General features: G+C 42.9%; 3 protein-coding genes, 3 long non-coding RNA genes and 3 other non-coding genes across 40 annotated transcripts; 5 read left to right on the forward strand and 4 right to left on the reverse strand.

Moving 5' to 3' along the window:
- Window positions 1-15,192: 15,192 nt before the first annotated feature.
- Window positions 15,193-120,854, reverse strand: DNMT3A (DNA methyltransferase 3 alpha). Of its 13 annotated transcripts, XR_006343418.1 has the most exons (26): window positions 120,074-120,229; window positions 93,929-94,182; window positions 81,502-81,606; window positions 66,918-67,188; window positions 61,063-61,106; window positions 60,463-60,609; window positions 34,858-35,073; window positions 34,472-34,630; window positions 33,944-34,051; window positions 33,569-33,725; window positions 33,096-33,245; window positions 32,929-32,973; window positions 31,874-31,953; window positions 31,276-31,388; window positions 30,946-31,129; window positions 30,611-30,695; window positions 28,675-28,820; window positions 27,739-27,829; window positions 27,412-27,560; window positions 26,308-26,393; window positions 23,436-23,505; window positions 22,677-22,795; window positions 21,526-21,663; window positions 19,564-19,674; window positions 18,945-19,029; window positions 15,193-15,740 (listed from the first exon to the last, which is right to left on the reverse strand). XR_006343418.1 is itself a non-coding variant. In XM_043917337.1 (25 exons), exons 2-25 carry the CDS (start codon window positions 93,989-93,991, stop codon window positions 15,704-15,706), a joined length of 2,874 nt encoding a protein of 957 aa, XP_043773272.1. In that variant the 5' UTR covers window positions 93,992-94,182; window positions 120,693-120,838; the 3' UTR covers window positions 15,193-15,703. The 13 variants fall into 13 exon arrangements, 11 of the variants coding, with proteins under 11 accessions (XP_043773272.1, XP_043773271.1, XP_043773275.1 ...); XM_043917337.1 differs by lacking the exons at window positions 18,945-19,029; window positions 120,074-120,229 and adding an exon at window positions 120,693-120,838; XM_043917336.1 differs by lacking the exon at window positions 18,945-19,029 and having other exon boundaries at window positions 120,074-120,230.
- Window positions 120,855-134,128: 13,274 nt separating this feature from the next.
- LOC122703232 lies at window positions 134,129-151,743 on the forward strand. 3 transcript variants are annotated; one of them, XR_006343425.1, is made up of 3 exons: window positions 134,129-134,368; window positions 149,674-149,860; window positions 150,251-151,743. It is a non-coding gene; the product is annotated as an uncharacterized LOC122703232 (long non-coding RNA). The 3 variants fall into 3 exon arrangements; XR_006343424.1 differs by lacking the exon at window positions 134,129-134,368 and adding an exon at window positions 134,728-134,853; XR_006343426.1 differs by lacking the exon at window positions 134,129-134,368 and adding an exon at window positions 149,094-149,164.
- Window positions 147,967-381,874, reverse strand: DTNB (dystrobrevin beta). 14 transcript variants are annotated; one of them, XM_043917355.1, is made up of 21 exons: window positions 381,750-381,874; window positions 353,530-353,597; window positions 342,032-342,112; window positions 338,451-338,664; window positions 317,157-317,242; window positions 306,187-306,341; window positions 298,083-298,188; window positions 294,547-294,713; window positions 262,510-262,634; window positions 223,489-223,566; window positions 207,064-207,153; window positions 203,363-203,450; window positions 193,395-193,480; window positions 192,415-192,528; window positions 187,151-187,247; window positions 181,942-181,962; window positions 157,858-158,017; window positions 156,989-157,078; window positions 153,760-153,813; window positions 150,094-150,128; window positions 147,967-148,284 (listed from the first exon to the last, which is right to left on the reverse strand). In XM_043917355.1, exons 2-20 carry the CDS (start codon window positions 353,594-353,596, stop codon window positions 150,124-150,126), a joined length of 1,884 nt encoding a protein of 627 aa, XP_043773290.1. In that variant the 5' UTR covers window position 353,597; window positions 381,750-381,874; the 3' UTR covers window positions 147,967-148,284; window positions 150,094-150,123. The 14 variants fall into 14 exon arrangements, 11 of the variants coding, with proteins under 11 accessions (XP_043773290.1, XP_043773294.1, XP_043773291.1 ...); XM_043917359.1 differs by lacking the exon at window positions 207,064-207,153; XM_043917356.1 differs by lacking the exon at window positions 181,942-181,962.
- Window positions 218,182-219,965, forward strand: LOC122703230. Its single transcript, XR_006343423.1, has 3 exons — window positions 218,182-218,309; window positions 218,901-219,003; window positions 219,246-219,965. It is a non-coding gene; the product is annotated as an uncharacterized LOC122703230 (long non-coding RNA).
- Window positions 229,829-229,935, forward strand: LOC122704103. The gene has a single exon (XR_006343734.1). It is a non-coding gene; the product is annotated as a U6 spliceosomal RNA (small nuclear RNA).
- LOC122704088 lies at window positions 313,752-313,858 on the reverse strand. The gene has a single exon (XR_006343720.1). It is a non-coding gene; the product is annotated as a U6 spliceosomal RNA (small nuclear RNA).
- Window positions 381,875-425,279: 43,405 nt separating the features above from the next.
- On the reverse strand, window positions 425,280-545,172 carry ASXL2 (ASXL transcriptional regulator 2). Of its 3 annotated transcripts, XM_043917366.1 has the most exons (13): window positions 544,753-545,172; window positions 501,885-501,967; window positions 498,351-498,353; window positions 472,130-472,238; window positions 468,390-468,540; window positions 461,323-461,438; window positions 458,069-458,198; window positions 456,830-456,976; window positions 454,644-454,807; window positions 445,063-445,159; window positions 440,913-441,018; window positions 437,679-438,390; window positions 425,280-436,249 (listed from the first exon to the last, which is right to left on the reverse strand). In XM_043917366.1, exons 1-13 carry the CDS (start codon window positions 544,807-544,809, stop codon window positions 433,772-433,774), a joined length of 4,353 nt encoding a protein of 1,450 aa, XP_043773301.1. In that variant the 5' UTR covers window positions 544,810-545,172; the 3' UTR covers window positions 425,280-433,771. The 3 variants fall into 3 exon arrangements, with proteins under 3 accessions (XP_043773301.1, XP_043773302.1, XP_043773303.1); XM_043917367.1 differs by lacking the exon at window positions 498,351-498,353; XM_043917368.1 differs by lacking the exons at window positions 468,390-468,540; window positions 472,130-472,238; window positions 498,351-498,353; window positions 501,885-501,967; window positions 544,753-545,172 and adding an exon at window positions 465,393-468,359.
- On the forward strand, window positions 532,559-532,688 carry LOC122704170. The gene has a single exon (XR_006343785.1). It is a non-coding gene; the product is annotated as a small nucleolar RNA SNORA33 (small nucleolar RNA).
- A 4,156-nt stretch (window positions 545,173-549,328) lies between the features above and the next one.
- Window positions 549,329-559,530, forward strand: LOC122703765. 3 transcript variants are annotated; one of them, XR_006343599.1, is made up of 4 exons: window positions 549,329-549,383; window positions 556,297-556,437; window positions 556,723-556,789; window positions 559,008-559,530. It is a non-coding gene; the product is annotated as an uncharacterized LOC122703765 (long non-coding RNA). The 3 variants fall into 3 exon arrangements; XR_006343598.1 differs by lacking the exon at window positions 549,329-549,383 and adding an exon at window positions 555,528-555,847; XR_006343597.1 differs by lacking the exon at window positions 549,329-549,383 and having other exon boundaries at window positions 555,528-556,437.
- Window positions 559,531-576,716: the final 17,186 nt, after the last annotated feature.

The following is a 576,716-nucleotide window of genomic DNA, read 5'->3' on the forward strand; positions in this document are numbered from 1 at the left end:
GAATATATTTCTATTGTAATGTCAGAGTAGAAAAGCATGGTATTAATTCTGTAAACCGAGAAGGAAATGATTAATTAATTTGATTCTAAAAAGCATAAAACTCTTTCCTGGCAAAAATACAGAAAGTCAGACCATTGAAAACTTGGGAGAAATATTTGCTACAATACAAAAGACAATGTTCCAATTTCCTTAACTGCAAAGAATGCTTGGAACTTAAAAGATAAAGATAAAGAACCCAGTAGAAAGAACAGGCAAAGTGACTCAACAGAAAAGGAGATTCATGTGGGTAACAGATATGTGAAAAGCTCAGCCTAACTCATAATTTTAAAAATACAAATTAAAATAAGTTGCCAATTTTTACCTAACAGAGTGACAAAAATATGGGGAAGCTGGTGAGGGTGAGGCAAAATCGCAGACTGTGGAAAAGGAAATGGGAAGCCATTCCGAGAGGCTCTGGACAACAGCTATCAAGTTTTAATCGCATGTCTCCATTAAGCCAGCAATTCCACTTGTAGGAATTGATTGCAGTGCAGCATTATTTATAAGAGGAAATCGCTGGGAACAACAGGACAGCTGCCTTTGGATACAGCCGCAGGAAAAGAGCTCCAGCATGCACTTGCAAGTGAAAAACACAAGGTGCAGAAGTCCGCACCGTATGTTTTATAAGGTTGCGTACATATACACGTATATACCTCTATGCAATTACAAATACAGACGTACTGAAAAGCATCTGCATGCTTTAAAAAAATCAGAAGTACATAGAAGAAACTGGTTGCCTCTGAGGAGCAGGTCTGGAGGTTGCAGATGAGGGAGAGAGGGTTCTGTCTTGGACATTTTACCTTTTATCCTCCTTTACCATGTGAATTTCTACCATAAGCATCCACATAGGTCAAGACCTAAAACTGGTGAATGCTGCTGTTTATGAATTATACCACAGTAAAGCTGACAGGGCTTCCCTGGTGGCTCAGTGGTAAAGAATCTGCCTGCCAATGCAGGAGAGATGGTATATGGTTCAATTCCTGGGTTGGGAAGATCCCCTGGAGAAGGAAATGGCAACTCAATCCAGTATTCTTGCCTGGGAAATCCCAAGGACAGAGGAGCCTGGTGGGCTACAGTCCATGGGGTTGCAAAGAGTCAGACACAACCTAGCAACTCAGCGAAAACTGATGGAGAAAGTACAACATATTCGAACCACTGAGCGTATGTGCTTTGCAGTTGACCAAGCAATTTCCTACCGCTCACTTTGTGTAACCCCGACGATAGCCCCATTTCACAGATGGAGAGACTGAGGTATCTACCTCTTGCCCAGATTCCACAGTTGCCAACAACCCCGGACCCACACTCAGAGATTGAGGCTCACAGGAGATGGATACAAGGAACACTTTCAGAGGCTGTGGGCTGGTCACGGTTGGGAAAATTCAATGTGCTCCCTCTTCAGTGCCACTTGGTCCCCTTCTCACGTCTGGGAGGACAGAAACAGTGACCACAGAGGCTGTGACTCCTGCCATCTTGTTCTCTGGCCCCTGTAGAGATGCCGGCAATCAGTTTAGTCCAGTGGGGCTTTTTAGGCCAGCCAGGGGAGGAGCTAGGGTACACAGAGTCCTGCCTCCTGCGCACCCCCCCAGTTCACATGAACTGCCTCAGTTTCTTTGTGAAAGGTATTGAGGGTCTCAGTGAGATCCCTACAAAGAAAGGCTTTCTGCCACTCATAGAGTTGCCAGATTTAAATAAAAATACAAGACAGACTATTTGGAACACACATATACTAAATAGGGCATACTAAACAAGAAAAAAATATCTGCTGCTTATCTGAAATTCAAATCCAACTGTTTTTAATCTGGCCATCTTAACTCCCCCTCAAATCGAATTATATTAATAAAACTTTATATTAAATTAAGAATAAAACAAAATGTAATAATAAAACAATATAAAAATAAAGTGAATGATAAAATTATTTTTAATAAAATAAAATAAAATATTAACATTTTAAGTAAAGTATAAAGTAAACAAATTTTTGAATAATAAAACAAATCCATTAAGATAAAATAACATGAAATAATACAGCCCCAGCAGGCGAAGGCTGGCCCCTGGCTCCCAGCAGGCTGTGTGGCTAGTGGCCCCCACACTTGCGCCCATCTGCGCCCCGAGCAGCGGCGGCTCACCCCGGAGGGTGGGGCGGGGCCCAGGCCCTCAGAAAGCTGGAGAAGGGCCGCTGCCCAGGGCTCGCCCTGCTGCGCCTCCTGGGCAGCGATCGCCCCGGAAAAGTGTGGGCCTGTCACCCAGGGCCCTCCCCACCTGGCGCCCCTAGCCAAATCCCAGAGTTCTAGAAAGGAAAGGAGCGCCCAGAAGACCGAGCAAGTGCCCGTTCTGTTTGGGGGGAAGTCGCAGGCCCCGCCTAGCCTCTGCCGCTTTGTCTCGCTGGGGAGGAAGTCTTGGGTTTCACCCCACCCGGATCGGCAAGGTCCCGGGATGCCTGCCAAGATCCCCGTGGGCGGTGACAGCTCCTCTCGCTGAACTTTGCTGCCCCTGCATTCTGCCATTCAAATCCCAGGTGACATTATGTGGGTAGGAACAGGTGGGGCTGTCCTTGGTTCTTTCCTACAAATCTGAATGCTGAAAGGCTCAGCAGAGAATTTTCACTCGCTTGGGAAAAAGCCAGTCTGTAGGTTGGAAAAGGCAATAATAAAGGTATCAAAACATTAATAGAATACAATACAACCACAGAACTCCAGCCTTCCTTAAGCCCAGTACTCCCACTCCCTGGGAATTTAGTCTAATGAAGTAGTTCAAAAGAATTCGAAGTGTTATATGCACAGTAATTTTCATTACTGCATTATTCACAGTGCCTAAAATTTAGAGACAGGGACCCTGGTGGTCCAGGAGTTAGAGGACTCCAAACTTCCGGTGCAGGGGACATCTGTTCCATCCCTGGTCAGGGGACTAAGATTTCACATGCTTCAAGGCGCAGTCAAAAAAGAAAAAAAAAAAAGAAATAAGTTTTAAGATGTAGTAAGAAGAATGGTTAAATAAAGGATTTTATACCTTCACAATGAAATGCTGTGCAGCAAGGAGATGGTTATTGCCAGGGTTGCAGAAATGTTTGCAATATTATCTTATCTTTAACATGAAATGCTGCCTACTCATGGATTTCAGCTTCATACAATTGTTTTTCTTTTAATTGATGATTTATTTGGGTAATTGCAGATTCACATGCAGTTGTAAGAAATAATACAGAGAGCTGCCACTTTTGCAGTCTCCCCCAATGGTAGCGTTTTGCAAAATGGGGATATTGACAGTGATATAATCCACTGACCTCGTTCAGATTTCCCCAGTTTTATTATACTCGTGTGTGTGTGTTCTCTACAATTTCAGCACATCAGAATGTGCTTTTTTAAAGAATGTGTGCATGTATAGGGCCTTCCAGGTGGTGCTCACGGTAAAGAACCCACCTGCCAATTCAGGAGACTTAAGAGACGCAAGTTTGATCCTTGGGTCACGAAGATCCCCTGGAGGAGGGCATAGGAACCCACTCCAGTATTCTTCCCTGGAGAATCCCATGGACAGAGGAGCCTGGCAGCAACAGTCCATAGAGTTGTAAAAAGTTGGACGGGACTGAAGTGACTTAGCACACACTTAGCATGTGTAGAACTACGTGAAGGTGGTGGGATCTGAGAGATTTTCCTTTCACTGTTTCTCTTTCAGTGTTGCTATATTATCAATGAAAAGAGGAGGGGGCCTGAACCAGGGCTGCAGGAGGCTGAGGTGCCTGCCCAGCCAGGCCCGGCCCAGCCCTGTGATCCTGGGCAAGTCAAGGAATGTCCCTGGAGCCTCAGTTGCCAGCAGCCAAGTGGGGCGCAGTCCCCCGGCGCTTGCTCGCTAACAGGGCTGCTGTGGGGTTGTTTTTGCTGGACTCGGGTAATGTCATCCAGGCCCCGAGTGCAGTCAGGCCACCAGCCCAGCCAGAAGATGAGCCCTGGGTCGGGGCGTGGGAGGTGGGCGGCTCCCATGGCCCAGCTGCTACGGAAACAACGAGAGAGCTTGCCACCTGCCATCTTACCACCGGGCAGGCGACGTGCCCAAGAACTTCCAGGACATCTGCAGCCAAAGAGGGCCTGACTCGAGAATCGAGAACCGGGCCATCATCCTCAAAAGCAAACTCCCTTGGAGCAGCCGGAGGAAGATGGGGCCTGATGGGAGAGGAGCTTCTGATACAGCACCCACTGGCCTCCTCCAATGATGCTCCTGAGAAAGTTGCCTGACCGGGGCCTTCTCCCCAGCCGGACCCCCACAGCTCCTCCCAGGAGTCTCCTTCACGGTGTGTACCCTGCACTGCTTGTCCAAAAGGGCTCCCACACCCACTCCACCCTGGAGCATTTCTGAAGGTGTTTCAACCGGAGATGCTTTGTGATTTTAACTCCAGCTCCTGAAACACCTGGTCTGTGACAGCTCCAGGCTCATGGTGCCTCAGGTACATCCTGGTTTTCGCTGTGGTTAGCCTTGCTGTCCCCTCAGCCCAGGATGCCCCACACCCCCAGCCTTCTCCTTCTGTGAACTCCCCCCACCGCCACCCCGATCCTTTAAGGAGGGGTCAGCAAATATTTTCTGTAGAGGACCAGATAAGTATTTCACAATTCGCACGTGGTTTCTGTCACAGCTAGCCACAGAATGAGCAGGGTGGTGATCCCATTACATTTTATTTAGGGACATTTGTTATGAGTTGAATTGTCACCCCCAAAAAGATAAGCTGAAGTCCTAACTCCCCAGTACCTGAGACTATGACCTTCTTAAGAAATAGGGTCTTTGTAGATATCAAATTATGATGAGGTTATTAAGGTGGGCCCTAATCCTATGGTATGACTAGACATCCTTATAAAAAGAGGGACAGGACCTTTTGGTGGTCCAGTGGTTAAGAATCTGGTAGTCCAGTAGTTGAGAATCCACCTTGCAATGCAAGGGACTCGGGTTGGATTCCTGGTTAGGAAACTAAGATCCCGCATGTTGCCAGGCAACTAAGTCTGAACACCACAACTAGAGTGTCCATGTGCCGCAACAGAGAGGCCATGTGCCACAATGAAGACCCAATGCAGCCAAATAAATACATATTTTTTAGAAAAAAAAAGAGAGACATTTGGATACAGGCACACACAGAAAACACCATTTGAAGACAGAGAAAAGATGGCCATGTGAAGATGGAGTGATGCTGTCACAAGCTAAGGATCACCTGGGGCTACCAGAAGCTCAAGGGGCCAGGAAGGATCCTCCTGCAGGCTTGAAAGAGTACCTGGCACTGCCAACACCTTGATTTTGGACTTCTACACCCCCAGAGCTCTGAGACAGTAAGTTTCTATTGTTTTAAACTACCCGGTTTGTGGTACTTTCTTACAGCCGCCCTTGGAAACTCACACAATGCTGAAATTTGAATCTCATGTCATTGAATACTTCTTCTCTAGGTGTCATTGGTCAAGCTAGGACACAGGCAGCCTTGGGATGTGGCATGGATGCAAGTAGGCAGCTGAGAACCTGGGACGAGAGCTCTCTGGCCTTCGCCAGGACCTCTAAGGAGCCGGCCATACTCCATACCCAAACAAAGGCTTCAACATCACAAGAGTTGTTCTCCCTCCCAGCTTATTGGATTAGCAGTGACCTCTACTCCAAGCTGGGCAGTCAGATTCTGTCCCAGAAACCTGGTGTGGAGTGAGAGATGGGGTCAGCCAGGGCTGGTGCCCAAGTGGAAGATTAGGGAGACTGGGACACCGGCCCTTTAGTGGGTCCATGGCAGGGACAAGGGAAGGAAATGGATAAGCAGGAAGGGCCACAGGCCCCAGAGAAGGAGTGCTGTCCGGGTGTCCCACCTTACTCTGCCTCTTGCCTGCTGATTCCAAGCCCCTCTTGATGTTAAGTAGATTAGGGGACTTGAAGCCAAACCTTCATGCAGTAGGCTTACAGGGAAGGCAGAACCGGACCAGCCCAAAGCAGGTCCTCGGAGCACCTCTCTCCATCCGAAGGGGTCCCACCTGCCTTCTCAGGCTGGGATGCCTTACTTCTGCCCAAAGAAGGCATCTGGGGCGACTTGGTTGTTTTTGTTTTTTTAATTTTTATTTGTCCTGAATATTCATTGGCTCCAATCCTTCGGCCACCTGATGCAAAGAACTGACTCATTGGAAAAGACCTTGATGCTGGGAAATATTGAAGGCAGGAGGAGAAGGGGATGACAGAGGATGAGATGGTTGGATGGCATCACCGACTCAATGGACATGAGTTTGAGCACACTCTGGGAGTTGGTGATGGACAGGGAAGCCTGGCGTGCTGCAGTCCAGGGGGTCGCAAAGAGTTGGACACTGAGCGACTGAACTGAACTGGCAGTGCTGGGTCTTCGTTGCTCCTCGGGCTTTTCTCTAGTTCTGGCGAATGGAGGCTACTCTCTAGCTGTGGTGTGTGGGTTTCTCATTGCAGTGGCTTCTCTTGTTGTGGAGCAAGGGCTCTGGGGCACACAGGCTTCAGTAGTTGCAGCCCTTGGGCTCCAGAGCACAGGCTCAATAGTTGTGGCACAAAGGCTTAGTTGCTCTGTGGCATGTGAGATCTTCCTGAATCAGGGATCAAACCTGTGTCTCCTGCACTGGCAGGCAGATTCTTTACCACTGAGCCACCAGGGAAGCCCCTGGAGCAACTTCTGAGAAGTAAGGATCCCCTAGAAAAAAGGGAGGGAGCTGGAATACCAGCAGTTTCACTGGTGGCAGCATAGGTCAAAGACTCATACTATAATGTTAGAGCTCATTGACTGAGTATGCATACACATGCTCTGTTGAACTGTCTGTCTGACTTTCATATCTTAATGCTCACAACAGCCCAGGGAAGGAGGCCATCAGTTATTCCGTGTTACAGATGAGGAAGTGGAGTCTTTGAAGAGGTCAAGCTGATTGTCGCACAGCTAGTAAAGAGCTGGGATTCAAATTCTGGCTAGTATGCCTTTTCTGCTTTTCTGCACTGCCTTCCTACCATTACTAAGATCCATATTTTTAGATTCAATTCCTCAAGCTGCTGTGGCCTTGGAAATGTGAACCAATCAGTTGCAGGATAGGGGTGTCCCCGTTTCTATTCTACTTTTTCCAAAAGCTGGGCAGTCTCTCCGTGGTCTGAAGACAACCACCCACAAATATTTTTAATGAACCTCTCTTGCAGTCCCATCTCCCTGAGCAGACGGTGTGTTCTGTAACATAGGCCCTCTGCCTTCTTCATCCTTGAAACCATATGTGATGGCATCTGGTTGCTACAGTTTGGGTTTGACCAGCCCCTTTCAACTCCATGCCCTTCTGGATGCAGGGGCTGCCTCCCCTCCCCCATATCACTCTGACCTGGCCAATCAGGGTACCCAGCTTCCTTGGACAAAGTGACTGGACCCAGTAATGAGTTGGTACAGGATTAAGCAGGACCAATCAGAATACTTCCCTAAGCTAGATATAGGGCTATCTGGAGCGCTCCACTGGGGCCGTCAGCTGAGAGCATGTAAATACAGTGCTCTCATTGGCCTTCTTCCCCCCATATAGAATCAGCCCATTTATAGAAGGAGGCCAGCAGGAGCCAAAACAAAAGACAGAAGTGGAGCGAGATCAAGAGATAAGGAAAGAGCAAGAAAGAGAGAGAGAGAGAACCAGTACTTGAAGCCAGGTCCTGAGATCTGTTCAATTCTGTGAATCAACCCTGCATCCTTCCTAACTGAAAGGGTCTGTTTCCTTTTTGTTAAACATATGGTTCTGTAAATATGTCACCAGGATGAAGACAGTGTGATTCATCTAGTGGAGTTCAAGGGGTAGAGGATGAGCTGATCAGAAAGTTTCTGTCATGGTGACAGCTGGCCACATCTTCCTGCTGGAAATAAGGACAGCCCCTGTAGCACCACCCCACGGTCCCATCTGTCCATTCTCTGCCCTTCGGACCAGACAGCACCTCCTACACAGCCAGACCCAGAGATCTGGAACACCTATTAGACCTTCCCAGTGTGGGCTCCAGCTATACAGAAAACTGGGTGGCAGTTCTTGGGGCCCTGCCTCTCTCATAGACTCCATATCCATCCATGCATTTCCCTCCACTCCCAACCCTTCACAACTATTCCAAGCTCTGCCAAGCCTCCTTCCATCAATCAGGCAGGACTCTGTGTTCCTTCTTGTGACCGAGTCCACCCTATGGCCATTGGCCATTCCTGACCCCTTGAGTGGGCCTCCCTCCCTGCCCAGGCCATCCTTTAAGTTCCTGGACATTCTCACTTCCACGTCCCTCCGTCAGGGTTGCCTCCTCCCCTAGGTTCACCCACAGGCTTGACACCTCCTCTTTCCTCTTTTCTCCTTTTTCACAGGGCCTAAGAGGCCTTTCCAGAAATTCAGATGAGAGAGGCCTAGCCAGTCCAGGAAGTGCTAATCTCAGGCTCCCTGCCCCAAAAGACTCGTTCACGCAGCACTGGATGGGGGCCTGCTGTGCACAGCCCAGTCCCATGAGGGTGGGTAAGACCTCCTGAAGGTGGAGAGTGCCAGCTGCCTCAGTGGAAAACCTCTCTTCACAAATGGCACACACGTCGTGGTCCATCTTTATTTAAAAGACAAATATGTATATATTCACACATACATTTCGAATTCGAGACTTGTTTAGACTTTGTGCACGTAGATTTATACATAGACACAAACATTTACATATGTATATATAATGGAATATACACTATATATAAATAAAAGTCTAGAAGTAAATATACTAAAATGTCAATAATGTGGGAGTCTTAAAAATAAAAACTTTATTGAGGTATAATTTACACACAATAAACTGCAGTGTATTTAAGAGCACAGTTAAATGAGTTTTGACAAAAATATACACCCATGTAGCTACCACATAATATTTTCTCCTTTGTGCCTTTTTAAAATTTCTAATGTTTTTAATTCAGTGGCCAAGTATGACTTAAGTAATTGGATAAAAACATTTCCAGAGAGGAAGAGAGAGAGGGGGAGAGAGGCCCCGGGTCTCTGGCCCTGTGTTCTAGCGGAAGCCAGCCATGAGATGGGACAGGTTGACCGGGCTTTCAAGGACTCCCCACAGCCACTCTTGGAGGACCTACTTAAAGCAGAACATGAACCCATTTTGGGGGTGAATAAGCCACAGTTCAGAGAGGTTGGTGACACTGTCCTCTAAGTGGTGGGTCAGAACTGATAAGGGATGGTCTTGAACCTCTCTCCATATGCTTCACTCAACTAGTTGTGGGGAGCCCGACTGGACCTTCTCCAGGCTCATTCAGGGGTCCCTGCCTCCTCAGAGCAGCAGGGAATGAGACCAGTGGCCTGTCCAGACACGGCAGCCTCAAAGCCCAGCCCTCAAGGACAACAGCCCATCCCCCTGTATTAGTTACCAATGTGGTTTGGGTGGGACGTGGTGAAAGCTGACCCTTATCAGGAGACCTGCTCCTCTGGGAACCTAGCGATACCTCATCCTCACTCAAAAAGGGTGAGCATCTGCCAGTGGGACCCACCTCCTGCCCTGGTCCCCAGCAGGTAGACAGGGAGAGCGGTACCCCCTAGGCCCCTGCTCCCTCCCCCATGAACAGGGTCTTCTCCACTTCCAGAGAGAGGTCCCACCGTAGCTGAGGCCCCTTGGGCTGCACACCCAGGAGTCATCAAGGCCCCCTGGAAACCCAAGTCTTGAGGACTAATATGGGGAATGCATGCATACTAAGTTGCTCAGTTGTGTCCAACTCTTTGCAACCCCATGAACTGTAGTCCACCACGCTGACCATGGGGATTCTCCAGGCAAGAACACTAGAGCGGGTTACCATGTCCTTCTCCAGGGGATCTTTCCAACCCAGGAATCAAATCCACATCTCTTTAGTCTCCTGCATTGGCTGGTGGGTTCTTTACCACTAGCACCACCTGGGAAGCCTGTATGCACAGAGTAGAAGCTATAAAATAGGAAATCTTTCACCGAGGTCCCCCTATGCCCAGGCTTCCAACTCTTGCATTTCCCTCATTCCAAAGAGACAACCCCTTAGGGTGGTGGGTGCAGAAGGAGCCAGGACTAAGTAGAGAAGGGTGAGGGGCTGCACACCCAGACCCTTGAAGAGGAAGCAGGGAGTTGCCACAAAGACCCTAGGGGACAAGTCCAACATACGAGAGGCTAAGTGGGGACAGGTAATACCTCAGGCAGCAACCTGCAGCCTGGAAGCATGCAGACAGTTTGTGAAATTCAGACACTGCCACTGTGTGCCCAGTGATCATGACCGAATACGTATCCCATGTGTAAAATGGGATAATAATACCTGGCACAGAGGTTGTGAAGATGTTAACACAGAATGATTTCTGGTACATACTAAGCACTCATTACATGTTAGTAATAACAATGATTATAATAACTAGAAAGAGATTATGTGCCAGACCTGGTGTGGGCCGCGGGGAAGGCCCTGCTCTTGCAGGAAAGATAGTTAATCAACAGGTAAGCCAAAATGATGAGTCAGAATTTCAGAGTGATAGCTACAAAGATAAGGAATAAAATAGGAAGGAGTAGAAACAAGACTTCTTGAAATAGGAGAGTGGTCAGGGAGTGTCTCTCTGCCCCGAGACCTAAATGAGGGGAAACAGGCAGAGGAGGGAGATGAATAAGCTTTCCAGGTAGAGGGCGCAGCTTGTACAAAAACCCTGTGACCGGAAAGAGGTTGGTGTGTTTATAGGGAAGAAGACCAGCGCTGCTTGGGTGTCCTCTGAGGCTGGTGGAACTTTGGAGTCTGAGGTGAAGTTTATTCTTGTTGCCGTATGTGCTGTGCTGTTTAGTCACTTGGTCGTGTCTGACCTTTGCGACCCCATGGACTGTAGCCCGCCAGGCGCCTCTGTCCATGGGATTTCCCAGGCAAGAATACTGGAGTGGATTGGCATTTCCTTCTCCAGGGGATCTTCCAAACCCAGGTCTCCCACATTGCAGGCAGATGCTTTACCATCTGAGCCACCAGGCACAGAACTGATGGGGCTTTTTTGAGGGTTTGATTTTTAATGAGATTATTCTGTGTACTGAATGGGCTAGAAGGGACAGGAAGACAAAAAATGGGGCAAGAGACCAGTTAGGGGACAGATGATCGGGACTTGGGCTAAAGCAGCAGAAGCAGGGTGGGCAAGGATGGCTGAATGAAGGATACATTTAGAGGTGAGGACTGTTAGAACAAACTGGTGAACCAGATATAGGAAGTGACAGAAAGGGAGGAATTAAGGATGAGCCCCAGGGTTTAGATGCCAGTGAAGGGGCTTCCCAGGTAGCTACATACTATCAGGTATTTCACTCTGTAGGGTGATAGGAAGGCTTCCCTGGTGGCTCAGTGGTAAAGAACCTGCCTGCCAATGCAGGAGACTCTGGTTTGATCCCTGGGTTAGGAGGATTCCCTGGAGGAGGAAGTGGCAACCCAATCCAGTATTCTTGCCTGGAAAATTCCATGGAGAGAGGAGCCCGGCAGGCTACTGTCCATGGGGGCCACAAAGAGTTAGACACAACTGAGTGACTTAGCATACACTCACAAGCGCCAGTTACTGAGGCATAGACTAGGAGCCGGTTGAGAGGAGACCAAGAATTAGGGTTTTCAGGTCACATTTAAGGTGCCTGTGTAACCTCCAAGTGTGGGGGCCAGCTGGATGTATGATCACAGCTGGATATATGAACCTGGGCCTCCAAGGGAAGCTGGGGTGGAGGAGGATGTGGGAGTCCCAGACCCTCCCACACACTGAGGACAGGAAGAGGAAGGGACCCAGGGGCATAGGAAGATGCAGGGTGTGATGTCAGCAACTCAGGGAGGAGGGGAGTCCCCTGGTCCAGCTCTTGAGAGGTCATGGGAGGGGGGTGATGGCCCTGCTGGGGGAGGAGGGAGGGGAACAGGAAGTGAGCAAGCAGAGCTGGTGAGGGCTGGGAGTGCCTTCAAGTTTCATCGCTGTAAAGCGGAGCAGAGAAACAGGGTATCTGAGTGGGGATCAGCACAGCCCCCTCTAGAGACAGGCGAGAGGTGTGGGTTGGGGGAGGAAGGACAGGGAGGTAACGGGAAGTCCTCACACTGGGCCAGGCAGGACCTCGGTGATGGAGTAAGCTCATGTCGCTGTTACCCAAGCCAAGTCAGGGCCAGACAAGGGATGGACGCCTTGGGAGAGGTGGGGTATATTTCTCTATGCTGGCATTTTTCCTGCCTCCAGTGAAGCAGCGGGGAGGGGGCTGCAGGGTTTGTGACCCATCAGGGCCTCAGGGCCAAAGGCTCCGAGTCTCCTCCCTTTTCACAAGGGTACCACCAGAGGCCATATGCTTGACCACACATCAAAACCCAAGTTTCCAGTGAGAAGACCCAGGCCCAAGAAGGGTGGCTGACCTGCCCGAGGCCACACAGGATCCAGACAAGCGCGTTCTAAATGACGGTCTTTCTTCTGATACAGTTCAGTGCACCTGGAACTTAGGGGTTGAACAGGGAGAGCTTGGCAGGGCTGCTCTTTGACATTTGAACCCACCTCTGGAAATTGCAGTTTGAGTTGTTCACCTTCAGAGGCTGTCGTCCCCAAGCCTCCAGCCTTCCAGCCCGGCCGCAGCCCCTCCTCGGATCCCAGCTGAGGGGAGGGAAAGGTAGCGCTGAGGTGAGTGGGCCATGGCCTTTTAAAGTGTGAAAAGTGTAAGTCACTCAGTCATGTCTGACTCTTTGCCACCCCATGATCTCTCCATGGAATTCTCTGGGCAAGAATACTAGAGTGGGTTGCCATTCCCTTCTCCAGAGGATCTTCCTGACCCAGGGATGGAACCAGGGTCTCCCTGCACTGCAGGCACATTCTTTAACATCTGAGCTACCGGGAAAGCCCATTTTAAAGTGTGTAGGAACTAAAGAGAAAGGGAGCTTTGGGGTGAGACCAGGGTACTGTCCAAAGGGAGCCTCATCCTCCTTGGACGTGACTTCCTTGTGCCCCCACCTCTAACATACACTTTCTCCCCCCCACTGCAGCCTCACCCCCAAAACCGGCACCCCCAGGAGTGACACCCACTGCCCACACCTGCCCCTCTGGCCCTGCTATGTATGACTTTGGCTTCCCCACCAGCCAGCCCCCAGCCAGCCTCTTCTCTCCTCCCTCTTCTAATTCCACTCCAGACCCAAATTAACCTTGTTGCACCCAGGGAAGGATCTCTTCAACCAACAAGCCTGGACCTGGTGGTATATGGCACCTCCTCCCTAACCAGGGCAGCCTGCCCTCCCCCGAGCAGTCAATCCCCATTTACCTTGATTCCTGCCCAGCCCTGACCTTTTCCTATCTCTCCCAACCCCTGTATCATCAAATAACATCTTATTTAAATCCAGGAACTTCACAGGATGGTTTCTAGTAATGAAATGGCCCCAGCAGCTCCCTCCCATAAGCTCTGGCCAGACCTCCCACCCCCCAGCTCAGATGACACTGGGGTGCTCAGCCTTGGCTTTCAGAGCAGGAAGGCACCAAAAACACCCTCCCATTTCTCCTTAGCTTTGGAGCTAGACTCTCGGTGTGAATTCCACCCTCTACCAGGCTTCCTCCAGGTCCACATTCCAGATGAGCTCACTTTCAAAATTTAGTGACCAAATAGTATTGCTTCCATCTCTGGCTTGTAGCTGTAGATCTCCAGCTTCTCTCTCACACAGAGTCTTGAGTCTTTCTCACTGAGATGAACACATTTCAAAGTTTGTATGACAAAAGACTACATTTGTTTCTTTCTGAACTCAGAGTCTCAGAGCTGAGGATTGGGCGGAAATCAGGCAAATGTGTCAGGATCCAACCACCATGTTCATCTACTTTGCCCCAGTAAGTTTCATTCCTGGGAATGTATCTTAAAAGAAAAAAATACAGAATATAGGGGGGGAAAGCCAACATATAAAGATATTTATTGCAGCTCTATTTATATCTAAAATAAAATGCATATATATATATATATATATATATATATATAGAAACAAACATCCAACAAGAAAATGCCATGCAGCCATTTTTTAAAAAAGAATTCTACATCAACACTGAAAAATATGAGAAAAAAGTAGAAGTTAAATACACATTTACAATTTTGTAAAGAAAATAAAAAGTGCCCATGGGAGTTGGGGGGGGGGGGCTGTTATTTTCTTTTTCTCAAAATTTCCCCTTATAATTTCTTTCAAAGCTGCCAGCAAAGTGGTGCCGTCCTAAACCTCCCCCAACATCTAATGTAGGAAAGAAACCTTGAATAACCCTCCTTTAAGAAAAGAAACCGTTGACTGGATCTGCTTGGTGCTTAGGATGGAAGTGCAGCATGAAATGGGGGTCTTAAGGAAATGTGATGGGAAAAGTCCAATTCTTCTGTGTGTTCCGATCAGTTTCTTAGATGGGAGGACAGGGAACTAGTGACCATCAGGCAAAGAATCATGAGGACAAAGGGGATGTCGTGTGTGGACAGGCTCTTCCAACCACAAGGCACTGTCTGCTAGCCAGATAGGGCCGAGGAGGGGCGGGTCAGCCAGAACCCAGACTTGTCTCAGGGAAGCCCAGCATGAGCCCCAGTGGCCGTTCAGCACCCCTTGATCAACCAGGGTTTCGCTGTACTCAGGGCAGCCCTGTACTGCCGGCCAGGAGTGAAACAGGGTCTCCCTATGCTGAGCTGAAACAGGCTCACCTCTGCCTGCAGGCCCCTCTTCCCCCCGCCACATGGAATGACCCAGAACCACCCCACCCCCTGGGCTCGCCCTGTCACTGTCCGCACTCATCCCTCAATTCTCCCTTTTTCAGGCCAAATGCCTGTGTCTCGCAGGGTCCATTGCCCAGTCCGGACTGTCCACCACACCGCTGCTCTCTTCTGGATGCCCCTGTGTTTTGGGGAAAAAAAAAACCCCAGAGAGAGGGGAACAGTGCCCATGACCAAAGCCCTGTGACCCCTCTGATGATCATCTTCCCCGCTCAGCCTTGGACAGAATTTTGCTTTTCCAGCAACTCCGCCTCGCTAACTGAGCTTTGACCTTCCAGTCAATCAAACCACCCTTTTTTAAATCTGGTTTACAATCCTTATCGAATGTTCATGCAGGTGATGTTTTAAAGGGAGGAACTGCATTGTCTACACCCAATGCTAGGACCTCCCGATTGGGGCACTTAAACCTCTCTGGGGAAGGCTGAGAACAGTCATGTCAGGGGGAAGGAGACGCAAGACAAAAGGACATTATTACGGTGCTTTTTCCGTTTTTCTTTTTGCACAAAAACAGTCCATTTATTCAAGTGTTCTCCAGCACAAGTACATTAGAAAGGAGCTTTATTATATTCTTCTGGGCACAAAAAAAAATGTGATGAAGGCGGAATTGACAGACTTTCTACATCTGCTGTACGCACTGACCTCTTTATAATTATTTCATAACAGCTATGTCACGAGCATCACTTACACAGAGATACAACAGGACATGGGGGCATGGCGGTGGGGACCCACGCAGGGCCTTCTCACACCCCCTCCCCAATGTCCCAGAACCAGACTGTGAAATGTACATTATTATTGTCAATAAATAGAGAAGCAACCCTAAAAAAAAAAAAAAAAAAAAAAAATACAGTGGTGAAAGGATGCTGGAACCAGGAAGAAAAAAAAACAACAACAACAACAAAGAGTCAGAAGAGGAACTGAAGAAAAAGGAAAGAGGGCCGGGAAGGGAAGGGTCGGGGAGTAAGTCCTGCATTTAGCTGCGTGGAATGTGCAGTCAAAGTGCTCTCCCGCCGGGGTCAAAGCGAAATCGTCTGTAACAGTAAAAGTTATTACCAAATCAGCTACGGAGTTTATTCTTCAGTATGAATACATGATTTCCCACAAATAAGTAAGCACCCGCTACTTCAATGCCTCAGCTAAAACACATGAAATCGTTCATTTAGTTTTCAAGTACAAAGTTAAAATGCCTTTTTAATAATAATATATCAGAGTAAAATAATAGTCTCTTTTAAACTCCACTACAAGAAAACAAAACAAACAGTCATTGTCCAGACAGCAGACTTAATTTAACAATATATATTTTTAATAAAATGTTTTAGCACCTTGTTGAGTCACCTCCTCCCTCTGCGTATTCTAAGGAATTTCGGTATTTTTGTGGTTGGTTGGATTCTAGGGCTGTGCTACCAAATCAGTCTGTGAAGTGAAATGGGACTCAGGTGATGCTTTCGGATCCCTGCTCATGTTCTCGGGCCCAGGGCTGGAGGCCATGAGGAAGCCGCCCTCCCATGCCCCTCGGGGAAGTTTTCCAGTTAGGGGAGTTACAGGAGTCTGGGGGCTTCCGTCAGGGCAATTTAGCCAGTCACGACCAGCCAAGGACCTTCCATCATTGTCCTCACTACTTCTGACCTGCCTGTCTGTCCCTCTCCCCTGGACTCCACTGTTGAGGGCCAGCGGTAAACAGGAGGCCAACCACAGGCCTGCTCAGCCAGGTCTCAGGAACACACAGTGCAAGAGGGTCTGACCTCACATCCTAGAGACCCCGGCCTTCCTTTACCAAAACGTAAAGATCCAAGAGCTTCTGCTAGAACAGTGGAGTCCATCCTTGATATAAACCTATCCTCTTTCCTCTTAGATCCTCCAAACACTTGTGATTAATCCTTGCCCCAGCAGGGAATGGCCTGGGGGGCCAATCCGGCTCCACGCCACCCCTCCAGAGGTGGAGGAAAAGAGAGCGGGACAACTCCAGTGTCCTCTCTTGACCACAAGTGCTGAAAGCGTCCAGACTAGACCTTGCCCGATGACAAATTCAGATTCCTCATCTCCCAGGATTAAAACAGGGCCTGGCTAGAAACCCAGTTCTCAGCAGCATCTGGGCTCTGCTGACCACAAGTAACAAGCAGCTCTCGTCAGATCAGATCGCGGTGCCAGGCAGGTCCCATGGCCCTAACCCTGCAAGTTCCCTGAAAATGACACCTCTTAAAGACACCATTGCCACAGCATCTCTGCACCAGGCAGGACAACAGGAATTCAAATCCGCCTCCAAGACCCACTTTATATATAACTTATGTCATCAGTGAGATGAAGACTAAGACCACTCCCTGGATGGCTCTGCTGAAAGAATCCTTCCCTTGCTCCTGTTGTACACCATCCTGTGCTGGAGATGGTGGGCTATTCCCATCGAGGTTTCCCCAGAATTGCCAGTTGCTCGGGAAGTAGGGGGAGACTAGTTCAATGTCCACTAGCCTTCCTTCCTGCTGGGTCGGCCTGTCCCAATCCGCATCCTACAGAATCATCAAAAACCCACACAGGCACCTTCGCCAGCCAACCTCTCCCAGGCCCGTCTCAAAAGCAAAGCGGCCCCCTGTACTCTTTTGGGGAAGTCTGCTTTCTAGAATGTTCAACAGCAGGAAGATTCTGGGGTCTATAAAGAAAAACAGACAGTGGCACACCCGGGTGGCTGTCTGCAAGACCCCACCAGCCTTCACCCCTAGCTCCCCAGCCTATGCACTTCGGCTGGTCCCCAGGGAAGGGGGTCAGCACCAACCAGCTCGAGGCCCCCAGAGCACAGCAGCTGCTGGCCAAGTACCAGCTTCCTCTGTGGGCAGACAACCCCCAGCTCTGTGACCCCGGCCAGCTCCCCCAGCCCAGAGTCACGGATCTCTTTGGCACCACACTCCACTTGGCACCTGCAGTAAGTAGGGGGTACCACCCTAAGTCCCTGGAAACCCCCATTTCCAGGAATTTGTACATGAGCCTGCTCAAGAGAAACAAAACTCCACCAAGAACATGCTCGAGAATTTTCCAAAGGCCTTCCTGGTTTCTCCCACTGCACTGCCTCTACCAATGATCCCCCACCTTAATCCACGCACAACTTTGACTCGGCCTATCCAGCACAGCTCTCCTTTAGAAGGTATCCCCAGAGGCACCCTGGGGGTTGGAAGGAGATAGTGAAGAGCACCCCAGCCTGGCCAAGTTGGCACATTCCCAAGGTCCCCTTGGGGCCTGCCAAGTTCTACTGTGGGATCAAGCCCCCAGGTGTGGCGGGAAGAAAAGCTGGCGATTGTTAACACTCATCCCTGCAAGGGGGCCTTTGGCCAAGTCAGGTTGCCAGACCAGGAGGAACAAAGATCAGCCACAACAAGCAAGATGGCCGGACAACAAGCGAGCTGGCCGGCCCACACTGACCCCTCAGGGCTTGCCACATCCCTGGCTACCAAGTTTCTTCCCCACGCTCACTCCCTGGATGGAACCTGGGCCACTGGGAAAAACAAACCCCTGCACACAGCAGCAGACACATGGCCTAGGAGAGCCAGAAGGTCTGCAGAGGAAGAGACAGTCCTGACACAGGCTGGGAAGACCTTAGCGTCGGCCGCCGCCAGGGGAGGGAGCACCTTGGACTGTCTGCGCAGCCCTCCTCCCCCGCCCTCCGGAGTGGTGCTGGTGGGCTCCGGGCGGGAAGATGGAGCCTGGCTGGAGAAGGAGGGGGGCGGGGTGAGCACCACAGTTGGGTACAGACTCCAACGAGGGAGGGGCAGAGGGAACCCCCCCGCCAGCTGCTCCAGCCCCGTGGGAGCCCACCGTCACCACCTGCCATCACGGCACAGAGCTGGCAGGAAGCAACCGGGTATGATCTTAAAAACCAATCTGACAAGGATATGAGTAGCTTGAGGTGTGGGACTAAGCACCCCCTAAAAGGAGTGGGAGACCATGGCCACCAGCTGTGAGCTTACTCCTGAGCAATGAGCAAGGGATTCAAAGCTTGGTTAATTTTTTTTTTTTTAACCAATTACTAATTTGCTTTATTCCAAAGATGAGGTTCGCTGTCCCATTTCTTTCCAATGGAAGCCCCCTGGCCAAGACAGCCCTGGACGTCAGTTTCATTTTGGACGGGGGGAGAATAGGTAGGGGGAGCTGAGGGCTGACTTGACTGGTGCCTAGGGTTGCAGGTCAGTGTCACAGGTTGCTAACAGAAGAATCTTTTGACATCACCAGGGGCAAAAGAGATAGAACGCTACCTGCTAGAGGAGAGCACCTGCTAAAAGAAAACCTCCTCCTTTTCCTGTCTTCAGCACCTAGCAACTTCTGGGATTGACAGTCTACCTGCAAACAGGGCAACAGAGGTAAAGAGCTGCAGGGCCGACTCCGCAAAGTCCTGAATCCTGGGGAGAAGAGCACTGGGAGCTCCCTGGCTGTGTGTGTATGTGTGTGTGTGTGTGTGTGTGTGTGTGTGTGTGTGCGCACGTGCATTTGTTATGCATCGGTATAGAAACATGTTCCTGTGTGTGCGTGTGGGACTGATTGATTGGTGTGGGGCTTGTCTGCAGTGGGGCCCGAGACTCAGCCTTCTGAGCCTCCTTCCCCCACTCCCCACGACATAATATTTCTTATACATGACCCTATCTATGTATTTATATAGCGCCTATCAGCATAGGCCCTATCTTTCTAGGGATGCGAACATGGGACCATGTGCTTGACAGCACACCTCCCAGCCCTGCCAGTCCCAGGAGGTGCCATTCCCCCCTCCCATTATAAAATATATATCTCTATATGCCACATATCTACACCCCATCTATTCAGGCAGGCGTCTGCCCGTTGGGCCCTCACCCTGGAGCCACCCACACCAGCCCTGCCTACCGCCAACGCCAGGCCGCCTGCCTCGGTGGGAAGCGGAACCAAGTGTCGTGCACTTGGGGCTCCAGGTGCTGCCGACTCGAGGTAAGAGCACAGCTTTCATCAGACCAAGTACTAGAAAAAAAATACACACCACTCCGATCACACACGCGAGGAGAGAGGGGCCTGGTCCTCCCTCCAGCCCTGACACACGTGACTCGAGAGGAGGGAAGCAGAAGAGAAGAGGGATGCGCCCGGAAGGCCGGCCTCGGGGACCCCCCCGGCCGCTCAGCTGTTGCCCGCCGCGCCTGGTGGCCCACCTGGCCCGAGGGGTGGGGAGCCAGGGCACCAGGGCCACCACTAACTTAGAAGCACCCTGCTCCCCGCACCTTGGTTTGAAACCTAAAGGGAGGGGGGGGTTGGGTTTTTGTTTTCTTAAAAGAAAATCTGAAAACAAACATAATTATAACCAGAACCATAAGAATAATTATAACAAAAGGTGTCATCAGCCTCCCAGTATAAAACTGCAGCCTTTGGAGATGACCAAAAACATCACATTCCAGGGGCCGGAAGCCGCCTTGTGCACAGAGGGTGGATGGTGGGGGCCTCATAAAAGAACACACAAAAAGCGACTTAGACAGGAGAGCACCAGTACGTTTTGTATGTTTTTTTATTTGCTCCAGGTGGGGTCTGAACTGTCACTTGCCCGCACTCTGGATTTTTTTTCTGATCCCACCGCAAGGAGCCCTCGAATCGGCTAATGTGAGAAATTGGGAATGAAGACCCCTCATCCTGCCATCTTGCCGAGGGAGTCTCCTTTTCGAAAAAAATCAAAAGGTTATTGCGTGAGCCTGGATGGATCCCACTCTCAGCTTTCCACGGTCCCGACCACCAAATCTCACCCCCCTTTTTTTGGCAGGGAGAAGCGGGAGAACGCTGTTCCCAAATTCTCCTTCACACCTTGTTAAACACCAAGGGGAAATCAAAAAACCCCACCACGGAAACGGTTCACCTCCAAGCTGTCTCCCTTTCTCCATCCTTGGTTAAAACCCTTTGCACATAAGGCAACGTGGAAGCTGATGTTTTTACTCATCTCGCTGTTGTAAAGCACCATTATGAAGTCGGGTTGTACAGTAGTTAACAGTACCTTTTATATATATATCTCATTTCTATCATATATATATAAACTGTAAACAAGAGGTAACAGCGGCTTCTAGAAACTGATTTTCTTCAAGGTTTCCTGTGTGGTAGGCACCTGAATACTGTATAAAAGGGTCTTGTGTGGTGTTCTCGTCTCTCTGCTGCTAGTTGGGTTGTGATCTGCATGACCAGGAATGGTGCTGGCAAGACAGCTCAGTGGCTGGGAGGGGACTCTGCCACCTGAGTGTCTGTTTTCTGTCCCCTGCTTGTGCTCCTATCTGATCAGGCTAGAGACAACAACAAAAAAAAAGATATATAGTAAAAAAAAAAAAAAAGAAAGAAAAAAAAATCCAATATATAGATTTCTATAGAATTTCCTTTTTTTCCTTCTCTCCCATCTTTCCTCTGCAAGGTATGGTTACTATTTTTTGTTACTGATTCTTTTTTTTTTTTTTTTGCTGCAATAAACCCTCTTGTTTCAGTCACAGCAAGAAACAAAAACCCAAACAAACAGAAAACCCCTCTGAAAAGAGTAGAAAACAAAAGGTTTGACCAGAAAAAAAGGGGGTAGTGGGGGTGGGGAGGGAGCTTGGTTTTGTTTTTAAATAGGACTGAAGATTAACATCGAAAAATCAGGAGATGATGTCCAACCCTTTTTGCAAGGCAAAGCCCTCCGGAATTTCCGCCTCTGTGGGGTTTGTTTGTTTTGTTTTAAATTCCTTTTTCTCTTCTGGGTGCTGATACTTCTCTCCATCCTCACGTTGTTGGTGTTCTGTTGTGTTTTGTGTTTTTTGTTTGTTTGTTAAACCTTGTGTCACTAACTTGGTTTGCCCTCACGTCCCTTACACACAAGCAAAATATTCCTTCAGCGGAGCGAAGAGGTGGCGGATGACCGGCACGCTCCACGACCGGCCCAGCAGTCTCTGCCTCGCCAAGCGGCTCATGTTGGAGACGTCGGTATAGTGGACAGGGAAGCCAAACACCCTGGGGAGAAAAGGCAGAGAGGGGCAGGGGTCAGCGCCAGCCTGGGGCGATCCTGTCTGTGATAACCAATTCGAGTCTCAGGCGCCTGGCTACTTTATGTGGGTCTGAAGGCAAGTTAAGATGATGACTGCCGAGATTTACCATACAGCGGAAACAAAGCTGTTTGTGTGCTCAGTCGTGTCTGACTCTGCAAACCCCATGGACTGGACAGCTCACCAGACTCCTCTGTCTATGGGATTTCGCAGGCAAGAATACCAGAGTGGGTAGCCATTCCTCCTTCAGGGGATCATCCCAACTCAGAGATTAAACCTGCGTCACCCGCGTTTCCTGCATTGGCAGGTGGATTCTTGACCACTGACCCACACGGGACGCCCAGAAACAAAGTCAGTGTTTGTGAAAAACACATCCAGGACACGCTTCACCTGAGACTGAGACCCACAGTGGGCATCTCAAGTCTGTAATAAATACACATTCCTATATCTTCCCACCCCCCCACCCCGCACCGCAGAGGAGGGAAAACTCTGCAAGGGCTCCCAACTCATGCCTGACATCAGGAGTTCCTGCTTGCTCTGGTTGTGTGTTAACTGTCTCTTTGTTTGACTAAATCAAAGTTACCCCAAGAAAAAGGACTCGAGTCCAGTCTGCACAAACGAGGGCACTGAAGCTCTAAGGCCCATCTGCTCCCGTGCTGTCTTGGTCTACAAAGAACCTAACATGAGCAGCGTGAAGCAGGGAAGCCGGGTCCCTCTTGGCCTCCGGGTGGCGGGACGGGCTCTGCAGCTGCAGTGTCTCTTTGGAGTTGAGCAGGACCACTGGGAGCCAAGGCACCAGGGACAGATTCCTAGATGCCCCCTACTTTAGCCCAGCCTCACAATGCAGAGTCCTCCCTGGGCATCAGCCATGTTGGGAAATGCCTGGGAAGACAAACCCACTGCTCACAGGATGTCTGCAAGGGATCTGAGCCTGGCACAGAGGCCGGGATCCCACCCCCCACCAGCACAAAGAGTGGGTACCTTTCCATTTCAGTGCACCATAAGATGTCCTCTTTCTCATTCATGAAGACGGGGAAATGCTGGTCTTTGCCCTGCTTTATGGAGTTCGACCTAGTAGTAATGGTCCTCACTTTGCTGAACTAGAAGATGGGAGAGGAAACGGAAGATGAGCACTCATCCGCAGCTGACAGCGACTGCCATGTCCGAGGCCTACAAGGCCTGCTTCATCCAGGGGCCAGGGTTGCCCTGCTCTTCCTCCTACACAGAGGGTACCCGGCCATCCTCACTCCAATCCTGCTGGCCAAGGACTAGAGACAACAGCTTGAGCCACTGTCCTTCCCAAGTATTCTAAGAAATGTTTTTCTTCCCAGGAGTAATGATTTACAGGCAAAAGGATGCCGAATTACCCAGGGGTGCAAAGACACCCCTGGGGTGCCAGCAGTCCCAGGAGATTTCTCCAGAGAGAAATGGAACTACCACATCATAGGAGAATCTGCTCTGAAGGTTCGTGCAATGATGATCCTGGCCTGGTAATTCAAAAGCCCAGGGATCTCGGCCAAGACTTCTTAGCGTCTGCCTCCCACGGGACCAGCAGGGCGACACTCAGCAAGGATTCTGACCTCTTCCCCTGCCCTTCAGGCTTTCCCCCAGACCCTCCCTGTCTGGCCAACTGCAACCCCGAGTTCCATCCTCCGCAGGCAGCACACAGCCCTGGTGCTGCTCCAGCGCATCCTGCCCTTCTCCTTACCCCTAGCAGAGGGCTTTGATGCTGGGGCTAACCTTGGCTATTCGGCCGTGCTCCAGACACTCCTGCAGCTCCAGCTTATCATTCACAGTGGATGCCAATGGCCTAGGAGGCAGGAGAGAGAGGGTAACGACCGAAACCAGGAGAATGGCAGGGATGCACTCTCAGCACTGACCCAGCAGCCATCTGATTCACATGGAGAAGTAAAGAACCCCCATCAAACTCCCCCAAACACGGGCACAGACACTGTGGCCACTCACGGACATAGGGCCATGAAGCATCAAATCCTTTAAGGTAAACTCAAAAGTGGTCCCAAACTACAAATAAACAGATAACGCCTGCCTGCCAAGAAGGGGAAACACCCAATTATTTTTAAACCTGTTCCCTAAAAATAGACTGCACCTGAAAAGTACTCATCACAAAGCAAGCTTTGGCATGACAGAATGTTCTGTATTTTGACTATGGTGATGGTTACAGGTATGTACGGTGGATGACACTCATCAAACTGTACATCTTACATGTACAGTTAACAAGAACTTAAATTCTGCACAGTCCCCAGAAGACTAAAACTCCGTGACACTCAACGTGTCACTATTCAGAAGGCAGAAAAGATCACTAAGTATCACTTTAGGTGATAGCCTTTTCTGACATTTAGGATTACTTACTAAAGGTTTCACATAGTGGTCTACCACCCAGGACCCATGGTCAAGTTGCACCTCCAAACTCCTCTCTGTTTATGTGCACATGTGCACGCACACCCACCCTCACACACACACACACACACACACAGCGTACTTTGTCCCCTTGTGCTTGTACTTTGTCCCCTGCAGTAACTCCACTCCTCCTGGAAGCTCAGAGTTCTAAAATTTTAGGCTTGGAAGAAGCAGGTAAGAAAACCCCACAGGCCCAAGGTCTGTCAGGAGATAATGACTTAGTGGCTCTATAAAAATACTATACTACATAAGCCCATCCACTTTATCAAATATGCACAGACATCCTGGGAAGGTTAGGGGGACACCAAGACAGTTTTTAGGTCAGCTACCCACTGACCCACCTCCTTCCGAGCCACAAGCCCTCGAGAAAGACAGGAGCTTTGCCAAACGGGTCTGAGACTGGGAAGTTCCTAAAACCTCCTGCTATTGGCAGAGAGGCATAGTAGATGACCGAGGTCAGGTTAAATGGTTCATCTAATTTACAAGGAAACCATGGAAATTTAAAATCCACATTTGGGGTGGGGGTGGGAGGCGGTTCAGGAGGGAGGGGACACATAGCCTATGGCCGATTCATGCTGATACAGGGCAAAAATCATCACAACAGTGTGATTATCCCCCAATTAAAATAATTTAAAAAAAAACTTAAAACATTCTGGAAAATACTTCTCTTTGTAATATATTATTGCAATTGGGGGAGTATCCCTCTGCTTTTGAACCGCTGACTCTCAACCAGAATTCTTTTCTCCTCATAAAGTGAGTGAAGTCGCTCAGTCGTGTCTGACTCTTTGCGACCCGATAGACTGTAGCCTGCCAGGATCCTCCGTTCATGGATTTTCCAGACGAGTACTGGAGTGGGTTGCCATTTCCTTCTCCAGAGGACCTTTCCGACCCAGGGATTGAACCTGGATCTCCCGCGTTGTAGGCAGATGCTTTACCTTCTGAGCCACTGGGGGAGAAACCTGGTGGTTTCTTCTCATAGGCCTTTTTATAATATGACTATTACACTGAAGAAATGAAATTTTCTTCGTTCCTGGGCATTAACATCTCTGTGCAAACTACACAAAGGGCATCTTCCCAAAAAAGGACTCGATGCCAACAATGTGCGTGAACAGTAGTGGAGCAGGATGCTCTAAGCTGTGTGGTGCCTGCTGTTTCAAGATGCTGCCTCTGCACGTGCACCCCAATGTTCATCACAGCACTGTTTATAATAGCCAGGACATGGAAGCAACCTAGATGCCCATCAGCAGACGAATGGATAAGGAAGTTGTGGTACATATACACCATGGAATATTACTCAGCCATTAAAAAGAATTCATTTGAACCAGTTCTAATGAGATGGATGAAACTGGAGCCCATTATACAGAGTGAAGTAAGCCAGAAAGATAAAGACCATTACAGTATACTAACACATATATATGGAATTTAGAAAGATGGTAATGATAACCCTATATGCAAAACAGAAAAAGAGACACAGATGTACACAACAGACTTTTGGACTCTGTGGGAGAAGGCGAGGGTGGGATGTTTCGAGAGAACAGCATTGAAACATGTATATTATCTAGGGTGAAACAGATCACCAGCCCAGGCTGGATGCATGAGACAAGTGCTCGGGCCTGGTGCACTGGGAAGACCCAGAGGGATCGGGTAGAGAGGGAGGTGGGAGGGGGGATTGGGATGGGGAATACATGTAAATCCATGGCTGATTCATGTCAGTGTATGACAAAAACCACTACAATATTGTAGAGTAATTAGCCTCCAACTAATAAAAATAAATTAAAAAAAAAAAGAAAATATTAAAAAAAAAAGATGCTGTCTCTGGAGCCCAGCGGCAGGCACCACTCTTTCCCATTCCCAAACACGTCCTCCGTGGCTTTACCTCAGGAAACTAAGGACTAGCTGACTCTCGACACATCACCAGTACAAGAGAACCAACCCTGTAACTCAGCAGCACCATACACGGTCTTCTGTGTCAAGAGTGTGCTTTTTAAAGGCCCTATCTGGGACCACTAGTTTTTCGATTCTTAGCCAAGTTATTTTCTACACCCTGACTCCCCTTCTTCCTCAAGGAAAAGCAAAGACAAAATACTTGGCAGAGCAGCAAGCTGGTCTGCAGGGGAGGCTGGTCACCCCTCGCACCATCGTCCTGCCTGCAGACACCCACCCATGGCCACCCAGGCACGGAGCTCTCACCAACCTGTTCATACCAGGAAGGTTCCCCCAGAAGTAGCGGGCCCTGTGCGCAGCTGACACTTCTTTGGCATCAATCATCACAGGGTTGGACTATAAAACAGAAGAGAGAGAGACGAATATTATAGCGTGCCAGGAAACTTATTAGTTTAGAGCCTCAAAGGCTCTCACTTCTCTCTCAAGAGGCCACACTGTGACAGCCTGAAGCTCCCTGGAAAAGCCAGAATCAAACTCAGCTACATTCCACATGCTCCCACAGGAACATTCTAGACCCGCACATGGTCCACACTGCCAAGATGGAGATGTTCTATCTGCACTGTTCCATGTTGTATCCACTAGCCCACCAGGTGCTGATGGTTGGGTACTTGAGGAGGCTGGTGCGACTGGGGAGTTTTAACGTCAGTTTAAACGCCGCATGTGGCAGATGTCCACCTCGTTGGACCACACAGCTCCAGCTAACCCAGAGGCTTTGGGAAAAAACATTCCAACAAGTATGGATGTCTTTACTGCATGTCCAGATAATGAGCCAAACAGACGCTTGCTCCAACACAGTCAACACCAGCTTAAGGGGTCTGACCCCAAGACTTGGGTACACAAACTGCTCAGCCAGAGAAGGACTCTGGCCCAGAAACCCTCTGCACAGGCCCAAACTGGGCTCAGCCAAGTTGGGACCCACATTACTGGAAGTAAAAACAGAGATAAACCGTGTTTTCTTCCCAGGTGGCATAAAGCACCCATCATGGTGCCTGGGAATGAGGACAAACCATCCTGGTTGGGAAAACTGATTCTGGCATCTCAAAAGGTTCCCCCAGGGAAACAGCACACAGACCTCCCAGCCAAGGAGTCTGGCACTCCACCTTGCTTATGACAGTCAGGTCCTCCACACTCTGAGGCCACACTGACATACCACCTCTTAAGAGTGAGGCCACGGGTTCTATCAGGGGTGGGATTCCTCCTCACCTACTCGGGAAGCCCAGAGCTTACCAACGGGCCCCTTGCAAAGCAGAAGTCCCCAGTCCCCAGCTCCACAATGCAGATGAGATAGGGATAAAGCAGCAGTCCAAGGTAGAAGCCATTAGTGAGCTGGCCAAACCAAGGGTGCTGGCTATACCTCGAGAAATCGCGAGATGTCCCTCTTGTCACTAACGCCCATGGCCACCACATTCTCAAAGAGCCAGAAGAAGGGGCGGTCATCTCCCTCCTTGGGCCGCGCATCATGCAGGAGGCGGTAGAACTCAAAGAAGAGCCGGCCAGTGCCCTCTGAGAGGTCGGAAGAGAAAGCCATCAGCTGGGGCTGTCTGCAGGAGACAGTGGTGTGGCTCGGGCACGGGGAGGGTGGGATCGTTGGGAGTAGCCGTCCCAGGGCAGAAATATCCAAAGAGGAAACCGATGTGCGGAAGCGCCAGCTCAGGAGGCGGAGGGGTGACGAGCCACCTACCGTAGAGTCCCTTGCGGGCGGGGTTGACGATGGAGAGATCATTGCAGGGACTGCCCCCAATCACCAGATCGAACGGGCCCCACTCCTGGATCTGGGAGGATAAAGGTAATGTGATGGGCCTGATGTCCGGGGACAGAGGCGGAAAGGAAGAGAGAAATGATCTGTGAAGTTGGCAAAAAAAAGTACTTTGCTTGGGAGAGAAGAGACCCGAATGCTTTGTATGCTGTCTACACACACATACACACTCCTTCCAGCCATGGGCAAGTTACTGAAGCTCTCTGGGCCCAGTTTTCCAGATAGTAAAGTGAAGTGACTGAACTGTGGGGATCTAGGAGGCCAGCAAGGAAAACAGCCATGCAGAGACAGCAGTCCGGGCTGCGCCAGATGAAATGGGCCCTGTGCCCTCTGAACCCTTCCAATGCCCTTCAGGGGCTGGGATTCAAGGTCTACATGTTTACCTGGAAAGGCAAGAGGGCCACTCAGAGAGGACCCCACCAGACCCCACTACTCTCGACAAAATGCAGGCTGGTGAAGCTGCAGTGGCTAGCGGTACCACGAGGACGGGAACCAACTGTACCCCCACAGCGCTTCACTCAAGGGGGCCCAGAAACCAGCCAGGGAGAAGCCCAAGCCCAAAAGGCCTGGCTTCCCAATTCCCAGTGGAACCTGCCCAGCCTCTTGAGACAAAAGAGGGAGATGGAAGAGCAGGAGGGAGAGAGTTCAAGCGGGGAGAGGAAGATGAAAGCAGTGGGCGCCGGCCCAGGAGCTGAGTGACTTGAAAAGGGGGCGGGCCCAGGAGCTGAGCGATGTGTAGAAGGGGGCGGGTCCAGGGGCTGAGTGCCATAAAGGGGCGGGCCCAGGAGTTGAGTGACGTGAAGGGGCGGGTCCAGGAGATGAGTGACGTGGAGAAAGGGGCGGACTGCGGCGCTGACGTACATGCTTCTGTGTAACGCTGCGGACGTCCCCGACGTACATGATCTTCCCCTGGTGCCGCACCATGCCCACCGTGATGGAGTCCTCACACACCTCAGAGGCGATGTAGCGGTCCACCTGAATGCCCAAGTCCTTCAGCACCAGAAGCCCTGTACCAGCCAGCAAAAAGCAGAGTCACTGGGTCACCTGCCCGGCACCCTGGTCTTTGCAGGGGGTCCCTGTGGCCAGCCAGACACGTGGGTCAGAGTCAGGCCCAAGCCCCACCCTGCCCAGAAAGCTGCCTGGAAACTTCCGGGTCAGATTGGAATTATCAGTAACAAGGACATTGAGGCTGTTACCGTTGAGGCTGTCTCATGCCTAATTGGATCTATTCAGAAAACATTCCAAGAAGGACATTCCAGGGCTTTCTGGAACGAGGGGAGAACAACAGTTGACTCTCGAGTGGGCTTTCCTTTGCTATTTCTGTACACGGGTCCTTCCTTGGCCCTTAACATCACGCTGCAATTCAGCCATCCAACAATACTCAACGTAAACACCGCCTGCTCTAAAAAGGTTTCACTGATGCCCACCCCATTCATTCCATGGCCCCCAGGATGGCCTTCCCGCCTCTGTGAGCCCCCAACACTTGGGCACCCTCTCCACCTCAGAGGACCACGCATGCCTGATCCAGCCCTTCTCTTGGGTCTTCAAGGCAGAGTGGGTGGTCTCATTGAATGTGCTTCCTCCTGAGCTAACCAGTATTCACGCTTCCTGACCAGGACCCTTCCACAAACGCTGGCTGGAACAGACCAGCGTTCCGAAAGACCCTGAGAACTTCAGGAGACTCTGTATGATCCTCCACTGCTCCCAGCAGATCTGCTCCTAGCAGACCTCCCCACAAGGAGCCTGCCCAGACGCTTGGGGTGTGACGTGGATTAAGGAGGCTTCCAGGTTATAGCCTGGGAAACCAAAGCTGTAAATGAACTCCTTTAGGTTCACACAACGACAGCACTGAGCTGGGTAAAGAAGACACACATCCGGCCGGGGGACCAGTCCCACCCTCTGGCCAAGGTCTCTGGGCCCAGCCTTCCCATCTCCCTCTGATCCTGGGACAAGTTCTGAGGAGGACTGTTCTTTCCTAAAGATGGAACAGCCTCAGCCTGGGGGCAGGGCAGAGGGGTGGTTGTCAAGACTCAGGTTAAGAACCATATGAAATTAAAACCTGGCTACACAGTTAATGGGTTAAGTATACAAAGACGCATGTATGAGAATGCTTGTTACAGCACTGCCCAGAAGAATCAGGAAAAAAGTAAACCATCCAATAGGGGTTTATTAAATTATGGTACTTTCACTCCACGGAATCACATGTAGCATTTACAAACAACATAGTCCTATATTGGTTGATGTGAAAAACTACTCATAACACTATAAATGAAATGGCAAGTTATAACACTATGCATTTTAATATCTACATATGATTATATAAACATACAAGCCCAGAAAAAATCTAAAATCTAAAAATGTAAAAGGACATATACCAAAACACTAATTATAGGATTATGGGCAATTTAAATATTCTTTAGACTCTTTTGTTTACAGTTTGTTTTTCACTGTGACTTATAATCAAAGCACAACAGGACTGCCTATGTTTTTACTTTGGTCGCCAAGTCTGTCCTTTGAGGTTTTGTGAAAATCTTCAATAATCTCTGACCAGCGACACCTCCATTTTCTGCTGAAGAGCCCCCTAGCCCTGCCTCCCTGCCCATTTAAGGGAATGCCCACTGAACATGCTGGCTTACCACTTATTTTCAACTTCTCATTGAACACAAGAGTTTCCTCCTTAGGCTAATATTTTAACAGCTGTAATATTAACTGTCACCCTGTTTTGCCAGAGTGACATACACAGAGTCCCCCGAGCTCAGCGCCCATGTCCTAGGACCAAGATGCCAACCACTCTCACCTGTAGCGATTCCATCGAATAGAGACAGCACCCGGATGGGCTTCCTCTTCTCAGCTGGGACAGGTGGGTAAACCTTCGGAGGGTCCTAGCAGCCAGCACAACAGGCCAGGTGAGCATCCAGGAATGTACCGCAGACCCACACCTGGGGCAGGCCTCTCTGCCGATTGTGAGCACTTAGGCCCTCCGGACCCCCACACCCCTGGCTGGCAGCACAGGCATGGCTACACGGTGCTCAGGACCTCAATCCAGTGCTCTCGCTTTGGCAGAGTCTGCCCTCTGGCTCTGGCAGGTGGGGGTTGAAAAGAGCTGCCCTCCACCCAGCACCCAGCACTCACGAATTCCTGGTCATGGTTGTTGGCGAAGAACATCTGGAGCCGAGACGGCCAGTCGTCCCGCCGCCGCAGCAGCCCATAGGTACCCTTGTGCCCACACATGTAGCAGTTCCAGGGGTCTTCCTTGATGGCTGCCTGCGCAGCCCCTGGCCCCACCAAGAGATCCACACACTCCACGCAAAAGCACCTGGAAGGAAGCAAGGGGAGCGGAGGGGACGCTCACCCCCAGGCCAGGATGGAGCGTGGCTGTGCCTGCAGCGCTGGGCAGGATGGGCGGCGAAAGTCCAGGTGCCAGGCAAGGAGGAGTGCACCGCCTTCGGGGCAGGGCCTCACCTGCAGCAATTGTTGTTCCCACACATGAGCACCTCGCGCCCCCCGCAGCAGATGGTGCAGTAGGACTGATAGCCGTCATCATCGTACTGGTACGCGCATTCCAGGAAGCAGTTCTAGGGAGCAGTGTGGAGGCTCAGAGACCAACGGGCAGGGCACCACCCAGGCCAGTCAGTGCAAAGACAGGCGGTAAACCCAGCCTCCGGGCTCTCCCCTTGGAACCTCGATACAGCCCTAGAGACACAACCCTGCCACCCATCTAGTCAGGGTTCCGCCCGGACCACACATCTGGGAAGGGGACGCTGTGGGGAGAGGCACCCTAACCCTAACTCAACGACCTGTCCTGCCCCCACTTCACACTAGTGACTGTGACATTGTGAGCCCGCATCTGGGGACGAGAACCAGGCCTTAGAGTGGAGGCAAGGATCTCTCATAGGAAAAGCAACAGCAGGTCAGACACTTGAACCCCCAGGGTCCATTTTATCAGGACTCTGCATCAAGAGCAAACCTGAGTCACCCTTATAGCTACCACACGTGCTACAGCCCAGAGGCCAGGAGGTGTGGTCAGCCCAGGGCCTCGTCTCTGCTGGGTGTGCCCTACCTTGCAGTTTTGGCACATTCCTCCGATGAAGAGAGGGTGTTCCAAGGTGACGTTGAGGCTCCCACAAGAGATGCAGATGTCTGGGAACAGCGGAGGCAGAGTGTCACTGAAGGGCCCCCCTCCCGCCTGGGGCCCAAGCCTGGCTCCAGAAGAGCTGTGTCTAGTGGCGTGCTGGAGTGTCAGCCAGAAAAGGTGGCAGGAAGGCATCTAGGAGGGGTCCCATGGAACAGGGAGGCCATGCGGCCCCACCCCAGAAGCCTACTCATCTCCCAGAGCAGCACCGCCGCCTTCCAGGAAAAGCACGATATGAGGACAAGAGCCTGCCTGCGAGAACAGGCCGGACCCTGGGTCACTCTGGAGATGTCCCTGAGCAGCCAGTCCTCAGGGCCTGGGCCCCTGCTCCCATTCATCCCAGCCCTGAGGTCCCCGAGCTGGACACACCATCACTTGGCAAAGGGAGACAAGACCTGGGAGGCACTAATGACCATCAGAGGAGAGAAGGTGGAGAAAAGGTAAAAGGGCCAAGCTCAAATCCAGGCTTCCCCGGTGGCTTAGGTGTAAAGAATCCGCCTGCAATGCAGGAGATGCAGGTTCAATCCCTGGGTCGGGAAGATCCCCTGGAGGAGGTCACGGCAACCACTCCAGTATTCTTGCCTGGAGAATCCCATGGACAGAGGAGCCTGGCAGGCTACAGTCCAGGGGTTTGCGAAGAGTCGGACGCGACTGAAGCAACTTGAGCCTGCATGCAAGTCCAAGAGAGGGCACCTTTCTCTGACCCACAACCCTAATGACCAGCCCCTACCACTGACAGGGAAGACTGTGGCACCAGGAAGGCAGGTGTGTGTCGAGCAGGCTGGAGGCGGTGGAAGGCACGGGACAGGGCCATCTCTAAGTACCCCTGGCCCACGACAGCAGCCGTTCCCTGGCACCTTACTGCTCTGTGCCGGCCACCACCTGTGGGCCTCATGTCCACACGAAGGGCCCGCATGCCTAGCCCATGGACAACAAATAACTGACTTCCCAGAGTCAACACCCAGCAGCCCCTCACGACTCACCCTCGATGTTCCGGCACTTCTGCCGTACCTCGTACACCAGTCGCTCTGGGAGGGGAGGAGAGCGTGTCATTAGAGGGGCCCTCGAGGGCCACACCCACCCCTCTGAATGCTGGCCTCACCCCACCACGCCCTCCAGAGGCCACTCCCTCCAGAACCAGGCCCACTACCTCTTGTGCGTTCATCAATAATCTCCTTGACCTTAGGCTTCTCCGTTGTGCTCTTTCGGGGCTTTTTGGCTGGTGGGGGCGGTGCATAGGCAGCTGCCTCGGGTTCAACCCACATGTCTGTGTAAACTTCTTTGTAGGGGTTCTTCTCCTCTGGATCAGGGAAGCAGGTGAGGAGACCACGGTTACCGCTGACAAGGAACCCCAGCTCCCTCCCCTGCACATCTGCCTACAACAACAAGGGGGTGCAGCCCGGTCCCTAACTTGTTCCTACTCCCAACTCTCTGGGGCCTGCAAGCCAATGGGGAACAGGTCATTCAGAGTCCCAGAGCAGCCCTATCCCTACCCTGACCCCAGGGAGACGGGGACAGTAGCATTCCCAAGGGCTACTGTGATGGGAGAGAGACCTTGTAGGCCCCCCCTCAAGCATGGCTCCCCCAGCCCAGGCATGGAGTTGCTGGTGCACCTGCATGTACCTTCTGGGGGCTCCAGGCCCTTGGGGCCAGAGGGCTGGAACCCTCCCAGGGCCCACTCGATCATCTGTTTGTTCTGCACCTCCACAGCCTTGGCAGTGTCGCTCTCGTCGCTGTCATGGCACATTGGAAACAGCTTCCCTGCTCGGCTGCTGGCCACCTGGGGGCAACACGTGTGGGGGAGGCTGTCAGGAGAGTAGCGAAGGTGGGCTCAGCCAAGAGGCAGGAAAAGGTGCAGAAAGGGGGCGAGTGAGGAGAGGAGGCCAAAGGGCCTCACAGGTGGACCCTCTGCCCAAGCCTAACCCTGGGCTCCAGCCCCCAGATGGAGCCCACCCCCCGCACCCCACCCGCCCCTGAGCCCCTTGGAGGAGCACTGACCTGCAGGACCTCGTAGATGGCCTTGCGGTACATGGGCTGCTTGTTGTAGGTGGCCTGGTGGAAAGCACTGCAGAAGGAGCTCAGCGGCATCAGCTTCTCCACGCACACCTGGAGGCACAACCCGCCTCATTTGCACCTCTTCCCAAGCTCATCGAGCACCCACCACATGCCTGGCATGGTGGGGCGGGGAGGGGGCATTAAGACCCGCCTCTGCCCTCGGGAGGACTGGATGCACCCATAAGTAGTCACAGAATGCAAAGGAAGAGTCCAGCCCCAGATGTGGGGAGGACCTGATGCAGGTGGAACGGCATTTGGGGTAAAGGGTTCCTGGAAAGCAGCTGAACTCTCCAAGTATGACCTCATTACCTCTGAGGATTCTTCCAACCACACATTCGCAGAGTGGGGATGAACACAGCTCCCTCTCCTATGATCCCATTCCAACCACACCCCCAGCCCAAACCAGAGACCCTGGGACCAAGACCCCTTCCCATCCCCACCCCCCAGGCCACCACCGAACCCCCAACTCACCACTGAGAACTTGCCGTCTCCAAACCACATGACCCAACGAGTGCCTTCCGCTGCTCGGCTCCGGCCCGTCATCCACCAAGACACAATGCGGCCTGGCCACCAGGAGAAGCCCCGCAGTTTCCCCCACACCAGCTCCCCAATGCCAAAGCCCCGGCCGTCCTGGAGCCCCAAGGAGCAGAAGTCATTACAGGGTGGTCACAAGGCCCTGCCACCCTGCTTCCCCCCACAGCACCCCCAGCCCTGGACGTCTGAGGGTCACGACAGCCGGGAGGGAGCTCCATCGGAATGGACAGAGCAAGACTGGAGAGACCAAAAGACGTGGGGTCAGGTAGAGAGAGCAGGACAGGAGGAGCCGGACGAGGCGGGTGAAGAAGCCAGCGGCTCACCTCGTACTCCGGTTCATCGTCAGCTGCTTTGGTGGCGTTCTTGTCCCCGGCATCAGCCCCCACAGGCTCAGGCGTGGTGGCCACCGTGGGGGACGCAGGGTCGGTAGGCTGCTGCACGGCGGGAGGACTGGCCTCCTCCACCTTCTGAGACTCAGTGGACCCCTGGTTTTCTTCAACAGCATTCATTACTGCAATCACCTTGGCTTTCTTCTCAGCCTGGGGAAACAAGGAACAGAAGTTACCCTGATCTGATACTCAAAGGGCACTTCTCAATCTCTCCGTGGTCTGGAGATCATGACAGAAGGTTAGGGGCTGGAGACAGGAGTTTCCTCATCAACTCAACCGGCTCGCCGTTGAAAACAGAAAGATTTGCAGTTGAGAGGTGAACTCAATCACTTGGCTCAACTCCAGCCTTCTCTTCTGCCTCTTAGGAAATCTTCCTCCCTCAACTAATCTTCCTCAATGGTCAGCATCATCAATTGCCCACCCTCTGATATGCATCAATTATATGCAGAGACTATTCCGTTTAGATACCAATCATGCACCTAAGATTAGGCACAGACCTTGGCTCCATCCTTTCTTATCTTACTCCCCAGTCGAGAAACAGATCCTCTTGTCCTTTTCTCCAGTTTTCCTGGGCAGTCGACCCCTTCTATTCCTGGTCTTGGCTTCCACACAATTCTAGTTTTGCTGTGATGTCTAACAATGAAATCACTATTTTGTGTTCAGAGTGCTCGGTTCTTTTCCCATCTGCTCAACCACCACCACAAGACCCAGAAGAGCTTGCCTGCTCTCCTGCTCACACGCCATCCTGGAGTTCTCAAGATTATATCTAACATACTTGGTCATCAGATTCTATGCCTTCTTTCTACGTCACCTTTCAGATCCATCAATGTATTCATTCTTTCAACAGTTATTTAGGGAGTCCACAGTACAGCCAGGCATCCTCTCTGCCATCCCACTGACAAACGCAAGGATTCGCCCAACCCGAACAGCCTCCATCCTTTCACTGTTTCATGCTCCTCTTTCAGACTGTGACCCGCAGGCCCATTCGTTCTCAAAACCTGCTCCAGGATTCCCATCACCCTTGTTTAGTCACTAAGTCGTGTCCGACTCTTTGCGACCTCATGGATTGTAGCCCACGAGAATTGTCTCTCCATGGGATTTCCCAGGCAAGAATGATGGAGTGGGGGTGCCATTTCCTTCTCCAGGGGGATCTTCCCAACCCAGGGATCGAACCCACGTCTCTTGCATCTCCTGCATTGGCAGGAGGGTTCTTTAAAACTGAGCCACCAGGGAAGCCCTCCCATCACCCTACAGAGGATGAAATACCTGACAGTTAGCTGAGGGGCATTCCACCTAACCTCACCCCAACTATCGAATCTAGGACACGTGGCCTTCAAACTTCAAGGCTCGGCCCCCATTTTCACCACAGCAGATTCAAGGGAGAAAAAAATCCCATCATCAAAATAACACTTTCCCTGAGAGTTCAGAGCTGTGAATACAAACCAATCCTCAAGATTACCTGGAGAACAAGACCTCCAAGTTGGAAGTCACACAGTTTACATTCCTGTCTTAGCCTTGCTACTAATTAATAGCTGACTTGGAGCAATCCCTTAAGTTGCTCCACCTAAAAAAGGAGTTTGAACTGACGGATTGCTGTTAACCTTTTCTAACTGGTTTAAGAATATGATTTATGCATGTACCAGGAGTTCTAAGGACTCTCTGAAGCCTGTCCATGGACCCCCAGGTCCCCAGTTAAGAACAGCTCAAGGGTCTACTGTCTCTTAGATGCATTTTATTTTGTTCTATCTGCAAGTCTTTGCCTCCCAGCCACAAACCAAACCTGCTTCTTACAGCAATTCCTAAAACCTGAGGGTGGAAGTCCTAGTTCTTTCTCTAACTCAAATTCTACAGTGGGATAAAGCATCCTTTGCCCCCAAAGCACCAACAGCTGGAAGAATGAGCCCTTGGAGATCAGGGGGCGGGAGAATGCAGGGTTACCGCTCCTCCCTCCCCAGCCCCACTCTCACCTGGGGACTCTGCCCCACCCCAGCCTAAATCAATTATCTACCTCCTCCTCCCCTACAGGAAGCTGTGTCTAGATGTGCACTCAACTCCTGAAGGGAGAGGATTGTCAGCTGCAGCAGCACTATCCCAGTACCAGATGTGCTCAGATACAAGTGTGCCTCGCCGTCTCTGCTCCCTTCCCTCCACCGCGCAGGCCTCTGTGAACCTCAGGTGCTGTCTTGGATGACCCAAGGCCCCAGTTTCCAGGGGTGACGGCCCCCTCAGCCAGAACAAAGAGTGCAGATGGAAGAGGATCTACAGCCAGCAGCACTGGGGGGGCACGCCAGGCACCCCCCTCCACCTCCCCTAGTCTAGAAGGGAGTCGTGCCTGCCACCACCCTCCTGACTCCCCCTCAGCCCCTTTGTCTCTCTTTTCACCCCCTCCAAAGCAAGTGCCTGAACATTCTTCTTCACCCACAACTTCCCCCAGCTTGTCAAAGGATGCTGCTGATGGCTGTTAAGCGCCCCCAACCCAGTAGGTGCAGGAGAACATGCATCCAGCATGGTCTGGCAGGCAGAGGAGGAGGAAGGGGCCTCCAACAGGACCTGGCCAGCAGGAGTGGGGGAAGGAGGAAGAGGGGGGTGGGTTAGCAGCAGGAGGCAAGAGGAAAGGGGAAGAAGGGGCGAGAGGGTGGCTGGGTGGGGGAGGGGCTCATTAGAATAGACTTGCCTAGGGCAGTGCGAGAGGGCTGGGCTTCCACGTTCGTGCCAACCCTCCTCCCCGGGCAGACAATAGGAGAAATAAGGGTTAATTAACTCTGGGCTTGGGCTTTGGGGCTTACAGCTCCTACACACCTCCCCACCACCTCAGTTCAGAAGGTCCCAGGCCAGAGTAGCCCAGAGTGGGCAGGATGGAAGACACCACCGCAGCTCCACTACAGGCGGCCCGGGAGGCCACTTGGCCTGGAGTTTGTTCGGCCTGGAGAGCCACTGGCAACTCCACTCTGGTGGAGGCAAGGCCTCCCCATCCAGTCCCATGTCTTCGGGCAGCTGTCCCGCCTCCACCTCCCTCCGGACTCAGGCTGCTTCCCATGCCAAAGGTCAGAGGTCTAGGGACCCAGGTGGATACCCGCTGGGGCAGCAGACCCGGGGCTGTTCCCGGTGCCTCTGCCATCCCAGGCCGGCATAAGGCCACCCCACAGCCCCGTGTCAGGGTCGCACTGCTCCCTCCCACTCCGACACCACTTCTTTCTGGTGGCCTGACGGCGGCTCCCAGGAACACACAGGAGAGGGGATCATCCCTCCTGGGAGTTCACAAGGTTGGCACGGCCTGAGGACAGCGTGGTCCATTAGCCAGGAACACAGGTCAGCCAGGAAAGGCCAACAACCCATCTGCCAGCCAGCTCAGCAAAACCGCTGCCTTCAGCCCAACTCCACGGGACGGAGTCTGCCCCCCAGCCTTTGCTGACCACTGCTCCAGGCTCAGGCCAGGGCTGCTCTTCCTGGCCCCGGAGCCGCCAGGTCCCACCTGAGAGCAGGGAGGAGTGGGGCTTGGGGTTCCTGAGCAGAGAGTGGGTGGGACGGCAGTAACTCAGCATCTCCAGAACTCAGGCCAGGCAGGGCAGCCAGCTCCCGCTGGCCGGGGAGGCAGACTTGACTCTTCTCAACCCAGAGGGCTGCAGGCCCAGAGATCCTCCCACCGGCCCCTGCCGCCTCCCCGCCCCCAGTTTCCCCAGGGCTCCGTCCAGGAACCTACCCATAAGGCCAGGTGCAGCCCCTCGGTGGTCCAGCTCAGGTGTGAGCCCCGGCCCTGAAGCTCTGTAAGTAGCTGCCCGTCTGGGGGGAGGGGAAGGGGGCGATGGGGCTGGGGGGCGGAGGGGGCCAGAGAGAGGGGGAGGGGGGAGGTGGGGGGGAGGGATTGAACATTTTCTTTGTCTAGAACTCCAGGTCACGTGGGCCCCGCTGGAGTGCCTGGTTGGCTGCGAGCGGGCCGGGGGAGGGGGCCGGCTCTCAGACGCTGGCAGTGGGCCAGCCCCTCTCCTCCGGTCCGAGGGGCGCGGGCCGGCGCTGGGGCCTGGGGGCGCGGCTGGGCCTCCGCCCATTCCTGGGGCCCCGCCCAGGCCAGGCTGGAGGCGGTGTCCGCCCCATCCCACCGCGCGGCCTTCCCTGCCCCCGCCCCCCCGCCCCGACTCGGCCCGAACCGGGCGCGGAGCTGGGGGCGAGGCCGGGAGCCCGCGGACAGCGCGGGGAGGGAAGGACGGGGGTCGGGAGAGAAGGGGCTGCGCTCCAGCTGCGGAGGTAAGCTGCGAGCGCCCCGACAACCGGGAGCGCAGACGAAAGGAAAGAGGAGCTTTCGGACCGTCTGGGACAGCCAGGAGAAAGTTGTTAAAAGTGAGTCTCTCCGCAGCGCAACCAAAAAGAAAAAAGGAAAAGGTTACAAATGAGCGGAGAGCCCCAGGAAGCTGTAGGAAAATTCAAAGCACACAGAGGGACAGAAAGCGCCCACACAAAACCGGGAGCGCTCCAGAACGAAAACTGGGGTTGAGGGGGTGGAGAAGGCGGGGGGGGGGGGGGGGGGGGGGTCTTCTCTTCACACTGCCAGTGGATAGAGCTGTGCCTTAGCGTGGTGTGAGGAGTTCAGGCTTAGAAAAATCACTTCCTGGCCAAGTCCTTGGGTCCCCTGGGTCATTCTGGGTCTGCCTTCGATGTCTCATTTTTCCTGTTTGCAAGGTGCAGGGTTGGGGGTGGGGTGGGGAGAAGGAGTTCAAAAGTATAGCAACACCTTTATTCCCAGCACTAACATCTGCAGCTCAAGACTCCACTCCTCCTCTGGAGCCTCCAGGTGGAGCCTCCAGTTACACCTTCAACCATTTCTGCTCCCTCCTCCTGAGCAGAGGCCCCTCCCCCCCAGGGAGAATATATACATATATATATATACACACACACACACACACACACTCTCTCTCTCCACACCCGGCCCCCACCCCCAGCAACCCAGAAGCAGAGTCTGTTGGCCCTGCCTTCAAAGAGCTAACCAATTCAACTAGACTTGGGGTAACTGGAAAAGGTCATTGAAAAGCGTCTCTAAATAGAACTATACCACCAATACCAAGTCCAATGGGCCAGGATGGCTTGGAAGCCAACCAAAAACAAGTAGTATGAGTGATAAATGAGGTTAATGAGATCAATGTGGAGCAGAGACTGAACCTGTAGGATGAATCAGATCTGGAATGAGGCTGGCCAGGTAGGAAATAAGAGATGTTAGGCTGGAAAGGGAGGAAAACCCTTGCCACCTCCACCTCCCATCCCTTCAATACAACTAAAGTGAAAGTGCAGAGAAGAGATGTCAGTGGATATATCCTATTGCACTGAAGAATGACCGCAGGTTTTCTGACATGACGAGGTGAATGGGTATTTTGTAAAGATTAGCATGGTTTCAGTTTGCAAGATGAACTAAAAGGCAGAGCAGGGGAACTGAGGGTAAGTGTCCCAGCAGGAAATGGCTGTGTGGCTGGCTGCACTGCTGATAGATCAGGACTGGAGTTCTGGTTCTGTCCCTGTGACCTTGAACAAGCCACTTAACTCCAAGAAGTCTTTTTTCACTTGCAAAACAGGAGTGATGACGTCTGCCCTCCCAGGCTGGGGATACCAGCATCTCAAGGAGATAATGCCCCCAGGTGCCTGGCTTTCAGCCACAGTGGGAACAAACCAGCTGGAACAGGTGCTGGTATAATGAGGTCAAAAGATGTTCTGTGAGGAGAACCCACCATCCTTGCCCGGGTTCAGCACCCTCCTGGGGGCCATCAGAGAACAAGAAGGCTCTGAAGAGGGAAGAGGACCCCACATCAGAGAGCCTTCTCCACAGAACACCCAGGGAGTACAAACGTCCTCCCAGCCCTGAGACCCAGAACCTCTACAGCAAAGAGGAGCCCTTCCACAAAACAAAGGCCCTAGTCTGCCCTTAGCGTCTTTCAAGCCAATCAAGGTACCTGCTTGGTACAGTTTCCATGAGTTTATACCTCTTGCCTGCTCTCACCCTTTGAGGAATGTAATAGGACTTGCTTGGCTTCTCTCACTCATGCCTCCCCGGCATCCAGGCCCTGTTAACAGGCCACTTTAGACCTCACCCCAGGCATCCTCTCAAAATGAAGTTTCTGATCTGGCTTGGCCAGCTCTTTAAAAACACTATCTCACCTATGACATCTCTTTTTCCATTGTTACGTGGCTAAACATTTAGACTCTACACTCCGTGGTCTTGGTCTTCAGTAAGTAATGACACCTGTTTACGCAACCAGGACTCAAAAGTGTCAGAACGGATCAGCACCATCAGTTTCGCTTTCCCTTGGCCCACTCAAAAAGTGGCTTCTCCCTCCAGCTGCCAAACTTCCTTATTCTCATTCTCTAAAATTAAGCTCAAATTGGGGGGGAGGGGCAAGAAAAACTAGGGAATTAAGAGGTAGAAACTATTTAACATAAACTATAAGGATATACAGCACGAGGAATATAGTTACTATTTTATAATAACTGTGTGTGTGTGAGTCACTCAGTCATGTGCAACTCTGCGACCCCATGGACTACAGCCCGCCAGGTTCCTCTGTCCATGGAATTCTCCAGGCCAAGAATACTGGAGTGGGTAGCCATTCCCTTCGTCCAGGGGAATCTTCCCAACCCAGTGATTAAATCAGGTCTCCTGCATTGCAGGAGGATTCTTTACTGTCTGAGCCACCAGGGAAGCCCAAGAATACTAGAGTGGGTAACCTATCCCTTCTCCAGTGGATCTTCCCGACCCAGGAATCGAACCGGGGTCTCCTGCATTGCAGGCGGATTCTTTACCAGCTGAGTTACCAAGGAACCCCATAATAACTATAAATGGAGTATAATCTTTAAAAATTGTGAATTGCTATGTTGTACCCCGAAACATAATATTGTAAATCAACTATACCTCAATAAAATATTGGGCTTAGTAAAATTAAGCCCATCGCTTCTCGGCCTTTTGGCTAAGATCGAGTGTAAAATTAAGCCCAAATCTTGCCTCTTCCACATAGCTCCCAACTTAAGCAAAAGGAAGCTCAACTCAAAGCTGTCCTCTTCTTACAGCACCACCAATCTCCTGTAGCTATACCAATGGGAAAGGTTCCCCTTTTTTATACAGTGAGTCACTCAGACTGAGATCTGTGTCTAACTTGTACTTGGTGGGCACAGAGACCTCAAAGCAGAAGAGATCCCAAGATTAGGCTAAGAAGTGACTTTAGCCAAAGGTCAGGAAAAAACTAGGTCAGCCTTCTAGGATCCTCAGGTCATATATGTTCTCGACCTTCCAAAGTAACCCTCCCAGGGTGGTTACTGGGATAGGTCTTTTGATTAAGATAAAGATAGTCAATCTAAAATAGCAGAGCCATGTAAAATGAGCCAGGTTCTTAGACGTATTCTAAAAGTATGTTCAAAGGAGGAACCCCTGGATGAAAAGAAGATCTGGTGGATGTCAAGAGCCTAAAAGAAGCGTTGGAGAGGAAGTATCCAGCATGGTCCAAAAGAGAGGGCAACCTGAAAGAGAGGGCATATTTCCTGTTTGGCAGGCAGATCCAACAGGCCTGATGAGAATACCTCTTAAGGGCACCTGACTCAGCACTGATCCTGTGTTCATCAAGCAAACTTCTAACTTTAATTACATTTTCCAGTGACTCTGATACCGGTAAGTTGCCAGATAAAATGGGGACAAGCACTTGGATGGATCTGTGTTGGAAGGACAAGTCCTATTATAAATCTGTAAGCTGAACATCCGGGTGTGGGCCTCACCCCTGTCTTTGGGAGCAGGAATGTAGGGAGCGCTGTGAAGCTGACTTTCCAGCTTGTGGAGCGGAGATGAGATGCTAAGTCGTGATCCTCCACCCAGGAGCAGCAGCTCCCACGGGCGCAAGTGGGAATGCCTGACTGATTTTAACTTGAAGTTCAGCGTTCTGAGGCATGCTTTGTCATAAAATCCAGTGCTGGTGGGAGGTGGGGAGGTTCTGTGGCGTCCATTGAACAGGACATTTTAGCACCTGAGTCCCTGAACTCAAAAGTGGAGGGGCCAGGGTCCCTGGGAAGCCATCTGCAAAGCCACATTTTGGAAGACACTGTGTATTTCTTGACACACAAACATTCCCACTGCCCCCATGACAAATGAGAACTTATCTAGATAAGAACCACAAGGTCAAGATGGATGTCTCTTCCAATCCTGCCCTTCCACCTATAGCTCAGAAGCCTCCATGCTACACAGTAGACCTCTGACCACCTGCTGATTACAGCCTGCACTCCTTGCATGGCACTTAAGGCCCCCACCATCTGCAGCCCTTACCTCACACAGCCTACACTTGGCCCACCCACTTGCTGTTTCCCAAATTTGCCCTTTCCCTGCCTCCATGCCTTTGTTCATGCCTTTCCTTGCTCCTCCACTTCACCTTCCACCAGTCAAAAGCCTACCTTTCCTTCTCAGCCCAATTCACCAGCTACCTCCACCATGAAGGTTTCTGTAGACCTGAATTGGCCAGTGAGAGCGCCACTGGCTGCACAAAGCCATTTAAATTCATTGAAATTAGATAAAAATGAAAATTCAGTTCCTCAGTTGCACTAGCCACATCCCAAGTGTTCAAGAGCCCATGTGGCGAGGGGGGCTACTGTAGCGGAGGGCACAGATTTTAGAACATTTCTGTCATTGCAGAACATTCTCCTGGACAGTGCTGCTCTGGCCCCTCACCCTTATCGTCCCCCACCCAAAAGTTACCTTGTCCCACCTCCTCCCCCATACTCCCAGAGCACTTTGTAATCCTCTCCTAGCACCTGCTGATCTTTGCTTGGACTAAGGTGTACTCCTCTTTCCTCTCCACAAGATTAAAAATTCCTAGAGGGCAGGGCCTGGCTCTCAGGTTCACATGGAAGCAGTGTGGACCAGAGCCTCTTGCACACTGTAGAGGATTAAAGCAGTGTTTGCTGAACGGAATCCAACACTGTCTCCAGAGCCTCATCCGGAGTCTACTGACCAAGTTCCTAGATGGGGGCAAATACTTTCCACAGCAAAGTTACGATAGGTGCTTACGAGGTCTGGGTCCACGGCTCCCAAAAGAGGCCGGGAATCTTTGTTTTCCTGCTCCCCTGCCATCCACATGGAGGTTGCAAGCAAATGACCAGGACTGGGCTGCTGGCAGGGAAGCTAAAAATAGCCACAGAGCCAACAGCAAGGAGTTAGCAGGACTTGTTGCTAGGGAGACCAGTCACAGAGAGAGCAACCAAGCGGGGAGAAAGCGTCAGACCTGCACCCAGAGAGCAGAGGCCACAGTGGGGCGGGGGGCGGGGGACGACTCAAAGTTGACAGGGGTCCAAGGCTCCCACCTAGAGATGGTTCTGCCTTCTGGCAGCTCCTGACTAATATACTAAGTGGGGCAAATGTTCCCCCTGTCCCTCAGTAACCCATCTCCATGGAAACCACCATTGCTGGGGTGAAGTACCAGCCCCTGGAAGGGAGGCCTCTGCCTGGAGCTGGTTGTTATGGCAACCTCCCCCCCACCCCCCAATCCTCTCTCTCCTGGCTTCTCCTGTGGGGAAAAGGTGGGGGCCTGGTCTTGGCTTAGCCAGTGTGACTAGGAAACACCGGCTTCCTGACAAGAGTGACCTAACGATAGGCTCTTCGGAAGCTCTGGGGACCCCAGAAAGGCCAGTCAGTCCTCAGCACAAGGCAGAGCTTCCTTTCCTTCCTGTGGGGGCCTCACAGGTCACCTTGACAGGAGAATCTCAAACTTTGTTTGTATCAGGATCACCCAAGGAGGTTTTTAAAAATACAGATTCCTAGGCCCACCTATGGCGATGAGCTGGCTTGGGGTAGAGCCCAGGAATCTATTTAAACCCCCTCCCCCTAAGTGATTCTGCTTCTAGCCAGGTGTGGAGATCACTGACGGCCCTGGCAGTTACAAATGAGGAAACTGAGGCCTTCAGGAGACCGAGCCCACCCAAAGGGTCAAAAACTGAGGAGGGGGAGGTAGAAGGAGGGGAGTCGCCCCCTCTCCTGGGCCTGTCTCTCTTGCTCCCCCTTCAAACCAGAACATGCTGATGTCTGATATTGGACTGTGACTTAAAACTGAGCATCTCCGCAAACTGTCCCCTGTGGCAGAAAGTGGAGGGCAGCGGAGCTGGGCAGTCTGGCCCCCAGTGTTCAGAGTGGTGGTGGCCCAGGCAGACGACCTGGACTGAAAGAGGAAATCCATCCTCCTTCGGAAGGAAACCAAAAGGGTCACCATGGAAACTGCAGTGTGCTGGCCTGGTTGGGCTTGGTGCCATCCCCAAACCTGGGCCCAAGAGAGGCTCATCTTTAGGCAAAGGCCATGGGGCAGGGGCAGCCCACCCCCTCACAACCCCTCACCCCTGCCGGTCTAGTCTACTTTCAGAACTGTAATGAGGCTGTGGTTTATCCAGGAGCCAACCTCTGAGCCTGCCTGAATCACACCAAAACCCTAGGATCCAGCAGCAGCACCCACACCAGTTGGGGCACGGGGGGTGGAGGGGTGGGGGGGTGGGGGTGGGGCTTGGCTTGGCTTGGGGGGAAGGGGGGCGGAGCCAGTGCAGGAGCTGGCCTCCCTCCTGTTACTCCTCACAGCCTAATTGTGTGCCCAGGACCCACCGCACATGAAGCCACAGCCCTCATTCAAGACAGCATGCAATTAGATGGTAAATTATGTGGTAGAGATGCTTTCTCCATGTGCTAAAGGAAATCTGAGGCGGCCGGGATCAGTCAAGGCAGGAAGACTCGAGGGTGGATGAGAGACGGTAAACCGGGACAGGGCCCAGCCTCCCAGGTTTCTCAGATGGGCAGATCTTTGGGGGCATCTGCAATTGCGTTAGCTTCCCAACGAGATGCACAAGCACAGCTGTAGGCACACCTGTTAGGGAGGTGAGCCGCCGAGGGCCTCCTGCCTGTTCTATGTTCCACTGCTGACAGACATTCTGATCCAGAGTAAAATGCAGGGTCTGGGAGCCACCTCCTCGCTGACCCTTCACGTCTCCATCTCTTCTGCCTCTCTCCCTGGTTCTCCCATCCCTTCTTTGCTGGCTCCCCCGTCCCTTCCCAGTCGTTACATGCTTGGAAGTCTCAACTCACCAGACCTGCCAGCAGCTCCCGAAGCCTCAACTGCAGCCTCCTTCCTCCCCTCGCCCATCTGCCCCCTCTTTCCCGACAGCTCCAGGTCTGCTCCTTAAGAGGAAGGCTTCTCCACAAACCCGACTCTCCCACCCCATCACTTCCAGGCCCTAACCGGGAGCTGCGGGGTGAGCACGACCCTGCCTGTGAGCCAAGTGCAGGCTGTGGGCAGGGAGCAAGGGTGGGGGCAGCGGTGCTGCAGATGCCCAGGTTTCATCTGCCCCTTGCCAGGAAACAGAACAGAAGGGGCAAGATGGGAGCAGAGGATCACAGCTGATGACAAAGCTTTTGGTAAGTGCCTAGCTTCTTTGGATCTTAGTTTCTTAATCAGTCTGAGGGGACCACAGATATCTGCTGAGTATTACAGGTAAGGCCAAAGGAAGTCAGGAGGCCATATCGTGTAAGAGGTTTGGAAAGAACCTTTTGACAAGTTAGCTTGACCACGTACAGTCACTTTGCTCTAGAAACTAGACTCTGGGGAGACTTGTTAATTTTATACCTGGGGGGTGTGGGTCCAAAGGATTCAGGTAAACCTGAACCGCCAGGGTTGCTTTCTCCTTCCCTCCCCCACCCCAGGCTCCAAGGGTCAAAGGGAGGGACCTCAGGGACCACCATTCAGATTCAGGCATGCAGACCCTCTCAAGTTTCAGGGTCCAAAGAGAAGACCCAGGAGGAGCCCAGCGGACAAGCCTTGGGGTAAACCCGTTGCTGAAAACACTAGGAACGCCTACCATCTCCATCCCAAAGGAAACATTTGAATTCCTGCACCAAGTCCTTTCCGGTCTTCGCCCCCCCCACCTCTGTTGGGAAACAGTTCTGTAGCTGTGCCGGCCTTAAGAGCCCATACTTCTTTCTCAGCTCAGTGTTCAGTCTGAGTTTCACGCCCTTAGAATCACCCGGAGAGCTTTAGGAGCGATCTGGGCCTGGGCCCAGAACTAAATTCCAAGTGTACTGAATCCAGGGTGGCGGGACCAGACAGCAGTGGTTAAAGCAAACTCCCAGGTAATGCGAATGTGCAGGGAGACCCCGTGAGGGTGACAGGGTGGCGGTGGTTGTTCAGTTGCTAAGGTGTGCCCGACTCTGCAACTCTATGGACTGCAACATGCCAGGCTTCCCTGTCCTTCACTATCAGGGTGGTGGGTGACACAATAAATGCATCTTTGGAGAAATCTCTTCTGTGTCAGGTGGCTTCCAGGTTTACTCAAGTGGTAAAGAATCTGCCTGCAATGCAGGAGACCTGGATTCGATCCCAGCTTGGGAAGATCCCCTGGAGAAGGACGTGGCAACCCACTCCAGTATTCTTGCCTGGAGAATTCCATGCACAGAGGAGCCTGGCAGGCTACAGTCCATGAGGTCGCAAAGAGTCGGATGCGACTGAGCAAGTAACACTATTCACTACACTTTGTCCGGTTTGGTTTACTTCTGATCATCTGAAGCTGTGTGGTTCTCAAACTTGCACAAGCCCCAGAACCATGGGCATCTGACTAGAAAATCAGATTTCCCAGGAATCACACCAGAGTCTCTGCCTCATAGCTCCAGAATGTGTGTGTATTAGTCACTCAGTTCTAACCCGTCAGGTCTCCGTAGCCATCCGGGTCCTCCCCCTCTCCCATGCCAACTACACACTGTGAGCAAATTTTACTGTTTTTCTGACTTGCCATCCCTTAATAACAACCCTTCACAAATGCTCTATGACTCTTTAGTTAAGAAATAATGGGCAGTATATTGTTAATTTTTCACTTTCAACTCAGATTAAGCAAAAGTAGGAATAAAAAAGTGCAATCTCCTGTTTTTGCGAATCTAGGTACTGTTTAAAAGGCAACTCTTTTAAAAGGCTCCACAGACAGGTGAAAAGGGGGCCTTTAGTGGTCCTTCAGTTGTTCTGGAACTCCTGCCAGCTGGTTGCTTCCAGAAGCCCCAGGTAGGTGAGCTGACCTTTGCTACCCTGGTCCTCCCAATGCAGGGTTCCTCCCTCCCCGCTCACCAACCTGCACTTACCCTCCTAGTGGATGACTCCTGAGTGCCTGCTAAACCCCTCCCCATTGTCAGCCACCCTGCTGGCTTCTCAAAAGCAGCTTGTCCAAAACCTAACTTAAAAGTCCACTCCTGGGACTTCCTGGTGGTCCAGCAGTTACGAATCCGCCTTCCAGTGCAGGGGACGTGGGTTTGATCCCTGTGGCTCATGCCAACTAGGCCTGCCCGCCACAACTACTGAGCCTGCATGCCGCAACGAAAAATCCCACATGCCGCAACTAAGATCTGGCACAGCCAAACAAATAAAATTTACTCTTCCTAAGAGAGTCTCTTCATGACTTTAGGGTAGGCAGAGAACTCAGAGTTATCACACACACACACTCCAATAAAAGAAGAATTTGGTTAACTCGACTTTGTTCAAATAAAAAGCTTCTGACCATCAAAAAACATCCTTAAGAAAACAGAAAGCCCATACCACCTTCCTGCTCCTAACCTGCTCTTCCTCCCTAGTTGAGGATTTCCTAGCTCATATAATGACCGCTTACCCCAGCCCCCAAATACCAGCCCAGTTTCTCCCTTCCCTCCAACCAGAGGCAAACTGTATCAGTTCTATCAAGTCTGCCTCCAACCAGAGGCAAACTGTATCAGTTCTATCAAGTCTGCCTCCCACTGCCTGGCCCCTTCCTCAAAATCAGATGAAACACCCTCCTAATTGGTCCTTCTTCTAACCTTGGGTCCCCTTGCATTGCAGCCAGGGTTACCTTCCCAAAATACACATCCGGTTCTCTAACATTCCAGCTCCCTCCTGCACAGGGAAGCCCACGTTTCTCACTATGACAGGGAGGCTGGTGACAATCTGACCATCTCCCTTTGCAGTTTTATCTCTTCTTACACTTCCTTGCCGACTCCCACACCTAGTTACCAGCTCTCACGCTGTTCCCTGACCAACCCAGAAGCTTCATGCCTCTTTGTCTTTTCCCTCAGTGGTTCTTTTTCCTGAAACACCTTCCTTATTTATCCTTATTGGAATTCTCAAAGGACACCTCCTCCAGGGAACCTTCCAGGAGTTCCCCTAGAAGTTTTCTCGCCCTCCTCTGTGCTCACCAGACTCTTGGTGGCAGAAGCACGGGCCGAGGCCCATGCTCCATCTAATACTGTGGCACATGGTGGGCACTCCCGCCTCCTCCTCTAGACCATGTGTGCCCGGGGACAGGGACTGTGTCCACTGTCTCCTCCAGTGCCAGCATGCTGCTGCATGTATTTAGTAAATACAGACTCAAGCCCGTGTGGAGAAGGCAGTGGCAACCCACTCCAGTACTCTTGCCTGGACAATCCCATGGACAGAGGAGCCTGGTAGGCTGCAGTCCATGGGGTCGCTAAGAGTCGGACACGACTGAGCATCTTCACTTTCACTTTTCACTGTCATGCATTGGAGAAGGAAATGGCAACCCACTCCAGTGTTCTTGCCTGGAGAATCCCAGGGATGGAGGAGCCTGGTGGGCTGCCATCTATGGGGTCGCACAGAGCTGGACACGACTGAAACGACTTAGCAGCAGCAGCAAGTCCGTTTATGACATCTAGAGTACTGACTCCTTAACAGAGTCACACAGTCCAGCTGAGCCCCCGTGCTTGAGCATCCCAGGGACCTCCTTAACGAATGCTCTGATCATGAAAGCAGAGGAGAGAGAACAGCACCATTGATCTCCTCTGTTTGCCTCACAGCGAGGGCTATGAGCTTGTTTCTGAAAGCTGAAATAAAAATGCAAGAAATCTTGAGGTGCTCTAGATCCCAAACTCTTAGAGGGTTTTTTTGATCCCGCTCAGTGCCCTTCCCCCACTGTCCCTATCAGGCAAACTCCTATCCTAGTAGCAGGCCTGCAAGATGTCTCTTCTACGGCAGGCCTTCCCAGCCTCCTTGGGCAGGGCTAGTTAGCCGCTCCCATGGCCCCTTTCCTCCTATTTCTATCCTAGCTCTTACTGGGTTGCAGCACTTAACTGCCTACCACTGCCAGGGTGGGATTCTGACATTCCTTTAAATGTGTTTCTTTAGTGTCTAGAAAATGTGGGAACGTGGCAGAGACCCAGATGCATATGGAGTTTTCTGAAAGCCTGAGCACAAAGTATTTGCTCAGTCAAGGTTTGTAATTCTCAAAATGATGAAGAGTGATCATGTGACTAAAGAAGAGAAAACGAGCAGTAAGGGGCAGACCTAGCTAGGCACATGGTGACCAAAGCCAGAACAGGGATGTGCAGTTCCTGAGCTGAGGAAATGCCCCAGGAAACATGTGCCTGTTAGACAGGGGTGTATTTGCAACAGCACCTTTTTAGTGGTGGCTTCAAGCCCCTCCCTCTCCCAGGTGAGTAGCAAGCCCTATCATTTCTGACCCCGGCAGCAAACACAATAAAAGGGGTCCACCGTGAAGAGGAAAGGAAAGCTAGATTCTAGCACAAAACATGAATTTTGTGAAAGTTTTTTCTAAGCATCTTTATTAAGATGCTTTATGTGTGTGCCTCTAAAAGAAGCATATATGTGAGGTATGAGAATTCACTCAAACATTTAATTTAGGACATCCATACAAGGAGACAAAGGGAGCTACAGCTCATGACTTCAGTCCGCCTCCCCTTAAATTATGCTATTTCTGAATCTCGGGGGTCATCTGGTCTATTTGTGCCCTGCTACAAACGAGGAAACCAAAGTACAGAGAGGAGAACGACCTTCTCAAATTGATCCCGGGTAGAGGCTGTACTCAGAAACCAGGCCTCCTGAATCTCATTCCATTTACTTAATCCAATTTCACAACATCAAAACCGATCATGAGAAAAATAGCAGTTCAAGGGTGAGGGCTCAGGACCAAAGGAGTGGAGAAGGAAAGTGGGGAAGGGGTCCCCAGGGTGAAAGGGACCCAAACCTGGCAAGACCCTGCGGCCTGAAGACCTGCAGCCTCAGACCTGTAGCCAAGGTGGGGCAAGGCGGCACGGACAGAGGGCTGGGACAGTGAGCGCCCTCCAACCCCATCCTGTAGTTTCAGGGGAAGCCAAGACTGAAAACCAGGAAGACCCAGTTCTAGTGGAGTTGTTTGCGAAACAGAAGCAGCCTGCACTCTGGAGTCTGGTTTAGCCCACGGGCCTCTCCATAAGGATGTCCACGTGGCATCTACACGTGTCCTCATCTACAGGAATCTTTTAGCTTCCTAGTGGTAAAATAAGGACGAAAATTAGCTCTTATAGTAATTGTGAATAGTATACCTGTGAAATGACAAAAATAATACAATTTAGTAACAAGTCTGATGTCCTTTATTTAAGGGAAAAGAGTCCACAGACTGGGGGAGTACAGCGGCTCAGAGCTGCAAGAGCGCCTTCCCAAGGATGCTGGGCCAGCACAAGTTCCACCCACTGACAGAAGAGGCAGCCGGAACAGGAACAGGGCATGACTGGCCAGCAAGGATGGGATTTCCTTATAAGGCAGCAAGTCTTGTTTCCTAGGGGAAGGTGAACCCACTAAACTGAGCTGAAGGATTAGCAGGAGTTTCCTGTACCTGCACTGACCTAGCTTTATTTGTTATTTAAAAAAATTTTTTTGGCTGAGGCATGGCATATGGGATCTTAGTTCTCCAACTGGGGATCAAACCTCGGCCCCCTATTATGGAAGCATGGATTCCTAGTCACTGGACTAGCCATGGGCTAGGGTTTCCCAGGTGCCACAGCAGTAAAGAATCTGCCCGCCAATGCAGGAGATGCAAAACACGGGGGTTCGATCCCTGGGTCGAAAGATTCCCCTGGAGAAGCAAACCCCCTGGCTACCCACTCCACTATTCTTGCCTGGAGAATCCCATGGACAGAGGAGCCTGGCAGGCACAGTCCATGGGGTCGCAAAGAGTCAGACATAACTGAGCACATACACATGGATGGCCTAGCCCATGCACTGACCTGGGTTCAAAGTTCTGATCTGGGCCGGGCCACAGGGGTGGTCTCTATTTTGTGAATCCTGAAATACAAAGTTACTTTATCATTTCTTAGGATTGTGGCAAAAGTTAATGCTCTCGGCACTGTCCCTGAGATGAAGTGAAAGTGAAAGTCGCTCAATCATGTCTGACTCTTTGCGACTCCATGGACTGTATAGTCCATGGAATTCTCTCGGCTGGAATACTGGAGTGGGTAGCCTTTCCGTTCAGGGGATCAACCCAGGGATCAAACCCAGGTCTCCCACATTGCAGGCGGATTTTTCACCAGCTGAGCCACCTGAGATGAAGGAGGTGCTCATAAAGCTACCCCTTTGGCCTATTTCAGTTTTGGCCATGGCCACTGCTGAACCCAGTGCCTCATTACTGTTTTCTCACCACTAAAAAGCGGGGGTTGTTCTAAGCACTCTTCTGTATCCCCCCACAACCAGGTGGAGTGAACATTCCAGTGGGCGAACAGCTGGTCCACTGAAGAGACAACAGGGCATTTCTGTGATGACAGTTTCACAGCCTGTCCTAAGGGCCAGCCCTGGAACTCACTACTGATTACAGGCTGTCACAACAGTGCCTTTAAAAGGTGTTTGTTTAGCCCTTTGGTAAAGTACACTTGTCACACCTGTTCCAAACAGCATCATCTCCTTTAAGGGCAATGTTATTTCTGAGGCTATCCTGTAAGGGTTCAGGTTTTCATTAGTTTATACACTATATGGTGAATGAGCAAGGAACGTCTGCCAGTTGGAATCCCCTAAAACTGCTACCCACATACTTGGCTAATAGTTTGGTATTAGTCCTTAAATAAGGTCTACTTTACATTGCCATTTCTCACGTCTCCTGTACTAAAGTCCAGGAGATCACACTTAATTCATCTCCTTCTTCTCAAAGTGCCCGGCACAATACCCTCAACCCCCCAACACCGAAGGTGCTTGGGGATAGCTTATTAAATGGAATATAGCACAGCAGGAGATGACCCTCTGGACACTCTGAGGCTGTTCTTCCCAGGGCCGACAGGAAGCACAGTCTGTTGAGACTGCAGGGTTATAAAGCAAGAGGAAGCAACATTTGCTCAGCTCACAGAAGCAGCAGCACAAATGGCCAATAAACATATGAAAAAAATGTCCAACCTCACTTATTATCTGGGAAATGCCAATTAAAATCATAACAAGATAGTGTTTTTCCCACCCATTAGATAAGCAAAATATTGATGTTGGCACAGGTGAAAATCTCCTCATACCCTGTTTACAGGAGCCTAAGTTGGCACTGCCCTTTTTGGAGGACAATTTGGCAGACTATAAAATGCAAAATACACATTCCTTTCAACCCAGCATTTCTCTTTCTAGGTATCTATCTGAGAGAAACAGATGCACAAAGAGACATGACCAAGGATGTTCACTGCTGTGGTGCTTATGCAGTAAAATATTGTAAACCACACAAATGTCCACCAATAAGAGAATGGTTAAATAAAATCATGGTAATCCATACAGTGGAAGAGAACAGTAATTACGTGGCTTGATTGCCCAGACTTATCGTAAGTGAAAAACCAAGCTGTAAAACGAAACTATAGTGTGGTTCTATTTATATAAAAAAGGAAAAGAGAAAAAAGCAACTGTGAAGCAAAATTATAAATTTACACACACACATAGATGGATAGAGACAGCACCAGATACCTCTGGTAGGGGAATTAAAGTCACTGGGGAGGGATGGCTGTTTTTTTTTTTTAAAGAATGTATTTGTGTAATACTTATATAAAATCAGTTTTAAAGAATTATGCATGTCCTATTATATTCTAACCCTGTGCTGTACATGGTATATATCCCTTACTAACCCACACAACTCTGAGATTAGAAGTATTCATTCATTCATTCAGCAAACCTTTACAGAGTACCTCCTGCACGGCAAGCCCTGGGGGCAGAGGTGCCCAGAGGGCCTGTGCTGAACAAGCTCGGGTTGGGCAGAAGCAGAAAACAAACTGGTGAGTGGGGTTCCATGAAGATGAGACGCACACAGGACAGCAGAGTACAGCCAAAGCCTACAAACAGCGCAGGGACCTAAGCTTGAGGGGCGGGAATGGTGGCAGGGGAGGTGGGCGGGGATGGGGTGGTTAAGTGATGCTGAAGGTCCCGGGTCCAGTGAGTAGACAAGTTGGCACCGGGACTCACTTCCAGGAAGGCGAAGGCTGTGTTGCCTGTGGGAAGAGAAGGGGGCTCTGAGTGCAGGAGGGAGAAGGGAGGAGAGAACAGACTGGAATATGTGGACCAGAGATTACTGTTGCCTGTGTGCATGCTAAGTCGCTTCAGTCGTGTCTGACTCTTCTTCAAACCCATGGACTGTAGCCCATCAGGATCCTCTGTCCATGGAATTATCCAGGCAAGAATACTGGAGTGGGCTGCCATTTCCTCCAGCAGGGGATCTTCCTGACCCAGGGATCTAACCCAAATCTCTTACATCTCCTGCATTGGCAGGTGGGCTCTTTACCACTAGTGCCACCTGGGAAGCCCCTGATTACTTGTTATCAGTATTTAATACATATTAATCATCTAGTTTAATAGAACTGTGGACAGAAGTTCATGTCATTGTACAGGAGACAGGGATCAAGACCATGCCCATGGAAAAGAAATGCAAAAAGGCAAAATGGTTGTCTGAGGAGGCCTTACAAATAGCTGTGAAAAGAAGTGAAAAGCAAAGGAGAAAAGGAAAGATATTCCCATTGGAATGCAGAGTTCCAAAGAATAGCCAGGAAAGATAAGAAAGCATTCCTCAGCGATCAATGCAGAGAAATAGAGGAAAACAACAGAATGGGAAAGACTAGAGATCTCTTCAAGAAAATTAGAGATATCAAGGGAACATTTCAGGCAAAGATGGGTTCGATAAAGGACAGAAATGGTATGGACCTAACAGAAGCAGAACATATTAAGAAGAGGTAGCAAGAATACACAGAAGAACTGTACAAAAAAGATCTTCATGAGCCAGATAATCACAATGGTGTGATCACTCACCTAGAGCCAGACATCCTGGAATGTGAAGTCAAGTGGGCCTTAGAAAGCATCTCTACGAACAAAGCTAGTGGATGTGATGGAATTCTAGTTGAGCTATTTCAAATCCTGAAAGACGATGCTGTGAAAGTGCTGCACTCAATATGCCAGCAAATTCGGAAAACTCAGCAGTGGCCACAGGACTGGAAGAGGTCAGTTTTCATTCCAGTCCCTAAGAAAGGCAATCCCAAAGAATGCTCAAACTACCACACAATTGCATTCATCTCACACGCTAGTAAAGTAATGCTCAAAATTCTCCAAGCCAGGCTTCAGCAATACGTGAATCGAGAACTTCCAGATGTTCAAGCTGGTTTTAGAAAAGGCAGAGGAACCAGAGATCAAATTGCCAACATCTGCTGGATCATCGAAAAAGCAAGAGAGTTCCAGAAAAACATCTATTTCTGCTTTATTGACTACGCCAAAGCCTTCGACTGTGTGGATCACAATAAACTGTGGAAAATTCTGAAAGAGATGGGAATACCAGACCACCTAACCTGCTTCTTGAGAAACCTGTATGCAGGTCAGGAAGCAACAGTTAGAACTGGACATGTAACAACAGACTGGTTCCAAATCGGAAAAGGAGTACGTCAAGGCTGTATATTGTCACCCTGCTTATTTAACTTATATGCAGAGTACATCATGAGAAACGCTGGGCTGGAAGAAGCACAAGCTGGAATCAAGATTGCTGGGAGAAATATCAATAACCTCAGATATGCAGATGACACCACCCTTATGGCAGAGAGTAAAGAGGAACTGAAAAGCCTCTTGATGAAAGTGAAAGAGGAGAGTGAAAAAGTTGGCTTAAAGCTTAACTTTCAGAAAACTAAGATCATGGCATCTGGTCCCATCAGCTCATGGGAAATAGATGGGGAGACAGTGGAAACAGTGTCAGACTTTATTTTTTTGGGCTCCAAAATCACTGTGGATGGTGACTGCAGCATGAAATTAAAAGACGCTTACTCCTTGGAAGGAAAGTTATGACCAACCTAGACAGCATATTAAAAAGCAGAGACATTACTTTGCCAACAAAGGTCCATTTGGTCAAGGCTATGGTTTTTCCAGTGGTCATGTATGGATGTGAGAGTTGGACTGTGAAGAAAGCTGAGCACCGAAAAATTGATGCTTTTGAACTGTGGTGTTGGAGAAGACTCTTGAGAGTCCCTTGGACTGCAAGGAGATCCAACCAGTCCATTCTAAAGGAGATCAGTCCTGGGTGTTCATTGGAAGGATTGATGCTGAAGCTGAAACTCCAACACTTTGGCCACCTCCTGTGAAGAGCTGACTCATTGGAAAAGACCCTGATGCTGGGAGGGACTGGGGGCAGGAGGAGAAGGGGATGATAGAGGATGGGATGGCTGGATGGCATCACCGACTCAATGGGCATGAATTTGAGTAAACTCCGGGAGTTGGTGATGGACAGGGAGGCCTGGCGTGCTGCGATTCATGGGGTCGCAAAGAGTTGGACACGACTGAGCGACTGAACTGAACTGAAACATCTAGTAAATCTGAGGATGCAGGAGTCCCTCCATTTGGGTTGGAAGCCAGGAAAGAGGCAAGATTTTAGAACAGCAGGACATGGTTTCCTGACCCTGAAGAAATTTAGAATCGGTTGGAGCGAAGACATTAAAGAGAGTTATAACATCACCTGGCTATAACCGCATCCTAAAACCACCAGCACTGACACACACAGGGAGCCCACATGCCATCTGGCTTGATGACAGTTCCAGCTACTTGGCCAGGCCTCTGCCTCGGACTCGTAAGGGTTAGTGAGGTAACACCTGTGAAAAAGCCCTTCCTAAGCCTAAAGTGCTCCTTCAGGCCACGCTGTTCTGAAAACAGTCAGAAAGAAGAGTCTGGAACTGCCCTCCTTTGGAGGACGGTGCCTCTCGTCTCTTCTCCCCACTCCCTGCCCTGGGCTAGTTCTGCCAGGCCAAGGTAGGTTCTCCTTGGCTCAAGCACAGTGGAGAGCCGGTGGGGACAGCAGGAATGCGGGATGGAGGAGACTCAGACACCGCCTTACCCGTGGGAGCCTGCCGTCAGTCCCCTAGCCCCACACTATTCTCCGGGTACACTTGTCAGCACCCCCAGAAACCAATGGCCTGGGTCCGAGCTCCCTGAGAAGTTGTCTCATATTTACCCACCTCCCAACTGCTTAGCCAACCAACGGCTATTCACAGAGCCTGTTCTCCCTGCCCAATTATCAGGTTTGGCCTAACTGGGGAAGACATAACATGTAAGAGTTAGTGAAAAATACTCTATGAAATATAACTGACTGCTAAACCCAACAATATTAACAGTAAGGACTACAGGAGTGCAGAGAAGGGAAGAGGGCAGTGTGGACTGGGGAGATCCCAGAGAGCTTCTTGGACGAGGCAGCAGCTCTCGAACTCAACCCTGAAGAATGAATAGGGGAAAAGTATAGCAGAAACAAAAGCAGAAAGGAAGTAGAAAGGGGAGACCGGTCTCTCACAGGGACTGTCCTATAAGAGCATGGTAGTGGGGGGTTCAGGGGGTGGAGCCATCGTGGAGGTCACAGTGAGGGTCAAAGTTTTGAGAAACAGCCAGAGGATTTCTGACATGATAGGGAGACAACGGAGAGTTGTTGCTGGTTCTATTGCAGGGCCTGGTCACGACTAAGGCAGAATTTAATCCTTACAAGGGCGAGTACAGAGGTGCAGAGAATAGGAGATGGGACAGACAAACATGAGCATCCCAGCTCGGGCAGGAATCCCCACTTCAGCCTTGGCAGAGGGGTTGGAAATGCCCCATTTTTCTCATCCAATTATTTTAAATTTCATTTATTTTGTGATATTCGAAGTCTTCTTAATTTCTTTTTTTTTTTTTTGTTTTTGAGCTTAAGGTGGCAGGTAATCTCAGATGGTAAAGAGCAGACCTCACAGTGTGGAGTGACCAGGGAGGTCATGGGAAAAGAAAATTAAGCTGAGGGGGATATTTTGAGGGTAGAAGGCTCTACAGGTGAGGCACGTGGACCAGGGGCAGACTGGGGTCAGGTGAAGCCCCACAGCCTTCACACAAGCCCAGTTCCCCAGCCATCCTCCTGCGGCCCTGAGCCTGCATCCTGTGCTCCTTCATCTACCACCATGGACCTCCATTCCCGAATAGATCACACAGTCTTGTGCCTCTGAACTTCTGCACATGCTGTAAGTCTCTTTCTACCTCGTCTTTCCTCCCCTTTCCCTAAATTCAAGTTCATCCTTTAAAAGCCAAAAGCCACCTCTTGCTGATGCAAAGGTGACCCCAGGCAGAATTAGTCTAAGTTCCTTGACGATGCTCTGCCTGAGGTGCCCGATCCCTCACCCTGAGTTTTAGTTGGGGGACTTCCCTGGTGGTCCAGTGGTTAGGACTCTGTGCTTCCACCACAGGGGAATGGTATCAATCAATCCCTGGTTGGGAACTAAGATCCCACATGCCACGTGGCACAGCCAAAAAAAAATTTTTTTAATAAATTTTAGTGGCAATTTTAAAATTGAGAAAATGTATCTATTATCTTACTTTTCCCTGTGAGTTGAGAAAAGACTGCCTTTTTTTTTTTTTTTTTTTCAATTGCAACTGAAGGCAGGCCTCCATAAGGGTTCTTCAAGTACAGTTTGAGAATCACCAAATTTCTGGGATCCCTTCAAGTGTAAAAGTTATTATATCTAGCCTCTGGCCCCAGGGCTAAAGGAAAGTAGAAGCACAGACCCCACATAAGGAGTAGTTAAAAAGCAAAACCCCTCCCACCAACCACAGAGGAATAGCCCCAAGTCCTGAACAAAATTTCCATCCCAAAGACCACACTTAAATCTCAAGAGACCTTGCAGAGATTGTCCCTTTTCCAGGTTCTTCCAGGAGAGAAATTTCTGCCTTCCTGGATCCCAGAGGAAATGGAAATAATCAAGTAGCCACCACCCTCTCTCTTTCCCGCCTGGTTCGGAACTTTCTCTAGAGCAAGCTCTCACACAATGCACACAGGATAACACCCTCCTTTGTAGGCCTGGGGTAAAGACCAGTGTGTGAAGGTGAAAGGCCCCAGGTGGTGGCAATTCATGGCGGGTCCCTTCCCTTCCTGGCACCAGCTGGTCAGCACGCTTTCTCTCTGCTCATCAGACACACAGGAGGGCAGTCTCCCAGTGGCTGCTCAGGGGGACTGCTTTCGCCCCTTGGTCTCCACCGCCTCACTGCCTCTCGCTGCTGAAGCCCTGGCCTGGCTGTCTCCTTCCTGACCCGCATGGAAGCCTCTCTTAGAAAAGTCACCGGCTGCCTCCAGATGGGCAGGTGCAAACAGCCTGTCTCAACTCAGCCTCCACAGGGCAGAGCGGCCACTGCCTCTGGAAAAGCTTCTTTCCTTTCTGAGACGCAGCTCTTCCTCCCAGGCCCCTTCTCAGTACGGCTACTGCCACTGCCCCTACCTCATGCGGCCGTAACTGTAGGATTTCTGTGGACCAAGTCCCAGGATGCGTCTCAGTTCTCTCCAGTTTCCTAGGTGAGCTCATCAGTGTTTGTGGTTCTATGCCTTCCCACCTTGCATCTGCAGCCTGGATCTCCCTCCGCTCTGGGATCCGGGCACCTTAGCATCTCAGACTAAACACTTGCTTCCCTCCCACCCCAAACCCATTCCTCTTCTAGTCTTCCCACCTGAGGAAGCAGCACACCCATCACCCAGGTGTTCAAGCCAAACCCCTGTGGGCCATGTGTCCATCCTCTCCCCTCCCACATCCTTCCCATCAGTTAGCAAGCCCAGATCTGTCCCTCCCCTTCACCATTGCTGCTCCTTTAATCTACATCGAATCACTCCTCTGCACAGAAACCTTCAGGGGCTGCCCAGGATACTCAGGGTTAAACCAGCTTTCAGCCCAGATCTCAAGGCTCTGTATGATCGGCCTCTGCTTACCTCCCCTCGCCGCCTCTCGTCTGGCCCCACTCTCTCCCCCGCTTGGTTCACTCTGAGAAGACCGGTCTTTTACACAACCAAACAAGTCAGGGCCTCGCTTGTGCTGTTTCCTCTGCCTAGAATATTCTCCCCCTCCCCACAACTCACAGAGCCAGCTCTTTTATTCCTTCAGGTCTCAACTTCAATGCCGCCTTCTCCAAGAAGCCTCTCTGCACCACCCTACCTAAAGCAGGCCTTTGTTAACCTCTATTTCAGCTCTTGTTTACTTGTTTGCTGTCCATCTCCCCCATCACAATGTCAAGTCCATGAGGGCAGGAATTGTACGTGCACAAGGCCTAGACACTGCCTGCTTGCATGGTGAGTGTCCAGTAACATTTGCGGAAGTAACAAAGTACGCGCAGTCACTGCCTAGGGAGCCAGCAGTTCCCTGTAAGTGTGAGAGGTTAACCTGAAGTGGAAGGGGAAACTGAGGCTCAGCCAGGGCCTGACAACAGCCGCAGACGGTGGCTGAAGCTAACTTCCGGTTTCCCGGTTCTGTGGGACGGGCTGGGGCCCAGGCCAGAGAAGGCACCTCACCTCCCTTTTCCAGCGTGCCAGCCACTCGTCCCGCTTGCGCTTGCTGATGTAGTAGGGGTCCCCCGCCTGGAAGGTGAGCCGCGGCATGGGCCGCTGGCGGAGGCTGGACTCCCAGCCCAGGCCACCCCGCAGCCGGCCCCGGGAGCCCTAGGACAGAGAGACGACAGACAGACCGGCATTAAGGTGGGCATGGACAGCCCTGCTGCAGGGTCGTTCCTCCTGGAGGGGAAACCAAGGAGGCACTCACCTCGTACAGAACACAGGAGCTCTGACTCCTGGCCGGAGATGCCGGCCCTGGAGTGCGGGACAAGCCCCTGCCTGGGGGGGAGGAGTGAGGGATGGCGGCGGGATGTGGGACAGGACATAAAGCAGGAGGGGAAGTGCTTGGTCTTGGAGTGGGGACCAGCTGGCTGCCTCTCTGGGGGCCTTCCAACCTCCATACCCACTTCCTCTGCTCCTCACGGAGGGACAAGAACAGAAGGGGCCAGGGGCCACCTCGGGCTCCCCTCACACACACTCGCCACAGTCGGTCAGAGCGGTGGCTTTCTTCTCCTAGAATCAGGATCCACAGAGCCCCTGGGGGGTGAGGAAAACACTTGCCTCCATTTTCATGGATTCGATGTTGGTCTCCTTCTGTTCTTTGCCTGTGGAGAGGGAAGAACAAAGGGACTGTCGGCAGAGTTACAGGAGTGGCTCAGAGGCCTCACCTTGTGCCTGGGGTCCCTGCCTCGGGGATAGGGTTTCTCCAACCATTTGGTCTCACCTATGTCAAACCTGATGGCCTACTGTGTGCTGGGCATCATAGCATGCTGGCCCCAGGACTCAGAGCACAGCCAGGGCAGAAAAAGGACCTGGGCAGGGTTGGAGGCCCAAACCCAAAGGAACAACAGAAAAGCCAGGGCTGTGGTTTCTGGCCCATGGAGTGAGGCAGGCACACAGAAGGGTCTGGAAAGAGCCCCTTTGGCTACTCCCAGTCAAAAGAGCTCAATTACTGGAGGGGAGGCCAGACTGCATGGTGTGGGGTGTGGCAAAGATGCTCTGGGGGTGGGAGGATGGGGGCAGAGGGGAACTGGAACAAGACTACTGAAGCAACTTCGTCTCTTTGAGACTCAGTTTCCTCATGTGGAAAATAAAGATGCTGGAAATGGTTTCTAAGGTGCTCCTGCAGTTCTCAACACCGTGCTTCTACCATGAATATCTGCCTCTGTACCCCATTCTCAGGTCCCTGAGTTCCATCTTTATTCTAGAAGCTTTGGATTCCCACTCTCTGCACAGTCGTTCTGTAATCTCTCCCAGCCTTTTCCTCGTTGAGTGTAGGTACATAACCCTGCTAATGCTTCAGAAGCATTTCCCTCCTCCTCTTCCCTTCGGTTCCTCAGTTGGCCTCGACTCCAGTTCCTGGAAGGGAAGGCTCCCCTGGGGGGCTGAAGCCGCAGCAGTACAGCCTTTAAAGGTGGGGGGCAGGGAGGCCTTATCCTCTCCTGTCCTTCTCCAGGGCCCAAGCTCCAGAAGGTCCTGGAGCTCCTACGCTGGTCCGGTTCCTCACTGGCACACTCCGGAGTCTGCAGCCCTGCCTGGCTGTGGGTTGGGTTAATTATGCCTTCCAGCTTCCTGCTGGAGACTGGGGGTGCTGAGGCGGGGAGGCTGGGGTGTGTGTCGGGGGGCGGGATGAGCTTCCTCTCACCTGGGCCCCAGAACTCCTTTGTCTGAAGCCAAGATTACTGAGCTTGGCCCCAAAGTAAGAAGGTCACTAAGGCTGGCTCAAGGTCACTTGGCAGGCGGGGGGGTGGGGGGGTTGTGGGCGGTGTGAAGGGGAGACAAAGAGCCCAAACGGAAAAAACAGCCCTTCTTGCATCTCCTGGCTGTGAGGCGGAAACCAGCCACAGCACTGAAGGTCTCTGAGTCCCCAAGCCCCTGAAGAGGCTATTTCTTTCCCCTTCTCTCATTCACCGAGGGAGCCCTGGAGCCCGGGGACAGGGCAGGTAGGGCTGCACCTGCGGGTTTGCTGGGAGGTGTGGACCCCGCGGTGCCAGGTGCCCAGGGCGCCGGGAGGAAGCGGGGGCGCGTGTTAACTCGCCAGCGCTGTGTACACAGCAGGCCTTTTAAGGTACGTCTCACCGGACTTTCCCTGTCGCTTCCTCGCGCTTCCTTTAGGCCCTCTAGCCTCACCACTACCAGCCCCCCCCACCCCCAACTGTTTCTCGCGCTCTCTGGGGCAGGGCTCCCCCTCCCGCCCGCCCGCTCTGGGCCTCCCTCCTTCCCCGGGTCCCCGCCCCCCAACTTCTCTCAGACCCCCCGCGTTCCACCCGGCGAGGCTTTGGGCCGGCCAGGAGGGGGCGCCCACCCTCGGATCACGCGGCGCCTGGGACCTTTCTTCCGGGGGACCCTCCTTGGCTTTTGGCTTGTGGGGAATCCTCTGTTCGCTAGAATTAACGAGAATCGGGGCTGAAAGGAATTGTCCAGATGATGGAGTACTTGTCTTGCCCTTCGAGGGGGAAACTGAGGCGCGCGGGGCTCGGGGGAGCGGGTTGTGGAGCGGAGGGACTTACTACCAGAGCTGAGATCCAATTTCAGGGCTCCTGACTCCCAAAGCCGGCTATTTCCTTTTTACATCGCACCGCCCTGAGGCTCCCCTCTTCCTCCTTCCCCAGCCCCCATGCTCCCCGAAACAGAACTACTTTTCCTCATGCGGTTTCCAACTGGCTTCTTTCTGGAATGTTCTCCCTGACAGATTCCGCGCATGCCCACTTGAGTGATATCGCACACACACTTTCCAGCCCGGCCCAGCAAAACAACCAACTGGGCTGCTTCAGAATGCAGCACTTGTCCTGAGTCAGGGGGTGGTCAGCTGCTCTCTGGACACTCCCTCTGCCGTCCATCTGCTCCCTGCCCAGACCCAGGGTCGCAGGCTGGGCCAGGTGGCTGTGTGTCTTCCAGGATGGCCCTGGCAGGCTTGGACATAACCCTGGGGCATCTCAGGTCCTGGGGGCAGGGGAGGCCAGAGGGCTTCTAACACTTACCTGCTGGTCTGAGGCTATACTCTGCCAGGGGGTCACCCCCAAATTCCCTTTAAAATGAACCAAAATTCCAATGACAGGACTGAGGTCAGGCTGGCCTCAGATGGTAGTTACTAGCCCAGTACGAGTGTGTCAGTCTAAGCAGAGAAAAGCTCTGTGCTGACCCTCATCTGGCCCTTCACCAGGTTGTATAATCTCAGTAACTAACTTAACCTGTCTGAACCCTCAGTCTCCCCATCTGAAAAATGGGGATAATAAAAGTCTTCCTTAGATGCTCGCAAGGATTAAATGAGAGAATTACATAAAGAGAAGGGCTTCTCAAAGTTTAACATGCCTCAGAATCATGAGGCTCTCTTTCAAATGTAGATTCTGATTCAGTAGGTCTAGGGTGGGTCTGGAGACTCTGCATTTGTAACATGCCAGGAGACGCTGCTGGTCCATGGACCATTTTGAGTAGCAAGAACATGGAACACTCAACACATGGTTAATATTCAGTAAAAAAGAAAGCTACATTACCATCATTACTACAATCATCATGATGGCCTTAATGCTAGGAGTGCAGGAGCAGTTCCAAGGCCACCTCCTGCCTGTCCAGGTGGCTCTTGTCCTTATTACTCATCATCTCCCCTGTTCCTCCTTTCTCCTGGCTGTACTATCAGGATTTGGGGCTCCTACGTGCACACAGGAGGGTGCCCAGGCCAAGACTGCTTTAAAGTCCTCCATGTTTCCTGTGTAGGAAATAATGAGAGGGATTCCGGGAGAGACAGATGGGGCCCCTGAAAAGAGACCTGGGAATGAAGGGAACTGAAAGGAGAACCTGGCCAAGTCACTTTCTCCCTGGGGCCTCAATCTCCTTCCTTCTTGGAACCAAGCAGCTGCGTATGCATTCTATGGGGCCGACAGCTGGACTCCAGTAGGCCACTGCCCACCCCTCTAGGTACCAGCTCACCAGTCTCAGCATCCAGGCAATTCACCGTGACCTTCAGGGATCCCAGCTCTGATCCCTGCCAGCATCTCCACAGCCTCAATAGCTGAGGCCACCCAGGAGTGCTCCAAGGCCAAATTTTGGAGATCAAGGACACACGGGACGTTTTCACCCACTGCACTTTGCACTAAGAGTCTGAGAAGGATCCACTCAACGTGCGAAAGTCCCAAACCCAGGAGTCACCCTGACACCATCTCTGCCCGCCCCCCTCCCGTCCCTGGCGCTCATCCACAGCTCTCCAGATCTGCCATCCTCCCCTCGGCGCCTGATTGCTCATCCTGCTTCCCGGCCCCTCTGTTCCATCCCAGGATCCAGATGGCAAAGGGATCTTTTCAAAACGTAAAGCGGATCATGTCACCCCTCGAGAGGGCAGCCTTGAAGCTGCGCTGGCCGTATCTGCTGTCCCCCTGTCACACACCCTTCTCCCTCCCTCCCCCCATTCCACACTTGTGGGTTTCTGTCAGGTCCCTGGATACCCTGCTCCCTCCCACCTGCTCTCACCCCCTCCCTGCACTTCCCCTCCCCTGGTAAACCCCAGCTCATCCTTCTGCTTAGGTGTAACAGCCCAGCTTGTCTGGGGCTCCTCTGTTACAGTTCCTGAGAACCATGTTTATTTTCCCTTCGAGAACTTATCTCTGTGTATAAACACACACTTGTAAGTGTGCATTTCTCATTAATGTCCGTCTCTTCAGTGGACTGTTGAGGTCCTCCAGGGCAAGAACCAGGTTTTTGTTTGTGATAGTTTCCCCAGATCCCGGCACACATCAAGTAAGTGTTTAATAAACCCCTATTGACCAACTAGAGAAGTTGCTCCTGAGAACGGAGGACAGGGAAATCCCAAACCGAAAGCAAACTCTCATGAGTTAAGAGCAGCCTCACAGTTCTGGCTCCATCCCAACAGGCAGGAAGGCCTGCCCCAGCCCTAGGCCTCAGCTGGGTGCAAGCTATGATGGGGTCCCAGGAGCTGCCTGTCTGGTGGGCAGGGCCGGTGGGTTCCCAGTTCTGCTCTTGCACATCTGGCCTTTGTAAAGGGAGATGGTGTTTTCTCCCTTTCTTCCTGTTTCAAATCAGGCCAAATGGCCACTCCTCTGCGTGTCAGGACACATCCCCAGAGGTGCTGAGTTCAGGAACAGCCCCCACATCAACCCCACTCCCCAGAACAGACGGGGGCATGGGAAGGGCACACAGACTCTGAAGGTAGAGACCAAGACGAATGAATTCCGAATCTACCAATAGGCTTGGGGTCCCTGAGCAAGTCACTGCATCTCATTAAGCCTTGATTTTTTCCCACCTTAAGATGAGGCTCATAATACCTCTTGAAGAAGACTGAGAGAGTAAATAAAACCACAGATGCAGAATGAGTACCTCAGAAAGCCCTTTGCACGTGGTGGGAGCATCATAAATATTAGTTGAATAGTAAATGAATGAAAGATTTTTTTTTTAATAAATTGGGAAATCTCTTCTGGAGATGCTCTCTACCCTGCATGAATATGAGGTTTGGAAGCATGCGAAATTAAGTCACGCCAATTAATCGATTGACTCACTCCCCATCATGTACTCTTGGAAGGAAGGCATTCTGAAATTAAAATGCACATATGCAAAACAACCTGGCAGGGCCCTGGGAGCATCAAACGTGATAATGTATGAGAAAGCGCTTGGTAAACTGTGAAGCCCTGTACAAATGCTAGTTGTCCTCATTACGAACATGTTTACAGCTCTCTTGGCCCTGAAATCGCTGGCTTAACCTGAAAGAAAAAAGTGGGCAACTTTCCAGGGCTCCAGGGCGAGGCCAAAAAGTCCCTAGAGGAAGAGGTCTGGGCTGGGCAGTGCACACCCCACCCCCACCTGCCCTACCCCTCCCTTACTCTGTCACCACTGAACTTCAGTCCCCTCGGCTGAACTGTGGTGGGCTCAGGACATCTGCACTGGGAAAGGTTGACGGGGCTTATAACACCCACAAGGGCACCTGTTGCCCTCGAGCGCCCAGGCCAGGGGCTTCCAACGTGTGGATCCCTAAGAGCCGCAGGTCTTGTGGACGAGTCAGCAGGCGAGGCCAAGGCTGATGGAAAGCAAGGGGAACAACCAGCCTGTGGGGAGACAGCCATCACCCCAGTTCAGCAACCACTAGCATTCTGCAAACTCACTGTTGTATCAAATCTAGTTTTTTTTTTTCATGAGAAGCCAAAACTCCAGATTTTTATGTGAAATTTCTTGATTTCGAAATATTGGCAACTAATTTTTTTAAAAAAAATGTTTAAAATACTGCCTGGGTCAAATAAAATGTGCGCAGGCTATATCCAGCCAGTAGCCTCCAGGGCACATAGCCTTGGCAAGTAGACCTTCAGCCACCACCCAGCCGGTGCCTCCTGGGACCTCCCAGGTCCTGAGTTCTAACCCTCAGGGAGATCCCAGCCAGCCCTGCAGAGGCTGCCCCCCTTGTGCCCGGGACTTACCCTCTTCTGCAGGGGCTCCCCGGCCATCCTTGGGGGTGCAGCAGCCATTCTCTACAGCTCTGGAAGCTTCGGGTGGGGTCTCAGTGGCACCCTCTCCCTCTGCTGGGGCCCCGCCCTTCTGCCCCCCAGCGGGGCTCCCCTCCTCTGGCTGGGGCTCACTCCGCTTCTCCAAGTCCCCGTTGGGTAACAGCTCTGAGGGGCCTGAGTCTTGGGCCATGGACAAGGACTTGGAGGTCACGGCAGGGTCCTTCGGTGTGTCACTGCTTTCCACCTGCAAAGATAAAACACAAGGGGAGCGTTAGACCAGTGGTTTCAGCCCCTCATGCATCATTGGCCCATTGGCGATTCTGGCGAAAATTACACACCGTCTGTCCAGAAAATGGTGTTCACATAAATGTGTATGCAGTCAAACACACAATTTTTTCTCTCGGATTCAAGGGCTTCACCCTCTGAAGTCAAAAGGTCTGTGGACGCCAGTGAAGAAAACGGGAAAATGTATGAGAAAGTGCTTTGTAAACTGTGAAGCCCTGTACAAGTGCTAGTTGTCTTCATTACTAACATGTTTATAGCTCTGTACCCCAGCCCACAGCACCCCCACTCACTGAAGTGACGGGGGGGGGTCCCCAAGTCTTCTCTGTGGCCCCCACTGAAAACGAATGTTCCTCATTCTATCCCCACTTCAAACCAGGACCCCTCCCCAGAGGATTCCAGGTAACCCAGGGCTGATCTGACTCCTGTGTCAATGCCCCTCTGGCTGTCCTCTTGGTCTCTTGAGCTGCTGCCTGGCCACGTGGAGTGCGAGGGTGAAAGGGGGGGGGGCCTCCTCTCCCCCAAACCAAGCACTGTTCCTTCCCTCAGCTTTGGCCCTACAGCCTCTCGAGGGCGCTCAGACCCCAGGAGAGCCAAGCACTCCTGGCCAGCAGCACACAGTGGCCTGCAGCAAGTCTTCTGGAGTACGTGGTGCCGTGTTCCCCTCCAAGAGGAAGTGTCATGCTTTGTCCCCAAGAGCCTCAGAACTGAGCTTGCTACGGGAACCACACTGAGAGTTGTCATAACCGTCCCTCCTAAGTGTCACTGCATGGTGGGCAAAGCTCCCTCTCACCCGCTACCCCTCAGAGTACCCGGCCTCCCGATTAGGCTCTCGGAGACTTTTGTGATTAGCTCGAGGTCATACACCTTGCGAGGACAGAGCCTGGCGGGCACTTGGCCCTCAGCCATCTGGGGGCAGGTAGGCCAGGACATCTCAGAAGGGACAGAGGTGTCCACTCAGGGCAGGAGAGACAGGAGTCCCCCTGTGCTTGGCACTCTGCCATGCCCATGGGCACTGGAACACCCGCCGCAGCCCTGCCCACCGGCTCCCCTGCAGAATCAGTGCCCGGAGGAGGGCGGGAGCGGCACGAGCTCAGCAAAAACCTCAGGAAGGTGCTGCTCAAGAGTGTGCCTCAGTTTCCCCACCTGTAAGGTGAGATGACTGGTCCTATAGGAAGGTTTCCTTCAAGTCATTTTTTTCTATTTATAAAAGCCAGTCACATACAAAAATTCTAACCACACAAAAATGAATAGCACTGAAAGGCTAAAGCCCCTATTTCAATTCCCTACCTCCAGAGTCACTCCCCATAGGTGAACCATCATTAACAGTTTGGCGAGTATCTTTTCTTGACTTTTTTGCCTGCGCGTCTACAGTCATGCGTAAGTTGCATGTTTATACACATGTATTTACACACACATCCAGATCCAGAATTTTTTTTTTTCCCCTAAGAAGGGATCATATGACTTATCCTGTTCTACAACTTGCTTTTTCACTTCACAAGCACAGCGGGCATCTCTCCATACCAGCGAGTATGGATCTGGCTCACTCTGCCTCAGCTGCTCAACATTCTATGGAAAGGATGGTCCTTAATTTATTCAAACCATCTCCTAGTGGTGGGCTTTGGGCCGACTGGCTTTCTGTTGGAGAGAATTTCTTGCACTTACGGCTCTGTGCACCTGTGAATTTCCATAGGCCAGAGTCCTGGAAGTGGCCTGGCTGGGGAAGAGGGTCTGCCCATCCAAGTGTGAGGAAAGAGATCCTGCCAAACTCCCTCCAGAGAGCTATACCCCTGAAGAACACACCCCAAAGCTTGACGGAGCGCTGGGTTCCCCAGCCCCTCCCTGCCAGGCCCTGCAGTTTCCAAGGCGGCTTCTGCCCCAGGGATTCACACTCTCAGCGATGAGCCCACTGCTCTATGGTGAGGAAACCCCTGAGGTGGCAGAGAGGGACCAGGGCCTTGGAGAAAACGACAGAAATAAAAGCTAGAGCCCGCCCTGGACGACGTTCCCTACACAGAGCAGCCTGAGGGCATGCAGAGGGACCTCGAGGCCTGGCCAGGCTGCTTTTTCCGGGGGAGGGGGGCACCTGGACCCGCTTGGGCAGGCCTGCTTCCAGGAAGAAACCCTCCCACGGAAGGCTACACATGTGTGTGCTCCTCAGCAGCGGGGGTGGGGTGGGGTCGGGGTGGAGGGGGGTTGCTGCAGCAAGAGGAAGAGGTAGGCCTCAGGGGTGGGGTGGGGAAGGGAGAAGTCCTCCACCACGCTTGGGCACTGAAGGCCAAAGCCAGCAGAGCCAGGAGGCCAAACACGGGGCCACCAGTGGAGTAAGCAGTCTCTGTCCCTCTCCTCGGTGGCTGCCCCGTGTGTTGGGACTCACACACACACTCTCTCCAGGACTCAGGAGGTCTTTACCACCTCCCTGCTCAAGCCAGTGGGCTCCCTGGCCTGGAGCTCCCCTCCTCGGATGAGTCCTCTCAGTCCTCAAGCCTCCTGTGTGTGACACAGTCACGTGGCCCAGGCAACCTGGAGAGCCGGGCGTGCCTTGTTGGGGGGAGCCGCGGTGGGGGGGGGCTCTGCCCCCCTCCGGTCCAGCTGTCCACCGCTGGATCCCCAGACACGGCGCTCCCAGGAGGAGGGAGTGGGGGGGTCCCGCTGGCCAGGCTGAGAAGTTTGGGTCTGCAACACGGATCTCTTACCATGGCTGTGTCCTCCTTTCCTCTAGCCACTCGCTTCCCCACACACACCTCGAGTCAGGGTAGGCTCCCAGCCCCACAGACTGCTCAGACAACGCCACTGTCACTTACTTCCTGCCCGGGGACCACACCGCCTCTTCTCACCCTGGGACTCACTTCCTGTTGATTGCCGGCTCCAGAGCATAGAGACCCAGGAGTACCTGATCTGAGACCTGACCCAGCCCCGGGGTCCTGAGCCACCCTGACTGGAGACCCCTCTCAGGCCTGCCCCGGAGGGACCCCCAGCCTGCAAGAGGGTGAGACACACCATCCTTCTAGAGGTGGGCGGAGGAGGCGCCAGGGGGCGCTCTGCACAGCTCCAGCCCCAGGGGGTCAGTTCAAGTGGGCTGAAATCTGCCCTGATCTCACCATTCCCCCTCACCCCTCTTCCCCAACAGCCTGAGTCAATTGGAGTTCTGAGCTTAGGGGAGCTGCTGACTTAACCACTGTCAATTCGAGATCCAGCTAACCTATGAAGAACTACCCCCCTCACCCCCAGCTACTAGTGGGCCCTCACTGTCCCTCTCTCTGAGGTGTGGAAACTGGGCAGGTCAGATCCACCCAGAAGAAACCACTGAGAGGAAGGAAGGAAGGAGGTCCACAGTGGGGAGCTGGATGTTCCATCTCAGGTGAGAGGAGTAGACCTGGAAGCCACTGGGAGCAGCCACCCCAGCCCGGCCTGCGCCCTCCTGATTCCTTCTCCTCCTCTGCTCCTACCTCCTCTCAGCCCCCTCCTCTCCTCTGTGGCCACTAGCCACAGAGGAGGCACGAGATTGCTTTATTGGGTTAGACTGGGTGTTGGAGTAGGACACCTAGCAGGTGTTTAGTATTCATAATGGATTCCTTAATGCCAAAGACCAGGTCACAGTGAGAGCATCCAGTCCACACGCCTAGAGGGAGTCTCAACTTTGTTGTATGTCAAACCTAACTGGTTAAAGATCTGGTTTTGTTTGCTTTTACTCTTTACTACTGCCTTGAGTGGAGGAGACACAACACACTCTGAGACACTCATTTCTCCTGTGAGGGGAGGGGTTGAAGGGAGGGGTGGCAGCAGAAGCCCCCCCACCCCACCCCTGGCCCTTTTAGAAGGCACCACCAGCAGCTGTAGGTGACAATTTCTACTTCCTCAGCTTCTCACCTGCAGAGGTGGGGAGAGGGGGTCAGGAGTGGTGGCAGGAGGGGAATGGGAGCCATGGGCCCCCTCACTTCTCTTCCTTTGGGTGGGTGGGCACAACCGAGTGGAGTAAAGCTAGACTCTGTCACCCACTGTGCACCTACCCCACCCCCACATGCCTCGCTCTGGGTCTTCAAACGCGACCTACCACTTCCTGGGGCCCCCTCAGAGTTTGCTGGCCTTTGCCTTCCTTCCAAGCAAGACCCCTCCATCCCAAGGTAATGCCTCCTGCTTCTCTGCTGCCTGTGAGCAGCTTATTCCAAGCGGTGAAGGCAATGGTTCTCAGCTGGGGTGGATTTTGCCCCCTGAGAGGACATTTGGCAATATGTCTGAGACATTTTTGGTCACCACGCTGTGGGGGCGGCGGGGGGGTGGGGGTAGGCATGGGCTGTGGCTTCTGGTGGGTAGGGGCCTGGGCTGCTGCTAAATACCCTACACGACAGCCCCCACCACAGAAATCATGCAGCCCCAAAGGGGGAGGGTGCTGTTGTTGAAAAGCCCTGGGCTGAGGACAGGGGCACGGACACAGGGACCTTCTCTAAGGACCAATTTTTTAAAACTTTTAAAAGTTGTTATAAAATATATGTAACATAGAATCTACCATTTTAACCATTTTCAAGTGTACAATTCAGTGACATTAAGTACATTCACATTGTTGTACAACCATTACCACCATCCACCTTGAAATCATTTTCATCGTCCCAAACTGAAAGTCTGTACCCTTTAAACAAAAATCTCCCCATTTCCCCTCCTAGCCCCTGGCAACCACTATTCTACTTTCTGTCTTCTAAGGAATATTTTAAGTCTGTCTGTCTGTCTCTCTCTCACACACATACACCCCTGGAAGGCATTTGTGTCAGGCCCTGCTTGCTCTTTAAGGCCCTCAGCCTCACCCCTTTCCCAACCTCTACCCCCCAAGAGCCCCCGTGGAGGCTGGCCCTGCAGTCCACTCCAGCATTCACTCACATCTCCCAGTCCACCGCACACCACATTTGTTTACAAAGCACTTTCACACCCTATCTCATTAGAGCACTCCTCACATGGTACCTAATTATTTGTTTACTGTGTGTCTCCCTCCTAGGCTGTGAGCTTTGCCTTATTTACCTTTTTATTTCTCTTCCTTCCAACTACTCCACTGACAGCTCCCCAGTACTAAGCAGAGGGCTCGGCATAAAAATGCTTAGACAATTAATAAACTTAATTATCACAGTTATCCCGATGGGTTATGTTGCTCTCACTTTTCCAAGGAAAAAGGCTCCACAGTTTGCCCTCCAGTCACACACCTTCTAAGTGGTAAAGCTTCCAGAATGACCCAGGTACAGGAGAGGCATTCGAAAGCTGGCCTCCCACCTGGGTTGAGTCTCCGGAAAAGCCCAACCTCAAATCCCAAGGGCTGCAAGGAGGAAAAGGAGGCTTTGATGTGCCTGAGCAGGGCCAGGGAAAGGCTGCCGGCTGTTTCCTTGGCAGCAGCCACCACAACGAAAGGCCAGAGGCGAAGCAAGAAGGAACCTTCTGCAGTGAACCTGTTCAGGCCAAAGCCAATTCCCCAGCCCTGCCCCCCGCGCCCTGCTCCCCTCCCTCTCTGCTGGAAGTCTGGACCAGACCCCAGAACGCCCACCCGCCCTCAGGAGGTGATGCCTTGTCTCCCAAGGTGGGGTAGAGTGCTGAGGCTCCAGATAGGGAAGTGATTTTTGAGGCTTTTTACAGTTATAATACACACACACACAAGACACACACACTGGCAAGTAAGAAGTGACGGAAATGATACACGAGAGACAGGGCAAAGGGCCCAGCTCTCCAGCACAGCCTTGCATGCAGGCCTACCTGAGCTCAGGTGTGGAGGGGGGAGACCCAGGGACCCTGCCTCTCGCACTGCAAGGCCCTGAAAGTCAGAGCCAGATCCTGCCCTAGCTCTGGGCACCTGACTCACCCTCTCTTCCCATGCCGGGAGCTGCTGCTGAAAAAGGCCTTCGTTCCCAGAGGAGGGAGGCCCTGAGTCTAGCAGATGTTGGGCAGCCTCACCTCGCCCTCCCTAGTCTTCCTGCCCTCCTACTCCCACCCCCAAATGGCCATTGTGCCTTTAAGGCCCTTGGCAGCAGTCAGCTCTGTGCCAGCCGGGAACCCTGGCGTCCTGCCAGTTACGTCTTCTTGATTAAAGACACAAAAACACACAATCATATGTGCAGACACACAAGGAGTGCACCCATGGCCCAGAGACATCTGCTTACCGGCCACAGGACAGAGCTGTGCTCAGATGCCCCAGAACGATGTCAACAAACACACACCAGCACCCCCCTCCACCCACACCCACTGTTCATCCAGTCCCTCAGCTGCTGCAGGCCCATCAGGTCCCCACCAAGCTCTGGATTTTCCCAACTTGACTCTAATTTCAGGAAACAGCCGAACTGTCCACGTAAGCAGGGCGGCCCTGTCCCCTAAGCGCTGGCACTGGGCCCAGGCTCCCCAGTCTCCTCTGTTCCGGGCCTTCCTGCAGCCCCTTCCCCTGGTCACTGTCTGCTCTGATAGGCCGGAAGTGGCCTTGAGGCAGGGAGAGCCAGAGAGGTCCCCTGCACCCACTCCCGAGAGAGGCCCTACAAGCCTCCCTGCCCAGCCTTCCTGGGGTGATTGGACTCGGGCCCCAAGACTTTGGAAGCAGGACCTTGACCCTTCTAATTTCCTTTTAGCCAGTGGAGTAGCTAAAAGGGCCACTGGTGGGGTCAAGGGACAGAAGGACCAGAGGCCAAAGAGGGCCAACTCTGGCAAGTCTGATCCCCCAGGCTGCATATGACTTCTAGATCCTACCATTCCTCTCACCACTGAGGCCGGGAGCTGCCTTCCCCCTCACCCTCCTCCCCAGAGATCTCTCCTCTGTGTGTGTGTGTGTGTGTGTGTGTGTGTGTGTGTGTGTGTGTGTGCGCGTGTGTGTGTGTGCGTGTGTGTGTGTGCGTGTGTGTGTGTGTGTGTGTGTGTGTGCGCGCGCGCACACTTGCAACTCAGGATGGAGGAGAGAACTTCAGGGTTGCAGGTGTCTCAGAGGTCACTCAGCTGGGACCCCTGCTGGCTGTGACACACAGATGTGAGAACGAGCATGTAGTGAGAACGAGCATGTACCTGGTGAGTGGTGGCCCACCCGGGGTTCTGCTTTCAGCCAGGGACACCTGTCCACCTGGAAGAGGGCCTGGCTGTGCTCTTTGAAGTCATCCTCAAAGGATTTCAGGGTGAGTTGGAGGCTGCCTTGAAAAAGCCATTATGTGGAGAAGATCCCACATAGTATTTAAGTCAACCTCTTTTGAAGTTTCTTCTGTTTTTCAGCCTCTACATTCAGGCCTCGGGTGACAGGTTCAGTGAGAAGGGAACTCACCATGGAAAATGGGGCTTTCTTTTCTCCGCTTCACCTACCTTTCTAAAGATTCTTTGGGTGTCTCCCCGCCCACCCCCACCCACCCCCGCCGGGGTTTGCTCATCCTGCCCCACCCGATGCCGTGACTTCATAGCTTTAATCACATCCCGACTCAGCCTTTGTCTCTCCAGACTGGAGGGCCGTAATCGTGCTTGTCTGTCCTCACTTGGCAGCCCTGCCTTCCCCTGGATCGGTTTAGCTGCCCTTCTCTGGAGCTCTTCCAGCTCCGTTACATCTTTCTTGAGGTGGCAGAACCGAAATGCACAGAATTCTCTAGGTGAGGATGATGAAAGAAGACCGACGTCAACAACTCTGCCCCAAAGCATGCACGGAAGGTCCCTGCCGCTGTGGGAGTGCGGCAGGTGCAGCTCGGGCTCCCAAGAAGCCCACGGGGTCCTAGGAAGCCCTCAGGGCTCGGGACCCGAGGGAATGAATGCCTCTTGCTGGAGGTGGCCTGGGACGTGTGGCTCTGGGGAAGGGGCCAGGGAGGGATGAAAATAAGCAGGGGTTTTTGGAAAAGCAAAATGGAGATTCTGGGATTTCACTCAGATGCTTCCCTGGTAAGACCAGCTATCTAGAGCGGCCTCTGAAAGGGCCTCTGCCAGACCTTCCAAAAGTTTTCGTCTCTGGTAATAACACTGTCGCCATCTCTGGAGGCCAGCAGCACCTTCCCTCCTCTCCCTTGTCTGCAGCCCAGCAGTGCAGGCCCTACCCATTCTGTCCCATCACGGCTGCCCCCCACCCAGTAGACTCTGGACATATTTTCTGGCCTCATCACCCTATTGCCCTGCATTCTTGGGTGCTCAAACTGTCATGCTCAGAAATGCCAGAGTGACCTTCCCAAAACTTGACTACCATCACTTCACATCCCATGCCGTCTCAAAAATTCTCTAGATAAACACAACGTATTTTCAAAAGGATAAAATGTAAACCCTCAGGCTGCCTGCAAACTATCTCTTCAACCAAGATAGAAGGTGTTCTTAAACGAAACCTCCATCCACTCAGTCCAGTCAGTCTGCTCACAGTCCATCCTCTCCCTGGCACATGGGTCCCCTCTCTGCACATGCTGCTCAGGAGGGTCACAAGTGGAAAAATCTCCTACTTTCCCCTTCCAGGGATCACCTTTCGGAAGTCCAGCCCCTCCCCACAACATCTCTTTGGCACTTCAGGCGCAGACCTCGGACCAGGCTCTTGGGTACCGGATGCCTCTGTGAGTGTTGATCCAACTGACCAGCTGTGGAACAGCAGAGGCGTCTGCAGGGCACAGTTCCAAGAAAAGTCTCTGCCCTCCTGAGAGGCCTGCCGGCCCTGTTTTCCCCCACCCCTTCAAAAGCATGAGGAGACAGGGGAGCGGGCAGCCATGTGCCTGATGCAGGCTCACAAGCAGGGACGCCCCCTGAGGGGCGGGGGCCAGGAATGGGAGACACCCTTTCAGAAAGTTTAGTGCATTAAAAACAAGCGGCGCCAAGTCACTGAGTCAAGGTTCCAGAGGTAAATGAAGGAGCCCTTCGAACTTGGACACAGAGAGCACTGTCTTCAGAAGCAAAGGGATGTATTAGGTGGGAAAATGAGCCAATACTGCAAACTCTCAATAACCGAGTTAAAAGGTACTCAGCTAGCTTCCCTGGTGGCTCAGACTGTAAAGAATTCACTTGTAATGCAGGAGACCCAGGTTCGATCCCTGGGTTAGAAGATCCCCTGGAGAAGCGAATCCCCTGGCTACCCACTCCACTATTCTTGCCTGGAGAAGCCCATGGACAGAGGAGCGTGGCGGGCTACAGTCCATGGGGTTGCAAAGAGTCAGACACTACCGAGCAACTTACACAACAGCTGGCTTAAGCTGCCGTGGGACAGACTCCCAGCTTCACACAGCTTACACCCCCAAATCCTTCGCTCTGAAGTGGGGCAGTGCGGCCCTTGTGAGCTCACTCACTGGGGCGCTGTGTTGGAGGTTCCGCCTCCAAAGAGGAGTGAGTAACACTGGCTTTGGGCCGGTCTGGCTGAGCTCAGCGCCTGCTCCCAGCCCCCTCCTCCCCTCCCCCTCCCTCCCTTTCTGGGTTATTCTTAGCAAGAAGTGACCTCAGAGTGCTCCCACTGAGCAAAAATAACCCTGGAGGAAGTTGATGAGTATAAATCTTCAATGAATAAGTGCATCTACCTAGTAAACAGGGCAGTCCCCAAAGGACCAGCCCCCCACCAGGGTCTGGTGGGCAAGGGTGGATACTGTCCCTCCTAGAGCCCCAGGTGTAACCAACACGAGGGACAAAGTTGGTCGCAGGGCTGTCTGGGCCTGCGATCAGGCAGGAACCAGCTTCAGACACCCTCACTTGTTACTCTCAACGTCCTCGGAGCCGGAGAACAGGAAGATGCCTCTTCCTCCCAGCCTGACACTTGCACCCACACGTGGGCCTCTGCTCTGGGGCCAGCAGCAACCAGCCCCACATGGTGCTGTCCCCTCTGCGGGCCATGAGAACTGGCCAGCCAGCAGGCCCTGCACGCAGGTGCCAGCTCCCCTCCGAGGCCCCGCCCAGCCCTGTGGCTGGCTTCCTGTTTCCTGTTGCCGCAGGGGCCATGAGCATCCTGACTCCTAGGCCAGTGCCACAGACCAACGCCGCCGCCTGGTTGAAATGGCCCACCTCTTACTCCTCAGACCACCCTTCCCCGCTTCGCCACAGGCTCTCTAGTATGTGGGTCAATCGCCCTGCTCAGTTCTGTTTCCTCTGGGTGCTTTTTAGACCAGGTCTACACATGTTTTCAAACAGCCCAGCCTTCGTATATTATCTTAAAGCAAATTTAGGATACCCAGTCTCCCAGGTGGTGAGACTGGAGTGGCAAGGGAGGATGAGCACCCCGGGCTTTGCAGTTGGGAGGTTGGAGGCCAAGTCTAGGTCATCATCTCTGAACCCCTGTCTCTTCCTCTGGCTGTGGGGATGGTCATGACAGCAGCCCCCACCTCCCCATACAGGTTTGTTGTCTACATCAAATGAGGTTCACGGGGGTAGAAGGCCTTTGTAGGCAGTCAAGCACTGTGCCATTCTCAGCTTTTCTTCAGGACTGCCAGTCTCAGTGAGCGGGTACCCAGTGCAAGGGGAAGGGGTGGTACACCTCTGGAATGGAAGATCTAATGGAAGCGACATGCTCTCACTACCAGCTTTTCTATGCAAAAAGCCAGGCTTTGGTTTAGGTATCTTAGATTCCCAATCCACCAGGGAACGATACTTCCATAAAACACAAAATCGTGCCTGTGGATGTGGTGACAGTATCAAGTTGATATAAAGGTTTCTAAACTCTGATTCTCAAGTTCTGTGCAGATGGGGGAACAAATAGCTCAGACTGGTGCCTCTCCATCAGGTGTGCAGACCCAGGTCCGGGATCAAAGGGCTGTTATCTTGTCTTAGTTCTTAGTGTTCATTTTAACAATTGGTTTAAAAGGGAGGGCCAGCGTGGCTCACGATGGCTGCCCTGGGCTTCATTTGCAAGACAGGCTTCGGTGGGCTGTGACACCAAGTGGGCAGAGAGCAGGTAAGGCTGCCAAGAACATCAGAACAAATGTGCCCAGGGTGCTCAGGGAGCAGCAAGCAGACGGGGTTTCTTTGGCAAAAGAGGTGGACACTGAGCACCCATGCAGAAGCAGGAGAAGTCACGTGGTGAGGAGCCAAACAGAGTGTTCCAGGTCTCATCCCATGAAAAATGGAGCCCCTGGAGATTTTTTTTTTTTTTAATATTTAAGTTTTAGCTGCACTGGGTCTTCACTGCTGTGCACAGGCTTTCTCTATTTGCAGCAGACAGGGGCTGCTCTTCACTGTGGTGCTCAGGCTTCTCACTGCAGTGGCTCCTCCTGTTGCGGAGCAGGGGCTCTAGGTACACGGGCTTCAGTAGTTGCAGCACACAGGCTTAACTGCTCCACAGCACGTGGAATCTTCCTGGACCAGGGGTCAAATACATGTCCCTTGCATTGGCAGGTGGATTCTTAACCACTGGACCACTAGGGAAGTCCCCCTGTAGATTCTTGAACAGTGACGTGCCCCAGGCTGTATTTACTGTAATTACATGTGGCCTCTTCTTGAACACACTAGGTTGAAATAAGTCTTATTTATTTGGCAGGTGCTCAGTTGGTGTAATGTGTTTGTGGCCAAAAAAGAGAGGGTTGGAGGTGTTTAGAGAGATGCTGTGGGCAGGTGGGGCCTGGTCTGGGTGAGGACATAGCCAGGAGGCTGATGCAGGAGAAAGTGGAAGGTACCCAGAGATAGGTAGGCCTTGGGGGCAAAATCTAGAGACCTTGGGTGGGGAATGGCTAGGACACCACTGGATATACCTGATCCCTCCCCGTCCAGCAGTGGGTGTGCAACGTTGGCACAAAACAAGAGCCCGCCTACAGCCAGGTTTTCCTCTTGTGCTTCCCAGCACTGCCTGCTCTGTTCCACTTGCCAGGGTTTGAGCTGAGCCCACCACTCCCTGCCCGGTTTCCAGGTTTAGCTAGATGACACACACTCAGCTGCCTTAAAGCACCCTGGTCAATCTGTTCTCAGGGTCACAGCTGCACCAGGTCCCCAAAAACCCACCCTGCTGTGCTCCTTGGCTGGTGAGGGGAGGAGGCCTGGGCAAGCATCTGCTCTGCAAGAGGCCCAGGAGACCGTGGGCTGGCCCTGGGCTGCAGCACAGACTTCCCCTATGCGGGCTCCCTTCGGGGTCCATGGGGCTGCTGCCAGGAAAGACCGGCTGGCTGTTCTCTGTGCCCTGCAATGTGCAAGGGTCCCTGTCACAACGCTGTCTTGGACCCCCTGCCTCCCCAATCAACATTGCCTCCCCGTGCTCTGTCCCCCTTCCCAGGGCCTCTCTTGGGAGTCCAGGTGGCTTCAGATGTCAGTTAGGACTGGATCACATCAATACTGACCTGCACGGGATGTGCACACCTCCCATGGAGTTCTGAGAGGCTGATGCCAGGCTCCCACATGAAAGGCCTTCTAGACCCTGGCCCACTGGCCCCTGTGGGGGCCAGAGGGGCGGGCTTATGACACTGTGCATTTGGAGCCCACCTTGCTGTTTGCACAGCATCCCTGGAGGTGGACAGGGCAGGTATGACTGGCAGCCATATTTTTTCCAGTGAGGAAGCAAAAGCTCAGAGAGGTTCAGTAACTTACTAAGGTCACACAGCTGGCAAGCAATAAATCCAGCGCTGCTGCTTCTGTTCTGGGTAAGGACAGGACCGACTTTGGCTGACCTCTGGCTCTTTGGTGTTTTAACCCATTTAATTCTCCCAGGGGTCTAGGGGGAATGCATCCTTATCATCTCTATTTTTCAGAAGGGGAACCCAGGATTCAGGCAGTGACTTGTTCAAGGTCACACACGTGGTCAGTGGTGGAGCTGAGATTTAAACCCAGGTCTGCTGGATTTTAAAGACTGCTTTTCCTTCCCTGCTGGGCCCCTGTTCCAGGCCAGGGTGTGTGACCCACTGACCCTTCATCCACTGGTCTGTGCCCCCTCCTTCCCTCTCTTCATCCAACTCTGTACACACACTTGGCCCTGACTTCCTTGTACCCGCTGGTTCAAGGACCTCCCCCACCTCCCAGTGATGTGCCCTCCCTCTGGTTCCAGGACTCACAAAGATGAGTCAGAGGGCTGCCAGTTCCATTTGCTACAGGTGGCGGCTCCCACCCCTAGCACCGGAAAGTAAGGGCGGAGCGTGCTCTGCAGATCACCGGCACATGCACGGCTCAGATACGGAATGACCGACGGGTTCTCACTCCATCGGCACTGTGCCCCTCCACTTTCCCCGACAAGGTACTGTATCTGGGGGTGGTGTGGAGGGGCACCCAGGAATCTAGATGTGCAGCCTGGAGTCTGCTGCAAGGTGGAAATTCCTTTGAAGTCCCCAGTTTTATCTTTCAACTACCTGTGCATTTTTCATTCCAGGCCATAAAATATCCATGTTTGCTTGAATATTAAAAGTGTTCAAAATTACTTACCAGTGAAATGACTTAACTTCTGCCCCCTTCCACTCCAAATCTCCAAGCAACCCTGGCAGCAGTGCACTTCAGTGCCCCACAGGTTCCCATACCTCCTGACTCCGAAAACCCCGTCACTTCCAATAGGTGTAGCCCTCCCTCATTGCAGCCACCGTTCACCCTACTCTCTACCCCATGGAGGAAAATCCTGCTCCCCTGAGACATGTCCTTGAAGGGCTGAGTTACAAATGCGGGGCTCCTGGCTCCTCCTTACCTTCTTGCTCCAAGTTCCCCATTCTCAGCTGGAAGGGACGAAAAGAAAGGAACCAGCTGTCGGTGCTGGCAAATAACTACTGTTCTGCCTCTGCGTTTAAGGCATAAGGAAGGCAGGCTCCTGCAGCCCCTGGGCCCTGCCCCACAGAGCACTCCTCATCTGGGGCAACCCAGGAGCCTCGCCCTGGATTCTGAGGCAATGGCACCCAGAAGCTGGGGTCCTCCACTTCAATTAGACTTAAAACAGTGCCCAGCCCTCCTTCTCTCTGATAAAGGGACTCCTGAGCCTGCATGTCTTCCCTACTCACTTTGATCAGACTTCCAGACCTTAGTCCCCTTCCTCCAAGTTCTCCAGGTGGGACGGAGGCCCAAGGTGGGTGTCTGGATGGGGAGGGAGGGGCCTGTGCTGGCAGGCCAGGGAAAAACAAGTCCTACCCTCTTGCTGCCCTTCTGGAAAGAAGGTGGGAGTCAGGGGCCTGATTCAAGTCCTACCAGATCCATAATGCAAGTCCCCTGGCCTCTGGGGGCCTCCAGTTCAATGTAGAAAATAGGAGAGTTGTGAGGGTGGTTTTTGGGTCCAGAGAATAGGGAATGGAATTGAGCTCTTAACAGCTGGAAGGGTGCACCACATCCCCAAGTCTTAGTGTGCCCAGGTCCCTGCAGGCCACACATCACGGACATTTAGAGCTTGCATGTGCGGGTACATGTGTGTGCGTGTGCACAGGGCTGGGGGGGACACCGCTTCACTCACCGGGGGGTGCTTGCGCTTCCTGCCAGGCCGCCCCACCTTCCGGGCAGTCGTGCTGGGCTCCTGCCGCTCCTCCTTGGCACGAGCCTCCTCCTGCTCCTCTCCCTCCTGTGGGCACAGACACAGCCTGTAAAGCCAGAGCTGGACCCCCAGAGCCCTCCCCAGCATCCCACTCATAGGGCAGCCACACTCCCAGGGCGGTGTCATGCTGGCACCCTGGTAGGGATGGTCTTCACCCGCCTCCTGCCTGGCAGAGCTGAGCCACTCCCATGGGCCGATTTCCGTATATCCTCGGGGGGACCTGTGGGCCGCCCCGCTGCCCCGGCTGAACACAGCTCTCCCTCGGGTGGACACGTTTTCTGAACCACAGACTCATCACACAGGCTCTGACAAAAAAGTTGTTTCTGGATATGAGTTTATTTATATGGGAAAAAAAAATTGAACACAAGTACAAAAATGAAATTAGCTCTATACTGAGTGAATCACCTTTATTGAAGAGAATCCCATGAAGAGACACACGAAACTGAGTGATGTCTATTGGAAATGCACGAAATCCTTGGAAGCAGGCTTGTCACAGGCCACGCAGGGCGCCACAGCTGCTCTACACTCGCCTGCCCTGAAGCACCTGCCCCATTGCGGTGTCACCCTACAGGAGAGTCCTGGGGACTTTGTCTTAGCTCATTGTGATGCCCCTCTTTTGGTGACTGGGATGGACCAGAAGCTTGGTTTTATTACCACCCTTCACCTGTGCCAGGGCCAGGCCCTGCAGGGCTTGTCTCGTGGGGCAGACACATAAACCTAGAAAGTCCTCCTGCCTCACTGCTCCAGCCTGGCCACAAACCACCCACAAGTCGCTTCTGACTCAGCGGCTCCAGCATGACTAATCACGAGCACAAACTGCGTTGGGGCAGGAGAGAGAACAGGACCCCGACCCAGCAAGGGGCCCACCAGCTGCTCTTCGTGCCCCTGTGTAACGATATCAGCAGCTCTGGGCGGCTTCATGGTCCTCCCAAGGGAGGGCGCTGGCCCAGAACCATGCTGGGGCCACAGAGAAGGGGAGGCACACAGATTCCCAGGGGATTTCATCGAGGTGGCTCTCAATGTCCCACTCAACTTTCATTTTTTGTGATTTCAAAATAGCTTGTGGTTTGCCACATTAATTTTCAGGTGATGGTGAGACATGCGGACGGAAACCTACTGTGACCAGTCGTAGACCTTAGACCGGTGGGAAGAGCAACCCTGGCCCCTCTGTCCATCCATCCATTTGAGGCCCATCTGGGACAGACCCAACCAGGAGGGAGATTTGGGGGCATCACAGTTGAGGTTCTGGGAGCTCTCAGAAGACATGCAAAGAGATGATGACAAAGGCGCCAGGCCTTAGCACCAAGGGGAAAGCTATGGTCGAGTTGGAAGACATGGAGAGAGTGTTTAGAAGAGCAGAAAGTGGACACCAGTGTACTGTGGGTGCAAGAAAAAAAAGGGGAGCTGCTAACTCAAGAGGCAAAAATTGACAGACACACACACACACAAAAAATTGACAGACACAGAGAAGTCGAGGGCAGCGCGATTTGGTTAGGGATGGGAATGGCCAGCCTTTGGAGAAGCTGTGCAGAAAGACACAGCAGTGAGGACTGAGGGCCCGGAGAGGGGCCGATGAGACGGTTTGAGGAACCCAGCTGAGAGAAGTCTGGAAGAGAAGCCAAGGACAGGGAGCACAGTGCCAGCTGTGGACAGGAGGGGAGGGTCCAGGGCAGACAGAAAAGGCTACCCTGGGACCAGAGACCCTTGAAAGGCTCTGTTCAGGAAAAACTGGCAGAGAGATTGTGAGGGCAGAAAGGCTGAGGTGGGACACAGCCAGGTGGAGGAGAGGCCTCTGGGGGGGCCTAGGGTGAGTGGGCTAGACCTGCTGGTTCTGAGCGATCTTTCGAGACCCCACAGACACCCTCGTTTAAGAAACAATCACCAGGATCACACAGAGAGCAAGGATTCCCAGTGCAACTTAATGTTTGTGAAGGTTCCAACTGAATCTAACCAAATGTGGTGAATTTAATCTGAGGTGGTGCGTCAGATTCCACAGTGGCTAAAGTGGAACTGTCTTGACTGTGCTAACTAGGTAACTCAGCATTCATAGAACAGCCGGCCATAGAAAGGCAGAGCTTAGAGCAAACATAAATTGGTATGTGCCTGGCTTGTTTGTGAGCTGCTTTCAGGACCATTCTCTCTGAACCTCAGTTGCTTCATCCATAAAATGGGGCCATAAAGGTGTCTGGTGCCCATTCTGCCTGCTTCTGGGGTTTTTAAGAAGGCAGATGAATAAAATGGTTTATCCCCTTGTTGAATTCCCAGAGCCTAGAACAGACTCAGCCCTTGGTGGGTTTTCCACGTGCCCCTCAGATGAGAGGAATGACATCTTCCCTGGAAAAAAGAGGGCCCACCAAGCCCCTGGACTTGCCTACAGAACACAGGCCAGACCTGGCAGAGCCTCTGACTGTTCCTTATGTCTGGGCTGACGGGCCTAGAAGGCACAGGCAGCAGCCGGGGTGGGGTACCGAGGTGGGTCAGGATCAGTCTGGGCAGCCAAAGGGTCTGGAAGGACTCCCACCACCCAGAAATTCTGGCCTCTGAACTGTTTCTTTAACACAGTGCATTTCTTACAGGAGGATTCATCTGATTTTCTAACTTTTGCTCTGAATTAATCAGAGGCATAAAAGCCCGTCAGAGGCTCAGAACAGCACTCAGGAACCACAGTCACCAGGCCGCCTGCACAGACAGAAAACAAAGACACCTGACTTTTAAGGACCGCCAGGCCCACCCCCCCCACCCCATCAGCATATGGAGAAAGCCTCTGGGGGCCCCTGATAGGCAACCCCCTGCCATCTGGAGACTTGCCGTCATTCCTCATCTTAAGTCTCGCACTCTCGGCCTGATGCACGGAGGCACTCAGCGCATCTTGAGTTGAATAAAATTCAACTCAATTCCCCAAGAGGAAGGGGAGGAGGACCCTGGCACCAGACCATCTGTCCAGTCCTGGCGTGTTGAGACCAGAGAGTCCCTGGGGCCCAAGTAGGCCTTCGCTGCCCAGTCCAACACTCAGGCCTCAGGTACCCTGGGGTGTGCTCAGGAAACTAAGTGGCCATGAGACTTGGCGGGAGTTGTAGCCAGGTCTGATCGACTCTGGCCCATACCCTTTCCATCTGATCCCGCACACAGCTTTGTGAAAAGCACGCTATTTTTGGTCATGTCATTCTTCCGTGATGTAGCGACATAGCAGGGCAGAGGGAGGTGGTGATACCTTCTGCTCTGGGCCTGCCCACGTTCACACCCATGAGGGAGAGGGGATAATACGCTGAGCAGGGTGAGCAGATGGCTTGGGGCCGTGCCCCTCAAGGAGGCGTATCAAGTGGTTCATTCCCGCATCTGTCAGGAGGCCTGTTTCATTCAGTATCCCTGCTGATGGGTTGAGCGAAGGAATGTAAAATATGCTTATCAAATCTGCAAGTAGCATTGAGTTAGGAGGCGTCACTAATACTCTGAAAGGGAAGAATCTGATCCGCAGTGACTTGGAGCAGCTGGAAAACAGTAACAAATTGAGCAGAACAAGCTTTGAGCCCAGGTTGGTTTCCTCATCTGTCAAGTGAAGGGACTGGATTAGTCAATCCTTCCAGTGGGAATGGGCAGAAATTCTAGGGAGGTGGGCTTTGCGGGGAGGGGGCAGGGGAGGGGCAGGCTGGACTTTCTGCTCTGCTCTTTCCTCACTAGGCGCTTCCAGCTAGTTAACCTCTCCAGCCTAGCGTTCCACACCTACAAAATGGGGAGACTGATACCTCCACCTCCTTCACAGCAATGGTAGAACAATTAACTGAGGTAATATATGGAAAGCTAACATGTGCGAGGCACTCAAGAATTGCTAACTTCCTTTGCTCCGCATGTACCGACCAGAACTATTCCCAGAAGTGCCTCCTCCCCGCCCCCATGCAAATCCCAGCTCAAGGCCTGCATATGCAGCCATCACTCACGGCTCAGACAAACCCCAACATCTGGCTGGTACCCGCCGCAGTGCGATCCTCAGGAACACTGGGGCTCCGTGATCTTTCCAAAATGCAAAGCTGATTATGTCACTCCACAGAGCTTAAGCCCTTGCGGAGGGGGCTCCCAGGGCCCTGTGGGATCAGCCCAAGCTCCTTAGCCCAGGTGAAGGCAGGCCCTAGAGTTCCGGCCGGCAGCTCTGGCCATTGCAAAACCACCACACCAGGTGCCAATGTGGGCTGCTTCGTCCCTGGGACTTTGACACAGACCCTGGCTTCTGCCACGACTACCTTCCTCTCAGGTTGACCAGCAAACCCTGACTTTTCCAACCTCACCTCCTAGATTCCCTTCCTTCCCCCCCAGGCCCCTCCACCCATCCCTCCACTAGACTAAGTCTCTGGGTCCTTCCTCTCACAGAGTACCCACTCTCCAACACTGTAACTGACTGCTGGCTCTCCTCCTGGCCAGGCCATAAGCCCCTCCAGGGAAGGAACTCTCTTATTCACTTTGGCCTCCGTCCCCAATGCCTCCATTCCCTGCACCTGGCGCAGGGCAGGGACTCAAAATACTTGATGAATGACTCTCACATAGTAGATGCTCAATAAACAAGTCCACACACATACAGAGAGAGACACACGTGTGCAAATCCACAAACCTGCACCAGTACAACTGAGCAGGAGGATCAGTGCTGTTTGATCATTACAACTGCAAATCAGGAAACAGGGTGACTAAAATGTAGCTTCTCGTCTTAAACATGATCCTGTCACTTCGATTTACGTAACCCTTTACAGGTTTCAAAGCCCCTTCGCATTTGGAGGCCTGTTAGATGAGGCAGTTATCATCAGGCTCTCTCAACTTCTGAGGCTAGGATTTGACCTACATTTTAACACAGCTCACTGGATGGATTATTTTAAGCCACATACAACTTCTCATTCTGAGGAGCTGGGCCATGACGATAATAATCTCTCGCATTTGTACAGTACGTGGTAATTAACAAAGCATTTTCACATACGTTATTTCATTTTATTCTTATGCCTTACAGAAAGTAGAGCTGGTTCTTTTTTTTTTTTTCCATTACGCAGGCGGGAAATCTGAAGCTCAGGGTGGTTCTTTCAGAGATCAGAGAGCCAGCAAGGGAGGCCTTAAGAACCAAAATTTAAATCTTTTCATTCCCAGCCCCTGGATCTTTCCACAGCAACATGCCACGATACCCTCCTCTGCCGTGTGTTCCTGGCACGTGTACACATGTGTGACATGAGCAGGCAGGCAAGCCAAGGTAAAGGTATGCGCTAGCATTCATACACACACACACACATCCACACACGGTTGTCTCAGGGGCCTCATGCCTAGACAGGGACCCCTCCCCCTAAGAGACAGCACATCCCACGAGGCCCTCGCCCAGAGATAGCCAGCGAGACACACATGCTCCCTTCGGAACGCACACCGGATGCTACCAATCCAGCATCCGCTGAGCAGATGTCTCAAGTTGGTGTTTGAGTTGAGGGGATGAACTTGCCGGATCTAGCCAGCCACTTGCCTGGGCCCCCCGGGACAAGAAGCACGTACCAGCCTTCGCCAGCTGGCTGGCCGGCCTCCCAGGACCTGTCTGTGGTCGTGGAATTCAGTGAAACGAATTGGCTTCTCTGGCAGGCAGAGCCCGTTCTGGGCACCTGAGTCCCCAGCCTGCAGAGCTACGGGCACAGGACCCCCCACCCCCACCCCCAGGCCACCCCACACACGCTCATGCACACGCACATGCCCAGCAGGCCCAGGCCAGCCCGTGGAGAGGTGGCCTCAGGGTGAGCTGCAGGAGGCCGGGCGGGAGGGCAGAGCCACGGGACACTTCTGTTGGTGCTCACACTTCCACACGGCCCTCCTGGGCCCCCGCCTCTCCTGCTCTCAGCCACCTCCCAAAGCTCAGCAGTCCTCTGTTCCAACTATCCAAGAATATTCAACAAGCACTCACTGACTGCTCGGTGGGCTTCGTGTGATAATTACTGATGAAGGTCTTCCACGGCTCCCAAAAGGCCCCGTTCCTGGGCAGGCAGCAGCCGTGTCCTGTGGGCCCCTCCCACCCTCAGAGCTCCTGGGCACTTGCACACCATGGATTCTCCCAGGTCCTTCACACCCCGTGTGCCATGCTGGGGCCTCACTGCCTTCCAGAAGAGAAACTCCCCCAGTATACACCCAGCCCACCGCAGCCCAGCCGTGCCCACCCTTGCGGTCCTGGGGTTGCCATGAGGCCAGGCCCGTGGATGAGCTCAGAAACATTTATTGAGCACCTACTGTGCTCAATATAAAGATAAGCAAATAGAGAACTCAGTTCAGAGGGAGAGACACCACCTAAACACACAAGCGCCTGCGCTGTGCTGAAGGCTGGATGGAGCACGGCCACTCTGCTAGCTGCCTCCCCTGTGGTCCCCAAGCGCCTCTGCCCTAACCCCTTCAGCAGCCCACCCAGGTTCTGCTCAGCCCACCGTCTCATCCCTGCCCCACCTGCCACCCTCACTTCGTGGACAGAAAGAATCCAGGTAAAACCACTCTGCCGCCATGTGGCCTTTACCAAGTTTCTCAGCCTCTCTCAGCCTCAATTTCTCACCTGTAAAAATGGGGATAATGACAGTGGGCACCTCCAGTTACGTGAGGATTAAGTGAGGAAATTGCCAGGCACAGGTAACTCCTCTAGACTCTGCCTTTCCATGCTGGCATGTGCTAAGTGAAGTGATTATACGTGAGAGCCCTCATTGCTCTGTGGCTCTCCGTAGGGGCAGCTGCGGCCAAGTCCAGTCCTTGTGCCCAGCCCAGTTGCCAGAAAGGAAGGGCATCACCCCACTTTACACTCTTCCTGGGACACCCTCTCCTGCTCAGCTCCCTGCCGGCCCTCTTTGCTCCACAGAACTGAGCTCGGCTTCCCCACCCAGCCCATGGCCCCTCATGGAGCCTCCAAAGATAGCAGAGCCGCTGCCATAGGACTTGGGTTCATCCTGCAACTTGCCTGGGTTTTGCTTCTGCTCAGTGGGAGACAGGAGAAAGGGCCAGGGGCTCTCAGGGTGCTTAAACCCACACCATTCACACCCTCATCTGCATCATCCCCATTCTTCTCCCAGGCCCTCAGTCCTTGGGGATACAGTAGATCTTGGGCACCAATGTGCAGATAGGGCGGTAGGCAGCAAGACAGGCAAATGGGGAGAGAAAGCTAAGAAGGTAGGTAGACAGACAGCTAGTTAACTACCCAAAATAAATGATAAGACTCAATCTCTGCCAGGGCCCTGTGTTAACCGCTCACACACACTGTCTCCTAGAAACCTCTCATTTCGATGCTCAGCAGTCATGTAGCTGAGTCCACATTCAAACACAGGCCTGTCTCCAGAGTCCAGCTGATCCCCACTCAAGACTGAATTGACTGCAAAGTTAAACGCGACAAGTCATAGCCGCTAACTTCGAGAAGTTGAGAGAGCCTGAACCCTACAATGGAGGTCCCGGTCAGCTCTGGGGCTGTGGGGGGGGTGGGGGGGCGCCTATTTACATCACTCATCTGCTCTCCATGCCTGAGCACCTAATCGACTCCACTGAGCTAAAAGTGGATATTTTTTATTGTCCATGGACCATTATTATTAGCTGTGTTCCTGAAGAGATAAGGGTATTTCTGCCTTTTCTGGAACTGTTTAAATGTGTAAGAGGGAAGGCTATTTCAGCGGCCCCTATGGTGACAATTATAAAGCAAAGAGCCGGCCCTGAGTGACCATGTGCGATTTAAGTGCAAGAAAGGGAAGGCATGCCTGGGGGCGGACACCGGACCTGTGGACCAGCAAGAACAGCTGAGCCTGGAGCCAGGGGAACCCCACCCAAGGACGCCCCTCAAGCTCACAAGCCAGAGCTCAGGAAGTCAGTGCTTGCCAGGCCTCTGGGTTGGACTTAGGTGAGGAGGGAGAAGCTCCCTTCATGGTGCTGGCCACACGTGTGTATATATACACATGTATGTAAACACACACATACACGCATACACGGGCACACCTGCTGTGCTCCCCAGCACAAATACATATCTCCCCACCACCACCACCACTGGTGCTTCTCCAACCCAGCAGGAGAGGGTCCAAGGAGGAGCCGCCAGCCTCCGAGGGCTGGCATGGCTCACCCATCCTTGTATCTTCCCATCCCCTTCCCTTTGCTAGGTCCTCCAGGGAGGTCTATCCAGTTCACCCAACAGACTCGGGGAGCCCTACTATGTGCCAGGTACTGAAAAAAAAACCTAAGTTTGAAGAGAAAGAAAAGAGGGAAGGCAGAAGGGAAAGAAGCAACATGTACACAGCAGTGTCTTCACACAGAAGAGCATGTATTGGGTGCGTGTGTGCGTGTGCACGTGCACACATGTGCACATGTACACAGTCGTGCATACTAGTCTGCACACGTGAGCTCCTGCTAGGGATGAGTGCCCCCAACATCCACCCCAGGGCAAGAGCACAGCTATGCAGAGAAAAGCGTTCTCTGACCGTCCTGACTTTTAGTCTAAATAAACATTCTTTAACTTGCAGCAGAAGAAACGTGGCTAGGACCACGGAACATCACAGCGGGGAGGCAACATCCACTCTGTTCCCCCTTCACATGGGATGCAGCCTGAAAGGCCCAGAAGCCTGGGTTATAATCCCAGCACCACCACTTGCTAGCTCTATGGACTTAGACAAGTGACCTGACCTCTCTGAGCATCAGTTTAGTCTTTAATAAGATAGTGATGGAAATAACAGAGTCTATCTTAGGGAGCAGTTGTAAGAAGGCAAGCGCAGAGCTTAAGAGAGCACCTGGCAGACAGTCAGCACTCAATGCATCTGTTAGGTTTCCAAGGCCAAAGGAGAAGGGGAGCAGGAAGATGAGGGGCCCAGCCTGGGGCCTAGACTCCTCGTGAGGCACTGATTCACATTTGGGGATCCAAGGAGGCCCTTCCAACCCCGAGGCTTGGAACGCTCTTGGTCCCCTGCCCTGTTCCTCTGCCCCACCTCTCTCCTCCACGCGAGACCTAGAACCCCATCTCCAAGATTCCCCCTGAGCCAGGACCCAGGTTCCTGGCCTTCCTGCAGTTTACCTCCCAGCCCACCTCCCACAAGGCCAGCTCCCCCTCCCTTCTCTGTGGCCACATTTACCCAGCTGACCCTTCCTGGCCAGAGCCCCAGGGCTCAGCACTCCTTCCAAGCCTGCCTCCTCCCAGTCTCCCCAAGCAGCCCCGTCCCTGCCCAGCAGACGGATGGTAAGGTGAGGGAGGCTGCAGGGAGAAGGGATGCTGGGCAGGAGCCAGAAGGACACCAAATAACACAGACCTCTCTGCTCTCTCAGCCTACTGACCACAGTACTGCACCCTGCCTGCTTGATCCGGGCTCTGGGATTGCTCTCCAGTGAAGGAGTCTCATCCACTCTCATTCTCCTCTCTGTCCTATCCATAAGGTATTTTCTGAGCATCTGCTCTGAGCTAGTCAGGCCTTGAGAATCCACCCCAATGACAGTATTGGGGTCCTGCCCTCCAGGGGCAGCGGCAAGGCGGGATATGATCCACACCGGTACTTCTCAAGTCCCCTAGAGGGCTGGTTAAAACAAGGATCGCTGGGTTCTCCCCAGAGCTTCTGATTCAGCAGGTCTGGGGTGGGGCCTGAATATTTGCATATCTAACACTTCCAGGTATTGCTGATATCACTGGTTTATAGACCACAGTGTGAGAACCGCTGATTCTCTCTGTATTTCAAGGCGGACTGAAGCCAGGGCTTTGATCAAAAAGGAGGAGAGAAGCTCAGGGAAAGGGCACACCAGGCAGAGGAAGCAGCATAAACAAAGGCCTGGTGGCTCCAGGAAGTACCGCAGTGAAAGGTACAGGGAGGCGTGGCTGCTGGGGAAGGAGGGGGAGGCGGGAAGGGCACGTGGGGCCAGGCGGTGAAGGGGCCAGTGGGCAGCCACACCCCTGCCCTCTGGCTCACCAAGCAGCTCCTTTGTGCCAGGCGCCCCTGGAAACTCTGCCAGGTTCCTTGGGCTCTGGCCCAAACCCATCTTCCCCTCTGCAGCCACGCGGCACCCCTGCCCCAGGCCTGGCTTTCATGGGCTGCCGTAGGTGGCTGTCAGGATCTCTGCCCGCCCTCCCAGGGCGGCTCCTGGAGCCGCGAAAGCCAGCCCTGAGGTGCCAGGGAGACGTGCCAGGTGAGCCAGCATGCACACCGGGGAGGAGCGCCCGCCATGCCCCAGCCCCCGTCTATCAGCTCCTTCTATCAGCACCAGGCGCTGGGCCTGTGTGTTTGTTGCCTCTTGAGCCAGAGCAGTTACTATGGGTAGATAATAATAGCAATCGTAATCCCTCATAATTGGACCAGACTTTGCTGTTTGCAGGGCACTCCATGCCCGTGACCTCATCTGACTTCCACAACCACCCTATGAAACAGGCACAGTGAGAGTTACTATCCCCATTTTACAGCTGAGCAAATGCAAGCCCAGAGGGCCTGAAAGTCACATCTCCAGGAAATGACATCCGCAGGCCTGGGGCCCGGGACTTGGGACTCTCTGGCCAGTGCTTTTTCTCTGTCCTGAACTGTCATGATAGTGAGCCCATCTGCTGCTCTCCCTGGGGGCTCTGCTGCCCGGGGAAGCCCTGGCCAGTAATGAGAGGAATGTGGCCTGTCTGCCCCCTAGCCTTCATCTGTGGGGGCGCAGCTGACCACCAACTGCAGGTGCATGGACGCAGAGCAGTGTCAGCACCAGCCAGGACACCGGGCCAGGGGAGGGGGTCAAGGTCAATGGAGGAGCAAAGCCTGGCCCAAGGAGGGAAGGGAATTAGTCATGGCCACAGCTGCGGGTCAAGAGCACAGGTGGCCTCAGGTGGCCTTGGCTCTTTGACGGCAGGGTATGGGTCTGATACGGTCCGAGTCCTGGGTGGGAGGAGCCCAGAAAGCCCATGGGATCAGAAAGAAAGGGACTGACCTGCAGCCCCTAGGAGCCCCAGCAGGTGGTCTGCAGCATGTACTTTGTCCCCAGCTTGGGGGCATACATGGCCTCTCACCCACCCTAAGGCACTCTACTGGGTTCCCGGCTGGGAAGGCAGGTTTCTGGGCTTCATGCATGCACATGTATGTGTGTGTGTGTCCATACCAGGACCCACACAGGTGGGGCAGGAGACTGGGCTCTCGTCTGGACTCACCACTGATTAGCTGGGCCCAGCTTCCTCGTCTACAAACCAGGGCCATCTGTCCTTGCCCCACTTGTTTCAAGGGCTGTCCTCAAGGACCAAATGGATGGAAATTACCCAGAAAACAGAAACTGACTCTAAGAATGAGCAAGCCTCAGAAGAGGCCGAGCACACACGGTGGGGAAAGTAGGCAGGGAGCGGGGTCTCGGAACTGCGGCTGATCGCTGTCCCCAGAGCTGCCGCTCCTCAGAGGGCTCAGGGGTCCCACGCCTGGTGTCAGGTGTCCCCCTGGTTCCAGAAAGACCAACTGTGCCCCGTGAGCACGCCCTGCTACTCCCAGCTACCACCTAGCATCACCACCCCTCAAACCCGCTCAGGAAAAGGAGAGCAGGCAGAGGACACTGCGGGGACCAGCCCGGGCCTGCCAGATGGGACGCCCCAGGAAGGCCGTGGCTGGCATGCTTCCCTGCCAGGGTGGAGGCAGGGCCTGCCATCCCTGGGGATTCTAGTGGTTCTGCCAACAGGTGGACATGGCTTGGTGAGGTCCTCAGGTAGCCAGTCAGGACCCAGTAGGGACTCCCACTAGTCTGCAGGGATCTCCTCTAAGTGACTTGGGCCCATCCTAGAGTTCAGCAGAAGGGCAAAGAGGTTACCCCTCTTGGGGCCCTAAAAACAAGGATGTCACTGGCTCTAGAGCCAGAAGTGACGCTTGCTCAGAGCCGGGGTGGGGTGGGGGCGGGAAACCAGTGTCTCCACCGTGGCTGGTGCCACCCTGAGCTCACCGCACCCCACACCCCACAGTGAGCCGGGCTGTCTGTGTGGCAGCGGGAGTCCTCACCAGGCCTCCCATCTACAGAGCTCCTTGAACTTGTCTTTGGCCTCCCCAAAGCTACTAACCCCTCAGGCAAACAGAGGCCACTAAACTAGGTAAAATGACTCAGACCTAAGGACACACAGCTAGTTAAGAGGCCGATTCAGAAAGGAAGCCAGGTTTGGGGCCCCTGCCAGGCCGACCCCTAACAATCACACAGACCTGGGCTCTGAAGTTCAGCTCAAACACCGCGGAGGGGTGGGGGTGTGGGCTTAGAGACCAGCTCCTGGAGCCTGATCTCCAGTATTTAACCTCTTCACACCTCAGTTTGCTTATCACAAAAGAAGGAGACTCCTTCCTCCCTACAGCCCCATGTGGAGACGAGCAATGCGGTCCAGCGCTCAGCACTCCCCCTCATCCCTGCACAGCCAGCTGCTCACCTTGCGCTCCTCCTCCCGCTCCAGAGCGGAGCCGCTGGTGTCCCCGGGGCCGCTGGCGGGCATCGCGGGCAGCTGGGCGGTGGGAGGCAGGCTGGGGCTGCACGGGGCTGGGGGGCTGCTGGGCTTTGGGGAAGGAATTATCGTGGTCTTGGTAAGCAAGAGTTACAACTTAGACATAGATCCAGGTGCGGAGCGGAAACCCTGGGGAACTGCGGCCTCAGCTGCCGGTGGGGTTGGGCTTCCAGTGACTCCACCTGTGGAAGAAGAGAAGAGAAGAGGGGTCAGCAGGGCAGGCACCGCGCCCCCCAACCCAGACCCTCCCACCTGACCCGAGTCCCTCCCAGGGCCAGCCCATCAGCTTCAGGGCCCCCCCCGACCCCCCAGCCTGTGAGGCCTGCCCCTCCAACCTGACTCTTCTTCCCAGGCTGGACCCGGCACCCTAGGGACCAGGGGAAATCGAGGCCGCCGAGTTGGCAGCGGGGCCCTGCCTGGCTTCCCTCGGGGGCCCGCCACCTGCCTCCGAGGCGGCGAGGGGACGACAGTCTCCCCCGGGGCCTCCGCGCGGCTGTGGCACAGTGGGACTCACAGCTGCCTCCCGCCTCCTCCCGTGTCTTCATTCACGTCTGTTCTTTCCTTTGAAAGCTTCCCGCAGCCTCCCTCCCACCCCCAACCACCCCCTGGGAAATCCCAGAGGTCCCCAGCCCGGCTACATTTTCCTCTGATCTGTCCTCCCCGCACCCCCACCCCCACACCGCTCCCACCACGTGGAGGAAGTGAGCGGCAGTCACAGGATGTAGTGAAATGAATGTCACCTCACTTCGGGACGGGCGCCTGGGCCCGGAGAAAGCTGAGGTTGAACTCGGGGGCTGCGGCCAGGCTGAAGGCCTAGGTCTGCAGAGCTGTCGTGGGGACGCCCTGTGGGCGGGAGAGGCTGTGGCCGCAGCCACGCCGAGGGAGGAGGCCAGGCCGCTCTGCCCCTCCACCCGTGAACCAGCCCCATCTGCCCTCAGAAACTGGTGGGCTCCAAGGGGCCCTGCGAAGGCACAAGGCTGAATTTTAGGGGCTTTTCAGTCTCCCTGCTTCAGGTGTGGGCCTCAAGCCAGCGAACTAACAAAGCCTGGGCCCCACCCCCACCACAGGCCTCAGCTGGGGGTGGGGGTGCTGTGGCTTCACCCGCCCACCCCCCTTCACTCGGAGGAGACACTGAGTTCTCCTGGGCCAAGCCCCTGCCTCCAGTGCGCCAGCCAGGACAGGGAGGGGACTGGCAGGAGGAGGAAAGTGGGAGGCAAGCTGGATCGAGGCCCACCCACACCCTTCCCCTTCCAGTTCCCGGTTCTGTTTCCCCCACTCCCCCTCCCTCCTGGGCTTCTTCTCCCATCCCCCTCCAGCCAAGGCTCCCTGGAAAACCAGGAACCGGAGAAGGCGCAGGCTTGGGTCTCCCACGGGTGCAGCCCCTCCCCAGGGATGGGCGTTGGGGGGCCGGGGTGGTGTGGAGGGGAAGCTGGCGCTAGGAAGGGCCTCCTTAGGGCCAGGACAGGAGGGGCCCCCGTAAGTTAGAGCCTGGATGGGCTGAAGGTGCGCCCACACCCCCCCACCAAGGGGAGCCCTAAGGAAGCCGCAGGTGGACCACGGACGCCTGGGCTGAAGAACATGTGTGCCATTAGCTGCTGGCATAGCCGGTGCAGAAGCAAGAGCAGGTCCATGTGTCCCACGCTGTGCGAAGCCCAGAATGGGCCTTCCTCTTCGGACAGCCACGAGTATTATTATTACCATCTCCACAAGTGGTTACTACCGTCTATAGGAGTATCACTACCATCTACTGTAGAATCTAAGGTTGCAGAAGGCTAGGGCTTATCTGTATTCCAGAGTCAGAGCAGAGGCTTGAACCCAGATCACCAACTCCAGAGCTCTCAGGGCATCTCTATAAAGCTCCATTCCCCCCAGCTTATACCACCCCTCAGAGACAACCCCAGGAACCCATCAGACACCAATCCGACCCAGAACTCCACAGAGCTTCCGTCCATCATTAGCCAGCAAGTCCTCCTCAAACCCACTCCTTGTTTGTTAGCACAAACATCCCCCAGTCACCCATCACATCAAAAGCTTCAAAAAGGAGGTGGAAGCCGAGAGAGAGGCAGAGTCTGATTGGGAAGAAGAACACTGATCCCAGAGTCAGCAGAGGTGGCTCTAATCCTGACTCGGGCTCCTCGGGCCCTCAGTTTCCTCATCTGTAAAATGGAAGCGTTGGGTTGATCTTCAAGAACCAGGTCTTCCAGCCCTGTCCTGCCCTGCCACGCTGCTGGAGGCCCCGAGGGCAAAGGGTGGGAGCAGATGGTGGGGGTGGGGGTGGCCCGGGCATCTCCAGGAGCCCTGAGGGCCTAGCATGGAGTCCATGCAGAGCCAGGCACCAAGTACTTTAGGGACAGAGAACCCTCTCCAGGAAATTTGTTTCAATGCTGCCCTGAGGGCTAGAAATGTCCAGGGGTTTCTGTAAGAAAAAGCACTGGTGACAAGAGGAAGGAAGCAGGAGGGAAAAAGCAGAACATCACAGGGTGTTGACCCCGAGGGCAGACACCCCGGAAAGGAAATGCTCATCCCCCTCACCCTCCCCTGCTCACCCGCCTGAGCTGCACACTCTGTCCACACAGCAAACACAGCTGACCTGGGTCAGCCTTTTGGCTCCTTTGTGTAACTCGATGGAACAGCCTTGTCAGTAAGTGTCCCTCCAAGTCAGCCAGCATCATCGAAAATCACCCAGCACAGGGCCGGGCAGGCCATGCACTGCAGAGCTCTGGGGCCCACTGGGGCAGCCAAGGTCCAGGCCCAGACACAGTGCTGCCCGCCTGTCCTTAGATGCTTCCTTCTTCTCCCAAGCAGCCCTGCTGAGGGGAGAGACCTGCTCCTGAGCCCATGGTCCCAACGTAGCAGCATGTGTCCAACATGGCATGACAGCCCTGCTGCTCCTGGCTCCAAAGCACCCTCCTCACCCGTGCCAAGGCTGCACCACCAAACCACCACCAAACAGAGACCCTTGCCAAGAACCCTCCCACCAAGATTCGTTGTTGTTTAATCTCTAAGTCGTGTCTGACTCTTTTGGGACCCCATGGACTGTGGCCTGACAGGCTCTTCTATCTATGTGATTTCCCAGGCAAGAATCCTGGAGTGGGTTGCTGTTTCCTTCTCCAGGGGATCTTCCCAATCCAGGGATCGAACTGGCATCTCCTGCATTGGCAGGCAGATTCTTTACCACTGAGCCACCAGGGAAGGCCCACTACCATGATAGGCAGCTTTTATTTTCTCCTTTATACTGCTAACATCCACAGTGGCCATGAATAATGTTTACAAGAACTTTTAAACAACTGTTTTGAGGAATCCTACAGGAAAGTATCTTAGTATCACAACTGACATGGTCACTATCATCACTGCTCCAGTTACAAAACCGTTATGGAAAAAGATTGGGATTCTGAATATAAACACCCAGCTGCCCAAATGTGCAATCTTCTAAATCCAATGTGGGAGAAAGATTGTTTAAGACACAAATTCACAAGATTGGGCTGAACAGAGAGGAAACACCACCAACAAAATGTGGGGGTCTGGAAAGCAGACTTGTAGCAGGCAAATTTCAGACAGTACATGACAAGTGATTTATGACAGAGTCCTTTAAAGACACTTGGGATGACAGCACCACGGATCACCCATGGGACCAGGGGCGAAGAGAAGATATGTGTGAAAAAGATCAAATCAAAGAAGTTAAAACCTAGATACACTTCCACCATAAAGTCTGAAGGTTTTCTCTCTGGAGAACACCAAACAGAGGGTCTTTGCACAGAGTCATCCAGCACAGCTGAGAGCAAGAATAATAAATCAAAACCAAGGAGATGGCAACTTCCCTGGTGGTCCGGTGGCTGACTCCCAATGCAGGGGGCCTGGGTTCTATCCCTGGTCAGGGAAGTAGATCCCACAAGCTGCAACTAAGAGTTCACATGCTACAACTAAACGTCCTGCATGCAGCAACAAAGATCAAACATCCCAAGTGCTGCAACTAAGACCTGGCGCTGTCAAATAAATGCAAAAATACAAACCCAAGGAGATGAAGGTTATTTTCAATGGTGATGTTGAATACCTCAGGCTAGTCGCTCATTGGGTTCCTAGAATACCAGCAGCCAGATCCTTACCTTCTTTTCAGCAGAATCTTATCAGTATAAGAAGAAAGGTCTAAGAATACAGATACCAGCAACCAGAACCCAAATGGTTTCCAAGTGGCCTGTTTACATCAGCCAATGTGGATCTGCAAGTGAACCAGCTTCTAATCTGTATTTCAGTGCCCTGTTATTAATCCTGCAAGGACAACCAAGAACCACTAGATATCCGAGGGAAGCCTCCTAACTTGGAGTGCTGTCACCACCATGCCCCCAACCCCCGGGGCTGTCTTTCTAACCTGACAGAACTACAGGTGTGACTCGCTGTTCTTACTCCGGGGTCTGGATTCAGGAGCTGAATGGATCTGGATAAAAATGGAGATCTGTTGTGGGCAATGTGCTCCAAACAGGGGAGTAAACCAAGCAAGAAGACATGAGCTCCAGAAAACAGGAATTCTAACCAGAAAGAAGGTGACGGGAATGCCAAGGAAGACCACAGAAAGAAGTCACTGAAAAGCAGCTATGCTGTGCCGTAGGTGCTGAGAACAGATAACTCAAAAAATGGAACTGAAACATAATACTTGCTGTGACTGCCCTTGTGGAAAGCCATACAGATAGCTATTAGCAGGTGCAGCAGGTACTGGCAAAAGGTATAAAGAAAATAAGGCACATAAAGAAGCAAGGTAATTAGTCACTTCAGGAGGAAAAAAGGAAACTATGGTAGTACAGTAAAAAGCTCAGCTGTGAATAGTTGTATTAGTTGATTTAACAAGTGTGTGTGTGTGTGTGTGTGTGTATACATACATATATGCATATATATATGTAACATACAAATGAATGCATGTTTGCATGTATGCATGTGGATATATACATATTACTTGGTGTATTAATTTCCTATGGCTCCTGTTACAAATTACCAGAAAGTTAATGGCTTAAAACAACACAAATTTGTTTCCTGAAGTTCTGGAAGTCAGAAGTCTAAACAAAGTCCAAAATGGTTCTTGTCACTGGGCTGAAATCAAGGTGTTGGCAGGCAGTATTCTTTCCTGGAGGCCCTGGGGAGAATCCATTTTCTTGACTTTTTCAGCTTCGGGAGGCGGCTCACATTCCTTGGCTCCTGGCCCCCTTCCATCCTCAAAGTCAGTGATGACTGGTCTTTATCCCATCTCACTACTCTGACCTGCCTGCCTCTGCCTCTCACGTTCAAAGACCCTGATGGTGACACTGGGCCCACCCAGGTGATCCAGGATGAATCTCCTCAGCTCAAGATCCTTCACTTAATCACTTCTGCAAAGGCTCTTTTGCCACATGAGATGACACATGTACACGAGGTTCAGATGTGGATTTGGCCACGTCCTAATCCTCTGAATTTTTGTGGGGCCATTAACCTGCCAGCTACACATATACATATATTATTTTGTGCATAAGACATTTTTGAAAGAACACTGGTAAGGTACTATTAATAGTCTGCCTACCATGAGAGCTGTTTAGGAGGATGGCAGGGTAGAAAGCCATGGCTGGCCATATAAGAGAGTTAAGTTCTTATTTACTACATAGGAAATCAATGGAAAATGTCTACAACGGAAGAGTCAAAAATACGCACATTACTCAGATCCACGAGCTGTAAAATTGCTAGAAGAAACAGCTAAAAGTGGTTGCCTCTGAGAAGAAGAAGGTGGAAGTAGGCGAGGAACAAGTGCATTTTTGTGGAAAGATGTTAGTCCTGTCTGACTTCTTAAATTATACACATGTATCACTGTGAAGAAATAAAGAGTAATTTTTGAAAAGAGAGAATGGGTCTGGGAATGAGGGCTTACATCCCAGCTGCAGCCATCGGGTGGGCTTGGCCTCCATCCTCCTCCGTAAGAGTGCAGCTAAGTCCTTCCACCTCTATTACTCTATGAAACCATCACATCCCACGGAATAACCATCATCAGCTCCTCACACCCACACAGAGTTCCATCATCAGCTCTAAAAGTGGTACCTTCCTCCTTGCCCCCCCACCACCACGCCCCTCACGAAATGTTTAATTCTCCCAGCACATCATTTCCACCAAGTCCTGCCCATGCGTGGCACGGTTCACTTCCCTTACATTCCTCCCAAACTGCATCTCCACGTGCCATGGCTGCCCACATTCCTAACCATGATGCCGCTTGCTCATCAGTCCATCTCAGACCCAAGACCCACAACTCAACCATCTCCTGCCCACACCCTCCTGCTGTTCAGCTCCCACCTCCACCACCACACTGTCCCCAGTATTATTCCTACCCTCTTCACCAACCCCAATACCATCAGCACCCTGGGTCATGCACCCAAAAGCCTCGCCTCCAGGCCTTCTCCAACCAGAACCAACTAGACCGTCAACCAACTCTCACCTCAGCAAGGGCCAGCACGGAATTATCCTCTTCCAGAAACAAAACCATAACAGCCCACAAACCCAAATTCTCCATCAGAAATGATCCTAACATGATCACCATAAGGATAGACTATCCTGCTGCATCTCGAATCCTGTATTTGAATTGCGGGCAAATATCTAACCATCTTGGCACCGGGTTCCTTCTTCACCCCTCAAGCTGGTAGTCTGCTCTTTTTGTAGTGGACTTCGCTGGTTTGGGTCTATCTAGTTCCTTTCCTCTCCTTCCCAGGGGGTTTTGTGGTGTTTGCACCGACCCCACCCCCAACCCCAGTCACAGAGTGAGCATGTGACCAGGCGGGGCCAACCAGAGGCCCTCCAGGAGCGTTTTGCTGCAGTGGAAAGATGCTAACAATGATAGGATGTGAGTCAGGGGCTGCTGGTTGTGTTGGAGAAAGTCTGCCTGAGGGATGGAGATAGAGGGCTGGAACACTGAAGTCACTGTCTGGGGGCCCCTGAATCCAGCTGCACCTGAAGGCTGGTCATCTCTGAACCTCCCCTGAGTAATGTGAGACTTTCCCTACTTAGGTGTGAGTGAGTCTGTGCCTATGGCTGACAGTCATATGCTGACTCATACGCTAATCTCAACCTCCTGAAGTCTTACCTGGAAGGCCTGACTGCGTGGGTTCAAATTCTGGCTTAACTAGCAACAACTTTGCAACTTGAGGCATACCTGTGCCTCAGTTTTCTCAGCTGTAAAATGCGGAAAATGACACTTGCCACTTCCCAGGCCTGTTGTGAGAATTAAAATGAGATGCATTAAAAATGGTAACAGGGAATTCCCTGATATCCAGTGGTTAGGACTCTACACTGCCACTACAGGGGGTCCAAGTTCCATTCCTTGGTGGGGGAACTAAGATCCAGCAAGCTGGGTGGTATGGCCAAAAAAAAACAAAAAAAAACAAAGAATGGACAAAATAACATTAAAATTATTACTTAAAAAAAAAAAAAGCTAACCACAGTGCCTGACACAAAGAAAATACTCAATCAATTTTAACAATTATTGGTCCCTGACTAACCAAGCCCACAGTTTTCTCTCCTTTGTTGACATCCCTGGAGTGCCTGTGAGTGTCCTTCACTTAGACAGGAGTTCATACTGATTACGATTCTTACAACGCACTAGGCCCTGTGGAAAGAGCTTTACAGTTTCAACATCCTGTTCATCTTTATACCTCACTCCAACCCTCTGAAGTGGAGACTATTTTTATCCCCATTTCCTAGATGAGAAGAATGAGGTAGGAGAGGTTAGCAAAGCTGCCGAGGTCACACAGTACGTGGGTGGTAGGGGGAGCCAGATATCAATACAGATTCAGGCTTGTCACCCTCTGAGGCCCCCAGTTTTTCATTCAATCAGAATCTCTTACAATTAGCAAGTGACCACTGCAGACATGTTAACTTTTGTCGCTTAGTAACTCTTTTGCGACCCCACGGACTGTAGGTAGCCCACCAGGCTTCTCTGTCCAGGGGATTTTCCAGGCAAGAATATTGGAGTGGGTTGCCATTTCCTCTTCCAGGGGATCTTCCGGACCCAGGGATTGAACCCTGGAGTCCTGCATTGGCAGGTGGATTCTTTACCACTGAGCCATGTTTTAACTTAGTGAAAGTGAAAGTCGCTCAGTCGTGTCTGACTCTTTGCGACCCCATGGGCTATACAGTACATGGAATTCTCCAGGTCAGAATAGTGGAGTGGGTAGCCTTTCCCTTCTTCAGGGGATCTTCCCATCCCAGGGATCGAATCCTGGTCTCCTGAACTGGCAGGTGGATTCTTTACTACTGAGCCACATTTTAACTTTGGGCAGGAACTAATCAGAAAACAACGTGTCCAGGTCATCTCTCTTTCCTGGTGAGGTTGGTCGGCAGTGAGGGCAGGGGAAGGGGTGGTAACAGGCAATGCGACCTTCTAATCATGCAACTCAGTGCCCTGCCCAATGCGGGAGCCATTCGCTCATGTATTTATCCCTCTATTTACTGAGCACCTACTGTGTCGGGCACTGTGCTAAGGGACACGCACTGCCTCCATCTCATTCTCAGAACCATCCTATGAAGTCTATGAAGTTGTTTCTACTACTATTCCCATTTTACAGAAGGATAAGCTGAGGCCTGGAGAGGTTAATTTCCTCTCCAGAGTACTTCAGGGAGAAAGTCCCCGGGCAGGATTCTGAATCCAGGTTCATCTAACTCAGGAGTCCTTGCAAACATGGCGACGAATGTGTGTAGCACGGCCCCCAGCTGAGCTGTCTGTGCCCCTTGAGCCTGCAGATAACAGGCTCAAGGCTGAATTTCCCACTTGAGCTTAGGAGGAGGTGCAAACGTGTCCTGTGGGTGACAGAAGACAGAAGAGTATCGTGTACCCCACACCACCCAATCATCTGCCAGGGTGGTGATAAACTTGGTAAGCTGGGGGCAGCAGAAAGCTAAAGGGAGGCAGCATGGCCTCCCAGACGGAGATGTTTATCTGCCACGTCTTCCCCCTCCCCGCCACAGCCTCTCTTGGTCACAAGACTGGGGCTAGATAAGGGGGCGGGGGAGGCCCCAGTGCCACTTTCTGATTGCTCATTCTCGCTCAATACGAGGGAGAGGATTGTCATCATACCATCATTCTGACTTCCAGAAACGTCCTTCCCACCCAAACCACCAACTGCCCATAGAACACCAAAAGCCACTGGCGACAGGCCAACAATCCTGCCATGCTGTCCCCCACTTCAAAGCCCATCTGCCTCTGGAGTCACAGCAAGATGACTTGTGGCTGTCACACCACCCTCGAGGCTGGGGCACCACCAGCATGAGCATTTATAATCACACCCAGTGCTGCCATTATGGTGGCCACATGGGCAGAGATGAGTTGAATCAGAGTCCTCGGCTCATACTTTATGGTTACCATGACACAGCCCCAAAAGCAAAGAGGGGGAAAAAATGGTTTTTACTCAAAATAGACACTGGTAAGGAGCTGAAGTTGTTCTTAGGAGCCAAAATGAGCCGATACAGAGTTCCATACAGAAGCACGCATTTCCGAACACAGTGACTCAGGAGGAATCCTGTCTCAGGGGGTTGGGGATGTATGTGCGGCGATGGGCCACACGTCTGGGAGTTGATGGGCGTCCCGCGTCTGGGAGGCAGGCCACAGGGTCCAGGCTGAAAGCTCCCATGAGGCCCTGATTGGGCCTGCTGTCTGGAAAGCCACAAGCCTGGATCTGATTCTGTCCCCGCCCCTCCCCACCCTAAATGACCAACAGTCCACACCTGTGTGATTTTCCACTTTTTTAGCCTTCTCTATAGAAGAGTTCACAACTGCCAGCTCCAGAGGCTCTTCACTTACTCTCCCCGTGATCCTTGCATCTGGCCCCCACTTGACCCCCGTATCTCTGAAAGGGTCTAGGGGCCCTGAGTGTTGTCCCCCACCAAGAGGATACTGCAATAATGATTGCATTGTAACACGAGTCATTGACTTTTTGGGGAGCCGCTTATGCTGCTGAATCAACAGACAAAAAGGAGTTACTTCATGAGCTGGAGTGACTAATCCCAGTTACCAAGGAGAAATCGGGTTGCTGGACACCATACAAGCCAGGAAGATAATCTCTGGAACTAGCGGATTCTCTCAGGTACCTTAGTTCCATAACCAAAAGTAAGGGTTAACGAAAAACTACGGATTCAGATCCTTCGAGAATCAAGGGTTTTGGGTCACTCCACCAGGTAAAAGCTGGCCCTGCTGAGGTCCCAGCAGAGTGCAGAGAACTTAAACGATGAGAAATGGGAGAAGGAAGCCAGATAGCAAACGTGGTCTTGTGAACAAATACAGAAATGAGAACTCTAGCAGTTTTGCATATTTTCCATTTACTTGATAGAGACATGTGTTTATTTGTACATGGTTAACTATTTTCTTCTTTTCCCGCCATCTTCTCATTATTTTATAAACAAGTTGCTGGAAGTTAACTTAGTTTATTTAGTTAATTCAGTTGCGAATTACAGTCTAGTCTTTAGGTAACAGAACATTCAGGGAGACTGCAATTGAATATGAGGCATTATTCATGTGGACAGTGATTGAGACAATTAGGGCTGGGACTCCCCATTTGGAAGACAAGGTGAGAACAGGAAGAAGGAGAGCTGCTTTGACAGGTAGAAATACAACTATTCTGTTGTTGTAGGGGAGTCACGTGGCTGTAAAAAGGAAGCCACTGGAAGCTGTGCAGCGGAAGTAGCAGACTGTGCCAGCGACTTGATTCACCCTTCACTGCCTGCTCTGTGAAGATGCAGCAAGGCCCTTTAAATATGTCCCCTCTGCTAGCTGGCCTGACATCAAACCCCCTCAGTAGAGGGCACTGCACAGACACTGAAGGAGAAGGTGCTTTCCCTCCTAGAGCCAGAGTGCTCTCTTGGAGGATTCCTGCACTGTATACAACTTCTGCAGCCAGATCCTATTGCCCCGTGCCCTCCCTGGCGCCCAGTCCTGTCCCATCACAGCTTCTCCGGTGCCCGGCTCCAGCAGCCAGGGCGCTTCTCCAGTGCTTGGCTGTAGCAGTGCTTCACAGTCAAGAACAGCCAGCAGCTTCACTCAGTTCTCCTTTGGGGTAGTTTAGCAGCACTGTGCCTCCAGCAAGATAATTCCTCATGAACAACTTTCCTTGGGACCCAAAAGGATGGATTTCCACTGAGTTCTAGGAACGGGGGGTGGGGGTGGGGTGGGGTGGGGGGTGGGCGGGGGGGTACAGGCAGCACAAATTTCTAGCGAGTAGTGCCAACATGGCATCACATGACTTTTCTGTCATCCGGGGAGCCAAGGCCATGCCCTTTCCATCACGGTCAGGATTTCAACCCTGGGGGCCTCTACCTTGGGCACTGTGTGGCTGCCTTAGGTGTAGTGGCTGTTCTCATAAATGCTACTTCTGTGTCCTTTGCAGTTCTCTTTACTTCTTACTGGTCAATCTTTCGATAACCAATCCCGTTATGGTTAATAAGTCTTTATATTAAACCTTTCCTGTTCAAATCACTATGTGGTTTCTGTCTCCTGAATTGACCCTGACAGATATAGTCACCCACGGCCTCAAAGGGCCTTTTTTCTATCCTTGGCATCTTTGAGCTCAATTCAGCCTCCTTGCCAGCTAGTCATTCTCGGCTTCAAGCACTCACTCAGCAATCACTTACTGAGTGTCATTGCCGGGCTGGGCCCTGGGTGAACAGGAGACCTCTGCTGCTGCAGGTTCACAAGCAAGGGGACTCTCCGGCTCTCTCTCCCCACTTGGCTCTATGCTCTTGGCCCTCAGGCCCTCCGCTCCGTCTCCTGAGCTGGCTGGGGTCTTGTTCCCACTACTGCACAGCGGGCACACCCTCAGGTCACACTCGGCTCCAGCTGTACTTGAAATTCTCCTCCACTAAGGTCTTCAGTGAGCGCAGACCTCCTACTGCAAGGCCTACATCTTTATTCTCTGGACACCCCCACCTGGATCTCTTGCAGTTACCTAAGATCCTACTCTTCACGAACCAGAGGCTTCATGTTTCCTCTGGTTTCCTCTGTGTGGAAGTGGCAGCACCTTACCCTTAGCTGTCAAAACCCAAAACCCGCCCCAGGGAGAACTGAGATCCTGCCTCCTCCTTCCAGCCCCACACTGCACCAGGCACCTGACCCTCAGGCCCCTATCCCCATCTCTGCCCTCCCGGCCCCCGGGAACCACAGGTCTAGACCTTGGCAGTTATCTTGGAACGCCGACTGCCATCGCTCTCCCTCCCACCCCAGCCTCTCAGCAAAGATTCTCCACACATGGCTTCCTCAATCAAAACCTATGATGCCTGATGAAAATGTTCTGAAATTGATTGTGGTGATGGTTGCCCAACTCTGTGAATGTACTAAAAACCATCGAATCATACACTTTAAAAGGGTGAACTATATGGTATGTGAATTATATCCTGACAAAGCTGTTATTTTTAAAAAACCCTCTGATGCCAGTGATTTTCACATACCGTAAAATCTAAACTCGGGTCTGGTCTACACTGCTGGCTCGCCAAGTTTGACCTCAGCCTATCGCTCTAACCTGGCCCCCACCTCGCCTAGCGGACTCCATCATTCCAGGCCCCGGGCTCACATCCCCTGTTCCCACACACTTGTGTCAACACTCACATCGTTCTCTCCTCCGGGGGTAGGGGGGGTGGGCTCCTCCCAGAGAGTCCCCCCAGGCCCCTTCTCCTCCATCCCTCAGCACCTCCACCCCCTATAGCCTCTCCTCAACCATCCACCCAGGGGTCTTTAATCAGTTTGCTGTGTGGTCATTTAGTGTCTCACGTGCGGACGGATGTGCATGTTTTCCTAAACACATGAGGTCAGAGTCCTGCCCTGCACCTTGCGCTTCCGCCACCCACCCCTCCCATCCTCCCTGGTCCGGGGGACCCTTGAGGCCGAGAGGACTGTGTGAAATCACTCCTAGGCAGCTACAACATCCAGCACAGTGCTGCGGTGCCTAGAGTGAACCCCCGCAACCTCCACTCTAGGGGTCGCTTGGCAGAGCTCCCCAAGGCACTGTGCCGAGAAGGCCCCCGCTCCACCTGCCCTAGGCCAGGGCATATGCCTCCTGTGGGGTTTACGGGCCCCACCAGCCCCAAGATGCTCAGGGCATATGGGGTCGGGAGGCACCTGGATCAGTGTGGCCCCACCAACCCCAGATGTCCAGGGCACACGGGGTCGGGAGGCACCTGGGTCAGCGTGTCTGTGAACCATGGGAAGTAGGGGGAGCTGGCCTCCCTGTACTCAGGCCCTTGGAGGCTGGTCCCCAGCTTGCCTGTGACCATTCTCTCCCCACACCACCCATGTGATGGATGCTTGCCCGCCCGCACTTTGTCACACTCCTCCCAGGCCAGCCAGCAGACCCTCTCCTCCCAGGCCCAAACCAGGAGGTCCCCCAGAGGGCCTTCAGGGTCTGGGAGCCGCTGCTGGGGCACGGCCCCTTCCCACCCAGGGAAGGCGGGAAAGAGAGTCCGCGACTGCCAGAACCACCCATTGCACCCTTGTTTCCTTTCTCCTACCCTCTGCCCCAACCCAGACCAAACCACTTGTAGAGGGGCAGGGGTGGGGAGCCAAGGGAAGGACGAAGAGCCCAGGATTCCGGGCGGCACAGCCACCCCTGGTGCAGCTCAGCCCTACGAGGGCTCAGCCAGAACCCACCTCAAACCTCTGCCACTCAGACGCGGGCCTCACTTTACCAACCTGCACAATGGGGTGAATAAGAGTCCCTGCCTCCTGATTCTGTTTTAAGATATGAGAGAATCTGAATCGAATGTTCAACATGATACCTGGAGCATGGTAGGCACTTAATAAATATTCATTAAAAAAAACCCATGTTATTAATTAGGGGGTAAAGCCAGTGAAGTGTCCTTAGGAAACCTAGACTCCTACTTCACACCACGCCCAAGAATGGCTCCTACACAGCTGCTGTGGCCTGACCCAGAGTGCTCTCTCCCGGCTAATGCTGCACGGCTTCCCCTAATCCCCCAGTGCAAAGACCTTTGCAACCAGAATAAATAACATCTTTTCCAGCACCCTTAACCTGCCACCGTCACCTGAGGTGTCACAGGCACACACTGAGACACAGACTCACACATAGACACATGCAGAAAGACACGTATGCATGCTTGTGAGCGCACACACACACACACACACAGGCTCCGGGAACCTGGAGCAGGAGGATTCCCGGCGAGGCCTCCCCACACATGCATCACACATTTCACCTAAAGTGCGGGCCAAAGAGGCATTTGGAAACCAGCTTGGGAACCTCATAACCATTCATAACATTGTTCTGAGAGAAAATACAAAACATGGCCCTATAAACAAACATTTGCAATAGAATTCCTCCAAGAGCTAGGAATTGCCTGTGCTAGAAAACTAACAGAGCAAGAAGGGGGAAACCACATAAACTTAGTTTGCCTCTGCAAAATTAATACCAATTACAAAAACATTTATGTGAACTGCTTACCATTTACACCTAATTACCAGGCAGCACAATTATGCATACCATTAAGGGTATGCTAGATTAATTATGCTCTACATTTCATGTGATGACACCACCACACCCTCGGTCCACACAAACCCCGCTCCCCCTGTGACAGGGAAGAAAGAGCAGGTCTGTACTAACCAGAGAAACTCTGGTTCCCACCCTCGAATTGTCAGTGGTCCCCACCCACCCCACCCCCAGGCAGAGACAGCCTGATTGGCCTTCTTGCCAACGTCACCACCACAGGAGCCCCTGCTGAGAACCCACCTTCCCCCACCCCCGCCAGAGCCTCCTCTGCAAGGCACAGATGCTTCAAAACTTTCCCCGTGGGCGTGGCTGCATGTTACAGGCCACCACGTGTGCCCAATGGCCACCACGTGTGCCCGCTTCCTGGGAAGCTGGCCTCACTGTTCAGGCCAAGGTCATCCCGAACTCATCTCCCAGAGAGATGGACCAGGATCCTGCAGCCCTTTTCCAGGCACAGGAAGCCAGGTCCTGGGCAAGGTCCCAGCCTACGGTCCACCTAGGACCCAAGTGGGTGAGAGCCTCTCCCACCCTCGCTTTCTGTTCTCCACACAGCCAGGAGCCACTCTGCACAGACCTCCACCTCCCCTCTACTAAAAAGAGAAAAGGAGCTGAGCCCCCTCCCCTAATTCCCACTGAGCTCAACAGATGCTCTTCAGATACACTGGGGTGACCCAGGTTTGCAGAACAAGGGAGTCAATGGAACATGATTAAGTGGAACTTCCCAGGAACCTGGAACTCAAAACCCACTGGGGGTTGGGCTTCTTGGGAGGCGAATAGCAAGAGGAGGCTCAGCCTGTGAGACAGGGGAAGAGGGGTTGTGCCTCCTGAGCACCAGACATGGGCCAGGCACGGCTGAACTGCGATCCTCATGCACCTGCGAGGCCAACTATAGGAGCATTTTTTTTAAAAGATACATGAAACAAAACATGCAAGTTGAGTGCAAGAAGCAGGGTTTTTGAAGCAAACAACACAAGCCTGGGAGGTGGTCTCCACTTTGCAGAAGGCAAAACTGAGGCTAAGGGAAGTTAAGTGATCTACCCGAGGGGGACGTGGTTAGGAGTTGGCAGGGCTGAGGTGAAACCAGCGCCTGTCCAGAGCTGAGCCTGGTGGCCCTGGCGCAACGCCATGCCGCCTCCCGCCTCTGCCCAGGTTCAGGGATGCTGACCTGGCTCATGCCGTTTTCTAGAAACTCTTTAGAAACAGCTCTTCCTAGGATACACAAAAGACTCGTATTTCTATTTTAGAGAAACAGTTTTTGTTTCTTTTCTGTGTGCTAACCGACACTGCAAACAAACACTACAAGCACTGCAGAGACACCATCTTCTTCCCTCCTACCTTGGCAGACCTGCCTCTGAATGGAGGGTGGATGTCAACTTTGCAACTCCAGGGGCTGATGACAACTCCCTCCAGGTGCAGTGGGAGTTGAAGAACAGGGTCTAGGCCTTGCAGCTCATCATTTGGGGGAGCTCCTGAGAAGCAGAAGCCCCAGCTCAAGGCCCCCAACGTCAGGATCCCCAGTGCATGTGGTACAAACTCCTGGTTAAGTCACTTGCATCCTCAAAAATCTAGAAGGATGGCTATCAGTTACGGAGAAAAACGCACCTGCCTTTCTAATGCATCAGCCGGACACTGCACCTCCCTGGGCCCCCCCACATCCAGGCCTCTCTCACCTTCCTGGCTCAGCCCAGCCTCCAGCTGCATAAATCCTAAGCACCGCCCTCAAGTCCCAACTCCAGCCCCGCCTCCCATGGGAAGTACTCCTAGATCTCTCCTAGACTCCCTCCACCCGCATCCTCTGAATGGATGGCACCCCCGCCCCTGCCCACCAGGCTGGCTGAGGCAGCTCCCTCACCCTCTCCATCGCCCAGCCACTCCCACCTAAATACCTCACAGAACAGCCCTCCTCCTCCTCCTCCGTGCCTGCACTGCTGCTCCCCTGGATTCCTACACCAGCCTTCTGCCTGGTCAATCTGTCCCCAGCCTCAGCTGCCGAATTTCTCCTCCCTGATGCCCCTGGACCATCTTTCTGATACACAAATACAAGCATGGTACTCCAAGCCCAATGCTTATTGATGGGTAACATCCCAGCCTTCTGTCCAGCTCTGCTCGGCCCTCCCAGCCTCACATCCCATGGTTCCCATCACCCTTCACTCTTGCTGCACCAGGGGAGAAAATGCCCTGGACCACTCGGCCAACTGCTGTCCACCCTTCAAGACTCGGCTCCAGCCTCACCTCCTTAAGAAACCCTTCTCGGATCTTCCCTCCCCACTTGCCTGAGATGTCCCTTCTCTGAGCTCATGGAATGCCCTGGGCACACGCCGCAGAGCTCTCTCCACCCACCTATGACGTAATGGTCACCTTGCCAGACTCTCGCCTCCGCTGCGGACACCCTGAGGACCGGCTCAGTCCTCTTTATATTTTTGTAGCCAGTGCCTGACACATAGTAGGTCTTTAGTAAATGAATAAACAAACGTTATTTGTGGATCTGAAACAAGGAGCCTCTGGAGAGAAAACTTAAGAGCTGCCAGGCCTGTTGAGTCGGGGCCCCGGTCTCTCACCGTATCATCTCAGAGTCCAGGCTACACAGAGGGTGTTAACCAGAGAAAGCGCAGAGACGACTGCCCTGCCCCACTGGGCTTCCCAGCTGAGCTGCCAGTACCAGGCAGGCCCTCAGGTCACCGCTAGTTGGGCTGGGAACCACAGGCCTGGGAGAGGATGGCAACAAGCACCACATTGTTGCTGGTAATAAAACCATTAGGGAGCACTGCTGTGCGCCAGCTGCCAGGCCCGGCTGCGGTCTAGACCCTCCCATGCCTGTGGGCCAGGGGGCAGAGCTGGCCCTGCCAGCAGGCCCAGCAACCAGAGCAGAGGCCACTGCCTGCTCTGGACCCAAAGAGAGCAGAGGGCAGGAAGGGAGAGGGCCCGGGGCTTGAGGAACCTGCTTGGTTCCTGGTGGGCATGGAGTCTCAAGAAACTGACCGAAGTACATCAAAATTAAAGGCCCAGAGATGAGATGCCCAGGGCTGGAGATCAACCAGCCAAATCTGGGCTTTACAGAGGAGACAGAGGCCATGCAACCCCTCAGGGGTGATGAGGATGACAGACAACACGTGTGGGGTCTTGGAAGACAAGAGGGCCTTCAAAGGGGTCATTTCGCCCAGTCCCCAGATGGACCCCAGTCATGACCCAATTAAGAGAAAAGGAATGCACACCACCTGAGTACCTACTATGCGCCGGGCACAGTGCTGGCATCGTCACACAATATTTCATTAGATTCAAGCAATGCCAGTAAGAGGCAGATGCTCCTCTCAGTCCTGATTCACAGATTAAACACCCAGCTCAGAGACCTTTAGGTCTCTCAGTTACCGTAGGAGTAGCAGGGCTGAGATGCAAATCAAGGTCTGCCTGCCCTCTGGTCACTTCTGTGCCCTGCACATCTGTCCCCTGGCAGCCTGGGACAAGGGGCAGTCCACAGAGGGACTGGTTTGCTTCCATGCTGATGCTAATGGTCCTTTTATTTATCTTCCAGCCTCACTCCAGAGGCGGGGTGGGGCGGGGCTGGAGAAGTCCACATACCCTTTCTCCAGTCTTTAACAAGGGCAGCCTCAGGGGGCAAAGCAAGCTCCAAGTTGGCACCCATGGCCCGGGACTGGGCGACCTGATTGTGGAAGGGGGAGGTGGGTGCTGTTGCCAAGCAACCAGCAGAGGAATTTGTATTTGCCCCTCCTCACCTCTCCCCCCTGTCACCTGGGTCACTGCCACCTGCTCCTGGGCCTTCAGATCAGAGTCAGGCACAGCTTGAGCCCACATGCCAGCCGAGCTTCCCAGGCCTCCCCTCTGCCCCTGGTGGGGCCTCCTGAAGCACCATCTTGTCCTCCCTGCATGTGGCTCCCCAGGCTACGCCAGGGCTGGGTCACCTGAGGTCCACACCGGGACCATTTGGGTCACAAGAGCAACCAGACTGAAGATCCTCAATGATGAGTTTGTCATCCTGGTCAGATCTGAGAGGTTCCCGTCCCTATCCTCTAAAGTGAACTTGGTCTGCAGCCCCGACGTGAACTGGGGTGCTGCCAGCTGCCTGTTTTCTGCTCTCACCCAACCCCAACCAGTCCAGCCTTCGCTTGGAGACCTCAGGGTCTGCAATAAATCTCCCTGCAACCTTTCCAGAAAATACAAGTACCTGAGTAGCTCCACCCTGTGCTGTCACTCTCCAAGCCAGTTTCACATTCATTATAAAAGGGCCCACCCTTCCAGCCTAAGGGTGACTCAAATTTTTTTCAAGTTCTTATCCAGAAGCTTCGAAAGTGTGGTTTTATTTTTGCTGTAGTCATTAAGAAAGGAATGCACGTGCCTTTACGTTGTTGCAAAGGTTACAAAAGTGTATAAAGTGTATAACCAAAATGCTGACACGCTTGCTGGGTGATCCTTCTAGAACGACTTTTTTCTAAGCAAGCGCTAGCCTCTAAGTGTGCATACTGGTATACATTTTAAAGGAACTTTACAAAAATGAGATCAGACTCTGCACGCTGTTTGTGGGGGTGACCCCACACCATATCATGGACATCCAACATGTCAGAATAGACACATTGAGTATCCCATTTCAAAGGCTTTGGAAGAATCTGACTAGATCCCCTTTTATCCATTAACTTAGTACCCTTTCAGAGTCTACAAAATAAATCACACAGGACCATGCTTTCAAGAAGCCCTCTGCCAACAGGTTCTGCTATGCTGGCGGATCTCAGTTGCCTGGCATGGGTCCAAGCACCCTCGCCTCGCCTGCCCCTCCCTGGGTCCTCTGGGGAAACTCTGAGGGAAGGCAAGCTCCCAGCCCCCCAGCTCAGGTGTTCCTGGGCATTCACCACGACAGAGCCCACATCCAACGCACAGCTCAGTCAACTACAGATCTGACCCCACCATCCCGTAACGTCCTTCTGAGCATCTTTTAACCTTTCGAAGTAAGAAGCACCAGGCACCCCAGGATGGAGCTGATCTACTAGCTCTAGAACACCTTCTGCACTGACCCCAGGATCCATCTACCTAGCACAGCAGGAAGAGCACCTGATTAGCGGCCAGGACACCCAAGTTCCAGCCGTCCCATTACGAGCTGTGAGATGGTCCTCATCCCCTCTGTGCACCCAGACGGGGCATCCAACAACTGGCTCAGAATTAAAGATGACCTTGACATTTGAAACAGAAACACAGAGGGAAGATCAATAGGGATGACAGTGAGCAGGGCCATGACCTCAGGAAAGAGAAAATAGGAACCTGCTTATAGATGTAAATAAGGCTGGGAAATCCTGGAGGTTGGGGGGGCGGGGAGAACCAGAGCAGGATGGAAATGGGCAATGCAGAGCAGCAGTTGAAAAACAAATTTGCATTCCCTGCTGGGGTGGGGTGGGGTGGGGGGGACCAGAGCAGGATGGAAATGGGCAATGCAGAGCTGCAGTTGAAAAAAAAAATTTACATTCCCTGCTGGGATTCGGCTAGGAAAGCCCCGGGCGCCCACACCTCCTCCCCCAGCCTCTGTTCTCCAGACAAGCAGGCCTGCGATGTGATCAGCAAGGGAGATGTGGCCTGGCGGGCCCTGTCCACTGGCTGTCCTTGCTGGGGCTGCCAGGCACTGCCAGTCACACCTAGGGGCATCCCTCCTCCAGGTGGGGGGCTCAGTTCCGCTGCATGTGGAGGAGGGAGGGAAGAGAGCAGGGCAGAGTCAGGGTCTGCTGTCCCCCCTTCCCCTTCCCTGTGCTCTTGGCCCCTTACAAGAATGATGTGGGTGCTGCAATGCCTCAGCCTGGGGCAGGGGGTGCCAAAACCAGATCCAGAGACCCCTAGGAGGCCAGCTCAGGGACCCTCCTGCCGCCCATTCACATCATGTTGCCATCACTGACAGAGACACAGCCCCGCTGGTGTTCCCCTTAATTGCCGCGACACCCAGAGGTTGCTGTAATTTAAACCCTGCTCTGTTTCCCTGAGTCTGAGCTCTTAAGCTTCAGTCTACAGAACATAAAGGAATCATCAAGATCCTACACCAAACGAGCTCAGCTGGCCCCTTCCCCTCCCTCCCTTTCGTTCCTTGCTCTTCTCCACCACCCTGAAGAGCCACCACAAGCAGGGAAGTTCGAAGTGAGTCTCCACGGGCCACGCCGGCGCTACAGGGCACAGGGGCCCACTCCCCTCAAATCAGCATGGGGCCTCAGGCTGGCCTCCAGCACACGGAGGCCCCACTCACTGCCCCAGAGTCTCCGCCACACTCCAGCCACCTTATGCCATGCAGCCTGGCTTCCTCTCCTTGGTCAGGAAGCCCCATCTCTGTGCTCAGAGGCTCATCACAGGTGCCACCTCCTCCAAGAAGTCTTCCCTGATCTCTCCAGTTGGTTGTCACCTCACTGTCCTTTGAGTGTTTTGTCTTCCTCTCCCTTGACCTTGGTCTGTGGCCATTCATTAGCTGGGCACACCCTAAACTCCCCATGTACCCTCTCAAAGCCCAGCACAGGGTCTGGCCCACAGGAAATGCTCAGCAAGTCTCTGGGACATGGAAGTAAACAGGCTGCACTTGAGACAGAATCCGAATAAAGAGCTGAAACTAGCGTGAGGGACTGTAGGTGGATACAAAGACAACCTGTTGACTGTGATCTGCTAAACTCTGGAAGGATTGCTAAATGGTGCTGAGGAGCCTCCCACCTCTGAAGACGTTTCAATCAGAACCAGCACTTTCCTCATCTGTCCAAGATTTTGCACACAGAGACGGGAAGGTGGACAAGACTTCCCAGAGTCCTGCAGCACCAAGCCACGCGAACTACCCTGATGATGATAGTCATGCTGAGCGCCTGCACTCGGCCAAGGGCGATGGGCATTATCTCGTTTAATCCTTCCAACAACCTGTGCATAGAGCCTGGTCTCATTTCCATGTCACAGGTGAGGAAATGGAGGGTCGAAGAAGTTGCGCTTGTTGGAAGCTGAATGCAGTTCCCTCCAACTCCAGGGCCCTCACTTGGGCTGCCTCAGACAGGCTCATGTTGAAGCAAGTCTCTGTCCCCACGCAGCTGCACACTGCGTACACAGAAATATGCACAGAGATACACGTGCACCACACCCTGTCTTGCCCACACACTTAGCCAAGGGACACACATGCAAATCTCTGACACTGCATGAATCTCAGATCTGGTAGGTTGTTTGTTGTGTTTTTTTTTTTTTTTTTTTTTAGGAAAAAGAGTCAAAGAGAGAAATGCCTGAAAATGAGCCTTTAAGATTTGAGTGGAAAGGAATCTGGCACCTTTGGTTTACTACTAAAGCCCTGCTCAGCAGCAACAAAGCACATAGGCCCACAGAGATGCCCAGCCTCCAAGCACGCTACTCTCCACTAAACACCAAAAGGGAAGTGGAAACAATTCCTACAGGCCATTCCTTGGTCCTGACTGTTGCCTGTTTCCAAGCAGAAGGCCAGAGACACTTAACTATCAGTGGGGCATGGGACTGGGCAAGGGGACCTGGGCACCAAGACAGGGACCCCAGGATCAAGAGAGCAGAAGGTGGCAGGAAGTGCTAAGTGAGGGGAGCATGTGATGAGCAGGCAGTTGGCCCTTCTGGCCTCGGGCTCTGGGTAGTGCTGCCAACCCTGGAAGAAACCGGGCCTGGCTCCCCACCCAAACAGCCCCCAACCCAGCTCCAAGTGCTCTCAGAGCTTCAAGTTGTCTTTCAACCCTAAATTCTAGGGCTTGGATTCTAATGGTAACATTTCAGGCAGAGGATGGGGAGAGGGTGGTCTATTTTTAACTCACCCATTAGAGAGCTGGCAACACTGCTCTCAGAGTCCCCTTTCTATCTGGCTCCCAAAAAAACAGGAGCCTTGATGGAGTCCTGGCTCACGCTGAAAAAGAATCTGGGTTTTTCAGGGGGGCTTGAGCCTAAGGAGCCTAAGTAGGCAGTGACTATTTGGGGAAGGCGGAGCAGAAGCAAGAAGAACAGAGCCCAGCCACCAGCCGTGCAGCTAGGGAGAGGACGGGGACGCAAACACAGATGTGCAGCAAGTTTCCCCACTATCCAGGAGACACCTTGGAAGCTCCACAAAATGACCAAGGGGACCCAGAGGTGGCCAGGGCAAGAGTCCTGTCCCGTGGAGACTATGAACCAAGAGGCGAGACTGACATGGAGTGTAGCAGACCAGGAGAGCTGGAGCAGGAGGCAGTCTAAGCTCCCCAGAGGGTAGCTCTGGCCCTGCTTCTTCCCAGCCAGGTCATCCCAGGCCAGGATTTTATAGCTTGTCCTGTCTTCCTTGCAGGCTTTTTCAGAGGACCACTGGCATGAAACTAGGAGCATCTCTTGTTCTAATGAGGTGACTCTGGGTGGGTTCTGGGATGGGGGCTGGTCCCCAGAGAAACCAAGAAAGGATGAGAAGGTTTGGAGTTTCAGCCTGAAGAAGATCCACAACAAACTCAGATGCTCACTGCAAACTTGACTCAGGGAGGAAATCTCAGAAATTGTGCACACACACACACAAATGCCCACGTAAACCTACAAAAGGACACACACATGTGAGGGCTTAACCAGAGGCTAAACTTTTACACCCTTTGTGGAGTCAGATGTGACCGACCTGTTTCCTGAAGGGCCCCCACCCTTCACACCACCAGCTCCCTTCAAAGACCCACCCCTCAGGAGGCCCCGCTCTCACTCAGACCTCCTCTCCTGAGAAGTCCTTCCTGATTATCCCTGTGTGGTGGAAATAAGACCATCCCACCCCCCTTCCTGGGTCTGAAACTCCACCACTGGAATCAGAGCCATAGAATTTAAAAGCTGGAATGACCCTTCAAGCTGCAGTCCAACCCCCACCCTACAGAAGAATCTTGTCCACAGACACCCTGACACATGGCCGTGGTTATCCTCTCCTCTGCTTCTCCAGTGCTTGGGGAGTAGGGGGAGGAGGGGAGGAGCCCTTGCACAGTGAAACTGACACTCCTTGAATTTGAGAAGGAATTCACCTTTTCGAAGGCTGGTTTCCTATTGCGGGTCCGTAGCCTGGGAAGGAGGACAAGGAGAGCCTCGGTCCATCAGGGCCAGGAACTGTGCATTTGATGAGGAGCTGAAGACAGGCCCAAGGACCTGGACAAGAAGCTGGAGAGGAAGCCAGGGCCCAGAGGAGTGGGGCCCAGGGAAGGGAGGCAGGCAGGTGCCAGACCCGCTGCACAGGTTTGCCTGGGCCCCTGCCTGCGTGCGGCACATGTGCACACATGCACACACACGCACACAAGACTCACACTTTTCACAGAGTTGCCTGTCAAACAGCCCAACCAGGGCCTCAGTGGGACCTGGAGGCAGAGGGGGACCACCTTGTCCCAGAAACCTAGCAAGAACTCCTAACAACCCAAGCCTCCTAACCCAGGCAGCTCAGGAAACCAAGCAGGAGACCAGCCCCGGCCAGCCCCGGCCAGCCCCGGGGATGGCCCAAGGAGGGTCCGCCTGACAGCTGGGCTCCCCAAATCCCACAGGCCAGTCTTAGCACTCCAGGCATCGCCCAAGGAGAAAAGCTCCCTCGGCTGCAGCTGTCACATCTGCCGGGAGGGAGCAGGCACAGCGGAGCAGCACCTGATCCCAGGATCCCTTCTCAGCCCGCCAGCCCAGGAGGCCTGGTTCAGCCGCTGGCAGCCCCGGCTGAAACATGAAGACGGAACTGTCCCCCAGGGATGCTGATGGCAGTCTCTGGGCACGGCAGCGAGGGGCAAGCTGGGTCACAGGGCGGCCGGCTCCTCTCCCGCAGCCTCCTGTCCCTGCTGGTTTGGGAGTGGGTCGAGTTGTGTGGCTTCGGGGCCCCGGGCCCTTCCTCCCCGCCTGACGCAGGCCAGAGCTGCCCAGCTGGGTGCAAGACGCCATCTTGGGTCAAGGTGCAGCCACAGGGGGCTCCCCTTCGCGAGCCGGGGGGTTGGGGGGGAGTGGGGGAGAGAGCCCCTGAGAACCAGCAAGCCCCTCACTCCCCACCCAAGGCGCCAACACCTACTCAACTGGCTTTGCAGTAGAGAGAGAAAGAAGGACGGAAGGGATGAAGAGAAAAGGGGGAAATAACAGGGGCTGGGGGGACGGGGGGGAGAGGGAAGGGAGTGGGTGCCCCAAGAAGGGAAGCTCCAGGAAAGCGAAATGCAGTTTGGCAGCCCGAGGGCCGCGGGCCCCAGCGACGGGGGGCTGGGGGAGGCCGGGGGCGGGCCCTGGACTCCGGCCAGCCCCTTCGGAGCCGAGGGGGAGGGAGGGCAGGGCGGCCTGGGGGAGGGGAGCTGGGGTGAGGGCGGGACACGGCCCGAAGCCGCCTGCGGCTCCGAAGCTTGGGGTCTCCCGGGGCACTGGGACGTGGGGGCCGAAGACCCCGAGCCGCAGCCTCGGCGAGGCCTCGTCCTTCACCGTGCAGATGCGAAGCTTTCAAGGACACGTCTGCACCGGCCCAGCGGGGGTGCGTGTGCGTGAGTGTGTCCGCGTGCGTGTGAGTGTGTGCAGGCGGGTGGGTGCTGCTGCAGGAGGTGACCCTGGGCGCCCCCGCCCGCAACGCCCCGGGCCCCGGCCCCGAGGCTCCCACCCCCTGCGTTTTCCGGTCCCCGCGGCCCGGGTCCGGGATCTTCGCCCGCCCCCGCCCCGCCCCCACACTGCGGCGCCGCCACCGCCACCGCCACCGCCGCCGCCGCCGCCGCCGCCCCGGCTCCCACGGCCAGCGGCGGGGGCAGGGAGGAGCCAGGCACGACGTCCGCCCCCCCCCCCCCGCCCCGCGCGCGCGCCGCTCGACTCTCCGCGGAGAGGTGTGCCCCCCAACTGGCACTCTCCCCACCCCCGCCGCCCCTCCCAGATCCGCTGGCACCCCGCACCCCCAGCCACAGGTGGCCGGAGGAAGATCGCTGCGCAGCGCTCCCCGGCCCGGCCCCCCGATCACCCCTCGGCCCGCCCCCCGGGGGCCTCCCGGGTCCCCCCGCCCCGCCGGGCCGAGGAGGGCCTGGAGCCGGGGGGGAGGGGCGGGGGGCCGGGTCGTGCCAGGCTGCCATTTTCTGCCGCCGCCGCGGAGCCTGCGCGGGGCCCGGCCCCCGCCCCCCTCCCCCGCTCCCTGCGGGCCGCGGCGGGAGCCGATTATTCCGGGTCGGGGTCCGCGCCCTCCAGCGCCCCGGCCTCAGGCCCCAGGCTGGGCCCCGGGGCGGGGGCAGGCAGGGCCCGGAAGGCGGGGGCGGCCAGGCCGGGGCCCCTGCGGCAGCGCCTAGCCGGGCACCGAGGCTGAGGCCGGCGGCGGAGGGGGGCCCCCGGCGGCATTGTATAGACTTGAACTTGAGCCCGGAGCCGGGCGGGGGCGCGGAGGGGGCTCCGCGCCGGGAGCGGGCGGGACGGGAGGGGGCGCCTGGCGAGCCCGCGGGGACATAAACAAACCCTCCAATCCCCCGCGCCGCCCTGGCCAGCCCGGCCCGCCGTCGCCGCCCGCAGCCCTGGCCCCGCGAGCGCCCGGCGCCGAGTTGCGGGGGTCCGGGAGCGTGCCCCGAGCCGGGCACTGCCCGCCACCGTGCCCCCCGCCCGGCTACCCTCCTCCCCGCCCGCCTCCGGGCCGGCCTCCCGGGCCGCCAGCAGCGGCGCTCATTACCGTGTGGCCGGTGGGGTCGGGCCGGCCCGGCTGCGCGCCCTAGTGCCGCGGCGCCGCGTCCCGGCTCGTCCTCTGCTCTCGCCGCCGCCGCCGCCGCCGCCGCCGCCCGCGCGCCCTCCCTCCCTCCCTCCCGGCCCGCCTGCCTGCCTCGCTCGCTCGCTCCCTCCCTCCGCTCGCTGTCGCGCTCCCTCTCTCCGCCTCCTCCGCCGGGTCCCCCCCCCTCCCACCCCTTCTCTCCGCCTTCCTCCTTCCCTCCCTCCGGCCGCCCGCGGGCCCAGGCCTCCGCCCGCTGCTCGCCCCCCGCGGCCGCGCTGGCCCCGGCCCCGGCGCTGCGGAGCCGGCCCGCGAGGCAGCGCCGACTTGGGGGCCCCGGGGCGCCGCGGCGGGAGCGGCCTGGGCGCGCGGCCGGTCCTAGCGCCCTCGGCCCGACTTCCCGGCCCCTACGTCCCCGCTGGGGGTCCCCGCACGCTGCAGGTCGGAGAGCCGGACCCGGCAGCGCCGCGACCCTGCGCAGGGCCCGGGCTCCCCGCCTCGGCCGCTTCTCCCGGCCACTCCGCCGGGGGCCTGCGGCAGCCCTCACCACCCCCCCGGCCCGACCCTGCGCGGGGCGCCCCGCTACCTGGCGCTGCCTCTGCGCTGGGTCCCCGCATCCAGCACTGGCCGCAGGGACAGCGGCCCCTCCTCCCGCGGCCGGTGTCAAGTGCCTCCCCCCCGGCAGCGCGCGGAGCCCCCGGCGGCTTTCGCCCTGCAGTTCTCCCGACCTCCACCAGAGCCCACTGCACTCTGCCTGCCTCAGCACTGGGGCTGGGGACAGCAGCGCCGGCCCATCCGCGTCGCAACCCCCACGCCACCCGCCACCCCCGCCAGGTGCCGCCGCCGAGTGGAGGCCAGTCCATTCAACAGGGCCAAGGTCGGGGCGCCGGGCCTATCCAGGCCGTCTTGGAGGCTCGAGCACCTCTATTGGATGAGCCTCCCTTGAAGGGAGTGAGCTCCCCGTACCTTGAGGTGTCCAAGTAGAGTTGAGTGTCCTCAGTTGGTCAGTGGAAGACTGAAAGATTCCTTGGCTGGGAGGTGGAACTAAATGACACTGAAGATCCCTTCCAGCTCTAAGATTCCGTGCACACACCTACACTCCACCCTCGTGCTTACTCACCCCATTGCTGCGAGGGTTGGTCTCATTTCCCATAGAGTTCCCAGGGCTCCAGGTTTCTGACTTGGGGCATCGCTGTCTACTTACATCAGCACCACCGCTCTCACTCTGCCAACCGCCACCGCTAGGCTTGGCCCCCTCACTCCCCTCCCCTCCTCTGCCTGTATCCCCACCAGTCATCTCCCACAGTGTACTCCCATTCCACCCAGCACTTCGTCTTTATTACAGCGCTCTGAGCTCCCTGGCCCAGGATATAGTGTGCCGCCTTCCCCAGGCATCCATCACCTTCTCTGCTGAAACCAGTCCTTCTTTTCCCTCCACCCCCACTAACTTCAGCCCTTCAAGGGTCACAGCAACAGTTACCTAACTCTTTGGGACATAGAACTGACCTTTCATCCAAGAGATTCCCTTCCAGAAGTCTTCTAATGCTTCCAGGTCCCTCAGTCTGCCAACTCCCCAAGCCTCAAGGTCAGAGACAGTTTTCAGTGTCATCCTCATTCAAGGGGTCACCCCATGGCACTGGTGAGAGGTCCTGCTATCCGTGGTCTCTACCTGGCCAGTTCCATCTTAAGTGGTCTCTGAAGACAGAGTCCACCTCTGTCACCTCTGTAGCCCCATACTTGGCACAGGCTTTGGCTGAATGAATCTGTGCATTGCAGACTCCTTGCCACTTTGCTTTCAGCATCAAGGTGGACATCCATAGACATGCTAAAGGTTGGCTAAGGGGAAGACCATGTTTAGAAAGATAGTTGCCATACCTTCTAGTTCCTTAAAGTGTGAAAGTGTTAGTTGTTCACTAGTGTCCAACTCTTTGCAACCCCATGGACTGTAGCTCACCAGGCTCCTCTGTCCATGGAATTCTCCAGGCAAGAAAACTGGAGTACGTAATCATTCCCTTCTCCAGGGGATCTTCCTGACCCAGGGAACGAACCTGGGGCTCCTGCGCTGCAGGCGAATTCTTTACCATCTGAGCTACCAGGGAAACACTAGGGCTTATATAATAATACTCCAACTAGCAGTGAGGGTTTTCTGAGTGTCTCCTGTGTGCCAGGCACCAGGTTGGCACTTTTCCCCTAGTCCGTGGCAACACTGTGTGGTATAGTGTGTGTCATCCCCATTCTGCAGATGAAGAAACTGAGACTCAGTCAAAGCCACAGAGCTGGGAAGCGGCAGAGCCAGGATCCAAAGCATGGTCCGTCTGACTCTGAAATCGTGATGGTTCCCTTAAAACCTTACAGTTATTCTTAATAAACTGACACTCTCAGGGTCAAGTGGGCAGTTGTGTCTCTCTTCAGTAAGGAATTCCTTGGCTTGTTCCATGGTTAGGACTCAGCACTTTCACTGCCACGGCCTGGATTCAGTCTCTGATCGGGGTACTAAGACCCTGCAAGCCACGTGGCTCAGCCAAAAAAGAAAAAAAAGCAGCTTTCTATTCAGTAGAGTTATCTGTGATGAACTCATTGGGAGCCCATGATAAGTGTGACCCTGGATGTCTGTGAAGCTGATGTCAAAAGGCCCAAGGTGACAATGTTACGGGGTTTGCTTATGTGCAGTAAGAAGCAAATGTGTGGCTGCAGGGTTGGTCCTGGCTCCTGGTCCTGATGTCTTTGGCATGAGGAAGGCCCTCCAGGCCGTGCCAAGGAGAGACACATCAATGATGGCTAACCGTACTGGGCCCTCCTCACCATACATCACACGGGGTCCAGCTCAGATTGATTTAGCCTTCAGGCTCCTACGGCCCCATCAGTTGTGTGTGCTCCACTGTGGCCCAGCCAGTATCCCAGTCAACCCTAGATCATCTGGGGTGAGGGACAGTTATCAATCACCTGCAGTAACAAGTGACAGAATCCTGCCTGACAAAAGGATTAAGCAGTTAAGAGTTTAGACAGCCAGGAAGACCAGGGAACAGGTAAATCCAGGGACTCAAGTGCCAGCTCCAGAGCTGATTCTTTCACCTTCACTCTTGTCTTCTTCCCACTTTGGGCACTTTTCTGTGCTTTAAACAAACTGAAGGTGGTAGGCAGCTGTCTCATGTCCCTACTCTCCCAACTTAGAGAATCCCAGTGGAAGAACATAATTTCCTTTCCTTCAGGAAACCCCCTAATGCTTCCAGGGCAGGAGGTTCCATGTCTTTTAGTTTATTTATTTATTTATTTATGTATTTATTTTTGGCCACAACACACAGAATCTTCCCTGACCAGGGATCAAACCCGTGCCCCCTGCACTGGAAGTGCAGAGTCTTAACTACTGGACCACCAGAGAAGTTCCTCCATGTCTTTAATAACACTCTCCCAATAAAAAATAAATTAATAAAAAAAAATAACACCCTCCAAACCCCTGAGCCTCAAATATGAGACACAATTGTCCTGTTTTGTATTTCAGTGGCACCCTTGCTGTCAGCGCCATCCCTAGCAGAGATGTCCTGAGGGTTACTTCAGTTGTTCTGACTTTGGTCAAAGGCCACTCTGAACATGTCCTACCACCTGGGGGTGGCGTGGATCACATATCCACCCCCTTAAGTGGGTTCAGGAGGTTTGGACACTGACAGACCCAACAGCACCCTGTGGAGAAGGGGCAGAGCTGTTGTCCAAAGCAAGGGTGCTGGGCAGACACACTGCACTTCACCCAATGGCCGCCCAGCATCCATGTACACTGTCTTTTCCCCATACAAGCATCAAAAATGCTCTTGCTGGGACTTCCCTGGTGGGCAGTGGCTAAGACTCCGTGCTCCCAATGCAGGGAGCTTGTGTTCAATCCCTGGTCAGGGAACTAGATCCCACATGTAGCAACTAAGAGTTCAAATGGCACAACTAAAGATTCCGCATGCCCCAGTGAAGATTAAAGATCTCACGTACCGCAACTAAGACACAGCACAGCCAAATAAATATTTTTTTTTAAATGCTCTTGCTGCTTGGTAGAGGTGGTGGCTGCACAATATTGTGAATGTACTAAATGTCCCTGAACTGTACATTTTCCAAAGGTTAATTTAATATTATATGAATTTCACCTCAATAAAAAGATACTTTTAAATGCTCCTACTAAAATAAAGAACCCTCACCACCTACAACTAAAAATCCACTTACTCTCCTTCCCAAAGGTGGATAAAGAGGATCCAGGTAAGTTGCATTCCTCTCAATGGTCTACACGTGGCTTCTCATTATCTGTAACAGTGGCTACATTATAAATTTAACCACCCTCAAAACACCAAGCCTATGATGGTGGAGATAAAATAGATTATTCTCAATGAAGACTGACTTTGGAAGAGAGGGGAAGGGAAAAAGCACACAGGGGCCCACCCTGCCAGCGGGGCAGCCAGGACTCACTTCTCCTAAGGGAGCTTAGTCCTCGTCTGGAGGCTTATTGTCTTCAATGGCTGAACCTGAGTGCCTACAGGGAAGAAGTCCCCTTTGCGGAAGGTCAACTCCCTATTGGCATGGTCGTGGCTTCCTGGGGATTCCTTCAGAGGCTAGGCAATCCTTAGGTCTGAGGATTGCAGAATCACTTCCTTAAAACCTCAACTGGCTGCCAGTCAGCTCGTTTCCTAGGAACTCCATGGACTGACTAGTAACTCGCCCCCTAAAATCCCAAAGCTGATGAGTGGACTCCAGTGCATGGCCACCACAGAGGTTGTGAGCATTACAACAAAGAGGGAAATAAAAGTGCTTTGTAACCCATAAATGAGGTCATTATCCTAATTCACCAAGAAAATCATAAAGACACAGATTCGTTCTGTACAGTTTCACGTGCGCTAGTACACAGTCCTTTTATTCAGTTCTTTTTACCTCCTCACTGGATTTCCCACAGCAATTGTCATCCACTTCCCTCCCCTATTTCTAGATGCTGATTCAGCCTTTTCCTCCAGAAAACACCTTAGCCTCTGCCTCTCACTCCACTCTGAGCCTCACTTGTGTATACTGATAGAACCAGAGATAAATATAGATGTAAAATGTATGTGTGTGTATTTACATCTTGTGTATATACATACACACATTCCCCTCTTCTGTCCACTGAGAGCATGTACAAGCAATGAAACCTCAACAGGGATGAGGATACCTCATGCCCAGATCTTGGTTTCTAAATACCATTCTTTACCAAAAGGAACTGGACTTTCTTTGGAGAAATGGCAGCTTCCAGAGCTGGGTCAAGCAAAGAACAAGATGAGTCCAGAACATGTTATACTTTAAAGTTAAAGAAGTATTCAAAGAAGGATGGGGTACAGAAAGGGCTTTTACTGGGAAAATATGGGAAAGTTTGAGCACCAAAATAATGATACCAACAGATTATAAATCCACTGCATAAAATAGGAATCCATGAGTCCACAGTGCTAGAAATAAATAAACGAACAAATTGCAAGTTTAGTGGGGAATGGGATATTTACACAGCCTCAAAGTACTTCCCAGCAAGATACTTACTAATTACAAAGAGGAAAAGAATAACTTTACAATGAAAAAGCCCTTTAATCAAGTGATCAAAGTTAACTTCATCAGTAGTGGACCAAATTGAAATGATACACCACCTAACAGGATGCAGTGAGAACGACACAGCATCATTTCTGTCATACATACTCCAGCCAAAGATGCATCACCTGAATCTAATCTCAAGGAGACGTCAGACAAACCTCCTCCCAGTCCATCTGGGCTGCTGTAACAAAGTACTATAGACTGGGTGGTTTATAAACAATGAATAGTTATATCTCACAGTAGGGGCTGGAAAGTTCAAGATGAAGATGCCAGTAGATTTGATGATTGGTGATGCTTCCTTCTGCATAGGCAGCCATCTTTTCTCTGTGTCCCCACATGGTGGTAGGTACAAGCTAGCTCTCTGGGGTCTCTCTTATAAGAGCACTAATCCCAGTCATGAGAGCTCTGCCCTAATGACTTAATCTTCTCCCAAAGGCTGCACCTCCTAATACCATCACCTTGCAGGGTAGGTTCCGATATATGACTTTTGAAAGGACACAAACCACACCATTGCAAAGGGATATCCTACAAAATAACTGACTTGTATTTTTCAAGAGTGTCAAGGCCATGAAAGTCAGGGAAAGATTGAGGAAGTATTCCAGATGGAAGGAAAGAAACTAAAGATACAAGACAAGTAAATGTGTGATTCTGGATTGGATATTTTTGGTACAAAGGGCATTATTGGAAAAATTCAGTTCAGTTCAGTTCAGTCACTCAGTCGTGTCCGACTCTTTGTGACCCCGTGAACCACAGCATTCCAGGCCTCCCTGTCCATCACCCAAACCCATGTCCATTGAGTCGGTGATGCCATACAACCATCTCATCCTCTGTCATCCCCTTCTCCTCCTTAGAGAATTGTAAATTGGGTCTGAGGATAGTAATGGACTATAGTAATGGATCAGTGTTACTTTCCTGATTTTGATGTTTGTACTGCAGTTATGGAAGACAGTGTCCTTATTTATAAGAATATATTTCTAGTTTAGGATAAAAAGAAATATATCCTATAGTAAGGTTTTTTTTTGGGGGGGGGGCGACTGGGCACCATGTTGACACTTTGTCACAAATAGTTTAGAAAAAAAATAAATTATCTTGCGACATTTTCATCTTTTCTGTAGTTTTCTGTAGTTTCTGTGAGATAGTTTTAAAATAAAAAGTTTAAAAAAAATTACCCCCAGGAGTTGTAGCCTTTTCCCTTCTCACCAGGAATACATGTGAAAGAGAATATTGCCAATTGGGTATGTCATCAGACTCTTGGACTTCCGCCCACCAGTTGGTTGAGCAGTGATCTCTTGCTGTACATTTCATTTTGCATTTCTCTGACCACGAGGAGGTTGAACTCATTTCATGTGTTAAGGGGTGTTTGCATTTATAAACTGAGAACTGTCATTTTATCTTTTGGCCACTTTTCTATCAAAATGACCTTTTCATGAATTGAGGAGGTTATCCCTTTGTGTTACAAGCCAATACTTACTAATATTTCTATACTGTGTATTTGGTGCCTGGCATTGTGCAGAATCAGAGAACTGACTCATTGGAAAAGACCCTGATGCTGGGAAAGATGGAAGGTGGGAGAAGGAGACAACAGAGGATGAGACGGTTGATGGCATCACCAACTCAATGGACATGAGTTTGAGTAAGCGCTGAGAGTTGGTGATGGACAAGGAAACTTGGTGTGCTTCAGTCCATGGGGGTCACAAAGAGTTGGACACAACTGAGTGCCTGAACTGATTGTGCAGAAGAGCCTGGTGAGACAGATGGTCTCTGCCTGTGAGGAGTTTACACACAACACAATCCAGACTAACGTTCACCAGTTAACCAGGAGTTAAATTGTGAAGCTCAGACAAGAAGGGAAGGGGGCTGGAGTGCAGGAGTCCCTGAGCAAATGGGATCTGAGCGGGGGTTGAAGGATGGGAGTGGGGGTTGGGTCAACGAGGGCATCTTGGGCTTAGAGGAAAGAAGGCAATGTGAGGGTGAGAACTTGACCTGCCTGTGGTGACTTGCCCTAATCCCTCTCTTTCTGCCCCGACCTCAGACTCAGTTCCTCTGCCTAAAAGAGCTTCCCTAAGTTCTTCCTGCTTTTCACTGCTCCTCCAGAAAAAGGAGGGCAGGAGCGCCAGATCAGTGAGAAGAGCAGATATACTGGACCTGATCTTACGGTCTCAGGGGAGCACGGTGGGCAGTGCCAGTCCACCTAGCTTTCTGTGGGGGTGCCACTCAGGGTCAAGGCGGAAGATTAGAAACTTGGGGTTCTGTTACTACTTTTCAAATACAAACATTTTAGTGGGTTAAAAGCAGTGATTTTTTTTTTTTTTTTAGTTGCAAGGATATATTGTACAACACAGGGAACATAGCCAATGTTTTATAATAACTACAAATGCAGTATAACCTTTAAAAATTGTGAATCACTATATCGTATACCTGTAACTTTTATAATATCTCACATCAACTATACTTCAATTTAAAAAAAGGAAAAGGGAATTATGGGGACTTTCCAGGTGGCCCAGTGATTGAGACTCTGCACCTCCAATGTAGGGGGCATGGGTTTGATCCCTGATGGGGAACTAAGATCCAATATGCCATGGGGTGTGGCCAAAAAAAATTGAAAACTTTTTTAATTTAAAAATAAAAATAATTATAGATGATCAAATTATTTTTTAAAGAAGTGTTGTGTTTTTTTTTTTTTCATTCATACCTTCTAGGAATGAATGTACTTTCTAGGTAATGTACTTTCTAGGTTATAACTTGAGTTCCATGTAACTCAAGGCGGTGTTTTTTCTTAATTAAATTTTTTCTTTTGATGCCAATTTGGATTCACATGCAATTACAAGAACTACTACAGAGAAATCCCCTATACCCTCTATCAGTTTTCCCCAATGATAACATCTCTCAAAACCTAAGTGTAATATCACAAGCAGGTTATTGACACTGACGTGGTCAAGGTACAGAACATTTCATCGGCCCATGATTCCCCACGTTGCTCTCTTACAATCATGCTCACGTCTTCCCTGCCTCCCCCTCTGCCCCAATTACTCATCTGGGCAGCTACTCATCTGTTCTCTGTTTCCATAGTTTTCACATGTAAATAATGTTATATAAATTGGAGTCATACAGTATATAACCTTTGGGGGTTGGCTTTTTTTCATTCAACATGATTCTATGGAGATCCATCCCAGTTGTTATATGTATCAATAATGCTTTCATTTTTATTGCTGAGTAGTAGTCCATGGCACAGAGATATACCACCTGTTGAAAAACATCTGGGAGTATTTCTAGTTTTTAGCTACAGGTTAAAAACCCGGGACCAGGGAAGTAACCAAGTTGCACCAGGGAATACAGGCAGTCACGTGTAAAGAAAGTGAGTCTCAACTGAAGAGAGGCATATAGGAAGAGAGGAGATTTGTGCTCAGCTGTGGCGGGGGATCCAGGGAAGCTCTGGGCCGCCTTCTGAAGGGAACGTGTATTGCTGACTGAAAACAGACATGATGAGGAGGGACATATTAATTGATTTGAGTTGTTATAATAACATCTAGATAAAATATATATTCAGGGGCCAGAAGAGAAATGGAACTGAATGCAGATGAGCGTGAGGAATGGGGGAAATGACTGGAAGAATATCTCCATAGACACAGAGCTTACTCATTACTAAAGCCATGAGCAAGGGGCTCTCCAGGGAGTACACAGACAGAGATGCTGGGGGAGACCACAATTAGGGGGTGAGAGAAATGACAAGAGGGAGGAGCCTCGGAGAGGTAGGGGCAGCGGGGTGAGGATGGAGTGAAGCAGAGGAGTGAATGAAGGCCAAGGACAAACAGACTTAGCACTGATGAAGCAACAGGGTTGAAGGGAAAGGAGTGTATTTGTTATCTATGCTGCATGACAAATTAACCCAAATCTTAGTGGCTTAAACAACAACATTATATTATTTCACAGTTTCTGTGTGTCAGAAATCTGTAGGTAGCTTGGTGTCCTCGGGCTCAGGGTCACTCACAGGCTGCAGTCAAGATGTCTGACTGCAATCATTCCAAGTTTTAATAGGGAAGAGTCCATTTCCATTTCCTGTGGTTGCTGATGGGATTCAGTTTCTCACACGCTGCTGGACTCGGCTTCAGTTCAACATGGGTTGTTGGCTAGAGAATGCCCTTAGTTCTTTGCCTTGTGGGCCTCCCACAGGGCAGCTCACAAGATGACCCATGGCTTTGCTCTTAGAGTGGACAGGAGAGCGCTAGAGTGTGCAGGCGAGATGGAGGACACAGACTTTTATTTTATTATTATTATTTGTCCACACTGTGCAGCATGCAGGATCTTAGTTCCTCAACCAGGGATTGAACTTGTCCCTTCTACATTGGAAGCTTGGAATCTTAATTACTGGACCGTCAGGGAAGTCCCATCACAGACTTCTATAACTGAGTCTTAGATGCTTTTGCCCTGTTCTCTTCATGGCTTCCCTGGTGGCTCAGTTGGTAAAGAATCCGCCTGCGATGTGGGAGACCTGGATTTGATCCCTGGGTTGGGAAGATCCCCTGGAGAAGGGAAAGGTTACCCACTTCAGTATTCTGGCCTGGAGAATTCCGTGGACTGTATAGTCCACGGGGTGGCAAAGAGTCGGACACGACTGACTGACTTTCACTTTCTTTCTTCATTAGGACCAGCCCACACTCAAGGGGAGAGGATTATATAAGGATCTGCATACCAGGAAGCCGCACAGTTGGTAAAGAATCTGCCTGCAATGAAGGAGACCCAGTTCGATTCCTGGATCAGGAAGATCCTCTGGAGAAGGGAAAGGCAACCCACTCCAGTATTCTTGCCTGGAGAATCCCATGGACAGAGGAGCCTGGCAGGCTACCGTCCATGGGATCGCAAAGAGTCAGACATGACTTAGCGACTAAACCATACCAGGAAGCCAGCTGAGATGCAGCTTACTAGAGGAGCAAAGACAAACCTGAACCTCCCCCAGAGGGCCCTAACAGGACAGCATTAGAAGGGTGTGAGAGGCAGATGACAGAATGGAGCAAGACAGGTGGTGATGCCCAAACTCCAGCTGTTCCCAGCACTTCAGGAAGACATGGACAGACTAAGGAGTCCCACCCCTCTTTTCTACAGTGAGGCGCAGAAGGTCCCAGCTTGGTTCTTTCCGTGGGTCTGTTTCCTCCTCCCATCCCTTGCCCCACCCATAGCGGAGCAAGGGAAGCGGGAGCCTGGCTCACCGTCTGTATCCCACCAAGCAGCGCTCACCATGGAGGCAGTGGAGCACCCTCAGGGGGAGGGAGGACAGGACCTGACTCCAGAGCCCTTGCACTCCCCAAGACTGCCTCTTTCCCACCTGAATTCCTGTTCAGGCCCAGGGACAATAGAAATGACCGCCCCCACCCCCGCCCCCCTCATCTCACCAAGGATCCAGTAGGGGGCTGGGAGAGCAAAATCCCTTGTACTCTAAAAAAAGCAGCTCAGAGTACTTTTATTAGTTGCCTCCCCAGTTCTCTCTGTTTCTTGTCACCTAAGGGGAAAGAAGAATGAAGAAAATACCCTCAATAAGACATAATGTTTCAGATGGGCTTTTAGATCAAGCTCTCGTTGGATCCTAATGACAATTCCAGAGGCACTCAGGCCAGTGATTGTTATGCCACTTTTCAGGAGGAGACCACTGAGACCCTGAGAGGCATCTTGGCAACTCAGTGACCAAGTGGCCCCAGACCCAGACTCCCAGCTCCACTCTGAGTCCACATGGAGCTTCCCAGGGGAGCATGGCTTCTCCAAGTTCATGAAGAAGGCCGAAACAGTGGACACAGGGTCCTCACCTGCTGAGTGTGGGACTTAGAGCTCACAGCTCTGTTCTTGCTAGTCTTACCCTCCTCCCCCCTTGCAGTAGCCTCCCCCAATAGCATCCCAAGTTCTTGCATCCAGAATATTCAGAAAACCCACCTGCCCCCAGATGTCTTGAAATCTCTTTACTGGAGATCAAGCCTTTCCTTCTACAACTAATGAATTCTCAGGAGCAGAACATGACCTGTAGCCCGGGGGATACTGGAGTCCATGAACAGGGCAGGAGAGCAAGAAGAGGGAAAAAGAGGCTTGGGGTTGCCGGGGGAGAAACTGGGTCACGGGAGCCAGTTTTTGTGACCAACACTGGGGTTTGCATGTTTCCGGGGACAAGGGAATTAGGAGGAAATTGGAACAATGAGGGGAAATAAGAGGCGTTGGGTGTTAGGCCACACGGGAGAGGGAGAGAATATTTCTCAAGGGCGCCAGCACTGTTTGGCCCAATTCACCCCAACACAGGCTACTCTATTGTGACCTCAGACCTCCTTTCAAATTAGGAACAAGGAACATGAAGTGAATGACAATTATTTTAGTTCTGTGCCCTGACCCTGAGGGAGAGAGCAGGGCTGATGGCCGCCAAGTCAGGCCCATTCAGGGCCAGGGCAGCTGAAGACACGCTGGCTGTCCGACCTTGAGGTCTGAGTGTAACGCTGCAGTCTGGGCTCCTCCGGGGACGTCTAGGCCACCATCTGGAGAGGGACAGCCTCCACACCCCTGCCCCACTGACTGGGCACCAGCGAGAGGGCACCACCCCTTCTCTGGGTCCACTCTGCTTAATGGGGGTTGGGCCCCAAAGAGATGTTATTGAAGTATTTACAACCGCTATTGTGTCCCTTTTCTGAGCACTTTTCCTCATCACACCCATTCTCCTGGTCAAGTAGGGATAATTTACAACAGGAAGTAGCGGAAAGTTGTGGGGAAAACTCTCTTGAGTGAACAGGTTAACAGCTGTCGACCGCGCCTCAGCCTCTCCGCCCTCGATGACCCCCACAGCTGCCCCGTGAGCTGTCTGACTAGAGTTGGGCGGAGGCCTCATCTCTGCAGACCACGAAGACCCTGGCCAGCTCAGCGCGCTCCGCCTGGCAGATAGATCCGCCTCCCGGCAGGCGCCACATTTATCCGCCTCGACCTCCAGGTGGCGCTGGACTGGGGCGGAGCCTGCTGTCTGTCACCCATGTGGAGGGGCGGGGCTCTGTAGGTGCTGACTTCTGATTGGTTGGACTTGGTCTTGCTTTCTTTTCGTGTCCAGAGCAGGTCTTAGGGACAGCACCCATCAAAGACCCTGAACGAGGCAGGAGGAAGAGTGTGTGTGTGTGTGTGTGTGTGTGTGATATGTTTGGTTTTACAAAGCCCCTGAACTAGGCAGGAGGAAGAGTGTGTTTGTGTGTGTGTGTGTGGCTGATATGTTTGGTTTTACAGTTACCTGAGGGTGTGTGCATGTTTTTGTAATGTTATTTTTTCTTTGATTATCTGAGTTTCAATTTTTCATACCTTAATATGTTGCCCCATAAATTGACATGCCAGGAAAAATTCTTGGTCAGACCCACTTGTAATAAATATATCGTTATGAGGGAGCTAAGTTTAGGGTCTGCCACTCAGCCAAAACCCACTTCTTTTTTCATGTTTCCTTAATCTTTGTTGTATGTATATTACCAATTTAATTGTACTTGTGGGTATATTTTATTTGCACATCTGACAACTGTTTGTTAAGCTTCCACTTTCTGTCTGGTGTTGAGCAGGGTTTTTGCAGTCACTGGTGAACAAAACAGACCTGGGCCCTCCCTCAAGCAGCTCACAGACACAAATCAGTGATTACACACACATGTCAAATTGAAAAACTCCCTTGTGGCAATAAATGAGAAGTGGCTGGTGCTTGGGAGAGGAGCAGGAGTTTTGAGGAAGTGTAGTACTGAGTGTAGCGGCTACAGAGCCACTCCACCAGAGCACAGACTGAAGCGAAATTGGTCTCATTTCAGAAGACCTACTGGGCTCTCTTGTGAAGGTGGGGAAGCTGGGGCGGAGGAGAAGGAGTTCGGAGGTGGTTTGGGGGATATCCAGGGGCAGCCAAGATGGGCTACCTGGTCTTGTGGTTGGTCAGCGTGGAGGAAAACACTGAAAGTGTGTAATTTCCATAATATTGTCTTCTTGCTGCAAAATAGAAAGTCATCTTCTGGGACTGGATGTGATGGGGACACTGTAAACTTTGTCACTGGAGAAGATGGTCAGAGAAGGACTGGCAGAACAAATGGACAAGAAAAAACCACCAGGGTGTAAAACAAAGGCCTGGAGTCCAGGACCCAGGGGTGGCCTAAAGAGGCAAGAGTGGGGGGAGGGGGAAGTTGGCAGGAAGATGTTAATCTGAGGCTGGATTAGCTGCTGGGAGAGTCTGGTTCAGGGGGCTGGCCACAGTGGGACATAACCCAGAAAATCATAAGCGGCGAAGACAAGAGAGTCTGTTCTCAACTAGAGAGCTACCAGGGGAATTTCCTGCCAAGGGTAGTGTGTGTTTTCTCTTTGTTCACCTAAAAAGCAGGGGCAGAGACCTACACCCAGAAGAGCTCATGCATGACCTCCCCCCATGACTCACTCTGTAAACGTTCACCACACTTTTCCCCTTGAGCATTTACCACCTCCCGACCTCCCACAATTTCTCACTGTCTGTCTCCTGCCCTAAAATGTGAACTTCCCGAGGGCAGGCACCCTGTCTCTTTCTTTACTGTGTCCCCAGGGCCTGGAATATGTCTGGCAGGGAGTAGTTGCTCAACAGGTATCTGCTAAGTGAGTAAAAGAAGCAGACTCTTCTTGGTCTGCAGAGAACCCTCCCTCAGTCTCAGTGTAGCGGTGAGAGCCTGACACCTCTGGCGAAGGGTAAGTTGTTCCGAGAGGGCTCTGTCGTCCAGGGCAAACCAGCCTCTGGCCCCGAGAGAAGGGGCTGGGTAGGAACTTAGTGTTTCAAGGGCTTGAGAACACTGCATCACCCACGGAGCGACAGTTATTTCCCGGGGAGGGGTGTATTTGGTGGAGGGGGTGAGGTGGCCCTCCCCAGCCTGTCTTGGTCCTACCTTCGCACTCCCATATTAGCCCCCCACCCCTGAAAGTGGTTTTTTTTTTTTTTTTTTTCTGTGATGTGAAGACTACGGTGGGGGTAGAAGTTTGGCTCAGCATTCTGGACCCCTCTGACCTCTGAAGGTGGCCCTTCCCGCCTCTGTGCAGGGGAGATGAACCAGTGCTCCACGCCTAAACAGCTCTCACCAGCCCCAGGGAGACTCCCTAGGGTGACTGAGCCACAGGTGTGGGGCTCAGGCCCTGGCAGCCCTTGGTTCCTGCATTTCCATCACTGCAGCCACTCACTTGTGAGTCCAGGAGGGGCCTGGTTGGCGGTGGGGGTGTGGGGGGTTGTTCATGAACTTTTCCCTGAGGCTGAGGGACTTGAAGGGGCAGCACCTGCGGTGTCAGAGGAAGGAAGGAGAGTAACTGCTCTTGACTGTATGCTAAGTGCCAAACGCTCTTCCAAGGGCCTCCCGTTTCAATATAATCCTTATAAACAACCACACAGGTTAAAAGTATCTTCTCATTTTGTAGATGCAGAGAATAAGGAAGGCATGACCTGAAGTCACACTCTAGAAAGGAACAGCAAAGTGCAAATGATTTTAGGTTTTGCTTCAAAAATAGTTTGTAGTATGTGTTTTTTAAAAACAAAAATGCCAATGGAGTGGGCCAGGCATATTTAAGATCTTACAAGCATAGGAAACAGTAAGAGAACTCACTGGACATCCATCTAAAAGCAGCTTTCGACAGGCTGTGTGTGAGTCCATTTAAGGATTGAGCTCGTGTAATAAGAGAGGGTATGTTGTTTCTGTTATTTTATTTTTAGGTATGATTTTATTTACCTGTGATTGAACTCTTCTTCCTTCTGTGATTCCCTTAACACTTTTTTTTGGCCTTGTGTTTGGTAGTTAATAAGCATCACATTGGGCTTTCCAGATAGTGCTAGTGGTAAAGAACCTATCTGCCAATGCAGGAGACGTGAGAGATGTGGGTTCGACCCCTGGGTTAGGAAGATCCCCTGGAGGAGGGCACGGCAACCCACTCCAATATTCTTGCCTGGAGAATCCCATGGACAGAGGAGCCTGGCAGGCTACAGTCCACAAGGTTGCAGAGTCAGGCACAACTGAAGTGAATTAGCATGCATGCATGCAAGCATCACTTTGCATTACTGCAGTTTTTCCTTATAAATCCTCAGAGTCAGAGAAAGGCCCCCATGGGCTGCTGTTTGGGAATTGCTGCGAGGTGTGGGAGGTGAGCAGAGGGGTGGGGAGGGAGTTGTCTGGCTGGGGCTTCAGAGGATGCAGGAACCCGCCCTCGAGCAAGAAGAGCCCTGCCTGGCCCAGAGCAGCGCCCCAGGACACACAGGTGTGGCCATGAGAGAGGAGGGTATCTAAGTCTTCAGAGGGTCTTAAGCAGGCTTGTTGCCATGGGGGAATGGTGGGACCAGTACAGCCAGATATTCTAACTTTTCCAGAGAAGAGAAGCTGTAAATCTGGATTTTTCTATGAAATCTTCAGCTATTTCACCATTTGCAACCCACTAAATTGTTTTAAAAATACCTTGGGGGCCAAAGAAAATGACTTTAAGCCACCCTCTGTTAAACCCTCCAATTCAGTCCACAGAGTTCCTCTCTGGAGTCCAAATGATAAGGACTCGGCCCCTGGGGTGCTGTGTTCCTTAGAGCTCTCCTTCCCCAGAGGACAAAGCCAGCAGAGGAGACTGGGGCAGGAGCAAGTGCCGGGGTCCATGTGGGTCACCCGCTAACCCCCACCCCATGAGCTGTCAGCCTGCTGTGGGGTTAAGGAGCGAGTGTCGCCTTCCTAGCCTCTGATGCCCGTGTCCATTGGGGCCAGACACCCTTCCGGGCCGGCCAGCGTCTGTAGTGGGCGAGGATGAGGAACCAGGTGAAGTGGATGTCTTATCATTAGCCCTTCCCAATCCCCGGCCTGAAGAGGCAGAAACCATCCCAGGTTCGAGTCTAGTCTTGAGCACCCTGAGGCCAGGACACAGGTCCCAGCTGCCCTTTCTTCACCGCTCCCTCCCAACACCACATCATGGGAGAAACTGAAAGAGATCCCCCTCCCTCCCTGGAAGCCCTGTGGGCCCTTTGCATCTTGCTTTGCCCTTGTGATTTTTTCAGGTAAATCCGCAAACAGATGTATTTATTTGCTTTGTGTGTGTTGCAGGTTGAGTTGGTTTTGTTTTGACATGTTGGTTCAAAATAAGATCACCCCCTTGAAAAATCACCTTGCTAAAGCCATTGACTCCGCTTCGACTTGAGGGGTTTAATTGAAAACAGGCTAGGCACACTGACACCCCCAGACCTCCAGCCTGAAAGAGACCTCAGAAGAGGCACGTTGGCCCAGAGGAGGGTACGCGCCACTTCAAAAGCAAGGGCCAGCGAAGGAAAAGTTGTATTCCAGGAGGAAGGTTTTGCTTCAAAAGTAGTTTTTAGTATGTGGCTTTTTTAAACAAAGATGCTAATGGAGCAGACTAGGCACATGTAAGATCTTACAAGTGTAGGAAACAGTAAAAGAACTCACTGTAAAAGAACTATCTAAAAGCAGCCTTGGACAGGCCATGTGTGAACCAGTGAAGGAATGAGTTTGTATAATAAGAGACAATATGTTATTTCTGTTATTTCATATTTGGGTATCATTTTATTTACCTATGGTTGAACTCTTCTTCCTTCTCTGATTCCCTTAAGACTTTTCTGTATGGTGTTTGGTAATTAATAAGTATCACTTTGTATGATTGCCTTTTCCCCATGTATACCCTCCCATCTTCGTATATAACCCTTTTTTTTTTTAAACAATCTGACTTCATTTATTTTTTATTTTTTGGCCCTGCTACGCATAGCATGTGAGATCTTAGTTCCCCGACCAGATATAAAACCTGCACCCTTGCGTTGGAAGCGCGGTCTTAACCATTGGACTGCCAGGCAAGTCCCCTCAGCTGTAGCCTTTTGAGGGCAGAAACAACATTTTACATACATGACCAAGTGTAGATGACGAATTAGGAACTTTTTTTTTTTTTTTTGCCACATAGTGTGTGTGGCACGCAGGATCTTAGTTTCCCAACCAGGGATGGAACCCATGGAAGTGCAGAGTCCTAACCCCTGGATAGCCAGGGAATTCCTAGGAACTCTATTTTAATGTAAGATGTACCTATTTACTCATCTAACCTTGGAAGATTCTTAAAAGAAGCAGAGAGGAGGCCTGCTGATTATTTGCTAAGTCATGTCTCTTTTGCGACCCCATGAACCCATGCCCCTTGCATTGGCTCCTCTGTTCATGGGATTTTCCAGGCAAGAATATTGGAGTGGGTTGCCATTTCCTTCTCCAGGGGATCTTCCTAACCCAGGGATCGAACCCACATCTCCTGCATTACAGGCAAATTCTTTACCACTGAGCTACCAGGGAAGCCCAAGTTGGGGGCAGTGGCGGCGGCGGTGGGGGGGGGCGGGGGGTTGGAATCCACTCTATTTTGCCAGGTTAGTTCAGGTCAATCACTGGATGCCAGAGCTCCAGGCAGAATTTCCTCCGGGAGGGTGAATATCATTTGCCCTACATAGGGGATTCTATCTCTTGTGGTTGGGAGTCTGGTGATTAGATAGAAACCTCATTGTCCGCTAATGAGGATGCTTTGCGACATGGCTTAGGTAGGAAGGGTGAATGCTCAAGGATTCACCTAAGAACAGGATATAAAGTTAGGTGTGGAATGATTGGTATGTTCTCATGGAGAAGCATCCTTAAACTCCCCATCCTAACATCCAGGATGATCTAAAGAGCGGGACCAGTTCCCTTGGTGCATGTTAACAGAAGGAAGCCTGCATAGTGAGAAATGCAGTCACAGAAGCCTTTTGGTAGATATATTTAAAGCTCCAGGGGTGGTATGGCTCACAGGTTACCACATGACAGGGTTGGCCTTGGGAATATGGTTCCTGACATCATCTCTCTGAATTACTTTCTAGAATGAAGGTTACACAATGATAATGTTCTTCACCAGAATTTTTTAAAAATTAAGTGTAAAGTTTTTTTTAAAAAAGGCCTGGAAGGACCAGCACTTCCTCCAAGAGCTTCTCCATCACCTCCCTATGTGGTCCTGAACCGTTCAAGTTCCTTGACGTCAGTTTCCTGGGTCAAGACGATTTGTTCATGCTCTTCAACCCTCTGACTTGCTCTGACTGTGAATAGCAGTGCAACATCACAGTGTCTCTGTGGGGCTAACAATTAAGTTCCTGTTGATGGGGACTTCCTGGTGGTCTGGTGGTCAAGGTTCCGTGCTTCCAATGCAGCGGGCGTGGATTTGATCCCAAGTCAGGGAACTAAGATCCTCCATGCCATGCGGTTTGGCAAAAAAAAAAAGTTCCTGTTGAGGTCCCTCTCCATAGATGGGGTGGGTGGGGTGGGGTTCTGCCACTCAGGGCTCTTGCTGAAGCCCCCAGTAAGCCCCTCAGTGTAAGGCCTGGTCAGAGCTGAATCTGATAGGTGGACAGGGGACCTTCCAATCCTGTCCTGCAAGATCAGGGTGGAAACGGAGGAGCCCTGACCATTACTTGCAAACTGCAGAGTGGGCCTGGTGAAAGGCCACCAGGCTGAACCGGAGGCCAAGACTCCACCTCTTCCTTCCCTGCGTGCATGAGATGACACATGGAAAGCGCGCAGCCCAGCACCAGGCCCAGAACTCTGGCTCAATCAGTGCCTGTTAGCCAGCGAGGCAGAACATGGGCTTAGGAGGTGCCTCTGGAGACAGCCTGCCTGAGATCTAGTCCCTGCCACCTGCCACCCGAGTCCGTGGCAGAATGCCCCTCTTGTTCCAGCTGTCTCATCTGTGGACAGGGGATAGTGGAGCTGCCGTACCTTTTAGGGAAAGTCATCAGTCAGGTCATTGTGCCCAGAAAGGCATCTACCATTCTCTTCGTGCTGGATTTCGTCTCACAGAGCCTGCTTTTTGGGGAAAACAAACACAACTGTCCATGGCAGGTATAGGTTCTATTTGCATTGACTGAGAAGCCTAGGGGAAGGGTTAAGCCCAGAGGTGGGTGGCAGTAGGAATTAGAGGCACTATCTTGGTTAAGAATTTTTGTCTTAATTATCAGCAAATCTGGGCAATTATATCTCAACTGTGATTTTTGAAGCAGGCAAGTCAGGCTCTCCTTAAGGCAATTGACTCACCACACCCCTTCCTGGAGCTATCTCCCTCCTCCTCTCCCACACTTGGGATATTCTTCCTTTTCCTTGAAATTTTGCTGAAATTCTGCCATGTCAGCAGTGTGGTAGTATGGGAAGTGCAGTTACATCACAGTCAAGCAGAGGGCTGGAGGTGTCACTTCCCAGCTGTGTGATCTGGGCCATTACTTGGCCTCTCAGAACCATCCTCCTCTGAACTGATGAACTTACATCGCAGCTCTGTTGGGTGGGGACACTAAAGATCACGTGTGAACACACTTGGCACACAGCAAGCGCTTACTGTATGCTCCTTCCCTTCCTTTTAGAGCAAAGCCCTCTTGAAGAAGCCCACCTGGTCTCATCACCCAGGAGCATCATGTCCAGTAAGCTGGACATTCATGCACCTAACACAATAGCTACAGCCGATTATGTGTCTGTCTTATTTTCTCTGTTCTAGTATTTCCCTTCACTTATTCCCTCCTAGATGCCTTTAAGTTGCTCCATTGGTTGATTTCTCAAGGAAGCGTTCCATTTCCTTGGTTTGAACCTCTTCACAGGCCTGGACAGTGCTCTCCAGACATGGGGCCTGGGGCTGGCAGGCTGAGTTCCTCCAGGTTGTGCCTGTGTGTGCAGAGCCAAAAGGCCTTTGTGAGGGTAGCTCTGTGTGTACACAACACATCTAGACAGTGACCTTGTCCAGGGAGTTGTCTCCCTGGAAAGAATATGCAGGGGAAGAAAGACCCAATCTCCATCATAAAATGGGGGCAGGAAGAGACCAGTTAGCAGCTAGGTGAGGTGGGCCACAGGCAGGTCAGGGTCGGCCTTGGCAAACACAAATGTTAAACAAGAGCCTCTCCCAGCTCCACCCTGACATTAAACCCCATGGTTTGTAAAGTTTGGCTCCAGAGGCCTCCCAGTGACCCCAGGCTAACTTCCCTCCACTCTTCAGTGGTGGCTGAAGGCGGGGAGATAAGCGTCTCCTTGAACCAGACAACCCCTAGGGAAATTCCATAGCCCCCTCCTGAGGCTGCAGTGACTTGGGTCAGGGCTGGGATGTGAGGAGGAGGGAGGGGTGGGGAGATAAGGCCCCTGCAGCAGGGGCCGCCATAGGGGTAGAGGTCCCAAGAAAGGCATGGGCAGTTCCTTTCCCAGCCCAAGATGGGGTGGAAAGCCGGTAAGGATAATTAGGGCAAAATGTGGGGGCTAGTGAGGCTTCCCAGATGGAGCAGTGGGAAAGAATCTGCCCTGTCAATGAAGGAGACAGAAGAGCCGTGGGTTCAACCCCTGGGTCAGGAAAATCCCCTGGTAAGAAATGGTGACCCACTCCAGTATTCTTGCCTGGAAAGTTCCAAGGACAGAGGGGCCTGGTGGGCTGTGGTAACAGCAGGGCAAAGGAATGAGCTGACCTCTGCCTAGGACTCAGGGCAGGTGAATTACGCCGCCCCACCTCCTCCCAGCCTCTCCTTGGCCGATTCACCTCACCTCAGGTTCTGCCTCTCTCCGCATCTTGGACTGTCTTCCTCTTGCACTTTCCTCTCCCAGGTCACCCTGCTGTGCCCATACATCCCGTTCTCCCTTCCCCTCCTCTGATGGCAAGAGCCTGGCCCTGGGCTCCCAGGACAGGCTGGCCACAAAGGGTGACCCCAGGGTGGTTGCCAAGGCAATGAGGAAAGCAGGACAAACAGTGCCCACAGTCAAGGGAAGAGGGGCACCCAGGAGGATCCCAAGCCTGAGTCCTCCTTCCTCACCCTCAGCCTGACTCCCATTTGGGGGCCCTGGTCCAGGGGGAACCTCAGGCTGGCTGACTGACCCCCCACCAGACTCCCTCCCAAGCAGCATCTGTGCCCAGCTCCTGCCCTTCCCAGAGCTGCTCTTGCATCCTGGTCTCCCTAGCTCTGGGGCATGTTTCTTCCAGAAGACCTACCCCTTAAGGAGAGGCCTAGGAGGGCAGAGTTCCTCAGGTGGTTGATTGTTGTTGTTGTTTATTTGCTAAGTTATTGACCATAGCCTGCCAGGCTCCTCTGTCCATGGGATTTTCCAGGCAAGAAAACAGGAGTGGGTTGCCATTTCCTTCTCCAGGGGATCTTCCAGACTCAGGGATTGAACTCACATCTTCTGCTTCACAGGCAGATTCCTTACCACTGAGTCACCAGGGAAGTCCATTTCCATGGGGTTGATGAGGTGAACCAAAGCTACACTGCCTATTGCTCCCCAGTGGCGGTCAGGCTCTGTAGAGGAAGGAGGAGCCTGGAGGGGCCTGGACCCCCGGCCTAGGATTCCCAGGGAAGATTTCTAGAGGTTTTTAGATTCGGGACACAGACAATTCTTCTTCAGTGAGGGGCTGAGTGCCTGGTGGGCAAGGATGCCAACTCTGTGGGGAGGGAAAGAGACTAAAGTGATTAAGGCCTTCGGATCAGGCATGGGGCTGAAGGCATTACCCCTGAGCTGGGACCTGATTGAAAAGCCCAACATACGCAAGTGATCTTGAGGCCTGCTGTGTAGATGCTCTCCCAGCCCCAAGTCAGGTGCCGAGTTGAAGGCTCTACTCTCAGAGAAAACAGCAGCACTTGACACCGAAACTTTGCAAGTCAGGTTGCAAAGGCGAAGGAGTGTGTGTGCGTGTCCTGAGGTTTCTGTGCGCTTCCACTAAAGCTGGGTGAAGTGTGTCTGAGGACACCTGCTGGGACTGCAGAGGATTCCGGTTATAACTCATTGTGAATGAACTCATTCGTTGGGAGTATGCCTGGACCCCTGGGGCTATAAAATACACATTAGTTATGACCCTTAGCTTCTGGGTCTTTTTCCAATGTCCTCTCCCCGTCACAGGTCCAGAGATCCACAATTCTAGGTGACCATTTCCCTTCCTCCTGGCAACAGCCTCAGGCAGCACCCACCATCCTGAAGCTGACGGGCTTCAGAGGGCAATGTAATCACTCCAGGCTCACTTCCCTACTCCCCTACTCATAACCCTAGTTATGACCTCAGACCAGGCTTCAACCTTAACGTCTAAGGTCCTGCATTCAGTGAGGGCTGAAGACCTGAGGAGGGCATCTGGTGCCCAGTACAGAGTGCTCATCAAGTATCTTCTCGAATGAATGACAGTCCCATGCTAGGCTACATGTTCCTTCTTAATCTCTACCTTTAGCAGTGCTAGGCTCTGCTTAGAGCATGGTCTCAGAAATTCAAGCGTGGCTTTCTGGACTCTGCCTCTTCAAAGGATGCCCACCCCCACCCCAGTAAGTCCCAGTTTTCCTCATGGTCTTCCTTAGGGATTCTACATTTTATAAATGGAAGCAGTCACACCCACCCAAACCTTCACAGAGCTGGGACACTAACTGTTGTTAGTTGCTCAGTCATGTTTGACTCTTTGTGACCCCATGGACTGCAGCACGCCAGGCTTCCCTATCCTTCACCATCTCCTGGAGTTTGCTCAAACTCATCTTCATTGAGTTGGTGATGCCATCCAACCAACTCATCCTCTGTCGTCCCCTTCTCCTCCTGCCTTCAATCTTTCCCAGCATCAGGGTTTTCTCCAGTGAGTCGGCTCTTTACATCCAATGGTCAAAAATATTGGAGCTTCGGCATCAGTCCTTCCAGTGAATATTCAGGGAATTAACAGTGCTTTCTAAAACTGGGAAACTGATTTGATGTCCATCTTTTCACATCAGGCTCTACCAAAACTGTCCTGCCATGGGGCAGGTGGCGGGGGAGATGACGCCAGAGTATCCTCCACCTGTTTGCCAACACGGTCAGTGGAACAATCACCAAGCCCACCACCTAGAGACCTCATTTCCCAGGCAAGGCTAAGTGTGCAGAGAAGATGTCAGAATCCTTGACACTTATTAGTACTATTTCTAACTGGGAAGAGGGCCTGCAATCTCTATCAGTTTCTCTCCTGATCTTACTCAGTTGTGTCTGACTCTTTGCAACCCTATGGACTGTAGCCCACCAGGCTCCTCTGTTCATGTGATATCCCATGCAAGGATACTGGAGTGGGTTGCCATTTCCTATACCAGGGGATCTTCCCAACCCAGGGATTGAACTCTGCGTCTCCTGCATTGGCAGGTAGATTCTTTCCCAATTCATCACCTGGGAAGCCCCGTCAGGTTATCTACTCATCATTTTCTCGCTTACAACAATACCCATGAGAATAGGAGTTTCACATAGGCTGAAGGTAAGTAGTCCAGCTGGGGCCTGAATATCATTTAGTGGAGAATACAGTATTTACATTCTAGGGAAGGGAATTAGAAGATGATTGCTTCTTGCCAGGAAAGTTATGACAAACCTAGACAGTGTGTTAAAACACAAAGACATCACTTTCCTGACAAAGGTAATATAGTCAAGGCTATGGTAGTTATGTACGGTTGTGAGAGCTGAACCATAAAAAAGGGAAGAGCACCACAGAATTGATGCTTTTAACTGTGGTGCTGGAGAAGACTCTTGAGAGTTCCTGGACAGCAAGGAGATCAAACCGGTCAATCTTAAAGGAAATCAACCCTGAATACTCACTGGAAGGACTGATACTGAAGCTCCAATACTTTGGCCACCTGATGCAAAGAGCTGACTCATTGGAAAAGATCCTGACACTGGGAAAGACTGAAGGCAGAAGGAGAAGAGTGTAACAGAGGATGAGATGGTTGGATAGCATCACTGATGCAATGGACATGAACTTGAGCAAACTCTGGGAGATGGCGAAGGACAGGGAAACCTGATGTGCTTCAGTCCATGGGGTTGTGAAGAGTTGGACATGACGACCAAACATCATTCTGGAGAAGGCATCTTGGTGTAAAAACTCCAATGGTGGGGGCTCAGTGCCAGCAACAGCCTTTCTTCCCTCTTCCCTCTCCCTCCTGAGCCAGGTAGGTCATTGGTCGCCCAGACACTGAGAATGTAGACCATGTAGGACTCACTCAGTCACCAGGCATCTGTGAGGTTGGTCTGCAAGTTCAAGGCTTCACCTATGACGCTGCCCCACCCCCACTCATAGGGGAAGGTCTTTGTTTATGGAGTGGTGGGGAACAAGAAACAGCCTAGGATCACCAGTCCTTCTGGTATCCTGGCCAAGAAATGTGATAGCAGAGCCCTCCCAGAAGGGAAGTCTCTGTTTCTCTAGAATAGACAACTGACGCTGTCCCTTCTCCACCTGACTGGCCATGGTTTCTTGCTCTGATATGAATGCTTTTCTCCTCCTAGTATGGTGCTCCTCACGTTGTGGTTGGACCTACAACACCATCACCACCACCATCACTCAGGAGCTTGTCAGAAATGCAGGTTCTCTGGCTCTTCCCCAGGTACTCTGGGGGTGGGACCCAGCTCTCCATATTTTAATAAGCCCTTGGGGATACTAAGTTTGAGGGCCACCGGCATTGTCTCTTATACCTAAAACCCCTCAGTAAGAGACTCATTTGGTTTTCTGATCCACACGTGGAGGACCACACGTGGAGGTCTAGTTGCATGCAGCTTGCAGTGATGGAATGTCTGCCCAAGGAAGGTGGGCTAACCACGTCCCCGCTCCACCTGCAGCAGTCACCTGACCCCTGACAGAGGTGGTCAGGAAAGGCTAGGTTTGGAATTTACTGCACGGCTCCTCACAAACCGTTGTCTTCCAGAAGGTGCAGCAGGAATTCAGATGGCTCTGGGCATTACCATAGCAACTGTACCTTTCTGAAGCTGTCATGGACTACAGGAGCAGGGCGTAAGCAATGCAGAAGAGGGGGAGTCTGCTGGTGGAAGAAACACACCCAGCAGTGGAGAGGGCTGTGACAATAAATGGAACCTCAGCATGGGTGGGATTTATGAACCCGAACCTGGTGGGGTCTTGACTTCCTTGAGACCCAGGATGCTTCTGGCACCTCTCCAGGGGTCTTCCTAGCTACAGATCAGCACCAGCCCAAGGGGCCCACAATGCTGACAGTATACGCCAGTTCTCTCAAAAGGTCATTTTTGTGTGTACTTAGTTGCTCAGTCGTGTCTGACTCTTTGCAACCCCATGGACTATAGCCCGCCAGGCTCCTCTGTCCTTGGGATTCTCCAGGCAAGAACAGTGGAGTGGGGAGCCATTTCCTTTGTCCAGGGGCTCTTCCCAACCCAGGGATCAAACCCTGGTCTCCTGCATTGCAGGCACATTCTTTACTGAGTGCCTGAGTCTGAGTGCACATTCTTTACTGAGTCTGAGCCACCAGGGGAGCAGGTTAAAGCAGGCTGGCTCCTAAACCGTCATGGAGAAATGAAGAAGGAAGTGCCCACTACAGGACGTATCCTGTTACAGGTCAGTGTTAAGGACAGGGACCCAGCTTCAAGCTTCTGGTAGGGGTCTGCATTCAAAAGCAGATGCCAAGCAGCCAGAAGGCGCGGCAGGGGCCTTAGATAATGGTAAGATATTCCAGTTGGAAAAGAATTTATATGAAAATGGACCACCCAGACACATGAGTAGTGCCTGTGGCTCTTTCCTGTCCACTTAGCATCTTCTGGGTGCTGGTAAAGTGGGAGGTTGGAAGTTTGGAGCCTTTCCTGTGCTTGAAGACTCTGACTATACTCTTTGGCAGAGGCCAAGCAGAGAGTGAGAGACAGCTGGAAGGTGGTCAGGCCTGCGGGGGCCCAGGAGACACTGCTATTCACACCTGCACCTCAGACGGCCCAAGCCCTTGGCTGTTTTGAAGCCACTGGTGCTTTTAATCTGTTCCTTTGAGTATTTTCACTCTTTAAGAAGCAAGCAGTCCACATAAGGAATCAGGAGGTGGGATCTTGCCTGTCCTCAGGGGCAGGGTACTAGGTGTGGGAAGTCAGGATTGTGGAGGCACCACAGAACCACCCAACGGTGTCCTGGGAGGCCCCCGCCTACCTAGACCTTCCACACCTATCTCACTGACTGTCCCCCAGGACATTCCATTTGGTCTCTCTCCCCATTCTCTCTCTGGCCCTCCAGGGAAGCTGGGACCCTTCCCCCCCACCCCCATATCTCCTGCATCACTGCACCCTGACACAGATGTTCCTTCAGGAGAGCTGCCTTGGCATCCCTGGGGCCTCAGCTCACTGCTCCTCACACTCTGGACTCCGCAGTGCATGGGAACTGCTGCGGGGTGGGGGTGGGCGGCCGCAGGTTCTCCCCCAGGCACGGGGATTTCTCCCGAGGCTCCCAGAGGCGTGCGTTCTTTTTCACACCAACTCTGGCTCCCATTTTCCCTGCTGCTCTGGCACATCTGGAGTGTTCCCAGCTGCTGGGCAAGGTGCTCCCACGCGAGCCTCGACCTCCTTCAGGAGTGGGAGTCACGAAGGGAGAAGGGAGGGAGTGCTGCAGAGCGCCCCATCCCTGCTCCTTCACCCCGACTGCTATCTCACGAGGCTCCCAGGTGACTGATCGCGGCCGTGGGTGAGCCCACGAAGGGCTCGGCGCAGCCCTCCTCCCTCCGACAGAGGGCCGGGGTCTGCAGCGTGCGTGCGTGTTGGGGGTGGGGGGAGGCGAGAGTCGGCAGTGGGGCCTCTCGCTTCATTCCAGTCACTGCCCTTTATAAATATTTATAGCACTTCTGCTACTAAAAATAACATCCTGGAGCCCAGGGAGGAGGGGGGAAAAATAAATGAAAATCACCGGAATCGGGATTGATTAGCCAGTGTGCGGGAGCGGGATGGCATCGGGAGAGGCGAAGAGGCAGCACGAGCGAGGCCCCCGCCCCGGACGGCGCTCCCTCTGGCGGTCACCGGTCAGCGCGTCCCGCCTGGTCGCCCCGGCTCCGCGACACCCGCTCGCCTGCTCTCCTGCAGCGGCCAGAGGAGGTGGAGAACGAGGAGGAGAAAGGACCAGGTGGAGAAAGAGGAGGAGGACTCGTCGGGGCTGCAGGGGCAGAACTCGCTCGCTCTCTGCTCCCGCTTACCGCCCGGGGCTGCAGCGCAGCGGCGTCGAATCGGGCGGAAGTGTAAGCAGCGAGAGAGAAAGGAAGGAGGCTATTTTTAGCCCTGTGGCCAGGGGTGTGAATGTCTGTAGAACCGAGCAGAGCCTGAAGCTGTCTTTGCACGACAGAGAGAAGAAAACCTGTTGGTTTTTAAAGGTCAAAGGTCGGGAGGAAACTCGTGCCCCCATTCCGGGGAGCAGCCCGCGTGCTGGCGGGATGCCAGCAAGAACTCCATCAGCTCGCTCTCTCTCACACACACACAGATTGGTGCTGTTTCTCTTTTCAACCTCCAGTAAATTCCAGCAAGAACTCCATCAGCTCTCTCTTTCACACACACACACAAACATACACGAGATTTGTGCTGTTTCTTTTCTCTTTTCAACCTCCAGTAAATTCCCGTTGCAGAGATGAGACCATGCCCGGAGGAGAGTGATGAAGATGCTAGTTCATGCAGGACTGTGCGAGGGTGGGGTGGGGGGTGCGCCCGAGGCGGCACCGGAGGTCCCTCCCACTTCCCACCGGCCTGGGCTCCCCTCTCCCTGGCAAGTGGTAACGTCTGGCAGCCTGCAAGCCTGGTCCAGGTGTGCAGCGGAAAGATGGACAGGAATGCGCCTCTGGGAGAACACCTCGCCTTCTTTGAGTCGGTCGGTGCCAGCTCGCTCCACGTCCCCTGTGCCTGTGCGGGACAGACGCACGGTCACTCCCGGGGCCTGGTGCAGGGTCTCAAGGCAAAGGCGGCTAACATCCGCCAGGACCGGCCAATGCACGGGGATGGCGCTGACCGGCCGCTTACCTTGTCAACTCAGGACACTCGAAGAGGGACAGAACTCACACACCCCTTTTAGGGAAGCGGGTGTTCTCTTTCTGGGGGTATCTTGGGTCTTTGGAGTCCTTGCTTAGGTCACAGGGTCAGGAAATGTTTCCAGGAAAGAAAGAACTGTGTTTGCAATGCAAGGCTTGGAACGTGGTGGTTTCATGGGGTGAAGAATTGTGATTGAAGGGAAGGGTAAAGAGGTTGGTGATATGCTGAGAAGCCCTGGATAGAAGGGGAGAAAGCCTCAGCCTCACACATAAAGTGAGCAGAACTTGAGTCCACCTGAGCGTTTAGGCTTTTCCTTAACTTTCCGAAACTCTCCCCGATTCAAGAGTTTCTCACAACACCCCCCTCCCAGGGTCAGAGGACAGCACTAGTAGCAGAGGAGTCAGGGCTGGCACCAAGCTCCTGGGTAGCGGCCTTAAGTTTCCTCTTGTGTGCAAAAGGGGTGGGCCAGCTGGTGGACACGCCTTTCCTCGTCTCCCAGCTCCTGTGTGCCCTGGGGAGAGGGGCCCTGGCAGGCTCCCCAAGGGCAAGTCAGCTCCTGACTGCCTCATAGCTGCGGCAGCTACCGCCTGCTTCAGGAAGGGCCTTGCCCGCATGCGCGGTGAGCTCAGGGACAAGCCTGCCCAGCCTGGGAGGCGCTGTGATTTCCAGGGCGGCTAGAGAATTTCCACAGCTCAGCCACTGCCCGTCTTCAGCTTGCACGGTCCCTGAGCCGGGGAAGACTCAGAGAAAGCAGGTCCGGGAGGGCAAGCAGGACAGAACCCAGGGTCTGGTGCAGATGGGGAAAAGCGGGGCTGTCAGGGAAAGGCCTGGAAGCTGCCTCATGACAAGAATGCTCAGGAGGGCCTGGGAAAGGTCCTTTTCTGGACTGTGGGCTGCAGCCCTGGCTTTTCTGTCTGGAAGATCTGTAACCGAGGAAGATGGCCTAACTTTTAAACACATGAGGTGGGGGGAGGGGAGGGAAGCAAAGACTGAAAAAATAAAGAGGAATCTCAAGGCTGCACCAAAGGCATCTATCCTTGAAAGAACTCTTCTCTTGAACAGATTGGTTATCCAAGTATTTTTGTTCCTTCCTTTTAGCTCTCAGTGCAGACCTAGAAGCCTCAATACCTTGGAACTGGAGCTAGATAAGAGTTAAGGTCCTAAGATGGAAAAACGTGAAAGGCTAACTCTCAAGGCAATGGGTGTTTGCCTGTGAGGAAATCTGAACTTTTATTAATTTTTTTTTTTTTTTTTTTTTTTAAGGAAGTGAGAAGGTGCAGCTTGGCCGGGCACCATGGGAAACGACTTTATGGAGTTACCAGTGTGACCCTGCACCGGCGGTGGTTTGGACATCTGGAGAGAAATGACAGAGGCTGAGGGGAAATCAGGAGCAAGAAGGAAAGAGAGGCAGCCCGGGGAAGTGACTTTTGCCACCTGCATCCCAACACAGGTGACACCTGCCTGAAGCCCAGGCTCAGAGCACTGCAGGATGGGCCAGGGTCTGCAAATGGGGCCGAGCAGGTGTGCTGGTGTAGTTGCACAAAGAGAGGAGGTGCAGCAGGGCTTGTGAAGGAAACTTCAACTTGCATCACGCGTGTCGGGGCAGCTCTGGCTTGGGAACTGTGATAGAGGAGAGGGAGAAGGGAGGGGGCCGTGGGGGAGGGCAGGGAACACTGTACTCACCCGCGCTTCCTCTCTGGCCGGGCTCCTCCGCTAACCTGTGCAGCACAGACACAAACGACAGACGGAGGTCACAGTCGGGGTCTCCTTGCCACCCGGGGGTTCTCCTGGGGCCTCCCCGACTCATGGGCTCCTCGACTTGCTCTTTGTCTCCTCTTAGATCAACTTTTTCCAACCCGGTTTGAAAACAAGGGGGAAGTCACATGACCTACAACCAGCAACTACGACTGACCCAATGCAGCCATGGATACACATGCCTCTCAGGAGGAAGATAAATCATATGAAAGTGGAAAGGAATCCACCTTAAACCCAGGGAGCAGTTACATCAGAGGACACAGCCCATGTGGTCCTGAAAGTGAACAAGGTGAAGATGGCTTAAATGTTGAAAAGAGCAGCATTTCCTTCCTGCAGACGCATCTTCCAGGGACTCTAAATCAGACTCCTGCTCACCCTGAAATCTTGAACCATCGCCTGGACTGTCAAAAGCCTGTATCTGTTCTTACCAAGGACCACTGCTGTCAGTCTCCCAGACACGTACCAGTATTAAGCATGCAAACTGGATTTATAGCTCCCAATACCATGATGGCAGGTGCTGGGAGAGGTGATTCTGAAGGACACAGGGGCATAAAATGAGGCTGTGGAGTAGCAGAGATGAATTGAGGGCTCTGAAGTAACATGGGGAAGTTATGCTAGCCTATGTTTCATCTGTATGCTCTTGGTTACAAGGACTGACCACCCAAAGTGAGGGGAGGGCACTCCTACAGTGGAGCAGAATCGTTCCCCAGGATGCACCCGGACAGGGAGCCAGGGTGGGCAGGGAGACGCCAGGGTGAATGTGGCTGGGAAGTTGGGCTGGGTCAGGAGTTCTTCAAAAGTGGCCATTTGGCTCTCATGGTTTCCACTGAGCAGACTATACCTCATGGGGTGCTGACCTGGTTGTGTTTATATTATGCCAGCATGATTTCAACCCCGAAGAAGCCAATCTTTCTCTGTTTCTGGTTGATAGTTATTGCTCTCTAATGCCTAGGTGACAGTAGTTACTGCCACCTCAGTTTACAGTATTAAAATCTCACACGTAGATCACAGTGGAGAAACAGAAGTTTCATCCATAAAAACACTTGGTTGAGAACTACACCTACATAACAGCCACATGTTAGCTACAGGGTCATATCCTGGGACCCATACAGTATTGACAGCCAAATATCCTTTTTAAACCCTACCCATCTCTCACCTCAACTCTTAACACTCTGCCCCTTGGGAATGGCACCTAAAAAACCCACAGAAATGGAAATTCAGGCATTCTCACAACAAGCTTTCACATAGACATACCAAGCAAGAGGGACAGAGAGATGTTGACTGGGCAACACAGGTGCAAAGACAGAGGGTCCCTGAAGCCAGCAGGTACCAGACAAGGGAAATCATACCCAGTCCCTGTGTGAGACACAGCCTCTGTCCAGACTTGAATCAGGCCTAAGGCTAGAGTCTGTGGGCAGGGAAAGGCCCAAGCGATCAGGGCAGTCTTCTGTGTGCTTTGGGGGAGCAAGGGAGACTGAGGAGAGGCCCTGGGAAAAACTATTGGGGAAGGGAGGGTATAAGGGGAGAGAGGCCAAAGAAGCAGCTGTTATGTCTTCAGCCAAGAACATTCCACATGAAAGCCGGGATCTGGCCGGATTGTGTGTGTGTGCATGCATGTGTTTGCAGGGTGTGTTTACATAAGCGTAAATCTATCTCTGTGTCTCCCCTCTTCTCTTCACCTCTTGCAGTACAGCCCTCCTGCCTCCTTCCTAGTCCCTCATCGGCATGCAAAAGTCAGGTTTCTCTTCTTTTCTCTGCAGCATTTCTAGACGTTTCAAACACCACTGCCCTCTATTGCTGACCTTTTGACGTCTTTATGCCAAATACATCATTCTCATTAATTCATCATAGCTCTTGTCCACTTTCTCCCAGGCCTTGCTCAGACTCATTTGATGATTGCAGCACCTGGAGTATGTTTTTCTACCCCCGTCTCACTCTTGGTGATTCCAGTGTCCTTGCTGACAAACTCCAAAGACCCCCCTCTCTCATCCACACGAGCTGCTATGGACAAGCGCTCTGGACCTTCCCCTTCTTAGGTGCTCCCCTGTTCTCATCACAGCCTCCTTTTCTATATCCACTTCTCTCCACTCTTCCTTAAGACTTCTTTCACTGCACTTGGTCTCCCAGTCCATTCAGAGTAAAGATGGGCGCTGGCGTTAGAGACACCTAGGCTGAGTCCAGGCTCAGGCGATTACTGCCTAGACACATTGTTTAACTGCCCTTAGCCTTGTCTTTGGAATCCTTTCCTCATGGGGCCATGGAATTAGACAAGAGGAGTGTGTTAAGTGCACAGCCTCCAACAGGGACCTGAGCGAGCTGGGCCAGCTCCCTCTCATACTCCACTTTCAGCATCCTCAGGGTGGCCACCTGCCTCTCTCTCTGACAAAGTGCTCTCCTGCATGCCACCCTGTCTATTTCCTTATGTTTATGAATCTACTGATATCCTACAACACGCTGGCCACTGTTCTAGTCACTGGGGATACAACCTGAACACAACAGATGAAAATCTCTGTCCTGGGGAGCTCACATCTTGAAGGAAGCCAGCAATAGATGTATTAAATACATCACAGAAATAACAGCTGACTCTCAAATGTCCAAAGAGAATTGTATTATTTGTTTAGGATAATGTAGAAACATAAAGATTAAGAGCATGAAGTCTAGAGTTAGGAAAACAGTTCAAATCCAACCCTTAGCACATGTGGTGCCAGTGGTAAAGAACCTGCCTGCTAATGGCAGGAGATGTAAAATATGCGAGTTCAATCCCTAGGTCAGGAAGATCCCCTGGAGGAGGACATGGCAACCCACTCCAGTATTCTTGCCTGGAGAGTCCTACGGACAGAGGAGCCTGGTGGGTTATAGTCCATAGGGTCACAAAGAGTTGGACACGTCTGAAGCGACTTGGCATGCATGCAAGCTGTTTGATCTAAATTTCTCTGAGTCTATTTACTCACTGGTAAAATGGGAGATATCATTATATTACATATCTCACCAAGTTGTTGAGGACTGAATGAGATTATACATGGAAATCATTTAGCACAGCTCTCTGAATGTAACAAGTTATTAAGAAGGTTTTATATACAATAAAATGAGGAAACCTTACTGTCCTAGGTTGATACCGTTTCTCTATTGCTTTTATTTCCTCTGAGAAGCGACAAAACCATTTGGCTATTCTGTCCACAATAATCTCTGCCTTTTAAGAAAACTTCCTGTATTTAAAATCCTACACTTAAAGTTTGATGACTAACTTTTCCTGCCACTTCCTTTTACCTCCTATTTTGCGTATCTTAATTTTGCTCTCCTAACTCTATCCTAAATTGAGGCAAGGGGTCATGTTTGGCATTTTACTTGTATCCACTTCCTGCATCCCATCCATCTTTCATAGTGTCAGGAAACCAGGAAGCTTTTTTTGTTGATCCACTGACACAAACACCTCTAGGGAAAAACCTGGTGGCCAGTTGGGAAAGGCTGGGAGAAGGATCCGCAGGGGTCTGAAAGCTTTGGGGAAAGGTGGTGGCAGGAAGGAAGGAACAAAAGGGAGAGGGGGCTAGGGCTTTGGCCCCCATCAGGCTAAGGGTCCTGTGGAGCTGCCTTTACCTCTGTCCTTCCCATTCTGCATCTTCTCTTCTTCTTCCTCTGCACCTTCCCCTGCTGTGAAAACAAGTCCAAGGAGGCCAGTGACCCTTCAGCCAGTAGAAGCATAGGCAGAGGGAGAAGGAAGGTGCTTAGCAGGCTAGGGACGAAACCCTAGCTAAAGGGTCATGGCTGCGGACCTCCAAGAGTGCTGCGGTCACCTGGTGTGTGCCCTGCGTGGCACATGCTGCAGCATCAGGTCCCCATAAGCCCTGGGCTCAGAGGAGTAGTGCAGTCTGACGTCACCCCCACCCAGCTTCTGGCTCTGTTGCTAGTTTCTCTAAGGGATGACATCTACTAAGAATATGGTGAATACCTTGCACTCAGGTTCAAGAAAAGCACCATAAAAATGTACAGCAGGGAATAACTAGATGAACACTGGCTTCCGTTTAAAAAAAAAACACTAGAGGTTTTAGCAGACAACAAACTTAAAATGACCAAACAGTGCCAAGTGGCAATGTGGAAAAAAAGCTAATGCCATCTGAGGCTGCATTCCCAAGAGGCCTGACCAGGGAGGTGGCAGCTCACTGTTCTGGCGGGGGTGGGGGGGGGGGAGGGGGTCTCTGGGGGAAGACCCCTTGTGATCTGGAGATGTGCTCAGTCCCAGGAACTCACTTTGAAGTGGGGCCTTGAAACACTTGGCCACACCCTGGTGTGGACATGCGGGATGGTCCAGGGAAACCTGTGTCATGTGAGGAATGGCTGAGGGAATGGCGAACAGCTGCCTAAAAAGGAGAGGCCGTGGGAGAGCCACACTGTCTGCCTTCAAATACTGGAAAGGCTAACCTGAGAGGAAGGACCGAGCTTCCTCTGGCAGCTTCGGTGGGGGGGGTGGTGGAACGAGAATAAATTCATTATAGAAAGGCAGATTCTGGCTCTCCGATAAGCAAGAACTCCCCAAGGAGGAGAGCACGAGCATGGTCATGAATGAGCTCACTGGAAACAGTCAAACAAAGGACTTTTACACCTGGCAGCAAGCTGGATTAAGTGGCTTCTGAGATCCTTTCAACTCTAAGAGACCATTACTCGTGCAAAAATAAAAGATGAGGAACATAAGCTATGGATATAAACAGTATGTCCATGATACACATAAAGATAATCTGAGCAACAGGTCTAGTCCTCATGAGAACCTCAACAGTGACAGTAAAAACGTGCTGGTGTCGGGCAAGGCTCCTCCACTCATTGAGAAGCTGGCAGCCTTGCACGTAAAGGAGTTTGCTTCTGTGTCTGATAGAGACACTGTGCCAGATGTGGACCCAGTCTACGTCCACCATGGACTTCAGGGCGTTGGAGAATGAAGCATCCATGAAAGAGGTCTTGGTGGGATTGCAGGTTTGACCCCTTATCCTGCATGAGGATGAGGGCAGTGCAGTGGTAAGAGCATCAGCTTAACACCCAAGCTCTTAGGACCAGCTTGGCCCCTTCGAGCTGGATAACTTCAGGCAGATTTCTTTATTGATTGCACTTGAAGTGGAGGACTTCCCTGGAGTCCAGTGGTTAAGACTCCGTGCTTCCAATGCAGGGGGTACGGGTTTGATCCCTGCTCAGGGAACTAAGATTCCACATTAAAAAATTAAAGTAAGGGGAGGGGACAATGTGATCTCTGAGGTACCTTCCAAATACATTACACAGCTTTGTTAAAACCATCCTTTCCTATCAGGAGAGATGGCTGAACATTCCCACACACTTGCTTTTTTCTGAAGCTGTGTGGTCTCTATGTGCTTTGTGTTTAATGATGTCCAGTTACCCCTCAAACTCATGTGATGAGCTCATGAACCACGTATTTTGCACAAACCCTAATAACCAGCCACGAGGCACAACTGTGGTTAATTTCCATGGCCTGAAATCCCCTAAGAAATTCCCTCCAAAAGTGGGATATCTGGCATCAGTGGGGCACTATATAAGGGAAGGGACTTTCTGATCACCCATGAGGTCATCTCAAAGGCAGTCTCCCCTTCTGTTTATGTGTGTGTAGAGGGGGAAAGTGCTTCTAAAAGGGATTGAGAAATGGTACCAGAATGGAGACAGTGTTACCATCATGCTCCCTCAACAGGAGAACTGACATCTTATCAACTGTACGAGGAAAACCAACCTTATTCTCTTCTAAACAAAAACAGCAGATCTGAGAGGGAAGCCATTGGCCAGACCTCAGCCTGTCTCATGACAACTCTAAAAGTGTATGGTTTCACCTACAAAGGTCTGAAGGACTACTCAAGGCTTGCCTTCCCTAAGTGCATGGATGTATGATTTCAATGTATTATGTTTGAGTAAGTACGTGTATCTGAATAGCCCACGGAAAAACTACTTTATATCTTTATTCAACAACCTTGTTAAGCTATTTCAAGGTATCCAAAAGCACGATATTAGGTGAAAGGAAACAAAAGAGGGCCACCAGTATGAGTGACCCACAGTATTAGGAAGGAAATCTGTTTTTTAATATATAATATGGGAATCTGACCACCATAAAAAAAAATTAGTAAAATATCTGGCGGCTTCAAAACTGATGCAATCATGGGGATTCTTGCAGATATGATGATGTGGGAATGGCCTATTTTTTTTCTCCCCCTCTTGGATTTCATGTAGGGGGAAATATGCCATGAGGTAAGGGTCTCAGGAAAATCATGGGAAATAGCTGCGAGACAGACAGACTGAGAAAGAAGTCATAGATAAGACTGAACATGTGGAGTGAAGGAAGCATCAGACTCAGGTCATGAACTTCCAGGGAAACCAGAGCCTCGTCACGGATAAAAGGAAAGAATAGGGTTTTGAAACCAAATCAAATAGGAGAAGCAGAAAGGCAGCGGGACGAAGTCCAGAAGCTTTTGTGGCTGATTTGGTTCCCTGTCGTCCAGGAAAGCTCCGAGCGAGATAGCCGAGCAGGCCTAGGGAGAGAGCAGCTGCGGAGGAAGTACAGGCGGAAGACACAGTAAGTGAGGAAGGGGCCCGACGGAGCCAAATTCTTTTAACATCAGAACTTTGTCTGCTCCACAAGGCGTGCTCTTAAGAGAAACTTTAAGTGTGTGACCATGTATGGGAGACAGGCTCACAGGGGAAGGCATCCAGAGAGTTCCTGGAAAGCAAGGAGGCCGCGCGGTGAAATGAGGGAGGCGCTTTACCACATGGGGGGTGGGTGGCAAGGAAGGCAGGGGCGAGGAGGGGAGGCGGGAGGCTGGGTGGGAGCTCTGGACGTCACCTGAGTGGAGCTCCTTCACCAGGGATGACATGGTGTTGGTGATGGAGTCGGCAGCCACCAGCAGGTCATTGCGGAGGTTTCTCCTCGTACCTGAGGAGAGGCAGAGCAGATGGCGATGCCTGGTGGGTAGGTGGGTGGTGGTGGGGGCGGGGGGAGGCAGAGCTGAGCAGAAGTCTCAGTTGGCTGGCCCCGGGACTTAGTGTGGACTCCTAAGGGAAGATGGGCCAAGCAGCTCCACCAGCTCCCAGGCACTGGTGCCCAAGGCCGTGGTTCTCCTCCCTCTTCTCTTTGTGAAGGCAGGACCCCGTCACCTCCACGCTTCTTAGCCACAATCAAAGAGGTGGACTGCAAACCCTTGGGCAGGACTTACTCTCACCTCCACCTCCCTGCTCTTGTCTCTTCCCCGAGACAAGACAAGACTTCCTGAGCAGCCTCGTCTTCCGCCCACGACAGAACACGGCAGGCCATTAACTCCACAGACAAGGCACCTTCAGCAAGGTCGGATTCAGAGTTCTAGCCTCCTTCTCCTGCTTGCTCTAAACCCTGCAGGCCGAGCACTCGACTTTCGGAATGATCCATCCAACTCCTCTGAAGGAGGCAAAGCCCAAATGAAAGGCACTTCCCACAACCCTCCCCCAGAAGAGCACAGAAACCCAGGAGGCCTGGACCTCACACACATACAAGCCTGCAGATCTCCCGTTGCAGACCAGCCCATCGGATGAGAAGGGGCCAGCACGAGAATTGCTTTTACTGTACATGAAAATTTGAAAGCTAAGTGCACAAAAGAAAATGGGGAGAACCGCAGCAGGAGTCTTGTCCACGTTTCCAAACCCCTTCGGTGCTTCATTTTCCTCTGCTTCCAAACTCACCTTGGGCGAAGGCCTCCTGCATGTCCCCGCCAACTCCGCTCAGTGGGTCCTGCGGGCAGTGGGTGGGGGTGGAGCCGGCAGAGGTGGAGCGCACGGGCATGGGCATGGGGCGGCTGCCTCCGTGAGTGGGCGATGTATGCGGTGATCCGGTGGCCTGAGCCTGGGAGAATCAAGGAGATAAAGCCTGTCATCTCCTGCACCTTACCTCTTTGAGGAAGGGGCAAGTGCTTTTTCTCAGTCAACCTGAGCCAACCTAGGGCTTCAGTTCAGTGGTGCAACGCACTGCATGATCAGATTTGAAAGGAAAGAGTCAGGCTGCCTCCAGGACTGGAGAGAGGAAGAAAAGGAGCAGGGAAACAAAAAGGGAGAAAGGGAGAGAACAAGGGGGAGGAGGGGAGGAGGCAGCAAGAACACTGAAGAATAAACTAAAAGCGGAGGGAAAGTGGAGGCGTGCTCAGGGAGGGAGGGTAGAAGGGCCTTCCAGGTGGACAGATGGAGCGGGGTAGCTGGTGGAGGATTTGGGAGGGGCTGGGGTCACAGCTGGGAAATAATATGCAAACATCTTTCTTTTCTGTTTGCAAACACATTTATGTGCATCATCTCATTTGAGTCTCGTAACGACTCGAGTAGTATCCATTTTAGAGAAGACAGACGAGGATGAAGAGAGTAAGAGCTCTGTGTCAGGGCTGCACAGCTTGGCAGCGGGAGAGGCTGGAACAAGCCCTTCTACTCCCAGCCCAGGGCAATGACATGCGCTTTGCAACTCTGCAGCTGCTGGGCTGCAGGGAACGTGCCTGATGAGTTTGCGGGGCAGGAGCCCAGCAGCAGGCAATCCCAGGAGCCGAGTCATCCGGCCTGCCGTGCTGCCCTCGTCAAGCACACAGTGCGGTCTTCTGTGAGCCATTCCGTGGGGACTGGGTGAGAATGGACACACGTTTATCGGGAAACCGAGCCTTCCGTGGGAAGGTTCTGGTGTAGTTTTGGAGAAAGCTTGGAGCCATGGGATAAAACTTAAAAACTCCAGTTAAAGGGAGTCCACTGAGATTTGGGCTCTGCAGCTCTTTAGAGGAAGGGCAACTGAGGGTGGCATAAAGACTAGGGTTCTCTTTGGAAGCAAGACTGGGAAAATATAAGCCAAAGTGTGCAAATAAGTTCAAAGGAAGATAATTATCTTTGGGGAGCTGGCTCAGAAACCCCACATACAGATAGAATTGGCTGCCCCAAATAGGCTGACAGGCGGCCTCAGCTCAGCTTCACCCAATGTGAGCGCTGGACCAAGCGGAAGTGGTCTGTTTTCCATCATTCTTGCTCCGACTGGTGTCTGTGTATTTTAATCTGAGAAACTTGAAAAATACAAGGCAAGCTTAAAAGTACAATGTAACAGACCATTCAAATTGATATTTAATATTGTGTGAAATTTATTCTAACACTGCAGATAAATCTGAAGACCCCTTGACTACTAATTCTTTCCAGTCCCTTCTTCTCTTCCCTTCAGAGGCAGCCATTATCATAGATTTTGTGTGAAACTTTTTACCTATGTGTACATATGTTGTTATGAATAATATATGATGTTTCATGCCTTTAAATTTTGCATGAATGGGTATCATGCTGCACATATCATTTGGCAATCTGCTTTTATCATCTAGCATGCTTTTAAAATTTTTACTGAAGCATAGTTGATTTACAATGTTGTGTTTAACTTCTGCTAAAAAGCAGAGACATTACTTTGTCAACAAAGGTCCATCTAGTCAAGGCTATGGTTTTTCCAGTGGTCATGTATGGATGTGAGAGTTGGTCTATAAAGAAGGCTGAGTGCCGAAGAATTGATGCTTTTGAACTGTGGTGTTGGAGAAGACTCTTGCGAGTCCCTTGGACTACAAGGAGATCCAACCGGTCCATCCTACAGGAGATCAGTCCTGGGTATTCACTGGAAGGACTGATGCTGAAGCTGAAACTCTAGTACTTTGGCCACCCGATGCCAAGAGCTGACTCATTTGAAAAGACCCTGATGCTGGGAAAGATTGAGGGCAGGAGGAGAAGGGGACGACAGAGGATGAAATGGTTAGATGGCTTCACCGGCTCAATGGACATGGGTTTGGGTAGACTCCGGTAGTTGGTGATGGACAGGGAGGCCTGGCGTGCTGCAGTTCATGGGGTCGCAAAGAGTCAGACACGACTGAGTGACTGAACTGAACTGATACAGCAAAAATAGCATACTTTTTGAGATCTTTCCATGATACAAATAAATATGAACTTATGAGACCCTTACTTCACATTATATACAAAAACTAACTCAAAATGCACCATACCAAATATAAGAACTAAGACTGTAAAACTCTTAGAAGATTAGACAATGACTTTTTAGATTTGACACAAAAAGTATGCATTACAAAAGAAAAAAATGGATAAACTGGACTTCATTAACATTAAAAACTATTTTCAAAGGACACCTTTAAGAAAGTGAAAAAAGAATTCACAGGATGGCGAAAAATTTTTGCAAATCATGCATCCCATAAAGGATTTATATTAAGAATACATACACAACACTGTAAATCAACTATATTTCAATAACACAACTAATTTTTAAAAAAGAATATATAAAGAACTCCTACACTCAATAATAAAAAGACAAGTAACTTAAAAAAATTAAAACAAAAAAAAAGACAGGTAATTTAAAAATATGAAAAGGATCTGAATAGACAATTCTGTAAAGAAAATATGCAAATACAGAATAAGCATATGAAAATATGTTCAATATTATTAGCCATTAGGGAAATGCAAATCAAAACCACGAGATACAACTTCACAACCATACTTTTAAATGGCTATAATAAAAGGACAGATAATAACAAGTGTTGACAAGGATGTGGCAAACTCAGAACTCTCATAAGCTGCTGGAAGGAATGTAAAAACGGTGCAGCTGCTTTAGAAAATGGTCTGGCAGTTCCTCAAAAGTTTAAATATTGTGACAAGTCTACTCTTACATGTATATACTGGCCATAAATGAAAACCTATGTATACACAAAAATTTGTACACAAGTGTTCATAACAGTATTGCACATAATAGCCAAAAAATGAAAACAAATCCAAATGTCCATCACCTGATGAATGATTTAAATAAAATGTAATATGTTCTTTCAATGGAATATGATTAGGCAATAGAAAGGAATGAAGCACTGATACACGCCAGAACACACATGAACCTTGAAAATATGCTAAGTGAAAGAACCCAGTTATAAAAGACTACATATTGTTTGATTCCATTTATATGAAGTGTCTAGTATAAGCAAATCCATAGAGATAGAAAGTAGATTAGTGGTTGTCTGGGACCGGGTGCCTGGGAGGAATGAGGAGTGAATGCTAATGGGTTTGGGGTTCTTTTTAGAGGAGGGGAAATGTCATAAAATGGATCATGGTTGCACAATTCTGTGACTATATTAAAAACCATTTAAAAGGATAAAGTGTACAATATATGACTTACAGCTCAATAAAACTACTAAAAAAGACACACTAACAAAAATAAAAACGCTAAGCCACAGACTGGGAAAATGTTTGTAAATTATTTCTGATAATGGAATTGTGGATCTTCACAATGATTTTTTGGATTTGATAACAAAAACAAAAGCAACAAAAGCAAAATAACAAGTCAAACTACATCAAACTAAAAGCTTCCACAAAGCAAAGGGAACCATCAACAAAATGAAAAGGCAACCTACTGAATGGGAGAAAATATGTGCAAGTCCTATGTGTGATAAGGAGTAAATATATGAAATATAGGAAGAACTCATACAATCCTGAAAAAACAATCTGATTTAAAAATGTGCACAGAAACCGAATAGACATTTTCCCAAAGGAGACACAGAAATGGCCAACAGGTATATATGAAAGGGTATTCAACATCACAAATCATCAGGGAAACACAAAACTACAATGAGATATTACCTCATATCTGTTAGGATGGTCATCATCAAAAAGACAAGAGGTAACAAGTGTTGGTGAGGGTGTGCAGAAAAGGGAACACTTGTGCACTACTGGTGAGAATGTAAACTGGTGCAGCCATAGTATTGAAGTTCCTCAAAAAATGAAAACAGGGGACTTTCCAGGTGGTCTAGTGGTTAAGAATCCATCTGCCAATGCAGGGGACAGGGGTTCAATCCCTGGTCCAGGAAGATCTCACATACTGCAGAGCAACTAAGCCCATGCACCATAATTATGGAAGCCCGTGTGTGGTACAGCCTGGGCTTCATAACAAGAGAAGCCCCTGGAATAAGAAGCCAACAGAGTGAGAAGTCCATGCACTGCAAAGAAGAGTAGTCCCCACCAGCAGCAACTAGAAGGAAAGCCCGAGAGCAACAACGAAGATCCAGCACAGACAAAAACAAACAAACAAAGTATCCATAATTAATAAAAATGAAAAATAGAACTATCATATGATACAGTAATCCCACTTCTGGGTATAGATCCAAAGAAAATGAAAACAGGATTTTGATGGAATATCTGAATTTCCATGCACACTTGTTCACTGTGGCAATAATCATGATAGCTAGGATATGCAGACAACCTAAGCGTCTATCAGCAGATGAATGGATAAAGATGTATTATGTATGTTCAATGGAATATTATTTAGTCACAAGAAAGAAGGAAATCCTGCTGTGTTATTTACGGTAAGTGAAAAACACCAGACAGAGAAAGACAAATGCTGCAGGTATCATCTTTATGTGGACCCTAAAACAAAAAAACAAAAACCACACTCAGAAACTGAGAGTAGCAAACTAGTTGCCAGGTCTGAGTGGTGGAGGAATAGGGAGAGGCTAGTAAAAGGGTGTAAACTTTTGGCTGAAATATAAGGTCTGAAGATCTAATGTCACATGGTGACTACAGTTGATAATATACTATCGTATAACTGAAATTTGCTAAGAGAGAACAACTTAAATGCTCTAACACACACAAAAGATAAATATGTGAGGTGATGAATGTGTTAATAAACTAGATAGGGAAATCCTTCCACCATGTATACATTTATTAAGTCACTTCAATGTATATATTTTAAATATCTTATAATTTTACATGTCAGTTACATGTCAATAAAGCTGAAATAAATACAGAATAAACTATAAGAAAGAACTTGTGTCTAGAACATATAAAGAACCCTTGTAACTGAATAAGAAGACAGACAACCCAATTACAAAACAGGCAAAGACTTGAATATACATTTCATGGAGTAAGATATAAAATGAGCTAAAAATTACATGAGAAACGTTCAATATGAGTACTCATTAGGGAAATGAAAAGCGAAATCACAAAGAGATTCCATTTACCCCACTGAAATAGCTACAGTCAAAAAGACTAACAAGGATATGGGGAAATGGAAACCCTTGTGCATTGCTGACAGAATCGTAAAATGGTACAACCACTTAGGTAGACAGTTTGGTAGTTTCTTAAAATGTTAAATGCAAACTTACCATAAGACCTAGCAAATTCACTCCTGAGTATGTACCCAAGAGAAATAAAGACATACGCCCATCTAAAACTTGTGCACACATGTTCATTAGCAACAGTTCAATAGGCCAAAAGTGGAAATAACTCCAAAGTCCATTGACTGGCAAACGACTTAACAAAATGAGGCTTATTCATATAATGGAATACTACAAAAATCTCTTTTTGATGTCTTTACCACTGTTTAACTTTTATAATAATTTTCCATTGACAATTCAAATGTTCGATCTTGTGAAATATTCTATTTTTTTCCGTGGCTATAAAACATTTATTATTATTCTTTCAGGGTATATATCTCCTTTCCAACTAGTTTATAAACATTATAGGAGTCCCATTTTGGCTAGATTACACTATCACTTATTAGTCACTGCATTTTGGGAAACAATCACCTTTCACCCTATAACTATTATCAGCCTCTGCCTTTTTGTCCATTTTTATGGGAGGGGGGGCATATGTGTGTGTGCTCAGTCACTAAGTTATGTCTGACCCTTTGCAACCCCATGGGCTATAGCCCACCAGGCTCCTCTGTCCATGGGATTCTCCAGGCAAGAATACTGGGGTGTGCTGCCATGCCCAGCGGATCTTCCTGACCCAGGGATCAAACCTGCATCTCCTGCATTGGTAGGTAGGTTCTTTACCACTGAACCACCAGGGAAGCCAGGGGGCAAATAATAAAGCATACAATTCAACCTAGTTTGAAGGTACTTACGAGCACCAGACCTAGCAGTTTCAGTCTCAATCCAAACAAGATAAGGAAACTGGGAAAAAGATGAGAGAATCTGCAGAGAAGGCAGGAAAGTCTGATGCAGAGGCCTGGCTTTGTAGGAAAGTCCTAAGCTGGCACAGTGGAGGATACAAGAGATCACAGAAGTGGTGGATCCTGGCAATGCCTGGGCCTTTCCTGGGCCTTCCCAAGGTGGAAGGAAACAGAATGAAAGTTGTTTCCTGGGTTGCCTGAGCAGCCTCAAGGAAGGAACCCATGCAGTCAATAGGCTGATACTGTGAGAAGCAACGAGTCCAAAGCTGACTCTCAGTCACAGAGGAATCAGAGCATCAGTGAGGTCAGGTGTGGAGCCTGGATGCTGGGGGAAGTCTCTGAACTCAGATGCCTTAGCCAAAGAATGGGGGCTGCTGCCTGCGAGAACCTGGCCTGGCCACAAGCAAAGGACATGATGGCCCCAGCAACATATCGCCTCGGAGCTTGTGGACACTCCTCCACTGATGCTACAGTACCCTGTATAAGTCTCTAGGATGGGGCACTCATTTTGGGTGCAAGAAGAGGGTTAAAAATCTCTGCTTCCTTGGTGGTCCAGTGGTTAGGACTTTACTTTCCAATGCAGGGAACATGGGTTCCCTAGTTAGGGAACTAAGATTCCACAAGCCACAGGGCAACTAAACCTGCATGCTGCAAGTACTAAATGCAAGCTCTAGAGTCTATGCTCCACAATAAGAGAAGCCTGCACACCACAACTAGAGAAAAACTTGTCCAGCTCAGCCAGAAAAAAAAATATCTCTGATGTGACTGACTTCAGAGTTTGCCTGAAATGCAGAAAGTGAGAAACTCAGCTCAGAAAGTGAGAACTCAAGAGGGAAACTAAGGCCACTCAAATAATTTTTTCCCCCTAAGTACGTGGCCTGTGAAATTCAAATTGACTTCACCGTATGAAGGGCCAACCCAGCATTAAGCATGTGGCAAAGACTCAATAAACCTCACTCGGGGAGACTGGAGCCAGCATCGCTGCCTGAGGACTGAATGTCAGAGCCCTAAGATCAGAGATGAACAAACAGGTTGCTTTTTAAGAACATGAAACTGAACCTCTGCAAACAGATTAATAGGAAAATGATGATGGCGAATGAGGTAAGAGGAATGAACGGAGTAGACAGCCACATGCGGCTAAAACTCTAGGATCAGGAAATGAATCCTACGGCCCACCATCAGCTTGAAAATAATCAGCCCCCCTTCCTGGGATCACTGCCCAGGACATGCCTTCCGAGGAAGATAGAAACCAGACTCCTGATGTTGTCTTTGTTCAGAGCAGTGGAAGGAGAAAAGCTCTTCTCAGACCCCTGGGAAGGCACAATTTTCTCCATGGATCTCAAGCTTCAGTCCCTGGCTTTAGGATCATGCTGGATTAAAATATAACTAGGATAGAGCTGTCAGGAACCCTCTGTGGATTCTGGGTCCAGCAGAACAATGCTGGTTTGGCATCCTTGTGGGCCAGTACATCCCCAAGGCCCCGGCAGAGACACAAGTCACAGGCAGCCGATATGCAGGGACTTCAGCCAGGCCCAAGGCGGGGGATCAGGAATAGGGTTGATTTGGGATGAGGCTCTGGTGGCTGAGACGGTAAAGCATCTGCCTACAATGCGGGAGACCTGGGTTCAATCCCTGGGCTGGGAAGATCTCCTGGAGGAGGAAATGGCAACCCACTCCAGTATTAGTGCCTGGAATATCCCATAGACGGAGAGCCTGGTAGGCTACAGTCCATGGGGTCGCAAAGAGGCAGACACAACTTCACTTTCACATGTCTGTGCAAGGGAGGTTAACTGACTGCTCCTGCATGGTTTTGAGAACAACAGTCTATTGAAATATTGGAAGCACAGCCCTCTCTCCTGCCTTCAGGCCTCTATACTTGCTGTTCTCTCTGCCAGGAGCACTGACCCGCTCCGTGTGTCTGACCAGCTCCCACTGGCTTTCCGGCTGACTGCTTCACTGTCACTTCCCTCGGACCCCTGCACGGCATTAATCTCACCTCAAATTTATCTTCCTTACCGTTGTGCTTACCACATGTAAAGGCTTAATAAATATTTGTTAAATGACAAGGAGGTGTATCAAGTTTCTGACCCTTTTCCTCCTGTAATGGAAAGTGGGAACAGAGCCAGAGCGGGCAGTGAGCTCTGGGGAGGACTAAATCTATCGCCATCAATAAAGCTTTATGTGAAATGCTTTAACTAGGTAACTGACTGTGGTGGGCAGACCCCTGAGGGGGCTTCCAGTGACACCCTCCCTCCCTGCAGTCACCGTCTGATGTAATTCCCTCCCCTTGAACATGGGCTGGCCATAGTGACTGCCTCTAATTGAAGCAGGCCAATGAGATATCATTTCTGAGACCAGTTGATGAAAGACATGACTTCTGTCTTGTCCACACGTGCTCTCTCTTCCTCACACCCCTGCTCACGCTGAGGAAGCCAGCTGCCATCTTGTGAACCGCCCCATGAACAGGCTCACCTGGCAAGTAGCTGAGGGCAGCTTCCAGCCATCAGGCCGGCGTTGAACTGTGACCCTCAATCCTGCAGCCCACAAGGGGTCCTGCCAACAACGATGTGATTTGCTGAGCCCTGAGGTCCCTGCCTCATGCGAAGAGTTGACTCATTGGAAAAGACCCTGATGCTGGAAGGGATTGGGAGCAGGAGGAGAAGGGGACGACAGAGGATGAGATGGCTGGATGGCATCACTGACTCGATGGACTTGAGTCTGACTAAACTCTGGGAGTTGGTGATGGACAGGGAGGCCTGGAGTGCTGCAATTCATGGGGTCGCAAAGAGTCGGACACAACTGAGCAACTGAACTGACTGAACTGACTGAGGTGCCTGCAACCTTGTGAGAAACCCTGAACCTCAGCTTGTGAGAACGCAGCTAAACAGCGTCTGGACCCCGACCCACAGAAGCTGTGAGTTAAGTTTGTTCTTCTAAGTCATTAACTTTCAGTGTACGTGCAGCCATAGATAACTTAGGAGCTAAGCTTGATGTTTTTCTTTATACATTATTAGATCAGCTGCATCTGAAGAGCATTTGATGGAGAGGGAGTAGGAGGGAAAATCTGGGGATGCGACCAGGCCCACAGGCCCTCATGAGATGCCAAAGACCCTGGAACCAGGACCATGGATGAGAAGAGAGGCGAGGATACGGGTTCAAGAAAAATTCTTCCTGATCTGAGAATGTGCCTAAATCCCTCAGCATATGAGCCTGTCCTGAGGCTGAAAGTTTCGACCTCTTTACTTTGTTGATGATGACGGGACCTGGAGACAATTCTCGGCTGCGAATCCACTAACTTGTAGAGGAGGGACCACCATAGGCACCAAGATGGAATCTGACTCTCACCCTGGGTGAACGCCAAGGAGGCACTGAGGCTCGGTGGGGAGGGAATGGCTTTGAAGTCTGGAGACCTGGGCTTTTCTATCGATCGTACAGCATACGCATTTCAACGTTTCTGGGGTTCAGTCTTCTAATCTCAGCGGCTTCTAAACTGAGTGGCTTCACTGGTGACCTGTGAAGCATTTTTCAGATGTAAAATTCGAAGATGCTATGCCCTTCACCAAGTTTACCTCATCTCAGAAATGCCGAGTCACCAAGGCTTTGCCTCGGCTACAACCACCCTGTTGGCGAAGGTTCGTCCTTTGCGGGTGCACGGCAGCCACCTCAGGGTCACAGAGGCTGTTCTGCTTCTAATTTTCCTTTCTCATGAGCAGAGTCCACACCAGAGATGCCGCCCTTCAGGCCTCCTGCACGCAAAGCCGGTGGGGAGGTGCAGGGAGCAGGCTGCTGGGCGCAGCGTCTCTCAAGGAGACAGTTCAAAACAAGGTCCTTCTAACTCCATAAGTAGAGCGGAGCGTCTGGCGCACACGCAGCTGGAGGCAGAGTCACAGGGCTCATGGCAGCGCTCCAGCTCGCTGACAGGCACCTGCAGCCCGGGTAGAGACGGCTCATCCTCTGCCCTCCTGACAGGTTTGTGCCAGACAGACACACTGGTCAGTGCAGACGGAAGCACTGCAGTGAGTGGCAGCGCCCTGTCTCTAAGGCCCAGCAGGTTCCCAAGAGGCAGGCCCTCCCCACAGAGAGCGCCGAGTGCTCCCTCCACACAGAACAAACCGATCTAGAAGCAGTGGCCCGACTGGGGGCTGGGGGGAGCATCACTGTTGGAACCTAGAGATTATGGGGAACCTGACACTCTCATAGAAATCAGCTAAGGTGGAGGGACTACTCAGATGTCTCTTAGGGGGTGCAGATAGCTCTCCAATGAGGGTCCAAAACCGCTGCGTGCCTCTGGGTTTCAGCTGCTGGGAGAGCGAAGGTCAGCCTGGGGAGGCTTCATGACACGCTCCCCGGTTTTAAGGTTTCCTGAGGCAAGGACAGTGGGACCTTGTTGAAATACAACCTATTACAAAGGCCTGAACACAGCACAGGCCAGTCACATGTCCAACCAATAACTAAATACAAGAAACACCCTGTAACTCAGGTTCTCTGAGTACAGAAGTCCCTTGTAGTGGAGAACAATTCTAGAGAAACATACAATCGGAGAGGCTCTCTCCTCTGCTGGCCCTTTGCTTCTCTCAATCAGCAAAGACTCTGAGACCCTGAGAAAGCTACATATCGTGTTCCAAGAAAAAAGCTCGGAAGTTACGCACATCATGTCAGAGGGTTCATGATCCCAGGAAAATAGGCTCTATTTCAGTTCAGCATTTATCTGTATCTGAGGAGAGAGATGCCTTGAGAGGTCACAAGGTCACAAATAAATTAGTAACACGGTTAAGACGGATACCTGGGACGTCATCTTTTTTTTTTTTTTAAGAAGTTTTATTTATTAAAAAATAATTGTGGTCACACCCTGTGACATGTGGAATCTTAGTTCCCTGACTAGGGATTGAACCCACGAGCCCGCACCCCCTGCATTGGAAGGTAGAGTCTCTCCCGGACCACCGAGGAAATCCGCCTGGGTGTTCTAATCGTCCTATACTTCAGGGAGACTCCTAAGCACACCGGGATCCCAGCACCAAGTTTCTCAGGTCAGACGGAACATGCATCAGTTGAGACATCCCACTGCCGAGGCCATGCAACAGAAATTAATTTCCACCACGACCGAGAAATGTGAGAAAGGAGAATACGGTGATTCTGACTTAGTCTTCTGTTTGAGTGCAAATCTAATAGTGAAGCCAAAACAGGTGCAGAGAATGCCAGAGAAGGTGACTTGAGGACACTGTGAGTTAGACAGGGACTCACACGGTGGCAGAGAGCGGGGCCGCACAGGGGTGAGGCTCTTTTTGCAGCAGGAATATGATGTGTGTGCTGTCCTGGCTACGCTTGGCCATTTCCGGCAGGGTGCCTGGCACACAGTAGGGGCTCCATAAATACTATTTCCTTCCCTTCTTTTTCCTGATGGAACAAAGTATGATTTTTTTTTTAATCTCCCTGATACACGTTATCATCAGGTAATCAAACCCATGGAGGCTCATGGCAAAAAGCCTGATCTTTAGAGTTCATGCCCTCGCCAGAGCAACTATTAACAGCATCCCCTCCACACACACGCCCAGTGACAACTCTGAGCTAAGCGGTTATCATGGTAACAGAAGGAGACACTTGAGTCTCCATTTTTCTCTCTCTGACTCATGGATACCTGCCAGGTAGCAGATGGCCTGTGTGGACAATTACCTTCATTTTGCTGCAGTGTATTCAAAATAAACAAACTGGCCTCTTTGCTGCCGATTTTCAGAGGCCCACTCAGAAAAACAACAACAACAACAAAACCCCAAGGAAACAACATTGGGAGAAAGGAACTACAAGTCTGAAATTTAGAGGAGGCAACCATGAACATACAGAGAACTGGGATGTATAGAGAATGGACTTTGTATGTTTTTTTCTTTAACAAAAAGTTAAAAACAAACAAACAAAAAAAAAACAAGCCAAGACTATTTTGAGCTGGTGCTGATGGTGCCTCTGCTGGGAAAATGCAGCTGTCTCATCAAATGTGGAAGTAAAAGGAGAGGGATTATCTGATGCTGCACTGTCTGTCCTGCTGCAAGATTTGAAAATAATTGCCTAATATGACAAGAGCTAAGACTTCGGGGAGGGGAATCAGGCCCAGGGATGGAGGTGAGCACACAGGAGAACAGGTTTGAGGAGAGAAGAAAGACAGTCACATGGCAGTGAGCAAAGCAGAGGCCGCGGTTCCCTCTGGGGTGAGTTAGAAACAGGTAAAGAACGTGCCTGGGAACCTTCCTCCCTCCCCAAAGTGTCTACCTCTGAGTGCAAGGGCGGTGCAGCTTTTAAGGATGAACTTGGCTTCTAAACTCCCAAGAGAAGGGCCAAAGAGTCTGATGATGTGTCTCTTCTCTCAACACCACCGGTATACATTTATGGTGTGTGTCTGCTGGAAGGATGGGGCCACCGAAAGACCTGTCCTGAGGTCCCTCTGCAGAGGGCAGACACCTGTCTGTTCCCACTTCACTTCAGGAAACTCAGGGCTTACCCGTGACCTGTCACCCACTGTGCTATGGATGGGAAACAGCAATGGCAGGACTGGTAGGTTCTGTGCTCACACCAACAGGCAGAAGGTTACGGTTCTCAGTTTTCATGACTCTGCCCCTATTCAAGTCGAACTAAATTACACAGAAGACAAAGTTTATCTGAGGCTGAAAAGGGTGGGGGCAAGGTGTCTAGGTATCTTTCTGGGTGGAAGGAAGAAAGCATATTAAGTTCCTGAGACTGTCTAAGAAGAACCACCTCTTAAAACTCACCATAAACCCAAAGATCAAAAGAGAGTTGAAATTTAAACTTTTAGATAGGGAAACTCATAAATTCCAAGACTAGAATTACCCTCTTTCTGTTTGTTTCTCCTAGTTTGCCCAGGTCTATTTGAAATGGAGTCCCATTAGTTCTCATCATAGGATTTCAAAGCTAGTTCTCAGCAAAATGATCCGGGACCTCACTGAGGGAAAAATCCTTATACAATGAATACCAAACCCTGAGATTGTGTATTAGAAACCAAAAGATGACAGGATTCCAGGAGAGTAGAGTTCTTACTGCAGACATGAATTCAATGATGGGTCAGGCAGCCAGAACCTATCAAAGATATTTTAAAGTTCAGTGAGTCAAATTTAAATGCTGCTTCTGGGTAAGTAAGTAAAACTTGTATGATGAGTTGGGGTACCCGATCCAGCACTGCCACTCTTTGTTGAGTCCCTGTTCTATATAATAAGGTGGTTAAAATCCAGGTTTAGCAGTCAGGTGGACCTAGTTTGGATTCCAGCTCTGCCACTGACTAGCTGTGTGACCTTGGGCAACTTACTTAACCTCTCTGGGCTAAGATTCTTGACATGTAAAGTGGAGATTAAGTGTATCTTCACGGGTTAGTGAGGATGTACATAAGATGCTTCACATCCTGGCTCATGGGGTATGACCTGCCATGATTCCATTTCAACAGGTGCAAAGTAATGGTATAAAGCGGCAAGGTCTCCACTCTCTGCAGGTTCACAGCCTCCTAGGCAATTTGGCATGTAAGCAGCTGGCCTACAAAGGAGGATGAAATAGCAGAGGTACAAAGGAAAAGGAAAATAGAGGCAAGAGGGTTTAACTCTGACCTTCCAGAACAGGGTAAGGTTTCACAGGCGAGGTGGCATCTGAGAGTGTCTTGGATGGTATAATTTCAACAGGCAGAAGCGGCTCAGGAACGGCAATCCAGGTGAGCAAAGGGCACAGAAGCTCCCCGAGAGAGGAGGCTGGGTGTGGGGGTGGGGAGGGAGCATGTGGGGACACTAGCAGGCAGGGAGCCCAGAGGATACATGGTGGGAAAGACAAGTGTGGGCCACAATCATCTAGAACCTTAAATAAACGGTCATCATGTTTATTTACTAGGCCATGGATGGGCAAACTACAGCCCATGGCCAAGTCCAGCTCGCCACCTGCTTTTTTAGTCTGTGAGCTAAGAATGGTTTTCACATTTTTAAGTGGTTTTATTTTAAATAGTTATATAAGTCCTTACATAATGCCTTTGATTTGGTTCACAAAGCCTAAAATGTTTACTACCTAACTCTTTAAGAAAAAGCTTGGTGCCCCTGCTATGAGCAATGGCAGATGGAGTCTGTGAAGGCTTCCAAGGAGGGATTGGTGTGGTCAGTCTGGTCGGATTTAGGAGTCTGGCCCTGAGGCAAAGTGAAGGTCGGATTGAGAAGCAGCAGACAGGAGATCAGGTGACAGATGATGGAGGCTGGAATGAAGAATGGTGACAGGGACTGGGAGGAGAGGGACATAAGCAAGCTTTTGGAGAAAAATTTGACTACACTTTGGCAACTGAGTGGGGAGAGCAGCGGACTAGAAGAGAGCATGCATGTGGGGATTGCTGGCAATGACATTAACAGAAGCAGGGCATGTGGACAAAGGGGTGATTTGTGGGGAAAGTTGACTAGAAATATTTCCCCATCCATCCCATATCTAAACCTCAGAATAAGGGATGCTGAGAATGCTGCAAAGGCTCAGAGTGGTATCAGAGAGAAAGGTTCTCGGATCCTAGTTCACCTACCAGGGATGTAATCTGTGCCCCCTGCAGTGGAAGCTCAGAGCCCTAACCACTGGACAGCCAGGGTGGTCCCAAGTAGTGCTTTTTCACTGGGGATAACTGTACCTGCTAGGAACCTTGTGGGGGTGAGGGTGGGGGTGGGACACATAACCGAGATTTAATAGGTAGAGATCAAGGATGCTGCTAGACATTCTATAATATACAGAACACTCCTCACCACCCCCCACCCACTACAGACACAGACACAGACACACACACAAAAAAGTAATCTGGCCCCAAATGTCCATAGTGCTGAGGATGAAAATGTGGTTGAGGGTGATAGCATTATGAGGTCCTAAAGAGAGTGGCCTGTCTTCCCAAATGGTGAGCTGCTATAGAAGGAAGCGGGGCTACCACTAGCTCCAGATCAGGTTAGAAACTGATCTTCAAGGGGCCAAGAATAAACTCTGAGATTCTTCTGCACATCTGGGAGCTGTCCGGGGGCAGCTACAGGCCTGAAAATCTCCTAGATTCTTGCTTGGTTTCCTGAGATCTGAGCTGGTTAAATATGGGAGCTGAAATTTGAAATATGAAAGCAGTGGATAAACACTGAATATTATATATAAGTTAATATGAATATATAGTAATAAAAGCATGGAAGGATTTATGATTAGCCAGCTTTGTAGAGCAATAATTAGTTGGCATGGGTTCTTATTAAAGGTACCACTTTAATGACTGAGTAATATTCCATTGTATACATATACCACATCTTCTTTACCCATTCCTCTGTCAATGGACATTTAGTTTGCTTCCATGTCTTGGCTGTCGTAAACAGTGCTGCAGTGAACACTGGGGTGCATTTATCCTTTCAGATCATGTTTTTCTCTGGATATATGCCCAGGAGTGGGATTGCAGGGTCATACAGTAGTTCTATTTTTAGCTTTTTAAGGAACCTCCATACTGTTCTCCATAGTGGCTGAATTAAAGGTACCACTTTAGCTGCAGGTAACTGTCTTTCTGCATTGTCTCTAATTTTATAAAGAATGATTCTGTATTTCTTCTCCTTTTTTTTTTTTAAAGCATTGGGCAATCTATACTGCAGCGCCAAATGGGAGTAATTCTACCTGCCAAATTATGATTAGCAACAAATGGAGAAGAGTGCAAAGGAGTCTCTCATACTCTTTATAATATGATTCTTTGGTTGAAATTAAGCAGATGTTCATTTCAGTTAAGGACGCTAAGCCAGGAAGCTCCCTACCTTGGCACTGCTGTTAATTTGGAACATCAGAACCAGCCCGAGGTCAGCTATAAAACCCTAGAGATTGGTATGGCATCAGGATTCATGGAAACGCCGACAGATGCTCTCCAAGTGGAGGGTCACGGATCCAATCGCATGCCAAGTGAGGATGCTGAGTGAGGTCTCACAGAAATAGTATAGGGAACTCTTTTTTCTGCGGGAGGCATCCCAGAATCCCAGAGCTAAGCCAAAAGAGAGGGATTATGGAAGAAGCTGATGTTGTTTTCTTAGGATGCTTTTTTTGTCTAGAGAAGTGGAAGGAAGAAGGTTGGCATGATAAACCCTGGAGAAGGAGTTGGTTAGAGGGCCCAGGAAATGAATTGAAGGTCAGAGGGTTTCAAAGTCACAAAAGGAAACATCAGTCAAATGAACCCAAGAGGATTTCCGCAGACCCTTCTTGGTTCATAGCCTTTCCCCAAATACACCAATTGGTATCAGTGATGAAAGGATCAAAGAATTGTGGACTGGAAATCTATAGATGAGAAAATTGAGATTTGTAAAGGTTATATACATGGTGAGATAGAAAAGACATGAGGTTTTGTAACAATCTATTCACATACAACTCTGTAAGGTAAACTACTTATTTAACTCCTTCCTTTGTTGAGGTGACATCAGTGGGGGTGGGGTTGAGCAGGCTGGACAAGAAGACAAAAGTCCATCTTTCAGAGCTGTCTACACTCTGCTGTACTGAAACTTTCCTTTACAAGGCTGCTTCCTTATTGTCAAATCCTTGTCTTAATTGCCTTATTAACTTTCTCCTTGAAACTTTCTGGTTTTTCATGAGAACCCACAATCCTACCTCCTCTTTATTCTTTTTGTCTACAATGGGTTTTGCCATGTTTATGGGTTCAACTCTAATTTTATGTTGCTAGCCCTGTTTCTCCACTAAATTTCCAGCAGCCTAACCCCAAATATCTAATAGACCAAACGAAAAGCTTGACTGTCTGCCTACTTTTTATTTATTTATTTATTTATTTTTTGCCTACTTTTTGTAGCTCGGTATGTTCACCATCAGATCCAAGTCCCTTTCCTGTATCCTACATCATCTCCCTTTTTCCATTTTTTCTAAGTCAATTTCCCAGGCTCCTGGGCTCAAAACCTAGAAGTCACCTTCTTTTCTGTTGATGAGACCCAGACTATAGTATTCTGGGGGGAGATATTACATCCTAGACTACTGGAGAGTGAACTTCCCCAGTCTGGTGTGTAGAAACCTTTTCCAGAGGCCCTGGTGTATATTTTTCATATATTGTATGCATTCTGATCACGAGAACAAAAGATATAAATATAGAATAGGAGGAAAATAAACAAAGTAGGTAAGGAAAAGTTTCAGCTTGTGATTGATGCCAGTGATGAAAAATATTGGGGGTGCTGCAAAGAGCCAAAGCTATTTCCCTTATATTTTCAGGCTATAAGCTCTCTCTGTTTAAGGAGTTTGGGGGAAATGAAGTGTAAGTACCTATTTTTCAATATTGCTATGACATTTTCTTTTGGAGAAAACAAACAAAAAACCCCCAACAAGCTACCAGGTGCCTATAGTAAGTACAGGAGCCAAGACTGGTGAATGTGACCATGTTTGAAGACTTTCATGAGGCCATCTATGGGAAGATGTACAAACAGTGGGACTGGGATCCAGGCTAAAGGTTTGGGGCATAGTCACAGAGTACAGCACATTGGTCTTTGTTTACCAAAATCCATTACTGCAGCTGGCCAACTTGGAAGGGAGGGCAGCAATGGTGCCTAAGGCTCTGGTTATCACTGACCTGGCTTGTGTTTCTGAATACAGGGCATCATGCCAACCATGAAATAATGTTCATACTATTTGAGGGTGGTATTTGCATAGGATTTCTCTTTTGATCCTCCAAAAGGCCAAGCTCACCCACTGCTCAATGAACATATGTAATAAGACATTGCTTGAAGACTAAATAAATAAATGGCAATCCTTTGCCTGTCAGGAAGCAGAAGACTCGGGCTTCTGTTGCAGAATATGGTGGGGCTAAGAAGTTCCAGAAAACTTTTAAGAGGCATGTGAATCACTTTCCAGTGAAACTGAGTTCAAAGATGAAGTGAACCAAGAGGGAAACTGACCCATGAACACATCAAGGGGTTCACCAGTAATCTCTTTAATGGACAATGGGGAGGGTTTTATTTGCTGTTGTTTAGCCTTTTTTTGTAAGTACTTTCTCTTAAACTTACAAAGTTAACATTCATGAAGTTTGTCCTGGCAGAATCACAGGTCAACCATGGCTGTGTTTGGTGAAGCCATGGTCAGAGATGGGGGCTTCTGAGAGCTAGCCCACACCATGTTTTCTCTGGTTTAGTCATGTGGGGTGTTTGTCTGCTTCCGGAAATCAGAAAGGGCCTGGGGCAAGATCCCAACTGGCTGAAGTAGAGAGATGCCAAGTGTGGGCATGTTCTCTTAGTGAAATCCCCAAGATCCTCTAATTACAGAATTTTCAGAGTACCACCTATATAACTCTCTGGATCACTACTCTACAAATTGGGATCAAGGTCACCCTTGTCCCCTATCTTAATGCAATACTGTTTACACTCTTTAACTCTGATGTTGATCTGTATATAAAAAGTAATGATCTTCTAATAGAAGGAACTGGAAAAATGTTTAAAGGAATACACACTTCATGAGTAACATGAACCCTTGCCTTGGATAGCTCATTTTATTTGGCATTAGCAATGCAGCAGTGAAATTTTATGGAACGCTGAGTCTCTGAGAAAAATGGACCCTGAAGGTGTCCCAAGAATAAATCTGTACACTGAAATCCCTCAAGAGTAGACTGGGAGACTGTTTGATCTTGAGGGAGTAGTCCACAGTTCAAGGCCACCATCAAAGCAGGGTCTTCACCAGTCTGCTGTTACTTTAGTGTACCCCTCTGTACCACACTTCCGGTTATGGGCATTGGGTTCTTACTAAGCAAGTATTTTCAATGGATACAAACAACTACAGGTATCCTGCATTTTATAGATTATTTGTGCTTAAAAAAGAGAGGATGCTCTTACTCCATATAATCTATCTGTTCTTTAGAGAGAAATAGTAAGAGAGTTAATTAAAACACTAACATATTGGCTTGTTCTTCCTATTCTTTTGGTAATGCTGAAAATTGTTTTTCTGATTCTTTTTATAAAGGACACTTCTGAACCATCATTTAGTCTCTTGGATAGATCTACCTATTATATGGAAGTACCTTGAGCAAAATTACTGCTTAGGTACTTGAACCAGTTATGTCCCTTACAAAAACCCTATACATTTGCATAGTTTTTAAGTCAATTATACATTTGGCTAATAAAAGCTTTCATTCAGCAACTATTTATTGAGTATCTGCCATGTGGCAGGCGCTGGGCTAGTGGCTAGGGGATGCAGTAGTGAAAAAGGCAGACAACGTCCTTTAATTACGGTCTGACAATTATCATGGGCCTGATTAACCCTGACTCAACTGATATAATCTAATTCCTGCGTCTGTTAAACTGTAGGGTATATCATGGGTCGAACAGTCACTCAGTGAAGTCTTATCTGAAACAGCCAGGCAGTTCTACCCTTAATTACAAACCTAGGATCTGAGAAAAAAGAAGGGGGAGGAGGAAGGAAGGGGGGGAGGAAAGACAGAAGAATTATTAGCTGAGGTACTAATGTCACAAAAGTACTGGAAAAGTGGCGGAGGCTGAAGGTAGAACCACAGGCCCCAAATCACAGTTAAGGTCAGTTATCATCCATTTCCCTCAAATTCCCCAAAAGCCAAAATAATCCCTGAAAGGGAAGAAGGCAAATAGTATAAAAAGTTCTTGATAATGGATTTACAGACCCAGGGGAAAGATGTCTAGTAAATTCTTCATTTAAAAAGTCATAACTCTTTTACAACCCATACAGGGTAATGCATTTTGATAGAGAAGAAATTAAACTCTACCAGTCTGAACCTGGGAGGAAGAAAGGGTGATGACTTAGTTCTGTGGTAAATCCTTTTGGTGCTTCGATCAGTAATGATACAGATTAAAGCAGATGCTTGAGTTCTAAAGCTGTATAGTCTTCCCAGCTGTACATGTTACAAATGTTGGTGAACTAGGTAAAGCGAGTCCATTCAAATTTGCACCTCACTGAGAAGCCAATGGCAACCCACTCCAGTACTCTTGCCTGGAAAATCCCATGGACAGAGGAGCCTGGTAGGCTGCCATCTATGGGGTTGCACAGAGTCAGACACGACTGAAGTGACTTAGCAGCAGCAGCAGTTAAGTCTTAGGTGGGTCCAATTTAAAGCTGTGATGCAGACAGAGAAAATTTCTACCTGTATCCACAGAGCAGGATTTCTTACCTCATATCACAGTGGGGAAGGATGAGGAAAAAACAATTTGTACCAATTCATGCTCTGGACAGTCCCCTGGGACAGTGAGGACTACAATGTGAGCTCAGGACCTTAGCGACAGAGAACTCCCAACACACGTACACAACTGGCTTGTTCATGGCAGGCTCCAGAGATCTGGGTCTAACTTCTCATTTTGCCAGCCTCAAGGAGAGTATGATCTCACACACGATCAAAGGTCACTGGAATGAACATGTTGTTATTTAATCCCCTGTCTGCTCAAGGTCAGCTTTAAATTGACCTGAGAAGTAATATGCCAGAAATGATCATTTCTGATTCTTGGGTTACACAGTAATCCATAAAATTTTTTAAAAATGAAGTGTCTCTTGGAAGCCCTTCCTGCTTCGATTAAAATAAATATCCACTATGTTTGTCCTCCTCTGAAAGGTGTTCTCAATAAGGTATTCTTGATCACATACTTTGCTGGCACATTCAGAGTGGGCTCAGGAGATGCTAGTCTGGGTGGATGGTTGGAGGAAGTTCCCAGCAAATGGTTTCAGCTGTAAAGCACATCTCTGGGCATTACCAGTACCTGCTTTTCTAATTCTTCTAAACAAACTAGAGGATCATCAGTTCAGTTCAATTCAGTCACTCAGTTGTATCCGACTCTTTTGAGACCCCATGGACTGCAGCACACCAGGCCTCCCTGTCCATCACCAACTCCCGGAGTTTACGCAAACTCATGTCCATTGAGTTGGTGATACCATCCAAACATCTCATCCTCTGTCGTCCCCTTCTCCTCCTGTCTTCAATCTTTTCCAGCATCAGCATGTTTTTCAATGAGTCAGTTCTTCCAATCAGGTGGCCCAAATATTGGAGTTTCAGCTTCAGCATCAGTCCTTTCAATGAATATTCAGGACTGATTTCCTTTAGGATGGTCTGGTTGGATCTCCTTGCTGTCCAAGGGACTCTCAAGAGTCTTCTCCAACACCACAGTTCAAAAGCATCAATTCTTCAGCACTCAGCTTTCTTTATAGTCCAACTCTCACATCCATACATGACCACTGGAAAAACCATAGCTTTGACTAGACGGACCTTTGTTGGCAATGTAATGTCTCTGCTTTTTAATATGCTGTCTAGGTTGGTCATAACTTTCCTTCCAAGGAGCAAGCGTCTTTAAATTTCATGGCTGCAGTCACCATCTGCAGTGATTTTAGAACCTCCCAAAAAATGAAGTCTGTCACTGTTTCCCCATCTATTTGCCATGAAGTGATGGGACCGGATCCCATGATCTTAGTTTTCTGAATGTTGAGCTTTAAGCCAACTTTTTCACTCTCCTCTTTCACTTTCATCAAGAGGCTCTTTAATTCTTCTTCACTTTCTGCCATAAGGGTGGTGTCATCTGCATATCTGAGGTTATTGATATTTCTCCTGGCAATCTTGATTCCAGCTTGTGCTTCATCCAGCCCAGCGTTTTTCATGATGTACTCTGCATATAAGTTAAATAAGCAGGGTGGCAATATACAGCTTTGACATACTTCTTTTCCTATTTGGAACCAGTCTGTTGTTCCATGTCCAGTTCTAACTGTTGCTTCCTGACATGCATACAGATTTCTCTCAGGAGACAGGTCAGGTGGTCTGGTATTCCCAACTCTTTAAGGATTTTCCAGTTTGTGGTGATTCACACAGTTGAGGCTTTGGCAAAGTCAATAAAGCAGAAGTAGATGTTTTTCTGGAACTCTCTTGCTTTTTTTATGATCCAACGGATGTTGGCAATTTGAACTCTGGTTCCTCTGTCTTTTCTAAATTCAGCTTGAACATGTGGAAGTTCATGGTTCACATACTGTTGAAGGAGAATTCTCCTGGCTTGGAGAATTTTGAGCATTACCTTGCTAGTGTGTGAGATGAATGCAATTGTGCAGTAGTTTGAGCATTCTTTGGCATTGCCTTTCTTAGGGATTGGAATGAAAACTGATCTTTTCCAGTCCTGTGGACTGCTGAGTTTTCCAAATTTGCTGGTATATTGAGTGCAGCACTTACACAGCATCATCTTTTAGGATCTGAAATAACTGAATTGGAATTCCATCACCTCCACTAGTTTTGTTCATAGTGATGCTTTCTAAGGCCCACTTGACTTTGCATTCCAGGATGTCTGGCTCTAGATGAGTGATCACACCATTGTGATTATCTGGGTCATGAAGATCTTTTTTGTACAGTTCTTCTGAGTATTCTTGCCACCTCTTCTTAATATCTTCAGTTTCTGTTAGGTCCATATCATTTCTGTCCTTTATTGTGTCCATCTGTGCATGAAATATTCCCTTGGTATCTCTAATTTTCTTGAGGAGATCGCTAATCTTTCCCATTCTATTGTTTGTTATTGAAGGATCATACTTCTCTGAAATTAAGTGTGGTCATATGTCTTGTTTTGACCAATGGAACAGAGCAGAAGTGATATGTGCCACTTCTTGGGAAATGCATTTAAGGGCTGGGCTTGACCTTCCATCCTGATCATCTCCTGCTCTGCCCATGTGAATGTTCCCAGTAATACAAAGGTGCCATAAGATGAAAGTAACACATGATGTGTGAGTGAGGAAAACACAAAACCAAATAAAGCAAAGACAAAAACAAGATTTTGTTACATTAAAGCTATTGAGATGTATGGGCTTGTTGCCTACTCTGACTTCATCTTTGTCTTCTTTCCCTCTTTTTGACAGTCTCCTTTTCTCTTTTCTTGCCTCCTCCCCTCATTACCCACCTCTTCCATCCTTTCCCTATGATTCCACTGCTCCCTTAACTGGAAATAATAGTAAATATAATGTTTTATACTCCTATTCCTAATTTAAAACATGGATAAATTTGCTTTTGAATAAGAAATGAGGACATTTGAATAAGAAATGAGTACATTGAATGACATATCTCACTTTAAAAAAAAAAGCCATGAGGTTAAATTAAAAATCAGCTTTAGCTTGTATGAAAAAATGTATGCTTTGAAAATTTTACTATGTTATATAAACATATGGTGTTACCATTGTTGATAGACCCTCAGTTGATTCCAGTGTGGGTTAGTGGCTATCAGGAAAAATAAAAACAAACATAAACCTTCCCTAAACATCAAGCAGCTCAAAAAAACCAAAGATCCCGCTGGAGTAGTTCTGAACAGGAAATCACTTACAGCATGATCAACCACTTAGCTTTCATTGGTAACTTTGTTAAGAAGCCTGCTAGAGCTGGAACACTGAGAAGACTATTCAAGACTAAAGAACATCTAAAGTCATCAAAGGAACTTTGATGCACATCTTCATGCACAGTCATTCACAATATAGTATTTAGCCCCAAGGTCACCCCCACCATCTTGGAAGTTTTGTCAAGCAATTAAAGTCACCCTAATCATGAAGTGGCAGAGAACGTAAGTGCAGGAAATGCAATTGTAGCCTGGCTAATCATGCATATTTAAATAAACACAATAGATGTGTACTCTGAAGACAAATTCAACAAGCTCTGGTTTCAAATAAGAACATGCTCTATTAGGTAAACATGACGAGGGCTTTTAGGCTATTTTACAACACCAGGGAGAGAACTGATGAGGGTTTTACACAAGACCAACTCTGCAGAAATGATCTGGATGCAGGGAGGAGAGGAGAAAGTATGCAACAGTTATATGAGGAAAAGAAGAACATGCAAAGGAAGCAAGAGGTGGAGAATTCTGAAGTTCACTTACTGCCTGTTTTTGTTCTTCCTCCTAGAGGTGGTGAAGATGAAAAAAACGGTAGAGGGAAAAAAGGAGAGAGATTAATGCCCATCACCACAAACATCTGGAAAAAAGTGACAGAACAGGGTAAATCATGTCAGACTCATGCGTTCAGAGACCCAAGAGCCTGACCACCATCAGAGCATCATCAGGCGGACAGTGCAAATGGCAAGTTTTTGCCACATCCAGTTCTTTAAATGCTAACTTCTAGAGTTAGAAGGAAAGAACCTCATAAAGCCTCTAGTCCAACTTCCCCTTTTATACACAAAAAAGACCTGACTTGCCCAAGGTTACATCACTATTTAGCGTAAACTGAAAGAAGCAGCTCAACCATGACTCAAAAGCTCAATGATCATTCTGTTTCATCATTCACAATATTAACATGTGCTTAGGTACATTTCTCTATGCCAGTGGTTCTCAAAGTGTAGAACACAGATCAAGCAGCAGCAGCATCACCTGGAAACTTGTCAGAGATGCGTGCTTTGCCCCGTATCCCCCTCGACCAATAGAATCAGAATCCTTGGGGGCGAGGGCAGCACTGTTTCATGAGCCTTTCAGTGGATTCTGAATCCTGCTAGTTTGAGAACAAGTGCTCTTGAGAACCTCCTAGACACTAGAGAGTCCATCTGACCACAGATTCTTTTATTTAGTCTCCTCTCTTCCATGTGTGGAGCTTTTGGTCACTGTGTGGTCCTTCTCAAGGATGCACATGCATCCCCTACCCTTCCCCCTCTAAACTGGAAACTGCTTCAAGGACCTAAGAGGCTTTTCAAAGAGAGTTCTTGACCTGGCTGTCTCATTACTCCAACACAGGTTCATTTACTCCTCCCTATGCATGAAGCACTAGAAACATGAAGGTAAGGTATGGTCTCTGTCTCTCAGGACCTTACAGTGATGGTGCTCAGAAAAGGCCTTTCCTAACCCTAGCTCTCAGAAGGCAGCTCTAGACACTGAAGAACGAAGCACAGTGAGGCGGAGATAAACACTTCCGAGTTCCTCTCTCTTCAGTCTTGTGCTTCTAAGTTTCTCTGTCTTTTAATGGGTCTCTTTGCTTCCTTTTTCTGTGTCTCATCATGGGTAACTGTGGTCATGACACCTCTGCTCTTGGCCCAAATACACAAATCTAAAAGCTGTTGCAATGGTTCCATTTAAATTGGATCCATCCATGCAGACTGTCTTTACTAAACATGTGTGTCGGAAGTCTTGGGAATAGATGGGTGATTCTCAGTCTGTAGATCTGGGAGCAATGGTGAGAATGATTTCAGTAAAGACAAGGAATTATAAAAGGGAGAGGAATAGTAAGAATCTTGAGAGAGTCATTTTATTCCTGCAAGGGAGAGACATGCATTGGAAATTAAATGGGCACCAAAAATCTCTTGAGGAAACTCCAGTTCAGCACCAGAAGATAGTCTTCATTATCAAAGCCCCAGCTGCTAGATGACTGGCCAAACCTAGAACCACAAGCACCCAGGCAAAGAGGGGCCTGAGTGTTAGCCGAGTTCGCCTGAAGAAGTTAGCATGTTCCAGCTTTTGCATCTGGTGTGCATGGCTCTAGTTAGAAGGGGTTCAAGTTTTACAGTTGGGGAACGACGTTCCTGCTTAGTCAGGCTTCCCTGTAAGGCAGCACACTGTTCTTCCATTCATCCGTCAAGGCAAACAGCCACAGAAGAGTTATTAAACAATTCAAAATGTGTTTTTATTGCTGGCATTAAATGTTGAAATGGAAATTGGTAGGGGAGGGACAGGGCAATCCTGACAAGTTGGAATTGCATCTGAGATCAAAAGACCAGTATATAATGTCTTAGCACTGTTTCTAAGACACCTTATTCTCACTGCTTTCTCCAGGTTGGGTATTGAAGACATCACCCTGGCTCAACAGAATAGGGAAGTTCAGAAAGCAAGGTTTCATGTTTGCACATTTGTGACTCTGCTCTATAGAATTTATCCAACGACATAAAATCGTGTTAATTTGCAGTAGACACATGTCAGGTTAGGATGGGTGAGTGGACAGGGCAGTGTTTCTAGGACTCATAGAGCCCCCGTGTGCGTTGGGATTGGCAGAGAGTTGGTGAGGTGTTACTTAGGATGCTGTTTAATCCAAATTCACCAAAGTTAATCAGATAAAGGCTCTGTCAACATAATAAACAGGTCAGATATAAAGTCTTAGAACCTTTTTGTTATCAGTTAGTTAGGGTCAGTAAAGATTGACTGATGACAAGCCAGGCATAGGAGCCAAGTTGGTTTAAAGGGGAGTAATAATGCCTTAATTATAAAGTACAAATTTAGGATTGCTCAAGTTACCTGAAGATATGGGAGACCCATCCACGTGGGGGATATCTGGCTCAGTGGCCAGAGTGATGCCACAGCCACTGTAGTCATTGTCATCTATATTTTAAAAATTCATATTCCAAATCTCATTTGCAAATGATGTTAAAATTTAAAGCTACAGAATTCATTTGGTAAATGTATTTCAAAAGTAATATTGGAAAAATGGAAAAAGAGGCAGAAAAATATTGGGAACATGATTAAGAAACAAACACAAACATACAACTATTTCTGGATCAAATAGGAAGTTTGAGGTAGAGGTTATCCATATATACTCATTCATCAGGGGAAAAAATGCAAAGAAAAGATACATTCTGAAACAAGGGGACTTGAGTGTCAGTCTGTATTATGTCATTTGGAAAACAACAATAAGTAGATGCCTGATACTCCCTGGTGACAGGGACCCAGTCTTAGTCACCATTATACACCACATAGCTAAACAGGACTCTTAGGAACTCAATATGTTTCTGCTAAGTAAATGGTCTTTACCCTGCCTTATCCCTCCTCCCCCAAATTTACAATTTTTGCTGAATGAATTAATAAACAATGGTGACACTTCACATGTACGCTTCTCCAAATTATCAATTTTCAGATAAACAGACACAGTATATAGTATTTCCCTGGAGCAGTAAAATGAAAGAATTCCCTGTGAAAGAGAAACTTACTGTGTGGTATATTTTAATTCATGAGTATCCCAGATCATGTGGCTCAATTGTCCATTTGACTAAATACTTACAGCTGTTGTATGAGGGCACTAAATGCTAGCGGATTGAACATCAGTGAAAGCAAGACAGTCCTTTGAAATTAAAATTAGAATTCTGAAGGGTACTTTTACTATTTGTTAGTAAATGTAGTTTTCATAGTAGGAAAACATCTTTGAGATTTTAAGAGAAGTCAATGATTCCTATGTATAACCTTTTAGGAGTGCATATAATATACAAATTAAGATTATGCTGTAACCCTTTTAGGAAGCTGGACACAAGGTCTGAGATTTTCAACTGTGAATTTTAATCGACAGATTAAAAAAGATGACATTCCTGGTTTCTGTTTTCAAATCCTTTCTCCCTTTTTGAACGACCACAGCCTGTCAGGTGGATAACGATAAGGCATTTAAGAGCCTGGGAGGGGATCTTACAAAACAGAGCAGTGAGGTCCTGCTTATTTTACTGAAATTGTAATTAAAAGACAACAGCTGGAAATACAAAGAATCGGACGGTTTGGGAACAGAGTTGCAGGTACCAGCTCCCTCTGCTTAGGCCTTGAACACAAGTGTCAGGGGTACACAGCGAGGTCAGGGTAATGCACATGGGACCAGGGCCAGGAACTCTGAGGAACAGGGAGGCCCATCAGCTGACCAGGCCCACCAGCTGACGGGAAAGCCTTCTGTGTACTTAGGGGAAATGCATTCTGACTTCCCTTCAGTTTGCATAAACATTTTTGCCTTTTACAAAAATCACCCTGGGGTACCTTCCCATTTATGTTCTGGGTAATATCTGAGAACATTTTTCTGAAAGGGAGGTAAATCCCCTATCACCTTCTGTCCTCTGGGTGGACTAACCCCACAGCGGCAGAGCTCTCACAGCCCCGAACAGCTCCAGATGCTGCACTGGCCCAGTGTGTTTAAGTTCGCCCCTGCTCTCCTGAGCGGGTGACCGGGTTGCTTGGCTGGGTACTTGACAGCTATATGGGGGATCTGGGCCAGGTTTTAGGCATAAGGTTTTCTTTAAACAAGACCCATTCAGACAAACTATTTCTCAGGAGAAATCCTGCTAACAGGGTTAATGTAGAAACATGTTTCCAAATACCTAATACCCAGGACCAAAGCTAGAAAAAACTCAGCTCAAGACTAAAAGAAATGATTGTCTCGAGCAAGCCAAAAGTCAGTTCAAAACACAAACACTCCATTTACCCAAGCTTGCAATACCACGAGCTTTATTATTAAAGGATGGGCTGATGATGAAGTTGAAGAAAAGTCTTCCAGCTGATCTGTTCTCGGATTTCCCTTCCAAGTCCAGACCCTTGTCACTCCAGGCCTGAATGATTTCACTAGACTCCCATTATCCTTTAGTTTCTCCTCTTCCTGACCTGTTGTGTACATTTTCCTAAACTATTGTTTTCAAAACCTTTAATGACTTCCCCTTATCACAGGATTAAATCCACCCCCTTAGCCTGGCTTCTTTCTGGCTTCTAACTCTGTGACATACCATGAAATGCAATGATTTCAGAGTATAGACAGAAAGACAGTAGGAATTCACAGCATAAACAAATGTACCCTGGTATTGCTGCTTACAGGGCTGGTAAATACTTCCGCTCAGTGCCAGGCAAGCTGTCCAGGTGAAGACATTTAAATGCCAAGCATGCCTTTGCTCTAGGGTATGGAGGCTGTAATAGATTTTTCAATAAAAGGTAGTGAGGATTGAAATTATTCTATATTTTTCAAGCCCCAATATACCAAACCTAGAGCTATCTGCTATTTTATTGCTCCTAATAGAGCAAAATTATCAATTAGAGTTGGTTTGATTAGGGTGGTTTTCCTCTATAATACTTATTAAAATAGCACACAATATTTGGTAAGTATTCAGGTACACTCTTTGAAGCTTTGTCTTAAAAGAAACTATATAATTGAGAAATATTCATTTATATACAGCTAATATCCTATTTATAAACATTCTTATTTATTCATAAAAGCACATCACTCTGGTTCTGGTTACTAATTTTTTATAATTGGGCTTTAAATAGTTAACCCTTTAGCCTCATCCTATTCTGACATCACAGGGAAGGCAGAAGCTGAGCTGGGGGTGAAGATGGACAAGAAGAGCTGAGGTGGGAGGAGGAGACTGGCCGCTGCTCTTACCTTCAGTAGCTTCATCAGCCCTTCCAGCTGGACCATCAGCTCCCGCCTGCTCTCCTGCAATGCTGACATCCTCTGCTCCAGTTCATCTTTCCTCTGCCTGTCAGAAAGGAAAAGCTCATGAGAAATGAAGAGATGAAGCTCTGATGCTGGACATATAAAATGGTGATAGTATCTGTTTTGCCCACTGCTATGAGAACAGCATGTAAAAGTGCCTTGGAAAGTAGACATTGCTGTAGAGCAAAAAAGTATTGTTACTATCATTAAAGTCATTTTTTAAATTCTTCAGGAAGTCAAATACCTCATTTACACGAATTAGTTCAAATTTAAATTAACAGTGGAGAAAAATATGTGAAAACTGCTCAGATAAGACAGGATTCAGTCGTCGGTGCTCCCAGAACCACCCATCAGGCTCTGAAAGTGTGACAGACTTGAGGATGACTGTCTCAGAGAACTTGGTTTCCCCGAGGACAGATTTCATGCCATCAAGTCTAGGTCAATCTGTCCAAACCCAAACTTAAGACTTTCTTTCCTAAATGGTTCTCTTTCTCAATTTCCCCATCTCTCCTACTTTTTCTTCTAAGCTTTTATGGCTGAAAAACTCGATCCTCTCTGATACTTTCCTGTTCATTTCCTAGATTTCATCAGTCACCCAATTCAGATGATTCCTGAATATCAGGTGTCTTATCTTTCTATTCCTGCTTCTCTGACTTTATCCAAGTATGCTTCACCTCACACACACAATGGTCTCCTAGCTTGACTAATCCTGATTTCATCTACGATGACTGGGAAAAAGCACTGGAATATAAATCAAGAGATTGAGGCTCACCATTTTACTCACTGTGCAACCTTGGACAAGTCACTTAACCTGTCTTAGTCTCAATTTTCTCTTCTCTAAAATGGAACTAATAACACATTACTAACAGTAACATTTTTAAAAGTTTTTTTGATGTGGACAATTTTTAAAGTTTTTATTGAATTTGTTACAATATTGCTTCTGTTTTATGTTTTGATCTTTGGGTCGTGAGGCATGCAGGATCATATCTCCCCAACCGGGGATTGCACCCACACTCCCTGCATTAGAAGGTGAAGTCTTAACCACTGGACCACCAGGAAAGTCCCAACAATAGCACTATCTTGAACATCAAGTAAGATGATGGACATGAAAGCATTCTGTGGCCTTTACAATGCCACTCAAAGGAAAGCTGTACTCCTTTCATCATTTCTTGTAATAACCTAAACAGAATTTCTAGCATCACTGACTCTGACCTGCATAGTCTAGACCCCTGTTGTCCAATGTGGTAGCCACTGGCCACATGTGACTACTCAGCACTAGTCTGAATTGAGATGTAAGTGTAACTTAAACACTGGATTTAAAAACTTAGTGTGAATGAAAGTAAAATATCACAATAATTTTTAATGTTGATTAAATGTTGAAAAGACAATATTTTAGATTAGGCAGGTTAAATAAAAGAAGTTTTAATGACACCTATTTTCTTTTAGTTTTTCAACATGGTTGTTAGAAAAATTTTAATACATAGATGGCTCACATTATACTTCTATCAGAGAGAATACCGCTACAAACTCTACCTACATTCGATCCTCAGTTCCTTATTTCCCTTTCTCTTCTGTGTCTGGACCTCCAGCCATGGTTCACTTTTCCCTAAGCAGACAACATCACTTTACGACTCAGTATTCCCCTGCTCTCTTCCAAATACTATTTACTCCTTAGTGCCTATCCTAAACGTCACTCTTTTCAGGAAGCTATTCCTGATTACTTCAGTGAATATCAGATCCTACTTATTTAATCACTATAGCAACCGGTGCTTCTCTGGGGCACTTAATTTATTTTACCTTGTACTGCTCTCATTCATACCATGACGCAAAATCTTTGAGGTCAGGGGATGAGCCTTACTCATCTTTGCATATACTGAATGATTAAGAGAATATCACGTATCCAGTGTGGACTCAATTAACATCATGAACTTAGTGAAATCATTATTTGAAGCTCTCGAAGGATTTCCAATGACCTATCACTTAAGGCTCTCAGAATCTGGTCTCAATTATCCAACTAATTTTATCTCCCATCACTGGCACTCTAAAGATTAATTCACTGGATGGCTGAAAACAAATTCTTAGCTTCAAGATTCTTTCCTCTCTCTGAAATGTGTTATATTTATTGGGGAATCTTGCTGAACCCTAACTCTGTATATAATCTTAAATGTTTTGTCCCACACTCCGTTCAAACCATACCTACCTTTCATGGTTCAGCCCAAATTCCACCACCTTTGGGGGACAAATAGCTTCTAAATTTCTTCTAATATCCACACTACTTATTATTAACATTGTATAGTATTACTGAGTTGATTAGAAAATCACTTTATGTTTTGTTTCCAAAACAAGATTATAAATTTTTAAGATAGATTCATTTGTCTTCTTGTCTTTATACTCCCTAAATTTCCATCGCAGGTATAAACTCAATAAGGAGTTGACTCATTCCATTTTCTAGAAAGTCTTTCTTCCCTGAACCACAAGACTGGACGCAGTACTCTTTCTCTGTGCTATGCAGGATCAAGTAATTACAATAAAAAATGGCAAAAATGAATGAACTACAGCTATTAATTCTTGCAACTACATGGAATGATCCTAAAGAACAATATTAAGTGGGAAAAAAGTCCCAGAAGACTACATATAATTTCATTTCAATAAAGCTCAAAAAACAAAAAGCAAAACTAGACACTCTATTGTGTGAACATATACACATATCTGAAAATACTGTTTAAAAAGCAAGGGAATGATAAAGCAAATTCTGGATAGAGGTTAGCTCTGGGGGGAAGGCAGAAGGAAGTGAGACAAGATGGGGGAACTTACACAGATGACATGGCTTTAGCAATATGTGAATTCTCAAGTAGGGTGTGGGTTTCTGGGTGTTCATTTTAGCATTATGTTTCATATCTTACTCATTTGTCTCACTTATTATTATAATAACAAATATACCATTAAAAATAATAAAGGGGGAAAAGACAATTTTGGCAGTCAGGATTCGTAACCACTAACCCTAAGGATAAAATTCTCTATCTTGTTTTATTATACTAGCTGGGTATTGGCAGTTCCTGTATTCATATACATAGATCAAAAGCAGAAGGATGTCAGAACCTACAAATGAATCCTGCCCTTCATGTGTCTTGTGATAAACAAAAGTTCGTAATATTAATCTAAATGCATTTACCAACTTCTTTCATGGCTAGTAATTCTGAGAAATTAGTTTCTATTCCAAAATTCTAAAGAAATTCTTCTATGTTTACTTCTAGAAGTTTTAACATTTTTGTCTCCATGTTTCATCCGTCTGCCGGTGTTTTTTGTACATAAGTGTGAGGAAAAAAGCCAATATGTGTGTCCTTATGCATGAGCAATTGCTCTAGCACACTTCATTAAACTGTCCTTTTTTCAGTGATACAGAAGCTGCTTTTGAGATCAAACACTTTCTGATTTCTCAGAATTTAGACCTTCCTTGGACTTAGATTAAATTCCTGCTTCTTACTGCCTGATGTCACAGCGCTGGATCCTGCCCTTTGTCTCTTCTACTGTCTACGCTTTTTTAGATCTCTCTAGCATAAAGAAGCCCTTTCAGCACTCCAGTCCCAGCAACAGTGAAACTAAAGTATGACAGTTTTTTGTGTTTCCAGATACAAGATAGTCACCTGTGCCTGAGCTGAGGTGGGGAAAGAAAACAGCTGGCTGTATCTTATTGGAGCTGTGCTCCGAGTCAGCAGCTTCTGCTTTCCCGTCCTTCCTGGTACGACACCAACTGTGCTGATTTCCCAAATGTTCGACAGCAGAACCAGAGCCACCAAGATCTCAGCCCAACTAAATTCAGAAACTCAACTGAATTTCTTTTTTGGAGAATGGGAATCTCTGTATCTCTAAAGATTTTCTTCTGCACAGCTTAAATTCCTGATGACTTATCTATTAATGACATAAATCTAAACAGAAGGACAGTTAGAAAAAAACAATCATCTCCATTCTCTAAGAGAAGAAATCATGGCTGGGAAGCTAAATGATCTAAATCAAAGGAAGAACTAACAAAGGACTTTCAGCTCTGCAGAAATCCAGGTGATGGCACATTAGAAATCGACTTGTGGGATGCCAAAGGTTACAACCTATGCAGAAAGAATCCACTGTTTGGGAATCCACAGATCCGGTGAGAATCAAGTCACTCATTTAGTTTCCATAATGGCATCACTTATGGAAGAAGGTGCACACATCTTTCTAACACTAATAGGAAATAAGACGCTATGAATGTTGATCCCCAGGAGAAAGGAAGGGCAACCCACTCCAGTATGCTTGCCTAGAGAATTCCATGGACAGACCATAGGGTCGCAAAGAGTCAGACACGATGGAGCAATTAACACACACACACAACGTTGCCCGGATCATGCTCATGTCATACTCTTCTGGAAGATGCCCTCGTTCCCCTGAAAACAGTACCAAGTGGGAGCTGAAGCTGCTCTCTACCCCAATCCTGATCCCACATCCTTGGTCTCTCACTCCTTGAAAGAGTTTATGTTGAAGTGGAAGGTTCCTTTTCCCTGTTGCTGGGAAAGACTGAAGGCAGGAGGAGAAGGGGACGACAGAGGATGAGATGGTTGGATGGCATCACTGACTCGATGGACATGACGTTGAGCAAACTCCGGAAGCTGGTGATGGACAGGGAAGCCTGGCGTGCTGCAGTCCATGGGGTCTCAAAGAGTCAGACACAACTGAGTGACTGAACTGAACTGAACTGGAAGGTACCACAGCCACGGTGTAAGGGATTCCCACTTGGTTTCACATCTCAGGGGATTTCCCACCACGGACTCCTGATTTAGGAAGTGCTAGAGAACATACTCAAAGGACAGGGAGAGCATTATTCCTAGCCAAGAGTCTCTAAAGTCAGACTAATTTCAAGATAAGAAGATGGAGTGCAGCACACTGGGCTTCTTAAAGCGATCACAGAAGTATAAACACTGCTCTGCTTGCGGTGGAGCTGGAGGGTGGTGTTTACCTAGTTCTGGAATGAAGGCAGGAGATCGCAGAATGATTAATAAAGGAACTCAAACATCTGAAGCAGTAACAGAATGAGTGGAATGCTTCAGCTATTCGTTTTAACATGACTAGATGTACGGATGAACGGATCCTATCCTACTGGTTTGGTTTCCTGAGATATGAACTCCTATCGGAGCAGGTTATAACATCGGAATGGCGGTGCAAGCAGGACTCTTACTCACCTCAGGAGCCGCAGCTCGGCCAGCAGCGTGGGGTTCTGCTGGGCCTTCTCCGGGGTGGGCTGGGACGCCTGCTCATGCTCCAGACGGAGACGCTGAATCTCCTGCAGGATCTCTCTAGACAGGGTGGATGAAAGAGATGGCTACGTGATGCTTCCCAGCGGTCTCTTTCTCTCTCTCTGCTGTTAGAAGTTTTTATTCCACTAGTGCTGCCTCTATCTATCTTGTTCCGAGTGCTTCTGAACAACCGAGACGTGAGATGGACATCATCTTAAAATACCCACACTTCGTATTTCCTCAATGAAACAACCCTTTGTGGTAGAAAAAGTCATATAAATCTTCTCAAGAACTCGAAAAATCTCCACAGAAGAAAAATGACAACTAGAATACTCAGTTCCTCTCTGGGGGAAACTTGAAGCCTCCGAATGCAGGTCTAGTGCCCAGTTCCCTCAAGTCTTCCTCCGTCTCGCTTCCTCTCCTGACCCCCGACCCCTACCCCAAGAGCTGATGGCGGCCCCTTCCTCCACGATGCCTGTTATCTTCTGTCCAACCTCCTCATCCTGGTTCCTGCCTTTTCAGTGCGTGATGTTGTGTTGTTTGGGCTCCGAGCCTATGAACGGCTTTTCTGTGAGAGACCCAACAGTGGCACGCAGCATCACGGGCCAGGACGAGATGGCGAGACAGAGCAAAGGCTCCTGGAGCAGAGCGGAGAAAGGAATGGTGAGAGGGGCACACACTGGTGGGTGGGGAAAAGAATTTCCCTGAGGGCATGTGAGCAGGGTTGCGGACTGCCAGAATGAACTGCATGCAGAGTTCATGCACAAATTAGTGTCCAGGGCAAGACTTGGGCTGGCCTATCTTAACCGAGGTGGAATCTTCCTTTGTGGTCAAAACCCATCTAGACTGCAAGGAAAACGAGAATCAGATACTCACATGATAATCTTGGGCTTATAAACTGGCCTGGCCTCTCTCTGCATTCTTACCTGTTTTTATTTTCCAGTTCTGCAATAAGCTGTCTTTGTTGTTTGTTGGCATCAAAGTTAAAGCTCAAGTCAGTGGGAGGACGGGTCTAGAGTGAGAAAGAAAGGTTTTTGGTTTTGGATTCAAATATATCCAGAGCCCCAGATGGACTGATTTTTTTTTTTAAAGAAACAGATTTTTGAGGTATAATCTACATACCATAAAATCCACCCATTTTAAGTGTACAATTCAATGAGTCTTAGTATATTTAAAGTTATGCAAACCAAGCACCACAGTCCAGTTTTAGAACATTTTTCACCACCACGGAAAGTTCCCTCATGCCAGTTTGTAGTAAACTACCACTCCCATCCCCAACCGCAGGCTAACACTGATCTGCTTTCTGTCTACAGTTTTGCCTTTTCTATATACGTATACATGGAATGATACAACATGTACTCTTTGGTTTCTGGCTTCCACTTACTATGTTTCTGAGGTTCATCCACGTTGCTCCATGAATCAGGGTTCCTTCCTTTTTACTGCTGAATAGTATTCCACTGTTTTCAGCTTTTGGTTATTACAAATGAAGCTGCTCTGAACTCTCATTTACAAATCTTTGTGTTGATATGTGTTTTCATCTCTTTTGATTAAATACCTAAGAGTGGAACTCCTAAGTTACACTCCTAAGTAACTCTGTATTTAACATATTGAGAAAGTGTCAAACTGTTTCCCAAAGTGGCTGAACCATTTTACAATCCCAGCAATAGTAAAGGAGGGTTCCAACTTTGTCATATCCTTGCCAATACCTGTCATTGTCTTTTTGGTTTTAACCATCCAAGTGAACATGAAGTACCTAAATTGTGGGTTTTTTTAAAATGAGATATAATTTAGGTGCTTTAAAATTTACCCTTTTAAAGTCTATATTTCAGTGGTTTGAAACTATATAAGACTGTGAGCCCATCATCAGCATCTACTTTCAGGACATTTTTATCACCCCCAAAAGAAACCCACAGTCACTGCACACTACCTTGAGACAACCTCTAATCTACTTTCTGTATCTATGGGTTTGCCTATTCTAGACAGTTCCTACAAATGGAATCATTCAATATGTGATCTTTTAAGTATCACTTCTTTCACTTAGCAAATGATTTCAGGGTTCATCCATGTTGTAGCACGTGTCAGTATTTCACTACTTTTTATGGTTGAATAATATTCCAACATATGGATAGATAGTATTTTGTCCATCCATTCAACAACTGATGAGCATTTGGGTTGTTTCCATTTTGGTGGACTATTTTGAATAATGCCGTTATGAGTATTTGTGGACAAGTTTCTGTATAGTGACATGCTTTCATTTTGGGAGGTATATAAGAGTGAAACTGCAGGTTTATATAGTAACTGTCTTTTGAGGAACTGCCAAGGCTGTTTCCTACATGGCTGCACTTTTAATGATATACAAATAATTTACATTCTCACTAGCAATATATGAGAGGTCCATTTTTCTACTTTCTTGCCAACAGTTGTTATTGTCCATTCTTTTGACCACAGTCATCCTAGAGAGTATAAAATGTATCTTATTGTGAATTTGGGCTTCCTAGGTGGTTCAGTGGTAAAGAATCCAACTGCCAATGCAGGAGACACAGGTTTGATCCCTGGGTTGGAAGATCCCCTGGAGAAGGAATTGGCAACCCACTCTAGTATTCTTGCCTGGAAAATTCCATGGACAGAGGAGCCTGGCTGGCTGTAGTCCATAGGGTCACAAAGAGTTGGATACAACTTAGCTACTGAGCATGCACACGCATTGTGAATTCAATTTTTATTTTCCTAATGAGTAATATGTTCAGCATACTTTCACGAGCTTACTGGCCATCTAAATACCTTTGGAGAAATCATTATGGTTTTGATTTTCAAATCCACTGACGTTTTTGACTCTTATTACCTCCTTTAAGAATATGGAAGTCAATCAACACAAAATATGAAAATGGATGACTAGGTGACATTTCCCTTTTATTGATTAGCCACAGTGGAAGCTCTAATGAAGGCTCTGGTATGGTTATGCTTCCCTCCATGTATAAACATGATATATGATGAAGCAGAAACTTTGTTTCCTATCTAGTGCTTAAAGATGCAATCAGTAATTCTTTTCACGTGAAACTTCCTAAATACACATAGGCAAAACAGCATAGCAAATCTGAGTCAGAGGCTTTTTTACTTAATCAAATTACCAAATACTTTTCTTTTTTAAAAGGGAAAAAAGTGATTTTTCTTCCTACAAGAAGAGTGGACCAGTGGCCAATTGAGCAAGTTCTCTCTATTATCTATGCACAGTCTTGTGAGAGCCTGAGCTGAACCTCAGAAAAATGGCAAGCCTGAGACTAAACCTGCTATGAATAATAGATTTACAAATCCTGAAGACTGGAGTTAAAATGAATGGTTCCTTATCAGAGTGGGACCAAGGAAGATTATGGATGAGGAAATGAACTCTGAAATGAACTGGTTTCATATGCTGACAAGTAAACAAAAATCCCCAAAGTATTTCACTGGACATTTCTAAAGAATCTTTTTAGTTTTGAGTGTCTGACTGCAGTGCTGAAGCATCTTTCACAGAGGAAGTTAACGCACGAATCAAGAATTATTATCAACAGTGATTCCTAATGAGAACATGCCATACAGCACAGGGAGCTCTACTTAATGCAGTGTGGTGACCTGAACGGGAATGAAGTCCAAAAGGGAGGAGATACACGTATACGTGTGGCTGATTCACTTTGCTGTACAGTAGAAGCTAACACAACATTGTAAAGCAACTATATATATGCCAACAAAAATTAACTTTAAAAAATAGTGATTCCTAAACAGACAATATTCTTTGGCACCAAGAAGCATTGTGACTCAAACATAAAGAAGTAGGGGTGGGGGCTTCCCTGGTGGTCAAATGGTTGAGTCTGCCTTGAAATGCTGGGGACACTGGTTCAATCCCTGGTCTGGGAAGACCCCACATGCCATGGGGCAACTGAGTCTGTGCACCACAACTACTGAAGCCTGAGTGCCTAGAGCCTGTGCTCCAAAACAAGAGAAGCCACGGCAATGCCAAGCCTGTGCACCGCAATGCAAAGTAGTCCCTGACCTCTGCAACTAGAGAGAGCCTACGCACAGCAACGAAGACTCAGAATGGCCAAACATAACTAAATAAATAAAAATTAAACACACACACACAAAAGAAGAAGTAGAGGTGGAAGAAGATTCAAACCCTTAGTTGCTGTCCCACCTGGAGCAACCTGCATCCTCGCTCCTTCACCTGGATGTAACAACAGGGAAAGCCCCCAGTGAAGAGAGTCGAATGCTGGCTTATTTCACTCAGACAAACATCAAACATAGCCAAGGTACATTAAATAATAGAGAAATGTAGGGGTTTTATTTATTGACCACCTTAGACACCACAGTATTCCTTAAAAAAGTAAATAAATAAATAAAGCCAGGTATCCCTTCCTAAAATGCCTCCAGAGAAAACGAGGGAACAGTTAGTTTAAAAAAACATGGAATACTTTAGCCAGAAGAGACCTAAAGATGTTTTCTTTCAAAAATTAAATAGTTCATTCATTTATTCAACAAATATTTCCTGAGCACTTACTATGTGTTAGATACTGTTCCAGAAACTAGGGATGCATTAGTGAATAAGGCAGTGGTCCCCAACCTTTTTGGCAGCAGGAACCATTACATGGAAGACAATTTTTACATGGAACGGGGAGGCGGGAGGATGATTTCAGGATGATTCAAGTGCATTATATTTATTGTGCACTTTAATGCCACTGCTGATCTGACAGGAGGCACCAGTCCCTGGCTCGTAGGTTAGGGATGCCTGAATACAGCTTCTACCCTCATGTAGCTTACATTACGCAGAAAGCAATGGCAACCCACGCCAGTACTCTTGCCTGGAAAATCCCATGGATGGAGGAGCCTGGTAGGCTGCAGTCCATGGGGTCACTGAGTCGGACATGACTGAGGGACTTCACTTTCACTTTTCGCTTTCATGCACTGGAGAAGGAAATGGCAACCCATTCCAGTGTTCTTGCCTGGAGAATACCAGGGATGGCGGAACCTGGTGGGCTGCCATCTATGGGGTCACATAGAGTTGGACATGACTGACGTGACTTAGCAGCAACAGCAGCAGCTTACATTACACTGGGAAAGAAAGGTGAGAAATATATATACATATGTATGACATCAGTAGTGATAAATTTGATGAAGAAATACAGGGTAATGAAACAGAATAAACTGAAACAGAAGACTTTTTAAATTAGGTAGTTATAAAAGACTCAGTGAACCGAGGAAGCAAGCCAGGTGAAGGTCTGGGGGTTGGTGGCTCAGGCTTGCTGGGCAGAGAGAAGGGTGAAGGCCCACAGTGCTCCAGGTGGGTGTGTTCAGTCAGCACTGATGGAGAGGAGTTAGCCGTGAAGCAAGGGTGGGAGATAAACTGGGAGAGCCCAGATCACAAAGGGCCTTTTTATCATGGGTAGAGTTTCCATCCCATCCCACATGTGGCATGCAGCCACTGCAGGATTTTGAACAGGGAAACACTGAATTAATTCCAAATAACATAGGTACATACTCTGCTCTTAAGGAGGTGGAATCTAACTCCCTGTTCCTTAAGTGTGGCCTGCCCACAGTGACTTCCTTCCAAAGAGGACAGTGTAGAAAGGGGAAAAAAGAGGAACTTTATGTCAGAGAAACCTGACAAACGCTTCCTCAGCCAAGTCATCAAGGTCAACATCAACAGAGATAAGTGACGCTGGCACTAAACAAGTAAGATGTGAAGTGAGGAAAGTGGTACTTACCTCTTCCTCGCCCAAATCCACAATCCCAGTCTAATCATGAGAAAAATAGACAAGTCCCAATTAAAGGGCATTCCTCAAAACTGTCCAGGTCATCAAAAACAAGGAAAGTCAGTAATAAGCTATAATGGAAAATAATCCTATATATCAAATATAAATATAGTTGAACCACTTTGCTCTATACTTGAAACTAACACAATATTGCAAATCAACTGTGTTTCAATAAAACAAACAAAAAACAATAAAGAAAAGTCAGAGAAAGTGTCAGATCAGAGGAGCCTAAGGAGAGATGACATCTTAGTGAAATGTGGTATCTTGGATGGAGCCCCAGAAAAGAAAAAAGACATTAGGCAAAAACTAACAAAATCTGAATAAAGCACATTGTCGTTGTTTGGTTGCTAAGTCACGTTTGATTCTTTTGCGACCTCAGGGTCTGGAGCCTGCCGAGCCCCTCTGTCCATGGGATTTCCCAGGGAAGAATACTGGAGTGGGTTGCCATTTCCTTCTCCAGGAAATCTTCCCAACCCAGGGAGAGAAACCAGGTCTCCTGCACTGCAGGCGGCATGGACTTTAGTTAATAATCATACATTGACATGTTGCAGCAAACATGCTATACTAAAGTAAGATGTTACTAACATGGGAAAAGGAACATGGGTTACATGGAAACTCTTTGAACTAGCTTCAGAAATTTTCTATAAATCTGAAACCGCTCTGTAATGAAGTTTATTACAAACAAACAAACAAACCCTACCAACTGGAGGATTCACTTTGTGGAATAAGAATGAAAGTTAGGAATCCCAGGGTCAGTTACTCACCATGTAAACTTTGAGCTACTTTATTTTCCTATATACCTTTATTCTCGTGTCTGTAAAACTAGAATATTTATGGAAAAAGATCCCTTCCTCTGTTACCCTAGTATTCTCTTAGACTTCCCTGGGTGGCTCAGACGGTAAAGAATCTGCCCGCAATGCGGAAGACCTGGGTTTGATCCCTGGGTTGGAAAGATCCTCTGGAGAAGGGAATGGCTACCCACTCCAGTATTTTCTCAGGTTTAGGTAATCTTACAGAGCTCCATCATCTTTAATGAGATGGAGACACAGCTGAAAAATACAGGATAAGGAACAAAACCCCACTGAGCAAAACTGGGCAAATTGGAAAAGACCCTGATGCTGGGAAAGACTGGAGGCAAAAGGAGAAGAGGGTGGGAGAGGATGAGATGGTTGGATGGCATCACCAACTCAAAGAGTTTGAACAAACTCCTGGAGATAAAGAAGGATAGGGAAGGATGGCGTATTGCAGCCCGTGGGGTTGCAAAGAGTCAAACATGACTGAGTGACTGAACAACAAAAACCATTAAACCAAGGAAAGTCAACACAGTCAGCAAACTGTAATCTGCTGGGATGCACTTCTGGAGCCTCCTAAAAAGAGATTGGAAGTTTCCTGTCTGGATGAACTTGGCAGAATGAGTTTTACAGATATGCCTGATGTCAGTTAGACTTCACTGCATCCCAGGGCAGCCCTCCCATCACCTCAGCCTTGCCTAGACTAACTGGAGGGCTATGGATTATTAATATTTCCCTCTCTCAAAAACCCAGTAATGTTTTTTAGGGCAGTGGTTCCTAAGGTAACTGTAAATCAAAAGACTGAAAGTTTTCTTTTTGCTTTTTAAATGAAAATCAATAGACCCTGCTAAACCCATTGATTCTGGATTCAGTGATCTGAGGCAAGGCCAAGAAACTCTATATTCTTTAAGTGCTGCACACAAGATTATAATATGTAGCTAGGTTTGACAATGACGGTTTTGTAGGGGTTTAAAGTCATCACATGTGTGCCAAACACACATGAAAATACCATTATCTTTAATTCTAAGAAGCCATAAGGATATATCTGGAATAGTGTATGGGTGGAGCAGCTGACATGATGATGAGGCTGTGAAGTCTGGGACCAGGCTCTGTGAAAAAAATCTCAAAAATGTGTAAATGTTAGATAGCATGACAATGGATAATGGTTTCCTTTTCCTTTCACTTTTTTTCCAAGTTGTCCATAGTGAGTTTTTAATTTTCTCATAAAGAAACTTTACAAATAAACAAAAAATCATCTGACTACATCAAATGCTAGTGATGTTTGTGATGAAATTTTAAGATTTGCCACACATTGTATTTCTGCTTTAAAAAGGAGCTTAGGCATGTCAGGAAAACAAATTTTCTCTCTTGGTTCATCTAAGCAATCTATAAATTCTCTGTTTGGGATCAGTCTCTGTTTGGAAGAGGTTTCAGTGGCCATGTCTACCACCTGGGGAGATGTGAGGGTATGATGTTGGAGCACTTCATAGGGTGTAATGCCGGCTGCTAAAGTGATTTAATGGTCTTTCTTTGTGAAGTGTTTTGAAAAAAAAAAAAAAATCAATACAAAGCCTATCTGGCAGGCTATAAATAAATTCTTTTGAGCACTACACCCACTTTATGCAAAGCACTTGTATCAGTGAGAGATTAGCAGATTAGAAGTTGTCTGTTTAATAGAAATCTAGTTAAGAAGACTCCACCCTGAGAGACCCAATATTTATAAGATAACTACACTTAGGAAAATAAACTGAAGATGAAAGGGGCCATATCAGAATTTAGTCTCAAGACCATTCTAACAAGGATTATTTTCACATGAATTAGAGAATTGGCATCAGAAACTATCAGGTGTAAACAGATTTATCTTGTTTGCAGTAAAGGAGTACTAGGATCTCCTTTTCAGGGTCAAATGGCTTTGGAGCTTCTATTTACAAAATTTAAAAAGTACTTTAAAAAGTACTAAAGTCAGCAAGACTGTATAATGGTATTAAGTATACTTAATTTTAAAACTCCAACCACAACACTACTCCATCTCAAAAAAATTAATATTATTTGTAAATTTTAATTTCTAAAATAATAAATATTTGTGACTGACTGGTTTGACTAATCAAATAAAACTAGTCTTTTTCCAAGACTTTTTCCCCCCCATTCTGTTCCATTTCCCTAACCTTTAGAGTTGGAATGTTAGAGTCAGATGTATGACTTATTAGATTCTCAAGGAAAAGATTTTAAAGTCTAAACAAATCCAAAGGAATAAATTACATTTTGAGAGAGAAACGAAGCAAAACTCTCTATTGGCAGCTTTCATAACTATTTCCCTAGGAAGGAGTAAATAATACACTGTGGGATATTGTCCTATAAGATCTTGGCCTGCCTGTCCAGTCTAATCTCACTCCAGAACTCCAGAACAATACTGGACCCAATGGTTTGTGATTCCTGTAACCCCTCTAAGAAATCTTATATAGTCCTGCTGACTTTGTTAAAATGTCTTTTCTGCATCTATTGAAGTATTATAATTTTCTTCTTTAAATTGCTAATATGGTGAATGACATTGGCTGATTTTCACGTGTTAAATAAATTTGCATTCCTAGGATAAATCTCACTTGATCATGGAATATTATCCTTTCTATATGTTGCTGGATGCAATTTGCTAATATTTTCTTAAGGATTTTTGCATCTATGCTCATGACAGAACTTGGCTTGTAATGGCCTTGTACTGTTTTGGATTCAAGCTATGGTGACCTGATAAAATGACTTGGAAAGTGTTCCTTCTTTTTCTGTTTTCTGAAAGTTTGTGCCAGATTGTTATTATTTCCTCCTTAAACATATGATAGTATTCAACAGTTAAGCCATCTGGGCTTGGAGTTTTTGAAGTCAACTATGAATTCAGTTTAACAGATTCAGGACTATTTAGATTTTCTATTTATTATGTCAGTTATGTAAATTTGTATCTTTCAAGAAATTTAGCATCTAGTCATCAAGTTTATTCATAATATCAAAGATATTCATAATATTCTTGCCATCCTTATAATGTTTATAGGCTCTGTAGTGATGTCCCTTCTTTCATTCCTAATATTGGTAATTTGCATTTTCTTTCTTCCCTTTTTATCTTTTTTTTAAACTGAAGTATTGTTGATTTATAATATTGTGTTAGTTTCAGGTATATAGTATAATGATTCAGGGTTTTTGCAGGTTATATTCCATTAAGGTTATTATAATAGGTATAACTCTTTGTGTTATATGGTAAATCTTTGTTGCTTATCTATTTTATGCATAGAAGTTTGCTAATCCCATATCCAAAACTTGTCCCTCCTACTCTTTGGTAACCACAAGTTTGTCTTCTATGTCTGTGAGTCTGTTCCCATTTTTTTTTTTTAACTATCTATATATTGGGTTGTACCAAGTCAGTTGTGGGCATGTGGGATCTTTGCTGTGGCATGCTGGATCTTTAGTTGCAGCATATAGGATCTAGTTGCCTGACCAGGAATTGAACCCAGGCCCTCTGCACTGGGAGCATGGAGTCTTAGACATTGGATCACCAGGGAAGTCCCAAGTCTGATTCTGTTTTGCATATACACTTATTTGTATTATTTTTTAGATTCCACATAATAAGTGATATTGTATAGAATTTGCCTTTCTCTGACATTTCACTAAGCATAATATTCTCTAGGTCCACCCATGTTGCTGCAAATGGCAATATTTCATTCTTTTGTATGGCTGAGTAATACTCCAGTTTGTGTGTGTGAATCACATCTTCTTAATTCAGTCATCTGTTGATGGGCACTAGGGTTGCTTTCATGTCTTGCCTATTGTAAACAATGCTGCTATGAACACTGGGGTACATGTATCTTTTTGAATTAGTGTTTTCATTATTTTCCAGATATACACCCAGGAGTGGAATTGCTCGATCACATGGTAGTTCTATTTTAGTTTTTTAAGGAACCTCCATACTGTTTTTCAAAGTCTTCACCAATTTACATTCCCGCCAACAGTGTATAAAAGTTCTCTTTTCTCCACATCCTTTTCCCTTTCTTTTTTCTTTTCCCCTTTCTTTTTGATCAGGATTTCTAGGGGCTTATTAATTTTATCAATCTTTTAGAGAACCAAATTTTGGTTCTTTGATTTTCTTTTACTGATTGATTTTTAAAAGCAGTTATTATAGATAAAATTAAAGGCCACTGCAATCCCTTCCTTAAATCTGTTTCCCGCCTCCTGTCTCTGAGGTATCTACTCTCCAGAGTTTCATGTTTACCATTCCTCTTCCATCTGTATATTAAAATAATGTAAATTTCTGCTACTCTATGCTGTAATCCTCTATTTACTTACCATGTTTCCTGCCTCTGCAGCCAGCCGGGCGGCATAGCGGGCTATAAGCCGGTGCTCCTCGTCCAGTCGGCTAGGACTGTCCAGGACACTGCCAAGGAGATAAAAATTCAACAGGTATCTATTAAACAACCCCTACTCTTGCTTCTCTCTCAGGAAGAACAGATGGGAGAAAGGCTTATGAAAAAGAATGGTAACAAAAGAAATGGAGACCTGAATCATAGATACTAATGATCTTCTGAGACCAGAGGGATTTAGAGAAATGACAAGGCCACGCATACCATCTCTCTCGGGCAGTATATCCCTGTTGCTCCTACATCTTCAGAGGGGACACTTCTTTTTGAATGCAAAGGCTGAAAAAAGGGCATCTATAAAGCCTAGGGAGCTATTTCCAATCGATTGTTTTAAGAAAACCTCATGACATTTAGATATAGGTCTTGAATTCAAAAGACCAAGAGAAAACTAAAGCATCATGAAAAACAGAGGGCTGGGGAAGTACACTTAACATTGGCTGAGCAAAACTGAGGAACCTAAGCTAGGCCAGGTTCACAATATGATAAAGTTGGGGAAGATTCCATGGTATCAAACATTCCCCTCCAATGTTCTTTCTCTTCTTTTACCATGCTTATTCTACAACTGTAGCCCCAACTTGAGTGAATTAATTTAGTCTGTTACTCTTAACAACAGTTCCAGCGTTCTAAGAACTTTAAACTCCACTAAGGCAGACTACCCATGCCCGTATTCCTGGGCTTCCCTTGTGGCTCAGCTGGTAAAAAATCTGCCTGTAATATAGGAGACCTGGGTTCTATCCCTGGGTTGAGAAGATCCCCTGGAGAAGGGAAAGGCTACCCACTCCAGTATTCTGGCCTGGAGAATTCCATGGACTGTATAGTCCACAGGGTCGCAGAGTCAGACGCGACTGAGTGACTTTCACTCTCATTTTCCACTAAGGTAGTGCCATTACCTTGGATAAAAGGATTCTTGAGCAGGAGGCTACTTCTGTGTATATGTTCTGCTCATATAGAACCTTCTGCTGATTATGGTTGACAGCTTTAATTTAGGGTGTGATGTCAACTTATCCATATAAGGCACTTCCAGATTAACTAGCACTATGGCTTTATAATTCTATTTTGTTTCAGTTCTGACAGAAGTTTTAAGACAACAATAATGATGATGACTAACTGATGAGAGATGACTGTCATGGCTTGTTTCTACTTTGGCTCCAGGTTCCTGGAGTTCCAAACCCCTGATTGCAATTTAACAGTATGACAAAATATGAAATATGAAAAAATTTATAAGACATGAGTTCAATATTCATCAAACCTTGTTATAATTACTGAAGGGAATCTGGGAAGGATGGTGGTAAATCAATAGAGATCTGGACTTTTCATATATAAAATCAACTATATTTTTCTTAGATTTTTTTTTTTACCATCCTGTATTTCTATCTCTGTGACTAACACTTTAAGCTTCAGTTGGTCTTTCCTCTAGGATGAATTTTTTTAAAAACTGTGTTGCCACTGTCAACATCATGGTCTTCTGCCAATGACACTTCTCAACACTATATAATTATAGGTGTGCAAGTGTCAGTCTCTAGCATATATTCTTGCAATAAGAACATGCTACCAATAGTTGGCTTTAATACTTTAGGGTTAGGGCCCCAAGGTCAGGGCTGAACTATAGTACTTATGCCTATATTTGTCTGAAACAAGAGGACTCTCTTTATCTTTTAAATAACAACAAAACGAACATTTACCAAAACAAGTAGATACTGTTGTGGAGGGAATAGCAGCTTAAGAAGTGGGACTTACAGTGGCTGTCCTCTGTGACACAATAGGTTCCTCTTTGCAAAAGAGGTCCTCCTTCTCCATCACATTCCCTCTCCCTAGGAAGGTCAATTTGACCTGTCATTCCTACCTGAGTGTGGAGGACATGGTCGCTTTAACTAGCCAAGCTTTTCAGCCAGAAACTAGAACTTTTTGTTGATGACAGGTTTTAAGGTCAATGAAACTATAAGGGAAATTAGAAAGGTTCCTTATTCTTCTACTTCAGCTGATTTTACATCTCAATATTCAGAATTATCAATAGTCAACCTCGAAATTTCTGTACAAAGCTCAGTTCCTTCAACTATAAATCAAGAAGAGATGCAGTACTCACCCAATCCTCACGTTCCTCCAGAGCTCCTGGCCACCAATTCTCGCTCAGGGAGCCTAATCTCTAAGCCATGAGACTTGAGGGTCTCAGCTAAACCTAGCATACATCTTCCTGGGCTGAAACATCAGGTAGTAGTGTCTGTCAAATATTCTGCTGCTGTATTCACCATGGAAACTTTTAATCACTTGGACAACTACCCTTACTGGTACTAAATAAGTTGTCTTGCCAGGGTGAGACAACTCTCTTCCCAGAGATCAAGGGACTGTGACAGAGTGCTCAGAATTCACCCCTCTATGATACAATGCACAATTTGCAGGCCTTCCCCTCCACAGAATAAGTTTATTAATTATAGCTGGGAGATAGGAGAACCCTATAATCTAATGCTTTAGAGACAGGTAAATGCCTGAAGTAACAAACACCATTTGGTCATACTGGGGAAACTATGCGAAATGCTGTAAAGTATAATAATTAAAACAGTCCTTTTCAATTATACATATTTTAAAGTTGATTATTAATTTATTTTTCTGTTATCATGGGGAATAAATGCTTCCTGTGGAGCCAAGGCATGTTAAGGGCAAAGCTATGATCAGAATTTAAGTCTCTAGTCTCTCCCATGTGTTTAAGTTTATATATTAGTTTTTTCTCTAAGAGTAAGAATCTCAGGCTGTTTGGCACAGAGACTCTTTGCTGCTATATAAAGGGGAGGGATTATTAAACTTTAGATTATTTAAGCTTTACCTGCCATTCTCCTTGCAGAATGGTGGCGGGGGTGGGCATGGACTGGACAGGTGGCTTTGGGTCTACCTGAATGCAATGGCACTTTTGTCTATTAACTCTTTTAAAGGGTTAACTTTGCTAGAGTTAGTGGTTATCAAATGTTTTTCCACCATAACCCACTGAGGGATCAGACATATTCCCATATTATCAGTAGTTTCTAGTTAATTATAATACATATAATTATTATAATATGAGGAGATATACATGGTTTGGTAAAAGTCTCTCAGGTAACAATGACTCAATACCACTGTTGAAAATCACTGGTTTAAATTATCAACAATGATAAGGCTTTGGGAAATGGATGATGATGCAACACATAAAGATGTAACAAGGTGATGGTGTCAAAGCCTCCACCTTAGACAAGGTGTGCCGATCAACCCCAGACTTTGAACGTTGACCGAAAGATTTCATTATTTAGGCAAGAACGAACAGGAAGAGGTTGTATCAAATGCCTCTGTGAATACACGGCTTTGGGACTGCACATCTCTGAGGTTTACACTCTTTTAAGTGTAGTCTGAAGGAAGGAAGGGCACTCCACTTTAAGGAAGAATTTCTGACTCTGTGTTTAGGTAAGTGCCCAGCCTTGGCAAGGCTCCTTCTCTTTTAGAAGCTAATGCTTTAGCAATTATTTAAACTCTGCCAAACATAGCTGGTAGCTTCTCAAGAAAAACCCCACACGCGGAGTATTTTCCAGCTGGCAGCCCCGGGTAGCAGAGCTCGCCCTCCCTCTGACCAGCCCGTGGCCACCCGCCTGCTGCTGCTCTCCCACTGACCGTGCGCAGTGCTGCAGACGGGCCGCATAGGAGGCTATCAGCGCATGCTCGTCAGCCAAGTGACTGGCTATATCCTGGCTATACTGTAACCTGGGAACAGCGGAGGCAAAGACAGCAAGCGTGACACACACACATACAGCGCAAGAAAAGAACATGGATTAAAATGGGCAAACGTCAAAAAAAAAAATAGAACAAAAAAAATCATGATAAGGAAAACAATGAAAAACCACAAGGCATAATGGAATCTGGTGTTAGACCATAGGGAGTACATCTCATCAATCCCTTCAACAAAAGCAGCCCCTTCAAAAACGGCTTTGGTGAAAAGGAGAAACCAATGAGGGGGCCACCGAGGAGCCTTACCCACCAGGCTTGCCCAGGTTCTGGGCTCTGTGATGGATGCATCTTGTAGGGAATGCCCTCTGGCAGGAAAACTGAGGCAGAGTGGGTCCATTTAATCACTGAGTGGCCCCTTAATGCTCCTATGGCTTCTGTCTACCTGTCAGAGTTTTCAGTTTCTTCATGTTACCAATTAAGCCTTTTTATTTCTACAAGGATACTGCCTTTAGCATCATTCTATTTTCTCCCATAAAACTGATACTTATACAAAACTTGTTAGAATTGCATTTAATTGACAATGTTCCATACAATCTGAGTGAGGCTCTTTCTTGCAGACATTTGGAAAATCCTTAAGCACATGATCTTCTTTTTTTTTTAACTTTTCACTAGAGAAGTATTAAAATATGCACAAAATAGAAAAAGTTATTTAATGACTACCATTTGGAGGAAGACATGGCAACCCACTCCAGTATTCTTGCCTGGAAAATCCCATGGACAGAGAAGCCTGGCGGGCTACAGTCCACAGGGTTGCAAAGAGTCGGACACAACTAAGTGACTGAGCATGCACACTTCATGGACCCATCACTAAAGTTCAACAAAGATCAACATCATCAACTTATTTAATTTATTCTTCCTTTTTTCAACTTTTTGTGCAGGAGGGCGTGGCTAGAATTACGCCAATGTATTATTTTGTCTGCAAATACTTAAGTCTGTACATCAGAGAAAAAATTTATACAACCTTGACACCATTATCACATCTGAAAAAATTAACAAAAATCCTTTTTTTTTTTTTACAAAAATTCTTGAATATCTTAGCCCATTTGAAAATTTAAATCTTAAAAAATATCCTTTTATAGTTAAAGTCAAGATCTAAACAAGGTCCACACTTTGCATTTGGTTGATATGTTTTTTATGTTTTTTTTAAATGTTGGGATTTGATTATATGTTTCTGTTTTTAATCTGTAACAGTTCTTCCTTTTCCCTGTTTCTTCCCTGTCATCTACCTGTGAAGAAAACAGGTTACCTTGCTGCATATCCTACACTTTGGAAGCATCATTAAACTTGTTTCTCTAGCCCCTGTGGGGCCAGATCTAGATGCTGGACTAAAGTTTTTGCTTTGTTTTGTTGTTGAGACAGGGCTAGGCTCCATCATATATAATATGATGTACTTCTAAATCAAACAGGAGGTACATAATGGAAGGGAATGGAAATACTGATCAGTGGATTCAGATACTATTGGTTACATCTCTCTATTACAAACATGCCCATCAACTTTTCACCTAATAATTTTAGCATTTAAAATGATTCTTGCCTAGATACATTATTTCATGAGGGGTTACAAAATGCTGACTTTCTCATTTTATTACCTTTTGCATGTTTATTCATTTCTTCTGTTTGCTTACTGTGAAACTGCTCATTCAGGAAAGGTAAAACAAATGGTTAATATTTCTTATTTAACAGCAACAACAGAAAAATGAGCTAGTCCCTTAGGAGGGTTTTTGTTTGTCTTAATATCATTATAAACTCATAGATTTTTGTGTATCTGATGTGCTTCAATCCGTTACGATGGTATTCAAATTGTCCTAACTTTGGCCAGTGGGAACCCCAGGAAGCAGGCTCCACTAGAGCTTATTAGTTTACCTGTTTGTACAATAAGATGCCTCAGTCTCATCTTGTATATATCCTACTCCACACTTACAATCAACCATTCTTCCAAGGGTCCCAGGTCCGCTTTACTGAGAAAGAGCATTCAGAAGCCACAATCAGGGTACTAGAGAGCTCACTGCTTTTGGGTTGTCACCACTTCCAGGTTTTTCAGTGGATAAAGCTAGGAAATGTCTATATTTTAGAGAGAATAAAACTGAGTTCTTTCACCACTTTCAGATATCACTCTATTTTCTAACTTACATTATTTTCATTGAGAACTCATTGGAAAATTTTACCCCTTGTTCCTGTACGTAACATGTCTTTTTTTCTCTAGCTGCTTTTAATATCTTCTCTTTATCACTGCGTTTTTTTTTTTATTTGATTGTGATTTGGGTTGGTATATTTTCCTCTGTGTTCATTCTGCTTACAGTTTGTTGATCATCTTGTATCTGTGTGTTAGTAGTTTTCATTAAATATGTAAAAATTTATTCAGAAATTTGGAAAAAAATTATTTCCATGAATTTTTCCTTCCCCGTTAGACCATCTGACATTGTCCCAAAGGTCACTGAGGCTTTGTTTTTCAAATGTTTTTCTCTCTGCTTCATTTTAGATAGTTTGTATTGCTTTAAGTTCAGTGAACTTTCATTTTTTAATTTCTGACCTACTGTTAAGTCCATTCACTGAATTTTTCAGTATAATCCCTTTCAACCCTGTAAGCTCTGTTTTTTTATTTTAAAGGTTTTAATGTAAGTAGACTATACATGCAAAAATTCCAATCACATTTATACTAGGTTCTTTTTTATTTCCCACATTTTCTCCACATTATGTTGATATTTTCTTTTATAAATATATTTTTAAAATATTTATTATTTGGCTGCACCAGGTCTTAGTCATGGCACTCGGGATCTTTACTCTTCACTGTACCATATGGGACCTTTAGATGCAGCATGCAGGATCTTTTTTTTTCCCCTCAGTTGCGGCATGTGGGATCTTGTTCCTTGACCAGGTATGGGACCCTGGCCCCCTGCACTGGGAGCATGGAGTCTTAACCACTGCACCACCACAGAAGTCCTTCTTTTATATTTTTGATACTTATCATGGATGCTTGAAAGTCCATGTCTGCTAGTTGCATCACATGTGTTATTTTTGACTCTGTTACGTTGACTAATTGTCTCCTGGTTACATGTCACACTTCCCTGCTTCTTCTTATGTCTTCTAATTTTCCACTGAATGGTGCAAACTCTGAGTATTATGCTGCTGAATGTCTGGATTTTATCATCTTCCTCTTAAGAATGGCAGTCAATTTCCTTGTGAACAGCTTGATCCTTTTGAGGCTTGTGTTGAAGCTTCATTAGTGCAGATCTAGAGTAACTTTATTTAGGGCCAATTTGACCCCGCTCCTATGATATGATCCTTCTGGGGTCTTCACTGAGGGCCTCAAGCATTCAATCTTGTCTCTTTACTTTGGTTGGTGAGAACTCAAACTATATATGTTGGTTGGAACTCTATAGTGTGAGCTCAGGTAGTTGTTCCACTTTCAAATCCCCAGGAGTTGTTCTCTCTCAGATCTTGTGAAATCTCATTACATGCAAATACAGCTCAGTTTTCAGCTGAAGATTCAAGGGATCTCTCTTCAGATTTATGGAGCTCTTTCTCTGAACATGTACTCCTCTCTGGTGTTTTGCTCAGCAAATTTTGCTCCCCAACTCCAATCTCTACATTCTTATTCTCAGCAAGACCGCCTTGCTCTGCTTATATCCTGCACTGGTGTTTGGCAAATGCATTCCTGCAGAAAGTCTGGGCGTTCATGGGGCTATCTCACTTGTTTCTCATCTCAGGAATCAGTCCTAGGCTACTTACTGTCTAATTCCTGAAAACAGTTGTTCTTGCATTCAGACCAGTTTTCCAGCGGTTTATAGTGAGAGAGCTAATCTGATACCAGTTAGTTCACCATGACCAGAGAGGAAGTTCTCTCTGTAGTAACTTATTTTTATCATATCTTTGTAAAGCATCAGTCCACTTCAAACTAGGATTCAAAACAAAGCTGGGTCTTTATGGCAGACAGATTGAGAAGTAGGTTATATAATCCTGCATACCAGGACAAAAGCTTTAGCTTTTACTCTGAAATTAGACATTACTGGAAGGTTTTGAGCAGAAGTGAGGTATAACTTGTATTTTAATAGGATCACTTGCTACAGGAAGGATAAAGTGCCAGAGAGCAGGGGGAAGAAGCAGTCAATTAGAAGGTGGCTTGACATTCCAGATGAGAGACAAGAGTGGCTAGGAAATAGTAGCCGTAGAAGTGATAATAAATAACAAGATCTTAGATAGACTTTGACAGTGTTTTTGGATAGATTTAATAACCTGACAGTTTAGATGGGAGAAAAATTAATGATTCTGACCAAGCAACTAAGAAAATGGGACTGCCATTCACAGAGATGGGGAAGAATATGGGAGAAGCAGATTTGGTGGGAGAAGATATAAAACTGAGCTTAAAATATGCTAGTTATGAAATATATATTAAATACCCAAGTGAAGGTATTGATTAGGAGGAAGATATGTGAGGGAAAAGGTGAAAGTTCAAGGAAAAAGTCTCGGTCAGAAAAAGAAGTTTTGGAGTCACTAGTATGCAGATTTTATCGAAAGTCATGAGTAAGGATGGGATCACCTACAGTGAGTTGAGTACAGACAGAAAAGAGAAGTGGTCCCTCTGGTATGCTAACATTTACAGGTCAAAGAGGTATGGAAAAATCAGCAAAGGAGGCCAAGAAGGAATAGGAGAAAAGCCAGAAGAGCATAGTATCTGCAGGCAAGCGCAGAAAGTGTTTCAAGTACAAGGGAGCAATCATCTACATCAAATGCCACTGACAGGTCAAGCCTGTAAGTCCTGAGAATTCAACACTGGATTTAGCATGTGGAAGTCTCTGGTCTCCTTGACAAAAGTGGTTTTGGCAGAGTAACGGGCATGCAAATTTGACCATGATGTGCTCCAAAGGAAATGGCAGAACAGAAACTGGAGACATTTACTATAGAAGCAACAGTCCATTAAGCTCCATTTTAGTGTGATACGAAGACTGCTATTCAGAACTAGTGTTGTTTGCCAGATAATTAGGAATCTAAGCCAAAATGAAAAGCATTAACAGTAGCTGCTTATGGCAAATGAGGAATTTAAATGCCCATGAATTTTCTGACAATTTTGTTTGGGGCAGACTCTTGAGAGTCTCTTGGACTGCAGGAGATCAAAACAGTCAATCCTAAAGGAAATCAACCTTGAATATTTATTGGAAGGACTGATGCTAAAGCTGAAGCTCCAATACTTTGGCCACCTGATATGAAGAGCCAACTCACTGGAAAAGACCCTGATGCTGGGAAAGACAGAAAGCAGAAGGAGAAGAGAACAACAGAGGATGAGATGGTTAGATGGCATCACTGACTCAATAGACATGAATTTGAGCAAACTCCAGGAGATACTGGAGAACAGAGGAGCCTGGCGTGCTGCAATCAATAGGGTTGCAAAGTCAGACACGACTTAGCAACTGAACAACAATGGATGTTATATCATTCTACTCACATTCAAAAATGTACCTGTTTTTCAGATATATTTTTTTAATTTAAACTCTTTCTTGATTATGCATACATGCATTAAACGTGCTGCAATATGTATATGCAACACATATACAATCCCAACTTCCAAACAGATTTTGCTTTAGAACTCTGTTTTCCTAAAACAAAGGCAATACTTTGGAATATTTTGGAATCCTATAGCAAATAAAATAATGAAAATAACTGTTTTATTTCTGCTATCAAAAGTTAATTCAATCCATAAAAGTAGGTGATTTGCATGCCTGAGTACACAATAGCACTTGAATGGCACTTCTGATGGAGACTGGGCATGTGAGTCAATGTTTGGAGCATTGACTAGCTAGAGTCAGCACTGTGCCAGGACAGGAGGACATGAGCAAAACCCAGACGTGGATTTTTCTACTTGACTGTTAACATCAAGAGAGCAACAGTCAAGTAGAAAAGAGATGATCACACAAATAAGGAAAACTCCAAGTGTAATGAGTGTTATGATGAGAAGGACACTGTTCTCCTATGAGAGGACCTAATAGTAGAATTTTACCCAATTAGGGAGACCAGCAAAGGCAAGGGTGATTAGAATGAACCAAAGTTAAAAAGAGAAGTGACCATGAGATGAATACATTTCTCCCCAGGTACCCGAAAGAGAGTTCTTTCCCTCATAAGGCATCTCCCAGCTCTAAAACAACGGTAACAACAAGCATAGTTGGGGACAGAAGGTCCTGATGGGACTGCAGGGTCAAAGGCAGCATTTCTTAAAAACACATTTCCCCATACTTCTTCCTTTAGAACCCTCAACCTTGTACTGAATCAAATTATCTGGGAACGAGGCCTGGGGATATGCATTTGAAACAAGCTTCCAGGGCTCCAGTTGCACACTGCAGTGTGAGAATGGCTCTCCAAGACAACAGGCGCTTGGAAGCCTAGGTGACAGTCTCATGGCTCCAGCAGAATCTCCAGTGTTAGCAAGAGAGGGCGCCTTTGGCCAAGGTTAAGAACACACCCATGGGCACAGGCAGCAAGGGGAAGGGATCTGATGGCGGGGGTGGGGGGGCGGTGGGAGGAGGTTGGGATGAAGGGTAAGCAGGGGTGGGACAAGGTCAGAGGCACTACAAGCAAGCATGCTAGAGCCAGTGCACACCCCTGGTAGCGGAATTATTTACTAAGTAAAAGGCAACAGAGCATAGCAACCAAGAACTCGGGCACAGGAGTCAGGCAGTCTTGGGTTTAATCCAAACTCTGATACTTATTAGCCATGTGAGCTTGGACATTAACCTCTCTATGTCTCAGTCGTCTCATTTGTAAAATCATAATAATACCAAATCTACCTCATGAAATATTTACTTTAGAGAGTGTTGGGAGGATTAAATACCATAACATAGTAGTTACTATCAACAAAGTACTGTGACCCAGCAGATACTTTTACAGATCTTCTGTTTGTTCTTAGAACAATCTTCCATAAAAGGTATTACCTGTAATCCTCTCAACTTCATATTCCAGCCCTGACCTCTCCCCAGAGCTCCAGAATCATGTAGATTTGATGCCCGTTCAGCATCTCCCCTTGCCTGCCTAACAGGCATCTCAAGCCCAACATGTTCAAAATACAGCTCAATTCTCCACACTTTCCTGGTTCACCTGCCACTCCCCCCAATTGGCTGATTTAAATAAACAGCACTCTCATTCACCCAGTCAACAAGCCCCAAAGCTGAGAAGTCTTCTTAATTTCTCTCTGTTCCTCATGTTCCACATCTAATCTCTTAACCAGGTCCTGCCGGCTCTACTTTCAGATCAGATCCCCAAACCAGCCGCTCTTACCGCCCCTCCTGCTGCCATACTCTCTCATCTGGAATTCCTCCCTCAACGCCACTTGGTCTATCCCAAGAGCCTCGTGACTGGTCTCTCTTCTTCCACTCTAGTTCTCCACAGTCCAGTCTCCACACTGCAGAGATTTTTTTTTTTTTTTAGTAACAAATCAATTTGGGGAGGTAATGAAAATATTCTCAAATCTATCGTGGTAATGGTTTTGCAACTCTGAATATATGAAAAACCACTAAATGGTATGTGTTAAATGGATGAGTTGTATAATATATGACTCAACAATCATCTGTTTAAAAAATAAATCAACAGTTCTGAAACTGCTATGTACACTACGAGCCACTGACCGAATATGTAAACGGATGGTGACTGATGGGAGCCAGGTTTCTCACTGATAAGAGTGGAAGTTACAGCTAACCAAGAGGGGCCAGCAGGAGTGAGCCAGGTGGTACTGCATCAGAACATGATATTCCAGGATAATCCATGTCCTTTATTTCTCAGCCCTCAATGAAACAAGCAGGCAGTGCTGTAAGATGCTACGTGCTTGAAATAACTGAAGAAGAAAACCCCTTTCTTAGCAGAAGTGTTGATCAAGGGGCAAGCAGCAGCAAGATTTGGAGAGGAGGAGTAAGTTTCTGGATCAAGCCTGGTTGATTCTCACCCTCAAGGGGCTTAGGGTCTTGAAAAGCATGAAACAAATGACTAATAACAATTCTATGATATGTACAAGATACTACAGATCACAGAAGACAAACACTTCACCTAGCTTTAGGGTACTAGGGAAGGCTTCCTGGAGGTGGTGAAGTTGAGAAGGCAGAATTAGATGACAAAGAGAAGGAAATAACAGGAAAAAGGATGGGAGGCACCAAGGCAGAGCAGCATATGCGGCAACCTGCTTGGTGAACTCTGAGTGACTGAGTAACTCTGACAGTAGATGCCAAATAGAAACCCTGGAATAGGTACGGCTGCAGAGGCTGGCAAGGGTCAGCTCAGAAATGAAGAATGTGCATTGCATCTTGCAGAACTGCACTGCCACTAGCCACCTGTGGCTGTTTAAATTCAAATTAATTTAAATTAAGTAAAATTAAAAATTCACTGTGTTGCATTAGTCATATTTCAAGTGTACAGTACCCACACATGGCTAATGGCTACCAGACGGGTTAGCACAGAACATTTCCATGCTCTTGGACAGCGCTGTAGAAGGGAAGAGCCACTGAAGATTTTTATCCAGGAGCATAACATACTCAGACCTGCACTTCAGAAAAAGTCCCCTTGGTCGCAAAAACAAGACTGGATTGGTTGGGAGTAGACTATAGAGTTTTCCTAATAAGATCCAGGAAAAAGATAAGACCTTATACTACAGCACTGATTTGTTTTAAATGTCTGCTTATTAAAAGAAATTGAAATATTTTAATAGTTTGATGTGAACAAGGATGAAAAACTATGCCCGTCTAAGCCAGACCAGCACAGGAATTTGAGCACTGCTGTAGGCGTTTCCGTCATGTGTGCAAGCTCGTAGAGCATCTTAATAGCATCTTATTAGAAAGCAGTGTGCTGCACCTAGTCAGCTTCTTAGCAGCAGGGACAGTCAAGAGGTCTCCAAGGCAACAGCCTCCAAAGCATATGTAAAAATGTGTGTGTGTGTGAGAGAGCGAGCAAGAGACTGACTGTGTTCTACTGGCCATTTGTTAGATCTCAAGAATTCATGCTATGGTCTGGTTCCCTGACGTGCCCCAGGCTCCTCTAACTCACATAACCTTGCTAACTTCCTCCCCAAATCTCCCTTCTGTGTTTTGACCAAAGGTACCTAACTCATGCCAGAAAGAAAACCAACCACTCCCTTCCTCAGCACCCCCACATTCAAAATGTACCAAGCCCATCTTCACCCCCAGGATCCCTTAAGCATCTCAATCCCAACGTGAGAACACAACTCACGGTCTCTCCCCCTAAGCCAGCTCCTTCTTCCCCTCTGCTCTGCTGATGGTCCATCACTCTTGCTCACATTCTGGATCTCAAGCCTCAGTCCAATGAGAGGAGGAAACTATTCACATCAAGGTTTGGAAGTATGGAGTTGGAAATATTCAAGCTTTTAATCTGTACTAACCTGAGTTAGAACTGCTGAAGGGTTTACCTTAAATGCTTGAATGGAAATGGAATTTAATCCCAACCCAGAAGCCACTGAAAACTGGCAGGCTGCCCAGGCCACCAGACAGACTCTGGAAATGTGCCAACGCTGAGACTCTGCAGTTCCATAAGATTATGTGTTAATTTTCAATTACTCTGCTTTTCTGTCTTTCAAGGGAAAAAAAAATTGGAGAAAAAATAATTGCTGAGTTGCCTTGGAGAGGTTGTCACGAAGAAGTCGTACAAGGTAGCTGTTTCAGGGCGATGCCGAAAACCTCATTCGTTTTTGCTTTCCACCAAACTCTATTTTTCTCATTTCACAGAAAGAGAATCAGTGGCCCGAGTCCACACATGCACAGCGCCTGCCTTGACCAATTTCATTTTGTCTCTCTTCTCAGTTTCCCCACATCTCTTTTGTTTTCAGTCTGAAAAGGCAGTGTTCTGTGGCTTCTGTCACTCCACTGCTTTCTGTAGATAACAAGATAAGGTCTTTATCTTGGCGCCCAGTCAGAAAGCCATTTTAAAACCAGTATAGGACAACTCACCTCTTAACTTGGTCATGTTTCTATAGCTCAGAAGTAGTACTTATACTGTGGCACCTGGCCTTTAAAAACTGCTTCTCCTTCCTGTGAAGTATGGATTAAAGTAAAAAGGCTCGGATAAAATCTTGCCTTCACTTAAGGTTCCTCGCAACTGGTGACCTACTCAGGATCTGTGGCTCTTGTATTTACCTGTTCACCACTCAAAGGTGGTGTTATGTCCCACACAATCATCTCCATAAACTGAACAGAATAGCAAGAATTATTTAACCCTTGAGAAAAATTAAGGGGGTAGGGAAACAAAGGTCTCCTGAAACAAATCCGTGCAAACGGAGGTGTGAGGTAACATACTTTCACATGCACTTTTTTCAGAAACTACCTGAAAAAGAAGTTTATAGTGACGTGTCTCCTCAGCAGCTCTACCTTCTCCAGGGAAGTAGCCTCACCCTTGTTTGTGAATTGACCCCTACCCATTCAACCATGTTATTCTAGGTGGGGCCACTGAACACAAAACACCGGGGTGGGTAACATGACCCAAGATGGATCCAATGCAACTTCCATTGAAAGTTTTTCAAACTGGATCCACATAGAGTAATGAGGTTACGAAATGTGAACACATTTTGTGGGTCTCTTGGCTGTGTTCCCTGCTGCGTGGAATGATAGTTACATTAGGAAAGAAGCAGCAGATGTGCAGTAGAGAGAAGCGAGGAGGCGATGGGTGGGGGAAACACCTACACCAGTTAGAGTTCCCCTTGCTCTGTCCGCCCAGGGGCCCAGCCACTACCCCCTGCTCTGCCCACGGCCTGGTTACAAAAACAAAAAAATCTTCTTGTTTTCCCTAAGCCAATTCAAACTGAGCTTTTATTACTTGTAGCCAAGAGTTATGACTAAAATAGAAACTAATACTGGGAGTCGGGTGTAACACTGACTGGAACTAGCTAAGTCAAGAAGTGTCAATGGTAGCAAAACTCTCTCGATCCAGGGAGGGAATACATCAATCTTTGCTACATGGCTACAGAGCAAAGCCACTGGTTAAACTGTAATCTCTGGGATCCTAGGACTTGGATCTTGTGCCCCTTCTGGCTGGATCCCCAGGCACTTTGAGAGGAATAATAGGATGCAGCGGGGCTTTCTTAAAGTCTTTAATATGATGTTCCAAGAGAAAGAGACACGTTGTCTGGAAGCCAGTGGCCTCAGCCCACCAAGGTGAGATGATTAGGACAAGTTGGGTTTTTATGGGGGTTGTATTGTTCCAGAAACCACAGGCATAAATCTCAGCTCTGGCAGGGAAGGGCAGGGGCAGGTGCCAGTTATGGAGACATTCTGAGGCTGTAAGTGCTTCTTACGCAGACTATGAGCCATCATTCTGTAATTCCCCCCACAGAGCCTTCCCATTCCTGGGTGGGCTTTCCTCCGGGTTTCTCAGTTGGCTTAGGTTTTAGTTCTCTCCAGCCTGGAAAAATCAGTTACCACTCAGCCATCTGCTCTGCTGCTTCCAAAGTGTTCTTGCTATTGTTTCCTCACCCATTTTCTCTGTTGTTGTGGGCTTCTACTAAAAAAACAAAACAAAAACCTCTTGACTGTCATTTTCACGGTGTTTCAGGAGGAAATGGGCAGATATGGCTTAATATGTCCTATTTCCTGTGATTTTCCTTCCCCCCCCCCCCCACCCCGCTTCTCTAAATTACAATTATCCTATTTTCAGGTATCTGCTGTTACAGACTTGTGAGTTGTAGTTGTAGCTGTGAGTTGTAAAGATGTGAGAGTTCTTAAAACTTCTCATTCGGTCCATGGTAGACTAGGTTAATGAATCACAAGAGCTGATCCCGATGAATGGACATGACTCAGACATCCGGGACCCCATGCTGTCTGCAGGAGGGGGATAAGACCTCCGGGAAAGGTGAGTGCGCACCCCTAGTCGTGCTGCTGCACTGTGTCAGGAAGGAAAGCTCGTGGGGAGGGAAGTGTGTGTGTGTGTGCAAGCATGTGCACACCTCTGCACACCTCTTTGTGCTGGGCAGCCAAACAGCACTCTGCCAACAACCTCTGGTATTTTTCTTTTATGGTTACAGGATCTCTGCTGCTCATGACAGTACAACCTTCTTTAGGAGAAATACTCCTCCCTCAATTTTTCTGATACAGGTCTGAGAGTTTGGCTTATCGCACACACACACGAGGATAGGCGGTAATGCCATCCAGGACAACAAGAATCCTTTCCTGGAGTCTTCTAATCCGAGAGAGGAAAGGCACAACCTCTTGAGTGACAAGGCTGAGGATGTGAGTTGGAAGCCACTGGCACCTTGAGCAGTGGCTGTTCTATAGGAGGAGGGAATGAAGACCGCACTTGAGAGGAGCCAAGAGATAGAGAAGCCAAGGGTGGACATCTCGGTGGCAGTTCATCTTCTGTTCTTCCCTTTCTTCTTTTTTTTTGGGCTGTGCTGGTCTTTGTTGCAGTGCATTCCAGGGGCTTCTCCAGCTGCAACGTGAGGGCTACTCTATTTGCTGTGTGCAGGTTTAGATGCCCCATGGCATGTGGGATCTTAGTTCCCCAATCAGAAATCAAATCTGCATCCCCTGCATTGGAAGATGGACTCTCAATCCCTGGACCACCAGGGAAGTCCATACAAGGTTGTACACAAGACTTTTACAATGTTTTCATCTGGCTTAACTGAGTTTGTGCTTTTTAAAGTTAGATTTTAATACTTGAAGTTAACAGAGTTAAAACTACTGTACCAAACAAATGCACAAAGTCAAAAGTTTCATCCTAGAGGTTTTTGTTGATGTCAAAGTTATATGAAATGCCCACAGAATTGTAAACATTTTTATGTGTATAAATAATTAAAGTCAAAGCTTTAGAATACATTAAAATATCAGCATCATTTTTCATATTGGTTTGAATGTAAGGTATGACTTAAAATAGTACAATAGTGCAGACCGTAATAATATAATCACATTCTGAACCTTGGGGAAATAGAGGGGCAGAAGCAAGCCTCAGAGGAAATTAACTAGCAGACGGGCAATTTAAGTCTGTTTTAAAGTTCTGAAAGTTTGTTTGTTTTTAAGTATACTGTTCTGATTCCCTAACAGAAGCACATTTCTAGAAACTACTCAGTCTCAAAGACGAAATTTCTTCTCAACTATAGACATGCCAATATGAAAATATTAGAAAAATATTACGGAGGGCAAATCCCTAGAGGGGAACCTTTCAGGTACATAACTTACAGTTTCTCACATGATTGTCAGCATCTCAGCCCTTTATAAGGTTTTCTTCTGTAAAAAGTAACCATTACATTTGACCATCTTTTATTGGGCTAATCAAATATTTTTTTTCACCACTGGGGCTGTGACTATTTTTATATGCATGGCCTATCAGAAAGGTAGAAATTGGAACTCTTAATTTTTTTCCGGGGGCGTTTTTGATACTGTGTGTGTTCTTGTCTGACTCAGTGATTTATGTCTTATGCTGAGTTCTAAAGAAAACCTTATTCTGGAGAGTAGCCTTATGCCCCCCGAGGACTCTTTGCCCTGGCAGAGGAAGGATCTATGACTGGGATGACGTATCAGGCTCCTGGCTTTTATCAGACTCTGGAGACACAGGTCTGATGACATTCAGAGGAGAAAACAAACACTGATGAGTCCTCGAGGAAGTAAACAGGGTACTATCTGAAATTTATACAGTTGAGTAACTGAGGCCAGGAAGAGCCAAATCTATGAGTTATGCAATTGATGTCTGTATGTTATATCATCATTTCATCCTGAATAGAAATGAAATCTCCTAAAGTTCTAAGGACAATATTGTTGGACAGGTGCATCTTGTTCCCATGTAGCCTTTCTAACAACTACTCTTCATGGTTAGTCACAGAGCTCTGCCTTTGCTCCAGTCTCTTAGGGCTTTGGCCTCGTTTGGTCTGCTGGTCAGCCCCTGGAGAGTCTGTGACAATCACTGCTAGCACTGACAAAGCCTACCCAGAAAGAGATGCTAGTTGAACTGCTGACTTTAAAATATTCACCCAGGTTATACAGTATTATCTGAAACAACTTTCATAAATCGTAGATATTTTGTGACTGACAATGGCAGCTGGCTGTTGACTACTGAGCTGGGGCTTTATGCAGCAATATCAAGCTTAAGGTTAGTAGTCCTTCTAGAGAGGAGCTGTGATGATTATTACTCCCAAGTCCCTTCTTTCAGCCTGCTCAAGCAATGAAATATCATCCAGAAAAATGTACTCCCTCCAACAGACTCTAGCAGCTACATTCAGCTGTGGGTCCTAAATGCACAGTGCCCTTGGTCATCATACACTTAGGGCCCTCAAGAAGTCAGATGACAAAACTAGTAAATGAAGAGAACTCAGGTGAAGTGAAATCCTTATAAATGGCGTTGCTAAAACATAAAACCTGGACTTCCCTGGTAGCTAAGATGGTAAAGGATCTGCCTGTAATATAGGAGAACTGGGTTTGATCCCTGGGTGGGGAAGATCCCCTGGAGTAGGGAATGGCAACCCACTCTAGTATTCTTGCCTGGAAAATTCCACGGACAGAGGAGCCTGGCAGGGTACGGTTCATGGGGTTGCAAAGAGTCGGATACGACTGAGCAACTAACAAAACATAAAACCACAAGCTGACTTCTTTCAATAATCTACCTTGTCTTCTGAGTTTTGAAACAGAAACATTACTGAGTTGATATTTAGATTCTGGGTCTGGCTCTGAATGTTATGAGTGTTTACCATAAAAAGCTAAGGCCAGCAAGGGTGACTAAAATTGAGGCAGGTGGGAGAGCTTCTACTGCCTTGTATTCTTTCATAAGCCTTCTGTTCCTCTTAGAGAGGGCATCCTCTGTAAATTAGCCCCTCCTCCCCACCTGTTCTCTCATTCGTTCACTTCCTAAATAATAAGGACAGTATCTTACATCCTCACATACACACCCCACAATGTAGATACTATTATTGTCCTCATTCTACAGATAAATCAACCAAGGTAAGAATCTTGTGCAAGGTCAGGTGAGAGCCAGGATTCAAACACAAAGTCAAAGGGCTCAGAAATCTGTGCACAGTTGAGACTGCTCATACCACTCAATTTTGCCCCAAAGAAGCAGTGTAGCTACTGTCCTGCTGGTAGCGTCCCAACAAGGCTGCGGACAAGCACTGTCATCTGGCTAGGGTGCTGGGTGTCCATGTGGGTAACACTCTATTAGCAAGTCACTCTCATTTGTTAAGTCCCTAAATCCTCTACTGCAGGGTGGCAGATTCCTATGGTTTACTCCTTCGTTTCTTTCTAAGGCTATTTCCCAAATTTGCTTGATGATAAGAATCACCCGGAATACTTGCTTAACATGTGGCTTCCCAGGACCTCAGGGTCCACTGGATCTGAGAAATGTGTGATCCCAGCAATGTATATGTTTAGCAAGTGACCCAGCTGATGCTTCTCATCACTCCAGGCTGGAAACACTGCTCAAGGAGTTTTACCCAATGTGAACAAACATAATTGCTCTTAAGTATTAGTATCTTAAGTATTATACATATTAAGTCAAAGTATTATTACATAGATGACATTTCTATAGTTAAATTAATCCAAAGCAATCAGTACACATAGTTTTCTTCAGGTGTGCAGTACAAAGTGCTCTTCTTCAGGAAGGACTTGGGGAGTAGGTGGGAATATCTTCGAGTTTCTTTGTATTTTTTTTTGAGCGATGACTGCTAGAAAGAATTCTTTATTGGTGTGCCCTTGAGAAATTTTCTGCATTGCTCTGGTGAGGGAACAGCTTAAATCAGATGGGAAGTCAACCATTTCATACAGCTCTTTCAAGTCCTGCCTAAGAGAATTTTGGAGAGGAGTTAACGAAATAAAGAAGAGAAAGGAGTATACTGTTCTAGTGCCTTGAAGGACCCTAAGGAAAGTCCTTGTATAATTAAGAGAGAAACTCAGACTTTTCACCTTAGATGCTTATAAATTCTATACAGAATGATGCAGGAGAACATAAGGAATTAGCGCAACTTATGCAGTCCAATCAGAAAGCAGAAATGATCTCTGACTCTCCAAGAATTCTAATGCAAAACTGTTGAAATTCATGCTCATCAAAATATTGTTTAATGTTAAAAAAATAAAGAGATCCCAAACAAGCCTAATCTGCTTTGACACCACGTTCACTGGTTGTCACAAAGGGACAGTATCCACCTCAGGCACCACTCAAAAGCAGACTCCTTCAGTTGCTATATTTATAAGTTAGTAGGGGAAAAAACAGGAGGATAAACCATAGAAAATAATATAAAAAGACAGTCAGAGGAAGAGAAGGAAAGCCAGTCCTTTCTGCCCTGTGGAACGCTCTGCTTCTCAGGACAGAGGTCAGAACCCAACTCCCAGTGGGGACTAAGGCACAAGCATCACATACCTCTTGGTGGGCGTGGGCGCCCCGGAGGACATGTGGCTCACCATGGTGTCATTCATGTTCATCGGAGGGCGAGGAGGACTGGAAGAAAAGACATTGACATTAGATTAATAATTACCAGTGAAATGAGGGGAAACAAATGGAAAAGTGATAAGGGCAAAGGACCAACTACTAACATCGCTCCTGATATGCACAGAGGGATCCATGAGGAATGGGGCTAGAAATCAGTACTTTCATCCTAAGTACTCAGCAAGAAGGTCAAAGCCAAAGGACCCTAGAGCCATTACAGCAAATTGTACCCACGTGGCTGAAAGTTAAAGTGTTAGTTGCTCAGTTGTGTCTGACTCTTTGAGACCCCAAGGACCGTAGCCCACCAGGTTTCTCTGTGCATGGGATTTCCCAGGCAAGAATACTAGAGTGGGTAGCCATTCCCTTCTCCAGGGGAATCTTCCTGACCCAGGGGTCAAATGGGTCTTCTACATCTGAGCCATCAGGGATGTAACTCTTGTAGCTCTTGTTTTATAGGTTTAGCACACAAGAGTCTGAATTCTGCATTCCAGGTGTTTTATAGAAACACTAGGTATATGGCATCAGCAGCAACATGCCTGCTTTTCCTGAGATTTGGTTAGAGTTCACTGTCTTCCCTCAGATTTAGTTTGCATACAATTTACTGAAACAATTAAATTGTTAAATACTAAGTTCTTTTATCAATCCTTTACTAGAGTGTTAACAATGAGGCCATATCTGTAATTCAAATTTAAATTTGAAGGTAAGCATTTTTGATAACTTGTCTTTATTGGTCAGTTTTCTGGACTCAAGGTTTCTTTCTTCCTCCTGTGAGTCTTGAATGAATGATTCCAAACTTAGCAAAAGGAATCTGTGATTCTGCCTTTCAGCCATTCTTCAGCCCCTCTCCTTACCCACAAAGTTCAGTTACAAAGGGCTTCTGTCTTACACTTGGAACCACATGACTATTGCTAAATATTCCTCCTGGGAAATCACTCACTTCCTCTCCTAAACTGAAAGAAGTATTTTTCAGAGAAATTTGTCCATCAACAGCAGAAATGTGAGGCAGAGAAGTCCTTCTCTCATATTTAGGTGTTTGAGAATGACCTCCTGGCTCCTTCTTATCTCTTAATAGCTGAGTCAATTATGAAATTATTTTTTAGAGGTTATACTTAGCAAGTCCTAGTGAATATATATATGCGTGCATGCATGTTAAGTCACTTTGGTCATGTCTGACTCTTTGCGATCTTATGGACTGTAGCCCACCAGGCTCCTCTGTCTATGGAATTCTCCAGGCAAGAATACTGGAGTGGGTTGCCATTTCCTTCTCCAGGGGATCCTCCCAACTTAGGGACTGAACCTGTATCTCTTACATCTCCTACACTACATTGGCAGGCAGGTTCTTTATCACTAGCACCACCTAGGAAACCCCATATATTTTGGCCACACCATGTTGTATGTGGGATCTCAGTTCCTCGACAAGGTATGGAACCTGCGTCCCCTGCATTGGAAGTGTGGAGTCGTAACCATTGGACTGCCAGGAAAGTCCCTATCCTAGTGAATATTAAAGGACCAGAGCCTTTATTATTTTTGTAGGTTTCATAGTACATTCAAATACAGGTTCAAGGGAAAAGTTTCAGGTAGGTCCAAAATACTGAGAGATGGGTGGGTCTACCTCTACACTTCTTTTTAAAAAACCAACTTCATTTCCGGATAGGGAAATATTTTTAATGATTTCTCATTTAATGGAGAGGATCAAAGATGGAAAGTAATTTGCAGGGAACAGATTTAGGTCTCTTGATTTTTAAGCCACAACACTATGCTTATTGTCACACATTTCTTCCTTTGCGTGACAAAGTAAGACATTCAGAATTGAAATATGCCTTTTGAGGCTGGAGTTCAATTTCACATTATTTATCTCACCACCTACTTTCCAGGCAGACATCCAGTTTTGCCCCCAAATTTCAAGCCTATTAATGGTAGTGCTGTGTTGAGTTATAATCCATTGTTTTAGGCTGGTTATTAATGGAAGTGAACATGAAAATTAGCTTCATTTTACCCTAAACTTATATTCTTGCCTCTAATTCTTTTAAACCATTGTCCAAAGGGGATAAGGAGACAATTCCCGTTAAAGAAACAAATCCAGCATGATAGCTTTTCATTCTTGAAGGCATCAGAAACATTTCAGTCCTGCAAACACAAATGTGCTTTGCCTCTTTAATATACTATTATTGGCAACCCATTTCCAATATAGATAAGGACATGTTCATGTTGCTTTCAGAACTTATGCAGTTACTTAGTATATTTCAATATTGAAGATACTACTGCATTCAATTTCCTTTCTTACATTCTTTGAGGAAAAATGACAATAGGGAAAAAAAAACAAGTTTGTTTTAATTCCCCAAACATGGATCCACATGATAAAATTCATGATTTGTAGCATTCTATTTGGTCTGATACCACAAAAGGTTTTAATAATTATCTTTATCTCTTGGTAGATATCATGATCAATTATTATCTTACAGCACACATAGCAAAGCTTTTCTGATATTCAAAACTAGACAGTAAGGATTAGATTGTAAGTTGTAAATTAACCAGACCTGCCCACAAATTTCATACCCTTTCTGAACTCCTAACATGTTTTGCTAGGGAAATAGATATGTGTTTATAACCCAAGATCAAAGAGGCATCTGAAAACTTAAAGGGGGTCTTGACTGTAGAATCTACCACTAGATCCACTGAGAAAGCCAACAGCTTAGATGTGGTCTCAGGAGATGTAATACATCAAAAATTACTCCCAGTTTCAAAGAAAAAAATTGTCATAGTTCTTGCAAGACAAAACTGAAAAGAACGCTTCTTTTAGGTGTGAGGTAGACATTAATGGTGCCAGTTATAGAAACTTACTTACAAAGTAGGAGAACTGACAGAACTCACCAGATCAGTTGTGTTGATCTTTACCGTTCAAAACTTACTGAATACCGTGAAGCAAAGACTACCAGATGTTCTATATCCTTCTTTGGTGAAGATATCGGTAAGGATTTTTAGAAACTAATGAATTCTGTGATATCCAAGTGACCATCAACTATCACTCAGTACTGTGATTTGAGGGGTTCCATCTTTGTTAACAAGACAGGCCAATTTTTTGGATGAGGAGATAGAAACAGATGAATGATCTAGATAGAAGGTAATTTGCTAGTCAGAAGAGGTGGATATGAAAAGAAGACTCAGAATTTAATTCTTTTTTCTTAATATACATTTTTTGAGAATTTGTTAAGTATTATTATTATTATTATTTTTGGCCATGAGGCAAGGCTTGTGGGATCTTAGTTCCTTGATTAAGGATTGAACTTAGGCCCTTGGTACCGAAAAGCACGCAGTCCTAACCACTGGACCACCAGGGCATTCCCAATATAATTTGTTAATTCTTAATCAGAAGGAAAGGGGCATGCCTACTGGGTACCTATTCATATAAGATAAGCAAGACTATCTTTATCTTAATGACCTAATTATATGTATATGTATGTATGTGTGTGTCATCATACACATCGTCATCACAAATGCAAACTACTGGGAGCAGCAATACAAGCATACACAAAGTGTTGAGAATTCAACAGATGAAGAGCTGTTATCCCTGCCTGGAAGAATAATGGGTTAACAGTTTTCAGGTAAAGTTACATTGAGGCGAGAGTTTTCCAGATATAGAAAAAAGGGTAACCAAGGTAGAAGAAATGGTATGGAAAAAGGTACAAAAATCCAAAAGTACATGGCATACTTGGGTCTCTAATTTATTTGGCTACACTCAAAGGTCCTGGGAGGGGAGTAGCCGAAAAAGCATTTGACAGGGAGATTAGGGCCAGAGTTTAATGATATCTGTTCTATCACAAGGCAAGAAGTTTGGACTTTATACTATAGGCAGTAGGGGAGGCACTAAAAGTTTTTAAACCAAAGATATGACTATAGTAAGGTTTTGAAACGGTAATTCCAGAAGCTTGTAAAATACTGGTTTTAATCTGGGTGAACACAGGAATCATCAGGGAAGCTTTTTGTGCTGAGATACCCAAGCTGTACCTTCAGTTTAGTGAATCTGAATCTTCAGGGGCAAGAGGATTCTTTCTAATGCATACCCCCATTAAAAAGTCATTTATGTGAAGAGGTTTGGAAGGTGAAAGAAATGGAAGCTGGGACCTCAATGAAGAGGTTATGGCAACTGTCCAGATCAGTGATTACAAGGGGGGACACTGGTAGTTAAGACGGGGAAGAGACAGAGAGAAAACATTGTGGAGGTAATATAGATAAGATGTGACAGATTAATTGCATGTGGTCAGTGAATAAAGAATAACTGAGATTTTTACCTTGACTACTGGGTGGATAGTGGTAACATATCCAAACTAGGGATCACAAGAGTAGGAAACAGGATTTGGTGTTGGACTGGTGGGGGTAGAGAGAAGGAGCAGGAAGGTAAAGATGAATAGATTTCAGTGGTGAAGTTGCTGAATCTGAAGTGGCATTGTTAAGTATAGGTGAATGATATCTTACCTGTATCTTGCAAGCAGTCAGAAATAGGAGAAAGGAACCCATGTGAAAATGTCAAGTTTGAAAACATTTGAGTGTCATCATTTAAACTGTAGCTGTTCATTTAAGTACTCTGATCATTATAAAGGTACATTTTATTTTTTTAGGTGGAGCAGGGTAAGCTTGGGGAAATATCCAGTGATAGGGGGCTTAGATAACAAGTATAGAGCTTCTGGTTACTGGTTAGACAAAACTCCTACTAGAAAGTAAAAATTTAACTTACTGTATAAGTTCGTTTTTATGTTACTTCTCCTATGACCAGACCACTCCAATTCATTCTGGTGGATACTGTGGAATGTAGACTAGCTTGAAATTAAAATTACTCTAGAATCTCTCGTAAGAATTTTAAAGCCAGGAATAGATGAAGAATAACTCATCATGCCTTTAAAATCTTCCAGGACAAATTATATATAATTGTGTATTTCTTTCTTTCATTTATCAAATATTTGTTGTGTCTCTACAAAGTGGTAGGTACTGTGCCAGCTGCTGGGGATAAAAATTAAAAGGACAAAAACTTAGATGTTATGAAGAATAAAAATACAGAAAAAATAATTACAATATAATGCAGTATTTAATAAAAGTAAGAAAAACTGCAACATTCTACGTGGAAACACTGAGATCAGTTCACCTCATAAAGAAAAATAAAATTTCAGTGTACTAAAGAACTAAGTATAAATGTTTATATAAATCAGAGGCAAACATACAGGCCTATGGATAGAGAGGATTTTCTAAGTTCAAAAGCAATGGAAAAATTAGGAAGAAAAAGACGGATGAATTCTAATGATTTAAAAAGTCATTTGGGGAACTATTTCAACAAATGTGACAAAGCAAGAATTAACAGCCTTAACATACAAGGGATTCATACAAACTGATAAGAAAACTATTAAGACTTCAATCAGATAAATGGTCAAAGTGAAAACATACCATTAAGAAGAAGAAACACAAATAACAATATAATACTTTAATTGTGAAAAGCAAAGAAATTTGCTAACATTACAGACCATTTTCCCTTGTAAAAAATAACAACAATATTTTTAAAATTTAAGGTAATCTTAAAGCTAGAGAGGATTTTATGACAAGGCCCTTAACTGACTATTTTAAGCAAGAGTGTAAGTACAAAGTTAAGCAAAATTTCTAGAAAGTAATTTGACAATATGCCCATCAAAGATCTTTTTTTTTTTTTAATTTTTTTAAAAACTTGGTTTATTATTTTGCACCTTGGTCTTTAATGGCTTAGAATGGACTTTTCAGTTAAATTTGCATGCATGCTTGTCTAGTGACTCGCCAGGCTCCTCTGTCCACGGGACTTTTCAGGCAAGAATACTGGAGTGGGTTGCCATTCCCTTCTCCACAAAGATCTTTTAAAAAGTTCAAACATTTTGACTCCTAATTCCCTTTCTAGGAATATATTCCAAGGAATTAATCAGAAATGTAAAGATAATTTTACAATTAAAAATATTTAGGAAAATATTTATAACAGAATAATTCCGGAAGAAATCTAAAGTATTCAAATATGAGGGAAAGGAAAAGTAAACCACAGTACATCAATAAATATAGTATATCAGGCTATCATTAAAAAATAATCCTTATGAAGAGCCTTCCAATTACAAGAGAAATAGCTTATCATGTAAGAGGTAAAAAGAAGGATAAGATAACTATATTAGCTAACAATTATTAAATGTTTGATATGCATCTGTTAGACAGTGGTTAGAGCTTTAAAACATTATTTTATCTTTATAAAAATCCTATAAAATAAGATAAAATTGTGCTCGCTTCGGCAGCACATATACTAAAATTGGAACGATACAGAGAAGATTAGCATGGCCCCTGCGCAAGGATGACACGCAAATTCGTGAAGAGAAAAAAAAAAAATAAGATAAAATTATTTATACATATACACACCTGATCTTAGCTAAATAATATGATGTGTAAAGCAAAATATCTGAAGGAAATATATCAAAATGTTAAGAAAAGTAGAATTATGGGCATTATTTTTCTCGCCTATTTATACTTTCCTGTCCTCCTCCAGTTTTTCAAGTTTAATTTTTTTCTGATTTTCAGAGAAAAACATGCTTAATATTTTAAAAATATGTATAAAAAAAAAAAAGAAAGAAAACTTACTATACCGAGTCAAGTTTTCTAAAGTGAGGTTGTACTGTTTCTGTTATCACTAAGAAAGCAAACTGCAAAGGAAAGTCTTTTACAAACCTAGAGAGAACTTTGAGACTGTTAGCAGAAAAAAGACCTGTTAAATGGTTTGAGTTGATCCAAGCTTCCACAACCCCCCAACATCCCTACCTCCACATTCCCAAAAAAGAAAGGAAATAAAACATTTTAGATCCGTCTACATTATCTCCTCTACTAAACTGCAGGAAATGTACGTGGTTTTTTATCACTGTATTACAAGCACCTGGCATACTATGAGACACAGATTAGGCTTTCAGGAAATATTTGATCATGAGTCAGCATGACGTCGTGTGCAGAGTGTGTAAGAAGTAACCTTTCTGTTATATTTAGCTGCAGTGAGACTCTTCTCCGAGAATGGAATAATGACATTTTTAGCTGTTATATTTGGTAGGTATGCTTGTAGCTATAGCATGCTTTCATCTGTGATTTCATAATGGAATCAACACAGTGGAGAGTGCCTTTCATAACAATAGTAATACTGAGTGCTTCATACCTGCCAGATTCAATTCTAATATTCCCCATGGATTCGCTCATAGAAATCTCACAACCATCGAGGAGGCAGATCCTATTATTACCTTTATTTTACGGATGGAGACAGTAAGGCACAGAGAGAAGTAACACACCTGAGGTCACAGCCAAATCAGGCGGCAGAAGCAGGGTGTGAACCAAGGCGGCACAGCTCTTGGGTCTGTATTCTTAATCATTATGGTGCAGAAGCTCTACCATCCTTGCTCTAGTTTTAGAAAAACTTATGACTGTTTGGTCTATAAATTAAAATCAATAGCATGGGGACTTCCTGTGGTCCAGTGGCTAAGACTCTGTGTGCTCAGTGAAGGGGGCCCAAGTTCAATCCCTGGTCGGAGAATTAGAGCCTACATGCCGCAACTAGAGTGCATGCCCAACTAAAAAGATCTCAGGTGCAGCAACAAAGATCAGAGACGCCATGTGTTGCAGTTAAGACCCAGTGCAGTCAAATAAGGAAATAAATAAAAGTAAATATATATATATAAAATAAAACCAATAGCACGATGTTAGATCATAGCTCTTGTAAAGTTGCTTCTATAGGAAAGATAAAATGATAATAGTCTTAGGGTATGGTTTTGGGTGATTTATTCTTTCCCCTTAGAACTCTGTATTACAAATGTTTCTCAAACTATTTGGTTTCATTTTTAGCCACCTCTAGGCATTGGAGAAGGAAATGGCAACCCACTCCAGTATTCTTGCCTGGAGAATCCCAGGGACGGGGGAGCCTGGTGGGCTGCCATCTATGGGGTCACACAGAGTCTGACACGAATGAAGTGACTTAGCAGCAGCAGCAGGCTGTTCCAAGGAAGACTAGGTATGCTCATATGAATGGTTTCCTTCAAAAATATATCTCTATTAAAATGACTTTCAAATCAAACCTTAATTTCAAAGGTCTTTTGAAATCTTCATCTCAGCCTAACAAAATAAATGCGTTTAGTGAAGAAATTACTTATTATATCAGCCAGACTACTGATTAAAAAAAAAAAAAACAAAAAACTAATACCTGGCTTCAGACCAAAACTGAGTGTGATTACTTGCTTTTATTTTCTAAGTTGACTGAGATTCAGGGGTAAACAATTTCCCGATAATACTCTCTAACCAAGGATGTGAAAACATAATACTGTTGTTTAAGCACAATTTCTACTTAAAAATTGTGAGTGAGTCAAAGGGTATGTGTGTTTCCTAGGTGGCACTAGTGGTAATGAACCCATCTGCCAATGCAGAAGACGTAAGAGACTGCAGCTTCAATCTCTGGGTCAGGAAGATCCCCTGGAGGAGGACATGGCAACCCACTCCAGTCCTTGGAGAATCCCAAGGACAGTGGAGCCTGGCAGGCTATAGTCTATGGGGTCGCAAAGAGTTGGATAGGACTGAAGTGACTCAACATGCACACACGAAGGGGTACATGAAGAAAGCCAAGTCTGAAGCCTGCGAGGACGAGTGACACCTTGGGTAACTGTCATTTTCTGTAGGCCCTCTGGTGTACCTCTTCTGTAGGAAGTCACCCAGACAGACAGATACTTATCCCTGCACTATACTTTTAAAAGCATTTGCTCATTATCTTGCTCTTCCTCCTGGAATATTCTTTAACTGCAGAGGTTAAAGTCACAGTCCTGCAATTCTCTTTTGTCTTGACAGTCAGCTGCCAACCACACATGTGGGGACTTTTTACCAGATGTTTTGGTCTGTTCATTACTGTTACTGTGCAAGGAAAAAAGATTTTATTGTGCTATAAATAAAATAATATGTTTTCATTTACTTGATTACTTTTTTGTACTCCCCACAATAATGCTTTACATAGGTACTCAACCATTTTTAGTTAAGTATATTTAATCACTTACTATAATTTTGCAGCCAGCTATTTTGCCCACAACCCTGGATACCTGTTTTGCCTTTGAAATTATCTCCCTTACTCACTTTAATCATAGTTTTCTCATCTTTAAGTTTATGTAGCAGATACCACCATACATTAAGACTGTATGGTGTCATATAGTAAACTACTTCACACACTGTAAACTACTTCATTCTTTTCTCCATCAAATTATACTTCCCTCTACATCTTTCAAGCAAGTTGTTTATTTGCTTCTTCTAAGCCCCCACTTTCAAATTCTCTCTAGGTACTTATCCTGGAATGTCTTTCTTCATAGACTTGCCAAAGTCACACTCTTACAAGAAATTTTTTTAAATTTAATTAATTAATTTATTTGGCTGTGCGAGGTCTTAGTTGCAGCGTGTGGGATCTAGTTCCCTGACCAGGGTTCGAACCCAGACTCCCTGCATTGGGACTATGGTGTCTTTGCCACTGGACCATGAGGGAAGTCCTCTTTCTCACTTTTTTAATGAGAGAAATGGCTCTTGACATTTCAGTATCCCATAAAGCCCTTCTGATTACTACAAACTCCATTTAAATAAACAAAGGTCACATCAGTACACAAACAAAAATCCATGGCTAACTAATGCCTAGCAATATTAGGGGCTTTGAGAAAAAAAACAAAAACAAGTGAACACTGTCCCTGCCCACATGAAGTTTATATTCCAATTAGTCTTCATAGTTAGTCTTCACAACAATAGACATTTATATTTTAGTTTAACATATTACAGTTTTTAGGTCAAATATAATTTGATAATCATTCACAATAAAAAATGTGTAAAATAATTTATAACAGGACTACAATGTAATTATTTTAAATAATTAACCACAGACCAGGACAGCAAAAAGAATATTAAAAATCCCACAAAGGGGGGATTCCTTGGCAGTCCAGTCAGTCCAGTGGTTAGGACTCCACACTCTCACTGCTGAGGGTGGGCAGTTCAATCCCTGCTTGGGGAACTAAGAACCTGGAAGCTGTGTGGCATGGCCAAAAAAATAGCAAAATAATAATAATAATTCAGAAAAGGTTATTGAATACACTTATTAAAAAAAATACCATGAAGTTAACATTTGCAAGATTTGCTGTATAGTTTACATATATTTCCTTTCAGAACACTGCAGAGGGTTGGGAGGGAAGGGGTGATGAACTACGAACATTTACTAAGTATGAGCATTTGCACTGAGCTAGGTCCTCAGATACATTATTGGAATTAATGCTACTATTCATGATGGTATTCTTATTTTAAAAATAAAAAGAGAAAGGTTAATGAGGATAATTAACATGCTTAAGGTCACAAAACTATGAAGTGAGAGTACCAGCACTGGAGCCCAGTTTTACCTGGTTCTGACGCCACCAAACAGATCAAAGCCACAGATTCACCATCCTAACCCAGGCATCTCTCTACTGCCCACATGAATTTTTCAGATTAGAGTTCTCAGGGAAGAATAAATCCCCTCTATTACTTTCTCTAAAAGCACCCGGCCTTGAGACAATGGTTATGACAAGTGCAGATCATTTTTAACCTCCTTAAGTGGTGTGATATTTTGGTCTTTATTTATGTCTATGTACCAGACTAACTGGGCTTTCCCGATGGCTCAGCAGTAAAGAATCCACCTACAACACAGGAGATGTGGGTTCAATCCCTGGATTGGGAAGATTCCCTGGAGGAGGAAATGGCAGAGCTAGAACAAGATTCTTGGCTTCCTTTGCGTATTCTTGCCTGAAAAAACCCCATGGACAGAGGAGCTTGGAGGGCTACAGTCCAAAGGTTCATGAAGTCAGACACTTCTGAGTGACTGAGCACACACACACCAGACCAACCATCTCCTTTACTCCACTAGGTTCCAGGGTTATCCGCCAAAGCAAAGACGTTAAACAAGCCAATGGAACTGCCTTTGGGAAAACTATTAGAAAATAACCATATGATACTATAAGCATAGCATAGATATTATGTTACATATTTACAGTGAGGTTTCTCTGACTTCTAGGGAAGTACATTTTACTTTATTGGTTATTGACAATTAATTAACCAAAAAAAAAAAGACTTAAAATTTCCAAAATCAACTTCTAATCTAAACACACTGCAACTAATCCATTAATGTCAAAAAGACCTAGCAACAGACACACATGCCTTCATTCCTATTTCTGGCAGTTCAACGTAGCCATTTGTGGTATAAGACTTAGAATGAAGTATTTCTCAGGAAGGAAAGGTTCACCACAAACACATTCTTATACAGAATTTTCACCACTAGACAGCATTGAGAGACACCCAGAGGAAGCCAAGTATCTTGTTCTAGCTCTGGGAAAGGATAGAACTGTAAAATGAGGCAATAATTAGCAAACTACTTATTAGTATTGCTCAACTTAATATGATTATACTGAAAAAGTAGGCAAAAGTTCTTAGAAATGAGATAATTAAATCATCGAGACTGTAGCCCACTGGGCTCCTCTGTACATGGAATTCTCCAGGCAAGAATACTGGAGTGGGTTGCCATTCCCTTCTTCAGGGGATCTTCCTGACCTAGGGATCGAACCCAGGTCTCCTGCATTGCAGGCAGATTCTTTACCATCTGAGCCACTAGAGAAGTCTCAGAAAAATACTATTTTATTTTAAAAACCTTTCCACAATGAATCTTTGAATCTTTCCTTCTTTGTTCTCCTTGTTCATTAAACTTAGGAAGTTGCCAGTACTTTTTAGACGTCAACTTCTGTATTTCTAGAAAGGTGAGAAAAGACGACAACTTAAATGCTTTAACAAGTTACTGTTCAGAGAGGCCAATGAAATGCATGATGCAATGTCATTTCCTAACCTGTTCATATGCTCATTACTGAAACCTGTTTTTAAAAATGGAAACATACATATTATGGAAGAAAGGCTGACTCTTAATGTATTTTTGCAATTAACCATGCAAGAGAAGATACAATGGGTTTCCCTTCTTTAAAATAACTGGTTGGGAAGTTCCAGAGGCTCTAGCATCCTGCCTAAAATAAACAAAATCATCATCAGCCCAGCAGCTCAAGCAGCAAAAACATAAAGGCAAGGAAAAGCTATCAAACCTTTACGTTCTGTAGCAAACGCTTCTTCTTTCTCTATGGATCTGGCATCTAATGCATTGCACTGCTGTTGTCTCTAAGGAAACAGAACAATCACATGACGAAGAATCTTCTCTACAAGGTAGTTTATCCCACAGAGCATTTTGGGAAAAAGCAGGTACAAGAGAACAATTCATTACAAGGCGAGCACACGTCTGCACTCTGTCAGCAAGTCCATCAAGCAGTCGAATGCAGCCTGTGACAGGAAGGCAGATGAGTGCAAGAGTAGGAACCACTCCTTAGATGCTTCAACATGAAACACACCCTCCTGCAACAGCATCCAAGTTCTGCTGCAAACCAGTGACCTAATTAACATAGTCGACGATTCCATTCTGACGGGGATATTAAGGAGCACCCCCCTACCTCTTTTCTTAGGGCCTCTCCTAATTGCCAACTGCTTGATAAGAAAGCAGCTAGCAGTACTGTGTCTGCCAAGCCATCTAGCTAGGTAGCATTTGGGAGGTAGGAAGAATTTGCAAGGCTTAATTTTGTTTTGTTTTGTTGAAGAGGAGTTCATGGAAACATAAGCAGAAAGAAAAAAAAAAAAGAAAAGCAGAACCATGGTGTATACCTACCCCTGAGATCCAAAGAGCTCCTTACTTCATAAAGGCGTATCATCAGAGGGCAGCTGAAAGAGAAAGGCTGAACAGTGGGCTGTCAGGGACACCTCCAGCAGGGCGCTCACGTGATGAGTATGTTCCTGACACTCACAGTCATCCTGTGGCCTCTTTTTCTACTTCATCTACCCAACAGCTCATAAATCTATCTGTTCCTGGTCTCCATCTCCACTGGCATCACCACCTTTCAGCATGCATTTGGTTAGTGTAACTCAAATATTGTAAAGGTTTTCCTATTAGTCCACCAGTGTCCAGAGCACTTTTAAGCTGTTGCTCATTGGATTTCTCATGGTTAAAATTACTTCCCCAAGCATAGCTCTCATGCTACCATTCGGCCACAGATCATCAAGCTTCTACTAGAATCCCAAGTTAGAACAGATATCTTCCTCTCTCTATACTCACTACCCAGACACTACAGCCTGAGTCTCCTAACCCATCTTCATTTTCCCGATCTCCCTAAACTTCCCAGGCGTTCTGGACAAACCTGTTACTTCACTCAAACATAGGCCTTGAACTTTTCTGCCACGGTAAAACAAAAGTAAGACAAAACTGTAAAAGATACACAAGGATTTATACTAAAAACGGAGTAAGTCAGAATGAAAGCCAGACTAACAACCTAGGTGCCTGGGAAAGAACTCTATCATTTGAGATGAACAAAGAGGCGAGAAAAGGCAACCCAACAAATCAGACCACTAGCTGGTTAACATCAACATTTTGATATCAATAATAAAATTCTAAAGAAAAAAATAAATGCAAGTGTTCAAATGCTTGGCATAGAAATATAATAAAAACAAAACAGCAAAGGAAAACATCTTTCAAAGCTGTGAGTTGTGAGGACAAACAAGAGGAATGAGCACAGAAAGTGAAGGGCAGTGTGAACAACAATGGATAAAATTAATTTCAGGAGGGGAAAAAAGGGATTACAGAATACCAGAGATGGAAATGCCTTCATTTTATAATAAAAACACATCAAAGGGGAAGAAGAGGCAGCAGAGAGTGGAAAGAACACAAGTGTGGGAGAACCAGGTTCAGCATCCAGTTCTGGTACTAAGCAGATGAAGTGATGCCTCTGACTCTGGGCTATGAAGCCCTTTGGGCCTCAGCTAATCAGTCTGTGAAAAGAAGGAGGCTGGTTCTAGAACAGTGGTTTTCACAATGTGTTCCCTGGGCATTAAAGGATTCCATGAGGTGCTTCAGTAAACCAATGAGGAGAGCAAGGGGATTAGGTGTCAACCTCATCCCTGATACCTCAGTTGGTAAAGAATCCGAGTTCAATTCCTGGGTCGGGAAGATTTGCTCGAGAAGGGATATTACTCCAGGATTCTTGGGCTTCCCTTGGGGCTCAGCTGGTAAAGAATCTGCCTGCAAGGCAGGAGACCTGGGTTCAATCTCTGGGTTGGGAAGATGCCCTGGAAAAGGGAAAGGCTACCCACTCCAGTATTCTGGCCTAGAGAATTCCATGGACTATACAGTCCATGGGGGTCACAGAGTCGGACACGACTGAGCGACTTTCACTCACTCACTCACTTCAATAAGAGCAGCTCCACTCTTTTCTCCATGCTACCGCTGCTGAGTCACTTCAGTCGTGTCCGACTCTGTGCGACCCCACAGGCTGTAGCCCACCAGGCTCCTCCATCCATGGGATTCTCCAGGCAAGAGTACTGGAGTGGGGTGCCACTGCCTTCTCCATCTATTCTTCATAGGAGTTCACACAAACTGTGGAGCACTGGCTCTAGGACGCAAAGCTTTCAGTAGCTGTGGCAGGTGTGTTCAGTAGGCGCGGCTCCTGGGCTCTAGAGCACAGGCTCTGTGGCTCGTGGGATCTTCCCAGATCAGGACTCAAACCCGTGTCTAATGCATGAGCAGGTGGATTCTTTACCGCTGAGTCACCAGGGAAGCCTTCAATGTTGTTTTAAAAAATTTGAAAACCCCTTTTCTGACTACAAAATTTAAAAGAGAAGCCTCTTCCGTACTCACTCACAGTATCCTGTTCTGTTCTTGTAGAGTCCTTGTCGCGGTTCACAATTACTCTTTAGCCTTTACTTTTTGACTGGCCTCACTCGAGAGGCTGTAAACTTCCTGAGAGCTGGGCTCACAGGGTTTATTCCACCTCTGTGTTCACACTGCATATCTAACATATGACTAGCCCATAGTGGATGAAAGAAAGAAAGTGTTAGTGAAGTCGCTCAGTTGTGTCTGACTCTTTGCGACCCCATGGACTGTAGCCTACCAGGCTCCTCCATCCATGGGATTTTCCAGGCAATAATACTGGAGTGGGTTGCCATTTCCTTCTCCAGGAGATCTTCCCAATCCAGGGATTGAACCCGGGTCTCCTGCATTGTAGGCAGACGCTTTACCGTCTGAGCCATCAGGGAAGTCATAGTGGATGAACAACCAACATTTTTCAATAATGAACTTATTCTTATGATTTTATGATTCTATTTTTCATTCCAATCTACTTGAAACAATGTGTTAGCTAAATCCAAAAGTACAAATTAGTGAAAGGCTCACCTGAACTGAATTCAAATGGAAAAGATGTCCAGCTAGGGAAGTCAAAGAAGGATAGCTAACAGGCCATTTGGGATGGTAAAAATTCTTGAGTGGGAGGAATAATGATGAGTAAATAATGTTCTCAGGCATTTACCTGGGTACAGGAAAACAGGAATCTTTCTCATATGTACTAAATGCATCAGATCAACTTTGCCTATTAAATCAGCCTTGGTATTTAATTTCTGGGCCAAGAGAATCTAAAGGTAATTTTAAATGCCCTAATACATTAGGGAGTTTGCCAGGGGAATAAAGAACCACACACCACTCATTAAATGTGTATCAAAGTCTCTGTTGAAAAGGCCATACAGAGACCTTTGGAGACAGTGCTATGACAGTGAATTATAAAGCAGCTGAAGGTGTAGTCTAGGGATTTCTGGTTCAAACTGGTAGACTGAGCACATGTTGGGAGCTCACCCTTCTGTACCAAAGAAATATGATTTAAAGATATAAAAGTTAATTGAGGCATGCATAACTAGAATCAAACATTTTTTAAAAAGGGAAAATTTCCTTAAATTAAAAAAAAAAAAAAAATGAAGACACATCACCCAAGGAAGAAAATAAACAAGAAGCCACTGTGGTGAGCAAAGCTGTGCTAAACTGCCACCAGCCACACACAGGACTGCAGGCCACCTCTGAGGAGGTTGGAAGAACTTAATCAAAACCTGCTCCCACCCTCCTACCCCCCAAAAAACCAGACAAAACAGAGCATCTAAAAAAAGTCTTTAAAATGAGTATGTTTAATATCCTCATTTTTAAAAAATGAAAATCATAATTACTGAGATTTTTAAAAAAATGCACAGAGAGACTGAACGTAAGCCTGAATACAGCTAAAGGCTGGCAGTACCTTTTTTTTTCAAATCAAGAAAGATGAGAACTGAACCTTCCTGGTGGTGCAGTGGTAAAGAATCCACTTGCCAATGCAGGGGACATGGGTTTGATTCCTGGTCTGGGAAGATTCCTCATGCCGTGGGGCAACTAAGCCTGTGTGCTACAACTACTGAGCCCGTGATGCCCTAGAGTCCATGCTCTGCAACAAGAGAAGCCACAGCACCTCAACTAGAGAGCAGACCCTGCTCACTGCAACTAGAGAAAGCCCATGCACAGCAGCGAAGACCCAGTGGAGCCAAAAATAAATACACTTTAAAAAGAAGAAGAAAGAAACATGAGAGTTAAATCCAGTTTTAATGTCTGTACTCTGAGTTCCAGAGAGACCAGAGGGAATGGAGGAGAGGCAACAGTCTCCAACACGGAAAATGGCTGAGGATTTTTCAGACTCAAAGAAAGACATGAGCTTCTAGAGAGTAAGAATTCTCTGAGCAGTAAAACAAATACAAATAAACTTCTTAAAAAAGTTTTTATCCAGGTAAATTAGAGTGAAACTTCAGATTACCCAAGGCATTTTAAAAACTGTAAAAGTGACTAGCGAAATATGAGAGAGTCAACAAAAAGGAAGGAGAGTCAGACTGCTATCAAAACTGGTTACAAGACAATAGAGGAATGATATCTTCAAAGAATGAAGGGAAAACATTCCTCGGCTAGATTTTAAACCCAAATTATCACTCAATAGTGAAGGTGTGCCACAACAACTAGACAAGAAAAAGAAACGAAAAGATCTGAACTGTAAAAGAAGTAAAACTATCTCTATTTGCAGATGACATGATCTCATATATAGAAAACCTTAAAAGAATTTACCCCCCAAAAAACTGTTCAGTTTAGTTCAGTCGCTCAGTCGTGTCCAACTCTTTGTGACCCCATGAACCACAGCACGCCAGGCTTCCCTGTCCATCACCAACTCCCGGAGTCCACCCAAACTCATGTCCATTGAGTCGGTGATGCCACCCAACCATCTCATCCTCTGTCATCCCCTTCTCCTCCTGCCCTCAATCTTTCCCAGCATCAGGGTCTTTTCAAATGAGTCGGCTCTTCGCATCAGGTGGCCAAAGTATTGGAGTTTCAGCTTCAACATCAGTCCTTCCAATGAACACCCAGGACTGATCTCCTTTAGGATGGACTGGTTGGATCTCCCTGCAGTCCAAGGGACTCTCAAGAGCCTTCTCTAACATCACAGTTCAAAAGCATCAATTCTTCGGCACTCAGCTTTCTTTATAGCCCAACTCTCACATCCATACATGACTACTGGAAAAACCATAGCCTTGACTAGATCGACCTTTGTTGACAAAGTAATGTCTCTGCTTTTTAATATGCTGTCTAGGTTGGTCATAACTTCCTTCCAAGGAGTAAGCGTCTTTTAATTTCATGGCTGCAATCACCATCTGCAGTGATTTTGGAGCCCAAAAAATAAAGTCAGCCACTGTTTCCACTGTTTCCCCATCTATTTGCCATGAAGTGATGGGACTTGGCTGATGTGATGGTTTATTAGCTCTCTCTCTCTCTAAAATAACTATTAGAGCTAATAAGCCAGCTCTAAGCAAAGTCAATATAAAAAGCCAGATCTATTTCTATAGATTGTTCACTGTTCTAGCAGTGAACAATCTGAAAATGAAATCAAGAAAATAATTTCACTAATAATAGCATGTAAAAGAATAAAATACTCAGGAATAAATTTAATCAAAGAAATGCAAAACCTATACAGTGAAAACTATAAAACATCATTGAAAGAAATTAAAGAAGATGGAAAAACATTCCAAATTCATAGACTGGAAGACTTAACACTGTGAAGATAGTAATTTTCCCCAAACTGATTGACAGATTCAACACAATCCCTATCAAAACCACAGCTCTCTTTTTCGTAGAAATGGACAAGTTGTGGCTCAGCTGGTAAAGAACCCACCTGCCAATGCAGAGGATGCAAGAGACGCAGGTTTGACCTCTGGGTCGAGAAGATCCCTTGCAGAAGGAAATGGCAACTCGCTCTAGTGTTCTTGCCTGAGAAAATTTCATGGACAGAGGAGCCTGGTGGGCAACAGTCCATGGGTCGCAAAGAGTCGAACACAACTGAGTGCATGCATGTGCAACACAGGTTCATACAGAAATACAAGAAAGAATAGCCAAAATAATCTTCCAAAAGAAGAAAAGTTGCAGGATACATACTTCCTGATTTCAAACTCACTACAAACCTTTTTCAAAGTAGATTAGTTTGCTTTATGTCTGAAGGTTCAGAGATATGGATAAATTATCCATTACTCTCTGCAATTACACAGAAATCCTTAATTAATATCTGATATTACTGGTTTTGAAAAAGTTTCTAGGTCTAAACACTGTGTAAGGATTCAACAACAGACCATGAAGGTTTCTTAGGTAGCTTTCTAACTGGGGTCTCTGTCAATGCCATGCACTCCATTTCACATCCCACACCTCTGCGGGCACGGTTTGCTGGAATCCCCAGAGGAGAAGTACAGTTGATAATGGTACTCTTACAGCTTCTCCACTCAAGGTCTTCACTGTTTCTCCTCTGAAAGTGAAAGTGAAGTTGCTCAGTCATGTCTGACTCTTTGCAACTCCATGGTCTGTAGCCTACCAGGCTCCTCTGTCCATGGGATTTTCCAAGCAAGAGTACTGGAGTGGGCTGCCATTTCCTTCTCCAGGGGATCTTCCCAACCCAGGGATCAAACCCGGGCCTCCTGCATTGCAGACAGACGCTTTACAGTCTGAGCCACCAGGGAAGACTTTCTCCTCTGTTCCCATATAAATGTTGGGGAAAATGACAAATATATGTAGTCACAGGAAGCTAAAGGATGCTGTTGTAGACAGGGAACTGAAAGTAACTTTGATGATGTGTTATAAGGGGTCGAGAATATTTTTCATTTCAAAGATGTTAAGTTTTTGGACCCACCAGTACTTTTTCACTTGTAACTTACTGCAGGGCACCCAGAGCAACAAGACATCTGACTTGATCCATTTAAAGGTTTGCATGTTCAAGCTAGTTTTGGAGATCCTCCTTGGAAAAAGGTCACCTTACATATGGGATTGCTTTTCCTGTTTTTAAAAGAGAAAAATATCAAAAGCTTACTGCCACTTCTCCTACTTTCCTATTTCTCGCCCTCTTCCACTGCCACTTTTAACATTTTAAGATCACAATAAATTACAAATATAACTTTGCTTCATTTTGATGACTCAATTTCATCCAAACTCTTTAAATACATCTCTGACATCAGTGTTTTCATCATCACTAAAGGTTCTCTGAGTCATCACACAATACTCCAGAATACATCATGGTCATTCTGTCCCAAGTGTTCATAAATAACTCCTCTGTGTCTAATGTTCTCAATGGAAAATGTACCACAAGCTTCTCCCATAATATTAAGCCAGCTGGCATTTCATCTATAATCACCACTTAGAACATTTTTACTTTTAAATTAAATTTAATCTTTTCTACACACATAATTAATAAGCTTGATCTAATGGGAATATGGGGGAGCACTGCACTCAGTACTAACCTGAGAATCTTTTTTAAGCACACAGAGGATGTTTAGAAAAATTGTTCAGATGCCTGACCCTACATGAAATAACTCTACCAGAGGATCAATATCATACAGAATACCACCTCTGACCAAAACTTGATAATATCAGAAAGCATCAAAAAATATTCCCCAAAGTCTCATGTACTTGGAGATGTTTTTAAAGAATTTTTTAAAAATCAATTCACCGAATCATCTAAAGAAGTAAGAAACTAGTAACAGGGTTTGACCCTTACATGTTTTTTCTTCTCCATTGAAAAGAAGGGAGGGTGGGAAGGGAGGGAGGGAGGGAATTAAATTAAATTAAATTAAAAGGTATTAAAAACAACAACAACAACAACAAAACAACCAACAAACTCATGAATGTCCTCAAGACTTAGATAAACTGCCTATTTGACATCCCTATTTGGTGTCAAAGAAACCTCAACATGTCCAAATGGAGCTCTCATTCTATTCAAACTTGTTCACCTATAGGTATCCCCATGTCTAGCCCTCCAATCATTCAGGCCAAATTGACTTCTCTCTTTCTCTCATACCCCACATCCAATCTGTCAGCAGCAATTTTATCCCTACATGTTATATCAGTTCTAGATTTAAAGACTGAGTTCAGACAGATAACATCAATGGTAGTTTAATCAATTTCTCAAAATGAAGACACTAAATATTCATTTCAGAATAATCTATGGAGAAGCTCTTAACAAGAATGTTTTTCTTGTAATAAACTGGACACAGGAAATGAGTGAAAAATAACAGCTGGGCTTATACAGAATTAAACATGAGGTGGTGACAGCTTGGAAGAAATGGCTAAAGAGAATAAAGAAGTCACTTACATTCCAAAAAGAATTATACTAAAAAAGCGAAAAACCAATGACGAAGAATCTTCAATACAAACTAACAGAATATTTTCTTAAATTCAGGTTTGGAGACAATGTATTCAATCTTACCCTTAAAATGATCCCATTAAATTATCCATAAGGGAAAAAATAAGTGAGACAAAAAAAGAAAGGTTTTTTTGTTTGTTTTTTACTTTTTCTTGCTTTATTTTTTGCTGTACTGTCCTGGAAGCAAGAACACTGAGTACCATGTTTAAGTGGTAAATGTAGACACATCTGTCTTATTTCTTATATAAATGAGCAAAGCAATCAGACATTTGCCATTAAGGACAATGGTATCTGTAAGTCTTTCTTAGAAATCATTCATGGTGAAGATGTTTTCTTTTATTCCTCATTTTCAGAAAATTCTTATCAGGAATGAATGATGGATTTTCTCCAGTGATTTTTCTTCATTTACTGAAATGATTATATAATTTTAAATGATATTAATCTGAATTATATTGATTGCTATTTGAAGGTTAAATCAGCTGGTAGTCCTAGGATAAACTCCACTTGATTATGATGTATTTGTCTACGGCTGCATTTGCTTCATTAAAATTGTGCTCAGGATTTAAATATGTAATAATGACATATAGGCTGTGGTTTTCTTTTCCTGTAATATTTTTGGCTAGTTATAGAATCAGGCAGCAATGATCTCAATGAGTTGAGAAGTAGTCTCTCCTCTTCATTTCTAAGAATTTGTGTAGAGCCGGTGTTTCTTCTTAAAACTTTGGTATAATTCACCAGTGAAGTGATAGGCCTGGAGTTTTCTTTGAAGGATGGTTTCTTAATGATCAATTTTATAAAAGATACGGGGTTACAAAGGTTGAATGAAATTTGGTAGTTTTTGTCTCTCAGAAAATTTTTCCATTTCTTTTAAGCTGTTGAATTTCTTTATATGGTGATAAAGGAAATATTATGGATATCTTTTTAATTATGTAGAATCTGTAATGAGGTCACCTCTCTCATTCTTTTTTTCCCTTTTTTTTAAGTTTTTTTTTTTTGAAGGGTAATTCCTTTACAGAATTTTGCTGTTCTCTGTCAAACCTCAACATGAATCAGCCATGCTGCTGCTGCTAAGTCACTTCAGTCGTGTCCGACTCTGTGCGACCCCATAGACGGCAGCCCACCAGGCTCCCCAGTCCCTGGGATTCTCCAGGCAAGAACACTGGAGTGGGTGACCATTTCCTCCTCCAATGCATGAAAGTGAAAAGTGAAAGTGAAGTCACTCAGTCGTGTCCAACTCTTAGCGACCCCATGGACTGCAGCCTACCAGGCTCCTCTGTCCATGGGATTTGCCAGGCAAGAGTACTGGAGTGGGTTGCCATTGCCTTCTCCGTGAATCAGCCAAAGGTATACATACATTCCCTCCTTTTTGAATATGAATCAGCCATGGGTATACATATCTCCCCTCCCTTTTGAACCTCCCCCCCATCTCCCTCCCCATCCCACCCCTCTAGGGTGACACAGAGCCCCTGTTTGAGTTCCCTGAGCCACACAGCAAATTCCCATTGGCTATGTATTTTACATATGGTAACATAAGTTTCCATGTTACTCTTTCCATACATCTCACCCTCTCCTCCTCTCTCCCCATGTCCATATATCTATTATTTATGTCTGTTTCTCCACTGCTGCCCTGTAAATAAATTCTTCAGTACCATTTTTCTAGATTCTGTATACATGCGTACAGAATACGGTATTTATCTTTCCCTTTCTGACTCACTTCATTCTCTATAAAGGGTTCTAGGTTCATCCACCTCATTAGAACTGGCTCAAATGCATTCCTTTTTATGGCTGAGTAATATTCCATTGTGTATATATACTACAACTTCTTTATCCATTCAACTGATGATGAACATCTAGGTTTCTTCCATGTTCTAGCTATTGTAAACAATGCTGCAATGAACAATGGGATGCATGTTTCTCTTTCAATTTTGGTTTCCTCAAGGTGTAAACCTAGGAGTGGGATTGCTGGGTCATATGGTGGTTTTATTCCTAGGTTTTTAAGGAATCTCCATACCGTCTTCCATAGTGGCTCTATCAATTTACATTCCCACCAACAGTGCAAGCACGTTCCTTTTCTCCACACCCTCTCCAGCATTTATTGTTTGTAGACATTTTGATGAGGGTTAAAAGAAAGGTCCTTTTAACCAAAAAGAACATGTCTTACTTTAACCTTATCTTGATCCCTAAGATTATTTTAAGTTGTAAAATAAGAACCTCTCTCCAAAAGCTAATAAAAATTTACAGATTTTTTACAATCTGAGTAAACTTTAATTGCCTTCCAAAGTCTCAGTAAGATCATATCAAAGTCATGTCAGATAAACAAGTAAGGTCTGACAATGTGACCCTGAATCAGAGAGAGACAAGAAACTTCTCAAGTTTAACCTAATTTAATTTTAATTTACAACTGGGCCCTGTACTCCAGAAGCACAACACATCAGTAGAGTTAGTCCCCCCAACACTGGAGTATGCCAGGTACTCAGGGTATACAATCCTAGACCTTAAGAAGCTGATGGTGTAAAGGAGGTGTTTATAATAAAAATAAATGGGAAAAAAAAAAAGGAGGTGTTTATGATGTTCAAGAAATCCAGGTTCAATACACACTCAAGAAATCCTTAAAGGAGAGAGCACTTTACTATGTGCCCAAATGACTAATATAATGACAAAAGCTGGGAATTTCCTGGAGGTCCAGTGGTTAAGACTCTGTGCTTCCAATGGGTTCAATACTTGGTTGGGAAACTAAGATAGCCCAAAAGCTAGAAAACAAAAAAGCAAAACAAAATTACATACACACACACACACAAACAAGAGCTAAAAGAACCTAAATAAGCCTGGAGAAGGAAATGGCAACACACTCCAGTATTCTTGCCTGGGAAATCTCATGGACAGAGAAGCCTGGTGGGCCACGGTCCAAAGGGTCACAAAGAGACAGACACGACTCAGTGACTAAACCATTACCATGTCATACACCTGAAACTAACACTGTAAATCAACTATACCTCAATAAAAGATCATGTTAAAAGAAAAAGAATCTAAGTAAGGAAAGAAGAGATCCATATGAGTTAGCTGCCTCTGTGGTTCAAAGGTTTCATGAATGGAGCAGAATTCAAGTTTGGCCCATGGATATACAAAGTGTGGAAAGTTTGGAAGGGGCAAGAAGGGCATTCAGGAAAAGGGGTTATTGGGCTAGGACATCCTGAGCCAGCTCAGAGATATGGGACGAGATAAAAGTTTTAAAGAGTAGGAAGGAGTCCTACTTCCCTTGTGGCTTGGGAAGGAGGCCTGGCCAAAGTGGAGGTTTTATCCTGCATAATTCAGCAGTAGAAGATAAGATTCAAAAGTAAGGTAGGTCCCGATTACACAGGGCCTTGAATTCCAGCTTGAGGAGTGCCGCCTTAAATCTATAGGCAGTGGAGTTTTGTAGATTTTAAAATACAGAAGTAATATGACAAAGGCATATTCGAGAAGATTGATTTGTCAACTCTGTACATAGAGGTGAGGTTTAAGGAGAATGGTAAAGGGCTAATTTAATAGGTGCTAAACACAGGCAGTAATCAAAAGTGGATAAGACCTATTAAGGAGCTAAGAAACATTCAAATTATCCTCAACTGCAACCAGATCACAGTATATACATTCTACTAAGAAATTCAACTCAGGGAAATAAACTTCTGAGGTTCAAAATCTGAAATTATGCTACAAGTGTACCCCAGGTTTAGCTAGGGGAGAGATGAATCTCAAAGAAAAGCAGATTTCTCCAGTATTGATAAGAATGATTACTTTTCAAGGATTTCTTAGTAATCATAATGAATTGGAGGATCATGGCTTCCAACCCCAAAATGTTGATATTATCAGCTCTAGCTCTGTAAAAACACAAGAAAAAGACCTGCCTCATCCTCACATACTGATATAATTTCTTATGCAGCTTGAATGCTTCACGAAGATCACTGCTATTAGTAAGTTGCGAGCATATACACATGCATTTGTTCATTCCACAAATATATATTTACGGTCTGCTATCTGCCAGGCCCATTCTATACCCTGGAGATATGGCAGGAAACAAAGCTTTTGTTTTCAAAGGGCTTACCATCTAGTGGAGTATAGATTATAGACAAATACAAAAATGTATAATGTCACATAACAGTGATGGCAGTGCTATTTTAGAGACAGTCAAGAAGAGTCTCTTTGAGGAGCTCACATTTAAGGAGAGATGTGAATGAAGTAAAGGAATGAGACATGTGAACATCAGGATGAAGAGTATTCTGGGCAAACAAAACAGCAGCACAAAGTATGGTAGGAACATACATGGCATTTTCAAGGAACAACAAAACCAGAGTAAGAAAAAAGTACAGAGCCCAACAGGAAAGTGGTTGGAAATGAAGTCAAGGAGGCTGCCAGGAGCCAGAGCTTATGGGACCTTGTAGACCACTGGACAGACTTTGGCTTTTAAGTGTCATGGGAAGTCACTGAAGAGACAAGGACAAACAAACAAGAACTGGGTTACATTATGAAAGTGAAAGTGAAAGTTACTCAGTCATGTCCAACTCATTGTGACCCCTTGGACTATACACATACAGTCCACAGAATTCTCCAGGCCAAAATACTGCAGTGGGTAGTCTTTCCCTTCTCCAGGGGATCTTCCCAACCCAGGGATCAAAACCAGGTCTCCTGCATTGTAGGTGGATTCTTTACCAGCTGAGCCACAAAGGAAGCCCACATTATAGAAAAGGTATAATAAGAAACCACCAATTCATAGATACTTAGAGTTCTGAATTTTCTTTACAAACATCTAACACCCTTTCAGAAACAGGTGATTTGCACTAAACATTTACACAAAAAACTCATATCTTAAAAAAACAATCTCAAAAGGATTTTTCATGAACATTAGCATTAAATCAGGAGGTAAAAATGAATCGAACCAAAGGGACTATACCTATGGTTGTGGGCACTGTTAAAGTAAGTATGCTCTGGACAAGATTAGCCACTCAAAAGCAAACACAGAAGAGAACAAAACAAAACAAAAACCTACCAACCAACAAATAAAAGGACTAGGGAGAAGAGGGGTAAGTGTGGGGAGAAGGGAAACAGAGGAAGAAAACTGATCTACATATTTAATGGACTCCCTAACAAAATCTCAGCAGGATTTTTGGTTAAAAATGACAGCTGAATCCTGAAATTTAAAAGGATCTACAATTGCCAAAATAATTTTGAAAAAGAAGACAATTTACACCATCCTAAATCAAAACTCACTACTAAGTTATAGCATTCAAGATCAAATAGTACTGGCATAAAAACAGATAGAATGAAATAGAACTGAAGGTCTAGAAATAAACCCTTAAATTTAGAGTGAACTGATTTTGACAAAGGTGCAAAGGACAGTCTTTCCGCAAATAGCGCTCATATAATTACCTAATTAAATGATAATTAAGTTCACATGCAAAAAAGGGATTTACCTTAAATCATACACAAAAATTAGTTCAAAATTAACACAAAAATGGATTACAGACTGAAATGTAAGGGTTAAAACTATAAAACTTCTAGATGAAAACATATGAGAAAATCATTGTGCTCCTGGGTTAGGCAAAGGTTTCCTAGATATGACAGAAGAAGAATAATCCATAAAAGAAAAAAATTGATAAAGTGGCCTCCCTTAAAATGAAAATGTTTGCTTTTCAAAAGATTGTTAAGGAAATGAAAAGATAAGACAGACTGGGAAAAATTACCTGCAGATTATATATGTGACAGAGAACTTGTGTCCAGTATATGTAAGGAACTCTGGTCATTTGTTTTTTTTTTAATTCAACTTATTTGCTGGGGACAGTTTGAATAATGAGTAAACTATAGTGCCAGTGAAGTTGCTGAGTCGTCTCCGACTCTTTTCGATCCCATGGACTGTAGCCTACCAGGCTCCTCCATCCATGGAATTTTCCAGGCAAGAGCACGGAGTGGGTTGCCATTTCCTTCTCCAAGGAACTCTGAAAACTCCTAAGAAGACAACAAACCAACCAGTTATTAAATGAGTGAGAGAAACTGTCACAGACCAGAGGAGCCTAAGGAGGCATGGGGAATAAACGTAATGGTACCCCAGATGGAAACCTGGAACAGAAAAAGGTCATTAGGAAAAAAAGACTAATGAAATCCCAATAAAGCATGGAATTCAATTAATAATAATAATAATAATATCAATATTGGTTCATTTGTAAAATGCTAACAGGAACTGTGCCCAGAGTATATGGGAACTCGTCCTATCTTAGCTACATTTCTGTAAATCTAAAACTACCCTAAAAAAAGATTATTTAAATCATCTTTTTAAATGGTGAAAGATATAAATAGGTAATTATAGAAAGAAAATATATGAACAGTTTATTAGTACATGAAAAGGTGTTCAACATCATTAGTCACTGGGGAAATGCAAATTAAAACCACAATAAGGTACCACAACTCACTGCCTAGGATGGCTATAAATTCAAAAGATCGACAATCTACCCAGTGCACTGGTAAGACTGTGGAGACACTGAAGCTCTCAGATACGCTGGTGGGACTGTAACAGGTACAGTCACTTTCAAAAACAGTTCAGCAGTTTCTTAAAATGTTAAACATATGCTTACCCTGCATGACCCAGCAATTCTACTCCTAGGTATCTACCCAAGAGACATATGAAAACATATGTCCACACAAAGACACAGATGTTCAGAGCAGGATTATTCATAAGAGTCAAAAACTGTAAATGAGCCAAGCATCCATCAACAGGTGAAAGGATAAATGAAACATGGTCTATTCATAATATAATGGAATATTTTCAGCACTGAAAATGTATAAACACTGATACTTGCTACAATATTGATAAGCCTCAAAAATACTATGCTAAGTGAAAGAAACCAGAGACAGAAAACTACATATGATTCTGTTCATATAAAATTTCTAGAAAAGGCAAAACTGTATAAACAGGAAGTATATCAGTGGCTACCTTGGGGCTACAGATGGCAGCTGGGATTGACTACAAATGGGTGTAAGGAAATTTTTTCAAACCATGAAAATGTTCTAAAACTGGATGGTGGTGATGGGTGCAAAACTATATTCATTTACTAAAAATTATTTAACTGTCACAGTGGGTGACTTTCATGACATGTAAATTATACCTCAATAAAATTGTTTAAAAAAAAAAAACAAATCAAAACCACAATATTCTATTACCTCATACCCATTAGGCTAACTTGGAAAAAAAAAAAAAAACTACCCAAAAAATAAGAAGTGTGGATAAGGATGTGGAGAAATTGGAACCCTCATACTTTGTTCATGGGATTGTAAAACGGTGCAACTACTATGGAAAACAGTATGGAGGTTCCTCAAAAATTAAACATAGAATTACCATATCATCTAGCAATCCCACCTCTGGATATATAACCCAAAGAATTGAAAGCAGGGTCTCAAAGACATATTTAGACACCTATCTTTACAGCATTAATCAGAACAGCCAAAATATCTGTTGGCAAAGGAATAAACAAACAAAATTTGGTATATACACACAACGGAACATTATTCAACCTTAAAAAGGAAGGAAATCCTGACACATATTACAACATGGATGAACCATGAGGACGTTATGCTATGTGAAATAAGACAGTCACATAAAGGCAAATAGTATATGATTCTACTTCTATGAGGTATCCAGATATGTGAGAGTTGGATTGTGAAGAAAGCTGAGCGCCGAAAAATTGATGCTTTTGAATTGTGGTGTTGGAGAAGACTCTTGAGAGTCCCTTGGACTGCAAAGAGATCCAACCAGTCCATCCTAAAGGGGATCAGTCCTGGGTGCTCATTGGAATGACTGATGCTGAAGCTGAAACTCCAATACTTTGGCCACCTCATGCGAAGAGTTGACTCACTGGAAAAGACCCTGATGCCGGGAGCAACTGGGGGCAGGAGGAGAAGGGGACGACAGAGGATGAGACGGTTGGATGGCATCACCGACTCAATGGACATGAGTTTGAGTAAACTCTGGGAGTTGGTGATAGACAGGGAGGCCTGGTGTGCTGCGATTCATGGGGTCGCAAAGAGTTGGACACGACTGAGCGACTGAACTGAACTGAAGGTACTCAAATTTGTAGAAACAGGAAGTAGAATGGTGGTTACCAGAGGCTCTTAATAAAAGAGGAGTTGATGTTTAATGGATATGTTGTTTCGGATTTGCAAGTTGAGAAAGTTCTGAAGATCTGCTTCACAATAATATAAATACACTTAACACTACTGAGCTGTGCACTGAAAAATGGTTAAGATGGTAAATTTTATGTTACCTATATTTTACCATAATAAAAAAAAGAAAACTGATGGATTGTGCTTGGGCAATGTTAGAGTTTAAAAACGGGATTTTATGGCAGTACAGTGGTAAACAGAGTGAGAAAAATCCCAAGGGGTGGGTGAAACTGAGCAGGCCAAAGTCACAACCACTTATAAGTGATGATCCTCCTCGAATTAAACCTTGAGTATTGTTGTATTAAATAAAGCCATTTCTCCTTACTGCATCATAATCAATCACCACATTTGCTGTTCATGTGACCATCCCTCTCTATCACACACACAGAGGAAGTATACATATATACTTACATGTGCAGGTTTGTGAGTATATGCAAGACCTTCTGTCCCCAAAACACACACACACACTGAGGTTCAGGCAGACACTTTATCCCATTTCTGGGACCATCTTACATGACACGTGAGCAGTCATGGCACAGACCACTTGGTACCAGTGCTCTCTGTGCTCCCTCTGTCTTCTCTGGAGAGAGACACTTCCAGGGCCAGCCACGCAAATCCCAGAAGAGGAAGATAATCTGGGACGTTTAGCCTGAAATGGAGCCAAGCAGACCACACCAAAAGCAGAACTGAGCGAAGCTCAAGGGGCTAAGAGAATCTGGTGTTCCTCAGCTGCTTGGTTTTCAAACTCATCCCAGCAAAATGCAAGACAGAATTAGTGTCAGATGAGCTGTGACCTGAGAACCATAAGAGCCTTCACATTTTAGGCTATCTAAATAGAACAAAAATCAGCTTTTTCTTTCCTGAAAAGGTCAAATTAGATAGACCTGAAATTTTAGGTGTCTGATGGCCCACTCGTGAGCAGATTACATCACCATGCCTAGATTTTCCCAAATCATTACAGCAAAATGCAAGACAGAATTAATACCAGATGAACTATGATCTAAGAGCCAAAGTATAAGACTTGCATGTTGGAAACAGCTCAAAATTATAACCTTCCAAATACGTTCAGCCTCAGGAGACCAAGATACCCAGAATGATCTGATGATATTCCTTTCAAGTGAACAGAACATCAGATTCACCTAGGAATCTAAGAGAAAGCACCCTCTTGCCAGTTTCCTCAAATAAGACTCTTCCCAGCACCAAGCACAGAGCCCCACTCATAATTCACATTCAGCAAATACTTGTGGAAGAAAATTATTTCAATCCAGATCAACTTATCAATATCATAAATTCTACAATTTATTTTGGACTATAGCAAAGGCAGTTAATAACTCTCATTGAAAAAAACCAAATCTGGCTCATAAAAAAAGTTGCAAACACTGAAGCATTTGGTTCGGCACAGGACAGTTAGCCAGAAGCACCCTTGCCACAAAAGTCGTTTCAATTCCAAATTCATCCATCATTGTAAAAGAAGTGTCAGAAATATGTGCTTAAAACTAAACGACATAAATAAGAAGTTAGACCTGTTTTTTTCAGAGGGTTACAGATAGTCTTATATTATCTCTGGTCTGGTGAATTTCTACTGATCTACTTAACGTCAATGAATAAGAACAAAACTGGCAGAATTTTCACATTATACTAAAAAGTTTGCAAACACTGAAAGCACCAGATGTTTGATGCATAGCTGTCTAAACTTCAAAAAAACAAAAAATGACAACAAAAAAATAAACTATGACCTGTATATGAATACAAGTATAGATTCAATATAAGAACAAACTATGTTTAGAAAAGAAACAACAAAGAGGACAGGCTTGATTAAATCAAGGTAATGCTCATATATATAGTCTAAGTCAGTATTAAACAGAAAAGGGGTTAAAATAGGACAATTAAGAGCCATATTAAAGTGTTATTCTAAAATCTAGCAATTTTTTTAAATTGTCTAAGTTAATTCTGTTTTGATAAAGGATGTGAAGAAAACTGGTTGGTTTAGCTGTGCAAACATGCTACATATTTACATATATAGAGAGAGCAAGAAACAGTAAAAAGGTAGACTGGTTTCTAGGTAACAAACTTTATCCAAATGCTTTAACAGAAGATGTTACCAAATTAACCTTTACACTTGGGTGGGGAAAAAAAACCTGGACCATCAAACCAAAGAATATAATGAGCCTCCAGAAAAAAAGAAAAACAAGAAGCACAAACTGCCCTAAATTTGCAGTTTTTATCAATTCTTCTTTTAAGAGTAGCAGTTGGCAATTTTTTCTGTGCAGAGCCAGATAAAAGGTACTTTTAGGCTCTGAGGGTCATACAGTTTCAGTCACAGAGACTCAATTTTGCCACTGTAGCCCAAAAGCAACCACAGACAATTCATAAATGAATTAGTGCGCTTCCCTGGTGGCTGGGTGGTAAAGAATCCGCCTGCCAATCCAGGAGGCACAGGAGACGTGGGTTCGATCCCTGGGTCAGGAGGATCCTTTGGAGAAGGAAATGGCAACCTATTCCAGTATTCTTGCCTGGGAAATATATGGACAGAGGAGCCTGGCAGGCTACAGTTCATGGGGTTGAAAAGAGTTGGACATGATTTAACGACTAAACAACAACAAAATGAATTAGCATGGTTGTGTCCCAATAAAAGTTTATTTATGGACACTGAAATTTTAATTTCATATAACTTTCACAAAATATTCTTCTTTTTATTTCTCTTCAACTATTCATTCAAAATTTTTTTTAAAAATTCTTAAAAAAACATGGGCCATACAAACAGATGACAGGCTAGATTTAGCCTGTGGGCTGCAGTCTGCCGACTGCTGTTTAAAACAATAGATTAGTCACAGGTTATCCAATGGGACACCAGTCCTGCCCTTCCCTGCTGGAATTTAGAGGAACAAACCAAGCCAACATCAGAAGTTTTGCTTTCTCTCAGAAACAAATAACCACAAACTCAAATGTAATGATGATGAACTACTAATTAAAGAAATTAGATATAAGAATTATGTGGTTAGATAATTAGATGCTAAGCATCAGCCAACTGCTTGAATTAGGCTAGCAGGAAGTTTATCAGAGACATCAAGGACTAGAAGTTTCACAAAAATGTTCTGACCAAAAGAAACAACTAATTTCTCTCAAAGACTTAGAAGGAAACTTGCTACTGCGCTAATGATGAGCAAATTGTTTGTTTGTTTGAGATTTATTTGAAAAATCTTGTTTACTTAATATTCTGAACTCGCCAGAAGAGAAATACAATGGCCCCATTGAGGAAATATGCCTGACATCTAGTGGAAGTCTTGGGAACTGCAGGTATGGGACCTATGCTATTTACTGAAGGAAAAACAAACAGAAGAAGGGGCAAGGCCTAGATGTTTAGTGTCACTCAGTAATTCAATGCATTTTAAATACCTACCATGTTCCAGCCACTATTTTAGGCACAGAGAACTCAGTGAAGAACAAAGAAGACTGCTCCAGGCTTTGTGGAATGTACATTTTTATGACATGACCTACTTTATTCTGAAAGTTTAGGATACAGTATTTACAGCATCCTAACAAAATGGTAACCCACTCCATTACTCTTGCCTGGAACATCCCATGGACGGAGGAGCCTGGTAGGCTGCAGTCCATGGGGTCGCTACAAGTCGGACACAACTGAGTGACTTCACTTTCAACTTCTTAGAAGCACTTTTAGATACATTATCCTTAAACAATATCCTGAGATAATTAAGATGAGTTTTATTATCACCATTTTACAGAAAAGTAAATTGGTGTCTCTTGAGTTTTAGTCCAGTTTTCCTTCTGTCACATTATACTGCCTCCCTTCTATTTTCCAACCAACCAAGTTACAGCTACTCAATGTTCTTTCTTGATTCTAAACCTATCCAAGGGGTTCAAACAATGGTTCAATTACCATATGTTTCTACAGTAACAATTTCTTACTGGGTCAGCATGTTAGAAAACTAGGAAAGAACAGTAGGCAAGGAGTTCGAAAGCCCCAGACTTTGGTCCCAACTCCAGCACTTTGCCGTTGTGTGATCCTGGGCAGGTTAATAGTTAATGCTATATGTAGTGCAAAGGTTGCTGTGAGGGTTAAATGAAGTAAAGTACATGAAAGAGGTGAACAAAGAGCCCAGAACACTGGGTGCTCAATAAATATCCAACCCTGAATCTCAAATTTGTGATCATCTGAGAATCTCTATCCTACGCCAACAATGAAACATGTGCAATTAACATTAAAATAAACTTAATCTCAATTTCTGTTCCAAATTTCCACTGGAGTTTTATTTCTGGGCATTTAATGGTAAAACCTAAGGTTTTTTTTTAAATGTTTACAAACTTTTCTCCATCTCCATTACCACAATGACAATCCAAACCACCATCATCTCTCAGCTGGTCCATTGAAAAAAAAAAAAAAAAAACCTAGCTGGGCTCTTCTTTTTCATCCTTGTCCTGCTCTTTATTTCTACATAACAAGCAGTGATTTCTTAAAGTACAAAATTCAACATGTCCCTCTCCTATCTAAAACCCTTCAATCTGGGATAATGTCCCAAATCTCAGGGGGCCGTTGCCTACCTCTGCAGCCTTCCTCTGGCTCTCTGTTCTCCTGCTCCCTCTCTACTGGAAATGCTCCTCCCTCTGCCTTCCATGTACCTAATCTCTATTTATCTTTAAGGCTTCTCTGAATATGTTACTCTTCACAAAACCCTTTCTTAACCTACCAACAAGACAAAGACAGGCCATAAGGGAAAGACATCCTGTTAGACAATTACTTTATATATTAGGACTGATGTGTGATTTATACAAATATTATTTCTCAGAGATTTCAAGGTGAGTATCAATTGTCAAAAGGAAGGCAAATTTAAAATTGCAACAGAGTCAACAGGAAAATAACAGGGGTGGAACAAATGGCTCTCTGTTTTGAAAAAAATAAACTTAAATTCCTAGCAAAATATCTCATGGCAGCTACAATAAAAAAGGAAAAAAATACAGAAATAAGAAATTTCTTGACAGATATTTTTAGAATTTTGAAGTGAGAACATTAATTTTAAATATAAAATGAAAGCCAGAAAACATACAGAAAAAAAAATTTGACCATTAAACTAAAACTTCAGTAAGACACTTTATTTTCTACTGAGAAGGAGAAATAGAGATACATGCATTCTAACATGCCCCATCTCTCTTTTCCAAAAATTGTGAGCAAATAAGCATGCTACGTAAGAAATAACTATAAAGTGTGAATCTACTTGCAAAATGTTTCACTAGTGGCCAAGGGAAAGGTTCAAGTATACTGGCCATCCAGTCCCTTAGATCCTATTCCCAACTCTCAACCCCCTTGGAAGACAGCATTCATTCAAACCAGGATGACTGATTAGGAGTAAAACAAATACAAACAATCTGATTGAAAATAATACCTACAATGTGTAAGGACTCCTGAAGTGCAAGAAAATGGTCTTATTCTCCGTCCAAAACAGGACTCTTCTAAATTAATACAGTAAAACAATGATTAAAATAATCATGATCTTATCCAAATAAATATTTTACTGACTTTAAGCTTTCAAATGCAGGAGTTACCCTCATCCTTACCTTCATGCAAAACAGCAACCTTTTCTTTTTCCTGATCATAATTATAAACGCATAGCAGCCCACTCCTCACAGTTTTCTCATCCTTTGAGCTATATATACTTGCAACTCTCTCCTCAAGAAGCCAGCTGGAAACACTGCATGTTATAAAACCGGCCTCCTCACTGTCATTCAGACTTATCTGTATGTAAGGAAAGTACCGTGTGACTACTGCTTGCACCTTGCTTAGTATCTGGAAGGTCCTCAATAAATATCTGCTGAATGAATGGAGAATCTGAATTTCAGCAAGCAGGAAGAGTTGCTATTCACAGGGAATGGGATGATTTGAGCTCTGCGGTGACCTAGATGGGAGGGAAATCTGAGAAAGAGGGGATACATACATACACATAACTTGGAACATAATACAAATTTGATCTTATACTAAATAAGCATGTCTCAACAATTTGACAGAACTGAATAATAAAGATTTTCCAGACCAAAATGAAATTAAATTAGAAATTACTAACAAAAAGGCAACTAGAAAACCCTCATATATTTAGAAATTAAGACATTCATTATACTTCTCAAAGAAGAAATCCTAACAACTTAGGAAATATTTATAACAATAAAAAATTACATAACTAAATTTGGACATTACTCAGGGAGTGTTCAGAGAAATGTATAGTCTTAAATGCTTACATTGGTGGGGGGCGGGGGGGGGTGGACTTGAAATGAGTAAGCTAGTGTGTCAGTCACTCAGTTGTATCTGACTCTTGACGACCCTATGACCTGTAGCCTACCAGGCTTCTCTGTCCTTGGAATTCTCCAGGCAATAATACTGGAGTGGGTAGCCATTCCCGTCTCCAGGGGATCTTCCTAAAACAGGGATGGACCCCGGGCCTCCTGCACTGCAGGCAGATTCTTTACCATCTGAGCCACCAGGCAAGCCCAGGAGTAAGTGAACCATATCTTAAAATAAGTTAGGAAAAAAGAAGCAAAATAAACCCAAACAAGCTTTAACAAAAGAAATAATAAAGATAAGAAATAAATGAAAAAAATTAAATATAATTCATATAACAAAAGAATAATCAAAACCAAAAGGTGGTCTTCTGGAAGCCTACCAGACAAACCTACGGCAAGATTTTTCGAGGAAAAAAAATAAATATGTGAGAGTAAGGATGAAAAAGATATTAGCACAAATATTGTTGATAAAATATTATAAACTTTGTGCCAATAACTTTAAAAATTTAGATGGAATTGACAAATCCCTACATCTATAAAATGTTCCAAAATGACTCATAAAGGAATACAAAATGAAAATAGTCTTATAACTGCTTTTTAAAATGGAATTAACAGTTAAAAAATCTTTCCACAAAGAAGGGTTTAGGCACAGACAGCTTCACTGGTGAGTTTTACCAAAAACAAGGAGCAAATAATTCCAATCTTAAGCTCTTCCAAAAAAATAAAAAAAGAGAATGCTCCTCGACTTTCTAAGATAACAAACTGGCCAAATCTTATCCTAAAAACAAACCCAAAATATCAAGAGCAGTAACAGGACAACTTAACTCATAAACATAGAAAAAAATCTAAACAAAATATTAGCAAGTGAAATCTAGCAGTGTATTAAAAAGGAGGGTCAACTTATGTTTAATCCAGGAACGTAGGGTTGTTTTAAAAAATTAATGTAATTCACTATATTAATAGAATAAAGAAACTCAGGCTATCATATTAATGCCGAAAGTCTTTGATAAAATTTGACATCATTCATGACAAAAAGAAAGCACTCTTAGCAAAATAGGAATAAAAGGGAACCTCTTTTATCTGATAAACAGCTTCTACAAAAAACCTACATCAAAGAACATACTAAAATGAATGCTGAAAGCACTAGCTTTGGTATTACTAATAATGCAAGAATGCCTATCAAACCACTTCTATACAATATTGCACTGGAGGCACTAGCCAGCACAATAAAAAGAAAAAAGTATGATTATATTTGAAAGTATAAAGAATGGGAGGGAAGAAAAAAAGCAATCATTATTTGCAGGTGATATAATTATTTATAGAAAAATCCAAAAGAATCTGAGTACAAATTGCTAGAATTACAAGCAAGTTATGCAAGATGACTATCTAGTGGATTAAAATACAAAAGCAATGTGCGTTTCCATATACCAGCAACAGACTGTTAAGAAACATAATTCAAAAAAAGATACCATGTGCATGACTGTACACATTTGCCAAAAACCATTGAATTGTACACTTAAAGTGGGAGCATTTTATTGCATCTAAACTATATCTCAAAATAATTGTAGGGAAAAAAGGCACAATTTGCAACAGCAACAACAAATGCAAAGTACACAAGAATTAAACATATACAAGACCTTTCTGAGGAAAAATTATACAGCTTTACTAAATGGCACAAAAGGATATTCAAATAGGTGGGAAGACATAATACATTCATGGAATGGAAGACAATATTGTAAAGATGTCTGTTCTCCCCAATTTGATCTTTAGAGTCAATAAATCTCTGATCAAAATTTTATGAGGGTCTCAATAAGCTGATTCTCAAATTTATATGAAAGAGCAAAGGGCAAAGAATAGACAAGACATCCCTAAAAAAGGAGGTGACTTAATCCCTTACAGTAATTAAGATAGTATGATATTGGCATAGTGATAGACATTTCAACCAAAGGAACAGAATAAAGAGCCCAGAAATCAGACGTGTGTATTTGGAAACTTCATTTATGACAATGATGGCATTGTAGTTAAGTGGGGAAATGATGGATTATCCAACAAATGGCCTTGAGACAAGTTATTCAAATGCAAAGAGAGAAAGGGAATTGGATATTCTACATCGCACTACACACTAAAAGTCTGTTCCAGATGAATTAAAGACATATATAAAAGGGACATCTTTAAAACTTAAAAAGAGAGGGAAAAAAATCACTACAGTGTTGGAGCAGGCAAGATTTTTTTTTAAATTCAAATAACAAACACTAACCAAAAAGAGAAAAGTTTAATAAATTTAATCAAACAACAGATTACACACAATAGGTAAAATCCACTATGAAACATAGTGGGAGAAAAGTGTATTTTTTCCCCAGGAAGAAGAAAACAATGGAACACTGAAGCAAACACCACAAAAGCAGTACAAGAAAGTCAGTCTGGCTATAAAGCCAACAGGCACACTTCTGAGCAATCCATGGTAAGAAAGAGGATCCCACTCAACTCCAACGAGAACAGCGGCACAGGGACCACGACACAGGAACTAACCAAAAGCGTGTCCAGAATGACAGCACACAGCTCAACTTTGTCATGAACGGAATTAACTAAAAATGCTCTTATTTGGTTTCCAACTTTTACACTGAGCCCTTAATAAATCTCAGAAGACTTAGTCATGATCACAGGAAAGAACAGAACCATTACTAGCTTTGACAATATAAAAGTAATGGCATAGGTGATAGAAGTTAGGAGGCAAAAGGAGAAGGGAGAAGGGGACAGAAGTTACATACTGGAAGTCAAAAGAAGTTATAAGAAATAGAAGTTTAAGAATTACATTCAAGATGACAAAGGTAAATAATTTTTTAAATGGTGATAGAATTATGAAAAGCTGGGATGGGTTGATATGCAGAGCTATAAATGAGGTTGGTCCTCTATACCATAGAAGGAATTCGGTATGTCCAAAATGGATAAGCCAAGAAATGGTGCTCTGAATACATTATTTAGCGATATGGAGGTATCCATTAGGACTCGTACTGGTCCGTGGCCTGTAAGGAACCGGGCTGCGTGGCAGGCCAGCCAGCAAAGCTTCATCTGTATTTACAGCCACTCCCCATCACTTGCCTTACATCCTGAGCTCCACCTCCTGCCAGGTCAGCAGCAGCATTAGATTCTCATAGGAGCACAAATCCTACGTGAACTGTGCGTGTGAGGGATCTGGGTGCAGGAAAACAAGATCAGGGCTCCCACTGACTCCGAATTATGATGAACTGTGTAATTATTTCATTATGTATCACAATGTGATAATAATAGAAATAAAGTGCACAATAAACGCAATGCACACAAATCATTTCGAAACATGCCCACCCCACCTTCCACCTCATCCCGTGGAAAAACTGTTTTCCAGGAAACTGGTCCCTGTACAGTCTTGTGTTTTCTAATTTTCTCTCAATACGAAAAGAATAAATGAGGTTGATTTTCATTTTCACGTTGTCTAAATTACCTTCAAAATCTCAGTGGTCATTAATTGTTGTAGAGAAAAGATCCCTACTACTGAAAAGAACACAAAAACAAAAGGCACCCTTGTTAAACCAAGTATAATAATTACTCGTAATGTGTTAATTTTCTGATAGAGACTCCTATATTACTTAGGCTTCAGAGCTCAGGAGCTAGGTTTCCATGTAGATATTATGGTGATTTAAGGTGCTGAAAGCCTGAAGTATTAAGATCCCCAAAAGTAAAGTAAAAAACACAAGGTTAAACATTCATGTTAGCTGATAGTCAGTTCTGACCCAAAAGAATCCAGCAAGGTATCCATTTCAGTATAATCCACATCTCACTCCAGGTATATACTTACACTATATTTGCAAGGTCAAGTGGTTTCTCTGGTTGCTCAGGAAAAACAGGATGCGGGGGTTCTCTGGTGGGTACACACCCCAAAGATTTACTAATTGCATGGCTCAGCTTCTTTGCAGGGGATTTCTGTGTCAAAGCAGAAAATAAGGAAATAGGAATTGAATTTTCAAAAGAATGAGAAAGAATGTTAACTTAATGACAAGAGCTGTTGAAAATATCTTTTCAAATACATGCTAATCTGCATTATGGTGAACACTACTGAGCCTTGCAGAAAGGAATCTACAGCTGTTCCAAGGTCCTTTGTGGCCCTTCGTTTCTGACTCCCTCATTTCTACTATGCAGTCACACTACCCCATTAGTGTTAACGTTCCTTTTGAACATGTCTTGGCACCCCACTCCAGTACTCTTGCCTGGAAAATCCCACGGACGGAGAAGTCTGGTGGGCTGCAGTCTGTGGGGTCTCGAAGAGTCGGACATGACTGAGCGACTTCACTTTCACTTTCACTTTATGTGCCCTTTGCGGGAATTGCCTCTTTTGTTGCTTCTGGATTATTCTGGTAAGATGCTCTAGTTAATTCCCTGCTCAGAGTCAGAAGTTTTTGCTGGACTAAAACACTAAAAGGTTACGGGAATGCTGAGCTCATAACTCTTGAATGTTAGCAAATTAGCTGACCAACCCACATCCCCAGAGATATTAAGAGACTATCCTCCAAATGAACGTGAAATAGAACATTTGGTGTTAAGGGGCCGGCTGTGGACACAGACACAGGCGAGTGCAATCAGCATCAGATCCGTGACTCTAAATCATGACATGCCGAAGGTACAGAAATAAGTTGGCATACTAATACATTTCTTGGGAAGGCAGAGCAATACACAGCAAATCCAAAGACTAGCAGGCCTAAGGTATGATAGTAAATACACACAAAAGTAAACAATATGCCACGACTAAGATATGTAGAATACGAAACCCATATTTAAAGGAGGCTCTTTACAAACTTACTTTATTGTCCACTCAATTCCCTTAATAATACTGTTGTCTGAGATTTTCCTGGCAGGATACTAGTTGCAAAAAAAGTTTAAATGTTTCATTCTTCTGCCTCTGCAGTGTGTTACCATATGTACCACTTTAACTGGAAAACAAAATTTGTTTGCAGCTGTGTCTCATCAGTAGCACATCTCCACTTAATTTAATATCCTGCCTGCATTATTTTTATTTATTTATTTAGCCACACTGTACACCTTGCAGGATCTTAGTTTCCTGAACAAGGATCAAACTGCCCTTGGCAGTGAAAGCGCAAGAGTCCTGACCCACAGACTACGAGGGAATTCCCAGCCTGCATGTATTTTAACATGGATGCGTGTGTGCTAAGTTGCTTCAGTTGTGTCCGACTCTTTGCAACCCCATGGACTGTAGCCCGCCAGGCTCCTCTCCAGGCAAGAATACTGGAGTGGGTTGCCATGCCCTCCTCCAGGGGATCTTGCTGATTCTTTTCTGCTGAGTCACCTTGGCAGCCAGTATTTTAACATAAAATAAGCCAAAATCTATTTACCTTTAAGAATATATAGGCAAAGTTGCTTAATACCTTGTTTATAACAGACTCCTTGAGCCTCCTTGAACACATTAAATTCTGTGTAAAAAAATCTGTATGTAATCAAATTTCTTAAAAATTATACGAAGTTAAACAAAACAGAAATTTTGAACTTCCCCACAACTGCTCTCTCTGCCCAATGAGTAGCTATATGTAATCCTGACTCCCCCTTCTCTGCTCCGTTACACTGCCCCAGACATCATGCAGTCTCCTGCTTGAAACCTTTCGAAGATTAACAGTCATTTATAGACTAAGATATAGAGACACACCATCCTATTCCCACACAGGCACTTTAATATCTGGCTCCACTCTCTGGCCTCACCTTTCACCCCACATCAGCATGAACAAGCTGCTCAGTTAATCTGTACCTTGGCCCGAGCCTTTCTGAGATCTCCCTTTCCCCATCTACTTCACTGTAAATTTTCTGCTTATTTCTCAAGATTGCTTGTTTGCAAGTCTCCCTTTCTCTCTGAAGACCTCCCTCACTGCTCCCTAAGTCGGTGCCCACTCTTCCAAGTTACCCACTTGACAGGTACACATTTCCACTGTTGCACTGTTCCAATACTACACTGCACTTGTCCATCTGTTAGGCTAGTGCTTTCGAAGGGTAGGATCTACATTTTATTTATCTGTGTATTTCCAGAACCCGACCTACAACAGAAGATGTTATTTGAATAAATTATTTGCTTAGATGAATTTTCTAGATTGCTTTTTCCTGACTAAACCACAGAAGCTTAGGTGTTTTTTTTTTTTTAAGAGTTATGATATGAGTAGGGGACCATCAGATACACCAGAGATATCTTAACTCACCGTTACAACTAAACACTATGCCTGTAATCCATGTATTTATTCTGTGATTTTTTTTTGCTACATCTGAGAACCCCCTGGGCCATTAATTCATGCCCTCTACGTGAGATGGGATATCACATAGATTATGTTAGTTGCATCCTGAGTAATAACAGCCATGAAATCACAGATTTCATGTGTATATTTTACAATAAACATTAAGATTGTTAAAATGAAAAATGTTTCCCTTCCCACCACTTAATATTCTCTAGCAGCATGCTTGTTGTGCTTTCAAAAACACAAGTCAAGGTTTTTTTCCAAGTCAAGGTTTGAGGTTAGATCCCAGTTCAAGTCTCAAAAATATAGATAGAAAGACTAAATCAATACAGCAAAGCCAATTCCAAACAGAGTACATCAAGAAATGCTTGATGTGTATGGGAAGGAGAAAAAGACTGGAAATAAACATATATCTATATATTAAAAAGCACAGATATTACTGTCAACAAAGGTCTGTATAGTCAAAGCTACGGTTTTTCCAATAGTCATGTATGGATGTGAGAGCTGGACCATAAAGAAGGATAAGCACCAAATGCCTTCAAACTGTGGTGCTGGAGAAGACTCTTAAGAGTCCCTTGGACAGCATGGAGATCAAATCAGTCAATGCTAAAGGAAATCAACCCTGGATATTCACTGGAAAGACTGAAGCTGAAGCTGAAACTCCAATACTTTGGTCACCTGATGCGAAGAGCCAACTCATCAGAAAAGACCCTGATGCTGGGAAAGATTGAGGGCAGGAGGAGAAGGGGGAGACAGAGGATGATATGGTTGGATGGCATCACCAATTCAATGGACACGAATTTGAGCAAACTCCGGGAGATGGTGGATGTGTGTGCTCAATTGCTCAGTCGTGTCCGCCTCTTTGAGACCCCATGGACTGCAGCCTGCCAGGCTCCTCTGTCCATGAGATTCTCCAGGCAAGAATACTGGAGTAGGTTGCTATTTCCTACTCCAGGGGCTCTTCCTGACACAGGGATCAAACTCATATCTAAGGTGTCTCCTACAATGGCAGGTGGATTCTTTACCACTGCACCACCTGGAAAGGCCAACATTTTCAATTAAATTGTAAATTAAGGTAAATAAATGACTTCCTTAAAAATATCTTACAGAGTGAATTATAATGTGGCCATGAAGTGATTTCACTTGTGGAGTCTGATTAGGAAACTAAGATTAACAAAGCCTGTGAGCAAAAGTTTGAAAACTAGAAAAAATAAAAAATAAAAAGTTTAAAAACTACCATTACTATAATTGCCAAGACAGGGACATTACATCTCCTGACTACTTGGCCCCTAGTACAATGCCCAGGACTTGGCAGTCAGTCACTAAATATTTACAGAAGTACAGGCAGTGAGGAAGGAAGAAAAGCAATCCAGGTGTAGGAACTGGTGACCCCCAGACTTCATTTAAGCTCCAGGCCCGAGAAGTTCTGACAGTTTTTTATACCTTTCCCCTCAGTTGAAACCTAACACTGATATAGGGGGAGGCCTTAACCTAGTAAATTAAATCTCCTCCAAACACTCTTAGGTGACGATTTTCAATCTTCATGCATTTTCAATACCTTAATCCACTTTACCTAATTTCAAAACATTTCCCATCATCTCTTAAAAATATTACAGGTTACATTTTTTAAAAATACATCAAAAGCATATAAAATGGCTGTGTATGCTCTAAAATGTGAAATACCCATCTATGCCCTATCTTATAGTCTGAGAAACAGACCATTATCATCACTTGGAAGCCTGGCTGTAAGTCCTCATCTAAGACAGCCCATTCCCACCACATCTGCTCCTTTCTTGGTTATCAGTATCCCGGATTCTGTACTGTTTGTTTGATTTTACTATTTCAGCATTTATGTATTAAAAAAAAAATGCATGATTTATTTAATACATGCTTAAAAACCTATACAGGCTTACACATATATTTTTATGCAACTTCTTTTACTCAAAATTATGTTACAATTGATCTGTACTTCATTCTTTTTTTTTTTAATTGTTTGACTGTTCTTTGCTCAATTACATCATAATCTATACAGCCACTCCAGCGTTGATGAACATTTGGGTTGTTTCCATTTTTTTCCCTCTCCGTCACAATGCTGCTATAAAACATTCTTGTCCATGTCTCCTGGTGACCATGTAAAAGAATTTCCTAAGAGTTATTCCTAAGAATTATTGGGTCATAAGTTATACACATTCAATTTTACTTGGCACTGCCAACTTGCTTTTATAAAGTGGTTACACTAATTTCCTCTCCCATCAGCTGTGGAAGAGATTCTCTCTACATTAATGTCAACCCTTGTTACAGTTAGACATTCTAACATTCACCAATCTGGTAGGTGATAAACGTTATTGTGGTTTTAATTTGCAATTCCTTATTACTAGAAAGACTGAGCATCTTTTCCAGTGTTTATGAGCCACTGTGGTTCTTCGTCTGTGAAATGCGTGTTCCTGTCTCTGGAACAGTGTTTCACTTACTGATTTGTAAGTCTTTCTCTTACTGATTTCTAAGAGTTTTTTTATATTTCGTATTTTAACCTTACAGAAGGTATATCTTACAAACAACTTTCATGTTAAGGTTTCTTTTTCATTCTGTTGTTTTTGATGATTGGTCATCTTAAAATATACAGCAGTCCCAATTTATTAATATTTCTTTCATATTTTGTGCCTTTTGTATTTTATGAAATATGCCCCTTCCTGAGGTCATAAAGGTATCCTGCCAGATTGTCTTCATTATTTTATAGTTTTATCTTTCATTTTTAAATTTAAATCTTCTTAGAACTGATTTTTTATATGTATAAGGAAATAATCCAATATGGATAATCAATTGCCTCAGGATCATTTAATAAACAACCCATTCTTCTCTTACAAGACAGATACTCTACTTCTGTACCTATACCAGTCTCAAGATAATTTAGCAGTTACAGCTTCCACTTACCTTTTCATGTAGTACCAGTGCCTCAAACTTTCATTCCTCATTAGGAGTCTTCATTTTTCTTGACCCTTCACACTTCCACTTTTACCATCAGTCATTTAACACAAAAAAATCCCTGCTGGGATTCTGATGGAAACTGATTGAATATACAGACATTTCTGGGGAGAACTGACGTCTTCACATACTGAACATTCCTTTCTGTGAACGGCTTGTGGTATCTTAGTTCCCCAACCAGGGATTGAACCTGGGCCCTCAGCAGTGAGAACACAGAGTCCTAATCACTGAATCACCAGAAAACTCTCATAAGCCTTTTTAAATTTCTTCCAATAAAGTTATAGATTTTTGTTCACAAAGGATGTATGTATCTGTTATTTATTTCCAGTTACAGAAAGATTTTTGCATATAGCAATCTTGCTCTATTTTTAAAAATTTTGGTAAAACATACATAAAATTTACCGTCTTGACCATTTTTAAATATATGGTTAAATAGTGTTAAGTATACTGGCCATTTATAAATCATCTTTGGAGAAATATCTATTCAATTTCTTTACCCATTTTTTAACAGGTTGTTTGCTTTATTTTTTGTTCTTAAGTTATAGGAGTTCTTTATATAATCTGGATATGAGCCCCTTATCAAATATATCATATGCAAATATCTCCTCCCTTTCTATAGTTTGCCTTTTCACTATGTTGATGTGTCCTCTCATACACAGGAGTTTTTAATTTTGATGTAATTTAATTTATCTATTTTTACTTTTATTGTCCCTGCTCTATTCTAATGATTTATTTGGAGATTCTTTCAGTCTTTCTGTATTGATAGTCACCATTAAATAACAATAACTTGTTTCCTTTCAATTAAAATGTCTTTTATCTGTTTTCCTTGTTTTCTATGCTGCTTAGGACCTCCAAGAAAACATTGAAAAATGTGATAGCAAGCCTCCTTGTTTTGTTTTCAATCTTAAAACAGATACTCTTGGTATTTCATCAGTAAATATAATGGATACTATGTTTTTATAAATATATTATATTAGGTTAAGGGAATTCTTCTACCCCTAGATTACTAAGGTATAATGTGTGTAAATGTTTAAATTATTAATGAATATGGGATCTTAATAACTATTTATTGATTATACAGAATTAATCCATCAATCTATGAATATGATTAAATTATAATAATCTATCTCTTGTTGTTTAGTTGCTCAGTTGTGTCTGACTCTTTTGAGACCCTATGGGCTATAGCCTGCCAGTCTCCTCTGTAGTGAGTTGCCATTTCCTGCTCCAGGGGATCTTCCCAACACAGGGATCAACCCACATCTCTTTCTTGGCAGGCAGATTCTTTGCCACTGAGCCATCTGGGAAGCCTATCTTTAAATGCTGGAATAAAACAAGAGTGTTCATGATCTTTTGGATACACTACAGAGATAAGTTTCATATTTTGTTTAGGCTTTCATTTGTGTTCAGTAGGATAGCCTGTAATTTTCCTTTCTTGTCCTTATAACGTTTTGGTACCAAGGTAATTCTAGCCTTAAAAATGAAATCAGAATGCTCATTATTTTTTTTCTAGACTTTGGGAAATTTTTATAACACTGAATTCTTTTCTTTGAAAGTTGAAACTTAGGTAAAGTTATTCAGGTCTGGTTGTTTCCTTTGTACAAATATTTTAAGCTACTAATTCAAATTCTTTAATGATTATACTAATATTTACAGTTTTTATTCTATCTTGAATCAGTTTTAGAAAGCAAGGTTGTTTAGTAGTTGCATATTCATGCTGTTGTATATATATAGCTGTTGATTTCATTTTTTTATCTTTTGTAAACTTTACCTCTGGTGAAGATTTTTTTACTGTAATAAAATGTATATAACATAAAATACATCATTTTAACCTCTCATAAAATGAAATCTATGAGATCTATTTTGCCCTGAAATCTATTTTCTGAGGTTAATAAAGTTTCACCATGTTTCCTTGGTGAGTTCTTAGCTTGGTGTGTCTTTTTTTTTCCTTCTTTCTTATTGAGATATATAGACATACAGCACTGTATAAGTTTAAGATGTAGAGCATAATGATTTGACTTACATACATCATGAATTTATTATCACAATAAGTTTAGTGCACATTTATCACCTCATATAGATACAAAATAAAATGATTTTTCCTTGTAATGCAAATGTATAACATTTACTGTCTTAACAACTTTCATATATAACATATAGCAGTGTTAATTTTCTGCCTTTTTATCCTTAACTTTCAACTTTGTGTATATATTTTTTATATTTTTGCTGTTTCTTGTAAATAGCATACAGCCAAATTTTTTAAAAATATCCACTTGACAACTGTTGCTTTTTATCTGAAAATTTTATTTAGTTCACAGATTACTAATAAATATATTTGGACTTGTTCCCATAGCTTGTTATTATTTTAGTTTCTTCCTTTTATTTTTGTCCTTAATTACTTTTTAAGTTTTATTTTTCTCATTTTGTTTTCCTTTTTTGGGCAATTATACTCTTTGAGCAGACTCTTCTGGTGGTTGCTTTTTTTTCTTTGTCTGAAACAAAGTAATGTTTACTAAGAATTTAGTGTCATGTTATCTAAGAGGTGCTTTGCACATACTCAGAGGCTCATTTAACCCTCCCAATGTTTTATGAATTAGCTATTAACAGTCTCAATATTATAGGTACAGAAACTATATATAGTTCATATAAATAGGCCTGTCTTACTTTTTTCACAGTACAACACAGCCCTCTGCCAAGTAAACTTAGAGAACATACAAGGGATCAGAGAGATCGCCCGGAGCAGTGAGACTTCCTTGCAAAAAGTCAGAAACAGACTGGGGATGCAAGTACTACACTGGGGATCGTGAAGGGGGCACTTGGCTGAGTAGAGGTGGGGACACCTCCAACTGAGGACAGCTGCAAGGATATAGATAACTGTGGACCAGGCACTAAGATATTCTGAAATTTTTTTAAGCTCAGATGACTATATTCTTAACCAGCCTTAAGCTAATTTCTTGCACAGCACAGTCTTCACCTCAGGGTACTTGACTACAGACCCTGACACTTGGGAGCACTTCAGCCTAATGAAAAAGTTCAGGATTGGTGTCTTGGAGGCCATTCCTGTCTGTTCACTTCAAATTACTCTGAATACATCATCCGGAGCACCACTGGTGGGGATTCAGGCAGAAACATAAGCCTCCTCAGAGAAGTCAGAGACCTCCTCTAAGCAATTTAACATGAACATTTTACACAACCTTAGTCAGTATCTGTACTCTCATCTTGTAACTTAAAATCCTTTAATTCTAACCATGCCTCAACTATATTCATAGCATGGTTGATTAGTACTTCAGCTGCATCTTATTTTCAGACCAATAAAATTATTAGTCATTATTATTTTACACATAGTGTTTATTTAAATTTACTCACATTTACTACCTCTGCTGTGCACCATTTCTTATACTCCATTTCTTTCTTATTGCTTCCATTTATTTTTTCCCCAAAGCATATCTTATGTTAGTTCCCTTAGTAACAGTCTATTGGTGGCAAACCCACTGAGAATTTTTTGGAAAATATATATTCTTTCTTTGCTCTTAAACAGACTCGCTAGGTATAGAATTCTAGGTTGATCTTTTCACTCTATCTTTCAAATTCTTCAATGGACTTTCACATTTTCCATTTCCCAGTATCTGTGTTCAGTATTCTTTATCCTGGTTAATTTTCTCAGACTTATTTTCCTAATTTTTGCTGTAGCTGTCTCTAATTAGCTATTTAACCCCTCCACTGAGTCTAACCTTATTATTTTTTATTTCTAGAAGTTCAGTCTGTTCCTTTGTCATAGACTTATTCCTTTTTCAAATGTCACTATTCCTAAACTTATTTCCTTAATTTTTAAAATGTACTCTTTTCTAAAGTCCTTGGCACACTAAAGGTACTATATGTCATGCTAGCTGATTCTCCTTCACAGTAGATTGCTTTATAATAGAGTTTGAGCTCACCTTTAATGGAGACTGTTTTTTGTAGGGGAATCTTATTTGTACTCTCTCTGGGCCAGAGGAGTAATTTGAGCCCCTCTTTCACAAGGAGGCAGCCCTTCTAAAATTTTAAACTTTACAAAAGTACCAGTTCTACTCACCTTGAGTAGACCCAAGTTAGATTTTCTACACCTCAGAGGCACTAATAACACCAACCACTGGTCTAACTTCAGTATCCAATCTGATAAATCCTGGGGATACCACAATTTGGGATTTAATTTTTGATAGCCAAGAATTTCTCTGACTTTTCAAGTTGAATTTTGCATTTCAGTTTTGTTATCATTTTTCATCCTGCATTCATATTTTTCATTGAGGATAGAAGCCTATAGTTAGCTTCTAATTCCCTTTTTGCTCTCCTTAACCACAAATTCTAAGTTGCTGTTTTTGCTGATTTAAGTCACAACTTACTAAAAATCATCATATATCTTACAACCAATATCTATCTACATTCAGCATTGTTTTTCTGATTTCTCTGCTTCCTTTTTTTTTTTCTCTCTTAAATCCCATTACTCCCTTCTTGGTTCATTTATTTTCTTTCTGCAATGTATCTTTAAATAGCTCTTTCAGCAAAGGGGTTTTAAAGTCCTTAAATTCTGAAAATGTTATTATAGCATCCACACTGTTGAAAGATAGTTTGGATGAGAATACAATTTTAAGTTCAAGTTTATTTTCCTCAGCCCCTTGAAGACATTCTGCTGTTATTTCTTAAAACCAGTGATTAATCTAACATCATTTGGATTTTTTTTTTCTCCACTTCATGCACCATGTGGACTCTTAGTTCCCCAACTCGGGATGGAATCCAGTTCAGTTCATTTCAGTTCAGTTGCTCAGCTGTGTCTGACCCATGGACTGCAGCATGCCAGGCCTTCCTGTCCATCACCAACTCCTAGAGTTTACTCAAACTCAGGTCTGTTGAGCCGGTGATGCCATCCAATCATCTCATCCTCTGTTGTTGCCATCTTCTCCAACCTTCAATCGTTCCCAGCATCAGGATCTTTTCAAATGAGTCAGTTCTTCCCATCAGGTGCCAAAGTACTGGAGTTTCAGCTTCAGCATCAGTCCTTCCAGGCCCCCTGCATTGGAAGTGCAGAGTCTTAATGACTGGACTGTCAGGGAAGTCCCTGGATTCTTTTCATTTTCTTTTTAAATTTTCTTTCATTGTTTATTTTTGGTTGTGTTGAGTCTTCATTGCTGCGTGTGGTCTTTATGTAGTTGTGGCGTGGCTTCTCTTGTTGAGGAGCATGCACTTTAAGATTTTGAGAACTTTTTTCTTAATCACAATTTTTATTAGTATTTTCTCTATATATGTCTACCTCTATATTGGCTTTTTCCAATTTTGTGGGATTTTTTCCTTTTTTTTTCTTATTGTTCTTTTCTTGGCATAGTTATTCTTTAATATATTTAAATCTTTTAAAATACTTCTATTTAACTCTGCATTTCTATTTTTTTTCTTTTTTTTCCCCCACCATGTTAGTGTGTTTTCTTTGCTTTGCTTTGTTCCTCAGTTGGCTCTTTGCTTTGGTCTTGTTTTCTGTTTCATGTTTCAGTTAGTGTTGTTTTTAATTGGTTGGTATTATTTTTTATTTTCTTAGTTCACCAGGTCACTCTCTGTATTCTTCTTTAGACTGTTTTGGTTTTGTTTGTGCGTGTGTATATGTTCCTTTGCTTTTGCTACTATTCACCTGATATTGCATTTGTCATTCGTCTAGGGTTCTTTCTTTTTTTTCCCTAGTTTTTTGCTTGTTTTTTGTTTTTTATTTGTTAGTTTTAATCCTCTTTATTCCCTTGACAAATGGCTTGTGGGATCTTGGTTCCCTGACCACAGATCAAGCCTGAGAATCTAAGGAAGCACTGAGTCCAGGACACTAGACCACCAGAGAACTTCTGATCCTAGGGAGTAGTAATTAGTGAGAACTCCCACGGAGGCCTCTACCTGTATTAAAGACCCGGCATCACCCAATTGTCAACAGCACCCAGGGCAGGACGCCTCATCCAGACAACAAGCAAGATAAGAACACAAACCCAATCATCAGCAGACAGGTTTCCCACAGACACCCTAATACCTACCATCTCACACAACCCCGCCATCAGGGGGGAGAAAAACTCACCTCTTCCCACCAGAATGCAGGCACAAGTCCCTCCCAACATGAAGCCTGCACAAACCACTGGACTGACATCACCAACAGAGGGCAGAGACCAAAAATAAAAGGAACTAAGATCCTATAGCTTGGGGAAAACAGACCTCAAACACAGTAAGATAAAATGGAAAGACAGAGAAATACTACGCAAATGAAGGAACAAGGTAAAAACCCACAAGACCAAATAAACGAAGAGGAAACACGCAGACTACCTGAAAAAGAGTTTAGAGTAATGACAGTAAAGATGACCAAAATCTTGAAAATAGAATGGAGAAAATGCAAGAACCATTTTAACATATTTAAGGACCTACAAGAAATAACAAATAAACAAACAATGACCAATAAGGCAATTACTGAAATTGAAAATACTCTAGAAGGACTCAATAGCCGAATAACTGAGGCAGAAGAACAGATAAGTGAACTGGAAGGTACAATGGCGGAAATAATTGCTAAACAGCAGAATAAAGAAAAAAGAATGAAAAGAGTTGAGGATAGTCTCAGAGACCTCTGGGACAATATTAAATGCACCAGCATTTGAATTATAGGGGTCCCAGAAGAACAGAAAAAGAAAGATAATCAGAAAATTTTTGAAGAGATTATAGTTGAAAACTTCCCTAATATGGGAAAGGAAATAGTCAAGCCCAAGAAATGCAGAGAGTCCTATACAGAATAAACCCAAGGAGAACCACACTGAGACACATATTAATCAAACTGAAAAAAATTAAACACAAAGAAAAAATATTGAAAGCAGCAGAGGAAAACCAAGTGACATACAAGGGGAATCCCATACAGTTAACAGCAGACCTTTCAACAGAAACTCTGCAGGCCAGAGGGAATGGCAGGATATATTTAAAATAATGAAAGGGGAAAAGTCTACAGCCAAGATTACTCTACCCAGCAGGGTCTCAAAATTCAAAACTGATGGAGAAATCAAAAACTTTACAAACAAAGAGAAGTTAAGAAAATTCAGCACCACCAAACAAGCTTTACAACAAATGCTAAAAGGACTTCTATAGGCTGGAAACAAAAGAGAAGGAAAAGACCTACAAAAACAAACCAAAAACAACTAAGAAAATGCCAACAGGAACATATATATCAATAATTACTTTAAATATAAATGGATTAAACTCTCCAACTAAAAGACAGACTGGCCGAATGGATACAAAAACAAGCAAAAACATATATGCTGTCTATATACTCATCTCTTGATGCTGGTTTCCGGGAGAATTTCTTGCCCTGATCTTTCAGTTCAATAATCTGTTCTTTAGCTATATCCAGTTTGCTCTGCAGCCCATCTAGAGAGTTTGTTCAACAACTGTATTCTTCATTTTCATTATTATTTATAGTTTCATAACTTCTACTTCTTGTATTAAGCATGAAAGTCTATCCTTGGTCCTCTAAGGAAATTAGACTGACCTATTTTTAAAGTTTCTTTCTGACTCTTCTAACCCACAGGGTGTAGGTCTGCTGTTTATATTTCACTGAGCTAAGCTCCCTCTGGGTTTTCATGACCATGTAAACATCTCCCATGGGACTGTTCACTTGCCATCTTAGCCAATAGTGGCCTCCTTGCTGGGGGCCTCATGTTGAATCTTTTCTGACAAAATCAGCAGAGAGCTTCAGGGTCTCAGTAGTAGTGATGACCTCAAACAGGCACTGTTAAGCAGTTCCTTTCTTCAACTTCTCCTTTACGTACACCCCTTCACTTAAAAATGTTTTATGGCTTCAGGTCAGGAACATTTCTTTTCAATCTTGAAAGATAATTTATTAAACTTAATTTTTTATCATTTCTATGGACTTGGTACAGAGGGGTAAGTGGGAAAATGTGTTTGGTCAACCACCTTGAAATTGGGTTTCTTACTTCTTTAAATATAATTTCTGTGCATTCTCTTTAGCCTCCTTCTGGAACTGTTATTAATGGCACTCCTCAATCTATCCTCCAAGTCTTTTTTTTCCCCCCTATTACTCTGTCCTTCCATCATGTGTTTAAGAACAATTTTCTGCTCTAGTATCCAGCTCACAAATCTGCTCTTAAGTTACAGGCACAGATAACCAGGCCACTTAATGAATTTCTTATTTTGACAATCAAACTTTTAAATTCCAGAATCAATACTTAGTTATTTTTGGTAGATAAAATAGCTTGGAACTTCTCTGGTGGCCCAGTGGTTGAGGCAGGGGACACAGGTTCGATTCCTGGTCTAGGAAGATCCCACATGTCACAGAGCAACTAAGCCTGAGAGCTGCAACTAGAGACCATATGCCACAGCTGCTGCTGCTGCTGCTGCTAAGTCTCTTCAGTCGTGTCCAACTCTGTGCGACCCCATAGACAGCAGCCCACCAGGATCCACCATCCCTGGGATTCTCCAGGCAAGAACACTGGAGTGGGTTGCCATTTCCTTCTCCAATGCATGAAAGTGAAAAGTGAAAGTGAAGTCGCTCAGTTGTGTTCCACTCTTCACGACCCCATGGACTGCTACAGCTACTGAAGCCTATACACCTAGAGCCCATGCTCCTTAACAAGAGAAGCCACCACTCTGAGAAGCCCAAGCACCACAATGAAGAATAGCCCCTGCTCACCACAACTAGAAAAAGCCTGCTCTAGCAACAAAGACCCAATGCAGTCAAAAATAGTTAATGTTTTAAAAACTGTTCATCTCTCTCCAAGAGTTCAACTATACAATTTTAAAATCTAGTTCCACTTGTTCTACGAATTCTATGTCCAAAATAAACGCTTCTGCTATCTCCTTTGCATAGCTGTTTCTGGTGATTTTTAATGAAGTGCTCATCTTTGTAGTCAAGGCTCCTTGTTGAGACAATCTATCCTATCTGTGCTCATGCTTACTTGAAAGGGAGAAGCAGGACTTGTTTTCAGTGAGAGTGAAGGAAGGGACAGAAGGTGCCAACCTCATGGAAAAGCTCTGTAGCTAGTCTTATGAACACAGGATCCCTATTCTCCAAGACTTCACCACGCACCTCTGCCTCTCCAATCCAAGGTCCTATGTATACTACATCTGCCTGAGACACCTGTATCACCTGTATCACTCTGTCACTTGCTCTGAGCCCCTCTCAGCTGCCCATATCAACTACTTCCAAGCAAGAACACCCTAAATGCTACTCCTATCCTGAAGAGCAATACTTTCCTGCCCTTGTTTCTCACTTATGAGACTATATCTAGGTAGAATAAAAAGTAATTAGTTCACATATGGCTTCTGAAACATGCTTATAAATTACTATCTCTTGACCCATAAAAAAGGAACCACTGCTATTTCAACTGGCTCAGTAAGAGCTGAGGTTGGAATTGTGTAAAGAAAAGGAGAACCTGGCTTGAGCAGCAAACAGTTTCCTTTTCAGGAAAAAAAAAATTATACAGATTTGCTGGAATTCAACATCAACAGACTGACATTCCTATGTGCACCACAAGAGCCAATATAGTATTTATGGTTGCACACACATCAACCCTGGGATTGGGAGGGGTACCCGTGAGTACCAACAACTGCTACGTTAAGCATAAATAAGTTATAACACTCTTCTGGACTCAGGAATCCCACTATTAGAATTATACCATAGAAAAACTCTCTGGGCTGCATGAGATGACCTGTACCAGAAAATCCACTAAAGCTTTGTTTGGAAAAGTAGAAACAGGTTGAATGTCAGTCAATAAGAGAATAAATTAAATGTGGTGTATTAACAGAACTGAATTATATACGGCATTGAAAATAACCATACCAGTATGGAGATCATTTTATAAACAATGTAGGTGAACAAAAGAAGCCACAGGTTGATGCTATTCTGATGAAGTCAATATACAGAATCTAGAAAAATGGTACTGAAGAATTTATTTACAGGGCAGCAATGGAGAAACAGATGTAGAGAATAGATTTATGGACATAGGGACGGGGAGGAGAGGGTGAGATGTATGGAAAGAGTAACATAGAAACTTACATTACCATATGTAAAATAGATAGCCAGTGGGAATTTGCTGTACGGCTCAGGAGACTCAAACAGGGGCTCTGTGTCGGGCTGGAGGGGTGGGATGGGGAGGGAGGTGGGAGGGAAGTTCAAAAGGGAGGGGATATATGTATACCTATGGCTGATTCATGTTGAGATTTGACAGAAAACAAAATTCTCTAAAGCATTTATCCTTCAATAAAAAATAAATTGAAAAATATGAGAAATAATGCTATATGTTTTAATGGTCACACACACATGTGTAATAAAAATACAAAAATATGAACGGAAGTGTTAAGCACTAAATTCAAAGCAGAGGTTATTTCTGAGGAAGGACGAAAATGAATATATATTATGGACCTCTTTCCATATCCGAACATACATATCTAGTTCAGTTATTTTGACTACTACACAGAATTCCATAGCTATAATTATATATACACACACACACACACACATATATATATACCATAATAAATTTCACCATTTCATTACTGTTGGATATTTTGATCATCTCTTCATACCTAAACCCTGATATACTTGGTGCAAGAGTCTTTGTGGGAGAATTCCTATACGGAGAATTGCTGGGTCAAGGGTTATATGCATTTAAAATTTTATCTTTCAAGTGTTGTATCAGTTCATACTTCTACCGAGTTCTCTTCTCCACATTCTTGCCAAAATTGGACATTATCAATCTCTCACACTTTTTGCAAGTCAAGGAAGACAAAATGAACATTCTCATGATCAAAAGTAGTTTAAAAACTGGAACAAGTGGGAGATGCCAACTTTATAAAGTTCTTTAACAAACACTTGGGGTATACAGGCTAGCAACATACTAAGGACTTACAAGCTAATAGAATATACAGACAAGTGAACAGATAATTACAATAGCATAAGTGCCTTCTATTCAGTATGCCATAGCAGAGCATGAAAAGACACGTAAATCAGCTTGGGGTTCAGGAAAAGAGGCAATGGCTGTGCTGAATCTCAGAGGCTGAACAGAAGTTGGCAAGGGAAACTGGGGAAGATGAGGAAGAGAGGAGACAAACATAGCTAGAACAACAGATTCAAAGACATAAAAGTAAGAAAATATGGTAGGATAAGAATTGGAAATAGTTCAACACTATCACAGCGCTATCTATGAGCTATAGCTAAAAGTCCCAGCTATAGCTAAAAGTCCCTGTCCAAAGACACAACTATAGAAGCTTTCAGAACATTACTCCATTAACACAAGATAAAACCCCAGTGTGTTATAAACCATCTCTGATTTAGACGCTGCTTCTAGCATATACGGAACAGACAGTTCTCTGACTCACGTGCAGTAACAGACTGCATGTCAGGGTAGGATGAGGAAGGAGAACTCTGACCAATACTTCAGCTTTGGGCAAACGAAGGGTCTAGTCAGCTAAGACAAAAAAGCAGCAGCACACAAGTGTACTATGGAAAAAGTTTCACAGGCATCCAGAGTCCCGCGAAAGGCAGGGTGGAGGTTAGAGAAGGCATGAAGGTCAGAAAACAAATAAGACCCACCGTGTGCTTCTTCGTATGGCAGCACTTTCTGCAGCCTGAAGCAGAACAGGTACTAGAAATGCTTATGGAATGATAATCAGGGCAGAAAGTTCTTTGCCTGGCTGAGACCGCCCACTGACACCTGGGCACACAATATCTCCAAAGGCTGTCACAGACAATGCCACAGGTGAAGGCAGGAACAGAACCAGAAGTCAATTAACATCATATGTGATATAGATGCTCCATAGCCGAGCACCAAAGACTATCACCACTATTAAAATATTAGCTCTGAAATGATGTTTCCCAACATTATCTGAAGATTTAGAAATTCCTATGGTATTTATTTAAAAATAAAACAGATTTCTCTGCCTCAACCCAAACCTACTAAGTTAAAACTCCCAAGGGCAGAGACCTAGTACTCTGTATATTTAAAACAAGCTGCCCAGCTGATTCTTTTCAGGCAATTTTGGGAAGTGCTGATCCAGAAGTTCTTGCCAAAACAAAGGTTAAAAAAATAAAGGTATAACTATTGGGAAATGATTGTTACTGTTTCCCACAGGCAATACAGTTATCTACTTAGAAGTCTAAGAAAATTGACTGGGGCTTCCCTGGTGGCTCAGCGGTAGAGAATTTGCCTGCCAAAGCAAGAGACAAGAGTTTGATCCCTGGTCAGGGAAGATCCTACATGCTGCAGAGCAACTAAGCCCTAAACCCTTGTGCCACAACTACTGAGCCTGTGCTCTAGAGTCCAGGGGCTGAAACTATTAAGCGCACACGCAGCCACTTCTGAAGCCCACGCACCCAAGAGCCCATGCTCGGCAACAAAAGAAGCTATTGCAATGAGAAGCCCATGCACCGCCACTAGAGAGAAGCCCCTGCTCACCACAACTAAAGAAAAGCCCGGGCAGGAACGAAGACCCAGCACGGCCAAAAATAAATAAGTAAAATTTTTTAAAAAAGAAAATAGACTGAAAAAATTATTAGAACCATCTGTTGACAGAAGAGCTAGTAAGACTTCAAGATAGAAATGTCTACAGGGCCACTGAATACAGGAGTCTTAACCTGGACCAGAAGCCTGGGCTGGAATTCAGGACTGCAAAAATCTGTAAGTGCTGGAGGGTGGGTGGGGAGGGTCATCTAAAACCCGGAACGATGTGAAAACACTCAGAGGTCGCAGCAAGAGAAGAAGAGACAGCTTACTGAACACTGTGTTGTGCAACTGAAATGAATATAATATTGTAAATCAACTGTACCTCAATTAAAAAAAAAGAGAAAAGCAGCTCAGGAAAGCATGCTGCACACAATATGGGTTCCTTTTCATGGTGGAACTCATGAAAATATGGGTTTATTGTAGATAATCAAAGTTTCATAATTGGACATTTTGTAGTCATTAAGTGGAGATAAAAGGTGATAAATATACAATACACATGTTTAAGTGTATTTAGAGAAACAGTTCTACAGATCTCAGAATGTATTAGACACACTGGCAATCATCACTGATAGATCTGAGTTAATGCAGAAACAGACCAACAATTCACACTATTGTGTCCTACAGATTCCTCTAATTCTCTCTACACATGGAAGCAGGATACACATTCTCCAGTTTGGCTCTGGTGGCCACTTGTAAGAATCAAAAGAGATCAAACGCTGGAGAAAGGGCTGCGGGTGAGATGACTGCCAGAGGAAACCGCTCACTTGAAGAACTGCTTGGTTTCAGTTAAGTCATACATTTCTTTGCAATGGAAAACCTCCCTGTCATTTCTGTTCTAAAAATAATCAGTCTAGTTGAAAAAAAAAGCCTTATTATTTCATAAACTACACACCAATACTTTCTTGAATAAGTATCCATCTTTTTAAACACCTGGGTCCATTTCAAGTGTTCTGCTTTCACTCAGCACTTCTGCAGTTATAAATGGGTTTAAGAATACATAGTGCATCCAAATATCAGAGCAGATTGGGGCAATGTTCAGATGCTACAAAGAGCAATAGGTAAAACATCCCACTCAACCCACTGAAGTTGCTGATACATGCTGTCAGCCTACTCCTTTTACCTCTTGGAGGGCCCAAGAAATTCATAATTTCAGAAGGAAGCCCTTGGTCAATGAAGCAGCCAGTGTAGCTGCCATCAGGAGAACTTCAGGTCACATCTCCCCAGGTCTTCACACCCCCATGAAAGGGAATAAAGCCAGGAACCCATAATAGTCTCTTATGATCCTTTGTATCTCTGCATCATCTGTTTTAACCTCTCCTTTTTCAGTTCTAATTTTGTTGATTTGATTCTTCTTTTTTTACTTGATGAGTCTGGCTAAAGGTTTGTCAATTTTGTTTACCTTCTCAAAGAACCAGCTTTCAGTTTTATTAATTTTTACTATTCTTTCTTTTTCATTTATTTCCACTCTGATCTTTATAATTTCCTTCCTTCTGCTAACTCTGGGTTTTTTCTCTTCTTCTTTTTCCAGTTGTTTTAGGTGTAAAGTTAGGTTGTCTATTCAGTGCTTTTCCTGTTTCTTGATGTAGGACTGAATTGCTATAAACTTCCCTCTTGGAACTGCTTTTGTTGCACCATGTGACCCAGCAATTCTACTACTAGGCATGTAACCAGAGGAAACCAAAATGGAAAAAGACACATGCAGCCCAATGTTCACTGCAGCACTATTTGCAATAGCTAGAACATGGAAGCAACCTAAATGTCCATCGACAGATGGATGGATAAAGAAGCTGTGGTACATATATACAATGGAATATTACTCAGCCATAAAAAAGAATGCATCTGAATCAGTTCTAATGAGGTGGATGAATCTGAGCCTATTATACAGAGTAAAATAAGTCAGAAAGAGAAAAACAAATACTGTATACTAATGCACATATATGGAATCTAGAAAGATGGTACTGATGAAATTATCTGCAGGACAATCAAGACACAGACATAGAGAACAGACTTATGAATGGCGGAGGAGGAAGGAGAGGGTGGGATGCATGGAGATAGTATCATGGAAACATGCATAACCACATGTAAAATAGAGAGCCAATGGGAATTTGCTGCATGACTCAGGAAACTCAAAGTGGGGCTCTGTAACAACCGACAGAGGTGGGATGGGGAGGGAGGTGGGAGGAAGGAAGGTTCAAAAGGGAGGGGACAAATATGTACCTATGACTGATCGTGTTGATGTTTGGCAGAAACCAACACAATACTGTAAAACAATTATCCTTCAATTAAAAATAAATAAAATTTTTTAAATTGCATAAGAAAAAAAAAAAAGATGGGTAACCCAGAGGTCTATGTGCTTCTGGCAAGACCCTCTCCCAACAATACTCACATCAGCAGCACCATGATCTGCCTAGGAGACGGGCTAATTTCAGTGCAACGTTTATCACAGGTTACACCTGTTTCATGAGAGACTCGAGTCCCCACTTGGACTTTCATTTCATAGGGTTCTGCACAGCCTCACAAGACCCCATCTCCTACTAACCCTCCACTCTCAAATCCTTCAACTTGTCTGCAAGTCTACCATCAGCAAAACCCCTTCTCTGTCTGAGGATCCTCTCCTCTGAGTCTTACTTTCACCTTCTTGCTCTCCTAGGAAACCTGGCTTTCCCCGAAGGCTTGGCTTCTTCTGTAGCTATTCAAGTGGCAGCCGCTTATTCTCTCACATCCCTCAAACAGCTGGATCTCCAGTGGGGGTGAGGGGGAGATGTCCTCCTGGAACCTGATAGCTATTCTCAGATTTTCTCCCCTTTTCCTTAAAACCCTACTTTTGAATTTCATGCGATCATGACGTGAATTTCATGTTACCAAAACCCTGAATATCCCTCTCTAGTGGAGTTCAATATTACTGCCGTAATTCTTACTCATTTCAACATCCACATAGTTGACCTTTCCCAAACACTACTGTGGTTGATTGAATGGTGAGCCCCTCAAAAAATATGGCCAAATTCTAACCTCTGGAACCTGAGAATATGTCAGAAGAGCAAATATTACCTTCTATGGCAAAATAGGTAACTGAGTTAAAGATCTGGGAAGGAAACATTTATCCTGGATTATCTGGATGGGCCCTAAATGCAATTACATGTATCCTTATAAGATAGACACACAGAGAAGACAGAGAAGAGGAAGAGGTCATTGTGACCAAGGAGGAGAGACTGGGGTGAGGCAGCCACAAGTCAAGGAATGACAACAGCCACAAAAGTGGAAGAGACAAAGAAGAGCATGATGGCTAACTTTGTGTGTCAACTCATCTATGCGCAATTGTTTGCGCCCAGACATGCAAACAAACAGTACTTTCAGTGCTCCTGTAAGGGTGTTGTTGGATGAGATCAACACACAGATTGGTATTCTGAGTAAAGCAGATTTCTCTTTCTAAGTGGGTGGGCCTCATCCAATCAGTTGAAGACCTGAATGGAATAAAAAGTCTGACCCTCCCTCAAGTAAGAGAATTCTTTTAAACTGGGACACTGGGTTTTCTGGCTTTTGGACTTGAATGGCAACATCTGTTCTTCCTGGGTCTCACACCTCTAGGCCTTTCAGACACAGATCTACATTATTAGTTCTGGTTCTCACACCTTCAGACCCAAGCTGGAACTACATCCTTGGCTCTCCTGGGTTCTTGGCTTTCTGCCTCTTCCCACAGATTTTGGGGCTTGTCAGCTTCTGTTGTTGCCATGAGCCAATTCCTTATAATAAATCACTTCTTATATAAACGTAAACCCTACTGATTCTGTTTCTCTGAAGAACCCTAACACAAATGGATTCTTCCCCGAAGCCTCCAGAGGAAGTGTGGCCCTGCTCACACCTTGATTTCACACTGTAGTGTCAATGGACAGAGAACAGACTTGTGCTTGCCAAGGAGGAGGTGAGGGAGGGATGGATTGGGAGTCTGGAGTTAGTAGGTGCAAGCTATTACATACAGAAGGGATAAACAAGGGCCTACTGTATGGCATAGAGAACTAGATTCAATTTTTTGTTGTCATTTAGTCGCTAAGTTGTTCCTGACTCTTGTGACCCCATGGACTGTAGCCCACCATGGACAGGCTTCTCTGTCCATGGGATTTCCCAGGCAAGAATATTGGAATGAGTGGCCATTTCCTTCTCCATTCTGCCATTTCCTTTTCAACCCAAGGATTGAACCCACATCTCCTGCATTGGCAGGCAGATTCTTTAATGCTAAGTCACCAGGGAAGCTCTAACTATATTCAATAATCTGTGACAAACCATAGTGAAAAAGATCATGAAAAAGAATATGTGTGTATATATATATATAACTGAATCGCTTTGATGTACAGTAGAAATTAACACAACATTGTAAACCAACTACACTTCAATAAAATAAATTTTAAAATAAAATAAAAGATCATGGTGTCCAGAATTGTGATGGAATAAATTTGTTTTAAGCCACCACATCTGTGGTAATTTGCTACAGCCACTTTAAGAAACCTATACACCGGTCTTCCCTGAACTCTCCTACAACAACCTGTCCTCCACTCTGTATCAGCCACCAGTTTCAAGTCTTGTTCTAGAACGCTGTATTACCAATTGTCGTATATTATCTAAAATCTCGAGTCAAGTACCCTACTCTCACACCAGCTTCTATCTTTCTTTCACTCCTTCCAGTGTCCTTCCTCCAACAATACTTCAACACCAGTGGGACCTAAACTTCATTGGACCTACCACCTTCTCCCAGTCCCTTATCCTCCTCACAGTCTCGTTTCTCTCTTTAACCAACTTGCACGCCATGCCCATTATTACAATCATTTCTTTGCATACTCTCCAACCTCTCTCACCAGCTCTCTTCCTTTGTCATACTCCTTTGTCAAAACACCAACTCTACCTACTCTGCTTCTCAAACATTGAGGGGGCGGAAGTAAAATACACAACTACACCAACTGGTCTGACTCTGAATTCATAACCACCAACCTCAAGTTAGTCATTCCAATCGCAGCTCAAATGTCACTTCTTAAGAAAAACTTTCCCTGACCAATTTTTAACAGCTTTATTGACATACATATTTCACATATCATAAAACTCACCTTTTTAAAGTCACAATTCAGTGGGTTTTTTTTTAAATATATTCAAAAGAGTTGTTAACCAAAACTAATATCTCATTTCAGAAGATCTTTTTTTCACCCTCAGAAGAAACTCAGTACTCTTTTTCCCCACTCCACTAACCTACCTTGTCTCTATGTATTTGCCTATTGTGGACATTTCATATAAATGGAATCATACCCTATGTGCCATTTTATGTTTGGCTGCTTTCATTTACATATTTTCAAGGGTTCTTCCATGTTTTAGCATGCATCAGTACTTCATTACTTTTTGTTGCCTAGTAATATTCCATTATGTTGACATAACACATTTTGATTATCTGTTCATCAGTTGGCAGACATTTGGGTCTATTTCCACTTTTTAGGTATTTTGAATGCTGTCTCTATGAATATTCATGTACAAGCTTTTGTGTGGACAGAGTAACTTCAATTCTCAAAGGAGAATTCTCAATTTCTACCTAGGAGTGCAACTGTCAGCTCAATGGCAACTGTTTAACATTTTGTTGTTCAGTCACTAAGTCATGTCCAACTCTTTGTGACCCCATGGACTGCAACATGCCAGGCTTCTCTGTCCATCACTATCTCCCTCAGATTCCTCAAACTCATGTCCATTGAGTCTGTGATGTTATCCAACCATCTCATCCTCTGTCACCCCCTTCTCCCCTTGCCCTCAATTTTTCCCGGCATCAGAGTCTTTTCCAATGAGTCGGCTCTTTGCATCAAGTGGTCAAAGGATTGGAGCTTCAGCATCAGTCCTTCCAATGAATATTCAGGGTTGATTTCCTTTAGGATTGACTGGTTTGATCTCCTTGCTGTCAACAAGGAGTGTAAGCCACAGTATGCAAGTCTCAGCAGTTTCTCTGAGAAGCATGGGGCACTGGCCTTAAGGGACTAGATTCTGTACCAATTTTCTTCACCTGTGTATCTCACCTCTTGCTATAACCTGCTAAAAGTGAGGATACTGTTTTATGCCTTTAAAAAATAGTCCTCCTGGGATGTCCCCTGTGGGCCAGTGATTAAAGCTCTACTGTTCCAACGCAAGGAGCCTGGGTCTGATCCCTGGTCAGGGAACTAGGATCCCACACGTTAAGTGGTACAACCAAAAAAATAAATAATAAAGATTTTTTTAAAAAGGTAAAAAATAGTCTTCCTGCCTAGTTTTGCACTATGTACAAAGTAGCTGTTGAACTATGACATGTAACTATTTAGAAATAAACAAGGGCATGGCCAAGAAACATACCTCCTCCTCCATGAAGACATACTATCTTTTAGAATTTTAGAGATGGGAGGAGAGGTATACTGATCACATGAAAATGAAATACTGCTTCTGACAAAAGTCAACAGTCTTAATTGTTTCAAGTCTATAACAACATAAGCTTCTCTGATTCCTTCAAGTAAATGGTTTAATATCATTACTGCCCAAACAACTACACTGGACATATATAAGTTGCCCATTAACATTTACTCAAAAAAGAAAACAAGCAATCATAGTAACAAAGGTTGTTAAATCCAATACTTTGCCATGTATAGGTTTTCAAGTGTAGGATAAGTAACTTTGTTCTGAGGTGGAGTCTGCCACCTGGTGGGAAGAAAGGTGAAATTTCCATATCCTCAGCTAAGTTACGTAACTACCTCTACCAAGACATTCTACCAACAAACTGTACTGTGGTACAAGTGTACTTTGTACACACACACATACTCCCTACTGTGAAGTGACGACCACATGGGAATTGGTCAAATTTCTCTTGGTAAAGTGAAGACCAGAATGCACAGAGATCAGAACATAAGGCGGGGGGAAGGCAAGGAGTGGGAGCAGGCTTGTGTATCTCCATCCTCCTTGCATATCACGAAAGAGTTAAGAGTTTCAGTTTGGGAAGATGAAGAAGTCCCAGAGATGGATGGCAGCGATGGCTGCACAACAACATGAATAAACTTAATGCCGCCAAACTGTACTAATTTAGTAGAAAAACTTGATAGACTCCTTGGCTGATGGAAATCCTTGTTCAGATTGTAAGGCTTTATCCTCTGGGTGGCAGACTGTATTTTCCAAACATAACTGCAGGGATCTCTCCTGCCACCCATGCTCCACTGTGATGAATTTTATCACCACCCCACCATCATCAGAGATGAAGTCCCTTCTCCAGCCTTAGCAACTGTGACCAATACAATATGGTGGAGGATCATGATATAACTTCACAGCCAGGTCAGACAAGGCCCTGTGGCTTTCCCCAGCACTCCAGGCACGTTGGTACTCCCGTTGCTTCCCTGTTGCGGGGATGTTCTCTCTTAAAACACAGTAGCCACGCCATGAAAAGCATAAGCCACATTCAGAGACCCATTCAGAGACAGCTCCTGTCAATCATCCCAGCCTTATGATCTGAACGAGGATTTAAGTGGTTAACTCAGTCACAGAGACTATCATATTTTCTATTAAATTATACTTTTAAAAGGAAAACTTTATTCAAATAACTACGCATCATATTTAGTAGAATTTTTATGGCCATATTTAAATGATTCAGATTTGGAGGAAGACTCTTCTAAAGTATTCTAGATATAGTGTTTTTGTAGGTTTTTGGGTTTTTTTTTTTATCACGGTTAAATGATCTTTAGCCCATACCTTCCCCATCTCAGCTGATGGTAATTCCATCCTTCTATTTAGGTCAAAATCTTAGCATTTCCTTGGACTCCTTTCCTTTCACAAGCCACATTCAACCCATGAGACAGATTTATAAAATATATTTTAATTCAATTCTTTTTATCTACTACTAATTCTTTTTATCTCTACTGCTAATATCCTATCATGTCTTGTTTAATTACTGCAATTACATCTCCAAAATGGCCTGCTTCTGTCTTTTCCTTCCACTGTTCACTTTTTACATGGCATCCAGGCTGATCATTTAAAAATATAAATCAATGCAAGCTATTTTTCTACTCAAAACTCTAAAGAGTCCTCCTTTCACTCAGAGTAAAAACTGAAGTCCTTACAATGGCCACCAAGGCCCTTGTTACCTCTTTGACCTCCTCTCCTACAACTGTCCCCTTGCTCTGTCCACTTTGTCTACTCTGGGTTTTTTTTGTTCCCTGAATTCAGGCACAGTCTTGCTCTACAGCCATGACACTGAAAACTCCTGCTCTTCCCAGATGTCTGCAGGCAAACATCTAAGACTGCTCAAATCTCATTTTGTCAGCAAGGCCTCTAAGACTCTCCCCACTCCTACCCTTCATTCGTTTTTCTGATTTCTTGCTCATGTGAGAGTATAAACTGGCAGACGGGTTCTGATCCAGGCATCCAGGTACCCAGCCTCCTTTCATCTAAGGACTCTGCCTCTGGGAACTAACAGAGGAATGAAACTACATTTCATCTGGGCAAATGTACAGAGGAAGTGGGAAGGGTAAAGACAGAGAGACTGGAGAAGACACAATTGCTGTAAACTACCTTGACCCTAATATCACTTTCAAACAAACTCCATTGGTAAGAACTAGTCCCATGGCCCATCTGGCTACAAGGAGGATGGGTTATATAATCTAGTTATACACCCAGGAGACATCACTTTGCCAACAAAGGTCCATCTAGTCAAAGCTATGGTTTTTCCACTAGTCATTCATGTATAGATGTGAGAGTTGGACTATAAAAAAAGCTGAGCACAGAAGAATTAATGCTTTTGAACTGTGGTGTTGGAGAAGACTCTTGAGAGTCCCTTAGACTGCAAGGAGATCCAGTCAGTCAATCCTAAAGGAAATTAGTCCTGAATATTCATTGGAAGGACTGATGCTGAAGCTGAAATTGCAATACTTTGGCCACCTGATGTGAAGAAGTGACTCACTGGAAAAGACCCTGATGCTGGGAAAGATTGAAGGCAGGAGGAGAAGGGGACAACAGAGGATGAGATGGTTGGATGGCGTCACTGACTCGATAGACATGAGTTTGAGCAAGCTTTGGGAGTTGGTGATGGACAGGGAAGCCCAGTGTGCTGCAGTGCATGGGGTTGCAAAGAGCTGGACACAACTGAGCAACTGAACTGAACTGATCCAGGAAGAAAAGGAAAGCACGGATACTGGTAAGCACTTTTAATCTTTCTTCTGCTACACAGAGAATACACTCAAACCTCCCCGACTATCCAAAAGCAAACCTAAAGTCCCATTAAGTCAGGACATCAGACTACAAGTGCAGGACCTCTGACTCTTGCACACTCTCCTTCATCAAGACCACGTGCAGTTCCTGAGGCTGCATCCGATGAACTGAACAGGCGTGTCATCTGCACCTGCCCTCCCTAGTCCCAACATACAACAGCAGGGCAAGACCAGAAGGTTCTTCTTCATCCAATATCCTCCTTGGTTCAGCTGGGCTCTGGCATGCCCTCCTAAGGGGCTGTAAAACCTTCACAACCCACCTCCTTCCAGAACAAGTTCTGGGTCCTTAAATAGTTTTACATTTACAGCTCAAATAGTCAGGCTCATGGTTCTGTTGCCAATATAATTCGCTCAAAAACTTAGCAGGCCTTTGATCTATATGTTTCCAGTCAGTTCCATGTGCCAGAAACCACACACAAAGTTCTTTCCCAGACAAAATTCTCAATCCTGATTTATGCGTTTGCCTCCATGACTCTTGCTTTCAACTAACAGCAGCCACATGGGGGCCAGATGAAACAATAGGTCAGCGGTTTCCAACTTTGGCTGCAAAACAGAATCACTTGGGGGAACTTTCAAAAACGGCCTGTGTCCAGGTTCTGTGTATCCTGGAGCCAGTAAATCAGAAGCTATGCAGGTGGGAGTAAGATAATTCTGGTGAGAGCAGCAGTTCTGATGGACTCACCCTTCATCTGACCTTGGCCACAGGACAGGGTCACTTTTTTTCAACTGAGAATGTTTACTAGGTCTTTGATGCTCAAAGCCTCTCTCAACTCTTATCTCCTACTCTCTAGTCTGCTTTTCCTTTCTCTGCCCCAACTCTCAGAACTTTCTCTATTCCCTTTCATTTTTTTGTTTGGAAACTAGCCAATTCTTTCCTTAACTCCTCTCTTTCACGTAATACCTTAACAATAAGTCAACACACACTGTGACCTTTTCCAATGTTTGACCAAGAGTTAACGTGCCATGAGGTAGGTTTTCCAAGTTACCATGGATGACAAATTTACCAAACTGGTCATCTCTGCGGAACCTGGGTTTCTGTCCTTCCCATCCCCAATGTCAGTGTCCTCATCAGGGTGCTACCTGACTGCTAAGTCAATGAAATAAATTTAAAGGTTTTGTTTTAATAGAACTCTACTTCTAGTATCAACCACTGTAGCAAAAACTAAAACCTCAGTGGCTTAATACAAGGTTTCTTTCTTGCTCCCATGAGAGTCACACAGGCTGGCAGGATATTCTTCTCACCCATTGTTCAAAGACCCAGTTTCCTTTCATTTTATACTTTCACCCTCTCTGGGTCCTAAAGAAATTCTCTTTATAGTTTTACCCTCTCTGGGTCATTAAGACATTTTATAGTTTCACCCTCTCTGGATCCTAAAGAAATTCTCTCCATTAAGCTGGTAGAGAAAGAGAAAAGGCATCCAGCTATTAACTGCCTTGTTCTGGAAAGACACATATCACTCTAATCACATTCCCCTGGTAAAAGTTATTCACATGGTCCTTTTAGATACAAAGGGGCTGAAAAATGTAGTCTAGATATGTGCCCAGCAAGAACAGGAAAACAGGGTTGTTGGCAAGCCTTAGTGGTCTCTTTAACACCCCTTAAAATTTAAGCTCCATCAGGGTAGGAAGAGGAGAGTGAAAAAGCTGGCTTAAAACCGAACATTCAAAAAACGAACATCATGGCATACAGTCCCATCACTTCATGACAAATAGATGGGGAAACAATGGAAACAGTAACAGACTTTATTTTGGGGGGCTCCAATATCACTGCAGATGGTGACTGCAGCCATGAGATTAAAAGATGTTTGCTCCTTGGAAGAAAAGTTATGACGAACCTAGACAGCATATTAAAAAGCAGAGACATTACTTTGCCGACAAAGATCCGTCTAGTCAAAGCTATGGTTTTTCCAGTAGTCATGTATAGATGTGAAAGTTGGGACTATAAAGAAAGCTGAGCGCTGAAGAATTGATGCTTTTGAACTCTGGTACTGGAGACTCTTGAGAGTCCCTCGGACAGCAAAAAGAACAAACCAGTCAATCCTAAAGGAAATCAGTCCTGGATATTCATTGGAAGGACTGATGCTGAAGCTGAAACTCCAATAGTTTGGCCACCTGATGCAAAGAACTGATTCATCTGAAAAGACCCTGATGCTGGGAAAGATTGAAGCAGGAGGAGAAGCGGGTGACAGAGAATGAGATGGTTGGATGGCATCATCGACTCAATGGACATGAGTTTGAGCAAGCTCTGGGAGTCGGTGATGGACAGGAAAGCCTGGCATGCTGTAGTCCATGGGGGTCACAAAAAGTCGGACACAACTGAGCAACTGAACTGAACTGAGGGTAGGAGTCTTTGTCTGGTTTGTTCATAGACAGATCTCATAAGCCTTTTACACTGCCTGGAACATAGCAGATGCTCAAAAAATATCTTTTGAATAAATAATAAATGGACAGAATGAATCACAGGTATGGTACCATATGACTTCTTTTCTATAATAAAGGTAAAAGAATGGATTGATGACTAAAAGAAAAATGAAGTATACTGCATAGTTATTACATAAAACATTAAAGAGAACTCTTAGAAAAATAAAAATTCTAAGCACCAACACTACACATATCCAATCTACAACGGAATTCATGCACACTAAATTCATCTGTTGTAAACATACAGAGAAACATTCATTCAAAATATTAATACAAATATAGTGGACAAATTTCAAAAAAATTACCATTAAACTGATTATATATTTTTTCTTAGGTGGAAACTTCTTTACCCAAATAGCCTCAAATTTCACCCATATCTTCCTCAAAGAATAAGAACATTGCACACAGAGCCCCAATCTTAAAAACAAGTTACACTTACACACACACACACACACACACACACACACACACACACACACACACACACACACACACACACACACACACACACTGCTAAAAGATCCTCCCAGGATGCATTTACCATTGTAAGGCACATACTCATCAAAATTCAGAACTGATACACTTATGACACCAGCATCAAAATTAAGTATGATGATAACACTTGATTTTCTTGAAATCTTAAGTTACACCACAAAAATGAATGAATAAACTAGAAAAAAATAACAAAACTGAAATTTTTTAAAGATGGGTATAAGACTTACTTCACAAGAGTGTTGTGAGGATCAAATAGAAATTTAAAAATTCACTTGTGATTTCTGTACTTTAGGTATACTATAGATCAACAGGTATGAAAAACCGCTCTGTAAATCATAAAGCAATATTCAAACAGTCACTGATGTTTAAGTAAATGTAACATTCCCATTTCTACAAGGGTTATAAATTAGCTAAATGAGTAAGTTTAAACCAAGGTGAAAAAGAAGGTCCTCATCCTCCTAGCCCTGACATCTAGAAGGAGAGTTTTCAGTAGATACACTCAGAATCCAATCATTCTGAGATAGCAAAGAGCTATCTCAGTGTAAAGAGTGACACTCTAAATAAGAAACAGCCAAAAAATACTAAAAAGTCAATTAACAGCATGGGATACTTGAACTTGAAGAAAAAGGAACAATTTTAAAATCTATAAATCCTTTCTCGCCAATTAAAGAGAATAAACTATATGGTTTTCCCCCACTTTGCCTTTTTAAAAAATTTAAAATAATGTCTCCTCAACCAAAAATAAAATTGGAATTTACAATACAACAAGACTCAGGACAGGAGGTTCAGTTTAACAAAACTTTATGGTTTAATTGTAACTGAAAAGCCATCTAAGAAAAAAATGATCTCTAACACATTATCAAAGATGTAGGAAATAAAGAAAACACTTGATTAAAGTTTGCTCTTGGTTTTTAACTAATCCCTTATTTGCTTTTTTCTTGGTTGAGTTTTAAGAAGAAAGAAAAGAAAGAAAAAAGAAAGAAGATGTAAAGAAGACTAAAAGAAAAAAGACCTGCTCCCAGCCCCCAATAATGAAGCTAATACTTAAAGTTTAGTATGATGCCCAGGCTAAAGAACCTAGAACCACAATTATACTTATGACCATAAATATTTTTCTACCTTTTGGCAAACCAACCAACCAATCAACAAACAAGAACTAGAGGGAGAAGTTTTAAAACAAGGCTATAGCAACTGTTAGGAAATAAAAATATGGCATTTTTCTAAACTCTGGAAATAAACTGGAAGAAGGGAAGAAAAAAAATGACTGATGCTACACTTGCTACATGATTTATAAACACGACACAGAAAAGTTAAACACTGACCTCCACCTAAATATTGTTATTTAAAAGACTACTTTTGAAAGAGCTATCAATGTGGTAACTGTAAAATACAGTATTTTCCCAATTTTCAAGAGTCAAAAATCTAACCTCACCTTATGCAGCTTTCTTTGCAACATTTAAATCCTATAAGCATGAATAAAATTTGCTTGCAAAAAAGAAATTTAAATCTTCCTCATAATGCAGCTAGCTTCTTGTGGGAACTTATGTTAATGAGATAATTTAGAATGTGCACAAAGATTTCATCAAAAGCATGTGCACTGCAACATTAACCCTAAATGCTCAAGAAAAGCACAAAATACACTCTGGAACATCTTTAATACGTACAACACAGATGTAAAAACAAAGCTCAGTTTTGTGAAAGCAAATGTCTTATCAAGGGAAGATGCTGGTGATATATTATTTAATGTGAATACAAAGTTGCAAAATGTTAAAACAAACAAACAACAACAACTCTGCTTGTCAAATCAAGTGATGAAGCACAACACATCTGCAAACCCCATCATAAAAGTCAGGGTTAATATTTTATGATGCCACATCCTTATTTGATAGGCATCTACCAGGGAAGAAGCCCTTCGTGCTGTTGCCGATGAAACAGATAAGCGCCGGGGACACAGACTGAGACACAGAGCGGTTACCCAGGAGGAGTGCTCCTTCATCTGGTGCTGGTTGCTGTGGGGGCCGCTGGCATGGCCGCGCCAAAAGCAGCTCTGGCAGAGCTGGTAGTTGTGGCACTGCTGGCATCGATACCGGAAACCCATCATGCTCTCGCAGCGGCAGTAGGAGCACTCCACGGGGTGGAAGACTGCAGGGCGGGGAGAGGGCCAGAGAGAGACAGAGGTCACCGTCAGCTGCAGAAGAAGGTCAGCGCGGCGCAAGACCAAACGTAACGTAAAAGCCAAGGTGCAAACACAACTAGAACCGAAGAACTGCAACTGTCTTCCATTTAGTTCATCTAACCAGCCAGTGCATCCTAAAGATCTGTCCTGGGTGTTCACTGGAAGGACTGATGCTGAAGCTGAAACTCCAATACTTTGGCCGCCTGATGCGAAGAGCTGACTCATTTGAAAAGACCCTGATGTTGGGAAAGATTGAGGGCAGGAGGAGAAGGGGACGACAGGATGAGATAGTTGGATGGCATCACCGACTCAATGGACCTAGGTTTGGGTGGACTCCGGGACTTGGTGATGGACAGGGAGGCCTGGCGTTCATGGGGTTGCAAAGAGTCGGACACGACTGAGTGACTGAACTGAACTGAACCAGCCATTCAATGAAATAAAAAGACAATACCAAAATGTCCCATTGAGAAGCGATTACAATCCACCTTAGAAACCAATTTGCTTCTTTAAAACGTCATTCATGTCTCAAAGGTTAGGTACACGTATAAGTAAGGAGGAGAGACAACTACACTCCAAATTTCTCTTCCAATCCTATTTCTTTTAAAGAGATGTATATTGTTAGCTGTGGACACATGTCTCCTTCACTCATATAAAATCTGTAAGGGCCAGGATGACATGCTATGTGTCTCTATTACCTGCGAGTGGTATTTCACACAGTCCCTTGGATTGATGATCTTGAAATGTTTGCTGAATTAAATACTATTACATACTGGGGTGCAAATGGGAACTGGTTCAAAAAAAAAAAGTAAGGCAAGTCACATCAAAATACTAGTTTGAATAGATAGCCAATGGGAATTTGCTGCATGACTCAAGGAACTCAAACCGGGGCTCTGTAACAACCTAGAGGAGTGGGCTGGGGAGGTAGATGGGAGGGAGGCTCTAGAGGGAGGGGACATATGTACACCTATGGCTGATTCATGTTGAGACTTGGCAGAAACCAACACAATTCTGTAAAGCAATCATCCTTCAATTAAAAAAAAAATTTTTTTAATTAAAAAAAAAAAGTACTAGTTTTAGGTAAAAGCTCGAAATACTGACATAAAATAAAGTACTCTAATCTAACCAATGAAGGGGCAGTGATTTGGAGGAAGGGAAACTCAGTGACCTGCCATTCTTTTCTCCACCTCACACAGCATCTTACCTCGTGGAAAACTGCCAGCTGGCAGTTAGGATTTATAAGGGTTACTGGGGCCTGAATGTCCAGTTCATTGAGTGGAAAGTGGGCAATAAATGCACAACTGTGTATTACAGATTGTTATTTATACTTTTAAATGTTGAAAGCAACATTGTTCCCTTTGCCAATTCAATTCTGAATACAAGAAGTCGAAGTCAAAGGAAACAGGGGTGTAATAGTCAAGTCATCATTTGAACAGCTCTTTATGGCCCTATGGCTAAAGGCAATCTTATCTCAATCATAAGGACTTCTAGTCCTGCTTCCAAAAATGTAGGTTCACTACAGAATCAAGACTCAAAACAAACAAGGACAAAACCTGAGCACTTGGTGAAAAAAATAATGCAACAAGATCACTAAAGAATAACAGAAAGAGTAAAATCTGGAATGAGAAATCGAATGTATAAACTTCCTCTAAGAAATTTAAATTTTTGTTACCAAGATATGTCTAAAGAGTAATCAAAGTGTTAATCATATAAGAATGTAATCAATAAATACTACGTAGAAAGTCACAGCAAAACGTTCATATGGATAATGATAACACATCTTGACAAATGAGATTCCCTCTAGGGAATGGCAACCCACTCCAGTATTCTTGCCTGGAAAATCCCATGGAAGGAGGAGCCTGGCGGGCTACAGTCCATGGGGTCGCAAAGAGTCGGACACGACTGAGCGACTTCACTTCACTACTTGGTAGAGTAGACATAAAGTGATTTTATGAAAATGAGCTGGATATGAAGCTACTAAAACATTTAGGGCTATAAAAGTATTGCTCCCCCAAGGAAGCAATATTGTTATAATAGCACAAATCTCTTTCCAAAAATCCTGTTTAAAATTTAGCTGTTTTAGTCTACTCAAGAAATTCCAGAACTTTAGGAAAATAATCGTGTATCTAAGGACTTGTGAGACCCAGAGGAATCGGGTGGAGAGGGAGGTGGGAGGGGGGATCGGGATGGGGAATACGTGTAAATCTATTGCTGATTCATGTCAATGTATGACAAAACCCACTGAAAAAATAAATTAATTAATTAATTTTAAAAAAAAGTCATAATTGGGCAAAAGGCTGAGAAGTTTAAAAAAAATAAAAGATATGAACAGGAGGCAGAAAATATAAGAGAGTATGGTTATGTTCTCTCATTCTTACAAAATGGAGAAGAAGACTCTAATTTTTAGTGCCTGCCACCTTTCACTCTTTCTCTTCTGTGGAATAAGGAGAGAAAGGCAAGAGCCATGAGAGAAGGGAAGGTCCAGAGAAAACTAGGGCCTTTCCTTTAATGAACTGAAACAACCTAAACAAGGAGATAAGCTGATAACAATACTAGAAAAACCTAAGAACTTACCCAGAGGTAAATACCATTTCAATTCCAAGTCAAACAAAGATTCCCAGGTAGCACTAGTGGTAAAGAACCCACCTCCCAAAGCAGGAGATGCAAGAGACACAGGTTTGATCCCTGGGCCGGGAAGATCTTCTGGAGGAGGGCATGGCAACCCACTCCAGTACTCTTGCCTGGAGAATTCCATGGGCAGTGGAGCCTGGCAGGCTACATAGTTCATGGGGTCACAAGAACTGGACACTACTAAAGCGACTTAGCATGCATGCACCTGGAGAGAATACTGAGAGTAATTCAGTAGTAAAGAAAAAAACTGGGTACTGGTGAAACCAAGTACCAAATTCTATCTTAGCTACTTTCCTTTAAACGATTCCAAAATAATTATAATTTTAACAGTGGATATTTAATACATTCAATTTTTTGGAGCTAAGCTTTTTATAAACTACAGGGGAAAAAAAGGAAGTCATGGCTAAGTTGGGTGGGTTCAAGCAGAAAACAATCATCTGGAATCTGGGGGGAAAAGCCTAGAGTTTGAAACACAAAGTTTTCTGACTTGATATTACTACGATGGTATCCTAAGTAATATGTCCCCTTTCCTCTTTTTTTTTTGGAGAAATATTCTTCTTTGAAGCTGAAACTACCAATTCAAATGATGGAGGGCCAACAAATGTCAATTACAATTTTCAGCGACAATAGCTAAGAACATTACAAATAATATCAGTTCACATACTTCCTGTAGCACAGGGGACTGAATGATTAAAAGTTCTGCTTACCATTCTCCACATGGGCAAGCCTATGCATGAGAGGTAGCCAGACAAGGCACTGGGGAGGAGGATCGGCCATCATTGTGTCTAAAAACATATTTAGCATTATCTTTTTCTGTGAAGAGAGAAAAAAAAAACTTATTTTTCAAGTTACCTCTGAACTCTAACATTAAGCTAACTTAGGATTCTCACAACCAAGGTGTAATGAATTACATGGGAAATTTTATAGCAAAATAAATAATATTTTGCAATACTACAGACATTGCAACACACTATCCTAAATACTATTGCTATATTCAAATGCATTTCCACTTATTTTATTTGAGTCTTAAAACAACTGTATAAAACAAATAGGCTAGGATGGAAATACTGTGTTGTACACCTGAAACTTGGAGAAGGGAATGGCAACCCACTCCAGTATTCTTGCCTAAAGAATTCCATGGACAGAGGAGCCTGGCAGGCTACAGTCCATGATGTCACAAGAGTCAGATACGACTGAAGGACTAATACACACACACCTGGAACTAATATTGTAAGTCAACTGTATTTCAATAAAGATATGAAATGAAAAAAGATAAAGAGGCATTACTATCTTCATTTTACAGATGAGACAATAAAGGAATAACACATTTAAATGACTTGTAAAAAGTCCTACCCAAATCAAAACAACTCAGGTATCCTTCAAAAGACTATTTCTGAAGAAATCTGAAGCAAAGTCTCAGATCTAAGACAGAGGACAGGCCAGCAGTGAATGGAGAGAGGGAAAGGGTCTCACATATATGCAAGAGGGCTGAGGGTGATAACAGTAGAAAGTTACCATCCAAAGGCCCTCTATACACAGCTGTGCACTGATTGTGTGGTTTGAGAAATGTCTACTCAAATAGGCTAAAGTTTTCCAAAGTGTTTTCTATCTCAGGAATCCAAGTTACTACTGTTTCTGAGATTTCAATGGAAATTGGGAGGAACGGGTGAACAACATAAAAATAAAACCAGTAAGTCATCCAACATTTGAATGGAGGTTCAGACATGGAAAATATCTCTTATAGTGGATATGTAAATAACTGCAATAAACCAAAATAAAATTAAAAGCATCCACTTAAAATTGAGAAAGAAGATGCTAGGGAGTTTTTTTAAACTAGTCAGAGGTAGTTAACAAATATTAAACATATCATTCATGATAATGTTTAAATTAATATATCTGTATCTTCTTATATTTGTTAAAAATTACATTTTTACAAGCCCACTTATAATCCTAATGTTACTTTCCCTAAAAAGTCTTGACTCACCTATCATGGAGTTTTACAGGTTTTTAAAAAATCTTCAAGATGAAAAAGTTCCTTAAAAAACTAAAAACAGAGCTACCATATGACCCTGCAATCCCACTCCTGGGTATATATCCAGAGGAAAACATGGTCTGAAAGGCTACATGCACCTCAATGCTTGCTCATCGCAGCACTACATAGCCAGGACATGAAAGCAACCTAAAAGTCCACAGATAGAGGAACGGACATATCTGATATCTCAGAACTCCCTTATAAATACACTCAGGATCAGTTTCCAAAAGTTGTCCTCAGTTCAATTCAATTCAGTCACTCAGTCATGTCCAACTCTTTGTGAACGGCAGCACACCAGGCTTCCCTGTCCATCACCAACTCTACTCAAACTCATGTCCATCGCTTTGGTGATGCCATCCAACCATCTCATCCTCTGTCGTCCCCTTCTCCTTCCACCCTCAATCCTTCCCAGAATCAGGGTCTTTTCCAATGAGTTGGTTCTTGTCCTAAGTTGTCCTAAATCATACTATAATTGGAGGTCCACCGAAAGCATGAGGAGTGAAGCCAAAAGAACCAAGTCCCAGGACTCTGTCTTCCATTAACTACGTGATTTGGGGGAAAATCACCTAATAATCTGGTTTCAGTTTTCTTATTTCTCAAGGGCTAGAGCAGTGGTTCTCCAAGTATGGTTGGAGATCCCCATGGGAGGTTCCTAAATCATTTCCAGGGAGTTCATGAGGCCAAAACTACTTCCATAATAACACTAAGATATTATCTGCCTTTTCCAGTTCATTCTCTCAAGAGTGTATGGTGGAGTGTTCCAGAGGCAACATGGCATATCCATGATTATCTGCAAAAGCTTTTAAAATATTCCTCCCTTTTCCAACTACACAGCTGTGTGAGACCAGATTATTTTTTCCATACTTACTCCAAAACAACATATCACAACAGATTGAATGGATAAACAGATATGAGAATCCAGCTGCCTTCAATTGAGCCAAGTATTAAAGAAATTTGCCAAAAATATAAAACAATGGCATTCTTCTCATTAAATTTTTTTGCTTTGCAATATATTTTTCATAAAATATATTATTTGTGTTAATATATAATAGGCTTGTCATTGTTCTTTTTAAATGATTTAATATTTTTAATTTATCAATTTTAATTTCTAACATGGAAACAGTGATAGATACAACCCATATAGACAAAAGCTCTCTGGGGTTCTCAAATGTTTTTTGGGGTGTAAAATGGTCCTGATACCAGGAAGTTTGAGAACTCATGGGACAGAATTCCTAGCTCTAAAATTTCATGACTCAGAAAAAAACTATGTGAAAAACAGACTGCCTCTTTCTCTACCTTTTTGTTTTATTTTGGTTTTGCTCTTGAATTCATGTTTTGCATTTCTCTTTATTTTTTACAGCACAATATTTATAATAAAAGCTGTAATAAAACTGCATATAATGCACATTCCTATTACAATTCTCATTTTTCTGTATTTCCTCCAAATGCATATGTTTCTATAGAGTTACGTACATAGGGGAGATAAAAATGTATGATCTGTTTTTTAACTTGTTTTATTAAATACTTTATTGTTTTGCTATGTCTTCTTTTCTAATCACTTTAACAGCTGCCTTATCCACTGAGCAAAAACACCATGATTTATTTATGCCTTTCTCAGTAAAACACTGAGGCTGTTTTTATCTTTGAATGCACTTTCATATTTTTCTTTTAATCCAGTGTTTCAGTTTGTTACCTCCCTCCCTGCCCTTTGTTATTCTAATTCTCAATACTGACAATTACTAGTCTAGATGCCATCCATTCTCACTTCCTTCCCTCCACTTTGAGCTACAACTTTCCTGCATTAAAAGAGGGGACAAATTACCTCTTAAACGTGAGAAACCCAGTATGACTAAAATAATATGAGAAAACAAGTAAAATAATTTAGCATTAGATCATCATAATTGCAATTTCCAATCTCATTTTTATTAAAAACTCCTATTTTCTTATGGGCAATAGGTAAATAAATTTTTATCCGTTGTCCTATGACTTACTTGATCATCAGTTAAATTGTGTACAACATTTAGCTAAAAGTCTTAAAAATATCATTTTAAAAATCTTTCAGATTAAAATGTTTTTATACAAACTTTTGTGTAGAGTTATACAAATATTTTGTCTGACAAGGGCAAACACACATTAACTGGTTATGGGACCAGTGTTATGGATTGGTCTTCAATTATTAAAAGGCTCTGAATTTGTCCATATCACAGATTTATTTTGGACTTTGAAAATTAGGATACTTTGCAATGACACAACAATATAAAGTTGCTGTGCTTTTTGTCAGAGCTACTTTCATTACAGCTTTTAAAAAATGGAAAAAGTGTTTAAAAAATCTGAAATTCTGTATTTTCCTCATTGTAAAGATCGTCTCATTTAAGAAAATGATGGAATAAAAGTATCAATGAAAACAGTAAGATTGCAAGTATATCCACGAGCTTTAAGTTTATGATTAGAATTCAAACCCAGATACTTTCTCATGTCATACTTGATTTAAAACCACTACTCAATTAATCCAACAAATAACCTGTAAGCACTGATGATTTTCTAGACTGTTAGTCACGAGGATGTAAATTTGAAGAAGACCAAGGTACATCCCTTCAGGATATTAGTGAGCTACATATAACTGGCCAGGGACTGTAGAACAGGAAGCAATTAATCCTACATTGAAAGATTCAGAGCATCTAAGACCAGGAGATATTTAGCTGTGATATGAAATATGAGGCCTTTGTTGGAGGAGAAAGAAAAGGTCAGGGGCTACTGCATTTCAGTGAGGGCTAAGAACATAAAGAAGAGAAGAACATCACTTCTGCTTACGCAAAACAAGTGAAATGCAAATCAAAACTATGCTGAGATAACATTTCTCATCTCTCAGACTGGCAAAAAAATCCTAAATGAAAGAATATGTGCTGTTGGCAAGGCTGCAAAGAAAAAGATGGCCTTACACATTGCTGGTGGGAATGTAAAGGGCACTGGGGCAATATCTAAAAAGAACCCATGGCATCCTGAGGCAAAAGGGTAGGAGAGATCAGGAGTGAAGAAGAAAAGACAGGCTGCAATTGAATTGATAAGCACCACAATGTGTGGCTAACAATCCAGTAGACAATGAGGAATTTGCAAGGTTTTTTGTTTTTTTTTTTTAAAGCAAAATAGGGACATCAACAGGGATGTTTTTTTAAAATGATGACTTAAACTCAAATTTGCTTATACTTAAAAGGAATAATGAATCAAAAGCAGCATCTGAGCAGGCATCGTCCTCTTCTTTTAGGCTGTCATTAGGGCAGGAAGCAAAGTGACTAGGAGTCCACAGTTCACAGATCTTTCTTGGCAAAGAATTTTCCTGCTTACCCTGAAGACTAGTGAACCACAGACTCCAGAGTAGGGAGTACATGTAGACTGTGTTGCCAGTGAACCCCAGAGAAGTAGCTGAGCCAAGAGACCCCAACACTGTACACCCAGCAACCTCCAGCCCTGCCTACTGGCCAGGGAATCATCAGACCCTGTTCTCAGCTCATGAGTAATAGCAGAGGGCAGGGCCTTTTTCTACAGCAATGTTCACAGTAAGCATTGTTAACTGACAAAAATCTCTTTAAAAAAAAAAATGAAAACATAAGTCAACTATACTCCATTAAACAGTAATCTTAAAAAAAGAAAACAATCTTAGAGCCATCATCATTTCTACCTAAGGAATAATTCAGCAAGACATTCTCTTCCACAGGCCCAACTAGGGCAAAATCTCAGTTTCAACTCTCTGCAATTTTGTTCAATCTAATGAAAGCCAGCGATATAGGCCTGATTACCATAGACCTGTTCATATCAAAATCCATGTTATATGCTGTATTTCATCCAATCTAAGACACCATCATTTGTAAGATGCACCATTATTTTTTTTTCCTGCCACTAAGAAAGAAAAACACTCAGCCAATTAAACTAACTCAATGACTTAATTAACTATAATCCTTCATGACATGTGAATTGGTCCCACCAGCCTCCTGATGAACTGAAATTCCTTTCATCTATTCAGAAGGATTTGGCAATTTTGCAAGGTTCAGTGGCACTGCTTCAACTGACAAGAAATGATTTTGGTCATATCTCAATGATAAAAACACAGCTTCATCTATTTGTGGATATCTTCCTTTAAAAAAAAAAAAAGAAAGAAAATTTTCTGTAAAGCACCTGATGTTGCTTCGTAAGAAAATATGTAGTTTCTCCAATGATGAATATTTATCTCACTATTGTGAAATTTATTTCTGTTATGTCCACAACTTTCTGTGTTTACAACAACTTTTTAATACTGAGTCAGAGTATACTCTCTCTGAGGACATCTGAAATGATAACACATGCAGTACCAAAAGGGGACATAACTCAGCTGAAGAGCCTACGACAGCAATAACTATGATCAAGTTATTACATGTGCGCAGGAAATGACAACCCATCATAACCACCACCTGCCAAAAGCAATGGTCAGATGCCATGGGCTATACGAGAGATTTTGAGAGATGTCAGGCGTGGAAAGGGTCTTCAAATCAATGAAAATGGTAACAGTGCACACTAGATTATAATGGTAACGAGGGGCTTGCTAACACAGACTAAAAATTTCGCTTAGTTAGGATACCTATGAAATACACACACACCTATTCATGTGCCAGTCAACTCTTGCCAAACTTTATTCAATGTCCAGGAAAACAAAGTGAGAATTTCCAGGAAGTTCTGTAATATAATTTTTGGTGGATATATGTATGGATATATGTTATTCTATGGCCTGGCTAAATATCCCATATTTTAACCTTTTGAAAGTGAAAGTGAAAGTTGCTCAGTTGTGTCCAACTCTTTGTGATCCCATGGACTATACAATCCATGGAATTCTCTAGGCCAGAATACTGAAGTGGGTGGCCTTTCCCTTCTCCAGGGGATCTTCCTAACCCAGGGATTGACCCAGGTCTCCCGCATTGCAGGTGGATTCTTTACCAGCTGAGCCACAAGGGAAGCCCAAGAATACTGGAGTGGGTAGCCTATTCCTTCTCCAGCAGATATTCCCGACCCAGGAATCAAACTGGGGTCTCCTGCATTGCAGGCAGATTCCTTCCCAGCTGAACTATCAGGGAAGCCATTTTAACCTTTTACTTCTAAATAATTTCAGATTTATGGAAAGCCTATAAGATTATTTAAAAATTCCCATTTGCCATTAACCCAGATTCCTCAAATGTTAACACTGCAGAAGAGATATACTTTTAACTTTAAATAACTTTTTATTTCTGCAAAATCAGGACATTCTCTTGATTAAATACAAGTATCAAAATCAGGAAATCAATGTTATTGACAGAATACTATTATCTAGTCTACAAGCTTCAATTCAGATTTTCTCTATTGTCCCAGTGGTGTCCTTTATAACAACAACAACAACAAAAATCTGGATCATGGTTGTATTTCAGTTTTCATGTCTGTTTAGACTCCTATAATCTGGAACAGCTCCTCAATCTTTTTTTGTCTTTCATGACATTGACCTTTTAAAGTGTGTGGGCCAGTTATGTTGTAGAAATACTGCATTTGGCATCATTGAATGTTTCCTCAATGAGACTCAGGTTGTGCTTTTCTCTCAAGAGAACCACAGCAATAATACTGGCTACTTCTTAGGGCATCCTGCTAGGAAATAGGATTGCCAGCCTCTCCCTCTGCTGGAGACATGGATTTGATCACTTGGTTAAAGGGGTATCTGACAGGTTTCTCTACTGCAAAGTTACTATGTTTCCCTTATAATAAATATTCTATGGTGAGACACTTTCAAACTATGTCAGTATCCTATTTCCGTTAATCTTTTACCCACTAATTTTAACATGTGTGCTAAGTCACTGCAGCTGTGTCCAACTCTGCGCAACCCTATGGACTATAGCCCACCAGGCTTCTCTGTCCACGAAATTCTCCAGGCAAGAATACTGAAGTCAGTTGCCGTGCCCTTCTCCAGGAGATCTTCCCAACCCAGGGATCGAACCATAACCAGGGACTGAACCAGTGTCTCATACGTCTTCTGCATTGGCAGGCGGGTTCTTTACCACTAGCACCATCTGGGAAGCTTTAACATAGATTTTTAAAAATTCTCTGCTTTCCAGAACTTTCTAAATGTAGCATGAAGCTCTGTTATCTCATCTCTACCTGGAAAAAGAAAAAGAAAAATGGCTGCTACAGCCAACATCCACTCTGCTCTGAGTTCTTTGAGGCACAGTTAAGATCTCAGGAATATACTCACACTAACCTCTGGAGCAAGACCACACAAGGACACTCACGAATGAAGAAGAAATCAAATCTATCTTTCTTTTATATGAAAATGGCAGTATACTCTTGAGAGACTGTGAACTGACAGTTGAGAGTTGTATAGCATTGCTTGTCTTTGGTGCTCAGGAAACAATGATCTGAATTGTATAGAGTTTTATATCAAAATTCCTGTATTTCACAGTTAATAACTCCCTAGGGAGAATAATATATGTCTAGTAGCAATAATATAAATACTTCATCTCAAATATTTTCCTGGAAACTTTCAGTAATTTGAAATATTTCAAATCCTATCATTTTTTTTAAGAAAAGACTTCCCTCCCCTCTCCCAAAAAGAGTTCTCAGGTGAATTTTTTACCCTCCCTCTTTTTTATACCCCCTCCTCTGATTTAAAGCTCTTTTTCCTCCCATATTCAAGACCTATATCCCTAGAGTGAAGCAATCTGGCAAAATTTGACTAAAGGTAGAGGGGCAGATGAGAGCTCTTCAAGTCCTAGGTTCTATTAAACTGTCCTTACCTGCTGTGGAAAACAGGTGCGGACCGAGTGCTCTGTGTAACCAAAAGATGGCCCTTCAAAGACAGCTGTTGGGAGCTTCAGAACTTCCTTCAGAAACTGGTCAAACTTGCTAAATATCATTAAGCCATTGGAATCTGACATCTGGGAGAAAACATCTATGAGAATAAAACCAAATAAAGTCAAACTATAAAGAAAAACCAACTTTTTATAAACAGCTGTATGTCATTTGTATACTAGTCCAAAAGCATCGTTAAAGAGTATCATAAAGTTACTATGATTTTTAGTTAACATGTACTCTCAACCTCTTTCACACTGTGTGGTTACTTTGCTGAGAAGGCTCCTCTTTCCCAATCATTGAATACTCAAGATCACATAACCATTCACATACATCCACCTACCTACTTTTTTTGAGCATACATAACTGGATAATATATAACTTTTTATTTTACCTATTTACACCTCACCTTATTCCAAGAAGAATTTGTAGCAGCACATCTTTATCTCTTACATTCATGTATGTACTTACATAACAAATACACATACTTGAGTGTATGAATACAGCTGTATATCGGTGAAGAGTATGAAAGAAACTGTATCACACACGTGTATTCATATACTAATGATGTAACGTATTCTTATGTAGTATGTTCATTTAAAACATTCCATTTAGTAAGTTCCAAGAGTAGAATAAAAAGAACTCACATTATCTTTTCTAACACAAGATCCTTTGATACTGTAAGATTATATTTTTACATAATGCCTGTCCCAAGCAGCTGAAAAAGAGGTTTCCAGTAGTACTACTATTTCTTTATCTCCTTAGAGAGAGCTTCCTATCCCTAGTTAGTAATTCTCCTCTTCTCACCCATAGTTGAGGAGAAAAAGAAAAATAACGTGGAGCTCAAAACAACTTGACAACTATAACCTAAGCTTTCTTTTCAAATTATTCAGCTTTCTTACAAACAAATCAGTGAGTTAAATATGTGGAGAAAAAAAATCTCCTGAGGCCTTTTCAAACATGGTATTTTGAAAAATAATATTCCATATATTAATAATAAAAAGGTATATTAGAAAAATGTATGTAACAGATACATACAATGTACATTTTTACATTACTCTTTAGGTTCAATCTGGGGATTTTATCACAAACCACTAGCTAAAAAAAAGAAACATTTAAAATATGTTAATCAAAGAAAGATAAAATTTAGATCATCAGCACCACAGGGTAAATATTAAGGCATCAGAAAACAGATAATTATCAAAGGAAAATCTCTGGCACATTCCTTTCATGAGAGCTGCTAGTTTGCAGTTGAGGGAAAAGCATTAAATAACCATTAGGAGGGGAAAATCTAACAAGAGGCTAAAAGAAACACAGTCCTAGTGGAAAGTAAAATCAAGTAATTAACAAATACATACTAAGTTTTCATTGAGTGGTCCAAGTTCCAAGCATTTTGCTATGTATTTTGAAACACAACAAGGAAGTATGATACATGGTCCTTATCCCTCAAGACACTTTCAAAGTAACTGGGAAAAATAAGATACATAGGGAGCAAAGAAGAATTAAACACTAAGCTAACTTAAATAGAACAGAAAGAAAGGAGGCATTTAATATTAGTTTAACCTCACCATTTGCTATGGCTGAGTTTGCCTGTGTGTGTGGCGTGCTAAGGTGCTTCAGGTGTGTCTGTTCAGTTCATTTTAGTCACTCAGTCGTGTCTGACTCTTTGTGACCACATGAACCGCAGCATGCCAGGCCTCCCTGTCCATCACCAACTCCCAGAGTCCACCCAAACCCATGTCCACTGAGTTGGTGATGCCATCCAACCATCTCATCCTCTGTCGTCCCCTTCTCCTCCTGCCCTCAATCTTTCCCAGTATCAGGGTCTTTTCAAATTAGTCAGCTCTTCGCATGAGGTGGCCAAAGTATTGGAGTTTCAGCTTCAACATCAGTCCTTCCAATGAACACCCAGGACTGATCTCCTTTAGGATGGACCGGCTGGATCTCCTCGCAGTCCAAGGGACTCTCAAGAGTCTTCTCCAACACCACAGTTCAAAAGTATCCATTCTTCTGTGCTTAGCTTTCTTTATAGTCCAACTCTCACATCCATACATGACTACTGGAAAAACCATAGCCTTGACTAGACGGACCTTTGTTGGCAAAGAAATGTCTTTGCTTTTTAATATGCTGTCTAGGTTGGTCATAACTTCCTTCCGCGGAGTAAGCGTCTTTCAATTTCATGGCTGCAATCACCATCTGCAGTGATTTTACAGCCCAGAAAAATAAAGTCGGACACTATTTCCACTGTTTCCCCATCTATTTGCCATGAAGTGATGGGACCAGATGCCATGATCTTCGTTTTCTGAATGTTGAGCTTTAAGCCAACTTCTTCACTCTCCTCCTTCACTTTCATCAAGAGGCTCCTTAGTTCTTCTTCCCTTTCTGCCATAAGGGTGGTGTCATCTGCATATCTGAAGTTATTGATATTTCTCCCAGCAATCTTGATTCCAGCTTGTGCTTCTTCCAGCCATCGTTTCTCATGATGTACTCTGCAAAGAAGTTAAATAAGCAGGGTGATAATACACAGCTATGACGTACTCCTTTTCCTATCTGGAACCAGTCTGTTGTTCCATGTCCAGTTCTGTTTCTTCCTGACCCGCATGAAGGTTTCTTAAGAGGCAGGTTAGGTGATCTGGTATTTCCATCTCTTTCAAATTTTCCACAGTCTATTGTGATCCACACAGTCAAAGGCTTTGGCATAGTCAATAAAGCAGAAAGAGATGTTTTTCTGGAACTCTCTTGCTTTTTCGATGACCCAGTGGATGTTGGCAATTTGATCTCTGGTTCCTCTGCCTTTTCTAAAACCAGCCTGAACATCTGGAAGTTCACAGTTCATGCATTGCTAAAGCCTGGCTTGGAGAATTTTAAGTAGACACCGAATATTCTTATCTCCTTCATTAGTAATAGAACACTCATTTTATTTGTGGAGCAAGGTACTCAGCTAAGAGATCACACTATGCAACCTTCTTTTAATACATTTCAGTCATGTGACTAGGTATCTGGAGACTTAAGCAGAAAGGTTGTGAGAGATTTCCTGGAAGGCTGGTTAAAGAAAGTTGACTGCACTGGAAAGAGATCCCTTTTTCCTTCCTCCTCTTGCTATCTGGAATGTGGCCATGATGGCTGCAGCTCCGGCATAGTGAAAAGTGAGTGTCAGTCACTCAGTCATGTCCAACTCTTTGCAATCCCCATAGACTGTAGCCTGCCAGGCTCCTCTGTCCATGGAATTCTCTAGGCAAGAATACTGGAGTGGATTGTCAGGCCCCCCTCCTGGGGATCTTCCCAACCCAGATATCCAACCTGGGTCTCCTGCATTGCAGGCAGATACTTTACTGTCTCAGCCATCAGGGAAGCCCTGGACTACGTGGAAACCTCAAACTTTATGTAGAAATCATACACCAGAATGATAGAAAAGAAGGATATAGAAAGCCTGGGTGTCAGATGAACACAAAGCTACCATATCAATCCTGGACTACATACCCCTGGACTTCCTTAATATAAGAGAAAAATAAACTTCAACTTTGTTTAACACTGTTATCCTGGGATTTTTGTTTTCATCTTGCAATCCCTAATATTAAGTACTACTATACTTTACTAAACCTTACCCCATTTTACTGTCACAAAAAGACAGTGTGTATGTGTGCATGCGCACATGTGTATGCACATAATTGTTTAAATTTCATAGCTAAGGAAACTAGCTTAGAAAGGTTAAACTTCCTAAGGTCAAAAAGTTATGTCTAGATCAAGATTTAAATTCACACTGATTCCAAAGACATTCCACTACACTATACTTCTTCAAAATATAGTGTAGAATAGATACAAAAATACATAGGCAGAGGTTGTAAAGAAAGAAATTTAGAAGCTTGGCCTTGAAAACTAGGATTTGGAGTGAAGTAAAAACATGGTGGGAGTAGGGGTTTTGGGGCACAACTAGAGAAGAACAGAGATAAATAAAACAAATGAATGAATATAACAAAGCAGAAAGAGACAGAGAATAAACTAGTGGTTGTCAATGGAGAGAGGGAAGGGGGGAAGCGGGGTTAAGGGATGAAAGGTACAACCTAATATGTATAAAATAAATAAGCTACAAGGATATATTGTACAACACAGAAATATACACAATATTTTATAATGACTTTAAATAGAGCATAATCGCTAAAAACACTGAATCACTCTGTTGCACACTTGAAATTAATATAATATTGTAAATCAACCATATTTCAATTGGGAAAAAAAAAAAGAGTAGGGTAAAAATCTCCATGGCAGGAGTTTATAGTGTGTCTGTTAGTGGTGGCAGACAGCAAACAGTGCACTGAAGAGAATGTTCTATGATAATTTATATTGAGAAGGAAAGATAAATAAAGATTCAGTAAGAAAAGTAATCATGTTATGAATGAAAACTCAAAGAGGAAACAATTTGGATTTGGTTTAAAAGTAGGGAAGAAATATTTAGAAAGTTAGGTTTCAAGAAATCAGACTGTTAATGACTGGCAGAATAAGAGGAAGAATGAGATTGGAGACATCAGCTAGAAGAGTTTATAAACAATGCACAAGTAAGGAGGTGAGAGTCAGAATTTCAGGAGTGACAGAATGCGGGGAAGGGTGGTCAACTCCAAGAATCACAATGTAGGCAACTGAATGGCAAACTGGATTAGAGAATAAAGGAATTTCTAAAATTAGGATTATTTTAAGTTTCCAGCTTCACAATCCTACGAGGCAAGTCATATGGCAGAGCAGGAAAACAGGAGGAACCCAAATGCTGATGAGATTCCCTGAGCCACGGTGCCAACCGTGAACTTGCCAGGCTTTGGACTTATTTTTACACGAGAAAAACAAATCCCGATGGTTTTAACGCCACTCCTAGTCAAGTTTTCTGATGCCACTCCATGTATTCATAACTGATACACTAGCAGTTATTAATGTGTAGTCACTAATGGTAGAAATATTCAAGACCAGAGACTTCAGCTACAAAGTATATACATACACATAGGTACATAGCTTCGAATCATAAAAACATAGGTGCATACATCCACACCACCAAATCTATACCTAACTCAATCACAGTAGTAGGAATTAGATAGTGAAATGGCTAACTTCTCCCCTCAAAAAAAAAAGTATTATTTTCAGTTATACTTAAGTTACTAGGTCATATAATATGTACAAAGTAGTAGTTAAAAACTGACTGAAGCTACTTAGCAGCAGCAGCAGTTAAAAAAAAAAACAAAAAACTTTTTAGTCCATGAAAAAAAGAAACTATAACTTAATAGGTTTATATTACACTAGTAAGAGAACAAACAGAAACATGTTTGTTGGGTGGTTGATTTTAAGAGAAATACTGCTAGACTAAAACTGAACATACAGTTAAGTAATTACTTAGAAGTCATTACTTGTAGAGTTACTGGTTTAAAACAGTTTTTCCTTTTTTTTTAAGCTAGGCTTCTCATATTTGTAAAGAAAAACACTGAAAATACTTGCTAGATTTTTTTTAAATATTAAATGAAATATAATAATGAATCCAAGTGCTTCTCATATCTAACAAAATGAAATATAAAAATGAATCTTTAACAGCAAATATGATTTACTATATACTTATAGAAATATCTTAGCAAAGAAATAAATAAGAGCTAATTAAATGTAATAAAAAATATCCCCAGAATTCAACTAGCCCTCTAATTAAAGCCTTAAACCCTTCTGGCATTAAGGGAAAAAACTGCTTCCCAGATCACTGGTTAATTTCCCCAGTAATTCTATTTATACGCCTCTGAAAGAAGGTATGCTGATTTCCCATTAGTTGTCTCCAGATAAAAATATAGGCTTTCTCCCTTGTGAAAAACCCACAATCAAGTCCTTACACACACACGGGTACAAACTTTTTAAAAATACTCTGTCCTTTGTGTAGTGGCAAAATAATGCTACTATTCTACCATCCTCACATATATATTGATTTTTTTTTCTGGTGATAATGACCCTGGCTTTCTTCATTGCATCTATCCATTCCCTTCTTGGCCCTGCATGACTAACCATACACTTCTGCAAAGTGACAGGACTGTTTACAATAAGGACTCAAGTCTATTGAAAAGAAAGCCATTTTCTTTTCTCTGTTAGCTTTGCTGGCAAATGGTTCTCATCTTCTCTTGCCATCTTTCTACCAACTGAGCAACCTAAACCACACACACACACACACACACAAAATGTATACACATCTGCATATTTATAAATATCTATATGTAACTAAATCCAAATGCAAATTTTATTCTCAAACTCATGAATATTCCTACATCATTCACTAAGTCGAAGTGAGGCAGGAGGATGGGCAACAGCCATGCCTTGGGCTTCTAGTATTGACTCAGTCAGGAACTACCTTAGGCAAGTCTCCAGGCCTCCCTTGCTTTTGGTTTATCTTTTTCTTTTTCATAAAATGCAGATGAGGCAGTCATTTCTTGCTTTCAGTTTTAAAACATTTTGGTTACATGAGAAATATGAATGTGAGCAAATACTCAGATTAAAGAGTCACTTCCTGCTAATGAAGGGAAGGAATGATTAAGAGTACCAGCCACGATAAATAAGCAGTGACAGGTGGTTAGAAGACTACAGCAGAGGATGCTAAATTTTGAACAGGTGAAACTGCTTAATTATAACTTCAAAGGTTGACTCCCTATAGTTTGTTAATGAAACATCAAGGAAGCAAATCAACTGAAATGTTAGAACTGCCAGTTCTGTGCAAAAACACCACCTCAGGTCATCTTTTCCCCAGCTACTCAAAATGTGGTCTATCAAAAACACACAAAAACAATAAGTAATATAAATTATTATTAAAAAACCATTTTATGCCACAACTCAGAGAAAATGCCTAGCAGGATGTTATCATTTTGGTATATTTCTTTTTTATGCACATAATGATTTTTTGTTTAAAACTGCATTTTGATTATTTTTTGCATTTTGCATTACAAAATGCATTTTGATCTGAAGCATAATTTTAAAGGCAGTATATTCAATCCTGTCAGTATCCCGAAGTATAACTGAGCTCTCACTTTTGGACATTAAAGCTGTTTCAAGTCTTTGTATATTATAAAAAGTGCTGCAACAAATATATATAAAACCTGGGATTTTTAATTCCTCAAGATAAACAGGAAGCAGGCTGAGTTACGGGATACAAATATTCCTACAGCTTTTCTGATACACACTGTCAGACTGCCCTTCAAAATGATGGCACCAGTTTTCTCAAGGACTTAAAAATAAATTGCATGAATCATCTGTTCCTATCTTTTAGTGCAAGACATATGGGGTTTGAATAAGAGATTAAGTTTCTTAGAAAACAGCAGAATTAGACAAAGCAAATCACACAGTTAAATTAATTGATAAGTACGGTCTAATCAATAATGGGCTCACAGTCTGTAAATTTTGCTTCTCTGAGGATTCCTGACATTATTGAGTCTTCATCATGCTGATAATTAAAGTCTGTATTCTCTGATTATAAATCATTGGTATTTATTTATTTATTTTTTTTTTTTTAAATATGGAACGCTTCACGAATTTGCGTGTCATCCTTGCGCAGGGGCCATGCTAATCTTCTCTGTATCGTTCCAATTTTAGTATATGTGCTGCCGAAGCGAGCACTAAATCATTGGTATTTAGAATCCTGACAAGTTGCCTTTGAATCTTGGATACAGCCCCTAATGGCCATAAGTTAACCACTTATCTATAAATGAATGATACCTGGCAAAAGAAACTTACTTAAGAGAGACCTGTAAAGTCTAATTAAGAAATGTCTCAAACTAAAAACACAAATATTGGTTAAGTCATTTTAAATGCTATCTTGACAAGAAAACAAGCAAGCAAACAAGAACAGATCAAGTAAAATGGGGGAAAGTGAAAGTGTTCATCGTTCAGTCATGACCAACTCTTTGTGACCCCATGGAATGTAGCCTGCCAGGCTCCTCTCTGTCCATGGAATTCTCTAGGCAAGAATACTGGAGTGGGTAGCCATTCCCTTCTCCAGGAGATTTTCCCAATCCAGGGATCCAATCTGGGTCTCCTGCATTGCAGGCAGATTCTTTACCATCTGAGCCACCAGGGAAGCCCAAAATGGGGGAAAGAGAGAAAATTAAAGAAAAAAAAATCCTAAAACAGGTAAAAAGCAGAAAGATCAAAATAAAAGTAGAAATGCTAAGGCATATTCCATAAATTAGGAAAATCTAACTTAATGGGAACATTAACAGAGGTAACAGCAAAAGTACAGTCAGTGGGAGGAGGCTACAGGAACTAAGAACAAAGACAGGCAATGAGGAGGCAGAAAAAGTGAATAAATGGTCAAATATCAATTGATGTTACAATACAGTCTTACAGCTAATTTCTGCTACACTATTATTCAGCCACCTCAACTAAGTAGGACATAGCTGTGACTAGAAAGCAAAGAACAAATGGATTCTCACAACAGCCAAAACTGACAATCATACTACGAAAGTGAGTGCTTCTCTCATTATGAGCAATCACTTCTGTCTGTACTTCAATAGAATACAAAGAAGGCTGGTTATGTTTCCTCCATCAGTAGCATATGAAAAGTGGATCAGGAGCAAAGAGAGACTTGCAGAGGCTGCAGCACTGATAATACCATCATGTTTACCAGCGATAAAGGACACAAACATACACCGCCACCACCAACAACCAGAAATTCAAGAGCTGAAAAAGCACAGCGGTCTGAAAACACGAGAAGGAACCCCAGGATTTCACCATCAGCCCTAAACGTATCAGAGAATGACATCCCTAAGAGATGAAAAGTGTTTAAATTATGATCAGTAAGCTCTGTTTAAAACAGGAGGCAAAAAAAAAAAAGTTAAAAAAATTAAAATAAAAATAAATAAAATAAAATAAAACAGGAGGCACACACTATACAAAGCAGTTTCCACCCTGGATGATTAAAACAAAAAAGTGGAGGTAGGCTAAAATTTTACCAAATACAAATTACTGATTGAAAACTAAAGTTATTGCAGTTCTCTGTTGTAACTATTAGTGAAAAAGTGCAAATTCTAATTCTCTGTGAAGTATGGAAGGGATCCAAATGATAGTGGGTTTTTGTTTTTGTGTTTTTTTTTTCTAATGTGGCTTTTGAACTTCTTGTGCCACTGTGCTACGCTGCTCAGCTGTGTTGAATTCAGCAACCTTTTGGACTGTAGCCCAACCAGGCTTTCTGTCCATGGGATTTTTCAGGCAAGTACCTAGCTGCTGGTATCTAGCATAAAATCTGCATATAAATGTAGCAAATTTAATCAGAGATCCTTAAAGAATCCAGAATCACCTAGAATGTGCAGGTAAATTGCCTATTTTCAACCAGCTTCTCCAGTACTTCTTTATCTGGTATCATCGTCATTAAAAAGCAGACAAAAGCCCAACTTTCTTTTTGTCTGTGTTTGAATGAAACATAATTTCATCCATATTGTATTATCTTCCTCAGAAAAACCACACTAGAATTTAGAAAATACTAAGAAATTTCAGCTCCAAAGGGTAATATTTTGAGACACCATGTGAAAAAAACTCAGAAGAGTATTTAAATAAAACTATAATTTTTCCACCAAAACTTTGTTTTAAATTGCAGCTGATTTTGAAAAGAGATAACTAGATAACACTGACCACATATATTATCTAAGACCTTTCTTTAGGCGTCTAAATCTTGATCTAATGAGCCACCTAACTTTCCAACTTTTAATGTCATGGTAACATGTAAGAAAAAGCACAGCAAACAAATGCACCTATGAAGAAATCTTGCCCAAAAGCTTGTACTTGAATCAGATGAAGCCTCTGTATCTTTCAATTAAAAAAAAAAAAAGTACTGGCCACAGAGGAACATCACACAGATGCAATCATCAAAATCTAGTCCATGAGAAATGCTACGGCACAGATGACCCAGTTTCAACAAACCAATTCACAAGGCATCTCAACACTTCGTGAAAACCCACAGCTTCAGTCTCACCTCCCTGAAAACTGCCCGTTTCTGACTCCACAAGTACTTGCATTAGGGCACCTGGATCACACCTTGTCTCTTGTTACAGGACAAGCAGGGTGGAGTACAACAAAGCAGCTTACAGCAGGCTCTGAATCTACGAGCCTGAGTTGAAATCCCAGTTTCACCCCCTCAGTTAACTCAGCTGTGAAACAGAAACTCACGTGCTGCTCAAAGACATGTTAAGTAAGCACCCAGCACAATGCTTGGTGTATCTGAGGCAGTCAGGGACTATCTCAAGAGTGAATAAACGAAAAGGACAAGCAGAAAAATTAAGTAATTGTGGATTTTACCTTCTTCCATGTCATTTTACCACCTTCTAACAGTATCCACTGAACAGTACAATGCCAAAATTGAAAACAATAAGAAAAAAAAGGAACGATAACTGAATAAACAGGCTATTAATTTCTACATAACTACACTTGACTCTAAGGTACTAAAAAAGTTTAATCACAAGAAATACCACCTGATAAAGCATGGAGTGATTAAGGGTAAACTTGACCAAACCCGGTAAAAGTAATGAAATTTACTTACTAACTAAAAGTAACCAACATAATTAACTTCAAGCATAATTTTTAATAACATAGGAAACATTTTTAAGAGAATTTTTAAAGCATTCAGCTTCAAAAAGAATTTTTAAAATGTCAACATTACTATTCTGAACCTTTTCAGTTTTCTTGCTTTAAACTAAAAAAAAAAAAAACCTAACAAATCAATTCAGCCAACTTTTCCATCTGACCAGTAGGTGGCATAATTTGCATATTCTGAGCCAGTAGCTGCAAAGAAAGTGATATGGTAGTAAGAAAAACCAAAAACGTTCAATAGATAATCATCCAAAATTCTAAAAACATTCATTTTAAAGTATTTAAAAGTCTTAATTTGAAAACAGAATCTTTCAAATAATATAAAAATACTTACATCTCAATTTGTCCAGCATTTTTCCACCACACATGGTTGCTAACATAGCTTTAACTGAAAATACCGTCAACTTGCCTCGGCCCTCACTGCAAAATAAATTATATTAGAAATAATTGCTATCTGGAACCACAAAAGCAATCAAACTAAATATCAAGCAACCAGCAAATTGATTCTTGCACTTATGTTACAATATTACCACATTTAGAAACCTTGTATTCTTGCTTTTCCTTTATAGAATTAAGGCTTCACATATGCTATGTGAAAATTGTTCAAACTAGTTTATTTGGAAATGAGTTTAGAAACACCCTGTAAAACAACTTCTACTGGATTTCTAGGCAAAGGCTAAATGGACGGAACCTGAAATAAACATCCCGCCACCTTAATCTATAAAATCCACAGCTGAAGTGTTTTGAGTATTCAAACCTGAGGCCCGACCTGGTTCAAACAGTGATTCAAAGATGTGTCCTCCCATCAGGATATTATAACAACAGTTTATTGCTTTGTACTAAGGAAACAGGATGCATACTGCTATAAAGATTTTCTAGTACATTTATCTCTATTTGTTTTTCTGTAACAGCCTTTACGTTACCATGTGTTTATTCTTAGAAGCTCATCTGAGACATTTGTGTCACATCTTCTCCTATCACCAATGTGAGAAAAGTGAAGGAGAAGGGACAGGGACATGAACTCTTCTGCAGGAACTAGAAAGATGAAATGTAGAACGTGAGTGAACTACTCTAAGGAAGGCTGTACACCACCTGCGCAACCAGGACAATATCAGCAAGGCCCCAAGCCCTGTGGCTACTGCTTCAACCATTCAACTGTGCCCTGGTTTCAGAGGAGATCAAAACTTCACTAGCTGGATTTTTAAGTCATATATATAAAATGACAAATATAATGGGCTTTTGTGTTAATTTTTTTAAAAGTTTACGGAAGAACAGCATCTTCTTCCTTTTTGGCCACACCATACAACATGTGGGATTTTAGTTCTACAACCAGGGATCAAACGTATGCTTCCTGCACTGGGGGCATGTAGTCTTAGCCACTGGGCCACCAGGGAAGTCCCCCCTTTTTTTTGGAAGTCCCATTTTTGTGTTAATTTTATGAAGCTTGTGCTTACAAAGTGTCATAGTAACTTAGAGTAAAATACCGTTGCAATAATGAGAACTGTATCATCCTGGTTTTGAAAATCATATGTCCACCTATCATATTTACCAATTCTAACATAGTGTCTCCTATTTTCCAAAACTTTTTCCAAATTTCCTATTTTCCAAAACAATAAGATCATACCTGGAAAAAAGGTAAAGGGTCGATAACCTAGAAAATTTTCAGTGAAAATACTGCCAGGACACAAATGCTTGTTACAGTCTGATTTTAACTATTACATCTAATGAGATAAAACAGGAATTCTCTAAAACCAGCTAAAATTAGAATGGAGTTTTTAAAATATATAGTTCATCAGAATACAGATTCTGGTCCATGTCTTATACCGTACCTGGCAATATTATTATCTGGAAATAAGGAACATTCCCATGTCAAACATACATTGCATTATACAAGCAACGTAAGTGGCTAGAAAGAACATAAACTGGCTTAAAAGTGATAGATTTCTGATACAGACTTCTACAGTGGACATCTCTTTTTGGTCCCTGACCATCCAAATGCTGAGCCTACATTAACGTACACCCTACCTTATGCAACATGTATATTTACCACTACCAAAGTACGAAGAGAGAAAGAAAAAAACAAAAATATGTGTTTTCCCATCTTTCTTTGAAACTAAAACAGGGGCACATAACACAAGCTCCACTAATAAGATGCATCAGCTCTAGACGTCAAAGAGAAAACAACCTGCAGAAGAAAGAACTCCCAAGAATCCACCCAGTGAGGATGGCGACAGGAGGAGCAGTTACGCGCAGTGTCTGAGAGCAGAGAGAGGGACTGTCACGGGGCACACAGTCCGTCATCAGTGCTGTCTGGAGCACAAGCAGCAATATCCATGCCCAGCCTGGTGGCAGAGGTGCTTCCTGAGACCACTTATGTGCTATGATTTTGAGCTCTGTTCCTGGCAGCGTGGTCTTCAAGCCTACTTTCCTGACCCTACTTAGAAAGCTGAGGGCTCGCCCATATCCTTTTAAGGAATTAGCCAGAGATGATTCCTACTGCTCACAACTAAGAACTCTGATGAATGCAGCCTCCATCCCGAAGGGGCTCAGAAAGATGACTAAACAAAACATTCCGGAAGCTCAAAGCGAGAGTAAGCAAGTCTGATGGCCCGCAGAACAAGGATGGAGAGCAAGCACTTCCCCACAGAAAAGTCGAGCTTTGCTGCACAGCTGATGACATTTTTAAGGTAAATGTGATCAAAACATTTTCTGCAGACACAGACTGCATGATGTAAGAATACCCAGGAAATTCCATACGGGAAAGTAAAAATGAATCTCAGAAGAGATTTAATAGAAATCAGGATTCTGATTATCTCTGGGGGGAGAGAGAGGAATTTTAACACAGAAAGGAGAAACGAGGGGTTCTTCTAGGGTGCTGACAACATCTTATTTCTTGGCCTCTGGAGTGTTTATATGGATATTTGCTTTAGACCAATTCATTAAACTGTACTTTGTTTTAACTATTTTCCATAGGTATTTTCTATTTCTGAATAAAAACTCTTAAAAAATGAATCCTGGGAGACTGGGGGTCACCATTATTGAACAAAGCTAATGGTTTAAGGGAGAGAAAGATGAAAAGGAAAAATACAGGCTAAAAAACATTTAAGATATTTAAACTGCAATGCATAAAATTTTCCATAATGAGAATTTCCATAACAAAACATAAAAAATAGTAAAAACCCCAAGGTTTTGACCCGATCTTTAGATGTCTCTTAATAGACTGGCTATTAGGCTACCATAAAAAAGAATGAAAACACATATGAAAGATAGAGAATTATATCAAAGATAGATTTATCTTTGATATAATTCTCTATCTAAGTGAAAAACCAAAGCAAGGCACTGAACAAAATAATTGCTAGAATGAAATCTAGCAATTATGTTAAAAAGGAGACAGTAGAAACAATATTCTCACATACCTGTATACATATAAACTGTCTGAAAGGATACTGAAAAAATTACAGTTGCATCTAGGGTCAAAAGCAAGCAGCCAAAGGAAAGCAATGAAAGAGTGGGCACTTTTCACTTTATAAATAATAAATGTTTCTTCTAGAAGAGGAGGTTGTTAAGCCAATAAACTAAGCTTCCAACAAATGACACTAGGAAAAGAACAGCAAATTAAACCCTAAATGAGCAAAAGGAAAAAAATAATGAGTAAGAGCAAAAATCAGTGAAATTGAAAACTGAAAACCAATAAAGAAAATCAATGAAACCAAAAGCTGGTTCTTTGAATAAACCAGTAACACCGATAAACCTCTAGCCAGACTGACTAAGAAAAAAAAGAGAGAAGACACACATTACCAATATCAAAAATGAAAGAAGGGGTATTAGCAGAGACTCTCTAGCTATTACAGAAATAATAAGGAAATATTACTAAAACTTTATGTCCATAAATTCAACAACTTGGATGAACTGGACAATATAAGCTACTCCTTGAAAAATGCAAACTATTAAAGCTTACTCAAGAATAAATATGTGGCCGTAATAGACCCATATCCATTATAGAAATCGAATCTGTATTTTTAAGCCTTCTAAAAAATAAAGCTCTTTATTCAGAGAGCTGGCAAATTCTAAACATTTAAAGAAGAAATAATTGCATTTCTACTCTCTTCCAGAGAGTAAAAAAGGATGGAACATGTACCAATTCTTTTATGAGGCCAGTATTCTTCTGATAACAAAAACACTTAAAGCAGTTCAGTTCAGTTGCTCAGTCTTGGGGTCCGACTCTTTGCGACCCCATGAATTGCAGCACGCCAAGGCCTCCCTGTCCATCACCAACTCCCAGAGTCTACCCAAACACATGTCCATCGAGTCGGTGATGCCATCCAGCCATCTCATCCTGTAGTCCCCTTCTCCTCCTGCCCCCAATCCTTCCCAACATCCAGGTCTTTTCCAATGAGTCAACTCTTCACATGAGGTGGCCAAAGTACTCGAGTTTCAGCTTCAATATCAGTTCTTCCAATGAACACCCAGGACTGATCTCCTTTAGGATGGACCGGTTGGATCTCCTTGCAGTCCAAGGGACTCTCAAGAGTCTTCTCCAACACCACAGTTCAAAAGCATCAATTCTTCGGCGCTCAGCCTTCACTGTCCAATTCTCACATCCATACAAGACTACTGGAAAAACCACAGCCTTGACTAGATGGACCTTTGTTGGCAAAGTAATGACTCTGCTTTTAAATATGCTATCTAGGTTGGTCATAACTTTCCTTCGAAGGAGTAAGCGTCTTTTAATTTCATGGCTGCAATCACCATCTGCAGTGATTTTGGAGCCCCCAAAAATAAAGTCTGACACTGTTTCCACTGTTTCCCCACCTATTTCCCATGAAGTGATGGGACCAGATGCCATGATCTTTGTTTTCTGAATGTTGAACTTTAAGCCAACTTTTTCACTCTCCTCCTTCACTTTCATCAAGGATCACAAAAAAAGAAAATAGCAAGTCAGTACCTCTTGTGACCACAGATACAAAACCTTCAACAAAATGTGAGCAAATTTAATGTAGCAATAAATAAAAGTGAATTAAAAATCACAATCCAGGGGGCTTTATCTCAGTGATGTAACACTAGTTTGACATTTGAAAATCAATCAATGTAAAGAGAAAAGCCCTATGATCCTCCAAATAGGTACATATAATAATATTCAACATCCATTCCTGATAAATACTCTCAGAAAACCGGGGGAAAAAAAACACTTCCTCAGTGTGCACCTTCAAAAAATAATCACTGCTAGTAACATCATACTTAATGATGAAAGATTAAGTGTTTTTTCCCTCAGATCAAGAACAAGTCAAGGATGACTGCTTTCATTGTTAGAATGCAATACCACATTAAAGAACCCAGTTGCTGCAATAAAGCAAGAAAAAACATAAACACACAGAGATTCAAAGTTCAAAAATACAACTGTATCTTCTCCAGACAATATGACCTTCTGAATAAAAAAATCCCAAAGAACCCACCAAAAAAAATGTACAGATCATACCAAAATACTATAATAAAGGACTTTTAGCAAGGTTGCAGTATACAAGGCCAACATAGAAAATTCAAATTTCTATAAATTAGCAAAAGATAATTGGAAATACAATAGCAAGAAAATATGAAAATGCAGATAATTTTTAAAAAATATATGTTCAAGATTTGTATGCTAAAAACTACACAATATTGATGAAAGAAATAAAAGAAAATGTAAACAATTACACCACATTCATGAAACAAAAGACTCATTGATTATTTTAAAATGTTAATTCTCCATAAATGGATCAGAATCCTATTGTGATTCAATGCAATCTCAAATTCACCATAGGAATATTTTTTTAAAAATCAACAGGCTAATTCTTCATACTTCCTTAGCTTTCTAAACCCATACAAATCCCATTAAGGCATGAGAATAAAGATACTATTCAGATGCCTAAAACCCACCCTGTTCTTGGTACTTTCAAAAGGTTCTCATATGTCATTTTAATATGCATCCAACCAGTATGGACCTAACAGAAGCAGAAGATATTAAGAAGAGGTGGCAAGAATACACAGAAAAACTGTACAAAAAAGATCTTCATGACCCAGATAATCACAATGGTGTGATCACTCACCTACAGCCAGATATCCTGGAATGCGAAGTCAAGTGGGCCTTAGGAAGCATCACTACGAACAAAGCTAGTGGAGGTGATGGAATTCCAGTTGAGTTATTTCAAATCCTAAAAGATGATGCTGTAAAAGTGCTGCTTCCAATATGCCAGCAAATTTGGAAAACAGTGGACACAGGACTGGAAAAGGTCAGTTTTCATTCCAATCCCAAAGAAAGGCAATGCCAAAGAATGCTCAAACTACCACACAATTGCACCCATCTCACACACTACCAAAGTAATGCACTTTCACAGCATCATCTTTTAGGATTTGAAATAGCTCAACTGGAATTCCATCACCTCCACTAGCTTTGTTCATAGTGATGTTTCCTAAGGCCCACTTGACTTCACATTCCAGGATGTTTGGCTCTAGGTGAGTGATCACACCATCGTGATTATCTGGGTCGTGAAGATCTTTCTTGTATAGTTCTTCTGTGTATTCTTGCCACCTCTTCTTAACATCTTCTGCTTCTGTTAGGTCCATAAATACCATTTCTGTCCTTTATTGAGCCCATCTTTGCATGAAATGTTCCCTTGGTATCTCTAATTTTCTTAAAGAGATCTCTAGTCTTTCCTATTCTATTGTTTTCCTCTATTTCTTTGCACTGATCACTGAGGAAGGCTTTCATATCTCTCCTTGCTATTCTTTGGAACTCTGCACTCAAATGGGTATATCTTTCCTTCTCTCCTTTGCTTTTCGCTTCTCTTCTTTTCACAGCCTTTATGTTTAAGAACCTGTTTATAAGCATGTAACTGTGTACCCTGGGAATGGTAGGGGTGGGGTCAAATTATGAATCTCCCCCACTTATAATGCTTACCATCACTTACAACTTTAGGTTCACAGTTTGAACTACCATAAGATTTATTCACTCTTCAAAAGGAAGTATTACTATAAGCAAGTTAAAAAATGATATATTTAAAGATACTTTATAAATACTTATTAAAGAGACATATAAAAATCTAAATATAAAAGCATGAAGAAATAGTTATCCAATAAAATAAATACAGGGGTAGTCTCACAATTCTTACGTCCTCAAATCACATTATTTTTACTTTTCTTCCAAAAAAAAAAAAAAAAGTTAGCTCCCTCCTCTCAACTATTTGCTTTGTGGCCAAACTTCAGCATTTACTCCTTTGCTCTGAATGCTTTTCTTGGCACTGAAACCTCTAGGCCTACTTTAAGCCTAACAACTTCCTGTAACTGCCCCCAAACACTGCAAAGGGAAGGTGTCGCTTTTACTTGTGCAGTGTTTGGTTAGAGCTCTGCATTTTTTCCTCTGCAATTAGAGGCAGTGGAGAGAAGTCGCACTCACTTAGCAGCCTGATCCCTTAGGACTCTGCCCTTTATCTGACTGATTCCTTCTTCTTGGAAAAATCTCATTCTTGATCCTTCCCACCAGACATCTGAATTTAATCCATAAACCCTGATCAAGTTACATTTAAAACTGAACAGTCCCCTGCCCTTAGCATATAACCTCACCAACAACCACGTTTTCAGTACTTCCGAAGTCAAGTCCAAGTTCATACCAGGATCAGTTCTCTTCAGACAATATCTGGAAAGATTTTTAACCTGGTTTCATCACCCAAAAAATGTGACTCATTTAAAATCTGGCCTAGCTGGAAAGTTGATTAATAGGTCAATACTTAAGGTATAACACAATTAATACTGAATATGAACCCCTATAGAAAGATGCTAAAATGAAAGATGAAACAGGTAATATGTGTTGAGGATGACAAGGGAGAGGAAATGTGTTATTTTAACCTCACCCACACAGAATCCCTCCGGGAAACACCCCCCCACCAATAAGGAACATGATGACTCTCGTTCTCAGACTTCCCTGGATGATTCAGCTCCACAGACCAATCATTTTTACAGTCTAACAGTAAACCATGCACATGACTTCTAAAAAGAGTTCTTATCCAACACTGAGACAACACTGCAATGAGCTCTGCGCCAAGCTAAGCAGACAGTGAGTCACCCTGAATAAACACTTAGGTTTTAACATGCAGGTACCTTAAGAAGTCTCTGCACTCCTCACCTGTGCCTTCTGCATGGGAATTTGCTCATTTCAATTTAGTAAAGTCTCAAATTTTTGGATACTTAAACTAACCCAAATCGAATGGTTGTCTATAGCTTTGCACTATCTAATAAGAATTTGTTATTCAAATTAATACTTTCGAAAAGAGGACTACAGGGAGCACTTTTTACTTAAGAAAACAAGCTGTTTTTACATCTTCGGCAAACAACTGTAAATGCCACCAACCATAAATTAGTATTCTTGCATAAAATAGACTTCTACTTCAGAAACACTATTACCAGTCCAATTTTCGCACATAGCTAACTAAGAGTAATAAGAGCATTTCTCCTGGATTTTCAAAAACTCATATTTTTCCAATTAATCTTCACTTACAAAACTTCACTGTGAATGTATCATGCAATAATCAATGGCAAATCAAGAATCTATTTGGCAAATGTCAAATAGCTTAATCAAGTAAAATCAACACAGAGTATTATTCAAATTTATCACAATCAGAATGCCTGTTAATTTTCATTTCAATTTTACAAATATTTATTAAGAATCCAGCATTGCAGAAATAAAAGGTAGAATCTCTGCTCTCAAGGACTTTCAATCTTATTTGTATAATTATGAAGCAGTTGAGAGCATTATATAATTGAAACTCAAAATAATGATCTAGGCAAGCATGACAAGTCCTCATAGGGATGAGAATAGAATTGCTGATAACAGGAAAGGCTATAGGGTGGGTAAAAACCAGGGATGGGGAGGGGGTGGTGGGCAGAAGCCCAACCAAAATGCATGGAGAGAAGAAATGAGGATGCCATATCGGAAAACTGAATAGTGCCTCAAGTATATTAATTAGAGCTTGGTGTGAGTATGGAATTAAGGACTGACAGCATAGGGTTGCCAGGTGGCACTAGTGGTAAAGAATCTGCCTGCCAATGCGGGAGACACAAGAGATGCGGGTTCGATCCCTGGGTCAGGAAGATCCCCTGGAGAAAGAAATGGCAACCCACGCCAGTATTCTTGCCCGGGAAGTGCCATGGACAGAGGACCCTGGTGGGCTATACAGTTCACGGGGCGCAGAGAGTCGGACATGACTGAACGGCTGAGCACACACACACACAGCATCAGACCTAACTGAGGAGTAAAGCTTCATTCAAAAACCAGATGAATCTTTGAGTGTTTCCAAGGTGGGAGGTTACATGATGAAAATAGTGTCTTCATCAGATTACTTTAGAGGTGAGTTTTGAATGGCCTGGAGAAGTTCCTCTGTTATTTCTGCTCTCCTTACTTTCAGGGAAAAACAAAGGCAAAGAAAAAGCAACCCCCGGAAAAAGTATTCCTCTTGCCTTTTCTTTTAAAAAAAAAAAGGATAAAAAGAAAAAAATAAAATGAAAACCAAAATAACAACCTCTCCCCTCACAATTTTTTTATCTGAAATTTATTTTTTAGCTAATGGTCAAGCCTTTTGCAGGTCTGCATATCCTGAAATCAGAGTACTGTCTGAAAATTTGTACAAATGCTCGAATTCTCTTGAGAGAACAAAAGCTTTAAAATTTAAAGAGCAAGGAACTGATGCGTAGAGAAACAAATGAACTTCAAAGTAATTCTGTCACCAAGCATTTAGACTAGGGTTCAGTGAACTGGCTTCGGGGGTCACACTACCCATCACATCACATAATGCACACAATCCACAGCAGTATCGTACAGGGCAGAAGGTGCCGTGTGGAGACACGGCTCCACTCCTCCTCTGCCACCAAAGCGACTGTTTTTCTCCATTTTGCAACAGGTTTCCCCTTAGGATTTCACCTTTATAAAACATTCAAAAGCCCAGCTCATTCTTCACCATCCCCTGGAAATATCCTGAAAAAGCTATGGTCAGATCTTCTAAGAATTAGAAGAATTAACTAACCTTAGCTCTTCTAGGCGGTAAAGGCAATGGCACCCCACTCCAGTCCTCTTGCCTGGAAAATCCCATGGACGGAGGAGCCTGGTAGGCTGCAGTCCATGGGGTCGCTAAGAGTCGGACACGACTGAGCGACTTCACTTTCACTTTTCACTTTCATGCATTGGAGACGGAAACAGCAACCCACTCCAGTGTTCTTGACTGGAGAATCCCAGGGATGGAGGAGTCTGGTGGGCTGCCGTCTATGGGTCGCACAGAGTCGGACACAACTGAAGCGACTTAGCGGCAGTAGCAGCAGCAGCAGCTCTTCTAGAAGCTAAATAGGCTACTATCGAGGGCATCAAAAGCTTCCTATCCAGCACTAATTCTCTCCAATTTAACTTGGCTTTCCCCTGTCATCCTGAATCCATCAAAGAACAGGCAGAGATATCAGTAAAGACTGTACATAAATAAATGAAATGTTTGTGTCTCCCAGGAAATTGTACCTTTGTTTAAAAATCACTAATGGGGAAGACCATAACCTAATAATATCCTTTTTCAGCAATGTCCATTCCATAAATGTGCTAGGCACATTCAGAACTTAAGGAATACATTTGTTTTTATTTAAAGTGAACTAGTTTGGTTTTGCTTTTTTGTATTTATATTGCTTCATTTTCTGGCATCCAGTATTAAAAGGGAACTATGGAAACTTTTAATATATCCAAATTAAACTGCTAAAACAAGATTTTTAAATGGTTTTCAGCCATATTTCCAAACCACAGAGAAATGTTTTTCATATAAAATTCATCATAAATTAGCTGTATCAAAGTCTTTAGCCTAAAGGAATCTTCAGATTGCTCAAATTTGAAAGAGTGTTTTCTACAGTTATTCTAGATGGTAAACAATAACCCTGGGCCTTTCACTGATACGTTTAGTAGATATGCTTTGAAGATTTTATCCAAGCCTAGTTTCATTAGATATATGATTTTTTTAACAGGTTTGTTCCATTAAAGGTGGAATTTCACTGTATCTCGTTTTGGTGAAGGTCACCAACTCATTTACAAAACAAATCTTGATTAAAAAAAAATAAGAGGGAAGATAAGGTTCAATAGTCAGGTAAAGCATAAAGGAGTTTCTCAGGAAGTCATTATAAAACATTTTTCCTTCTGACAAGAGGAAAACAGAATACGATAATTATCCAAGAAGAATCTCCTATCAGGTTTAAACTATAAAAGTTTAGACCATCAGTTCAAAATGAGGTAAGTATTCTAGAAAATAATCTATCAGAAATCACAATGACTCTGAACTTCCCTGGCAGTCTAGTGGTTAAGACTTCGCCTTCCACTGCAGGGGCTGTGAGTTTGATCTCTGGTCAGTAAGCTAAGATCCCACATGCCTCAAGGTCAAAAAAAAAAAAAACAAAAAACACCCAAAACGTAAAATAGAAACAATATTGTAACAAATTCAATAAAGACTTTAAAAATGGTTCATATCAAAAAATCTTCAAAAAAAAGAAAAGAAACCATTATGGTTCAATCAATAGCTGGTACCAGGCCTCCTCCTAAAGCAGCATGATTACAAAAAGAGGCCCATGTACATATATCTAAATACTAAAACTATCAATCAAGCCAATAGATTATTCATTAAAATATGCTCTATCTCTGTACAATGACTAATATACCTTCAAAATGACCTGGAAAGCCAAATTCACCATCTGGGATGCAGACACTTGATGCTCCCACATCAGGAGAATTTGGCCCCCTTTTTCTGCCACCTCCAGCACACCCCATACTTTGAAGAACCATATACGTATGTGGACACTCCAGCCTACATGTCCACAATTTTCCCACATCTACTGCAAATATCCAACCCAAAATGACTCCTTGGATTCAGGGGTACAACTATCTTTTAAAAAAAAGAAAAAAATCAACAAACAAGACAACTTACATTAGTTTCAAAAGTATTAGAGCAAATGGATTAGGAATTTAAAAATAAACATAATAAATATGTTAAAGAGACATATGAAAACATATTTTCAGGGAAATGAAAATCAAAACCATAATGGGATATCATCTCACACCTGTTAGAATGGCTATTATCAAAAATAGTAAATAAGAAGTGTTGATGAGGATGCAGAGAAAATGGAACTCTTGTGTGCTGCTGGTGGGAATGTAAACAGGTGCAGCCACTATGGAAAACAGTATGAAAGTTCTTGAAAAATTTAGACATAGAACTACCACATGATCCAGAAATTCTACTTCTGGGAGTTTATCATAAGAAAATGAAAACACTAACTCAAAGATATATGCACCTATCTGTTCACTGAACCATTATTTACAACAGCCAAGACATGGAACCAATCTAGGAGTCAAGCAGTATATGAATAGAATAAAGAAAATATCACGTATACGTATGTATATAAATATATACACAAAGACATATATATACACATACAAACACAATGAAATATTAGTCATAAAAAAAGAAGGTAATCTTGCATTTGCAATATGGATGGACTTCGAGGGCAGTATGCTAAGTGAAATAAGTCAGATGGGTAAAGACAAATATCATATGATCTCACTTTTATGTGTAATCTGTTGATTAAAAAAAAAAGAAATCTCCGGTTCAGAGATACAGAGAACAGGCTGGTGGTTGCCAGAAGCAAGATGTGGAGGGTGGGAAAAATGGGACAGGGGGTCAAAGGTACAAACTTTCAGTTATAAAATAAATAAGTCATGGGGATGTAACGAACAGCATGGTAAACACTGTATTGTATATGTAAAAATTTCTAAGAGAGATCTTAAAAGTTTTCATCAGAAGAAAAAAAATTTTTCTAACTATGTATGGTGATAGATGTTAACTAGACCTAATGTGGTGATCATTTTACAATATACAAATATTGAACCATTATGTTATATACCTGAAACTAATAATAATGAAATAAGAACTACAAATCACATAAAAGAATCAATCAGATATACTAGGTTTGAAAAATACAGTTAACAGAAAAATAACATAATAAATGGGACAAATAGTAAAACAGCTCTAAACAAAGAACAAATTAATGAGGAGAAGTGCGACTGATAAAACTCTTCCAAAAGGAGGCAGAGAAAGTCAAAGAATTGAAGCATATATGAGAAACAGTAAGAGACAGAAGAAGTAAATCTGACAACATTCCGAAATAATAAATAAAAACAGAGGAAATATTTGGCAATGACATATCAGTTTATTCTGATGACCTCATCCTCTGAGTAGAAAAGATGGGGGAAAAATTTTTTTTAATCTCTCTGAATGAAAATGAGGACTAATAACTGAGTCACCTAATGCAAAGGAGTTGGATGACCAGGGAGGGGAGGGCAATGGTTGAAACCACTTTTTCCATGCAAGCAATTTTCTGTTTTCAGAGGAGAGCTCAGAAAGGCTGAATTACAGAGTAGTAATTCTGAAAGTATTAAGGAGCTGGAAGAGATATGTGAAATGCTGAATCCTGATGAAACTGCCTATCCTTCTCCCATTACTCTGGATTGAAAGCTCAAAGGCTGCACCTAGACCACTAGTGTGCAGAAGTGACAAGGGCCTCACATGGGCTGAATTGGAAACTGAAATCGGGTGCCTCTGGACTGTTAAGGTCTCCAGGCACCTGGCAAAAGCAAACAGAAACCCTCTCTGGAGGAAAACATTATCCTAGGCCTCAAAGTATTGCTGAAAAATATTTTAAAATATAATGTCTGATACATAATAAAAATTTTAAAATTTTGCAATATGTTTCTCACATAATAAAAAATAATAAGCCAAAAAGGAAATAAGACAACAAGAATGAATACCAGAAACAGCAAACAGTACAAAAAGAACCATAGGGAATCTAGATATTGGATTAAAAGCCCAGATCTTAAAAAAAAAAACTCTGCTTATTGCTATTTAAGGAATGTAAGAATGATGCATTTGGCATCATGGTAATATTGCTGAAGACCAAAAGAAAAAACAAAAGGGAAAAAAAACAATCTTAAGAGTTGCAAATGAAATTGACAGATTACCATCAAAGCAACTAAAACTACATTCACTGTCGATTTCTCATCAGAAATAACAGAAGCTACAAAAATACTAGAACAATATTCTTAAAATGTTGAAAGAAAAAATTGTCAACCAAAACTCATATACCAGATGAAAATATTCTTCAAGTATGAACATGAAAATTTCAAACAAAAATTAAGACAATGTGTCACAATCTGACTTGCAGAAAGGAATCAAAGGGTGTTCTTCAGGCAGACAGAAAATAACTCCTGATGGAAGCTTGAAGCTGTAGGAGAGGGTGAAAAACAACAAAACTAACAAACTAAGCAGTCTGAGAATTCTAAGGCTTACAAAATGTGAATCAAAAGGATCTCCTACTTACAACAAAACTAACCAACTAAGAAGTCTGAGAATTCTAAGGCTTACAAAATGTGAATCAAAAGGATCTCCTACTTACTAGCACAGTTTGAAAGAATCATTTGATACTTTCTAAAAATCAGTTCCCTGATGGTGCAGTGGCTGAGACTTCAAGCTCCCAATGCAGGGGGCCGGGGTTCGATCCCTGGTCAGGAAACTAGATCCCACATGCCACAACTAAGGGTTTACGTGCTACCATTAAGACCCAGTGTGCCCAGATAAATGAATAAATAAATATTTAAAATAAATAAATATCAATTCAGTTCAAAGCTGAACTTTCAAATAACCCACAGCTCAGCAATACTATGCCTCAGTTTAGAACCAAGCAAAACATCTGGACAATGTACCATGAAACATGTATAAAAATATTCCAAGCAGTGTTCTTTCTTAGAGCAAATATCTAGAAAACACCACAGTAGTATAGAAATACAACAGAGTGTTTTATGCCAGTTAAAATAACTGAACTATAGATAAATGCAAACATGAATGAATCTTTAAAATGTATTATTGGGTGAAAACAAAATAATATAATAGTACATCAGCATGGCACTCTTTTTATAATTGCAAAAATATTTCAAATTAAATAACATTCTATGTCCATAAATGTGAAAAAATTGTTTTTTTTTTTAAGAAACAAGGAAATGATAACACAAAATTAGGACAGGGTTCACCTTAGTTAGGTCAGTGGGATGGGTTACAAGAGATAAACAAAAATAATTGTCAATGTTTATGTTCAAGTTCCTGGGATAGATAGTGGATTGGTGGGTTCTTGATGTTTCTATGAATGAGGGCAAAAAGAGTATATGCAAAAAAAAAAAAAATCAGAAGCTATAGCAGTGGTACAGGCAAAAGATGATATCAGAGGTGTGGGATGTAGTAACGGGGATGGGGAGTTCATAGTTCACTTCAGTTCAGTCACTCAGTCGTGTCTGACTCTTTGCGACCCCATGAACCGCAGCACACCAGGCCTCCCTGTCCATCACCAACTGCCAGAGTCTACCCAAACCCATGTCCGTTGAGTCGGTGATGTCATCCAACCATCTCATCCTCTGTCGTCCCCTTCTCCTCCTGCCCTCAATCTTTCCCAGTATCAGGGTCTTTTCAAATTAGTCAGCTCTTCCCATCAGGGGCCAAAGTATTGGAGTTTCAGCTTCAACATCAGTCCTTCCAATAAACACCCAGGACTGATCTCCTTTAGGATGGTCTGGTTGGATCTCCCTGCAGTCCAAGGGACTCTCAAGAGTCTTCTCCAACACCACAGGTCAAAAGCATCAATTCTTCTGTGCTCAGCTTTCTTTATAGTCCAACTCTCACATCCATAGATGACTACTGGAAAAACCATAGCCTTGACTAGACGGACATTTGTTGACAAAGTAATGTCTCTGATTTTTAATATGCTGTCTGGGTTGGTCATAACTTTCCTTCCAAGGAGCAAGCATCATTTAATTTCATGGCTGCAATCACTATCTACAATGATCTTGGAGCCCAAAAAAATAAAGTCAGCCACTGTTTCCACTGTTTCTCCATCTATTTGCCATGAAGTGATGGGACCAGATGCCATGATCTTCGTTTTCTGAATGTTGAGCTTTAAGCCAACTTTTTCACTCTCCTCTTTCACTTTTATCAAAAGGCTCTTTAGTTCTTCTTCACTTTCTGCCATAAGGGTGGTGTCATCTGCATATCTGAGGTTATTGATATGGCTCCTGGCAATCTTGATTCCAGCTTGTGCTTCCTCCAGCCCAGCATTTCTCATGATGTACTCTGCATATAAGTTAAATAAGCAGGGTGACAATATACAGCCTTGACATACTCCTTTTCCTATTTAGAACCAGTCTGTTGTTCCATGTCCAGTTCTAACTGTTGCTTCCTGACCTGCATACAGGTTTCTCAAGAGGCAGGTCAGGTGGTCTGGTGTTCCCATCTCTTTCAGAATTTTCCACAGTTTATTGTGACCCATACAGTCAAAGGCTTTGGCACAGTCAATAAAGCAGATGTTTTTCTGGAACTCTCTTGCTTTTTCGATGATCCAGCAGATGTTGGCAATTTGATCTCTGGTTCCTCTGCCCTTTTTTTTTTTTTTTTTTTTTAGTTCTACCACTTTATTGCTACCAACCCATCTCCCTCCATCCTCGTGCACACATACTCAGTCATGTAACCCCATGGACTGCAGCCCGCCAGGCTCCTCTGTCCATGGACTTTTCCAGGCAAGAATACTGGAGTGGGTTGCCATTTCCTTCTTCATCCTCTGCCTTTTCTAAAACCAGCTTGAACATATGGAAGTTCACGGTTCACGTACTGTTGAAGCCTGGCTTGGAGAATTTTGAGCATTACTTTATTAGTGGGTGAGATGAGTGCAACTGTGTGGTAGTTTGAGCATTCTTTGGCATTGCCTTTCTTTGGGATTGGAATGAAAACTGACCTTTTCCAGTCCTGTAGCCACTGCTGACTTTTCCAAATTTGCTGACATATTGAGTGCAGCACTTTCACAGCATCATCTTTTAGAATTTGAAATAGCTCAACTGGAATTCCATCACCTCCATTGGCTTTGTTTGTAGTGATGCTTCCTAAGGCCCACTTGACTTCACATTCCAGGATGTCTGGTTCTAGAGTGAGTGATCACACCATCACGATTATCTGGGTCGTGAATATCTTTTTTGTACAGTTCTTCTGTGTATTCTTGCCACCTCTTCTTAATATCTTCTGCTTCTGTTAGGTCCATACCATTTCTGTCCTTTACTGAGCCCATCTTTGCATGAAATGTTCCCTTGATATCTCTAAATGTTCTTGAAGAGATCTCTAGTCTTTCCCATTCTATTATTTTCCTCTATTCCTTTGCACTGATTGCTGAGGAAGGCTTTCTTATCTCTCCTTGCTATTCTTTGGAACTCTGCACTCAAATGGGTATATCCTTCCTTTTCTCCTTTGCTTTCACTTCTCTTTTTTTCACAGCTATTTGTAAGGCCTCCTCAGATAGTCAGTTTGCTTTTTTGCATTTCTTTTTCTTGGGGATGGTCTTGATTCCTGTATAATGTCATAAACCTCAGTCCACAGTTCATCAGGCACTCTGTCTATCAGATCTAGTCCCTTTAATCTATTTCTCACTTCCACTGTATAATCATAAGGGATTTGATTAAGGTCATACCTGAATGGTCTAGTGGATTTCCCCACTTTCTCAATTTAAGTCTGAATTTGGCAATTCAGAGTTCATGACCTGAGCCACAGTCAGCTCCCGGTCTTATTTTTGCTGACTGTACAGAGCTTCTCCATCTCTGGCTGCAAAGAATATAATCAATCTGATTTCGGTGTTGGCCATCTGGTGATGTCCATGTGTAAAGTCTTCTCTTGTGTCATTGGAAGAGGGTGTTTGCTATGACCAGTGCGTTCTCTTGGCAAAACCCTATTAGCCTTTGCCCTGCTTCATTCTGTACTCCAAGGCCAAATTTGCCTGTTACTCCAGGTGTTTCTTGACTTCCTACTTTCACATTCCAGTCCCCTATAATGAAAAGGACATATTTTTTGGTTGTTAGTTCTAAAAGTCTTGTAGGTCTTCATAAAACCGTTCAACTTCAGCTTCTTCAGCGTTACTGGAGTTCATAGACCTTGAAGGCTATTCAAGAGGCAGAAATGAAAGAACTTGGTAACTGACTGAACGCTGGGGCTGACAGAGAAGGAAGACCTATAATGACTCTCAGTTTCAGGTTTAAGGACTGGATGGAGAGCAGGACTACTTAAGCGGAACAAGTTTACACTGCACTGCAAGGGATTTAGTAGTGAACACTGTAGTCAGCACCTTTATATCCAGTGCAACTGTCCCCATGATGAGGCAACAAGGGTTGAGGGTGAGAATTTAACTACCCTCTGTCCTAAAGGCATAAATCCTTTGTTCCAGCTAAAAACAATAAAACAAAACAAAACACCTAACACTTACACACACTGGCCCAAATGTACATTTCTGGAGGGAGACTCCAGTACTTCTGCTTGGTGTTGAAAGAAAACTGGCTCTCTCTGCCTACCTAGGCTTGACCAGAAACATTTAGTAGCTGCTAGCAAGCATTTTCTGAAGCAGAAGGATAAACGTGATAGAAGAGGTGGGCAAAGCCAAGACCACTATAAAGAAATGCAGCCAGGGCCCTGAGGCAACCACGATCCAGGGCTGGCCTGTCTCTGGCTCCTCTGATATATGAGCCTGTGCTCCAGTTACCAGAAAAGCCCATCTGAGTAAGCTTCCTACCGCTTACAGCTGAAGATGTGGAACTATTACAGGGGCTGGAAACAGAAAGAAGGTTAATAAACCACAAACTCTAAATCAGCTCAACTGAAGAAGAGTAAGGAAGGCTTCCGATCCTTCACGCTGGGAATTTGGATATCCTTGTTATCAAAGAAAAAAAAAAATGTTGTTTAAAGCACCACCCTTTTGTACCTTTGGACCAGACCATGTTAACTACAGTACTGTAACTGTGGCACCAAGATCTCACAGAGGAAAAACTGAGGCTCACAGGATGTTTCGGCTAGTTCCTCACAGCTTAAATCCTACAAACAGAAGTTTATAATATTATTCTTTGCATTCTATAATGTTTTTAATTGTCACATGTGAAGTATTTTAAATCCTAAGTTTCAAAAAAACTAATTCCTAAGAAAGTATATACACTTAATGGAGAAAGTTTTAGATCCTGTTTGCTCCATATGTTTGTTTTAAGGTCTCACAATTTATTATAATAATCAGAAATAACGTGACCAAAACTTTCACTATGAGTTTGGAGGTGAGGGAATTTAATAACTAAGTAATTGGTACATGCAAATTTTAACACTGAGAAATTATGCAATGAAAAAGTCTGAAAAGATCAATTAAAACAACATGAATTCTACATATCAAAGGAACTCTCCAGCCTAAGTAACACAGTGGCCATTCTATAGAGACTACTCCTTTTTAGACTATTTAACAATAAAATGGGATTCCCTAATAGATCAGTTGGTAAAGAATCCACCTGCAATGCAGAAGACCCTGGTTCGATTCCTGGGTCAGGAAGATCCACTGGAGAAGGGATAGGCTACCCACAGCAGTATTTTGGGCTTCCGTTGTGGCTCAGTTGGTAAAGAATTCACCTGCAATGTGGGAGGCCTGGGTTTCATCTCTGGGTTGGGAAGATCCCCTGGGGAAGGGGAAGGCTACCCACTCCAGTATTCTGGTCTGGAGAATTCCATGAACTGTATAGTCCATGGGGTTGCAAAGAGTCAGACACAACTGAGTGACTTTCACTCACAACAAAAGAATGTCCTGATTTTCAAAAATAAAATTTTGAAAACCAGATCTTTTCTTTTTGTTTTGGTACAAGAAAGCCAATTTCAAGTTTCCAGAGCGCTAACTCAGTAAGCTCGTACCATATAAAGATTCAAGATTAGTAAAGATTTGATGATTTACTCTGATGCCCACGCCCATGCATCAGATATGAGAATTACCAAAGTCACCACTGTCATACTGTTATTCCTCACTCTTCTTAACTCATTCATCTCCTCTCATTTTTCCCAGTTCTCTTCAGTGTGCCCTCTACTGATCTGTCTTCATCTGATTCACTGTCTGTTGTTTTCCTTTGTCTCTTTCTGTGTGTGTCCAGCTTTCTCCTCCTGTGTCCTAGGACACCTCTGTGCCTCTGCCCTTACCTTTGGTCTCCCCATTCTCCCTCTGCTATCTCTTCATTCTCCCTTCTCCTCTAATCTTTAGCCATAGTAGTTAACTTATTTGATATAATTACAGAATCAAAGTTTATACTCTCTGCCTTGTCATTTTTTTTTTTTGCCTTGTCATTTTTAAGTTTTAAGATGGTTTTTATTCCAATACTTTGGCCATCTGATGCGAAGAGCTGACTCATCTGAAAAGACCCTGATGCTGGGAAAGATTTGAGGGCAGGAGGAGAAGGGGACCACAGAGGATGAGATGGTTGGATGGCATCACCGACTCAATGGACATGAGTTTGGATAAACTCCAGCAGTTGGTGATGGACAGGGAGGCCTGGTGTGCTGCAGTTCATGGGGTCACAAAGAGTCGGACACGACTGAGGGATTGAACTGACTGACTGACTGATGGTTTTTATTTCCGACTTTAAAAATACTGTTTCTTACATTGTGTTGCATGGCCCTGAATTGATGCACTCAGCAAGTCAGTGTCATGATAAGGTACTGTTTACTCACCACAGAGCAACAGTTTTTACTAAGGTTTTTGGATCAGAAGAAGCATTCCCTGGACAGTATAAAACTAAACTACTGAATTCACTCATCTAAACTGCTTTAAGAAAATGGCACTAGAATTCTGGGACTCATGTTTTAAGAATTCAAATTTCTTTTTAAAAAATTTTTATTAAATGGATGGAATATCTAATGTGATAACATCTTTAAAATTGTTGTGAATTTAGTGACTGCCTCTGTGTGACCTGGCCTTGACACCTGAATGGCTTTACCATTATAAAGTGTAACAGCATTCTATAAATACCTAAACTTGTTTTTCTACAGAGAAAAAAATGAAGGAGAGGGAATGAACCCATCCAAATCAGATAGCTGACAGTATAGCAGGAATCAGCAACTAAATCCTTAGTTCCCAAAAAATAACCTCAGTGCTTCCATCATTTATGATTTATTTTTTATTCTTTATCATACATTCTCCATAAATACCAATATAACAACTCATTTCTGTTTTACTTTGGGTTATCTTTAGTTTTCTTCTATTGTTTGAAGGTTTAGAGCACAATGTTCTACATTAAAAAAAATTAAAATAGAATCCTAAACATAAATAAAGAGAAAGCAAGATACTATATAGTCCAAGGGCAACTGTTATTTCATCATAAAGAAAAATTAGCTTAGATGTCAGATAGAGAGCCTCATAATCAAATGTACAACTTAGCTATATTTCACTGGATATAGAACATCAATATTAATGTATCTATGCTCTTACCAAACAATATGTCTCAAGTGTTCTGACTCTCCCTAATGTTACAGAGGTTACTATGTGACATGCCACAGGACACTAAGTCATTCTGGCATTCAAGCAGTCTTTAGAAGGGACTTATACTAATTCATTTCCCTATTAACTGTGTCTCTGAATTGACAACCCCTGGTAAGGCAGTGCGAAAGAAGGAAGATTAGGAGAGCAATATTCTTAAGATGGAGTAAGCAGGGAAGGTACTAGCCTGTCATACGCAGCAATCATGAAGTTGAGAAGGAGGCTGATGGACTGCTCCACGCTGATCTGGTGAGTGGAAGGAAGGCGCTTGTTCAGCTGGTAGTAGATGGATGAGATGACGGTCTCGAGGCGGGACACACTGATCTCAGTGCTATGGTCCAGTGTATTAAGGCCATTGTCTCGGAAGGCTTCAATCATGTTCCAGATATCAACGAGATGGACTAGAACACAAAGAGAAGCTGTCAACAACTCAACAGTTTTAATTTATCAGAAAGCTGTAAGAACTTTGTATTTATTTACATTTACTAGAACAGTGAAGGGTAGGGCTTCCCTGGTGGCTCAGCGCCAATGAGGGAGACATGGGGTGGATCCTTGGTCCCGGAGGATACCACATGCTGTGGAGCAACTAAACCAGTGCACCACAGCTACTGAGTGTACTCTAGAGCCCAGGAGTCCCAACTATGAACCCACACGCCACCATTACTGAAGCCCATGCGCCCTAGGGCCCATGCTCCACAACAAGAGAAGCCACCGCAATGAGAAGCCCTTGCACTACAACTAGGGAGTGACCCCTACTCCCTGCAACTAGAGAAAGCCCACGCAGCAATGAGGACCCAACACTGCCATAAATAAATAAATATTTTTTAAAAAGAATAGTGAAGAGTGGCAGAATATGTCACCCCAAAATATGTCACTTTGGCCTATGGATTAGTTTGAGCTAAAGACACTTGAAAAACAGCAGATGCCAAAAAGGACACTCTGACCTCCCCCTTTCTTCCCCAAAGGAGGAATAAAAAGTCCCATGTGAACAATGCCCTCCCTATTTCAGGAGGAAAGAAACATCCTCTTCACCAGAGACAGTGAATTGAGTGTGAGAGAAATCTGTACCTACTTCATTAAAACGACTCTTGCCTTGAGTCTCTCAATATTTTACTTTTCCACAACTGCTACTCTTCGTTCAACTCAGTGTATAAGCACTCAGTCCTACTCACTTCTTTTTTGCCTCCCCTTTGCTGCTTCAAAAATATACAATGCAAAAGGTAACAGAACCTCAAAAAGACAGTCACAAGCTTTGTGGGAGACAGTAACACAATCCTCTTAGCAAGTGACAGAATAAACATATAAAAAGATAAGAACAGTCATAGACAAAGTTTACAACCAATAAAGTAGGCATAATTGACACCATATGAAGTCCTGCCCCAATGACCAGAAAATATGCTTTACTTTCAAGAACAAAAAGAATACACATAAAAATTGACCTTGAAAAAATATTGACCTTACCCTGAGTCATAAAGCTAATCTCAATAAATGTTAAAGGATTAAAGTCATATAAACATTGTTCTCTGGCTAAAATGAAATTAAGTCAGAAATCATTATCAAAAGAAAACTTTTAAAATAAACCTTATCTTTAGAAATGAAGAAATATACTACTAGGAACTTCCTTAATCTGATTAAGGATAGCTACAAAAAACTGCAGCAAACATATTACTTAATAGTAAAATGTTGATACTGGGAATGAGATAAAAAAGCCCACTATCATCCTTCCTATTGTATTTCAGATCCTAAACCATATAAATATGCAGTAATTATCAGTACAAACATTGGAAATAAAGAAATGTAACCATTCAAATGACAAAATTATATCCATTAAAAATCATAAAGACTCTATATATTTATCACTAATATTACTATGTGAGTCTAGAATGACTGCTAGATACAAATCAAGATATGAAAATCACTGAATTTCCACGTACCAGTTACAGGTAATGAAATTTTTAAAACCTTTAATAGTATTACAAATCATCAAGAATTTAGGAACAATTCCAATAAAGGATGTTCACCATCTCTACCAAAATACCTATAAATATAACTAGCAGAAATTGAAAATTTAAATAAATGGAGGGATATACCACGTTCATAGAATGAAATCTCAACACTGGAAATACAGCAATTCTCTCCAACTTGGTCAACAGATTCAATGCAATCCCAAGAAAATCCCAAGTGCTATATATTAAAAGGATGAATTTTACTATATGTAAATTAAATTTTTAATTTTATAATTAAAATTATGTTTTGAGTATAAATTAACAGATTCTAAAATTTGTGTGAAAATAAATGTAAAAAGGAGTATGTCTCTATAGAACAAAGTAGGGAGACTTGTTCTACCTGATATCCAGAACACACTATAAAGCTATAGCAATGAGGATTGGTACAAGGATAGACAAACAGACCAATAGAACACAAGAGTCCAAAAGCAGATCCTCTCATATATGGACACAGCTATCAACATTCTGGTACATTTCTCCTAATGAATATGAGAAAAAGATTTTTTAGTAATGGAGAAAACAGATGGTCTCTTCAATAAACAGTATAGGGTCAACTGAACATACATATGGAAAAAATTTGATTCCTACTTATACTCTCTACCCACAAAAAAATTTCAGGTGGATTAAAGAATCATATGTGACAACATAAAACTTCTAAAACCATGCATCTTTATATTACTAATGCCATTAGCCTGGCTCAGCCCACACACAGACTACTGTGTTCCAAGAATTATAGGAAGAATTATAAAACTGGTAGTTGCCCTAGGACAGTGGTTTTCAAACTTTCTGACAACCCACAAAAATGTATTTTAATCAAAACACACACTTCCAGATATATAAAAAACATGTTCCAAAAAATACCTTGCTACATAAGCTATATTCTAGTTTTTTGTCCTTCTTTCTCTCCATTACATGCTTTAAATTCTGGCTACAGTCCACCAAAACGGTTTCAGGAACCATTAACAGGTCATAACCCATAATTTGAAAAACAATGCTTTGGGAAATCAGAGAAGAAACATGACTTCAATCTAGGATGGCATGGTAAACTCTTCAAAAGAGAATTTTAAGCTAGAATTTCTGAGTAGGACTTAAAGCAGTGTAGAAGTATTTAGATATAAAGTGATTTATAATAAATGACAAACAAAACCTAGACTAAAACAGATTCTCCCACTCTAAGGCTAATGATCTTTAGATTACACAAAATAGTTTTTCCTTAATACACACACAAACACATATATGAGAAAAGTACAATAATTCTAAATTAGTTCTCTGTACACAAATTAAGAAGAATTTTATATGCCTGTGTATATACATATACACATACATATATTTATTTCATAAGTAGCAATTGTGGAAGCAACTGCTTATAGAAAGGGCTGATTTATGTATAATAAGTTTAATCAAGAAAGTTAATTTTTATTATACCTTTATCAAAATATTAGTTTTTCTTTCCTTCCAGAAACTGATAAATTATATTAATTTTATATAGAACTTTTCACTAAAAACAGTGACAAGGAGAAATCAATTCTCCCATTTAAAGAATTAATTAATCTCAAAGCTAGTTAGCTTACTGAGTTTCTGAAATATTTCGAGGAACACCCAGAATAAATCAAGAAGTTCTTTCTACTATGAAGCTTACATTCTGATAAACATGACAAAAAATAATTCAATTAACATTACAATATGACTAGAAGACAGTAAAATCTTTTATACTATCAAGAGCTCAATCCAGCTATCATAGAAATGAGTAGAAATGACTTACGGTTGCATCGCTTTTGTACAAATCGTAATTTGCAAGCTGTTCTGTAAGTTGATAGTCGTATGACATCAAAATTCTGAGCACCTGAAAAAGGGCAAATAAAAAACCTTCAATTAGATTTACCATTTAATTTCCAGACACTGGGGAAGTGATTCTATTCTATTGTGTTGGCACAGGCTATAGAACATGTCAACTAGACATTCTTTGGCTAAAACACAAGGTGGAGAAGAACGGTTAAGAAACACTTCTGTGTGCCCTCTCCATGCCAAGCACGACGCCAGCACTTTTGCCTACATCAGTCTGTCTGCTAGTCTAGGAAAACTCTGAGGGGAGGACCACTCATGATTTGAGTGAATGAATTACATAATCTGCAAAGTGAAAATCAGTGGTAGAGTAGGAAAGACCTCAGCCTAGAGCCAGGAATGCTAAATTCCAGCCCCAGTCTAACCACCAACCATGGACCGTGACCGTGCCCATGTTACGTCCCTTCTTCTCGGCCTCACTGGCCTCATCAGTGAGGCCAGTGAAAAATCAGGGAACTGGACCAGCTTATCTCTAAGGTCCCCTTCCATGTCCAAGGCAGCCTGTGTTTTTCAAGAAAGGGCCATGACAGTATTTCCAGACCACTGTATTTATGTGCTTCTAGCACACTACCCCTCCCTAGCCAAGAGCTAAAGATTATTTCCCGCCACCTGCATGTGAGGACATTGTGACTGCCTCAACAAAGAGAGTGTGGCAGAGGAACACTGCCTGATTTCTGAAGATGGGTGATAAGCCTGGGACAGCCTGCCCCTGCTCTCCCTCTCTGAGGATGCCTGGAACCTGGACATCATTGTTGTAAAGAAGCCCAAACTAGCGGGATGTGGAGAGACCACACAGAGATGCTGGTAGGCAGAGGAACTGAGTCCATCAGCTTCAAGTCAGCAGCAACTGCCAAACACGTAAGTGAGCAAGTCAAATGACCCAGCCTTGAGTCTGAGCCTTCCAACAGAGGCCTCAGACTTCATGCAGCAAAGTCAAGACATCAGCACTGGACGATGTTCTGTTTTCAGACCCAAAAAAGATGTAAAACGAATGGCTGTTCGGGGATAAGTGATATATAGCCATAGTAACTAGAACAAAGCCTAAATTACATGAGGCTATAAATCAAACTTTGTTTTCATTTCAAAATTTGCTGTAAAAGTCTTGTTGAACATTAAGCCCACTTCAGGGAAGTCTGACCTCCAATGTGAGTTTCTTTTTTATTTCATCCATACTGCCTTTGTAAGATCTGGCAGCAACTTTTGACACAATAGATGGAAAGGGAACTGTCATAAATTATCTTCTTCTACCAATATTTACAGTCATCTCTCATTTCTGCTCATTCCACAGTACAGGGGGGGAAAAAGAAAAAGGAAAGGATTTTTCCAGATTTTTGGTGAACATACCTATTGACCAAAAATTGAAGCAAAGATTTCTTTTAATCTCACTTCAATCAACCTTTACCTTGATGTCACGATTAAAATTATTTTCTTCATCACCTGGCTCTCACAAAATTTCTATCCTTCTATACATACACTATTCAGTCCTATTTTTTAATACACCAGGTATTTTGAAATAGAATTCACCCATTTTAAGTATTCAATTTAGTTGTACAACCATCACCACAGTTTTTAGAAATTTTTCATTATTTCAAAAAGAAACCTCTTCCCCTTATGAGTCACTCTGCTTATTTCTTAATTGGGTTGTTTATCTTTCAACATTGAGTTGTAACAGTCCTTTATATGTTGTAGATAAGAGTCCCTTATGAAATATATGACTTGCAAATTTTTCCTCCCATTCTGTGAGTAGTCATTTCACTTTCTTAGTTATATCCAGTAGAGCACAAAAGTTTTTAACTTTGATTAATCCACTATATCTATTCATTCTTTAGTCACTTGTGCTTTTGGTGTCATACCTGAGAAGGCTTTGCCTAATCTAAGTTCATGAAGATTTATATTAATACCTATACTATTATTTAATTATTACCTACATTAAATTACTACCTAATAATACCTATACTATTATTAAAATGGTTTTTTCTAACAATTTTACAGTTTATCTCTTATATTTAGGTCTATGACATATTTTCGTGGCTTTGCTGACAGCTCAGCTGGTAAAGAATCCGCCTGCAGGGCAGGAGACACCGGTTCAATTCCTAGGTCAGGAAGGTCCCCTGGAGAAGGGATAAGCTACCCACTCCAGGATTCCTGGGCTTCCCTGGTAGCTCAGATGGCAAAGAATTCACCTGCAATGCACGAGACCCTGGTTCAATTCCTGGGTCAGGAAGATCCCCTGGAGGAGGGCATGGCGACCCACGCTAGTATTCTTGCCTGGAGAATCCCCATGGACAGAGGAGCCTGGCGGAGCCTTGCAAAGAATCGGACACAACAGAGCGACTAAGCACGTGACATATTTTTAGTTAATTTACTATGTGGCATGAGGCAGTGGTTCAAATTCCTTCTTTCACATATAGATACCCACCATTCCCACCACTATTGGTTCAAAAGACTATTCTTTCTTCATTAAATGGTCATGGAATCCTTGTGAAAAATCAAGCAACCACAGGTGTATGGGTTTAATTCTGAACTTTCAATTCTATCCCATTGATGATATGTCTATCTTTATGCTATGATATGTCCTTATGATCATATCCTTATGATATATCTATCCTTATACCAGTACCACACAATCTGGATTATTATGGCTTTTTTATAATAGTTCTCAAATTCAGAAGTGTGAGTCTTCAAAATGTGCTCTTCTCTTTAGAAATTATTTTGGCTATTCTGGGTCCCTTGAATTTCCATATGAATTTTAGGATCAGTCATATCTGTTTCTGTAAAGAAGCCAGTTTTTTATGAGATCTGCAGTGAGTTTATGGATCCATTTAGGGAATATTGCCATCTTAATGATAAATCTTCTGATCCTTTAACACAGGGTATCTTTCCATTTATTTAGTACTTTCTTAATTTCCTTCAATAATACTTGGTAGTTTTCAAAGTTTTACACTTCTATGTTGAAGTTATTCAGTCTGATTTTCTTCCACTCATTTAGTTTCTATGTTACTGTGCTTGTGCTGTGCTTAATCACTCAGTCATGTCCGACTCTTTGCAACCCTATGGACTGTACTCCGCCAGGCTCCTCTGTCCATGGGGATTCTCCAGGCAAGAATACTGGAGTGGCTCGCCACACCCTCCTCCAGGGGATCTTCCCAACCCAGGGATCGAACCCATGTCTCCCTCATTGCAGGTAGATTCTTTACCATCTGAGCCACCAGGGAAGCCCAGGAATCCTGGAATGTATAGACTATCCCTTCTCCAGGGAACCTTCCCAACCCAGGAATCGAACCAGGGTCTCCTGCATTGCATGCGGATTCTTTACCAGCTGAGCTACCAGGGAAGCCCTTCTACGTTACTACCTCAGCCTAAATATTTTAAGTTGGAACCATTAAACATTAATTATTCAAAACCAAACCAATGATTTTAAGAAAGAATGCTGACAAATGTCCAAGGGCATTTAAGAAATAAACCATCATTAAATCACTGTAATTTTAACTACAGTGTAAATTTACAAAAATTTACAGTGTAAATTTAATTACAGCTAATTTTAATGACTAAACATATATTTCTATGAGAAACACTGAGAAAAAGGATGTTAACAGCTAGGAAAGGAAAGTTCCATCCCCAGCTGATCTAACAAAAGGTTACTAATCTAATTGATCAGACTTTTGCAAGGCATTTATTAGGCCATGTTTGCTAGTGGAGAAGTAACTACAGTAAAAAAAAAAAAGTCAGTGTATCTGGTATAACTCACTCTCTTCAAACTCTTTCTCTAGTGCAGTTAGGATCAGATTAGTCACCACAAAAGATGAAATAAAGCAGATACCATGCAAGTCCAAAGCTAACTAGTTTCAGAAAACAGAAGACTCCAAATGCTTCAGTTTGCCAGAAATCACTATGTTAAAGTTTCAGGAACCAGTCAAGAGTCAAGTATCACTCTGCTTTCCTTTGCCAGTCTGATCCTTAAAAACATACATCACTCTAAATGCAATAGGGGGAAATGTACAAACAGTAGTGGGGCTTCCCTGGGGGATCAGATGGTAAAGAATCTGCCTGCAATGTAGACCTGGGTTCAATCCCTGGGTTGGGAAGATCCCCTGGAGAAGGGAATGGCTACCCACTCCAGTATTCTTGCCTGGAGAATTCCATGAACAGAAGAGCCTGGAAGGCTACAGTTCACAGGGTCCCAAAGAGTCAGACATGACTGAGCAACTAACGCTTTCACTTCACTTCATAGATAGCAGTGACTATTACAGAATTCAGAAATTCTAAGAATTTCTGGCCAGACTATCATTTCTTAAAAATCTAACAGCAGTCCAAATCCAAAAATAATGTCTAAAGGGATTCCCCAGGTAAGAACACGAGTGGGTTGTCATTTCCATTTCTAGGGCATCTTCCCGACCCAAGGATCGAACCCTGGTCTCCTGCATGCAAGTGGTCTCTTTAGACTGAGCCACCAGGGAAGTCCTATCAATAACCTTAGAACTTCACTAAAATCTTACTATACTAATATTCAACAAATCAGGTACTCTAGCCTCCCATATACTTCCCTTCTTCTAGAGCAGTCCAATCTTCCCTAATCTATATAAGAAGAATCCACATCCACTAAGTATAGCCTTTGCTTTTTTAATACTTCCCCTATGTAGAGTGAAAGTGAAAGTCGCTCAATCGTGTTCAACTCTTTGCGACCCCATGGCCTATACAGTCCATGGAATTCTCCGGACCAGAATACTGAAGCAGGTAGCCTTTCCCTTCTCCAGGGGATCTTCCCAACCCAGGGATCGAACCCAGGTCTCCCACATTGCAGGCAGATTCTTTACCAGCTGAGCCACAAGGGAAGCCCAAGAATACTGGAATGGGTAGCCTATCCCTTCTCCAGTGGAATCTTCCCAACCCACGAGTCAAACCAGGGTCTCCTGCATTAAATTCCTGATCAGAAAATATGTTAGCTTGGCAAATACAAAATAGAAAAACCCCGAGTGAAGAAGTTTAAATGATTAGAATGTTACTTTGGAAATTCTGAACTAGAAAGGATTCTGTTCAGTTCAGTCACTCAGTCGTGTCTGACTCTTTGAGACCCCATGGACTGCAGCACGCCAGGCTTCCCTGTCCATCACCAACTCCCGGAGGTTGCTCAAACTCATGTCCATCGAGTCAGTGATGCCATCCAATGATGGAGTCCTGGGTCGTCCCCTTCTCCTCCTGCCCTCAATCCTTCCCAGCATCAGGTCTTTTCCAATGAGTCAGTTCTTCGCATCAGATGGCCAAAGTATTTGAGTTTCAGCTTTAGCATCAGTCCTTCCAAAGAATATTCAGGACTGATTTCCTTTAGGATGGACTGGTTGGATCTCCTTGCTGTCCAGGGGACTCTCAAGAGTCTTCTCCAACACCACAGTTCAACAGCATCAATTCTTCAGTGCTCAGCTTTCTTTATAGTCTAACTTTCATATCCATATCCATACATGACTACTGGAAAAATCATAGTTTTGACTAGATAGACCTTTGTTGGCAATGTAAATCTCTGCTTTTTAATATGCTATCTACATTGGTCATAGCTTTTCTTCTAAGGAGCAAGCATCTTTTAATTTCATGGCTGCAGTCACCATCTGCAGTGATTTTGGAGCCCAAAAAAATAAAATCTGTCACTGGTTCCACTGTTTGCCCATCTATTTGCCATGAAGTGATGGGACCAGATATCATGATCTTAGAAAGGGTTACTCTTCATTATTATTCATTTCAAGAATATTTCATTATAAGAAATACAATAAAATGTCATTTTAATATTATACTAATGTCAGACAATGTTTCAAGTTCATCAAGAAATGGTACAGAGAGTCCTAACTAAATATCCAGGCAGAATTCTGGCCCCAGTCAGAAAGCCCAGTGAAAGTCCTAGACAGACAGGAAACCAATCGGACACTGGATACCCAAGAGGTAGAGGAGAAAGATAGGGAAAGGACAGAAAGGATTAACCCTTCTTTGCACATTATGGCTCTACTTTATTAATGAGAAATGGATATGGATGTTCTGTAGTATAATCAAATCCCAAGGAAAGCAAACAGTCAAATGGAAGGGTTTTATCTGTCTGTATCAGAAGCCTACATCAAAATCTCCACAGGAGGAAGCTGGAATCTTCATTCCTAAAAAATAAAATGTTAGTTCACAGCAACACAGGACTATCTAACTCAATTTAAAGGTCTGCCTCATGCATCTCTCAAATTTTATCTCACACTCAACTCCAATCAGTCTGGACTACATGTAATTACCCAAACATGCCAGGGCCTCTCACCTCTGGGCCTCCATAGGCGATAATGTCCCAGCCCTTCCTTCACCACATATGGGGCTGACTCAGCCAGGACATCACTTCCTCCCAGATTTCTTCCTGGACACCACTGGCTTCCCTCAACATGGCTCCTACTGCCCTATCATTCTTGGTTCCCATTTCCAGGAAAACAAGATCCAAGAAGATAGAGACCATGTTACCGTGGTACTATTCATTACGATATGCCCCAAAGTAAGGCATAACAAAACTAACTAAGGCACCTAACCGCTGGTCAGGAGGTCAAACCAGTCCGTCCTAAAAGAAATCAATCCTGAACATTCATTGGAAAGACTGATGCTGAAGCTCCAATACTCTGGCCACCAGATGCAAAGAGCCACCTCACTGGAAAAGACCCTAATGCTGGGGGAGAAGGGGACAACAGAGGATGAGATGGTTAGATGGCATCACCAACTCGATGGACATGAGCTTGAGCAGTCTCCAGGAGATGGTGAAGGACAGGGAAGCCTGGCATGCTGCAGTCCATGGGGTCACAAAGAGTCAGATACAACTGAGCAACTAAACAACAACTAAATATTTACTGAATGAATAAACTACTAAAAATTAGGAAGTTCTGGAATGCCTGGTATAAAAGACTCTGGTCTGTTTTTTTCCGAAAAATATAAAGTCAAGTCAAAAGGTTATGTAACTGTAGACACTAGCAAGGAAAGACTGACGGAGGGAGATGATAAAAGTAGTGGAGCAGCCAACTCCTTTTCCTGTATAAACATGTTGATGCTTTTAGCCCTCTTCAAGTATGGCCAAGCATTCCAAAGGTGTTTCAGGAGGCCATAGGATGTGGTGGAGGTGCTCAGTAGACCAATGAGAGGCATGAAGAAATAAATTTACTTTGCTGAGAAAGGAATCTAACTAAGGAGATAAGGAACAGGGAAGGAGAAAGAAGAGGAGAGATTATAAATCTAATAAATGTATAGTAACATTTCAGAGCTATCCAAAATTTTTACAAGTACTTCTAATTAAGAAAAAAATATTTTTCAAAAAAAATATTAGTCTGAATAAGCAACAAATATGAACATGAATGACTTCCTCATTTTTTTCTTGGCAGTCCAATTAGAAACCCTAGGGACCAAAGATGAAGCCAGAGGTCCCAGAAGAGAGGAAGGTACAAATAAAATCAAGATCACTGAAGGGTGACTCTCACAGTTGGTGAATGAGGGGAAAAAGTTTTAAAATCCCACAAAGGGAAATGGTAGAGACACATGGCTGATTCCACCAAGATTTAATTTTTTTTTAAATAATGGCAAGCAAGGAAAGTGATAACCAAATAGGCTGCATAAAACAAAAATGGATTATACAGAATAAAAATAAAGTTTAATTTGTGGACTTCAAAAAACACAAGAAGTAGGATCTATTTCATAAAGGAGGTACTCTAAAGCATTCTAATATTCTTACATTACTTTGAACAAAGTTATAAACATTGATAGGATTTGGACTTCATTAATTGATGTTAAAATTTCTGGAGTAACCACAAGATGAACAGAAAAAGAACATACAACTCACAATTAAGTAGAGGAAAAAAAGTAGAATGGGAAGGAAGGAAGCTCAATTCATCTAAGAAAAGCCAAGGAAAGAGGGAAAAAACAAAACACAACAGAGAAACAACAAAATTGAAGCACAAAATATAATGGAAGAAAAATGAAACATATCAGTATTCATAAGAGCATTCATAATAAAAAAATTTAAAGAATAAAAATAAATATACTGTACTAGGCATGCTAACCAAAAGAAAGCTGGTATAGCTATATTAATATACAACAAATCAGACCTCAAAGCAAAGAAACAATACTATAAAAAGTGTACCTATTTAATAATAAAAATTCAATTTTCTAGGTAGACAGAACATTTTAGTATATATGCATCTAAGAACAAAAGCTTCAAAACACTGACAGTACTACAGGGGGGAAATTTTAAGTCCATGATCAATGCAGAGATTTTCAACATCTTCCAGTAATTAAGATCAAGCAGTCAAATGAGTAAGGATAAAAAGACTTTAATAAAACATAACAAGCTTGATTGAGATAATAGAGAAATCATGTATATTATTTTCAAGCATTCAGGGAATATTCAGAAAAACAAATAACATAAAATATCAAGAAACACAAAGATTCTAAAATCAAGCTAAATATTCTTATAATTAAAAACATCTACTTACTAGATTAAAAGGATACTTCTAAATAATTCATAACAGAAATCAGAAAACACAGAAATCTAATAGTGAAAATAGTATATATCAGAACACTTACCTACAAAAATAGAAAGTCATGAAAAAGTATTCAGTGCTTACATAAGAAAGAAAAAAAATCTGAAAATAAACCTCTACCTATAAAAATATAGAACTGCCTAAAGTAGAAAGAAGAAAATAATAAACCATGTAGTAACATGAAATAATGAAGTAGAAAACAAAGATTCAGGGAGAGGACCAATAAAGCCAAAAGTTTCTTGGAAAAAAAACAATAAAAGTGGCAAAATTCTGGAAAAGGAAAAATAAAATCAGAATCTCTGAATAGGAAGGCCTGGCATCAAATATATTGTAGACTCAACTAGGAAGCTATTATTTTGGTACCAGTTGAGAGACTATCACTTATCATTTTTCTTAGTAATTTTATATCATATACAAATTATAAACTATCAAATTTCTACATAATTTCTCCTTTAATAAGTATTTATTGAGTTGATGGGGCTACCATGATAAATACATGTGATTCTTACTTTCATGGGGTTAAAGTCCAAAAGATAAAATATTAAGCAAAGAGATTTCATGCTCCCAAAGCAGGGAGCATGGGTTCAATCCCTGATCAGGGAACTAAGATCCCACATGAGACGCAGTGCTGTCAAAAAGAAAAAAAAACACCCAAAGAATTAACAAACTAATTTCATCACTGTTTAAAACAGGAAATTTAAAGGTATTGTCTAAAAACAGAAAGGCTTAAGAATACTACTGAGTGGCACAATAATAAAGGTAGCTATGACAAAGAAATCATATTGCCTGCAAATCCTAAAATATTTACTTTTTGGCCCTTTAAGAAAAAGATTGTTGGCTCCAGAATTATGTATGTTAAGAGAGTCAAGGAGAAATATATGTCACTATATCTCAATTTTTTTTAAAAGGAGAAATACATTCCTCTCAAGAGAAGCATAGACAAATGATAAAATTCAATACTCATTCATGATTTAAAGAAAATAACAGTAATAACTCTTGGTAAATCAGAACAGAAAAATAGTTCCTTAACCTGGTGAAAGGTACAAAACCTGTAACAAATATCATTTTAATAGTGAAATATTACATCCATTCCCACTGAAGTAAAAAATGAGACAAGAATGTCTGCTATCCTCCCCACTCTTAACTATAATATCTGTATAGTCAGTAGGTCATGAAAAAGAGGTATAAGTATTGCAAAAGTGAGTCAAAATGGCCTTTCCTTAAAAATTATACAGTTCTGTAGAATGTACACCACCAAGAATGAACCAGAATGTAAACCATAGGCTTTGGGTTGTTATGATATGCCAATGTAGGTCCATCAGTTGTAACAGATGTTCCACTCTGGTATGAGAGTTGACAGTGGTGGAGGCCATGCATGTGTCAGGGCAAGGCGTATACATGAGACAGCTCTGTTCCTTCCTCTTAATTTTGCTATGAACCTAAAACTGCTCTGAAAATTAAGTCTTTTTAAAAGGCAATATACATGTAGTTATCTATAATACCTAAGTAGAAGTCTATAAACTAACCATTAAGAGTAATGAAAGAGCAGAGAGAAAGATCATTAGATTCAAAATCGACATACTAAAGTCAACTCAACACCTGGATGACAGGGCCAAGTCATCAGGGTGGCAAACAGTGGTTTCTGCATCCTTAGAAGGTAATTATGCTGGAGATTTGGGGTGATGTTGGAAATAAGAGTGGGGCTTCCCATAGCAGATACCATCACCACCAATGCAATTCTTTCTGTGGAAAAACAGAGGTGACTCTTGCAGTCACACCCACCAAACATCTCCCAAGACCATCCATATTCTTGAGTTTGTTAGACAGAATGGTAATTTATAAGAAGTTTGTGTCAGTGATAACGTTCACTAAGCAATCAACCCAATTCTTTGAAGAATACCCAATTTTTACTTTAAATATCTCCCCAATCATGCTCTCTCACATGCCCATGAGAGTGCATGCCAGATAATTCTTAGTATCAAGAATTATTATTTATTTGGTTTCCATTTTTGTCAGTTTCCCTTTAAAATGAAAACAGTATGAGTGAAGTCAGGGACTGTGTTTTGTTCTCCCCTATATGGCTCAGATGGTAAAGAATCTGTCTGCAATGCAGGAGATACAGGTTCAATCCCTGGGTGGGGAAGATTCTCTGAAGAAAGGAATGGTAACCCACTCCAGTAATCTTGCCTAGAGAATTCCATGGACAGAGAAGCCTGGTGGGCTATGGTCCATGGAGTCACAAAGAGTCAGACATGACTAGGACACGATTAACACATAACCCTAGCACCTGTAATGGTGCCTGGAACATAACAGATTCTCAGTAAATATATTAAAAAGTCAATGAAAAGGTGACCCCTTTGCTGAAGAATATAGGAATATATAAGAATAAATAACAATATATAAGAATGTTTTAACAGAAGATTTTAAAGGGTATATAGTAAAGTTACAGACCAAAGTACATATTCCTGCTTTTACTTCTTCCTATAGCTCTTAAGTGTTGTTCTAACACTTAGTCCTCCCTACACTGGAGTCTTTATCTACAGTAAGGTAATTTATATAATGTATTATTTATCATCACCTGCAAGCTCATGGTAACAATGGAGTTATTGCAAGAGGTCTAAATTGACTGGCATGCTTTAAACTCACAGATATTCTAGGTAACATATTTGTCATTATTTACAACCTTGCTTAAGAAAGCAATTCAAGTTAATTCAATTAAAGTAATGCTCTGGCTTGGTGTCCTCCAACTGCATGATTCTTTAACTCCCATTCCTCTCTTTCTAAAATTTGTAACATAAAACTTCTGATTAAAGCTCTGATTTGATCAGGGGGAAAAAAAGACATTCCCACACATTAATACAAACAAGGATTCCAGAAGACTCACGCATTTCTATGAACAGCTGCCTCTTCTCTGCCATGGTCTTCCGCTTGTTCCCACTTTCCTCAATCATCCTAGAGACAGAGAAGAATACAGTCAGCAAATGTGTAAACAAATGTGTAATCTGACAATTCCAAGTGCTTATCAGTCTGCTGTGGAGAGGTACAGGAAACCAAGCTGTATACATACACATTAAAAGGACACCAATAAAAGTAAACTGGAAGCCCAAGGCAGAAAAAGACAAACTGTTGTCCCTTTATTTGACAGCTTCTAAAATACTATAAAGTCAATACTTAAACGAGCTCATACACTTGCTTCTTGTGCTGACAATATGGGGCCATGTCTTATTTTTTTTTCCATGTCTTATTTTTAACCTTATTTTCTCTACAGAGTCCTGGATTAGTCAAGATAACTTCCCCATATTCCTACTGTTTTACACAGATAAACATGTTATTAAAAATAATTTAGATAATAATTATAATGAAAGGCTATAATAATAAAAACATTAAGATAATTAGCTTACACATAAAAGATATAAATAAAATCTTTTATTTTTATATTAAAAAGTACTGAAAGAGGAATTCATGCACAAATTCAAAGAACTCCTAAACATAAGTCTTTAATCACATGACTTATGCTATGCCAGTCACTTTGTTTAAAAATAAAACTCTTTCCATGCATTATCTCATTTAATTCTCCCAACAATTCTGAGTGCTGGCATTATTATTATCCCATTTTATAGATTAGAAAACAGATATCTAGAAAAGAACACTAACCTGCCCAAGGACACAAAATGCAGAAGCAATAGAGCAAAACTGCAACCCTTTCGTTAAACTTCTTTCACAACTTTTGTTTCTAAATACATTTCAAATCTCTATGCTTAAAAGGCTAGAACACAATAGCCCACTGCATGGACCTTACTGATGTAAAATTTGTGATAATTTCAGCTAAACCCTGCCTTACTCTATGAAGTAAAAAATATCTACAAATAGCATATGCTAAATAATTCCCTAAGCAGATTAAACTACTGTAGATTATGCAGTTATTTACATAACATTCTCAAATGTGCTAGAATCATAAATTAAATGATGACTACACAAATTACATAACCATTAAAACAAAGTGCCTGTGAAAGTTTAGTTATAGCCTAAAGAAAATTTAAAATGTAAATATATTCCTTAACATTCTGCAATTAATATTTTGATCATTAAAACTATCCCTTTCCTAAATCACTGTAATGTACCAAATAGTAAGTGATGGTTACCTGACAATTTGCCCCCAAGAGGAAACAGTTTTAAATAGAAGGAAAGTAAGCAGAAGAAAAAGCAACCAGAAACAGCAAAAAAAAATCTAATGAAATCTAAGTCCTAGAGAAAAAGCAACAGTTGGGACCAGTAGCCTGTAATTATAAAGAAAAAGGGTATTCAAAAACCTCCTCCCTCCTATCCAAAACTTGGTCTCTCACTGTGTAATACAAAGTGTAAACGCTAAACACAAATTAAAATAGAGAATCATAATATCCTTTATAAAATATATAATTTATTATATTTCTTCTACTTTTTTCTTTAAATCAATTTTTCCCAAAGTAGAATCTTAAGAATTCCTGGAGATCCCTAAGTTCTTCAGGACAATTTTCTAAATTTTATCTTTATTTCCAGATTAATTTGAAAAAATTAATAAAAACATATTGTACTGCCAATGCCACTTCAGAGCCCACATCTACATGTAAGAATACTATAGCACTGCAAGCAAGAGGTCATGTAAAGCAGGGATAATTAAACTAGAGAAACTATACTACCCTGGACCAGATCTGACCTGTCACCTGTTTTTGCAAATAAAGTTTTATTGGAACACAGCCACACCCATTCATTTATCATTGTCTATGGATGCTCTCATACTACAAAGGCCGAGTTGAGTGTTTTCAACAAAAAGCATCTGGCACGAAAAGTCTAAAATCTTTACTATCTGGTCCTTTAAGAAAGAGTATGCCAACCCAACCTAAAGCAACAGTAATTAATACTGCACTACTACAAACAACTGGCTCAGTTTGGTTAGCATGTTCCCATGTCACAATGACAACAATCATCCCACATTTCACAAGGGTTTGAGTTTCACTTCCATTATCGTAAGTTTATCCTTGGCAACTGCCTTATTAACTACTTTAAGATTCATTCTTCATTGCTGTATACATTTTAAATTTTGGTAGATATTGCCAAATTGCCCTCCAAAATGCTGTGTCAGTATACATTTACTAATAATCTTCCCCCAGGAAGTTTTAGATATTACTACGGTAGTCAGCACAAACTGACCTTGTGCATTTGTGCTCAGTCATGTAATCCAATAGACTCTTTGCAATCCAATGGACTGTAGCCTGCCAGGCTCCTCTGTCTGTGGAAATTCCCAGGCAAGAATACTGGAGCAAGTTGCCATTTCTTTCTCCAGAGGATCTTCCCAACCCAGCGATCAAACCCATATCTCCAGCATTGGCAGGTGATTCTTTTTTTAACCACTGAGCCACCTGGGAAGCCCTTACTCTCCCATCAAATTATACACCTGCACGGAATGTGTGCTGGAGTTATCTGAGGTTGGTGAAAGTAAATATCACCAGGTGGACTGGGAAAGAATACAACAGAATCCAAAATACCACCAAACAGCTGGTGAGTTTATCCTTTTTTCCCTCTTGAACCCCTGGCTTGAACTCATCACAGCATGAACCCCTGAACCTAGCACTGTGGGACACACACAGAGGAATCTGGGAAAAACCCTCTAGTTACAGCTTAAAGAGAAGAAAGAAGTCTAAAGCCCATCCAGAGAGAATGGGAGAGACTTCCCAGCACTTTTTTCTTCTCTCTTCTTTTTCTTCATTTTCTCCCACTCCAGCCAGGCAGTGGCAGTAGCCAGGCAGTGGCAGTATCAATAAAAGCAGCTACGCTGGGAAACTACAGGAGTCAAAAATGTGAAGAAAGACGTATCATCTAATCAGATGGCCTAATCAAAACCCCAGCAGAATTTTTTGTAAACATAGACAGTCCTAAATTTTATATGGAGAACCTAAAGGTACAGGCCAGATAAGAAATTTTGGAAAGGAAGAATAACATTGGAGGCACATACTATTCAATTTTAAGAATTACTAAAAAATTACAGTTATCAAGACAGTATGATATTGACAAAGGGACAAATTCACAGATCAACGAAAGAGAACAGAGTATGGATACAGAGGCACACAGATATGGCCACTTGATTTTTTTTTTAAGATGCAAAAGAAATTCAATGAAAAAGGACAGTCTTGGTGTCAGAAAAACTGGTTATGCTTATGTCAAAAAAATGAACCTTGACCTATACCTCACACCATAAATAAAAATTAATTCAAAACGGAAGACAGACATAAATGTAAAAGTGTAAAGGAAAAAATCTTCATGGTCTGATACATCACTCTAAAAGCACAAAGAACAAAAGAAAACAATAATAACAAACTGGACATCACCAAAATTAAACACTTCTGTTCTATGAAAGAAACCAATAAGAAAACAAAAGCTACACTTTGGGAGAAAAATATCTGCAAATCACAGGTCTGACACAAGACTTATATCCAGAAATACTTGTATGTATTTTTAGAAAAACTCTCAAAACCAAGCCAACATGCAAGAAAAGCTTGTTATTCAATAGAAGCCCCAATACTGACCTTATTTGTTAACTTAGCAGGTGCAATGGAATTGCACCAGCAGGTGCACCTGCTGATATTCTGCCTTTATTCCATTACCCAAACTACTACTCTGATGCATAACTTATCAACTTCCGGTTGCCAGTATTTGCATTTCTTTATTTGAGGCTTTTTCTGGCCACTGAAGGCTTTGACACCTGCAGTGCAGTCCAGAAGTACCAGGGGATTAACATCCCTGGACAGCAGTCCTCCCAGTGATGGAAGTTAATATATAAATAATCCAGCTTCTTTACCTATCAGAGGGACTAACTCTGAGGCCATGTGTTTCACTGACTTGCTGAGCTCCCCTTTGGAATTAACTTTGCTCACATGGCAACTGATATGGGTGCTTATCTACTACTACTTTCTCTTCTCTGTCTCACTTCTCCACTCTTTCACCAGTATTTTCTAGGATCTAAAAAAGAAATTTTTTTTAAAAAATTGCACTTGAGTCCTTACAGATCATTTTCTTCTAGGGTAATCCAAAAGAAGACAGATTTGATCCTGTAAAACAGACCTCTGAGATGAATTCTGTAAGTGGATCACTCACCAAACAGACAACAAAGATCCCAGTGCTAGAAGTAAGTGGCTTGGTGAGAACCCCTGCTCTGCTGCTGCACGGATAGTACTAAGATTCTTGATGTGGTGAAACTAGTAAGGGATACACTTAGAAGAAGATGACTGGCTTATGCAATAGCTTTCACATTTGAGAGAGATAGGAGCACCAGGAATTTTAAAGACAATTCAGTGGTTGAGCTTTTGTTAAGAAGGACTGATGCACAGAAGAAAGAAAATGTCAAGACTTAAATCAGTCAAGTACCAACTCAGAGCAAGCTATGACAGCCAGATGATCTCCATGGCAGCAATTTCTAAGGAACCCTCAGCTCCCACAACTTGAGGGCAGACTGTGCTAAAAATCAGGCTCAAATTACGAAGGTAGGCAACTTAAAGAACAGTGAATTCACAGTCCAGCCAAGATTCTCCTGAACATTCTGGGGCAGAAGTGGCCCTCTTGCTCTTGCTACAAGGGCTGTCTCCTCAGCCTAAAGCCCATGCAAAGGCCTCATCTGAGATGCATGCCTCAAAAGATGCTGACCCACCTGAGAATCTGTCCCCACCCTCCTCCCTGTTTCCAGGCTAATAACCAGGGTCCAGTCTCATTCACATCAACAGAACTGGAAGGGGCTGGCCCCACTTTGGATAGAATAGTGAGGATTCATCAAAACAGTTGCTGGACCTGAAGACAGGCACCAACAGGAACTGGAAGAACATACCTGTAATTGACGAGTGTTCAACCTGAGCCAAGTGTAAGATAAGACAAAGTGTGCTGACATGGCAGCACTCGGCCCATGACCCAGGATTTAATGCTCTATAAAGAACACCTGGCACTAGTCCTGACATGCTGTAGACTAACTCATGTAAGTCAGCGTGGGGTTTTGATGGCCCAAAGAAAATGAGCTGAAGATGTGGGAATTGCATGGCAGGGTATTAAGGAAAGAGTTAGTAGGGTGCTCCCATTTTCCATATCTCCTGACCTTTATTGAATCCTTCTATACTGACTGATAGGATCTGCTTTTCTTTATTTCTGTTTGCTTTTGTTTTGTTTTAATAGAGAAACCAGACTTTCTCTGACCTCTAAAGTCTATTTCATACTCTGCATGACAGGCCTGAAATACTATAAAATACTATAAATTTACCCTTTCCTACAAAGAGTCTTAATGATTGATGTAGTTGGTATATACATACTCTACCTACCTTGCCCCTTGTGCATGTGAAAGTCACTCAGTCGTGTCCAACTCTTTGTGATCCCATGGACTGTAGCCCACCAGGTTCCTCTGTTCATGGGGATTCTTCAGGCAAGAATATTGGTGTGGGTCCACGCCCTCCTCCAGGGGATCTTTTCAACCCAGGGATCAAACCCAGGTATCCTACATTGCGGTTGGATTCTTTACCAACTGAGCCACCAGGGAAGCCCCTTAAGGGTTAACTCTGAGGGCATGTGTTATATGAGCTCCCAGAGCTCCCGGTGGGAATAAGCTTCAGTTACCCACAGTAGGAACTTGTTTGATAACAAAGCCTTTATTTGCTAACTTCCCTTCCCTATTCACTTCCTGGTCCCCTACAAGTATCTGCAGGAATAACATGCAAAACAAAATCTCATACTTGCACTCAAATCCTTGTCTAAGAGTCAGCTTTTTGTGGAACTCAAACTAAAATATTAAAGACTTTCCATTTCAGTCAATCTTATAGTTCAGATTTCATAAAATCCAAATGTATGGGGTACACAAAAATTAAGATGACTATAAATGACTTCCCTCAGCCTTGAGGTGATTCCATCCCAGAGTCAGCTTTTTGTGGAACTCAAACTAAAATATTAAAGACTTTCCATTTCAGTCAATCTTATAGTTCAGATTTCATAAAATCCAAATGTATGGGGTACACAAAAATTAAGATGACTATAAATGACTTCCCTCAGCCTTGAGGTGATTCCATCCCAGAGCTTCATGGATACTGATACCTCTATCTTTGTAATTACAATTTTAATAGTCCACGCCTGACAAAGATCTAACCCTCCTACCTAGCCTGATCACATGTCCTCGTCCTCCTGATACGACTTTAAAGATCAGCACTTTGTTGTTGTTGTTCTGTCTCTAAGTCACGTCCCACTCCTTTGCAATCCCACGGACTACAGCCAGTCATGCTCCTCTGTCCATGGAATTTCTCAGGCAAGAATGCTGGTGTGGGCTGCCATTTCCTTCTCCAGCGGATTTTCCTAACCCAGGGACTGAACCCATGTCGCCTGCATTAGCAGACAGATTCTTTACTGCTGAGCCACCTGGGAAGCCCAGTCTTACTACCAAACCTGATTATGTGTCCTTGTCTTCCTGATACGACTTTAAAGATAAACACTTGTGTGAATATAAACACATCTCTCTTCTTCCTTCCACTCGGACTCCTGGCACTTTGCCTTTTCTGAGCCTCATAATCTAGAAGTAACCAACACCTTCTTATCATCCACTTCACATACTAACCTTGATTTCAAACACTGCCATTTCCTTCCTCATAATCATGCTCATATCCACCCTTTTTTCCCATTTCAACTGCCAAAATCTTTGTCCACATGAATGCACAAATAAAATTCGATGACGCCGTGATCTCAGGACCCTGCAACCCCTTCTTCCTGTAGTTCATCCTGGGAATATGCAGAGAAATCCACTAGATACATTTATGCACACGTGCTTGCACTTCAGTGGATCCTAATCACTCAACTTAGGAACTTCATTCCACCCAATTAAAAAAATCAGAACACAAAGTGAAATAAGCCAGAGAAAAATAAATACTATACAATCTCACTCATATGTGGAATCTACAGGGAGTCAAAAAAGCAGAGCAGACTGGTGGTTCCAAGGGTCTGCGGAGTTGGGAAAATGGGGAGATACAAAGGATTCAAACTTTCACTTAAAAGATGAGTTGGGGGCCAAATGCACAGGTTGGTGACTATAGTTAATAATGCTCTACTGCATGTTTGAAATTTGCTAAGAGTGTATATCTCAAACCACCACCATACACACACAAGAAAGAAGGGGCTAATTCACTTCACTGTGGTGATCATTTCACAATGTACACATTTATCAAACTATGTTGTACACTTCAAATATACAATTTTATTTGTCAATTATACCTCAATAAAGCTGGGGGAAATCCTGAACAATATATTTGAGCACCTTTTCCACATCCCTGAATACTCTTCAAATCATAATTTTGAATGAGAGAATGGAATTTATCACAATCATTCATCTGTGCCTTGACTGTTGACAATATTTCCAACTATCTACTATTATGAACAGTGCAATAATAAACATCTTTGAAGCAAAATTTAAAACAAGAGAAGAACCACAGTACAGCTTTGGTCTACAAAATGAGAGAGGACCAGAGTCCTAGCTGTGAGAATATAAGCAAAGTTTCTTCAATCTGAAGGAGTTGAAACTGTTAAATTCCTAGAAAAGGTTATTTAATGACCTAAGCCCAAGGCCAAACTGAATGAACACGTTTTTAGATATAACACCAAAAGCACGATCCATGAAAGGAAAAATTGGATCTTATTAAAATTAATTGTTCTGCAAAAGATACTGTTAACAGAATGAAAAGCGCCAGAGTGAAAGATTTTCAAAACATATACCTGATGGAGAACTTATATTCAAATTATGAAAAGAACTCTTTTCATAATTCAACAATAAGAAAACAGCCCAAATGAAAAATAATCAAAAGATCTGAACAGATATCTTATCAAAGAAGTTATATAGATGGTAAGCATATGAAAAAATGTTCAGCATCATCCGTCATTAGGAAATTACAAAGTAAAACAACGAGATACCACTAAACACAACTGTGTGTGTGTGTGTGTGTGTGTGTGCATATGTTAATAGCTCAGTCATGTCTCTTTGTGACCCCATGGACTATAGCTCACCAGGCTCTTCTGTCCATGGAATTCTCCAGGGGATCTTCCCAACCTAGGAATCGAACCCGGGTCTCCCACATGGCAGGCTGACTCTTTACCATCTGAGCCATCAGGGAAGCCCCAAACACCTATAAGGATGGCTAAAATCCAAAAAACTGACAAGAACGTGAAGCAACAGGAACTCACATCCACTGCTAGTAGGAATGCACAGGCAGCCTGGCTGGAAGACGATTTACAGCCGCTTACAAAACTAATCACAGTTTTGCCATGCAATTCAGTGATTGCACTAGGTATTTAAACAATAAATACTATAAATACTGAGTGGAAAATGTATATTCACACAAAACCTGCACCCAAATGTTCATACCAGTTTTATTCACAACTGCCAAACACTGAAAGGAACCAAGATGCCCTTCAATGGGGAATAGATAAACCAACTACTACCTTCATAAATGGGATATTTTTCAGCAATAATAAATAAACTATCAAGTCAAGAAAAGACATGAAGCTTAAATGTATATTGCAAAGTGAAAACAGCCAGTATGAAAAGGCTACATATTATATGGTTCCAATTATAAGATCGTCTAGGAAAAAAAACTATGATAAAATGATCAGTGGTTACCAAAGATTTGGGACAAACAGAAGAGGAATGAATAGGTAAAACAGCAAAATTTTTAGAATAAAACTTCTGTATGATACTGTAATGGTGGACACTGACGCTACACACTTGTGAAAAACAAAAGAAATTTACAACACAGAGTGAAACTTTATGTAAAAAAATTTTTTTAATCATTTAGGAGGTCAGAGGATTCCAGGATGAAATGCAGAATATGACAAAACAATCTAACTGTATTACAAAGAAATGAACCAACCTCAGTGAATAGGGAGAAAAGTATAGTGACCTAAGTAACTCTGGAAGTGAATGGAGTCTGTAAAATTAAAAGCAAAATAAAATACACATAAGTACTGTCCTCTAGTTTCCCACAGGTTGCATGCGTGCCTATGTGTCCATTAGCTTCAGTTGTGTTCAACTCTTTGCGACCCTATGGACCTAGCCTGCCAGGCTCCTCTGTCCATGGGGATTCTCCAGGCAAGAATACTGGAGTGGGCTGCCATGCCCTCCTCCGGGGGGACCTTCCCAGCCCAGGGATCAAACCCACGTCTCTTACGTCTCCTGCATTGGCAGGCAGGTTCTTTACCACTAGCGCCACCTGGGGAGCCCATTCCCAGGGTTGAGTGAGTGAGTGAAGTCGCTCAGTCGTGTCCGACTCTTTGTGACCCCATGGACTGTAGCCTATCAGCCTCCTCCGTCCATGGAATTTTCCAGGCAAGAGTACTGGAGTGGGTTGCCATTTCCTTCTCCAGGTTGTGAGCTAACAATTCTAATACTGTAACGCATGTATGCATAATTGAACAATTAAGTAAACAGATGGCAGATGGTGAAGTGTGAGGTTACAGATAAGCAAGATGAGAAGCCAGAATGATCCAGGTGGTAATGGAATGAACCACAATGGAGACATCACTGTGAGTTCACGGAGAACTTATATATAGATATACAGTTACAAATAAAAGTGTTTGTAGGTATGTTTATGTATACGCACTAGTATACACATAATATCTCCTTCCCTGATGGCTCATCAGGTAAAGAACCTGCCTGTAATGCAGGAAACACAGAAGATTTGGGTTCAATTCCTGAGTTGGGAAGATCCCCTGAAGGAGGGCATGGCAACCCACTCCAGTATTCTTGCCTGGAGAATCCCCATGGACAAAGGAGCCTGGTGGGCTACAGCCCATGGGGTCGCAAAGAGTCGGACGCTACTGAGCACTGAACACATACATGTCCTCGCTCTGGCAACTGAGAAGACCTAGAAACAACAGTACCACAATGCAAGGAGCACCTTTAGGGTCCAAATTTTTGTTTATAATACCGTTCTCCAATAAAAGGAACCAGGGCTCCCCAGAGAAATGCCTGAGGCAAGAAATACACAAGATGAGCATGGATCCTCTTGTATTGATAGTAGAGCAAGTAGTTCTGGGAGGAAAAAAACATATAATAGGAGAGTATCAAAGGGACATAGAGCCAACTGAAAAAGCTCCTAATGGCCAAAGGTGGAAAAGTTCAGCAACAAAATTTAATTAAGTATTAATAGTATCTTTAAGTTGATACTAACACAAATGAGTGGATAAATTAATAAATGAAGAATCAACAATATCCGGTGCAGAAAAGTTCCAAATAAACTACACAGAGACTCTGCCCTGAAGAAGGTGGAACATAACTCTCCCTTCCTTAAATGTGAATTGCACCCAGTGACTTCCTTCCAAAGAGGTGATGGGAAAGAGGGAAATAACTTGACAGTGGAGACCCCTGAGAAACACTGCCTCAGCCAAGTGATTAAGTTTCAAGGTCAACAGTGATAAACCATGTTGACAATAGGTACCCTTGACATGATGTGATGAAAATGGCATTTTATCTCTATGGTCTTCCTACCCAAAACCTATAAACCCCTTCTAATCATGAGGAAAACATTAGGCAAATCTCAGTTGAGGAGAAATCTACAAAAATACCTGACCAGTACTCCTCAAAACTGTCTTGTTTCATCAAAAACTTGACCAGCAAAGTCTGAGAAACTGACAACCCTAGAGAAGTCTAAGAGACACGACAACTTAAAAAAAAAAAGAGACTGAGAGACACGACAACAAAAAGTAATGTGGTATCCTAGATGGGATTCTGGAACTGAAAAAGGCCTTTAAGTAAACACTAAGGAAATCTGAATAAAGTATGGATTTTAGTTAATAATAAGTAACATGTCATCATTGGTTCATTAACTGTAACAAATGAACCACACTAGTATAAGATGCTAATAACAGTGGGTGTAGGATGCATTAGGAACTCTCTATTACTGTTCAATTTTTCAGTAAATCTAAAACTGTTCTAAAAAAATAAAGTTTAGGGACTTCCCTGGCAGTCCATTGGTTAGGACTCTGTGCTTCCGCTGCCAAGGGCAGAGGTTTAATCCCTGATGGGGGAACTAAGAGCCCACAAGCCAAGAAGTGTGGCCAAAAAAAAAAGTTTTATTTTTAAAGACAGTACAATTATATTATTTCTTTTCTTTCATTCTCTTATCTGATTTAAAAAACAACTGCTTTTTAGTACAACATAGGTAAAACACTATCTATAATATTGTATTGTTGGGCCTATAACATATAGACTTTTTTAATAAGACATAACAATCCAAAATGTCTACGTATCTAACCACAGTGCCTCAAAATACACTAAGCAAAACTGAAAGAACTGAAAAGGAAAAACAGACTTATTCACACTTTTACTTGGGAGATTCAGCACTCCTCTATGATGGATACAAGTAGAAAGCCAAGATGAATATGGCAGGACTAAACTTTACTATCAGTCAACTAGACCTAATTGACATTTGTGAAACAATCCATCCAATAATGACAAAATCAAATTCTTTACAAGTGCACATAAAACATGCATCAGAAATTCAGAAAAACTAAATTCCTCTGGAGACGGAAGTAGAATAATGTGACTGCAGGGGGGGGTACCAACTCTATTAGCTTTGATTTGGGTACAGTGTATTATTCTTTATGCTTTATATGTCCTGTTTCATAATAAAATTTTAAGTCATTAGGGTATATTTTCTTTCCTTTAATGCTTTGGAGGGTTAAAGAGGCAGGTCTCCATATGTTATGAAAATGAACTCAACCAAAAACCATAACCTCCGAACTTGTATTCAGACAAACAGGAATACTCACAAACTCCATAATTTGGTATAATATTTATTACTTCAAATCCTCAGCAATTTCTTCTATGAGTATTTAAACATTATTTGCTAACAAAGGATGGATTTTCAGCTTGTCACCAAATTAGAATTGTTCATTTGTCTATGTATTACTTCAGTCAGTTTTACTAAAACAAGAAGAAGAAAAGTTCGTGGATTTTTTTTTTCTTTTACTCTTTTTTATAGCTCAGTTCAGTCGCTCAGTCATGTCCAACTCTTTGCGACCCCATGAACCGCAGCATGCCAGGCCTCCCTGTCCATCACCAACTCCCAGAGTTTACCCAAACTCATGTCCATTGAGTCAGTGATGCCATCTAACCATCTCATCCTCTGTCGTCCCCTTCTCCTCCTGCCTTCAATCTTTACCAGCATCAGGGTCTTTTCAAATGAATCAGTTCTTCACATCAGGTGGCCAAAATATTGGAGTTTCAGCTTCAACATCAGTCCTTCCAATGAACACCCAGGACTGATCTCCTGTAGGCTGGACTGGTTGGATCTCCTTGCAGTCCAAGGGACTCTCAAGAGTCTTCTCCAACACCACAGTTCAAAAGTATCCATTCTTCTGCGCTCAGCTTTCATTATAGTCCAACTCTCACATCCATACGTGACTACTTTGGAAAAACCACAGCCTTGACTAGATGGACCTTTGTTGACAAAGTAACGTCTCTCCTTTTTAATATGCTGTCTGGGTTCGTCATAACTTTCCTTCTAAGGAGTAAGCGTCTTTCAATTTCATGGCTGCAATCACCATCTGCAGTGATTTTGGAGCCCAAAAAAATAAAGTCAGCCACTGTTTCCACTGTTTCCCCATCTATTTGCCATGAAGTGATGGGACCAGATGCCGTGATCTTAGTTTTCTGAATGTTGAGTTTAAGCCAACTTTTTCACTCTCCTCTTTCACTTTCATCAAGAGGCTTTTTAGTTCCTCTTCACTTTCTGCCGTAAGGGTGGTATCATCTGCATATCTGAGGTTATTGATATTTCTCCCGGCAACCTTGATTCTAGCTTGTGCTTCATCCAGCCCAGCGTGTCTCATGATGTACTCTGCATATAAGTTAAATAAGCATTGTGACAATATACAGCCTTGACATACTTCTTTTCCTATTTGGAACCAGTCTGTTGTTCCATGTCCAGTTCTAACTGTTGCTTCCTGACCTGCATACAGGTTTCTCAAGAGGCAGGTCAGGTGGTCTGGTATTCCCATCTCTTTCAGAATTTCCCACAGTTTATTGTGATCCACACAGTCAAAGGCTTTGGCATAGTCAATAAAGCAGAAATAGATGTTTTTCTGGAACTCTCTTGCTTTTTCAATGATCCAGTGGATGTTGGCAATTTGACCTCTGGTTCCTCTGCCTTTTCTAAAACCAGCTTGATCATATGGAAGTTCATGGTTCATGTACTGCTGAAGCCTGGCTTGGAGAATTTTGAGCATTACTTTACTAGCGTGTGAAACGAGTGCAACTGTGAGGTAGCTTGAGCATTCTTCGGCATTGCCTTTCTTTGGGATTGGAATGAAAACTGACCTTTTCCAGTCCGGTGGCCACTGCTGAGTTTTCCAAATTTGCTAACATATTGAGTGCAGCGCTTTCACAGCATCATCTTTTCAGATTTGAAATAGCTCAACTGGAATTCCATCACCTCCACAGCTTTGTTTGCAGTGATACTTCTTAAGGCCCACTTGACTTCACATTCCAGGATGTCTGGCTCTAGGTGAGTGATCACACCAGCGTGATTATCTGGGTCGTGAATATCTTTTTTGTATAGTTCTTCTGTGTATTCTTGCCACCTATTCTTAATATCTTCTGCTTCTGTTAGGTCCATACCACTACCTTGGACGTGAGGTAGCTCCTCTCAGCTGCCACCCCGACCTTGGACATGGGGTAGCTCCTCTCACTCTTTTTTATAAATAGTAATTAATTAATTTTGGCCACACTGGGTCTTCATTGCTGCACACAGGCTTTCTCTAGTCACAGCAAGCAGGGGGCTACTCTCTAGTTGCAATGCATGGGCTTCTCATTGCGGTGGCTTCTCTGGCTGCAGAGAACAGGCTCTAGGCGCACAGGCTTCAGTAGTTGCGGCTCCTGGGCTCCAGAGCGCTGGCCTACTAGTTGCAGCCCAGGTGCTCTGCGGCATGTAGGAGCTTCCCAGTCCAGGGACTGAACCCACAACTGAACCCACAACTCTTGCAGTGGCAGGTAGATTTAACCACTGGACCACCAGTGAAGTCCTGTCATTTACTCTTAAAGTAAGAAATCTCCAAAAGAAACTTATAAAAATATTATCAACTTAATAAAATTTTAAGATATTAATTAGCACATGACTATAATCGCGCCTCATAAAAGCTTAGTAAGTTTGTCTTCATATTCCGAATGCTTAATTTTAAAATATCTCAACTGACCAGATTAGCCTCAAACTACCATTAAGCAAATACCTTAAAGCACAAATATACTCAATGGTACATATAAACCTATATATCAAAGAGTATTTTTAATAATTGTAAGCGTTTTTGTAATTTTTTTTTTTTACTGATTCCTCTTCCATCTGCTTAGATCATTTGTTTTGCACTTTGCATCTGACTGAAAACAAGCTCATAACATAAATAGAAGTACCAGCTCTGCTTGCTGCCTGCTGTTCATGTGTCCTTGCATTGGTACTTCAATCTTCGGTTGAATCTGAAACTTCAATCTGCAAATTCTTTGCAGGAATCTTTTTAAGCCCTTTGCCTATTCAATCAGCAAGGTTCATATCATGCAAATGAGATAATACTGTACACTCTGAAAAACTCCTCAACCAGACAGAGGTTAACTGTAACACATCCAAACAGGATTTTAGCAAACAAATATGGAGGTTCACACTGTTGGCCTCTCCAGGTATAGTGTCCCCGCGATCCTCCCCCTGGCTACTTCGCTTTCTGTACCTGATGTATATTATCAGATATACAGATGGAGGTAAGTGTCAACCTATAGTTTAAATATCAGTAAAATTGATTGCCCGTTTTTTTCCTTGTTATACCCTGCCTAGAGGATCAGTTTGCATACCACCTACTTTGGAAACATTACTCTTAAAAAACTAAGAGTGAGAAGATGAGACTGTGCTAGACCTGAGAAGTAAATAAGGAACGTGAATGGTAGAATCAGATGAGGAAATTTACAGCCTAAGTGGTTACTTAGCTTGGCCTAACGCTGCAAAGCTAGTAACTTTCTAGTTCTCTTCCCACTGTGTCACATCGCCCCCTCCAGGGCAAACATGAGGACTCCAGGACTGAGGGAAAAACACACGTCCCCAAACCCTGGGGCTGGGCAGGCCTTAGGTCACAGTGAAACAGGGTCTGGAGGCCAGTACAACAAAATGTCTGGGCCCTCATTAGTGCTGTCAGGGAAGCAATGTGTTACACTAAGTCTGCAGGCAGAAGTTAATAAACTCCATAGTAAAAACTGAAGGAAAGAAAGCAGGCTCCAGAAAGGTTTCCAGAAAATCTCTATACTGCACCTAAGTGTTAAATATCCTTCACTTCCCATGGATTGTTTTGTTGATTAACTTCCAGTTCTCAGTTACTTCAAAGCATCTAGGTATGGAAACTTCGTGTGTAAGTTCACTGTCTCCCAGCAAAACTCCTGTCAGTTTTTCCCTGGATGCTCCTTCAAGAGCATCAAGAAGTCAGAGATGGCTGAGCTTGTCACTAGTAAGTTCTTAACCAGAACTAATCAAATTTCCCTAAAAGAGAATTAACTTCCTTGCTTATTTCAGGAAAATTCTCAACTGTTCTTCCCCAAATACTTTTCTTTTTCAGATTATATATAATTAAAAAACCAAGAAAGCCAGGGAAAGTGAACATTTGTAAAGCCCTAGAGATTCGGCTTTTTTATTTGTTTTGGTTTGGGGGTTTTTGGTTTGATTTTACAAATCTGAAAAAGTTCTCTAAGTTTCCATAAAAAATATTCAATAACTGCACTCCATTGCTACACAGACCTCTGAATAACAAATGTAAGTTCTCAGGGCTATGGTAACTGTTTGCTTCTGGCCCTGCCGAGTGGCTTGTGGGATCTCAGTTACCTTTGTGTATGTGCTCACTCAGTCGTGTCTGACTCTTTGTGATCCCAGGGGCTATAGCCCACCAGGCTCCTCTGTCCACAAAATTTTCCAGGCAGAGTACTAGAATGGGTTGCCATTTCCTCCTTCAGGGGATCTTCCAAACCAGGGCTTGAATCTATGTCTCCTGAGGCTCCTGCATTGCAGGCAGATTCCCTACCACTTGAACCAACCTGACCAAACCCTGGCACCCTGCTGTGGAGTATGGGGTCCTAACCAGGAATTCCCTACAGTAACTGTTAAATAATGCAAAGCATTTAGTACAATGCCTGGCACAAAATAAAAGCCTAATAAACGTTAGCTGCTATTACTATCATTATTATCATGATTGTTATTGATGTTATTATGTAACTACCCTTTTGAATGATGCCTAGGCTAGAATTCTATTGACAAGACCCCTTTTTCTTAACTGATGGTTTTATTTAAAAGTATAAAAATATAGAGTTGGAAGGAGAATACATACTTTGTCATAATCATTTGCAATATTTTAAATCTGGAATAAAGAAAGGGTTTTAACAAAACTGAATGGAGGTAAAGAGGTAAAAATGCAGTGTGCCCAAGCAATCAGAATATAGAATATAAGAAAATAGGGACGAGGGAGTTCCCCGGTGGTCCAGTGCGCTTTTACTGCCCTGGCCTGGGGTTCAATCACTGGTTGGGTAACCAAGATCCTGAAAGCCGAGTGACACAGCCAGAAAAAAAAAAAAGAAAACTGGAGAAAAGTAAGGCACAAAAAATAGAAACAGACACCTCTAGTCTGCTAAATACAAACCTCACAGTTTTTCCGAAAATCTGTCACAGGCTGCTTAGTTCATAAATAGGAAATTTTAGTTCTAAGCAAAGATACTGAAAGCGTATGACCAATAAAGGGTACATTCTTGAAATGTCATACAAAGCTTTAGTTTTTACGTTCATCAATTCAGTTCAATCACTCAGCTGTGTCCAACTCATTGTGACCCCATGGACTGCAGCACACCAGGCCTCCCTGTCCATCACCAACTCCCGGAGCTTACTCAAACTCACGTCCATCAAGTTGGTGATGCCACCCAACCATCTCATCCTCTGTCATCCCCTTCTCCTGTTCCCAATCCTTCCCAGAATCAGGGTCTTTTCAAATGAATCAGTTCTTCACATCAGGTGGCCAAAATATTGGAGTTTCAGCTTCAGCATCAGTCCTTCCAGTGAATATCCAGGACTGATTTCCTTTAGGATGGACTGGTTGGATCTTCTTGCTGTCCAAAGGACTCTCAAGAGTCTTCTCCAACACCACAGTTCAAAAGCATCAATTCTTCTGCGCCCAGCTTTCTTTATAGTCCAACTGTCACATCCATACATGAGTACTGAAAAAACCATAGCCTTGACTAGATGGACCTTTGTTGGCAAAGCAATGACTCTGCTTTTTAATATGCTGTCTAGGTTGATCATAGCTTTTCTTCAAAGGAGTAAGCGTCTTTTAATTTCATGGCTGCAATCACCATCTGCAGTGATTTTGGAGCCCCCCAAAAATAAAATCTGTCACTGTTTCCATTGCTTCCCCATCTATTTGCCATGAAGTGATGGCAAATGGACCGGATGCCATGATCTTAGTTTTTTGAATGGTGAGTTTTAAGCCAACTTTTTCACTCTCCTCTTTCACCCACATCAAGAGGCTCTTTAGTTCTCCTTTGCTTTCTGCCATAATGGTGGTGTCATCTGCGTGTCTGAGGTTATTGCTTTTCTCCCGGCAATCCTGATTCCAGCCTGTGTTTCATCCAGCCCGGCATTTCACATGATGAACTCTGCATATAAGTTAAATAAGCAGGGTGACAATATACAGCTTTGACATACTACTTTCCTGATTTGGAAACAATCTGTTGTTCCATCTCCAGTACTAACTGTTGCTTCTTGACCTACATACAGATTTCTCAGGAGACAGGTAAGGTGGTCTGGTATTCCCATCTCTTTAAGAATTGTCCACAGTTTGTTGTGATCCACACAGTCAAATTCATATTCATACTTCAAAAAAAAAGTATCCTTGTTAGTTATTTCTATAGCTATAGTTTAAAACCCTAAAAAGGGTTTGTTGTTTTCTTTTTTAGAAAGATATATAAGAATTACTTTTTCAAACGACTTTGGAATTAAGTGAAAAAAGGAAGATCAGTTAAATGTGTTCCAACGTAAGTCAAATTATTTGTATTTCTTTTTTATCACAAATGCAATGTGCAGCCTTCACACCAAAATCCTAGATGTTAATTTCATTTCTAAGTTCTCATATTTTTAATTTCATTTAAGATGTTGGTAGCAATGACTAATTATCAGCTACAAAAACCACAAGCAAAGCAAGAGAATCAGAATGTGAGGGCTGAGAAATAACCTAACCCAGGTCTCATATTTTGCACATCCAAATAAATAAAATGTCTAGTCTCCGGCCATACTTGTATTTCACAATAAAGAAATAGAGACAGAAACCCAGAACTCCTAAATCCTGGTCAATTATACCACCTTTCTAGATGTGAAGACAGTAGGATAATTTTTCGGCCTATGGTCTGTAGGGAAGATTTATAAACAACAAATTAAAACCACAAATCTAAAACGTTAATGCACCAAAAGGTTTTTTTTTTTTTAAGTTTTAAAAGAGGGACATCCCTAGTGGTCCAGTCGCTAAAACTCTGAGCTTGCAATGCAGGAGGCCCAGGTTCAATCCTGAGTCAGGGATCTAAGTCCCACATGCTGCAACTAAGAGTCTGCATGCCCAAACTAAAACCCAGCACAGCCAAATAAAACATTTTTTTAATTTTTTAAAGAAAAGCCACAAACTGGAAAAAGAAATTTGAAGCCATCTATGTGAAATATTAGCATCAAAAATGTATTTTAAACTTATAAATCAATATGAAAAAGACAACACAGCAGAAGAACAGGTAAATGATAAAAAACAAGCAAATCACAAAAGAGGAAAACTCAAGAGCCAATTAAAAACACAGAGCAATGTTCAAACTCACTAGTAATCAGAAAAACATGTAAGATTAAAATAAACATAAGACTGCATGGTATATCCAGCAGATTTGCAAAATTATAAAGTCTAAAACACTAAGGGTTGAGAAGGCAGGGAAGGGCCAGAAGTCACACATCACTAGTGTGAATGTTAATAGGGAAACCACTTCAGAGTGGAATCTAGCAATTACCACAAAGGTTGAAGATGCACATGGCACGCATACCAGTGGGTTACTCCAAGTACACACTATAAAAGACATGCACTGTGCGCAGAGACATGACAAGAATATTCAAAACAACATTTTCTGTAACAGCAAGAAAAAAAAACCAGAGCACATTAATTATCAATCCACAGGAAAACATAAAAATAAACTGTGATCTAGCCCAATAACAGAATCCTGTACAGCCAAGAAAATGAATCCACTAGAGCTACATATGGGCTTCCCTGATAGCTCAGCTGGTAAAGAATCCACCTGCGATGCAGGAGACCCCAGTTCGATTCCTGGGTCAGGACAATCCCTTGGAGAAGGGATAGGCTACCCACTCCAGTATTCTTGGGCTTTCCTTGTGGCGCAGCTGGTGAAGAATTCATCTGCAATGTAGGAGACCTGGGTTCGATACCTGGGTTGGGAAGATCCCCTGGAGAAGGGAAAGGCTACCCACTCCAGTACTCTGGCCTGGAAAATTCCATGGATACAGTCTATGGGGTTGCAGAGTCATACACGACTGAGCGACTTTCACTTTCAGAGCTACATCGAGTCCATATGGATGGGTCTCAAAATACTGAAAGAAAAAAAAAGCTACACAAAGACATAAATAATACTGTTAATATAGAGAGTTTTTTAATGCAAAACAATAATGTACATTTTCAGGCTATTTACATATGTAATGAAAGTATGAAAATATATACAGGAATGAAAAGCATCAAATACAAAACAGTGATTTTCTCAGAAGGGGAGGCGAACACGACTGGGAAGGAGCGGAGGTTCAGCTTTAAAAGGAGCCTAGTTTCTTAAGTGGTACGTACACAGGTATTCACTATTTTTATTCTCTATACCTCTTTGAGGGTCAATATTTCACAATATTTAAAAAGTTAAAGGAAAATAAACTCAAGGTCCAAAAATAGTTTACTTGGGAGACCACATGCTTAACCATGATACTGTTTATTCTATTTTTGTTTGCGCAGTTTAAAAAGGTTTAGTCACTATAAGAAACTGCTCAAGAACATGTAAAACATCACACTGCTAAAAAAGCAACAAAGTAGGAGAAGGCAATGGCAACCCACTCCAGTACTCTTGCCTGGAAAATCCCATGGGCAGAGGAGCCTGGTGGGCTGCAGTCCATGGGATCGCAAAGAGTCAGACACGACTGAACGACTTAAAAAAAAAAAAAAAAAGAGAGAAAAAAAAAAAAGCAACAAAGTACCTGGCTAAACCAAGAGTCTTTCATGGCAACCACATTAGAGACACAAAGTGGTCATTATCACCATGCTCAGGGATCATTTGGGTAAGCCAAAAACAAAGCCCAAGTTGAACTTGGAACATAAAAGTCTTGTTTAGAGACAGCATGTAGAAAGAAAATGGGCTTTAAAGTCGGACCTGGTTCAAATACCACTCCTATCACTAATTAGCTGTGCTGCCCTAAACAAGTTTTAACTTCTCTGAGCTCTTTTTCCTCCCTCAAACATTGCAGATGTTTCCACAGTTGTAAAGTTTAAAGTGTAGCCATTATCTTGAAAATCTCTTGACATACTGTCAGTAGTTATTAGTTGCAGAAGAAAGTCTCTCTCTGGCAAGTAGAGACAGAGCAAGCAGAGATAAAATTTAAAAAAAAAAAAAAAAAAAAAAACACTTAAAGAATCTAGAAAAGAAACCAGAAGAAGCTGGAATGGTTGGGGCTAAAAAAAGTCCTTAGAGAGTCCCAAAAGTTACCCCACAAAAAAAAAATTTTTTTTACTGTACACTATTTGATTATAGTGAGGCTTAGTTACAGGAATATTTAGTCCAAACCTAATTATTGCTGAAATGCTGCAATCTAACATACAATACAGCTTATATATAACATTATTAATAGGCTTCCCAGGTGGCTCAGTGGTAAAGAATCCACCTGCCAATGCAGGAGATACATGCTTGATCCCTAGGTTGAGAAGATCCCCTGGAAAAGGAAATGGAAACCCATGCCAGTATTCTTGCCTGGAAAATCCCAAGAACAGAGGAGCCTGGTGGTCTACAGCCCATGGGGTTGCAAAAGAGTTGGACTTAGAAACAATATTGTTAATACATAAAAATTCAAGATCAAAATGTATTTTCTTTAAAAGTTCATTTAAAGTTAAAAATGCATTAACAAATAAATCATACAATATATCTGTTTCTCTCAGTTATCTACAACTCAGAAAGGTCTGTCCTACTGTTAATATACTAAAGAGAAAACAATGATAATTTCAACAAATGCCAAAAAAAGCCCTCAATAAAACTCAACACCCAATAAAAATACAAACCTAGAAGGAAACTTCCTTAAATTGACAAAAGACATATACCAGAAAGCTTTAGTAAGTATCATATCTAATAGTGAAACACTGGAAGTATTTCCATTCAGGAAAAAGACTAAAATGCCCGTTATCATTGGGCATTCAACTTTTCCTATTCAACTTTTGCTCTGGAGGGTCTAGGCATTGCAGTAACACAAAAAACAAGATAAGTGGTATAGAGCTTAGTAAGACGCCTGATCAATTAAGTCTTCCAGTCAAAGCAGCACAGTAAATAAACACTTGAATGTATCCCCTTTGCTCCAAATACATCATAAAAGAGATTTTTTAATATATTTATAAGCTACTAAAAAGGCTCAAAAACAAGATAAGCCTCCACCTGGAGCAGAAACAGAACAGATACACAAAACTGTGAGCCGGACCAAAGCTACAGGTCTGCTGGACTCTGAGTCTAGAACAGGTGCAGACTTCCTGCAAGGCCACAGGGACACACAGGCAAGGAGCTGCAGAGAAGGGGAGACCCGAGCCGGATTCACTGTTCAAGGTCAAGGACGAGGCTAGAGCTCAAAGGAAGCTAAAAAATATCACTGTCGGCCTCTGCCTAGAACTATGGCTTATATGGCGCTCTGGGCTCTGAAAGGCAAGAAGAAAAAAACAGCCTCACGACCAGGAATTGAATCAAGACACTTAAACACACTGTGAGTGGATCTGAAATAGCCCAAATTACCTCAAAGAGCAGGACCCTGACCATTACCAGATCTGATTTCTTGGCTAGAGTCCAGTCAATCAATGGAAGCACTTGAAATATCACCAGAGAACGGTGACCACAGAACTAACAGAAACAAAATCAGCAGTTCTCTTCCTCTTTTGTTTTTTGTTTTTTTTTGAGTCCACAAATCAAAACTTCAAAACATATAGAAGTATAATGCTAAGAAAGACAGCCCATAAAAGCAACAATGAGAATATAAATCCATACCAGATGAAGTTTAATTTTACAGAACTGACAAAGACTTATTTTTTTAAGTACATTTAGGGTGCTAAGATACATGCTTTTTAAATTATTGGGAGTGCAAAACTGGACAGCCACTTTGGAAGACAGGCAGTTTCTCACAAAGCTAAACATACCACCCAGCAATCATGCTTCTAGGTATTTACTCAAGAAAGCTGAAAACCTGTGTCCACACAAAAACCTGCACATGAATAGTTATAGAAGCTTTATTCATAACTGCCAAAAGCTAGAAGTAACCAAGATGTCCCTCAACAGATGAATGGATAAACAAAACTGTGGTGCTTTTCATATAATGAATTATTATTCAGCAATAAAAAGAAAGAAGCTATCAAGCCAAGACAAGACACACAGGAAACTTAAAAGCATAATGCTAAGTGAAAGAGACCAGTCTGAAAGGCTACAATACTATATGATCCAAACTATATGACATTCTGGAAAAGACAAAACTATAGACACAGTAAAATGATCAGTGGCTACCAGGAGCTCAGGAGAAGGGAAGGAGGAATGAATGGATGGAATACAGGGGATTTGGGGGCAGTGAAATTATTCTGTGTGAAAAAAAAAAAAGAAATTATTCTGTGTGATACTACAATGACATTTCATGAAATGTCATGTGATAACATTTTGCATTTGTCAAACCGCAGAGAACTGCACAACACAAAAGAGCAGAACTCTAATATAAACATGAACTTAAGTTAATAATAATGTATCATATTTATTCACCAGTTGTAACAAATATTGTCACAAAGATAGTAACAAATGTACGATTTCACTTATGTGAAGTACCTCTAGTAATCAAGTTCACAGAGACAGAAAGCAGAATGGTGGTTGCCAGGGGATGGAGGGAGAAGAGTGGGAAGTTAGTGTTTAATGGATACAGAGTTTCAGTTGAGAAAGATAAAAATGGTAATGGAAATCCATTCTGTAAATGGAGAGTGATGGTTATACAACAATGTAAATGTATTTAATGCCACAGAACTGTACAATTAACAATGATTAAAAAAGTATATTTTATGTTATGCATATTTTACCACAATAAAAAAAAATATGAGAGGAACTTCCCTGGTGGTCCAGTGGCTACGACTCCCAATGCAAGGGGCCTGGGTTTAATCCCTGGTCAGGGAACTAGATCGCACATGTCACAACTAAGACCTGGCACAGTGTTAGGGTCCTTTAATGGACCGGAACCTAGTGGTTCCAAGTCAACGATGAAAAAGTGAAAGAAGGAAAGAGGCTAATATCCCCTGGGTTACACAGCCGGCCTTCGCACTCCAGGGAATCAGCCAGAAATAGAGAGAAAGAGAAAGAAAGAAAGACACAGGGACCCAAGCTCTGATGGAACAAGGGTGCTTTACTGAATTCTATAAGAGTATATATACCAGTAGCTTCTTTAGATAAAGATCAAGAGACCAGACTTTACCACTTTACCAAGGAAGTAAGGAGCAATAGAGGCCAGAAGGCCAAAAGGCGATCCATATCAAAAGAGGGTCGTAAATAGTTACTTTTCACCATATGGAAAAACTAACAAAGGAAATGCATGCATTCCTCAGTCCCCGGAGAGGCTTGCCTCTCCTCTTAATTCCTGAATATTCAGGAATTAATAAGGAACAGAGGATTCATGACAGATCCAAAACTGCACACAGGAAGCCTCCTGTTAAATGCTTCCTGACAGCACAGCTAAATAAATAATTTTAAAAAATAAAAATGAAAAAAAGTGTTGAAAAAATGGTTATGCAAATTGAAAAAGAAAATCATATCACTCCATTATTCCATATAGGAACACCACACAGAAAGCAAAACCTTCTTTTTAATTTTAGAAGAAAATACAGATATATCTAATTCATACCCTGGGGCAGAGAAAATTACTTAAACTAGACAGGGAAACAAAATTTTTTTTATTTAATGTAAATTTTTTCATAAACACATTAAAATGTAAAACTTGTAAACAACAGAAGACATTGTTAGCAAGCCTCTGACTGGCAGGATACACTGGCAACACATAAGTCCACCTATGAATTAGTATCCAAAGTAACTTAACTGTCCCACAGCGAGCAAAGGACCCATAAACAGTGACTTAAGTCGACAACTGAACACTACTCAGTATTTAAAAATAAATGAACAGGACTACACGAGGCAACATGGTTAAATCTCCATCAACTAATTTAAAGCATATACTCCTTTGATTCAGCAATTCTACTTTTTACTCACTATAACAATGTGTAAAATGGCAAACAGCTTTAATGGCCATTAATGAGCAGATTTCCCTGTGTGGCTCAAACAGTAAAGCATCCGCCTACAATGCAGGAGACCCAGGTTCAATCCCTGGATGGGGAATATCCTCTGGAGAAGGAAATGGCAACCCACTCCAGTACTCTTGCCTGGAAAATCCCATCGACAGAGGAGCCTGGTAGGCTATAGTCCATGGGGTTGCAAAGAGTCGGACACGACTGAGCGACTTGACTTCACTTTACTTGAATGAGCAGAGGATTAAATAAACTACTGTACAATACGTACTACATATGGGATTGTGTAGGAATCAAGAAGAATCGGGTAGATCTTTGTGTTCCATCATGGAAAGATCTCAGGCATTCTGTTAGAATGTTGCAGACCAGTGTGTACAGTATCATGTCATTAATGTGGTTGGGGGGGAATCCTATTTTTATTACCTATATGTAGATGATAATATGTAGGGTAAGGTCTGGAAGAATCACAACAAACTGATAACTGCAGTTTCAGTGGAGAAGGGAGTGGGTCAAGGGGGGCTTTCTTCTGTATGTACTGTTTGGGCCTTTTATGAGAAAGTGTGCATTCATGAGCCATTTGCACAGCTGCAGGACACAGCTCCAGGCTGCAGGACGCGACCCCAGGAACTGCCACTCACAAGGATTCCTGTGTGAATGGCAACCCCTAAAACCCAGCAGTATACTTCCTGCACCAATGCCAGGGCCCTGATGCTTGTGTAACTAGAAATAAATAAAGTAAGAGGAAATGAGGATATTGCAAACCAGCATGAGGGAGTTTCTGGAGTGATGCAAATTTCTTTATCTTTGTTGGCACAGTGGTTACAAAATAGACAATTCCCAACTTACGATCATTTGACTTATGATTTTTGACTTCATGATGGTGCAAAAGCAATACACATTCAAGAGAAACTACTTCAAATCTGAATTTTGACCCTTCCCCTGGCTAGCAATATGCAGTAAGATACTCGTGACGCTGAGCAGTGGCAAAGATCTACAGTTCCTGGTCAGCCACAAGATCACCAGGATAAACAGCTGAGACACTTACAACCACTCTGCTTTTCACTTTCAGTACAGTTTCAGTAAATTACATGGAACATTCAACACTTTATTATAACACAGGCATTGTGTTTTAGATGATTTTGCCCAACTGTAGGTTAATGTAAGTATTCTAAGCATGTTTAAGGTAGGCTAGCTTAAGCTATGATGTTTGGCAGCTGGGGTATATTAAATGCATTTTTAACCTACTGTACTTTCAATTTACAATGGGTTTATCAGACATAACCTCGTAAGAAGCTGAGGAAGATTTGTACATACATTTTTCAAACTCCACCAACTCTGCACAGGACATCTGTGCAAACATTAATAAAGGTGATTTAGAAATAAATGGCAACCCACTCCAGTAATCTTGCCTGGAGAATTCCATGGACAGAGGAGCCTGGCAGGCTACAGTCCATGGGGTCGCAGAGTCAGACATGACTGAAAGACGAACACTTCTAAATGTAAACTAAGTATATAAATAAATAAAACACAATATTACTGAGAAAACGGAGAACAAGGCATCCTAAAGTACTGCACCCCAAAATAAGAAATAGTAGACACCTGATGGTTGCACTCTTAATTAAGTGCACCGTCCTAAAACTAAAGAGAAATTGACTTAGTTCTTCAAGGCTTACCACACAAGGCCAAATTTGAATTAATATTTTATTTTTATACAAGGAAACACAGGTCCTGAGAGATTTAAAGTAAGCGCTTTAAACCAATTCCATTGGTTTTAAATCTGACTTCCTAAGTAGAAATTTTCTCTCTCACTCATAGTGGACACTCGAAAGTCCTGCCAACACTACGCTGACTACACAACCCCCTTCAAAGGTAATTCCATTGATGTATGATAAAAATCCTCCCAGAACTCATAAAAGGTCAAGTTTTAGTTTGGCAGACAAAGTAACCCAACAGGCACTGCAACCCAGGCAACTGAAACAGCAGCCTGGAGCTTGAGAGTCCAGAAATTCAATGAAGGCAGGAAAACAGAGTCCCAGCCCTCATCAAGAGCAGAGTCACATTCTCTGACCACAGATCTAAGATGCAAGAGCCAAGATAAAAATGAAAGCATGCTCTCTAGACAGACATTCTCCCCTTCTTCAAGTGACAGAAGAGAGAAGGGCCAGAATGGGATGATTTGAAGCAATGACCCAAGGAGTAAGCTCCTGGCAGTCAACACAGAATAAAGTTGTGAAAGTGGCAGCACGGCCACAAGATATGACAACTCCATCACCTTAGCAACTGCTTAGCCCAGACCTGAGAACCTCTTACAGGGCAAAAAAAGAGACAGGAAACTTGAGGGACAAGAGGAGTCCATCAGCATCCCTAACATCACATTGATCAACAGTGCTCCACATAAAATAGAGCAAAACCTTGCTTGGTCCATTCATTCATGCAGTAGGCAGGTATTCAGTGCCTGCTGCTTGGGAAGAAACGGAACTTCCTCTTTCCAGTTTCCTTTTTTCCTTCTCTCTCTTTAAATGTTACACAGAAGTGTCTATAAAACTCTCCCAAATACCTCCCACAAGCTTCCTTGACCCTCCTGCTTTAATCCTCAAACCAAGCAATTTTATGGCTCCAATTTCCCAATACTACTGGAAAGAAGACAAAGTGAAAGAGACAAAATCCAAAGCTGCTTTGTATTTCATACGCAAACCTTTACAACCAAAAACTGCCAGCACCTACGTAGCAAATGATGGTTGTGCTTTATACAATTGTGACCCCAGTGCTGACTATCCAAGTTCTCTACCCAAGGTAGTTAACCAACAAACTGTTTGCTGAGGCTGCTGGAAGGTCTTCCTAATCCCAAGGCCTGGCACAGGAATTTAACAGCAAACATACGTTAATTGCATCCTTCCTCCTCTCAGGACACTTTCCTTAAAAGGGTGACCTCGGTGTACAGGGTCACAGTTAGGCGCCTCGGGAAATAGTGTTTGGGGATGATCTGAAATAAATTCCCTTCCCTCTGCCAGGGCCTGCCTGCCTCACCTGCCCTCTGCCAGGACCTGCCTCCTTCGCCCCCCTCAACACCTAATGCAGAGCCTCCTCCCACCAAGCCGGGCTCGGGCAGCATCACCCAGCGCCTGCACCCCGGCTCCGTGCCCGCCGGCCAGAGCGCGATAGGAACACCGGAGCCCCCTCCCCGGCCCGGGGCTCAGAGGCCGGCAATGCCGGCCCAGGAGTCCGCTCCATCCTCTCCGCTCGCCCCTCCAGGGCCGGGAGCGCGGCGCGGTCTCCGTTCACAGCGCTCGCGGTGCAGCGGCCCCGGCTCCCGGCGCGCCGTCTCCGGCGGCTCCCGGCCCTGCAAACCCCCGCAGGCTCCCGAGGTGCGGGCGCTGCGCGGGCGCCTTCCCGCTCCTCGCGGGCGCGAGGCTCCGGCAACGCGCTCCTTTCCCGCAGCCTGGGGCAGCTGCCGCAAACCCTAGCCGTACTCACTTCCCGGCCGGATTTGGGGGCGTCGAGAAGGTCTCCGGCGGCTGCAACCTCCTCCGCCTCCTCCGGCCAGGCCCCCGCGGCTGTGGCGGTGGCGGCGCCCGCTCAGGCCCCGGAGCCGCCCCCGCAGCGAACGTTCTCAGGCACCCAGCTCGCGCCGCTTACCCTCCCGGCACGCGCAGCGAGCCCGCCCCCGGTGCGAGGGCGCGAGGGCGCGAGGGCGCAGGGCTGGGGGCGGGCACGCGCCGCCTGCGCGAGCGCGCGGCTGGGGGCGGGGCTTCCGCCGCGCCGAAGAGGGGGCGGGCCAGCGGGCTGGGTTCCCTTCGAACCCCGCCCCCTGCGGCCCGGTTCCGGGAGGGCGGGGGAAACTTGCCCCCTGCGGGCCTTTCCTAGGAGCCGGCGGCGGGCGGTGGAGGTGCGTTTCAACTCCAAAGGTATGTACCCCGCCACCTGGATGTTCGGCCCGACGTGACTACAAGGTAAAGAATGCGAAGAACCATCCCCATAAATCATTCATCATCCGCGCCTGGAGCAGGAGACACTGCCCTGAGTGGTATTTCCAAATTAATTCAACTCAGCAAACTGTTTACTGAGCACCGACTCCGTGCCCAGCTCTGTAACGCTGTACCAGGTGCTGTGTGGGTACACCGTCACGGTCACGGTCCCCGGTCTCCAGGAGCGCATAACTTAGTGGAAAAGCAGCCGTGTAAACAACCGGGTCTGGTGACCCGTGCAAAGCCAGAGCCGCTATGAGATGCTGTGGGAGCTCAGAGGAGGAAGAGATTACTTCCGCTTGGACGATGCGGAGAGGTTCCTGGAAGAGGTGGCATCTGTGTTCAGCCTGCAAGGAAGAAAGAGAGGAGTCCTAGGAGGGAAAAAAGGAGGGGGGGCGGGGAGGGCATCAAAGTCTAGGTAAACAGCTTGGGCAAACGAAGAGAGAGAGATGGAGGATTACCATTTCTGCATCAGCTTTTTAATATCCGTTTTTGATAGAATCCTTTCCAAACTACGTGAAACAGGAGATGATGCCACATGGGGAACAGCAAATCTTCTTTTTTTTTTTTCTTAAGAACTCAAAAGATCATTCTTTTTTCTTAATTTATTTTTTTAATTGAAGGATAATTGCTTTACAGAATTGTGTTGGTTTCTGCCAAACATTAACATGAATCAGCCATAGGTATACATATGTTCCCTCCCTCTTGAACCTCCCTCCCTCCCTCCCTCCCCATAGGATCATTCTTGTCAACATCATTTAAGGCTGAAAACAGCAGTGTCCTTTAAGGACTTTTGATATGTTGGTGACGGATGTAAATCCCTAAGCTAAGACAGCCTAGTGCCCTGTGCTTTGAGTCTGGTTTTTCACTGCTTTTTGGCACCTTATAGTAAAGCAGATCGTGCCACCTTCTGCTGTAGTCTGCCTGACTGCCTTTAAAGCATCCTTTTCCTCCTGCTCTCATCTTCCTATTTTTAAACCCCTAAGGTGAAGGAAGTGCTGGTAACCAACTTTGTTAAGGAGAGTAAACATTCCTCAAAAAAAAAAAAAAAAATTGGCATCATCTATCACTCATGAATTTTGTGACTGTTTTGCATGCTTAGAAGACTTTTTCACTTGCATGCAGGGTCTTAACCATGTTCTGAATATATTAAGATACTCAGGGTTAAGAGACACTTTGTTTATTCACTTACTACTCACTAAGCATCAACTGTGTGGGAGGTAGTGAAAGGATAAAACATTGATCCTGTCCTTTGGAGGAAAGATGTGTAAATGATGTAAAATAAATCTGTAAAAATGTTGCTTGCTGTGTTTGTTATACTGATTGAAACCAAAATAATTTCAGTATGTGGATAGCCATTCTGGGAATTAAACCACTTCAAATATATTCATATTAGCATCTCTCCATCTCAGTTCTGTATTTCATCAGTTCTCACATCCTCAGAAACATATTGCAATCTTTCAAACATATGCAATCATCACCCTCACTCTCAAAATTACCGGCCTGTTTTACCTACATGTCCTTTGCTTTCACCATTTATTCATGTTGAAGTTTTTCTCATCCTAAAGAAAAAGGAAGAAACCTCTGTGACTCTAGGTCATACTCCAGTTACTATTCCCTCCCTGTCTTTTCCTTGACAAAAGTCTTAAAAGTAGTTTACACTCATTTCTGCTAACTCAGCTCCCTCTCACTCCCCAACCTATAGCGTGTAGCTTCTGTCCCCACCACATCACTGCACTGCTCTCGGTCAGTAAGCACTGGCTTCATCCTCAATGCCCCAGGCCATTTTTGAGTCCTCTATTACTAGAGCTCCTGGTGGCATTTGGTAACACAGGGCATTCCATTCTTTTTGACACCCCCTGGCCTTTGCAACAAGACTCATCTAATCCCTCTGACCGCTCCTCAGTCTCCAAGGTCCTGTTCTCAGCTTTCATCACACCCCGTACAGTGCATTCTCTCTGAGCTGTTGCTTCCACTCTGGCTTCATCTGCCACATATATCAGCAGCTCCCGAGTGTGTTAACTAGCTCAGACCACTCACCTGAGTTCTACACACACACAAGTCTACCAGACATCTCTACCTGGATGTCCTAGAGACACCTCAAGCTCTACTTTTCTAAAAACTGTTAGCATCAGGACTTCCCTGGTAATCCAGTGGTGGGGATGGAGGGAGTAGGGTTGCGGGTTTGATCCTTAGTCAGGGAACAAAGACCCCACTTGCTGCACAGAGTGGTCAAAAAATAAAAATGAATAAATAAAACTGTTAGCCTTCCTGTCCACTCAGTTGCCCAGAACCTGGGAGTCATCTTTGAATCTTTACCCCCAACACCACCACACTCAGCTTCCCCAGTGGCTCAGCAGTAAAGAATTCCCCTGCAATGCAGGAGACCCCAGTTCTATCCCTGGGTCAGCAAGATCCCCTGGAGGGGGAAATGGCAACCCACTCAGTATTCTTGCCTGAAAAACCCCACAGACAGAGGAGCCGGGCAGGCCACAATGCAAAGGGTGGCAAAGAGTGAGCACATGCACACACCACCACACTCAACAATTCTGTTGACTCCCCTCATGCATAAATCTAGAACCTGTCCCTCTTAACCCATCTTACCTAGACTAATGCAATAGCATCTTATCTTGTCTCCTCCTGCAGTCTTGTTCCTTCTGATCCATTTTCCATAATGCATGTCAGAAAAAAAGTTTTTTTTTTTAATTCGCTGCTTGTGGTGTCATGGCTGGCACATAAGACCTTCTGTTTATCTAGCCTCTGTCTTATTTTCCACTCAGTCTCTTGTCGCTTCCTGCATACACCCCATCCTGAACCCCTGAATCATTTCCACTTTCCCTGTCTCCATACCTCTGTGCTTGTTTCTCTCTCTTTGGAATATTCTTTGAATACAGTCAAAGAATGTCCAACGTATATGTAACTGAAGTTCCACATATGATAAAACTATAAGAAACATTGTGGAAATAAGAAAATACTTACTTACAAAATGAAAGGGCTCACACGTACTTGGGGAAGTGACCACAGAATGATTAATCCTGAGAACTAGTCTCTTAGAAGTATTCATTTTATTCATTTATTTATTTTTGGCTGTACTGGGTCTTCGTTGCTGTGAGGGCTTTTCTCTAGTTGTGGTGAGCAGGAGCTACTCTCTACTTGCGGTGCACGGGCTTCTGATTGCGGTGGCTTCTCTTGTTGCAGAGCACAGACTCTAGGGTGCGTGGGCTTCAACAGTTGTGGCATGATGGCGCCGTAGTCACAGCTTGCCGTCTCGAGAACACAAGCTCAGCAGTTGTGTCACACAGCCATAGTTGCTCCATGGCATGTGGAATCTTCCCCGATCAGGGATCGAATCCGTGTTTTCCACATTGGCAGGCGGAATCTTCACCACTGAGCCACCGGGAAAGCCCCTCTTAAAACTATAGACAAACAAATAAAAATAATCATCTTCATGGCTTCCATACAAAAAATTCAAATTATTTAAAAGTGTAAGAAAATAAGGCTGCAGTACTTTAAAGATGACTATATTTTCTATATCCAGGCTGGCCTAAGTGAATTGCTTGACCCATAGAATGTGTGATGTTATGGGACTTACAAGCCTATGTCGTAAGAAGTCTTGAAGAGACCACTTAGGTCTTTGGGAACACTTGCCCTTGATGACTTGACTCACTATGTAAAATATCTAACTCCCTGAGGAGAGGTTCTGAGACTACACGGAGAGGAAGAGGGTCTTGCCTGATCCTTGCTGTTACAAGTGAAGTCATCCTGAGTTCTCTGTATGAGCCCAGCCATCAGCTGGTATTCACCCAGTCAAATCCTACCGGAATTCCTGACCCCAAAGTTTGTGAATTATCATCAAAATGGTCCTTTCTTTATGCCTTCCTTTTAGGTAGGTAGTTTGTTATGGAGTTTGGTAACCAAAGTATTTGGCATCAGACTTCTTAACAGCAACGCAAGGCTATAGTGATGCAGCATTTTCAGTATTTCCTAAAAGCTCTAGGAAAGAAAATACCAGCTAAGGATTTTATATCCATCCATCCATGCTGTTTTTCAAGCATCAAAGGCTATTAAAAAAACTTTTTAAAATGCAAGAACTGTCCACATAAGCCCATCCTAAGTAGCTACTAGAGCAGGGGTCAGTAAATTTTTTTTCTAAAGCCCCCAAATAGTAAATATTTTGAGTTGCAGGCTTAACTATTCAACCCTGCCATTGTAGCACCAAAGCAGCCATAAGTGGATGCAGCTATGTCCCAAATAAACTGGATTAACCAAAATAGGCAACAGACTAGATGTGGTCCATAGGTTGCAGTTTGCCATTCCTATACTAGCGGAAAAGAAATAAAGTTATTTCTCCCTCTCAAAAAAGCACAAGATCTGTGTGATTTAAGAAGATAATATAAAATGACTAAGTGGGGGTTTTGTATTACTTTGCAAGAATTACCATAATAAAGTACCACAGACTGACCTAAAGAACAGCAACTTATTTCCTCAGAGTTCTGGAGGCTAGAAGTCCAAGATCAAGGTGTCAGCAGGGTTGATTTCTTCTGAGGCCTCTCTCCTTGGCATGAAGATGGCCATCTTCTCCCTGTGTCCACACATGGTCTTCCCTTTGTACTGTGACTGTCTGTATTCTAATCTCCTGCTCTTCTAAGGACATCAGTCACATACAAATAGGGTCCACTCTAATGACCTAGTTTTAACTTCATCATCTTTTAAAAGACTTTATCTCCAAATACCGTCACATTCTGTGGTACTGCTTAGGACTTCAACAACTTAAATATAAAAACTAAAACTATAAAACACTCAGAAGAAAACATAAATATAAATCTTAATTATCATGGGTTTGGCAAACCCTTCTTAGACACAATGCCACAAACACAAATGACAAAAGAAAAGACAGATATATACCCCAAATTTAAAACTTGTGTGTGTGTCAAACGATGCCATAAAAAAGTACAAAGGCAGTCTACAGAATGGGAGTAAATATTTCTAAATAATGTATATGATAAGGAGCTTATAACCAGAATGTATGAACAATACAACAACCATAAGACAGATAACCCAATTGAAAAATGGGAAAGGATTTCTTCAAAACATATGTTCAACATGATTAGCTATTAGTGTAATATGAACCAAAGACACTGAGATGCTACTTCACTCCCATTTCCAAAATCACAGACAATAACAAGTTTGGTGATGATGTGGAGAAATTGGAAATTTGATGCATTGTAAGTAGGAACTGTGGTATTGGAGAAGACTCCAGAGTCCCTTGAACTGCAAGGAGATCCAGCCAGTCCATCCTAAAGGAGATCAGTCCTGGGTGTTCATTGCAAGGACTGATGCTGAAGCTGAAACTCCAATAATTTGGCCACCTCATGCAAAGAGCTGACTCATTGGAAAGGACCCTGATGCTGGGAGGGATTGGGGGCAGGAGGAGAAGGGGATGACAGAGGATGAGATGGTTGGATGGCATCACCAACTCAATGGACATGAGTTTGAGTAAACTCCAGGAGTTGGTGATGGACAGGGAGGCCTGGCGTGCTGCGATTCATGGAGTTGCAAAGAGTCGGACACGACTGAGCGACTGAACTGACTGAACTGATTGAAGTAGGAATGTAAACAGTGCAATTGATCTGGAAAACAGCTTGGCAGTTCCTGAAAATGTTAAACATAAAGTTATCATCTAACCCAGCAATTCTACTTCTAGGTATATACACAAGAGACGAATATAAATGCCCTCACAGAGACCCATACACACACATTGGGTCTTATTCCAATAGCCAAAAAGCAAAAACAACCCCAAAAGTCTATCAACTGAGAAATGGATAAACAAAATACAGTAAATCCATCCATACAGTGGCATATTATTCAACAATAAAAAAATTAATGGGGTATGTGGTATAACATGGATGAACCTTGAAAACATTATGCCCAGTGAAAGAAGCCAGTTACAGAAGACCATGTATTATATATGCCATATATATGAAATAGGATTGCAAAGAGTCAGACATGACTGAGCAACTGAACTGAACTGAATATATGAAATGTCCAGAATAGGCAAGTCCATAGAGACAGGAGATTAGTGATTGCCAGAGGCTGGAGGGGTTGAGGTACTGGGAAAGGACTGATATTGGGTATGGGTTTACTTTTTGAAATGATGGAAATGCTCTAAAGTTGATTGTGGTGATAGTTATACAACTCCATGAAATACTAAAACCCACTGAACTGCACACTTTTTTTTTTTTAATTTATTTTTATTAGTTGGAGGCTAATTACTTTACAATATTGTAGTGGTTTTTGTCATACATTGACATGAATCAGTCACGGATTTACATGTATTCCCCATCCCGATCCCCCCTCCCACCTCCCTCTCTACCCGATCCCTCTGGGTCTTCCCAGTGCACCAGGCCCAAGCACTTGTCTCATGCATCCCACCTGGGCTGGTGATCTGTTTCACCATAGATAATATACATGTTTCGATGCTGTTCTCTCAAAACATCCCACCCTCGCCTTCTCCCACAGAGTCCAAAAGTCTGTTGTGTACATCTGTGTCTCTTTTTCTGTTTTGCATATAGGGTTATCATTACCATCTTTCTAAATTCCATATATATGCGTTAGTATACTGTATTGGTCTTTATCTTTCTGGCTTACTTCACTCTGTATAATGGGCTCCAGTTTCATCCATCTCATTAGAACTGATTCAAATGAATTCTTTTTAATGGCTGAGTAATATTCCATGGTGTATATGTACCACAGCTTCCTTATCCATTCGTCTGCTGATGGGCATCTAGGTGGCTTCCATGTCCTGGCTATTATAAACAGTGCTGCGATGAACATTGGGGTGCACGTGTCTCTTTCAGATTTGGTTTCTTCGGTGTGTATGCCCAGAAGTGGGATTGCTGGGTCATATGGCATGAACTGCACACTTTAAATAGTTGGATTGAAAGTGAATTATGTCTCAATAAATCTAATTATTTGGAAAAAAAAAGAGTTCTTTGAAAAAAATTTTTTTAATTTTATAAAAATTCTTTTATAAAAAAGAATCTTGAAAGACCCAAAAGTATACTTGAACAAGACATCCCTTGGTTTCAGTTAAAATATCTCATATCATCAAGATGACAGTTCCCCTTATGTTAATTTATGAATTTAACATGCTTCTGCAAAAAATATACACAAGTTTTTATGCAGCTAGACAAATTGATACCAAAGATCATATGGGAAAAAAGCACTCAAGAATAGTACTAAAACACTGAAAATGAGGAGCTATGAGAGGTGTTTAGTCCCAGCAAATACTAAACATACTACAGAGCCTCCTAAATGGAAACAGTGTGGTTCTGACATATGAATATCAAGACCATTATAACTGAATGGTGAACAGAAATCAATCTAACAAAAATATAAAAATCGAGTATATGATAACCAGTTAAATGGCAGCAGTGAAAAGGAATTTTTAAATAATGGTGTGGGGACAACTGGATAGATATACACAGCCTCACTCTGTTGGTGAAATTACAGGAAAACAAATATTACTAGAGGGCATGAAAAATAGTACAACCCCTGTGGAGGGGTATTTGGCAATATCTACTGGAACATTTGTACATTTACCTTTCAAACTAGCACTCCCACTTCTAGGCATTTATTCTAAAAATGATATCTCCAAAATAATAGGTACTGTTACATATGGAAGAATCTTCATTGTATCGTTAATGGTGTTTGCAGGATATTGGAAACTACCTGAATGCCCAAACACAGGAGACGGGCTGAGTAAACTGTGATACCCAAACACGATTGGCTACTGAGAAGCAGTGAAGAGTATCTTGATGAATTGATACAAAGTAATTACCAGGGTAGATTATTAAGTTATAAAACAAAGATCAAAAGCAAATATAGTGTATGGCCATCTTGTCATTGCTATGTTAATACTATGTACATTCAAATAATAAAAGTAAATTGATAAAAGTAGAGAAAACTTAAAACCTGTAACTAAATGCAAATAGAAAAAAATGAACCCAACTGTATGTCAAGCGGGGCAAAGAAGTAAACCAAGGCATTTTGGACATAGTACTTAGATATAAGTTTTAGTCTAATGCAAACAGTAAACTGGAGAAAAAGAATTAATAGCAGGAAAAGAAGAAACACAATGGACAGTAAATATATTCTACTATTAATTATTAATATTATTAATTAATTAATAATAATAATTAATAATATGACTGTCTTTATTGTTAATATTTACTACTTATATTAGCAAAATATTTAAAATTTAATATCCAGTGTTAAAGCTTTTTTTGAAGAAATGTAAATTATACAACTTTTCTGGAAGATGATTTGGAAATACATGTCAAAATCTTATAAAATATTGACATTCTTTGAGCCAGAAATCCACACTCTTACAACTAATTTTATGAAAACTTTCAGTGGATGTGTAATTACATTTATGCAGTAGAATATCTTATCAGAGTTAATTCTAAAAACAAGAATTGGGGAGAGGGGGAAAGGAACAGGGCTTTAATTAATTAAATTATGAGATATCCATGAGATAGAAGATACCACGGCCACTAAAATCACAATGTAAAAGAATATTTCTTGTCTTGGAAAAGTGTAAGATAGTACGTATACTATGATTAAAATTTTGCTTAAAAATATGTGTGAGACAAACAACCCAGTAGAAAAGAGGGCAAAAGTATAAAGCAGACATTTTATAGAAAAGCAAACACATGTGGTAAGTAAACATATGAGAAGATCCTCAATTTCATTAGTATTTAGGAAAATGCAAATTAATGTTCAATGTTGCACAGCTACTAGAAAGGCAAAAGTTTTAAATTCTGACAATTCCAAATGTCGAACAAGTGGTTGATCAATTGGGAATTCTTATGCACCAATGCTGGGAATGTAAATTGGAGCAGCCATTTTGTCAATGCCTCATAATGATGAAATTTTGCATACTTCATATTCAACAATTTCACCCCAAAGGCACTCTTGACATGTGCATGAAGAGCTATGTACAAAGGACTTCCCTTGTGGTCCAGTAGCTAAGACTGCCCACTCCCAAGGCAGGGGGCTGGGTTTGATCCCTGGTCAGGGAGCTAGATCCCACATGTTGCAACAAGAACTGAAGGCCACATGTTACAACTAAGACTTGGCACAGTCAAGTCTTTTTTTTTTTTTTAAAGAGGCATGTTCAAGCACTGCTTATAACAGCAAGGTACTAAGAACAAACTAAATGTACAGTAAGAGAAGAATTAAATAATTGTGTATATCTTCACAGTGGAAACATTGAACAGCAGTGAAAATGAAAGAATTATGCCTACATAAATAACCTGGTAAAATGACTCACTGTATTTTTTGAGTAAAAAAAAAAGCCAGAGACTTATGATTATAATATGATACCATTTTAATACAACATTGTAAATCAACTATACTTTAACATGTGCTTAGTTGTTCAATCGTGTCTGACTCTTTGCAACCCCATGGACTGTAGCCCGCCAGGCTCCTCTGTCCATGGGGATTCTCCAGGCAAGAACACTGGAGTGGGTTGCCCTGCCCTCCTCCATGATACTTCAATAAATTTTTTAAAAATATGATTCCATTTTTCATAAAGCTTAAAATCAAGTAGAGCCAAACAATTTGTAAAATTATCCCAAACTTCAGGAAAATAGTTATCCTGTGGGAGGAAATGATAGGCTGAGAGCACTTAGGTAAATGACATTATTGCCAATTACTCATGATGTTTTGTTTCTTGGTGTGTCTGTGTTTTGTGTGTGCCAAATATTATATTTTTAAAAGATAAAGGGAAAGAGTTTGTATCTCTTTGTGTGTTGTCCTCCCTAAATAAAAGAATGGAAGATGGTAAACCAAGGTATTAGCAGAGATGATCTCTGGGTGGTCGGACCAGGAGTGATTTTCATTTTCAAAATGTCTTAAAAGAACATGTGCTTTTTTGAAGACAGGAAAAAATATTTTTAAAAATCAATTCAAGAACCTGTCTCATTTTTATTCTGCAGTCTGAACATCCAAGTCTTAATTTCCCTGATGATAAATGATTCAGGGAAGAGATACATAGCAGAATCTCCAAGGTCGTTTGTGACACCAAGTTAGGGCCAGGCAATGAGCTGACAGTGGCAGGAATAGAGCTGAACAAGGATGTATAGAGCTGCATAGGAGGGCGACACCTGCCAAACGAGTGTCACTTGTGGGCAACAAGAAGGGAATAACAACTCAACAAAACTAATTTCATGAAGTCATGAATCTACTGTCCTGCCTCCATCCTGCACCCATACCCCCAATAACTTGCAGATAAGAATACTAGAGACAAAATATCATGGTCCTATCCTTGTATCCAATTATAGTAAATTGACAAAATAATGTGTATCATTCTTTTCTGGCACTTACAGATGACATAACAGAACTGGAAAAGGTTCAATAGAAAGTAATTAAAATGACAAGCAGAAAGCATGTCCTTTACATATTGGCAAGCAAAAACCAAACTCTGGTCTTCAGAAGAAGATGAGAGTTTAGATGTGATGTGCCGAAAGGGTGCCTAGTTGAAACACACATGCAGTCACCAAATCTTAGACCATCAGCAGTAAAGCGTAGCTGGTGGTGATTGAAAGAGGCAGACTTGAAAGCCAAACAGAGGAGCTGCTATTTTGCATGTTGAGCAGCAAGGAAGCAACTCCTTCCCTCCAGTTGCTGAATCATTGGCTTTCAGTCTTGTCCACACGTGGTATGAAGATGACACAGGAGACAGATATAGAGGTTCTGGTTGGGGATGGGATGACCAGGAAGAGAGGTAGTGCTGGGACAAGGCTGTCCTTACTCTCCATAGCATCTTGTGGATTCTGGGAGTCTGTGACAAATTGCCTGGAATATCTTTATGAATGAAACTTTCTAAGTTTCCTGGACAGTGGTACTGTTCTTCAATAAATTGTCTTTCAGTGTCATGATGAAGATTACATCAGACTGCATAGTTCACGGTGGTGTTTTCTGTGTGCAGACGGTCACAGGCGTGATCCATTCTGCCATACTGTGAAAGCTTAGGAGGCCAGAGGCTAAATGACACCCCCCACAAGATCCTCAAGAATTACCTCAAGAAGGCAACCCAGAGGACACAATATCCAGAATCTCCTCGGTTTTGCTGGTTCACCAAAGGCTAATTATTTACAAGGTGTTTTTCGGACACCCCAAAGATCAACAAATCCTGTGTTTACTTGACTTTCTAAATTGGCTGCAGATTAGTCATTTCAGCTCTTCTCAACCTGGCTGCAAATCACCTGGCATGCTTTTGAGAAAATACCTACTTCTGGGATCCACCCTAGCTGAACTGAGTTTGTTTAAAGTGTCCCTAAGTGATAGAATGTGTGACCAAACTGGAGAACCACTGAGCTTCTCCACATGCTAAAGTTAATTATTTGAGAGGTTCTGGCCTTAGGAAGAGTGCAAAGGGCGTGGGCCAACAAGGCAGAGTGGAAGAGAAAAGGTGATTCGGCCAGCTCTCTGGTGCCCACACGTGCTTGAACACTGTCCTGGCTCTGCCTGCATGGTTTTGGGGGTCAGGGAGGCTGAGCTGTTTTACCTTTCAGTTACCAGACAGCCTGGAACACTGGAAACAGAAGTTTCCCGGGTTCCTGTGTTCATATGAGGAAGGAGACTTTCTCTGCTAGGCCCCAATTCTGTGCCCTCCCAAGAACTGGAGCGAAGGACGCAGGAGGTTCACAGCTCTCAGAAACAGGAAATAGCTTGCTTGTCGCTAATGCTGAGTTGTTCCTTCTTCTTGTGCTTCTTCACATTTACTTATGTCCTTAGCCTGGGGTTAACTCTTCTGCTTAGTTACGTTCGTCTCTCGTCTCACCATTTCAGGGCTTAGGAGAGGCCCAGGGCCTTTTCTTGTTCCGCATAACAAATTCTTTCAGGGCCTACATGACTACCATTAAGTGCAACTCGGGGCCTCCTCAGGGACTTCTGTGCCTTCATTTCACGTTATAGGAAATAAAAGTGGTTCCAGTTCACAGCAGCGCTACTCACAATAGCCAAGACATGGAAGCAAACTAAATGTCCATCAACAGATGAATGGATAAAGAAGATGTGGTATATATACAATGGAATACTACTCAGCCATAAAAAAGAATGAAATAATGTCATTTGCAGAAACATGGATGGACCTAGAGATTATCACACTAAAGTGAAGTTAGACAGAAAAAGATAAATACTACATGATATCACTTATATGTGGAATATTTTTTTAATTATAAAAAGAACTTATTTACAAAATAGAAATAGACCTGCAAACATAGAAAACAAACTTATGGTGACCAAAGGGGAAGCAGAGGAATGAAGTGGGAATTTGGAATTAACAGAATTACACTACTATATGTGAAATAGATAAACAACCAGGACCTACTGTATAGCACAGGGAGCTATATTCAATGTCTCATGATAACATATAGTGGAAAAGAATCTGAAAAAGAATATATATATATATATATTATATATATATATATATATATACACATATTATTTGGGACTTCCCAGGTGGCTAAGTGGTAAAGAATCTACCTGTCAAGCAGAAGATGCAGGTTCAATCCCTGGGTTGGGAAGATTCCCTGGAGAAAGAATAGGCAACCCACTTCAGTATTCTTGCCTGAGAAATCTCATGGACAGAGGAGCCTGGCGGGCTACAGTCCACAGGGTCACAAGAGTCAGACAAGACTCAGCAACTAAACCACCACCACATATTATATCCCCGAAACTATCAACTATCTTTCAATTAAAAAAAAAAAAGGTGGTGCTTCCTGTATAGGTTGGGACCACTGTGTGCCTAGAAAATTCCTTCTTTTCCTCACGTTGACATGTCTCCATCTTTTGAAAAAAATGCAAGAGCAATGAGCCCAAATTACGAGAGAAAGAGTCACCCAGTGGGAAGTGGAGGGGATCCCCACAAATGTAGCAAACAACGTGGAACACAGAGAAACCCAATGACCATCTCGTCTCCCTGCTAGCAACTTCCCAGCACTGCTACGCTGAGCCCTGGGCTCCCTCTGGGGGCACCCATCCCACCTTCTCTATCCCTCCCTGATACTGGCAGCACCCGCTTTTCAATCTCTTTTAATGCAAAAAACCACTTCACCGTGGGTGAGGAAATCTCCAGAAACAAACCTTGTCCACAGAGGCCATCTCAGGTACCCAGACAATCCACTGGGGACAGCTGGGGGCTTTTAAAGCCACATTTATCACTTCACTTATTTCTCAACCCTTTGGTTTTCTACCCCCACAGTCTGTATACTCTCTTCTACACATCAAGTTGTAATGTTCTACCTCAGGTGGCGAAGTGGTAAAGAATCTGCCTCCCAGTGCAGGAGATGAAAGAGACATGGGTTCAATCCCTTGGTCAGGAATATCCTCCAATTCCCCCTGAAGGAGGAAATGGCTACCCACTCCAGTATTCTTGCCTGGAAAATTCCATGGACAGAGGAGCCTGGCTGGCAAAGAGTCGGACACAACTGAGCACACAGTGCATGTCAACTATTTGGTTTCATCTTTTATGGTCTCTGTCAATATCCATCCGCCAGACTTCCCTGGTAGTCCAGTGATTAAGAATCCTTGCTTCTACTGCAAGGGACACGGGGTTTGATGCCTGGTCAGGGAAGTATGACCCTGAATGCTGCGCAGACAGCGGGTGGGACCTCAGAGACTCTGTACCTGGCTGGGAAGCAGGTACTGAATATGATTGTGACAGAAAGACTTTTTATAGAGAGACTAACATGGATTAAGGGCTTCCCACACAGATCAGTGGTAACGAATCTGCCTGCCAATGAAAGAGATGTGGGTTTGATCCCTGGGTTGGGAAGATCCCGTGGAGGAGGAAATGGCAACCCACTCCAGTGTTCTTTGCTGGGAGAATCCCATGGACAGGTACAGTCCATGGGGTCGCAAAGAATCAGACACAACTGAGTGACTGAGCACCAGCTTGGATTAAAGCACATTCCCACCAGTTAGCATCCTTTCATGAATTTATGGAAAGCTGGAAAAGTCATAGACTGAGGGGGATTCAGAACCCATGCAGTTTCTTCAGGTACCTGATGAGAAAGGTCAGGAGGGAGGTCTTGCCAATCCTACAAATTATAGAACCTTGGGTTGTGAGCTAGGACCCTCCCCTAACAGTTAGTATTGCATGGATGCCTACTGCACCAGGCCAGAAAGTGGAAGGTGGGATGGAAAACATACGTGGCAGTTTTAGCTTAAAGAAGCTTACAGACAGAAGGACTTTCCTTGTAGTCCGGTGGCTTAGACTCCAGGCTCCCAATTCAGGGGGCCTGGGTTCAATCCCTGGTCAGGGAACTAGATCTCACTTGCTGCAACTAAGAACCTGCACTCTGGAATGAGGTAAAAAAATCCCATGTGCTGCAGCTAAGATCCTGTGCAGCCAAATAAATAAATAAATTTTTCAAAAGAAGCTTATAGATGGCAAGCAAATTATACAGATAAAACTGTTTTTTAAAAAAAGACTATGTTTAAAGTGCTGAAGGATCCCAAAAGAGATTCATTCATTCTAGAAGCATGGTTTGGCAGATTGTAACAGCAATGGTCCCTACTGTGTGGTAGACTACTGGTCTACCATACAGCATGACCTAAAGAGTTGTGCTTCACGATACTCATGCCCTCTTGTGTTCCCCTCCCGTGTTGACCCTAACTTGGCTTTGTGACTTGCACTGACCAGTAGGACAATGACACGCATGACACAAGCAAAGGCTTGATAATCCTTGAACCTTAGGGCAGCTCTCTGGGAACACTACCCTGCAACCACCATGTAAGAAAGCGAATCTAGCTCATGGAGGATGAGAGGTCATGTGGAGGAAACCAAGGCACCCTAGCCATTCGTCACCACCTATTTCCAGGCAGGTGAGTTGAGGCGATCTTGGACACAGCAATCAATTGACCTTATAGTTTAACTGCAGCCACATGAGTGGGCCCTGATGACCCCAGCAGAGGAGCCTCTCAGCTGAACTGCAAAATTGAGAGAAATAATAACTTAATATTGTTTTGAGACTCAAAGATTTGGGGTGATTTGTTATGCTAGGAAAGACAGTATGCAGAAGATGCAGTGAGGTGGTGCTTAACAGAAATACAAAACATGTAGCATTGGCTTTGGATGGCCTGGCACATGGAGGATGGCAAGGTGGCAAGGATGCTGTTGGTGCAGGCTGGAGGCTTCAGGGAAACCTTAGCAGAGGCTGGAAAGATAGCCACCTGTGTCCTATGGCAGTGAAACGATGACAGTAATGAAAGCAGTCATGTACAACTGTCACCTGCGGAAACTTGAAACACAGAAAACATACTTAATGAACTTGCGAATCTGGCTCACGGAGTTTCCAAGCAGGATGTTAAAGGTGTAAATTGCCTTTTTTTTAGCAAGGGAAGGAGGAATTGTTTAGTTTGCAGCAGGATTTAGAAGAAGGAAATTTGAGAATGTAATGATTTCCAAACCTAAATGTTTCATACTTCCAGTCTCTTTATCCCATGAAGGAATCTCAAATAAGACATGGTTTCAAAGTAAAGTTGTGGAGGGAGGCGAAGGACAGGGCGGCACAGACCACGTCACGCTTAACCCGCCACAGTCTGCAGGAACTACCCCAAGAGGAAGCGAAGGAGCCCATTTTAGAAAACAGCACCTTTAAGTGATTCATTACTCAGTGGAGGTCTTGGCTTAGCCGTGGGGTCTTAAAGGTTCAGAGTTTTCACGCCACGACTGCCCGAACACATACTGTGGGAGAGACTGTCAGGGTGGTCGTGGGCAGAGCAGAAATGCACACTGTCACTTCTCAGCCAAGCATTAACAGGAAATAAACAAACACCCCAACTGCACCATCTGGGCAGGGTAGAAATTTCGGCAGACTCTAGGTCCCCAGATTCGGGTTTACTATATATAACACGCTATTGTTGCCAAGCTACGCATCCATGACCACTGCCGATCATGTCTCAGGGTGTCATGTCTTCATTTGTAAAATGAGCAGATGTCCTCCAACTCTGAAAGTCTAAGGTTCTAAGATGAGGGGTGTTGTTGTTTGTTTGTTTGTTTTTAATTTTTATTGGAGTATAACTGCTTTACAATGTTGTGTTTAGGATGAAATTTTAATACATAAATAAATACGTTAAGTGCCTCTCACATAATAAGCAGTCAAGTCTGTGTTGATCTGAGTGGGCATTAGCAATCCAATGAACTATGATAACATTGAAATACTATTATCTATAAATTGCTGCATCCCTTTTGGAAAGCAATATGGGAGTAAGAGTCATAAAAATGTTTGACCTTTGACTGTAATCCCATTCTTAGGTATTTATCCTGAGGAAATAACTAAACATAAGACAAAAGCTATTTGTATCACCTCTAATGTTAAAAAAAAATAAAAAATAATCTAAATGTCTAGTGAAAAGGATAAGTATATGATTGCCTGGGCAATATTGTGGACCATTATAAGAATTATTAGAAAAGCTGTAGAATTATAGAAAAGTGTTCATGATTTCATAATTAGTGAAAAAGGCTATATATATATATATAGATATAAACATATAATATTACTATATGTAAAAATAGACTATGCATATGGATAACGCTAGAAAGAAACTTGCAAATACAAAAATAGTTGTATAAAAGAGCTGAGATAATGAAGGTTTTTCTTATTTCTTAAAAGTTGCCCTTCTAATAAAGGTTTTTCTTAACCCCATTATCTGTCTGTGCTCTTCACTCTTGTTCCTGTGGGAGCAGGAGTGGAAAGCCCACTGCACTCAGTCTGAGGGTGGTCCTGAGCCATCCAGGCCTGACACGGACGTGAGCATCTCCTGGCAGCATCCAGCAGGGACCAGGGACTGACCAGGAGTTCCTAAACTAGGAAAGGATAATTTAGGCTGCCTGTAACCCACCTCCCCTGCCAAAGAGGGTGACTCAGGAAGAGAGTGCCAAGGCAATTCTGAGAAACCCTGACATGCCCTGCCTCATATCCGGGATAGTTCTGGCAGGAGACCTGAAAATAAGGAATGTGCATTGCCTATGACCTGGCCAAGGTGTTTTTCCTGCTGGTCATCAGAGAGAGGTACTGAGAGAAGAGACATCACCTCACCCCCTTCTGAAGGTAAAGTCATCTCCTCCGTTCAAATCCATCAGCATTTTTGAGCATCTACTTTAGAGAATACACTGAAGAGGATATAAAGGTGGCTAAGACAGGGTTGTTGCTGCAAAGAGTTTGGAAGCCCTTTGCTTCCAAGGAAGAGAGACAGACAGAAAGGATTATGCTATAAGGCAGAACATTGAAAAGTCAGGAAACCTGTGCTACCAAAGTCAGGAAGAGGAAGAGGTCATGTCCAGCTAAAAGGATCACTTGTGCTGGGTCTTGAAGGATGGATTTTGTCAGAGGTGATGATTTGAGAAGGCATCTCTGGCTGAGCAACCAGCGGAAGCCAAAAGGCAAAGATGGGGGAGCCCTGGGGCACTTGGTAGCAGTGAGCAGTCCACTTACGCTGGACCAAGGACACATTGCACAGACTGTGAGGGATCTGATATGAAGGGAGATTGCACCTTGAATGATCTGCCTGGCTGTGCTTTGGGATAATGCACAGTGACAGGAGTGTAGAGACAGAATCAGATTTGGGAAGGTGGGAAGCAAGCAGCCTGGCTGGGGTTTCAGCAGCTCAATGGGAAGGAAAAGACAAGGGTGAGGGACCCTACAGGAACAGGGCTGGTGGCACTGGGCGACTGACCTGTGTTGGGTGGCAGGAAGGGGTTGTGGATACCTCTGGGGCTCATAGCCTGGGATACTGAGTCCTGGGGATGCTGACTACAGGGATCAAAAGGAATGGTCTGGAGCAGGAAGGGAAAGAGATGGGTCTAGCGCAGGATGCATTGAGTTAAATGCAAGTGGCCATGTCCCTAAGCAGGTGGATGTTAGGGGTGAGCTTGATAGAGCAGTGAGGGTTAGATTTGAGAGCCATCCATGGAAAAGGCTGCAGCTGGAGAGGTAGAAGAGTCTGGGAGACAGAAATTCAGAGAAGAATGTGTAGGCATCAGAGGAGAAGAACCAAACAACAGGGAAACTGGCCGGCCAGAGGGAACAGAGGAGACACAGGGTCCCCAGGGTTGGCATGATGATGTGAAGGTGCAGGGGATAAGGTGGCTAGGGTTGGCAGCTGGGGGTATCAAAACGAGAGTGTAGGATGGAGCAGAAGCCAGATTATAAGCAGCAGAGAGCACAGTTACAAGGTGGGGACAAACTCTGATAACTCTTTAGTTAAGTTTGGTAGTGGGGAGAAGAGAATTGGAAGGCAGCCTGAATGATTATCAGGTCAAGGGAAAGTGTGCTGTGGGGAGTACACCTTGAGTATGTTTGTATTTGAGAAGATGGTGGATAAAAGGACAATGAGCATCGATGCCCTGGAGAGGAGGATTCTGGGGCACCACTAAAGTCAGCTCCATCCCAAGAGATCATGCTTGATCCTCCAAGGCAATGCAGTTAAATTTTTTTTCTTAAACTTTCCTTCAGGCAAACTTTTTTTTTTAAGATTTTTTTATATGGACCATTTTTAAGTCTTTATTGAATTTGTTAACAATATTGCTTCTGTTTTATGTTTTAGTTGTTTGGCTGCAAGGCATGTGGGATCTTAGTCTCCTGACCAGGGATTGAACCCACACTTCCTGCATTGGAAGGTGAGGTCTTAACCACTGGATCACCAGGGAAGGCTCCAGGTAAACTTTACTCAGAACCCCAGCATATAAAGTCACTGATGCCGGTTCACAATAGGAAATGGAGAGGGTCCCTAGAAGGTGCTCATTGCTGGGGGCATCAGCTCCAAACAAAACAGAAAGGATGGATGAAGAGCAGATAGGTGGTTTACTTGCTAAGTTGTGTCCGACTTTTTGTGACCCCATGGACTGTAGCCTGCCAGGCTTCTCTGTCCATGGGATTTTCCTGGCAAGAATACTGGAGGGGGTTGCCATTTCCTTCTCCAGGGGATCTTCTCCACCCAGGGATCAAACCTGGGTCTTCTGCATTGCAAGTGGATTCTTTACCAACTGAGCTACCAGGGAAGCCGTACATATATGGAGGGCCAATGGAGAAGAACAAAATGCAGTTTGCAAGGAGAAAGGGAGATGTTTTGCTGAGGGCCCAATGGAGATGTTGAAAAATGGTGAGCTTAAAGAAAGCAGAAAGAATTTGGAAGTCACAGTGAAAAATGAGCTACTGATTGCATTTGAGCTGGGAAACATGGGATTTCCAAGCAGCACAGAAGGCTGAGAGCATGAATCAGAAGTGCAGCCAGCTGGCACACAGCTTTCCCCCGGCAAGTTTGGCGGCCTCGCACAGAAGCAGCATATGACGGTGATTATCCAGGCTGGGGGCTGACCAAGTGTAATAGAAGGGTAGGACGGGAGGGGCTCTCAGGAGCTTGCAAGGACGTGCTCGAAAGAGACAGCCTTTTCTGAGGTCCCCTAGTTGCCAAGCCAGACAACAGGGCTCTTTCTCGTGTCCACGGAGGTTTTCCCTTGGCTGCTATCAGTGGGAGGCAAGCCTGCTTTGAAGGCTAGATCACTAACTTTGAACTGAGATTTTCAGTGAGCAAATATTTTAGTTTTTAAAAAATCATAGTAAACTGAACTTAAAATTTACCATTTCAGCCATTTTAACGTGTTTAGTTCCACGGTGGTGCGTACATTCACATTATTGTGGAACTGTCACCACCGGCCCTCTCTGAAACCTGCTCATCATCCCCAGCTGAAAGTATACCCATTAAACACTGACACTCTCTTTCTCCCTCCCTCCAGCCCCAGTAATCACTGTACTACTTTCAGTCTCCACGTAACTGACGATGCTAGGTATCTAAGTGAAACCATACAATACTTGTCTCTCTGTCTGGTTTGCTTCATTTAGCATGATGTCCTTAAGGTTCATCCATGTGGTAGCATGTGTCAGGATTTCCTTCCTCTTTAAGCTGAGTAATATTTCATCAAATGTATACACAGGCTGTTTATTCATCAGTCATTGGACACTGCATTGTTTCCACCTTTTGACTATTATCAATAATGCTGCTATTAAATATTGGTGTACAAATATATGCTCAGTTTCTATTCTCAGTGTTTTGGGGTATATACCAACAAGTGGAGTTGTCCATAATGTAGTTATTCAGTAATATACATAATTGAATAAAAATAGATTCAATGCAACTCAGAACAAAATGTGTGGTGCTAGACCTGTGGGAGCTTGGGACACAGAGACCCAGGCGCCAACATTCCTGCCTGGACAGGGCAGGACATGGCATGATGACACGGCCGCCACTCACTCTATTTCTGGAAACCTAGGCTGGGATGTCAATCAGTCTTTTAGGATTCAAGGCCTGACTCCAGAACGCTTGGCTATTTCAATTTGGGGGAAGAAAGGGGCCATGCCGAGCTTCTGAAATACTGTTCGTGGTTAGGCGAATGCACACGCATAGATGTGTGAAGTATGAAGTACACAAACCCCTGTGTTATGGCCACAGATGATAAAAATCAAGCTGGTTATTGGTTTAAAAAGGAAAAAAAAAAGTCTAGTTTTAGTGAGGCACACTAGGCTTTCCTTTCTGGCACTATTTGTATTTTGGAGTCAAGACAGCCTTTTGTTCAAATCTGTGCTCCACTAGTCTTAGCTCTGTTGTTGTTGTTGTTTTTGTTCAGTCGCCAAGTCATGTCCAACTCTTTGCAACCCCGTGGGCTGCAGTGGGCTCTCAAGAGTCTTCTCCAGCACCACAGTTCAGAGGCATCAGTTCTTTGGCACTCAGCCTTCCTTATGGTCTGTCACATCCGTACATGACTACTGGAAAAAGCCATAGCTTTGACTAGACAGACCTTTGTCAGCAAAGTGATGTCTCTGCTTTTTGAGCAGGTCATATTACCTCCCTGGTTCTTAGTTTTCTCATCTGTGAATTACATAGCTAAAATAATTAATGAGATGTGTGTGTGTAAGCGCTTCATGTGGAATTTAGCTCACAGGAGACGGTCAGTAAACATCGGTTCCCTTCTTCCCATCTCAGTGGCCTCCTTCACTGCCCCTCATGTATTTAGACTTAGGGAATCTAGAACCCACCCCTGCTCTCTGGCACCTCCTCCGGTAGCTATAAGAAGTGAAAGTCACTCAGTCATGTCTGACTGCAACCCCGTGAGCTATACAGTCCATGCCAGAATACTGTCCATGCCAGAACACTCCAGGCCAGAATACAGTCCATGCCAGAACACTCCAGGCCAGAATACTGGAGTGGATAGCCTTTCCCTTCTCCAGGATCTTCCCAACCCGGGGATTGAATGGGGGTCTCCTGCATTGCAGGTAGATTCCTTACCAACTGAGCTATCAGAGAAGCCCTTCAGGTAGCTAGCTATAAGCAGCCCAGAAAAAGACAAAAACTCTGCACCTTTGCCTCCTAGTGGTGAAACAAGACTATTACATGGGCAAACAGTAAAGGACGTGTTCAAACTTTATCAGAGGTTGGGTCTCATTTACAAAAACCTATCTGAGTCATCTGAGTCATCAGCAAAATATTACTGTAAATAGAGTCTACTGCTTACTATTCGTGTCTAATTACTAGCTAGCAGAATAATTACAAGTCAACATTAACTATATCACATTCATTTGGTCTGCAGATTGATGAGAACACTAACTGTATATTTTCCCTCATGTTCATGACTGCTAAGTTGCTTCAGTCGTGTCTGACTCTGTGCAGCCCTACGGACTGTAGCCCACCAGGTTCCTCTGTCCATGGGATTCTCCAGGCAAGAATACTGGAGTGGGTTGCCATGCCCTCCTTCAGGGGATCTTCCAGACTCAGGGACTGAACACACGTCTCTTCTATCTCCTGCATTGGCAGGCAAGTTCTTTGCCACCCGGAAGCCTCATGTTCATCTGCGTATAAATGTGAAAGAGCTGATGACTGAGAAGAGGCTCATGGAGAGCGCAGAGTGGACTTCTCAAGCTCAGAGATATCATAACGTCCTAAACAGGAGCACAGACAAGGGCACCGAGGAGACCTGGAAAAGCGTTTAACTCTGGAGGTGATCCACGGAGGAGTCAGCTGACTGAGTGGGGTGGCCCTGCTGTCTTTCAGACAGGCTGAAAAATGTGAGCTGAAAGTAGACCCAGCCACTGCCACAGGCAGCGTTCAGAACAGCTCCTGGCATGTCTGTTCTGCGTCCTGACTGGAGTGGCCCAGCCAGGACTGGAGAGGGTGGAGGAGCCAAGCAGAACTCCCTCTCCTGAGGATGAGACAGATGACACCGGGGGAACCCAGCTATAGCATCAGGAGTAGGTTCCACATAGAAAACATCTGCCATGACAAGTCCTGAGCTATGTCTTAGGGCAGTGCGTCTCACGTCCTGTTGCCACAGTATCAGGATAATCACTGGACTTGTCAAAACACTGATTCCTAGGCCCCACACCAGACCCACCACTCTGGGAATGGGGACTAAGAATCTATACTTCCATGCTCCTCCTCAAGGTGATTCCTATCACGCTGAAATTTGAGAATCATAGACCTAAGACTAGTTAACTCCCTTGAAAGGCAGAATGAGGCCACGAGCTTGGGCAGGACCAAGTGGCTGTGACTATGAAATAAGCCTGTATACTCCCCACTTTTGGCTTTCCAGGTGGCACTAGTGATAAAGAACTTGCCTGCCAGTGCAGGAGACATAGAGATGTGGTTTCATCCCTAGGTTGGGAAGATCTCCTGGAGGCGGGCATGGCAATCCACTCCAGTATTCGTGCCTGGAGAGCCCCATGGACAGAGGAACCTGGCGGGCTACAGTCCATAGGGTCACAAAGAGTCAGACATGACTGAAGTGACTTAGCATGCAGGCATGCATAGTGTTACAGTTAACTAAAAGCCATCTTTTTTCTATCTCTTTTCTTCTCTTGATTACAAGATGATAAACCTTACTCAGGACTGAAACCTACAATAACAGAACTGTATGTAACTGCTGAGTAGTTGTTAAGTGTAAAATGTCAAAGCCATCCACAATAAAGTCCACAAGAGATTGGGTTGGTTGGCAGCTCCAAGCCCAGCCTGGGCTCAGGAGCCAGAGCCTGAGCTGCCTGTTCAAGCAGCTTGTCCAGTGGCCTGACGCAGGTGCAAACGGAGGTGAGCAGTTCTTTAGCAGCTGCTTAAGCAGCAGGCTGGGAGATGCTCTACTGACAGTTAAGCGGGATGGACCACTGCGCTAAGAGGTGTGAAGAGCTCAAACTCTGACCTTTTATGTGGACATCTTCTGTTTGAGCTAGACTGGGAGTTGACACAGAGTGGCAGGTTTTGGCCTCGAGGGAGAAATAAGCTTGAAAGTGCCAACTTCCTTTCACCGCCTGTGAAGTGAGGGGGAGCCGTGATAACAGCCTATAAATACCGCACGATGGAAAGGCTAGCGGCTGGCCACCCCAGGGTGCAATTTCAGAAACAAGGGGTGCAAAGAAATGCAGTCAGAGAAATATTAGCCTAAAGGTCAAGTTTTTGTACAGTGAACTTAGTGAGACAGCAAAATCATCCTCTCCTGGGGAGAGACGGCAGTTGGAGGAAATGCTAGCTCCTGAAGCTTAAGGAGAGATTTGGAGGTTCTGCTGGAGAGAGGAAGCCACCCCCTGTGGGTGCACAAGGCAATGCTGGTGACCTGGAGAAGCATTAGTACAACCGTCCTATTGGACGTGGCAAGGAAAAGAGTTGACAGAAGGTGATGAGAGCATTTTTTCAGAGGGAAACAGTAAGAGGTTCAGTCTCATTGTGATGCTTTCCTTTTCTACCTTTGGCCCTAAGAAGCCTAAGGCTATAAATGCTCTATCATTGAGTTAATCCTGCCAGAGATCTTAAAAATGGTTCTGTTAAATGGAGGTATTAACTAAACAAAAAGTTGTTGGCTTGCAGATAAAACTTGAAACAGTGATGCACTGAAATGAAAAATGTGTATTTCACATGTAGTCTTAGAATTATAAGGTCTATAGAGGCTCCTCTTTTGAAGCACAGCATCTGTAATTTGAGTATCTGATGAGAAGTGTGCAGTGGAATGGAGCTTTGACCCTGTTAGCACCATAATAAGCTGTAACTTAGGCATGCGTATTTCACATATTGAGCAGATCAGAAAAGTAACTGGACTTTTTTACTGACTCTCTGTCCTCCCACATTGTGACAGATTCTGTCCCGCATTTCTTACCCAACAAACAGAGCTTCAGTACTGCTCAGGGGTCTCAGGGGTAATTCTGATTAGTCTCGGTTGGTCTGGTGAGCCAACTTCTCTTGCCAATGATCGGTTTAGGGGTGGGCAAGTAAGGGGAGCCCCACTGGAGAGCTTCTGTGAATAGTTTTCACACCTTTACTAAGACGTCCTGTTCTTCCACTGCACATTGTTATAACTCACCATGAAGTCGGGACAATAGCAGACTTCCATGATCAGGCGGAAGGGCAAGGTCAAAGCTGAAATGCTGACAATGGCCAAGTAGGAAGGTCACTTAGGTGAGAGGTGAGAGGTGAGAGACTGTGGGTGAGAGACAATGGTGTCTTGACCAGGGTGGTGATTGGAGGTGGGGAGAAGTTGCTAGATTTTGGATATATTTTGAAGGCAGTGCCCAGAGGATTTAGAGGCTTGAATGGGGAGTGTAAGAGAAAAAGAGGAGGCATCAAGGAAGACTCAAAGATGTTTAACCTGAGCACCTGGGAGGATGGGGTTGCCATTCACTGAGATGAGAGGAACAGCTTTCAAGGGGAGCAGGAGGTCAGCTTCAGAGGGTGAGTTTGAGATGCCACATTCAAGTGGACATGTGGCATGGGTACTGAGACATGCGGGGAGTATGGGAGGGAGGTCCAGGCTGGAGGGACGGATGTGAGCTGCCAGCGTTCAGAGAGTATTAAAGACAAGACACTAAATGGAATCACTATCAGAGTGAAAAGAGAAGAGGCCCAAGGACAGAGCCGCAAAGCAGTACACAGACTGGGAAGGAGCTGTCACATGGATAAAACCCTTGACATAAATACAGGAGAAAAAGCACAAATGTAAAAGCTCAATAATAACAACAGCTTACTCTAGGCCAAGCTCTGTGCTACGGTCTGTATGTATATATATTGTGCAATTTAATCCTCTGTTCAGTTCAGTTCAGTCACTCAGTCATATCCAACTCTTTGCGACCCCATGGACTGTAGCATGATAGGCTTCCCCGTCCATTACCAACTCCCGAAGTTTACTCAAACTCAGGTCCATTGAGTCGGTGATGCCATCTAACCATCTCATCCTCCTCCTGCCTTCAATCTTCCCCAGCATCAGGGTCTTTTCGAATGAGTCAGCTCTTCGCATCAGGTGGCCAAAGTATTGGAGTTTCAGCCTCAACATCAGTCCTTCCAATGAATATTCAGGACTGAATTGCCTTAGGATGGACTGGCTGGATCTCCTTGCAGTCCAAGGGACTCTCAAGAGTCTTCTCCAACACCACAGTTCAAAAGCATCAATTCTTCGGCCCTCAGCTTTCTTCACAGTCCAACTCTCACATCCATACATGACTACTGGAAAAACCATAGCCTTGACTAGACAGACCTTTGTTGTCAAAGTAATGTCTCTGCTTTTTAACATGCTGTCTAGGTTGGTCAGAGACATTACTTTGACAACAAAGGTCTGTCTAGTCAAGGCTATGGTATTTCCAGTGGTCATGTATGGATGTGAGAGTTGGACTGTGAAGAAGGCTGAACGCCGAAAAATTGATGCTTTTGAACTGCGGTGTTGGAGAACTCTTGAGAGTCCCTTGAACTGCAAGGAGATCCAACCAGTCCATCCTAGGGGAGATCAGTCCTGGGTGTTCATTGGAAAGACTGACGCTGAAGCTGAAACTGCAATACTTTGGCCACCTCATGCAAAGAGTTGACTCATTGGAAAAGACCCTGATGCTGGGAGGGATTGGGGGCAGGAGGAGAAGGGGACGACAGAGGATGAGATGGCTAGATGGCATCACCGACTCGATGGACATGAGTTTGAGTAATCTCCGGGAGTTGGTGATGGATAGGGAGGCCTGGCGTGCTGCAATTCATGGGGTTGCAAAGAGCCGGACACAACTGAGCAACTGAACTGAACTGAACTAGGTTGGTCATAACTTTTCTTCCAAGGAGTAGGCGTCTTTTTATTTCATGGCTGCAGTCACCATCTTCAGTGATTTTGGAGCCCAAAAAGATAAAGTCAGCCACTGTTTCCACTGTTTTTCCATCTATTTGCTGTGAAGGGATGGGACCAGATGCCATAATCTTTGTTTTCTGAATGTTGAGTATCAAGCCAACTTTTTCACTCTCCTCTTTCACTTTCTTCAAGAAGCTCTTTAGTTCTTCTTCACTTTCTGCCACAAGGGTGGTGTCATCTTCATATCTGAGGTTATTGATATTTCTCCTGGCAATCTTGATTCCAGCTTATGCTTCCTCCAGCCCAGCATTTCTCATGATGTACTCTGCATATAAGTTAAATAAGCAGGGTGACAATATACAGGCTTGACGTACTCCTTTTCCTATTTGGAACCAGTCTGTTGTTCCATGTCTAGTTCTAACTGTTACTTCCTATCCTGCATACAGGCTTCTCAAGAGGCAGGTCAGGTGGTCTGGTATTCCCATCTCTTTCAGAATTTTCCACAGTTTATTGTGATCCACACAGTCAAAGGCTTTGGCATAGTCAATAAAGCAGAAACAGATGTTTTTCTGGAACTCTCTTGCTTTTTCGATGTTCCAGTGGATGTTGGCAATTTGACCTCTGGTTCCTCTGCCTTTTCTAAAATCAGCTTGAACATCTGGAAGTTCATGGTTCATGTATTGTTGAAGCCTGGCTTGGAGGATTTTGAGCATTACTTTACTTGCATGTGAGATGAGTGCAATTGTGCGGTAGTTTGAACACTCTTTGGCGTTGCCTGTCTTTGGGATTGGAATGAAAACTGACCTTTTCCAGTCCTGTGGCCACTGCTGAGTTTTCCAAATTTGCTGGCATATTTAGTGCAGCACTTTCACAGCATCATCTTTTCGGATTTGAAATAGCTCAACTGGAATTCCATCACCTCCACTAGCTTTGTGTGTAGTGATGCTTCCTAAGGGCCACTTGACTATATTAGCCATTTAAAGATACCAGTGAAACAATTCCCAGGCATCATTACACAAACAAAAATAAATAAAAATGAAAGTCTGTTTAGATGGGGCAGTGGGAAAACCAATGCCCTGAAATGCCCTGAAAGGAGTCTGGCAGCAGGGTAACAAAATCTCTCAAGTCAGCCCACATTTTCACCTTATTTAAGGAGGCAAAGGCCTGGATAATTCCAAGGACTATGGTTGCAAAGAGTCAGATGCGACTTTCACTTTCACTTTCACTTTCAAGGAGGAAAAATGTAACTCTTACATCTGTTCCTTGTAGGTCTACCGATAAGCATAAAAATCTGGAAATGACTCGAGTCATTGCAAAACAGGCTATGAGACATCAATATGAAGGCATGGCCATCGACCCATTAAAAATGACAAGTATGTGGACTGTGTTGATACAGGTAATGTGATTGATTTTGGTGATGGATCACTTCCTTCTGAGGAGAGAATTCCAGACAATTTGCTTAAGTGAAGGAAAATGTATTTTGAGAATATGCAGGTATCTTGGGGCTCCCAAGAGCAATCAAATAGATGCAGATCTCTCTAAGGAATAGGACCCGGACCCAGAAAGTCATCAGGGCAAGACAATGCCCCTGAACAGTGACACCAATTCTCTCCTTCACCAAACTTAGCCAGGCTCCTCTGAGCCTTTTCTCTTCGGGGCCTCAAGCTTGGTCTGTAAAGACTTGAACAAGCACGAACGTGGTTTCTAACAGCTCAAGGTCACATCCTTAGAATGACCTTAGGCCACACTAGAAGTGCCTGCCTGAGAAAACTCCAGGCTGCCAAAGGAATTTATAGTTTGTTCCAGCAACACCTGAAGACAGGCCCCTTCTCCCAGTATCTGTGGGAGGGAAGGAGGGAACCTCACTTTGATAAGTTAGTGTTTAACTTTGTAAGTTTTAACTTTGACAAGTTTTCTGACAAATGCCAGAAAAGGTTAAATGGTACGTACAATACAGACATTTATCAAATCCCCTCTTTTTTTTTCTGTCAAAATTCTTGTGCTCATAATTTAAAAAATACATTTCTGCACACTTATATAGTGGTTTCTGCCAATGTATAGAGGTAGAAACATTCATTTATCATTGGGTTATATATTAATAGGCAATAAGACAAAAAGTGTATTTAGAATAGACAGAAGAAATTAAAGAAGGCTGGGTGGCCCCTAATTTGAGGTCAGGAATTCTATATTTAGAAGGAATTTGTCCCTTATCATGTGTTGCCAATTTCTGGTTTCCACATGTGACTCCTACCCACACCCTTTGGCTGTGAAGCTTAGTGCTATTTTGTTAGTGGAGCCACGTGAAGAATGGAGGCGCCTGGAAGGTGAGGCAGACTGCAGGCTGCTAAACAATGTATTTTCATGACTGTTTCCCTCTGCCTGGAACATGTGTTCCTTCTTCTCAGTGAAATTCCTATGTATTCTTCAAGGCCCTGATCAGATGATATTTCCTATAGCAGCCACCTCTGATAGGCTAGGCAGAATTAATCCCTGCCCGGGGTTCCTATGACATATTTGATCCTTCTTTTATGGAATTTTATATATTGTTTTTGTAATTTATGGTGTGCACATCTGTCTTACCTCAAGGTCAGGGAATCTGTTTAATTATCTTGGGCTCTCTGGTAGCAATACAGTGCTGGGCAGATTTTAGGTGCTCAGTAAATACTTGATGACTGACTGAATTCCCTGTGCATTGCTTCACTCATTTATTCCTTGAAAAGTGAAAGTCACTCAGTCGTGTCTGACTCTTTGCAACCCCATGGACGATACAGTCCATGGAGCTCTCCAGGCCAGAATACCTTACAGGGTCCTTAATCGGCTGCTAGGAAACAGACATCCAGACTAGCTCAGGCTGGTCTCTCCAGACCAGTCTAGCCTGTCCAGTTCAATGCAGCAAACCTCAACTGGAAGTAGAGAGAGGGAAAGAGAGGAGACTTTAAAACAAGGCAGGAGGCAGAGGATATTAGGCTGTTAGTTGGAGAAAAAGATCAGATCCCTTCTCTTCTATGACCTTCCTTCTCTAGACAATGATGTCATTCTTTCTGGCTTCCAGGGTAAAGGGCTGCTGGGCAATCAGATAGAAGAGCTGGAATCAGAATGAGGAGGATTCGTACATTTGTTTCCTGGGGGTGGGGAGTATCTGCATGAAAACACACATTTATTGGTTTCCTGTTGATGCTGTCACAAATTTCCCAAACTGGATGGTTTAACGTAACACAAAATGGTTCTTTTATAGTCATTGAAGTCAGATGTCCAACGTGAGTTTTACAGGGTTAAAGATCCAGGTTTGCAAGGCTGTTTACTTCTGGAGGCTCCTGGGGAGAATTCATTGCCTTTCCAGTTTCTACAGGCTGTCCTCATTCCCTGCCCAGGGGTACCTTCAACCCACTTCAATCCCTCTTCCAAGGACCTTTACATATAGGGTCCTTGCAGGGATCTTTCATAAGGATTACGTTGGGCCTATCTGGGTAATCCAAGATCATTTCTCCAGCTCAAAATCCTTGACTTAATCAACCTGCAAAGTCCTTTTTCCCTTTTGTCATATAAGGTGACATTCACAGGTGCCAAGGATTAGGATATGGGTATCGGGTGGGGGGAGTCACTATTCAGTCTATCGTGCGTGTGTGTTAAGTCACTTCAGTAGTGTCTGACTCTTTATGACCCTGTGGACTGTAACCCGCCAGGCTCCTCTGTCCACAGGATTCAGGCAAGAATACCGGTATGGGTTGCCATGCCCTCTTCCAGGGGATCTTCCTGAGCCAGGGATTGAACCTGAGCCTCCTGTGTCTCCTTAGGCTAAATGTGAAAGTCTTCACCATAACCCCAAAGCCCACTTATCTAAAAAGCTCTTACTTGGGATTTCTAGCCTCTTTAACAATTGCAGCAAATCAGTGACACAACTGAGTCATTGATCTTGTGTTTAATTTAACCTTGCTGGGAATTCAGCATTTCTGGGAAAGAAGTGATGACAAAGACCAGCCCATTGAAAACATAATAGCAAAAAAAAGAAAAAGAAAACATAATAGCTTAAGAGCTAAGGGCCATTGCTGAAAAGAGGAATCCATGCATTTAGGGGTCACACTCTACCAAGGACCCAGAGGAATAGAAAGAATATAATTTATAATGAGCTTCATAATACTACACAGAACAATAAATGTAATAATTCAGGAAATTGTGAAGCATCGTGTCAGTTTCAGAGATGTGATTCTCCCTGTGTGGAATCACTGTATTTGTTTATCTGTATGTTTCTTTCCCACTGTACTCTCCCATTAGAATATCAATGCCACAAGAACAAGAACCTCACGTGTCGTATGCCCCTAGGGTCTTGAGCAAACCTTAGAATATAGTGAACATCAATACACATCATAATACATTTTTAAAAATACATACTACTAAATTTCCATTCCTTAAAAAAATAAAAGTTGAGGACCCAGAATTTGAGTTCCTCTGCATCAACAGAATTTGATTAATGAAATAATAGGAAATAATATGTAATATATGACATGAGTTAACATCATGAAGGAAAAGGATGCAACAGGTATTGGTCTATGGTAAATTATTCATAGACCATTTTCCCTGCAGAATTAAGAGGACATAGTTTGACATGAGGGTTATGAGTACAGAGCACTCTCTCAGCAGCCTATGTACCTCCTCCATCTTAAACAGCAGGTCTGCCTGCGAGGAGGGGAAAGGTGAACTCCACCCCATGTCATTACTCTGTCTGCCACCTGCTCTCTTGTCTGGGAAGAAACTATCCCTGTGGATCTCATTTCATCACCACCGGCTCACTTGGACTGTGTTTCTATTCTACTTCCTTTGGCTCAGTTTACACCTCCCAGTCCCTGTGATGGGATTCCCTGTTAAGAAAGATGGAGTTGTTGGGGCCCATGGTTCCCCCTTGAGTTAAAGCGTCTCAGCTTCAACCATCTCTTCTAGAAAGAGTTGTGTGCTTGGCTTCTGTAACCAGCTGGACTCCTGGTCTGTATGAAATCTCTGGCACCACTCACAGACACAATCAGCAAGACTGGTGACCACACAGCTGCCCAAAGTATAATATCTTTCTAAAGGATGAGAGAGTTCTAAAAAATAACAAAGAATATGAGTAAGGGACACCAGTTCAGTCCAGGACCTGGCCAGCTTTCTTTCCTGAGAACATGTGTATATGCACATAATTTAACAAGCACGCTCCCCAATACCACACCTTCCCCCAGGGGTAGGGGAGTCATGACAAGTTGCCCAGACCCCTGGCTTATCTAGGCATTCTACTCAGGCCTCTTTAAAAGGCAGTGGTCCACTCAGGGGTCCTGTGTGCCTTGGGAGCCATGAGCAGGCAACTGATCTAGGTTCTGCCTCACCTTGTTCAGATCCACAATTGACGCTGCATTTTTGCCTCTGCCTGTTCCTACCAGGCCAGTCCAGTCCTGCCTGCTCTTCATCCTGGGATGCCTGCTGCACTCCGGCTTGGCATAGCTTCGAGGCTGTTGGCTCCAAATCAGGTCCTGTTCATCTGCCCCTCCCAAGCCCACATAATAAAGAATCTGTCAGTCTCCCATCCCAGACCATTCAGGGAATCATAACACACAGAATGCAGGAATGGCCATCACCAACTCTGATCTGGAAAAGTATGTGTTGAAAGAGCATGGAGTCAGCCCAGCCTTGCATGATTCAAATCTTGGGTTACCATCTAGGAGCTTTGTGTTTCCGGACAAAGCATGCAATCTCTTAAAGCCTCAGTTTCCTCATTTGTACCTTAGAGATGATACAGTAAAAAATGGGTAGGCAAAAGAAATCAGTCTTATAAAATGCGAGGGTCCATTTTGAGAAGTTAATGAAATAACTCAGGTTTGGGTTCTGGGTATGTCTCAGCTGTGGTTTGGTGCCACTTGGACATTGTTTACTCTGGTTTAAATATTTATGGGACAAGTATGGGTCCTGTGACTGGTCAAGTTCCCAGGACAGCAGCAATAATTCCAGGAATCTCCATGCTCCCTGGCATCCATTGTGTCTTTTGGATCCAGGGAAATCTGGCTGGAAGAATACCTGGGAACTCACTCTCTGCCTCCCCACCTCCACAGAGAAGGTTGCAGCCCTCTCTACTCTGGTTGGTAAGAACTTTAGCTCATCCCAATTGAGAATAGAGGCTGGGAGAAGGACAGGAATTAGGAGTCAACAATTATGTGATATCTGAATTTGCTGTATTAAAGAGTTTTACTTTTAATGCCTATTCTACTAATGTTGTTGTAAGGATTAGGGTTAATATAGGACTGTATCTTGGTGCTTTATGTATCGGTTCAGTTGAGTTCAGTTCAGTTGCTCAGTCGTGTCCGACTCTTTGCAACCCCATGAATCGCAGCACGCCAGGCCTCCCTGTCCATCACCAACTTCCGGAGTTTACTCAAACCCATGTCCATCGAGTCGGTGATGCCATCCAGCCATCTCATCCTCTGTCGTCCCCTTCTCCTCCCGCCTCCAATCCTTCCCAACATCGGGGTCTTTTCCAATGAGTCAACTCTTCTCATGAGGTGGCCAAAGTACTGGAGTTTCAGCTTCAGCATCAGTCATTCCAATGAACACCCAGGACTGATCTCCCCTAGGATGGACTGGCTGGATCTCCTTGCAGTCCAAGGGACTCTCAAGAGTCTTCTCCAACACCATAGTTCAAAAGCATCAATTTTTCTGCACTCAGCTTTCTTCACAGTCCAACTCTCACATCCATACATGACCACTGGGAAAACCATAGCCTTGACCAGACAGACCTTTGTTGGCAAAGTAATGTCTCTGCTTTTCAATATGCTATCTAGGTTGGTCATAACTTCCGTTCCAAGGAGTAAGCATCTTTTAATTTCATGGCTGCAATCACCATCTGCAGTGATTTTGGAGCCCAAAAAAATAAAGTCAGCCACTGTTTCCACTGTTTTTCCATCTATTTGCTGTGAAGGGATGGGACCAGATGCCATAATCTTTGTTTTCTGAATGTTGAGTATCAAGCCAACTTTTTCACTCTCCTCTTTCACTTTCATCAAGAGGCTCTTTAGTTCTTCTTCACTTTCTGCCACAAGGGTGGTGTCATCTTCATATCTGAGGTTATTGATATTTCTCCTGGCAATCTTGATTCCAGCTTGTGCTTCCTCCAGCCCAGCATTTCTCATGATGTACTCTGCATATAAGTTAAATAAGCAGGGTGACAATATACAGGCTTGACGTACTCCTTTTCCTATTTGGAACCAGGCTGTTGTTCCATGTCCAGTTCTAACTGTTGCTTCCTGACCTGCATACAGGTTTCTCAAGAGGCAGGTCAGGTGGTCTGGTATTCCTATCTCTTTCAGAATTTTCCACAGTTTATTGTGATTTGCTTATTAAATGGTGTATTCCGCATATGTTCATTAAGCACGTATTATGTCCTAGACACTATACTAGGCCCTAGGATATGGCAGTAAATAAGATACCTGTTGTCCCTGCCCTTATGAAGCATACAGTTTAGCAGAGAGAACAGCTTGGAGCAGCTTAGAAGCTATGAAAATTAAGCTATCATCCTATTTTTCCTGAACAATCCTCTTTCCCTAAGCTTTTTAAAACATTTAGGATCTTCTTTGTATACTTTGGGGCTTTCCTGGTGGCTCAGAGGATAAAGTGTCTGCCTGCAATGCGGGAGACCAGGGTTCGATCCCTGGGTCGGGAAGATCCCTTGAAGAAGGAAATGACAACCCTCTCCAGTATTCTTGCCTGGAAAATCCCATGAACAGAGGAGCCTGGTAGACTACAGTCCATGGGGTCGCAGAGTTGGACATGACTGAGTGACTTCACTTTCACTTTGTATATTTTGGAACAGACTATTCCATTCCCTTCTCTAAAGAAGGGATTTTTAACCAGGGTTGACTTGGCTGCCCAGCAGATACTTGGCAATGTCTGGAGACATCTTTTTTTGTTGTCACAACCAGGGGGTGTGGGGGAGCATGCTACTGGCATCTCATGGGTATATATAGGCCAGGGATGCTCTTAAATATCCCACAGAGCATAAAACAGCCCCCAATCTCATCCAGGCCCAAATATCAAAATGCCAAGGTTCAGAAACCACAGTCTAAAGGGGACCTACTTTGTCTGCAATCTGTTATTTTTGGCTACAAAGGGAGAGAAACGCATCACCCTTACAAGTCTTCGAAACACTGTCCCTTGGATGTATGCTCTAGGCCACCCTTCCAAATTCTCCATCCAGAAACACGTTTCTCTCCAGAAGTGCCTTCCTCTCAGGGCAGAGGGAACTGACCTGGGAGTCTGCTGCGGGGTATCCAGCGCTATACCTGCATTTGGAGAACATATACTTGACTGAGTCTCTTAGACAAGTAAATTTTCAAACGAAAGTCTCCTGAAAAAGACTGTCTTTTCTACCGTTCGAAAACCCTACCAAGATATGCAAAGAAGCCACATTATTTCAAGGCCACTGAACCCAACTTTTCAGTTCATTTGGCTGTCTTTATTTTAAAAGCATTTTAAAAGCGTGTCTGGGCATAATTAATCCAATTTGGTCTTTAGGATGGTCCAGGCTTTCAGAGTGACTGGTTTTTGATCTGATGGCTCTCTCACATACGTTCAGCAGTAAAATTTTAGACAAAGCCGAGGATGAGCAAGAACCAGACAAAATAAAATGAAGCCAGAAGGAGACGGAGTCAGGGAGGGAGAGAGAACCAAAGGAGGAGGGGTTCACAGGAGGGAACAAGCACAGAAAGAAGGGAAACGACCAGGCTTAAATTTCCTGGCTTTAAGAGCACTGGCTCCCCAACTCTCTTTACTTCTTTCCATTCTATACTGCTTTCCAGAAGCCTGGCATTGGATCCTAGCCTACTTCTGTCTCCTCCAGCTTCTGGGTAGAGGTGGGAGCTCCTGTTTCATCCCTGGGTTCTGAAGCAGAATTCTGTGTTGAAGCAAATCTGAAGAGGATGTGTTCATGAAATTCAAAACTAATTTCTCAGGCTCATTCCCCTTATCAGAGCGGATTGTCAGTAAATACATACTGTTGTTGTTGATGATGAAGTTTGAATATCCACTAGTCAGTACGAGACACAGGATGTATGACTCACGTCCCCACTCAGGGATGGGTCGGATGATGATTCTAACTGTGACGTGAGCACTTTGAATTCTGTATTTCACTTGCCATTGGCTGAATGAGCTACATTCCTTTTCTTAGAAATGAGGTTTGATTTTAAAATGTGCAAACATCTGATCTGAAATGTGCAAAATATTTTTTTCCAGTGCACTGTTTCACTTGGAACTTGTTTCAAATGTTAGGTGTGCTGGTCCAGATTCTCACATGTAATAGTTGGTCTGAGCCCACCCGCAGATGTTACACCTCTATCATAAAATCATCCACAACAGAAAGTAACTTAACTGGAATCATTTGTAGTACTGGTGGCTAACAGAATTTTGTGTTCTATTAAGCCTCATTCTTCATTTTAAAAATTTTGTTACTGGCTGCTGCCATGTGTTCTATAGCACTGCTCTAATACCAAATAAGACTTTAAAAAAGCTCCCCTGAGACAATATTTCATTGCTTGCCCTGATATATTGGCCTTCAATAATAAAACTCTTTTTGACCTCAAACCTTAATGGTGTAAGCACACATCTTGACCAAAGTACTTTCATTCTCCTGAATTTCACTAACTTTGGTTTTCAATTCAACTCTTAAGGATTCAGGTAGCGTATCTCCTGGCTTCCTTATGGCATGATATTTAATAAACACCCCACATACCTTGCACAGCTTCCCTGATAGCTTAGTTGGTAAAGAATTTGCCTGCAATGCAGGAGACCCCAGTTTGATTCCTGAGTCTGGAAGATCCTCTGGAGAAGGGATAGGCTACCCACTCCAGTATACTTGGGCTTCCCTTGTGGCTCAACTGGTAAAGAATCCAACTGCAATGCTGGAGGCCTGAGTTCGATCACTGGGTTGGGAAGATCCCCTGGAGAAGGGAAAGGCTACCCACTCCAGTATTCTGGCCTGGAGAATTGCATGGACTGTATAGCCCATGAGGTTGCAAAGAATCAGACACAACTGAGAGAATTTCACTTTCCACGTGCCTTGAACCCAGCATGTAAGGGTTGGTTAGATGGAAGAACAAGAAGAGCTTTGCAAAACTGATTATCAATGGAGCACGCAGCTGACTGTCAGGCTGCATGGTTTGCTGAGGGCCTCCTATCTGGACAGAGGGAGTTCTCACCAGGCCAATCTGCCTCCCGTTCTCAATAGAGGCGTTGTGCCTGAGACTGAAGCAGTCTCGTCCCTGCCATGGTCTTCCTGGGGCCAGCCCAGAGCATCCTCAGTCAGCTCCTTAGTCACTTCAGTCTGCTCTGTTAACAACGTGCATCTCCCGGCCCAGAGGTCAGGCCTTTTACATGGAAGCCCCAGCTGGTGAGAGGAGCTGGAATGATGAGGCCTGAAAGTTCTTCACTCTTTGTTCTTCTGATGGGTGACAGGATAATTAGTCCAAATGAGAGGCTGCCTCTCCCAGACTATATTTAGTCTAACTGCAGAGCTTTCTTTCCCCTAAGGAGACTGGGACTCCTCCCTAAGAGACGGCAGTATCAGAAGGGGGATGCTATCGAGCAGGCCGCCACCGCCAAGGCAGGGCGTGCTCTCCTCTTTACAGAAGCAGGACGCTGGTGTAGCTGGTGTCCAGGACTCAGGAAACAGGGTTCTGCCCCCAGCTCTGCCACACAGACTCTGCTGACTGAGGGCCTTTATCCCCTTTGATTCTCAGATTTTTGTTTGTTAAATAAACATGGTAACCTCTTCCTCATAGGACAGTGATGAAGATGAAATGGGATAAATTTTGTAAGCATTTTATGAATTATAGATGTGTGAAACAGATGGAGGTATTGCCATAAATAAGAGAAGCACCCAAATTTCCCCCATTACACAGAGCCAGAGCCGCTTAACTCTGACATGTGAGGTTCTCTCTCTCTTATGAAGTACATCTGTCGTCATGTTCTTTCACCTCCATCTCTCTGGAACCACTGTTTCTCTCAGTCCTCAAGCACATGGTCAATGCTTAATAGATATTTGATCGAAAATATTACTATCTTCAATATAATATTAAAATAAAGAAAAATTGATTCAATAAAGAAAAAGATACACTGCATATCTAATTGTCTAAAATATGTATTTGCAAATAATTGGGGAGAGGTGATGTTTAAAGAGCATTTAAAAATTCCCAACAAGTATACTTAAAAGAGTATATCATATTGATCTGCCTTTATTTATCCCTTCAACTCTTAAAATTTAATCCTTTTAGGATAGTTTGACATCAATTTTTTAATATAATTTGAAATTAAAGTATTTAACTCTTCCTTTTTTCTGATAAGCCTTTAAAATAAACTTCTTTGCCCTTATTTTATTTCTCTCACAAGTGTAAAAGAAATTTTAAAAATTGCAAATTAAGATTTCTACCTAATTCAACATAGATATACTGAACTCCTACCATGTAGAACTGAAAAAGAAGATTGAGATCTATAGGCTTCTTTTCTGCAACTCATCCCATCATAAAATTCCAGTTACAACATACACATGGATGGACTTCCATTCACTATCCTCTATCTTGATGCTTTGAAAGTTTTCTTCAACTAATTAGCACATGTGATTCATAGTTATTGGATAATAATGTACTTTCCCTTCTCAGTAATTCATCCTCTACCTTCCCCCTAACCCTGGCCAAGCCTTTCAGTCAAACAAAGAGATTGAAGTTTATTGCCCTAGGAGAGAACGAACACTGGCTAAAACAAAGAAGTTATAGCTCAGCTTTCTGCTTCAAGCTAGCCTTTTTATTTTTTTTAAAGTTCATTACATCAAACTAAAAAGTTTCTGCACAGCAAAGGAAATCATCAACAAAATTAAAAGGCAACTGAATAACTAGTTGAAAATATTTGTAAATCATATATCTGATAAGGGGTTAATATCTAAAATATGTAAAAGATTCATACAACTTAATAGCAAGAAAACAATCAGGGTAATTAAAAACTGGGCAGATGCTCTGAATAGACATTTTTCCAAAGAAGACATACAGGTGGACAAGAGGTGCAGGAAAAGATGCTCAGCATCACTAAGCCTCAGGGAGATGCAAGTCAAAACCACAAGATAACACCTCACACTTGTTAGAAGAGCTGTCATCAGAAAGGCAAGAGATAAATGATGGTGAGGAGTGCACCGTTGGCAGGAATGTAAACTGGTGCAGCCACTGCAGAAAACAGTATGGAAGTTCCTCAAAAATTAAAAAAACAGATCAACATGTGATCTAGCGATTCCAATTCTTGTTATTCATCCGAAGAAAACAAAAACACTAGCTTGAACACACGCACCCCAAAGATCACTTCAGCATCACTTATAATAGCCAACATATGGAAGCAACCTCAGTGTCCATCAATGGATGATTGGTTAAAGAAATTTTATAAGACATGGAGGAATCTTAAATGCATATTACTGAAAGAAGGCAATCTGAAAAGTTTATGTACAGTATGATTTCAATACATGACACTCAAGAAAAGGCAAAATATGGAGACAATGAAAAGATTAGGGTTTGCCAGGTGTTGGGGGTAGCGAAAGGGATGAATAGGTGGAGCGCACAGGATTTTTAGGGCAGTGAAATAATTTTGTACCACATTATAATGGTGGATAAATGTCATTATCCATTTGTCAAAACCGATAGAAGGTACAACAGTAATGTAAACTATGAACTTTGGGTGATAATGATGTGCCAGTGGATTTTAACAAATACACAGCTCTGGTGTGGGAGGTTGGTAGTCAGGAAGGTTGTGGGTGTATGTTAATGCTCCATACCTTCCCCTCAATTTTGCTGTAACCTCTGAAAGTGCTCTAAAAAAAGTTTATTAAAAATTCACAAATCAAAAACTGAAAGAATTGCAAAGAGAGAGGAATCTACCACTCTAGTTGAAAATTTCCATATTCCTTTCTTAATAACTGATATAGAGCAAGTAGACAGAAAAATCAATAAAAATATGGACAACTTTATCAACCACATTGACCTAATTGACATTTATGGTACACAATGCAGCAGACTACACACTTTTCTTTTCAAACATACTCAATGTTATGAGCCATAAAACAAGTCAATAGATTTAGAAGAATTCAAGTCACACAAAATGTGTCCTCTGCTCTGCTCAATGTTATATGGCAGCCTGGATGGGAGGGGAATTTAGAGGAGAATGGATACATGTACATGCATGGCTGAATCCCTTTGCTGTCCTCCTGAAACTATCACAACATTGTTAATCAGCTATATACTTTAATATAAAATAAAAAGCTTTTAAAAACTATGTTCTCTGGCTATAATGAAATTAAAAGAGAAATCTGTAAGAGACTGATATCTAAAAATTCTTCAAATACTTTGAAACTAGATAACACATCTCTAAATTACACATGGGTCAAAGAAGAAATCAAAATCAAAGTTAGAACGTATCTTGAACTGCAGAGAAATAAAGCAACAGCATATCAAAATTGTTGGCATGATACTGAAGGAGTAATTAGGGGGAAATTTATAAGTACTAAACATTATAAAAAAATTGTTAAATTAATGACATCTCGTTAAATTAATGACATCAGCTTCTATATTAAGACATTAGACAAAAAAGAACAAATTAAGCCTAAAATAAGCAAAAGAAATGAAACATAATAATAAGCATTAGAGCAGGAATCAATGAAAAAAACTCAGAAAAACCAATAGAGAAAATCAATGAATCCAAAGTTGGTTTAATATTCTGAAGCCAATCAACATAATTCATAATATTAACAAAATGAAAAAGAAAACCCATATCAAATCAATAGATGCAGAAAAAGCACTTGACAAAATCCAATTTCCACTCCTAATTAAAAATAAAAAACAAAACCCAACTTTCAGCAGGTATAGAAGGGAACATCCTCAGCCTGATGAAGGGCATCTAGGAAAAACCTTTAGCTACCATCAAACTTTAATACACTGTGTGTGCGTGTGTTCAGTTGTGTCTGACTCTTTGCGACCCCATGGACTGCAGCACACCAGACTTCCCTGTCCTTCACTATCTCCTGGAATTTGCTCAAACTCATGTCCATTGAGTTGGTGATGCCATCCAAGCATCTCATCCTCTTTTGCCCCCTTCTCTTTCTGCCCTCAATCTTCCAGCATGAGGGGCTTTTCTAATGAGTTGGCTCTTCACATCACGTAGCCAAAGTACTGGAGCTTCAGCTTCAGCCTCAGTCCTTCCAGTGAATATTCAGGGTTGATTTTCTTTAGGACTGGTTTGATCTCCTCACTGTCCAAGGGACTCTCAAGAGTCTTCTCCATCACCACAGTTTGAAAGCATCAATTCTTTGGTGCTCAGCCTTCTTTATGGTCCAACTCTCACATCTGTACATGACTACTGGAAAAGCCATAGCTTTGACTAGACAGACCTTTGTTGGCAAAGTGACTTCTTTGCTTTTTAATACGCTGTCTAGGTTTGTCATAACTTTTCTTGCAAGGAGCAAGTGTCTTTTAATTTCATGGCTGCAGTCACCATCTGCAGTGATTTTGGAGCCCAAGAAAGTAAAATCTGCCACTATTTCCATTGTTTCCCCATCGATTTTCTGGGAAGTGATGGGACTGGATGCCACATGATCTTAGTTTTTTGAATGTTGAGTTTTAAGCCAATTTTTCACTCTCCTCTTTCACCTTCATCAAGAGGCTCTTTATTTCCTCTTCACTTTCTGCCATTAGGGTGGCATCATCTGCCTATCTGAGGTTATTGGTATTTCTCCCAGCAAACTTGATTCAAGCTTGTAACTCATCCAGCCTGGCATTTCACATGATGTACTCTTTTTTTTTTTTTCCTAGTTATATGATTTTTTTTTTCTTTTTTTTCTTTTTTTTATTAGTTGGAGGCTAATTACTTCACAACATTTCAGTGGGTTTTGTCATACATCGATATGAATCAGCCATAGATTTACACATATTCCCCATCCCGATCCCCCCTCCCACCTCCCTCTCCACCCGATTCCTCTGGGTCTTCCCAGTGCACCAGGCCCGAGCACTTGTCACATGCATCCCACCTGGGCTGGTGACACATGATGTACTCTTGCCCAAAAGTTAAATAGCAGGGTTCCTGGTTGTACTTGGTTCTATTCTCAGCTTAGGTCCAAGGACACTTTTCTGAGCCGTTGCATAGGGTGGTCTCCAAAACTTTTGCTTCCTCAAAGATACATGGCTTCTTCTAAGATCATCACTAGTTTCTCTAGTGCTATAGAGTTTTTCTGAACTCCATGGGTGGAACTTACGCTATTTCCTTAAAATCTTTTAAATTAATCTTCTTGTTGCTCAGATGAGAAAATGTCACACAAGTTTTATTTCACTACCCACTTTGTTTTCTTTTGCTTTTGTTTTCTATTGTGGTAAAATAAACATAAAATATGCCATTTTAACCATTTTCAAGAGAACAGTTTCAAGTGTACAGTTGGTACTGAGTACATTCACACCATTACGCAACCACTGCTACCATCCATCTCTAGAACTTTAAACGCTAACTCCCCATCCCCCTTCACCCTTACTCCCTGGCAACCACCATTCTACTTTGTAGGAATTTTGATTATTTTACTCCACCTCATATAAACGGAATCATACAGTATTTGTCCTTTTATTTCTGGCTTATTTAACTTAGCATAATGTCCTCAAGGCTCATCCATGTTGTAGTATGTGTCAGGATTTCATTTCTTAAGATTGAATAATATCCCATCATATGTATATACCACATTGAATATTCATTCATTCGAGTCATTCCATCTTTTAGCTAATGTGAATAGTGTTGCTTTGAACATTAGTTTACAAATACCTGTTTCTGCCTTCATTTCTTTTTGGTGTACATCCAGAAATTGCTGGATCATTGGGTACGTCCATTTATTTTTTTGAGAAACATTTATACCATTTTCCATAGTTGGTGTACCTATTTATATTTCCAATGCACAAGGATTCAATTTTTCTATATTCTTGCCAACAGTTTTATTTTTTGACAATATAGCTATCCTAGTACATGTGAAGTTGTATCTCATTGTAGTTTTGTATTTCCTTAGTAATTAGCAAGGCAGAGCATATTTTCATTTGCTTATTGGCTACCTGTACATTTTTGGAGACCTATACAAGTCCTTTACTCGAGTCCTTTATTCAAGTACTTTTTAAATTGGTTATGTTGTAGGAATTCCTTATATATTCTGAAAACTGACTTAAATATATGATTTGTAAATATTTTCTCCCATTCTGTGGGCTGTCTTCTGTTGATAATGCCCTTTGATTCACAAGTTTTTAATTTTTAATGAAATCCAGTTTATCTTTTGTCACCTGTGCTTTTGGCATCATATCCAAGAAATCATTGTCAAATCCAATTATGATTTTTCTTGTTTTCTTTGAAGAGTTTTAGCTATGTTTAGGTCTTTCATCCATTTAAGTTAGTTTTTATGTATGGTGTAGAGGAAGGGTCTGATTTTATTTTCTTGCACACGGATATCAAAATTTCCCAACATTTACTGAAAGACTGCCCTTTTCTCATTGATTTTTCTTGGCACCATTATAAAAAATTACTTGACCATGTATTTGAAGGTTCATTTCTGGGCTCTCTATTCCATTTGCTTCCATTTCTGTCTTTATGCCAATACCGCCGTATCTTTGTAGTATCGGTTTCCTTTTAATTTTTGAAATGCATTCACTCTTTATGAGTGAATGCTCATGTTGAGTTCTTTGAGTGCTGCCTGAAGAGACTGGCACTCTCTGTAATACCCAAATTTAGCCAGGACCCAGGAACAGCTGTGCAATCAGGTACAGGGGAAGGGGAAACAAACAGCTGAGTCATTCAATATGGTGTCTGGTTTCTTTGGAAAAGAAAAGGCACAGTCACTAGAGTAAAACTGTATGCCTTTATTCAACATAAAATGAATCATTAAGATAAAATACAGTTTGTCCATGTGCAGAAACATTATTATACATTCAATCCTGAAGGTAGTTTTATATGACCAGTAAGAGAAACAGTCTAAAAGTAGGAAGAATAAAGACAAGAGTGAGAAGGAGCTAAAAGGCAGAGCTTTATCTGTCAAAGTGCTAAGGCCTATGCGTACAAAAATTTTAAAGTAAGACCAACTAAGGTCATTTCTTCCATTCTGATTTCTCTTGGTGCTGGTGAAAGTCTTAAGGTATGAAGCAATGATTCTCAGAATATGGGTTTAAAAAAATAGGTCGTAGCACTTATGGTTAAAAGTTTTTAATTTCTAGAGTTTCATTTATCATGTACTCTAGATCTTTCATGGGTTCTAAAAATTTCATAACAAACTTTCTAATGACAAACTTGCTCTTCACTAAGTTTATTATCAGAGTAAAACTGTCAGGTCCTTTTCAGCGCAGATTCTGTCTCTGTATACAACGAACAGGAAACCAATTTTGAGACTCTGTAAGAGTTTCATTTATTTAAAGCTTGTTCAAAATGATTACATATGGATTCAGCTGGGTTCCCTTCAAACCACTATGCCTGAAAATCTAAAATGAAAACAACGGCTGACATGGAGTTCAAGTCTAACTCCAGTGTTTCTAAGCTCTAGGTATCTGAAAACATTAGACACTGGTTTTTGAAAAGAACTGACTCAAGAAATAAAAGATTTTACATACCACACTTTCCATAGGAAGGACATAGACTGTGTGTATAATAATAGTTCTAAAGTATCTTCAGGTATTTTGATAACATTTAGTGCATTGCTTTCTTACTGGGCTAATCTGAATATTAAACATTATTTACAAAGAGGATCCAAGTGCTCTAGTTGGTTTAATATAGAATTTTTCTGAGCCAATGTCTGCATCACTTAGCCACAGGTGCACAACCTTAAATGCTGAGCAGTGGCAAAAGCTGTCACTAGATAATATAGTTCAATAGAAAACCATCACTTAGCCCACAAAATGCCTCACATCAAATTCCATGTTCCACTCATGGCAATTCATTACATTATAGGAATCCAAAACCTTAAAAAAAAAAAAAAAGTTTCAGTATAAGGATAAAAATAATCTTAGGTTTTAATCTATCTTAAATCCAATCTTGGATTTATCTTTCTTCTTCCCTATGCATTCACTAGGCTTTGCAGCCAAGATGAAAATCAGGATTTTCCCTTTAGTTTCTTTTGAGCTTGAAGAACCAGGAAAGCTCAATTTGCAGTTATTCTTCATGAATGCCGGGTATCTAGTCACAGCCCACCTCCACAACTGATCAGCTCTCTCTTCCAAGTTTAGTCTGTGACAAGGAAATCTTTGTAGGCATGCTTGCCCTTTTTAGGTTAAGACTGAGAGATACACAGTGGTACAGAGATTCCTTAGTTTATACAGTCCTTCTAAAAGGAACCCAATCTTCTCTTTAAGGTCATTAAGTATAAGGAAAACACAGGCTATCTACCCTTACTTCCTGGACAGACTTGAGACTGTATTACATGGTGGAATACACCTAATACCTTTTTGACTGAAAGGTGAACATGGATATTTTGGAATACAGAAATTCAAGTTGCAAACCCATAATCCAGGTAAAGAAAGTTCAAGAGTAAGCACTGAGAAAATAATTTATCCTTTTAAAATCTTTCTACTGGAAAGTCATAAAGAATTAGGATTTAGGCCACTTTACAAGGGCAAGTGTCCTACTGAAGCCTCTTTTAATTCAAGTTCTATGTAGAAAGGTGTGGGGGGGGGCAGTCAATTCTACAATACTAGAATAAAAAGAACATTAATTTTATCCATAATGGAGGGGGAAAGGGAATGAAAATATCTTTTTAAGTTTTAAATGAACACACTTCCTTCTCACCAGTCTACAAGATGGAAATCAAGCTTTTTTATTTCCGTTAGCTTATTTTGGGTTTGACAGGAAAGCTGCTTTACCAAACTGTTAGTTGAAAACAAGATGAAGTATCTTTACTGACATACTGAACAGAATGACTTTCTCAATCTAGGTATTACCAAGAGATTTCTTGAAATTTCTATTAATCTCTAGATCTTCAAATGACAGTTGTCAAAAGGAGGTAAATTTTATCAACTTGGCTCACTCCCACACTGAATTTTCATGCAGGGGGAATGCCTCTTTTCTTTCTTCATGTTTTGCCACTGTGCTTTGCTCAGTGCCTCAAAGACCTCTATTTCATAGTTCATTTACTCTTATTAAATGTCCAATGTATCTTGGGAAGTAGCATATATTACTCCTTGAGCTCTGAACTAGACCCATGCTATACGGTTCTTCCTTTAGGAAAGCCTTTTACATGACTGCTTTTACCTTTGCTTAACCAGAACTTTAGCACAGTGCTTAGCACATAGGTGTTCAAAAGATATTTGAACATCATGATTTATGTACAGAAACAACTAGAAAACACTGAAATTTGATTTGTGGAGCCCACTCTTGGTCAACTAGTGTTAAAAAGCAATGAACACAGGTTTCTAAGACTCTGTGACATAAATAAAGGAAAGCTGGGGATCCAAGTTGAAGCTGTGTTCTGGTGTATTGCTTTCTAAACCAACTACAGTCCTTGAGGTCCTATGTCACTACCTGAACATGAATTTTACTTCCTGTGAGGTAGGAATAACAGTTAAGTATGCATCAGAAATTGAGGGGGGGGGGCCCATCCTTGTAAATGGTTATCATGATTGGTTCACACACTTTGAAATATTTCACCTTCATTCTTATCTACCAAATATGGGAATTATGAGGCACATGTTCCTGAGGATTTTTTTCCTTTAGAAGTGTTTTTCCAGTAAAGATTTAGTGCTGTTCTCTTAGGCGTCTATTTTCAACATGTTTGGGCAACCCTATGTATGAGTTTTCAATTTTTTAAAAATAATAAGGCTGTCTATTAGAAAAACATTCTCGGCCTCCAACTAATAAAAATAAATTAAAAAAAAAAAAAAAAAGAAAAACATTCTCAGGACTTCCCTGGTGGTCCAGTGGTTAAGACTCTGCATCCTGAATGCAGGAAGCATGCACTTTATCCCTGGTCAGGAAGATCAGATCCTGCGTGCCGCCCAAAGCGGCATACTCTTTTTAAAAAGTATTTTATATATTCTAATTTCCAAAAATTGCAATTTTTATCAGTGAAAATCACCACAGCAATTATGGAGAGAACTAGTAAACTACAATTAAGTGTTTCATAGGTCATTAAGATATATTCTTCAAACTCTGACCTTACTTCCTTTCAGGTCACCAATAAAGTTATATATTATTCATTTTTAAAGAATGGGCTATATTTCTTTATTTCCAAAGACTATCTAGGTATCCTCTGCTCTTCAGTCATATCCTAGAACTAAATATTTACAATCTCAAAATGACTTCTGGAGAGCAGGACTCCAGGTTATCTCCAGGTATGTGGTTAACCTCTCCTCTAACATTTGGCTCAGTCCTCATTTCCATAAACATATTTCTTGGCATTAGAAGAGCAACATTCAAGTTTTCTTAGCCCTTCTGTCTCCAGATCAATTGGGAAAGACATAAAACTGGCTATGAAATTCACTTCTCAAAGAAGGGAAACAGAATGATTTCTATTATCTTCATGAGATTATTTCTTCATGTAAACTCTATGGCCTGAAGGTGGTGGCAGAGAATGTTAATCAGTTATTAACCACTGTGGAAAAAGAAAAACCTACTCCCCCCCTTACAGGTATTTTCTTATCATTCTTTGTCTTAGAAGCATACTACATGTCAATGTATGACAAAAACCACTACAATATTGTAAAGTAATTAGCCTCCAACTAATAAAAATAAATGGAAAAAAAAAAAAGAATGCACTGTGTTTTGTTTTGACTTTCCCAGCAGTAACATTAGGTGGTTAGGAGAGAAAACAAATTTAAGGGTGAAAGCAGAGAGACAGACAGATCGGGAGAATGTAATATTTTTACTAGAGTTCTGAAAGAAATACACTACCCTGATTTATCACAAATTTCTCATTTTACTATCTTCTGTGCAATCTGTTGGTAATCTTCCAAGAGCAGTATAAGGCAACAGCTGAGGGCCCTTACCCGCACCCCTTTCACATGTATGTCAGACCTCAAGATGCATCAAATACTCCAAGGCTGTTCATTTTCACTTTAATTATCTTTTACTTAATAATAAAATGAAAAATAAGAATATATGAATACATACAATCTATACACATATATTTATTGCAAATACTTAAAATTCTTATGTAAAATGATTTTTCTATACTTGTGAAAAAATATGTTTTTAAATGGTGTTGACACCAACTTCTCTGTACATACCCTCAATTCCAATGTTAACAATTCCTTTAAAAAGGCAAAAGACACAAAAGTTTAGCATTTACCAAACCAGTCTCTACAAACCTTTAAGCCAGAAGGAAAAAAAATAGCTTGTGGTAAATAAGTCAATTATCTTTTAAAATAAAAAATAAACTCCAAAACGTCCCCTTATTGCATTTTCTTATTTTTTGGAAATAATCTGAGTGTCTTTGAGTAACTTTCTTTGAAATAATTTGTGCCTTAACAGTGAGGTCCTACATTAAACATACCTTATATGAGAAATTCAAAGTCTTCCACTGTCACTTTTTACATAGATATTAAAATATATATTACTTAAAATATATTACTGGAAAGCTATTTTTTAAAATTGATCTTTAACAGTTGTATCAAATGTAAAGCATTAAAAAAAATAAAGTAACCAAGAATCTATGAAGCTCTTACTTCAACTTTAGGAACTGTTTTACCTATTGTTCTCTTTCAATAGGTTATGTAGGTATTGAAACACGGTAGGAAAGATCCCTGCTTATTATTATATTTCTCAGAGTCTCTTTGGACTATTCTATGAATTGAGCTGAAAGCTACCCTTGGCCAAGTTTTTTTTGTTTTTTTACTTAGCACATTTTTACTTAGCACATTGTTGTAATGAAATGGGGAGACTTTTCTCTCCTTGCTGTGAAGTGAAATCCCTAAGTCACAGAGAAAACCCTAGTACTGCTTACTGACAGCTCTAAACAGTGATGTCATGACCAGAAAAGACTCCCTCATTTTAACAAATAATTTCACCCAAGAGGCCTTCAGGACTCTTAGGTGAAGAAAGGCAGTAAGAAATTAGGATGGTAAACTATCCAATTATGAATGAGTTTATGCCTTCACCTGGAAGGCAATAAGGTCTTCTTCTGGCTATTTATTTAAATTTGTGGTATCTACACTGTGTGCCTTCCCAGCCCATATAAGTATGCTTCCCCACCACAAGAAAAATTTCCCGTCTGCCAGGTCTAATTTTTAAAAAATGTTACATGGGGTACTACAGACAGCTTCAGTATCTTCAACATAGGTTATTATGTAGGGCAAACAACTTCAGGTTATTTGGCTTTTTTGTTTGTTTAATAGGAGGAAGAATTTTAATAAAAAATCTTTAAGATTCAGGGAGCCTTCTCTACTAGACAACTTAGAATATTTGTCAGTGAGACTGAGGTGATAGATACACCATTAATGCCATCTCCCCAAGGTGACCCGCAGTGTAAGGTTACCTGAAGGCAGAGAAGATACCCTGGAGGCATCAGCATCAGGCAACATGCCTGACTAGTCACTGGAAATAGTGCAACTTAATACCATAAAAATAAGCTGAGCACTTATTAGACACATTCCAGACTGAACTGAAAGGTAAAGTAACTGAAAACCTAAGATTAAAAACTGCTTGAAAGGTACTGGAATATGATATTCTAGTAATTTAAAGGTTTTATTGTTCCTACTGCTTCATTTTTGAAAGAGCCAGATTCTAATTTTTGTTCTTTCAGTTCAGTCAGCATTGTAAGATGACCTTCTACCTGACACCACTGTTTCGAAACAAACTGACAAACAGACTGCATTCAATTTTGTACCAATCTAACAGCATCTATTTTCTCATTTAGTCAAGATTGAGGCAGTGCACCTAGCTGACGATGTACTATTTTATTAGCTGGGGATTATTTGTAAAGAGAATCTGGTGAATGGTACTGCTTAGGGCCTCTCTGCAAGAGCCTGGGTCAAGATGAATAGGCACAATATGGTTTGCTCTCTAAACGGACGTGAAAATCCCTGATGCCTTTCCTCCTTTCCTGGTTAGTCTGTCCATCCTTAGATGAAGAGAACCGTGGAGGAGAGACTTTCTATGATAGGAAAGGTGTGAAGAAGAAAAATCATTTTGAAAATTCAAATTGATCATTCAAGTTCACCGTAGGGTCAGTTCTGAAACAGTCAACCACTGCAGGCAGGCAGGCCATCCCTCAGTCCTGCCACTAAAGTGGGGAGTGAGAAAGCTAGGAATGGAGAGTTTTAACTATCAACAGGTCTTTTAAACACCCCTTGGGATTACCCAGGGCACTGACAATTTGAGAACAGAACCATGGTTTCTGATTTCTACTGGTTACTGGCTGGAGAACTTGCTCCTTATCCCTGGATCCTTGCAGATTTCTTATCTGTTAGCTATGTGTGTGCTGGAAGAAAAATGGAAGTTAGAAGAACATCAAATTGTCTTGGCTGAAATAGAACACAGATATTAACCCTCTATGTGCTTTGGGCCATAAAAAACTCAGAAACAAACAAACAAACAAAGAACAAAAGTAAATAGTTTCTTGTGGGTTTGAAAGTATTAAGAGTGTACGTATAATTTGAGAGGTGAGGTAGGGAGGGGTTGGTAGTACAATGGGGGCAAAGCTAAGATTATTACTGTCTACTTTCCCCTATCTGGAATGTGACCCCTTAATTAAGGAGTTTAAACTGTTCTGCATTTTGTATATATCACATCCTGAATATTAAGCACGATGACGACTGTGCTAGGTGGCACTAATACACGTTCTTTACACACATAGAATTAGGAGATTTGAAATCAATATGCAAACGATGCACACTGACAATCCCCAACTTTTTTTTTTTTTAATCCCCAACTTTTTAATACCAAATTCTGGTAAACTGTAGATTTATTTTCATGTTCTTTAACCGTGACCTAAACACATGTATTCAAAATTCTTCAGTAACGAGACAGGATTCAACAAAAAGGAAACAAAAAAAAGGAAAAAACAAAAATTTGGAGTCAGTATCTCTTCCTTTCTAAATGTTCCCTTAGTCATTCACTAAAGCCCCTTTACATTAGAAACTTCTAATGTTTAGACAGCAGTAATCCAAAACAGGGGACATATTTTCTAAAAGAGGAAAAGTGTCTGACTTTTACAGTGTGTATGCCACACATATATGTTCAAAGTAATATAATTAAGATGACTTCCATGCTCCTCAAATGCCTGGGAGGTCAAAACAGATATAACAGCATGGGGCAAATGTGGTATTAAAGAGTTTTTCTACCTGTAGATACAGCTGACTGTAGAACATTAGGTAACAGGTTGGAGAAAAGAGGGGGAGAGAGAGGGGCTACTTTGTTTCTAGTGTTAAAATTGTCCTCCAAAGTTCCTTAAATTCAGTTCAACAATTTCTGCACCTTTACTCTGCTTACCCAACAAAACACCTTATCACTGACACTTCTCTGTTAATTTTGTACTAGTATCTCAAACTTGTTTGTAAGCTCCCATGAATGACTAAATCCTCAGGGATTATTGCTGGACTCACTGCCCTGCACAGGTGATGGTGACCCGAGGGGTCTAGTGAGGCAACCCTTTCATAGTTCACACTCTCTTCTTCAGGGCAAAGAAGTGGGATTAGGGAATGGCAGGGATTCATAAACTGCAAGCAGAGTGCCTGGCAATAGGACTGGTCTGTGGAAATCAAGAACCAACTCAGAACTTTCAGAGTCAGAAACACTACCTATGAAATTAATGCCTTATCAAAAATAAGAACTGGAGCAGGTTCCACCTAGGTAAAGGGAGTGAGTAAACCCTCAATCTAAATTCTGCAAAGGCTGAAGAATCTATGTAAAGCCTGCGGTCAGACTGTCAAGACATAACCAACATGAACAGTCATTTCCTCAGACCATTCCTCCACTCCTTCCTTTCTATAGCCTCTCAGGAAAGGGCAGAAGGGAAATCGCTGCCTTTTACCATGTGTGGCATTAAACTTTTCACATGAAGTGAAAAGTCACATGAAGTGGAACAGCAATCTGAAGTCAAAGTAATACATCATTACCTAAACACCTGGAAAAATGTTAAAACGAGATGTGACATATTTACATGATTTTGTAAGTGCAAACTTGTCACAAATTCACAAAGTCTTGCTCAACTTGGACTTACTATACAAGGTGCTCTTTCTCTAAAATGTAAGATCTGTATTCTGTGTTCCTGATTAAGTAACACTTGTCTCTTAAGACAACTCAAACTGAAACCTACTTGTTTATTTCTATGATTCCAAAAGAATGCAAAAACCACATCTATCAACCCTTCCCCATTCCTGTCTCCTTTACAGAGTGCTTTCTTTCTGATCTCATTACCGAACAACGAGGCAGGAGACACACAGTTTGGAAGGGCCGATGCAATCATCGTGGCAGAAGGCTCCACAGCCCTTGCACATGATCATGGCTTTCAATCGGCAGTAACATTTTGAAGGTGTGTCCTCTATGCTGTTCTCTTCAGGAAAGGCCTGGACAGGAATGGTCTGGCCGTGGCTGCCGGCATTCATGGCCTGGCTGGCAGGGATAGCCGTGACAGTCACTGAAAAGGACATGACATCACCAACATTGCTAGGCACCTGACTACAGTCGGGCATCCCCGGGACAGCAGAGTTGTGGTCCATGTCCGATGAGGTGGAGACGTTGATCATGCCTCTGTAGCTTGGCCCGATCTGTGTGGGGCTCCCGTACAGCTTTGGGGTTTGCAGTGGTGGAAGGAGGAGAGACTGATGGGTAGGACTGTCTGCAGGCAGAGGAAGAGACGTAGAATTGAAAAGCTCTGGGCTGCTCCGCATGGTCTTACCTCTCACTGCATGAGCCATCTGCTTCTGCGCTGCCTGAATAAAATCTCTGGCTAGGGTCTTCTCGTCAAAGGTTTGGCCTCGAGTGAACAGGTAATTCTCCTTACTAAAAGGGGTCTGTTCAGGCACTGGTGTCTCTGCCTTCACGTTCTTTTCAGCTGCACAGTCACTGGTGGACAGGGTTTCTCTACTGTGTGGTCCTGAACTTGCATCACACTTGCCAGAACTCTGGGCGGCCTGCGGCTCCTCCTTCACCAGGACAGATTCTTGCTCATCATCAGTACTTTCCTCGTCAGTATCATCTTCCTTCCCACTGCTACTATCTCCTGCTGCATTTTTACAGTCTGTGTATCCCATTTTCAAGGCCTCAGTGGGACTACTCAGACAAAATCGGTCTTCGGGGTTCACAGAATGGGTCCTCCTAAAGCTCTCTGAACCCCGGCCATATGTGGAAATATTAAGTAAGTAGTGACCTGCCATTGCAGGCTTGGATGTCCTTCTGCCAGCAAAACCCAGCATGAACCTCTGACTTGTGGAGATGTCCTCGAACTGGAAACCTGAGTGAGTAAAGCTGAACTGCGAGGGCTGCACAAATGAGAGAATGTTCTGCCTCCGAACCCTCTGGCTGAGAGTCTGAAGAATCTGATCTTGGGTGGCCTTACTGAGTCCTTCTTGGTACTGGTGTGTGTCAATGCCAGAGTCCCTTAGATCCTTACCTGAAAAGAGCTGCAGGGGTCTTGGAACCTGGGGGAGCTGCTTGCTTTGCAAAGTTTTACCCAGGTGCTGTGCAGCTGGATGGGACTGTCTCTCGTGCACTTCCTCTCTGGTGCTGTTCTCTGTCATGCTGGTACCCACGAGTGCTCCTACCCTCTTCTCCTCTTTTGTAGTGAGTGGAACAGTTTTCATTTCAACTTTGGTGAGAGGTTTAGGCAGAATTTGCTCCATGGGAACATCTTTGCCCTGCAGCAGCTGAGTTACCAAAGGATTATTAGCAGGGATACTAGAGCTTGGCCTTGAAATGGGTCCATTCATATGTGAAGAAGTTCCCAGAGTTTTAAGGCTAGAAGTTGCCGGCAAAGTGCTCAAGGATGGAGCTGATCCGGTAGGCGCTGTGGTTATGCTGACCTGGTGCACAGGGAGCTTCTCTAAAGTGGCTGTCGTTAACAGAGATGTTAAAGGGGAGGAGGTTAGATCCACTGAAGCGCTAGCACTTATCTCTGCTGAGGCTGGAGGATTTGGGGCATTCTTACTAGAACCTGCTTTAGGCTCTACTGTGCCAGCGGCTGCAAAATGAACAGGTGAGGCACCCGCCATCAGAGGAGGATCTGCTGGAGCTGGAGGTGCTTTCTCCTGCCTACCGTTACTAGGCCCTTGCTGCTGGCTAAGAGAGGCCACAGTGCCTGTTGCCCTGGGGGGATTTAGTTTTTCATTACTTAATTTTCCTAAAGCTGGCGGGAGTGCGTGAGTGTGGGCTGGTGAGGGGACACCTGCGCATGCTCCACCGACGGCAGATGCGGGAGGCACTGAGGGGGTTTGCTGTAGTTGTGCTCCAGGGCCACTATGAGTCTGTGGCTGGCCTGCGGTCCTGGTCTCAGACTGGGACTGAGAGTCTGGCCCAGCGGGTAAAAGCTCTCTCGTACCTCCCCTGCTTCCAGTTCCTGCCAGTTCCAGTGCGGGGCTCTTGCCAGGCTCACTGACTCTGTCTGAGTCAGGATCCCCTCCTCTAGCAGTTCTCCTTTCACCCCCCTCCCCTGGACCCTGTCCACCGCCTGGGCCAGGTCCTGGAATGGTCCCTCCAACTGAGGCGGCAGCAGCGGCTGCGGCGGCGGCGGCGGCGGCTGCCCTCTGTGCTTTGACCAGCTGGGCTTTTGCTTTGATGTCTGCAAGGGTTCTGGCTCCTGTTCTGTTAGGACTAGTGATGGAGATTGGAAAACGAGCCCTGGGAGAGACCTGCGATGTAGGAAACGGCATGGGAGAGATTCTGGAGACCGGGATCTGAAAGAATTAAGGGGGGAAGAAAAAAACAACAGAACTTAGCTTTCTTTTATAAGAGTAACAAAACTTCATTAACACAAATTCTGAGAATAGGGTGAACACTATGACAAGGATGGGAGGCCTGTGGCTAAGAGACCAATCCATGGAGACAGCCACACAGGTCCGTCTCTAGGGTCCCTTCACCTCCTCTATTGGTGCCAAAGACTCTCCTCCATTGACATTCACTCCCACCCAAAGTCGCAAAGCTCTTTTCTCAACACAACTCTGTCTTAATGTCACTACTACTCACAATAGCTGATCATTTAAGATACAGACCTTTCTATGATATCTGCTTAAAATGTGCGTAAAAGCAAGAAGAGCAACAGAAAAAATAAAGTGGCACACTACTGTTGCTGTTTAGTCACGAAGTCATGTCCATCTCTTTGCGACCCCATGGACTGTAGCCCACCAAGCTCCTTTGTCCATGGGATTTCCCAGGCTAGAATACCGCAGAGGGTTGCCATTTTCTTCTGCAGGGGGGGTCTTCCCAATCCCGGGATCAAACCTGTGTCTCCTGCATTGGCAGGAGAATTCTTTACCAGTGAGCCACCTGGGAAGCCTGTCTTTTTATTTCTTGGCTTTACTACGAGGTCCAGGGGAAATTTCTTGTTCTCTTTTACAGACTCACACATGTACAGCTAAGCATACAGGCTGAATTATCTCAAATTACAGAGGCCTCTGGATAGCACAAAAAGAAAGACAATGTGTAACCCACCCCACCCACCCAAGAAGGAGTATGTACATATTGTGTACACTGTGAACCGAAGTCATCCTCACTGTCTGCTGGCATTATACTTATTTGTAGAACTTTAAAAAAATATATGTGCCCTAAGTCCTATCCCTAAAATTAAAAATTAGAACTCCCAGAGAAAAAATGCATTTCTAAAAACCGTGTGGGGAGATTCTGAATGCATCATTAGGTCTGAAAACACTCAAAACATCAAATCAGTTATGGCAGCAATGAAAGGGTCAAGGTACACTTAAACATCATGGCTCTTGATACAAAGATACATGATCTCTTATATCAATGACCTCCTCCTGTTTACTATTATACTTACAGAATACTTTCCATAATTGTCTTAAAATACAGGAGTAGCCAGCAGGGAGGGTGGGTGGAAGTGGATTACATTAGATTCTCAGATATTTGAATAAGTATTCAAATCCCAATAAAGATCTGTAAGGATCTACTTTTTATTATTTTTTTTTTAGGATCTACTTCTAAATGCCTGTTTCTTAGTAATTTTACTCATATACGACCATGGTTACATGCATATCAAATACATACCACTGCTTCCACATTAAGAAACATCACAAACACTTGAAATTTAGTAGGCAAAACCAAAAACTTGTTCAGACCATCTCTCCTCTTCAATTCTTCCTGCTCTCTTACCTTGAGAGGTGGCACTCTCCGCACCTGGAACCTGTCCCCTCTACTGAGAAAGGGCTGTGGGGAGACTTGAAATGGCTGCTGGTGCTGGCGGTGCTCATTGACACGCGGCCTTTTCTCCCAGCTTGTCGGGGCCTCTTCTTGGGTGAGAGAAGATTTCCTCTTGAGGCTTTCTGGGCTGTGATCAGCCAGTATTGATGGAGGCTCTTTCATAGTTGTCTCCTGTGGACCTGCTTCTACTGTGGGCTTCATTACTGTTGTTTCTACCCCAGGACTCTTGGGTTTGCTCAGGGCTGTAAGTAAAGCTTCCTGGCTTTCATTTTTATTACAATTTGAAGGTGTAGTGAGATGATTCTCTTTCTCAGATTCCTGTTCAGCAGAGGCAACTGGCTTTTGCTCCATAAGAGCCTCATCCTTCGGGCATTTGATGGGAGGAATGCTGCTAAGCTCATCTGTATTGGTAGCTGGGGAAAGACGGGGCTCTGTGGAGTGTGGCTGCGTCTTATCTTGGCTTTCATGTTCTTCTTTCCTGACTGGTGATGGCATCTGCAGTACTTCTTCCTTAGATTCTAACTGGGGAATTACTGGGACTACACTGACAGGTGAGGCCTCTGAAGGAAGTGTAGATTTTGGTTGCTCAGCTGGGGTTTTCTTTACTTTGGGATCATTGGGTGAAGCTGTCAATTTCTTTGAGTCTTCAAGAGTCAGGCCAGAACTAAAAGGTGGAAGAAAAAAAATACTGTAGTTGAGACATCGCCTATGTTATTGAATATATTATGAGATAATGTATACGGCAATATCTGGAAGAACCTGTGATACTTAACAGGTAGTCTTTATATATTATCATCACTATTATTAATATTAGTGAAAGGTCTGGAGCTAGAGCACCTGGATTCAGGCCCTGGCTCTGACACCTACCATCATGTGATATTAAGTGAGTGAGCAGCCTCTCTGCCTCAGTTTCTTTAACAGTGGTGGTGTTCAGTCCCTAAGTCATGTTCAACTCTTTGCAACCCCATGGACTGCAGCATGCCAGGCTTCCCTGTTCTTCACTATCTCCCAGAGTTTGTTCAAATTCATGTTCATTGAATCAGTCATACTATCCAACCACCTAATTTCTTTAATAGTACATTGAAGCTAATCACTTCACAGTGTTGCTAGGATGAGTAACTAATGCATGTAAAGTACTTAGAACAGTGTATATAGGATATAATAAAACCTCAATGTAATGTTAATTATTATTATTACTTCTGCTTACAAAGGAGCTACATTGTCTAGAGGCATGCACCACAGACTTCCCACAGAGAAGTGAAAGAAGTCAAAGACTCATGTCCCTTAGGATTGTGGGTTTGGACGATAATCAGCTTGGACAGCAAGGAGATCAAACCAGTCCATCCTAAAGGAAATCAATCCTGAATATTCAGTGGAATATGCTGATGCTGTATATGCTGATGCTGAAGCTGAAGCTCCAATACTTTGGCCACCTAATGTGAAGAACTGACTCTCTGGTAAAGCCCTTGATGCTGGGAAAGATTGAAGGCAGGAGGAGAAGGGGATGACAGAGGATGAGATGGTTGGATGGCATCACCGACTCAATGGACATGAGTTTGAGTAAGCTCCCATGAGTTGGTGATGGACAGGGAAGCCTGGTGTGCTGCAGTCCATGGGGCTGCAAAGAGTCAGACACAACTGAGCAACTGAACTGAACAGTTTTGTTCTGAAGTCCCATAGAAAGGCTGGCCCAAGAAATCTAAGGAAACCAGAGGAGATAGTAGGAGAGTTGACTAATCTCTACAGGTTGAAAATGAAAACTGAATTTTTGGAAAGCCCGTTTAAATTTTACTTGGTATAGCTCTAAAATTCTGAGATTAAGCACCTCTGAGCTATCTTGGGAATGAAGGCCAAGTAGGACTTCCTGGCTAACAGCTAGACTACCCTGGAGGGTTTACTACAGATTTCCCCTAATGTCTCAGAATATTACAAGTAGAAATGAGATAGTCCTCTTTGGTGACTTCAAATAATCAGTCCTGTACCCCTGAGATGGAATGGCTAAGGACAAATTTGTACAGTAATCAAATGTAGTCCTTCCCAAAAAGCTGGCAGAAAGTAACAGCTAAAAACAGAAAGATCCAAGAATGGCTGTAATGCTTTATCTACCTAGTAAGGAGGGAATGAACAATATTTACAGAATAACTGCTACCTGTGATCATGGTCTAAATGTATTCACTTTGGTTTTTGTAGAACAGCTCAAAGATCACACAAAGAAGGTAAAAAAACCAGTGTACTGGGCTCTTCATTTCATTAAGAATCACTTCTGAAATGACCACAAAAGGGAATAAGGACATGGAGATAAGGAAGAGAGCCATTTGTTTTCAAGCTATGATTATGGCGTACCCTTAAAGGTTGCCATTAGGTATACATAAGGAAGGAAGAGAAACTGACAGTAAGACTCTGGGCATGAGTCTTCAATTCTGTTTCAAACAATACTGCTCCACTGTCGTCTATTAAGTGTCCCCATTAACTTTTTTTTTCCTGGGTCGGGGCGGGGTGCTTGGGATGCTTCATGGCTTATGGGATCTTAGTTCCCCGACCAGGGCCTGAACCTGTGCCACTGCAGTGAAAGTGCTGACTGCTAACCACTGGACTGCTAGGGAATTCCTCCCACTAAGATTCTGTGAGGCAAAAAACAAGACTCAGACTACAGTGCCTTAAGAAAAGGGTCTGTATCAGCTATGTAATTCACAGCTGAATCATACACATGATTCAGCTATGTGTATCTCCCAGAGTGTCTTTTAGAGAAGAAAGGCTGTTTAATTACCTGTTAATATTATGGTATGTATTATAGGATTCCTTAGTGATTCTGGATAAGTTATCCTATTGTGGGATAACTGCCTACAGTTAAAAAAAAAAAAAGGATAGAACTTCTATATTCTTATGTATTAAAAAGTTACTGGAAAAAAAGCCAATCTATGCAAAGAAAGGACTCTAATTCAAGAAAATAAAATCTTTTCTTTTTTTAAAGAAACTATACCATCTATAATGGCAATGCGTTAAAGAGTACAAGATTACAAGAAATCCAATTCTGTGTACCTAAGAATTATAAGAAGAAAAAATTTTCTTGGTAAAAAAAATTGAGGAAAATTGCAGACTAGATTTTCTGGGAAGGTAGTAAGATGGAGTAACACATGACACACGTATAGGAATTAACATTTGGTTTACAAAATCTCTTGATATTACCTCTGACCATAGTAGCTTTCAAAGAATTGTTCTTTCCACGGCTCTACTTTTTTCTCCTTCTCAATCTCTTGTCGAATTCTCACCTGCATCTCCGGTGTAAACTCACCTACAATGTACCAAAAAAAGAGATGTTCAATAGGAAAATGTTATTGCAGCTTTCCACTACTGGTAGATCATGATAGAGTCATGAAGGAGTAATACTATCATGTGAAAGTAACAGAAATTTCCCCAAATTCCTCACTGTAAGGGAGAACTACCTAAGTGCCATAAGTTGAAACATACACACTTGCATACCACTCCATGTAGTATCCAGTACTCAGCTGAGTTTAAGTGGGCTTTTCTCTGGGCTTTCCTTGTATCACTCCCTTCCAGCTCCAAATATTCCCTATAGATTCTTTATAAACTTTTTTTTCCACTGGAAAAAATAGTCATATGCTTTCGATAAATAATGACATTGGACATTTTATTATTTAAGTTTTATTTAATGTGGGAGACCTGGGTTTGATCCCTGGGTTGGGAAGATACCCTCGAGAAGGGAAAGGCTACCCACTCCAGTATTCTGGCCTGAAGAATTCCATGGACTGTGTAATCCATGGGTCGCAGAGAGTTGGACATGACTGAGTGACTTTCGCTTTCACTTTCTCTGAGACAATTTGTATTTTAGGCCTTTTAGCTTTAACAGCCAGAGAAGGCAATGGCAACCCACTCCAGTGTTCTTGCCTGGAAAATCCCATGGACGGAGGAGCCTGGTAGGCTGCAGCCCATGGGGTCGCTAAGAGTCGGACACGACTGAGTGACTTCACTTTCACTCTCATGCATTGGAGAAGGAAATGGCAACCCACTCCAGTGTTCTTGCCTGGAGAATCCCAGGGATGGGGGAGCCTGGTGGGCTGCCGTCTATGGGGTTGCACAGAGTTGGATATGACTGAAGTGACTCAGCAGCAGCAGCAGCTTTAACAGCATAATGAACAGCTATGGCCCTGCTTAAAGACATTTTGAAGTTCCAGTGTAAAGGTAGGGAGCTATTTTTGGAGTTGTCAGTTTTCTAATTGTTCCAGAAAGTGTATGAGTCTAGTGCCCTAGCAACAAGACACAATATGCCAAAGACTCAGCTGCTCTGAATATGCCACTTATTTTCATACACTACCAACCACACCTCAAGCCTTCCCACTCCATCCGTAGAGAACAATGAATGTGCTTGGTTCAGTTCAGTTCAGTTGCTCAGTCATGTCCAACTCTTTGCGACCCCATGAATCGCAGCACGCCAGGCCTCCCTATCCATCACCAACTCCCGGGGTTTACTCAAACTCATGTCCATTGAGTCGGTGATGCCATCCAACCATCTCATCCTCTGTCGTCCCCTTCTCCTCCTGCCCCCAATCCCTCCCAGCATCACGGTCTATTCCAATGAGTCAACTCTTCGCATCAGGTGGTCAAAGCACTGGAGTTTCAGCTTCAGCATCAGTCCTTCCAATGAACACCCAGGACTGACTTCCTTTAGGATGGACCAGTTGGATCTCCTCGCAGTCCAAGGGACTCTCAAGAGTCTTCTCCAACACCACAGTTCAAAAGCATCAGTTCTTCGGTGCTCAGCTTTCTTCACAGTCCAACTTTCACATGCATACATGACCAATGGAAAAACCATAGCCTTGACTAGACGGACCTTTGTTGGCAAAGTAATGTCTCTGCTTTTTAATATGTTGTCTAGGTTGGTCATAACTTTCCAAGGAGTAAGCATCTTTTAATTTCATGGCTTGGTAGGCCATCTTAAAACCTGTGCCTGAGACAGGCTGTTTCCCCTTAATTATCTAATGCCCAGGACATCAAAGAATAAGTGGAAAGAGTAGATTTGAAGTATAAGACCTCTTAGGTCTTAGAAGTATAAGAAGAGGGGAAGGAAACATGTTAGAGGACATATAATACTTATCACAGTCTTGGGCCTATGAGTGGGAGTAGAGGGATTTAGCCATCAGAATCCACCCACAGCCTCTGCTTTTTGGTTGTGTCCACTGGGCTTAATAGAGGAAGGATAAACAGTACTGAACTCTGTTCACAGTGTTCAAAGTTTTTGCTGCTCATAAAATGTGACAGCATGTATAGGTATAGCAGTGACTGCTCATATTAAAAAAAAGTAATGTAATAATAGAGGTAGCACTGTTGATAATATCTACTTTAAAAAGTTGGGGAATAGGGAACATAAATCTAAATTATTCTTAAAAAAAAAAAAGTACTGGTAACAGATATGTTTTAAAGTGCTCAAGTGATTTTGACTCTTTCAGAAAAATGGGGTCTCTGCTCATGGAAATCTTTTAAGAGAAAGGTCAAAAGTAATCAGTAAGTGATCCCTTCTACACAGTTGTAGTGATCACTTCTATAACAACTATAAGGAAAAATATAGATATTAATTAGCTGGTCAATTAGCTCCATCAGTGATCTGACAAAAAGTGAGCAATGAATAGCATTCCCAGTGCTCCCCTTATAACTGTATTTATTTTAAAGCTTCTCACACTTGTTTTCACAAGCTATTCCTTGGCACAACCTCCCATAATTTTCAAGTGTTACTTTGCATTCTATGTGTACTGACACAGTGACAAACACAGTATTTGAAATAAAAAAATACCAGACTACAAAACTACAGTCATCAAAACAGTATGGTACTGGCACAAAAACAGAAACACAGATCAACAGAACAGGATAGAAAACCCAGAAATAAGCCCATGATGTACTATTCTTAGTTGCTCAGTCATGTCCGACTCTTGCGACCCCATAGACTGTAGCCTGTCAGGCTCCTGTGTCCATGGGATTCTCCAGGCAAGAATGCTGGAGTGGGCTGCCACTTCCTTGTCCAAAGCTCATGCACCTATGGTCAATTAATCTATGACACAGAAAGCAAGATTCCACAATGTTGGAAAGACAGCCTCTTCAACAAATAGTGCTGGGAAAACTTGACAGTTACATGTTATATGTGGAATCCAAAAAGAAATGATACAAATGAACTTATAAAACAGAAACAGATTCACAAACTTTGAGAACCAGCTTATGATTGCGGGGTGGGGGGGGGGGGCAGTTAGGGACTTTGGGAAGGTTATGTACACTGCTATATTTAAAATGGATACCAACCAACAAGGACCTATTGTATAGCATATGGAACTCAATGTTATGTGGCAGACTGTATGAGAGGGAAGTTTGGGTCAGATTGGATACATGTATATATATGGCTGAGTCTCTTCACTGTTCAGCTGAAACTAACACAACATTGTTTGTTTATCAGCTATACCCCAAAACCAAATAAAAAATTAAAAAAAAAAAAAAAAGTCAGTGGCTTTAATAATGGCTGAACATTAGAATCACTTGGGGAAAAAATCAAACAAAAAAACCCCATTGAAGCTCAAGCAAAACAAAAATCATTGAGAGTGAGGCCGAGATGTCAGTATAAAAAAAATACCACAAGTGAGTATAATGAGCAGTCAGGCTTAAGAACTGCTAATAGTGACTGATAATTACATGCTATGCAAAAACAGTCAATTACTCTTTTTATGCTTTATAATCTACGCTCTGTAAAACTGTTAGATCAGAATTAGAAACATGGCAAACCAGTGACCACAGTTAGGAATTCTTGGTAATTGTATTTACTAAACCACTCTAGCTGCCACTGAAGTACGTAAAACCTTTTTCAATAAAGCAGATTTTTTAAAAGCTCTTAGTAATTCTTTTTACTGTTAGGTTCATTGATATGGGGCAGTGAGAAAGAAGTTATCTCACTGTTTACCAAACCATGATTCATAACACCATGAAATAACTCATTCTATATTCTGGTTATTAAAATTTCAACTGCCAGGCATGAAGCTAGAAATAATGAAACAGAATCTTTAGAAATAGGGCCTAAAAATCTGTATATTTTCAGTTTCCCAGGTAACTTTAAACCCTTGAAGAAACATCTTGCTGAACTCCATCTGGAGCCAAATTTGGTTACATGCTCTAGATAAAAGTCTAGCAATGTATTTCACGTAGAATAGCTAGTTCTTCTCTATGAAACGTTCTGTCCTTTGCCTTCCAAAACTGGGCAAATACCCACTGAGGCTCAGAGCTGCCAACATGCCCCCACCCCATGCATACACATTCTAGGAGGCACATAAAGTTGAGCACTTACCTTCTGAAAGTCTTTCCTTCCAGCCTTGGGCTGCTGAAGTGAAGAACTCATTATTAAGCGCTGAACCATTTAACTTCATCAGACCATCTGGACCAACCTGGGTCAAAGAATAAGCCACAGAAAGTTCAGGAAGAAAACCAAATGTTAACATGTGGAATTTGATGTTCCTGTCTTTTGTAGAAAAGAATGTGTGTATATTAAATTTTACGGAAACAACACTAAATCATACCATGCTGATTATGGATACTTCTATTTTATAATGTAATATTGTTTTCTTTCTAAAAAATTTCTTTCCTGTTTATCTCTTTCTTCTTCTCCTTTCAAATCTATTCCCTTTGATTAGTTATACTTAAAGAATCTTCTGCAAATAAATACATATATAAGAGGATTTTTCTAAAAGGTTCATTGTTTTCCAAAACTGTGACAAATTACACACACTACTCTGAAACTTATTTTTCTCATAAAATACAAAGTCAATTTCTCACAAAATTCAAAGTCAACTGGCATAGTTTTAGCTCCACTATAATAGCTGCATATTATTTCATTGTATGAATGTCCCTCAATTCATGTACCAATTTCCTAATCATAAACATACACTTTGCTTCCAGTGTTTTCCCATAATCAACAAACCTGCAATAAGCATTCCAGTAAAGATGAATATACTAGTTCTTTTTATCTATGGGACAGGTTTTGAAAGCAAAGAAATATCTGTGTGTGTATATAACTAAAGACTGTTAGATTATTTTCTAAAAAGGCTAAAACAATTCACATTTCTACTAGAAATATATGAGCATACTCCTTATCTTGTGAACAAGAGATATTAACACACTATTTAACTTCTACCTATTAATGAGTTTGAAATGATAAAAATTTCCTGTATCCTGACTACTAGTTTTGTCAATCTTTCTGGTTATTTATTGACTACTTAGATTTGCCATCTAGTGAAATGCCAATTCCTATCATTTGCTCATTATTCAATAAGCCTCCTTATCTTTATCTTGTGAGAATCTTTTGCATGTTATACACAGTAAAACAGCCACATAATTTGAAGGTATTTCCTTCCATTTATTTGTCTAGTGACTTGATTTGTGATGTCGTGCCAAGAAGTTTTAAGATTCTTCTTTACATTTGCGATTTTGTTAACCGTCATTCTCTCAGAGGTAACATTTAGATTCCTACCAGAATCCCTATGCAGATTCTTCATTAATAAAATGATTTTTAAATTTATATGGAAAACTGAGAGGGGAACTGCCTTTCTAATTACTAAACATACCACACAAACTCACTGCAATCAAAACACTTATTACTAGCATTAGAGTGAACAAAGAAATGAGTGAAAGAGAAGAGTGCCTATAAATACATACAGCATGTAAACTAGCAGAATATATAACAGAGATGGTAATTCAAACTGAAAGAAAAAGGAGGGCTATATAAACATGTAGTGCTGGAGCAGCTGGCCATCGAGTCAGTAGAAAACAAAAACTGAACCACAATTTCAGAGAAATATAAAAAATATTCTTGATGGATTAACAGACTAATTTTAAGCTTAAAGTCACAAAGTTTTGAAGAAAATTTAGGTAACTATTGGGACATCTTAGGGATTAAGGAACTCAACTCACTTTACTTTCTAAATTTATCTGCGTCAGGATGATATTCCTCTGGCTCTAGAGCAGAAACTTTTTCTGTTAAAGGACAGATAGGTCATATGGCCTACAAATAGGTCATATGGCCTCTGCTGCAACAGCTCAACTCTGTTGTAGCTACAGATAATATGCAGAAACTAACTGAAGCAGCTGAGTACCAATAAAACTTTATTTACAAAAAGAGGCAAAAAGAAAAAAAAAAAAAGAGGCAGTGGGATGAAATTGACCTGCATGCTAAAAAGCCTGATGACTGCTGCTTTGTATTCTATAGATTTGGCAGAGGAGTAACGGACTTTCCTATGAGAACAGGTCACTCAACATCTCCCTGAATAGTCCAGTGTTGAGCAAGTTACTCCAAAACAAAGTCAGTCCATTCTACAGTTTAATAGTTCTATTTTTTTAGAAGGTTATTTTAACTCCAAATTTGTTTCCTGGAGAAACAAAGTTTACCTCTTCCATAGACAGACCTTCAAATGTATCTGAAGAGAGGTGTTTTAATCCACACTCCTTCCTTAGTCTTTCCTCTGGTCTAAATAATGCTTTCCTACTCTTCATTGTTGGGTACTACATACACTGAAATATGGTTTCCAATGTTTCATGCTAACAATAACCAGAATTTTGGATAAATTCCAAATTTCATCTGACAATGAAGGAGAATACATTCACTAATAATTTCATTAATAAATTCCATACTCCCTATTCTCAGATTACCATGCCCTCCCACCACAGTAACTGAAAACGACAGTCAAAGAGCCTCCTATTAAGAATACACAACAGGACTGCACTCAACAGAAAGCTGCTAAGTTCTAAGGTGCCTTTTAATTCCAAAACTGAACATAACAGGACCCTCGCTAACAGAGGATAAGGACCATTAGTCAAAAGACAGTTCGGAGGAGCCCACAATAAAGTTCTACAGATAGACCCTCTGTTAGGTCTTGTGTTATTAGCCCCAACCTAACATACCTGAGTCTTTAAAAATGATGAGAACAATACGAGGCAAGAAGAGAAGTTCTTTAAAAACTCTCCCAAAACTTCAGTCTCCTTACTTGTTCTAACCAAGAACTGGGGATCCCAAAAGCTGTAATTTCTCCAAGAAATGTTAAGGCAGGGAGAGCAATAGCTGGGAAGGATCCATATTACTTCTTTGTCCCTACTGCTTGTGTTACACTGACTTATCTGACTCCCCAGAAATGGAATCTGACCTTTCACACGTGCTAATTCATAGCAATATAAAAACTGGTATCAGATGGAGAAATATACCGTGTTCATGGATTGGAAGAATCAATATTGTCAAAATGGCTATTCTACCCAAAGCAATCTATAGATTCAATGCAATCCCTATCAAGCTGCCAACGGTATTTTTCACAGAACTAGACCAAAGAATTTCACAATTTGTATGGAAATACAAAAAACCTCGAATAGCCAAAGTAATCTTGAGAAAGAAGAATGGAACTGGAGGAATCAACCTGCCTGACTTCAGACTCTACTACAAAGCCACAGTCATCAAGACAGTATGGTACTGGCACAAAGACAGAAATATAGATCAATGGAACAGAATAGAAAGCCCAGAGATAAATCCACGAACCTGTGGACACCTTATCTTTGACAAAGGAGGCAAGGATATACAATGGAAAAAAGACAACCTCTTTAACAAGTGGTGCTGGGAAAACTGGTCAACCACTTGTAAAAGAGTGAAACTAGAACACTTTCTAACACCATACACAAAAATAAACTCAAAATGGATTAAAGATCTAAATGTAAGACCAGAAACTATAAAACTCCTAGAGGAGAACATAGGCAAAACACTCTCCGACATAAATCACAGCAGGATCCTCTATGACCCACCTCCCAGAATATTGGAAATAAAAGCAAAAATAAACAAATGGGACCTAATGAAACTTAAAAGCTTTTGCACTACAAAGGAAACTATAAGTAAGGTGAAAAGACAGCCCTCAGATTGGGAGAAAATAATAGCAAATGAAGAAACAGACAAAGGATTAATCTCAAAAATACACAAGCAACTCCTGCAGCTCAATTCCAGAAAAATAAATGACCCAATCAAAAAATGGGCCAAAGAACTAAACAGACATTTCTCCAAAGAAGACATACAGATGGCTAACAAACACATGAAAAGATGCTCAACATCACTCATTATTAGAGAAATGCAAATCAAAACCACAATGAGGTACCATTACACGCCAGTCAGGATGGCTGCTATCCAAAAGTCTACAAGCAATAAATGCTGGAGAGGGTGTGGAGAAAAGGGAACCCTCTTACACTGTTGGTGGGAATGCAAACTAGTACAGCCGCTATGGAAAACAGTGTGGAGATTTCTTAAAAAACTGGAAATAGAACTGCCATATGACCCAGCAATCCCACTTCTGGGCATACACACTGAGGAAACCAGATCTGAAAGAGACACGTGCACCCCAATGTTCATCGCAGCACTGTTTATAATAGCCAGGACATGGAAGCAACCTAGATGCCCATCAGCAGATGAATGGATAAGGAAGCTGTGGTACATATACACCATGGAATATTACTGAGCCGTTAAAAAGAATTCATTTGAACCAGTCCTAATGAGTTGCATGAAACTGGAGCCCCTTATACAGAATGAAGTAAGCCAGAAAGATAAAGAACATTACAGCATACTAACACATATATATGGAATTTAGAAAGATGCTAATGATAACCCTATATGCAAAACAGAAAAAGAGACACAGAAATACAGAACAGACTTTTGAACTCTGTGGGAGAAGGTGAGGGTGGGATATTTCAAAAGAACAGCATGTATACTATCTATGGTGAAACAGATCACCAGCCCGGGTGGGATGCATGAGACAAGTGCTCGGGCCTGGTGCACTGGGAAGACCCAGAGGAATCGGGTGGAGAGGGAGGTGGGAGGGGGGATCGGGATGGGGAATACGTGTAACCCTACGGCTGATTCATATCAATGTATGACAAAACCCACTGAAATGTTGTGAAGTAATTAGCCTCCAACTAATAAAAAAAATAAAAAAAAAAAAAGCGCCAAGACATCACTTTGCCAAAAAGGTCCGTCTAGTCAAAGCTGTGGTTTTTCCAGTAGGCATGTACAGGTGTGAGAGTTGGACTCTAAAGAAGGCTGACTACCAAAGAATTGATGCTTTCAAACTGTGGTGCTAGCGAAGACTCTTTGAGAGTCCCTTGGACAGCAGGGAGATCAGATATCCTAAAGGAAGTCAACCCTGAATATTCATTGGAAGGATTGATGCTGAAGCTGAAGCTCCAATACTTTGGCCACCTAATGCGAAGAACTGACTCATTGAAAAAGACCCTGATGCTGGCAAAGGTTGAAGTCAAAAGAAGACGAGGGTGGCAGAGGATGAGGTGTTTGGATAGAATCAGTGATTCAGTGGACATGAACTTGGGCAAACTCCAGGACATAGTGATGGTCAGGGAGGCCTGGTGTGCTGCAGTCCATCGGTTCACAAAGAGTTGGACACGACTTACTGACTGGACAACAACAAAATCCAAAATAGGTTGTAGTCTTTAATAAAACTAAATGATACCTAGCAGAAACACTAAAGGTTTGGAAGAATCTTGGCAGGGACCAGAGAAATTTAAGTTGGTCAGGAATAAGACATAGGTCTGAAACCTAGATTTTCATCGAGGAAGGAGGAGTGACTAGCAAGTCATTCTCCCTTTTGATCTTCTGTTTCCTCCTCTGCAAAAGATTCAGTATGATTTTGTAAGGTTTTTTCAATTCTGTGATTTCTTTAAAAGATTAATTATTTCCAAGTATGTACTATGTTTGAAGCAATGTTAGGCATTCTACTTTTTTCTAATCATTTAAAAACAGGATGAGAGAGATTTGTTTTACCTGTATTATAGTAAGAGAACTAGATATGTCCTCTAGTTTGTAGTAAGAGATTATAAGTAAGCTATACAGATCATTATAGCTATTTGACTATAAAGTCAAAACTAAATCTTTCTCATTCTGAAAATCATCTTTCTACTAGACTATACTGATACCAGTTTTTTTAATTTAATTTTATTTTTTTTTATTAGTTGGAGGCTAATTACTTCACAACATTTCAGTGGGTTTTGTCATACATTGATATGAATCAGCCATAGATTTACATGTATTCCCCATCCCGATCCCCCCTCCCACCTCCCTCTCCACCCGATTCCTCTGGGTCTTCCCAGTGCACCAGGCCCGAGCACTTGTCTCATGCATCCCACCCGGGCTGGTGATCTGTTTCACCATAGATAGTATACATGCTGTTCTTTTGAAATATCCCACCCTCACCTTCTCCCACAGAGTTCAAAAGTCTGTTCTGTATTTCTGTGTCTCTTTTTCTGTTTTGCATATAGGGTTATCATTAGCATCTTTCTAAATTCCATATATATGTGTTAGTATGCTGTAATGTTCTTTATCTTTCTGGCTTACTTCATTCTGTATAAGGGGCTCCAGTTTCATGCAACTCATTAGGACTGGTTCAAATGAATTCTTTTTAACGGCTCAGTAATATTCCATGGTGTATATGTACCACAGCTTCCTTATCCATTCATCTGCTGATGGGCATCTAGGTTGCTTCCATGTCCTGGCTATTATAAACAGTGCTGCGATGAACATTGGGGTGCACGTGTCTCTTTCAGATCTGGTTTCCTCAGTGTGTATGCCCAGAAGTGGGATTGCTGGGTCATATGGCAGTTCTATTTCCAGTTTTTTAAGAAATCTCCACACTGTTTTCCATAGCGGCTGTACTAGTTTGCATTCCCACCAACAGTGTAAGAGGGTTCCCTTTTCTCCACACCCTCTCCAGCATTTATTGCTTGTAGACTTTTGGATAGCAGCCATCCTGACTGGCGTGTAATGGTACCTCATTGTGGTTTTGATTTGCATTTCTCTAATAATGAGTGATGTTGAGCATCTTTTCATGTGTTTGTTAGCCATCTGTATGTCTTCTTTGGAGAAATGTCTGTTTAGTTCTTTGGCCCACTTTTTGATTGGGTCATTTATTTTTCTGGAATTGAGCTGCAGGAGTTGCTTGTGTATTTTTGAGATTAATCCTTTGTCTGTTTCTTCATTTGCTATTATTTTCTCCCAATCTGAGGGCTGTCTTTTCACCTTACTTATAGTTTCCTTTGTAGTGCAAAAGCTTTTAAGTTTCATTAGGTCCCATTTGTTTATTTTTGCTTTTATTTCCAATATTCTGGGAGGTGGGTCATAGAGGATCCTGCTGTGATTTATGTCGGAGAGTGTTTTGCCTATGTTCTCCTCTAGGAGTTTTATAGTTTCTGGTCTTACATTTAGATCTTTAATCCATTTTGAGTTTATTTTTGTGTATGGTGTTAGAAAGTGTTCTAGTTTCACTCTTTTACAAGTGGTTGACCAGTTTTCCCAGCACCACTTGTTAAAGAGGTTGTCTTTTTTCCATTGTATATCCTTGCCTCCTTTGTCAAAGATAAGGTGTCCACAGGTTCGTGGATTTATCTCTGGGCTTTCTATTCTGTTCCATTGATCTATATTTCTGTCTTTGTGCCAGTACCATACTGTCTTGATGACTGTGGCTTTGTAGTAGAGTCTGAAGTCAGGCAGGTTGATTCCTCCAGTTCCATTCTTCTTTCTCAAGATTACTTTGGCTATTCGAGGTTTTTTGTATTTCCATACAAATTGTGAAATTCTTTGGTCTAGTTCTGTGAAAAATACCGTTGGCAGCTTGATAGGGATTGCATTGAATCTATAGATTGCTTTGGGTAGAATAGCCATTTTGACAATATTGATTCTTCCAATCCATGAACACGGTATGTTTCTCCATCTGTTTGTGTCCTCTTTGATTTCTTTCATCAGTGTTTTATAGTTTTCTATGTATAGGTCTTTTGTTTCTTTAGGTAGATATACTCCTAAGTATTTTATTCTTTTTGTTGCAATGGTGAATGGTATTGTTTCCTTAATTTCTCTTTCTGTTTTTTCATTGTTAGTATATAGGAATGCAAGGGATTTCTTATTTTCTGGAAGAGTCTTTAGGGTTTTCTATGTAGAGGATCATGTCATCTGCAAACAACGAGAGTTTCACTTCTTCTTTTCCTATCTGGATTCCTTTTACTTCTTTTTCTGCTCTGATTGCTGTGGCCAAAACTTCCAACACTATGTTGAATAGTAGTGGTGAGAGTGGGCACCCTTGTCTTGTTTCTGATTTCAGGGGAAATGCTTTCAATTTTTCACCATTGAGGGTGATGCTTGCTGTGGGTTTGTCATATATAGCTTTTATTATGTTGAGGTATGTTCCTTCTATTCCTGCTTTATGGAGAGTTTTAATCATAAATGAGTGTTGAATTTTGTCAAAGGCTTTCTCTGCATCTATTGATATAATCATATGGTTTTTATCTTTCAATTTGTTAATGTGGTGTATTACATTGATTGGTTTGCGGATATTAAAGAATCCTTGCATTCCTGGGATAAAGCCCACTTGGTCATGGTGTATGATTTTTTTAATATGTTGTTGGATTCTGTTTGCTAGAATTTTGTTAAGGATTTTTGCATCTATGTTCATCAGTGATATTAGCCTGTAGTTTTCTTTTTTTGTGGCACCTTTGTCTGGTTTTGGAATTAGGGTGATGGTGGCCTCATAGAATGAGTTTGGAAGTTTACCTTCTTCTGCAATTTTCTGGAAGATGTCTTGGCTTTTTAATATGCTGTCTAGGTTTGTCATAGCTTTCCTTTCAAGAAGCAAACATCTTCTAATTTCATGGCTGCAGTCACTATCCGCAGTAACTCTTGAGCCCAAGAAGAGAATATCTGCCATTGCTTCCATTTTTTCGCCTTCTATTTGCCATGAAGTGATGAGACCAGATGCCATGATTTTAAGTTTGTTTAATGCTGAGTTTTAGGCCAGCTTTTTCAACCTCCTCTTTCACCCTCATCAAGAGGCTCTTTAGTTCCTCTTCGCCTTCTGCCATTGGTATTATCTGCATAGGAGGTTGTTGGTATTTCTCCCGGCAATTCTGATTCCAGCTTGTAACTCATCCAGCCCGGCAATTCTCATGATTTACTCTGCATGTAAATTAAATAAATAGGGAGACAATATACAGCCTTGTTGTACTCTACTCCCAATTTGGAACCAGTCTGTTGTTCCATGTAAGGTTCTGTGCTTCTTGACCCACATACAGGTTTCTCAGGAGACAGGTAAGATAGTCTGGTATTTCTCTCTTTAAGAATTTTCCAGTCTGTTGTGATCCACACAGTCAAAGGTGTTCACGTAGACAATGAAACAGAAGTATATGTTTTTCTGGAATTCCCTTGCTTTCTCTATGATCCAATGAATGCTGGCAACTTACTTTGTATATCTGGAAATTCTTGATCCAAGTCTAAAGCCTAGCTTGAAGGATTTTGAGCATAGCCTTACTAGCATGGGAAGTGAGCACAAATGTCTGATAGTTTGAACATTCTTTAGCACTGCCCTTCTTTGGAATTATAATGGAAAACTGACATTTTCCAGTCCTGTGGCCACTGCTGGGTTTTCCAAATTTGCTGACATCATAAGTTTATTATTAAAGCAAAAAGTGCTTAAAAAAAGTTTAACAAAAAAAGAAAATAACATTCTTAATCTCATCAAAAGATCCATTGAAACACCCCATGTAATGTCTTAAGACAATTCTTCCTTCTGAATTATATTCTGTGGATGTCTACATCCTAATATGATAGCTAGATAAATTTTATTCCAAATTTCTGACATTTCTGATAAGAGGGTTCTTTTTCTTTATAAGCCTTACAGGGCCAACCAATTAAGAACACTTACAAAAAATAATATTTTGTGTATTAATACCTTTGACACCACTTCTTTACATGTACACACAAAAACCATTTTAAAAATCTTAAGGAGTTCTAAAGGCGATGGCTGAAGTAAGCCCCAGAAGGGTTAGAAAACTGCTGATACGCTTGAAAGAACACACCTGTCGATCCACCTCTGGAAGTAGTAAGAGCAGTCGCTGTTGGCAGTCTCCAGGAAGGACTGAAAAGGTGTGTTTGTTGATTAGTGCTCGTAGGTTTGTATTAACCAGAATGGAGTCTGGCGTCTCAACATCAATTTCAGCACATTTAGTCCTCTTCATTTGCCCTGTAAAAACATGGAGAAGAATCACCTGGGCCTTCTTCACATTCCTGTTTCTTTCTAAACTATACCTTGCTCTACAGTGCAAAAAAGCCATGGCTGTCATTACTTTAAAGTATCACACTATGAAGAAGGTAACACTTAAGGTTCTTAGAAATAAACAAAGCAAGTTTTGTTCATTCATAAAGGATAAAAAAAAATGTTATTTCCCCTGCAAAACTGGAATAAAGTCTGTAAAAGTGAATCTTTTGCCATACTAAAAAATGCATTTTATGTTTGAGATTTGATCATTTCCCCAATGGAATTGAGGAAGTTTATAATAAGTTTAACATATACACAGAATGACTAAAAAGTGGAAAATTCAAATATCTCTATAAATTACACCGAGGCTCTTTTTCTCTTCCCATAATTATTTTCATCAATTTTCTCTGTATCAGCTAAAAATGTTACGAATGAACAGCTTAGCAGTTACAGGAAGTCTGTTCACAATAGGAAGGTTTCAGTCTTTGTAGACACTGATGGAGTTGAGAACACAGTTTAAAACATAAATGGAATCTGTGGCTTTCAATTCTACAGAATTTTCTCACATTATTTTTCTTGTATTCTTGCATTATTAACCCCCTTTCAATTTCTGGCCTTTCTTTCTGACATTTCCACTATTTAAGACATTGGACAGGCTAGACTCATGTTCCTACTTTACCTTCTCTCTCTTTTTCAATCTATCCTTTGACCTATGTTCTAGGAAATTTTTCAATCTCTAACTTTTAGTACTTCTACTAGAATTTTTTATCTCTGCTCCCATAGTATCTAATATCCTGGAACTCTTTATTTTCTGATTTTTAAAACAGTATTATTCTGTTCTTTCATGGATGCGACATCATTTTTTATGTCTTTCTGTGAATACCATAGCTTTTAAAGTTATCTGTTTAATGTTTTCTCCTTCCTGATTTATCTCTACTTTTGTGAGTCTATACTTCAGATTCTCTCATGATGGAGGTTTTCTTCAAAGATGATCCCTAGTAACAAATCCTAGAAGACTGACTGAAAATTCTTGTGCTGGGGTGTGTCTTGTAGACCAGTGATCTGCATAGAAGTAGATTCCAGATGATCTCTTTTAGCTGGCAATCAATAAATTTGCTGGCGCAGTTTTTTTTTTTTTTTTTAGGCTATTCAATTTCTTTAAGTACCAATCCCCCAATCTCCTGCTGATGCTTAGGTGGGGAGGAGGAACAAAGTAACAGAGATAGAAACATGCCCCACTACTAACATTCTGGACACCTATAAGCAGGAGGATCACTATTCAGTATTTGTGTTTTACTTCATATCCCTGATTCCAGTACACTGCCTCCTCATCTGTTATGTGTGGTGTCTCTAAATTTAAAGTCTGTAAGGTTTAATTTCACCTCAAAATAAACCTCTTGTCTCCTGCTAAGCAAAGGCATCCAACTGTTTCTTATTAACTTTTAAAGAAGGTTCTTCTTTTCAACCCTATGCTTCATCTTCTCTAAGACAAGGTATCTCCAATTCTTAAACCCTTCTGGAGTTCTACAGGCTCAGCTGGCTTGCTTCCTACTGGCACCTGCTCCTCAGCTCTGTGAAAAACTCTATCCAGTTTTTATCTTCCAAAATTTGGTGATATTGCCTGTCCATCTGTTATCTTCTTGTTTTCTTTACTCTTAAGGGTTTAATCTTTTGTTTTTCCATATTTTTGCTTTAGTGGGACTTGGAGCAGGAAAAGTGGTTCAGTTTGCCATGTTCAATTATAAGCCCTTCCACGTATACAGAGATAAAATATAAATAATGCTGGATAAAGAAACCCCTTGTCAGAAAGAAAAATAAACCACAAAAAGGCTGATAACAGATCTTATTCTGAAATGAAGTTTGATACGCAGGAAAGGAAGAACATGAAAATAGTCAAGAGCTCAAAGATGAACAGGAAGCAGCAATTAAGCCTGGCAGGTAATGATTTTCAAACACAGAGTTGACAATTTAATGTCTGAGAACTGAGTCCTTAGTAAAGTAACTTACTTGTGTGGAGCCTGTCAGACCTCTGGAATGACTTCTTCCCCAGGCCCAGCAAATGATTTTCCACTTTAACCGAAGAAGAAGAAAAGCTAGAGTTTGAGTTCTGAGGGCTGCTTGACTGTCCGTCAGATTGCTTTCCTTCCCATATTGCTAGGGGAAAAAATATATAACCCTGAAGTTATAGATGGAAACTAACCAATCAAAAGAATAATTAAATCATACAATGCTAACCAAAAGGTTATCAAGGAAATCAAACCAGTCAATCCTAAAGGAAATCAATCCTAAATATTTATTAGATGCACTTATGCTGAAGCTAAAGCTCCAATACTGTGGCCACCTGATACGAAGAACCGACTTAGAAAAGACCCTGACGCTGGGAAAGATTGAAGGCAGGAGAAGGGGATGAAAGAGGATGAGATGATTGGATGGCATCACTGACTCAATGGGTATGAGCTTGAGCAAGCTCCAGGAGACGGTGAAGGACAGGGAAGCCTGGCATGCTGCAGTCAGTCCATGAGGTTGCAAACAGTCAGATGTGACTGAACAACTGAACAACAAACCAAAAGGAGTTATGTTTGAGGCAACGTGACCCTGCAAATGTGTTCTGAGTCTGAGAATTAGGAGTCAAAAGTGAATAAAATCCCTTTCTTCCTCCCAGCACATCATTTGCTTCTAGTGGTAAATTTCCTTTCTAACAAAAATGTAAAGTTCTATAAGACATGGTTTAAATTGGCAAACCCATAAATAAGCTGGCATTGAACTGGATTGTGTAATAAAAAAGCCTATACCTCAACCAGTTTAAATTCAAAAGAAAATAAGCAACAATAACAGAAAATCCAAAGGCCCGTGGATATGTCCAATGGAAACTCAAAGGTGTTATGTACTCTTAGGAAAGATTTGTATTTTTCAAGGAGAGAACTTGTGAAGAGTTCAGCTTGAGCAACTTGGAAACATCAGCTTTACTAATAGGAGGCTTCCAAATATTATTGTTAGACATTTTGGGAATGAGTCACTGATCCTATTCTAACATGCAAATCCCAATGATGTACTTTAAAATAACTGTATGATTACTCTGCATAAATTTCCCCATTTACCCTAGAAGGATTTATACTGAGGATCTGGCAGTATAAGGATTATGTAAATAAATACAATAATTTAAAAATAAATAACAGACCATATGAGTTTGGTATACAAAAATACTGGAAAAGAAACTTTCGCTGAAAAGACACTAGGTCTGCCTACCAGGTTTGGCAGGTACAGGGTCACTGGATGCTTTGACAGTCTTCAGAGAGAGGTGCTGGTTGGAGGAGATGGACATGCTTGGCCTGCATTGCTGCTGCTGCTGTTTCTTCTGTTGTTGCTGTTTTAGTGCCTAGAAAGAGAAAACTGACTGTAAGAAACAAAACAAATCAGTTTTTAGTGATAACAAATAATAAATGATTTATTTTAAGTGGTGAGGACCATGCTGACTATACAATTTCTGTGAAATCTATCCAAGCAAACAAAAATCTCAATTAAACTAATTAAACACAGGCCTAAATGAGCCTTAAAATTTGGATTTTTTTCTTTTACCAATGTTCTCCTGTATATAAATCTGAGAAACTGTCATTAACATTTTTTAGAACTTAAAAATCACCAATAAGCCATGGATTTCTCAAACTTGTAGTAGCAGAGAATTAGATACTTTCGATCATTCTGAAAACAGAATTCTAAGCCCTGAACCAAGAACAGTTCTCATTTGTATCAACTTTATCTAGAAATATAAATATTTCCCTTATGTATGCTTCCAAGGTGCTGCAGTTGAACAAAAAGTAGTAAATGACTACTTGAATTTGGTCTTGTGTCAGAGCAGTAAGGTTTGGCCCAATGATCAAATGAATCTCAGCGATTTATAGCAATTTATAGCAATGTGGTAAAATGAAGGGAGGGAAGATTAGAAAATACTGGTTCTATTAATAAGAAGTGTGGTTCCTTCTGGTTACTTCAGAATATTTTAATTTCTATAATTTTCTTAGTTTATAGAATATACTAAACTAGAAAGAATAGAAAAATAAAGAGCTTCCCAGGTTTTAATCATGAAGATACATAAAGGCAACTGTTTACTTCAAGAACTTAAAAAACAAACAAAAAAAGACAAGGAAACTAAAACTACATTTCAGGAAAAGGCTGAATATCTACGACCTCAGTAAAATGTCAATTTAAGCTTTAAGTTTCAAGACCATCATGTAGAAAAGTGTGGAAAAACCAACTGCCTACTTGTTTCCGATTCTTTCTTCACAATACGGTTTTCTCCTACTTCACATTCACATGCAGTTCTGGCTATGCCATATAGGCACAGTGGCAACACTTGATTTCCTTGATCTAAACTTTCAGTGGAGAAAAGAATACTCAGAGTCTCTGGTATCTGGCTTACTTTTCACCTATAACATTTATAATAGGTGAGGCAGAAACATAATGTCAGTTTTGTCTGATCACTGATGACAGCTTATCTCTCATTCTTCGTATCAGAATACACAATGTTTGTAGGCTTCCTGTGTGGCAGCCACTAGTATTTATTTCTTTCTATTCGCGGTATGTAGGTCATTCTAGGTTAATGCGAAATTTAATAGAGCTACTTGATCTTATCTATTTCTGCTATGATCACATAAATTCAGATATATGATAAAAATGAAATAACTTACAGCTTCTGTTTTAAGAACTGCATTCAGTTTCCCCCTCCCTCAGTAGTATACAAACCCTGTTCCTAATTTTATTTTAAAATTTAAAAAACAAACAATTAAAAAAACTTCACTGTGGTAAAGGATAACTCATACTGAAATAAGTTTTCTCACTTAATATGAAAAACATACACAGGAGGCAAAACCTTACTTTACATATTAACAATCTAATTTACATAATTTCCCATATTTATATTCTTTGCAGAAAGTACAGTATCTAACTCCTGAGATCAAAAGAAAATAATAGAGTAGTTTTTATGTCATGAATAAGGTAACAAGTTACAGCCATCAACTTATATTTCCTTATTGAGCTTCTTCTACACTTACATTATATGTGTGTGTTGGTGCATATATACATATTCATATTTCTATTAAAATATATTATTGTTCTGGGTATGTATGTCAGATATATGTATGTTTTTAATGAGTGCTGTAACACATCTTAATTTTAACGATTAAACATTATAGTGTGGTGATGTTTATATGTCTATGCAGAACAATTTCATTACAAAGTAAACTTTTAATCCTGTATAATTGTCTAGCATATGATTATGCCACTGTTAATGAAGTAATTCATGTATGTATCTCTACTTGTAAATTTTTCCTATTACAAACTTTAATGCAAACATTTTTCTGTGTATGAATGTATGAATACATGCATTTTTCTAAGATAAGTTTCCAAATATTTAACTGCTTAGTCATAGGGTATGTGCACTTAAAATTTTAATAAATGTTATAAAATTTTTCTCCAAAATAGCTATAATTTATATCCCACCAGCAAACTACAAGTAGTCATTTTCCCACATACTTGACAGTGCTTTATTAATTAAGCTAATTAAGCTCTATTATATATATATATACCAATCTAAGGATAGAAGTGGTCTGTGTTCTTATTAGTCAAATTTATATGTATTAATAATTTGCATTTCAAAAAACTGAAAAGCTAGTTCTTTGAAAAGCCCAGTAAAACAGTCAGCAAGTAACACTGAGAAAAGATACATTATAAATGAAGAACACTGAGGAACAAAAGAAAAACACAAAAAAATACTATGTTCAACTTAATACCAATATTTGACCAAAAAAATCAAGTGAACTAGACCATTTTCTAAGAAAAATAAATTTCCAAAATTGGTTAAAAGAATCAGAAATCAAGAGTAGTACTAAATGAAATTTAAACACCCTAGCAGTAAAAGATAAGATCTGCAAGACTTTCACCATCTAGAAAAATACAGAGAGCTACAGAACTTAATAGATGCTAAGAACAATCCTGATTCCAAAATTGTACAAGGGTGGTACAAGAATATAACAAAATCTAAGCTAAACTCATAAAAGAGAAAACTCTACTAATATATTAAAAATGATGTAACAAACATAACAGGGTTTATTCCAGAGAGTTAACTATAGATTAACATTAGAAAATCTAGCCCTGGAATTCTGCATACTGGCTGACTTAAAAAGTTACCTGATCGTCTTAATAAATGCTGAAAAAAAATCAACCTGAAAAATATTCAATACCTACTTGTAACACACACACACACACAATACCTACTTGTAACACACACACTCCTCATAGCAAATTGGAAACTAATGAGGAACTTTTAAAATGTGATTAAAAAGAGTATCTATGACAAAGCTGTAACAGAGGTGCATAAATTATTAAAAACAAATTGGGAAACTGTACAAAATTTTTCCTTTAAAGGACTTAATGTCACTGACTGCCAGCAGCACGCCTTTTTAATGTGCGCGAGGACGTGTCTGTAAACAGAACAGCACGGTTACCTGCTTTAGTGCCTTCTTGCTGTGCTTCTGTGATGAAGAAATGACTTTACCTGCCGGAATGGTAGGAGATGGGCAGCCCGAATGAGGAGAAGATGGCTGTGACAGCCTAGACGATACTAGGAGGAGAAAAATGACAATTCCAAGTTTTGTTATCAGAGGCGATATCAAGCACCATTTCTTTCCCAATCACATAGTGCTACCTGTATTAAGAACTGTGACCAAACACTTTTGGGAAGGATCTTCTTTTTGGAGTTCTATTGCAAACAGCTTCCCTTTTCAAGTTTATTTCCTCAGAAAGCTCTAGTGAAGGATGATAGGATGGGAAAGGGATGAATGTTAGTATTCATCACTTTGTATTAATTTTTTCAACAGAATTGATTGAAGAAGCAGTAAGCAGAATATAAACCATGAGTCATCAACTAAGGTAAAGTTTAGAAAAGATTCTAGAACCTACTGGACAGTATGTATATCCTTAAGGTAAATCTAGTAACAACATGATATTGTGGAAGAGCCCTGGATTGATAGAATGGGTTCCAGTTTCCCCTGTCTTTAAAATGAAGGTAATAAGGTCATTCCACCTCAAACACTACCGTTCTCTAATTCTTATATTCCTTCAACTCTGACATCAATAGTTTTAGGTCTACCCATGTGAAAGAGTGCTTTAGAACTTCTGATGGAATCAGTGTAGGTATACATAGGATGGAACCACTCTCTAATCATCACTAGCTGTTTTATCAGACTTAGCCAAACCTCAGTATTGCGTGAAGGGTTTTCCCTAGCAAGGGTCTATATTTATAATAAAACACAATTTCTAAAGTTTGACAGTGTATAATTTATGATACAAGATAATAAAGAAATCACTGACTCAGACTCAAAAACAAAAATGACGACAACAGTAGACAATATTAAGAAGACTCATCATACTTGACTTCAGCTTTATATCCCAGCCCTTACTGAGGGGTTATATATGGGAAAGAAAGTGTGATGTTAAAAAAAAAAAACACACACATTAATTGTAACATATAAAACAAAAAATGGAGTTGGATAATTCTTGAGATGTTTAAGCAACAAAAAGAAACTAAATTCTTAGTGCACTCAGACGCTGACCAATTTTTTAAAACAACGGTTTCAATGAGATACAATTCCTATACCATAAAATTCACCTGAAGTGTAAAATGTAATGGCTTTTAAAATATTTGCAAAGTTGTGCAACCATCATCAGAATCAATTTTCATCACCCATTAAAAAATTCTGTACTGGTTAGCTGTCATTCTTCTTTCCCCCTAACTCACTTCCCTCTTTAGTGATGGGCTTTTTTTTTTTTTTTTAACAAAAATGAGTGTTTTAAAGATTCATCTGTGTTTCAGCATGTATCAATACTTTATTCTTTTTATCACCAAATAATATTCTACTGTATGCATATGCCACATTTTGTTATTCATGAGCTGATAGACATTTGGGCTGTTTTCACTTTTTGGCCATTATGAACACTCATTAGCAGAATTTTGTGTTGGACATATGTTTTCAACTCTCCTGGGTTCATATCTAAAAGTGAAATTGCTGGGTTTTTCAGTAACTCTCTGTTTAAACTTTTTAAGGAAGTCCTAAACTGACTTCTAAAACGGCTGCACTATTTTTACAATTCCATCGGAAATGTATGAGTGTTCCAATTTTTCCACGCTCTTGTCAACACTTGCTATTGTCTGTCTTCTTGATTTGACCAATGTTTTTAATGGACATTATGAAAATAAAGCTAGAAACTATTAATATTTAACTATTACTTTTTATTTATTTATTTTTTATTATTTACTTTCTTTTTAATGGTTTGCAGAAATCTGAGAATATACATGTCCTCGACTGCCCCAATATCTAAAAATAAACAGAAAACAAACCAACCAAAATGACCCCATTAAGGAATGCAAGAATTCTAACTGTGGCCTGGAAAACAGACAATAAAGCTATCTGTGATTACCAGGGCAAAACTTTGGAATGCTTCCCTTTAAGGCAAAAGCCCTTTCTAGCAAATGAATCCATAAACATATCTTGAAGCCAACTAAAATAAATCAAGAAAACTCCAGGACCTACCAATGAGGAAAATTTCTCGGTTGACTTAATGCCAAATACTGGTCTCACAACTTTAATGAAACTTTTAAATATTAAAGGTTCAGAACTACAAAGAGCAAACATGATTTAAACACATGTTTATAAACTCATCTCTTTTAATCCTTCTAGTGCCTACACTGTCTCTAAGACACATTAACTGTATTAGAGTAACCAAAAATTAAATGTCATTTATGTGCCTAATGCTTTGCTAGGTTCATCTGAACAGAATTTCATTGAACTCTTATAATCATCCGCTAATGCAAAGAACCGACTCATTGGAAAAGATCATAATGCTGAGAAAGACTGAGGGCAAGAGAAGAGGATGAGATGGTTGGATGGCATCACCAACTCAATGGACATGAATCTGAGCAAACTCTGGGAGACAGTGAAGTCTGGCATGCTGCAGTTCATGGGGCTGCAAAGAGCTGGACACGACTTAGCGACTTGAACAATAAGGTAGGTACAACTTCTCTTTCTACTCCCACCCAATCTCCTCCAATTCTACCCTCTGAGATAATAAAATAATATAGTTGGATTTGTATCCTTGTTGACATTTTTCTATGCAAATAAAAATATGAAAAAATTTCAAGGATGTGTATTTATATATAAATATTAAATGTAAACACCCGCATATTGTGATGGTATTATCTAAAATTTCCTTATCTAGAAATTTAATTAGCCTGCAAAAGGACTCAGGTAGTAAGGAGCACAACCAACATTTGAACTTTGCATAGTTTCAGAAGAGTGAGTACTTGTAGTGGGTTAAGTGGTGGCCACCAAAAGTCATGTCCATGTTCTAACCCCCAGAAATGTTCTATTATTTGGAAAAGGAGACTTGGTAGATATAATTGATTTTGAGACAAGGAAATCATCTTGGATGATGATCCCAGTGGGTCTTAAAATCAAATGATGAGTTACCTTAAACACAAGACAGACACAGAGAAGTCCATGTGAAGACAGAGGCAGAGACTGAAGGATGACCTTCCTTTTAATAACTACATAAAATTCCACTGTGCAGATGTACCATAATTTCTTCAACTGGACTGATGAGTAGTTTAGTAATTTATAGTCTTTTGCTCTTATTACTACACTGTCTTAAACACTGGTTTCTAAGGTATTGTACCAAGAATGATACCATAACTATCTAAAAAATGCAAATTACTGGATCCCAACCCAACTCTACTGAGCCAGAAACTGTGAAGGTAGGGCCCAGGAATCTGTGTCTTAATGTGCTCTCCAGGTGATTCTAATGCACGTTCAACTATAAGATACTGAGAAGCCAGCTTTCCAAAGTGATTTACAAATTGAGGCTCATTAAAGCCAGTTTTACTTATATAGTTTACTGAAGTAGTTTCAGCTTGTTGGATACATCTGTACCATCCACTGGGTAAGCTCAGAAGGTACCACTTTTCAATATAGCATTGGGAATTTTCCATTTCAACAAATGATTATCATATGGAACAAGGTCCAAAGGGTAATGGACTGGACTATTCATATTAGATGCATTTGAATTAAAAAGAATTAGTAAATAATCTCTTAGTATTTTATTTTTTCTCCTGAAGATATTCAGTGAGACCCTCTGAAGTATTAGAGAGACTATCAGAAATAATGGAGCAGTAATATCAAAATTGAAACTGAGCTTTATACAGTTAAAGGATTAATCGTTGAAAGACTGATAACAATTAAAGCTCCCCAAATCGTTTTCATGATCAAAAAGAGCAATACTTCTCTTAAGGGAGAGTTTTCATTTTCACAAATTAATAATAAAAATAATTTTATTATTAAAAATATATTATATAAATAATAATAAATAATTTTATCAGAAGATAACAATAATACATGTAGCTGTTTCATGCTGCAATACTGCATTTTAGGGAAAAGGCAGACTTCACGTAGATACAATCCTACCAAAAAAAGCAACAGAAAATGTTGATTTTAATCATTTTTCTGGTGTTATTCCATCTTACCTTGACTTGGAATTCCATAAAGCTCTTCTCTGAACATTGTTTCCTGTCTGGAAATTAGAAACCAAAACTACAAACTTCTAAGTTCTTCCACCTTACACAGAAATCAATAAACTAGTTTTAACATTTGACTGAATTTCAACATTTGACTGAATTTCTCTGTTCCTATCTGGCTAAAAAGTATACCTATTTCAAGAGAGTCTCTATCGATTTCCAACTAGAAGTATCAGTTTTGCTGTCAGAGCTCTTTATTTTTGTACATAAAAGGAAGTGGGTTTCGATACTATCTCAGTGTTCTTCCTGTCTTACAATGCATTTGAAATAAAGTGATGTCAGATTGAGAGTAAAAGCTTTAGAATAAGAAAACGGAATAGACACACATTTGTTTTACCTTTATTAATAACTGCAATTGACTTAGAATTGTTCTGCAGCACACCACTACTATCACTGCTAACTACAAGTTTTCCACTTTAATTTGCACTAGACTACAAAAACACTCATATGTATACAATAGAAAACTAAAAATACATTTCTATGCCTATGCCATATGCATGACCCAAGAATGAGAGAAGTACATCCTATGAGAGGCTAAATCATTCTTTATTACTGCTAACTTAGCCTTCATTCATTTCTTAAGACTATCAGAGCTGCCAGAGTCAATGGGAATTCCATATGACATCACATACACCTCTCATCTCCACCTTCCAAATACCACATGAAGTTCATCCTAGTCTCAGTTTAACAGGCTACAATCAGAAAAGATCTTAAGATCTCAACAGAAACTGAGGCTAAGTTGTTAATACTGTGACAATTTCGAGAAGAATGCATCAGAGGCAGTTTGAAAATAATTTATGTTGACTACAATTTTTAATTTGCTATAACCTTGATGTTAATATCTTCTATTATTATGCCAAGTATGTGGCAAGGTTGTAATATTTTAATCTACCCATTAAGCTACTGAGAGGAAGAGAAGGGGACGAAAGAGATGGTTGGATGGCATCACTGATTCGATGGACATGAGTCTGAGCAAACTCCAGGAGTTGGTGATGGACAGGGAAGCCTGGAGTGCTGCAGACCATGGGGTCGCAAAGAGCTGGGACATGACTGAGCGACCGAACTGAAGCTACTGAGAATGGGGTTCAACTGTTATTTCTTAAATCCTCCTGTAATCACATTTACCTCACAGGTAGCCTTTCACAAACATGTAACAATCACTACCTGAAACAGCTACTGCAGCCTATGAGCTACCAAAAAGCAAAGACCTAAACAACCGTGACTTTGTTCCCAGTTTACTGACCTTTAATGCTGATTTCCCTGTTTCCAGCCACATCCAGAAATTATGAATCTGTTTCTCTTGCTTGATGACCTGGTTTGGTTCCTAATCCTAGATCAACAATTCCCAAACTTAAAAAGAAAAATGTAAACTGGGGGGAAGCAGAGGAGACAAAAAGGCCTAAATACTTTTGGCTCCATCTTCCAAAAAAAGAACAGGAAAAAAAAAGAGGGGGGGTCCTTTAGTATAATCTGAGAAACGTAAGACCCTGGACACACCTCTCTTCACTACTGACTGGGATTACTTTTAAAAAATACATATCAAGAACACTCAGGATTTCCCTGGTGGTCCAGTGGTTGAGAATCTGCCTTGCAATACAGGGGACGTGGGTTCAGTGCCTGATCAGGGAACTAAGCCAGTGCACTCCGGAACCCACGCGCCCCAACTGGAGAGTGCACACACCACAGCAGAGATCACGTGTGCCACAACTGAGACCCTACGCAGCCAAGTAAATAAAGAGATTTTTTAAAAAGAAAAAAAGGAATGTTGGTCACAGGTCCCAATCTTGTCTTGCCTTTATTCCATTTGTTCATAACACTTAGGGTCTGGGCTGTTCTCTAAGTGGTTGTGATTTTAAAGCTAAGATCCCCTGGTTTCAAAATTTGTCCAAACAACATGTGTAGCAGCTGTTATGACAGAACTCAGATAACGCAACCAGTTATCTAAATTTTCTCCAAAAGTAGTCCACACATTAACACAGAAATGGTAATAAACCTGACTTTTCTGATGCAGTTCAAAAATCAATAGCTCTGCTGCACTTAAAACTGAGTCAATTATTCTAATAAGTGTAACTCTAAATTCTAGATCCAAAGACAACTCACCTACAACTCAAACCTAAGAGGATATCCAAGCTAGAGAAATTCTTGGATGTCTATTTCGCTCTGGCATCAGTCCTTATAAAGTAACCAGCATGAGCTGGTTTAAAATCTGTCCTGCCATATATGGCTCAATTTACCAATAGTGGGGTAAAAATGATTTTCCTTCTTCAAAAAGACTCTTGAAAAAGAAGCTACAGATAATTATCAAGACTAGGTAATAAAATGTATCCTGAAGTGGAAAATTCATCCCAGGGAAGCTGTAGCAACAAAGATGTTATTCTCTAAAAACACGGTTTGGGGTAAACTATAAAGCAGAAACCAAGCAGGAGATGAGGGCAAAGACTAGCAGACTAAATTTAGTCTTTGCTAGTAGAAAACGAAAAGCATTCTTTTCCTAGTAAGGAGTGAGCTGTTAAACCAATTAAGTCCTCAAATTTTCAAAGAGAGTATTAAGAGGTAAATAACATAATACCATCCTAAGAAGGGTTATAGGTAGCCAAGAGCTGAAAATAGACCCAGATAAAAACCTAGAGCCATGCTGTCCAATGTGATGGCCACTAGCCACATGTGGCTATTTAAATTCAGGTTAACATAAAGTGAAAAATTCAGTTCCTCTGTCACACTAGCTATATTTCAAGTGCTCAAAACACATATGGTGCTAGTGACTACTTTGTTGAGTTGCACAACATAGCTGCAGAACACTTCCATCACTGCAGGAAATTCCATGGGAATTTCTAACTAGTAAGGGAAAGAGAATAACCGACCCGGGGTCTGGAAAAAGAAGAACTATTAACAAGGGCATTTATCCTACAGCATTCAGTCTTTTATTGAGGGGTCAGGTGGATTTACCTTTCCTTTTCCACCTGCTCTTTTTTCCCTCCTTGTTGCTGCCACCATCACTGCTGCTGCTGCTGTTTTCAGAACTCTGGGAATCTGACTGACCATCACTGCTTTCTTCTGAACCTTCTGAAAGCTCTTTCACCCCATCCGGCACATCTTTCTGAAAATGTAGGCATCCAATTAGGATTTATCATTACCATTTCAGCAAACAGGAATTAAATTTCTGATATGCATTACTGTGATTTGCAATTGTGCTGATTATTTTTTATGATTGTAAGATTCAGTAGCAGAACCAGGAATTTCTGATTCCTGTCACCTCTCTTCTTTGTGTCAAATTAGGTACTGTTTCCTTCTATACTCAAAGATAAAAATTATACATGACAATCTTATGCACGTACAACACAAAGGCTTAGACAAAAACTTGCTATATATAAGTCCAGGTAAATGATGAAATGAAATCTATAAAATGTATACAATAACAATTTTTTAAAATGTAAGCATACCCATCATCCATATAATGTATATATATTTGTGTGTATATAAGTGCCATTATGTATTATAAATTCAGTTAAGAGTTTGGACAGCAAGAGATGGTACTTTATTTGAATCTATTTGGTTCCAAAAATTGGCTAGTAAGTAGCAAGAGTCAAATACAAAAGGAATCATTAAAAAAAAAATCATATGAATCTTTGGTTTCTGCACTGCATAGTGAGAATGCTAATCAGAAAAACGATTCCTGTGTCAGCGACACTATGACAGATATAACAGGGAAGCTGTAAAATTAAGAATCTAGGGTTTGAATTCTGGCCTTATCTTCTCCTAATGAGGCAGCCTTGAGCAAAGTCTTAAATGCTCATGCCTCAGCCTCCCTGTAAGATGGGTAATAGTACCTACCTTAAAAGATCATTCTGAAATTAAATGAGTTAATAAATGTAAAATGCTTAGTATAGTGCCTAGCATATGATAAGGTTCAATAAATATTAGCTGGCTACTATGTATTTATATAGTATATAAAATATAAATACATTAGTGAATGTTATTTCTAAGTTATAAAACTATGAATGATTCTTTTTTCCTCTCAATATATTTTCTGTTCTCCCACATAATTTATTTTTATTATCAGATCAAAAATAATTTTGACAAATGACCATCCTACCTACAACTGCCACTCACAACATTATAGTCAAGGCAGTAAGCTCTGGGGGCTTCCCTTTTGGTTCAGTGGTTAAGACTCTGAGCTTGCACTGGAGGGGGCACAGGTTCAACTACGGATGGGGGAACTAAGATCCCACATGTCGCAGGGTGTGGTCAACAAAATAAAAAGAAGATAGCAACCTCTGACCTGGTAAGGAGCTGTTTTTCCTCCAGTGCCATTTCACATGTTGTACACTTTCTTAAAATACATACCCCTTGTTTTTCTATTCTTTCTTTCAAAATGCAGGAAACTTTTACAGATTAGTTGCCAAAGAGACCTCCTGATCCATAAGTTCTACAAATACTTTAGTACAAATATAACTATCTTCTTAAACTTGTGATCGCTCCAGGATCACCTCACACCCAAAATCTTAGAATCACTGCATCCCTTCTTTTATTCCCAATAGTTCACATTTTATTTCTCTAATGTTCCTTGCCTCCATCTCTTTTAGCACTCTCATGAAAAGTGTTAGTCGCTCAGTCGTGTCTGACTCTTTGCGACCCCATGGACTATAACCTGCCACGCTTCTCTGTCCATGGAATTCTCCAGGCAAGAATACTAGAGTGGGTAGCCATTCCCTTCTCCAGGGGATCTTTCTGACCCAGGGATCAAACCCCAGTCTTCCACACTGCAGGCAGATTCTTTGCCTCTGAGCCACCAGGGAAGCCCCAATCATTCTCACAGTTCAGCTCAATTATCTCTTTTAAACAATCATAATCATCTTCTTGACAAGTTTTCCTGTTGAACTCTTAAGTGTATCCTACTTGAATTATCCTCCTAAACATGGATTTGATCATGCTATTCTCCTGAAAACCTCTGCCACTTCCTCAACACATGCCTACCCTCTCTCCTTCCTCTCCCCAGCTGCAAGTCAGGTTTTCAAAAGCCTCCAAAGTGTGTTCTTCACCTAACATTTACCCCACCCCAACTCCTTACCACACTAGCCCACACACAGATTATGGTCTAACCACTCCAATTTACTCCCAAGTCCATTCTGAATCCTTTTATCTGTGCCTCTGCTTAACCTATTCCCTTGTCCTGGAAAGCCCTTCCTCCCATTACTTATCTACCAAAGTTCAACTCATATTTTACAACTTTAAAATAGCAAAAATAAAAACAAAAGCTTCTAAATCCCTTTATTCAAGATGAATCTTTATTTCTCTACATTGTAACAGCACTTTATAGCATAGTACATTCTGTCACTAATTATTTCAGTAACTATGTGAGATTTAAGAGATCAGGGACCTTAATTTATCCTTCTTTATAGCCTCTATGTGTCCAGTACAGAGTAGGCATTTAATAAATGTTTTTAGCAATATAGAAGGTCTACAACAGCTAAAACCTAAAAGAAACATAGAGAGCTCCATGTGGGCTAGATCCCTGTAACCCCAAGAAGCTGAATAAGGTATTTTAAAAGAAGGTATTAAAGGTGAGTTAGATCTTTTAAAAGTTAGCGTGCTACACACAACCACCGAGCACAGGGATGACTCAGCTGAAGCCAAAAAGGTAAGAAGGGGGAAAAGAGCTGCACACACATGTGGACATAAGTCACTGCTGATGAATTTCCTTTGAGAAATAACGCTCTCCTCAATCCATCTGGCTAGAGGGCTTAACCACACCCTCATATCAAGGGTGATCATGAACCTAAGGGCGGCCATCAGAAGATTCAATACATTCGGCAAAGGCGATCCTTTAAGTACAGGCACATGCGCCAACCCATACCAATTAAGTCAAAATAATACCAAAAGGACTCCTGCTTCAGTTTGTGAGACTCCTTCTCCCCAGGCTTACAGCGTCCAGAGTAGGACTTGGGAGTGAAGTCATGTAGATGAGGAGAAGGCCTGCCTTGGAATGAAGCCAAAAGAAAGTGGAGAGACCCATTTCTGATGACAATCATTTGAGCTCCTGAATTCAGGCTGAGTTTCCCTAAAACTTTGAGCTATGTGAACTAATAATTCTCTGTTTTCCTCAAGTTCATTTGGGTTGGTTTTTCTATTTATAACTGTAAGGACACTGATAAGTCAAGATCCCTTTTTAGTGCAGGGATTAGAAATTAGCAAGCTTGTTATGGTAAAAGAAAATGGAAATTCAGTTAGATCTGAGTTCATATTCTGGCTCTAATACTATCTGGCCAACACTGGGCAAGAAAATCCAATCTTCTGAACTTCGGCTTTCTCCATTATAATAAAGAAATAGTAACCACAGTTCTGAATTGTAACGGAGAATTAAATGAGAAAGTAGTATAAAGTATTAAAGCTATATGCTCCATGGTAACACTCATTATTATTTAAATAATGTGAGGCCCTTTAAAAAGTTATTCATCCTTTCAAAATAATACTGTGGCAGAGAATGAAAAGTGAAGTTACTTCTCCAATCTACCTACAAATGGCCACAGATTAAAGAAAAAAGTACTGGACATGGGATTGAAATTTTTACTTCTTCTTAAAAGTAAGCTCTTCAAGAACAGAATTCTGTCTCTATGATTCAAATATTATTTATATGTAGTCACTTCCTGTTTTCACTTTTAAAATGACTCCCTAACAACAATATTTACCTTCAAAGTATATACTCCCATTCTACCTGGAACCTTATAGAAGATGCCTTCTTCACCTCGGGAGTTTGTGTGCAGCATGGCATTCAGGCATGCAAGAGGGGAAGTTCCACTGTCGAACAAAACAAAACAAAACAAAAAGAACACAATGATTAGTTTCTAGTCTCTGAATAGCCTATGCAACACTGAATTAAGATAAAATTAATGATGGATCAACACTCATTTGACAAAACACACTTTATAAACTATAAAAAGTCTACAAATCTAGAGAGGTGGCCATGGAGAAAATGGATGTAAAATTCAAAAAGAAAAAATAATTTTATAATTTTCTTAATCTCAATTCAGCATCTAACATTTAAGTCAAGAAAAATTTCTCTCACAGAAGTATCACAAAAGTATTCTATAAAGATTTTATTTTACTCACAATTTTATTTGTTAACACTTCAATAAAGCTGAAAACAAATTTTTTAATATATTTCATTTAGCACAAGCCTTAACTATTCATAAGTAAAACAGGGAGGAAAAAGAAAACATAAAGAGAAATAAACAATATTAATCTCCTTTCATACTGCTGCACCAGAATGAATTTTAGTTATGGAAAGAACATATTTCCATGGCCTTTTTTAAACTAAGATATAACTGACATATAATATTATAGTGTCAAGTGTATAACATAATGATTCCATATTTATCTATATTATAATGGTCACTTATATTTAGACCTATCATAAGATCACTTAAAAAGACTTATAAAACAGGCTTTGGAATATTCACCTTCTATGCAGAAACTTGATTAAAAGTTTACTAATTCTAATATGTTGTTGTTTATTCACTAAGTTGTGTCGAACTCTTTTGCAACCCCATGGACTGCAGCCTGCCAGGCTCCTCTGTTCATGAGAATTTCCAGACAAGAATACTGGAATGAGTTGCCATTTCCTTCTCCAGGGGAATCTTCCCAACCCAGGGCTCAAACTCAGGTCTCCTGCATTACAGGCAGATTCTTTACCACCGAGCCACCAGGGAAGCTAATATACATTTATCATATTTTCTGGAGTTATAGCTATATAATAAATTATCTGTAGAAAATTTATATATAACATTTTCCTTTCTAATCACAATCAATTCATTTTTCTAAATGGAAATGTGTGGCATCCTACAGGATAGACCAAACTTATGACATGAGAGAGAAAACTCCAACACCACAAAAGACAACCTTAGTAACTAAATAAAAATAAACATTTCTGTACAGGAAAGAAATATCATCAACAAAATAACATAAACATACAAAGCTAGAATAAGTAACTGCAAAACAAATGGCAGACAAAAAAACGAATAATCCTAAGACAGCTTCTTTTAGGAAAACACAAACAACCAATTAGAAAAAAATGGATTAAGGATATGAACATGCAATATAAACAGCCAACAGAATACATGAAAAGCTGCCCAAACTTAACAGTGGTTAAAGGAAAACAAATGAAACTGAAACCCCATTGGTCAGACTTGGAGAAATCAAAATATTCAAGTCTCTGTTAGCAGTACTGTACTGGTGTCAGTTTCCTGGTTTTGATATCATACGACAGCTATATAAAGATGCTACTACTGGAGGAAGCAGCGTGAGGTATACATGGGACTATTCTCATAATTTCCCATAAGCTTATAATTACATTTTAAAAAGTGAACTGATAAACCCATTGCTGGTAAGGTTACGGGAAAAGAGCACTCTTAAAGACTGCTGGTGGGACTGAAAACTGCCACTCCCTACCCCCCACCTCAATTCTGTCTTAGGAAAGTAACATGGAAGTATCCACTAAAATTAAAACTATTAGGGGCTACTAATTCAACAATCCCACTTCAATCAATCCCCCCAAAATAAGACCACAAAGACTTACAAACATACATGCAAGGATTAACTTCAGCATTGCTAAAAAGTGTCAAAGCACTGAAAATGACTTCAAAGTCAATAAAAGAATGGCTGACCATATGTTAGTAAGGTAACCAACAGGATATGAATCAATAACAGCTATGTTAACAGCAAAAGGAGTGCTAAATTCCAGGAAGCATTCTGGTTAGCCCTCACAACAATCCTTTGAGGTAAGCAAAATTATTACACCATTTTTACAAATGAACAAACGAATATACTGAGGTGTTAATAAGTAAGCTGGTTCAAGATCACATAGTGCTTTGTAAGTGGTGAAGACAATTTCAGTAAGAAGAAAGAAGCAGAAGAGGAGAAAGACTGCTTAAAAAGAACATATAACTAAGTAAAAAGAAAACATGCTATAATTTGTGTAGCTCAATAACCTATCTGGTAAAAGGTTTGCCCTAATTTTTGGTATTCAATTTCAGTACTAAGTACCCACTCTGTTTAGTACTGTTTATTAAGTATCCAATAAACTACAGTCTGTGGGTCCAAAGAGGAAACCTTTCTAGTTCAAAGTGTAACAGGATAGTTAGACAAGGGAACAAACTGCCATAGCACACTGCAACCAGTGCTACCGATACAGACACAAGTCCACAATCCTGACCCCAAACACTTAAGGCCAATTGTTTCAGACATAAAAATCTGTTTGGATTTTTGAAAGGCAACATGGTATGCCATATACTATGTAACATCACCAGAGAGATTGGGGGGCAGCAATTCTATAACCAAATGCGGTGAAATACATGAATATTCACACTAAGTAGGAAAAACAGTTTAAGAGAATTGTCGACAAAGGAAGTTTGGTACCAAAAGACTGAAAAACCTCTTTCAAGTACTTTGGATTTTGGCATCATGGAACGGAGACTGCAGGCCTGTACAAAGTACTTTAGGTCTGAGAGAAAGTAACACATAGTCTCATCTAGAGCTTAGTACCTAGAACCCAAAACAAAACAAAAAAAAACACCAAAAAACAAACAAAAAACCCAAAGCCAACCAAACCAAAACAAAAAATCTCTTACGGTAAAACCCATAAAATGAAAGTAAATGGCACACACATCTGGTGAAAAGATGTGGTAACAGATACAGACACCATCATATTTTCCTCACAAATCTGATGTAATTTTCCTTTGAAGGAAATATGAAACTTTCAAAAAACCCACAAGATATACAGAACACTACACACTGTTTAAAACACAAATTTAGATCTGATTTCAGGAAAATATAAAAAACCAGAGAATCCCTGAAAAATTCATTTTTATGAATAATGAAGCAATGGCAGAGAAGTAAAATAGGCTACACTGCCCATGATGGCAGGAATGTATCTTCAAGGGAAGTAACTCCAGAATGACATAAATAAAATAAAAATAACTGAGTAACTTGAAGGAACAGATAGCCCCTGCATGAATGATAAAACTCTGGTACAGAGAAAATCAATACTGATGTCAAGTAAGTATAATATGGGGTTGAAGCAGCTGAAGCAAGAATACCTCAAAAGATTACATAACTATCATGAGATAATTTAGTTTCTAATTTTTTTGGGTCCATGTTTAAGAGATTGTAGTTGGAGTAGTGGCTGGGGGGGTTGGGGAGCAGTTCTCAAGGAAAGGAACAAGTGCAGTGTTACAATTTTATGCTGATACACTTCATGAAGGGAATATACTAAGATGCTTCATACACAAGGCCCAAGAACAGAAGCAACTTCAGTCATACTGCCAACAGCCTTATTTGATTTTCTCTGCAGTAAAGGGGGTTAACAGTAGCCAGCAGGGCTGAAAGACCTGAGGCCTATAATTAACACTGCTCAGAGGAAACAAACATAGCAACTCATGAAAAGAGACTACTGTGTGGCCTAAAGAGCCAGATTTATGTATTCAGACCAATCTTAGAGTTCAGATCTGAGTATATCATGGGCAAGTCAGTAAATATCCTTAATCTGCTCATCTGTGAAATAGAAGAAACACCATCTACTTCATAATCTGTGCAGAATCTTAATTACATATAGCAAGTGTATATCACAGAGAAGTGACCGAGTAACTGGTATTTACCTTCACTTGTTTCCCACCCTAGTGTCATGATATTCCAGTGTTCCCTACCTACCTTAAGTGACAATAACTTCACTCACCTTCATCAATTCTCCACTCTGAAGCCAGTGACCTTTTAAAAATATGTATGATTGTGCCATCTCTGCCCAGCTGAAAATTCATCCACAATATCACAATGTGCTTAGAATAAAGCCCAGAATTATCAAAATGATCTGACCCCTGCGACACACTCTCTGCTCTGGCCTGCTCTAGTTTTCTTTTCATTTTGTAACTTATAATTCTTCTGACTTCTTGGCCTTTATACTAGTTAATGCTCCTGCTTGCAGTGATAACCCTCACTTTTTCTCTTAGAAACTCCAGTTAATTCACTCTTCAGATTTCAGCCTTAAGTACCTTGTTTAAGGAAGCCATCTCAATGTTATATACAATCAATACTTCTCCTAAATATATTTCATTTATAACTACACATATTGTCATGAAAAAGTTTTAACTTAACATGTGACTCTATTGTAGGCCAGCCAGATTCAATAGCATGTGATTTCACTGAAGCTCTGGGAAGCAGATTCTCTCTTTTCTTCTATAGTTAAACCCCAAAGCATACAGGCTCCATCTGCAACCATGATGGATGAACCTGGTAAAAATGGAACAAAAATGAAGGAAGCAGAGCCAAGATTCTGATCAAACTGCCAGAGCACCTGGATCAAGTTTTGCCAGGTATTTTCACTTTTATCACATGACTAATTTCCTTTAATGTTTAAGCCAGTTTACATTGCATTTCCTATTATTTACAAATGAAAATATCTTAACTGACAAAGCATCTAGATCAAAAGCATTCATAATGACAGAGATATAAAAAGGATACAGAAGAAAAATATAGGAGAATATTCAAAGGTGACAACTCTCTCCTACCAATAAGAGAGTATTATGTGTATGAATCAACAGTGTGTACTGAAGGATGGAAGGAGAGGCAACATGTTACTCAACATGCACAGCCTAACTGACCCAAGATACTCCAAAATATTTATCTTACTTTTTTTCTAAATCTTGAACTTAAAGCTGAGATCTAGGCATGAAAAGCAAAAGTGGCAGAGTATATTACTGTTTTTAGGTAATCATTCACTGCCTCTATCAGGCCACCTTACAGTAAATAAAATGTATTTATTCCCTTGCCCCTCTTGGGCTTGGCCATAAGACTTGATCAATAAAATGGTAACAGAAATGACAGAACCAGAGGCTAGCAGCTGCTTGCACAGTGTGACTGCCTCCTGATTGCCATGAGAGCAGACCACTGATTTCGGAACCCACAGCAGAGAGCCAAGCCTAGGCAATAACTAATCTTCAGCTCCTCTAAAGACATGAAGTAGAAAAGGAACTATCTGTTGTTATAAACCACTGAAACCAAGACAGTTATGTAGCAAAAACTGACTGATAAGCCCAGTATAATGGAGGGAACATCTGCTTTCTCACCAATACTCAATGCCAGACAGTAAAAAAATATATACGTATCTAGCTAAGATATCACTTAAAGAAGTAATAGAAAAATATTAAGTCCATGAGAACTCAGGGAAAACATCATCCATTAACTTAAATCTAGCCAATAAAGAAATAAACACATGAGTGGAGAAACATTTAGAGGGGGAAAAGTTGCAATTATGGTGATAAAAGAGAAATGCAAATACTTTCTATTTTTTTTAGCTTTTATTTAAAAAATGATAATGCACGTTCAGAATTTTTCTATTTTCTTTTTCCTCAACTTCAGAGATCATTTAGGAATTAATACCCTAAATGAAGTAGATGACTAATCTTCAGGGAAAAAAATTAGTACAGCAATTATCTTAGTTTCTTCAATTAAATGTAATACAGTGGTAATTCCTGGCTGCTGAATTTCAGGGTATTTTTCCAGTGTTTATTTTTTCATTACTGATTGACCTGGTTTTGGCTATTAGGAACCATTTTTACAAAAATTTTAAGTAAATACTCTAAAAGATATGAATAAAAAAAAGATATGAATAAATTTTAAAACAATGTAATTTCTGAAATCTCTGAAAGAGAATAAGGCTCTTTTTCAAAATCACTTCCTTTGTTAAGAGCATGTTAGTTAAAACAAAAACTAGAACAGCAGGTAAAGGGGCACAGAGACTATACACAGATTGAAGTGAAAGACGTCCAAAGAGAAAAGACACGTTGACTAGCAAGGTATTTGTTCACCAAGTACCAGAAGAGACACTCAAAAAGAGTCAAGTCATTGATGCTCACAAATGCGAAGAGTGGGGATGCCTATACATAGCATTTAAAGATCAAGAGACAAGCCCAAGGTGAAGAAGCTGGGTGGGAGGATCCAGTGGTTTTAGAATGAGTGTGTTTAGTTCATTATCACCAAAACACTTAATCATTTCAATTATAGGATAGTGATATTTAGAGAGAAAATTAGCTATCCCCTTGAATAATATCAATATAAAAGCAATCATGACATTTTGACAACAACTTGAAAAGTTTGCTATATCAAAATACATTTTCAATTTTCAAATGTCTATTTTGATAAATGACTCATTATATCACAAACCTGTTTAGGCACCCATGCGAAAGACTTCTCTTACCTGTTTGTGTAGAGATTAAACTGCTACCTTCTACTCAAGCAACAAAATAAATGAATACAGTAGAAAATAATAACCCACAGGATAAACAAAGAATCTATGAGTTCATGCATGAACTCATAAGTGCTAAGTCGCTTCAGTCATGTCCAACTCTTTGTGACCCTATGGACTGTAGCCCACCAGGTTCCTCTGTCCATGGGATTCTCCAGGCAAGAATACTGGAGTGGGTTGCCATTTCCTTCTCCAGGGAATCTTCCTGACCCAGGATAGAACCTCCGTCTCCTATGTCTCCTGCATTGGCAGGCAGATTCTTTACCACTAGCACCACTTGGGAAGCTCCAATGAGTTTATACTAATATAAATAAAAGAACAAATCAATAAATGGGGGAGAATTCATTGCCATATAATTCTAACTAACAAAGAAATGATAGAATCAGAAAATCACCATATGTGACCACCACTCTGCAGACAAGTATTATCAGTGGACGTTTTGGTGGATATACTCTTTTTTTTTTTTTTTTTTTGGTGGATATACTCTTAAAGGACCCCTAATTATCACCACTTCCTACTCACCTCCTATGTAATTCCCTCCCCATGATGTAGGCAGGACCTGTGACTTGCTTCTAACCAACAGAATACAGCAGAGGGGGCAGAACAGTAACTACATCACGAAAGATTGCAGTATTCTTGCAAGGTGCCTCTCTCTTGCTGGTTTTGAGGAAGCATATTAGATTGGGAGTGCCCAGATGGCAAAGAACTCAGGGCAGCCTTTAGCCAACAGCCAGCTGAAAACTGAGGCACTTCATTTTGATAAATCTCAAGGACCTGAATCCTGCTAGCAACCACACAGCTTTACAAGTGGTTTCTTCTCCAAGGAGAGAAGTGGTTCCTTCTCCAATCCTTCTCTTATTCTCAAATAAGAACCAAGCTCTAGTCAACACTTTGGCTACAGTCTTGCAGAGAACCCAGTGAAGCCATGCCCAGACTGCTGACACATACAAACTGAGATAATAAATGTGTGTTGTTTTAAGCTCCTAAATCTATGATAACAGGGTTAAGCAGCAATAGATAAATAACAATGAGATGCTAAAACTAGTGGGCAAAGACATAATGAGAAGCAAGGTATTCACAGGGTCTCAAAGCATCTCCCTCTACACAAAAGATACTAATTACAAAGGGGAAAAAAATTACACCTTTTTAGTGAAGAACCACAGCAGACATCACAGAAACTGAGGGACTGGAGTAACCAATCCAATATCCCAATAATGGGATAACCTGAAATCACATACTTTTGGATATGATGTAGTGAAAATGACATATAGTTCTCTGACATTCTTGTCGAAAATGTACAACCTGAATCTAATCATGAGTAAACATCAGACATACCTAAATTGAAGGACAGTCTACAAAACAGCTGATCTGAACTCTATAAAAAATGTAAAGGTCACGGAAGACAAAGACTAAAAGAACGTTCTTACATTAAAGGAAACTACAAAGATATAAAAAAGCTAAAAGGAAATGCAATGTGTGACCATGGATTGGGACATCAGCAGAAGAACTGTCAAATTTAAATAAAGTCTGTTGCTTAGAAAGTAGTATTATATTAATATCTTGATTTTGACAATTACACTGTGGTTACATAAGAATATATTGCCTTTAGAAAGTATACTCTTGAAGTGTTTAAATGTGAATGGGACAGCATGTCTACAATTTACTCTTACACATTTTAGAAACATCAACCAGACAGATAAAGTATACAAAATGCTTACATTTGGGCAACCTAGGTAAAGTAACATAAAAATTTTTATATACTGCTTTTTTAACTTTACTGTTTTTGCAACTTTTCTTAAGTCTGAAATTCAAATAAAAAGCTAAAAAATCATATATAAGAAATCTATAAGAACAATATGCACCAACGAAAAAGTATGAAGTGCTGATAAATGCTACAGTATGGTGATGGTTGTTGTTCAGTCACCAAGTCATGCCCGACTCTTCGCAACCCCAAGGACTGCAGCACGCCAGGCTTCCCTGTCCCTCATCTCTCAAAGGTTGCCCAAGGTCATGTCCATTGCATCAGTGATGCCATCCAACCATCTCATCATATAATTTATGGTCTTTTGAGGTTAATCCACATGCTACAATATAGATTAACTGCAAAAGACCATAATGTATATGATTCTATTTATGTGAAATGTCGAGAAATGGCTAACCAACAGAGACAGAAAGAAAATTAGAGGATGGCAGTGGGAACTGGTACTAACTGTATACAAGTATGAAAAATCCTATTGGGGACTACAGTGATAGTTGCACAACTCAGTAAATTTACTAAAAATCACTGAACTATAGAGTCAAAATGGGTGAAATTTATGGCCTGCATGCTATACCTCAATAAAGCTTTTTAGAAAAAGATGAGGTGGAAAAGAAACTAACTTAGTTTCTCATTCACTGAACATCTATCAAATAACCATGTAACTGCACAGCAGTAAGTGCTGGTGATATAAAAAATAAAGTGGAAGTTTCCTAAGTACACATTCTTACATTTTAATGTAAAAATAAATGAACTGGGACTGAGTGAAGCCAAATGATATGATCTCCTTATTTCCCAGTGTGCACTCATACACAAAAAACACTACAGTTATCATTTATGATTAATTAACATTTCCCTCTCACCAGAGAGATGAGGCAAGTTGGTACACATTTCACATGTGCAGTAATGTAAAAAATTTAGCCACAGTTGCAATTTTGCTATCAACTCAAGAAGGGAACAAAATCAGAAACTTAGGTTTAGAATTTATTAAAGATCTCTTCTAAAAATTAACTGATAATTTTTCCCATAACTAATCATGCCAAATTTCTCCACTGAAAGTCTGGACATTTTCACTATTGTTTTCTTTCATTTTTAGTTTCTTTCTGGAGCTTGAAGATACAAATAAAACTGTAAGTGAAGTCTGCAAAAGTATTCATATATATACAAGGCCCATCAACTCTCAGTAAAAATCTTTAGCTTCTTTAATCTTGTCTGTAACTCTCCTAATTCTGAAGGCCCTTCTGGCACTCTTATCACTTGTTATACCGATTCTGTATCATCACACTTTAGGCAGAAATTTTTAAAAATTCACTCATATTTTTCTACAACCTTCTATCACTGCCTATATTTTAAATTTGACAGGGAAAAATTACCATCTACAAAAGTTTAAAGAAGTAACCTCTGCTCATCCCCTCTTACCTCAGGCATTTGTCTTATTTCCTACAGTGGTTGTTTCTCCCATATTATATAAAAATGTATCCTACTCAAATTACAACAAAATCATACAACTTTACTGTGGTAAAATATGACCCAGATGGTAAAGAATTTGCCTGCAATTCGGAATATCTGGGTTCGATCCCTGGATTGGGAAGATCCCCCAGAGAAGGGAATGGCAATCCAATCCATTATTCTTGTCTGGAGAATCACCATGGACAGAAGAGCCTCGCAGGCTATAGTCCTTGGGATCTCCAAGAGTCGGACACGACTGAGCGACTAACACTTCTGCAGTTCCATAGATAACAAAATTTACCATCTCAACCACTTCTAAGTGTACAGTTCACTTCCACTTAAGTTCATTCACATTTTTACAACAGCAGGCTCCAGAACCCTTCTCACCTTACAAAACTAAAACTCTGCACTCATTAAACCCTATTTTCCCCCTACACCAGCCCCTGGCAACCACCTTCCTACTAATCCTTTCCGTCTCTACATAACTTATACTCTAGGTCTCTCATGTAAGTGAAATTATATGGTATTTTTCCTCTTCTGTCTGGTTTATTTCATTTAGTATAATGTCTCTGAAGTTCATTTCATGCTGTGGAATGTTAGAATTTCCTTCCTTTTTAAGGCTGAAAAATATTCCATTGACTGTATATGCCACATTTTATTTATCCATTTGTCAATAAACTTGAGTTGTTTCCATCTTTTGCCTATCTATTCATATACTGCTATGAACACTGGTGTAAAACTATCTATTCAAGTCCTTGCTTTTGATTCTTTTGTGTGTATTCAGAGAAGTGGAACTGCTGGGTCAAATAAAATCCTACAACTTTTAATCATCCTTTACCTTACTTTCACTTTACAAACTCTGTCAGGTGCAAACATCTACAGACAAGAATCAGGTAAAATCCATAGGCTGACAAGGAGCTTCACAGGTCATGAAGCCCATTTCCTACAGATGTTACATCCCCTCCTAAAACATTCTAAACAAGTAGTCTTTTGCACAAGCTCATAATGTGCTGGTGGAGACTCTATGAGTTTCTAATTATTCATAAATTCTTCCTTAGGCCAAATGCATCTTCCTCTAACTCCATTTATTAGTCCTGATTTTATGATGTAAATCAGTGGTCATCATGGTGGAAAATTTAGGAGGTTCTTTTCTTTCCTCTGTGTGATTTTCTCTACTGTTTAAATTTGCTTAAATGACCTTGTAATAAACCACCTTTGTAAGTGGAGAGGAAAAGAAATTATTTCATTAATTTAGATGACAGACCTTCAAGTACTTTAATAAGACTCTTCATGAAGCCCTGAAGTCTACTTTTTCAGATTTTTGGTCTCTCTTTTCCTCACTGGCATCCTCTCTCCAGCAACTAAGCTAAAGAAATCTAATAAAATAAACTTTTACAATCCATCCTCAAAATTCACCAGTGTCTTCCAACATTTATTATCCCCAGTTCAAGTCTTTGGCGAAGCGCTTTAAATGACTTCAGTCTTATTTACTTATTCCTAGATACTCCACTTTGCAACAGACCACCCCTGCCTTATCTCAACTTTAATCCTAATCTCTTGTTTATTTTTCTGTACTCCTTCCTGTAGAATTGCCTTGTCAAAACTAGGACATAATCAGCTTACCTACCTCTGACTCAACTGTTATACACGCTATATTTTTCCTTCAAAGTTCAATATCCTGAATTTCAACAGGATTAAATAATAGACTCCTGAGTTTCAAAGTTAGAAGAGGTGTAGAATTATCTAGTTCCCCAAACAGATGCTTGAATAAACCCTATTTCAGGTCAATATTAAATGTGAAAAGACAATAAACTCATAAGAATCTTTCACTCACATAATATACACACACACACTCATTACCCACATACTAACAAAAAAAATCAGCACCACATAACTTTAAAATCAACAGCTGATCTGTGGCATGCTTACCCTGACAGAGCACACAAAGCAAATTGAACACAACAGCATCCTTAGGATGGAAAATGGTGCGTTTAGAAATCATTATATTAATAGTTTCGGCAGGCTTTAAATTCACTGAAACATTGTATACTCTTACAAACTCTTTCATTAAAACCTCTTGCTTGCTTTCCCTTGGTCATATTACCTGCAATTCTTCCAATGAGAAGTTCATCTGGGTGAACTACTAATCTACTTCTTAAAAAGAAATAAATGCAGTTTTTAAATGTAAAAAGTAGCATCTACTCTTCTATTCTCTAGAGAATTCGTTTCTTCAAACTATTTTCCTCCCCAAACATGCTGTTAAACAAATGGAAATAAAACCCCTGGAGAGAGGCTAAGAGGGTAGGGTATGCAGATAAACTTTTACACAGGCATGCTGGGAGGAGGAGGCCCAACTGGGACCACAAAATGAGAAGTCTGAACAGGGCAGCGAAAGGGCACAAAATAAATAAGACAGTAATCTAGGAACAGCACAGAGAGGGAGGTCATAGAAACAAAAAGATCCTTCAGAAACTGTGTTTATACACTCTCTCTATCCTTTTAATACTTCACTGTAAATCTTCAGTCTCTTCACCTTCCTATTATTGTCTTTCCCCCCACTATTGCTTTTTAAAAAGCGTAGCTTGTCCACTACCAGAAAGATATGAGCAAAATCATTTCAAAAGGGGGCGGGAGGGGGGAGTCCAGTGCTTCTATGCTTTATTTTAAAGTAAATACAGAATATAAAGTGCTTGACTCCTATCTTAGTCCACAGCCATTTCCTCTATTGGTTTCACTACAACAAGTTGCTTAAAAAGGTCACTCTAACAGCTACATATATGAAGAAGTATCAACTGCCTTTATTTCAGCTGATCAAGATACTAACATTTCTTAACTGGCTGGGTCAAGTTTCAAAAAAGCGGTATGTTTCTGAACTACAGAGGTACAGACAGTTGCATGTGAGGATATATTACTTGAGGTAAAAGAATTAGTATGGAAAACAGAAACTGGAAACAAAATACTGGTCAATGTAAGTTACAGAAACAGTCCTGAAAGAAATGAGCTAGAGAAGAATAAAATTTTATCAGGTTTGATTAAGTACATCAAAAAGTAAGAACCTGTTGTAATATTCTATATCTGTTCTATCTGGTATTCTTGTTCATTTAACAGTAAAGATTATACATCTAAATGGGCTTCCCTGGTGGCTCAGTAAAGAATCGGCCTGCAATGTAGGAGACCCAGGTTTGATACCTAGGTCAGGAAGATCCTCTGGAGAAGGGAATGGCTACCCACTCCAGTATTTTTACCTGGAGAATTCCATGGACAGAGGAGACTTGTGGGCTACAACTCCATGGGGTCACAAAGAATCGGACACAACTGAGCAACTTTCACTTTAATCACCTAAATAGCTAAAGCTATTGATTACAATTATTTTCTGCTTTTAAACAAAAACTGTCACTTGACACTCACTCATATCGAGCTCAAGAGTTTTCAAACAGTAAATTGAAATACATGAATTGTACCAATTCCTTCCAACTCACAGAAGTAACTTAGAGTTATGGTAAAGCTCATATAGGAAAATGTGGATACATGATAAATCACATGTGAATACTGTAATACCCAGAGCAAACACTAAGAAAATTATGCAGAAACAAAAAGAAATGCAGTATAAATAAGCCAATACAGAATCCTAAAAATAACCCATGGCAAGGCAAGAAAAGAGAAACAGGACAAAGAAGCAGAGGAAACAAATGGAAAAACAACAGAATGGCAGCCATAAACTCTAAAATATCAATAATTATCTTAAATATAGCATAAATATACAAATTAAAAGGCAAAGATGGGCAGAGTGAATTAAAATACACACACACACACACCCACATACATAAATGAATACAAATAAAGCCAGGTAGACTGTATCAAAAGCAATATACTCCTGTGATACTGTACTGTGGTGTACGATGTTACCACTGGGAGAATCTGTAAAAGAGACAGTTCTTACAATTGCTTGGGGCTTAAGTTTTTCTGTTGTACTCTTATCTTCTACAGTAAGCAATGTAGTGGACATTTGTTGTCTCTGCCTAGTCAATATAGTCTCTCTTCCTCTGGAAAACAACATGCAATCTTGCTTAGAGGAACTATGCCCTACCCCACTGGAAATAGTGTTTGTAGGACTGTCCATTAAGATGTCTCACCATCCCTGGACACTAGGCCAGTCAGGTTCACTCTTCCTTGAATTTTTAACCTGGAGCAAAGTAGACATAGACTAATTCATTCTGGCTGGAGGGCCCTGATGAACCCAACCTTCAAGTGTCAGCTGCCTGATCTCTGTAGCTAACTTAGTTCTCTTAATTCCAGAGCCTGTTTCTTTCGTTTGAAACTGTAAGCTACCCCATACTCAAATAAATCCCATTTTGATAAAGTTATTCACATTTGGTTTCTATTATTCATACCAAAAGAACCTAACCAAGTATAAGACCTCCTCAAAAAAACAAAATTTTTTCTTGCTTATTTTAAAACTTTTTAAATTATAATTTTAACTGTTTGTATGACCTCCCTAAACTAAAATTCAAAAATGAATAGTTTCTTATAAACAAAATTAATGGAATAGAAATTAAACTGGAGTTAAAAAGATTTACTAAGCTCTAACTAAAAGCCAAACATGTAACGTCCCAGTGAAATGAAAACACATGGATATGGTTCCTTCTGTCAAGTGTTGCAGGCATACGATAACTCTAACGTGGGAACTGTTATACCAGAGGTGTATCTAAAGTGTTTTATCTACAATGGCAGACAAAAAGCCAATTCAGTGAAGACTGACACTAAGAATTTTAATCTGTTTTGGGCCTGGTTTTAAAAAAGTGTCATTCCTTTACAGGATTTACCAATCAGTTCAGTCGCTCAGTCATGTCCAACTCTTTGCGACTCCATGGACTGCAGCACGCCAGGCCTACCTGTCCATCACCAACTCCTGGAGCCTACTCAAACACATGTCCATCGTATCGGTGATGATGAATTTTAACCTGTTTTGGGCCTGGTTTTAAGTAAGTGTCATTCCTTTAAAGGATTTACCAGAACTCTCTCTAAATCAGTAAGGGCCTAAACATACATTTTCAATCTTACAGCAAGTGTTAGCTCACACATTTCCAATCTCTTAAATATTTTCATTATTAGTCTGTAGAATACTAGGTACTCCAATGCTAGAAAGTCAAATAATCATCTTGAAACTAAATGTAGACTGGGTTTCTAAAAGTATAACCAATGATTATTACAAATTACAAGAACAAAAACAAAAAAGCACATACAACCAATATTTACACATTAATATCACTCTTAGTTTCTAGACTAATTAGTTTTATAAAGTAAACATCATGCATCCAAGAGTAAGTTCAATTAAACTTGTAAAAGAGTGCTTTATAACTATATAATACTTCTTTAGAATAAAGTAATTCTTACCTTCTGGAGTTGGAATGCACCCCAAGAAAATCAAAGAAGGAAAAAAAAAAACAAAAGAGTTTTTAATTTTTCTTTACAAAGCAACAATTAAGCCAAAAAAATAAATTCTCCCTTCCCTTCCCAACAATATCCATAATTTTTCAAATTAGTACTCTCCCCCATACTTTGCTACATAAAACACTAATTTCTTTAGAATTTACAAGTTTAGTCTCAAGCATCAGTGTCTAAAATACATCAATTAAAGAGTCAATCATTTAAGATAACAATTGCAGTACCTTAATTACGTGGCAGAGTAAAACTATTACAGGAGTTTAAAGTTAAATGTGGATACACTGAATATACCCCATTCTTTAATATCCTTCCCATGCATTTCAAATTTCAAGGAACCATCATAAAGCAATTGGCTATAGACTCTAAGGTTTATTAGCTTCCCTTTGTTCCATAATGTAACTCATTATGAAGCTAAATAATAAAAGGTAAAAATACTCTTTTAATATCCAAGTTTTTGTGTTTTCTTAGTTTTTTTTTCATAATTAATCCTTCTGACATCCCTACAAAGTATGCAGGCTTGGAAGCAGACTAAAATTAGCAGATAAAGAAAATACAGAATTCAAAGGTATCAGCTAACCTTAGACAAATATGGTATCAATTTAACTAATAATGTTCTTTACTCTTAAACTGAGCTCTTTCTAATGAAATCATCTCACAGCAATTAAGTTTCACAGTCAAATGATCTGCTCTGTGGCGATGATTTCTGCAGCAAAGTAGTAGAGAATGATGACTTTATTTCCCTTGCTATACACTTTTATATAAGAAGAGGTGAGAAAAAAAATTTTAGGTAATTGGATTAGTTTTTGGTGTGAAGTGAACTAAAACATATTTAAATACCACATGAGGAAGAATATTTTGCACATAAGTAAATGCATTCATTACTAATCAGATACAAGCAGAACTCCTCCAAAAAGGTAACATTTTAATCTAGAAGATGTTAACTAAGTGTGATTTTTGTTAGATGGTTCCCAGAGAGCTTTACAATTCTAACTCTGAAGGGGCTTGCTTGGGATACAAGACTGAAACACAAGAAAAACCTCCCTGTAGGTAACAATTTTTTGCTCTGTAAGATAACACTATAAAGATCTGCTTAAATGTTCTTATAGGATAAGTTCTTTAAAGTTCTTAATCAGAGGCATAAAGCTGTAAAATAGATCTAGACAGACTCCTTTTGTAAGGAATGCACATCCAAGTCACCTGCTTGTCCCCAGATCTGCCAATACTACTATGTAACTAACACTTAGTCTTCCTTTCCAGGTCTTCCTCCATAAAGAATCAATGCTTTTTAAATACTTCCCAACTTGTTTCAGAGGTGGCAAATAAGCAATGATCAACCTAATTTAAAAGCTAGGCAGTTGGCTATGCTCATTTATTAGCTGTACAACTCACCCACTCACATCAATTTTACAGTGTAAAAGATTCAAATTCATACAGGCCTCACCAAAATTACTATTACGTATCATGAACCTTTGGGGTCACTTGAGACCACTCATAAGTGGTCTCAGAAAACACTCAATCTGTGGATAAAAAATTCATGAATACTCAGAATCTTTTAAATTTCTCTTTCCTCTTCTACTCATGAATGGAAAGACCAAAAAGCAAACAACCAAAAACTAGTAAAGAGAACAGGGTCTCAGGAAATGAGTATTATTTTCTTCTTTCCTAAAAACTCTTTCTCTACTAGGTGATACATTGATATAAGAGTCAAGATAATACAGCCAACAGAATGAGCAAAGCTGGTAAAAGAACTCAGGGGTGGAGGGGCAGTTATTAAAAGCAATGGCTACTTTAGAAGGAAGGCTTGAAGTCCTAAATTCACTGCTGTAAAAGCACATTTGTAAACAATAATGGCAGCCACAGGTGATAGGCAGAGAAAATTTGTACAAAATTTGACTAAAGATAGAAGTAGTAAAAAATGTTAACATTTTAAGGATTAGCCAGAATGGTCTCAAAGTATGCATAAGCACTTGATTTACGTACTATGTACTATTCTCTGTATGTTTTATCAATAGTATGTATGCATAATGTCTATGTTTAGTTGCTCTGTTTTTAAAAACAAAACAGAATATCCAAATAGAACATAGTCTTTCAAGTTCTTATTTGTTAAGTACATACTGGAAGTAATAAAATAACTGAAATTAACCCTAAAACAGTCTGGGGTGAGAGAACTATTTATAATTTATGTGGTAGATACACACTTTTTGATCTTTGTAATCACAATGGTGTGATCACTCACCTAGAGTCAGACATCCTGGAATGTGAAGTCAAGTGGGCCTTAGAAAGCATCACTACAAACAAAGCTAGTAGTGGAGGTGATGGAATTCCAGTTGAGCTATTTCAAATCCTGAAAGATGATGCTGTGAAAGTGCTGCACTCAATATGCCAGCAAATTTGGAAAACTCAGCAGTGGCCACAGGACTGGAAAAGGTCAGTTTTCATTCCAGTCCCTAAGAAAGGCAATCCCAAAGAATGCTCAAACTACCACACAATCGCACTCATCTCACCCGCTGGTAAAGTAATGCTCAAAATTCTCCAAGCCAGGCTTCAGCAATAAGTGAACCGAGAACTTCCAGATGTTAAAGCTGGTTTTAGAAGAGGCAGAAGAACCAGAGATCAAATTGCCAACATCCGCTGGATCATCGAAAAAGCAAGAGAGTTCCAGAAAAACATCTATTTCTACTTTATTGACTATGCCAAAGCTTTCGACTGTGTGGATCACAATGAACTGTGGAAAATTCTGAAAGAGATGGGAATACGAGACCACCTGACCTGCCTCTTGAGAAACCTGTATGCAGGTCAGGAAGCAACAGTTAGAACTGGACATGGAACAACAGACTGGTTCCAAATAGGAAAAGGAGTACGTCAAGCCTGTATATTGTCACCCTGCTTATTTAACTTATATGCAGAGTACATCATGAGAAACACTGGGCTGGAAGAAGCACAAGCTGGAATCAAGATTGCCAGGAGAAATATCAATAACCTCAGATATGCAGATGACACCACCCTTATGGCAGAAAGTGAAGAGGAACTAAAGAGCCTCTTGATGAAAGTGAAAGAGGAGACTGAAAAAGTTGGCTTAAAGCTCAACATTCAGAAAACTAAGATCATGGCATCTGGTCCCATCACCTCATGGGAAATAGATAGGGAAACTGTGGAAACACTGTCAGACTTTATTTTTTGGGGCTCCAAAATCACTGCAGATGGTGATTGCAGCCATGAAATTAAAAGACACTTACTCCTTGGAAGTAAAGTTATGACCAACCTAGATAGCATATTGAAAAGCAGAGACATTACTTTGCCAACAAAGGTCCGTCTGGTCAAGGCTATGGTTTTCCCAGTGGTCATGTATGGATGTGAGAGTTGGACTGTGAAGAAAGCTGAATGCCGAAAAATTGATGCTTTTGAACTGTGGTGTTGGAGAAGACTCTTGAGAGTCCCTTGGACTGCAAGAGACCCAACCAGTCCATCCTAAAGAAGGTTAAGTCCTGAGTGTTCATTGGAAGGACTGATGTTGAAGCTGAAACTCCAATTCTTTGGCCACCTCATGCGAAGAGTTGACTTGTTGAAAAAGACCGTGATGCTGGGAGGGATTGGGGGCAGAAGGAAAAGGGGACGACAGAGGATGAGATGGCTGGATGGCATCACCAACTCGATGGGCATGAGTTTGAGTAAACTCCGGGAGTTTGCGATGTACAGGGAGACCTGGCGTGCTGCGATTCATGGGGTCGCAGAGTCAGACACGACTGAGCGACTGAACTGGACTGAACTGAACTGACACACTTTTTAGTGTGGAATTTTCCAAAAGTAAAATATTTACATTAAAAAAACTGTCTTCAGTACCTAACTTATAAACCTAGACTTGTAAATAATTTATTTTTAGATTCTATAACATACCTGGAACTATTTATTCATCAACATCCAAAACAGGTATTAGATATTAATCTCTGAAAACAGATACCTACTCTACAGCTCCAGTCATCACTACCTTTTTTTTTAACTGCTGCCTTAACAGGTATAACAAAACCACTCCCCACACTTGAACACTTCTCCTCACCCCTCATGACGTTCTTTTTCTGAATCCACTAAATATGCTCACTGGATTCTTTACTAATTAACTCCCTTCACTTTCCCAGTTTATTCCTCTGTTCCTCCTCCCTATGGTAAATGGCAGCTGTACAATCAAGGAATCCTAGAAATAATTTTTCATTTCTTCCTTCATTATACCTCCCAAATCAATCCATTAGTAAGTCCTGAAACATGATCTCAAATCTGTCTGCTCTCTTCACCCTAATCTAAACCACACCATATCTTGCATAATCTAGTAAAAGTCCTTTGTCTCCTTAATCCCTTCAACTCTCAAAATGCTGCAGTACATTCTTCATAAGTTGCATCTATATATCAGACTACATGTCTTCTACTTTTCAAATGTAAATGTTTCAGGTTAGGCTAAGTATTTCCATTTGGACAGAGCAATGCTTAACCATGCCAATGGATTCACACTGGTTTACTGTGTTCTATTCACACCCACTTACTTATTTGGTTTTAGAAAAGCCAGGCTCCAATTATAGAACTAGTTGACACTGAGGTTCCAAACACCTAGTCATAAAACACCTGTGTTAAATGGCCTACACCAAACTGTTTGTGACAACCCCCCTTACCGCAATTTAAAAATGACTGGAAAACAAAGGCTACACCAAAATCTAGAATTCCATTCAAAGCCAAAGAAAAACACCAGGATTCTCCAACTTGAAATTTGTGGTTCACCATGGAAGATTCCACAAATTTAAAGCTCAATCCAATTTGACGATTTAAAATTGACTGGGACTTCTGGTACTGGTGAAGACAAAGCAGGCCCACAATAGCCAGCCTATCTGCCTGCCTGGCCATGTCTGTCTGCCTGGCCAGGTCTGTCCCTCTCTGGCTAGTTTACACCAAAAGACTGTAGACAAAAACATAAAAAGCAACTTTTACACAAAAACTTGTACATGAGTACAAGTAACATTATTACTTGTTCATAGTAACAGTATTCATAATAGCCAAAAAATAGAAACAACCAAATATCCATCAACAGATGAATGGATAAACAAATCTGGCATATGTATATAATGGAATATTATTTGGCAAGAAAGGAATGAAGTACTGATAAATGCTACCATATGAATGAGCCTTCAAATTCATTATATATGAAAGAAGCCAGTCACAAAAGACCACATATTCTATAACTTCATTACACAAAATATCCAAAGTCGGTAAATCCATGGAGACGGAAAGCACATTAGTAATTGCCCAAGGCTGGGACATGGGGAGAGTTGCAGGGGACAAGGAAGAGGAGTGGCAGCTAACGAGCACAGAGCTTCTCTCCAGGGCAATGATAATGTTTTGGGTGAGTAAACGTTAAAAAAAAAAACAAACCCTGAGGTGTATGCTCTAAAATGTAGGCTACAATGGTATGTGAACTGTATGTCAATTTTTCAAAAACAACTACTTAAAACACTGAAAATTAAGACAGCTGGTACGCTGGGAAGTCAAAACCTAATTCACATGAGATCATAGAGTATAGAATTTACCCTTGCCCACAGAAAGCTGGTCTTGCCCTTGGCTTAAAAAATAATCGCTAGGCCCTATAAGGGCCAGCCACATAGCAGCACTGCAATCTGGAGTGGGGCCTTTGATACATACCAACAATGTGATTTAAGGCAGGGGCTTGCGTCACATGGTATCAGCTGACCACTAGAGGGGCTGGACACTGAAAACTGAATAATGCCTGTATGATGGACCCCCAATAAATAAAAACTCTGGACACCAAGGCTCAAGTGGACTTCCCTGGTTGACAATACCCTGCTTACTGTCACACACTGATGCTGACAATTAACACTCTCCTAAGTCATGGGAGAGGATGACTGGAAGCTCTGTGCTGGGGACTGCACCTTGACTCTGTGTGTCTCTTCCCTGGACAAATCTTAATCTGTATCCTTCCAAAACCAAGTGCTTAACAGTTTTTAGTATTACACAAGTACTTTCAGCAGATTATCAAGCCTTGACAGTAGTCTTAGAAATCTGTGAGGACTTCCCTGATGGTCCAGTGGTTAAGAATCCGCCTGCCAATGTAGGGGACACAGGTTCAATCCTTGTTCCGGGAAGATTCCACATTCTGCAGAGCAACTAAGCCGGTGCACCACAATACTGAGCCCGCATGCTGAGAGCCCATGCTCCACAACAAGAGAAGGCACCGCAATGAGAAGCCCAAGTACTGCAACTAGAGTAGTCCCCATTCACCACAACTAGAGAAAGCTCGCATGCAGCAACAAAGACTCAGTGTAGCCAAAAATAAAATAAAGTCTTTTTTTTAAAAAAGGAAACCTGTTAACTATGTAGTTGGTCTAATAAGTGAGGGTAGTCATGTGGACTATACTCTAACTTCAGTTGGCTAAACTCTCAGAATGAGTTTTCTGGGGTTTTTTCCTCACCACCTTGACTGAAAAGCACAACCTAGCTGAGGAGATGTCCTACTAAAGAGGATAGGTAAAATTGTACGAATGGGTTGTGGAATATGGAATTCCTAAGGGAAAAAAACCAGAGAAGGGACTCCCCTAATTCCCTCACAAGACCTGGGCTCATCTCTGAGCTGGCACACAGGACATTCCCAATCAACACAGCAAAGGCTTTTTAGAACTGAACCCCTGCTTACATCTCAGACTAATAAGGAACAGATCCAAAACAGCAAAGCGAATACTTTAAAATATGAAGTGATTATCAAACTAACAAAGAAGACAGAACTCGTAGTCTGTGAATAACTGGGCTATCTACTTTAAAAAAAAAAAAGAAATCAGCATTCTACAGAATTTTTTGAAAGAAAAACAGAGCCTAAAACAATATATTATTCAAAATGTCCAGGATACTACCTTAAATTTCTCAATAATCTAAGGTTCAGGAAAATGTGACAGATTCTCAAAGGAAAAAATAATTAACAGTGGCCAATCCTGAGATTACCCAGATGCTGGACTTAACAGTCAAAAAGTTTAAAGCATTGTTACTATATCCATGTGGCAAAGATAACTTGAAATTAATGGGAAGACAGAAATTTTCAGTAAAGACACAAAAACTATTTAAAAAAAACAAAACAAACACAAATTTTGGAATTAAAGGATATAATATCAGAAATTTAAAAAATTTCACTGGACGGGTTCAGTGGCTGAATGCAGAACACTGAGAGAAGTGTCAGCGGATGTAACAAAGGAGCAACAGAAATCATCCCATCTGAAATACAGACAGAAAAAGGTTGGGGAAAAATGAGCAGACTCATGACAGTGGAAGAAGAAAAAAATGTAGTGAAGAAAAAATATCTGAAGAATGGCTGAAAATCTGCCAAATTTGGCAAAATATATAAAGCTACAGATTCAAGAAGCTCAGTGAATGCTAAATAGATTTAAACACAAAGAAATCCACACGTAGATACGTTTTAAAAAAAAATCCAACTGCTGTAAACTAAGCAAAAAGAAATGATCTTGAAAGCCACCAGAGAAAACAGTGTATCAATATTACTTACAGGAGGGCAATAATTCAAACAAGCATGTATTTCTCACCAAAAACCATGGAGGTCAGAAGGCAGTAGAGCAACATTTTTAAGTATTTGAAATACAAGAGCTATGAAAACCAAATTCTGTATCCAACAAAAAAATTCTTCAAAATGAAAGCCTCCCCTGCTTTCACCCCCCCTCAAAAAGGACATTCTCAAATGAAGGAAAACTAAGAATTCATCACCAACAGAACAGTTCTTAAAGAAATACTGAAAGGGAAGTGCTTCAGGCTGAAGGAAGATGACACTAGAGGGGAATGTGGAACTTAAGGGAAGAATGAAGAGCAAATGAAATGGTAAACATCTGGGTAAAAATAGTCTTTCAGCTCTTTATGGCCAGAAAGCAAATAATAACATTGTCTGGTGGGGAAGTCCATGTATGAGATGTAACACATACAACAACTATAACATACAGAGGATGGTAAAGGGACCTAAATGGCTGTAGGGCTTCTACATTTTACTAAAGATGGTAAAATATTAATCCTAAGAATTCTGTGAAAGGTTGGGTATATATTATAATCACTGAAGCAACCACTATAAACACACACAAAGAATAACACCAGGGATAAAGACGGTAATTATGGAATGATAATAGGGTCAACTAAGAGAATTTAATGCACTTAATGTATATGCACCTAACAATAAATATTCAAAATACCTGAAGGAAAAAACTAAATAACTGAAAAGAGAAATAAACAAAGAGACAACCATACTTGGAAACTTCAACACCTTTCTTTCAATAATCAATAAAACAAGTAGACAGAAAAATCAGTAATGGTATAGGAGATCTGAACAACCCTATTAACCAAAATAACCGTACATTTACAGAACACTCTACCCCCAAACCAGGAGAAAACATATACACAGGCTTTTCAAGCATGTATGGAACATTTAATATCCCAACAGAGACCATATCCTCGTCATAGTCATAAAATGATTTTTTTTTTAATGGAAAAACAATGACAAAAACAAAAGAGAAAAAGCAAAGAAACAAAACTCGGGTAGCTTTTTAAAAAAAATTAACAAATCTCTAGCAAGACTGACAAAGACAAAAGAGAAAATAAAAATCACCAATATCAGGAACAAAACAGGAGACTTCCCTCGTAGTTTGATCCCTGGTTGAGAACAAAGATCCTGCATGCCAAATCTTTAAAAAACAAAAACATTGAGAGAGGGAAGATATGTTGAACTGAAGAGGAAAAGGCTACCAGCTTTGTGGAGGTAATATCTCAGTCGACTTTGAAAGATGTCAAGATTCTTTTGTAAGAGGATAAATGATGGCTTAATGTCCTGAGTACAGATAAGAAATTTCAGATCCTAAACAGGCAACAGCACTGTACCAGTTTAGCTGGGGTACAGATGGAAAGAAATTAACTAAGCAAAAGTGGTACATGGGACCAGGCAATGACCTGTTATTCAGGAAAAATTCCCGAAGCCTTCTGTGCCAGTTATCAATTTATTGAGTTTTAGCTCCAAATCTAACCTTCTTTGCCCTTCTCTGTAATAATGAAGTTGAATTCTAGAAACATTTCTCCTTTGCCTGCTGGCTCAAAGTTAAGTTTTGTCAGTAGAGTGCTGGGAGGACACTGCAAAAAGAAAAAATGGGGTCTTTCCTTTCTGCTTTTAGTGTACTTTAGCCTGTTTCTTCTCAAGCTTGCAGCATCCAACAATATGAGGGACACTCCATAGTGGCTCACCCCGCAGCAGGGTTCAGCAGAAAGCCTAAGGGTGCCTCCCTAGAAAATTCTGCCGGTGGCTCATCTGGCTCCCCAGTTGAACACCCAGCAGGAGGCTTTCCAACAAGTTCTTTTAGTACCCAGAAGGTGGCTTCTGATATGCCACCTCAAGCTATGGCACCAGTGAACTCTGTCATCCACTGAACCAGAGCCCCACCTTCTCCAGGGAGAGCTGAATCTGGAAACAACAGTTATTCTTTCCTAGGGCACACTGCCTTAGTCCTACAGTTGCTTCCCAAGTCTGTAATTACTGTATTCTTCTATGTTATCTTTAGCTTTTAATAGTTAATTCTTGGTTACCAGTTAATAACAACCAGTTAATAACCACTTAACTTCGTAACTTTCCTGTTAAACCATGTATTGGTAGCTTCTGTCTGCTGACTGGACCCTGAGAACTACAGAACTATAACTCAAAGATAGGGATCTTTCACACACCTAATTTTAAAAGATTTAAAAAAAAGAATTCCCCAAGGCCCAGAAACAGCTCCAAGAAGCTGTTTGAGTATATTCAGGAGGCTGGAGTTTGAATTACCTCTGGGGTTTGTATGCAATCCAGATGGGATACTTTGCAAACACAGGAAGAAGTACTGACTCAAGTGAGGAGAAAAGAGGAATAGAGGGGAGGGGACCACTGAGTTAGCCTTCCCGTAAACTGGAAAATCTACATCATCAGACAAAAAGGAAACATAAGTGTTTGAAAGGCTATTTTAAATACTGATGACTCATGACAGCCATTTGCTATACGTTACACTGATTCAAGACAAAATAAAACCCTGAATAATTTCTCTTAGAAAGAAACTGAAGTAGTCAAATGGTATCATGTCTCTCAAATGGATACATGTCTCTCTGAATCCCTGATTTCATTTGCAGTGTCTTGAGAGGAAAACAAAAATAGCTACCCTTTCAATATTTAGAGTCACATAAATATACAGTATGATCTAGAATCAATAACCCATCAGCTAAAGTGAGAATGGGGGTTTTTCAACCAAATGAGCTCAATAAATAAAATCTTTACTCAGTGAACAATACTAACTTTAAAAAGGAAACGATATAGGTAACAACAAATGATTAAAAGCTTACAGAATTTTTTGTAAAGGTTCTGACTTTGGAACAAGCAATTCTGTGTCAAAGAGCTCAAGACTAGGGAACTATTGCCCAGTTATCATTCCTACTTAAGAGAAAAAACAATTAGACTGTATTTTAGGCATGAAAAATTTAACAAGGAAGTGAGATGTCACAACAAATATTTAAAAACCATTTAAAATGTTCTGAAATAACTATTTATTGGCAAACGGTACAGAAACTTTTTTTTTAAACACATGACCAAATACCACAGAGCATCTATCTAAATTACCAATAACTGTTACAACCTAAAAGTTCCAAGTTCTTCTTTTTTAAAAACTTTTTATCTTTTCTTCCTCCCAAATGTTATTCCAACTCTTTTCACATCTTCTTATCTGTCCTCAACAGAAATGAGCTACTTTTAGAACACTCCAAAATGTTCTTTTCACCTGAAACAACAAAATCCATTATCTTCTTTCTTCCCTGGGACTTCCTTGGGAAACTATCTTTAAAAGGGATTCACTTAGGAAATTAAACAAACATAATGGAATACATGAAATCATAAGTTATTGTGAGGGGGAAATTCATGGACCTTCTTTTTCTGTTTTCTAAAATGCTGGTATGCTTTGTAGTTATAAGGAGCATTTACTTTAAGCGTTATAATATTCTAAGAATACTGTACATGTTTCTAATTAATTCATTCAAAATTCCATACTTCGCGTAAATGATTTTCAATCTTACCACCTAACTTCTCAAAGGGACTAGTACCCCAATCTTTCTCAACCAGGAGCCAATCACTTCATTTTTAATACTTCTTTTTGTTGACTGATTATGGCAAAATATATACATAATATACAAGTTACCATTTTAAGTGTACTATTCAGTGGCATTAAGCAGATCTGCAATGTTGTGCAACCATTACCGCTATCCCTTTCTAGAATTTTTTCATCATCCCAGAGAGAAACTCTGTACCAATTAAAAACAGTAACTCCCTATTCTCCCTACTCTCGGCCGCTGGTAACCTCTATGCCATCTCCTGTCTCTATGAGTTTGCCTCTTCTAGGTATCTCATGTAAGTGGAACTGTACAATATTTGTCCTTTTCTGTCTGCTTATTTCATTCACCATATGTTTTTAAAAATACATATGTATATATATACACATTCTCTTTCATATTATTTTTTAAAATTTTTGTTGTATTATAGTTGATTTACAATGTTGTGTTACTTTCCATGTATAGCACAGTGAATCAATTACACATATACTCACTTAGTGTGTTTTTAAGGTTCATCTATGTAGTATAAATCAGAATTTCACTCCTTAAGGCTAAACAATATTCCATAGAATGTATATACCACATTTTATTTATCCATTCATCTGCCAACAGACATCGGAGCAGCTTCCATTTTAATATATTTTAAAATGAAACAATATAGTAGAAAATAACCAAAATTAAGCAAGATTCTTCAAAATGGGGGGAAGAGAGAAAACAGAAAAGGGAAAAAGTAGAAAAGCTTGTATTAAGGATTAAGGAATGAAAGTAAAACTGTAAAAAGGAGCACAGCTTCAATAAGCAAAGTATCTATTTCATCCCATAACCTACCTAAAAGGTCTAAAGATTGTAAGACTTCCATGTGACACGTCATGCAGCAAGAGGGTAAGCTATAACTACACGTAAATATGATCTTCCAATCACTGATACCTCATCTACTCATTAACATGTAGGTTTGCAATGTCTATTACGTGCCAAGCCTGGGGGAAATGGGGGAGGGGAAGGAGACTGCCAAGCGGATGGAGACGATGTCACTGCCTTCATGGAGCTAATAGCTTAATGTAAGCTAGAGAAGATACATGATTTTAAGACCAAAACAATATGCCATTTCAAATCTTAAGTACTATGAAAAAAGAACATAGAACACTATTAAGAACCTAAAAATGGAAAATGTGATCTTTTAATAGATCAGGAAGTCAGACAAAGGTCTCTGAAAAAGGCATATTCAAGTTGACACCTGAAAAAAATGAGTTAACTGAGTAAAGGGGTCAGCATGTGCAAAGACTAGTCGGGAATGACCATCCCTACATAACTGGGAACTAACAAAAGTGACCTCCCTGCAAAAGTCACAGGAATGGACAAAACTGCACTTGAGTTGGAGAGAAGATAATGAGCAAAAGAACTGAGAATAAAAGTTTACAAAGGAAGAAAATTAGGAATGTCTGTGGGCACTTCAAGTCAGGAAACATTTCAAGAAGGAAGTAATAGCAGTCACCTGTGTTAAATAATACTGAGCGGTAAGACAGGCAGAACTAACAGTTCTCTAAGGTAACAAAATGGAAGTCACTGGTGGCTTAAAAAGTACTGCTTTGTGGTCACATAACTGTATTACCACAATAGCTTAATCAAGAACAGCTATTTGTAAATTGTCACCAAGTGAAGCCAGAAGCTATTTTTGATGACTCCACCATCTTGCTACTTTTTTTAAGTTCTTCCTTTTTATCCCCCTTCTGTTCTTATTTAGTGTTCTTTCTTATACACTGTTCATGTCTACTCTCTAGAAATAATAATGACAAGTTTACAGCCACAGAGCCTTACTATGTTAGAGATGGATGATCCTGCAATTGTCATTTAGACCTAGGGCATTGTTAAGAGATTGATCTCTTTATACCAGGCTTCCTGGTCTATTTCCTCGGTGTGTATCAAAAGTCTAATTTTATGCAAAGAATTGAAATCTCTTGCTTATTCCTATTCTAAAAAATTCTATAGTGTCATAAAAAGGATATTAAAATACCTTTGCAATTCCTCAAAGTAACTAAAATCACTATCATTTTCTCCTGTAGCCTATACAAATATCTAGGATGAGAGTATTATGCTTTAATCTAGTAAATCTAGCCAAACTCAAAAATTATGAATAATGTCATTGATAAATTAAGTGATTAATCTTTTAATAATTTATAAGAAATATGTTTAAAGACTAATTCTTCACACATTTTAATGGTTTAATTTACAAATGTTCACTTTTTTTAGGAACATATTAATTATTCAGAGATAAACTAACTTTTACTTCATATTTAATATTAACAGAGCAAAGCTAATTTGTCCCCAACCTACTGACATTTGGCCACATATCAAAGTTTTTAACTATATTACTAAAAAAGAGCCAACTTTAAAAAATCTGGAATTTCATGTTAAAGAAAATAAGAATTAAAAAATCTCGAACATGCAATGTCAATTCATCAAAAAATATACAATCCATCTACAAATATTTCAATATAGCTCACTATTTCTCAATAGCAACAACACTGGTATCTGAGCTGAACAACTCTTCCCTGTGAAGGGCTGTCCGGCACAATGCATGAAAGACATTTAGCACCTTTGCTCTGTTCCCGTTATCACCATAGTGCTCCCTCCTTTCTAGTCATGGTGATAATCAAAAACAGTCCCCCAAAATTCCGAACACTTTCCCTATGGGTGTTACACAAATTTCACCCCTGACTGAGAACAACTAGTAGCACAGCAACCTCTTTCTCTTAATGAAAATGTCTCTAATGTAGACACCCAGACGTCTGCCTTAACATATAAAATATATTGAACATAACTTTAACATTTTTTGATGACAGAGGGTCTTGACTATGAACGGTGAAACTATTATGTCCTGTTGTGATATAATAAAGCTCTTAGAAATTAAAGTGTGTTTTACCTTTGGTCCTATAATAATTAACCCTGGCTGTTTTATTTGAACATAAGACTGTTACTTAGAACACATACTGCTTTATATATTTTTTCCACAATTGTTTTTGGCCAAGGTTATTTTTTCCTAGACTACATCTAGTATATCTATCATTCTCTGAACTTTTTAGAGTACTTTTTATTTGCTAATGACCAAGCTTAAAATGGCTCCAGGCCTCCTGAGAATTAAAGTGCATGGGTGTGGCAGTAGCTATAAGAAATTTTTTCTAACTTACTTTTGGTTTTTTACCTGTGCTATGACTGAAAACTCCAAAGATCTGAATTCAATAAACCATAAATTAATAAAGCAATTGTTACTAAATAATCTTTGAAGATTGCTATACACTACAATATATTCTAATCGAGTATTATAATTATTACAAATAACACTTAAATAACTCACCTGATTTCTTTTAGTCCTTCTCTCTGGATAACTTGAAGAATTTCTTTATGACTCATGGGTGTATTGGGATATTTTTCTAAGACCTGAGAAACAAGTATATAATAACAAATTATTTACTTAAATTCTTATAATTACACATGTAAGCTATATTTCTTTTTATTACAGCTATGTATCAATTTCCTCCAGCACACAGAAATCCAGAGACGTTTCATCCCTTAAATTTTGGGATAATAAATGAAAAATTAATGGACATTCTTTAAATAGGACACTCTTGTCTTCAGTCACTAACCATACATCAAATCCCGAGCAGAAATGAGTCAAAAAAGATTACTAATTATTATGAATGCATAATATGAAATTATGCTTACTTTCTGCCTCCAACCCTACATGACTACCTGTAGACTTACTGGAAATAGCTTAAAGAGCATCCACCTTTACATTTCCAAACAAAGTCTAGTACATTTGGGATGCTCAGTAATTTCTTAATCAAAATAAATGAACAATATAATGAAATTAAACAGTATCTGTGTTCTGGTAAAGAGGATATAAGCAAAATTTATCCTGTCTCTCCTCTTGAATACGACTAAAAACCTGGACAGAGGACATGGAGTAGCTACTTATCTGACGACTCTGAAAAGGGAAGCAGTTGGTTTCGAGGAGGAAACCAAAACCAGAAGTCCTACTAACCCAGCAGTGAGGTTCCTGGTTTTATTTCCCCTAGGATCACTCAGTCCAGACTCCAAAGCAGCCTCAACTCAGAACTGCACAGTAAGTGCAAACAGAAATGGCTTCAAGAGAAATCTTCCCTTTTTCTGTCTGAAAAGCAGTCAAGGGGGCCCCAAAAGCGGAGGAAGATCCTCTTGGTTTTTTCCCTTTCTCTCAGACCCCACTCTGAAGCAATTCAAAGGCAGCAGCTGTGGCAGTGATGATACCAGCAGTGGCTGAACAGGGACCTAAAACTTCAAGAAAGCGGATTCCTTCCAATCCTATGAATGTGGCAGGAATTCCTAAGGTTTACATCCTTTTTCGACTGTTTCCAAATAGGAAAAGGAGTACATCAAGGCTGCATATTGTCACCCTGCTTATTTAACTTATATGCAGAGTACATCATGAGAAATGCTGGGCTGGAAGAAGCACAAGCTGGAATCAAGATTGCCAGGAGAAATATCAATAACCTCAGATATGCAGATGACACCACCCTTATGGCAGAAAGTGAAGAGGAACTAAAAAGCCTCTTGATGAAAGTGAAAGAGGAGAGTGAAAAAGTTGGCTTAAAGCTCAACATTCAGAAAACTAAGATCATGGCATCTGGTCCCATCACCTCATGGGAAATAGATGGGGAGACAGTGGAAACACTGTCAGACTTTATTTTTTGGGGCTCCAAAATCACTGCAGATGGTGATTGCAGCCATGAAATTAAAAGACGTTTACTCCTTGGAAGTAAAGTTATGACCAACCTAGATAGCATATTAAAAAGCAGAGACATTACTTAGCCAACAAAGGTCCGTCCAGTCAACGCTATGGTTTTTCCAGTGGTCATGTATGGATGTGAGAGTTGGACTGTGAAGAAAGCTGAGCGCTGAAAAATTGATGCTTGAACTATGGTGTTGGAGAAGACTCTCCAGAGTCCCTTGGACTGCAAGGAGATCCAACCGGTCCATCCTAAAGGAGATCAGTCCTGGGTGTTCATTGGAAGGACTGATGTTGAAGCTGAAACTCCAATACTTTGGCCACCTCATGTGAAGAGGTGACTCATTGGAAAAGACCCTGATGCTGGGAGGGATGGGGGCAGGAGGAGAAGGGGATGACAGAGGATGAGATGGCTGGATGGCATCACCGACTTGATGGGCATGAGTTTGAGTAAACTCCGGGAGTTGGTGATGGATAGGGAGGCCTGGCGTGCTGCAATTCATGGGGTTGCAAAGAGCCGGACACAACTGAGCAACTGAACTGAACTGTTGCTTGGCATCAAAGGCAGAAGTAGCTGTGGAAGTGTGTAGCAAAAAGAAATGAAAACATGAGTTATTTAGCCATAGAACTAGGAAGAAAGTTCTCTAGGAGCCAGAAAATGTCAGGAAACTTGTAAAGAGAAAGGAGCTCAAAAAGTGACACCAATAAGTTCGACAGACACTCCTGGGGTCACCCAAGAACTAAGCATATATGTGCACACGACCCTAAACATACTATCAGGTTCCCAAAGTTAGCACTCAGTGGTGCATATGCAGGAAAGATAGAAACAGAAGTTTTAAAAACTAGACACCAGAATTTTAGTGCACAGAAGGTAGGCCGAAACTTAGGACCTGAACCTAAAAGGCCAAATGCCTACTTTAAAAAGCACCCCCAATCCCTCAAAATGAAGTACCAAAAACATTCTCCATAGGACTCAAATGAGACAGTATCGAAGTTTTACTGCAACAGAAATGTCACAAAAGGAAAAAAATGCCTAATACACAAACCCAAATCACTTGACATATGAAGAAAAATCTCAGTAACTCAACAAAGGAAAAGACAACCTACAGACAACAAACTTGAGATGACACAAACGCTGGAATTTTCAGGTAAAGATTTTAAGGCAGCTATTATAACCATGCTGCAAGAAGTGAGAGAAAAAAAAAAAAGAAGCGAGAAGACTATTCTTAGTGGGAAAAAAATAAAAGCATTAGCAAAGAAGTAAGGTTGATTATACCATTGTGTGTGTACCTGTGTGGTGTATAAAACAAAATTAAAATTAAAGACTAAAAAATGCAATAGAAAGTAAAATCCAAAATTCTCTGGAGAGGCTCAACTGCAGAATGCAGGTAACAGAGGAAGAGACTCAGTGAACCTGAAGATTGAGCAATAGAAACTATTCAATTTGACAAACAGAAAAGTTATGGGGGAAAAAACAAAAAATGGATGAACAGAGCCAATGGGACAATATCAAAAGGTCTAACATTCATGTCACCAGAGTCCCAAAATGAGAAAATAAAGAGTAGCATGCACAAAACATAATTTAAAGGAATAGCAGCAAAAGCTTAGCAAATATGGTGAAAGATACACACTTACAATTTCAGGAGAACCAATGAACCTCAAACAACATAAATTCAAGGAAATCTATACCCAGATATAACACAACCAAATTACTGAAAACCAAAGAAAATTTTAAAATCTTGAAAGTAGCCAAGGAAAAACAGTATTTCACTTAGGAGAACAACAATTCCAGTGACTCAAGTGGGTTTCTCATCAGAAACCATGAAAGGCAGAAACAGCAAAGTACATTTTTAAGTGCTGAAAGACAAAGACTGTAATTAAAAAATTCCTGTCCAGAAAAAAATATCCTCTAGAAATGAAGAGGAAATTAAGACATTCTTAAAGGAAAATGAAGAATATTTTCCACTAACAGACTTCCTTTAAATTGCTTTCTTATAAGTCAATTTTGTATTCCTTTTTTTCTTTTTATCCAAATTTTAGACAGAAACTCTCTTTACCTGAATCATTTTCCATTCTTAACCTGGAACCCTTGACAATGGATGAAAGTGAAAGCTAAAACTGAACCAATCTATATTATATTATCAAAGGAGTTACCAATTAGCATAGCAATTGTATCACAAACAATAGATACAAGACTTATGTGACAGGTATCACTTGAAGTCAGATATCTCAGATCAGCCACTAAGGTATCAAGATGTGATATCAGCAACTACCATTTGTAAAGAAGACACAAACAAGTGCCAATCATTCTCTCAGTTAAATGTCTCAGTTCAGTTCAGTCACTTAGTCGTGTCTTACTCTTTGTGACCCCATGAATTGCAGCACACCAGGCCTTCCTGTCCGTCACCAACTCCCAGTGTTTACTCAAACTCACGCCCATCGAGTCGGTGATGCCATCCAGCCATCTCATCCTCTGTCATCCCCTTCTCCTCCTGCCCCCAATCCCTCCCAGCATCAATCAGGGTCTTTTCCAAGGAGTCAACTCTTCGCATGAAGTGGCCAAAGTATTGGGAGTTTCAGCTTCAGCGTCAGTCCTTCCAATGAACACCCAGGGCTGATCTCCTTTAGGATGGACTGGTTCGTTCTCCTTGCAGTCCAAGGGACTCTGGAGAGTCTTCTCCAACACCATAGTTCAAGCATCAATTTTTCAGCGCTCAGCTTTCTTCACAGTCCAACTCTCACATCCATACATGACCACTGGTGTGTGAGATGAATGCAATTGTGTGGTAGTTTGAGCATTCTTTGGGATTGCCTTTCTTAGGGACTGGAATGAAAACTGACCTTTTCCAGTCCTGTGGCCACTGCTGAGTTTTCCAAATTTGCTGGCATATTGAGTGCAGCACTTTCACAGCATCATCTTTCAGGATTTGAAATAGCTCAACTGGAATTCCATCACCTCCACTAACTTTGTTCGTAGTGATGCTTTCTAAGGCCCACTTGACTTCACATTCCAGGATGTCTGACTCTAGGTGAGTGATCACACCATCGTGATTATCTGGGTTGTGAAGATCGTTTTTGTACACTTCTTCTGTGTATTCTTGCCACCTATTCTTAATATCTTCTGCTTCTGTTAGGTCCATACCATTTCTGTCCTTTATCGAGCCCATTTTTGCATTAAATGTTCCCTTGGTTATCTCTACTTTTCTTGAAGAGATCTCCAGTCTTTCCCATTCTGTTGTTTTCCTCCATATCTTTGCATTGATTGCTGAGGAAGGCTTTCTGATCTCTCCTTGCTGTTCTCTGGAACTCTGCATTCAAATGGGAATATCTTTCCTTTTCGCCTTTGCTTTTCGCTTCTCTTCGTTTCACAGCTATTTGTAAGGCCTCCTCAGACAACCATTTTGCCTTTTTGCATTTCTTTTCCATGGGGATGGTCTTGATCCCTGTCTCCTGTACAATGTCACGAACCTCCGTCCATAGTTCATCAGGCTCTCTGTCTATCAGATCTAGTCCCTTAAATCTATTTCTCACTTCCTCTGTATAGTCATAAGGGATTTGTTAGGTCATACCTGATGGTCTAGTGGTTATCCCTACTTTGTTCAGTTTAAGTCTGAATTTGTCAATAAGGAGTTCATGATCTGAGCCACAGTCAGCTCCCGGTCTTGTTTTTGCTGACTGTATAGAGCTTCTCCATCTTTGGCTGCAAAGAATATAGTCAATCTGATTTTGGTGTTGACCATCTGGTGATGTCCATGTGTAGAGTCTTCTCTTGTGTTGTTGGAAGAGGGTGTTTGCCATGACCAGTTAAATGTCTCAGCAGCAACCTTAAAAGGGAAGCATCACTACTCCCATTTAAGAAGTGGGATAACTAACCCTCAGGATAGTTATCTATTGTTATAGATAACAAATTTGCTAACAGCTAAGCAAATTTCCAAAGTCAGAGGCTGCGGCCCAGAGGAACAACCCCACGTCCAAGGAGCGGCGGCTGCACAGGTGAAGGAGGACGGAGAGGAGCTACTCCACGTTCAAGGTCAGGAGGGGCGGCCGTGAGGAGATACCCCTCGTCCAAGGTAAGGAACAGCAGCTGTGCTTTGCTGGAGCAGCCATAAAGAGATACCCCATGTCCAAGGTAAGAGAAACCCATGTAAGACGGTAGGTGCTGCGAGAAGGCATCAAAGGGCAGACACACTGAAACCATAATCACAGAAAACTAGCTAATCTGATCACAGGACCACAACCTTGTCTAACTCAATGAAACTAAGCCATGCTGTGTGGGGCCACCCAAGACAGACGGGTCATGGTGGAGAGGTCTGACAGAATGTGGTCCACTGGAGAAGGGAATGGCAAACCACTTCAGTATTCTTGCCTTGAGAACCCCATGAACAGTATGAAAAGGCAAAATGATAGGATACTGAAAGAGGAACTCCCCAGGTCGGTAGGTGCGCAATATGCTACTGGAGATCAGTGGAGAAATAACTCCAGAAAGAATGAAGGGATGGAGCCAAAGCAAAAAAAAATACCCAGTTGTGGATGTGACTGGTGACAGAAGCAAGGTCCGACGCTGTAAAGAGCAATATTGCATAGGAACCTGGAATGTTAGGTCCATGAATCAAGGCAAATTGAAAGTGGTCAAACAGGAGATGGCAAGAGTCAATGTCGACATTCTAGCAATCAGTGAACTAAAATGGACAGGAATGGGTGAATTTAACTCAGATGACCATTGTATCTACTGCTGTGGGCAGGAATCCCTTAGAAGAAATGGAGTAACCATCATGGTCAACAAAAGAGTCCGAAATGCAGTACTTGGATGCAATCTCAAAAATGACAGAATGATCTGTTTGTTTCCAAGGCAAACCATTCAATATCATGGTAATCCAAGACTATGCCCCAACCAGTAGCGCTGAAAAAGCTGAAGTTAAACAGTCCTATGAAGACCTACAAGACCTTTTAGAACTAACACCCAATAAAGATGTCCTTTTCATTATAGGGGACTGGAATGCAAAAGTAGGAAGTCAAGAAACACCTGGAGTAACAGGCAAATTTGGCCTTGGAGTACAGAATGAAGCAGGGCAAAGGCTAATAGAGTTTTTCCAAGAGAATGCACTGGTCATAGTAAACACCCTCTTCCAACAACACAAGAGAAGACTCTACACATGGACATCACCAGATGGTCAACACCAAAATCAGATTGACTATATTCTTTGCAGCCAAAGATGGAGAAGCTCTATACAGTCAGCAAAAACAAGACCGGGAGCTGACTGTGGCTCAGATCATGAACTCCTTATTGACAAATTCAGACTTAAACTGAACAAAGTAGGGATAACCACTAGACCATCAGGTATGACCTAACAAATCCCTTATGACTATACAGAGGAAGTGAGAAATAGATTTAAGGGACTAGATCTGATAGACAGAGAGCCTGATGAACTATGGACGGAGGTTCGTGACATTGTACAGGAGACAGGGATCAAGACCATCCCCATGGAAAAGAAATGCAAAAAGGCAAAATGGTTGTCTGAGGAGGCCTTACAAATAGCTGTGAAACGAAGAGAAGCGAAAAGCAAAGGCGAAAAGGAAAGATATTCCCATTTGAATGCAGAGTTCCAGAGAACAGCAAGGAGAGATCAGAAAGCCTTCCTCAGCAATCAATGCAAAGATATGGAGGAAAACAACAGAATGGGAAAGACTGGAGATCTCTTCAAGAAAAGTAGAGATAACCAAGGGAACATTTAATGCAAAAATGGGCTCGATAAAGGACAGAAATGGTATGGACCTAACAGAAGCAGAAGATATTAAGAATAGGTGGCAAGAATACACAGAAGAAGTGTACAAAAACGATCTTCACAACCCAGATAATCACGATGGTGTGATCACTCACCTAGAGTCAGACATCCTGGAATGTGAAGTCAAGTGGGCCTTAGAAAGCATCACTACGAACAAAGTTAGTGGAGGTGATGGAATTCCAGTTGAGCTATTTCAAATCCTGAAAGATGATGCTGTGAAAGTGCTGCACTCAATATGCCAGCAAATTTGGAAAACTCAGCAGTGGCCACAGGACTGGAAAAGGTCAGTTTTCATTCCAGTCCCTAAGAAAGGCAATGCCAAAGAATGCTCAAACTACCACACAATTGCACTCATCTCACACGCTAGTAAAGTAATGCTCAAAATCCTCCAAGCCAGGCTTCAGCAATACGTGAACTGAGATCTTCCAGATGTTCAAGCTGGTTTTAGAAGAGGCAGAAGAACCAGAGATCAAATTGCCAACATCCGCTGGATCATTGAAAAAGCAAGAGTTTCAGAAAAACATCTATTTCTGTTTTATTGACTATGCCAAAGCCTTTCACTGTGTGGATCACAATGAACTGTGGAAAATTCTGAAAGAGATGGGAATACCAGACCACCTGACCTGCCTCTTGAGAAACCTGTATGCAGGTCAGGAAACAACAGTTAGAACTGGACATGGAACAACAGACTGGTTCCAAATAGGAAAAGGAGTACGTCAAGCCTGTATATTGTCACCCTGCTTGTTAAACTTATATGCAGAGTACATCATGAGAAACACTGGGCTGGAAGAAGCACAAGCTGGAATCAAGATTGCCGGGAGAAATATCAATAACCTCAGATATGCAGATGACACCACCCTTATGGCAGAAAGTGAAGAGGAACTAAAAAGCCTCTTGATGAAAGTGAAAGAAGAGACTGAAAAAGTTGGCTTAAAGCTCAACATTCAGAAAACTAAGATCATGGCATCTGGTCCCATCACCTCATGGGAAATAGATAGGGAAACTGTGGAAACACTGTCAGACTTTATTTTTTGGGGCTCCAAAATCACTGCAGATGGTGATTGCAGCCATGAAATTAAAAGACACTTACTCCTTGGAAGTAAAGTTATGACCAACCTAGACAGCATATTGAAAAGCAGAGACATTACTTTGCCAACAAAGGTCCGTCTAGTCAAGGCTATGGTTTTCCCAGTGGTCATGTATGGATGTGAGAGTTGGACTGTGAAGAAAGCTGAACACCGAAAAATTGATGCTTTTGAACTGTGGTGTTGGAGAAGACTCTTGAGAGTCCCTTGGACTGCAAGAAGATCCAACCAGTCCATCCTAAAGAAGATCAGTCCTGGGTGTTCATTGGAAGGACGGATGCTGAAGCTGAAACTCCAATACTTTGGCCACCTCATGTGAAGAGTTGACTCCTTGGAAAAGACCCTGATGCTGGGAGGGATTGGGGGCAGGAGGAGAAGGGGATGACAGAGGATGAGATGGCTGGATGGCATCACCAACTTGATGGGCATGAATCTGAGTAAACTCCAGGAGTTGGTGATGGACACGGAGGCCTGGCGTGCTGCGATTCATGGGGTCGCAAAGTCGGACACGACTGAGCGACTGAACTGAACTGAAGCAAATTTCCAAACATAATGCAGCAAGGTAAGTGGGAGTCATAATTCAAACTCAGGTCTATCTTGCAGTCTACAGCACACTGTGTCCTGTGTCTGCATCTCTTTCCTCATTTGCTTAATCATAAAATCCAACAAATAAACTTGTTGACATCTACCATGACCTCTAGGCTACATCAGATGTTATTAACCTCCTCTCTTAAGATACTGTTCTCTCCAGACTTTTTTTTCCCAAAATGTTTCCCTGTAGTCTTTGTTGTTGTTCAGTTGCTAGGCCATGTCTGACTTGAGATTCCATGGACCATGTGCCTGCCAGGCTTCTCTGTCCAAGACATTTCCCAGGCAAGAATACTGGAGTGGGCTGCCATTTCTTTCTCCAGTCTTTTTCTATGGCCACCCCTTAAATATTTTACAAGCATCATTTCAGAGCTTTTCCTTTTCACTTCAACTCTCCCTGAATAAAATCATCCATTCCCAAGACTTCATCAATCACTCCCATTTTGGTAAATGAAAAGCAGCAGCACAGTCTGTTTATAACTGCTTTAAAACACCAACCTTGGATGTTTCACTTCAAAATTAACATGCCCAAAATTTAAGTGACTACCTTTATCCAACTTAAGGCCTATAACAGAAAACTGGACCTGCATTTACCATCTATATACTAAAATTGTATAAAATTACTAAAAATGGAGAAAACTTCATCATGGACACAGATAGCTCATAAAAGAATTAAAACTGAACAGAAAACATAAAGTAGCATTTGCATACTGAAATACTTACAGATAAAATTATATGATGTTGGAGATTTGCTTCAAAGTTATAAAGAGGAAATTTAGATAGAGATTAAGTACTGCAAGGCAGGCTATAAGTCAATAATTATAGAAACTATAAAATGGGCACAAAAATATTCATTATATTATTGTTGACTTTTATGTACACATTCAATATCCTATAATAAAAATTTATGGAAGAAACAACAAAGGATGCTTGATTTCACAAATGATCAAATGCCAAAAAAAACAAAAAAAAAATCATATTTCAATGGTTTTTTTCCCTGCTACTTTGGACAGCAAAAACATGGCAATAATAAAACTACCCCATGAAATGGATGTGTATACATAATCCAGTGTACAAATTCAACTTTATTCAACATTCAACTTTAAACTATTGATAATATAAGAAAATATTCATTATGTTACTCAATAAAGGAAAAAGTTTAAAGGTTTCTTATCTAATAAAAAGATATTAAGAAAACTAGTATATTTACACAACTGAATATTATATAGCTACAGATGAAAAGAAAACTGCATTCAAATCTAGGTGTGGAATGCAAATACCGGACAACACAATGTGGGGCGGAGTGACTTCAACAACCCAGATTTTCAAAAGGCAGGGACACATCCTTCTTTGGCCCTTCCTCAACCCTGTCTAGAAAATGAAGGCGACGACAAGCCATTCTGAACCATACAGACAAGGACACACCCTAAGAATGGTGGACTAACTACACCTTCAGACTGTTGGAGGGAAGAATAATAAACTTCCAAATCATTTAAGGAACTGTTACATGCAGCCAAAGCCATATCTAACTATCAGGTCGGTACAAAAGTAACTGCAGTTTCAGACACGAATTTTAAACCATTATAACTAGGCTCAAACACATCTTTATTAAGCAAAATAGGAACCATTACAATCAACACGTTTTTGCCAACAAGAAGTAAGTTTGTTTATTATTCCCGTAGCATAAAAATCCATGCTTCAGGATTGGAGGAACTCTTGGAAAGCATTTTCTGCCTCCTGCTGGCTGTGGAAGCGTTTTGCCTGCAAAAAGTTATCAAGATGCTTGAAGAACTGGTAGTTGGTTAGCAAGGGGTCAAGGTGAATAATGCTGGATGAGGAAAACTTCATAGCCCAATTCTTTCAACTTTTGAAGCGTTGGTTGAGCGATATGAGGATGGACATCGTTGAGGAAAAGAACTGGGCCCTTTCTGTTGACCAATGCCAGCTGCAGGCATTGCAGTTTTCAGTTCATCTCATCTATTTAATGAGCATACTTCTCATATGTAATGGTTTTACCAGGATTCAGAAAGCTATTAGATCATCAGATGGGCAGCAGACCACCAAATACTGACCACAACCTTTTTTTGATGAAAATGTGACTTTGCGAAGTGCTTTGGAGATTTTCAGTCCAACAACTGAGCTGGTTGTCACTGGTTGTCATATAAAACCCTCTTTTCATCGCACATCGCAATCTGATCTAGAAATGGTTCCTTGTTGTTGAGTACAGTAAGAGAAGCTAACATTTCAAAACAATGATTTTTCTGATTTGCAGTCAGCTCAAGAGGCACTCACTTATCAACTTTTTTCACCTTTCCAATCTGCTTCAAATGCCAAATGACCGTAGAATGGTCAGCTTCTCCTGTAGTTTTCACAGGATCAGCTTTCATGACTGCTCTCAATTGGTCATTGTTAACTTCCAATGGCCAACCACTATGTCCATCTTCAAGGCTCTTATCTCCTTTGCAAAATTTCTTGAAGCACCTCTGCACTGTACATTAACTAGTAGTTCCTGGGCCAAATGTTATTGTTGATGTTGTGAGTCATTCTCCGCTACTTTATGACTCATTTTAAACTCAAATAAAAAATCACTCAAATTTGCTTTTTGTTTAGCATCATTTCTATAGTCTAACATAAAATAAACAGTAAGCAATAAGTATTAGCAAAAAAAGTGAAAAATGTGTGCATTAAAATGATGTATAACATAACCACATTTATTTAAGAATGTATTCCAATATGAAACAGCAAATTTCAACAATGTAAAACCGCAATTTCTTTTACACCAGCCTAAATGACTCACCAGTCTATTCACATGACAGTTAAGTAATCTTCCTAAAACTTAAAGTACATATTCCTCTGATTTTTAACCTCTGTCACTTTTTAAAATATTAAAATCAAAACAAAACCTGAATTCCTAATAGAATTTAAGAAATTCTACATGAAACTCTCATCTCACTTTTCTCACATTACCCTCTTGCCCTTTCTCAAGCATAACCAATTCATTCCTAATTCAGGGCCTCTGTTCTTGCTCCGTCCTCTTGCAATGCTTTTCCTCAGAAATTCATGGACTCTCTCCCTCACTTCACTTCTTCAGAGAGATTCCTGACCACTCTAAAACACACTCAGACACGCACAAGCAACACCACCCCTACAGACACACAATTTTAATACTTCAGCCAGATTTTCCCCCTAGCTTTACTGAGATATAACTGACAACACTGTGTAAGTTAAGGTGTACAATGTGATGACTTGATATAAGTATATATTGTTAAATGATTACCACACATTATTGTGTGTGTGGTGAGAACATTTCAGATATACTCTCTAAGCAAATTTCAAGTATATAATGCAGTACTGTTAATCACAGTTACCATGCTACACATTATAACCTCGGAACGCATTTATCTTAAAACTGCTGATTTTTATCCTTTGACCAACATATCCCAATTTCCTCTACCACTCAACCCCTGGTAACCATTCATCTACACTCTGTTCCTATGAGTTCAACTTTTTTGGATTTCATATATAAATGAGATGATGCAATATTTGTCTTTCTCTGTCTGACTTATTTCAATGCCCTAGACTGCCAATAATACTAAACATTAGGCAAGAACTAAACTTTACAAAAATATGAAGCAACTTTAAGTTAAATGCCAAGACTTCACTCCCTATAAAGTCACTTGTATGTTCTATTAATATTTACATCACAGATATTCAAATAAAAAGACAAAATAGTAAGCTATTCTGCAAGAAAAGCAAGGGTAAAATATCACAGAATAAGGCCCATTCATATGCAAGAATACTTTGGTTAATTAATCATAATGAGGCAGAATATCAGAGTCCAAATCCCAACTCTACCAGAAAGTAGTGATGAGCAAACTGGACAAAGCGGTTGCCCTACTGTTCATGTGAACCAGTGGCTTTCTGTTCAAGGAGCTATGAAGTGGAAAGTAATAAAAATTTCTTTGGAATATCAAATCTTCACTGAAAAGTAACAATTAATCGATTATCAGAATGAAATGAACTCTATTTAGAATTTAAAACTTTCATATTATCCATGGTAATGGTAATAGTAAAAGTATTTTCTGAACTATTATCCAGAGCAAGGAATTACTTTAATATAGTTGAACTTTACTATTTATAATATAAATACTTAATATGCTGACAAGACATTAAGCTACTGGAAATGGAGACCTGAAATTTCTGTGTTTCTTTTTAGTTTTAATTGGAGGATAATCACTTTACAATATTGTGATGGTTTCTTCCATACAGCAACACAAATCAGCCATAAGTATATATATGTCTCCTCACTCCTCAACCTCCCTCCAACCTCCTTCCCAACTCCACCCCTCTAGGCTGTCACAGAGCACCAGCTTTGGGTTCCCTGTGTCATACAGTCTGTGTTCTTTTCTTAATGAAAATTATTTTCAGTAATTTTCTAGGTGTACTGTTTTTTAATGAAACAAAACAGAGGAAGCCAATTAGTTAAAACTGCTTAAGAGATGTTTACCTTCCTTTAAAAAATAAGTTTATGACCAACACACTAGGCATTTTAAATTAATCCTAATTTAGAAATTTATGCTAAATTTTCTCAATATTTAGAACTATGTATCATTTAGTCTGGGGGGGGGGGAGAAATGTTTATAAATTAAATACAAGCACTCTATTAACTTTTTTTAGAGGGGGGAATTGGGGGGCTTCCCAGGCAGCATTGTTGGTAAAGAATCTGCTTGCCAGTGCATAAGACACACAAGAGATGCAGGTTCAATCCCTGGGTTGGGAAGAGCCTCTGGAGTAGGAAAATGGCACCACTCCAGTATTCTTGCCTAGAAAATTCCATGGACCAAGGAACCTGGTGGGCTACAGTTCATGAGGATTGCAAGTTGGACACGACTGCATATACCCGCACTTCACTTCATTAACTTTTAAGTATGACCATTTTAAAACATACACAAATGCAGAGAGACCACTACAATCAACAATTGTCAACACATGGCTTATCTTGCTTCATCCATACCTGCAGCCACGCCCAAGAACACTGGAGCGGGTAGCCTATCCCTTCTCCAGCAGATCTTCCCAACCCAGGAATCAAACCAGGGTCTCCTGCACTGCAGGTGGATCCTTGTTATGTAGGTGGGAAGCATACAAAGTAGATTACCCTAAAGCAAATCTCAACATTTCATCCATAAATACTTAGTATAGATCTCTTAAAAAGGATAAGGACTATTTTTTAAAAATAAAAATACCTTACTCCTTAAAATGTAACTATAGTTTCTTAATTATTAAATTATTTAGACAATGTCCTCAATTTTCATGGGGAAGAAAAAACTTTTTTTGACAGTTTGTTCAAACCAGTATACAAAGAAGACCCATACATATCACATTTTGTTAACACATATCTTAAAGTCTCTTTTAATCTACGGATTTCTCCCTTTTTTTCTTCCAATTTATTTACTGAAGAAGAAAAAAAAAAACAAGAAAACTGTACTATAATTTCCCACATTTTGTATTTTGCTAACTGTATTATACTCTGAACGTATTTCCTGAAAATTAGAATCTAGAGGGTTGCACGGATCCAGATTTTATTTTACCAAAAGAACACCACAGTTTTGTTTACTCTCCCTCCCCATCCCATCCCCCGACACACACACAACACACACACACACACACACACACACACACACGAGAACACACAGGGTAGGTATGCTCTCTTTTCTGAGATGTCAAGGTGAATCAGGAGGACCATTCATATAAAAAAAAGCAGGGCAACTGTTTGAATCTATCCTTCTATTTATTATCAGAATAATTAGCTAGTTTTTCTAGTATATGCCAAAAGTGACTGGTGAGTATGGCTTTTTTCTTTGACATACCATTAGGAACATTATGAATACAATTTTACGTAATGCCATTATGAATATATTTTGCACTTTAATTACTGTATTTTCTCATTTAACCTGTAAACTGGTTATTCATAACCACTATCCCTCGTGTACATTTGTATGAGCTCTCGTTTTCATATTAAATATATTAAAACTTCTATTGTCACATTTACTGCAAATACTTTTTCTAGTTTATTCTTCATCTTTCATTACTGTTGTTTTTCCATGGAGGCTTTTATTGGTTTCACGTATTATAGCTCATTAGTCTTTTCTTTTGATTTATCACGTCTATGCTTATTCTCCCTTCAGTAGCTTAATATTTTTCAATCTTTCCATTTGCATTTAACTCTTTTCATTCTCTTAATTTTTAATAAGAAAATGTACATAAACAGGAAAATGTACAGACACACTAGAGAAACCCAAACGGGAGAGATGAAGAGGAAAATAAAACGCCCACATCTGTTTGTTAGCAAAAATACCATACTCCATTACATTGTCATTACAATACTATTACTGTAGAGCTACTACTATTACATTATTTTACCAGGAATTAATTTTCATTGGAAAGACTGCTTGCTTCACAAAACGTTTAGTTTATTTTAACCACAGGAGGGCAGTGTTTATCAAACAAAAAAATCATCCCATTGGAATTGTTCATGAACTTACAAAACAATTTTTAGAAACTATTTTATAACAAACTGAGTAACCGTTGAGAAGAATTAAAATCAACACTACACAAAATTAAAAGTATAAAATAAATTTGTTTTTTAAAGCGTACCAACTCTTCCCATGCCAATCTGAGAGGAAAACAACTTCAGAGAGTTTGACAAATCTTTTTCCAAACCTGTGCTACTTACAATGTGACACTGAGAAACAAATGAAGTCAGAGAACGCAATATTCCTCGCCTACCAAACTCAGTACAGACACTATGAGTTCACGAGCTGAAGAGATAATATGGAAGCATGGAATTAAGGCAGAAGGAATAACTGATAGAGCCAAACACCTTCCCTGCCTGCTGAGCAGTATCTGTTGATCACTCTGTCCCGAGATGCACTCTGTTCAGCTTCTGTGACACCAGACTCTCCTTGCTTCCCTCCTATCTCTCCACTAGCAACTTTTCATTCTCCACAAAGTTGATCTTTCTCAAAATTCTCTTCTTGTCCCCAATTTCTACTCTCTTTTGACATTTTCATCCTCCCATGGCTTCCAAAAATATTTATGATCCTACAGCAGAACTCCATACACACCTGCAGTGTTTACCACACTGTATTTATTATAACTGCGTCTTAAATCATCTGTCTTGCCCAAGAGTTTAGGTTTACAAGGGCTGCAACTACCTGTCTTGTTCATCTAGTACCTCTTAGTGCCTGTCATGCTGCTGCTGCTAAGTCACTTCAGTCGTGTCCGACTCTGTGCGACCCCATAGACGTCAGGCCACCAGGCTCTCCCGTCCCTGGGATTCTCCAGGCAAGAACACTGGAGTGGGTTGCCATTTCCTTCTCCAAGGCAAGAAAGTGAAAAGTGAAAGTGAAGTCGCTCAGCCGTGTCCGACTCTTAAGGACCCCATGGACCGCAGCCTACCAGGAATAGGACAGGACTAAAATATGTGATGGCTGACTGCTGGAATTAGGAACACAGGTGACAAGACTGGCTTTAGACACAAGTAAAAAGGTGGGGTTTTTTCCTTTGTTTTTAACAAGAAAGAAAAATGAAAGGTGAGTGCAAAAGCAAATACGTTTGTAGATTCAGGAGCAGAAACTTGAGTGGAAGAATGGGCTGCTGCTGTTCAGTCATGTCCGACTCTCTGCAACCCCATGGCCTGCAGCACACCAAGCTTCCCTGTCCTTCACTATCCCCAGCAGTTTACTCAAACTCATGTTCAATGAGTTGATGATGCCATCCAACCATCTCAGTATGTTCATCCAACAACAGTATGAAAAGAACGGGCTGAGAATATTTAAATACATATCTATACAGAACAGTAGCTATGGATATCCAGAGATTAAAGAGGCTGGCTTTCTAAGCAGGGGCATAATAGCCTTAGCTAAAAGGTCCCTCAATTCTGAACAGCTCTACCAAGTCATTCTGATCTGCAGGCTTAGATTCTTATTATTATTTACAAATGTTATGCACACTCCTGGTTCAAGGAAAAAAAAAAACTCAACACCTAATTCTCCCAAAACTCTGAAGAATTAACAGTTAATACTAATCTAGCATTTGAGTGCTACGTATTGGTCTAAGTACTTTACATTTATTAGCTCACTTAATCTTTACAACAAATCTATGAGGTAGACAGCCATTATGGCATTTTTTTCAGATGTGAAAACTGAGACACAGAGAAAATAGGTAACTGCCCAAGGTCACAGTAGCTAACAAGTGACGGAGACAAGTTTCCCTGTTCTTAAGCATTAAGCTATACAGTCTCTCCATCAGGTATACACCCACACTACTCCTAAAACTAACTCTTAACATTTGCTAAGTGCTTCTTAAGTGCCAAAAACTGGAGATACAAAGATAAGAAACAAGCCCTGTAGTTCACAACTACGGTAGAGACTGAGTACAGGGAGAGAGAGACGGACAATTACAATACAAGAGAAGAAACACTGATAACATCTATAAAGAACTATGGAAACAAAAGTAAAGAACATTAACTCTTCCTATAAAAATTATGCAGTATTTCAAGTGCAGAGTAAACTACAAAATAATAAAACACTTAAGGATCGACTAACAAGCTTTGTCAAATCCACAAAGGGAAATGAACAAAAATATTTTATACCTTTATTAGGGTAGTGGTTACACAAGTAACCAAAGAACTCAACTTATCAACCAGAGAACTCAACTTACTCGTACCTAAAAACAAGGCTGTTTTAATACCTAAAATGTCCAAAACAAGAGGTAGTGAAGTGACACCCAATAAAGAGAGCTGGGGATGGCAGGCAGGGCAAGTGAGAAGAAAGGATGCACGTTCTCTGCTTGATAAGTAAATAATCTTTAGGGGAAAAGATATCACATCCATGTATACACAAACAAAAATAAAAATGGGATGCCAAAAAATGTTGGACAATATACAGCAAGTCCTTGCTTTTAAGGAAGTTAGCATTCCTTTTTTTTTTGGCCGGGGGGGGGGGGGGGTGGTTGGTCATGTGGCACACAGGAATTTTAGTTCCCTGATCAGGGATCAAACCCATGCGCAGTATTGGAAGCATGGAGTTTTAACCACTGGGCCACCAGGAAGTCCCCAGAAGTTAGTATTCTAATGGTAGAAACACACAATAAATAGGTAAGCAAAAAAAAAAAAAAAAAAAAAATTTTCAGATAGTGGTAAAATACAATGAAGAAAATAACAGTGATAAGTGCAATAATTTTTTTTTAAATTTTCAGATAGTAGTTAAGTACAATAAAATAAAACAGGGCGACAAGTTTAATGAGACAATTTTAATGGGAAGAGAGAGAGCTGAGTAGTCAGGGTCAATGACCACCCAACATTTAAGCTGAGAACTGAGTGACAAGTTGCCAGGCATGGGAATATTTAATATGTATTTGATTAGTTCAAAGGCCATGAGAAGTTTTAGTTTATAAAGTCACATGGAAAATAAAATTCAAACTTAATAATAAATATCTCATCATTTGTAAGAGGTTTCACTCACAAAACAAACAAAAACCAGGTAACATTTTTTAAACAAGCATTAAGAAAACTGTTTCATCTCTCATCTTCCTTTCTTTCCCATTCTTTCCTAGCTCCTCCCCCGTGTCCCATCTCCCTCCCATTCTCACCCATCCCCTCCTCAGATACTTACTAGCATCAAAGCAACCATAAACAAAAATTTTATTTTCTCACTTTTACAAACAAAAGGCAGCAAGTTATATACAATATTCAATACATGATCTTTATCATTTAATATATCTTGAAGGTCCTTATGGTATATAGAAAGCTTTTTTTAACAGCTGCATTATACTCCATTGTGTGGATATACCACAACCTATTTAACCAGTCTCCTAATGATGGACTAGGGAATTGCTTCCCTTCTTTTGCATTAGTATCCAGCAGAAACAACTGCTGCCCTGTATCAGATCTCCTCAGCCCACGGATGAACTCAGCCTCATTTGCTGTAGGCAGTTCCCACTTAACACTGACTGTCCATTCCACTTCATGCTGATAGTGGCCTATCTCAAGGTTCCATGAGTCTCTCCACTTCTCTGCCTCAGGAACTTCTCTTACCCCAAGGGAGCCCAAATAGCAGCACGGCAGCCCAGTTCAGAAGAGCAGGAATACACATTCTTACCAGAGTTAGCAATTCCAAACCAACTGCTGGGGAGTCAGTAAAGCCTTCTCTCAAAACTGACATAGCTTAGCTTCTGCTGCTGCTGGGTATCCAAAACTAGTCATCAGCAAAGGCAAACCCTGAGCCTCCAATTTGGTACAACCACTCAAAGAGCTGAGCTAAGCACTGGATGGCAACTTGACAACACTGGGCATCCTCCACCCTCAAAGGGCAGCAATTTGCCCTCACTGGCACTGACGATTCTGATATTTCTGCCCTCCCTGCCTTCGGTGCCTCAGCCAGCACCATTATCCAAAAGTACCTAGTTTTAACAACATGGGGTATAAGACTACCTCAGACCACATGACTCTTGCTTACAATGAAGAAAATTTAACCATGGGCACTGAGCATAATACGACATATGCTATGTGATCAAGAAGTAGTAAGCCTTTCAGGATGCACTGCAGTAAGTGCATCCTAAAAGTACAATCCAGTGGTATGAACAGAAATAGGACTGTAGTTCCTAGAACCCTAGTAAGCAAAAAAAAGAACCTGTTTCCCCTTCCTGCAACTTTAGGCTCTGCTAGAATCAGAATCCCATGGGGCAACATTTTTAATCAGAGGACTCTGAATCTGAAGTTAACAACTGTCAGTCACTTTGGACTCCTCATGCTGATGGACTAGGAGGCAAAAAAAAAAAAAAAGGAGTTATAATGTTGGGGTAACTAACATTACTAGTTAGGTGGTTCTCAATGCTTACAAGGGTTGTAATAACAGGCAACAGCAGCATAAGGCAAAGGTATGATAAGAGAAAGGCAAACAGGGGTTCAGCCCCTTCAGGAACGATAGTCTGGGTCACACTACCAGGCAAGGACCTCAGATTAGCTGAAGTCTGGCCAAGGGTGAAGGAAATCCAGAATAGATGGAATTGGAGGGAAATGAATATATGGTCTTGGAACCTGCTGCTGTCATACAGACTACAGCTTAGTCTGTTAACCACTCTGTATTAACTCATTTTTAGAGCCTCTATTTTGAGAAACTGGCAACAAGAGTGGGTTTAATACAGAGCTAGCTGTGTAAGAAATAAACTGTAACAGAGCCTTCCAGTGTCCTGCAACACTCACAATGCTGATGTCCCACCTCTCACACTGCCGCTCTCTGTACCTGACGTAACTTCCCTACTCCTTTCTATGTCTGAAAGTTTATCTGTCATCTAACAAAACAGCAAAAATTTCCAAAACTGGTAATATTCAATCCTTCAAGGGTTGAGTAAGAGAGGCACTAACACACTACATACCTGAGAAAGTAAACTGACAAACCTTTCTGGAAAGCAGTTTAGTGAACATGTAACTTTAAGGGCCTTCCAAAGGCTGACATCCTCTTACCCAGCAACTTTTCTTCTAACAATTACAAAAGCAACATAACAGAAATATACAGGAGAGCTAGGCACAAAGGTGATCCCTGTAGTACTACTTGTAACAATGGTAAAAATAAACCATCTTAATTTCCAACATTAAGATAATAAAGTAAGTCAATTTAACTCTCCTCATAAAGAGATCCGTAGTTCAAGAGCAAAGCAGAAACCACAGCCGTTTTATCTTTACGGCCCTCCAATTAGACAATACTTGAAACACAGTGAAAGTGTTAGTCACTCAGTCATGTCCAACTCTTTGTGATCCCTGACTGCAGCCCACCAGACTCCATGAAATTCTCCAGGCAAGAATACTGGAGTGGGTAGCCATTTCCTCCTCCAGGGGATCTTCCTATCCCAGAGATTGAACCCAGGTCTCCTGCATTGCAGGCAGGCTCTTTACTGACTGAGCCACCAGGGAGGAAATCAATAAATTATTTCTACATTGAAAACAATGGTATGTCATCATCAAAGATTTCTTTAACCAGAGCTTTTGATGATTAGGAAATGCTTATGACATACAAACACCACAAGCAAAACTGGTTACAACATAAGATTAAAAAAAATAACAAAACAAAAAAAAAAGATTTCAGCTAATGTCAAAATGTTGATGGTTATTATCTTAGATCAGAGTTACTAACTTACAGTCTAGGCCCATAAAACACAAGCTGGCTTCAGGATTGCATGAACTCATTTGGAGTTTTGTATAGTATTTAGTGTCTGTATCTTTTTCTGGAGAGAAGAACCATAGCTTTCATTAAATTCCAAAAGGGAACTCTGACCCTGAAACGACTAAGAATATGTCTCTTTACACTTTTATTTTTAAACTTTCCACAAGGCACACTGCTAGCCAGATAATCAAGGGGAAAAAAAGGTGGAAATTAGTTAAAAGTGTCCACCGTTCACAAAAATAAATAATGAATCCCTAACAAAAAATTAAAGGACCTGCATATTGAGACATATCCTCCAAACACTTCTATCAGCTCAAGATGTATAATTTTCCTTTGTTTATATTTCTAATTTGCCCAACTCTTGTCCACATTGGAGGATCAAGATTTCATACAGGGTTCAGCCAACAAAGGAGAAGGAACAAGAGGAGGAAATCAATGCAGGTAGTATCACTCTGCAAATATAATGTGTTACTATCACAGAAGAATTTCAGTAAAAGGACTCTGTATCTCAGCTAAAAAGTAAGTTCCAAATTCTAGGGTTGTTAGGCCATCCTTCAAAAAAGTGTCCAATAAAATGAAGTGGGCTAAACCATTCACTAAAAAACGGAATTGGGACAGCAATCATAGATCCTAATTAAAGTTAGGGTGCATCTCTTATCCCAACCTTCCATCCACTACAGCTCTCATTTATGATTATAAGACAGAAATAGGAGTATATGAATAATAAAACCAGTAAGGGTGATTTCAAAGATACATCAAACTCTCCAACAGTTCTTTTTCTCCCAATCACTAATGGAATTGTTAAAAAAAATTGCCTATTTATTAGGAAACCTCATTAATTACAAAAACCATCAAGAGTTCAGGGTTTCCCAGGTAGCACTAGTGGTAAAGAACTCAACTGCCAATGTAAGAGAATCAGGTTTGATCTCTGGGTTGGGAAGATGCCCCTGGAGGAGGAAATGGCAACCCACTCCAGTACTGCCTGGAGAATTCCATGGACAAAAGACCCTGGCGGGCTACAGTCCATAGGGTCGCAAACAGTTGGACACAACCGAAGTGACTTAGTATGCATGAAGTGTTCAAACATTTTCTTATTGTTATGCAATAAGACCATACGTTAGAAAAACTAAAATAATAAAATTCCCTAGCGGTTCAATGCAAGAACTTGGTGCTCTCACTACCAGAGCCCAGGTTCAATCCCTGGTCAAAGAACTAAGATGCCGCAAGTCACCAGGTATAGCAAAAACACACACACAAACACACACAAAACAAATAAAACTCTGGTTCAAAGGATTAAAATACCCTTTTTCTGCCTTTGCACAGTGTAAAAGAAAAAAACTCCGCAGGTACTATGAAAAGAGAACTTTACTAAATAGTGAAGAAAAGTTGTACAATAGAAGGGAAAGAAATTTTAACTTGTAGTCACTTTCATATAAACAGATTTCTGACTCTCATCATGATGACCTTCTAACACCAACACTCCCTGCTCTAGCTTCTGCCCTTCTACTCCTTACTAGTCAACAGGAGGGCTAGTGAACTGTGCTAGAGTTCAAGCAAGAAATAAGAGGCAGATCTCCATTCCTCCACAATCCATGAGTAAAGTGTTAGCCGCCCCAGGTCAGTGACCAAGTTACAAACCAATGACTCTCCACAAACTGAAACGAGGTTAAGTTGGGGAAAAACTGGGAAAAAATTAAGCTGAAATACCAATGGTAACTGCCACTGGACTGTGGGTAATTTTTTTTTCCCTTTTTACCCTCCCCATATTTTCTATCATGTGCAAATATTATTCTAATCCAGAAAGATTTTTTTCATTTTTATGTGGTAAAATCTTATCTTTTATGGATTCTGCTTTTCTTAAGTATGCTTTCCAAAGAATGACACAAAACCCAGAGCAATATGAGAAAAAATCTTACCAAATGGACTTACATTCTATAAAATGAAAAACTCGGTACTGCCTATACACACATGCACACACAAGCACACACACACAACCTATAAGCAGAGTCTAAAGCTCTGACCGACCTAGACAGCGTATTAAAAAGCAGAGACGTTACTTTGCCAACAAAGGTCTGTCTAGTCAAAGCTTTGGTTTTCCAGTAGTCATGTATGGATGTGAGAGTTGGACCATAAAGAAAGCTGAGCACAGAAGAATTGATGCTTTTGAACTGTGGTGCTGGAGAACACTCTTGAGAGTCCCTTGGACTACAAGGAGATCAAACCAATCAATCCTAAAGGAAATCAGTCCTGAATATCCATTGGAAGGACTGACGCTGAAGCATCATTGATTTGTAACATGGTCACTGACTGACCATGGGAGGATAACACTCTACTTTGGCCACCTGATGTGAAGAACTGACTCATTGGAAAAGCCTCTGATGCTGGGAAAGATTGAAGGCAGGAGGAGAAGGGGACAACAGAGAATGAGATGGTTGGATGGCATCACCGACTCAGTGGACATGAACATGAGAAAACTCCAGGAGTTGGTGATGGACAGGGAAGCCTGGTGTGCTGCAGTCCATGGGGTTGCAAAGAGTCAGACACGACTTGAGTGACTGAACTGAACTGAAAGGAAAACTAGTTGAAAAAACTGGGAAACATATCACATACAGAGAAAGGTGCTATAAATCAAGAAGAAAAACACCAATTCAAAAAAAAACTGGCAACAAAGACAGTTTAGAGAAACAGAAATACAAGTGGTTAGTAAATACCTAAAAAGATGTTCAACCACAGCCATACAAATCTAAATATAGAAATTGAAATCAAAACCATACTTTTTCCACCCACTAAATAGGCAGAGATGAAAAGGACTGAAAGTTCAGCATGGGACAGGGCACATGGAGGAGGCAGTCAGCCAGCGCTGCAGAAGGAACGGCTCTTCAGAAACAATATGGCACTCTCGAGGCTTGGATGGCTACACCTTTGTCCTGACAATTCCCAGATATAAACATTAATTTGAAGATTATACTCTTCCAAGTACATAAATATGTACAACAAAATTTATTAGAAAGCCATGTTTGTAGTATCATGAAGCTAAAAATTACCTCAATTCTAGTAAGTAATAAAATAGATTGCTGAGGAGCCAAATAATCATCTATGCCACCATCAAAGAAAAGCAATGTGGACACCAAAAGCACAGCCAACACACATAGGTAAGGTGAACTACGTCAAAACTTAGAACTCTTCTGCATCTAGGGATACAATCAACACTGAAAGGCAATCTTCAGAATGGGAGAAAATATTTTAAGGGGTTAATATTCAATATATAAAGAACTCCTACAATTCAATAGAAAAAACAATTTAAAAATGGGCAAAGGACATGAATAAAACACTTCTCCAAAGAAGATATACTAATCGCCAAGAAGCATATAAAAATAATCACTAATCATTAGGGAAATGCAAGTCAAAATCACAATAAGATGTCATCACACCCACTAAGATGGCTGGTATGAAAAAAAAACCACAACAGGAAATAACAACTGTTGGCAAGGATGTCGAGAAATTGGAACTCTTGTGCTTTGCTAATGGGAATGTAAGATGGTGCAGCAGCTATGGAAAATAATATGGTGGTTCCTCTCAAAAGACTAAATACAGAATTATTCTATGATCTGGCAATATCACTTCTGGTTATATATCCAAAAAATCAAACACAGGATCTCAAAGAGATCTGTGTATACTCATGCTCACAGCAGTATTACAAAATAGCTAAAAGGCGGAAACCAAATGTCCATCAACAAATGAATGTATTTTAAAATGTGGCATACACATACAATGCAATTACTCAGCCTTAAAATGGAAATTCTGAAACATGCTATAACACAATGAACCTTGAGGACATTACACTAAATGAAATAAGCCAGTCATAAAAAGACAAACACTGCATGATGCCACTTATATGAGGTAAGATACTCAAAGAAATTCAAAGTAAAATAGTGAAGAACCCCTGGAGAAGGGAATAGCAACCCATCTAGTAGTCTTGCCGGGAGAATTCCATGGAGGAGAGGAGCCTGGTGGGCTACTGTCTGTGGAGTCACAAAGAGTCAGACACTACTGACTGACTAACACACACAGCTGTCAGGAACTATGGGAAGGGGAGGGCTGATGAGTTGTTTAAGTTCTGCAAGATGAAAAAGTTCTACAGTCTATTCACAACAACAGGCATATACTTAACAATGTATAGTTTAAAATCATCAAAATGGTAAATCTTAAGTGCATTTTACCACATTTTATAAAGGAGCAATGTGGATAGGTAATGTTAGTGGGTAGAATCTAGGTGGTGGGTATACGGTGGGTAAAATTCAAATCTGCTGTGTGTTTTAATTTTTTCTTAATGAAATAATGTAAAGAAAAAGAACAACGCAACACTCTATGTGCAGACATGCAGAGACATTTAGACATTATCAAGTGAAAAGTGCAAGTTGCAGAATTGTAAATGTCATTTAACTCCTTACCCAAGTAGGGGGGTGTTATACATATGTGAAGAAAGTTATCTTAGAAACCATTATCACTGTTTTCTACTGGAAAGAGTGTTAGATATGTAAATTCTTTATACCCTTAAACACCCATTACCTGTTTTGTAAACATATACATTTATACAGCTCTATAGATCCTATATGCAGGTCAGGAATCAACAGTTAGAACTGGACATGGAACAACAGACTGGTTCCAAATAGGAAAAGGAGTATGTCAAGGCTGCATATTGTCACCCTGCTTATTTAACTTATATGCAGAGTACATCATGAGAAACACTGGGCTGGAAGAAGCACAAGCTGGAATCAAGATTGCCAGGAGAAATATCAATAACCTCAGATATGCAGATGACACCACCCTTATGGCAGAAAGTGAAGAGGAACTAAAAAGCCTCTTGATGAAAGTGAAAGAGGAGAGTGAAAAAGTTGGCTTAAAGCTTAACATTCAGAAAACTAAGATCATGGCATCTGGTTCCATCACCTCATGGGAAATAGATGGGGAAACAGTGGAAACAGTGTCAGACTTTATTTTTTTGGGTTCCAAAATCACTGCAGATGGTGATTTCAGCCATGAAATTAAAAAACGCTTACTCCTTGGAAGTAAAGTTATGACCAACCTAGACAGCATATTGAAAAGCAGAGACATTACTCTGCCAACAAAGGTCTGTCTGGTCAAGGCTATGGTTTTTCCAGTGGTCATGTATGGATGTGAGAGTTGGACTGTGAAGAAAGCTGAGTGCTGAAAAATTGATGCTTTTGAACTGTGGTGTTGGAGAAGACTCTTGAGAGTCCCTTGGACTGCAAGGAGATCCAACCAGTCCATCCTAGGGGAGATCAGTCCTGGGTGTTCATTGGAAAGACTGATGCTGAAGCTGAAACTCCAATACTTTGCCACCTCATGCAAAGAGTTGACTCACTGGAAAAGACCCTGATGCTGGGAGGGATGGGGGCAGGAGGAGAAGGGGACGACAGAGGATGAGATGGCTGGATGGCATCACCGACTTGATGGACATGAATTTGAGTAAACTCCGGGAGTTGGTGATGGACAGGGAGGTCTGACATGCTGTGATTCCTGGGGTCACAAAGAGCCGGACATGACTGAGCGACTGAACTGAACTGAAACTTCTTTAAAAAATATATATTCTTAGTCTAACCCAGATAAGGTTTGTTTTGTCAGAGTGGAATTGCTTTAAGTTGATAAATTTATTTGACAAGAATTAAAATCTCTTTATTATATTGATTCTTCCAATATAGGTGCAAATTCACTCTCTTCGATTTTTCAAGTCTATTCTCCATCCTTTCCCAGGATTTTGTATTTTCTTCACCTAGATCCTATACACTCCTTATTCAACTTTGTGTGTGCATGCATAGACACTTCAGTTGTGTCTGACTCTTTGCAAGCCTATGAACTGCAGCCTGCCAGGCTCCCCTGTACATGGGATTCTCCAGGCAAAATATTAGAGTGGGTTGCCATTTCTTTCTTCAGGGGATCGTGTTGACCCAGGGATCAAAACAGCACCTTTCACCTCCTGCATTGCCAGCCAGGTTCTTTACCACTTAGCACCACCTAGGAAGCCCAATTATTGGTATATAGGAACTCTACTTATATATTTACTTTAACAATCATCTTTTTGAACTCTTACCTAGATTTTTTAGTTGATACTTTTGGGATTGCTAATAAAAAAGCAGTCATAGTATCTGTAAATAACAACTTTTTTCTTTTAATTTTAGTTTGCACTTCATTTATTTTTCACGCCTAACTACACTGGCTACAACAACTAAAACAATGCTAAAGAAAATAATGAAATCAAGTTTTCTTGTCCTATCTTTCATTTTTCCATATGTTTATCTCTAGTGTTTCACTATCATTGTGATGTTGGCTACTAGGTTGAAATATCCTTTACGTTATAAAAATATCTTTCTGCCCAAACTCAAAAAACAAACAAAAAAACCCCAAAAGCAGTCAGGTAATGGAAGTTTTGGTATGTCCTCTTTTTTTTTTTTTTAAAGGGCAATATGCTGAGTTTTATTTCCACTATTCCCAAGACTGCTGTTTTAGAAGGAAAATAAATTTAAGTAAGCCAAACAGAGAGTAAATTATATTTAAGTCATCCATACACAGAAAGAAATTCTAATTACGTTTACCGTCCTGGGTATGTGTATATATAATCAAAAGGTTTTGAACAGACACTGAATTTAAATAACTGCTTTTTTAACATGTGAGATAATCATATAGCTCATACCTGTGAGGTAACACTAGGTGCTATACCAAACCCCAAAATGTCACTAGCGTAACATAATACAAGTTATTATTAAGTTATAAACAGTTATTCAGCTGTGAAAGTATTATTAACAGTTCAGTGCACCTGATTCCTATTCAGCGGGCACACCCTGCTCTTAAATACCTTGACCCAGAAGTGACACACTACTCCTGCTCACACTTCCCTGCAAAAACAGTCACTTGGTACCACCTAGATACAGGGGGTCTAGAAAATAAAATCCTTGCTTAGAGAGCTGGGCAAGTACCATCTCTACATACAGTTTCTCATTTTTAACCTAATAATTTGATAAATTAATAATTTCCTAATAACAAAAGGAACTTTCATTCCTGGAATAAATTCTGATTAATCGTGGTGTGTTGTTTTATTATATTGCTGTATTTATAATTTATATACACGATTGCTTAGTAAAATTAGCTTATTTTCCTTTTCTTTTTGGCCTATTTGTTAAAAGGTTTCAATATGAGTTAGTTAGCATTATTTCTACTATATACATGGTAGATGTTCAATATTTTAACAGTAAAACCACTATCAGAAGGGAAGTGAGACAACAAATCCAACAATACCTGATCCAACAGACATATAGATTCTAGTTGCCATAATACAGACAGAAGTAATTTACTATAGAAATAAAGCATGAAGAACACTGAAAAAACCAGGAAGCTGATATATCCTGAATAATGTCTGTATTAAAACTTTTTTTTTTTGTGAAAAGTCATAATTTTCTGAAAGCCTCTGAAGGACTTTACAGATTTTTTTTGTTGAAACCTTGGCCATCATCTGTCACAGAAGAACGTTACCTTCCACAGGCCAATGCCAACCCAAAGTTACTCCAGAGGACATTTGGTATGAGAGGAGCTGGACAGTAAACCGGAACAAGAAGACAGGAAAATCTACCCTGAATTCTAGGAAATGGAGTATAGCCCGAGTACTGAACACGCTGCCTCCCCAGTTCAACTCCTACATCTCTCTTCCTCAGTCACATTACTTCAGCTACACTGGCCTCCTCATAGTTGCTAGACCAAGATGACACATTCCTGCCTCAGAGTCCTCATACCGACTGCTCCCCCTCCGTAGAATGCTCTTTCCCCGACCATCTGCAAAGCTTGCTCCTTTATCTCTTTCAAATGTTTGGTCAAAAGTCAGCTTCCAGGGGATTCTCTGATGGCTTAGTGGTAAAGAACCCGCCTGTCAATGCAGGAGACTCAGGTTCGATCCCTGATCTGGAAAGAGCCCACAGGCTGCAGAGCAACTAAGCCCACGAGTCACGGCTATTGAGCCTGCGCTCTACAGCCTGCGTCCCCCGGCTACTGAAGCCTGTGCGCCTAGAGCCTGTGCTCCACAACAGAAGCAGCCCTCACGACAGAAGAAGCCACAACAGAAGCAGCAGCCCTCGCGGTAAGAAGCCAGCACACCGCAACTGGAAAGCAGCCCCTGCTTGCCACAACTAGAGAAAAGCCTGCATAGCAATGAAGATCCAGCACGGTCAAAAATGAATGCATAAAAGTTAAAATACTTAAAGAAAAAGATTTGTGTGCTAAAGGACATATCAGGAGAGTAAAGGGACTTTCCTGGCGGGCCGGCGGCTAGACTCCGAGCTCCTAACGCAGGGATCCCGGTTAGGGAACCAGACCCCACATGCCCCGGCGAAGAGTTCACGCGCCGCAACTACAGATCCCGCATGCGGTAACCAGGACCCAGGGCAGTCTAATAAGGGATTGATTAAAATGTTTTTAAAGACCATTTCTTAAAAAAAGTGAAAGAACCCACAAAACAGAGACAATATTGGCAAATGATGTGTCTGATAAGGTACATGTATGCAGTATAGTCAAAGCTATGGTTTTCCTGTAATCACGTATGGATGTGAGAGTTGACCATAAAGAAGGCTGAGTGCCGAAGAATTGATGCTCTTGAACCGTGGTGTTGGAGAAGACTCTTGAGAGTCCCTTGGACTGAAAGGAGATCAAACCAGTCAATCCTAAAGGACATCAATCCTGAATATTCATTGGAAGGACTGATGCTGAAGCTCCAATACTTTGGCCACCTGATGTTAAGAGCCAACTCATTGGAAAGACACGTGATGCTGGGAAAGATTGAAGGCACGAGGAGAAGAGGGTGACAAAGGATGAGATGGTTGGATGGCATCACTGACTCAATGGACATGAGTTCAAGCAAGCTCTGGGAGATGGTGAAGGACAGGTAAGCCTAGCATGCTGCAGTCCATGGGGTCACAAAGAGTCGGACATGACTGAGCAATTGAACTGATGCAGTATATGAAGAATTCTTAGAAATCAACAAAAGACAAATAACTCAATTCCTCAAAAAGTTAAACACAGAGTTAACATATGGCCTAGCAATTCCCCTCCTACATACCAGAAAGAATTAAAACATTTGTTGACACAAAAAGTTGTACACAAAACATTCACTGCAGCATTATTCATAATAGCCAAAAGTGTAAACAATCCAAATATCCATCAACTGATAAAGAGATAAATAAAAGGTGGTGTAGCCATGAGGGAATATTATTCAGCCACAAAAAAGGATGCACACTATAATATGGATGAACTCTGAAAACATTATACTAAGTGAAAAAAGTGAGACACAAACGGCCACATGTTGTAGGACTGCATCTATATGGACTGTCCAGAACAGGCAAACCCAAGACACAGAAGGATTAGTGGTTACCAGAGGCTGAGGACAGTGGGGGAAGAATGAAAAATGACTACTACTAATAATAAAGATAATGAATATCAATGAGACCAAAAACAAAAAAAGAGAGAAAGATTAAAGAAACCAAAAGCTGGTTCTTTCAATTGATTTTTAAAAACTGACAAACCTCAAGCCAGCCAAAAAAATCTGCTTACCTGAATGTGTTTCTGCAGAAATTTAGAAAATGCTGGCAATAGGAAAGCCATTTATGAGCCTTAAAGACATTGAAGTCATTAAGATCCCTGAAAATGGCTACAAGGCATTTTAATGGTGGGGAATACTTCATAAGATGTGCTGTGTTTTGTTTTTGTTTTTTTGTAAAGCTTCACTGTAACTAGTAGTGCTAACAACTTGGGAGTTTGTAAATTTTAGTAAAATCACATTTGTTTAAAAAAAAAAAAACTGATAAATCTCTAGCAAAAAAAAAAGGGGGAGGGGGGGGACAAATAACCAGTATCAAGAATAAATAGGGGATATATTACTACGGACGGCAAACAATAATACTACCAACAACTCTACAGACATAAACTCAACAACTTAAATGAAATGAACCAATTCCTGGAAAACCGCAAACGACTAAAGCTTACACAAGATGACACAGGTAATCTGAATAGTTCTATAATTATAGTAGAAAATGAATTCATAGTTAAAATGCTCCCACAAAGAAATCTCCAGACCCCAGAATGCTTCACTAGTTAATTCCATCAAACATTTAAAGAAGAAATAACACCAGTTCTACACACAGTCCATTCTCATTATTCACAATAGTTATGTTCTATAAAGTCACCATGAATGTTAAATTAGCAAATACTGATCCACTGCTCCTAAGTAAAATACAAAGTTCCTACAAGCCTCTGGTCATATTTGTCAACATAACCTTGTTTTACATGTGTTTCTGTTTAGAGGTATCTTATTTAATACATATTACTGACTCACTGACTTTGAACTCATGGCCAAAAGGACTGTAACTCACACCTAAACAAAGCTTATGTAACACAGGTGTTTTCTCCATAAGGCACACAGTTTCCTTGCATTTAAGAATGAATGCTAGACAGCACTTCAGTACTACACTTGGAAGCCATTTTAAATAGTGAGAGGACTAACAAAAAGCACAAAAATGCAAACACCATGACACTAAATAGACCACCATAAGGAACATTTTTCACTATGAGAGCTGAAACAAGAAGGCACAGCATCACCTTGTTTGACTTCAGCAGAGATCTCAGCATCAGGTGACAAATGTTTTGCCACTCAGCCAATGTCCATGAATAGACAAGAGTGCCACGTATTGATTTTGGGATGAGGAGTAAATTTTAGCAAGCAGGTGAATCCACAAATACAGCTGACCCTAAAACAACACAGGTTTAACTGCACAGGTCCACCTATACAAGGAATTTTTTTCAACAGTAAAAACTACAGTATTACAGAATTCAAGGTTGGTTCAATCTGTGGATGAGGAGCTATAGATATGGAGGGTTGCCTACAGGTCACTTGAGGATTTTCGACTGTACAGAGGGTTGGCACCCCTAACACCCAAAATGTTAAAGGGTCAACTGTATTGAATCCACGAATAGTGAGGATCAATTGTAATCTCTCTCAGGAAACAAAGTAGGAAGATTTCCTTTTTTATGAGGTCAACACTATCCTGATACCAAAGCCAGACATAAATAACACAAGAAAGCTACAGACTAATATCCCTTATGAACATAACCATAAATGTCCTCAACAAACCCAGCAATATATATAAAGTGTAATACACAACCAGGTAAGGTTTCTTTCCCCAGCAAAGTAAGGCCAATTCAAAATTTGAAATATCAATGTAATCCACCATATTATAAAATCTAAAAAGTAAAGCATTCACAAAAAACCATACAGCTAACAGGAAACACTTTCATCAAACCTCTGACATTTGCTACCACCTCTGTCTGCCAGGAAACAGACTTGGGAAATACACATGAAGCAAACCCAATACTAAAAAGACTAGAAAAGCTGCCCTTCTTGCTGCCCACCCATCTATTCTCAAGGTGTGACTTTTCTATCACAAACCTATAATAGGTTTTCTCCTAGCAAAAATATTCTTAAATTTGATCAGAAATAAATACACCAGTCAGACACTACTGAGTGACTGAACTGAACTGAACTACACCAGTATTTTTTAAACTATTTTCTTTTTGCTGCTTATGGGCTTTCTCTAGTTGCAGTGCATGAGCTTCTCATTGCCATGGCTTCTCTTGTTGGGGAGCACTGGCTCTAGTGCATGGGCTTCAGTAGTTGCAGCATGTGGGCTCAGCAGGTGCAGTACCCAGGCTTATTCACTTCGCAGCATGTGGAATCTTCCCAGACCAGGGAGCAAACCCACGTTCCCTGCATTGGCAGGCAGACTCCTATACACTGCACCACCAGCGAAGTCCAAATAAATTAATATTTAATGATGTTTTCACAAAAAGCATCATGGAACCCAGAGTCACTGCGATGCACAACTCTAGAAAGCAACAGTCACGTAAAATACAGTATGCGAATGTGAACGGCTCCCCCTGGAGCTGTGCAACACAGACTCCTGACTGAGTCTGCCGCCTCAAGCACCCAGAAGACCAGCTGCACAGACGATCGTGGAATGGGAAGAATAGTGGCGTAAGAATTCAGAGAAAAGGGACTTCCCTGCTGGTCCAGTGGTTAAGACTCTGAGCTCCCAGTGCAGGGGGCCCAGGTTCGATCCCTGGTCAGGGAACTAGATCCCACATGCTGCAACTAAGACCTGGTGCAGCCAAATAAATGCATAAATTAAAAAGAAAAAAAAAGAATTCAGAGAAAAGAAAAATCAACATGAGCTAGAATGAAGTGGGGAAAAGAGTTTGCTTTCTTTTTTCCCTCTCAAGAATCATTCAATTCTGTTGTGTTGAAGAACATGCCAGAACCTCCTAGATAGGTGAAGATTTCAGGAGACTGCCAGAACTTAAGTATAGGCTTCTGTTGGAGACCTGTAAGCGTGAGAGGTGTACAAGGAATAGGTATAAAATAAGAAACATTGATGGGGGGGGGGGGAAATGTATACCCCTATTCATCCTTTTAATTCAAGAGAGCCCTACTCTAACCCTGAAAACCTCTCTGTAGCTAGACTTTTCAGCTCTCTACAATACACCCCAAAAATGGCCCCAAACACAGACAATGATGTTGTCACCTGCAGAAAAACATTACAACTACTAGAACAAAAATATCTGTAAGTTCAACTTCTACAACTCTCCACATTTGGATCCCAGATTGTCTTTTCTAGCTTTATCTTTTACTATACTTCACAAGACTCAAAGGTAAATCAGCATGCATAAAACATACACTGCATTTTTTCAGCCTTCCTTTGTCTGGAATACCCTTACCCATATTCACCCCTGAATATCCAGGCCAAACCCTCTCTGAGACCAACCTTTCCATGTTCCTTCCTCCACTAGATTTTAGTATTACTTTTAGTTTGCTATTACACAGCCCCAACAACACAAATTTATGGTGTTATTATGGTTTATGATGAAACTTAGGTGAACACAGTACCAAGTTATCTCACAGTTCTGTGCCAGGATTCTGGCCATGGCCTAAGAGGGTCTTCTGCTGAGGGTCGCACAGAGCTGAAACAGAAGTGACAGCTGGGACTGTGAATTTATCTGATTCTTTTCCAGGCTTACCACGAACCTTACTTGTTGGCAGGTTTCAGTCCCTTACTATTTTCTTGCTGACTTTCTGCCAGGAGTCACTCAGCAACTAGAGGCTGCTTGCCATTCCTTGCTACATGCTTTCTCCATATCAATTCACAAAGCCTAAGTCAAGAGAGTGGGATCTAGCACACAATCTCCTGAAGCACAACATGGACCTTCCACTGCGTTCCCAAACTTGTCCACAGCTTGTTCAGGTCTCTGTCATTCATTCCACACTGACCTTGGGAAACAAGTGGCAAATGGGGTCCCTGAGACTAGAAAGCTTTTCATTAGAACTGTTTCAAACCTCTGCACCTAGTAAGAAATAACATCTGTACAATATTCAGTTTTCTCATTCAGAAACATTAGATGATCTACATTTATTAATTTTTCAGTAACATTAACAAACCATGCTTACATCACTTGTGACCCCTTGGACTGTACCCGGCTAGGCTCCTCTGTCCATGGGATTTCCCAGACAAGAATACAGGAGTAGGTTGCCATTTCCTTCTCCAGCTTCCCAACCCAGGGAGCAAACCTGCATCTCCCTCATTGACAGATGGGTTCTCTACCACTGAGCCACCAGGGAAGTCAACAACATACCAGGCATCATGAAATCATTTTTCACACATTCTAGCCTAATCATCTGATGCTCCAAATGGTAAATTCTATTATCTCTATCTTAAAGTTGGGGGAAATTGAGAACAGTTAGTCTAAAGTCCCTACAACTCCAAATGTGGTCCTTAAGAACAGTTAATCTAAAGTCCCTACAACTCCAAATGTGGTCCTTATACCAAAGCACCAGCATCACCTGTGAACTTATTGCAAATGCAGAATCTCTGGCTACACTGCAGACCTACTGAATAATCACCTACATTACAATAAGCTTCCCAGATGATTCTTATACACACTAATGTTTGAGCACTGATTTAAATGACTTGTCCAAGCTGACACAATAACTCAATGAATTCAACAACCAAAATCAGATCCAGATTGCTAAGGTTATTCCCAAGCTGCTAATAAAAATAGTCTTGGAACTTCCCTGGAGGTCCAATGATTAAGACCTTGGGCTCCCAATGCAGGGAATATGAGTTCAATCTCGGGTCGGGAAACTAAGATCCTGCATACTGCTCGGGAGAGGCCAAAAAATATATATATAGATAGTCCTATATTCTTCTTTACGTCTTTCATAGGTGTTTAATGATATACATGAAAAGTATTCATTATTTTTATCTTATAATCCATCTCTCTTTGACATCTTTCTCCTTCTCTCCCCTCTCCACCACACACACACACAAACACAATGTAAAAGAGAAAACCTTTCCAAAAATATCAATTTCATGGGTACCATCCATTTAAACTTACAAAATTTGCCAGAAGCACTCAAATTATATAGGAAACTAGAAAATCAATAGCAATACATTAAAATTTTTATGTTACTCTTTAGAATAAGTCACTATTATCATTAAGCACTTTATTTGAAACTGAATATGGCTAAACCAACTACTAAATAATTCAGACATCAGTGGGTTAAAGATTCAAGATGATGTGGGCCACCCCAAGCTATTGAAAGTCCATTCTAAATGTAGTATCAATGATGTTCGCTGCTAAACATCAGCAGCAAAAGAATTTCCAAATGACAACTGTTTCACAACATAATTTTTACTAAAAGAGCAAATTACCAAGAAGATGCAGTAATTAATTAGGTTTACAGTGTCCCTTGATGTTCAGGACTCAGTACATGTGTTTTTACAATTAACCAATTTTAGTTTTGTCAAGCAAGGTCAGTAGTAAAATTACCACCGAAATGTCCAAATGTAATTCAAAAGGGTCTTGGAAGGCAAATACCATGGTGTGTCCTGAAACAACTTTCTTTCACAAACAAGAGAGAGGTACTGAACCAGTTTTCCTGGCAAACAATACTCAGTATAGTTGATTAATTTTACTCAAATTGTGTTCTCTTTAAAGTGAGACAGTGTCTTATCGCCAATAAAAAAGGTGAGCAACAACAAAGATTTAGCACTCATTTCTGCAGGTAGAAACATTTAAAAGAAAAGTCTCTGCCATCAAGAAGCACAGTCTTACTGATACATATAAACTGAATTTCTTCCTACTTGTTCATAATAAAATATGCATTTTATTTGGGGAATATATACCTTCAGAGGTAAACATTTTTTAAAGCACTCATTTATAATCTTTGAGAACGTTTTTCTTAATAGGACTCAAAACCTAGAAAAACACAAAACGTAAAGACTGGCAAATTTATTTATTAATATATTAACGGAAAAAAATGAGCAGAAAAAAACAACTGCATAAATCAGTCAAAGCCAAAATTGGGAAACAGATCTGTGACATGTATGACAAAGGGCCAGTTTCCTTAATCTACACTGCACTCTTAGAAATTAGTATAAAAAAGACCAGGAAGCAAAAAAAAATAAAATAAAATAAGGGCAAAAATCTGAACAGACAAGTTTACTGAAAAATACACAGAAAGTCAATAAGCATAGGAAGTTACTCTATAATAACAGCCACTAAACAAATGTAGGTATTTAAGCTTAACTAAAATTAAATAAAATTCAAAATTCAGCTCTTTAGTCCTGCTAGTCACATTTCAAGTGCTCAATGGCCACACGTGACTAGTGGCTAGTGTACTGGACAGCACAGATACAGACCATTTCCATCAAGTTCTACTGAACAAAACAGCTAAAGAAATGCTCTGTTAATGTACCAAAATGGCAAAGACTACAGATCCAGCAGGGCGTGGCAACCCACTGCAGTATTCTTGCCTGAAGAATCCCCATGGACAGAGGAGCCTGGAGGGCTACATCCATGGGGTTGCAAAGAGTCAGACACAACTGAGTGACTAAGCACATTAATTTCAGTTTGGAAACTAAATTATTTTCAATATTTGCATATGCACTTAATTCCTATTCCTAGTATAGTGACTCATCCAAGACTCTCTACATACTGCCGTTCTACTTTTTTTAAAATCATGAGTCTAAGACTTCCCTGGTGATACAGTGGATAAGAATTCACCTGCCAACGCAGGGAACATGGGTTCAATCCTTGATTCAGGAAAATTCCACACGCCAAGGAGCAACTAAGCCCATGCGCCACAATTACTAGCCTGCACTTTAGAGCAGGAGAGCTGAAACTAATGAGCCTGTGCTCTGCAAGGAGAAAAACCACCGCAACAAAGAGTAGCTCCTGCTCTCCGCAACCTGAGAAAGCCTACAGGCAGCAAGGAAACCCCGCCCCCCCCCCCCCACCGGACAACCAAATATAAATAAATGAATGAGCAAGTTATTTTTAAAAAGAGCCTATATAACTGTAATAGAAAACTAACTATTGTTTTTAAGTCATATCTAAAGAATTCTAAAATTAAGTATGATCAAAAACCTTTTAAAAACCCTAAAAACATGATAAATCAAACTGTACTAAAAGTACTAAATTGCCCAATACTACAACACTATAACTATGAGGATGGCCTCTATGAGATATGGAAAGAAAGAAAACAGAACTAGTGGAGCATTCCAAGTCTTCTGGCTTCCCAGGTGGCCCTATTGGTAAAGAACCCGCCTGACAATGCAGGAGACATAAAAGATGCAGCTTAGATCCCTGGGTCAGGAAGAACCCCTGGAGGAGGGCATGGCAACCCACTCCAGTATTCTTGCCCGGGGAATCCCATGGACAGAGGAGTCTGGAGGGCCACAGTCCACGGGGTCACAAAGAGTAGGACATGACTGAAGCGACTCAGTATGCATGCATGTATTAATAAAAAGGATAAAGACAGCAGACAAACTTACTGATCAGGTTCCTGAAGTTATATCTTCCACACAACTGGCCTCCTTCCAGATAGCTTTTGTAGTGAAAACATAATGCCCTTTCACTGACAGCAAAATTGCACAGCCTTTTAAAAGTAGATAGATTTTGTGGATGAGGAAAGAGTAAGGACTTCTGCAAATCTGACATCATTTTCTCAGCTCCTGTCATAATTCTAGGAGATGCAGCAACAGCACTTTCCACAGAAATTTTTAACTTATGTGTTTAAAAAAGATTTTTCCTTCCCTTTTCCTTAGTTTGTGGGCTTTCAAGACAGGAACATGAGAACAGGACAGAAGGAAGGATGAACTGAAACAATAATATAAAATTCAAGAGAAAAACACAAGGGAACTTTACTTCAGTATTAAGGCAAAAAGGAAGATCTCTCAAGCAAAAAATCCCCTAGCACAAACAGACCTGCAGATGGAAATCTCATAAACGTATCTAATATCTTATAATTTTATGTCAATTATACCTCAATAAAACTGATTAGTTTTGAAAAGTATGGGTTAGAGCAGTTTCTCAGTTTTTCACCCATGCTCTTCACAATCTTTCTCATTCTATTTTTAACATATTCCAGGAAGATTTTGTCCAGTTTTACTTTCTATAAAACAATATTACAAAAACAATATATTTCTTTAATATGGTTTTCCAAGATGCACACTCTCCTGGAGATTCTAATATTTACAAGTACAAACATAAGACAAATTCAGACATAGAAAGACTCTAGCCAACCAATACAGGCCCAAGGAGATATCCCCAGGCCTGGCCATACTCCTAGCAGAAGATAATTACTTATGGTCAAGATTAAGAAAACTCAAAAGTTTCTAATATGTCTGTTTTTTCTAAAGTATATTTTAAGACTTTTTTCTAATCATTACATATATTTTATCATTTTACTTTTAAATAATTATTTTCTATTTTCAATACTTCCTACAGAAAGGTAATTAGCTTATGAGTTATTTCTTTAATAGAAATTTTCTTCCATTCTATTTCCTAAAGTTAAATGACTTTAGGCGTGTGTGCTTCAGTCATGTCTGACTCTCTGCAACCCCATGGACTGTAGCCCACCAGGCTCTTCTGTCCATGGGGATTCCCCAGGCAAGAATACTGGCGTGTGCTGCCATGACCTCCTCCAGGGGATCTTGCCACCCCAGGGATAGAACCTGTGGCCCCTGTACTGCAGGCGGATTCTTTACCACTGAGCCACTGGGGAAGCCCAAATGACTTTAGGTAAATAACATAAATTTAAAAACCTACGTACTTTCAAAACAGTATTAACCACTAAGTGAAGTATAGATACAAAAAAAAAAAAAAACACCCTTTTTCTTCAGTCTAGAAATCACATGCTAAAGATCTACACTCGCCTGCTATTCTCCTCACCTTTAACACTCATCCTTTACTTACACTCTGACCACTTCACTCCTCAAAGATAACCTAATGCAGTCTCTAAGGTCTGCTGCTCTCTTTCACCTACTATCACAAACTTGTCCTAAAAAGACACTTTTCCCTTTTAATGTGTCCCCAGCTGTGGTGGATGACAAGGGAAAACTCCAAAAAAAAAAAAACGGTATCAACAAAATTATACTCTTTTGAAAGTTCTATTTTGTAAAAATACCTAAATTCCTCAGGGATGTCACCTAATGTGTACATGATACAATGCTTTGTTTTGCTTTAAAAAAAAAAAAAATGAGCGTTATCTTTGAACACAGTTCTAAAGTCAATGTAATGATTTTCAGTATCTCTGGCTTACTACAAATTTTTCTGTTTTAATTGCACCAAACACTATACTGCAGGTCTCTTATCCAAATCACATCATCAACACTACCACTGCTACCTTTAAAATTTAAAACATGTAATGGGAGTTCCCTGGTGGCCTAGGGGTTAGTATTCCAGTCTTGCCATGGCCTGGGTTCAGTCCCTGGTGGGGGAACTGATATCCTGCAAGCCACAGGGTGCAGCCAATAAATAAATAAATTTAAAATGTAATACTGTTAACTAAATACTTGAATAATGCTTTATATAACTAGGGTATTTATGAGACAAATATAAGATCAGTAGGGACACAATCCACTGCTGTGAATGAACAATAAGTTCAAGTGAGTCTTAATCCCATTATTTCTCTGGATAATGTCTTCAGTTATTGGAACCCATCTATTCTCTACATTTAATCAGACTTTGACATAACCTTTTAATTATATAATAATTATGAATCGTATTATTTTTGCTTTTTCAGGTTGTTCACAGCAATCCTGTATCAATTTGTTTCTCTCTCTCACATACACACAACACCCCAAATCACAAATATATAGGATATAAATACATATGTTAGTGAATAATTTTATTTATCTATTGCCCTATTATTGCTCAGGAACACAACCCCATTTTAATAACATTCCCTAAAACAAGATAGCTCTACAATGTAAGTACCAAGAACACAATGAAATATGAAGTAGATATGACCTATATTCAATGCATAATTTTAATATATCCTTTCTGAAACTCTGTTCCTAGAACATTTGGCCTTAATGCCTATGAGGAAAGTTTAAGACTTGCTTCTCCTGGTTCTCTTAATCTTATAAACTATATAGTTTCCTAATTTAGGTCAAAGTTATCTCTATCTGTCAAACCACTAACTTTCTGATCTCATTATTCTATGTCTGAAAATATTAAATATTTACTTTTGTTTATTCTTCTCACATTTACTTCTACCTATTTCTCCTATAAACAGAAACCTTTTGAACACTGAGGTTTATTTTAATTACTCACTTTATAGATGATAAAAAAAGAGTAGACTGTTTTCTAGATTTTGGCTACTAGAAAAAAGAAGTTTTAGTGTCACCATTCTCTTTCTAAAATTCATTTTTATTTAGTCTGAGCTCTTACATATTTGCCAGAATCAAATAAAAATACCAAACCACTAATATACTAATCACTTCAAGAACTCACTCGAAGCTCTACTGATTAGCTCTAGTCTTTACATCTTCTAAATACTACTTGCACATAACTAGCTAAGGCTTGAAATGTTTGTTATAAATGAGCAAACATAATAATTTACTATAGGAAAATAGACTGTAGATGCAAATTTCTCCTGTCACAATCTCCCAAAGATCAGACTATTTTATCCCAAGAGATAATTCATAAAGTACTCATGAAATTCTAGAGACTTTAAATTAATTAACACAATGAAGGTTGGGATCTGGTTACTTACGAATAAAATTTACCCTCCTTCTTTAAATAAAAGAGGTCGTGAAGTAATGCTGATCAAGTAGAACAAAATAAAAGTCTTTTGTGAAGGAGGAATTTCCCCACCACCCAACAAAATTATTTCTCAAGTCTTTTCTTTGGAGGGAAACGGCCAGCAGTTACAGTTATGAAGATACACTGTAAATGAAAGCACACAAATGTGCTTTTATTTATTCACTAACTTTTCCACATTTCCTACAAAAACAGACAAACAAGTTTAAGATTCATGAATCCTCTAAAACATAACATTTACAAAACAAATGCGCAAGATTTACAAAGCAAATGTGCAAGAATGAATAAACAAAAGGACCCAGATTTGGGGAAATAAAAAAGACTGGACGGTAATATATCAAATGTTCACAGAGCCTGGAGAAGTTAAATACACGATTTATTTCCTTCTTTATACTAAAATACTATAATTTCCCTAACTTTCCCACAGTGAACATGTTACTTTTATATTCAGAAAACTCCCCTTTAAAAAATAAAACATACAACACACCATAAACAGGGGCTTCATTTAGAGGGGCTCTCCAGGTTGTACAAGTATTATTGACAGGATTCACCATTAAAAATAATACTTCCAATCCTTCTCACTTCCCAACACTAAAACACTGCTGTCTTACGTCCTATTACTTTTCTGCTGCACCCTCTGAAGATGGAATGAACTTGACTTTCTCCAAACCTTTCATTTCTAAATATATATACATGGACGCTTTTAACTTTTTCATAAAAAACATAAAAGTTCTCACTCATTCTCAATACTCTATTTTTTAAACCTACCTCTAAATTTCGTTAAGATAAATTTAGAAGGAAAAAAAGGATGGTTTTATCCACTAATCACAACTTGGTGAGGCCATCACCACTCTAGCTACGAAAAAGTCAAGGCCGGGTAAAACTACAGGTCCCACCATGCATTGCTGCCTTGTTCAGAGTAGGTCTCTACGGAAACAGAAAAAAAAAAAAAAAATTTCTACAAGTCCCACCTGTTACTTCGTTTCTAAACACCTCCTGCACTTTCGGCTCCAACAGCAAACATAAAACAAGAGCCTCGTGACCTCCGGCCGGATCCAGGAGCCCAGACAAGCCGGGAACCCGGAGTGAGGCGGTGTGCCTGTTACAGCGGGTCAATTCTACCCAGCTTCACCGTTCCCCTCTTCTTTCTGGGGCTGGGTGCACGCACAAGCATTCTCCTATCCGCATCCAATGGGGGCTCCTCAGCCGCACAAGGGAGAAGAACCGGTTATGTGCAAGCACAACAGACTTCCCCAAGCTGGGGCAGGGGCTACCACAGAATGGGGGCGAGAGCGCAGTGACCCCGAGAGGCAGCTCCAAAACACCAGAGAGGAACCATCGCAGACGCGGGGAGAAGCCACGGCCCCGCGGCGACCCTCTTCCGCTAGGCGCCTCCATTCCCATAGGGACCACAAGCCCGACACTAACCGCCGCCCTCGCAGCGCGGTTTTGTGCCCCCCTTAGCCGGGTCGCAGTGCCACTGACCTCCCTTCCCCTGCGACCGAGGGAGGGCGGCGAAGGAACAAAATCCTCCCAGCCTTCCCGTCCGCTCCCTCCGCCTTACCGTCTTGGCGGCCTCCGCCCAGGTCCTGCCCTTCTTCCTACGGCCCTTTTCCCTCATGTCGGGTCTTGAACTGACTGGGAGGCTCCCGTGTCCGGGCTCCGGCCGCCCTCCCTGCCTGCTCTGCCCTATGCTGTTTTTCCCGCGGTGCCGGGAAAGGTGGGAGAAAGGGGAAGTCAGGCCGGAGGAGCACCGGAGCAGAGGAAGCGGCGGGGGTGGTGCGCTGGGGGCGGTCTATGGGGCGGCCGGTCCTCCTGCTGCCGTTACCACTGCTACCGCCGCTGCCATATTGGGTCCTTACTGTACAGGCAGCCGCTACGGTCATGTGACCGCTCCCGCGCGGCCGTCACTACTGTACGCAGCCGGCCGCGCGAACGAGCGTGCGCGCGCCCCCGCCTCCCGCGCGGGGCCACAGGGAGAGCTAGCCGGCCGGCCGCGGCGTCTGGCCACTCCCCCGTCCTTCCGTTCTCAGCCTCTCCTCCCGAGCATGCGCAATGGGGAGGTCCGACGCTAAGTTGCGTCGGGCGTCCTTCGCTCACGCCTACAGCGAAAACCTGCTTGCGGAAGCGGAACTTGATCTGTCCCGGAAGGTTTATTGGGCGGTTTCTGACCGCGTGCGGGGTGCGGCGGTGTCTGTAGAGACTGGGAAGAGTTAGGCTCTTCCCTCTGGGGGTGACTCTCTCAACTGTCATTTTCGATAAGCCTGTAACTTGCCTTTTCTGTTTGTCCATGTTCATTTTTTCATTTTTTAAAATGTTATCTTTTTGAAGATTTGCCACAGTTCTCATCTACTTATTTGCGGCACTTAATAGATGAAGCAATCTGAGATTGAGTGACGCCACACTAGAATGTGGTGAAGCCAAAAATCAAATCACAAGCTCAGAGTCCTTTCCGTCACCTCAGAATGCTTCTCAGACTTAGGTAACCTTTATTTTCAGGCCACCAACAACTACATTCATGCTTTTACATGTGAATGTCTCATCAAGGACACAAATGGAGTCTTTTTTATCTTGGTGAGCTCACTGCCTGGCTCAGTGCCTGTACATATCAGGCGCCCAGTAAATATTTGCTGAATGATTCAGCTGGATCTGTGGTCAGAAACCATTATTTGTAGTGACCATAACGACCTCCTGAAAGATCCAGAATGTGGCATCTTCCGTTGCATTGTTCATGTCTTTATACTTTGCAAAGTAAATAGAATGTGTAGTAATGCCTAGTAATCTCCCAAACCCACCTGCTTCCAGAACCTGCTTCTGATCTACTAAACTTAGGATATTCTAAAATAGGACTGAGGGACTTCGCTGGTGGTCCACTGGCTAAGACTCTGCACTCCCAATGCAGCGGACCAGGGTTTGATTCTTGGTTGGGAACTAGATCCCACATGTCACAACTAAAGATGTAGTGCAGCTACATAAATAAATATTTTTTAAAAATAAAATAGGACTGAGAGTTGGGCTGCCTCTTGGGAGAAGAGACAGTTGAGAACAGTCCTTAACTTGGAGTCCAGGATAGGTTTCAGAAGTATATAGCCCCCTAAAATTATGGAAAATAGTTTGTGTGTATTAGCTGTGCATTTTCTGCAAAGAGGATTTATAACTTTTCCTCAGTTTTTAAAAGGGATCAGGGGATTTACCAGGTAACACAGTGGTAAAGACTTAGTGCTCCCAATGCAGGGGACATGAGTTTGATCCCTGTTCAGGGAATTAAGATCCCTGTTGCTAGGAGGTACAGCCAAAATAAATAAAAGTGTGCTGTTACACACTAGCAGACAAAGTCTTAATAGGGAGCATGAGAGCCCATGTAGATACTTCCTTATTTTTCTACTTCAGTCATTGAGCAAACAACCCCATAGCAGCAACTGGTAAGAAATATATTTTCACAAATTATTTTAGTAACTCATAACACTATCCGTAACACTCTAGGTATGTACCATGTCACTCTAAAGCCTAGGTCGGTTCAAGAAGCCTCTCTCCATTCCCAGCTGTTGACTGGGATTTGCCATCTAGCCCAAATTTTAAGGTTTTTTTTTTCTATTTCTGTGAAAAATGCCTTTGAAATTTTGAAACAGATTACATAGATTTTGTAGATCACTATGTGCAGTATGGACATTTTAATAACATTAATCCTTCCAACCGTAAGCATAGAATATCTCCTTTTATTTGTGTTTTCTTCAGTTTCTTTCATCAGTGTCTTACAGTTTCAGGGTATAGATCTTTCACCTCCTTGGTTAAATTTATTCCTAAGTATTCTTTCTGATGCTATTGTCAATGGGATTGTTTTCTTAATTTCTCTTTCTGATAGTTTGTTGTTAGTGTATTAAAATGCAACAGGGGGATTCCCTGGTAGTCCTGTGGTTGGGATGTGAGCTTTCACTGCCATGGACCTGGGTTTGATCCCTGGTTGGGGAGCTAATATCCCACAAGCCACAAAAAAAAAAAAAAATGCAGCAGATGTTTGTATATTGATTTTGTACCCTGCAACTTTACTGAACTTGTTTATTTGTTCTAATAGTTTTTGGTGGAGTCTTTAGGGTTTTCAATTAATATATATAAAATCCTGTCATCTGCAAATAGTGACTGTTTTGTCTCTGCCTTTCCAATTTGGATGTCTTTATTTCTTTTTCTTCCTAATTTCTCTGGCTAGGACTTCAATACCATGTTGAATAAAAGTGCCAAGAGTGGCATCCTTGTCTTGTTCCTATTCTTAGAAGAAAAGCATTCAGCTTTCTTCCTTTGAGTATGATATTAGCTGTGGGCTTATCAAATATGACCTTTATTATGTTGGGGTACATTCCCTCTATACAAATTTATTGACAGTTTTTATCTTAAAAAGGATGTTGAATTTTGTCTAGTGCTTTTTCTGTACCTATTGAAATGATCATATGTTTTTATCCTTCGTTTTGTTAATGTGTTGTATCACATTGATTTGTGGATATTGAACTACCCTTGCATCCCTAGAATAAATCCCACTTGATCATGGTATATGATCCTTTTAATATACCATGGAATTGGTTTACTAATATGTTGTTGAGGATTTTTGCATGGGTGTTCCTCAGAGATATTGGTCTCTAATTTTCTTTTGTGTCATTGTCTGGCTTAGGTTGGCCTCATATAATGATTTTGGAAGAGTTCCTTCGTCTTCCATTTGCTGTAAAAGCTTGAGAAGGTTTGGTATTAATTCTTCCTTAAATGTTTAGTAGAATTCACCATGAAGGCATCTGGTCCTGGACACTTCTTTGTTAGGAGGTTTTTGACTACTGATTCAATCTCTTTACTAGTAGTAAGTTTATTCAGATTTCTATCTCTTCATGATTCAGTCTTGGTAGGCTATCTGTTTCTAGGAATTTATTCATTTCTTCTAGGATGTCCAAAATGTTGGCATATAATTAATTATTCATGTTGTTCAGTCACTCAGTAGTGTCTGACTCTGCATCCTCATGGACTGCGGCATTCCAGGCTTCCCTGTCCTTCACCACCTACTGGAGCTTGCTCAAACTCATGTCCATTGAGTAGGTGTTGCCATCCAACCATCTTGTCTTCTGTCGTCCCCTTCTCCTCCTGCCTTCAATCTTTCCCAGCATCAGGGTCTTTTCTAATGAGTCGGCTCTTTGCATCAGGAGGCCAAAGTATTGGAGCTTCAGCTTCAGCATCAGTCCTTCCAATGATATTCAGGATTGATTAATTATTCATAGTTGTCTCTTAAGATTCGTTATATTTCTGTAGTATCAGTTATAATGTCTCATCTTTCATTTATAATTTTATTTGAGTCCTCTTTCTTTTTTCTTGGTTAGTCTAACTAAAGGTTTGTGTATTTTGTTTATCTTCTTAAAAAAAACTGTTCTTAGTTTCATTGATCTTTTCTACTGTCTGCTAAGTCTCTATTTCATTCATTTCTACTCTGATCTCTGTTATTTTCTTCTTTCTACTCACTTTGAGCTTAGTTTGTTCTTCCTTTTCTAGTTCCTTGAGGTGTAAAGTTAGGTTGTCTGTTTGAGAGCTTTCTTTTTTTGCCATGCATGCTGCTGCTGCTAAGTCACTTCAGTCGTGTCCGACTCTGTGCGACTCCATAGATGGCAGCCCATCAGGCTCCTCTGTCCCTGGGATTCTCCAGGCAAGAATACTGGAGTGGGTTGCCATTACCTTCTCCAATGCAGCTTATGAAATTTTAGTTCCCCAAATAGGAATTGAACCTAGAGTCCCCAGCAATGAGAATGCCAAGTCCTAACCACTGGACTGCCAGGGAATTCTGAGAGCTTTCTTTTTTTCTTAATGCAAGCGTTTATTTCTGTAACCTTCCCTCTTGAAACTGCTTTTGCTGCATCCCAAAAGTTTTATTATGTTATATTTCCATTTTAAGTTCTCTCAAGATTTTTAATTTCCCTTTTGATTTATTTGACCCACTGTTTGTTCAGGAGGATGTTGTTTAGTCTCAGCATAGTTGTGAATTTTTCAGTTTTCTTCCTTTAATTGATTTCTAGTTTCATATCATTATGATTGGGAAAGATGCTTGATAGAATTTCAGTTTTCTTGAATGTACTAAGATTTTTTTGCAGCCAAACATATAATCTATCCTGGAGAATGTTCATGTACACATGAGAACAATGTATATTCTGCTGCTGTTAGATGGGGTGTTCAGTAAGTATCTGTTAAGTCCATCTAGTCTAACATGGCATTAAGTCCAAAGATTCTTTATTGACTTTTCTTTCTGGATGACCTATCCATTGTTGAAAATCAGATTTTTAAGTCTTCTACTATTATTGTAATGCTGTATATTTCTCCCTTAAAATCTGTTAATATTTGCTTTATATATTTAGGTGCTCCTATGTTGAGTATGCAAATATTTACAAATGTTATACTCTTGATAAATCAATCCCTTTATCATTATATAATGACCTTCTTTGTATCTTGCTACAGTTTTTGGCTTAATGTCTATTTTGTGTGTAAATAACAAGATTATAGAGATAGAGAATAAATTATTGGTTGTGAGAGTTTGGAGATAGTGGAGGGAGGGAAATAGATATGACTGTAAAAGGGTAACATGAAAAACCATCATCCATAAGCTGGTAAACAGATGAACAAAGTCTGGTATATGCATGCAATAGAATACTACTGAGCAAGCAAAAGGAATAAAATATTAATACATCTGACAACATAGATGAGTCTTAAATCATAATCAGTGAAAAAAGATAAATCTCATCACAAGGAAAAAAATTTATTTTTATTTTATCTATATGAGATGGTGGATGTTAACCCATTGTGGTAATCATTTCACAATGTATATAATTCAAACAGTCATGCTGTATGCCTTAAACCTATACAGTGATGTATGCCAACTATTTCTCAATAAAAATGGGGGGAAAACAGGTTAAAAAGAAAGGGAAAAAAGTCTATTTTGTGTAATATAAGTATAGTCTCTGCTCTTTTTGGCTTTCATTTGCGTGGAATATCTTTTTCCATCCCTTCACTTTCAGTCTGTGCATGCCTCTAAAGCTGAAGTGAGTCTCCTGTAACAGCATATAATTGGGTCTTATTTTTTAATCTATTCAGCAACTCTATATCTTTTGATTGGAGAAGGAAAAAATATTTTAAATTAAAAAAATATTTTACTTTTGTTCATATGTCCAAAAAATAATCAGATATTCTTTGTACTTATGTTTTATGTTTCAGTTTGGGTCCAGATTAGGTAAATGATGCACATGGTAATCAGAATTCATTATAATTAACTGTAGAAAAATGCCCCAGCTTGGTAGAATTATTCAGTTCTGTCTAATGGTAATCCAAGGACATTTCCTTTTTAAGAAAATTTTTCCTGTAGCCTCACAAGTGGTAGAATGAACATTACTTTCAGGGAGAAACAGTTGTTTTAAAAAGACAATAGTGGATTTCCCTGGTGGCCCAGTGATTAAGAATCCACCTGCCAATTCAAGAGACACGGGTTCAATCCCTGGAATGGGAAGATCCCACATGTTACTTAGCAACTAAGCCCACAACTACTGAATCCTGAACACTCTAGGGCCCTCAAGCTGCAACAAGAGAAGCCACTGCAATCAAAAGCCTGCACACCACAATGAAAAGTAGCCCCCACTGGCCGCAACTAGAGAAAAGCCCACACCAGCAATGAAGACCCAGCAAAGCCAAAAATAAATAAATGAATAAAATTTTTTAAAAGATAATATTGAATAAACAGTGTAGCAAGAATGCACCAGAGCATAGGTATTCTGGCCCTTGTTAGCTCTACCCTAGCCACAGACTTAAGCCTTGATCACTTTGTCATTTCAAACATGCTTGCCTTGACTTAGGTCATGACCAGGATGCAGGCTGTTAGTGGATCCTGTTCAAAGTCCTTGCCTCTGACCCTGCATTGGTCAACAGCTACACAAAGAAAGAGGTGCCAGACTCGGGCTGACTGGGCTGGAATTCCCCCACCTAAGTACATTCTGCCTATCAGAAGTTGGGCAAGTTACTTATACTTTTTAAGCCTCAGTTCTCTCTACTAGGTCTGAATGAAGTATTAGATGTAAAGGGCTTCAAATAGTACCTGGTATGTTGTAAGTCATCAACAAATGTTAGCTATTGTATCTTGTATTTGTTGCTGGCTTACAATGTAACAGGTGCTATTCAAGCGCTTTACATCTTTTACCTCATTCAGGTGTAACAGAGAGAACTGTATGTTATAAGTGCTTCCCTGGCAGTTTAGACAGTAAAGAATCTTCCTGCAGTGCGGGATACCCAGATTCTCCTGATTCTCGTGGTTAGGAAGATCCCCTGGAGAAGGGAATGGCAACCCACTCCAATATTCTTGCCTGTAAAATCCCGTGGACAGAGGACCCCGGCGGGCTACAGTCCATGGGGTTGCAGAGTCAGACACAACCTAGAGACTAACACATACATGTTATAAGTAGATGTTCTTAACTCTTCTTCCCTCCTGCAAAACTTATAAATACTCTGTTTCCATTTCTCTACTCCGCAACAAGATTTAGCTTACTTGGTGACTAGCAGAGGAAAAGACAAGAAAAGAATTGACTTTTGAATGTCTACTCTATACCTGGCAATTTATATGAGGATATGAAGATAAAGAACTTCTCAAGAAATATTTCTCTTAGGAGCAATTTCGGCCAACTAGTAATATGACCTTGAAATACTCAAGACAATTCAATTAAACAGACTAATTTAGTATCTTCCAATCATGAGCCAAACACTGAGGACCAGAAATGAGTGCAAGATGGCAAAACATGGAGGATAAAGACTATGTCCGTGATGTTCATTATTATATTTTCAGTGTCTAGAATAACATCTTGTAACAGGAGATGCTCAATATAATTTTATTAAATGAAAAAGTAAGTAAATGAGCAAGACATAGCCCCTACTCCCAAGTAGCTAATGTTAAAGTAAAAAAGATATATAAACAAATTAAATATGTTACAGTGCTCTACATGCAGTCATACACATATATGCAAAACCCTAAAGTGAGATGGACCAAAAGGTGATAAATTCTATGGGGATTACATAGATATGATACAGTGCTCTACATGCAGTCATAAACATATATGCTCTACATGCATAGACATACATACATGCAGCTCTACATACATAGACAAACATACAGTGCTCTACATGCAGTCATAAACATATATGCAAAACCCTAAAGTGAGATGGATGAAAAGGTGATAAATTCTATGGGGATTAGGGGTGGAGAGGGTGTCCAGCAAGGCTACAAGGAAGAGCCCTTTAGATTGTGATTTAGAGTGACAGCCAGTGAAGAGAGTAGATGGGGCAGGGATAGTAACTGAGATTAGAAACAACATCAGTTAGAAGGGCTTTATAACTGGTCTTCCAGAGGGCATTATATCCTCAGGTTCTAGGTCAGGTTTCCTAACCGGGGGCCTAGAGAGGAGCCAGTTAGCTTAGATGAAATTACATCTTTATTTTCACTAACTTTAAACTGATTTGTTACCTATGACTTTGTTATGAACAGAAATCTCAGATATTTTCATATTATATTACATAAATGCTTTTATATTTATCATAACTTCGCAATTTCTGGATTACTAGATCTGCCACTGCTGCTGCTGCTAAGTTGCTTCAGTCATGTCCGACCCTGTGCGACCCCATAGACGACAGTCCACCAGGCTCCCCTGTCCCTGGGATTCTCTAGGCAAGAATACTGGAGTGGGTTGTCATTTCCTTCTCCAATGCATGAAAGTGAAAAGTGAAAGTGAAGTCGCTCAGTCATGTCCCACTCCTAGTGACCCCATGGACTGCAGCCCACCAGGCTCCTCCATCCATGGGATTTTCCAGGCAAGAGAACTGGAATGGGTTGCCATTGCCTTCTTCCAACAAAGAGGCAAACAAACACAAAAACAAGTAGTGGGATGATTAAGAACCTCTACTCCAGAGTCAAATCAAATAAATGAAATTCTAATTTCATCAATAGTGTGTGACTTCAGGGCTTCACCAGGGCTTCCCTAGTGACTCAATTGGTAAAGAATCTGCCTACAGTTCAGGAGACCTGGGTTCAATCCCTGGTTCAGGAAGATCCCCTGGAGAATGAAATGGCAACCCACTCCAGTATTCTTCCCTGGAGAATTCCATGGACGAGAAGCCTGGTGAGCTATATATAGTCCATGGGGTCACAAAGAGTTGGACATGACCAAGCGACTAACACTAACATTTAAAAAAAAAAAATCCTACTTGGCCTCAGTTTTCTCATGTGGAAAATGGGTATAATATTGCTAGCATCTATTTAATCAGTTTGTTGTAAAGATAAAGTATACATAAAGAGCATAGAATAATGGCAATGACTGATAATATTATAACCATTTTGATCTTGGTTTCTGAAGAAAATCCATAGAACAAACCCTTAAATCTAGCATTTCTAGGGACTCTAGCCTATAAATGAAGCTTTCCCTGAATGTTGATTAAGGCAACAGCCAAAAGAGTCCTCATTTCCTCCTCTTCACCTTTTGTTTATAAGTCCATTTAAGGATCAATGAAGAGTCAGCACAAGGTTTTCATTTTCTGCACACACACACACACACACACAAAGGCAACTTCCTGTGAATTAGGCTATTATATAAACACAGATTTGGCTGATAGACCCTCATGGAAAATATCCTATTCCAGTTTCTCTAAAGCATGAATCTGGATGCTATTGACAGGCATGAACTAGCTCACTTCATGAGCATGAAGGGAAAACCAGAGCCTGCCCTGAACTGTACTGAACTGCAGGTGGTCAGAGACTTAGAGATGCAGGAAGCAGGAAGGAAGACGGAGGAATTGGAGGCCAGCCAGGAGCAAGCTGGGAATAGCCAGGCTGTGCTGCTCCTTAGTTACCATGGGCTTTGTCCAGCCAGATGTCCTCAGCATCTCCTTGATTTTCTGCCTGGGGAATTAACTATTCATTCTTATGTTGTCTTAAATGCTGTTCACATTCACAAGTACTCCTCAGTGGTCAAATCCATTTTTAAATGTTCATCCTAGCAAGAGAGATTTTTTTACACAAAAAAATCTGGGCCTCTCTGGGGATAGAGCCCAGATCTAGCAAAATTTAGGCTCAAGTCCCAGCTTTGTCATTTACTACCTGAGTGACCTGAAGTCATTTATTTAGATTGCCTAATCTTTAGTTTCCTCATCTATCAAAAATCGGGATCATTTACTCAATGAAAATTCAATTTGACCATATTGTGTGACAGGCTCAGATTTGGATATTGAGAATATAGAAGTACACCAGAAAAGTAAAGCCCTGCTGTCATGACGCTTTCTTCAAGTGGAGATGGGAAGAAATAAACAGACAAGACAGTATCGGGTGTTGATAAATGTCTGGGAGACAATGAAACAAGTTAACATGCAAGAGAGCAGGGGCATCTTTAACTTACAAGGAAAGACTCTGAGAACTTGACATCTGAACTGAGACAGCAGATAAAAAAAGCAGAAGAAACCAGTCTTATGAAGATGAGGGTGTGAGCATTCCAATGAGAGGGAAGGGGAATTTCAAAGGCTCCAAGGGAGAGGAAAGAATTTGGTACATCAGTGGAATATAAAGATGGAGAACTGAGTGAGGCAGAGAGGGATCTGGGAAGAAGTGGAAGAGGTAGGCAGGACTGAGGAGGCGGAAGAGGATGTGGGAGATTTGAGGAGAGCAGAAAATGTGTGAAATCCTTGTTTTGGAGAATGGGCGAGAAACATACTGGGGGAGTGTAGTAGGGTTGCTTGGCAGCATTGAGACTCCTTTTGAGACGTGTGGTCATGAATTTAAACTAGAACTAGTTGGCATAGTGGATGTTATTCTTAGAACTAGATGAAATGAATGGCAGTTTTTGATTCATGGTAGATGCTCAAAAATGTTGACTCCTATCATAAGAGAAGAAATAGATGAGGAAAATGCAACATGATCAATTATTTTTGTGACCATTTGCAATTCATAGGAGTACCTAAATAATTATGTATTCTGATATTTGTTTTAAGACTAAGGTTTTCTTCTAAAATAAGGTAGGGTGTTGTTTTTTTTAATTTGAATATTTTAACCCTGAGTGTTTTTGTATACCTAATAAAATACGCTGTAGTTTTTGCTCTTGTGATCTTAATAAACTGGAAGTGAATTTCTTTGGTCAGTCTCTTGTAAAACCACTTCCTTATATTCCAAATACAGGAACACAGCTTATCTTAGTATATACTCAAATTTTGCTCCATCTTTTGGGGTGTTCAGGCAAAAAAAAAAAAAAAGATTTTTTTTCTGGTAACCTTCCAAAGATGTTTTGTTTTTTTTTTTCCAAAGATGTTTTGAAATGTTAATTCACCCACATCTGGTACCTGGGAACAATTCTGCAGCCTAGGCTATCACATCTATTGCAACTTTGAATGTAACCTCCCTTGCCACACAGAAATGGAAGAAATCACACCTGAAATTTCCTATAATTTAATCTCACCAACGAGATCTTTTTTGTCAAGTCCTTTTTCAAAACTCTGCAAGGTTTAGAAGTTCTGATACCAAACAGTACTGATACTGATATGGAACATGGCAGAAACACTGAGTGAACTAGATTTGAACAGGACAGGATCTGGAGTTGGCGGGGTCCTCCAAGGCAGCAGCTAGGAGACAGGTGTTGAGTGGTGAAAAGATAACTGGGTTGGTAGGAGGCTAGTGAGGAGAGTTCAGCAAGGAATAATAAGTGAGCTCATCTACTGGAAGGCAGAGAGAAGCATCTGAGAGGAAACAAAAGGAGGGATTCTAGGCATGTCATCTGACAGCAGGCTGTGAGAACTGCAGCTCTTATACAAAGCCAGAGACGTTGAAAAGAACAAGGTAGGCCCTCAATCTCAGTCTCTGATAGCCTGAGCTCTGTGTTCTGCAAATTCTTCCCCTAGCTGGTGGTGTCTCCCAAAGGCATCATCTACTCCAGGGTTCTTGGTTCCTCTAAGAAACCTCCTGCTTCCACCCCCGGCCCATTCCACATAATGTTTACAAGTTGGAGAAAAAGAGATTTTAAGGTTGTAATAAAAGCAGCTCTTACATCAGCCTAATGCTCAGTGTTCCTGTATTTGCTGACAGCTCCTTCCTGAAAACGTCTGGGACTCTGCCTGAGACTTCTCCCTGATCACTGGAGCATACTTGAGTCTGGAACAGGGCAGACCAGAAAAGCCAGGGTCTTAATGCCCCTCGGAGCAACCTTCAAACAATGATTGACTGCAGGTGATGTAGAAACACCTATTTCAGTTACCTATTGCCGTATGATAAACCACTCCAAAACCAGTCATTGAAGATGACAGTGATTTGTTTTTTCTCGTGATTCTGTGGGTGGGCTGCAAGGTGCCTCTCCTAGTTTTGCCCGGGCTCATTCATGTAGCTGCATTCAACTGCAGAGGTAGGCAGGCTGAAAGGTCCAAGTTGGTATCACTTACATGTCTTGCAGCTGGCATTGGCTGTTCACTCGGGACACTGGTATTCCTTCACATGGCTTTTTTTTTCCTTTTCCAGGTTAGACCACCTTCCTTGTCCTGTGGAGATCTCTGCATATCAAGAGGGCAAAGGCAAAAGCTGTCAGGTATCTCAAGGCCCTCCACAGTATCACTTTTGCCATTTTCATTGACCAGAGCAAGTTACAAGACCATCCCAGATTCAAGGGACAATGGTTACTAGTCCATGGTGTTCCTGGAAGAAGATAGATGGATGGACAATAAGGATATTGCCAAACTTTTAAAAAAAGACCAAGAATGAATGTGGTAGACACACAGACACACCTTAGGGTGAAGCACCTCCTCCCATGAGTCACACTCATATAATCTCCTGTCCTTGAAAACCTACAACCTGCTTCTAGCCAATAGAGTATGGCAAAGGTGATGGGATCGTCACTTCTTTAATTAGGTTACATTATAAAAGGCTTAGCCAACTGGACTAAGATTCTCCTACTGGCCTTGAAGAAGCAAGCTGATAAAAGGTGAACTGCCTATAAGAGAGAGTGCCTTGTTGGAAGAGCAGCCCCCTTTGTCCTACAACTGCAAAGAGCTGAGTTCAACCAACCACAATGTCAACTTGGAAGAATAGAAAGAAGCTAAGCTAAGAAAAAAGCTAAGCTCTAGAAAGAAGCTCCATCCAGAAGAGATTTCCAGAAAGGAACAGAGCCCATCTGACACCTTGATTACAACCTTGTACCTTGTGAGACCTTAAGTGGAGGATCCAGCTAAGCCATACCCAGACTTCTGAAACAGGGAAACTATAAGATAATAACATGGGGGTTGTTTTTAAAGCTTCTGAGTTTGTGGTGATTTGTTTGGGAGGAATATAAAACTAACACGAGTGAGTAGAAAGCTGAGGTCAGCCAGTACGATGGAAAAATCACAATCCCTTACGGTTTCCAGACATGAGCCTGTTCTCACACCCAGAGCTCATCAATTGAAGGAGATGCCAAGTCCCCTTGAGGATGAACCCTAAAATGATGCAACAATACACTAGCGATTCCCTTATAATCTTTCCCCAAAAGGACTTATGGTCATTTACTAGAATAACTGAACAATGGGGGGAAGGGGATATTCAGATTTTTCAAGAGCTCATAGTTCACGCTGATACCAGGAGACTCAAAACACCAGCATGGCCCCCTATGGGAGGAACTACTGGGTCAGAGCAGTAGGTTCTCAAGCAAAGGCTGGGTAACCAAGACTCAAGACTCCTCAAGGATGGAGGCAAGCAACCCAGACCGGCAAAAACGTTGACTGAGGGTGAGGGGATCCCGAATGAGTGGGAGAGGAGGGAAGTGATAAATAAAATAACACTACAGTCGCAGTACCAATGCAGTACCAGAACTGAGACTGCTTCTATTAACTAGCCTCATTTTTTTTTCATTGAAAAAATTTTCTTATTGTGTTATAATTGACATGTAACGTTATAAATTTGAGGTGTAAATTTGTTGGTCTACTACATTTGTATATTCCACTATAATTACTATAGTAGGGTTGGCTAACACCTTCATCAGGTCACATAATCATTGCTTCTTTTTGTATTGAGAACAATTAAGATTTAACCTCATGGTGATTTTGAAGTTTATAATATAGTATTGTTGACTATAATCACTGTGTTGTCATTAAATTTCAAGAACTTATTTATACACTAGTTGCAGTGGAATACCTATTTTATCCCGTTTTATTGAGCTATAACTGACAACACAGCACTGTATAAGTTTAAGGTGTACAACGTAATGAATGCTCTGACTTACAAACATCATTAAACTATTACCACAATAGGTTTAATGAACATCCATCATCTTTGGAATACTTATTTTTAACAGATATTGCCAGATTTCATTCTGCAAAAAATAAACAATTTAGAGTTCTACCATTAAAGTATGAAAATAATCATTCCACATCCCCAATCACTCTTTGTGGTTGCCACTTTTTAAAAATTTGTATCATTTTGACAGGTGCCTTATATCTGTCAATTAATTTTTATTTTAGTTATTGCTGCTGGCTACTAGCATAAAGTGTCCACGACAAAATGGACTTAAGGTGTGATCCAAATAGGTCAGGGTGGAAAAGGTGTTAATAGTTGTGATACACCCATTGCCTTGGCCTAGACCTTCACTCCGATGGCTTTTTCCTGCTGGTACCTGCAACCCTGAGCCTACCTACGAGCTTTCTCTGGACATAGGTGCATATTAACCCACACTGGGGGCAGACTGCGATTGTTAGTGTGTTAATATACTCAACTTTCAAGCAATAACTGAAAGGAATTGGTTTATAAATACCTGAAGTTTCTTTGCTTCTCTGCAGGACAGCTCTTAAACAAGTTCTGCACAATCTCCCAGAGAATCCATGGAGACTTCCGTGGAGCACCCCAGGAAGGACCCAGTGGAGAACCCCCATATGGAAGACCCCATGGCAGACCCCCAGGAGAACACCAGCCTGTGGAGAACCTCCAGGGAAGACCCCCATGGAGGACCCCCTGATACCCTGGAGAACCACTCCCCACCCCGTGGAGGCCCCCCATGGAGAACCCCCAGGGATGACCCCCTGGAGAGCAACCCCCCACTCAGTGGAGGACCCTATGAGACTGAGCTCTGCTGAGCTGCTCATTAACTCCTCTGCCTGGCTTCCTCCCTTCTGTATTTCCTTCCTCATGCCCTGACCGGGGCTTCCTGAAATCAATTCCCAATGGACTATTTACACATATGTTCTGATCTCAAGCCTGTTTTTGATAACCTCCACCTAAGACTGCAATGAAATAAGTTTGGGAAGTGTGGCCCATTTCAGAATCATGGGGTGGGAAGGTCTAAAGTTGAAAACTACAAAGTGAGAAAGCCTCTCCACAGCAAAGTGTAGCAACATGGGTAAATCCCACAAACATAATGCTGAGTGAAAGAAACCAGGCACAGGCAAATACATACTGTATAATTCCAACTATATAAAGTGCAACAGCAGATCCCAGGGATTGATCTCATCACAAGTTCAGAATAGTGACTGGAAGACAGGATGATGGGAGCTTCTGGACAGCTAGAATTCTATTTCTGTAGTGTAGTGACATAAATGATTAAAAATGGCTTCCAATAATTTGAGAGAATAGCACTGAAACATATATATTATCATATGTGAAATAGATCACCAGTCCAGGTTGGATGCATGAGACAAGGGTGGTCAGGGCTGGTGTACTGGGATGACCCTGAGGGATGGGATGTGGAGGGAGTTGGGAGGGGGGGTTCAGGATGGGGAACACATGTACACCCATGGCTGACTCATGTCAATGTATGGCAAAAACCACTACAATATTGTAAAGTAATTAGCCTCCAATTAAAATAAATAAATAAATTTTTTAATGGCTTCCAATAATTTGAGCAACAAAATGAATAACCCGAAGTGTGAAATAAATTTTGTGAGTCTACACTGACATAAATAAATGATTAAAAAATAAATAAATATGGGACAAGAGACAGAGTTCCCATACAGAAGAATTTCAAATAATTTGTGTAAATGACACTCCACCCTCAAAGAAATGAAATATAACTCTTCACCACTTAAATGTGGTGTGTACATAGTGATTTCTTCCAAACAACACAGAGGAAAGAAGGTTTAAAAAAAAAAGTAATTTCAGGGGTTTCCCTGGTGGTCCAGTGGCAAAGACATTGTGTTCCCAATGCAAGGGGCCTGTGTTCAATCCCTGGTCAGGGAATTAGATCCCACATGCCACAATTAAAAGTATACATTCCATAACTAAGACCCAGGGCAGCCAGATAAATAGATTTTTTTTAAGTAAATTTACAGTGAATAAGCACTACCTTAGCCAGGTTATCAAGGTCAAAACAACAGTGATACATCATGTTAATAGTAGTATGTACCCTAGGGACTTCCCTGGCAGTCCAGTGGTAAAGGCTTTGAGCTTCTATGGGTTTGATTCCTGGTCAGGGAACTAGAGATCCCATGTGCTATGTGTGCAGCCATATATATGGCTTCCCTGGTGGGCTTAGATGGTAAAGAATCCATCTGCAATGCAGGGAATCTGGTTTTGATCCCTGGGTTGGGAAGATCCCCTGGAACAGAGACCAGTAAGCCACTCCAGTATTCCTGCCTGCGAAGTCCTATGGACACAGGAGTCTGGTGGGCTACAGTCCATGGGATCTCAAAGAGTCGGACAAGACTGGGCAACTAAAACACTCACACACACACCGTATCCTTAATATGATGTGATGACAATACTTTGCCTCTATGGTATTCTTTCCAAAACCCCATAGCCTCAGCCTCCCCAAACCACACAGTCTAGTCATGAGGAAACCATCAAACAAAGCCCAATAGAGGGACCATTCTACAAAATACCTGACCAGTAATACTGTCAAGGTCATCAAAAGCAAGAAAAGGCTGAGAAACTGTGACAGCCAAAACGAGTCAAAGGAGTCGTGCTGACTAAAAGTGACGTTGCATTCTAGATGGGAGCCTGGGACAGAAAACTAGGCAAAATCTAAGGAAATCTGAATAAAGAATGGACTTTAGCTAATAATAATATATTGCTATTGATTTATAAATTGTAACAAATGTATCATATTAATAATTTAAGATGTTAATAGTAGGTATAGAGTATTTGAAAACTCTCTGAACTATCTTCACAATTATTCTGTTATCTAAATCTCTGCTTTAAAAAGCTTTATTTAAAAAAAAAATAAAGAAAAATAATTCCTAATGAATCATGCCTCCCTGTGTCCATACCACTTTATAATAGTTCTTGCCACTTCTCCCATCAAAAGAGGGTCTTGGATTTCTCTGGTGATCCAGTGGTTAAGAATCTACCTGCCAATGAAGGAGACACTGGTTCAATCCCTGGTCCAGGAAGATCCCACATGCCACAGAGCAACTAAGCCCAGGTGCCACAACTTCTGAGCCCATGCTCTAGAACCCAGAAGCTGCCACTATCAAGCCCACCTGCCTCAACTACTGAAGCCGGAGTGCTTAGAGCCTGTGTCCAACAACAAGAGAACCTACCACAATGAGAAGCCTCCACATCTCAACAAAGAGTAGCTCCTGGTTGCCGCAACTAGAGAAAACTAGAGAAAGCCTGCTTGCAGCAAAACAGACCCAGCACAGCCAAAAAATAAAACAAACATGTTTTTAAAAAAGATACTACAAAAAAAAAGAGATACTACATGAATTTAAGATATTTTTAGCAGAAAATTATGAACAATAATTGTAACTAATATGTGCACAATGTATTTCTCCTCCTGTGAATTTTAATACCAAAGAAATACTCTCTAATGATAATGTTTCTAGTCTCTGTGGTGTTTAGGGGACTTGTTCGCAGAGAGTCTATTCTGAGGTCCCTTCAAATCAGCCACGAGTGGCTCAGTTGTCTAGTCTACCTGTAAAGCAGTTCAGGTATTCCAATTTTCCAATGAGACTTCAGAAAATAGCAATTCGTGTATAACCAAACTTCTCCCACAATCTTTGTTTCTGTTTTTTAGTTTTCCCTAAATGGTAGGTCATAGACCCTAGAGTCTAGATAAGAAGCGCCCCCTCTGCCTATGCTCCACTGACTTGTTCCTCACTTCAGGCCTGTGTCCTAGCTACACCATGTGCAAAAGATTCCCCAGGGACGCTCCTCGCCTGCCTGAGCTCATGTGAGCATTAGCTGTGTGCTCAGTCGTGTCCAACTCTCTGCCCCCATAGACTGTAGCCCCCCAGGCTCCTCCCCAGGCTCCCATGGGGACTCTCCAAGCAAAAATACTGGAGTGGGTTGCCATTTCCTCCTCTCGGGGGTCTTCCCAACCCAGAGACCGAACCCATGTCTCCCATATTGTAGGCAGATTCTTCACCATCTGTGCCACCAGGGAAGCCTGAGCTCAGTCCTTGGTAAAAGAAGCAGACCCTGAAGAGGCTGAGCTCTCTGCCCTTCTGTGAACCGGGAGCTGGAGCTCCAGCTGAGCCCTGATCAAGTATGTCTCGTCTCTCAGGGTGGCCTTCAGCAGGATCCCTTGGAAACAAACCTGCGTTCACTTTGGAGACCAGCCACCCCTCCCATGTGTAACAGTAAGCAAGAGCAACTCTTACGGGGCCATTGCTTCAAACAGTGGGCAATACACACACTCTGGGAAGTAGGACTTGGGATAGAAAAAGCATCAGTGACTTGCTTAGCTTTTTCCTCCAGCTTGTGCCTATAAGTAGTAATATGGTCATCACATCTAATGACACATTCAAGAGAGCGAGAAAAGTAATGTTTGTTGAATGCTTATTACAACAGTAGCTACAGCCCTAGGCAATCTCTCTCACCCCACCTAACTTCTTTATTATAAAAAATTCCAAACATATAGACATATAAAATATAGTTTATCCATCCTCTAGTTTCAACAAAAATTCAGGGCCAACCTCTTTTCATCTTTATCCCTACCCTCTCTTGCCCTTCCCATATTATTTTGAAGCAAATTACAGATACCATATCCTTTTAACCAGAAATCATATTTCAATATGTATTACCAAAAGATAAGAATTCTTTCATAACATAGCCACAAATCACTAATATATCTTTAAAAATTAACAATAAACTTTAATATCAAACAGTCAGTATTTAAATTTCTCTAAATATCCATATATATCTAGTAACCAATTCAGTCATTTCTCTTAATCATTTTTGAACTCTTCCCTGCCCTTTTTCATCTCTGTGCTTTCACATTTGTGTTTTCTGCCTGGACTGCCCTTTCCTGCCTACCCAGTGAGACAACAGCTCTCCAGATCTGTTCAAATATCACCTCCTCCAGGAATTTTTCCTTTGCAAACCGTTGCAGTTAGTCATCACTTCAGAACTGACTCTCTGCTCTATTTGTGTACGTGCCTGTCTCTCTCCTCAGATTGTGAGTTCCTTGTAGACATGAACCCTACTCTCCTGGTCTTTGTAACCCCAGTACCCAGCATGGCGTCTGCCCTTTAGTATTTGCTTCTAGCCAGTGGATTATTTCTAAGAAGAGGTTCCCAAGGCCTTTCTATTGTTCTCCTTGTTGATCTAACCTTTTCTAAAGTTCAATGTCTTTTGCAAAGATGGTGTTTTTCCTCCTTCATCTGGGCTGGAGGTTGACCTGGTGTTTCAATCTGAAAGCTTTTAGAAACCACTGGAGGCAGAATTAATTGGTTTAGAGCTTTTTTTCTTTTTATTTTTTTAGATTCCAGGATTGATATAAAGCAGAATGACTGAGGGACGAGAAAGCTACTTTGTCGATCAGCAGCCTGCTCTGGGATTTACATAGTAAGAACTGTACAGAATTGAAAGAAAAAGATATTATCCTTGTCCTCTAATCGGATACAATCTACAAACCATCTGGTTCTCTGAGAAGGACCTTGGAATATGCTCCTAGTTTCCAAACTGTAATTAATAACATTTTGAACAATACTTTTCAAGCATTTCTTTAACTTCAGAATTCCCTGTTTGGGTTTATCTAGCCTGCAAGATCAATGTGTTATATAGACAAAAGCAGATTCCTGGGGCCTGGTTCCACAGGGCTCTCTGCCAAATCCATCCCATGTGACCCCCAGACACAAAATTCAGGACACTAGTCAATCATTCATTCACTCTGTCATCATTCAACAATTTATTGAGTGCCTGCTATATGTTTGGTGCTGGTAGTGTCAGGGGAAGCACACTGATTGAAACCGCCCACCCTGGCCAGGCACCATAGTAACCATTTGCATGAGTTGTTTTATGACAGGAGATCCTGATAAGGAATACGGAACTAATAAGCCACCACCAACCGGAAGAGTTCGGGAAAGGTCAAAAGGAGACACCGCGTGTCTGTCCACTTCCCAGAATCCTTCTTGCTAGCATCCATCTTGGCTGAGCGATGCGTGCGCCACCAGGAAAGACTCTGAATTAGAATGATTGGCCAAAGACCACCCAGAAACTAATCCCATCACCATAAAACCCGAGACTGTGAGCCATGCAGCAGAGCAGTTCTCCTGGGTTCCCTTACCTACTGCTCTCCCCCCGGGTGCCCTTCCCAATAAAATCTCTTGTTTTGTCAGCATGTGTCTCCTCAGACAATTCATTTCCGAGTGTTAGACAAGAGCCCAGTTTCGGGCCCTGGAAAGGGTCCCCCTTCCTGCAACAGTAGGCTCTGTGCTGAATAAGACAGATGGACTTCCATTCTCTTGGATTTACATTCTAGGGGGAAGAGGGAGAGAAGCAGTAATTATTAAAAGCCAGTGGTTCTCAAACTAATTCTCATCAGAATCACCTGGAGGGTTTGTACAACTACAAATCTCTGGATCCCACCCCCAGAATGTCCAATTCAGTAGGTCTAGGGTAGGGCCTGAGAATAGGTACTTCTAATGATTTCCCAGGTGATGCCAAAACTTATGAACCTGGGACCACACTAAAAACTATTATGTCAAAAATCAAGCAAATAAAACACCTTCAGATAGTGGGGTAAGTGCTATGCTTTTAGAAAATAAATTTAAAAGGGTAATGGTGTAGAAAGAGCAACCAATTTAGACTGAGTGGCCAGGGAAAACCTCACTGAGAAGGTGACATTTGGGGAAAACCTCACTGAGAGGGTGACATTTGATGCGAGATCTGAATGGTGAAAAGGAGCCATCTACAAGTCTGGGGGAGAGTGTCTCAAGACAAGACATAGCAAGTGCAAAGGCCTTGAGCAGGGAACAAGCATAGCAAAGCCGAGGGACCATATACACCATTAAAAGTGCCAGTGTCAATACTGAGTATTTTGAGATGTGGGATGTGATATAAGATTGTAATAAAAGTATAGACAGGAGTCAGTTTGTGTAGGACCTTGCAGGCAGTTGTTAAAAAAAAAAAAACCAGTTTTTAAAGGGTAATATGAAACCATTACAGAGTTTTAAGCAGGGGATTCTTATGATTTTATTTTACTTTTTAAATATAAACTCTTTGCTGTGAAATATCTTTTTGGCTATTGTGTGGAGAATGTACCATGGGGACAGGGGTGAGGATGGGGCAGAGAGAAAAGGTGAAAGATAGAAGCTGACAGACCAGTTAGGAGACTTGTAGGATTTGATGGGGGAGGGGAAGTTGCAGTGGAAATGGGGAGAAATGGTGGCTATGTGGGTGGTGAGGAATTGTTGATGGGGATGACATCAACAATTGCTAAAGGCTTAGCATAAGCCTTGCTCCTTGCAGGTATTCAGTAAGTATTCATGAATGAATGAATGAAACTCCCTTCCTTTCTAAAACACCATGACTACAGCCCTTCACTTCACTGAGGAGTTGAAGAATATGGTAAATTATCATTCCTGAGCTAGATTCCATTTTCTAGTTGGTAACGGGGCTTTGGGTAAGTGTGTGTGGGTGTATGTGAGTGCATGTTAGTTGGGTATTTTTGGATATCGTATCCCCTTCCATTCTCCAACTCTCTTTTTAAATAATTCACTGCTACCCTCCCCCCCTTTTCAGATATAATGCAGGTTTCCAACAGCTCCTTAAGAATTATTTTCCCTTTGTAAAGCAAATTGAGTGGGGGCAGCCTGGGAGCTCTGCAGTTCCCCTGGGAGCTGGAAGGAGTTAGTTGAGGCTCTGGTTGCTGGGAGAGGCTGGGGGTGAGGAGTGCTTCTTCCCTGCTGCACTTAGGGCAAAAATCCATTTATTCCTTTGGATTGTTTTTCATTGAACTGCTTTTATTACTGTTTTTACCACATCTCTTGCAACTAGAATGAAATGCAATCAAAATATGGGTTGAGTTTCACAAGGGGAAAGGGCCACGAACAACTACTGTGGCATGTGACAGCCCTGAGCTCTGCAAAAACAAAGATGAGTCAAGCAGCTTCTGCAGATCAAAGGGAGCTGTCATTCTGCTCCGCTGACAGCCATGTTCAGTAGGGAGGAGGATCTCTGAAACACAAGTCGTGCCTTCCAGTGCTAGCAAAACTTTTAGAATTCCCTGGGGAAATAAACCCTTTTTCTCAGCATGAAGTTTCAAAAGTTAAACATGTAATCATAAAAGCAGAAAATCTGTTTTTCTTTGCAAAGATGGCATTGAAGTACTTGCAAGAAGTCAAAAGGATTCAAAGGTCAGCTTCCACTTGCTTTAGGTCCCAGGATCCTGGAGGGTAGAATCTGGTGCCTGAACCCGAAGCTCTTCCTGCTGGTTCCTGCTCACTCCCCATCACTTCATCCTTCACTCCTGTGCACGGTCCTTTCCTGGTATCGTGTTTTCTAGATGACAGCCTAGGATAGCTCTCTCACATCTTTCTTTCTTTCTCTCTTTCCTGCAAACCCATTTCCACTCTCTAAGAGTATCTTAACCAGCCAAGTACAAAACCAGCTGAATTGTAGAAATGAATTTTTTTATATATTTGACTATTCAGTCAGTTCAGTTCAGTCGCTCAGTCGTGTCCGACTCTTTGCGACCCCATGAATCGCAGCACGCCAGGCCTCCCTGTCCATCGCCAACTCCCGGAGTCCACTCAAACCCATGTCCATCGAGGCAGTGATGCCATCCAGCCATCTCATCCTCTGTCATCCCCTTCTCCTCCTGCCCCCAATCCCTCCCAGCATCAGGGTCTTTTCCAATGAGTCAACTCTTTGCATGAGGTGGCCAAAGTACTGGAGTTTCAGCTTCAGCATCAGTCCTTCCAATGAACACCGAGGACTGATCTCCCCTAGGATGGACTGGTTTGATCTCCTTGCAGTCCAAGGGACTCTCAAGAGTCTTCTCCAACACCATAGTTCAAAAGCATCAATTTTTCGGCGCTCAGCTTTCTTCACAGTCCAACTCTCACATCCATACATGACCACTGGAAAAACCATAGCCTTGACCAGTCAGACCTTTGTTGGCAAAGTAATGTCTCTGCTTTTTAATATGCTGTCTTTAGTTTTACATAAAAAAGTATACGTTTTATATGTAAACATACAAACTGTTAGTTCTTCATTCCTCATTAAAAATGTAGACAGGTAAAATATATTATCATTTCTTTCTCAAAAAAATATTTTAAAATCCTGTTTTGTTTGTTTTTGAAGATTTTTTTCTTTTATTTCCTTGACGTATAGTTGATTTACAATATGTTAGTTTCACGTACATGACAAAGTGATTCAGTTGTACATATATGTTGCAGGAAGGGGGGGCCCCTTCCAGGGCCCGAAACTGGGCTCTTGTCTAACACTCGGAAATGAATTATCCAAGGGGACACGTGTGCTGACAAAGCAAGAGATTTTATTGGAAAAGAGCACTCCGGTGAAGAGCAGTGGGGTGAGGGAACCCAGGAGAAGAGCTCTGCCACATGGCTCTCAGTCTCAGGTTTTATGGTGATGGGATTAGTTTCCAGGTTGTCTTTAGCCAATCATTCTGACTCAGAGTCCTTCCTGGTGGTGCATGCCTTGTTCAGCCAAGATGGATGCCAGCAAGGATTCTGGGAGGTGGTCAGACATATGGTGTCTCCTTTTGACCTTTCCCAAACTCTTGGGGTTGGTGGTGGCTTATTAGTTCCGTGTTCCTTACCAGGTTCCTTACCTCCTGTCGTAAAACTACTCATGCAAATGGTTACTATGGTGCCTGGCCAGGGTGGGCAGTTTCAATCAGTGTGCTTCCCCTAATGTATATATAAATATATTCTTTTTCAGACTCTTTTCCACTGTAAGTTATCTAAGATATTGAATATAGTTTCCTGTGCTATACAGTAGGTCCTTGTCGTTTCTCTATTTTGTAGATAGTAGTGTGTATCCATTGATCCCAAACTCCTAATTTATCCCTTCCTGCCATGTTTTCTTTTTAAAGTACTGATTTCCCTTTTGTAGGCCATTGGCTCTAGAGACAGAGAGACAGAGAGAAACAGACAGACAGATAAAGAGGTGTGGTGAAAAAGGAAGGAAGGAAGGAAGGCCAACCCCAAGCACTTAAATTCCCTACAGTGAGAGCAGCCTGTGTCATCAGACTTTACTCCTATTTTTAAATAAAGATGTTCTCTAATCAGCGGCATTCCAGGTTTGGCACTGGCTTGGGAGATGGCGGTCACACAGGCTTGGCATTAAAAATGAATGTCTGTGTGAATACCTGGAATCTAGAAACTCTTCCTCATCTTTGGAGACCAAACACAGGGCTGTGTGAGGAAGCACATGTTCAACAAGCACCTTTGAAAGAGAGGACTGCCAACCAAATAGAGAGCACATTCTCCACAGGACCTGCTGTATAGCATGGACATGTATACTTGCATGTGCACATATGAGTACACAAACGCACACACACAAACACACACCCCACAGGTTAAGAAGCAACACTCTGGACAAGTTCAGCCTTCCATGAATGATGCCTTTGAACAGGGCCTGGGCACAGTCCCAGGGCGGGTTGGACAGCTCTTAGCTGCCCATTGTTAATAGTGGCCTAATTACATAAATAAAACCATTAATATTATTTATCTACATGTTGTTTAGTTTCCAATGTGTGTGCACATGTGTGTATATGTTCATTTATTTTAACTGTTCTGACTTGACATGTATTAATCTTATAGTTAAGGTTCACATTAAGAAATTTATCTGTGGTGATACTTGCGTATTATTGCCTATCCTCTTTATCAGGAAGAGAGAAGTCTTCAGAACGTGGGTTGGAAGGGAACTGGTATGAAGAGGAGAACTGGAAAAGCAGGGCTAGGATACCAAGGAGAATGCAAAGTTGGTTTCTAACTCGAATCACTGCCATGAAAGCTCTGTCCACACCTATGGGTACTGAGGTGGACTTACTATGAAGATGTTGCTGTTGTTGTTATCCAGTCAACAAAGTTGTGTCCAGCTCCTCTGTCCATGGGATTCCCCAGGCAAGAATACTGGGGTGGGTTGCCATTTCCTTCTCCAGGGAGTCTTCCCAACCCAGGGATCAAATCTGTGTCTCTTGCATTGGAAGGTAGATTCTCTACCACTGAGACACCAGGGAAGACATACTATGAAGATATGGAAGCTTAAACCCCAGGACACCCTGCTTGCAGGGGCCAATGAGGAGCCCTGACATTTTTTTTTAAATTTAATTTAAATAAATAATTTGGCTGCTCTGGGTCTTAGTTGTAGCATGTGGGATCTAGCTCCCTGACCAGGGATCGAACCTGGGCCCCCTGCACTGGGAGCTCAGAGTCTTAGCCACTGGACCACCAGGGAAGTCCCGGGCCCTGACATTGTAATCATATAGTCACATGTTTCTTTAAAAAATTATAAAAGTAAATGGTAACTAGACTTATTGTGGTGACCATTTTGGAATGCATAGAAATATCGAATCACTATGCTATGTACCAGGAAGTAACATGTGGTAGGTCACTTATACTGTGTGGTAGGTCACTTTTCCTACAAAAACGAAGAAACCAACCAACTCCTAGAAAAAGAGAACAGATTTGTGGTTACAGGTTGTAAAGGGGTGGGGAAGTCGGGGAGAACCAGGTTGGATAAAGGCAGTCAAAAGGTACAAACTTCCAGCTGGAAGATAAGTAAGTACTAAGGATAAATATAATTAACACTGCTGTACATTATATATGAAACTGTTTAAGAGAGTGAAAGTGAAAGTGGCTCAGTCATGTCTGACTCTTTGTGACCCCATGGACTATAGAGTCCATGAAATTCTCTAGGCCAGAATACTGGAGTGGGCAGCCTTTTCCTTCTTCAGGGGATCTTCCCAACCTAGGGATCAAACCCAGTTCTTCTGAATTGCAGGCGGATTCTTTACCACCTGAGCCTCAAGGGAAGCTCAAGAACACTGGAGGGGGTGATCTATCCCTTCTCCAGCGGGGCTTCCTGACCAAGGAATCAAACTGGGGTCTCCTGCGTTGCAGGCAGATTCTTTACCAACTGAGCTACCAAGGAAGCCCATAAAGACTAAATCTTAAGAACACTCATCACAAGGAAAAAAATCTTTTTTTTCTATTTCTTCAATTTTGTACCTATAAGAGGTGATGTTCACTAAACTTATTGTAGAAATCATTTCATGATGGATGTAAATAAAATAATCAGGCTATATACCTTAAACTTATACAGTGCTATATGTCAATTATATCTCAATAAAACTGGGGACATTCCCTGGTTGCCTTGTGGTTAGGACTTGGCACTTTCTTTCACTGCCACGGCCTGGGTTCAGTGCCTGGTCAGGGAACTAAGATCCTGCAAGCCCCTCTGCCAAAAATTAATTAAATAAAATTGGAAAAGAATTCTAAAAGTAAGATATTTTTACTGTAGTCATTTAAAACCACTGTCTCCACTCCTAATTCCCTGACATCCTCAAGACATGGCTACATGTATATTTTAGATCTAATTAAAAGGAAGTTGAGTTGGAGACATATTTAGCTTGGTTCAATGGGATATATTTATGTGGTGCACAGTCTAAATGTATAGATGAATATTGCTATTTGACCTAGGGTAGGAAGACCTGCCAAGAGTCCTCTAATGACTCACTCTGCCCACTCACTCACTCGGGTGGCAAAATATTCAAGTGCAGGGCCAGAGACCGTAAACTGGTAACAAGAAGTCCTCCAGTGCCTGGCACCTGACATCGGTGGATAGTGAAGGAGAGACAAGGTCTGAAATTTACAGAGCCAAAAGCTCGTCTGTAGAAAATTCTTCCCGTTTTCAGACATGCAAAACAGTATAAGCAGACAATTTGGTTCTCATCAATCCCTGATCAAAATGAAAACTCCCTCCTGTCAGGAATATATATAACATAGTGTTTCTAATCATAAACACACAATTCGTTTTCCTCTTTTTGATGGAAGTTGTGCAAAAGAGAATTTATCAGAATTCTTGTGTTTACAGACACAATCTTGTAGCAGTACTAAAACAGCTAACACATCTGTGTGCATGTTGTATGTTTTCTGCATCCCCCCCCCAATGCTGACATACAAAGATATAAAAAATTAATAATAAACCATTACAATTAGGATATCATCAACCATCTGGTCAATGAGTATTGTTACTTCAAACAGTATCTAAGATTAGTTATTGCACACATATACCAATAACTTAAAATGCCCTGAAATCCTGTAGCACATATATGAAAGAAATTTGATAGAGGTTTTCCCAAGTTTAATCATAATTCTAAAATAATATATGACAGCTTCCCCAGGTGGCGCTAATGGTAAAGAACCCGCCTACCAACACAGGAGGCAAATGCAGATTTGATCCCTGGGTCGGGAAGATCCCCTGGAGGAGAGTATGGCAACCCACTCCAATATTCTTGCCTCAAGAATCCCATGGACAGAGGAACTTGGTGGGCTACAATCCATAGGATCGCAATGAGTTGGGCACAGCTGAAGTTAGCATGCACGCACCAATAATGAAGTGAAGCACAAAGAAACTTTACTAAACTCTCAATAATAATATTTTTAAAATTTCAGTCAACCATTTTAAAAGAGACACTGAATTAATTATGCATCTGGGGTTTTTGTATGTTTTTTTGGCTAGAAAATATTGCAAAGTTATGGTTGTATTCAGATGCATCCAAAAAGTGCACAGTCGGAAAATGCAGGGAAAGAGTTTTAGAGCGGTCTGTCAGGTTTTTAAACAATAAGCATATCATACTATTTTTCTGAATTTTGTGATGTGATATTTGTCAGCTTTTAAATTGTATAATTAGTGCTTTGTTTTCTCATTCTACCTATTCACTTCTGTAACTAATTTTGTTCTTTTTTCTTGGTTAGAGCTCTCCTTTCTCTCCCCAAAACTGTATAAGGTCCAAGTCCTGCAAATCTTGGCTCTGTTGTCCGTGACAGAAACACACATCTGGAATTTGCAGGAATCCAGAGAATACAGGGCTCACCTTGTGACCAGTCACAGAGCCAATCCACACGGTTGTGCCATAATAAAATCCCTGATTATTAGCAACCCAGAATAAAGACCCAGACGCCCACCTTGAAGATGAGCATGACAAAGTTCTAACCAATGGGATTATGCAACTTCCAGTTCCCATTAAGGATCAGCACGCCCTCTACTCCTCCTTTTTCCCCTTTCCAGGGACTGGAACGCAGATGTAGTGATGAGTGTCTTGGCCCTGTGGACAAGAACAACACTCTAAAGATGTTGAATCAACAAGGTGGAAAGAATGTAGGTTTCTAATCCCATGGAATAGCCCTATCAGTCAGCAAACCAGCCCTGGTCCACTTATACCAATATTACCACATGGGACAGTAATAAAACTGTCTTATTTAAACCCCAGTTATTTGGGATGCCCTTTTAAGCAGCTGATCTAATATCCTGATACAACCATAATAACCCCTTACACTTCCAGGGCTCTTTATTCTCTGTAAACTCTAGAGTGTTTCTTACCATGAGTAACTGCTGGTGAGGGGGTAAAAGCCATCATTTTTGAAGATCCAGGGAGTTGGATGACTTGACTAGGGGCATACAGGAGAGGGGCCCTGCTGCAGCCAATTCACCTATGAGGCCCAGTGTCCGGTGGAAGCCAGATGTGTGTGCAGTGCTCCTGGGTGGGGAGCACACTGGGTGTTTCCCCTCTTACCATTCAAAAAACAATTTCTTCCTAACTACTTAATTTGTAAACCCCTAGAGCAGGGACAGTTCACACCCTTTCTTTTCTCATCCTCCTGTGCTTTTCTAAATTTGCTGCAGCACACAGAAGAGAAATATTTGCTTCAAATATAATGTGTCTCCCTCTCCCTCCACACCTCCCAATTCCCTCCTCTTCTTCCTCCCTCCTTTGCAATCTGGTCATTAAGTGTGGCTACGCAGACCATGGCCTCCCAGAGATGTTGGCGCTCATGTGAAAAGGACAGCTGAGCAGGGCGGCAGCCCTGTGTGCTATGTGACAAGTTGCTCAGTCATGCCCAACTCTTTGCGACCCCATGGACTGTAACCCACCAGGCTCCTCTGTCCATAGGATTTTCCAGGCAAGTATACTGGAGTGGGTTGCCATTTCCCTCTCCAAGGGATCTTCCCGACCCAGGGATCGAACCTGAGTCTCCTGCGGCTCCTGCATTGCAGGCAGATTCTTTACCGCTGTGGTGAAAGAGGAGAGTGGAAAAAAGAATCTATGAGTCCATACTGATATAAATAAGCAAAAAAACAGATGAGAAGAGAAAGCAAGTTTCTAACACATTAATGTCAACTAATAAATGTAGGAAAAATAATGGAATTAAAAGGCCACTGTTTGTCAACCATACAGCAATAGTTAATTCAAGCAGGAAATTATCAATGGATATTAAAACCGTGGGTGAAATTTAGAGGAGTGGAATGTTTACATAACTTCACAGTACCTCCTCATAAGATGCTTATTACTTACAAATGGATAAAGGGTAACTGCTTTATAGTAGAAAAGCCTGGCAGCACCACCTTAATAAGTGATCAAACTGAACATTACCAGTACAGGACAAAGCAATGTCATCATGTTCCACCTGACGGGATACAATGAGAGGACCACAGGGACCGCAGCATCACTTCTGTGCATCACCTGACTCTAATCAAGGGAGATCTCAGACAAATCTGAATTGAGGGACAGTCTACAAATTGACAGGCCTGTAACATTAAAGAATGTTAAGGTAGGTGTAAAGATCAAGAATAGACTGAGTGAAAAAAAAAAAAAAGAATAGACTGAGGGATTTTTCTAGATAGGAGACTAAAGAGACATGACAGTTAAATACAACACATGATCCTGGATTGGATCCTTTTGCTATAAAGGTCATTCTTGGGACAGCTGGCAAAACTTGAACAGGGTCTCTGGGCTAAGAGTATGTTGCTGCTGCTGCTGCTGCTGCTGCTAAGTCACTTCAGTTGTGTCTGACTCTGTGCGACCCCATAGACGGCAGCCCACCAGGCTCCCCCATCCCTGGGATTCTCCAGGCAAGAACACTGGAGTGGGTTGCCATTTCCTTCTCCAATGCATGAAAGTGAAGAGTGAAAGTGAAGACCCTCAGTCGTGTCCGACTCTTCGCGACCCCATGGACTGCAGCCTACCAGGCTCCTCCGTCCATGGGATTTTCCAGGCAAGAGTACTGGAGTGGGTTGCCATCGCTAAGAGTATAGCGGAGTTCTCAGTGTGATTCTTACAACTTTTCTGCAAGTTTTAAATTATTTTTTAAAAACAAAAAAAAACATAAACAATGTGTCTAGAAAACAAGTCCTTATGCTCCCCAGGCCCAGCTTACACACCATTCATGTGACTTTTGGGAAATTACTTTCCTTTTCTGGGTGTACTTCTCTTTATTGCAAAAAGGGAGTTTGGGATATTAACAAATAATCACTTTGGTCTTCTAGCCCAAACAAGGTAGCAGCCCCTCACCACCTCACTCCACCCAGTTTTGAAGAGGGGGCATGTGGTTGAGCACAGGGGCCCTGAAGTGTCCTCTGCCTTTACCACCCTCGAGGGCAGTTCTGGTGTTTCTGCAGGCAGGTGGACTTAGTGCTTGACGGGCAGCCCCACCAGAGCATGACTCAGACTCACAAATGGCTTCAGCCACCTTTCTTGGACTTGAGTGAGTTTTCACTGGAATCACTTGGAGGTGCTCTTCTCACAAGCAGATCCCTGGCAAATCCCCCTAACACTGGCTTAAACCTCTGGGGGTTTGTCTGGCACCATTAGAAGTCTAGAAGTAGACAGACTCAGGCTGGTGCAGCAGCACAACCCACCCACCACCTCCCCGGCCCCCGCCACCCAAGGACTTGGTCTCATGGTCTCTCCACTCCATAAATCTTTACTTGTTATGCTTGTTGCCTCGAGGTTGCAATATGGCTGCTGCTCCTTGAACAAGTCTGACACACTCTCATCTACAAAGTTTGCATTTGCTTTCTCTCTCCTGGAGTCCACTTCCTTACTTCTTTCAAGACTCTCCTCCAATGTCACCTTCTTAGTAGGTGACTACTAAGGGAATGACTACAACCCACCATCACCGTCAGTACCTAGAGCTCCCCGTCTCCTTTCTCTGCTTTTTCGTGGTCACACATAATGTCATCTGAACCTGCAAAGAGGTTTTTCTTGTTTCTGTCTTTCTCCCCATCTTAGAGTTAAGCACCATGAAGACAGGGGCTTCTGTCTGCTCTGTTCACTGCTGTACACCAAGCACTTGGAACAGAACTTAGAATACAAGGGTAACAGGTGCTCAATAAATGTGTTTTTTTTTTCCCAGTGAAGAATGTACTTCGGGAGGTGTGTTTGAATTCTAGGCAGGAAGAGGAAAAATGGGTGTTCAGGAAAAGCAAAAACATTTCCAGAAATCCCGAGCTGACTTCCATTTACATCTCCTTGGCCAAAACCATGCCCTATGGGTGTCATCGCTGCACAGAGTCTGGGAATCTTATTCCCAGTATTTTCAGTTAGGTGCACTGCCCTCCTTGAACAAAATTATTGTGTAAGTAAAGAAGAAGGGAAGAATGGATATTGGGAAGGCAAACTGCAGTGTCCACCACATAGATCTATCCTAGATATAATAAGGCAGAACCTCTGAGGTTGGTAATTTTAGTGCAGTTTATAAGAAAAACAGCCAGGAAAAAAAAAGTAAAAGATGATCCCAGAGCAAATTTTTCTTAAGCCATTCTGTGTGATGGATACACTGGTTGTGAACATCTGTTTTGTTGACTGCCCGGAGCACACTCCACCCCCATTGCTACCCCTGCCAACATTTTTGAGGAATATATTTCTACCATCATCACCCCATGTACGTACGCGTGGTTACAGAAGTAGGACTCTTGGAGGTCACGTTTATATATCATGCTCCCATCCATCGGACCCAAACCACTGAATTGGAATCACATTCCCAACAAGTTGGCACTGGGACTTCTAAGTCTCTCCGAATGACTGAGTCACGTAAACACAGCTGTTGGCAGATGTATTTTCTGTCACGGACTGGAGCAGCTGAGGACAGATCATGAACCTCACACAGACAGAAGTGCAGTGAGATAAAGAGGGTCCTTGTGGGGTCTGAGTCCCTGGTACTAGGTTGGTCCTGAGAACATAGTCTGTCCTTGCCCTTGGGGGTCCACAGCATGCTTCTGAGTGTCCATATTTTGTTCAGGCCAGCTTAAGTGAATCTTTAGTAGTGGCGAAGTTCTAATTAACACACATTCAGCCTTAG

The sequence above is a fragment of the Cervus elaphus genome, chromosome 11, assembly GCF_910594005.1.
Source record: "Cervus elaphus chromosome 11, mCerEla1.1, whole genome shotgun sequence".
Taxonomy (NCBI): Eukaryota; Metazoa; Chordata; class Mammalia; order Artiodactyla; family Cervidae; genus Cervus; species Cervus elaphus.

What these genes read in the sequence shown, in the direction of transcription:
- DNMT3A (XM_043917337.1), bottom strand. Translation starts at nt 93,991, where the DNA reads ATGCCCGCCAGCGGCCCCGGGGACACCAGCGGCTCCGCTCTGGAGCGG. An exon ending in GCAGCGTTACACAGAAGCAT is followed by an intron (nt 27,830 to 28,674) that starts GTACGTCAGCGC and finishes TTATCCTCCCAG; the next exon opens with ATCCAGGAGTGGGGCCCGTT. An exon ending in AGCACGGCCGAATAGCCAAG is followed by an intron (nt 22,796 to 23,435) that starts GTTAGCCCCAGC and finishes CCCATCTTCTAG; the next exon opens with TTCAGCAAAGTGAGGACCAT.
- DTNB (XM_043917355.1), bottom strand. Translation starts at nt 353,596, where the DNA reads ATGATTGAGGAAAGTGGGAACAAGCGGAAGACCATGGCAGAGAAGAGG. An exon ending in CTTGACCTTGCAAATATAGT is followed by an intron (nt 223,567 to 262,509) that starts GTAAGTATATAC and finishes CTTTTCTTCCAG; the next exon opens with TCCTCCTCGCCCTCCGATGA. An exon ending in CGTCTGCAGCACTGCGCACG is followed by an intron (nt 203,451 to 207,063) that starts GTCAGTGGGAGA and finishes TCTCCTTGGCAG; the next exon opens with TGTCCTGGACAGTCCTAGCC.
- ASXL2 (XM_043917366.1), bottom strand. Translation starts at nt 544,809, where the DNA reads ATGAGGGAAAAGGGCCGTAGGAAGAAGGGCAGGACCTGGGCGGAGGCC. An exon ending in GTCTGACAGGCTCCACACAA is followed by an intron (nt 454,808 to 456,829) that starts GTAAGTTACTTT and finishes ATGTTTTTACAG; the next exon opens with GGCAAATGAAGAGGACTAAA. An exon ending in GGAGAGTGCCACCTCTCAAG is followed by an intron (nt 436,250 to 437,678) that starts GTAAGAGAGCAG and finishes TAATTCTTTCAG; the next exon opens with ATCCCGGTCTCCAGAATCTC.